Source organism: Pteronotus mesoamericanus, unplaced genomic scaffold (genome assembly GCF_021234165.1).
Source record: "Pteronotus mesoamericanus isolate MK-2021 breed Mesoamerican mustached bat unplaced genomic scaffold, CSHL_Meso_final contig_301, whole genome shotgun sequence".
Taxonomy (NCBI): domain Eukaryota; kingdom Metazoa; phylum Chordata; class Mammalia; order Chiroptera; family Mormoopidae; genus Pteronotus; species Pteronotus mesoamericanus.
The window spans coordinates 97,331-674,046 of record NW_026555129.1 but is presented as its reverse complement, the minus strand read 5'-3'; the positions used below and the strand labels follow the sequence as shown (position 1 = coordinate 674,046).

At 40.2% G+C, this 576,716-nt stretch overlaps 4 protein-coding genes and 2 pseudogenes across 6 annotated transcripts; 4 read left to right on the top strand and 2 right to left on the bottom strand.

The window, feature by feature from the left end:
• The first annotated feature begins 90,048 nt into the window (after positions 1-90,048).
• LOC129072075 (60S ribosomal protein L30-like) lies at positions 90,049-90,394 on the top strand (annotated as a pseudogene).
• A 52,564-nt stretch (positions 90,395-142,958) lies between these two features.
• Positions 142,959-169,444, top strand: GPRC5B (G protein-coupled receptor class C group 5 member B). Of its 2 annotated transcripts, none has more exons than XM_054575480.1 (4): positions 142,959-143,099; positions 152,231-153,244; positions 159,681-159,793; positions 169,147-169,444. In XM_054575480.1, the coding sequence occupies exons 1-4, from the start codon at positions 143,003-143,005 to the stop codon at positions 169,225-169,227; spliced, it is 1,305 nt and encodes a 434-aa protein (XP_054431455.1). In that variant the 5' UTR covers positions 142,959-143,002; the 3' UTR covers positions 169,228-169,444. The 2 variants fall into 2 exon arrangements, with proteins under 2 accessions (XP_054431455.1, XP_054431456.1); XM_054575481.1 differs by lacking the exon at positions 169,147-169,444 and adding an exon at positions 161,052-164,240.
• A 28,966-nt stretch (positions 169,445-198,410) lies between these two features.
• IQCK (IQ motif containing K) lies at positions 198,411-356,943 on the bottom strand. The gene is made up of 9 exons (XM_054575482.1): positions 356,664-356,943; positions 351,281-351,345; positions 349,546-349,675; positions 347,880-347,977; positions 312,530-312,582; positions 312,322-312,399; positions 288,162-288,246; positions 229,628-229,739; positions 198,411-198,507 (listed from the first exon to the last, which is right to left on the bottom strand). The coding sequence occupies exons 1-9, from the start codon at positions 356,941-356,943 to the stop codon at positions 198,497-198,499; spliced, it is 912 nt and encodes a 303-aa protein (XP_054431457.1). The 3' UTR covers positions 198,411-198,496.
• KNOP1 (lysine rich nucleolar protein 1) lies at positions 356,902-381,116 on the top strand. Its single transcript, XM_054575479.1, has 5 exons — positions 356,902-356,988; positions 359,781-360,702; positions 362,381-362,449; positions 379,005-379,082; positions 380,559-381,116. The coding sequence occupies exons 2-5, from the start codon at positions 359,782-359,784 to the stop codon at positions 380,868-380,870; spliced, it is 1,380 nt and encodes a 459-aa protein (XP_054431454.1). The 5' UTR covers positions 356,902-356,988; position 359,781; the 3' UTR covers positions 380,871-381,116.
• A 3,969-nt stretch (positions 381,117-385,085) lies between these two features.
• On the bottom strand, positions 385,086-535,714 carry VPS35L (VPS35 endosomal protein sorting factor like). 2 transcript variants are annotated; one of them, XM_054575477.1, is made up of 31 exons: positions 535,678-535,714; positions 513,407-513,506; positions 510,658-510,825; positions 507,373-507,495; positions 506,238-506,262; positions 503,739-503,815; positions 494,564-494,692; positions 488,527-488,611; positions 481,928-481,984; positions 472,896-472,992; positions 472,155-472,202; positions 470,623-470,716; positions 467,042-467,119; positions 466,216-466,338; positions 449,639-449,685; positions 448,783-448,894; positions 448,177-448,293; positions 444,961-445,014; positions 442,000-442,080; positions 437,671-437,733; positions 432,988-433,073; positions 431,792-431,872; positions 429,337-429,400; positions 425,600-425,698; positions 424,032-424,109; positions 423,167-423,281; positions 402,947-403,086; positions 395,431-395,596; positions 392,117-392,235; positions 386,721-386,867; positions 385,086-386,243 (listed from the first exon to the last, which is right to left on the bottom strand). In XM_054575477.1, exons 1-31 carry the CDS (start codon positions 535,692-535,694, stop codon positions 386,145-386,147), a joined length of 2,889 nt encoding a protein of 962 aa, XP_054431452.1. In that variant the 5' UTR covers positions 535,695-535,714; the 3' UTR covers positions 385,086-386,144. The 2 variants fall into 2 exon arrangements, with proteins under 2 accessions (XP_054431452.1, XP_054431453.1); XM_054575478.1 differs by lacking the exon at positions 425,600-425,698.
• Positions 535,715-548,476: 12,762 nt separating this feature from the next.
• On the top strand, positions 548,477-548,595 carry LOC129072086 (uncharacterized; annotated as a pseudogene).
• Positions 548,596-576,716: the final 28,121 nt, after the last annotated feature.

Below are 576,716 nucleotides of genomic sequence, written 5' to 3'. Positions count from 1 at the left end.
AGCAGAGTGACCAGATTAAAGCTGAAGGAAAGAGCCACAGACAGTATATTCCTGCACGTCTCGAAGAGACTACTTAAGATCAGATGGGGTCAACAGCTGACATCATCAAAAGCAGATCCAGAAAGAAAAAAACAGTGGACTCCTACAATAGAAGTTCATATCATCATAAAGTCAGGAAATCAAGACAGATACATTTAAGAAGCAGAAGCAAAAGAGAAGAGTCTCACAAAATATTGGGAAGACAAAAAAACACAACTCAGTCAAAGGGAAAGGAAGAATCCCCACAAAGAGAACTAAATGAAATAGAGGCAAGGAAACGATCATATATTGAGTTCAAAACAAGAGTTCTAGGAAAGCTCAATGAGCTCAGAGAGAATTAGAAAAAAAAAAAAACAGGGACCTGTGATGAACTTACTGCAAACTATATCAGCATAAAAAATACATAGAATCTATCAACAAGAGGCCAGAGGAAATTAAGAATATGACTTCCGAGTTGAAAAACATAGTAGAAGGAAGCCAAACCAGGCTAGATGAAGCAGAGGAGTGAATCAGCAAGCTGGAGGATAAGGTGGAAAAAACTTCAAGAAACATCAAGAAAATGAAAAAAGACACAAAAAGAATGAAGAAGCATTCACGGAAATGTAGGACAACCTGAAACATAATAATATCCATATAATAGGGATACCAGAAGGAGAAGAGACGCCAGAGACAGAGAAAATGTTTGAAAAAGTAATGATGGAAAACTTCCCTAATTTGGAGAGAGAAAATGTCACACAAGTCCAGGAAGCAGAGAGGGTCCCATTCAAGAGGAATCCAATGAAGCCCACTCCAAGACACATCATCATTAAAATGGCAAATATCAAAGACAAGCAGAGAATCCTAAAGACAGCACGCGAGAAAGAAGTAGTAACATACAAGAGATCCCCAATAGAGCTAGCAGCTGACTTCTCGATAGAAACACTACAAGCCAGAAGGAAGTGGTAGGAAATATTCCAAGTAATGAAAAGTAAAGGCCTGCAATCAAGACTACTCTACCCAGAAAGGCTCTCAGTTAAAATGGAAGGCGAAATAAGGAGTTTCCCAGACAAGAGAAGGCTAAAAGCATACACTTCCACCAAACCAACATGGCCAAATATGCTGAAGCAATTGCTTGAAGATGAAAAAAATTGCCTATGAATACCCAGTTCCTTTCAGAGTTGCCAATATTTGATATTACCAATATTTTTAATACGTATTATTTGGGTTGTGTCAATGATGTGTTATTTTAATTCTTTATCAATTGTTGAAGCTAAACCTGTTTTTGTATATTTCTTTCCTATTTCTATTATTTTTAAAAGCTTTAAATAACTTTTTTGGTATTCTTTATCCATTTTTTTTTATTAAATGTTTGTAAAATTCCTCCCCACACACAAAACACACACACACACACACACACACACACACACACACACACACACAGAAAACTATTCATCCTTTTTTAGATGGGCTGCAAATACTTTCCATTTCTATTGCTTGTAGTTTAAGTTTTTTTATATGTATATTACTATATAGTCTTAAATGTTTAATATAGTCATATTGTCGATATTTCACTTTATAACTTCTGAGTTTCATATTTTTCTCAGAGTAAGAAAAATATTACTTCATATTTTATCCTAAAATGCCTTAGATTTTACATATTCATTTTTAACTCATCTGAATTTTTTTTGTATAATGTGTGAAATAGGTCTGTTTTATTTCAAGTAATAGTGGTCCATGCACCTTATTTGTCGAATAAGTCTTAGTTTTCCCCATTGATTTGAAATATCAATTGAATTATATATTACATTGTTAGACAGATATATAGGTTTGTTACTAGAATTCTCACTGTATTTCATTGATCTACCAGATTATTTCTGAGCTGGTGTCTTGTTTTTTTAATTGCTGAGACTTTATAATGGATTCATTTTTTATTTACTTCTCTTTTTAATCTTTACTGTATGTTTTACTTTATCTTTTTTATTGTTCCAATACATTTGACTCCATTTACCCATCACTACTCTCCCCTGCTTCACTCACCCCCACCTCCCACCTCAATCCTTCCCCAACTTGGCTTCATCCACGTGTCCTTCACAACTATTCCTTGATCTGAGCCTTCCCCTTCTCTGCCCTGCTTTCCCCCTTCCCTCCCTCCTGTCCCTGTTGGATTCCTCTTTGTTTTATTTTTCCTAGTCATAATTTATAATTTCTTTGCCTGATTGCTTTGCTGGTTAGTTTACACTTATAGGTGATATTATATGGTACTTGTCTTTCACCTCCTGGCTTATTTTACTTAGCATAATGTTCTCCAGTTCCATCCATGCTGTCGTGAAGGGTAGTAGCTCATTCTTTCTTTCTGCTGCATAGTAGTCCATTGTCTAAAAGTACCATAGTTTTTTAATCCACTCATTTACTGATGAGCACTAAGGTTGCTTCCAGCATTTGACTATTGTAAATTGTGCTGCTCTGAACATTGGGTTACATAGGTTCTTTGGAATTGGTGTTTTGGAATTTGTAGGATGTAATCCCAGCAGTGGAATGGCTGGGTCAAAAGGCAGTTACATTTTTATGTTTTTGAGGAAATTCAACACTTTTGAATTTGTTTTTGTTTTTGTTTTTGAATTTGAATTATGTTTTTGGCAGTGACTGCACCAGTCTGCATTCCCACCAACAGTTTACTAAGGTTCCCTCTTCTCCACAACCTCACCAAACCCGTTGTTTGTTGATTTATTTATGATGGCCATTCTGACCAGTGTGAAGTGGTATTCCATTGTGGTTTTAATTTGCATTTCCCTGATGGCTAGTGATGGTCCTTTCATATGTCTCTGGCCCCTGTGTATGTCCTCCTTGGAGAAGTATCTGTTCATGTCCTTTTCCCATTTTTTAATTGGATTTTTTGTCTTCCTGGAGCAGAGTCATGTAAGTTCTTTATATATTTTGGAGGTCAAACCCCTATCTGTCGTATCACTGGCAAATATATTTTCCCTTACAGTTGGCTACCTCTTCACTTTGTTGATGTTTCCTTTAACTGTGCAAAAGCTTCTTATTTTGATGAAGTCACAATAGTTTATTCTTTCCTTTATATCCCTTGTTCTAGGGGACATATCACTGAAAATATTGTTGCGTGTGATATCTGAGTTTCCTGACTATGTTCCCCTCTAGGACTTTTATGGTGTCATGACATATATTTAAGTTTTTTATCCATCTTGAGTGTATTTTTCTGTATGGTGTAAGTTGGTAGTTGAATTTCAATTTATTGCATGTAGCTCTCCAGGTCTTCCAACACCATGCATTAAAGAGGCTATTTTTACTCCATTTTATGATTCTGCACCCTTTGTCAAATATTAATTGACCATAGAGACATGGGTTTATTTCTAAGCTCTCTATTCTTTTCCATTGATATATATGTCTGTTCTTATGCCAGTACCAGACTGTTTTAATAACAGTTGCCTTGTAGTATAGTGATCCTTCCTACTTTCTTTTTCTCCCCCCACAAAATTGCAGTGGCTATTCAAGGTTTTTTATGCTTCCATATAAATTTTTTAAATCATTGTTCTCTGTCTGTGAAATACACCGTTGGTATTTTCATAGGGAATGCATTGAATCTATAAATCGCTTTGGGTAGTATGGACATGTTGATGATGTTAATTCTTCCAATCCATGAACACAGTATATGCATCCATTTATTTATGTCTTCCTTAATTTCTTCCTTCAGGGTTTTGTAGTTTTCTGCATATAAGTGCTTTATCTCCATGATTAAATTTATACCTAGGTACTTTATTTTCCTTCTTGCTATAACAAAGGGGATTTTTTTCCTGATTTCTGACTCTGATATTTCATTTCTGGTACACAAAAATGCCTTCAATTTCTGAATATTGACTTTGTATCCTGCTGTTTTGCCAAATTCACTTTTTAGGTTGAGTAGTTTTTAATGGAGTCTATAGGGTTTTCCATGTACATTATCATGTCATCTGCAAACAATGATAGTTTTCAATCCTCCTTTCCAATTTGGATGTCTTTTCTTTCTTTTACTTGTCTGATCACTCTAGCTAGGACTTCCAATACTATGTTAAATCAAGTGGTGAAAGCAGACATCCATGTCTTGTTCCTGATCATAGTGGAAAGATTTTAGTTTCTGCCTATTGATAATGAAGTTGGCTGTAGGGTTTTCATATATGGCCTTTATTATGTTGAGTTATATCCCCTTTATTCTCACTTTGCTAAGAGTTTTTATCATAAATGGGTGCTGTACCTTGTCAAATGCTTTTTCCACATCTATTGATATGACCATATGGTTTTTCTTACTTTTTTATGTAACATATTACATTTATTGACTTGTGAATATTAAAACATCCTTGTTTCCCTGAGATGAATCCAAGTCGATCATGGTCGATGATCTTTTTAATGTATTACTGGATGCAGTTTGCCAATATTTTGTTGAGGATTCTAGCATCTATGTTCATCGGTGATATTGGCCTCTAGTTTTCTTTCTTGGTTGTGTCTTTATCTGGTTTTTGGTTTTGGATGATGCTAGACTCATAAAAAGACTTTGGGAGTCTTCCTTATTTTTGGATTTTTTGAAATGGTCTGGGAAGGATAGGGATTAGCTCTTCCTTAAATGTTTTGTAATATTCTGTGAAACCATCCAGTCCAGGGCTTTTGTGTGTTGGAAGTCTTGATTACTGCTTCAATTTCACCAGCTGTTATCAGTCTGTTCAGGCTTTCTGCTTCTTCTTTATTCAGCGCTGGAGGGTTATATTTTTCTAGAAGTTTGTCCATTTTATTGAGGTTTTTAAATTTCTAGGTATAATATTTTTCATAGTAATTTCTTACAATCCTTGACTTTCTAGGGTATCAGTTGTTGTTTCTTCTCTTTCATTTCTGATATTATTAATTTGGGTCCTCTCCCTTTTTTTTCTTGATGAGTCTGCTTAAAGCTTGTCAATTTTATGTTTTTAAATAATTAGATTCTGCATTTGTTGATCTTTTGAATTGTTTTTTTAGTCTCTATGTCATTTAATTCTGCTCTGATCTTGATTATTGTCTTTCTTCTACTTGCTCTGGGTTTTGTTTATTGTTCTTTCTCCAGTTCATGATCAGGTGGGTTAGGTCAGCTCTTTGAAATGTTTCTATGTTTTTGAGGTAGGCCTGTATTTCTCTGAACTTCTCTCTCAAGGCTGCATTCACTCTGTTTCATAGGTTTTGGACTGTTATGTGTTCCTTTTTCATTTGTTTCCAGAAACTTTCTTATTTCATTGATTTCATTATTAACCCATACAGTGTTTAATAGTGTACTATTCAGTCTCCATGAGTTTGAATGTTTTTTGAGCTTTTTCCATGACTTTGGTTTCCAGTTTCAAGCCCTTGAGGTCTGAGAAAATGATTGTTATGATTTCGATTTTCCTGAGTTTTCTGAGGCTTGTTCTGAGTCCTACCATGTGGTCTCCCTTTGAAAATGTTCCATGTGCACTTGAATGCGTATTTTGCTTCTTTGGATTGAAAGGTTCTATATATGTAGTTAGGTCCATTGATCTAATACGCCATTCAGTTCCACAATATCCTTGTTGATGTTTCATTTGGAATATATATTCATTTTTGGCAGTGGGATGTTACAATCCCCTACTATCAGTGTGCAGCTGTCTATATCTTTTGTGTAATTCTCCAAGATTTTCCATGTATATTGGAGTGCTCCCATGTTTGATGCATATAATTTACAATGTTTATGTTTTCCTAATGAATTCTTCCTATGAGTATTATAAAGTGTCCTTCTGGGTCTTTTTTATGGCCTTTGTTTTGAAATCTAGTTTGTCTGATATAAGTATTGCTACCCCTGCTTTTTTTCTTTGTCCATTTGTTTGGAATATGTTTTTCATCCCTTCACTTTCAGTCTGTGTGGTTCCTTTGTTCTGAGGCGGATCTCTTGTAGGCAGCATATGCGTGGGTCATGTTTTCTTATCCATTCAGCTATCCTATGTCTTTTTATTGGGGCATTTAATCTATTTACATTTAAAGTTATTATTGATATGTACTTATTCATTCTTTCCATTTGTACCTGTGATCCTCTCTTTCTCACTCTTTTTCTTCATCTTCTTAAAGCAGTCTCTTAGCATATATTGTACAGCTGGGTTGGTGAAGGTGTATTCCTTTAGCCTTCTGTTGTCTGGGAGACTCCTTACTTCATGTTCAACTTTAATTAAGAGCTTTACTGGGTAGAGTAGTCTTGGCTTCAAGCCTTAACTTTTCATTACTAGGAATATTTCTTACCATTCTCCTCTGACTTGCACTGTTTCTGTTCAGGCATCAGATCCTAGCCATATCGGGGCTCCTTTATGTTACTACCTGTTTCTACCTTACTGCCTTTAGGATTCTCTGTCTCTGATATTTGCCATTTTAATGATGATGTGTCTTGGAGTGGGCTTCATTGGGTACCTCTTGAATGGGACTCTTCGTGCTTCCTGGATTTGTGTGACTTTTTCTCTTCTCCAATTAGGAAAGTTTCCCATCATTTCTTTTCCCAACAAGTTCTCATTCTCTTGCTCCTCCTCTTCTCCTTCTGGCATCCCTATTATACAGATATTATTACGTTTCAGGTTGTCCTGCACTTCCCTCAATGCCTCTTCATTCTTTTTGAGTCTTTTTTCATTTTCTTGCTCTTTCTGGGAGTATTTTTCTACTCTTTTTACAGCTCACTGACTTTGCTCCTCAGCTTCATCAAGCCTGTTTTTTATTCCTTCTACTGTGTTCTTCAATTCAGAAATTGTATTCATCATTTCCTCTTTCTTCCTTTTGATAGTTTTTATGCCTTTTTTCAAGCTGATATATTTTGCAATAAGTTCTTCATAGTTTTTCTGTAGTTTGGTAATTCTCTTTGGGCTCACTGAACTTCCTTAGACCTGTTGTTTAGAACTCAATATCTGATAATTTACTTGCCTCTATTTCATTTAACTCTCTTTGTGGGCATTCCTTTTTTCCCTTCAATTGGAGAGTGGTTTTTTTTCCCTCATTATTTGTGAGACTTTTCCCTTTCGCCTCTGCTTCTTAATTTGATCTGTCCTGACTTCCTGACTTTGTGGTGTGGACTTCTATGGTAGGAGACTGCTTTCTTTCTTTCTTTCTTTCTTTCTTTCTTTCTTTCTTTCTTTCTTTCCTTCTTCTTTCTTTTTTTATTTCTGGATCTGCCTCTGATGATGTCAGCTGTTGACCCCACCTAACCTTAGGCAGTCGTCTTTAAGAGACTTCCAGGAATCTCTTATTTGTGTCTCTTCTCCTCTAGTTGTTAATATTCACTCTGCCCTCAGCAGTCAGGATGGGGCAGAGTCTCTCCTGTTGGTGTGGCTATTGTGTCCTTTCATGCTGCTGCCACTCAGAGGATTAGTCTGCCTGAGCTAAATGGTTGCTGCCATATGGATGAGGAGTCAGCACCAGAATCCTCCTGGCTACTTCCCCAGTTCTCTCCCCAATGCTTCAGTTGCCAGACTTTCCTCAATCGTCTCTATACCACTCTGCATTCCCTTTAGCCAAGGATCTACTATCTGTGACTGCTGATCTATACTCAACACATGGGCCTGCACAACACCAGTCAGGGCCAAGCCTGCTGGGAATGTGGCTATTGTGTCATTTCATGCTGCTGCTGCTCAGGGCAGTGGTCTGCCTGAGAAAGATGGCAATTGTGGAATGGGGTATGAGTCAGCACTTGAACCCCACCATCCACTTTCTGAGTGAGTTCTTTCTCCAAAGCCTCTCTCTCTAGTCTCTACTCAGGCAGCTCTAGCCTACTCTGCCCCCACCCCCACTGGAGCCCAGGGTTAGTGGCTACAAGTAGAAATTTTTGCGTTGGCCCTTAAAACAGCTCTTTGCCTCTCCAGCCACCTTGTTCTGGCAGAGAGCACCCTGCTGCTTTTCACAACAAAAGCTGTTAGTTTTTATCTGTGTACTTTTTGGGCTATGGTGCTGTAGGATAGATATCCCTGCTTATGTTTTAGACCCTTCTCTTCTCAGGGACATCCAACTGGCTGTTTCAGTATCCTTCCAGCACTGCTGCCCATGGGTGCCTAACCCACCTCCTTGAGCATCTACTGCACTCCTTACCAGTTATGTTGTGCTAAAGTGAATTCCTCTGTCTGTCCTAGGTTTTAGGGTTCCTCTCTCACTATTGTTCAGTGGTTTTCCAGGTGATTTCTCCACAATTTAGTTGTAATTCCAGATTGTTCCTGGGAGGTCAGTGTGATTTCCACTCACTGCTTTACCATCTTGAATTTTCCTCGAGTAAACACTTACTGAGCACCTATTGTGTGTTAGGCTTTTGCTAATTATTAAGAAGACCCAAGCATGAATAGTGTCAGTCTCTGGCCTCTCTCAACCTAAAGAGTGGTAAATGAAGTGGTATGTGTGTACTTTATTCCAGTCATTATTTATTTATTGAGCACCTACTGTGTCCTGTGGGTTAGACAACAGCAGTGAAAAAAATGAGGTTTAGTCTCCTGCTCCTAGGCAACTTACAGCCCTCCTGCAGAAAAGGATATGAAATAATAATCACAAATAAATATTCAACTACATGTTGGGATAAATGCCACGAAAGAAAAGAACATGATGTTATGAGAGATAATAACAAAAGCAAATGCATTTAGGCTAGGGAACAAGAAAGAACTTCCTGGAGGAAAGGTAAAGCCCCCAAAACTGAGACAGCAAAGGGTAGAGGCAATTTGGAGGATGGATTGGTAGAAGCTTCTGGAAACCATGACATTTGAACTCTACTGGAAGGATGAATGACACTTGGAAGTGCAGGAACCATTTTTCCATGTGCAAATGGTGCACTGCACAAGGTCAGTGTGTAACTTCATATTAGACATAGTGGAAGTGGCACCCCTGCGGTTGTGCAGTTGTACAACTGTATGCAGCAAACCTGCATTGGGATGGAATAAAAAGCATCCCTGAGAGAAGAACAGGGAAGAAGGTGATGACCAGGAACCCCTTAATTTCACCAGGACCTCTGGAAAATTGTCCTGGCTTAAATGCTTCATGCTCATATTTAGCCTCCTCCTTCCCTTGGGCTTCATTGGTACAGGGTGGGACTTTCTTGGATCTGCTCAGCAGCTCTGATGAATGCATTCTTGCTGTCCATATTAATTTCCCCTGGTGAGGCCCTTGCCTGATACCTCATCAAACTTCTTCTGGCTGCAGTGTGTTAAGTGGATCCTCATGCTCATACTGCTCCAGTTTATTGAGTTGTCAGCAAAAAGCTTTCTGATGTAAAATTCATATTTATTGAATTAGTTGTCTCTGTACTTGCTCCTGAATGTCTAACCTGCTTGTCCTAGTGGCTGGGACCACTCTGGATCACTGTGTTATAGTTTTATTGATAGGCAGCCTCTCTTCTCATTTCTTTGGGCAAGAAGTCACCACCGATCTTTGCCAGTTAAGTACAGCAAAGTTTTCTGCCTGACAACTCTCTAAGCAAAATAAGGGAAGGTGTCCAAATTCACATGGCTAACAGAGCTATGGGTATGGCAAATAAGGAAATTTAAGAACAAGAGGGAATGATGGATTAGAGACTGCAGTCACTGTCTAAAGGGGATGGCCCTACTCAGCCCCCATCTGTTGTTGTCATGTGCAAATGGGAGCCCAATGTGTGTATGTGAAGTCTCTCAATTTTAATACCTGCAATTAATCTTTAAGAATGTTTTTAACACCATACAAGCTAAACAAATAATGTCTAGATGTCAAATCCAACTCTTGAGCTAACAGTTTGCTATTTATGAGCTAAGGAAAGCAAATTAAGACAGCTTCTCCTTGTGGAAACCACAGGTCCTCTGACCAGAAAGGAACCAGCATTTATTGTACTAGGCAGTAGGACTTAGTTAAGAGACTAGGTCTTGAAGTCAGACAGGCTTGAGTTCAATGCAAGGTCCACACCCTGTGTTACCTTGAGCATGTCCTTCACTTCTATGAGCCTCAGATCCATTATCTGTAAATGAGAGAGAAGACTGCTTACTTTGCAGAGTTGCCTCATTGAATTAAGATAACCATCACAATGAAGTTAGGCACCACTGTGTGACTTGATCCAATGAATGAAATGTGAACACAATAATGTGTCCCACTTTGAGGCATAAACTTAAGAGCCAATGCACAATTATCTATGTGCCTTTTCCTACATTGTGACCACATTCCCAAACTGGAGCCTGCTTTATTCTGGGTCCTTCAGTAACAAGGAGGGGAAGACTCTCCTGCTGATCCTCTGCAGACACATAGCATGAATAAATATGAGTTTCTGTGGAAGTTTTTGTTATTGCAGGAAAACCTACCTTACTGACTGGTATACATCTCATTAAATTGTTATACATTAAATTAATTAATAAATGCACATAAAACAGTTTCTAGAACATGGTAAGTCCTTGCATTAATCAGTTTTGTTACATATCAAACAACCTCAAACTTTCAATGGCTTACAATCACAGTAAATTACTTCCTAGATTCATGATAAAGCATAGACTTCATCTGGGATAAGCCATGACATGTGCCATTCTCATGTCAAAGGAAAAGACTATGACAGCTGGCAGAAACAGTCAAGAGCTTTAAACTTTTGCTCAGCTTCCATCACATCCAATAACATCCCATTGGCCAAAGCAAGTCACATGGTCACCCAATGTCAATGGTGCAGAAATCATATGGCAATGGGTAGAAGTGTATAATCCTCTCACTGGGAAGCAAGTGATTGAGAAGCATTATAAAGTCTCACACAGCCCTCAGTAAAAGTTACCTATACACTCCCCATGCATGGCAAAAGGAGGCAGCAAGAAGAGGGTAGGCTCTTAAGGGACAGATATGTGGAAGGATGGAGAGGATGTCTTGGGGTTTATCTCCTACCTGGCCCCTCAGAGATAAGAGCTGGAAGGAGCAACCAAAGAAACCAGTTTCAAATGAGGTCTCAGGTGCAGAGACTTAAGTACAGTTTTAGGTCCACAGGATTAAATAAAACCCAGAGTAACCAAGAAAGATCCCCCTGTATTATGACCAAGATACAGAAGAATGTATTCAGAGGCAGTACAATTTCAGCAACTTGAGGATTTGACTTTTTTTAGGGGGAAGCAACAACTTCATGACCAGGGGCTGGCAATTTTAGAAGTACAAGCCCAGCAACCACAGTAAATGTTCCCTCCTCTCTGACCTTGTCAGACATCCAAGATCATTCAGAAGACACAGAGCAGAAGTCCAGAGGACTGGTAAGGATATAATGACACATCTAGGACTGCAGGAATCATGGCAGGAGACTCTGGGAAAGGCCCACTGGGGTTCTGTGCTCTGCAGGTAAAACCATGAGTCAGCAAAGCCTGACTGTCCCAATAAATAAGCCCAAGTTAGTTCCCAAGGCTGTTGAGTCTTATAAAATCAGGTCATTAGTAAAACTGTACATTGGTTAGAGAAATATGTACACAAATGAAAAAATTATCCCTAAGTAGAAAAACACAGTGAACATCACTTAACAAAGGCTTTTTCTTACCCTACAGGTTTGAGGTAGGGAAATGCTATAAAAGGTAAGGCCAGCTGGCAGCTTTGACTGCTGGTTGGGGTCTGGTGGGGCTGGGAGAGCAGTAAAGAGATGGTGATTTTCCCTGCTGGAACACCCTGGACACAGCCCATATTAAAAAGATGAGGGATTCAAGATGGAGTAGGAGTAAGTAGAAGCTCTATTAACCTCCTCCCAGAACCAATCTGGAATTACAACTAAATGTAGAAAAATCATCTGGTAATAACCAATTGAATAATAGCTGGAGAGAAGCCCGGTAACCACAAACAAACACAAGAAACCACTCCACCACAGCATGATCAGATGGAGTGCAGAAGAGACACAAGAGCTGGATGGACTCCCAAAGGTGGCAGCTAAAGTGATGGATGAAAATTAGTGACTGGGGGATTCCCCCTGAAAAGTGTAGGGTATAAACCCCAAGCTGGGTTCCCAGCCTACAGTACAAGAGCTGGGAAATGGACCAAGATAACGTCCAGCTCTGAAAAGTGACAGGGTTTCTGTCTGCCAGAGAGAGACAACTTGAGTCACAGAGAGCCCTTTAAAGGGAAAACACACATAATTTCATTTACAGCCACTTACCATGGGCCCTGGCAAAAGAAGTGGGAACATTGGACAAGATATGCTGGAGGAAAGTTTGGTGTTGGAAGCTTTGGGGAGAAAACTGAGGTAACAGCAGCCAGGAGCCCTGTGCTGACACATCACCAATACAGCAGGAGCCATTTGCTCAGGCAGAGCAGTCCCCTCCTAGTGGCATCGGCCTAAGGCAAATGAATAGCCCTGCCCACAGGAATTACTCTGTCCCACCCTGTGGTGCTTAAGTCTGAGAGCTGATTACAGATTGATAGGATTAACAACAGGAGATAGCCACAGACTGCAGGCCACTGATAGACACAAACAGGCTGTCTAAGGTCAGGCTGGGACACCATCTCCTATTACCAGGAGTGGATACAGAAAGAAAAAACAGTGAAAAAAATTCCACCATAGTCTTCCTCATGATCTGTATTATTTTTTTTCCTGCATATCTTTGCCACATTCATTTCTTGTTCATCAATATTATGCATATTAAGTCACTAGTTTTTATATTATAGTTTATTTCAAACGTGATACTATGCTTCTCCCTTCTCTTACTCCTTTTATCCCTCCTCTTTTTTTATTTTCATTTTTAATTTTATTTTTTTTCTTCCTAGCAATTGGACAGCAAAAAAAAATAAGGGGTAGCAATGCTTATTTCAGACAAAACAGATTTCAAAACAGAGGTCATAAAAAGAGACTAGAAAGACACATCATAATACTCAAAGGAAGAATCCATCAAGCAGATACGAACATTGTAAACCTATATACTCCCAACATAGGAGGACTCAAATTTATAAGGAAAATTTTGGAGGCCTTCAAGAAAGATATAGACGCCTACACACTGATAGTAATGGATTTTAACACCCCACTGTCAAAAATGGATAGATTTTCCAAAAGAAATATTAACAAGGATATTTGCAGAACTGAACAATGCATTAAATCAAATGGACTTAACTGATATACAGTGATTATATATACATACATATGTATATACATTCTTTGTGTGTATATATATATACAAAGAAGCAAAATGCACATTCTTTTCAAAAACACATGGAACATTTTCAAACATAGAGCACATGAAAGAACACAAAACATGCCTCAAGAAATTCAAGAAAATTAAAATCATAAAAAGCATAGTCTTGGATCACAAGGGCTTGAAACTAGAAACCAACCTCAACACTCATGGAGACTGAATGGTATGTTTAAAAATGAATGGATCAATACTGTGATCAAGGAGGAAATCAAAAAGTTTCTGGAAACAAATGATAATGAATGCACAAAATACTTAATCATATAGGATACAGTGAAGGCAGTCCTAAGAGGGAAGTTCAGAGCAATACAAGCTTATCTCAAAAAGAAAGAAACATTTCAAATAAACAACTTAAACCTATAGATTCAACAACTGGAGATGCAACAATAGACAAAACCCAGGACAAGTAGAAGGAAGGAAATAACTAAGATCAGGGAAGAATTGAATGCCATAGAGACTAAAAGAAAAATTCAAAGGGTCAACCAATCCAGGAGATAGTTCTTTGAAAAGATAAACAAAATCAACAAGCCTTTAAACAGAATAATGAAGAAAAAAGGGAGAGGATCCAAATAAATAATATTAGAAATGAAAGAGCAGGACTAACAACTGCTACTACACAAATACAAAGGATTGTAACAAATTATGAAGAACAATTACATGCTAAGAAATTTGAAAACCTATAATTTTCAAATGGCAAAAGAAAACATCAGCAAAATGAAAAGGGAGCCAAACATAGAGGAAAATATAGTTGCCAATGGTACCTCAGACAGGGGTTTGATATTCAAAATATAGAGAGAACTCACATGACTCCACTCCAGGAAGACAAATAATCCAGTTAATAAATGGGAAAAGGACCTGAAGAGACACCTCCAAGGAGGACATACACAGGGCTCAGAGACATATGAAAGGATGCTCAGTATCACTAGCCATCAGAGAAATGCAAATTAAAATCACAATGAGATACCACTTCACACCTGTCAGAATGGCCAGCATAAACAAATCAACAAACAACAAGTGCTGGCATGGTTGTGGAGAAGAGGGAACCATAGTACACTGTTGGTGAGAATGCATATTGGTGCAGCCACTGTGGAAAACAGTTTGGAATTTCCTCAAAAAGCTAAAAATGGAATTGACTTTTTACCCAGCCTTTCCACTGCTGGGATTATACCCTAGGAATCTCAGAACAACAATTCAAAGAACCTATGCACCCCAATGTGCACAGCAGCATACTTTACAGTAGCCACATGCTGGAAGCAACCTAAGTTCCCATCAATAAATGACTGAATAAAAAATGAGGGTACATTTATACAATGGAATATTACACAGCAGAAAGAAAGAAAGAGCTACTACCCTTGGTGACAGCATGGATAGAAGTGGAGAGCTTTATGCTAAGTAAAATAAACCAGGAGGTGAGAGACAAATACCATATGATCTCACCTATAACTGGAACCTAATCAACAAAACAAACAAGCAAGAAAAACATAACCAACAACATTGGAAGGAAAAGAAACCAACAGAGATGAGTGGGAAGGAAGATGGGGGTAGCAGGGAAAGGAAGGAGGAGGGTCAAATCAAGGAACATGTATAAAGGACCCATGGGCAAAACCAAATTGGGAAAGGATTGAGTGTGGGAGCTGGTGGTGAGTGGGGCAGGGAAATTGGCAGCAGGAAAAGGGAGACATATGTATGTGAACAATAAAAGAAAAACTTTAAATAAAATAAATGAATAAATAAATATTATTTTCTCTCTTGTTAAGATTTGTTTCCATTCTGTGCTCTTTTTAAAAAGATTTCATTTATTTATTTTTAAAGAGAGGTAAAGGGAAGTAGAAAGAGAGGGAGAGAAACATCAATGTGTGATTGCCTCTACATACGTCCCTTACTCGAGACCTGGCCTGCAACCCAGGCATATGCCCTGACTGGTAATCCAACCAGCTACCCTTTGGTTCACAGGAAGGCATTCAACCCACTGAGCCACACCAGTCATGGCCCATGCTTCACTCTTAATATTTCTCCCTCTTCAGCCTCTCAAAACCATTTTTCTTGTCATCAGTCATCTCACGTTCTTTCTCCCCTTCTTAAAATCCCCTTACACTCCTCCATCTTTATCAGTCTTTGTGGATATGGTAATTGTTGCATTTCTCCAATTTTATTTCTAGATCCCCACTATTTTTGTATTTCAAATCTCAAATTTTACCATTCTCCTCTCCTAATCCATTTTCCTTTTCTGTTGCCCTTTCTTTTTCATTTAAAATTTTAATTTTTCTCTTCTTAGCCTGGTTTTCATTCCTCACTCAGTATTCTCTCTCCCTATATCATCCAAAAGTCACTTCTCTTTCCTCTAGAAATCTCCTAAGCTTCTCTTTTTTCCATTTTATCTCCCCCTTGCACCTATATTAATACTTGCTCATTGTTGTTGACAGTGCTATGGTAGATCTTTTTCTCAATTTGTTTACTATTTTTTTCTTCTCTCCCACTACTTTTTATTAAATTTTCATTTAACTTAATACTATATGCTTCCTTTCTCCTACTGCATTCTGCCTTCTTCTCTCCCTTTTTTTATTTGTGATATAAATTTTTATTTCTCATTTTGTCTTCTTCATATTCTCTACTCTTACTATTGTTTTCCCCTCCACCCTCAGAGAATCATTTTTTTCAGTTACTCACTTCATATTTATTTTTCCTTTGTTATACCAGTCAATCTCGTTACACCTTTATTAATACTAGTTCATTTGCTGTAGTGTGGTTGTGGGTATGGGTTAATTTTGTGGGTGTGGATTAGTTTTCTGGGATTTTTGGTTTTGTTCTGGTGCACCTATACAAGAGCACGCAAGATGTGGTAGGTGGAGTGACACTCAGTTAGTCAGCTGGAGGTAAGGACGCACCACAGAATTACCCAACAACAACCAAAAACCCATTACAACCATAAAGCCAACATAAATGGCAAAAAGGGCATCCCAAGAGTATTAAATTTAGGAGATAAAGGAGTCTGAAGCACTAAAACCCACAAGTTTCCTACCACAGAAGTTTAAACCACAAAGACAGGGAGTCAAACATATCAATCTAATACGCAAACACAAACAAGGAGAGTCAACTGTAATAGAGAGACAAATAAACTATGCCCAATTGAAAGGAAAGGAGAAATCGCCAAGAGCTCTAAATGAAAGGAAGGCAAGCAATATATCAGACATTGAGTTCAAAATAATGGTTATATGAATTCTCAATGAGCTCAGTGAGAACTACAAAGAACTCCAGACAAGTGACAAGAAACTTACTGAGAACTACACTGGCATGAAAAAGGACACAGATAATATCAATAAGAGAAAGAAAGAAATGAATAATACAATTTCTAAAATGAAGAACACAATAGAAACACTTAAAATCAGGCTAGATGAAGCAGAGGATTGAACCACTGAGTTGCGGAACAAGTTAGAAAATATTTTCAGACAGAGCACTGAATGTAAAAAGACTCAAAAATAATGAAGAGGGTTTAATGGAGAGACAGGAAACATGAAATGTAATAATAGTTGTATCATACAGATACCAGAAGGAGAAGAAGATGAACATGAGATAGAAAATTGATTTGAAAAAGTAATGACATAAAATTTCCCTAACTTGATGACAGAAAAAACCATGCCAGTCCAGGAGCACAGGGGGTTCCAATCAAGATGAATCCAAAAAGGCCTACTACAAGACACATCATAATTAAAATGGCTAAATGTAAAGACAGAATCTTAAAGGCAGCAAAAAGGAAACAGCTAGGAATATATGAGGGAGATCCAATTAAGCTACAGCTGATTACTCAACAGAAACACTACAAGCCAGAAGGGAATGGCAAGAAATATTCCAAGGAATAAAAAGCAAAAGACTGCAACCAAGAATACTCTGCACAACAAGGTTCTTATTTAAAATGGAAGGTGAAATAAAGACTTTCCCAATGCTACTCCCCTCGCAAAAAAAAAAAGGCTAAAAGAATACATCTCCACCAAACCACCATTGCAAGAGATGCTAAAAGAACTGCTTTAAGAAGGTGAAGAAAAAGAGAGAGAGGGCAAGGAACATCAATGCAAAGTGAGGGAATGGCAATGAATAAATACCTATCAATGATAACCTTAAATGTAAGTGGGTTAAATGCTCCTATCAAAAGGCACAGAGTATCTGAATAGATAAGAAAATATGATCCATATATGCTGTCTACAAGAGATCCATCTCAGAACAAAAGATCTATACAGACTGAAAATGAAGGGGTGGAAAAAAATATTCCAAGAAAAAAGTACAGGGCAAAAAAAGGTGGGGTAGCCATAGTTATATCAGATAAAATAGATTCCAAATCAAAGGCCATAAAAGAGACAAAGAAAAAGATACAAAGAAGGGAATAATCCATCAAGAAGATATAACCCATCTTGAGGAAGATAGTGGCAATGTAGGTGAGAGCTGAGCCCACTTGCTCATGCACCCAACTGGGACACCTAGCCATTCTTCCAAAGAGAGTGAACAGCCAACAGAATCCCTGCTAATATGAAGTCTGGAAGCCAAAGTGTGCAGATGTTAAAAAACAGGCAGTAAGGAGATTTTGTATGGGAAGGTCCCCATGTTCTGGAGACCACAGTTGCCACGGGAGCATTGGAGGAGAGCTGGGTCAGTGATAGCAACCTAGCAGCTCCCTCACCTGTCAGACCAGGGAAGTGTGAGACCCATGCCAGAACAGAACTAGATGCATAAAGTCGCTGGGGGGATAAAAAGGCAGTAAGTGACACACAGCCGGTGGCATGCCCTCAACTGTATGCACCCAACATAGGAGCACCAAAATAGATAAGGAAAATCTAGGAGGACCTCAAGAAAGATATTGACAGCAACATACTCATAGTAGAGGATTTTAACACCCCACTGTCAACAATGGATAGATCTTCCAAGGAAAGATTCACAAAGAATATTGTGGCAGTGAACACTCTAGATCAAATGACTTAATTGACACAGGACATTTTACCCTCAAAAAGAATATACACATTTTTCTCAAAGGCACATGGAATATTTTCAAAGGTAGACCACATGATATGACGCAGAAAAAGGCTCCTTAAATTCAAGAAAATTGAAACAATATCGAGCATCCTCTCAGATCAAAATGGCTTGAAACCATAAACAAACCTCAAGGAAACAACTAAAAAGATTCAGATTCATGGAGACTGAATAACATGTTATTAAATAATGAATGGATTAACAATGAAATCAAGGAAGACTTCAAGAAGTTTCTAGAAACAAATGAAAATGAACATACAACAGCCCAAAACCCATGGGACAAAACAAAGGCGGTCCTTAGAAGAAAGTTCATAACAATACAATCCTACCTAAAAAAAAAAAAAAAAAAAAAAAAAAAAATAGAAATATTTCAAATAAACAACCCAACTCTACAGCTACAAGAATAAGAGGAATGACAGCAAACAAAGCCCTGAGTGAGTAGAAGGAAGGAAATAATCAAGCTCAGAGCAGAATTAAAGATATAGAGATGAAAAGAACAATTCAAAGAATCAATAAATCCAGAAACTGCTTCTTTGAAAAGATAAACAAAAGCAACATGTCTTTTCCTTGATCCATCAAGGAAAAAAGAGATAGGACCAAAATAAGTAAACACAGAAATGAAAAAGGAGAATTTGCAACTAATAACACAGAAATACAAAGGATTGTAAGAAATTACTACAAACAACTATATGTGAAGAAATTTTACAACCTAAGCTAAATGTACAAATTTCCAGAAACAGATAATCTTCCAAAACTGAATCAGGAAGAAGTAGAAAGCCTGAGAAGAATGATAGCAGCTAGTGAAATTAAAAGAGTAATAAAAAAAAAACCCAGCACACAAAAGCCCTGGAGGCTTCACAGGTGACACTTACCAAACATTTAGGGAGGAGCTAACTCCTATCCATTTCAAAATTCCAAAATTTCAAGAAAAGGGAAAACGCCCAAACTTGTTTCATGAGGTCAGTATTACCCTAATTCCAAAACCAGGTAAAGACACAACAAAGAAAGAAAACTACAGGCCAATATTGCTGATGGACACAGATCCTAAATCCTAAAGGAAATATTGGCAATCTAGATTAATTCATTAAAGACATCATACACATGATCAAGTGGGATTCATTCCAGGGATTCAAGGATGGCATAATATTCACATACCAATAAATGTAATACACCATATAAACAAAATAAAAGACAAAAACCACATAATTTTATCAACAGATGCTGAAAAAGCATTTGAAAAAGTCCAGGACCCATTTATGATAAAACTCTAAGGAAAGTAGGAATAGAGGGAGCATAACTCAACAGAGTAAAGGTCATATACCAGTAACTTAAGGCCAACATCACACTCAATGGGCAAAAACCGAAAGCTTTCTCCCTAAGATCAGCAATAAGACAAGGGTATCTGCTTTCACAAATTGTATTCAAGAAAACATTGAAAGATTTAGATACAGCAATGAGACAAGAGAAAGAAATAAAAGGCATCCAAATTGGAAAGAAGAAAGTAAAAGAATAATTGTTTGCAGATGGTGTGATAGTATGCATAGAAACCACTACAGATTCCACCACAAAAGTATTCAACCTAATAAATGACTTTGGCAAAACAGCGGGATAAAAAGTCAATATTCCGAAATTGAAGACATTTTTTTGTACACCAACAATGAAATATCAGAAAGACAAACTAGAAAAAAAAATCCCATTTACTATAGCACCAAGAAAAATAAAGTACCTAGGAATAAACTTAACCAAGGAAGTAAAATAACTGTACTTGGAAAATTATAGAACACTGAAGAAAGAAATAAGAAGAGACAAACAAATGGAAGAATATGCTGTGTTCATGGCCTTAAAGAATTAACATCAATAAAATATCCATTCTATCCAAAGCAATCTATAGATAATACAATTCATATTAAAATACCAATACATAGTTCACAGACTTGGAACAAATATTTCAAAAATTTATATGGAACTTAAAATGATCCCAAATTTCCTCAGCAACCTTGAGAAAGAACAAAGTAGGAGGGATCACAATAACTGATAGTAAACTATATTAGAAAATCACTGTAATCAAAATAATGACATAAGAACAGATACATAGATCAACAGAAGAGAATAGAGAACCCAGAACTGACCAGAAGTAAACCAATATCTGTATGGTCAGTTAATATTTGACAAAGAGGGCAGGGGCATATAATGGAGTAAACTATCCTCTTCAATAAATGCTGCTGAGAGAACTGGGAAGGTACATGCAAAAAGAAAAAGAAAGGAAGAAACTAGACCACCAACTTGTGCCACACACAAGAATAAACTCAAAATGGATTAAAGACATAAGCCGTGACACCATAAACATCGTAGAGGAGAACATAGGCAGGAAAATTTTAGATACCCCACACAGCAATATTTTGACAAACATATCCCCTAGGGAAAGGAAAATAAAGGAGAGAATAAACACATGAAACTACATCAAATTATAGAGCTTCTATACAGCTGAAAAAAAATCAGCAGAATTAAAAGGGCCCAACCATATGGGAAAACATTTGCCAATGATACGTCACAGAAGAGTTTTACCTCCAAGATACAAAAATATCTCACGTGACTCCACTCCAGGAAGACCAAAAATCCAATTAAAAAATAGGCAAACAACCTGAGTAAACACTTCATGAAGGACATACACAGGGCCCATAGGCATATGAAATGATCCTCAGCATGACTAGCCATCAGAAATATGCAAATTAAAACCACAATGGGATACCATTTCACACCAGTTAGAATGGCCATCATCAAGAAGCAACAAACAACAAGTGATGGTGATGATGTAGAAAAAAGGGAACATTAGTACACTGTTGGTGGGGATGCAGACTGGTACAGCCATTGCAGGAAAAAGTATGGAACTTCTTCAGAAAACTAAAAATGGAACTGCCTTTGACCTGGCAATTTGACTACTGGGATTATACCCTAAGAACCTTGAAACATCAATTTGAAAGAACCTATGCACCCCAATGATGATAACAGTATTATTTACAATAACTAAGTGTTGGAAACAGCCTATGTGTCCATGAGTAAATGAGTGGATCAAACAATCTATGGTAGATTCACACAATGGAATACTGCACTGCACATAAAAGAAGGAACTCCTACCTTCGCAACAGCAAACATGGAACTGGAGAGTATTATGCTAAGTGAAATAAACCTGGCAGTAAAAGACAAATACCATATTATCTCAACTATAAGAGGAACCTAATGAACAAAACAATAAAATTAGCAAAATAGAATCAGAGGCATGAAAATCAAGGAACAGACTGATAACAAAGAGGCGGGTTGGGGGTGAAGAGGATAAAGATGGAAAGATGGGATCAATAAACAGGTATAAGTGGACAGAGACAAAAGTGTGGGGATTGACAATCGGAGTGGAGGTTATGGGGCACAGAGAGCAACAGGGGGAAATGGGGACAACTGTAATAGAAAAACATTAAAAAAATAAAAATAGGAGAATCAAGATGGCATAGAAGTGAGTAGAGGTCACACTGACCTCCCAGGACCAATCTGGAATTACAACTAAATTGTGGAGAAATCACCTGAAACGAGTACTGAACAATAGCAAAAGAGGAACTTATAACCTCGGAAAGACAGAAGAATCAGCTTTAGCACAACCTAACTGGTAAGGAGTGCAGTAGAGACTTGAGAAGGCTGGCAAGGTGCCCTTGAGCAGCAGTACCAGAAGGATAGTGAAATGGCCAGTTGGTTCCCCCTGAGATGAGTAGGGTCTAAACCATGAGCAGAGATCTCCAACCTATAGCATAACAGCCCCAAAAGTACACAGATAACAGCCACTTGTGAAAAGTGGCAGGGTTGCTCTCTTCCAGAGACAGGCAGCTGGAGATGCAAACAGCCATTTGGAAGACCAATGCATAGATTTTTATTTGTAGCCACGTACCATGGGTTCCAGTAAAGGTGGGGGCAGAGTGGGCTAGTGCCACCTGAGGAGAGACTGGTAAAGGAGGCTTTGGGGAGAGAACTGAGAGAGTAACCAGTGGGATCCCGGTCCTGATTGATCCTGTCTATGGCAGCAGCCGTGTTGCTCAGGCAGACCTCTTCCCTGAGCAGCAGCAGCATGAGAGCACAAAATAGCCCAGTCCCCATGAGGGACTCAGCCTTGACCCAGTAGTGTTAAAGCCTGACTGCTGAGTACAGAGCGGCAGCAACAGATAGTACATCTCTGGCTAAATGGGGCACAGAGTGGTCTAGGCACACTTGGGGAGAGACTAGAGACAGTGGCTTTGGGGAGAGATTGGAGAGAGTAGCTGGTGGAATACCGGTGCTGATTATTCCCCACTATAGCAGCAAACATCTGATTCAGGTAGACCATTCCCCTGAACATCAGAGCATGAGAGCACCAAATAACGCTGTCCCCAGGAGGGACTCTGCTTCCCCCTGTAGTGTCTAAGCCAACTTGCTGAGTGCAGAGTGAATAGATTAACAGCTGAAGGAAACAGCCACAGACAGTAGATTTCTGGAATTCTTGTACAGACCCCTAAGGACAGACTGAGTCAATAGCTGACATCATCAGAGGCAGATCCAGAAAGAAAAAAACAGTGGTCTCCTACAATAGAAGTTCACTCCACAAAGTCAGGAAATCAAGACAGATCAATTTAAGAAGTAGAAGCAAAAAACAAGTGTCATGAATAATGAGAAGAAAAAAAAATACCCTTGACTTGAAGGGAAAGGAGGAATCCCCCGAAAGAGAACTAAATGCAAAAGAGGCAAGTAAACTATCAGATATTGAGTTCAAATAACAAAGACAAACAGAATCCTAAAGGAAGAAAAAGAGAAAGAAGTAGTAACATATAAGGGAGCCCCGGTACAGATAGCAGCTGACTTCTCAGCAGAAACACTGCAAGCCAGAAGAGACTGGCAAGAAATGAGCCAAATCATGAAAAACAAAGGCCTGCAACCAAGACTGCTCTACCAAGCAGGGCTCTCAATCAAAACACTCAGCAAAATGGGAATAAATGGGGCATCCCTCAACGTAATAAAGGCCATATATGAAAAACCTACAGCTAATATCATACTCAACGGGCAAAAACTGAAAGCTTTCCCACTAAAATCCCCCCCACAACTTTCCCTTACCCCTCCCACCTTCCCTCTCTCAGCAAAACCCTTTGGTTTTGGCCATGAGTCCTTGCTATATGTTCCTTGACTTTCCCCTTTCCTTCTTTTTCCCCGCCGCCCCCCCTCCTTCCCTCTTGTCTCTGTTGATTGCTTTTCTTTCAGTGTTGCTGGTCTTATTTTCCGTGATCTTTGTATTGTTGGTTAGGTTCCACTTATAGGTGAGATCATATGGTATTTGTCTTTTGCCCCCTGGCTTATTTTGCTTAGCATAATGCTCTCCAGTTCCATCCACGCTGTCGTGAAGTTTAGTAGTTCTTTTTTCTTTCTGCTGTGTAGCATTCCATTGTGTATATGTACCATTATTTTTTGATCTAATCATCTACTGATGGGCATTTAGGTTGCTTCCAACACTTGGCTATTGTAAACTGTGCTACTATGAACAGTGGGGTGCATAGGTTCTTTTGTATTGGCATTTTGGCCTTCTTAGGGTATAGTCCCTAAGACAGGGGAATCAGTGGATCAAAAGGCAGTTCCATTTTGAGCTTTTTGAGGAAATTCCACACTGCTTTCCACAGTGGCTGCACCAGTCTGCATTCCCACCAACAGTGTACGAGGGTTCCCTTTTCTCCGCAGCCTTGCCAGCAACTGTTGTGTGTTGATCTGTTTATGATGGCCATTCTGACCAGTGTGAGGTGGTACCTCATGGTGGTTTTGATCTGCATTTCTCTGATGGCTAGTGATGCTCAGCATCCTATCAAATGCCTCTGGGCTCTCTGTATCCCTTCTTTGGAAAAGCGTCTGCCCAGGTCCTTTGCCTATTTTTTGATTGGATCGTTTGTCTTCTTGGAGTGGAGTCGAGTGAGTTCTTTATATATCTTGGAGATCAAACCTCTATCTGATGTATCATTAGCAAATATATTTTCCCATAGGGCTGGCTCCCTTTTCATTTTGCTGGTGTTTTCTTTCGCTGTACAGAAGCTTCTTCTTTTTATGAGGTCCCACTTGTTTATTCTTTCCTTTATGTCCCTTGCTTTAGGAGACATAGCAGTGAAAAAATTGCTGCGTGGGATATCTGAGAGTTTCCTGCCAATGTTCTCCTCTAGGACTTTGATGGTGTTGCAACTTATATTTAAGTCTTTTGTCCATCTTGAGTTTATTTTTGTGTATGGTGTCAGCTGATGATCCAATTTCAATTTTTGGCATGTAGCCGTCCAGCTCTCCCAGTACCATTTGTTGAAGAGGCTGTTATTGCTCCATTTTATGCTTCTGCCCCCTTTGTCAAATATTAGATGCCCATAGAGACCTGGGCTTGTTTCTGGGCTTTCTATTCTGTTCCACTGGTCTATGGGTCTGTTCTTGTGCGAGTACCAAATTGTTTTGAGTACAGTGGCTTTGTAGTAGAGTTTGATGTCCGATATTGTGATCCTTACTACTTTGTTTTTCTTTCTCAAAATGGCTGTGGCTATCCGGGGTCGTTTATGGTTCCATATAAATTTTTGAAATGTCTGTTCTATTTCTGTGAAATACATCATTGGTATCTTAATAGGGATTGCATTGAATCTATACATTGCTTTGGGTACTATGGACATTTTGATGATATTAATTCTTCCAATCCATGAGCACGATATATGCTTCCATTTATTTGTGTCTTCCTTAATTTCTTTCTTCAATGTTGTATAGTTTTCTGCGTACAGGTCTTTTACCTCTTTGGTTAAATTTATGCCTAGGTACTTTTTTTTTCTTCCGGCTATATCAAATGGTACTTTTTTTTATTTCTTCTTCTATTGCATTACTGCTGTTCAAAAATGCCTTTGATTTCTGAATATGGTCTTTGTATCCTGCTGTTTTGCCAAATTCACTTATTAGGTTGCGGAGTTTTTTGGTAGAGTCTACAGGGTTCTCTATGTACACTATCATGTCATCTGCAAACAATGATAGTTTTACTTCCTCCTTTCCTATTTGGATGCCTTTTATCTCTTTCTCTTGTTTGAACACTGTGGCTAGCACTTCCAATATGATGTTGAAAAGAAGCGGTGAAGGCAGACATCCTTGTCGTGTTCCCTATCTTAGTGGGAAAGCTTTTAGTTCTTGCACGTTGAGTATGATGTTGGCTGTAGGTTTTTAATATATGGCCTTTATTAAGTTGAAGAATGCTCCATTTATTCAAATTTTGCTGAGTGTTTTGATCATAAACGGGTGCTTTATCTTATCAAATGCTTTTTCTGCGTCTATCAAGATGATCATGTGTTTTTGGTCTTTACTTTTATTTATGTGATGTATCACGTTTACTGATTTGTGTATATTGAACCATCCCTGCATCCCTGGGATGAATCCCACTTGATCACAGTGGATAATCTTTTGAATGTATTGCTGGATGCAGTTTGCCAATATTTTGTTGAGGATTTTAGCATCTGTGTTTATCAGTGAAATTGGCCTGTAGTTTTCTTTCTTTGTAGGGTCTTTATCTGGTTTTGGAATCAGGGTGATGCTGGCCTCATAGAAAGAGCTGGGAGTTTTCCCTCCGCTTGGATTTTTTGGAGTAGTCTGAGAAGGACAGAGGTTAGCTCTTCCTTAAATGTTGTGTAAAATTCTCCTGTGAAACCTTCGGGCCCTGGGCTTTGTGTGCCAGGTGTTTCTTGATTGCTGCTTCAATTTCCCCAGCTGTTATCAGTCTGTTCAAGCTTTCTGTTTCTTCCTCCTTCAGTGCTGGAACATTATACTTTTCTAAAAATTTGTCCATTTCATCAAGGTTTTCAAATTTCTTGGCATATCATTGTTCATAGTAGTTTCTGACAGTCCTTTGTATTTCTGGGGTCTCAGTTGTTATTTCTCCTCTTTCATTTCTGATATTATTAATTTAGGTCCTCTCCCTTTTTTTCTTGATGAGTCTGCTTAAAGGCTTGTCAATTTTATTTATCTTTTCAAAGAACCAGCTTCTGGATTGGTTGATCCTCTGAATTGTTCTTTTTGACTCTATGTCATTCAGTTCTGCTCTAATCTTGACTATTTCCTTCCGTCTCCTTGCTCTGGGATTTATTTGTTGTTGTTTCTTGAATTCTTGAAGTTGTAGTGTTAGGTCTTTTATTTGAAATGTTTCTATCTTTTTTAGGTAAGTCTGTATTGCTATGAACTTCCCTCTCAGGACTGCCTTTGCTGTGTCCCATAGGTTTTGGACTGTTGTGTGTTAATTTTCATTTTTTTCCAGAAATTTTTTGATTTCTTCTCTTATCTCATTATTGACCCATCCATTGTTTCATAGTCTACTATTCAGTCTCCATGAGTTTGCAGGTTTGTGAAGTTTCTCATTGAGGTTGATTTCCAGTTTCTAGACCTTGTGGTCCAAGAAAAATTTGGTATTATTTCAATTTTCCTGAACTTGCTGAGACTTGCTTTGTGTCCTATCATGTTGTCTATCTTTGAAAAACTGCCATGAGCATTTGAAAAGAATGTGTATTTTTCTTCTTTGGGATGTAAGGTTCTCTATATGTCAGTTAACTCTATTTGATCCAGTGTGTCATTCAAGTGCATGATATCTTTATTAATGTTTGTTTGGAAGATCTCTCCATTTTTGATAGTGGGATGTTGAAATCCCCTACTATCAGTGTGTTGCTGTCTATATCTTCTTTGAAATCTTCCAACATTTTCCTTATAAGCTTGGGGGCTCCTATATTGGGAGCATATAAGTTTACAATTTTATGTCTTCTTGATAGATTCTTCCATTAAGTATTATAAAGTGTCCCTCTGGGTCTCTTTTTATGGCCTTTGTTTTGAAATCTACTTTGTCTGATACAAGTATGGCAACCCTGGGCTTTTTCTCATGCCCATTTGCTTGGAATATTTTTTTCCATCCCTTTCCTTTCAATCTGTGTAGGTCTCTTGCTCTGAGGTGGGTCTCTTGTAGGCAGCATATGTGTGGGTCATGTTTTCTTATCCATTCAGCTACCCTGTGTCTTTTGATTGTTCCATTTAGTCAATTCACATTGAGAGATATTACTGATGGAAACTTACTCATCTTTTTTCTTTGTACCTGTGTTCCTCTCTCTCTCTTTCTTTTACTTCATCTTCTTAAACCAGTCCCCTTAGCATACCTGGAGGGCTGGTTTGGTAGAGATGTATTCTTTTAGCCTTCTCTTGTCTGGGAAACTCCGTATTTCCCCTTTTATTTTAATGGAGATCCTAGCTGGGTGGAGCAGCCTTGGCTGTAGGCCCTTGCTTTTCATGGCTTGGAATATTAGTTGCCATTCCCTTCTAGCTTGTAGTGTTTCTTTTGAGAAGTCAGCTCCTAGGCGTATCGGGGCCCCCTTGTGTTTGACTTTCTTCTTCTCCCTTGCTGCCTTGAGGATTCCCTCTTTGTCTTTGACATTTGCCATTTTAATGATGATGTGTCTTGGAGTGGACCTCTTTCATTCCCTTTTGAGTGGGGTCCTCTGTGCCTCCTGGATCCATGAGACCCTTTCTCTCCTCAAATTAGGGAAATTTTTCATCATTACTCTTTCAAGGAGGTTCTCTATCTGTTGCTCCTCTTCTTCTCCTTCTGGGATCCCTATTATACAGATATGATTGTGTTTCAGGTTGTTCTGCATTTCCCTAAATGCCTCTTCATTCTTTTTGAGCCGTTTTTCCATTTCTTATTCTTTCTGGGAGCTTCTTTCTACCTCGTCCTCCATCTCACTGATTCGATCCTTGGCTTCATCCAGCCTGCTTTGGATTCCTTCTACTGTGTTCTTCAATTCAGAAATGGTATTCTTTATATCCTCTTGTGTCTTCTTAATAGTGTCTATGTCCTTTTCCAGGTTGATGTAGTTTGTTGTAAGATCCTGATAATTTCTCAGCAGTTTCTCATAGTTCTCTTTGAGCTGGCTGAGCTCATTGAGCTTCCTCAGGACCATTGTTTTGAATTCAGTGTCTGATAGTTCCCTTGCCTCTATTTCATTTAGCTCTCGCTTTGGGGAGTCCCCTTTTCCACTCATTTGGGGGGAACTTCTTTTTCTTCTCATTTTTGTGAGAGTCTGTTAAGTAATTTACTTATTTTTTTTATTTATTTTTGCTTCTGCTTCAACTGGGATGTCTAAATTTCCTGACTTTGTGGATTAAACTTCTATGGTAGTAGGTAGGTCTTTTTATTTATTTATTTATTTATTTATTTATTTATTTATTTATTTATTTATTTTTGTCCTTTTCTTTCTGGGCCTGCCTCTGATGATGTCAGTTGTTGACCCTATAGGACCCTGGGTTGTTTGTTTGAGCCTTCCAGGTGTCTACTGTCTGTGTCTGATTCCTGCTTGTGGCAGCTCTGTGACCCCTTCCGTCAGGCCTGGGCTATTTTGGGGGGATCACTCTGCACTATCTATCTGGCTCCTTGAGCATTTTCCCAGCGGGGCAGGATCCGCCGCCTGCCTGGGCTCACATGTGCTTGCCCCAGACCGGGGGGCTTATTCGGGACCTCGCATACTCATCTGGCCCCCCTGGCTGGCAAGCTCCCTTGAACTGGTCAGTTTTGGGTCTTCTCTTGTGTGTTTTCCCCACTTTTGGCTCTTTGGGTGAGTTGCTTGCCCTTGCCAAATGGGGACTACGGAAATGGGAAGAAGTCAGCTCCAGGACTCTCCGGTTAATCCTGTCTCTGGTCTCTCTTCCAGGGACTCTGGGCAGCTCTGTGTCCCCTTCAGCCAGGGATCTGCTAATTTTGGGGGCCGCTCCACATTGCTGGCCAGGTGGGTCAATTTACGCCTGCCCTTGCCGCTCTCTGTACTCCCTCACAGGCCATATCAGTGCCAATCTGTGGGAGACCTTGGTCGCCGTTCCAAGCGTTTGCCAGCCCGCACCAGTCACACACATACTCGCCAACCCTCGCCAGTCACTCGGCGCAAGTGTGCTCGCCTGCACTGGGTGGTTTTGGGGTGTCTATGTGTGCTTTTCAGCTTTTGGCTCTGTGGGGGTTTGGCCTCTTCCCGTGCAATGGAGACTACGGCAAGGAGAAGGAGTTGGGACTCCCCGGTTCCAACTCCCGTTCTTTCCCCAATGCCTCCATTTCGAGACTCTCCTCAGGGTCCTCTGGGCAGTTCCCTGACCACTTAGGCCAAGGATCCACCCGCTGTGCAGACTGCATTTCAATTGCGGGCAGTCTGGTTCATGCACGCCCCGCTTCTGCCTCTTTGGGGTCACGCCTTTCCAGACCACAATGGAGACTACAGAATGGGGAGGGAGTCGGGACTCCCCAGTTCTTCCTCCCATTCTTTCCCCAATGCCTCCATCTCCAGCCTCTCCTCAAGGCTCTCCCAGCCAGTCTGCACTCAGTCCCGCAGCTCACATGCACAAGCTGTGTGCGGAGCGCACAAAAGGGAGGTTAATTGATTCCCTTATGCCTGAGTGAGATGGTAGCTGCAGAGTGGGAGGTGTGTTATCACCCAGGCTCCACCGGCCGCCGTGTCAGTTCTCTTCACAAAGTTTTCCTCACTAGTCTTTTCCCAGGCCCCAGCCCACCCTGCTGCTGCTTCTATCCAGATATCAAGGAGGGTGGCTGCCACTGCAATTTTTGCGTTGGCCCTTTAAATGTCTCTTTGGATCCCCAGCCACCTGTCTCTGGCAGAGAGGGCCCCTAAGCTTTTTGGGGTTGCATTTTGTCTGTATTTTCCTGGTTTTAGCTGCTGTAGTTTAGGGGTCCTTGTTTATGATTCAGACCCCGTTCTTCGGGGGGGGGAAGCTAACTGGCCGTTTCAATGTCCATCTGGTGCCAGTGCCCGTGGGCACCCAGCCCACCCTCTCAAGCCTCCACCGAACTTCTCACCCCTTGGGATGTGTGAGAGTCAAATCCACTGTTCGCGGCTCCAAGACTCCTCTCCCACTATCGTTCCATTGTTTTCCAGGTGATTATTCCACTATTTAGTAGCAATTCCAGTTTGGTCTTGGGAGGAGGTCAGCGTGACTCCCATTCACTCCTCCACCATCTTAATCTCTCTCCCTATTTCTAGAATGTTTATTTCATTTCATTGATCTATTTGATTATTTCTGTGCTGGTGTCATGTTGTTTTAATTGCTGAGACTTTATAATGGATTTAAACTTTTTAATATTTTAGAATGGATTTTGACATTTGAAAAATCAAAAATAAAATCAATCTGCATTAAGAAAGAAAGAAAGAAAGAAAAAAGAAAGAAGAAAGGAAGAAAGAAAGAAAGAAAGAAAGAAAGAAAGAAAGAAAGAAAGAAAGAAAGAAAGAAAGAAAGAAAAGGAAAGGAAAGAAAGAATGGAAGGAAGGAAGGAAGGAAGGAAGGAAGGAAGGAAGGAAGGAAGGAAGGAAGGAAGGAAGGAAGTCCTACTTCTTGTAACAACATGGATGGAACTGGAGAATATTATCCTAAGTGAAATAAGCCAGTTGGTGAAAGACAAATAAATACCAGATGATTTCACCTATAATTGGAATCTATTCAACAAAATAAACTAACAAACACTATAAACCACAGGCATGGAAACTTGGAGCTGACTGAAAGTGACCAGAAAGGATGAAGAAGGCGGACAATGGCAGAAAGAAGAAGGGACTAAAAGAGAACATATATGAATTATCTATGGACATGGACATCAGAGTGGGAATTGACAGTGGGATAGGGGGGCAGGATGGGTTGGGTGGAGGATGGCAAAGAGAGAAAAATTGAGACAACTGGTAATAGAATAATCATGATTTATAAGCAGCAAAATGGACAAGCAAAGAAAATATAACCAGTAACATTGAAAGAAAAAAGAAACCAACAGAGTCAAGAGGGAAGGAGGGAGGGGTGGGTGGGGAAAGGGAAGGGAAGGGTCAAGCCAAGGAACATATATCAAGGACTCATGAACAAAGCCAAAGTGGGAAAGGACTGAGGGAGGGAGATGGGGGAGGAGGGCAGGGGAAAGTGGTGGTGGAAAGGTGGAGACAAATGTATTTCAACAAAAACAAATAAATTTAAAAAAACAAAGAAACTAACAGTGACGTGAGGGAAGGAAGGAGGAGAGTAGCAGAGAAAGGAAGGGGAATGGTCAAATCAAGAAACATGCATAAAGGACCCATGGACAAAGCCAAAGTGGGGAAAGATTGAGGGATGGAGGTGAGGATGGGTGGGGCAATGAAAAGTGGTGGCAGGAAAATGGACACAAATATATTTGAACAGTAAAAAAATCATTAGAAATTAAATTAAATTAAATTTTATAAAAAGACATAGAGTGTCTGAATGGATAAATAAACCAGATCTATACTTATACTGCCTACAGGAGACTCACCTCAGATCAAAAAACAGACATAGTCTTAAAAGGAAAAGGATGAAAAAGATATATCATGCAAATAGAATCAAATAAAGGCTGGGGTAGCAATATTTCTAAGAGACAAAATAGCCTTTAAACCAAGGACTGTAACAAGAGACAAAGAAGGACATTTCATAGTGATAAACTGATCAATTCAACAAGAGGATATCACTTTTGCAAACATTTAGGCACCCAACAGAGGAGAACCTAAATACATATATAAAGCAAATAGTGATAAACATGACATTAGAGATCAACAGTAATACAGTCATAGTAGGGGACTTTAACACCCCCTTGATATCAATCCAGATAGAAAATCAACTAGAAAACAATAAGTCTTAAATTATTGATTAGACTAGATGGATTTAATTGACATTTTTAGAACATTTCACCCCAAGGCAACAGAGTATATCTTCTTTTCAAACACACATGTAACATTTCAAGGGTAGATCACATGTTAGGCCAGAAAACAAGTCTCAATAAATTTAAGAATTCTGAAATCAAAAGGAGCCCTTATGAACTTATATAATACACTATGTTGGCTCCTCTTTCGGCTCTATTCCACTGAAAACAGTAGAGCAGAGAGATTAAAAATTGGAGCAAGAAGCTTTCAGGTCCCCACCCAGCCTTGGCTCTACAAAGAGCTGCCATCAGCACCAAGCAGGAACGAGCTGACCCTTTTACACAGTATGGCTTCTTACATGAAACAGACAGCTAACTCATCAGAAACTAAACATTATTGAAAATAATTTGAGACAGATGAAGACAGTTGGTGCATGGGCAAGGGAACACACCCATCTTCCCTAAAGGCTGAACAGTGCCTCCTGTTGGGGGTGAAAGGGGAGTGCGAGAATGATTCATGGATCTCACACTTTTGATTGCACCAGAAGTCCCTAGCATGTGGTGCTGGCAGACATTAGATGAACCACCACTGGGCCTTGTGCTGATAAAAACCAGCAGGGCAGAACAGTGAGGACCAGACAAGCTTGAAGAAGACCACCACAGCCTGTGAATTGCTTGTAGCCTTAAACAGCCTGCATAAAGCAAGACTGGGACACTAGCTGACATCAGGGATGGATCTTGAGGGGGACGACAGCAGGCCAACAAACAGAGAATATGCTGAGATAAATTCTACCTTGCGCTTTTTCACTATTTGTGCTATTTTCTCCATCATAGCTTTTTTCCCAAAAGCATACACTTTATGTTAATTTTTGCTGATTTATTTGTTTTTTTATTTTTGTTCACTTACAGTTGTCTCCATTTTTCCACACATTGCTCTCCCCTGCCCTGTACAACACCTGCTTCAAAAGACAATTCCACACTCATTGTCATTATTCAAGTGGCCTTTGTACATGTTCCCCTTCTTTCCTCCATTATCCCCCATTGCCCTACCCTCTGATCACTGTCAGTTTGTTATTTATTTCCATGTCTCTGGTTCTTTTTTCTCATTTACTTGTTTGGTTGATTAGGTGTGTGTTCCACTTATAAGTGAGATCATATGGTGTTTGTCTTTCACCACCTGGCATATGTCACTTAGCATAATGCTCTCTTATTTCACCCATGCAATCAAAAGGGGTAGGGTTTCCTCCTTTCATTCTGCACTGTAGTATTCCATTGTGTAAATGTACCATAGTTTTTTGATTCACTCATTTAGTGATGGACACTTACTGTTTCCAGCACTTGGCTACTGTAAATAATGCTGCTATGACTTTGGAATACATAGGTTCTTTTGAATAGGTATTTCAGGATTCTTAGGATAAAACCCCAGCAGTGGAATTTCAGGGTCAAAGGGCAGTTCCATTTTCAGTTTTTTTGAGGAAATTTGATGCTGTTTTCTACAGTGGCTTCACCAATCTGCATTCCCACCAACAGTGTACTAGGGCCCCCTTTCCTCCACAACCTCTCCAGCACTAGTTGTTTGTTGATTTGTTTATTATGGCCTTCTGACTGGTGTGAAGTGGTATCTCACAGTGGTTTTAATGTGCATTTTTCTGATGATTAGTGATGTTGAGCATCCCTTCATATGCCTATGGGCCCTCTGTACATCCTCCTTAGAGAAGTGACTGTTCAGGTTCTTTGCCTATTTTTTAAATGGATTGTTGGTCTTCCTGGTGTAGAGTCATGTGAGTTCTTTAAATATTTTGAACAAACTCTTTTCTGAGGTATCAGTAGCAAATATGTTTTCCCATATGGTTGGTTGCATTTTTATTTTGCAGATGTTTTCTTGAGCTATGCAGAAGATTTTTAATTTGATGTAGTCCCATTTGTTTATTCTTTCCTTTTTATCTCTTACCTTAGGGGATATATCAGTGAAAATACTGCTGTGTGGGATATCTTATATTTTACTGCCTGTGTTTTCCTTTAGGTCTTTTATGGTGTCACAATTTATGTTTATGTCTTATGTTGATCTTGAGTTTATGTTTGTGTATGGCGTAAGTTAGTGTTCAAGTTTCATTTTTGTGCATATACCTGTCCTAATCTCCTGACACCATTTATTTAGATGGTTATTTTTACTCCATTTTATTCTACTGCTTGTTTTGTCAAATATGAATTGACCATAGAGACTTGGGTTTGTTTCTAGGCCCTCTATTCTGTTCTATGATCTATGCGTTGGTTCTTATGCCAGTATCACACTGTTTACATTACAGTGGCCTTGTACTATAGTTTGATATCGGGTATTGTGATCCTTCCTACTTTCTTCTTCTTTCTCAAAATTGCCAATCCATGGCAATTTTTTTTTATTTGGGGTCATTTATAATTCCATATAAAATGTCAAGATATTTCTTCTATACCAGTGAAATATGTCATTGTTATTTTAATAAGGATTGCATTGAATCTAGACATTGATTTGGGTAGCGTAAACATTTTAATGCTGTTAAGTCTTCCAATCCATGAATTCAGTACATGGTTCCATTTTTTTTGTGTGTCTTCCTTAATTTTTTTCTTTAGTGTTCTGTTGTTTTCTGAGTACAGGTCTTTTACTTCCTTTGTTAAGTTTATTCCTAGGTACATTATTTTTCTTGTTGCTATAGCAAATGGGATTTTTTCCAGATTTCTCATTCTGATATTTCATTTTTGGTGTACAAAAGTGTCTTCAATTTCTGAATATTGACTTTGTATCCTGCTGTTTTGCCAAATTCACTTATTAGGTCGAATAGTTCTTTGGTGGAGTCTATAGGATTTTTATGTACACAGTCATATCATCTGCAAATAATGGCAATTACTCCTTCCTTTCCAATTTGAATATCTTTTATTTCTCCATCTTCTCTAATTAATGTGGAAAGAACTTCCAACAATATGTTGATGGAAGTAGTGAAAGCAGACACCCTTGTTTTGTTCCTGATCTTAGTGGGCAAGCTTTTAGTTTTTGTTGGTTCAGTGTGATGTTGGCTATAGGTTTCTTGTATTTGACCTTTATGATGTTGAGGTACACTCCCTGAAGTCCCACTTTCCTGAGCGTTTTTATCATGAATGGGTGCTGTATTTTATCAAATTCTTTTCCAGCATCTATTGATATGATCATTTTTTGTTATTCATTTTATTTATGTGATTTATTACATTTATTGATTTGCGAACATTGTACCATTTTTTTAGAATAATTTTTTAAATTATTTTATTTCTTTTTCAAATACATTTGACTCTGCCTTCCCCCCACCACTTTCCCCAGTCCCTGCCCCTCTCCCTCCCTGAATCCTTCCCCACTTCAGTTTTGTCCATGAGTCCTTGCTATATGTTCATTGACATGCCGCATCCCTTCCTTTTCCCCTGACCACCCCTCTCTACTTCCCTCTTGTATTTGTTGGTTTCTTTTCCTTTCAGTGTTGCTGGTCTTATTTTCCTTGCATTGTTGTTTTGTTGGTTAGGTTCCGCTTATAGGTGAGATCATATGGTATTTGTCTTTCGCCCCCTGGCTTATTTTGCTTAGCATAATACTCTTTAGTTCTATCCATGCTGTAGCAAAGTGTAGTAGTTCTTTTATTCTTTCTGCTGCGTAGTATTCCATTGTGTAAATGTACCATAGGTTTTTGATGCAATCATCTACTGATGGGCATGGAGGTTGCTTTCAACACTTGGCTATTGTAAATTGTGCTGCTATGAACATTGGGATGCATAGGTTCCTTTGAATTGGTGTTTTGGGATTCTTAGGGTACAGTCCCAGCTGGGGAATCACTGGATCAAAAGACAGTTCCAGTTTGAGCTTTTTGAGGAAATTCCACACTGTTTTCCACAATGGCTGCACCAGCCTGCATTCCCACCAACAGTGTACTAGTGTTCCCTTTTCTCCACAGCCACTCCAGCACCTGTTGCTTGTTGATCTGTTTATGATGGCCATTCTGACCGGTATAAGGTGGTATTTCATTGTGGTTTAGATCTGCATTTCTCTGATGGCTAGTGATGCTGAGCATCCTTTCAAATGCCTCTGGGCCCTCTGTTTCTCTTCCTTGGAAAAGCGTCTGCCCAAGCCCTTTGCCCATTTTTTGACTGGATCATTTGTCTTCTTGGAGTGGAGTCGAGTGAGTTCTTTATATATCTTGGAGATGAAACCTCTATCTGATGTATCATTAGCGAATATATTTTTCCATATGATTGGCTCCCTTTTCATTTTGCTGATGTTTTCTTTAGCCATGCAGAAGCTTCTTATTTTGATGAGGTCCCACTTGTTTATTCTTTCTTTATGTCCCTTGCTTTAGGAGACATATCAGTGAAACAATTGCTGCATGGGATATCTGAGAGTTTCCTGCCAATCTTCTCCTCTAGGACTTTGATGGTGTTGAGACTTATATTTAATTCTATTACCCACCTTGAGTTTATGTTTGTGTATGGTGTCAGGTGATGATCCATTTTCAATTTTTTGCATGTAGCTTTCCAGCTGTCCCAACATCATTTGGTGAAGAAGCTATTAGTACTCTATTTTATGCTTCTGACCTCTTTGTCAAATATTAGTTGCCCATAGAGACCTGGGCTTATTTCTGGGCTTCCTATTCTGTTTGGTTGGTCTATGGGTCCTTTCTTGTGACAGTTCTAGGTTGTTTTGAGTATATGGCTTTGTAGTATAGTTTGATGTCCGATATTGTGATCCCTCCTACTTTGTTTTTCTTTCTCAAAATTGCTGCGGCTATTCGGGGTCATTTATGGTTCCATATACATTTTTGAAATGTCTATTCTATTTCTGTAAAATATGTCATTTGTATCTTTATAGGGATTTCATTGAATCTATAAATTGCTTTGGGTAGTATGGACATTTTGAGGATATTAATTCTTCCAATCCATGAGCACCGTATATGCTTCTCTTTATTTGTGTCTTCCTTAATTTCTTTCTTCAATGTTGTATAGTTTTCTGCATACAGGTCTTTTACCTTCTTGGTTAAATTTATTCCTAGGTACTTTATTTTTCTTGTTGTTGTATTGAATGGTATTTCTTTTCCTGATTTCTTCTTCTTCTATTTCATTGTTGGTGTACAAAAAAGCCTTTGATTTCTGAATATTGACTTTGTATCTTACTGTTTTGCCAAATTCACTTATTAGGTTCAGTAGTTTTTTGGTGGAGTCTACAGGGATTTCTATGTACACTATGATGTCATCTGCAAACAATTATAGCTTTACTTTCTCGTTTCCTATTTAGATGCCTTTTATTTCTTTTTCTTGTATGACCTCTGTGGCTGAGCCTAGGAGAATGATACTTTAAACACATATACTATTTGAATAAAAGTGGTGAAAGTGGACGTCCTTGTCATGTTCCTGATCTTAGTGGGAAAGCTTTTAGTTTTTGTCCATTGAGTATGATGTCGGCTGTAGGTTTTTCATATATGGCCTTAATTATGTTGAAGAATGCCCCATTTATTCCATTTTGCTGAGTGTTTTCATCATAAATGGGTGCTGTACCTTATCGAATGCTTTTTCTGCATCTATCAAGATGATCATGTGGCTTTTGTCTTTCCTTTCATTTATGTGATGTATTACATTTGTTGATTTGTGTATATTGAACCATCCCTGAATCCCTGGGATGAATCCCATTTGATCATGGAGGATGACTCTTTTAATATATTGCTGGATGCAGTTTGCCAATATTTTGTTGAGGATTTTAGTGTCTATATTCTTCAGCGAAATTGGCCTGCAGTTTTCTTTCTACATGTAGGATCTTTATCTGGTTTTGGGATCAGGGTGATGCTGGACTCATAAAAAGAGTCTGGGAGTCTTCCCTCCTCTTGTATTTTTTTGAGTAGTCTGAGAAGGACAGGGGTTAGCTCTTCCTTAAATGTTTTGTAAAATTCTCTTGTGAAACCGTCCGGCCCTGGGCTTTTCTGTGCTGGGAGTTTCTTGATTACTGCTTCCTTTTCCCCAGCTGTTATCGGTCTGTTCAAGCTTTCTTTTTCTTCCTCCTTCAGTGCTGGAACATTATACTCTTCTAGAAATTTGTCCATTTCATCAAGGTTTTCAAATTTCTTGGCATATAATTGTTCATAGTAGGTTCTGACAATCCTTTGCATTTCTGTGGTATCAGTTGTTATTTCTCCTCTTTCATTTCTGATATTATTAATTTGAGTCATCTCCCTTTTTTTCTTGATGAATCTGCTTAAAGGCTTGTCGATTTTATTTATCTTTTCAAAGAACCAGCTCCTTGATTGGGTGATCCTTTGAATTGTTCTTGTCTTCTCTATGTCATTCAATTCTGCTCTGATCTTGAGTATTTCCATCCTTCTACTTGCTCTGATATTTATTTGTTGTTGATTTTCCAGTTCTTGAACTTGTACTGTTAGTTCTTTTATTTGAAATGTTTTTATCTTTTTTAGGTAGGCCTGTATTGCTATGAAGTTCCTTCTCAGGACTACCTTTGCTGTGTCCCATAGTTTTTGGACTGTGGTCTGTTCATTCTAATTTGTTTCCAGAAACTTTTTGATTTCTTCTCTTATTGCATTATCAACTCATTCATTGTTTAATAGTGTACTGTTCAGTCTCCATTACTTTGCAAGTTTTTGAAGTTTCTCTTTAAAGTTGATTCCCAGTTTCAAGCCCTTGGGATCTGAGAAAAAGGTTGTTATTAATTCAATTTTTCTGAATTTGCTGAATCTTGCTTTGTGTCCTATCATGTGGTATATCTTTGGAAAAGTTTCATAGCATTTGAAAAGTATGTGTATTTTGCTTCTTTGGGATGTAAGGTTCTATATATGTCAGTTAAGTCCATTTGATGCAGTGCATCTTTCAGCTCCACAATATCCTTGTTGATGTTGTGTTTGGAAGATCTGTCCATTTTTGACAGTGGGGTGTTAAAAATCCCCTACTATCAGTGTGTTATTGCCTATATCTTTTTTGAAGTTCTCCAAGATTTTCCTTATATATTTGGGTGCTCCTATGTTGGGTGCATATAAATTTACAATGTTTAGGTCTTGACTGATGTTTCCTTTAAGCATTATAAAGTGTCCCTCTGGGTCTCTTTCTATGGCCTTTTTTTGAAATCTATTTTGGCTGTTTTAAGTATTGCTACCTCTGCTTTCTTCTCTTGCCCATTTGCCTGGAACATTTTTTTCCATCCCTTTACTTTCAATCTGTGTAGGTGTTTTGCTCTGAGGTGGGTCTCTTGTAGGCAGCATATGTATGAGTCATGTTTCTTATCCATTCAGCTATCTTGTGTCTTTTGATTGGGGCATTTAGTCTATTTACTTTGAGAGTTATTACTGATGGAAACCTATTCATTTCTTCTCATTGTACTTGTGTTTCTCTTCTTCTCACTCTTTTTCTTCATCTTCTTAAACCAATCCCTTTAGCATATGTTGTAGTGCTGGTTTGGTGGAGACATATTCTTTTAGCCTTCTTTTGCCTGGGAAACTCTGTATTTCCCCTTCTATTTTAATTGAGAGACTTGCTGGGTAGAGCAGCCTTGGCTGTAGGCCCTTGCTTTTCATGACTTGGAATATGTGTTGCCATTCCCTTCTGGCTTGTAGTGTTTCTGTTGAGAAGTCAGCTCCTAGCTGTATTGGGGCTCCCTTGTATGTTACTACCTGTTTTTCCCTTGCTGCCTTTAGGATCTCTGTTTGTCTTTGATATTTGTTATTCTAATGATGATGTGTCTTGTACTGGGCCTCGTTGGGTCCCTCTTGAATGAGGCTCTCTGTGCTTCCTGTATCCATGAGAGCCTTTCTCTCTCAAATCGGGGAAATTCTCCTTCATTACTTTTTCAAAGAGGTTCTCTATCCCTTGCTCCTCTTCTCCTCCTTCTGGTATCCCTATTTTGCAGATATTATTGCATTTCAGGTTGTTCTGCATTTCTCTAAATGCCTCTTCATTCTTTTGAGTCTTTTTTCCATTTCTTGTTCTTTCTGGGAGCTTTTATCTACCTTATCCTCCATCTCACTGATTTGACCCTTGGCTTCATTTAGCCTGCTTTGGATTCCTTCTACTGTGTTCTTCAATTCAGAAATGGTATTCTTCATATCCTCCTGTGTCTTCTTGATAGTTTCTATGTCCTTTTCCAGGTTGATATAGTTTGCTGTATGTTCCTGATAGTTTCTCTGCAGTTTCTCATAGTTCTGTTTCTGCTGACTGAGCTCATTGAGCTTCCTTAGAGTCATTGTTTTGAATTCAATCTCTGATAGTTCCCTTGTCTCTATTTCATTTAGCTCTCTCTGTGGGGGTTCCTCCTTTCCCCTCATTTGGGGGGAAATTTTTTTCTTCCCATTTTTGTGGGAGTCTATTATTATTTATTTATTTTTTTGGTTCTCCTTCAATTGATCCATCTAGATTTCCTGACTTTGTGGATTGAACTTCTATGGTAGTAGGTGGGTCTTTTTATTTATATATTTTTTGTTTTTTCTTTTCTTTCTGGATCTGCCTCTGATGATGTCAGTTGTTCACCTTATCTGACCTTAGGTCATTTGTTTAAGACTTCCAGGAATATACTGCCTGTGTCTGACTTCTGTAATTGTAAATCTGGTCACTCTGTCCTCATCTCTCCAGCTTAGGCACCACAGGGCAGAGCAGTGCCTCCTGATGGTGGGACTATCATGACCTTATAGGCTGCTGTTGCTCAAGGGAGTAGTCCGCCTAAGCCAGATAGAGATCGTGGACTGGGGAAGAGTCAGCACTGGGACTCCCCAATGCTTCTGCCTCCAGTCTCTCCTCAAGTGTCTTTGGGCAGCTCTGTGACCCCTTCAGCTAGGGATCCACTACTTCTGCAGACTATGTTGTAATTGCACACCTCTGGCTTCTGTGTCAGCTTCTGCCTCTTTAGCATTTGGCAGAATTTAGCAAATGGGGATTACAGAATGGGGAGGGAGTCTGCTCCAGGATTCTCAGATAATCCTCCCATTCTTTCCCCAACCCCTCTGTCTCCAGTCTCTCCTCAAGGGTCTCTGTGCAGCTCTTTGTCCCCTTTGGCCAGGGATCCTCTATTTCTCCCAACCAGTCTACACTCAACCCCTAGCCCACATGAAGACAAGCTGTATGTAGAGTACACAAAAGGCAGGTTAATTGATTCTCTTATGTCTGGGCGAAGTGGTAGTTGCATAGTGGGAGGTGAGTTATGACTGGGGCTCTCCTTGTCACAGTCTCAGTTCTCTTCACAAAGTTTTCCTCACCAATCTTTCCTCGGGCACCAGACCACTCTCCTGCCACCTCTACTCAGAGATCAAGGAAGGTGGCTGCCACTGCAAATTTTTACATTGGCCCTTTAAATGTCTCTTTGCATCTCCAGCCACCTGTCTCTGACAGAGAGCATGCCTAAGCTTCTTGGGGTTGCATTTTCTCTGCACATTTTCCTGGTTTCAGCCACTGTAGTCTAGGGGTCCCTGTTTATGATTCAGACCCTGTTCTCAGGGGCATCCAACTGGCCATTTTAATGTCCCTCCTGTGCTGGTACCCATGGGTGCCCAGCCCACCCTCTTGAGCCTCCACTGCACTTCTCACCCATTAGGATGTGTGAAAGTTGATTCCACTGTCTGTCCACAGCTCCAAGGCTCCTCTCCCTCTATTGTTCCATTCCAATAATTAACTATTTTAAAAGAAAAAATTTCTATTTTAAAAATATTTAAATTTGACTTGGCCTAGTGGCTGAGTTGGATGGAGAATTGTCCCTTACACAAAAAGTTTATGTATCTGATCCCCAGTTGGAGTACCTACAGGAAGCAACCAATCAATGTTTCTTTTTTTATTTTATTTTTTTATTTTCTTTATTTTTTCAAATGCATTTGTCTCTGCCTTCCCCCTACCACCTTCCCCTTCCCCCTCCCCCCTCCCTCCCTCAATCCTTCCCCTTTGGTTTTGTCCATGAGACCTTGCTACACATTCCCTAACCCTCCCATTCCCTTCCTTTTCTCCCATCCCCCTTCCCTCCTTCCCTCTTGTCTCTGTTCATTTCTTTTCCTTTCAGTGTTTCTGGTCTTATTTTCCTTGCATCTTTGTATTGTTGGTTAGGTTCCGCTTATAGGTGAGATCGTATGGTATTTGTCTTTTGCCCCCTGGCTTATTTCACTTAGCATAATGCTCTCTAGTTCCATCCATGCTGTTGCGAAGTGTAGTAGTTCTTTTTTTCTTTCTTCTGCGTAGTATTCAATTGTGTAAATGTACCATAATTTTTTGATCCAATCATCTACTGATGGGCATTGAGGTTGCTTCCAACACTTGGCTATTGTAAATTATGCTGCTATGAACATTGGGGTGCAACGTTTCTTACATTGATGCTTCTCTCTCCCCCTCTCTCTGTCTCTAAAAACCAAGAATCATATCCTCAGGTGAAGATTTAAAAATGTATATTTAAATTCATACATATATAATGTATGTATACTCTCATTTTCTAGATAAGTCTGGAAAGTTATATACACACACACACAAACTAGTTGGACATACAGATAGTCAATAGGTACATGAAAAGGTACTCTCAATATATAATCACCAGGAAAATGCAAATCAAAATCACAATGAGACATCAACTCACATCTGTTAGAATGCCTATTATTAAAAATATGAAATAAGTGTTGCCCATGATGTGGGGAGAAGGGAACCTGTGTGCACTTTAGACAAGATTGTAAATTGGTGCAGCCTGTATGGAAAATAGTATTAAGTTCTTTAGAAAAATTAAGAATAGAACTAACATAGGATCCAGCAATTGCACTTCTGGAAATACATACAAAGACAATGAAAACACTAACTAGAAAAGATGTAGGCATCCCTGCATTTGTTGCAGTATTATTTACAATAGTCAAGATATGGGAACAACCTAAGAGTCTACTGATGGATGAATGAATACAGAAGATGTAGTACATCTGTATTTTATTGAAGAATAAAAGAATATTTTTCAATAATAAAAACAAGGGAAACTTTTTTCTTTGTTTAATTTTTAAATCATGTTTATTCTATTACATTTGTCTCAATTTTTCCCCTTTTACCCCCCTTCAACCATCCCACCCCCAAACCCCACTCTCACAGTCAATTTGCACTCTGTTGTCCATGTCCATGGCTCATTCATAGCCATGACTTTGATTAGTCCCCTCCCCTTCTTAACACCATTGTCCTCCTTTTCCACCCCCTCTTGTCACTTTCAGTCTGCTCCTTATTTCCATGCTTGCAGTTGATTCTGTTCATGAGCTTGTTTTGTTAAAAAGATATCACTTACAGGTGAGATTATATGGTATTTGTCTTTCACCAACTGGTTATTTCCTTTAGCATAATATTCTCCAGTTTCATCATGTCACAAAAGGTAGGAGTTCCTTCTTCCTTTCTTTTCTTTTCTTTCCTTTCTTTCTTTCTTTTTTCCTTCTTTTGTAACTGCAGATTGATTTATTTTTTAAATATCACTCAATTATAAAATATTAAAAACATTTTAAAAATTATAAAGTCTCAGCTAAAACAACATGACACCAGCACAGAAATAATCAAGTAGATCAATGAAACATAATCAGCATTCTGAAACAAACATATACATCCATCTAACAATGTAATATATGATTAAATTGACATTTCAAATCAATGGGGAAAATAAAGCTTATTCAACAAATAAGATGCATGAACTAGTATTAATTGAAATAAAACAAATATAGATAGAGCCTTATTGCACATATTCTATAAGAAATATTTAGGTGAGTTAAAAATCAGTATGTAGAATCTAAGGTGTTTTAGGAGAAAATACAAAATAATCTTTTCCTTACCCTGAAGAAACATATTCAAACCCAAAAGGATAAAGTAAAATACTGACAATATGACTATATTAAACATTTTCTACAAAACTTTAATTGATAAATGGATAAAGAATACCAAAAAAATCATTAAAGCTTTTTTTAAAAATAATAGAAATAGGCAAGAAATATACAAAAACAGGTTCAGGTTCAAGAAATTATAAATGAACATTTAAAATAACAACTCATTGCAAAGATTTGATTAATACATATTAAAAAATTTTGGTAATCTTAAGTATTACCAACTGTGAAAGGAACAGGGAATTCATAGATTCTTTTTCTTCCATCTTAAAGCTGTCCCGTGAGCATATTTTGCATGCTGGTTTGGTGGAGGTGTATTCCTTTTGCTTTGTTTTGTCTGGGAAACTCCTTATTTTGCATTCCATTTTAATTGAGAGCCTTGCTGGGCAGAGCAGTCTTGGTTGAAGGCCTTTGCTTTTCATTCCTTGGACTATTTCTTGCCACTCCCTTCTGGCTTGCAGTGTTTCTGTTGAGAAGTCAGCTGCAAGCTGTATCGCGACTCCCTTATATGTTACTACCTCTTTCTCCCTTGCTGCCTTTAGGATTCTTTCTTTGTCTTTGATATTTGCCATTTTAATGATGATGTGTCTTGGAGTAGACCTCATTGGGTTCCTCTTGAATGGGACCCTCTGTGCTTCCTGTACTTGTTTGATCTTTTCTCTCCTCCAATTAGAGAAGTGTCCCATCATTATTTTTTCAAAGAGGTTCTCTATTCCTTCCTCATCCTCTTCTCCTTCTGGTATCCCTATTATACATATATAATTACTCTTCACGTTGTCCTGCATTTCCCTAAATGCCTCATCATTCTTTATGAGTCTTTTCTAATTTTCTTACTCTTTCTGGGAGCTTTTTTCTACCTTGTCTTCCACTCACTGATTTGGTCCTCTGTTTCATATAGCCCGCTTTTGATTTCTTCTACTGTGTTCTTCAATTCAGAAATGGCATTCTTCATTTCCACTTGTTTCTTATTGATAGTTTCTAAGCCTTTTTTCATGCTGATATAGTTTGCAGTAAGCTCCTCATAGTTTCCCTGTTTTTTTTTTTTTTTTTTTTTTTTTTTTTTTTTTGTAATTCCCTCTGAGCTGACTGAGCTCAATGAGTTTCCTTAGATCATTGTTTGGAACTCATATCTGATAATTTAGTTGCCTCTCTTTCATTTAGTTCTCTTTCTGGGGATTCTTCCTTTCCCTTCACCTGGGGGGTATTTCTTTGTCTTCCCATTATTTGTGAGGCTCTTCTTTTTTGCATCATCTTCCCAAATTGATCTGTCTTGATTTCCTGACTTTGTGTCATGAACTTCTATGGTAGGAGACCACTGTTTTCACTTTCTGGATCTGCCTCTGATGATGTCAGCTCTTGGCCCTGTCTGACCTTAGGCAGTCTGATTGAGACTTCCTGTAATCTATGGTTTGTGGCTGACTCCTTCAGCTGTTAATCTAGTCACTCTGCCCCCAGAAGGTGCCTTAGATAATTCAGGGTGTGGCGGAGTCCCACCTGGAGGCAGGGTTATTGGGTCCTCACACTGCTGCCCTACGGAGGAGAAGTAAGCACTTGGTACCTGCTGAGTACTCTCTCTGTTTTCTCCCCAAAGCCTCTCCCCCCAGTCTCTCCTGAAGTGTCTCCAGGTTTCTCTGTGTCCCCTTTATCCAGGGGTCTACTATCTGTGGTTGCCACTCTGCACTCAGCAGGTGGCTTAGACAGCACAGGGTGATGTGGTCTCCCACCTGAGGGTGGTGCTATTGGGTCCTCTGATGCTGCTGCCACTCAGGAGGAGTGGCCTTTACCTGAGTAAGATGGCTGCTGCTGCATGGGTGACAGGTGATGAGGCAGCACCAAGATCCCTCTGGCTACTCTCTCAGTTCTCTCCCCTATGCCTCCTTCCCCAGTCTCTCCTCAGGATTCTCTAGCCCACTCTGGCCCCATCTTTGCTGGTGACAAGGGTAAGTGGCTGCAAATAAAAATTTATATGTTGACCCTTTAAACAGTTCTTTGCATCTCTAGCCTTCTGTCTCTGGCAGAGAGCAACCCTGCCACTTTAGCAGCTAGCTGTTTTCTATGTACTTTTGGGACTTTTGTGCCATAGGCTAGAGATCCCTACTTTTGGTTTAGACCTTGCTCTTCTCAGGGTGATCCAACTGGCCACTTCAATATCCTTCTGGTGCACCCTTGGCACCATAAAACCCCTGGGCACCCTACCTGCCTTCTCTAGTCTCTACCACGTTCTTTAACAGTTAGATTAAGCTAAAGCTGATTATTCTGTCTCTGAAGTTACAAGGCTTGTCTCTCACTATGTTCAGTTGTTGAACAAACAGGTGATTTCTCCACAATTTAGTTGTAATTACAGGTTGGTCCTGGGAGGAGGTCAGTGTGACTTCCACTCACTCCTATGCCATCTTGATTTCCAAGAACAAGGAAATCTTGACCTTTGCAACAACATGGATGAAATTTGAAGACACTATAATAAATGAAGTAAGTCAGACAAAGATAGAAGGACATACCATACGATTGTACTTAAAGGTGGAATATAAAAAAAATGAGCTCACAGATATGGAGATCAAATTGGTAGTTGCAAAGATGGGGATGAGGGGAGGAAGAAACAGGTGAAAGGGTTCAAAAATTAATAAGTGGGGAGGATGTAGTGTACAGCATAGTAACTTTAGTTAATAATACTGTATTGTAGAGTTGAAAGTTTCTAAGAGAATAACTCTTAAAAGCTCTCATCACAAGAGAAAAAATTATAACTATGGATGGTGACTACTGTTAACTACACTTCTTGTGGTGATTATTTTGCAAGATGTAGTACAAATAACAAATTATTATGTTGCATACCTGAAACTACTACAATGTTATATGTCAATTATACTTCAAGAAAAAATAAAAAATATGAGTTAGAAATAAGCATAGCTGAAGTAACATATAAGTATTGGAAACAAGAAAATATAAGTATCAGAAGCAAGATTATTAATTTTCAGATTGTACAAGATGAGATGTGACAACTTTCAGATTGCTCAATAATGGGGTGTGGCCATCCCATAAAAGAAAATGCTTCCTCAGCAAGCCAAAATGAAATGGAGATGCTGGCAATTGAACCTAGAACCTCATACATGTGAAGCATGGGCCTTACCACTGAACTACATCCTCACTTTGTATAATGCTAGTTTTTTAAACTACTTTCATGAAATAAATAAGAATTTTACTCTCTTTAAAAAACTGGTTAAATGGCAGCCATTTGTTTAAATTGTTGTTGGTGGGTATTGTAGTGGGTGTGTAGAGAGAGGTTTTGAGAGTTAGAAGTGAAAGGAAATTTACTTCTCTCCCTATTCTTTTCATATTGTTTGAGTCTTTTTCCATGCAAGTATTGCTTATTTAAAGATGTAAAATAAAATAAACTTGAAAATAAAGGTTAAAGGAAAAAAAGGTTAAAGTTAAATAATGGAAAATAAAGGACATTCCTTCAATACTGTCTCCACTTTACAAATGGAAAACTGAGACCAAAAAAACGAGGGCTTCCTCTGTCAGTGGAGCCTCCTGCCCCACCAAGCAATGAGACCACCTCCTTCTGAGTTCCAGAATTCTTTGTTCTTCCCTGGGTTAAAGAAATGACCCCACCTTGTTGTCAACATCTCCATGTCTTGTCCATCCTTGTGCCCTTAGTACCCAGCTCAGGGCATCCATCATTTTCATAAATTCATCCTGCAATCAATATTTGTTGAAGACTGATCATGATCCAAACTTTATTCTAAGTGCTAAGAGTACACTGATATAACTCATGGTCAAGGTCCTGCTGAATTTGTTAATAGGACTGCCATGTACACACTGGTTGTGCACCATACAATTTCAGGAATTGCCACTCACATACACTATTATATGTGAAGCCCTCTGGATTTGTGCAGTGCACAACCTATTCTAACCATACCCAGTGGCCCTGCTGGGATGTCCAATAATCAAGTGGGAAAGCTAAACAAATCAGTATATAGTTCTGTTCATCATAATCAAGGCAATGAAGGACAAGAACCAGATGTTATGGGATAAAACAAAAGGAAGGACCTAGTTGGAGTTTCACATAAGCCATTATGAGAAAGTGACATTTAAATTAAGAAATTATGTTAGTTAAGAACTTTATTTAGTTGCTAGTAATAGAGACCAACTTAGTAGCTTTAACAGAACCATTTCCTTCTTTCTTTTCTTTCTTTTCTTTTTTTTTTTTTTTTTTTTTTTTTTCCATTCTACACAGCCAGAGGTGAGCAGCCCAGGACTGATTTGGCAGGACTACTAGTTATCAGGAGCCTTGCCTCATTTTTCTACTCCGTATTCCTTAGCAAGTTGCTTCTATTTTCAAGGTCACCTTATGGTACAAAATGATTGCTAGAGTTCTGACAACCACACTGTCATACCTTGTTGTCATAGACAACAGGAGAGAGCAAGGATAGAGAAAGAAGGATATACACACCCATCTATTTAAGGAGTTGGCTGTGTCTTACAGGGTATTCAACTTCTGTCTTATTGGCCCAAAATTGGTCACAGGAACAAATCATGCTGCATGAGAGGCTGGGAAAAGTAGTGTCTAAGGTGTCACCCAGAGTTGTTACAAAAGAGGAGAAATTGTTGTTGAGAGGCAAAGAGCAGCCTATACTATGGACAGGGGATATGACAGGAGTTAATTTTAAGTGAAAGAGATGGCCAGGGAAACAGTTTCCAAGTACAAAGTTTCCAAGAAGAGAAGGAGGTTGGTGAATTCTCAGAACTGAAGGAGGGCAGGGTGGCTGAAACACAGTGAACATGAGAGGATTAGGAATCAGGAATAGGACCCATTCCCCCTATGCACACCAGCAGACCCAATTGCTTACTTCCCACTCCAATCAAAGCCTTGGAGTCAAACAGACCCATGTTCATATTCCTTCTTCACTTCTTACCCACCGAGAGCCTTTGGGTAAATCTTTTTAACTTGTATGAGCCTCCATTTCCTTACCTATAAAATGGGAATTAAATAGGAACAAACTGTAGATTGACTATGTGGATTAAATGAGATAGTGCATGTAAGAAAGTCAGTAGACCTAACACATATGAGGACTCATTATTATTTATTAATTACACCCTTGACCAAAAAAGACTCACACAATTATGACATAGACAATAGTCAGGGTTTTATCCCCAGCTTTGAACAAATTACCTGGCACATAGCAGAGCTCAAAAAATAATAGCTGTTTCTATTCTCAAGGTCAGTAGATGGCTTGCCAGAATTTCTTCCAGCCCCTTTCTTGGCTGGTTTCCCCCATGCCACCAACCACAGACCTATCCAGTCTTTGAATTACTGCCTCAATTGCAAACTAGAAATGATGGTACTAGGGTGGGAAATGATACCCCAGGGAGCTAAAAGTATTCCAAGTGCCTGCTTAGGGCCCCAAACAGTCCATTTTGCTAAGGTTCTAAGAATGACTCTACTCAGCTCCAATGCAGAAATGCTTGCATCATTGAACTTGAATAAAAACCACACTTCAACTCCTGGAATTACCACCATTTATATCCCCATTGATTATTCTGAGCCCATTTTTATTGTTCCTCTTTTTGGTGAGGGTTATATATATTTTTGGGCTGCATTCCTTTCATAAAGAAGTAAATACGTAGGTAAATAATAGTAAGAGCTAACATTTACTAAGTGCTTGGCATGATGGCAGAGATGTTGCTATGGGACTTTTCCCCCATTATTTTATTCTACCAGCACTACAACCCCAGGAGGCTGGCAGGCTAATGGTCCCTATTTGACAGAGGAGGAGATCAATGCTCAGAGAGGTGAGATCACTTCTCCCAAAATGTAGCATAGCAGGTGGGGGAGTGGGGCAGGGGAAAGTGGTGGCAGGAAGGTAGAGACAAATATATTTGAACAATAAATAAATAAATAAGAAAATGAAAAAAAGACACTGCTAAGTATTAAATTACATAAATCTACAATTAAATAAACTATTTTATAAATAAAGGTAACTAATACTTAAAAATGAAAAAAAAAATGGAGCAGAGTAGATGCTATGGACAACAGTCTGACAGTTCCTCAAAAAGTTCAACAAGTCCCCTTCTAGGTAGAGACCCAACAGAAATGAATACATTTATTTACACAAAACATGTATATGAGTGTTCACAGCAGCACTAGTCAAATAGTGGGAAAAAACCCAAATGTCCATCAACAGATGAATGAATATGCAAAATATGGTATATCCACACAAAGATGGTGTCCTGATACAGGCTGTGATATGGACACACCTTGAAGACATGTGCTCAGTGGAAGAAGCCTCATTATATGGTTCCATTGATGTGAAATTTCAGTAGGCATATCCTTTGAGACAGAAAGCAGACTGGTGGTTGCCAAGGGCAGGGGAATAGAGAGGAATGGTGAGTAATTGTAAATGGGAGACAGGGTATTTTTGAGGGGTGGATAAAAATATTCTGGAATTAGATAGGGATGATGGTTGCCCAACTCTATGAATATACACTGACTTGTTTAAAATCATGAATTTTATGTTAAATGAATTATATCTCATTTTTAAAAAAGAGATAGAGTGGGGTTTTGGCATCAAGCCTGCCTGGATGACATCCTGAGCAGCTCATGTGGACACAAACCCAAACCCCACTTCACTTCCCACATGCCTTCCTTCCTTCAGTACCCATGAATTAAGCTTCTGAAGGTGAAAGCCAGACATAAAAATGCTAAGTGCCTGAACCAAGCTGATGGTTTGAAAATGCCAATAGTCCTTTATTTCTGCTGACTACCCCAAGCCTGGAGTCAGCTGCACTGAAGGCCTGAGACCCAGAACAGCATTATGTAGGCACTTACTTAAGCAATGCTTTATGGCATTCATGAGCAACTGGGGCTGAGAAAATCTTAGGAGTCAGGGAGATAATTACAACAGCCAAAACAAGCCCCACGTCAGCCATTAATACTAATGAGATAATTCCAAAAGGAAGAGGCCAAGATGGCTGGTGTTCATGGATCTTACTTAATTAAGCATTCAACAAATACTTGGCATTATCACCTAGGCCATATGTTTGCTAATATAAAATAATTTGTATTTCTTCTGAAAATCTCCTCGACTGCCATCCTACCCCTGCCCAAAGAAGGCCTCAAGCAAAGGCAGCATGGTCAGGCACAAAAGACAAGGCTTTAAAGCTTAAGACTCTGAAGTTCAGATCCTCACTCTGCCACTTGCCAATGAAGTGACTTCAAGCAGGTTGTTTCATTGCTCTGAGACTCAGTTTCCCCACCTTTAAATGGTGCTAATAACTTTCACCTCTTTCATGGTTCTACTGAGAACTAGAAGTTGCAACACCTCAATGTTCCAGATTGCAGTAATGGCTCAGTGCATGGTAGTTGCTACTATTAATTGTATTACTAGATGACCTGGGTCCTTTCTTTATTGTTTCGCATTATTTCCCCAGGTCACTCAAGTTTGGCGATGGCAGCAACCATGTAGCCAGAGAATTAGTCTCAATCTTGTTCAGGGATCACGAGGCCCATCTCCAGGAGATCCTTTTAAGCTAGTTTTCATACCCAATAGCTCCTTTTCTAGAATAAAAAATGTTTGTAATTCCCCATTACTCTCCTGAAGAGAAACTCAAGGATATTACAGACAATTTTTTTGTTAAAGCGATATAATGACCTGATTGTCATATAAAGAAAAAAAAATGAAGGAACATTTGTAATAAAAATAACAGGGATTTCAATATATAAATTCCCAGGCACCATTCAGTACACCTGGATGCAGGGATCCCCAGCCCCCATGTTTCTTCTTTTTTAAAAAATATTTTATTGTTTATGCTGTTAGTTGTTTTTTTCCTCCTTTGCCCCCTCCACTCAGCCCCCCCTCCACTCCCTCAGGCAATCCCCATACCATTGTCCATGTCCATGGGTCATTCCTGTATGTTCTTTGACTAATCCCTTTAGCTTCTTTTAACCAATCCCCAATCCCCCTCCTCTCTTATTGAGGAAAGGAGCTGAAGAATGCATTTTTAATACTGAGAGTTAAGACTTTCAGACAACAGTTCGCAGCCCTGTCTATACATTGAAATCACATGGAAAACATTGGGTTTATATTTCATTTGATTTTTTGTTTGTTTGTCTTTAATGCCTGGATCCTACCCACAGAGATTCTGATGTATTGGGACCATTGTGCCTTCAGAACAGTTGGGTTTTCTAACCTTCTAGATGATTCTATTTGCAGCCAAGGCTGAGGACCCCAGCTGCAAGCCAGTGCTTCTCAGATTGCAGTCCAAGGATCCACAACATCAACATCACTGTGAACTTGTTAGAAATGAAAAAATTCTCTGTCCTTTCCAAACTAATGAATCAGAAACTCTGGTGATGGGACCCAGTACTATATTTTTTAATAAGGCCTCTGGGAGGTCCTGAGACTCACTCAAATTTGAGAACCCCCACTATAAGGCATGGTGTTCACCAACTGTATGACAAAAGGAATCACTTGAATGGGTGCTTATCATTCCTAGGCATCCTTTCCTCAGATTCTGACCCTGCAAGGCCTGAATGGGGCCTGAGAAGGGAATTTTAAACATATGCACCTTACTTGCTTACTGAAAATACTGGTGGTTCTACAGGTCTTAAAATTAACCAAAATCCTCTCCTCAGTCCCCTTCTGAGCCTCAGGCAAGTCAAGACAACACTGACTTCAAGAAACCCTAAACAGGGAGCTAAAAACCCCACGTGCCCTCCTTAAACCTCATGGTCATTATTCATCTGTCCCAGAAGCTGTTTGAGGGACTTCAGACTGCTGCACTATTTTCTGGAAAACATTTTCTAACTAAATAATAATTTTTGTACCTAAACCAGAACTATTTTTGTCTCCTGTTTATTTAGACAATAATCTAAATCTAAATACTACATATTCAGGTACAGTTGACACTGGAACAACATGAGGGTTAGGAATGCTAACCATTTTTTTCATCTGTGGTTGGGAATCTGCAGTTGGCTGAATGTCCATATATTAAATTCATGGAAAGAGAGGGCCAACAGTATTTATTGGAAAAAAAATCCATATATAAGTGGACTCAGTTCAAACCTGCGTTAAGGTTCAACTGTACATATACATACACACATGCATATAGACATCACACCTATATATATGCACATCTACATACCACATATATACACCACACATACATATATACTACATGTACATATACTTATACCCACTCAAAACACTTTGTGAAAACCCTTCCATCCCTACCTCACTTTCATTCATGTCTCTCCCTAGCTAAACTCATACTCAATTGTCAGAGGCTTTGCTCTTTCCCAGCAACACTGGGGCCTTGGTATCTTTGCTGAGACTCTAGAACCCATGATCAGTGGGGGATGTACACCAATGGTCTCTTACCCCACAGCCACCCCCTTTTTCCCTGCCAAGAGCTCCCAACTCTTATGGAGAAATCAGGTGGCCAAGCACCCAGAGAAGGTGGGCCATCTCCAGGAGATCCTTCCAAGCTAAGGGATCACAACCTATCAGACCCAATAGCTCCTTTTTTTATATAACAAAAAATGTTTGCAATCCCCCATTACTTCCCTGAGGGGAAACTCAAGGATACTACACACATAATTTTTTGTTAAATCAATATATGAACAGCTATACTAAAAATATATCCAGGCACTGCTATCTAGAAAACATCAAGATGATATAGTGATATGCTTATAGCCAGACTTAAAAGCACCGTAAATGCAACAGCCTCAAACACTGACTGGCTAATGATCCCTCAAATGTCACTGAGCAGCTTGCCACCTGGGATGTGAGTTCCTAAAATAGAGAGGGAGCAATTCTTGCTTTCTCAACAAAACAAATACAGTCTTCCTTTACTATAGCTAACAATGCTGTATTGTGCATTTTAATGTTACTAAGAGAGATTTTTATATAAACATTTTAAATTACATTTTATTGATTAAGCTATTACAGCTGTCCTGATCTTTCTCCCTACATCACCATCTTGACTGAAAGCCTCACTAAGACTTTTAAAGTTCTCACCACAATCACACACACAAATCATAACTATGTGAGCTGATGAATATGTTAACTAATCTTATTGTAACCATTTATATATGTATGTGTATATATCAATAAAATCATTACATTGTACATCTTAAACTTATACAATGTTATATGTTGCTTATATTTTAATAAAGCCATGGAGGAAATTGTGTAGAGAGAGAATTCGAATGGGTTTGACAAGATTTTTTAAACTTAAAGAAATTTCTGTTGAAAAATAGATGAAACAAAATAGCAAATGTGGATAACTGTTAAAAATTGGGCAATGGAGATAATACACATACACATACTGTATATGGTTGTGAAAATTTTCATATTAAAAAGATAAAAATAGATACAATTATAAACAGTTTTTTAAATTTGGTTCACTTTTCACCTGGAGAAAAGTTATGTTATTTTTTTAAAAGAAATATAAACTATCTGTGTGGGATAGTGGTCAGAATCTGCATCACACAAAAGAAGTCCCTGTGGATTTTATCATGCTGAGAGTACAGATTAAGGTAATGAAATATTAGGGAACCTTGAAGACATCCAAAAGTGCAGGCTCTGATATTTATTGGATGTGCAACTTCAGACAGGTTATTAACCTCTCTGAGCCTCAGTTACCACTACTGTAAAGTAGGTTTAACATTAGTATCCACCTCTTGGATGGCTGTGAGAAATAAATGAAATAGCATATGTACTCAAGAAATAGCAGCTGCTGAGGTTATTTTATCTTTACTTCCAGTCTAAACCCTGGATTCTCAAGCTTCCCTTACTCACCCAAGGAAATGACTAGATGTTCTCAAGCTTTTAACCTGACTACATTTGAGCCTCCCCATATCCATTCTGACCTTAGCTACCCTCTCTTCCTCACCACATCCCAGTTTTAATATGTAGTGAAATTTTATAATATTCTAAAGACTGGGCTGGACTCTCTACCTAGATTATCTCATTTAATCCATGATAGTACTGGATCCATTTTACACAAGAGGGAACTGAGAGATTCAGAGAGGTTAAAGTTATACTCCTAGGAAGTGGGCTCTGATATCAGGTATACCTGATTCCCCAAAGTTGAAGTCATCTTTAAAGTTCTCCCAACATAGGTATTGAGGGCTCAAAATAAAGATCTCACCCCACACTTCGTCTCTAGACACAGGAACCACCTTATTCCAATTTCATAGATAAGAAAGCTGAGTTCCAAGGTCTACTTCAGCAACAGAGACAGGCCTCCTTTCTGATTCCACTTCTCAGGAACTGGGTGTGAAGTTCACATCTCTGGACTATCCACTATTCATCTAGTACTTTTTCTGCTCCTCTCCCCATGCCACCTTCCCAACTCACCACAATTACTCTAGCTGCATCCCAGGCCTGGGTAAGCAGGTGGAGTGACATTCTGGCTGAACAATGAATCAGAAAGTGTAGTTCTGGCACCCTTCAGCCTTGTGACCTTGGCCCATTCACTCACCATCCCTGAGCCCCAAGTTCCTCATCCCACCCTAAACCTTACATCTGTGGTCATTTCAACAGCACCCAGGAAGAGTCCCATTTCTTTTTCACATCCTGACTCCGCCCCACACCTCCATTTCTCATCCTCAAGAGGCAGGAGTAGAGAAGCAAAGAACCATAAAATAGAGGGGGGAAAAAAAGCCTGCTGTTTAAAGCCAAAATTGCTGTACTTTCAAGGGCAAAAAGAAGCAGACCTACACTAAGTTACAGCCAGAGCTCCCCAAAGCTAAGAAGTCCACTGTGTGGGAAGCACTGCCATCCTGTGGCTACTCAGCTCCCCTGCAGGCGACCTCCAGGAGCTCACATGCTACCGGATGCAAAAGGCAGAGAGGGAGGACAGCTGGCCCTTGGGGAATAGAAAATACAACAAACCCTTGACAACAACATGATGTACTGGGAGGTGCAGTGTCTGTTTTCCTGCTTGGAACACTTTTCTCCCATTAACTGCTTGGCTTTTTCTCACACTCCTCCAAGTCTGGACTTACCTCTGTCCTATCACAGCACCCTATTTAAACTGCAGCACAAGCACACTTTGCCCCAGTGCTCTATGTTACTCCCCAGAGTGCCCGTCCCTTCTACGGGTACCTTAGATAGCAGATCTTTGCTCATCCTCTCTACCCTGACTAGAATGTCAGTTCTAACAGGACTGGATTTTTTTTTAATTATTTTTATTTTTCACTAACAGTTAACATACAATATTATATTAGTTTTAGGTGTACAACATAATAAGTAGACATTTATAAAATTTACAAAGTGATCAGCCTGATAATTCTAGTATCCACCTGGCACTGTACATAGTTATCACAATATTGTTGACTATATTCCCTAGGCTGTACTTTACATCTTTGTGACTATTCTGTAACTACTAATTTGTACCTCTTAATACCTTCTACTTTTTCATTCATCCTCCAGCCCCCTCCAATCTTGCAACTATTATTTTGTTCTCTGTATCTATGAGTTTTTTTCTGATTTGATTTTTTGTTTATTTTGTTTTATAGATTTCACATATAAGTGAGGTCACATGGTATTTGTCTTTCTCTGCCTGACTTATTTCACTTAACATAATACCATCTAGGTCCACCCATGTGCTGCAGATGGCAAGGTTTCATTCTTCTTTTAATGGCTGAATTGTATTTCATTGCATATATGCATCACTTCTTTATCAATTAACCTATTGATGAGCACTTAAGTGGCTTTCACATCTTGGCTATTGTAAATAATGCTAGAATGCATATCTGACAAAATAGATTTCAAAACAACAGCCATAACAAGAGACAAAGAAACTCACTACATAATACTATACGGAGTTTCTAAACTGTAAAGAATCTTGGTGTAATTTAAGGAAGAGAACGGCAGCAATACAGTCATAGTAGGGGATTTGGACACCCTACTGTCATCAATGGAAAGATTTTCTGGACAACAACATCAACAAGGAAACATGAACTTAAATGACACACTAGATCCAATTGATTTAATTGATATCTATAGAACATTTCATCCAAATGATGATGTAGTAGGGCACAAAAGCCCTAGACTGGACAGTTTCACAGAAGAACCTTACAAAACATTCAAGGAAGACCTAACCCTTGTCCTTCTTCAACTATTCCAAAATATCCAAGAACAGGGAAGACTCCCAAACTCTTTATATGAGGCCAGCATCATTGCAAACCCAAAACCCAATAAAGACACAACCAAGAAAGAAAACTACAGGCAAATATCGTTGAAGAACATTGACACTGAAATCCTCAACAAAATATTGGCAAACCTCATTCAGCAATACATTAAATGGATCATCCATCATGACAAAATAGGATTCATCCCATGGATACAAAGATGGTCCAATATATGCAAATCAATAAACATAATACATCACATAAACAAAAGGAAAGACAAAAACCACATGATCATATCAATAGATGTGGGAAAAGCATTTGATAAGACACAGCACCCACTTATGATAAAAACACTCAGCAAAATGGAAATAAAGGGGGCACACCTCAATATAATCAAGGCTGTATATGAAAAACCTACAGCAAACATCATACTCAATGGGCAAAAACTAAAAGCTTTCCCAGTGAGATCGGAAACAAGACAAGTATGTCCACGTCACCACTTCTATTCAAAATAGAATGGAAGTCCTAGACACAGTGGTCAGAAAAGAAAAAGAAATAAAAGGCATCCAAATTGGAGAGGAGTAAGTAAAACTATCATTGTTCGCAGATGACATGATAGTGTACATAGAAAACCCTATAGGCTCCACCAAAAAACTACTCGACCTATTAAGTGAAATAGACAAAATGGCAGGATACAAAGTCAATATTCAGAAATATTAAGGCATTTTTGTACACCAACAATGAAATATCAGAAGCAGAAATCAGAAAAAAAAATCCCCTTTGCTGTAGCAACAAGATAAAGTATCTAGGAATAAATTTAACCAAGGAGGTAAAAGACCTGTATGCAGAAAACTATACCATACTGAAGAAAGAAACTTAAGGAAGACACCAAAAACTGGAAGCATACGTTGTGTTCATGGATTGGAAGAATTAACATCATCAAAATGTCCATACTACCTAAAGCAATTTATAGATTCAACGCAATCCCTATTAAAATACCAAATGGCGCATTTCACAGACATAGAACAAATATTTTAAAAATTTATATGGAACCATAAGTATCCCTGAATATCTGCAGCAATTTGGAGAAAGAAAAACAAAGTAGGAAGGATCACAACACCGGACATCAAACTATATTACAAGGCCACTGTAATCAAGAATATCTGGTACTGGCATAAGAACAAACACATAGATCAATGAAACAGAATAGAGAGGCCAGAAATAAACACATGTCTGTATGGTCAATTACTTTTCAACAAAGGGAACAGAAGCATAAAATGGAGTTATAGTAGCTTCTTCAACAAACGGTGTTGGGAGAGCTGGACAGCTATATGCAAAAAACTGAAATTCGACCACCAACTTACAGCATACACAAAAATAAACTCAAAATGGACAAAAGACTTAAATATAAGTCACGACACCATCAAAGACCTTCAGGAGAACATAGGCCAGAAACTCTCAGTTATCCCATGCGGCAATATTTTCACAAATATGTCCCCTAGGGGAAGGGACATAAAGGAAAAAATAAACAAATGGGACTTTTCAAAATAAGAAGCTTGTGCATGGGTGAAGAAAACATCAGCAAAATGAAAAGGAAACCAACCATATGGGAAAATATATTTGCCAATGAAACCTCAGACAAGCATCTGATCTCCAAAATATATAAAGAACTCACACAACTCCACTCCAGGAAGACAAATAATCAAATTAAAAAATAGGTTAAGCACCTGCACAGTTACTTCTCCAAGGAGGACATACACAGGGCCCAGAGACATGTGAAAGGTTACTCATCATCACTAGCCATCAGAGAAATGCAAATCAAAATCACAATGAGATACCACTTCACACGGGTCCAAATGGCCATCATACATAAATCAACAAACAATGGGTGCTGGCGACATAATGGAGAAAAGGGAACTCTGATAGACTCTCAGTGGGAATGCAGACTGATGCAGCCACTGTGGAAAACAGTTTGGAATTTCCTCAAAAAGCTAAAAATGGAACTCCCTTTTGACCCAGTGATTCCAGTGCTGGAATTATACCCTAAGAATCCCAAAACACTAACTCAAAAGAACCTTTGCAGCCCAATGTTCATAGTAGCACAATTTACAATAGCCAAGTGCTGGAAGCAACCAAAGTGCCTATCAGTAAATGAGTGGATCAAAGAACTATGGTACATTTACACAGTGGAATACTACACAGCAAAAAGAAAGAGCTACTATTAGCTACAACATGGATGGAACTGGAGAGCATTATGCTAAGCAAAATACGGCAGGTGGTGAAATGCAAGTACCATATGATCTCACCTATAAGTGGAACCCAATCAGCAAAGCAAGCAGGCTATGAAAATATGACGAGCAACATTGAAAGAGGAAACCAGCAGGGACAGGAGGGAGGGAGGGGGTAACAGGGAGGGGAAGGGGAAGGGTCAGATCAAAGAACAGGTGTCAAGGACACATGGATGAAGCCAAGGTGGGGAAGTATTGGTTGGGGGGAGGTGGGGGTGGATGGGGAAAGGGAAAGTGATGGTGGGTAAATGGAGACAAATGTATGTGAAAAATTAAAAAATAAATTAATTAAAAAATTATAGGACATTGAACAAAGAAATTGGGAAATTTAAAAGCAAGTGGAAACATATATTGTGATCATCGATTGAAAGAATTAACATCATTAAAATGTCTGTAGTATCCAAAGGAATCTATTGACATTCAATGCAATTCTTTTTTTCTTATTTATTTATTTATTTATTTATTTTATTGTTCAAATATATTTGTCTCTATTTACCTGCCACCACATCCCCTGCCTCTCCAACCCTACCTCCCTCCAATACTTCCCCACCATGGCTTAGTCCATGTGTCCTTCACACCTGTTTCAATGCAATTCTTATTGAAACACCAATGGTATATTTCATATATCTAGAACAAATATTCCAAAACTTTATCTGGAACCATACAAGACCCTCAGCAATTTTGAAAAAGAAGAACAAAGTTGGAGATATCATAATAACTGATATCAAACTATACTATAAGGCCATTGTAATCAAAACAGCCTGGTACTGGCATAAGAATAGGCATACAGGTCAATGAAATAAAACAGAAATCCCAGAAATAAACTCACACCTTATGGTAAATAAATATTTGACAAAAGAGGCAAGAACATATGATGCACTAAAGACAGCTCCTTCAATAAATGGTGTTGGGAAAACTGGACTGGTACATGCATTAAAAAATAAAACTAGATTACCAATTTAGACCACACACAAGAATAAACTCAAAATGTATAAAATATTTAAATGTAAGTCATGAAACCATAAAAATCCTAGAAGAAAGAATAGGCAGTAAAATCTTCGATATCCCATGTAGCAATATTTTTCATAATATATCTCCTAAGGCTATGGAAACAAAGGAGAAAATTAACAAATGAGACAACATCAAATTTAAAAGCATCTGACCAGCTAAAGAAGCTATCATTTAAATGTAAAGGGAATCAAGTCACAACACCATAAAAGTCCTAGAGGAGAACATAGACAGGAAAATTTCAGATATTGCACAGGGCAATATTTTCACTAATATGTTGCTTAGGGCAAAAGACATAAAAGAAAGAATAAACAAATGGGAGTACATTATATTAAAAAGTTTCTGCACAGCTAAAGACAACATCAGGGAAACAAAAAGGGAACCAACCATATGGGAAAATATATTTGTCAGTGATACCTCAGACAAGGGTTTGATCTCTGTAACACATAAAGAAATCACATGACTCCATTCTAGGAAGACAAACAACCCAATTAAAAAATGGCCAATTGACCTGAACAGACACTGCTCTGAGGAGAGCATACAGAGAGCCCAGAGACATATGAAAGGATGCTCAGCATCACTAGACATCAGAGAGATGCAAATTAAAACCACAATGAGATACCACTTCACACTGGTCAGAATGACCACCAAAAGCAAATCAACAAACAAATGCTTGCAAGGTTGTGGAAAAAAAAGAACCCTAGAACACTTGGTGGGAATGCAGAATAGTGCAGCCCCTATGGAAAACACTATGGAATTTCCTCAAGAAACTAAAAATGCCACTGCCTTTTGATCTGGCAATTTCACTGCTGGGAATACCCACTAAGAATCCTGAAACATCAATTCAAAAGAACCTATGTACCCCAATGTTCATAGCAGCACAAATTACAATAGCCAAGTCCAGGAAGTAACCTCCTGTAAACATCAGTAAATGAGTGGATCCAAAAACCGTTATACATATACACAGAGAAATAGTGTGCAGCAAAAAAAAAAAAGGAGGAAGACCTACCCTTCCCAACAGCATGGATGTAACTAAGTGAAATAAGCCAGGCAGTGAAAAACAAACACCATGACCTCACCGATAAGTGGAACCTAATAAAAAAAAATCAATTGAACAAAATAGAATGAGATACATGGAAATAAAAAAGAAACTAACACTAACCAGAGGGTATGGGAGAGGGGGATAACAGGTAAAAGGAGGAAGGTTGTCAAGGAACATGTATAAAGTATCCATGGATAAAGACAGTGGTGGGGGCAGAGGATTAAAGGTTGGAGGTGCGGTGGGCAGGGCAGGGGAGAATAATAGGGGAAAAATGGGGACAACTGTAATTGAACAACAATAAAAGAAAAGAAATACATAATTGCAATAAGGTAATTTTTACTTGATGTCTTGAAAAGATTCAAATTAAAAATACATTAATGAAGGGAATCAAGATGGTGGAGGAGTGAATGGAAGTCATACTGATCTCCTCTCAGTACCACCCTGGAATTACAACTAAATTATGGAGAAATTGCCTGGAACAAACAACTGAAAAAAAGAGAGAGAGAAACTCTATAATCTCCTACAGACAGAAGAACAAGCTTTAGCACAAACTAACTGGTAAAGAGTGCGGTAGAGACTCAAGAAGGTGAGCGGGACACCTACAGGTGGCAGCACCAGAAGGATATTGAAGAGCCAGCTGGATTCCACTGAGAAAAGCTGAGTCCAAACCATGAACAAGGATATCCAGACTCATCACCAGAACTCAAAAAGGACACAGGTAACAGCCAGCTGCGAAAAGTGACAGCATTGGTCTCTGCCAGAGACAGGAGGCTGAAGATGCAAAGAGCCATTTAAAAGGCCAATGCAGAGAGAGGAAAATTGGCAGAGGAGTGAATGGGAGTCACGCTGACCTCCTCCTCCCAAGACCAAACTGGAATTGCGACTAAATAGTGGACTAATCACCTGGAAAACAATGGAACTATAGTAGGAGAGCAGCTGTAGACAGGGACCCCTAAACTACAGCAGCTAAAACCAGGAAAATACAGACAAAATGCAACCCCAAAAAGCTTAGGGGCACTCTCTGCCAGAGACAGGTGGCTGGGGATGCAAAGAGACATATAAAGGGCCAATGCAAAAATTGCAGTGGCAGCCACCTTCTTTGATCTCTGGGTAGAGATGGCAGCAGGGTAGGCTGGTGCTTGGGAAGAGATTGGTGAGGAAAACTTTGTGAAGAGAATTGAGCCGGTGGCCGGTGGAGCCCCATTGATAACTCACCTCCCACTCTACAGCTACCATCTCACTCAGGCATAAGGGACTCAATTAACCTGCCTTTTATGCACTGTGCACACAGCTTGTGCACGAGTGAGCTGGGGGGCTGAGTGCAGAGTGGGAGAGCCTTGAGGAGAGACTGGAGACAGAGGGGTTGGGGAAAGAACGGGAGGAGGAACCAGGGAGTCCTGACTCCTTCTCCTTTCCCTAGTCTCTGTTGGACACACCCCCAAAGAGCCAAAAGCCAAAAATCACACAATAGAGAGCCCAAAACCACCCAGAACAGGCTCACACACTTGCATTGAGTGGCCAGCGAGGGTTGGCGAGTGTGTGTGTTTGGACACACGTGGGCTGGCAAGGGCTCGCACGGGCTGACAAGGCCTCCCACAAGTTGGCATCGATGGGACCTGCGAGGGAGTGCGCAGATCGGCGAGGGCCAGTGTAATCAACCTCGGTGGGCCCGGGAGTGCAGAGCAGTCTGCAGAAATAGTGGATCCTGGACCAAAGGGGTCACAGAAATGCCCAGAGTCCCTGGAAGAGAGACTGGAGACAGGATTAACCAGAGAGTCCTGGAGCTGACTTCCTCCTATTTCCATAGTGTCCATTTGGTGAGGGCATGCAATGCATCCAAAGAGCCAAAAGCAGGGAAAGCACACAATAGAAGACCCTAAACTGACCGGTGTCAGAGTGCCCGCTGGCCTGGGTGGCCAGACAAGTACGCGAGGTCTCAAAGAAACTCCCTGGGCTGGGGCAAGCACTTGTAAGCCCAGTCGGGCGGGGAATCCTGCCCGGCCGGGGAGCGCAATAAAGAAGCCGGCTTGAGAGTGCAGAGCGATCCACAGAAATAGTGGATCCCTGGCCAAAAGGGTCACAGAGCTGCCCAAAGCAAGAGTAAGACACAGACAATAGACTCCTGGAAGGCTCAAACAAATGACCCAAGGACATATAAGGTCAACAACTGACATCATCAGAGGCAGGCCCAGAAAGAAAAGTAAAGGAACAAACAAACAAACAAACAAACAAATAAATAAATAAATAAATAAATAAAAATACCCGCCTACTACCATATAAGTTTAATCCACAAAGTCACAAAAACTAGAACGCCCAATTGAAGAAGCATAAATAAATAAATAAATAAATAACAGGCTTTCACAAAAATGGGAAGAAAAAGAAGTGCCCCCCCCAGCGAGTGGCAAAGAAGAATCCCCACAGAGAGAGCAAAATGAAACAGAGGCAAGGGAACTATCAGATATTGAATTCAAAACAAAGGTTCTAAGGAAGTTAAATGAGCTCAGCCAGCTCAAAGGTAACTGAGAAACTGCAGAGAAACTATCAGGATCTTACAACAAACTATATCAATCTGGAAAAGGACATTGAAACTTTCAAGAAGATACAAGAGGATATGAAGAATACCATTTCTGAATTGAAGAACACAGTAGAAGGAATTCAAAGCAGGCTGGATGAAGCCGAGGATAGAATCAGTGAGATGGAGGATAAGGTAGAAAAACATTCCCAGAATGAACAATAAACGGAAAAAAGACTCAAAAAGAATGAAGAGGCATTTAGGGAAATGCAGAACAACCTGAAACACAATCATATCTGCATAATAGGGATACCAGGAGGAGAAGAAGAGGAGCAAGGGATAGAGAACCTCCTCAAAAGAGTAATGATGGAAAATTTCCCTAATTTGAGGAGAGAAAGGCTCTCATGGATCCAGGAGTCACGGAGGACCCCACTCAAGAGGGACTCAAAGAGGTCCAGTCCAAGACACGTCATCATTAAAATGGCAAATGTCAAAGACAAAGAGAGAATCCTCAAGGCAGCAAGGGAGAAGAAGAAAGTAACATACAAGGGGGCCCCAATACAGCTAGGAGCTGACTTACCAACAGACACTACAAACAAGAAGGGGATGGCAACAAATATTCCAAGTCATGAAAAGCAAGGGCCTACAGCCAAGGCTGCTCTACCCAGCGAGGCTCTCAATTAAAATAGAAGGGGAAATAGAAAGTTTCCCAAGCATAAGAAGGCTAAAAGAATACATCTCTACCAAACCAGCACTCCAAGATATGCTAAAGGGACTGGTTTAAGAAGATGAAGAAAAAGAGTGAGAAAGAGAAAAACACAGGTACAAGGAGAAAAAACGATTACGTTTCTATCGATAATAACTTTCAAAGTAAATGGACTAAATGCCCCAAACAAAAGACACAAGGTAGCTGAACGGATAAGAAAACATGACACACACATATGCTGCCTACAAGATACCCACCTCAGAGCAAAAGACCTTCACAGATTGAAAGTAAAGGGATGGAAAAAAATATTCCAAGCAAATGGGCAAGAGAAAAAGGTCGGACTTGCCATACTTGTATAAGACAAAGTAGATTTCAAAACAAAGCCCATAAAAAGAGACCCAGAGGTGCAATTTATAATACTTAAAGGAAGAATCTATCAAGAAGGCATAAACATTGTAAACTTATATGCTCCCAATATAGGAGCCCCCAAGTTTATAAGGAAATTGTGGGAAGATTTCAAAGAAGATATAGACAGCAACACACTGATAGTAGGGGATTTCAACACCCTACTGTCAAAAATGGACAGATCTTCCAAAAAAAATGTTAATAAACATATTGTACAGCTGAATGTTACACTGAATCAAATAGACTTAACTGACATATATAGAACCTTACAACCCAAAGAAGAATAATACACATTCTTTTCAAAAGCTAACGGCAGTTTTTCAAAAATAGACCACATGATAGGACACAAAGCAAGCCTCAGCAAATTCAGGAAAATTGAAATAATACCAGGTTTTTTCTCAGACCACAAGGGCTTTAAACTGGAAATCAACCTCAAAGAGAAACTTCACAATCTTGCAAACTCATGGAGACTGAACAGTAGACTATGAAACAATGGATGGGTCAATAATGAGATAAGAGAAGAAATCAAAAAATTTCTGGAAACAAATGAAAATGAATAGGAAACAGTCCAAAACCTATGGGACACAGCAAAGACAGTTCTGAGAGGGACATTCATAACAATACAAGCATACCTAAAAAAGATAGAAAATTTCAAATAGAAGACCTAACACTACAACTTCAAGAATTGGAGAAACAACAACAACAAAAAAATCCCAGAGCAGATAGAAGGAAGGAAATAGGCAAGACTAGAGCAGAACTGAATGACATAGAGACAAAAAGATAATTCAGAGGATCAACCAATCCAGGAGCTGGTTCTTTGAAAAGATAAATAAAATTGACAAGCCTTTAAGCAGACTCATCAAGAAAAAAAGGGAGAAGACTCAAATTAATAATATCAGAAATGAAAGAGGAGAAATAACAACTGATACCACAGAAATACAAAGGATCATCAGAAACTACTATGAACAATTATATGCCTAGAAATTTGAAAACCTTGATGAAATGGACAAATTTTTAGAAAAGTATGATCTTCCAGCACTGAAGGAGGAAGAAACAGAAAGCTTGAACAGACCAATAACAGCTGGGGAAATTGATGCAGTAATCAAGAAACTCCCAGCACACAAAAGCCCAGGGCCCGATGGTTTCACAGGAGAATTTTACAAAGCATTTAAGGAAGAGCTAACCCCTGTCCTTCTCAAACTACTCCAAAATATACAAGAGGAAGAAAGACTCCCAGACTCTTTCTATGAGGCCAGCATCACCCTGATCCCAAAACCAGATAAAGACCCAACAAAGAAAGAAAACTACAGGCCAATTTCGCTGATGAACATAGATGCTAAAATCCTCAACAAAATATTGGCAAACTGCATCCAGCAATACATTCAAAAGATTATCCAACATGATCAAGTGGCTTTCATCCCAGGGATGCAGGGATGGTTCAATATATGCAAACCAATAAACGTGATACACCACATAAACAAGAGGAAAGACAAAAACCACATGATCATCTCGATAGATGCATAAAAAGCATTCGATAAGATTGACCACCCATTTATGATCAAAACACTCAGCAAAATGGGAATAAATGGGGCATTCCTCAATGTAATAAAGGCCATCTATGAAAAACCTACAGCTAGCATCATACTCAATGGGCAAAAACTAAAAGCTTTCCCACTAAGATCTCGACCTCAACAAGGATGTCCGCTTTCACTGCTTCTTTTCAACATCATATTGGAAGTCCTAGCCACAACTGCCAGACAAGAAAAAGAAATAAAAGGCATCCAGATAGGAAAGGAGAAATTAAAACTATCATTGTTTGCAGATGACATGATAGTGTACATAGAAAACCCTGTAGACTCTACCAAAAAACTCCGCAACCTAATAAGTGAACTTGGCAAAACAGCAGGATACAAAGTCAATATTCAGAAATCAAAGGCATTTTTGTACACCAGCAATGCAATAGAAGAAGAAATCAGAGAAAGAAATACCATTCGATATAGCAAGAAGAAAAATAAAGTACCTAGGCATAAATTTAACCAAAGAGGTAAAAGACCTCTACGCAGAAAACTATACAACATTGAAGAAAGAAATTAAGGAAGGCATAAATAAATGGAAGCATATACTGTGCTCATGGAATGGAAGAATTAATATCATCAAAATGTCCATACTACCCAAAGCAATTTATAGATACAACGCAATCCCTATTAAGATAGCAATGACATATTTCACGGAAATAGGACATTTCAAAAATGAATATGGAACCATAAACGACCCCGAATAGCTGCAGCAATTTTGAGAAAGAATAGCAAAATAGGGGGGATCATAATATTGGACATCAAATAATACTACAAATCAACTATACTCAAAACAACCTGGTACTAGCACAAGAACAGACCCATAGACCAGTGGAACAGAATAGAAAGCCCAGAAATAAGCCCAGGTCTCTATGGGCATCTAATATTTGACAAAGGGGGCAGAAGCATAAAATGGAGCCATAATAGCCTCTTCAACAAATGGTGCTGGGAGAGCTGGACGGCTACATGCAAAAAATTGAAATTGGATCATCAGCTGACACCATACACAAAAATAAACTCAAGGTGGATAAAAGACTTAAATATAAGTCACAACACCATCAAAGTCCCAGAGGAGAATATTGTTAGGAAACTCTCAGATATCCCACGCAGCAATTTTTTCACTGATATGTCTCCTTAAGCAAGGGACATAAAGGGAAGAATAAACAAGTGGAGAGCTGAGGGAAGGAGGGAGGCAGGGAGGAAGGGAGGGGGCAAGGGAAAGTGGTATGGGATAGGCAGAGACATATGTATTTGAAAAAAAAAATAGAGACCAAAAAAATAAAAATAAAGAATCTTCTTCACGGCTAAAGAAAACATCAGCAAAATGAAAAGGGAGCCAACCATATGGGAAAATATATTCGCTAATGATACATCAGATAGAAGTTCGATCTCCAAGATACATAAAGAACTCACTTGACTCCACTCCAAGAAGACAAATGATCCAATCAAAAAATGGGCAAAGGACCTAGGCAGGTGCTTTTTCAAGGAAGAGATACAGAAGGCCCAGAGACATTTGAAAGGATGCTCAGCATCACTAGCCATCAGAGAAATGCAGATCAAAACCACCATGAGGTACCACCTCACACCAGTCAGAATGGCCATCATAAACAGATCAACAAACAACAGGTGCTGGTGAGGCTGTGGAGAAAAGGGAACCCTCGTACACTGTTGGTGGGAATGCAGACTGGTGCAGCCACTGTGGAAAACAGGCTTTTGGCTCTTTGGGGGTGTGGCCTCTTCCTGAGCAATGGAGACTATGGCAAGGAGAAGGAGTTGGGACTCCTCGGTTCCTCCTCCTGTTCTTTCCCCAATGCCTCAGTTTCTAGTCTCTCCTCAGGGGTCTCTGGGCAGTTCTGTGACCTGTTCGGCCAAGGATCCACCACCTGCGCGGACTGCGTTTCAATCGCAGGCAGTCTGGTTCCTGCGCGCCTCTCTTCTGCCTCTTTGGGGGCGCGCCTTTCCAGCCCACAATGGAATAATGGTTTTAAATTTTGTAACATTTTATAATTAACTCTGGAATTTAAAAAAATAAATAAAATCAATCTGCATTTGATAAATAAATTAAAAAAAGAAAGTGATGTATCGCCTACATTTTGCAACAATGTGGATGGAACTGGAGAATATTAAGCTAAATGAAATAAACCAGTTGATGAAAAAAATACCATATGACCTCACCTATAAGTGGACTTTATTCAACAAAATAAACTAACAAACAAAGTAAAGCACAGGCATGGAAACCTGGGGCAGACTGAAAGTGACCAGAAGGGGATGGGGAAAGAAGACAATGGTGGAAAGAAGGGGAAGGGACTAGACAAAGAACATGTATGAATGAGCCATTGACATGGACAACAGAGTTGGAATTGACTGTGGGAGTGGGAGGTGGGGGTGGGATGGGTCTAGGGAGATAAAAAGAGAAAAATTGAGACAACTGTAATGGAATAAACATGATTTATAATTTTTTATAAAACTAAAAATATCAGTTAAGAAAACACACAGAAAAAAAGATGATGAAAATATTTTTAAACTGACTATTGAGATGGATGCACATATCTGTAATAGGCTAAAAACCAATGAATTGTACACCTTAATGTATGAATTGTGTGATATATAAATTATACCTAAATAAAGTTGTTTTGAAAAGATTTTTTTTTAAAGAAAGAAACAGTATAGAGTTTCTTCCAAAAAACACAGAACTGCTTTTTTACCCAACAATTCCATTTCTGGGTATATATCCTAAGAATCCCAAAACTCAATTCAAAATAATATATGCACTTCTATGTTCGTTGTAGCATTATTTACAATAGCCAAGATCTGGAAACAGCTCATGACCATCAGTGGGTGAGTGGACGTAAAAGCTGTGGTATGCCTACACAATAGAGTACTATGCATCAGTAAAAAGAAGGAATTCTTACATTTTGCGATAGCATGGATTGACCTGGACACTATTATGCCAAGTGAAATAAGCCAAATACCATGCATTTACATGTGGAATCTAATGAACAAAATAAACTAATAAACAAAATAGATCAGAGGCACAAATTATATGGAACAGACTGACAGCTCTTGGAGAGGAGGTGAGTTGGGGGGACCAGATGAAAGTATGTGAAGAGCTTAACCAAGACACATATATGCCTAAGGTCACACATGGATATGGACAACTGTATGTCATTGCCTGAAAAAGGGGTCTGAGCAGAGGTGTACAAGGGGTAAAATATGGAGACAACTATTATAGCATAAACAAAAAATATAATTTTAAAGAGAGAGAAATAGACCATAGCATGTCAGTCTAGAGACAGAGAGATTACTTTGGGGACTATAATCCATAAAGAGATGGAAGTTCAGACACCATTGGTAAGTTCTTATAGAGATGGTAAGTAGTTAGATTCTAGAGATATTAACTCATTTAATAGCCACAAAAATGCTATGAAGTAGCTAATAACATCATTGTCATTTTACAGATGAGAAACAAAGGCCTTAAAACTCTTAGCTTCCACAGTCACAGAAGGAACAGGTAGCAAAGCTGGGAGTTAACCCCAAGCAGTCTGGATCATGCTATGCCAACCCTCTGAAAGCTCATCTGTCACCTGAGCCTGTCATTCTGATATATAAATAAGCTGGGATTTTTAAAAGTATGCAGGCCACAGATGCATGCTAGAATTCTCTTCCTGATAACAATATTCTTGAAACTTGGACTAACAACCTTGTACTCATATTTAAATATTTTGTTTTCATGATAAATGAGCCAGCATTAACACTAAAGTAGAGAGACAAAAGTAGAGTCCTCAAATGAGAATAAAAAAAACATGGCTGAAAAGTAGGGCATTGCTCTCACAAGGAAGAAGAAAATAAATGTCATGGGAAGAGAAACTGACAGATATCACAGAGTGGAATGAAACTGGGTGTCTTTGTGAATTGAAATTTTTATTTCTACTAAAAGCCAAGATAATAAATGTTAAGTCCAGTTTACATTTTAGAGTGTTTGAATTCAGCCATTGTGTAGCCTTTACTCATTGCTCTGATGACATGCTTTAACTGCAACCTTGTTTGCTCATTCTGGCCCCAGGCTGGCTTTTGGCCAAGTTTTTTATAAATAAAAATTTTTGAATTGGAAAAAATATATATACTGGTAATGAAATAATTTTGTTTTGCTTTTTCAGTCATTTCTTTTTATTTACGGTTTCTGTTTAATGCAAATCAATTCTATAACATGAGAAATTACTATGAATCAAGGCATAAATCCACAAACACAATAAACAATCCAAAATAGATAGACAGCATTCAGGTTTGAAACAAAAGGGAATGTTCATTCACACACACAGTAGCTTGAGATCTGCTGGGTATGATGTTCCTGGGTAAGTTTCTAAAGATTGAAAAAAAAGGACTTTGGTTATCAAGACTACCATGGTCATATTAGATACTGGAACATCTAAACATTAATGTGTGACCATGCAAACAAAAGACTTTAGGGAATGTCTATTTTTAAAAAGGTTCTGTGCATCAAGGCAGTTGTGAAAAAGATTAGCTTTCCAGAATCAAGCCCAACTTGAGATTTGGATCAGGTTCTAACTATCTAAAAATACTGAGCAATAGCAGAAAGTGTTCCAAATGTGGCTATTTTGATTCATAGTTTAAAAAAAATCTGTACAGAAAGAGTATAAAAGGTTTTCTGAATTTAATGTAACCTTCCAGTCTTCATTTCCCAAATACCTAATTTACAGTTGTTTTTTTTTAATAGTAAAACGTAATGATTTTTATTGTAACCATATATCAGGTATAGAAAAGTATTTAGTAAATCCTTTTTGATTGTTAATTTTTTTTAAATTAATTTATTTACTTTTTAAATACATTTGTCTCTGCCTTCCCCCCACCTCTTTCCCTTGCCCCCTCCCACCTTCCCTCCCTCAGCTCTTCCCCTTTGGTTTTGTCCATGAGTCCTTGCTATATGTTCCTTGACTTTCCCCTTCCCTTCCCTTTCCCTGTCCCCCCCCTTCCCTCTTGTCTCTGTTGATTTCTTTTCCTTTCAGTGTTGCTGGTCGTATTTTCCTTGCTTCTTTGCATTGTTGGTTAGGTTCCGCTTATAGGTGAGATCATATGGTATTTGTCTTTCGCCCCCTGGCTTATTTCGCTTAGCATGATGCTCTCCAGTTCCATCCATGCTGTCGCAAAGTTTAGTACTTCTTTTTTCTTTCTGCTGCGTAGTATTCCATTGTGTATATGTACCATAATTTTTTGATCCAGTCATCTACTGATGGGCATTTAGGTTGCTTCCAACACTTGGCTATTGTAAATTGTGCTGCTATGAACATTGGGGTGCATAGGTTCTTTTGTATTGGCGTTTTGGTGTTCTCAGGGTATAGTCCCAGCAGGGGAATCACTGGATCAAAAGGCAGTTCCATTTTCAGCTTTTTGAGGAAATTCCACACTGCTTTCCATAGTGGCTGCACCAGTCTGCATTCCCACCAACAGTGGACTAGGGTTCCCTTTTCTCCACAGCCTCGCAAGGGACATAAAGGAAAGAATAAACAAGTGGGACCTCATCAAAATAAGAAGCTTCTGCACGGCTAAAGAAAACATCAGCAAAATGAAAAGGGAGCCAACCATTTGGGAAAATATATTTGCTAATGATACATCAGATAGAGGTTTGATCTCCAAGATATACAAAGAACTCACTCGACTTGACTCCAAGAAGACAAACGATCCAATCAAAAAATGGGCAAAGGACCTGGGCAGATGCTTTTCTAAGGAGGAGATACAGAGGGCCCAGAGGCATTTGAAAGGATGCTCTGCATCACTAGCCATCAGAGAAATGCAGATCAAAACCACCATGAGGTACCACCTCACACCGGTCAGAATGGCCATCATAATTTACAGTTTTGACTTCGGCTTATCTGCCTTTTCAATTTTAGGATTTGTCAAAACTGATCATTTTTTTAAATTGTAAAAAGTATTCAAGATATGCACAAATAAAAAAGCATTTTGAAATTAGCTGAGGTCAGCGTACCTTTTTTTATTTTAATTTTTATTAATTTATTTATTCTTCCAAATACATTTGTCTCCGTCTTCCCACCACCACTTTCCCTTGCCCCACTCCTCCCTCTCCCCTCCTCAATCTTTCCCCACTTTGGCTTTGTCCATGAGTCCTTGCTATATGTTTCTTGACTTGCCCTTTCCCTTCCTTTTCCCCCATCCACCCATCCCTCCTTCCCTCTTGTCTCTGTTGGTTTCTTTTTCGTTCAGTGTTGCTGGTCTTATTTTCTTTTTTTTTTTTTAAATTAATTTATTTACTTTTTAAATACATTTGTCTCTGCCTTCCCCCCACCTCTTTCCCTTGCCCCCTCCCACCTTCCCTCCCTCAGCTCTTCCCCTTTGGTTTTGTCCATGAGTCCTTGCTATATGTTCCTTGACTTTCCCCTTCCCTTCCCTTTCCCTGCCCCCCCCCCTTCCCTCTTGTCTCTGTTGATTTCTTTTCCTTTCAGTGTTGCTGGTCTTATTTTCCTTGCACCTTTGTCTTGTTGGTTAGGTTCTGCTTATAGATGAGATCGTATGGCATTTGTCTTTCGCCCCCTGGCTTATTTCACTTAGCATAATACTCTCTAGTTTCATCCATGCTGTTGCACAGTGTAGTAGTTCTTTTTTTCTTTCTGCTGCGTAGTACTTCTACTCTTTGGAATTAGTTTAGCTAAATGAATCTGGCGCTCTTGTTGAATATAAGCAAAATTTACTCATTATGCTTGGATTTGGGGTAGAGTCCAATCCATCATTGTCCTGGCACATATCAATTACTACACAAAAAATCAAATGCTATGTCAAATCCAAAGCCTCAAAGGAAAGAGTTCAGTTCCCAAGAGACCAGTGATAGCTGAACAATGTAAAACTTTATACCTGAGTTATATCTGCATTAAATTAGTACTGTGAAACAGTAAATTGAGGACTTATAGGGACACCTGGAAGTCCCTTCTAATGTATATATAAATAAGACAGCTTTTTGCATCACCTAATTATTTTATGGCCTTATAACTGTAATGAACCAAAGGAAAACTGACTGTTCCAACTTCCATCTTTTATCTCTAGATGACAAAATTTATTCATTTTCAAGGTAGAATTTAATGTGTCCATACTTCTAAGCCACATTTAAGGAAATCTTCTCTGAACTAATTTTGGATGTGTTTTTCTTCATCTTGTTTGTGGAAGTCCAGAAGATTTAACGTTGGCATTCATCATCTAGTCAAGCCCTGAACATGCTCTTCAAACCAATCAAATTGGAAATCCTCAATATTTCCTGTGTCAAAAAAATTAGGTGTGGAATTTGATGCAAGGACCTGCTTTTTCCTTGTCACACTAGACACCATTTGGATTGGGTTTAGAAGATGGAGTAGAGACGTTTCTTGGCCCAAGTCTTTTTAACAGTAGAAATGCAGAAGAGAGAAGGAGATCACAAAGAGACTGGCTGTTGACTGCAGAGCACCATCTCTTGCTTTGGTGGTATTTGCCAGATTTGGGGTAGTTGTGGTATTGCAGGAGGGGTTATTTGCAGGTGGGACAGTAGTTGTATCTGAATAAATCTGCATGGGTATGAGCAGAGCAAGAAGCAGCAGCCCCAGCCTGAGCCTAGCAACTATGGCTCTGCCAATGTCCATACCATCGGTGAGCCACGAGTCTCACTGATAGCCAGATGCATATAGAACCACTGGTTCCAGGCGGGGCACAGGCAAAGGGGGTTGAAATAAAATTTAATGAGTTCCCAGGTCTCGGAGGAAAATAAATATGAAAAATACATAAAAGGGAAGACACATTGAAGTTTAAGAACAAATGGAATTGGATGACTCAAAGATTGATATATTAAAACAGAGACATAGCTTTTGCTGAGTAGCTCAATTGGTTAGTAGAGTGCCAAGGTTATAAGCTCAAACCCCGGTCAGACATATACAAGAATCAACCAAAGAATGCATGAATAGGTGCATGAATAGATAAGGCAACAGATTAATGCCTCTCTCTCTCTCTCTCTCTCTCTCTCTCTCTCTCTCTCTCTCTCCATCCCAAGCCCATGCCCTTACTTTCCTACTTTCTTGAAAATCAGTAAATAAAATTTAGGGACAAAAATAGACACAACAAGGTGCTGAAGAAAGTAGGGACAGGAAAAAACAAAATACATGGAAATCTTTTCAAGATTTTTTTTAATGTTTTTTTTTAATTTTTCAAATATACTTGCTGCCATTTACCCACCGCCACTTTCCCCCACCCCACCCACCCCCACCACCACCCTTCAATCATTCCCCACCTTGGCTTCATTCATGTGTCCTTCACACCTGTTTGGATACAGAGTATTGAACAATATGATTCTTTGTATCTCCTGTTCCACTTGTAGGTAATCAGGGCCAGAACTAGTAAAGATTATCGTAAAAATAAAGCTTAGTCTAATGTTTAAAACCAAGGACTCAGGAGCCTGGATTCAAACCCAAGATCTACTCACTGCTTACCAGCTGTTTGTCCTTGGGCAACTTACTTAAACTCTCTGTGCCTTAGTTTCATCATGTATAAAAGTGAGTAGTACCTATCTTGTAAAGTTATAATAAGAACTCATTGGCTTCACATTAATAAAATACCTTGAACAGTACCTGGTTGAGAATAAAAGCTAAGTGTTTGATATTGAAATAAAGTTTATCTTTAAAAAAATGCTGCAATGCATATATCTGTTCAAATTAGCATTTTGTGTTTCTTCAAATAAGTACTCAGAAGTAAAATTGTTGTGTGCTTCTTTGTCTCTTGTTTTAAAGTCTATTTTGTCCAGTAGAAGTATTTTATAAGCTTTTTTGTTTGTTTGTTTCCAATTTCATGAAATATATTTTCCATTCCTTTACTTTCACTCTGTGCATCTCTTAATCTGAAGTGAGTTTCTTGTACATAGTATATGTAAGGGTCTTGTTTTATTATGCATTCAGTGACACTATGTCTTTTGATTGGAGCATTTCATCCACTAGTATTTAAAATATTTGTTGATAGATATTCATTTATTGCCATTTCATTATTCCTATTTTTATCGTTATTTTCTTCTTCTTTTTGAATAAGACACTTTAACATTTTATATAATACTGGTTTTGTGATGAAAAACTCTTTTAGTTTATTCTTGTCTGAGAAGCTCTTTATCTGTCCTTCAATTCTAAATGAGAGCTTTACTGTGTAAAATGTAACATAGTCTTGGTTGTAGGTCTTTTCTTTCCAGCACTTTGAACATCTCATATTTCTAGTCTAAAATGTTTCTGTTGAGGAATCAGATTTCAGTCTTATGGGACCTCTCTTATAGGTAACTAACTGCTTTTCTCTTGCTGCTTTTAAGATTCTCTCTTTGTCTTTAACTTTTGACATTTTAATTATGATGTGTCTTAGTGTGAGCTTCTTTGGGTTAAACTTGTTTTGAACACTGCACTTCCTGGACTTGGCATATTTATTTCCTTCACCAGATTAGGGAAGTTTTCAGTTATTACTCCTTTAAATTGGTTTTCAATTTTTGCTCTCTCTCTTCTTCCTGCAACCTGATGATGTAACTGTGGGTATGTTTGATGTCTTTGGGGCCCCTGAAACTATCCTCTTTTTTAAAAATACATTTTGTTCTATTATTGTCCTAATTAAGTGTTTTCTGCTTACTTATCTTCCAAATCACTGATTTTCTAAAGCTTTTATTTATTTATTTTTAGAGAGAGGGAAAGGGAGGAAGAAAGAGGGAGAGAAATATGAATGTACAAGAGAAACATCGATCAATTGCCACTCACACTCTCCCAACTGGGGATCGGGCTTTCAGCCTAGACATGTGCCCTGACCAGGAATTGAACCAGTTACCTTTTCCTTTGGGGGATGTTGCCCAACCCACTATGCCACACCAACCAGGGCCCAAATCTCTGATTTGATCCTCTGCCTCATCTATCTACTCTACTGTTGATTCCCTGTAATGTATTCTCCAGTTCAGTTAATGTGTTCTTTATTTCTGACTATTTTTTATGTTTTCTATCTCCATTTTTATGTTTTCTATCTCTTTCTTAGAGTTTTCACTGAGCCCAATGAAGATCCTTACAACCAGTGTTTTGAACTTTACATTTGGTAGATTGCTTTTCATTTTATTTAGTTCTTTTTCTGGAGCTTTGTCCTGTTCTTTAATTTGGGACATGGTTCTTTGTCTCCTCGTTTTGACTGCATCCCTGTGTTTGCTTCTATGCATTAGGTAGAGCTGCTACATCTCCCAGTCTTGGTAGAATGGCCTGATGTCATAGGTGTCATTTTGGTCTCAGTGGCACAGTCTCCCTGATCACCCAAGTTGGGCACTTCAGGTGCAACTCCTGTGTGGGCTGTGTGCACCCTCTTGTTATAATTGATCCTTGATTGCTGTTGGCACATCAATAGGAGACATTGACCCACAAGCTAATTGGTTAAAAATATCAATCATGACTATAGTGGAAGAGTTGTGCAGAGACCGAGCCCATGGGGCAGGACTTGCTTCAGTGGGGCTCCTGTGTCTGATGAGTCTGCTCCTTGAATGTGTTGCTCATGGAGGTGATTATGTGGTATTCCAGTGTGGACTGAAGCTTCCCACCAAGTATGTTGGCTCTGGGGCCTCCCAGGAGGTATAGGCCAAGGTCAGTCACTGTCTGTGCTCTGCCCAGAGCAATCTTACATGAGCTACAGAGTAATCTACAGGTGGCTGTTATGTGCTAGCTTAGAGGTGCCTGGAAGAGGTCAAACTGAACCAATGCTGGCTGCTACTATTGCTGGACTTGGGGCTACTTAGCAAGAGGTACTGGGCACAATGAGGCTAGATGTTGCTTATTTAGGGTTTGAGAACTTTTGTGAGATATTTTTAAAAATCCAGAGCATGAGCCAAACCAAGTCAGGACATTTTTTTTTAAATGAAAAATCCACTGGAAATGGCTTCAGTGTGTCCACAAAATGGGTTGGACAGTGTCTCAGGGAATAAGCAGGGTGTGGTGAATAGTTGGTGGAGACTAAGACATGGTGCCTGCCTGCTGTCCCTGTTGGGGGAGTGCTCAGCAAAGAAACAGTGGTCTTTGCCAGCACTTCTGTCTGGAAGAAAACTGTCTTTCCTACTCTCACCCCAAAGCCAGTCCAATTCAGTTCCTCCCTGTATGTCCCCTGCACCTTTTGAGGTGCTTCCCTTGTGCTTGAGCTCAGAGAAAGTGACTTGGAGTTAGTCCCTGTGGTTCCATAAAAAGGAATTGCTTGGGACTCCAGTTATGGGGACTTCTCTTTCTGGCACTGGAACCCTGGTCTGCGGGGTCTGGCATGAACCTGGGGCCCCCTAACTCCTCAGAGTATCCTCTGCAGCTGAGATATCCTTCTCAATTTTTAACAGCCACACGTGTGTGGGGCCGGCCCAGTCTGACTCCACCCCTCTTACCAGTTTTGACGTGGCTTCTGTATATCCTTAGTTACAGAACTTCTGTTCAGCTAGTCTTAAAGCAGTTTTCAATGATGGTCGTTTTCTAATTTCATTGCAATTTTGAAGTGATTGTGGGAGGAGGCAAGTATAACATTTATCCAGGCTGCCACCTTGACCAGAAGGCTAACAAAACAAAACTTTTTGTCTGTTTTGGTCACTGCTATGTTCCCAGTACTTAACACAGTGCCTGGCCCATATCACATTTATTGAATTAATTAATTAACTAACTAACTAACTAATGAACTGGTTCAGTGGGTTAGGCAAGTTGCTAGGGCTGAGACTCAGTTTTTCAGTGCCCCTTCTTAAGCTGCCTCATAGGATTTTGGTGAAGATCAGATGAGGGCTTCTTAATCAGAGGGTTCTGTAATGGGTTGAATATGGGTTCTCCCAAATGTGCCTCCTGTTGGAACCTCAGAATGTGATCTTATTTGTAGGTCTAATTTGATTAAATGATCTCCTATGGGATTAGGGTGATCCCTAAGTCCAATGACAGGTATCCTTCTAATCTAAGACAAGGAGAGGACAGAGAGACCTGCAGACACACAGGGAGAAGGTTGTGTGAAGAAGAAGGCAGAGACTGGAGGTATACTGCCACAAATCATGGAACACTTATGGCCATCAGTAGATGCAAAAGGCAAGAAAGTACTCTTCCCTTAAGAGGGAGTAAGGCCCTGATGATACCTTGATTTTGAAGTTCTAACCTCAGAATCATGAGAAAATACATTTCTGCTCTTTTAAGCTGCCTTGATTGTGGTACTGTTGCAGCAGTCACAGAAATTCATAAATTCCTATTTAACACACAGGAAAGTGTGAAGCAGGTGTTTGTGGTTAAATTATTTCAGCTGAAGTTTCCCCTACTAGTGAAAGTCCACATGGAGGGTGGCCCTATAGCTTGAGAGGCCACCTTGGACTTGCAGGCTTAGCTTATTCCACAAGGAGCAAAAGCAAGCCCTATCCAGATCACACAGCCATGAGAAAATCAGTGGCTGTATTTTAAGCCAGTGCTTTGGAATATTTTATTACATTACATGGACAACTCAGACCCTAAACTAATTTAGCCACAAGCATGCTCTGAATTGTTTGTTTATGATGTTGTTCACACAAGAGTATTTAATAATGAATAGGCTTTGTGGATTAGGACCAAGAATGAATGAATAACTGAATGACTAAAGAACAAATATATGTGAATAGACATTATAAATAATATTATTCATCCACAGACAATATATGTTTTTGCATACCTTTAGCAATGTGTCCCATCCTGTTTCTCAGATGCCAGAGATCCTGGGCCCTCAGGGGTAACTTGGACAGTGTTGAGACTGTTGGTTCAAAAAATTGTTGGAGAAGATCCAAGATGGCAATGGAGTAGGTAGAAGGTACACTCATCTCCTTCCAGAACCAAACTGGAATTGCAATGAAATTATACAACAATCAACCTGAATAACCAACTGAAGACTAGCTGAAGAAAAATTTTATTAACAAGGATTTACAGAAGAAGCCATATCAAGACTGATAGGAAGGCCAGAGATGTGAGAAGGGCTGAATCTAATCCTATGAAGGTAGCTGAGAATCCAGAAAGATACCTCAGATGCAGGGGTTTCATCTGAGAAGTGTGGGATCTCAACCCCAAGCCAAGATACTCAGCCCAGAGCACCAGAGCCAGGAAGATGCACCCACATGATGTCTTACTATGAAAACCAACTCAGATTATGTCTACTGGGAAGAAGCAGGAGTCTGCTAGAGACACAAGTGTCCTTTTAAAGGGCCAAAGCACAAAATACCATTCTAAGCCACCGACGCTGGGCTCCAGTAGAGGGAAGACAGAGAGACTAGAGTGCATAAAGAGAAACATGTTTGTGGCTCTGAGGAGAGAGCTGAAGAAACAGTCACCAGGATCCCTGAACTGAGTTCTTCTCCCACACTGCAGATGCCATCTTTCTTGGGTGAAGCACTCCCCGCTGTATGGCATCAGCCTGGGAAAATGCAATAACCTCACTGTCTGAACTCCCTGCTGCCCCACCCTGTGAAGTCTGTGTCCTGCTGGTAAGCCAGCTGCCTTGACCAAGGTTTAAAGTTCTGGGAAGACTCAAGCAGTGTCAGTAACTGAGTTGTGTAGCTTTGGGGTAAGAACTACCTCCCCAACTTTCCCATGAATCTGACGTGCCATCCACCATGGGAGGTATGCTAACCCCACTCTCCAAACTCCAAGCTGCCTTGCCCTCTGAATTTCTGGAGGCCCCACCTTGCCAAGGGCCAGGCAGGATCTGGGACAGACTGACTGTGGGGCTTTGAAGCAAGGGCCACTCCATCCACCTTCTCCCAAGCCTAACCAACACCTCTCCCTCATGGGAAACACATCAGCCCCACCCTTTTGACTTACGGTGGCCCCAACCTTCTAATATTAAGCTCTGGGCAGAATCTGTGACAGACCAAGTACTGTGTTTCTAAGATGGGGGGCAATTTTTTTTTCCTCGCATACTTGACAACTGCAGAGCTCTTCCTTCACATGGCCAAATCTTGGGCTCTTTGAATCTGGTAAACTTTGATAGCTTCACCTTGGTGACTCCCTGAAACCCCAACCCACCACAAATGTGCACGAGCACCCAGCAGGTGGAAGCTAGACTTTGTATACCCTGGGACATTTGTTGAGTGGCCTCAGACCCAGCACTAGCATTGAGATTGAACCTGTATTGATCTGGTGAACACTACTCATTCCTACCTGGCGACTTACTGAGAACCTTCCTAATACAACTTCAGTACCACCAGAGGCTCTTTGAGTAACTGAGCATGACAGGCAGTCAACAGGTAGGTAGGGGAAATACAGAGGTGGATTTTGGGATGATTTAAGACTTTTGCTGACCTGTCCACAAGCCTAATTTTGGTAAAAAGCCAGCCTTGGTGCACAGCTTGGTCCTTCCTACATAAATAGGCCCAGAAGAGGCAGCCATAAACTGGGTATCATTTTGAAGCTCTAAACAGGTTGCCCAGGGCCAGTCATACATAATGTTTTACATTGGCCTGCACCATAGTCCTTCCCAAGAGGCCCAGAACCAACACACAAAAGGCCAGGTTTAGACATTGTTAGAACAGGATATATTTAGCTTCACAGGCAGCACATGCAAGGGCAGATTTCATCAAGCACAAGACCCTGTTGAGTCAAATTTTGCTTTGTGTCATAAACACCCACACAGAAGTTCATACACTGTGGCTGAGGTTGATCCTCACTGTCAGCCAGTTGACCCCATGCACAAACATGCCAATAATGATCAAAATTCAGTTACAAAAGGAGGGCCCAAATTATTCACACAAGGGGCACTCCTAGAGCACCCAGCTCATGATAATTAAAATGTCAAAGATTAAACACAAAGAGAGAAACTTAAACCAGCAAAAGAAAGACAGCTAGTTACCTACAAGGGAGTCCTCTTTAGGCTGACAGTTCATTTCTTAACAGAAACATTTCAAGCAAAAAAGAATTGGCATTAAATATTCAAAGCAATGAAAAGCAAGGGCCTACAACCAAGAATACTTTACCCAGCAAGGTTATCATTTAAAATTGAAGGAGAAATAAAGAAATGTCCAGACAAGAAAAAGCTAAGGAGTTTGTTACTACAAACCAGTATTACAAGAAATGTTAAAGGACCCCTTTTAGGAAGAAAAAATTCAAAGAAACTGAGTTAAAAGAATAAAATGGGAATAAATACATAACTACTAATAACCACTTTAAATGTAAACATTTTAAATCCTCCAATCAAAAAGCATAAGGTACCCAAATAGCTTTTAAGAAATATCCATATACATGCTGTCTACAAGAGACCCACCTCAAAACAAAAAATACGCACACACTAAAAGTAAAAAGATGAAAAATATTCCATACAAATGGAAAGGAAAAAAGTTGGGGTAACAATACTTATATCTGAAAAATAGTTTTTTTTAAGGTTTTTGTTCAAATACATTTGTCTCTACCGTCTCGCCACCATTTTCCCCTCCCCTCCCTCCCTCTCTCAATCCTTCCCCACTTTGGCTTTGTCCATGGATCCTTTATACATGTTCCTTGACTTGACCCTTTCTTTTGCTTTCCCCACCCACCCCTCCCTCCTTCCCTCTTGACTCTGTTGGTTTCTTTTTTTCTTTCAATGTTGCTGGTCATATTTTCCATGTTTATTTGTTTTGTTGGTTAAGTTCGACTTGTAGGTTAGATCATATGGTATTTGTCTTTTGCCCTCTTGGCTTATTTCACTAGCATAATGCTTTCTAGTTCCATCCATGCTATTGCGAAGGGTAAGTAGCTCTTTCTTTCTTTCTGCTGCGTAGTATGCCATTGTGTAAATATACCATAGGTTTTTGTTCCACTCATCTACTGATGGGCATTGAGGTTGCTTCCAATACTTGGCTATTGTAAATTGTGCTGCTGGGGTGCATAGGTCCTTTTAAATTAGTGTTTTGGGATTCTTAGGGTATAATCCCAGCAGCGGAATCTCTGGGTCAAAAGGCAGTTCCATTTTTAACTTTTTGAGGAAATTCCACACTGTTTTTCATGGTGGCTGAACCAGTCTGCATTCCCACCAAGAGTGTACTAGGGTTCCCTTTTCTCCACAGCCTCACCAGCACCTGTTGCTTGTTGATCTGTTTATGATGGTCATTTTGACCACTGTGAAGTGGTATCTCATTGTAGTTTTAATTTACATTTCTCTGATGGCTAGTGATGCTGAGCATCCTTTCAAATGTCTCTGGGCCCTCTGTATCTCTTCCTTGGAGAAGTGTCTGCTCAGATCCTTTGCCCATTTTTTAATAGGATCATTTGTCTTCTTGGAGTGGAGTCGAGTGAGTTCTTTATATATTTTGGAGATCAAACCTTTATCTGACGTATCATTGGCAAATATATTTTCCCATATGGTTGGCTCCTTTTTCATTTTGCTGATGTTTCTTTAGCCATGCAGAAGCTTCTTATTTTGATGAGGTCCCACTTGTTTATTCTTTCCTTTATGTCCTTTGCTTTAGGGGACATATCGGTGAAAATATTGCTGCATGGGATATCTGAGAGTTTCCTGCCTATGTTCTCCTCTGGGACTTTTATTGTATCTTGACTTATATTTAAGTCTCTTATCCATCTTGAGTTTATTTTTGGGTATGGTGTATGTTGGTGATCAAATTTCAATATTTTGCAAGTAGCTGTCCAGCTCTCCCAACACCATTTGTCGAAGAGGATATTTTTACTCCAATTTATGTTTCTGCCCCCTTTGTCAAATATTAATTGACCATAGAGACATGGGTTTATTTCTGGGCTTTCTATTCTGATCCACTGATTTATGTGTCTGTTCTTGTGCTAGTACCAGATTATTTTGATTACAGTGGCCTTGTAATATAGTTTGATATCTGGTATTGTGATCCCTCCTACTTTGTTTTTCTTTCTCAAAATTGCTGTGGTTATTCAGGGTCATTTATGGTTCCATATAAATTTTTGAAATCTCTCTTCTCTGTGAAATACATCATTGGTATTTTAATAGGGATTGCATTGAATCTATAAATTGCTTTGGGTAGTATGAACATTTTGATATTAATTCTTCCAATCCATGAACACAGTATATGCTTCCATTTACTTGTGAAAATAGACTTTAAAACAAAAGTTATCATAGTAAGAGATGAAAAAAGAGCAATCTAACAAGAGGATATGTCTGGTAAATATTTATGCACCCAACACAGGAGTAAGTCTTGATTAACATTAAAGTGGAGATTGACAGAAATGCAGTCATAATGTGGGATTATAACACACCATTAACATCAATGGACAGATCTTTCAGGAAGAAAATCAAAAAGGAAATGTTGGCTTTAAATGACAGATCAGATCAGATGGAGTTAATTGATATCTCCAGAGTATTTCACCCTAAGGCCGAAGAATATTCTTTTCAAGTTCATATAGAACATATTCAAGGATAAACCACATGTTAGGACACAAAGCAAATATTGATAAATTTAAGAAAATTAACATCTTCTCTGGCCATAATGGTATAAAACTATAAATCAACCACACACACACACAAAAAAAAAAAACCCTGAAGAAACACAAAGTCATGGAGGCTGAATAACATATTACTAAACAATGAATGGTTAACAATAAGATAAAGGAAGAAATCAAAGTTATCTTAAATGAAAATGAGAATGCAACAACCCAAAGTCAATTGTACACTACAAAAGCAATCTTAAGAGAAAAATTCATACTATTACAGGCCTATCCCAGGAAACAGGAAGACAATCTCAACCTATTTAACTTTACACTTAATGAAATTGAATAAACAACCTAAAATAAAGCCCAAAGTGAGTAGAATACAGAAAATAATAAAGATAAAAGCAAAAATAAAAAAATATAGCCTAAAAAATTCAAAAGATCGATGAAACAAAAGCTTGTTCTTTGAAAAGATAAACAAGATTGACAAACCTTAGCCAGACTCATCAAGAAAAAAATGAAAACCTAAATAAATAAAAACAGAAATAAAAAAGGAGAATTTACAACTAACACCAAAGAACTACAAAGGATTTTAAGAAAATAGTACAAACAACTATATGCCAACAAATTGGACAATCTAGAAGAAATGAACAAATTCTTAGAAACATACAATCTTCCCATACCAAATCAGGAATAATCAGCACATCTGAATAAACAAGTAGCAACTAGTAAAATTGAAGTAGTAATCAAAGAACTCTCAACAAATTAAAGTATGGACTGGATGGCTCCACAGGGAAATTTTACCAAACATTAAAAAAAGAAATAACACTTATCTTTCTCAAGCTATTCCAAAGAATTCAAGAGGATAGAAAACATCCAAGCTCATTTTACAAGGCCAGCATTACCTTAATTAAAAAACAGATAAAGACCCTGCAAAGAAAGAAAATTATGTCAGTATTTCTGACAAACATAGATACTAAAATCTTCAACAAAATATTAGCAAACCAGATTCAGCAATACCTTAAAAACATAATACACTATGATGAAGTGGAACTTATTCTGGGGGTGCAACATTGGTACAATATCCACAAATCAATAAATGTGATACACCATATAAAGAAAATGAAGGATAAAAATGACATAATCATATCAATAAATGCAGAAAAAGCATTTGATAAAACCCAGAATGCATTTATAGTAAATAGCTCTCAGCAAAGTGTTAATAGAGGAAACCTACCTCAGTGTAGTAAAGGCCATAGATGACAAACTTCCAGCCAACATCATACTAAATGGGCAAAAATTAAAAGTGTCTCCCTTAAGATCAGGAAGATGTCTGTTTTTAATTCTCTTATTTAACACAGTTCTGGAAGTCCTAGCCATAGCAATCAGACAAAAAGAAATAAAAGTCATTTAAATTGAAAATGAGGAAGTAAAACTGTCATTATTCTCAGATGACATAATACTGTATATAGAAAACCCTAAAGACTCCATTAAAAAGCTACTAGATATAATAAACAAATATGGAACAGTAGAAAAATACAAAATTAATATTCAGAAATTGGTGGCATTTTATACACCAATAATGAACTATCAAAAGAAAAAACTAAATAAACAATTTCATTTACAATTGCATCAAGAAAATGACATCAGAAGAATGGTGGCATGACAGGTCCCCTTGGTCTCTCTCTTTGAAGTTTCAACAATTTGAAAAGCTAAAATTCAATGAAGGATTTTCTGCTCAATGTACAGTCATGCTTAAGAAATCTGCTTATTGAAGTATCTAATATTGGGCATACAGGGAGGTGAGTAGAGAGAAATATTGAGATGAGACATGCAGCCCTGCAGCTGGAGCTCATGACAGGGCTCATCCTAGAAAAGAGGGAAATCCATTTGTGGCTTGTGTTCCCTTCAGCTGGGAAGAGCAGAGAGATGTAGTGGACATTCCCACAGAATTGAGCAGCATGAGCTGTGAGATGAGCCCAGAGACCCATGCAAGGACACAGCATGGGAGTGTGGCCACCTCTGTTGGGTGGTCAACATTCTAGACTGAGAAATAGAGTCACAGAGAGCTTCTGCCCATAGCCTCTCACCTCCCAGAGCTTGTCTCCCTTCACCCTTGATGTCGGGTTGCAGAGCACATTACCTGCAAACTCGAAAATTGATATTGCCAAATCACTGTTTTCCAAGTGCAAAGTATGTACTCTGTGACTGGTTCCATTTCAGAGCAAAGGGCACCTTGTGGCAGTCCAAGGTTACCATTGCTAGATGGACAAAACAGAGAAGGCAGCAGAGTTCCCCCAGCCTACCCAACCCACATGCAGCATGACTACACTGATGACAGCCAGAGATGCTGAAAGGGTCAGCATTGAGATTTCACAGAGTTTTAAAAAAACTTGTGATTCAGAACCACCTACTGAAAAATAATAAAAATATCCCTTCATATTATCTGCTAGAAAATTATCAGTCATGCATACATGTCTAGACAGAGAAGGAATCTGTCAAATACTATGAATAACCAAGAGAAAAAGGCAGCTCAGAAAGAAAATTTAAAAATACCCAGAAAGCAAACTTAAACACATGTAAACATGTGATGTAAATGACAGAAAATTCAAGATTGTGGTTCTGAAAGTACTCAATAAAATGTGAGAAAATACAGATAAGCAATCTATTGCTCTCAGAAAACAAATTAATGAACAAAACAAGTACTATACCAAAAAGATTCAAACTTTTCAAAAGAACCAAACAAAAATTCTAGTGAAGAATTCAATAAAAGAGATAAAAATAAACTAGCAAGCATAGGAAACAGAGCAGAGATATTGATGTTAAAGACAGAAATCTAGACATGATGTAGAGGGAAAAGAGAAAAGGGCATTTTTAAAAAATGAAGTAATTCTACAAGATCTGACTCCATCAGAAAAAGAAAATATCAGCAAAATGAAAGGGGAGCCAACCCTATGGGAAAATATATTTGCTAATGATACATCAGATAGAGGTTTGATCTCCAAAATATATAAAGAACTTACTTGACTCCACTCCAAGAAGACAAACGATCCAATCAAAAAATGGGCAAAGGACCTGAGCAGACGCTTTTCCAAGGAGGAAATACAGAGGGCCCAGAGGCATTTGAAAGGATGCTCAGCATCACTAGCCATCAGAGAAATGCAGACCAAACCCCCACGAGGTACCACCTCACACCGGTCAGAATGGCCATCATAAACAGATCCACAAACAACAGGTTCTGGCGAGGCTGTGGAGAAAAGGGAACCCTAGTCCACTGTTGGTGGGAATGCAGACTGGTGCAGCCACTGTGGAAAGCAGTGTGGAATTTCCTCAAGAAGCTCAAAATGGAACTGCCTTTTGATCCAGTGATTCCCCTACTGGGACTATACCCTAAGAATACCAAAATGCCAATACAAAAGAACCTATGCACCCCAATGTTCATAGCAGCACAATTTACAATAGCCACGTGTTGGAAGCAACCTAAATGCCCATCAGTAGATGATTGGATCAAAAAATTATGGTACATATACACAATGGAATACTACGCAGCAGAAAGAAAAAAAGAACTACTAAATTTCATGACAGCATGGATGGAACTGGAGAGCATTATGCTAAGCGAAATAAGCCAGGGAGCGAAAGACAAATACCATATGATCTCACCTATAAGTGGAACCTAACCAACAATACAAAGATGCGAGGAAAATAAGACCAAGAACAGTGAAAGGAAAAGAAATGAACAGAGACAAGAGGGAAGGAGGGAGGGACAGGCAGGGAAAGGGAAGGGAAGGGAAAAGTCAAGGAACATATAACAAGGACTCATGGACAAAACCAAAGGGGAAAAGCTGAGGGAGGGCAGGAGGGAGGGGGCAAGGGAAAGTGGTGGGGGGGAGGCAGAGACAAATGTATTTAAAAAATAATAATAAATAAGTTTTCAAAAAAAAAAAGAGAAATGTTACAATTCCAGTGAGGGGGAATCTAATAAAATACATATGCATGTAAAAAAAATAATAACCAGAATTGCCAAAAAACTGAACTGTATGGAAGTCCAACAACCAAGGAGCTAAAGAATAAACATACATCCACGCTGGTAGGAGGGGTGGAGATGGGCAGCTGGGGCAGGGAGGATGCCTGGCAAGGAAGCAGCTGGAGGACTGAGCAGTCCCACATTTGCATTCAGATAAGCCAGGAGAAACGCTGGGTAGGCAGAGAGACCAAGCAAGCCAGGGTTCCAGTGTGAGAAAAGAAAACCTCAAAGCCTCTGGAGGTATAAACCTGTAGGTGTTGTGGCAGCAGGAGAAACTCCCAGCCTCATAGGAGGTTCTGTTGGAGAGACCCACAGAGCCTTAGAACATATACAAACCAACCTACCTGGGAATCAGCACCATAAGGGCACAATTTGCTTGTAGATAGCAGGGAATATGCCTGAAAGCCAGCTGAGAGCCAAGAAAGTGGCATTATTCCCTTGCAGACCCTGCCCCCACATACAGCATCACAACACAGCAACACAGGTTGCCCCACCCTGGCACATACCTAAGACCCCATCCTTTCCAACATCACAAGTGTTCAGAGACAAAGAAAAATGACCCAAATGAAAGAACAGATAAAAATTCCAAAAATAGAACTAAGAGATGACTACACAGCCAACCTACCAGATACACAGCTCAAAACACTGGTAATTTGTATGCTCACTGAATTGATTATATATGGTCGCAAAATGGAGGAAAAAGTAAAGACTATGCAAAGTGAAACAAAGAAATGTATATAGAGAACCAATAGTAGAGGGAAGAAAACCAGAACTCAAATCAATGATTGGGAGTAGAAGGAAGAGATAAACATTCAACCAGAACAGAATAAAGAAACAAGAATTCAGAAAAATGAGGAGAGGCCGAGGAACCACAGGGACAACTTTAAATGATCCAACATCCAAATCATAGGGGTGCCAGACAGAGAGGAGTAAGAGCAAGAAACTGAAAACTTATTTGAACAAATAATGAAGAAGAACCTCCCTAATCTGGCCAAGGAAATAGACTTCCAGGAGATTTAGGAAGCTCAGAGAGTCCCAAAGAAGTTGGACCCAAGAAGCACACACCAAGGCACATCATAATTACATTATGCAAGACTAAAGATAAGGAGAGAATCTTACAAGCAGCAAGAGCAAAGGAGACAGTTACCTACAAGGAGTTCCCATAAGACTGTCAGCTGATTTCTCAAAAGAAACCTTGCAGGCAAGAAGGGGCTGGCAAGAAGTTTTCAAAGTCATTAAAAGCAAGGATCTACATCCAACATTACTCTATCCAGCAAAACAATCATTTAGAATGGAAGGACAGATAAAGTGCTTCCCAGAAAAGGTCAAGTTAAAGGAGTTCATCATCACCAAGCCCTTATTATATGAAATGTTAAAGAGACTTACCTAAGAAAATGAAGATCAAAAACTATAAACAGTAAAACAGGGGAGAGGGAGGGGGAAGAATGGGGAGAAAGGTACAGGGAAAAAGCAGCATAAATAAAAGGTACAAAATAGGCAGGGGGAGGTTAAGAATAGTATAGGAAATGGAGAAGCCAAAGAACTTAATATGTACGACCCATGGACGTGAACTAATGGGGGGAGGATGCTGGATGGCAGGGCATTGGAGGAAATAAAAGGAGAAAAAAAATGGGACAACTGTAATAGCATAATCAATAAAGTATACATTTTTAAAAAAAGAAAATCCTTAAGGTACCTAGGAAAAAAGAAAGGAACCTATAAAGGAAAGCCCTTTAGATATCATCAGACTTCTCAGCAGACACTCCACAGGTCAGAAGAAAAGGAAAAGATATTCAAATGAATGAAAGACAGAAATTACTAGCCAAGAATAATACATCCAGAAAAGTTACCCTTTAAATATATAGGAGAAATATAGACTTTTCCAGACATACAGAAGCTAAGGGAATTTATCCCCAGAAGACATCCATTGCAGGAAATACTGTAAAGATCACAAAAGTATGAATAAGTCACCAACAGACTTACAGCATAAACAGGGACAATTTGTGATAATTCAAACATGAAAGAGAAGGTGGTAGAGGTCCAAATTTGCAAGTAGGATGGAGGTCAGATGCATTAAAAAGAAAAAGGACAACTGTATATATGAAACTTTATTTTTCATAAACCACATACAAAACAATCACCTAAAACTGAGACACATAACTGAAAAAGAGAAAGCATATAGAAGCAGCATGATCTTGGCAGCTGCACTTGGTAGGGACCCATCCTGCACCTAAGGCAGGAAGATGGCTGTCACAAAGAAGATTGAAAAGTCACTGGAGCCGATCAACTCTAGGCTCCAACTTGTTATGAAAAGTGGCAAATATGTGGTAGGGTACAAGCAGATGAAGAAGATGATCAAACAAGACAAAGCAAAACTGGTCATAGTGGCCAGCAACTGTCCAGCCCTGAGGAAATCTGAAATAGAGTACTATGCCATGTTGGCCAAGACTGGTGTCCATCACTACTGTGGCAATATTACTGAATTAAGTACAGCATGTGGAAAATACTAGAGTATGCACACTGGCAATCACTGATCCAGGTGATTTTGATATCATCAGAAGCATGAAGGAACAGACTGGTGAAAAGTAAATCATGCATAATTTTTCTTTAATAAAACTGGCCAAAACTGGATTTAAACACTTGGGGGGGAAAAAAACAAGTGGGACCTCATTAAATAAGAAGCTTCTGCATGGCTAAAGAAAACATCAGCAAAATGAAAAGGGAGCCAACCATATGGGAAAATATATTTGCCAATGATACATCAGATAAAGGTTTATCTCCAAAATATATAAAGAACTCACACGACTCCACTCCAAGAAGACAAATGATCCTATTAAAAAATGGGCAAAGATATTTGTATCAGACAAAGTAGATTTCAAAACAAAGACCATAAAGAGAGACCCAGAGGGGCACTTTATAATACTTAAAGGAAGAATCTATCAAGAAGACATCAACATTGTAAACTTACATGCTCCTAATATAGGAGCCCCCAAGTTTATAAGGAAATTGTGGGATGACTTCAAAAAAGATATAGACAGCAACACACTGATAGTAGGGGATTTCAACACCCCACTGTCAAAAATGGACAGATCTTCCAAACAAAACATTAATAAACATATCGTGGGGCTGAATGACACACTGAATCAAAGAGAATTAACTGAAATATATAGAACCTTACATCCCAAAGAAAAAAATACACATTATTTTCAAATGCTCATGGCAGTTTTTCAAAGATAGACCACATGATAGGACACAAAGCAAGCCTCAGCAAATTCAGGAAAATTGAAATAATACCAAACCTTTCCTCAGACCACAAGGCCTTGAAACTTGAAATCAATCTCAAAGAGAAACTTCAAAAACTTGCAAACTCATGGAGACTGAACAGTTCACTATTAAACAATGGATGGGGCAATAATGAGATAAGAGAAGAAATCAAAAAATTTCTGGAAACAAATGAAAATGAACACACAACAGTCCAAAACCTATGGGACACAGCAAAGGCGGTCCTGAGAGGGAAGTTCATAGCAATACAGGCTTATCAAAAAAAGATAGAAACATTTCAAATAAAAGACCTACCACTACAACTTCAAGAACTGGAGAAACAACAACAAATAAACCCCAGAGCAAGGAGAAGGAAGGAAATAGTCAAGATTAGAGCAGAACTGAATGACATAGAGACAAAAAGAACAATTCAGAGAATCAACCAATCCAGAAGCTGGTTCTTTTAAAAGATCAATAAAATTGACAAGCCTTTAAGCAGACTCATCAAGTAAAAAAGGGAGAGGACCCAAATTAATAATATCAGAAATGAAAGAGGAGAAATAACAACTGAGACCACAGAAATACAAATGATCATCAGAAACTATTATGAACAATTATATGCCAAGAAATTTGAAAATCTTGATGAAATGGACAAATTTTTAGAAAAGTATGATCTTCCAGCACTGAAGGAAGAAGAAACAGAAAGCTTGAACAGACTGATAACAGCTGGGGAAGTTGATGCAGTAATCAAGAAACTCCCAGCACACAAAAACCCAGGGCCGGATGGTTTCACAGGAGAATTTTACAAAGCATTTAAGGAAGAGCTAACCCTTGTCCTTCTCAGACTATTACAAAAAAATCCAAGAGCAGGGAAGACTCCCAGACTCTTTCTATGAGGCCAGCATCACCCTGATCCCAAAACCAGATAAAGACCCTACAAAGAAAGAAAACTACAGGCCAATTTCGCTGATGAACATAGATGCTAAAATCCTCAACAAAATATTGGCAAACCGCATCCAGCAATACATTCAAAAGATTATCCAACATGATCAAGTGGGATTCATCCCAGGGATGCAGGGATGGTTCAATATATGCAAAACAGTAAACGTGATACATCACATAAATAAAAGAAAAGACAAAAACCACATGGTCATCTTGATAGACGCAGAAAAAGCATTTGACAAGGTACAGCACCCATTTATGATCAAAACACTCAGCAAAATGGGAATCAATGGGGCATTCCTCAACATAATAAAGGCCATATATGAAAAACCTACAGCCAATATCATACTCAACGGGCAAAAAGTGAAAGGTTTCCCACTAAGATGGGGAACATGCCAAGGATGTCCGCTCTCACTGCTTCTTTTGGACATCGCATTGGAAGTGCTAGCCACAGCGGTCAGACAAGAGAAAGAGATAAAAGGCATCTAAATAGGAAAGGAGGAAGTAAAGCTATCATTGTTTGCAGCTGACATGATAGTGTACATAGAGAACCCTGTAGACTCTACCAAAAAACTCCTCAACCTTATAAGTGAATTTGGCAAAACAGCAGGATACAAAGTCAACATTCAGAAATCAAAGGCATTTTTGTACACCAGCAATGCATTAGAAGAAGAAGAAATCAGAGAAAAAATGCCATTCGATATAGCAAGAAGAAAAATAAAGTACCTAGGCATCAATTTAACCAAAGACGTAAAAGACCTGTATGCAGAAAACTATATAACAGTGAAAAAAGAAATTAAGGAAGACACAAATAAATGGAAGCATATACCGTGCTCATGGATTGGAAGAATTAATATCATCAAAATGTCCACACTACCCAAAGCAATTTATAGATGCAACGCAATCCCTATTAAGATACCAATGACGTATTTCACAGAAATAGAACAGACATTTCAAAAAGTTATATGGAATGATAAACGACCCCGAATAGCCACAGCCATTTTGAGAAAGAAACACAAAGTAGGAGGGATCACAATACCAGACATCAAACTCTACTACAAAGCCACTATACTCAAAACAATTTGGTACTTGCACAAGAACATACCCATAGACCAGTGGAACAGAATAGAAAGCCCAGAAATAAGCCCAGGTCTCAATGGGCATCTACTATTTGACAAAGGAGGCAGAAGCATAAAATGGAGCCATAATAGCCTCTTCAACAAATGGTGCTGGGAGAGCTGGACGGCTACATGCAAAAAATTGAAATTGGATCATCAGCTGACACCATACACAAAAATAAACTCAAGATGGACAAAAGACTTAAATATAAGTTGCAACACCATCAAAGTCCTCGAGGAGAACATTGGCAGGAAACTCTCAGATATCCCACGTAGCAATTTTTTCACTGATATGTCTCCTAAAGCAAGGGACATAACGGAAAGAATAAACAAGTGGGACCTCATCAAAATAAGAAGCTTCTTCACGGCAAAAGAAAACCTCAGCAAAATGAAAAGGGAGCCAACCCTATGGGAAAATATATTTGCTAATGATACATCAGATAGAGGCTTGATCTCCAAGATATATAAAGAACTCACTCGACTCCACTCCAAGAAGACAAACGATCCAATCAAAAAATGGGCAAAGGACCTGGGCAGAAGCTTTTCCAAGGAGGAAATACAGAGGGCCCAGAGGCATTTGAAAGGATGCTCAGCATCACTAGCCATCAGAGAAATGCAGATCAAAACCACCACGAGGTACCACCTCACACCAGTCATAATGGCCATCATAACAGATCCACAAACAACAGGTGCTGGCGAGTCTGTGGAGAAAAGGGAACCTTAGTACACTGTTGGCGGGAATGTAGACTAGTACAGCCACTGTGGAAGGCGGTGTGGAGTTTCCTCAAAAAGCTGAAAATGGAACTCCCTTTTGATCCAGTGATTCCCCTGCTGGGACTATAACACCAAAACGCCAATACAAAAGAACCTATGCACCCCAATGTTCATAGCAGCACAATTTACAATAACCAAGTTTTGGAAGCAACCTAAGTGTCCATCAGTAGATGATTGGATCAAAAAATTATGGTACATATACACAGTGGAATACTATGCAGCAAAAAGGAAAAAAGAACTACTAAACTTCGCGACAGCATGGATGGAACTGGAGAGCATTATGCTAAGCGAAATAAGCCAGGTGGCGAAAAACAAATACCATATGATCTCACCTATAAGCGAAACCTAACCAACAATACAAAGATGCAAGGAAAATATGACCAGCAACACTGAAAGGAAAAGAAGTCAACAGAGACAAGAGGGAAGGAGGGAGGGACAGGCAGGGAAAGGGAAGGGAAGGGGAAAGTTAAGGAACATATAGCAAGAACTCATGGACAAAACCAAAGGGGCAGAGCTGAGGGAGGGAAGGAGGGACGGGGCAAGGGAAAGTGGTTGGGGGAAGGCAGAGACAAATGTATTTAAAAAGAAAGAAAGAAAGAAAGAAAGAAGAAAGAAAGAAAGAAAGAAAGAAAGAAAGAAAGAAAGAAAGAAAGAAAGAAAGAAAGAAAGAAAGAAGGAAAAGCCAATGTGGGAAAGGATTGAGAGAGGCAGGTTGGGGATGGGGGCAGGGGAAAATGGTGGCAGGAAGGTGGTGACAAATGAATTTAAACAGTAAAAAATAACAGTAAAAAAAGAAAACCCAAAAAGTTATTTACTATTTAATGGCAAAACAGTATAAATAGTAAAACAGAAAATTACCAAGAACCCCATCCCTCTATACACTATGTTTATTCTTTTACTATGATTTTTAAACATTGTTTTAGCCAGTTTGGAAAAAAAATAAAATATATAAAATAAAATATAAATAAATAAATAAATAAATAAATAATGGGCAAAGATCTGAGCAGACACTTCTCCAAGGAAGAGATACAGAAGGTCCAAAGACATTTGAAAGGATGCTCAGCATCACTAGCCATCAGAGAAATGTAAACTAAAACCACAATTAGATACCACCTCACAGTAGTCAAAATGACCATCATAAACAGATCAACAAGCAACAGGTGCTGGTGAGGCTGTGGAGAAAAGGGAACCCTAGTACACTCTTGGTGGGAATGCAGACTGGTTCAGCCACCATGAAAAGCAGTGTGGAATTTCCTCAAAAAGTTAAAAATGGAACTGCCTTTTGACCCAGAGATTCCGCTGCTGGGATTATACCCTAAGAATCCCAAAACACTAATTTAAAAGGACCTAGCACCCCAGTGTTCATAGCAGCACAATTTACAATAGCCAAGTATTGGAAGCAACCTCAATGCCCATCAGTAGATGAGTGGAACAAAAACCTATGGTATATTTACACAATGGCATACTACGCAGCAGAAAGAAAGAAAGAGCTACTTACCCTTCGCAATAGCATGGATGGAACTAGAAAGCATTATGCTAAGTGAAATAAGCCAAGGGGGTGAAAGACAAATACCATATGATCTTACATATAAGTGGAACTTAACCAGCAAAACTAATAAGCAAGGAAGATATCCAGCAACACTGAAAGAAAAAAGAAACCAACAGAGTCAAGAGATAAGGATGGGGGAGGGTGGGGGAAGGGAAGGGAAGGGTCAAGTCAAGGAATCTGTATAAAGGATCCATGGACAAAGCCAAAGTGGGGAAGGATTGAGGAAGGGAAGTGGGGGATGGGGGCAGGGGAAAGTGGTGGCGGGAAGATGGAGACAAATGTATTTGAACAAAAAATAAAAAGTAATTTAAAAAAAGAAGAAGAAGAAGAAAACATATGCAGTAAAATCTCAGACATTGCTTGTAGCAATATTTTTTCTGATATCTCCTAAGGCAAGAGAAACAAGAGAAAAAAAATAAACAAATGGGACTACCCCAAACTAAAAAGGTTTTGCACAGATAATTATTAACAAAATAAAAAGACAGTTCATTGAATCAGATAACAAATTTACAGATACATCTGATGAAAGGTTAATATCCAAAATTTATAAAGAACTTATAAAACTCAAAAAAACAAACAAAAAAAACCCACAAAAAATCCAATTAAAAATGGGCATAGGATCTAAATAGACACTTTTCCAAATAGGACACACAGACAGCCAGTAGATATATAAAAAGATTCTCAACATCACTAATCATTAGAGAAATGCAAATTAAAAACACATTGAGAAATTACCTCACACTGGTCAGAATGTCTATCATCAATAAATCAACAAACAAACGTTGGTGAGGATGTGGAGAAAGGGGAACCCTTTTTGCACTACTGATGAGAATGCATATTAGTGCATTCTCATCCACAGCCACTGTGGAAAGGACTATGGAGATACCTCAAAAGATTAGAAATGGATCTTCTTTTTGACCCAGAAATCCTACTTCTGGGAATATATCTAAAGGACAATCATCATGCTAAGCGAAATAAGCCAGGGGGCGAAAGACAAATACCATATGATCTCACCTATAAGCGGAACCTAACCAACAATGCAAAGATGCAAGGAAAATATGACCAGCAACACTGAAAGGAAAAGAAATCAACAGAGACAAGAGGGAAGGGGGGGGGCAGGGAAAGGGAAGGGAAGGGGAAAGTCAAGGAACATATAGCAAGGACTCATGGACAAAACCAAAGGGGAAGAGCTGAGGGAGGGAAGGAGGGAGGGGGCAAGGGAAAGAGGTTGGGGGGGAGGCAGAGACAAATGTATTTAAAAAGTAAATAAATTAAAAAAAATAAAAAAATAAAGGAGCCCAAAACACTATTTCTAAAGAATATAAGCACCCCTATGTTCATTGCAGCATTATTTACAATAGCCAAGATTCAGAAGCATCCCAAGTGTCCACCAGGAGATGAGTGGACAAAACATCTATGGTACATTTATACAACGGAATACTAGTGGGCCTTAAGACTCTCTCCTAAAAAAGAAGAGAATTTTACCTTTTCTGACAGTATGGATGGACCTGGAGAATGTTATGCTAAGTGAAATAAACCAGTGGGAGAAAATCAAATACCATATGATACCATTCATATGTGGAATCTAATGAACAAACTGAACTAACAAGCAAAATAGAGACTGACTCATAGATAGAGAGCAGGCTGACACCTCCAGGGGGCTTTTAGGGGATGGATGGATCAAGTGAAAAAGAGAAAGGACTCATGGACAGCACAAGAAGTTGGTGATCGATGTGGACGAGGGATAGGGGAGATGGAAGAGAGTATAAGGGGGATAAATAGGAATGGAAAAGTATAATAAAATAAAACTATTTTTAAAAAGCAGCATGAAATAACACCAAACAAAACAACAATACTTTATTTTTCTTGTTGCTATAGAAAATGAGATTGTTTTCCTGATTTCTGCTTCTAATATTTCATTGTTGGTGTACAAAAATACCTTTGATTTCTGAATATTGACTTTGTACCCTGCTGTTTTGCCAAATTGACTTATTAGGTCAAGTAGTTTTTTGGTGGAGTCTATAGGGATTTTTATGTACACTATCATGTCATCTGCAAATAATGATAGTTTTACTTCCTCCTTTCCTATTTGGATGCCTTTTATTTCTTTTTCTTGTATGATCACTGTGCCCTATCTCTGTGGGCAATTAATATTCAACAAAAGGGGCAGAAGCATAAAATGGAGTAAAAATAGCTTCTTCAACAAGTGATGTTGGGAAAGCTGAACAGCTGCATACAAAAAAAAAATGATATACAACTACCAACTTACAACATAAAAAAAATAAACTCAAGATGGATAAAAGACTTAAATGTAAGTCACAACACCATAAAAGTCCTAGAGGAGAACATTGGCAGGAAACTCAGATATTCCATGAAGCAATATTTTTACCAAATGTCACTGAGAGCAAGGAACATATAGAAAGGAATAAACAAATGTGATTTCATCAAAATAAGAAGTTTTTGCACAGCTAAAGAAAACATCAGCAAAATGAAAATGGAACCAACTATATGGGAAAATATATTTGCCAATGATACCTTGAACAAGGGCTTGATCTCCAAAATATATAAAGAACTCACATGACACCACTCCAGGACAACAAATAATCCAAGTAAAAAATGGGCAAAGGACCTAGACAGACACTTCTCCAAGGAGAGCATACAGAGGACTCAGAGACATATGAGAGTATGCCCATCATCACTAGCCACCAGAGAAATTCAAATTAAGACCTGTTGGGAAACACCGGGCCTGGTTTCAGAAGCTGTAACCCTGCCAACACGCTGGAGGGCCCCAACGTTGGAGATAATCAGGAGGCCTTGGAGAAAGAGGCTCCTGAGGAGACTTGGCCTGTTCCCCCCTAGCAGGGGCCTAGCCCCTGCCTCTCTGCTTTGCCATGGCTGGTCAATTAGCCCATGATGGGTAAGGGACCTCGCACTGAGGTTTTCAACCTAAGACAGGTGTTGGCCCAATTTTGACAGCAGATGAGAAATTGGGGGACATGGGGAAGAAGCAAAAAGGCCCCCACATCCCTCGGCTTGGCTTGGACATGGCCAGAGTCCTCATTGCAGACGAGAAGCTTATCTTTTGTGGTTCCTTCCCCCTTCTGGCTCAGGTTTGAAACAATGTGAGAGAAAAAACAGCCCTAAATCAGATCTAGCAGATCCCAGGTAATCAGGCCTGAAAATAAATTCTATAGAGTGTGCTCTGTTCCTCCCTCAAATCTCTGGTCAGTTCATGCTGCAAAGGACATTCACATTATTTATATCCCTTTCCTTGTCAAGACATTTGCTTTATTTACACCTTTTACCTTATATCTTTAAGACACCTTTAAGTCTACTTCTCCCTTAACGATAGTCTCTATTGTTGATTCTTGTTCCCTCTCAGACCCATGTAAATCACTGGTTTCCTGTCACCTGTTTTCCTAAAGGTATCTATTCTCTGTGAAACTTATCTTGCGAATGTAATGAGTTTATGTATGCTTTCCTGTTATATCACACTGATAAGATTTTCAATAAAAGCCTTGGAAGAAGGGACAATGGGGTCTTTCTCATTAGGGGGATGTGCCACAGCCTTCTCTGGTAGGAGAGAAATGCTCCCATCTGCTCCCCTGGGCAGAGAAGTATTTGTACATTTGTGTTTGTCCCTCTCATCCGTGACGACCCCTGGACCCCTGGACGGGCTCTGCAGGTTTCAGAGCCCTGCTCCCACCTCAGCTGGCCACAGGCAGTTTCCCTCAGGTTTCAGGGAGTACTGCATTCTCTGCTGCACTCTGCTGTAGCAGTGTGTCTTCTATAGCCTGCCATGCAGGTGCAACAAAGACCACAATGAGATATCACTTCACACTAGTCAGAATGGCCATCAAAAACAAATCAACAAACAAGTGCTGGCGAGACTGTGGAGAAAAGGTAACTCTAGTGCATTGTTGGTGGGAATGCAGACTGTTGCAGCCACTATGGAAAACAGTTTAGAATTTCCTCAAAAAGCTAAAAATGGAACTGCATTTTGACTCAGTGATTCCACTGCTGGGATTATACCCTAAGAACCCCAAAACCCTAATTCAAAAGAACATAGGTTCTTTTTGGCACCCCAATGTTAATAACAGCACAATTTACAATAACTAAATGCTGGAAGCAAGCTAAGTGCCCATCAGTAAATGAGTGGATCAAAAAACCATGGTACATTTACACAATGGAATACTACACAGCAGAAAAAAAGAACTACCCTCCACGACAGCATGGATGGAACCGGAGAGCATTATGCTAAATGAAATAAGCCAGGGGTTGAAAGACAAATACCATATGATCTAACCTAAAAGTGGAACCTAATCAACAAAACAAACAAGAAAAATATAACCAGCAACATTGAAAGAAAAAAGCAAACCAACAGTAACGAGAGGGGAGGTGGGAGCAGGTTAACAAGGAAAAGAAGGAGAAGGGTCAAGTCAAGGAACATGCATAAAGGACCCACAGACAAAGTCAAATTGGATAAGGAATAATGGTTGGAGGTAGAGGTGGGTGGGGCAGGGGAAAGTGGTGGCAGGAAAATGGAGACAAATGTATTTGAATAATAAGAAAATTCAAATGAATGGTGATCAATTACTAAAACAAGAAACACAAAACTTTTAAAAACTTTAAAAAAACAGAAACACAAAGGAAAAGAATCAATTAAGGCAGAGAGCTATCAGAAAACAAAAGATAAATTGGCTATAGAAAATTCTCATACATCAGTATTTACCATAAATGTAAATAGACTGAATTCACCAATAAAGAGTCACAGAGTAGCAGACTGAAAAATATGTACACACAAGTTTACATATATATAAACTTAACCACTCTGGCCAACTATAGACCAAGAGGTGACAGGTTTTGACTCCCATTCAGGGCACATGCTTGGGTTGTGCATTGCACATTCAGTCCTCCATCAGGGAGTGTGCAAGAGGCAACCAACTGTTGTTTCTCTGTCACACTGATATTTCTCTCCTCTCTCTATCTCTCTCTCTCCCCGACACACACCCTCTTTCTCCTCCCTCCCTCAATCCTACCCTCTCTTCTCCTCTTCTCCTTGGGTCAGTATTTTTTTTAAAAAACCTTAACCGTATGCTGCCTATAAGAGACACATCTAAGCTGCAAAACCAAAGGTAGATTTAAATTAGCAGGATGAAAATAATGCTCCAAGAAAATGGCATCCACAGAAAAAAGGTGTAGCTGTTCTTACATCTGACAAAAATGATTTCAAAATAACAAAGGCAATAACATAGGCCTTATATAATAAGGAAAGGGACATTATATCAAGACATACACTTCTTTTTTTTCTGATAACTATCCTTTTTTATTGTAAAGATTTTTTTAAGGGATTCTTTTTTTAATTAATACTTTTTTTCAAATACATTTTTCTCCGCCTACACCCCACAACTTTCCACTGCCTCGCTCCCCCCTCTCCCTCCCTCAATCCTTCCCCACTTGGGCTATGTCCATGAGTCCCTGCCCCTGCCATATATGTTCCTTGACTTGATCATTCCCTTCCTTTTCCCCACCCACCACTCCCTCCTTTCCTCTTGTCTCTGTTGGTTTCTTTTCTTTCTTTTTTTTTTTTCAGTGTTGCTGGTCTTATTTTCCTTGAATGATTGTTTTGTTGGTTAGGTTTTGCTTATACATGACATCATATGGTATTTGTCTTTCGCCCTCTGGATTATTTTGCTTAGTGTCATGCTCTCTTAGTTCAATCCATGTGTCACGAAGTATAGAAGTTTTTTTTCTTTCTGCTGCATAGTATTACATTGTGTAAATGTACCATAGGCTTTTGATCTACTGATCTACTGAATCATCTACTGATGGGCATTTAGGTTTCTTCCAACACTTGGCTATTGTAAGTTGTGCTGCTATGAACATTGGGGTGCAGAGGTTCCTTTGAATTGGCATTTTGGGATTCTTAGGGTATAGTGCCAGCAGGGGAATCACTGGATCAAAAGGCAGTTCCATTTTCAGCTTTTTGAGGAAATTCCACACTGCTTTCCACAATGGCTGCACCATTCTGCATTCCCACCAACAGTGCAGTAGTGTTCCCTTTTCTCTGCAGCCTCACCAGCACCTGTTCTTTGTTAATCTGTTTATGATGGCCATTATGACCAGTGTGAGGTGGTATCTCATTGTGGTTTTGATCTGCATTCCTCTGATGGCTAGTGATGCTGAGCATCCTTTCAAATGTCTCTGGACCTTCTGTATCTCTTCCTGGGAAAAGTGTCTGCTCAGGTCTTTGCCCATTTTTTGACTGGATCATTTGTCTTCTTGGAGTGGAGTCCAGCGAGTTCTTTATATATTTTGGAGATCAAACCTCTATCTGATGTATCATTAGCAAATATATTTTCCCATATGGTTGGCTCCCTTTTCATTTTGCTGATGTTTTCTTTAGCTGTGCAGAAGCTTCTTATTTTGATGAGGTCCCACTTGTATATTCTTTCCTTTATGTCCCTTGCTTTAGGGGACATATTGGTAAAAAAAAAAATTGCTGCATGGGATATCTGAGAGTTTCCTGCCCATATTTGCCTCTAGGACTTTTATGGTGTTGCAACTTATATTTAAGTCTTTCATCCATCTTGAGTTTATGTTTGTGTATGGTGTCAGCTGCTTATCCAATTTCAATTTTTTTCAAGTAGCTGTCCAGCTCTCCCAACACCATTTGGTGAAGACACTATTTTTACTCCAGTTTCTGCCCACTTTGCCAAATATTAGTTGCCCATATAGACCTGGGCTTATTTCTGGGCTTTCTATTCCATTCCACTGGTCTATGGGTCTGTTCTTGTGCCAGTACCAGATTGTTTTGAGTATAGTGGCTTTGTAATATAGTTTGATGTCCAGTATTGTGATCCTTCCTACTTTGTTTTTCTTTCTCAAAATTGCTATGGCTATTCAGGGTCATTTATGGTTCCATATAAATTTTTGAAATGTCTGTTCTTTTTCTGTGAAATACATCATTGGTATTTTAATAAGGATTGTGTTGAATCTATAAATTGCTTTGGGTAGTATGGACATTTTGATGATATTAATTCTTCCAATACATGAACACAGTATATGCTTCCATTTAACTGTGTCTTCCTTAATTTCTTTTTTCAATGTGGTATAGTTTTCTGCATACAGATCTTTTACCTCTTTGGTTAAATTTATTCCTAGGTACTTTATTTTTCTTCTTGCTATATCGAATGGTATTCTTTTCCTCATTTCTTCTTCTTCTATTACAAGGCTGGTGCAAAAAAATGCCTTTGATTTCTGAATATTGACTTTGTATCCTGCTATTTTGCCAAATTCACTTATTAGGTTGAGTAGTTCTTTTGTGGAGACTACAAGGTTTTCTATGTACACTATCATGTCATCTGCAAACAATGATAGTTTTACTTCCTCCTTTCCTATTTGAATTATTTTGTTTAATTTTCTTGTCTGATCCCTGTGGCTAGGACTTCCAATACTGAGTTGAATAAAAGTATTGAAAGCGGACATCCTTGTCATGTTCCCAATCTTAGTGGGAAAGCTTTTAGTTTTTGCCCGTTGAGTATGATGTTGGCTGTAGGTTTTTCATATATGGCCTTTATTACATTGAGTAATGTCCCATTTATTCACATTTTGCTGAGTGTTTTGATCATAAGTGGGTGTTGAACCTTATCGAATGCTTTTTCTGCTTCTATCGAGATGATCATGTAGTTTTTGTCTTTTCTTTTATTTATGTGATGTATTACGTTTATTGGTTTGCATATGTTGAACCATCCCTCCATCCCTGGGATGAATCACACTTGGTCATGGTGGATAATCTTTTGAATGTATTGCTGGATGCGGTTTGCCAATATTTTGTTGAGGATTTTAGTGTCTGTATTCTTCAGCGAAATTGGCCTGTAGTTTTCTTTCTTTGTCGAATCTTTATCTGGTTTTGGGATTAGGGTGATGCTGGCCTCATAAAAATTGTCTGGGAGTCTTCCCTCTTCTTAAATTTTTTGGAATAGTCTGAGAAGGACAGGGTTGAGCTCTTATTTAAATGTTTTGTACAGTTCTTCTGTGAAACCATCTGGCCCATGGCTTTTGTGTGCTGGGCGTTTCTTGATTGTTGCTTCAATTACCCCAGCTGTTATTGGTCTGTTCAAGCTTTCTGCTTCTTCCCCTTTCAGTGTTAGAAGATTATACTTTTCTAGAAATTTGTCCATTTCATTGAGGTTTTCAAATTTCTTGGCATATAATTGTTCATAGTAGCTTCTGACAATCCTTTGTATTTCTGTGGTATCAGTTGCTATTTCTCCTCTTTCATTTCTGATATTATTAATTTGGGTCCTCTTCCTTTTTTCCTTGATAAGTCTGCTTAAAGGCTTGTCGATTTTATTTATCTTTTCAAAGAACCAGCTCCTGGATTGGTTGATCCTTTGAATTGTTCTTTTTGTCTCTATGTCATTCATTTCTGCTCTGATTTTGACTATTTCCTTCCTTCTCCTTGCTCTGGGGTTTATTCATTGTTGATTTTCCAGTTCTTGAAGTTGTAGTGTTAGGTCTTTTATTTGAAATGTTTCTATCTTTTTAAGGTAAGCCTGTATTGCTATAAACTTCCCTCTCGAGACCGCCTTTCCGGTGTCCCATAGGTTTTGGACAGTTGTGTGTTCATTTTCATTTGTTTCCAGAAATTTTTTGATTTCTTCTCTTATCTCATTATTGACCCATTCATTGTTTAATAGTGTACTCTTCAGTCTCCATGAGTTTGCAAGTTTTTGAAGTTTCTCTTTGAGGTTGATTTCTGGTTTCAAGCTCTTGTGGTCCAAGAAAAAGTTTGGTATTATTTCAATTTTCCTGAATTTGCTGAGGCTTGCTTTGTGTCCTATCATGTGGTCTATCTTTGAAAAAGTTGCACGTGCATTTGAAAAAGTATGTGTATTTTTCTTCTTTGAGATGTAAAGTTATATATATGTCACTTAAGTCCATTTGATCTAATGCGTCATTCAGTTCCACAATACCCTTGTTGATGTTTTGTTTGGAAGATCTGTCCATTTTTGACAGGAGGGTGTTAAAATCCCCTACTATCAGTGTGTTGCTGTCTATATCTTTTTTGAAGTCATCCGAGATTTTCCTTATATATTTGGGCACTCCTAGGTTGAGTGCATATAAGTTTACAATGTTTATGTCTTCTTGATAGATTCTTCCTTTAAGTATTATAAAGTGTCTCTCTGGGTCTCTTTTTATGGCCTTTGTTTTGAAATCTATTTTGTCTGATACAAGTGTTGCTACCCCTGCTTTCTTCTCTTGCACATATGTGTGTGTGACAGCATATGTGTGTGAATGTTCTCTTATCCATTCAGCTATCCTGTGTCTTTTGATTGAGGCATTTAGTCATTACATTGAGAGTTATTATTGATAGAACCTTATTCATTTTTTCTCTTTGTACCTGTTTTTTCCTCTTTCTCACTCTTTTCCTTCATCTTCTTAAACCAGTCCCTTTAGCATATATTGTGGTGCTGGTTTGGTGGAGATGTATTTTTTTAGCCTTTTTTTGCCTGGGAAACTCCTTACTTCCCATTCTATTTTGCCTGAGAGCCTCGCTGGTTAGAGCAGCCTTGGCTGTAGGCCCTTGCTTTTCATTACTTGGAATACTTGTTGCCATTCCCTTCTGGCTTGTAGTGTTTCTGTTGAGAAGTCAGCTGCTAGTCCTATCGGGGCTCCCTTGTAAGTTACTCCATTTCTCCCTTGCTGCCTTTAGGATTCTTTCTTTGTCTTCGATATTTCCCATTTTAATGATGATGTGTCTTGGAGTGGGCCTCTTTTGGGTTTTTCTTCAATGTAGCCCTCTGTGCTTCCTGGACCCTTGAGACCTTTTCTCTCGTCAAATTGAGGAGGTTTTCTATCATTACTTTTATTATCCCTTGCTCCTCTTCTTCTCCTTCTGGTATCCTTATTATGTGGATATTATTGCAGTTCAGGTTGTCCTGCATTTCCCTAAATGCCTCTTCAATTTTTTTTAGTCTTTTTTCCATTTCTTGTTCTTTCTGGGAGCTTTTTTCTACCTTATCCTCCAGCTCACCAATTCGATCCTCTGCTTCATCTGGCCTGCTTTTGATTCCTTCTACTGTGTTCTTCAATTCAGAAATGGTATTCTTCATTTCCTCTTGTTTCCTCTTGATAATTTCTATGTCCTTTTCCAGGTTGATATAGTTTGCTGTACATTCCTGATAGTTTCTCTGCAGTTTCTCATAGTTATTTTGAGCCGGCTGAGCTCATTGATCTTCCTTATTGCCATTGTTTTGAATTCAATATGTGATAGTTTCCTTGCCTCTATTTCATTTAGCTCTCTCTGTGGGGATTCCTCCTTTCCCCTCATGTGGCGGGAACTTCCTTTTCTTCCCATTTTTGTGAGAGTCTACTACTACTACTACTACTATTATTATTATTATTATTATTTTGCTTCTGCTTCAATTGATCCATCTAGATTTACTGTCTTTGTTGATTAAACTTCTCTGGTAGTAGACGGGTATTTTTATGTATTTGTTTTTTCTTTACTCTTCTTCCTGGGTTTGCCTTTGTTGTTGTCAGTTGTTGACCCTATCTGACCTTGGGCCATTTGTTTGAACCTTCCAGGAATCCACTGTCTGTCTCTGTCTCCTGTGATTGTCAATCTGGTCACTCTGTCCTCATCTGCCAGGCATAGGCACCACAGGTCGGAGCAGTGCCTCCTGATGGTAGGACTATCACTCCCTTATAGGCTGCTGTCACTCAGGGGAGTAGTCTGCCTGAGCAAGATGGAGATCGTGGACTAGGGAAGAGTCAGCACCAGGACTCCCCAATGCCTCTATCTCCAGTCTCTCCTTGAGTGTCTCTGGGCAGCTCTGTGCCCCCTTTGGCAAGGGATCCACTATTTCTGTGGACCACTCTGCTCTTGCCAGCCTGCACGGGCACTGATCTGCACCCGCCCTCGCCGGCCCGTGTGGTGCCGGCCATCCCGAGCCCTTGCCCACCACTCGGGCGCTGGTCCACATTCGCCCTTGCCAGTTCTCGCGTGCCCTCATCAACCCGTGCAGTCTCAGGCCCAGACGTGTCCTCACCATCCCCGTGGATGCCAGCCTGCCCCAGCCCTTCCTGGCCCCTGAGCATTGGTCTGCACATGCCCTTGCCAGCCTCCACACTGCCCTCACCAGCCCACACATGCCCTCATTGGCCACTTGCCCAACTGCACTGGGTGGTTTGGGGCTTTCTATTGTGTGCTTCCCCGCTTTTGGCTCTTTAGGGGCATGGCCTACCCATGCACAATAGAGACTATGGAAAGGGGAAGGAGTCGGACCCCTGGTTCCTCATCCCATTCTTTCCCCAAGGCCACCTGTGTACAGTCTCTTCTCAAGGGTCTCTGTGCAGCTGTGTGTGCCCTTTGGCAAGGGATCCTCTATTTCTTCCAGCCAGTCTGCACTCAGCCCCCAGCTCACATGTGCACAAGCCATGTGCAGAGCACACAAAAGGCAGGTTAATTGAATCTCTTATGCCTGAGTGAGATGGTAGCTGCAGACCGGGAGGTGAGTTATCACTGGGGCTCTGCTGGCCACCTTCTCAGTTCTCTTCACAAAGTTTTCCTCACCAATCTTTCCTCAGGCACTAGCCCACTCTGCTGCCTCCTCTACCCAGATCAAGGAAGGCAGCTGTCACTGCAATTTTTTATGTTGGCCCTTTAAATGTCCCTTTGCATCTCTAGCCACCTGTCTCTGGCAGAGAGCACACCTAAGCTTTTCAGGGTTGTGTTTTGTCTGTGTGTTTTCCTGGTTTCAGCTGCTATAGTCTAGAGGTCCCTGTTTATTATTCAGACCCTGTTCTTAGGGGGATCCAACTGGCCATTTCAATGTCCCTCTTGTGATGGTACCCCGTGGGCACCCATCCCACCTTCTCAAGCCTCCACCACACTTCTCACCCATTCACATGTGTGAAAGTTGATTCCACTGTCTATCCACAGCTCCAAGGCTCCTCTCCCTCTATCATTCTGTTGTTTTCCAGTTGATTTCTCCACTATTTAGTCACAATTCCAGCTTGGTCTTGGGAAAAGGTCAGCATGACTCCCAATCACTCCTCCACCATCTTTTTTCCCCAAGACATACACTTCTTAATATGTTTATACCCTATCAGGGAGTATGAAAATGTATGAAGCAACTATTAACAGAACTAAAGAAAAAAACTGACAAAAACACACTCATAGTATGGGCTCTAAATACTCCATTGACAGGTTTATATAGATTATCCAAACAGAAAACCAATTAAAAAATATTAGCCATAAATGACACATTATACCAAATAGACAAAATTTATAGAGCCTTTCATTCCAAAACATCAGATAATATACATTCTTCTCCAGTGTATATGAAACATTCTCAATGATAAACCTTAAGTTGTTTCACAAAACTAGCCTCAACAAATTCAAGATTAAAATACCAAGCATATTCTCTAACCACAATACTTTGAAATTAAAAGTTAACTGCAAATAGGAAATAAAGAAACACACAAACATGTGGAGATTAAACAGCTCTCTGTTACCAAACCCAACCAGTAAGGGGGTGGGGTGGGGTAGTACTACTGTCCACCTACCAGGCAAATCTCCAAAATCAGATGGCATGGAAAGGAAAGTAATCTTTTATTTGACAATCATAACAAAAGTAAAGGGAAGAAAAATAACAAATAGCTATTTAAATATTTGTGGCAATCATATAATATGAAATAATGGCAAATTTCTGCCTCATAGCCCATTTCCTCTAAGACACCCAAAGAAAAATCACTCTGCCACTCTCTCCAGCTCTGTTCAAGGTTGCACTAAGAACATCTTCTCCCACCCAAAAATATCTCAAACATAAGTGGCTTAGCTGGTCTCTAGTCACCATCTAGCTTCAGGGATCTTTCAGAGTTTGTATGTGTAGGTCTCCTACACACAGTGTGCTGTCCTCTTCCTACCATCCACTCATAGGCCCATGCTAGTGACTATTGGCAGGCTTGTTGCTGACCATTGACATGCTTCCCCATCAGAGAAAGGTCACGGGACATCTGGCCATTGACAAGTCTGCAAGGGAGAGGGTTTTGGAGCCTGCAGCCATTGACAGGTCTGTGTAGGTAAGGGGAGAAATCCAGGGCCTGTCCGTGACAGGCTCTCACTGGCAACTGTTGACAGGCCTGCACCAGGAGAGGGGCTCAGGGCCTGCCACTGACAGGCTTAAGTTGCATTGTAATGGGTTTACATTTTGAGGCATGGGGCTTGCCATTAACAGGCTCTGAGCCTCCTCCCTTCCTCTCCTACCATCCCTAATGTCGGGGGCCTAGGACTTCCAGCCCCAGCTGGGAAGGAGGGAAGATCAAAAGGAGCTGCATCTGCATGCTCCTTCTTCTGTTTTAATTCAATCTTCCCCACCCCCAGAATATCTTTCGCGCCCCAGCATCACTAAACGCCTACCCCATTTTCAGGGACAGGGTTCCCTAGTATGATCCCTCCCTCTTTTAATACTCAGGACACTCGTAACCTTAGAAGGACAAATGAACAAAGATCTTGTTCTTCTGTAACTACTTCCTGCTTGCCAAGAATGTAGTTCTACCTATCCTCTGGTCCAGAGGTCCCTAACAGAAGGGGTTCTGTGGTACAGGGGAGTCTTCACACCAGGGAGAAGAATCTTGCAAGGTCCAGGTATGTTGGTTGTCATTGGAAAGCAGTGTGCACAATGTCCAAAGGATTGCAATTCTGGACAGGCTGACAACCTTGTTTTATTCTGGAGGTGACAAATTTAGCAAGAGGGTTAGAAGGAACAATAAAAGCCAGAACAACTAAAGAACCAATGTAGGGGCTGTTATAATTGCCCCCTTTTAACACTTCTAGACTTTTTCTGTCCAAACCATTAACACAGAAAAGAAAATCAGCTTTAAAATGAAGCCAATAATCTGCCTCATACTTTACCAACTCAACCATCTAGCCCAGCCAAACCATTGAGTCTTAAGAGGTGGCAATGCAGGTGGGTTTCTCAAGTGGGGCCTACACCATCTCTAAGTCTGCAAGACTGTCTTTTGGGAAAACATTCAGGTGCAAGTCCTTTGCTGGAATAGTATCAGCAGTGACAATTTGACAAAATCCGTCATGTCAACTTCTAAGTGAAAACACACTTTGAGGACAGTTAGCTGCACTAAAGTCCAATATTCACAATTATCTTTATGCCTTATATCTTTTGCTACTTTACTTTCCAACTTAATATGAAGTTTTAACCTTTAAAAATCTTAATTTCTATATGAAACAGGAGTAAAGCAAAGACAAAGTTCCAAAAGGGGGGGGGCAGGGGAGGTGAGACTAGAACCTGTCTTAGAATCTTGACTCATACCCACTGGTCACACTAACGGGTTAGATTGTCTTTCTCCTATGTCCAAATGGCACGAAGCCCAAATGGCAAATACTCTTTTGCCCCAAATGGTACCACAAATGACCTTTGTGAGGTCCAGATGGCATGAAACCCAGACAGCAGAAACATTCTCTCACCCCATCTAGTATCACAAATGACCTTTACAAGGTCCAGATGGCATGAAGCCCAGATGGGAGATACTAAACGGCTAAGTTCCCTTTAGTCCCCACAAGTTCATTAAGAACCAATAACTAAGGGGTTTGTTTTTTTTTTTTTCATGTCAAGTTAAAGCTCCACAACTTTCTATATTCATTCAGATCAAGTAACCAAAAGTCCTTAGATGTGCAAACACATAAATAAAATGAAGGAACACTGTCACTTTTCATAGGGGCCTGCTGTCTTCTTCCAAAAGAAAATTCCAAATCTCTTTCTAGAGTGCAGGTCCAGCTGTCCTTCTCCCCATCAACCACAGCAGCAGAGTCCAAATCCTCCTCTGGTGGCGCCTATCTTATCTGTGTGTGGTGGATACAAGGCTTAATTCCTGAGAGATTTAGAGAAGAGTGCATTGTCAGTAGGATATGATAGGGACCAATCCATTGCTCGGCTAGCTGCTACTCAGGTCCTTGAATATTCCAGGTCTTTAGTAAGACTCAGTCTCCATGTTGGAATGGGTGCAGGGGCTCATCAGATAGATACACATACCTGCAATGAGCAAACTTGTGCAAAATGGTTAGTGCTTGCCTTAAATGTTGCACATATTACTTAATTTTTGACTCATGCCCCAAATCTAGGCATGGTGCTCCCATAACTAAGATTGGGAAGGATATCCCATAAACTATTTCAAAAGGGCTTAACGTAGGCCCTCTTCTGGGTGCAGCCTTAATCCAAAACAAAACAATGGGGAATGCCTGATCCCATTTCAAATGTGTTTCTTGATACAGTTTTGTCCAGTTCTTCTTTACTGTGTTATTAATTTTCTTAGTCTTTTCTATAGATTGAAGTTCTCCAAGATGCATTTAATTTCCATCATATTTTCAGTGCCTGCCCAACCTTCTGGGAGATCTCTGAAGTGAACAACAGTCCATTGTTGCTCTGAATGCTGTGAAGAAGTCCAAACCCAGAAATCATTTCTTTAAGTAAAAGTTTTGCTACTTCAGTCACCTTCTCAGTCCTAGTGGAGTATGCCCCCACCCATCCAGAAAGTGGCCACAAAAACCAATAGAAACTGAAGTTCCCTTTGGTTTTAGTCATTTGTGTAAATTCCACTTGCTAGTCTTCAAATGGACATAACCAATTATACTGTACTATCTTCTCTGCTTGGGCATGCTCTTAGAATTGTTTTTGGAACATATCTGACAGACTTGAGTGATCCTCTGAATGTTTCTCTGCAAAGGAGGGCCCTTCAAATGTGGCCTAATAAAGTCCATTAAAACATCTCTTCCATAATGGGACCCTTCGTGTAGGTGTTTGAGGATAAGATACAATGGAGCCTCAGGGAGTAAGATCATAAAATGGGTGTTGTTCTTCCATATAGAATTAGGGTTAGTGTTAGTAAATCCCCATTCATGGGCCCATTCCTCATCTCATTCTGTATAACAGGACTTAAATTTGACAAGTCCAAACAGAGGATTAAAGCCCCCAGGTGTGGTGGTCCTCCAGCTGCCTTTCTTGCTGCTTTATCAGCAATTTGGTTTCCTGGGATCATTTTGAAACCATCCCTTTGGCATCCTGGGAGGTGCATTATGACAACTTGCTCTGGTAGATTCTAGCCTCTAGCAACTGTAAAATCTCATTGGCATATTTGACATCCTTGTTTCCCAAGATTAAAAGTCCTCTTTTTCCATGTTGCTCCATGGGCATGAACTACCCTGAAGGTATACTTGGAGTCTGTGTAGATGTTAATCTTCTTTCCCTGGAACAGTACTATGGCTCTCATGAGGACTGCCAGTTCAGCCTTCTGCACTGAGGTTCCTAGTGCAAGGGCTTGGGTTTCTATTACCTTATCTATGGTTGATACCATGTACCTGGCTTGTTGGCCATTGTCCATGATGCTGCTCCTGTCTGTTTACAGCTCCCAGTCTGGTGCCACCATTGGTTGGTCCTGTAGCTCTGGTCCATAAGAATAAACTTGGCCTATAATTTCTAAGCAGTCATGCTGGAGATCTGAGTCTCCCTCTCTTTTCTGGAAATAGGGTGGCCAGACTGAAAGTTGTGGTAGTATGCAAAGTAACACTTGGGTTGTCCAACAAAATGGCTTGGTATTTTCACATGCTCCGTGCTGTCAGCCAAAACCCTTTCTGTTTCAACAGAGTCAGGGCCTGGTGTGATACCAATGCCATGGTAGTCTGTCCAAAAGTAAACTTCTCAACTTCCTGTAAGATGTCACAGGTAGCTGCTACTCCCAGGAGGCATAGCTTCCATCCCTTTGTCATGTGATCCAACTTGTTTGAGAGATAGGCTATGGGTGTAGGGATGTTTCCCAAGTCTGAGTTAGTAATCCCAGTCCAATGTCCTGCCTTTCTTGAATTTACAATTTAAAAGGCTTCTGTATATTGGATGATCCTAGTGAGGGAACCACAAATAACTTTTTCTTCAAGGTATAAAATGGTACCTGACAATCCCTTGTCCACTAAAAAGATTCAGAGACCAGTCCTTTCAAGGAATCATAAAGTTTGGAATCAAAATTCAGCAGAACCCTATAATCCATAAGAACTCATGAAGCTTCCTTCAGTTCTCTGGGATTTTTAGTGTAGAAATGGCTTGTTTTTTTATCCATCATCATGCTCCCACTACCCTGTTTCAGTTGAAATCCCAGGTATGCCACCTCCAGTTTGCAAATCTGGGCCTTGTGAGGCAATACCTTATATCCCCTTTCTGCCAAATGATTTAAAGCTGTGATGGTGTTGAGTGAACAATCCTCATAGGTATTTATAGTTATCATACAAAATCTGTCTGGAAAAATTCCAGCTATTGTTAATATAACAAGAATGGTTTGTACAATATTGATGTACAATATTGTACCTGGCAGCCAAAGAGAGTTGACTGGAATGCACATATGTGAACAATGACAACTGCATGGTACTAGGCAGTGGAAGCAGTAAACACTGTTGAATTAACATGTGTACTGTGTAGCCATCACATTCAAAATGACTGATTGAGTAAAGCAATAAACCTGCATCAAATTCTGCATTAAGCTTGAATATTCCTCTGAAGATATTATTCATGTAAATCAGAAGGCCACAGCTAGGGACAACTGGTAATTGGAAGCTTCATTATGACAATGCACCTGCTCATGCATCAGAACTTATGAAGAGTTTTTTGGTGAAACATCAAATCACCCAGGTGACTCAGCTTCCCTACAGCCCAACTTCTGGTTTTTCCCAAAATTAAAATCACCTTGGAAAGGGAAGAGGTTTCAGACCATTGATAAGATTCAGGAAAATACAACAGGGCAGCTTATGGTGATTAGGAGAACTCTGTGAGGTCTTCAGGTGCCTACTTTGAAGGGGACTGAGGCATCTTTGTCCTATGTACAATGTTTTTTGTATCTTGTATATTCTTCAATAAATGTTTCTATTTTTCATATTACATGGCTGGATATCTTCTGGAAAGAACTTGTATGTCACCTACATATTACAAAAGAACTCTTGATCTCAACTGAATACTCATTAAGTCCTTGGTTAACACTTCACTGAATGTAGTTGAGGAGTCCTTATACCCTTGCACAGCATAGTCCAGCAGTATTGGAGTGTGGCTTTTGTTTCTGTGTTGTGACATTCAAAGGTGAACAGTAGTTGAGCCTGTTCATCTATTGGGATGCAGAAAATGGCATTTTTCAAGTCTAGGACCAACAACCATGCTCTATCTCCAGACGCCATGGTCAACAGAGTGTGGGGTTGGGCACCATGAGATGAATGTCCTACACAATGTCACTTTTGGCTCTAAGATTCTGTACAAATCAATATTCATTAAAGTGAGGGTTTTTTGACAGGCAAAATGGAAGTGTTATAGGGAGACTAACATGACTGAAGTATTCCCTATTTTAAGAACTTTGCAATATTGGCTGAATCCCCTCTAAAGCCTCCTTTCTGAGGACATACTGTTTCTTCTGTGGGATCTGTGCCCCTTCCTTTAAGTTGACTTTTATGTGTTGGTAGTTACCAACTTTACCTGGAGTTCCATCAGCCCAAACAGTTTGATAAGCCTGCTCATAGGTCAGGTGGGAAGAGTTCAACTCCAGGACCTTCTGGGCAAATCAGAGTGCCTAGAGCTGATGAGCATGTTTGAATGACATGTCTATAAATAGTTGCTACTTTTCAGGAGAAAAAGTTACTTGTATGAGCAATTTTAAAGTAAATCTCAGCCCAGCAAAGGAATGGGACAATCTTGAATATAGAGAAAACTGTACAATCCTCTGATCCACAGGCTGGCATTCTAAGAGTTGAAGGAATACCTGTTTTTGTAATTGTCCAGTCACTCCAGTAACCTTTACTGCATCTGAACTTTTCTTAATTTCATATTCAACACCAAATACATACATATAGATGATATAGATAAATATAGAGATGATATAGCTATAGATTAGATATAGATATAGATATAGATATAGATATAGATATAGATATCTCGTATCTACAGGGAAATCAGTTGGCTTATTCCCCATGATTAAGTGTACCTGGGGCTCATGTGGAAAATAGTACTAGGTTAGGAAAAGTCCAAGGGAGCCCCTGGGCCTCCTCATTTATCATCAGACTCCCTCATCTTTTTAGCTTTTCTCAGCAAGTTTTTTCATCTATACTTTCCCTTTTGAGTTTCTGGCATTCTTTTTCCCAATGGCTTTCCTCCTTGAAGTAGGCACATTTATTTGTGCCTAGTAGACCTCTCTTTTCCTCTTTATGTTCCCACTTCTTCTGATTTCACCACCCTGTTTCTAAGAACACCATGACCTACTATATCTTCCTTGCTTCCTGGGCATTGTAGACTTTAAGGCTACATCTACCCACTGAGAGGGATTCATTCCCAATGTCCCACCTAAACCCTGAAGCTTCTTTCTAATATCTGGGCACTTTGCCCAGTAAAGGTCATGTCCACCATTCACACATTCTCTGGTGCTTGGCAATCAGTATCAGTGTGCTTTCTATAGGCCTGACAGATCCTCTCTAAAAGTTCAAAATGGTCATCTGGCTTTTGTTGAAAGGTCTGTATCATATTCAGGCCCTTCTCCTTGGGCACCCCTTTCTTAAGCCTTTCCAGTATGTACTTTCTGTAATGTTCCTGGAAAGCTAGGCCCCCACTATTAGGGTCAGGCTCTTTCAGCGAAATTGCCCCAGCTGAGTTATATGGTCTAATTGGGGTTCTCTTGGTGGAGACATTGGGTCTCTTCATTTTTCTCATTTATAACCAGCCATCTCTCACCTGTGGTTAACAAGATGTTAAGGAGAGCCTACACATCTGCTGAGTTTGCATGATGAGTGGTAAAAATAGAGGCAATAATATCTGTCATTATCTGAGGATCCTTCCTATATGAGGAGTTGGAATTCTTTCAATTAATTAAATCTGAAGTGGAGAATGAAGAGTTTGGACCCAATAGTAGCCAGTAGGTTTGCCTTTCTGAGTTACTCCACCTATAGCTACTTCTTCAAAGGAAATGGCCTTGCTCTGGATAGGGAGGGTCCCTGGCCATATTAGGTGCCCTGATGGATCTTTGAGGGGGAGACCTGTCCCTTCTCATACAGGGCTTGAGCCATTTGCTCTGTGGGCCCCATTCCAGGAGTAGCTAGCAGATGGGCTGGTGATGAGGAAGGTCCTCCTGTCACCAACCCTGAGTCCCCTGGATGCAGGGCATTGATAAGGTTTATTTCATCATTCACATTTTCTTCCTGTGTCTTACTATCAGGAAAGAGGTTTCAAGGCCCCTTCCTTTCTCTGCACCATCAAGCAGACCTCTGACTCTGGTGAAATTCTATTATGCAACAACATAAATGCCTTCACATAATGGATTTCATTCCATTTGTATAACTGTTGGCAATACTGTTATACAAATACAATTACATATCAATTATGTATCAATTACATAATGATATAGTAACCTAGGGAATCATCCATGGGTCACCTTTCTCCACAATCCAAAACATGCAAAGGCCACACCGTATTACAATAATAAACCAATACTTTCTTGGACATTGGATAATAGCAGTACATGCTACAGTCCACCAAAATCCTACTCAGTGGGCTCCCTCCATGAACCAGCACAGAATTACCTTTATTGGCCCAGGTGTACAGGCCTAAAGCAATGACAAAAGAATGCAAGCAAACTGAACATATAAGCAAAACTTGAACCTACAACTCCATCTCACAAGCAGGTCTTGGAGCCCTATCTTCTGATGCTGCAAATTGTTCCCTCCAAACTTCAGGGGTTCCTCACCCACCCCTAGCCACATGGCCTTCCTCAGCCAACCCTCACCCAGACCACAGTTCACAGCTCTAAACCTCAGGTGATCCTTCATCCTTCTTAGAGTCTATTCCCTCCACAGACCCATTTTCTTTCCACCTTCCAGGAACATTTAGGCACTGGACACCCCTAGTGAAAGTGCAGAGAATTTACGAGCATCTTGGAAACCCCACAGTCTCACTTTCAAGGGGTGGACCTGCCACTTGTGGCTACGGTGCTGGCAGAATGGTCATTTTATATTATAGAACCCAGCCCATAAGGTGGGGGGGGGGCAGTCTTATAGCTTGCCACCTACCAGGCAAATCTCGAAAGACAGAGTTCAGTGGAAAGGAAAGAATCTTTTATTTAATAATCATAATAAAGCTAAAGGGAAGAAAAACAACAAATATCTAGTTAAATATTTGTAACAATTATATAATTTTAAATAATAGCAAGTTTCAGCCTCAAAGCCCATTTCCTCTAAGACACACAAAGAAAAATCACCATCATTCTCTGCCAGCTCTGTTCAAGGTTGCACCAGGAACCTCTTCTCCTACCTAAAGTATCTCAAATATAGGTGGCTTAGCTGGTCTCCAGGTACCATTTGCTTCAGGCATCTTTCAGGGTCTGTCTCCAGTCACTGTTTGCTTCAGTAGTCTTTCAGGGTCTGTGTGTCCAGATCTCCTATGCATAGTGTGCTGTCTTCTTCCTACATCCATCCACGGGTCCATGCTAATGACCATTGGCAGGTCCACTGATGATTATTGACACACCCCCAACCAAGGGAGTGGTCCCAGGTTTGTGGCCTTTGACAGGCCAGCGCAGGGAGCACATGGCCTGCTGCTGATAGACCCACACTGCATTGTAATGAGGTTTAAATTTTGAGGCAGGGCACCTGAAGCTGACATTCCAAGCCTTCCCCCTCCCCTCTCACTCTTCCTAATGTCTGAGGCTTAGGACTTCCAGCCCATGCTGGAAAGGAGAAGAAATTAAAAGAGGCTGTGTTTTTGTGCACTCTGTTTTTAAAAAAATCACTCTCCTCCCCTAGAATCTCTGGCATGCCTCAGCCCCACTCAATCCCTTCCCTATTTCTGGACTGGGGTCCCCTGTCACAATGCTACTAAAAAAATGACTGGATCAGAGAAGAAATAAAAGATAAGATTTAAAAAAAATAGAGAGCAAGACAAATGAGAATGACAATGTGACATATCAAAACTTCTTGGATGCAGCAGAAGCAGTAATAAGAGAAAGATTGATATAATTACAGGCCTATCTCAAGAAACAAGAGAAATCCAAATAAACATCTTAACATTACATCTTAACTAGAAAAAGAACAAAAGCACATCAAAGTCAGTGAAGAAGAGAAAATAAAAATTTTTTTAGAGCAGAATTTAATGAAATATAGAACAAAAAGGACAAAAGAATCGAGATGGTGGAAGAGTGAGTGGAAGTCACACTGACCTCCCCCCAGGACCAACCTGGAATTACAACTAAATTGTGGAGAAATCACCTGAAAAGAACAACTGAACAGCAGCAAAAGAGGAGCCTTATAACTTCGGACAGACAGAAGAATCAGCTTTAGCACAAACTAACTGGTAAGGAGTGAGATAAAGGAATTACTTCTTGGTCTTTTGGCTAAGATCAACTGAGTGCAATAGAGGCTCAAGAGGTGGGCAGGGCACCCACAGGCAGCAGCAAAAGAAGGATATTGAAATGGCCAGTTAGATCCCCCTGAGAAGAGTGGGGTCTAAACCATAAGCAGAGATCTCCAGCCTACAACACCAGAGCCCAAAAAGTAAACAGGTAACAGCTAGCTATGAAAAGCAGCAGGGTTTCTCTCTTCCAGAGATGGGCAGATGGAAACACAAAGAGCTGTTTAAAGGATCAACACATAAATTTTTATTTGCAGCCACTCACCCTTGGGCTTTGACAAAGGCGGGGACAGAGTGGGCTAGAGACCCCAGAGGGAAGACTGGGGAAGGAGGCTTTGGGGAGAGAACTGAGAGAATAGCCGGTGGCATCCCAGTGCTGCCTCCTCCCCCATAGGGCAGCAGCCATCTTGCTCAGGCAGACTACTCCCCTGAGTGGTAACAGTGTGAGAGGACACAATAGCCCTGCCCTCAGGAACGACTCTGCCCTGCACTATGGTGTCTCTAAGACAGCCTGCTGAGTGCAGAGTGACTAGATTAACAGCTGAAGAAGATAGCCACAGACAGTAGATTCCTGGAAGTCTCAAACAGACTGCCTAAGGTCACATAGGGTCAACATCTGATATCATCAGAGATGGATCCAGAAAGATAAAAACACCAGTCTCCTACCATAGAAGTTCACACCACAAAGTCAGGAAATCAAGACAGATCAATTTAAGAAGCAGAAACAAAAGACAAGAGTCTCACAAATAATGAGAAGACAAAGGAACACTCCCAAGTCAAAGAGAAAGGAAGGACCCTACAAAGAGAACTAAATGAAACAATGGCAAGTAAACTATCAGATATTGACTTCAAAACAATGGCAATAAGGAAACTCAATGAGCTCAGTGAGCTCAGAAAGAACCATAAAACACTACAGGGAAAGAAAAAGGAACTTACTGCAAACTATATCAACATGAAAAAGGACATAGGAACTATCAATAAGAGACAAGAGGAAATGAAGAATACAATTTCTGAATTGAAGAACACAGTAGAAGGAATCCAAAGCAGGCTGGATGAAGCCGAGGATCAAATCAGTGAGATGGAGGATATGGTAGAAAGAAGCTCCCAGAAAGAGCAAGAAATGGAAAAATGACTCAAAAAGAATGAAGAGCCATTTAGGGAAATGCAGGACAACCTGAAACGTAATAATATCCATATAGTAGGGATACCAGCAGGAGAAGAAGAGGAGCAAGTGATAGAGAACCTGTTAGAAAAAGTAATGATGGAAAACTTCCCATCAATTGGAGGAGAGAAAAAGTCACCAAGTCCAGCAAGCACAGAGGGTCCCATTCAAGAGGAACCCAATGAGGCCTATTCCAAATCACATCATCATTAAAATGGCAAATATCAAAGACAAACAGATAATCCTAAAGGCAGCAAGGGAGAAAGAGGTAGTAACATATAAGGGAGCCATGATACAGCTAGCAACTGACTTCTCAACAAAAACACTGAAAGCCAGAAAGAAGTGGCAAGAAATATTCCAAGCCATGAACAGCAAAGGCCTGCAACCAAGACTGCTCTACGCAGCAAGGCTCTCAATTAAAATGGAAGGTGAAATAAGGAGTTTCCCAGACAAAAGAAGGCTAAAAGAATACACCTCCACTAAACCAGCAATGCAAAATATGCTAAAGGGACTGCTTTATGAAGGTGAAGAAAAAGAGTCTATGAATACCCAGTTCCTTTCACAGTCACCAACACTTGATATTACCAATATTTTTAATATTTAATCTGGTTGTGACAATAATTTGTTATTTTAGCTGTTACTTTATTATTTGTTGAAACTAAACCTGTTTTTGTACATATCTTGCATATTTCTATTATTTTTAAAAAGCTTTAAATGAACTTTTTGGTATTTATTATCGATTTTTGATTAAATATTTATATAGCTTTTTCCCTAAAAAAAACAAAAAACTATTAAGCTTTTCTAGATGTGTTGCAAATACTTTCCTATTCTATTACTTGTCACTTAACATTTTTAATACATATATTACTATGTAGTCTTAAATGTTTAATATGGTCATATTGTCAATATCTTACTTTATAGTTTTTGGGTTTGAATATGTTACTTCAGAGTAAGAAAAATGTTATTTTGTATTTTCTCCTAAAACTCCTTAGATATTACATATTGATTTTTAACTCACCTGAATATTTCTTGTATAATGTGTGAAATAGGGCTATATATTTGTTATATTTCAAGTAATAGTGGCCCATACACGTTATTTGTTGAATATGTCTTATTTTCCCCATTGATATGAAATATCAATTTAATCATATAGTACATTGTTAGACAGATATATACATTTGTTTCTACATTGCTCATTCTATTTCATTGATCTACTTGGTTATTTCTGTGCTGGTGTCATGTTATTTTAATTGCTGAGACTTTATAATGGATTTGAATAGTTTAATATTTTATAATGGATCTTGACACTTAATAAATAAATAAATAACATCAATCTGCATTTTAAAAAAAGAAAGAAAGAAAGAAAGAAGGAACTCCTATTTTTTGTAATAACATGGATGGGACTGGAGAATACTATGCTAAGCGAAATAAGCTAGTCGATGAAAGACTAACACCATATGATCTCACCTATAAGTGGAGTCTATTCAACAAAATAAACTAATGAATAAAATAAACCTCAGGCAAGGAAACGTGGAGCAGAATGAAAGTGACCAAAGGAGAAGGGGGAAGAAGGACAATGGTGGAAAGAAGGTGAAGAGACTAAACAAAGAGCATGTATGAATGACCCATGGACATGAAAAACAGAGTGGAAATTGACTGTGGAAGAGGGCTGTGGGGTGGGACTGGTGGGGAGGGCAAAGGGGGAAAAATTGAGACAACTGTAATAGAATAAACATGATTTAAAAATAAAAATAATTAAAAAATAGAGAAGGAAAAAGCTATACAGCAAAGAGATGGTTCTTCAAAACTATTAATAAAATTGAAAAACCCCAATTACACTCACTAAAGAAAAAAGAGAAAAAACTCATAAGCAAAATTAGAAATGAAGGAGAAATTATCACAGATATCACAGATATATGAAAGATCATACTAGAATAATATGAAAGATTATATGCCACCCAATTCAGTAATCTAGAAGAAATAGATAAATGCCTACAAATACATAATCTTCTTAGAGTGAATAATGAAGAATTGGACAACCTAAATAGATATCAACAGTGAGGAAACTGAAACAACCATAAAAAAAAAAAGAAAGCCCCGATCAGATGGCTTCACTAATGAATGCCATCAAACATTTAAAAAAGATTTGATACCTATCTTTCTTGAACTCTTTTAAAAATCAAAGTGGCACTATTTCCTAATGTATTTTATGAGGTCAACATAACCCTGATACCAAAACTGAAAGAAAAACACACACACACACACACACACACACACAAGAAAACTGTCGACCAATATCTCTGATGAATGCAGATGCAAAAATTCTAAACAAAATAGTAACAAATTGAATACAACAATACGTTAAAAAATAATACATCACAATCAAGTGAAGTTTATTCCAGGAACACTAAGATGACTCAACATATGCAAATTGATCAATGTAGCACACCACATTAACAAAGTAAAAGGCAAAAATTATACAACCTTATTAATAGATGCAGAAAAAGCATTTAATAAGATCCAATGTCCATTTATGATTAAAACAATCAATAAAATAGGTATAGAAGGAAAGTACTTCGACATAAGAAAGGCCGTATATGACAAACCCTCAGCCAATGTCATACTCAATGGTGAAAAAGTGAAAGCTTTTGATGTAAAATAAGGAACAAGACAAGGATGTTACTCTCATCATTCTTATTCAACATGGTTCTGGAAGTCCTATCCAGAATAGTCAGGCCAGAGTGATCAGGCGATTGGAGCATCATCCCATAAACAGAATGTCGTGGGTTCAATTATCAATCAGGGCACCTACCTAGGTTGTGGGTTTTATCCCTATTTGGGGCTAGTGTGGGAAGCAACCGATCAATGTTACTGTTCATCTCTCTCTCTCTCTCTCTCTCTCTCTCTCTCTCTCTCTCTCTCAAAGCAATTTTAAATGTCCCCCAATGAGGAATGTTTTTAAAGGTATCCAAATTGAAATGAAAAAGTAAAATTGTCACTGTTATCAGATAGCATGATTGTATATATAGAAAACCAGAAAGAATCCGCATATTAAAAAAAATAAACAAATACAGTTATTTTTCAGGATACAAACTCAATGAACAAAAATCCACTGACTTTTTAATACAACAAAACTTCAGAAAAAGAAATTTAAAAATTTCTTTTGAAATAGCAACCAAAAGAATAAAATATTTAGTATTAACCTTAACAAAGGACCTATATACTGAAAACTGCAAAGCACTATTAAGAGACTGAAAAGACACATAAAAAATGGAAAGATATTCTGTGTTTATGGATTGGAAAAACCAGCATTGTTAAAATGGTCACATTACTCAAAGCAATATACATATTTAATACAATCCCTATCAAAATTCTAATGGCATTTTTTAAAGAAATAGAACCAAAATATCATCAGATGTGTATAGACACAAAAGACCCTGAACAACCAAAGCAATCCTGAGAAAAACAAACAAATCCAGAGGTATCACACCACTTGACTTCAAATTATATGACAGATCTACAATAATTAAAATAGCATGTTACTGGCAGAAAAATAGACATGCAGACCAATGGAACAGAATTGAGAGCCCAGAAATAAAGCCACATGTATAAGGGCAAATAATTTTTGGTAAAGGAAGCAAAACCATACAATAGGGGGAAGGGTAAAGTCTTTTCAGGAAATAGTGCTGGGAAAATTGGAAAGCCACATACAAAAGAATGAAACTAAATTGCAGCTTGTCCACATGTACAAAAATTAATTCAAATGGATCAAAGACCTAAATATAAGATCTAAAAAAATAAGTTACATAGAAGAAAGCATAAGTACTAAACTTATGAACATTGGTTGTAGAGAACATTTTATAAATTTGATCCCCAAGGCAAAGGAAGTAAAGGCAAAAACAAATTATTGGGACTGTATCAAACTAAAAACTTCTGCACAGCAAAAGCAACTGACAACACAAAAAGGCAGCCAACCAAGTGGGGATGATATTTGCAAACAACAGCTCCAACAGGGAGTTAATATCCAAAATATATTTTTAAAAAAACTCATACAAAACCAACACCAGACAAATAAACAGTCCAATTAAAAATAGGCAGAGGACCTGAACAGAAACCTCTCCCAAGAAGACATACCAACAGCCAACAGATATATTAAAAGATTTTCAAGTTCACTAGCTATTAGGGAAATTCAAATAAAAACTACAATGAGATAACACCTCACACCTGTTAGAATGGCTATTATCAACAAGGCAGGTAATAACAAGTATTGAAGAGGTTGCAGAAAAAAAGTTCTGCAACCTCATTCACTGCTGATGAAAATGTAAACTGTTACAACCACTATGGAGAACAGTATGAGAAGTCTGCAAAAAAATTAAGAATAGAGTTACCATGTGACCCAGCAATCCCTCTTCTTGACATCTACCAAAAAAAAAGTCCAAAACGTTTATTTTCAAAGATATATGCATGTCTATATTCACTGCAGCATTATTCGTGGTGGCCAAGACATAGAGACAGCCAAAGTGTCCTTTGGTAAGGGACTGGATAAAGAAGATGTGGTATAATATATAATGGAATACTACTGAGCCATAAGAAAAGATGAAATACTGCTCTTTGATACAACATGGATGAACCTTGAGAATATTAAGCTAAGCAAAATAAGTCAGTCAGGAAAAGCCAAGAACCATATGATTTCACTCATACATAAAATATAAAACTGAAATTCATAGACATAACAATATGGTGGTTACCAGAGGAATGGGGATAGACAATAAGAGTAAAGTGGGCCAAATATATGGTGATGGAAGACTATTTCACTTTGGGTGGTGAGCACACACTTCAATCAACAGATTATATATCGTAGAAATGTATACTTGAAACCTACATTATCCTATTAACCAATGTCATTGTATTAAATTTAACCTTAAAAAATTATTGCATCAAAAAACAAAATACCTAGAAAAAATGTTTTTATTTATTTTTATCCTCACCCAAGGACATGCTTATTCATTTTAGGTAGAGGGGGAGGGAGGGAGAGAGACAGGGAGAGAAATATCAATGTGAGAAAGAAATATCAATCTTGCACCCACTCCATCCAGGGATGGAATCCATAACCCAGACATGTGCTCTGACTGGGAATCAAACCCACAACCTTTTGTTTATGGGACAATGATCTAACCAGCTGAACCACATCAGCGAGGGTCGTATGAATAAATTTACCCAAAGATGTAAAAGACCATACTCAGAAAATTATGACACTGAAAAAGAAATTGAAGGAGACATAAATAAGTCAAAACATATATCACGTTCATTGCTAGGAAAGTTAACATCATTAAAATGCCCATACTACCCAGAGCAATTTTTAGATTCAATGCAACTTCTTTCAAAATACCAATGGTGTATTTCACAGAACTGGAACAAATATTCCAAAAAAAAATTGTATGGAACAACAAAAGGCCCCAAGAGCCAAAAAAAAATTTGAGAAAGAAGAACAAAGTTGGAGGAATCATATTACCTCCTATCAAACTTTACTATAAGGCCATAGTAATCAAAACAACAAGATACTGGCATAAAAACCGACATACAGATCAATGGAATAAAACAGAGAGCTCAGAAACAAAGCCAAGACTTTACAGTCCATTAATATTTGACAAAGACAAGAACATACAATAGGATAAAGACAGTCTAGTCAATAAATGGTATTGAAGAAATGGGACAGATACATAAAAAAAAAAAAAAACTAGACCACCTTCTTACACCATACACAAGAATAAACTCAAAATGGATTAAAGACTTAAATGTTAAACTTAAAACCATAAATATCCTAGAACAAAACTGAGTAAAATCTTGGGCATGTCTCATAGCAATATTTTTTTATGATACATTTCCACAAACAAGAGAAACAAAAAAATAAACAACTGAGACAACTAAAAATAAATTTCAAACTAAAAATAAATTTCACAGGAAAGAAACCCATCAACAAAACAAAGAGACAACCTACTGAATTGGAGGGCAAATTTTCCAATGATACACCTGTAAGTTAATATACAAAATGTATAAATAACTTGTACAACTCAACACACACACACACACACACACACACAGAGGAAAAATCCAATTTACAAATGGGCAAAGGACCAGAATAGACACTTTTTCAAAGAGGACATATAGATGCCAATAGACATATGAAGAGGTGTTCAATGTGACTAGTAATCAGAGAAATGCTAATTAAAACCATAATGAGATAGCACCTCATGCCTGTCAGAATGGCTATCATCAATAAATCAACAAACAAGTGCTGTGTTGAGGATGTGGAGAAAAAGGAAGCTTCATGCCCTGTTGGTGGAAATTCAGGTTGGTTCAGCCACTGTGAAAACAGTATGGAGTTACGTCAGAAAATTAAAAATACAAATGCCTTACGACTTAGAAAATTCACTTCTGGGAATATATCCAAAGAAACCTGAAACACTAATTCAAAAGAATATATGCACCCCTGTGTTCATTGCAGCATTATTTATGATAGCCAAGATTTGGAGGCAGCCCAAGTGTCTGTCAGTAGATGAACGGATAAAAAAGTTGTGTTACAATGGAATACTACACAGCAGAGAGAAAGAACTACTACCCTTCACTACAGTATGGATGGAACTGGAGAGCATTGTGCTAAGTGAAATAAGCCAGGCAGTGGAAGACAAATACCATATGATCTCACCTTTAAGTGGAACCTAACCAGCAAAGCAAACAGGCAAGGAAAATATGACCATCAACATTGAAAGAAAAGAAACCGATGGGGTCAGGAGGAAGGGTGGTAGCAGAGAAGGGAAGGGGAAGAGTTAGATCAAGGAACAGGTGTGAAGGACACATGGACAAAGCCAAGGTGGGGAAGGACTAAGGGAGGAGTAGGGGCAAGTAGGACTGGTGAAGGGGCAGGTGGGGCAGGTGAAGGTGGTGGCTGGTAAATGGAGACAAATGTATGTGAAAAATTTAAAAGAAGAATTAATTAATTAATTTTTTTTTAAAATTGTGTTACAGAGAGCTCCCAGCCACCAGAGCCATCACCATTGCCCCTAGTCCAGCATTCTAGTATTAGTGACACTGCTATCTAGTACTAGAGGGCACAGACAGCAAGTGCAGGGCAGGGAGAGCCAGGGTTTGGTTGGGGGGAGGAGAGGCAATGACAGAAACAGAGTGGGTCAGGAGGAGGTGAGAGTCAGGGAGCTGAGAAGCAAAAGAAGGCACCGCACTGCCCGGCTCCTCGCAGGCTTGCTCACTCAGGAGATGTGCAGGCTGACACCTGGACACCTTCACTGGGTCACCTTGTCCCGGACCTTCTGACATGGTGAAATATAACAGTTTTTCCTGATGACTTCAAGATGGCAGAGGAGTGAGTAGAAGTCACACTGACCTCCTCCTAGGACCAAACTAGAATTACAACTAAATCATGGAGAAATCACTTAGAAAACAATAAAAAAATAACTAAAGAGGAGCCTTAAAACCTCAGACAAACAGAGGAATTGACTTTAGGACAACCTAACTGTTAAGGAGTGCAGTAGAGGCTCGAGAAGGTGGGCAGGGCACTCATGGGTGGCAGTGCCACAGGGATACTTAAACAGCCAGTTGGCTACCCCCAGTTTAGCAGGCTCTATCATAGGTGGGGATCTCCAGCCTACAGCACCAAAGCCCCCCCTTGCCAGAAAAAAGCACAGACAACAGCCAGCTGTGAAAAGCATAGGAGTGCTCTCTGCCAGAGACAGGTGGCTGGAGACACAAAGAGCCATTTAAGTGCAAAAATTTGTAGTGGCAGCCACTTACCCTGGGCTCCAGCTAAGGCAGGAGCAGAGTTGGCTGGAACAGCCTGAGGAGAGACTGGGGAAGGAGGCATTGGGGAGAGAACTAAGGAAGTAGCCACGGAGATCCTTGTGCTGACTCCTCCCCTATATGGCAGCACCCACCTTGCTCAGGCAGACTATTCCCCTTAGTGGCAGCAGCATGAAAGGACACAGTAACCCCTCCTGCAGGAAGGACTCTATCCCACCCTGTGGTGCCTAAGCCTGACTGCTGAGGGGAGAGTGACTATATTAACAACTGGAGGAGACAGACACAAACAGTAGACTCCTGGAAGTCTCTTAAACACTGTATAAGTTCAGATTGGGTCAATGGCTGACACCATCAGAGGAATATCCAGAAAGAAGAAAAAAACAAACAAACAGTGGCCTCCTACCATACAAGTTCAAACCGCAAAGTCAGGAGGTCAACACAGGTGAATTTAAGAATCAGAAGCAAAAACCCAGAGTCTCAAAAATAAAGGGAAGAAAAGGAAACACACACACCCCACCCCCACAATCAAAGGGTTAGAAGGAATCCCCAGAAAGAGAACTAAATGAAATAGAGGCAAGTAAACTATCAGATATTGAGTTCAAAACCATGATCGTAAGGAAGCTCGGTGAGCTCATAAATAATCTGAGACTTAATAAATATTACAAGGAAATTATCAGGAACTTACTGCAAACTATATCAGCATGAAAAAGGACATAGAAACTATGAATGAGAGGCAATAAGAAATGAAGAATAGAAATTCTGAATTGAAGAACACAGTAGAAGGAATCAAAAGCAGGCTCGATGAAGCAGAGGATCAAATCAGTGAGCTGGATGACAAGGTAAAAAAAAGCTCCCAGAAAGAGCAAGAAATGGAAAAAATGATTCAAAAAGAATGAAGAGGCGATTAGGAAAATGCAGGACAACATGAAACGTAATATTATCCATATAGTAGGGATACCAGAAGTAGAAGAGAAGCAAATGATAAGGAACCTGTTAGAAAAAGTAGTGATGGAAAACTTTCCTAACTGGAGAAGAGAAAAAGTCACCAAGTCCAGCAAGCACAGAGGGTCCCATTCAAGAGGAGCCCAATGAGGCCTATTCCAAATCACATCATCATTAAAATGGCAAATATCAAAGACAAACAGATAATCCTAAAGGCAGCAAGGGAGAAAGAGGTAGTAACATATAAGGGAGCCATGATACCGCTAGCAGCTGACTTCTCACAGAAACACTACAAGCCAGTAGAGAATGGCAAGAAATATCCCAAGTCAGGAAAAGCAAAGGTGTGCAACCAAGACTACTCTACCCAGCAAGGTTCTCAATTAAAATGGAAGGCAAAATGAGGAGTTTCTCAGATAAAAGAAGGCTAAAAGTATCCACCTCCACCAAACCAGCACTACAAGATATGGTAAAGGGACTGCTTTAAGAAGATGAAGAAAAAGAATGAGAGGAACACAATTACAAAGAAAAAAAAATGAATAAGTAGCTATCAACAATAACATTAAATGTAAGTGGATTAAATGCCCCTGTGAGAAGACAAGAGAGCTGAATGGATAAGAAAGCGTGACCCACACATATGCTGCCTACAAGAGACCCACCTCAGAACAAAGGACCTGACTGAAAGTACACAGACCGAAAGTAAAGGGATGGAAAAAAATATTCCAAACAAATGGACAGGAAAAAAAGGAGCGGTAGCAATACTTATATCAGACGAAATAGATTTAAAAACAAAGACCATAAAAAGAGACTCAGAAGGACACTTTATAATACTCAAAGAATCCACCAAAGAGACATAAACACTGTAAACCTGTATGTACCCAAATATATAAGGAAAATCTTAGAAGCACCCAAATATATAAGGAAAATCTTGGAGGACTTCAAGAAACATATAGACAGCAACACACTGATAGTAGGGTATTGTAACACCCCACTGTCAAAAATGGATACATCTTCCAAACAAAACATCAACAAGGATATTGTGGAACTGAACGATGCAGTCAACCTAATGGACTTAAGTGACATACATAGAACCTTTCATGCCAAAGAAGCAAAAATACACATTCTTTTCAAATACACATAAAACATTCTTAAAGAGAGACCATATGATAGGACACAAAACAAGCCTCAAAAAATTCAGGAAAACTGAAATCATTATAAGCATTTTCTTGGACCACAAAGGCTTGAAACTACAAACCAACCTCAATGAAAAAACTCAAAAACATTTAAACTCATGAAGACTGAATAGCATGCTATTAAACAATGTATGGGTCAATAATAAGATTAAAGAGGCATTCAAAAATTTCTGGAAACAAAAGAAAAGGAACACTCAACAGTCCAAAACCTACGGGACACAACGAAGGCAGTCCTGACAGGGAAGTTCAGAGCAATACAGGTCTACCTAAGAAGGAGAGAAGCATTTCAAATAAACGACCTAACCCTCCAGCTTCAAGAACTGGAGAAACAGCAACAAAGTTCAGAGCCAGTAGAAGGAAGGAAATAATCAAGATCAGAGCAGAACAGAATGACATAGAGACTAAAAGAACAATTTAAATTATCAACCATTCCAGGAGCTGATTCTTTGAAAAGATAAACAAGTTCGACAAGCCTTTAAGCAGACTCACCAAGAAAAAAAGGGAGAGGGCCCAAAAAAGTAATAAATGAAATGGAAGAGTATAAATAACAATTGATACCACAGAAATACAAAGGACTGTAAGACATTACTATGAGCAATTATATGCCAAGAAATTTGAAAACCTGGGTGAAATGGACAAATTTCAAGAAAATTGCAACCTTCCAACACTGAATAAAGAAGTAGCAGAAAGGCTGAACAGACTGATAACAGCTGGTGACATTGAAGCAGTAATCAAAAAACTCTCAGCACACAAAAGCCCTGGACTGGATGGTTTTACAGGAGAATTATACAAAACATTTAAAGAAGAGTTAACCCCAATCCTTCTCAGACTATTCCAAAAAACCGAAGAAGAGGGATTCCCAAACTCTTTTTATGAGGCTAACATCATCCTAATCCCAAAACCAGATAAAGACCCTACAAAGAAAGAAAACTACAGGCCAGTATCGCTGATGAACATAGACACTGAAATTCTCAACAAAATACTGGCAAACCGCATCCAGAAAAACATTGAAAAGATCATGCAGCATGATAACAGGGGATTCATCCCAGTGATGGAAGGATGGTTCAATATTTGCATATCAGTAAATGTAATATATCACATAAACAAAAGGAAATACAAAAACCACTCGATCATATCAATAGATGCGGAAAAAGCATTTGATAAGTTACAGCACCCACTTATGATAAAAACACTCAGCAAAGTGGGAATAAAAGAAACATACTTCAACATAATAAAGACCATATATGAAAAACCTACAGCCAACATCAAACTCTATGGGCAAGAAATAAAAGTTTTCCCTCCAAGATTGGGAAAAAGACAAGGATGTCTGCTTTCACCACTTCTATTCAACATAGTGTTGGAAGTCCTAGTCACAGCAGTCATACAAGAAAGAGAAATAAAAGTCATCAAAATTGGAAAGGAGGAAGGAAAACTATCTTTGTTTGCAGATGACATGATAGTGTACATAGAAAATCCCATAGACTCTACCAAAAAACTACACAACCTAATAAGTGAATTTAGGAAAACAGTGGGATACAAAGTCAATATTCAGAAATCAAAGGCATTTTTGTATACCAACAATGAAATATCATAAGCAGAAATCAGGAAAAAATCCCATTTGATATAACAACATGAAAAATAAAGTACCTAGGAATAAACTTAACCAAGGAGGTAAAACACCTGTACTCAGAAAACTACCGAACACTGAAGAAAGAAATTAAGGAAGACACAAAAAAACAGAAGCGTATACCATATTCATTGATTGGGAGAATGAACATCATCAAAATACCCACAGAACCCAAAGCAATTTATAGATTCAAGGTAATCCCTGTTAAAATACCAATGACATATTTCACAGACATAGAACAACATTTAAAAAATTTATATGGAACCATAAATGACCCCAAATAGCCAGAGCAACTTTGAGAAAGAAGAACAAAGTAGGAGGGATCACAATACCAGACTTCAAACTAAATTACAAGGCCACTGTAATGAAAAGAGCCTGGTACTGGCATAAGAACAGATACATTGATCAATGGAACAGAAGAGAGAGACCAGAAATAAACTCATGTCTCTATGGTCAATTACTATTCGACAAGGGTGCAGAAGCATAAATGGAGTAAAAATAACCTCTTCAAGAAATAGTGTTTGGAGAGCTGGACAGCTAGATGCAAAAATTGAAATTTGATCACCAACTTAAACCATACACAAAAACAAACTCAAGATGGATAAAAGACTTAAATGTAAGCACATCAGATAGAGGTTTGATCTCCAAGATATATAAAGAACTCACTCGACTCCACTCCAAGAAGACAAACGATCCAATCAAAAAATGGGTAAAGGACCTGGGCAGATGCTTTTCTAAGGAGCAGATACAGAGGGCCCAGAGGCATTTGAAAGGATGCTCAGCATCACTAGCCATCAGAGAAATGCAGATCAAAACCACCATGAGGTACCACCTCACACCGGTCAGAATGGCCATCATAAACAGACCCACAAACAACAGGTGCTGGCGAGGCTGTGGAGAAAAGGGAACCCTAGTACACTGTTGGTGGGAATGCAGACTGGTGCAGCCACTAAGGAAAGCAGTGTGGAATTTCTTCAGAAAGCTGAAAATGGAACTGCCTTTTGATCCAGGGATTCCCCTGCTGGGACTATACCATAAGAATACCAAAACGCCAATACAAAAGAACCCCAATGTTCATAGCAGCACAATTTACAATAGCCAAGTGTTGGAAGCAACCTAAATGCCCATCAGTAGATGATTGGATCAAAAAATTATGGTACATATACAGAATGGAATACTACGCAGCAAAAAGGAAAAAAGAACTACTAAACTTCGCGACAGCATGGATGGAACTGGAGAGCATCATGCTAAGCGAAATAAGCCAGGGGGCGAAAGACAAATACCATATGATCTCACCTATAAGCGGAACCTAACCAACAATGCAAAGATGCAAGGAAAATATGACCAGCAACACTGAAAGGAAAAGAAATCAACAGAGACAAGAGGGAAGGGGGGGGGCGGGGAAAGGGAAGGGAAGGGGAAAGTCAAGGAACATATAGCAAGGACTCATGGACAAAACCAAAGGGGAAGAGCTGAGGGAGGGAAGGAGGGAGGGGGCAAGGGAAAGAGGTTGGGGGGGAGGCAGAGACAAATGTATTTAAAAAGTAAATAAATTAAAAAAAAAGACTTAAATGTAAATCACAACAACCATAAAAGTTCTAGAGGAGAACATAGGTGTCGCACTGCTTGGTGGCTATAGAGGTTTGGTGCTGTGGGGGAGTGCCACAGAGAACACAGCACTCTCTGACACCTGAGGGAAACTGGCTGGGGCAAGCTGAGGTGGGAGCAGGACTCTGAAACCCAGAGCCCATCCCGGGGTTGTCACGGATGAGGGGGACAAACACAAAAAGTCGCAAACACTTCTCTGTTTGCACGGCGCACTTCCCTCTTACTGGAGAAGGCCGTGGCACATCCCTCTAGTAGGGAAGGCCCCATTTCCCTTTGTTCCAAGGCCTTTATTGAAAATCTTATCACTGGGGTATGTAACAGGAATGCATACGTTATCTCATTACATCAGTATGGTAAGTTTCACAGTGAATATATGATGTTTTTAACAAGACATGACAGGAGTACACTGATTTGCATGGGTCTGAGAGGAGACTGGAATCAACAATAGAGACTATAGATAAGGGGAAAGTAGACTTAAAGGCACCTTAAAGATATAGGGTAAAAGGTGCAAATAAAATAAATGTCTTAACGATACCAGATAACGGGTGTAAAGAAAGCAAGTGTCTTAACAAGGTAAGGGGTGTAAATAAAGGTCCTTCGCAGCATGAGCTGACCAGAGATCTGAGGGAGGAACAGAGCACACTCTAAAGAATTTACTTTTAGGCTCGATTACCCTGGGATCTGCCAGATCTGATTTAGAGCTGTTTATCCTGCAGTGTTTCAAGCTTGAGCCAGGTCATGGGAGGGAGCCATCAAGGGTTAAGGAGACTGCTTCTTGGCTGCCATGAGGACTCAGCCATGTCCAAGCCAAGCCAAGAGGTGCAGGGGCCATTTTGCCCCTTCTCCGTGTCCCCCAATTTCTGGTCTGCTGCCAAAATTGGCCAATACCTGTCTTAGGTCAATTACCTCAGGGCAAGGTAACTTACCCGTCATTGGCTATTGATCATCCCTGACAAAGCAGAGAGGTAGGGGATACGCCCCTGCCATGGGAGGACAGGCCAAGTCTCCTCAGGAGCCTGCTTTCCCCAAGGCCTCCTGATTATTTACAGCCTTGGGGCACTCCAGCCTGTTGGCAGGGTTACAGCTTCTGAAACCAGGCCAGGCGTTTCCCAACACTTAGGCAGGAAACTCTCAGATATCCCACACAGCAATATTTTCACCAATATGTCCCCTAGAGCAAGGGACATAAAGGAAAGAATAAAGAAATGGAACTTCATCAAAATAAGAAGCTTCTGCATGTCTAAAGAAAACATCAGCAAAATGAAAAGGGAACCAACCATATGGGAAAATATATTTGCCAATGATACCTTAGACAGAGGTTTGATCTCCAAAATATATAAAGAACTCACACAACTCCACTCCTGGAAGACAAACAATCCAATTAAAAAATGGTCAAAGGACCTGAACAGACACTTCTCCAATGAGAACATACACAGGGCCCAGAGACAAATGAAAGGATGCTTATCATCACCAGCCATCAGAGAAATGCAAATTAAAACCACAATGAGATACCACTTCACACCAATCAGAATGGGCATCATAAACAGACCAACAAACAACCAACAGGTGTTGGCGTGGTTGTGGAGAAAAGAGAAGCCTAGTACACTGTTGTTGGGAATACAGATTGGTACAGCCACTGTGGAATCAGTTTTGCATTACCTCAAAAAGCTTAAAATGGAACTGCTTTTTCCCCAGTGATTATACTGCTGGAATTACACCCTGAGAAACCCAAAACACCAATTCAAAAGAACTTATGCACCCAAATGTTCGTAACAGCACAATTTATAATATCCAAGTGCTGCAGACAACTTAAGTGCCCATCAGTGACTGAGTATATCAAAAAACTATGATACATTTACATAATGGAATACTACGCAGCAGAAAGAAAGAAAGAGCTACTACCTTTCATGACAGCATGGGTGGAACTGGAGAACATTATGCTAAGGGAAATAAGCCATGGGGTGAAAGAGAAATACCGTATGATCTCACCTATAAGATGAACCTAATCAACAAAACAAACAAGCAAGGAAAATATAACCAGCTACATTGAAAGAAAAAAGAAACCAACAGACACAAGAGGGAAGGAGGGAGGGTCGTAGCGAGGAGAGGAAAGGGTCACATCAAGGAACATGGACAGAACCAAAGTGGGGAGAGATTGAGGGAGGGAGATGGAGGTGGGAGGGGTGGGGGAAATTGGTGGTGGGTAAAAAGAAAAAGAGAGATCTTGTTACATTTACATAATGGAATTCTATTCTACCATAAAGAAGAAAGAGATCTTAACATTTTTGACTGTATGGATGGACCTGGAGAGTATTATGCTAATTGAAATAAATCAGTCAGAGAAAGACAAGTACCATATGATTTCACTTATATGTGGAATCTAATGAACAAAATAAACTAACAAACAGAATAAAAACAGACTCATAGATACAGAGAACAGACTGGCAGCTGTCAGAAGGGTGGAGTGTTTGGGGACTGAGTGAAAAAGGTGAAGGGATTGAGCAAAAACCTCTTAGACACAGAAAACAATGTGGTGATTACCAGAAAGAAAGGGGTCAGGGGGAGATAGAAGAGGGTAAAGGGAAGTTAAATGGTGATAAGAGGAAACTTAACAAGGTGGTAAACGCACAATACAACATACAGATGATATATTATAGAATTTTACACCTGAAACCTACATAATTTTATTAACCACTATTATCCTCAATAAATTCAATAACAAATAAAGTAATAAATATTTTTTAAAAAAGAAAATTTGTACAAAACCTAAAGAAAAACCCAAAGCAAAAAATGAACAAAAATCTGTCAAAGATATCATGACTTCTTCCACTCAATCCAATCTCATCTACCAATTTATGACAAAGTCCAAGGCATGGAACATGCCAAAAGCACTGTCAGAATGAAAAAAAAAAAAAAAAGAGAGAGAGAGAGAGATCTGACAGAGAAAAATGGAACAAGACAGAGATGTCTACCACAAGTGGGAAATGCAGGAAATGGTGTCGTAGAGAAAGGAGCTTAGTTCAAGCTCATTCATCTGTGAATGAGAACTTGACAGTGGAGCTGAACAAAGGTCCAAAATAGACTGGGTGGGAGATGGGATTCAAATTCAAGTGCCTGCAAGGCCAGCAGGGGATGGTCATGGGGAGGCAGGCTGCTTGGAGATTAGAGTGAGCACCAGCCCTACATGACAGGGTAGCTGTTACTACTCAGCTGCAATTCTGGCCTCTACAGGATGTTGGGGCCTTGAATCCCAGACTGGAAACATCATCAGGGGACACAGCAAATATCCCATTTCAAGCTACAGCTGCCATCTGGGCCTTTTGGGCTCCTCGTGGTGAGAGATGAGCAAGAAGAGAAAAAAGCTCCAGTCCTAGCAAAAAGAATTGCTTCTGGTCAGCCAGGAGAGACAGGGCCGCTTTCCCACAGAGCAGCAGGGATAAAGATGTTTAGCACAAATGATTACACCAGGGAACCTCTTACCTACTTCTAATGGAGTCTTAGTTTAGTTGCTGTAACAAAGTACCATAGACCAGATGGCTGACAAACAACAAAAATTTATTTCTCACAGTTCTGGAGCCTAGAAGTTTAAGATCAAGGTACAGAGTTGGGGTTTGGTGAGAGCCCTCTTCCAGGTTGTAGACTGAGGACTTCTCTTTGTGTTCTCACATGATGGAAAGAAGGAGCTCTGTGGGGTCCCTTTTATCAGGGCTATAATCCCATTTACAAAGCCTTCACCCTCCTGAACTCATCACTTTCCAAAGGCCCCACTTCCAAATACCATCACATTGGGAGTTAGAACTTTAACTTTGGGAGGAACACAAACATTCAGCCCTTTGCAAGTACAGCAGCCAAAATCTTACTAGAAAATAGTGACCAGCAGCTCAGATCCTTAAGGATGAAGGTCTTGGTTAGCCCTCAAGTAAACCACTGAACATATGAAGGTAAAAACTATTACAAAAAAATGCATAAATGTCCATTATCTTCTTATTCACTCAACATGTACATATGGAGCACTGACCAGGTGCCTGGAAGTGTCCAGAACCCATGTGTTCTAGTCCTGATGCAGGAGAGAGCTCTGCATTACTCACAGTTCTTGTTTGCAAGACACAGAAATGGTTCTAGTTAACTAATCAATAAAGGTGTTTAGTAAAAAGATATCAGGCAACTTCTGAAATCATCTGTACCCAATGGGGACAGAAGAGAAGAAGTTGGAATCTCCCAGGCCAGGCACTGGGAAAGTGACAGACCAGAGAAAGTCCCACTCTTGGCTTGTTCTAGTCTTCTTTTGCCTGGCAGCCATCCTGGTTGACAATTGACGTTTTCTTCTGTTCTGTGCTTCTCTTTTTGCTCCCTAAATTCCTGGTTTCTTCCTTTGCCCTGATTCACTTCACCATCCGTGTCTGCTTCCTCATTACATAACTGTCCCCTGTCCCAAGGGCTCTTATTGATGTGAACTCAAGTCACATCAGACTCCCACCCACACCTCAAAGATCCTACCTCAGCTTTGGTGCCTGTCTGATATAATCATTCACAGTTTGGCTAGGTCAAGCCCTCAGCAAGGAATGTGAAAAGAGGGAGGGAGGAAGGAGAAAGAAGAGAAGAAAGGAGAGAAGGCTCCACCCACAGGAAGGAGCTCTGGAGAAGCCTCTTCTGCACATGAAGCCCTGACCCATGGCCTGTTGTCAGGGAACTCAAGCTGGTTGTCATATCAGAATTATCATTACCCTCTCTCTTCTTCAACTTCCACCTCTGTAAAATGGAGATGAATACACTTGCACTCCCATGTTCACTGCAGCATTATTCACAATAGCCAAGACATGGAAATAACCTAAGTGTCTACTGACAGGTGAATGGATAAAGAGAATGGAATGTGTTTTTACACTAGAATATTATTCAGCCTTAAAAAAAAAAAAAGAAGTAAATCCTGTCATTTTCAACAACATGGATCGACATTATGCCAAGTAAAATAAGTTAGACACAGAAAATCAAATACTGTACAATTTCATATGCAGAATCTAAAAAAGTTGAACTCATAGAAACAGAGAGTAGAACAGTGGTTGCCAGGGGCAGGGGGCATGGGGGAGTGGGAAGATGTTGATCAGAGGGTGCAAACTTCCAGTTATAAGATGAATAAGTTCTGGGTATAGCCAAATGATGGCTATCACTATCAATATTGTATTGTATGCTTTAAATTTACTAAAAATAATTTTTAAGTGGTTTGGCCACAAAAAATAGCAATATTGATTAATATGTGAGATGATAGATGTCTTAATTAGCTTGACTATGGTAATCATTTCACAATGTATTCCTATATCAAATCATCACTTTGTACATCTTAAAGTATACAATTTTAATTTGCTATTCATACCTCAAAAATGGTAGAAATTAAAAAATAGAACAAAATGGGACATAGTACAGCTTATAGGATTGTTACGGGGATTAAAAAATGAATATATACATATATATATTCACTTATATGTATAAAGTGTTTAGAGCAGTGTGTGGCATCAGAAATACTATCTAGAATTGTTTGCTCTTCTATTTTGGAGAGATGGTTCCAGATAAATGTGCCTTGATCAGCGATTCTCACACCTTATAACCTTGGAATTCCTTTAAAAATTGCTAGAAGACCTCAAAGAGCTTTTGTTTAGGTGGGTTACATCTATGAAAATTGACCATATTTTAAATTAAAGCCAAGGAATTTGTTAAAAATATTTATTCATCCATCTAAATATAACAATAATAAACTCATTACCAGTTAACATAAAATCTTTTTATAAAAACTAACTGTATCTTCCAAAGCAGAAAGCAGTTAGTGAGAAGCACAGTGGCAGTTTGCAGTTTTAGAAATCTCTGCACTGTCTAACTCACAGATGGCAAATGCGTTCAGCCTATGGTGATGTCACACTGGTATCTGCTGGGAGAGTCCACTATATACTCCGTGAGAGAATGACAGTGGAAAGGGCAAATAAGATCTTAGTACTATTATGAAAGGAGGTTTGATCTTCCAAGCCCCCACATCCCAAGTTATTGTTAGGAGGTGACACAGAAATATAATTTTTCTTCCACCTTCTAAGTTCTTCTGGTGGGGCTAGTAATAAAATTAACATGAGACAGATTAACAGAAGAAAACACCTAAAATTTTTTATGGTGCACATAAGGGGGTGCCATAATGAGACCATAATGAGACCAGAGAAGGCACTCCACAGTTGAAGTTTGTTGGTCTTTTTGAAGCTAAGCAGAAGGTGGGTGATTGTGGTGTAGAACTTCAAGAGGTAGAAAGGTGCCCTGGCTATTGTTCAGTTGGTCAGAGCATCAGTCCTGTAAACCAAAAGGTGGGGTCATGAGTCCCTTTCCCTGCAGGACACATGCCTAGGTTGCAAGTTTGTCCCCTGTCCCCAGTCTGGGCACATATAAGAGGCAATCAATTGCTGTTTCTCACATCTATGTTTCTCTCCCACTTTTTCCTATCTTTTCCTTCTCTCTAAAATCAATAAGCTTGTCCTTGGGAGAGGATTAAAAGGTAGAGGGGGAGGGCAGGAAGTCAATTCGCATGGAGTTGGAAGATCAGGTATTTGGTAAATAAACATTTGCTGGGCCCTCTTTAACTATGCACACCGAGGGGACTGAGCAAATGGGCCTTGCTAGGTTCCCCACTATCACACTTGTTCATATTGAAGTCTTGTTGGTACAATCAGTGATGATAACTCCCTTTCTGGAGCTGATCTTCTATCTAAATTTATTTAGGCAGGTTAAAGGCCAAAGGTTCTTCCTGAATCTTTTTTTCCTTAATAATCGGCTTAAAATCAATATCCCAAAAAGGCATATTTTGGGGTGGCAAAACTTTGGTCCCCCTCACATACTAACAAAATTCCCTATTGTTTAAAGTGCCAGGGGAGTCTGATCTTTTGGTGTCTCTGCATCACACTGATAAAAGAGTTGTCTCAGGCCACACATTAAATACATTGCAACACGTAATCACAAAGAAAAAAAATCTCATAATGTTTTAAGTAAACTTATGATTTTGTGTTGGGCCACATTCACAGCCATCCTGGGCTGCACGCACCCCATGGGCCGCAGGTTGAACACCCCGGTTTACGCCATATTTTTGTCCTATTATTTGAATGTTTCCTAACTGACAGTTTTAGGGGCACTGGGAGAGTTTCCCCATGGTAGCCTCACAGGAGACCACAGGGGCCATAATGAGGCTACTCCAAGCAGTTTGGTGGACCACAGACAAGGACCTGTGGGAGCCAGTACAGGAAAGGAAGAGCAGGTAGCTGCCAAACTGTGATTGCAGCTGACATAATAGTTTGTGGATACCTATGAGGCACCCTGTTGGGGGTTCTGGAAATAATTGAGGAGCACTTTACAGGAGTGACTGTATCTTTTAACACATAATGGGTAGCATAAGTTACAGACAAAGGACATTAAACATGGGAAAGGGTGTGGCGATCAATTAGTGATGTCTGTCACAGGCACAAAATAATAGAGTGGTAGCAATAGTGTATCCTGCACTTGCTTACTCCTGGCTGCTCACTCCAAGGATGTATCCAGAGATGTCACTGTCATGAAGTGTCCTCATTCCCTCTGAAAGGGAAAGCCAAGTGCTGGAGTCTGAGAAACTCACGCCCCACCCCCCAGCCTTGCCAAGCAAGGGCTGCCAGGACTCCATTAAGAAAGAGGCCCTCCCACTTGCCCTTTGCTATCCACATCTCATTTTCTAACAAGACAGTCTGCCTCTGACATAGAGCATCCTGCTTCTGTTGTTTACCAGCTGTGAGACCTTAGAAAACTCATTCATCCTTTCCAAAGCTTCAGTTTGTCACATGGACACCTACCTGGGAAGTTTCCATAGTTAAAGCAAGATGACCCCTGCACAAAGACTTCGGCAACTCTGAAACTTGAGTAACACATTCATTTGGGAGATGATCTACATAGCAGAGAAAATAGGATCCTCCTTTTGGGTTTGGATACTAATAAACATACTTTAAAAGGGAAAGCAACTAACCATGTGCCATATGAGGCTACTTAAATTAATTAAAAGTAAATAAAACTGAAAGTTCAATTCCACAGTCATACTAGTCACATATAAAGTGCTCACTAGTGACATGTAGCCAGTGGCTACCACATGGGACAGCACAGATATGGAACTTTTAAATCATTGTACAAAGTTCTTATGGAGACAGTGCTGAGATACAGTCCAGCAGGGGTGACAGAGAAAAACAAAGAGCCAGACAAATACCTAATTGCACACCGTGACATTTGTCAGTGAGAAGTCACAGGCAGTGCCCTTTCCATTTTCAGGTGAGGAATAGAACCAGGGAAACCTCTATTTTTCATTCCCCCCAAAGTGAATAGAGCATTTAAGAGCCTGACATACCTCCTGGCACCTCCTAGGACTGTTCTTTCTAAGGCTGGAGACTGACAGAGACCTCTAGGTACATGAAGCTCATCTGTGATGATATCTAATCTTGCAGCAAGTGCTAGTTTAGCTAGTAGTTGAGAGAAACGGCCTTGGTTGTATCCTAGCTTTGCCAACTGTATGGTTGTAGGCCAGTAATTAATCACTCTTGACCTCAGTGTCTCCATCTGTAACATGGGGTAAATAATAGTACAATATGTGGCCTAGAACATTTCTCGGAGTATTAAATAATTTAAAGAAGAGTAAACAGAGCTGTGCCTGACACACAGTAAACACTATATAAGCTATTATGTTGAAGATGATGATGATGATACTCCATGAGTCCTTGAACTGTTTGCAGGGAGATGCACTTGCTACTCAATACATTTCTCTATTTTCACTCTTTGCTACCAAAAGTAACATCCTCCAAAGCTAAACTGGTCACCATTGTCAGGATCCCTCTATAAAATAAGCCAGGAAAGGGAATATAACCATAACCATAATATTAATTAACTCAGGCCCTGGCTGGTGTGTCTCAGTGCATTGAGCACCAGCCTGAGAAGCAAGGGGTCGCTGGTTCCATTCCCAGTCAGGGCGCAATGCCTGGGTTGAAGGCCAAATCTCCAGGCGGAGGCCTACAAGAGGCAACTGCACATTGATGTTTCTCTCCCTGTCTTCCTCCCCCGCTCTCTAAAAATAAATAAAATTTTTAAAAAATATTAATTAACGCACACTAAGGGCGTACATGCAGCACTTTATTTGTATTGTGTGTTTTATCTTTACAACAGCCCTAACAGGCATGTACTGCTAAAATTATCTCCTCCTTGCATATAAGGAAACTAAAGCTTAGAAGGTGAGCTTGCCGTGAAGGGAAAGAAAAGGATCTCGGCGTCAGTTCCACTAGATACCACCAGGTGGAACTGTCTATCCACTTTCCAATTCCTCAGTCTGGTGGGAACACTGAGGAGGGTCTGCCAAGTACTTAATGATGGCGCTTTGATTGCTGTGGGTCACTTGGTTGGAGGTCGGCCAGCAAAATAACAGGTTTCCGGGTTCAACTCCGGGTCAGGGCACATGCCTGGGTTGTGGATTCAGTCCCCAGTCAGGGGGAGTGCAAGAAGCAACCAATAGCTGTTTCTCTCCCCGCCCCCCCCTCTCTCCCCCTTTCTCTAAAAGTAAATTATCAAAATCTTTTTAAAAAATTAAATGATCACCAACTGTTTGTAAGGCACTGTTTTAGGCGCAGAGCATACATCAGTAAATAAAACAGGATACTTTTTCTGCCCTTTCTTGCATTTTTCCTTATAAATAACGATATTCCCGTGGATGCTTACTTGAGCTGCCAAGCAGAAAACCGGCTTGGCTGGGGGCAGACTTGTGGTAAGGAATGAGGAAAGGTCCGTGGTCCCCAAATATCAGAGCAGGCAACAACCCGGAAAGCAGTGTTATTCTGTCACCTTCCTGCCTCCCCATCCCCCATGCCAACCACAAGGAGGTGGGGAGCAGGGATTATCTCCCTGTGGTGTCCAGTAAGGCCGGAATGGGATGGTGTGAGGGGGATCTCTCCCTGAGAAACTAGAGTTGAGAGGGTCCTCAAGTTCTGGGGGTTTTTTAGGGGAGACTTGAGGAATCTGCTCTGTAAGTCACCTAGGGAATCAACCCTGTGGGAACAGCCTGTGGAACGAAACCTCCCAAGTCCAGTCGGAACAATGCCCACCGCGGATTGAACGGTGGGCTAGGAGCCAAGGTGAACTCGGCTGAGGTGCGAGACTGCCCCGGACACTTCCTTGCAGCCTGTCCCACCGCCGCTAGGTGCGCACGCGGACGTCCTGGCTGTGCCCAGAGTGTCTGCAAAGCGCAAACGCGGTGGCCCGGGGCCGCGAAGTATGTGCGCTCCTTGGGAGAGCGGTGGACGTGCGTGTACGTGGGTAATGTGTGCGGCGTTGGTGGTGGGGATCCTGCGTATGGACCCAAGAGAGGGGTGCACACATGTGGAAGTGTGACTATGACGCGGGTATCGACCCAGTGTAGCAAAGCGACAAAGGCACTGGAGGTTGGGGTCGGGGGGCGGGGGGTGTTAGGGGATGGAGTGAGTGCACCCAGGCGGACAAGGGCTGCGTTCCAACATGCGTAGAAGAGGCTAAGCAGCGCGGATGCAGTGGGCGATATACAGGGACAGTGGGGACTCTGGAACGTGCACAGCGGAACCCTCTCTGCGTTCTGGATCTGGTCCTGGGGGGAAGTTGCTGTTTAGGAAACCACGTTGAAGAGTGCCATGGGCGGGGTAAATGTTCGTGGGACTATCCTTCCGTTGTATTCCTGTAACTGGATCAACCCGGGGACGATTGGCGCGATTGTCTGGACTGTTTATGGAGCACTGTGAACGCGGAGGGGGGTGTCCTCAAATCTGTGACAATCAAGGGGGTCACTTCAGTATTCCGGGCAAGGACCGAGGAGCTAGCGCTGGTGAGTGAGGGCTGTTGCCGGTGGGTTCCGTGCGCGACAGTTAGCAAGGCAGGGGCGGGGACCGGGTCTCTGAGGCTCAGGGGTGGGACCTGCCGGAGGGGCGGGGCCGCAGCTGCTGCAACCAAGCGATCCTGCCAGGGGGCGCCTCGCTCTGTAGAGGTTCGTGAGGGCGATGCCTTGAGGCCAGACTTGGGTGCGCGCGGGGCGGGGGCTACAGCAGTGCAGCAGAGATGTGACACGACCGAGGGCCAGCGGGAGCGACGGCGCTACAGGGCCGCGGGTTGTCGGTAAGTGCGAGCCATGCTGATGGTGTGGAAGGCGCTGCGGGTACTCCAGAAACTTTTCCCGGGTGGACTTGGAAGGATTAGGGGGTCTGCTTCTTGAGCTTTTCTAATCCCCGAAGGGGTTAGTCTCTCGGGGAAGATGGGGAATCCGGACGCGAAGAGCCACATTCCGGCAGGAGAGAAGCCGCAGAGAGCACGGCTGGGAGGAGGGGGGAAGAATGGGGACCTTTGTCGGGGGTGAGGGGGTGGGGGCTGTGTCCCCGGACCAAGTAGAGGTCCAAGTCTCTGAGGAGAGTCTGCAGGCAACCACAGGTAAAGGGCAGCTGAGGGTAGTGTAAGGGAGTCCAGCCTTGCCCGAGTGACTCGTGGTGTGAGGGGAGTTTCGGGCAGGTACGGAGGCCGCGTAGCAAGCCCGCGGGGGCTGACCACAAACCTGGCAGACAGAGTGGGGGGCACAAGGACCGGGTTTTGGGGATGAGCTACCACACCTGATTCAGGGGCTGGGGGCCAAGCTCGCAGCTGACCGTGAGGACACAATACGGGACAAGAAGGGGACACTGCGGAAGAAAAGAGACTTGGCTGAGAACTGCGGCTGGAGGACCAAGGAGGGGCGGCCGCATACAATGGCAGGGGTGTTGGCGTTTCTGTACGGGCCAGGCTGGGGTGAAGACTCCTACGTTCCCTGTCCTTGGGGGACACGGACTCCCACCCCGGAATCCTTTCCTCCTGCACCGCCTCGGCCCAGGACAGGGAGCTGGTTAATCAGCTGTTTGGGGAGGGGGGGCCGACCTTGCCGCAGAGGACCTTCCCAGAGCAGCTCACGGTACTTTCCCGGCTCTCGTTCTGTCAATCGCAGGCCTAGCCAACCCCCGGGCCTTCCCTCACTCCCGCCCCCACTCCACCACACAAACACAAAGATACTGCCCTCCTTTCGCTAAGGGGGCAGCTCCTTTTAGCTCGGACAAAGGCCCTTGAAGTGTGGCGGACAGCGGCATCCCAGTCTGGGGCCCGGCCCACGCACCACATTGGCTGACCAGCTGTGCCAGGTTGAGAGAGGAGGGCGCACTTGAGCACAGCCGGAGAGGAACTGGGGGTCTTTGCAAAGACTAGAGAAGTTGGGGTCCGACGGAACCTAGCACAATAAGCCTCAGAACTTCAGCCAAGGAGACCTGATTTAGAAGTTTCCTTGGTTTGGGTGAGGGCTTTTGGAGGATTCAGGCTTCGAGTTGAACAGCACGCATATGAATGTAAATAGGGTGCGATCTGGCGTCTCTCTGCTGGGAGCCCTCCACGGGGCAGCTTTGTTTCTAGATTGAAGTGGACCTTTCCTATCCGTTCCCTGCTTTAAGTCTGAAAACGGGTCATCTTAGTTGGGAAGGGAAGAAGATGGAAAGCAGGAGTTGCCATTTGGTGCACAGCCAGCAAGACAAGAGGTCTTGTTAGAAATAGAAGCTCATAATCTTCATTGATTAATTTGTTATTTCAATAAGTGTGCCAGCTACAGAACTGGGTCTGGGACAGTACAGCGTATAACAAACAAGTGGGTGAACAAACACTGAACAAGTAAAAATGCAGTAGACATAACTTCCGTTAAGGGTGAGAGCCACCAGGAAAATCAAACAGGGTGCTGTAAAAGAAAGTGACAAGGGAAGAGTGCTCTGGGGAGTGGCATTTTAGTGGATCCCTGCAAGATGGGGGACCCTGTCACTGGGAGATCTTGGGAAGAGAGCACTGCAAATTCAAAGGCTTGGAGTGGGAATGAAGTTAGAGGAACTGAACAAAGGCCATTGTGACTGGAGCTCATAGGCAGATGCTTGTGTGTGGTGGGGGAGGCAGGACCGAATTGCAGGGACCAGCCAGACCTCCATCTTTTGAGCCATGGAAAGGAGTTTAGTTTTATTCTCTTTGGGCCAGTGAACCCTTAGAGGGTTTTAGGTGGGAAGCTATGGTATATGATTTTTAAAACTCCTCTAACCTCCGCAAGGACACAGAAAGCAACTTCTCTTTCATTCTGCCTCTTGGGATAGCAAGGTGCCAGGAGCCTCCTAAGGTCCTTGTCCAGCTTGCCAGCCAGTGGGGAGACTGCTTTGAGCCTGGTCAACCCTGCGAGTGCACTCAAGGATTGGCTCAGGTTTTAAAATCCACTCCCCACTTTTAAGCAGTTCTTGTCCAACCTAAGAGGCCACCTCCAAGAGCCCAGGGCCCCATAAACAATTCCACACAAAGCTTCCAAAGGGTTCTGAGTTAGTCATATTTTCTTGTCAGAATTGCAGCCCACAAGGAACCATAAAGCCCTACTGAGCAGCCAAGGATGCAATTTGCATTTAAATGATTGCTTTTATATACTGGATCAGAGCTGCTTTGCATATTCATGTGTAAAGAGCTGGTGTTCTGGCAACCCTATTTATTGACCCTTGACAATTATTAAACCCAAAGACCCCCAAACTGAGTGGTGGTATGGGCAGCGTTGGGAAATGAAGATTATAAAATAGTGTTATTTGGAAAACAAGGTGAGATTAGGCCCTTTAATGTCAGGAAAACTTGTAACAGTTTAATCCTACCCAAGCAGAAAAAGCACCAGTGGCACTTAGGGGAATGGGCTGGGACAGAATGTAATGTTGGGGTGTGTGAGGAGGCTGGCTCCACAGCCTCCTCCTGGGCCCCTGCCAGACATGGGGTGGGCAAAACAGGTGCAGTAGAAAGACCTTGAGGTCAGGATTTGGGAGAAATGGGTTTTAGTCCCAACTTGATCTGTAAATTACAGCAAGCCTCTGGCCAAACTGCCTCACCTCTACCTTCATTTTCCCAGCATGACTATGGGAACCATGACTGTCTTTTCAGTAAGCAGGAACCCTCTACTCCGTGTGCCAAGCACCTTGCTGGGTACTTTTTATGTACTTGTCACAGCAGCCTTTTGAAGGCGGCACTGTGGTTATCTTCATTTACAGACAAAGAGATGAGGGTCAGAGAGGTTAAGTGATGTCCAGTGTCACAGAGTTGTCTGGCTTCTCTCCCACTCCCAAGGAGACTCCTGGGAGTGTTAATTCTGTACCAGCTATTTTCTGGGTACTGAACTAGAGCTCCTTTTCACCTGCTAATTTTTTTCTTTCCTTCCCATGTTCCAGTGCCTCCCCACATCTTTAGAGAAGGTGGGTTTGCGATGCCTCTGATCTGCTGGGCACTGGGAGGGTACACTGTGACAGAGGATGAGTAACCTCCTTGGATCCCTAAAGGCAGCAGCCAAAGTGAGGCTGGTCAGAATGATGTGTTCCGGAGCAGTTTTGTAGAACTTGTATCTCCTTTCACATAGGTGGATAGGAAGGCCGGGTGGTGGGTTCCTGAAATGGTTCATGTCTTGTCTCTGAGTGGCCTGGCTCTAATTCTTTATCAGAGATACCCAGTTTCAGGGGCATCCAAGATGGTCCTTGGGTCCTCCGGCCCAGGTTTCTCTCAGGAAAATAACCCTTACAGTGAGGTTCCCACTCAGGAGAGTTTGTGGATTCCCTGGGCAAACCACCCCCAAATGTATCTCCCTTCCCGCCACTTCAGGGACTTCTTTGCTTGGTATCTGATGGGGGAAGCTAGAAACCAGTGGTGGACAAACACCTGGGTGAACCCTGCTTCCAACCATGCCTCCTGAATAAGCAGTCAGAAAAGTTTACAACCTCAGACCAGGGAGCATTTGCCAATATTTTCTATTTATTTAACTGACACTTTATATAAGTGCTTACCCTACTTAACTGCTGTCCTAAACTCTAATTATATTTTAATTCTCATGAAAGCCTTATTCCATGGGTACTGTTATCATCCCCATTTTGCAGATGAGGAAATGGAGACATGAAAGGTTAAGTCAGTTGCCCAGGGTCACAGGGTACTGCTACCAAGGGGCAGGGGTGAGACTTGAAACCAGAAGGTCTCATTCAGAGGTCACAATGCAGGGTGTTTGGTGAAGAGAGGGGCTGGGGGAACAAGTCTTTGCATGGTTTTCAAGCAGGGAGTATTGTCATTCCTGAACAAAGAATCTTTCCTGCACTCTTTCCAGCTTCTGCTGGCCCAGTTCTCAGATACCAAGGAGCTGCTCTACCACCTGCTGGCAGAGAGAGAGACAGAGACAGACAGAAAGAATTTAAGAACATCTGAATGAGTCACATCTCTGGGAGCCTGGCTAGAGCTAAGGTGATTAATATGTGAACCGAGTTTTACACATTCGTTCACACTTATTCATTCCTTCTTTTGAGAAGCTGCAGGCTACTATCCCACAAGTTTGTTACTATCTACTTATCCTGACCCAATCAACTTTCCCTGGTGGCTGATTAGAAACCTTTAATCTGTATTGTTCAGTTCAGGGTACTTGGAGAGCTGCTTAGATGGCTAGTGCAACAGAAGGGCTTTCTGGACAGTGGGTGCCACCTGCCGAATATCAGGTGGGCATCCCGGCATCCCTGCTACATGTGTCTGAGCTTCTCCAATCTCAGTGTGCCCTAGAGTTCTAACAAGTTCTTGGGTGATACTGCTGCTGTTGCCCATCCAAGGGTGAAACTTTGACTTAAACCTCTCAGACTCTTAGTCCCCTCCTCTATAAGATGGGAATGAAAACATCTGCCCTGTTGGTGATGTGAGGGTTGGAGACAGTATTTAGCAATTCATTCATTCAGCAACTGAATTGTGAGCTTTGCTCATGTGCCTTGCCCTGGGGAATCCATGCAGAACAAGACAGACAAGGGCCTCGGGGTAGTAGTGGGAAAATAGACCAAAAGAGTAATAATATAAAATAATTGAAAATTGTGGCACATGTGACAAAGATCAAAAGTACTTGCACAGAGCCTAATGGGAGTGGAGAGAAACTAATTCAGATAGACAGGCCAGGAAAGGGCTCACCAGGGGACATTTGTAGAGCCCTGGTCTGGGATAAGAGCCCATCAACAATAGTGCAATTGTTTGTCTCTTGGCTCCACTTCTTTCTGGCTGTGTGAACTTGGACAAGCCAGCTGATCTCCCTGTTTTATTTCCTGTAACATGGAGATAGTAACAGTACTTGTTTCATAGTGTCCTTGCGCAGATTATAAAGGCATTAATATGTGACGTGCATAAAGAGTTCCTGAGCATAGTAAGGGTGATGAGTTAATGGTTATTGTCACTGTCACTATAACAGTAATAGAAAAATCTGCAGGGCAATTCCCAGAAACCCTAAATAAGCTGAACTCAGCTTCATTCTGTGAAATAGTATGTAGCCCTCCTCCTGATTATCTTGGACATTGTTCTATAGAATAAGTGAGGTGGCTGTCACCTCATGGGCCTCCTTGTCAGTAATAAAGACTCACCTGAAACAGCTGGACCTTACTAAAGCCCCTGACTGCATAGATATTGGGTATGAAGAAATTACTGGAAAAAGAGGGCCCCATGATGTTGAAGAAATAATAGAACTTCTCTGTTAGCAAGTAACACAAACCCAGCTCATACTGGCTTAATCCATAAAAGGCAAGTTGATTGGCTGCTAGAACTGCAAATAGCAGGATACTTGGCTTCAGACATAGTTGAATCCAGCTATTCGATGTATTAGGACTCTATCATTTGTCCATTCCTTTTGGGTCTGCTTTATTCTGGGACAGGTTCTTTTCCTATGATAGTAAATAGGTCCTCTCCAGCTCTAAGCCTATGTCCTTTTAGCTTAGAAGACCTCTTTCTAGTTAATTCTAGCAAATATCTTAAGGCCTGTCCATGAATCAATCAGCATGGCCAAAAGGTGGCATAAATGTTCTGAATGACCAGGTCTGGGTCAGGTACTCGGAGCTAGGGCTTATGGTGGCTTTCCAAAGGAAAATCCATAGCTCTTTTCAGGAATGGGAGAAATGGATGCTGGGCAACTGCTCTCCTGGAAAGAGAGGGTTCCAACCTCAAGAAGAAAGCAGAAATCAAGGGTATGTCAATTTACCATGTTAGAAAGGAGTGGGAGCCAAGAGACCTGGACCACCACCAGTGCGCTGCTCAAGTTCAAAAGCTTGGTCGCCATCTTGCTCTCTTCATCATACCATTGGTTTCTTGTTGTGGTTGGAAGGCCAATTAGAAAGGTGGAGGACCAACTACCAGTTTCTGGCCAGGCCTGAAGAAAGGAGATGTCCTCAAGAGTGGAGGCAGCTAAGGAAGGGACATGAGATGCAGCCCTGGGGCTGAGAGGCCTGGCTGGTTACCTGCCATTTTCCCTATCAACTCTGACCTCGAGTGGCCTCAAACTTTCTCAGCCTTGGAACTATTGACATTTGGGGCCAGATAATTATTTGTTGTGGCTGGTGGGGGTGAGATACAGCTTGTGCATTGTAGAATGTTTAACAGCATCCCTGGCTTCTACCTACTAGATATTGGTTGCACACCACCTCCCCAGTTGTGAAAATCAAAAATGTCCCTAGACATGGCCAAATGTTCCCTGGGGTCAAAATTACCCCTGATTGATTATGACTGACCTAAGAGGTATGTGGAGAGAAGGTTGGGGTTCAACACTCCAGAAGCACATTCCTACTTCTCATCGTCCCAGCCACATTGGTGGTGAGTCTGGCTGCCCTATAACCTATAGAAGCTGAATGGTATGTGTCCTGTTGTTACTTACTGAAATGTATCTTAATTGTGTTTGTTGTTAATGATGTCTGGGGGAACTCCACCATAGGGCCCCACCACTGTGTCAGAGGATATAATGGCATTTGGTTCTGACATACCCAGTTCTTAACTTTTCATTTCCAGCATGCTATAGGACCTTGTGATAAACAGCTCTGGCCAAGACAATATTTTTCCAAAGAGTGGGAAATGGGGATATGCCACTGGATATGCAACAGGCAATATAATATTTCAAGATATGTATATTTCAATGTGCTGTTTTCTTTTAAATAAGTTGATTTCAAGGACTCAGTGAGTCAGTTAATTAAATAATTATATAGGTGGTATGTAGACAAAGCCTAAGTGGCTGAGGTGACACTCCAGTGACTTATGTGGCAGAGCCACAAATAGTGGCTGGATGGTGGGAAAGTTTGCCTGCATCTGGGGTGCATCCTCACCACAAATTTGCTTAAGCAGGATGTTGTATTAGAGCATCTCTTGCCAGATGCCATCTCTTGCTAGCCTGCTTTCTGTCATCTACAGGCAAAGGTGACAGTCCCTACAGCACCAAGCTTCTTCTCTGTCAGTGTTGTCAATAATTTAGCCCAGTCACTGCTCTCACAGCCAAGGCAAGATAGAAGCTATTCACAGGATCTTATAAAGGATCGGAGAGAGATAGTCAATACCACATTTACTTAGGGAAGCCCCAGAGGCCCACTGGAGCTGCCTGAGGTGGCTGGTTATAGGTTCATATATAGTTGGAGCTAAGGCAGAGAATTTGCTGGTGATGCCTAGAAAAGGGGAATGGGGCAAAGCTGTACAAGCCAGGGCTTTCTGGAGGTGAGGCTTCCTTCACAGGCAAGGAGCAGTGATGGTGGGTAGAGGAAAGAGTCCTGGTGACTTTGGTTTTTACTAAGCATCTACTTTGTGCCAGCACTGTGCTAGTGTTTGAATCTATACCAGTAATGCTTATCTAGTGATTTTACCTCCCAGGGGACATTTGGCAATGTCTGTAGATCCTTTGGGTTGTCACAATTGGGGGAGGTGGGTTGCTTTAGACATCTAGTAGATGGAGGCCAATGATGCTGCTAAACATCCTACAGTGCCTGGGACAGCTCTGCAACAACAAATGATGCTAAATGTCAATAGTTTCAAGGTTGAGAAACCCTGTCTATGCTGATGAACAAGAAAGACTGCTAGCCATGAAGAAAGACAGAAAGGGAGGACAGAAGGGAGGGAGAGTAGAAACAAAGTAAACAAGCACAAAGGTGACAGATGATTAGACAAAGAAATAGAGAAGAGGCTTTGATAAAGAGGAGTAGGAATGTGACCTTGTCCCAGGTCTGAGTGCATGGATGTTAGAGCTGAGACCAGCAGGGGGAGGAACAGTATTCCATGCTAGGGGTCAGAGGAATATCAAACAGAGGAAGCCAGAAGGGTGAGTAGATGTGGGGTAAGGCTGTCACTATGACTGCTGTGCGGACTCCAGCTTGCATGTGGACCAGAGAGTGTGCCGAGGAGCATCCTGGGGGCATCCCTGGGACAGATAACCTAGCTTACAGAAAAAGGGTGGATTCTTGAGATACCTTTGGAGGAGGGATGAGATGTGTCAAAACTCAGGATAGAACCCAGGAAGATGGTTCATTTTGGGTACACAGTACTACATTTGAAATGTTGGGAGGCTTCTAGGAACTGGGTTTTGTGACCTTGGGCAAGTGTCCTCACCTCCTGAAGCCTTTTTCGTCAACAGTGTAAGGGTTGAATGTGTTGAGTTCCTGTCCTAGAATGAGTTATCACTAAGTGTTAGCTGTTACCACTGAGAGATTGAAATGGTGATGTATGCCATTCTCCCAGCACAGCCTTGGTGTGTGACTATCTCTTTAAAGTTTCATTTTACTCTCTTATTTCTGAAGAGGTCAGATATGGCCTAAAAAATCAAAGAATAAGAAAGGGTATTCAGAGAAAATGAGCATCCCTCTCAGCCTCTCTTCCATCTACTAGTGATAATGATTCATAGTTGTTTACTGGGCCTGGCCAAGGGTGTTATATGGGAGTCAAAATCCATCTACCACCCTACCCCCAATGCCATAACTCACAGTGTTGCCTGGATAAATGGTGACTTATCCTAATGTCCAAAGGCACCATATGGGCTAGCAAGTTTGAAATTGGGCAGAGAAGAAGTCAGTAGAGTGTGAGTCTTATGATGAACTGATCTTTTTCCCCCACCACCTTCCAACTTTTCTGAAATTTTCATGCTGTCAGAGAGAAAGATGAGAGCCCACCAAGTGCTTGCCTTCCTCCTGCTCTTTGTGATCACCTCTGGGGCCTCTGAAAACTCCAGCACATCCCGGGGCTGCGGGCTGGACCTCCTACCTCAGTACGTGTCCCTGTGCGACCTGGACACCATCTGGGGCATCGTGGTAGAGGCAGTGGCGGGGGCAGGTGCCCTGATCACGTTGCTCTTGATGCTCATCCTTCTGGTGCGGCTGCCATTCATCAAGGACAAGGAGAAGAAAGACCCTGTGGGCCTCCACTTCCTATTCCTCCTGGGGACCCTGGGCCTCTTCGGGCTCACATTTGCCTTCATCATCCGGGAGGATGAGACTATCTGTTCAGTCCGTCGTTTCCTCTGGGGAGTTCTCTTCGCACTCTGCTTCTCCTGCCTCCTGAGCCAGGCTTGGCGCGTGCGCAGCCTAGTGCGGCAGGGCAAGAGCCCATCAGGCTGGCAACTTGTGGGCACGGCGCTGTGCCTGACGCTGGTGCAGGTCATCATTGCTGTAGAGTGGCTGGTGCTGACGGTCCTGCGTGACTCGAAGCCTGCCTGCGCCTACGAGCCAATGGACTTCACTATGGCCCTCATTTATGACATGGTACTGCTTGTGGGCGCCCTGGCCCTGGCGCTTTTTACGCTGTGCGGGAAGTTCAAGAAGTGGAAGCAGAATGGGGCCTGCATCCTCCTCACAGTCTTCTTCTCTGTGCTCATCTGGGTGGCCTGGATGACCATGTACCTCTTTGGCAACGCAGAGCTGCAGCACGCAGATGCCTGGGGTGACCCCACCTTGGCCATCACACTGGTGACCAGTGGCTGGGTCTTCGTCATCTTCCACTCCATCCCTGAGATCCACTGCACCATCCTGCCCTCCCCACAGGAAAACACGCCCAACTATTTCGACACATCCCAGCCAAGGATGCGAGAGACAGCCTTTGAGGAGGACATGCCATTGCCGCGAACCTACATGGAGAACAAAGCCTTCTCCATGGATGAACACAATGCAGGTATAGTGGTTGCTGCCTGCTGGGTTAGGCTCTGGGGCTTTTTGTCCTGAAAGGACTCTCTTCTTTTTCTCCGGTGGGGATAGGTGGTCCAGGGGAAAGTCCTGGAAAATCTGAGCCCACAAACATTGACCCCTGTGTGGAAAATTCATTTCTGGGCCAGAAATGAATTTTTATTTAGAATTTTCCCTATACATTGCCAGCTAACTTAATAAAAATCCAGGTTTCTGGCTTCTTTTGAAAAGTTGGATCTGACAGTGCCTGACCACCTTATAGCAACTGTCTGGAGCTGGCTGGAAGGCTCTGCCTCTTAACCCACACTACATTATAGCTTCCCCTTTAGATGGGAATCCACTTTCTGTTTACCACATTTCCCACCATTCCCTACTTTCCCTGACCCAGCCACTCTAACATGTTAACATTAATTGCCTGGCTCCCTGGAAGTGTTTGTACTTGCAGCTCATGTGCTAGATGACGTGAGGGACAATGCTTGTGTCCCCTCCCCTACTTCTGGCATCAAGAATATATGAATTTGGGCCCTCAAGTCAGATGTCTGGGCCCAGATACTGTGTCTGCCACTTCCTAGATATATGGCTTTGAGTAAATTACCTTGCTAAGCCATAGTTTTTCTCATCTGTTAAAAGAAAAAAAAAAGACAGAATGTACCTCATGGAGCTGTAGTGAAAAGTAACATGCTGTGTGTAACATACTGAGGGGTTCCCATGGTACCTGGCATGTTGGGTGTGCATCTTGGTTGGTTTCTCCTGAAAGTAGGGTCTGAGACCAGGTGCAGTTGGTCGACTTGGGAGTTCAGGGTAAGGGATCATCTCTAAGAGCCCAGAAGGCTGTTCAGGGGTTATGATGAGCAGAGGCTAGAAACCTGGCCAGTTCATGGTGTCCCAGGGGAGTCACCTCTTACTTGGCTCCTTCTGAAACAGGTTCCTCCTTGTCTGAGCCCTATGGATTCCCCTGGGACCTCAATGGTAATGGGATTGCCTGAAACAGATGTAAATTTTTGTCCATTCATTATTAAATTGGTCTGTCACTTTTTCAGGTCTCTGTCAACCCCAGAAAGTTAAGAACTTGATGGTCTAGTTTTCTTTCAGTGAAATAAGGATGCAAGAACTCTTCAAGTATTAAGTTCTTCAAAAGTAAGGATGGCTAGCCTTTACTACATGCTTATCATTGACCAGGTACCCTTCTGAGTATTTTAGTCATTAATCTCATTTGATGCCTTCAACAACCCAATGAGGTCCGTGTTGCATGTAGGAAACTGAGGAAGAGCTGAGGTGTAAACCCAGGTGGGTTGGCTTCAGAGCCCACGTGCTTGACCATTCTGCCACAGAATTACTCTTCTCAAAGCACACTGATCAGTGAGATTCTTAATCTCACTGATATGTCAGGAGAACTCTGTGCATTGAGAAGACAGTGGTTATCAGTTCCATTTTACAGAGCAGGAAACAGGCAAATTGTTCAACTCAGTGCTATAAGTGCAGAGCAGGGAAGAGAAAAGCTGATTTTGTGGTTCCTGTTACATGCATCTTTTCCTGTGAAAATGTATCCAGTACCTCATACCCACATAAGATCCAGAGATCAAGGGAAACTGGGATCCAGGTTGATAACAGCAGTGCCAGAGATGGCTCAGGGTGGTGGATTTCCAAAAGGGCCTCCCCCCGCATCTGTTTCACACCCTGACATGTACCAATGCCAAGTATCTGTCTCTTAGTCGCCCTCTCTTTTCCAAAACAAAAATAGCTTTAATATTCCTTTCTGATGAGAAAAGATCAATAATAATCTTGGAGAAATTTCATTAGGAAGAAATAATAAAAAGTGCTCAAAATACCCTTGCCCAAAAGCAGCTCCTGCTGTTTGCTCCCATCTTGGCCAAACATCTCTACATATACAGTCTCCCTTTCTCTCTCTCTCTCTCTCTCTCTTTCTCTAACTTTCTCTCTCTCTCTCTTTCTCTCTCTCTCTCTCTCTCACACACACACAGGACATATGACAACCCCATAGAGTCATTCTTAACCTAGCTGCAAAGAAGAATTACTTGAGCAGCTTAAAAAAAATTATCAGTGCCTATCCCCTCATTCTGAGTAAGTCTCCTTTGGGTTTAGGTATTTTTTAAGCTCTCCAAGTGATTCCAAGATGTAAGCAGGTTGAAACCTCTGGGTGGTGTACAGTGTACTTGTTTAGATCAGTATCATGGCTGAAGCCTTTCTAGATCAGTGACTGCAGAGCTTCAGCATCCTTTTCAAGATACAGAGCTTTCCATTAGGCACCATAATTAATTTTCTAATCTTCAGCTGGCAAGTATTCCGCTTGTTGTCTGGCTTTTTATTTATTTTTTTTTTTTGCATTTTTAAAATTTTTCCTTTCCAGTTGAAATTCAATATTATATTAGTTTCAGGTATACAACCCAGTGGTTTGACATTTATATAACTTATGAATTGATCACCACTGGTGATAAGTCTAGTACGTACACATAGTTATCACAATATTATTGACTATATTTGCTATGTTGTACTTTACATTCCCATGACTATTCTGTAACTACCAATCTCTACTTCTTAAATCCTTTCCCTTTTTTTACCCAATCCCCCAACACCCTCCCATATGACAACCATTAGTTTGTTGGAGTCAACATTCTTATCCATTCATCTCTGTGCCTTTGATCAATTAACTCCTTGCCATAAATAAATAAATAAACAAATAAATAATCCTAGACTGCACCTAAAGAGGCACCAAAGATTCTGCACCTTTAAATCTTGATAGATACTGTGAGACAGCCCTCCAGAATGGTGGACTAATTTTCTCTCCCCCTTTAATCATTGTATGAGAGGCCTATTGTCCCTACTTCTTTACCAGTCTTGGATGTTCTTAGACTTTTAAAAATAGCACTGTTTTTGCATCATCCCAAATATGTATCCACCAAAATTTACATGGGACTGGACAGGTCAGGCTCCAGGCAAAGTTAGTTCCCTCAGAAAGCTCACAGAGAGGCTAAATTGGCATCCTGGCTAGGGACTGCCTTTGTTCTAGAAACCCTTGCTTTGCTAGCTGGGGAATGTCTAAGCACACTCCCTTGCCACAGTGAGAATAGCTGTTGTCATCTGTGGTGCTGACCTCAGCCAGCTTATATTTTAAGAAACTGGGCCCCATAAAGGGCCTTACCCAGGGGCTGCAGTGGCCTGTATTTCTTGAATTTTAACCAACTAGACTTGCAGACTCTCTTCCCTTGAAAGTTTTCCCTGACTCTCTAAGAGGTGTAAAGAGTATTCCCCAGGCTGGTCTATGGCTCGGACAAGCCCCAGCAGTCTTTCCTTCCTTATTTTCTTCTCCGGATTGAGACCCCCTGATATACACAACTTCACCACCCTGCTGCTTACTAATAGAATCAACAAGGTATGTGAGTAAAAAGGTATGAGGTATGTGAGTAAAAAGATGAAAATACATTGAAGGATGTAGCACATCAGATCACATCTTGTAAGGCGTTACCAAGGTGCATTAAATGTTCATCTTTCAAAGAAGCAAGAAAGAAAAGAGTTCTGTCTTCTCTTAGGGGATTTGGGCTCTTAGATCTCATTAGGGCCAAGGACTATTTAAACTCTAATCCTTAGCTTCCAGTGGAAGCTTTGGAGCCAAGGCTAATTTAGCCTCACTTGCAGAGTCAAGACAGGGACAGGCTGGCATTCAACCTATGATCTTTGATTCCTGTGGGGACCCTCTTATGGGTGAGCCCTGCTTGCCTTTCAGAGCGGACCCTGGTCAAAGTGGGCTGTTAGCTGGTGTTCTTCAAGTTGCAAGTAATAGAAATCTGATTTGAACCAGCTTAAGTAAAACAAAACAACAACAACAACAACAAAACTAGGTATCAAGCTTCAAGATTGGTTAGATCCAAGAAGCTCAAGATGACAGATATGGTCTCTCTCCATCTTCTTAACTCTGTTAGCATCATGGCAACCCACAGCTCTAGGCTACACAGAACATTTCCTAGGAAATGTGAGCAAAACTCCCAGAGTTATCTCTGATTGACTTGATGGCCATGCCCGGAACAAATCAGCATGGCCAGAGAGGTTTGATACCCTGATTGGCTAGGTCTAAATCACATGCCTACCTCAAAGCCAGGGGAGAAGGCAGCTGTAGCCAACTCTCAGGGACCTAGAATGTGAGAGAGATGTTTACCAGAGAAGCACAAATAGCCATTACAGAGACAGGCTCTCTGGCCAAGCCACCCCACAGCTGGGGAGTAGAGTTGAGCATCTGTTGGAGCCAGATTCTCCCATCACAACTGGCTGGGTCTCTGTACTTATAAGGAAAGCTGTCCTGTTTGGTCTTCCCTCTCTTCAAGCAGGTCTAGGCTAGGAATTGAGACTGGTGAGAGTCCATGGATGGTCTCCTCTGCCCCCTACTGTGCCCTGGCACCCCCTTATCTACTTTCTAGGAAGGGTATCCTTACTGAGCACATGCTTAAGGGGCTGTTGAAGGCTTGGAGATGCTAAAGCAAAAGGCTTTTTGTAAGTATGTCTTAGATAGGGATATCCAACCCATGGCCTGTGGGTCACATGCAGCCTAGGATTGCTATACACAAAATCATAAATTTACTTAAAACATTATGAGATTTTTTTTGTGTGAGTACATGTCACAATGTATTTTATGTATAGCCCAAGACAACTCTTCTTTTTCCCATGTGACCCAGAGACACCAAAAGGTTGGACCTCCCCTGTTAAGAACATGTGTTCCCTACACTGCCATAGTTTCTTTGGTCCAGTCTGGGCTGAGCTGTCCCTAATGCCACTTAAATTCAAGTTGCTTCTAATTAACTAAGTGTGGTAGTTAAAAACATACTATTTGGAGTCAGTATGGTGTGATAGTTATGAACACAGATTCTCTGATTGAGTTCAAATGCTGGTTCTGCCATTAAGCTCTGTGACCTTAGTCAAATTACTTAATCTCTGTGCCCCAGGTAAAGTAGAAATAATAAAAGTACCTATTGTGCTATGAAAATTAAATGAGTTAATATATGCATTGCTTCAATTTTTCTCAGTGCCTGGGTCCTGTTTGTCACTCTATGAAAGTTAGCAAGGTTGTTTTGGTCCCTGCCCCAAGGAATTTGTAAAAATGCCAAGCTTTCTTGCTACTTTTTAGTCAGAAAGATGACTCCCTTCAGGGAAGACTTTTAAGACAGGCTTTTCTTAGCAAAGGGAGATTTGTAACTTCAGTGAAAATGAAGATGCCATTGCATAATTAAGATGGACTTTTTTCTTGATTTTTAAATAGCACTACTTTTTTCACTATTTTTAATAGACTTTTTTTAAGAACAATTTTAAGTTTATAAAAAAATTGAGTAGGAAATACAGGGAGTTCCCACAAACCCCTCCCATGGTTTTCCTATCATTTACAACTTGCATTTGTTACATTAGTGCTGCAGCTAGTGAATCAATATTGATAAATTATTCTGAATTAAAGTCCCTAATTTACATTTTAGACAGCACTCTTTGTTTGCACAGTTCTATTGGTTTGGACAAATGCATCATGTCATGTATCCACTATTATAGTTATCATACAGAATAGTTTCACTGCTTAAAATTGCCCTGTATTCCACCAATTCACCACCACCCCTCAAGCCCTAGCAATCACTAATTCATTTACTGTCTCTAGTTTTGCCTTTTCCAGAATATTATTGTTGGAATCATATAGTATATATGCTTCTTTCACTTAGCAACATGATTTAAGTTTTCTTCATGTCTTTTAGTGTGATTAAGTTTATCTTTATTTAAAAAGGGGGGGTGTATAAAAAGGGGATCTCTAAAAGTACACAACAAATGAAACATCATTTACCCACCTTTCAGAGGTAAAAAGTGCCTGCATACTTTTATATTTTTGTTTCAGATCTCCCTTTCTTTTCTGTTTAAAAATAATCCTACCTGTCTTGTTGGAGTACCTCTGAGCTCTTCACAGTGACTTTCCCATGCAGTGTACCTTGATGTCCATGTTCTTTCCTATCTCTATGTGTATCCAGAAATAGTGAACATTATTGAATGTTGTGATGTTGAACTTGACATGAATGGTATTCTGTAGCCAGGAGGTCTTTTGTCAGAGGAGACCTTCTGGGGGATGCAGAGGTGCTTCCTTCCTTGTCACCTGTGGCCTGCAGGAGCTGGGGAGGGAGGGATAGATGGCAGGCCCTCTCTACCTCCAGCAGGCTGCAGCCTGGACTCTACAGACTTCCCAACCCCACTGAGATGGGGTAAGCTCCAAGAGAGCCAGAGAACAAAGCCCCTTTGTGACTTTTGTTTGGAATCAGGCTTGTGACATAGGGGAGGAGGGAGGAGAGAATGTGTGCCCGGAGTATGATGTTGATTCAGGGGAAGAAAACAAAGTTGTCTTTTTTTTTTTTTTTTGGTGTTTTTGTGTTGCTTTTCCCTCCCTCCCTCAGCTCTCCGGACAGCAGGATTTCGCAATGGCAGTTTAGGAAACAGACCCAGTGCTCCATTTAGAAGCAATGTGTATCAGCCAACTGAGATGGCCGTTGTGCTTAATGGCGGGACAGTAAGTATTAAGTGGTGATGTTTTGGTAGCAAGCCTAAGAAAAGTCAGTGTGTGGGGGGCGGGGGCAGCTTCAACAGGGACACACTGCTCTGCAGAGGCTGCTGATGGGCCTGCAGAGACAGGGCTCAAGTAGACATCTTGTAGCTAGAATGCATGCAAGGCTTCCATTTTTCTTCTGCCCCCTTTCTCCATGCATGGAAGATCCACCTGTACTTAGTGTACCACCTGTAGATTCATTTGTAAGGGTCACCATTTCTTGGGCTCTTGTACCCAGTAAATTCTCTGGTTTCATTTTACAGAAGGTACCCTCCATTCTGCCTGTGAGGTAACTTTTAGGAAAAGCCCAAACTTATGAAGCCCTGGCAAATTTTGCTGGCATCCAACCTACTTTAGGCCCCCTTTTATTCCTCCCTCTATCTCTGTGCCCTAGCTGGATACCAGGTTGCCCTGCTATCTCTCCCTAAGAATTGTCTTGAGAAATGGAAGTAATTGTCATTTCTCTCCCATGAACACAAAAGCAGGTTTACTAGCTGACGCCAAACAGACATCAGCAGAATTGTCACTGTTTGTGTTTTGCCTGTGAGAATGACATCATTTTGCTTCTCCAGTGATCCAAAGACGCATTCTCATTCCCACATTTAATTTCTAGCCATAGCTCTGCGCTTATTTCTGAACAACGCGTGGACCAGTTTACACGTGTAAATTGGATTTTCATTCTTTCTGTTATGTGCCAAGCCCATAACTCAGCCTGAGCTTCTTTTGTTTTTGATGTAAGCCAGGGATGGTCTTTGATTTCTAGAGGGAACTTGTGTTTTCCTGGATTTGTGAATGCTATTAGGCACTGGTTTGCATGGGTATGGAATAAGTTCAAAGGCAAAAAAGACTCACAAATTTGCATTCTGAAGCCCCCCTGCAATCCACTGGACTGTTCAAATGGATTTTGGGTGCCAAAACAAATCTAACTCAAGGCATCCATCCACCAGTGTGTTATAATTAATATGGTTATAAAGTGGCCTCATTTGTCACTCTTAAGCCCTCTTAATACCGTCAAGACATGAAAACACCCTGAACTTGGAAAGTGAAGAGAATTTATAGCTAAGAATGTAATGGCATAACACATAGTGGCTGCTGCCTCTTTTGGGAACTTCAGTCCATTATGAAAAAGCCAGGTACTAATCTTTGGCACATTGTTAATGTGTTGGTTCTGATGTTGACTTTGTACAGCACAGAGTTCTTAGTGTGTTATCCTTATTTCCAGATCCCAACTGCTCCACCAAGTTACACTGGAAGACACCTCTGGTGAAAGACTTAAAGTTACAGAGAACTCTTACAGATTTTATTCCCTGGCTGTGTCTTTCTTGAGGGAGATATCAGTAACAGTAGCTGAACAAGGCTGACTCACAGCCAGATTTGGAAATCCTAGACAAGGGGATTTTGTGTAAATGTGAACACTGCTGAACTTAAAAGCTAACACCAACTGCCCCCCCTACATACACACACTACCAAACCAACCTCAGTCCTGCAAGCTAAAGCAAAGCTAATTGCAAATAATATTAGGCTCACTCAAATACATGGCCAAGAAGACTGTTTCATCCTCAGAGGGTAGACTAGAACCAAGTTCACAGCCAGCATGCCAGCATCAGCCTTCCTCAACCCCTGGTGGCCTCTTGGAGGTTTCACTGAGGAGGACCAAGGGAGCTGTTCCGTCAGCCTGCACATTTCAGGGGAGTCAGGAGCAGTTCAGGAGGTTGTGGGTATGATTCCAAGGAGAGGCCCAATCAAATCATGTGGTGAGCCTTACAACCCAGAGTGGTGGAGGGATGCTATCATGTGCCCAAGAGGAGATACTGTCTGTGAGTTGAAGTGTTCATCACATCTAGAAACTGATGACTCCTCTGAACTCATGTCTATGACAGGAAAACAAGCCACTTCCCTCCCTCAAGTTACTACAGCAACACTCTGGCCTGAGGCAGCAGTGTCCTCTTCACTTGATCATCTCTCCCTCTTCCAGCCTTTACCAGTGCTCGTCCAAGCCCTCTCCCAATTTCATCTCCATTCATTTCAAAGGCTTAGATGGGGCCACGAGTGTAAAGCTTCTGGGTTGCCAGGCCAGAAGGCCGGCACCACAGCACATTTTCCCTGATAGTATCACATGGCAGGGTATCCCACAGGTAGCCTCTAGGATGATGACTCTGCTGCTAATGTACAGTGAGTTCTTGGATTTTTACATTGGTGTAGTAAAAGTTCCAGGGTTGGGTGGAGCATTCAAGGCTTTCTTGCTGCTTTTAGAGGGAGTGGGGTACATTTTAACTTGGTGTTCTGCAAGTTCCATAAAAATGGTTTGACTCTTCAAGCCCATTGTTTCTGTCATGGTTTCCATTTGTTCTCAGCAAGTCATTCCTTGGTTCTTTGGCATTTCAAACAACTTGGCCATTCAAAGCGCCATGTTTTCTGCACTGTTTGGCCAGCATAATCACTAATAATTCAAAGCAAAGTCTTAACCTGACAACACAGAATGTCTACATGAGGTTGGATCCTTTTGCATATACTCTAAGCACTATATTGCTTTTTTTTCTATAGAACAATCCATAAGCCTTTCACCTTTTAAAGAAAATGAAAAAGGTTAGTGTTTGGTAAGGGCAAGCTGACCTCTTCATAAGCCAATGTGTCTGAGCTGAGTATGTTTAAATAAACCTTCTAATTCTTCTTGAGGACCTAGTCTCTGCTGTGTCCTGTCCTCACCCATCTGCCTCCCACCCTTGCTGAGCACTGGGGTAAACAAGACCAATCTGGCCATTCCCTATGAGTGGCAGAAGGGAGTAATTCGCATAGCTATTTTCTAAGTTCTTGGTGGTTCAGGCATGTAGGATGAACTCAGCATAAATAGCTATGAGTAGAATGTAATGTTTTACCACCATAAAAATCTAACTAGTTTTGAGCTATGGGGAACCTCACTTAATGACACCTTTTTTCTTTCTTTTTAAACTTCTGATATGTTATTGTGCTCTGGGTTTTGTTTTATTTTGGCTCTAAGATTGAAAGTAGGCTGAATCCCCTCTCAACAGGGGCAGAGATGGGGAATGAGGAGAAAGCGCAGAGAACTGTTATTTTTCTAATGATTACATCTGAAAGATACAAAGAGACATCTTGGCCAAGAGACTGTGGCAGCCAATTGCCCCCATGGAGCAAAGCATAAGTGCAAAATTAAATGACAACTTTGTTTAAGATCTGTTTATGTCAATGATATTTGTTGGTGAAAACGACCTGGAAGGGGAACATCTGTATTAAAAACACCTAATTAAAAGCACAAATCTTTCCATATCCAGTTATTAAAGTTAGCTTGGGACTGTAACAGCCACTCTTGTCCCCCCTTTTATTGGAATGTGGTTATTATGGGCTGGAGTTCTCCACTAGAGATGGAGGGGGTGATGAGGGAATTGGCTTGGAGAACTGACTGACAAACTGGGGACTTATGTGTGTCTCCAGGGTTTTGGGTTCTATGTTGAAGGCTGGGATCCAGTGCTTGAAGCACAGATTCTGTCAGGGCCCAATGAACACACATTGGGTGGTGGTCTAGGTTGGCCAATGCTGAGTTGAACTCCAAACTGAATGGGAGCATTGTGGCTTTTGTAATCCAATCATGCAATGATTATACCAGCTTACAGGAGTTCTCAGCAGGTGCTTTTATGAAATGATAAAGAGCTATGGCTTCTTTTTGGTAGGTAATATGTATTTATTAAATGTATTAATGTGTTTTATAATGTACATTCACCCTCTTCTGGCTGACCATCACATACTTATAAGAAAAGATCATTAAAGAAATTTCAAGACAATCAATGTGTACTTTACATGATTGTATATAAATATTACAAATTAAAAATGTTTTAAAGCATGGGCAGATGGATTTTATTTTCAAAATGCTGTTCTTAACCCCAAAATAAAGGCTTTACTATTTACTTAAGATGTGTGGTAGCTTGTCAAAACAACCCAGTACAACCACTAGGCTTTCAGATCTGCCTGGAATCTAAGGCTGTGGCTCTTTGAATGAGAGAATCCTGGTTAACAGCAAATCACAGAACAAATGAGGGTAATGGGTCAACTTGCTCATAAAATGAGGAACTTTCTATATTTTTGAGCTTTGACAACAAAATCCTTTGATATTGTTGTTGGGTTTAAGTGTCACATCTTGTTGGGTGAACTGTAAAAGCCAGTGTGCTTTTGAAATGATCACAGGCAATAATGTCTTTTTTATGAAGAGTATGCAACAGATAAACACAAAAGCTACTGCAGAGGTTTGTGACTCAAATTTAAATATGGCTCTTTGCATAGGGGACCAAAAGTGGGAAACTGGTAACTAGGACATTTTATCACTGGAACTAGAGTTCATTGTACTTTTTCATGGAAGTTGGTGCAGAAGGAAACTCCTAAAGCACTGAATAAATATATGGAAGAAAGAATAAAATTTAGGAATAATGCAGAATGTTAAAACTAGTACATTCTTACCAGTAAAGTAAGAACTATTTGCATTAAAGATGTATGCAACAAATCTTATCTTATGTGGGAAAGATTCTGTATTCACGTGTACTGAATCTAGACATTAAAAATCTAACAATAGAGGAAGCATAATTTGGACTTTTTGCTTGAATCGGGTCATTGGTGCTTAGATGAGATGATAGCGACAGTGGTTAAGGTGCTGGAGTTGTAGCTACAGCCTCCTCCTCCATTTTGTATTTCACTGCAAAGAAACAAAAAAGAAAGTCAGGATTGATTTACTTACCTAGACAGACTTGTCATTTGGAAATCAAGAACTTTGATATGTGAAGAAGGCCAGTTGTACCAAAACCCACCAAGCTACTGTGGTTCTGGCCCTGTGGATCCCTAGGGAAGAACATAGTGTCTCTGTGCTACAAACGCAGCATCTGGAGTTTCCAAACCTTTCTCATAATGTTCATGGCCATTCTTAGTTTGGTTCAGAAGAAAGAGTGTGTTTTGCAGGTAGGGAGAACTGAAGAAAGTTCTTGTCTGTCACCTCTCACCCTGTTCTTCCCACCCACCCAAAATTAAAACCTCAGGATAGCACTGGGGTCAATAAAAAATCAGAAGAGAATTTTTTCTAGCCTTTGTTGGTCTGTACAAGAAGTTGATTTGGGTGATTTTCTGAGTCAGCCAAACAGTAAAGTTAGCTAAACATAGCATTGGCACAATTAATAAGGAAAAATGTCCCAAAAGATAACAGTCCCTCCTCCAAAAATATGGAAACCCAGCCTCCGGGATGGGAGGAGGGGTTCTTTAGAAAGACCCTCTTTCTTTCATGATTTTGCTTCTAGTGTCCAGATGCCTGCCTAGATGTTAGTGCCTGAAGGGTGATTCTAAGCAAGGCCATGGCACTGGTATTTTGTGGAGAGCAATGTTTGAGCAGAAAGGATGTGGTTTCTACCATGTAGGGCAAAGGTTTCGTTTGAGCCTGCTCTCTTGATCTTGATCCTGACCTTCCAGTGACTAAGGGCACATTGGCAGACCTAAGCCCAGGGTGTGGTGTGGACACCGTCAAATGCAGTGCAGCTACTTCCTGATGGAATTGGGCTGAAGGCTTTTAGCAGCACAGTCTAGCCCAGCAATTTCAAAACTGGGCTACACAGACTGCCCAGCGTTTCTTGGACATGGTTTATTCAAATAAAGTCAATTTCCAAATCTTTAGCGTCTATGCAGAGATCTGCAATTGCAGGGTTTATATCTGTCCCTTTCCCTACCTCCCCATCCTGGCACCGCCCAGAGTGTAAAAAATCCCCAGGTGCCAAATAAGAAATTTGAAACAGCATCCCCTAGGGTCTCCTCCTTTTAATAATTCTCAAAATTTATAATACACTTATTTAGCTACCAATAATTGTATTAATAACACAAACCAGAAAAAAATGTTTTTAATGCTTGGAGCCTGTGGTCTTTGGAACATTAAAAAATATTTTTCAATGTATATACTTTTTTGTGCTACATTTATGGATAATCACAATGAAGACTCTATTGATTATTACAGTTAATGATTCTTCATAGACCAGATGCACCACACCACAATTGGTGCTCTCCCAAAAGTCTGCTGATTATGATGTTATTCAGGTTGTGAATATTTAGCAAGTGACTGAGGGCAGCAGAGTCCTGATTTGTAGCATTTGCCAATTTCCAGCTACTAGCCTGACAACGTAATACAGAACTTGGAAGAGGCACAAAACTGGATGCAGCAGCTGAGCACAACTGCTATGGTCCCATCAGGCAGTGTGCAGGGTCACCACAGGTACAAGGTGGCTTTATAGCCATGGTTGGGGGAAGCAGTAATGCCTGCATCACTGGGAACCTGTTAGAAATGCAAATCCAGGAGCCCCATCCCAGACTTACAGAATCAGAAGCTGCCAGTGGAGCCCAGCTATGTGTTTAACAAGCCCTACAGGTGATTCTGATATGGGTACTAAACTTTGAGACCCTGACTACTGGTTCTTTACCCTGTGGCTGCATTTAACAATTAACTGGGCAGCTTCTGAAGCCTAATGGTGCCTGGGTCTTACCCCAGATGTTCTAATGTAATGGGTCTTGGGCCCTGGGCATCAGTATTTATTCAAAGCTCTCAAGTGTTGCTAACTTCTGCCAGGGTTGAGAAATCCAAACCATGGTTGGAGTCCCTTTAAAGAAATATGACTCTAAGGACCCTTAGAGCAGTTGAGAGGAGTATCAGTGCCTCAAAATTGAAGCCATTTGAATGACATTCTCTCTGGCCTACAGTTGGCATATAGACATTAAAGACTACTAATGTGGAGGGAAGGAAGGATTGGTTTCTGGGAGAAATTACCAGCTCTTGGGTTTTATAGTTCCTCAACCCTGTCTGAAGGAAGAATTCACCTGAATGTGTTTCTTCCAGTATTTTAACCAATCCCTCTCCATACCTTGATAACCTCCCTTACCTATCCCCTATACTTTGACCCTGCCTGGGAAAAGCCCTTATCTCTTTCAGATCACTATAAAAAAATCTTGAGGGAAGAGAATGGAGAGGGATGCGATGGACTCTCCTTCAAACTGTAGAGTCAAGATACTATCTAGAGTTGGTGAATTGGAAATAAGGATGGGTGTGGAACCTCATGATGAACTCACCTGGGAGGCTCTGAATGCTCCCAATGCCCAGCCCCACCCTTGCTAATCACGTCAGAATCTCTGAGATTAGGGACTGTCCATTAGTGCAACCACACTGGAAAACTGCCACTATGAAGTGAAACTGAGTATGCATGCTCCCTGCAATGAAGAATCCACTCTTATATTTCTCCTCTGGAGAAACCCTTGCACAAATGTACTGGGAGACGTGAATTAGGATGTTCATGAAGGCAGGAAATGAAAAACAACTGAAAGGTTCGTTAACAGCTATCTGGGTAAACAAATCTTGGTCTATTTGAACAGTGTGCACACAGCAGTGGACATTAATGGACCACAGTGAGCATGTCAGCTTAAATTAGTTTACCAAGGTAGAAGGAATGGTGGAATGGTACCTATTGTGTGGTTCTATTTATAGCAGATCTAATCTGTGAGGGATGCATCTAAAGAGGAAAAGAACTCTACAGAAAAGCAAAGAACCATTATCACAAAAGTTAGGAGAATTATGACTTCAGTGTGGAGAGGGCACTTTAAAAGTGATGGCAGCGCTCTAATCCTTAGCTGGAATGGTGGTCACATGAGTGCTTTATAGCTATATGTTTCAGAGTCACTATTGTGTGTATACTTAAAAGCTTCCTAAAAAAGATTTTAAAAATAAATATGGTAGTATACTAGAAATTATGAAGTAAACCAATAAAGGAGTGGAAAAGAGCAATTTAACTGCTTTGGAGGAGGGTGGGGATGAATGTAAGTGAGCTAGTCACTATCTGTCACAGCAAGAAATCAGTAGATAATGCCTAAAATTGTATCTATCTGTTAGAGATATGGAAGTGACCACACAGAGACGCAGCTAAGTTCAAAGTGATTGTTGTAGAAGAGGACAACACAAATATCATGCTCATTCTGCCCTGTTATGTATCTTTTTAACCCTGACAACCATGTGCAGAGATTGCTTTGCTAATTTTTTTTTTAAAAAAACAATGAATTCAGTGGTTTTCCTCCAGGTCCTTTCAGAACAGAGCCCTGCACAGATAAGTATTCAATAAAAGGAGGGAGCAAGGAAAGAGGTAGCAGGCAGGATGACTTAATGAGAGAACCCAGTCTCCACCTTAGCTTAGAAACATCACTGTGGTTGGCTTCCAACACCACCAAGCAGCAGCCTCCTGCTCCTGCATGTCCTGGTCCCCCTTGGCAGGCTTGGCACAGTCGATTCCCGAAGGGCTAGACAGTGGAAAATCCTGGAAAGATGTACCATCCCTTCAGCTTCAATGAAAGGCAATCTTGACTAGAAAGACCCTGCATACTAATGAGGCTCCTTCTTCTTTGTCACCCTCACCCTCTCCTTCCAGTCAGTGATGGAGCAGAGAGCTCCAGGCAGTACAGCAGCTGCCTAAGTTGCAAGATGTGGGGAGAGGATTCTGAGGCCACCATTAATTTGGTATTGCCCAGGTGTGGCCTTAGCATAAAGGATCACCTGGGGCAAAAATGCCAATTCCTGGTCCTTACCCAGACCTTTAGAATCAGAATCTCCAGGCATGAGGACTGAGGATCAGCATCCTTTGCTCCTTTCACCTCCATGCTTTGAGTGATTGTTCTGATGTGACAAGTTTGGGACAGAACTCTGTATCACTCAGCCATCACTCAGTGCCTGTTTCTTGATGGCTCAGGTCTGAGCATGGCCCTCCTCCTTAAGGGCACAGGAGGCATAAACAAAACAAAGCACAACAAGTGCTCAGCACTGAGCCTGATCCAGAGCTAAGCACTCAAAAAACAGTACCTGTTAATATTTTTAGGGCATTGTCTTTAACCTCGGGGAACTCACATTCTAGGGGGAGGTGGAAAAATAAACGGAGTTATAAGAACCATGAGATGCTCACACAACAGAGAAAAGTTGCTTCAATAAATGTTTATCCATCACACACCTACAGACCCCAAACAGTGCTAGGTTCTGAGTTACAAAGAGGGGACTGGTTCACAATATCAAGGCCTTAAAGTAATTTTTTAATCCAATAAGAACTCAGTTTCTAGGATCCTGGGTAAGAAGAGCAAATACTTCAATGGTACTTATTGAGCCCTTTACACTTATGAAGTGACAGTGAGGTAGGTGCTGTCATTTTCCCCAGTCTTACAGATGAGGAGTCTGAGGCAGAGAAAGGCTATGTAATTTGTCCAAGGTCACACTGTGGGCTCTCTGGTTACTGCATTCATGTTCGTAATCCCTACAGGGTCATGGTCTCACCGCTGTCTCTCACTTGGGAGATGAAGACCTCTGCAATCAAAGATTCCACAGTGATGCCTGGAGATGAAGCTGCATCATTTACCATATGAACAGTTTGGGAACGATCTAAATTCTCAATAAATGGGGAATGATTAGATATCTAATAATCTGATGTAGCCATTAAAAATGTGATGCTTTTGTAAAGAAAGAGGGAAAAATGTCAAGGGGGAAATACAGTGGGGCACATTTCCTGTAAATTTTAATGATGCATATTTGAAAATTGAAATTTGCATCTAAAAGTTAATCTCTCCAGAGGGTACGCAGACAGTGCAGGAGGACCAAGGCTTCTGTTTGTTGATGCTGCAAGCCAACCATGATGATGACTCTGAAGATAAGGTAGAAGCCAGGTTCTTTCACTTAGTCATATCTGGCCCACTTTTCCCTCTTGCCTTTAAGAAAAAAAATTTTTTTTTGAGAACAAGTGACTCCTATATTACATTCATTCCTGAGTGATACCTTCATAGTATGTCCTTTAAATGTGACTGCTGAGTACTAAACTACATTCATTCCCCTGAAAATTACATTAATTACCTAAAGTAACTTATGGCCCAGCATCTCAAATGTATTTATAAAAACATACAAAAATATTAAACATAGATAAAATGATTAAAAGGAAATAGGTGAATTGTCTTTTCTTAAATGTCTACAATATACACATCAGATTGGGAAAACTTCCTTTCTGAAAGAATTATCAGACAATATATCAGATGGAAGAAAAAAAAAAGACCATAAGGGAATCAACACCTATACAGTATTACTGCAATCAGAGTGTAAAGATGGGGAAAGGTGGGAAGTATAAGAAGTGGGGTCAAGTGGTCAGTTGGAAGCTGTGGGATTCCTGGAGGAGCTCACCTCTCAATACCTTCAGACCTGCCATTGGGAGACTCTAGAGATCTAGCTAAAGGTGAAGTTGCCTTGGTAGAAGTGACCATTCCAAAAACATGAATGAAACATTTTCTGGGAAAAGTTCCTAGAGAATTGCTAGAAAAATGCTTCCCCTTCAATTTGCTTGCTAATAGAAGGTTAGACTTTGGAATCAAGCAAGCCCAGTATTCAAATCCTGGCTCTGCCATTTAGTAGCTGTGTGACCCCCACCTCCAACCTCAATTTCCCCATTTGAACTACAAGTATAATAACTAGGCTTCACAGAGTCCTTATGGAGATTAAAGGAGATAATGTATTTAAAGTGCCTGGTGCAGGGTTTGACTTGTAGTAGGTGCTAAACAAATGTGACTTCTTCTCCCTTAAATGGACTGTAGAAAAATAAGCTGAATGCTTCTAAAAAGTTCACTTAACATCTTCTAAAATTCATAACATGTGACTTATCTGAAAGTCATTTATCTCACATACTTAGCTATATCAAACACAGCCAAGAACTTGAAAGTAAGCAGAAGAAGCCAATGCACATTTTCAGGAATGTGTACCCAAAACTCTGGTGTTTTAGTCTCAAGAGAGCCTGTGAGACCTCTCTCAGAGTATGTGTGCTCATTCTTTAAATATCATTCTAGCAAGTTGAGCTACCAGCTCTCTCAAAAGCATAACTGAGTTTAGGAATGAAGCAGTGTCCTTATGGCTGATAAGCACATAAAAAGGTGTGCAAAATCATTGGCCACCCAGGAAATTAAAGTCAATACAATGAAAAATACTCATCATACTAAGTGATGGTGAGGATGCAGAGAACCTGGAAAGCTAATGAAAGCACTTCAGAAAATGATTTGCCAGTATCTTCTAAAATTAATTATATGTATACTCTCAGACCCATCAATTCAACTCCTAGGTGATCTTCAACTGAAGCATTTACATCCACCAAAAAGAATGTACAAGAATGTTCATAATAGCACCATTTTTCATAACAGTCAAAACCTGGGTAACAACCCATGTGTCCACTAATAAGTGAATGGATATAGGAACTGTGATAACATTCAGCAGAACACTGTGAGAGGCTATCCAAGATGGCGGAGGAGTGACTGGAAGTTACATTGACCTCCTCCCAGGACCAATCTGGAATTACAACTAAATTGTGGAGAAATCACCTGGGACAAACAACTGAACAACAGTGAGAGAGAAGCCTTAAAACCACGGACAGACAGAAGAATCAGCTTCAGCACAACATGACTGATAGGGAGTGCGATGGGAACATGAGAGGGCTGGCTGGGCACCCACAGGTGGCAGCTAAAGCCCCAGAGGGAGACTTAAGTGGCTGCTTTGGTGCCCCTCAGAGGTGTGAGGTGTAAACCCTAAGCTAGTATCCCCAGCCTACAGCACCAGAGCCTGAAAAGTACACAGATAACATCCAGCTGCAAAACATGGCAGGGTTGCGCTCTGTCAGAGACTGATGGCTGGAGAGACAAAGAGCCATTTGAAGGGCCAACAAATAAATTTTTATTTTCAGACACATACCCTGGGCTCTGGCAAAGTAGGGGCAGAATGGTCTAGAGGCACTTGAGAGACTGGGGAAGGAGGCTTTGGGGAGAGAACTGAGAAAGTAGCCACTGGGATCCTGGTGCTAAGTTATCCCCCATACTACAACAGCCTTCTTGCTCAGGCAAACCACTGCCCTCTGGTGGCAGCAGACTGAGGGGAAGCAATAGCCCCACCCCCAGGAGGGATTCTGCCCCACCACCCTGGTACTTAAGCCTGACTGCTGAGTACAGAGTGACTAGATTAACAACTGAAGGAGTCAGCTACAGACAGTAGATCCCTGGTAGTCTCAAATAGGCTGCATAAGTTCCAACAGGACACCATCTGACATCACCACAGGTGGTCCAGAAAGAAAAAACAGTGGTAAATACTAGATGTTACCGAGATGAAATCCACCATGGCCTTCTCCATGATTTGCAATATTTTCTTCTGTGTATAGCTTTTTAACATTCATTTCTTGTCTTTCAAATTTATGCAAATTAAGTCAATAGATTTTATACTATAGTTTATTTCCATTAACACATTTTGCCCCTCCCTTCTCTTACAGCATTTTACCTTCTCCTTTCCTCTTATTATTTTTGCTTTAAATTTTGTTTTCTCTCCAGGTACAACTTGTTTCCATGCTGCACTCTTACTATTTCTCCCCCATCCAGCTTCTCAAAACCAAATTTCTTGTCAATGGTCATCTCACATTCTTTCTCCTGCTTGTAAAGAAACCACATTCTCTCTCAACCTTTAGCAATCTTTGCTCATTGGTGGTGGATAGAGTAGTTGTTTTTCAGTTTTATTTCTACATCTTTACTAATTTTGTATTTCAAGTCTCAAATTTTACCATTCCCCTCTCTTACTCTTCTTTCATCTCAAATTTTAATTTTTCCATTTTTTAGCCTGGTTTCTGTATGTCATGCTTAGTATTCCATTACCTTCTATCATGTCAAAATCACTTCCTTTTCCTCTAGACATCTCTTAAGATTTTCTTTCTTTTTTCTCTTAATCACTCCCATCTATATTAATTTTAGCTCATTTGTTGTTAATAGTGCTATGGTGGATATTTTTCTCCAATTTGTTTCTTTTTTTTTTATTATTTACTTTCCCCCCCTTTTTCTTTATCTCATTTTTTAATTTAATTTAATTTTTATTTTTATTTAATCTTTGTTTAAACCTAGTACTATATGCTTCCCTTCTCTTGCTCCATTCTGCCTTCTCCATTTCCATATTTTATTTATGATGTAAATTTTACTTTCTCTCTTTGCATTTCTCCAATTCCCTATTCTTACTAGCACTTACTAGCTCCCTCTCCCCTTTCAAAATCATTTTTCTTTCAGTAGGTCATCTCATATTCACTCTCCTTTCTTATAATAGTCTTAATCTCTTTACACCCTTATTATTACTGTTCATTTGCTGTTGCTAGTGGGATTGCAGGTGGGAGTTATTTTTGTAGATGTGAGTATGTTTCCTGGGCTTTGTGGTTTTATTCTGCCAGCACCTATACAACAGGATACAAGATATGGTATGTGTAGTGACCCTCAGTCAACCAGATGCAGGGAAGGACCCAATAAAGAATGACTCAGCAACAATCAAAACCCGATCAAAAAATTGTGGTACATTTACACAATGGAACACTACACAGCAGAAAGAAAGAACTACTAACCTTCGTGACAGCATGGATGGAACTCAAGAGCATTATGCTAAGCAAAATAAGCCAGGGGGCGAAAGACAAATACCATATGATCTCACCTATAAGTGGAACCTAACCAACAATACAAAGATGCGAAGAAAATAAGACTAGCAACACTGAAAGGAAAAGAAACCAACAGAGACAAGAGGGAAGGAGGCGGGGGCGTGAGGGAAAAGAAAGGGAAGGGGAAAGTCAAGGAACATATAGCAAGGACTCATGGACAAAACCAAAAGAGAAGAGTTGAGGGAGGGAGGGAGGGGGCAAGGGAAAGTGGTGGGGGCGTAGGCAGAGACAAATGTATTTGAAAAAATTAATTAATTAATTAAAAAATTAATAATAAAAATAATTTCATTATCCAATCATTTGCTGCTACATATAAAAATACAATTGATTTTTATAATATTGATTTTGTGTTCTGTGAACTTGTTAAATTTACCTATTAGTTTTAGTAGTTGTTCTGCAGATTCTTGAGATTTTCTATGTAAACAAACATCTTGTCTGTGAATTAAAGCAGTAAAACTTAAAAAAGAAACAAAAACAAAACAAACCCCACTCACATCCATGGAGTCAACAAAAAGGTGAAAGGGTGTCCCAAGAGCATCAGGATCAGGAGAGCAAGGGTACTATACCACTGATTCACACAGTTCTCCAAACATAGAAGTTCACACCACAAAGACAGGGAGTCAAAAGAGATCAACTTAAGAACAGAAGACAAAAAGAAGAGTCTCCCCAAAAGGGAGAAGACAAAGAAATAATCCCCAATTGAAAGGAAAAGAGGAATCCCCAGAAACACTGTCAAATGAAATAGAGGCAACTAAACTATCAGATATTGAGTTCAAAATAATGATATTAAGGAAGCTCAATGATCTCACTGAGAATTACAAAAATCAACTGAGAAGCTACAGGAACTTACTAGGAACTACATCAGCATGAAAAAGTATATAGAAACTATCAACAAGAGCCAGGAGAAAATAAAGAATACAATTTCTCAATTGAAGAACACAGTAGAAAGAATAACAAGCAGGCTAGATAAAGCAGAGGACAGAATCAGCAAACTGGATAACAAGGTAGAAAAAACTCCCAGAAAGAGCAAGAAAAGGAAAAAGACTCAAAAAGAATGAAGAGGCATTTAGTGAAATGCAAGACAACATGAAATGTAATAATATCTTTATAATAAGGATACCAGAAGGAGAAGACATGAACGGGTAGAAAACCTGTTTGAAAAAATAATGATGAAAAACTTCCTTAATTTGATGAAAGAAAAAGTCACACAAGTCTAGGAAGCATAGAGGGTCTCATTTAAGAGGAACCGAAAGAGGCCCAGTCCAAGACAGATCATAATTAAAATGGCAAATTTCAAAGACAAGAGAGAATCTTAAAAGGAGCAAGGGAGAAACAGGAAGTAATTTACATGAGGACCCCGATAAGGCTAGCGGCTGACTTCTCAACAGAAACACTACAAGCCAGAAGAAATGGCAAGAAATAATCTAATGAAAAGAAAAGGCCTGCAACCAAAACTACTCTTCCCAGAAAGGCTCTCAATTAAAATGGAAGGTGAAATAAGGAGTTTCCCAGAAAAATAAGGCTGAAATAATATACCTCCACCAAAACAGTATTGCAAGATATGATATGGGACTGCTTTAAGAAGATGAATAAAAACAGTGAGAAAGAGAAGAACACAAGTACAAAAGGGAAAAATGGCAATGAATAAGTAGCTATAGATAATAACCTTAAATGTTAAGAGTTAATCTCCAATCAAAAGACTTTGGATAGCTGAATGGATAAGAAAACATAACCCACATATAAGTTACCTACAAGAGACCCACTTCAGAATAAGACGCCTACACAGACTGAAAGTGAGGGGAAGGAAAAGATATATATTCCAAGAAAATGGACAGGGAAAAAAAGCCAGAGTAGCAATGCTTATATCAGACAAAATACAGTTCAGAACAAAGGCCATAAAAGAGACACAGAAGGTCACTTCATAATAGTTAAGTGAAGAACCCATCCAGAAGACATAAACATTGTAAACATATATGCACCCAACTAGGAGCACCCAAATATATAAGAAAAATCTTGGAGTACTTCAAGAAAGACATAGACAGCAACACAATTAAATTAGGGGATTTTAACTACTCACTGTCAAGAATGGCTAGATCTTCTAATCAAAATATCAGCAATGATATTGCGGCATTGAACAATGTCCTAGATTAAATGGATTTAACTGATATATATACAAATTTTCATCTGAAAGAAACAAAATACACATCCTTTCCAATGCACATGAAACATTTACAAAGAGAGACCACATGATAGGACACAAAACAAGCCTCAAAAAGTTGCAGAAAATACGAAACATTTTCTCACACTACAACAGATTGAAACTACAAACCCACCTCAAGATAAAAATTCAAAAGCATTCAAACTCATGGAGACTAAAGAGCATGCTATTAGACAATGAATGGATCAATGATGAGAACAAGGAAGATATCAAAAAGTTTCTGGAAAAAAGCAAAAATGAACACATAACAGTCTAAAACTTAGAGACATAGTGAAGCAGTCCTGAAAGGGAAGTTGATAGCAATACAGACCTACCTAAAAAAGACAGAAACATTTCAAATAAAAGACCTAATGCTCCAGCTTCAAGAACTGGAGAAACAACAACAAAGTCCAGAGCCAGTAGAGGGAAGGAAATAATCAAGATCAGAGCAGAACAAAATGCGTAGAGACTAAAAGAACAATTCAAAGGATTAACCAATCCAGGAGCTGGTTCCTTGAAAAGATAGACAAAATCAATGGCCTTTAAGCAGACTCATCAAGGAAAAAAAGGGAGAGGACTCAAATAAATAATATCAGAAATGAAAGGGGTATAAATAACAACTGATACCACAGAAATACAAAGGATTATAAAAAATTATGATGAACAATTACATGCTAAGAAATTTGAAAACCTTGCTGAAATGGACAAATCTCTAGAAAAATATAACTTTCCAAAACTGAATGAAGAAGAAGCAGAAAGGCTGAACAGACTGATAAGAGCTGGTGAAATTGAAGCACTAATCAAAAAACTCCCAGCACACAGAAGCCCTGGACTAGACAGTTTCACAAGAGAATTTTACAAAACATTTAAGGAAGAGCTAACCCCTGTCCTTCTCAGGCTATTCCAAAAAATCCAAAAAGAGGGAAGACTCCCAAACTTTTTATGAGGCCAGCATCATCCTAATCCCAAAACCAGATAAAAACAGAACAAGGAAAGAAAACTAGAGGCCAATATCGCTGATGAACATAGACTCTAAAAACCTCAGCAAAACATTGGCAAACTGCATCGAGCAATACATTAAAAAGATCATCCACCATGATCAATTGGGATTCATCCCAGGGATGCAAGGATGGTGCAATATTCACAAATCAGTAAACGTAATATATCACATAAACAAAAGGGAAGACAAAACCACATGATCATAACAACAGATACAGAAAAAGCATTTGTTAAGGTACAACACGCATTTATGATAAAAACACTCAGCAGAGTGGGAATTAAGGGGGCACACCTCAACATAATAAAGGCCATATATGAAAAACTGACAACCAACCTCATACTCCATGGGCAAAAAGTAAAAGCTTTCCCATTAAAATCAGGAACACGACAAGGATGTCTTCTTTCAGCACTTCTATTCAACATAATATTGGAAGTTGTAGCTGCAACGATCAGACAAGAAAAAGAAATGAAATGTATCCAAAGTGGAAAGGAGGAAGTAAAACTATCATTGTTTGCAGATGACATTATAATGTACATGGAAAACCCCGTAGACTCCTCCAAAAAAGCTACTCGGCCTAAAAGTGAATTTGGCACAACAGGGGAATACAAAATCAATACTCAGAAATCAAAGGCATTTTTGTACACCAACAATGAAATAAAAGAATCAGAAATTAGGAAAAAATTCCTTTTGCTATAGCAACAAGAAAAATTAAGTACCTAGGAATAATCTTAACCAAGGAGGTAAAAGACCTGTAAGCAGAAAACTGCACAACACTGAAGAAATTAAGGAAGACACACAAAAAAGGAAGCATATACCATGTTCAAGGATTGTAAGAAGTTACATTATCAAATGTTCATACTACCCAAAGCAATGTATAGATTCAATGCATTCACTATTAAAATACCAATGACATATTTCATAGACATAGAACAAACATTTAAAAAATTTTTATGGAACCATAAATGACCCCGAATAGCTGCAGCAATTTTGACAAAGAAAATAAAAGAAGGAGGGATCACATACCTGACATCAAACTATATTACAAGACCACTGTACTCAATACAGCCTGGTACTGGCATAAGAACAGACACATAAATCAATGGAACAGAATACAGAGCCCAGAAATAAACCCATGACTCTATGGTCATTTAATACTTGACAAAGGGGGCAGAAACAGAAAATGGAGTAAAAATAGCCTCTTCAACAAATGGTGTTGAGAGAACTAGACAGCTACATGCAAAAAAATTGAAATTCAACCACCAACTTACAACCATACACAAAAATAAACTCAATATAGATAAAGACTTAAAGGTAAGTCAAGACATCATAAAAGTCCTCAAGGAGAACATAGGCCGGAAACTCTCAGATATTCCACACAGCAATATTATCATTGATATGTCCCCTGCAGCAAGGGACATAAAGGAAAGAATAAATAAATGAGAGTTCATCAAAATGAGCAGCTTCTGCACGGCTAAAGAAAACATCAGCAAAATGAAAAGGGAGCCAACCATATGGGAAAATATATTTGCCAATTATACTTCAGATAGGGGTGTGATCTCCAAAATATAAAGAAGTTGCATGATCCACTCCAGGAAGACAAACAATCCATTTTAAAAAATGGGCAAAGGACCTGAACAGACACTTCTTCAAGAAGGACATACACAGGGCCCAGAGACATATGATAGGATTCTCAACATCACTAGCCATCAGAAAAATGCAAATTAAAACCACAATCATATACCACTTCACACCAGTCAGAATGGCCATCATAAATAAATTAACAAACAACAGGTGCAGGTGAGGTTGTGGAGAAAAGGGAACCCTAGTACACTGTTGGTGGGAATGCAGACTTGTGCATCCACTGTGGAAAACAGTTTGGGATATCCTCAAAAAGCAAAAAAATGGAACTGCCTTTTGACCCAGCAATTTCACTGCTGGTATTATTCCCTAAGAATCCCAAAACACTAATTCAAAAGAACCTATGGACCCCAATGTTCATAGCAGCACAATTTACAATAGCCAAGTGCTGAAAGCAACCCAAGTGCCCATCAGTAAATGAGTGGTTCAAAAAACTATGATACATTTACACAATGGAATACTACGCAGCAGAAAGAAAGAAAGAGCTACTACCCTTTGCAACAGCATGGATGGAACTGGAGAGCATTATGCTAAGTGAAATAAGCCAGGCAATGAAAGACGAATACCATATGATTGTACCTACAAGTGGAACCTAATCAGCACAGCAAGCAGGCAAGGAAAATATAACCAGCAACATTGAAATAAAGAAGAAACCGACAGGGATGGGAGGGAGGAAGGGAGGGGGATAGCGGGGATTGGAAGGGGAAAGGTCAGTTGAAGGAACAGTTATGAAGGACAGATGGATGAAGACAAGTTGGAGAAGGATTGAGCTGTGTAGGTGGGGGTGGGTGGAGCACGGGGAAGTTGTTGGGGATAAGTGTAGACAAATGTATTTGAAAAATTAAAAAATAAGAAAAGAAATAAGAAATAATTTAAAAAAGAAAAAATAAAAAGCACTTTCAAATAAAAAAAAAAAAAGAAGGAATGGCTATCTAAGTAGAAAAATAGACCAGTCACTGCAAGATAAATAAATAAACAAAGTGCAAAAAAGAAAAAAGAAAAAAGGGAAAGTTTAGTACTGGAAGTCACATTGGTTACACTAAGAATCACAGCGATTATCAAGTTTTGAACCTGGAAAGGATCTTGTTTCCTAGAAAGAAGACATTTAATAAAAGCAAAATAAGCCAGGGGATGAAAGACAAATACAATATGGTCTCACTTTTAAGTGGAATCTAATCAACAAAACAAACAAGCAAGAAAAATATAACCAGCAACACTGAAAGAAAAAAACAAACTGACAGGAACAAGAGGGAAGGAGGGAGGGGAATAATGCGAAAAAAAAGGGGAAGGATCAAATCAAAGAATATGTATAAAGGACCCATGGACAAAGCCAAATTAGGGAAAAATTGAGGGTGGGAGGTGGGGGTGGGTGGGGCAGGGGAAAGTGGTGGCAGGAAAATGGAGACAAATGTATTTGAACAATAAAAAATTTTTTTAAGAGACTTGTTTTTTTATAGATAAGGAAAACTGAGGGGGAAGGGAGTCACCAAAGCAAATCCAGGAACAAGGCCATCAAAGAAGTATTTAGTTGCCAAGAGCAATCTGGTTTCGAATTCCATGATCATTTACCAATTGGGCAACTTGAGCAAGTCTCTCAACCTTCTGAAGCCTCAGCTCTCTCATCCATAAAATTAGGATAGTAAGAACTTCCTATCAGAAGAGTGTAAGGATGAAATGGAATGGCACCCATTGCCTGGCACATGGTAGATGCTCAATAAAATAATTTCTTAATTATACAAGTAACACAGATTAGAAAAATTGGTAAAGAGGTTATTTTTAAGCAAATATTTAAACACATTATCTTCAAATCATGTAGGTAAGCTTTAAGTGCTATTCATATGTGTTTTATAGCTACTAGTTTGTTCTTTGTACATCTCAGTTAATAAGGATATCTCCACATCACAGTTAGCTGAATTGTATCAAGACTGGAGTTTTAGCACAGCAGTTTAAACAGATACCATCTACTAGCATGTCCTTCAAAATTCTGTGCCTTCAAAAGCTTGGTGAGCCAGGGCTGTGAATGAGCACAAACAACTTATATCAGCCATGTCTTGTGACTTTTTCATTTATCTCTGCATTCCCAGCTGCTGCTGTCAAGATGGAACTTTTAGAAATATCCCAGGCATTTCGAGTGAGCTAGGGGTAGAAACAGTTCTCATCCAGTTCAGACTGGTAGAAGCTCTCTACATCAAATGTTGCCTGTAAGTGAAATGGAAACAAATCCTCCAGATTATTTTTAAACAGCTCCTGTGATAAGTTAATAACTAAGTGAGAAATTATTTCAATCTGTGCTGAGGAATGGGGCAGTATTCACTCATTATCTTGGTGGTTGGTCCAGAATCCAGATGGAGCTCAAGTCAAGAAACTCCAAGGACTAAGAAACCAAACTTACCAAGTTTAAACCACAGACTTATTTCTAATAGGAAGCTCTCTGGAATACTAAAAGTATACCATACGTATTTTTTAATGACTGAGTTTGGTGAGAAACATACCTCCAAACAAAACCACTTTTTTAGAAAGGATCACTCATCTCACCTATATCATTCTTACCCCATACATGCCTCCTAAATCCATCCACTTCTGTCCATTCCCACTGCCACAAAGGTCATCCAATGTATCCCCACCTGCAAACACCCTCATATTTCTATAAAGCCCATCTGATGCTGCCAGTGCCCAGCTACAAGGGGTGTTTAATCTTCGTGGCATCTCTGGGTCACACTGGAAGAAGGGAGTTATCTTGGGCCACATATTAAATACACTAACACTAACAAAAACTGATTAGCAAAAAAAAAAAAGAAAGGATTTTAAGTAAATTTATGATTTTGTGTTGGGCCACATTCATAGCCATCCTGGGCTGCATGTGACTGGTGGGCCATGGGTTGGACACCTGGCAAGAATCCCTGCTGTCCTCATGATCAAGTCCAAACTCCTTAACAAGTCCCCAAGGTCACTGTTTTGTTCTGGTTCCTCTCTCACCTTGCATCCAGATGTCATCACTCTAGCCTTCTTTCAGGCTTCATTTCAGGCTCAGGGTCTTTGCTGTCTCTGTCCCTCAAATCTAGTTAGTCCCTAGCTCACTTCTGGTCTCAGACTAGGGGAACCTATTTCAGTAGTCTCTCATAACACCCAGAACCTCTTTGAAGCACTCATCACAGTTTGTAATCATGTATTCTTGTGATTATTGGAATAACATCTGGATTTCCCACTAGACTTAGCATTTCCAGCAGAGCAAGGTGTTGGCTTATGGTCTCCATTGTATCCCCAGCACCTGGTAGGTCTGGTCCTACACCCAGAGCAAGTGCTCAGTCAATCTTTGTTGAACCAATGAATGAAAACTTACTCTAGCTTCCTTTGTAAGCCCCAAACCATCTCTCTCAGCCTCCAGGCTGTTAAAAGTACATACATCTTTCCTAACAACATAAAGCCTGCTTTAGTTCAGTGGGAATGCCCAGATACTAATATTAGAGAGGCAAGTGTTTATATCAGGGCGCCATCACTTACTACCAGAACACTCTTGGCCCAGTTGCTAATCTTGAAATTTGCTTCCTTGCATATAAAATTGGGTTCCTCATGGATCTCATTGCACAGGGTAATATTGATATTTAAACACATTAATTGAGATATACAAAAATCCACCAGAAGAGTGCCTGGCACACAACAGGTGCAGAATAATGGAAGTTCTTATCAAGATTGGAACCTCTGTTTGCCTGGTTTCCTAGGTTAAGCCCCTTTAGCCCCTGCTGCTGCTACAAGGTAACCAAAGCAACAAAATCTAATTCTGGGGCCTGCTGCCTTCCCTCTTGCCTTCCTTTGTCAGCACCTACTGTGTGTGTTGACATAGCCAGGCAGAGCCATTGCTGGCTAGATGCTAATCTGTGTTTGAATTAAAAGATAAGTGTTCTCAATATGTAAACAATATCTTCAAAGACTACACAAATGGAGTTAAATCCTCTTACAGCCATTGCTAGGTAATGATCCAAGGAAACTAATCTTAAATACCTAAAAAGATTTAGAATCAAAGATGTCTGTTTGGTGCATGACATCAAAACACCTCTTTTTGGTTAACGTGGGAAATAATTTAATGTCAACCCATTATAACTGCAGTTCCCGGGCTTACAGTGAGACAGATAGTAAGAAGCTAGGAGAATTCTTCGGCAAGTGGAATAGGGAAACTGAGACAGATAGCTGAACACAATGGCAGAGCAACCTACAGCCACGTGCAGACCTCAACCAGTGTGGAAGGCTCCAAAGTTCCTGGCTGGGGGCAAAATTGGGAAAACATGGACCTCACCCCTAAGGTAACCTTTTCTTCCCTGGCCTTTCCTCCTTGGAGATAACATCTCAGTTGTATTTCAGCTCCAGGCCCAGAAAAACAGCAAAACCAAGTGGACGACACCAGAACCTACTGTAATGACTAAAAGGGCCCCTGCCCTATCACTGACTAATCAGTGGAGATCATGACCCTGGAAGGGCAAACCTGGAGAACTGATGAATATTCTACTGAAACCCTCCCCTGAGACCTCCCTTACATTCCTGCCTGCCTGCCTGCAAAAAAAAAAAAAAAAAAAAAAAAGCGGAGGGGGGGGGAGAGAGAGAGAGAGAGAGAGAAGCTGTAAGACAAAAGGCCCAGCCTAAGTGCTCTCCCTCTGGGGAGCAGTTCACACCATTCCTTTTCCTTTCTTGCTACCCACTACTTCTTTCCCCACAGGCAGGCATCTCCTAAACTCTAAGGCAATGGACACTGGGCAGCTTGTCCCAAGCTAATACCCTGAACCTGTCCCCAAAGCTCCCTTTTCTCTCACTTCCCAGTGAGCTAAGACAGCCCAGTCTAGGTTCTTCTATTCTTCTATGCTAAGCCCTATCCTTCTATGCCAAGCCTAAGGGCTTCCTTAGCCCTTCTATGCTAAGCCCTTTCACTGTTCCAGCTTTAATAAACACATCCTCATAGTCACTTATCTCATGTTGTGAAATCTTTCCTACATGTAGTAAGAACCTACACACAACAGCTGGCCCAAGGCAGACCCACATAGGGCCTGGCCCCCTGTCTGGCAACAATAGGAAAGACCTTAATGTCACCCCATCTCCTCACAGGGATATTGCTACATTTCTGCTGCTTTTGCAACTTTTAATATAGCTAGCAACAATAACAGCCATGAAAATAATAATTATTATAAGTACTGTTTATTGAGTTTCTGCAATATGTCAGGTGTATGCTAGACCATATATCCCTACATTGTCTTTAACCTTCAAAACAACTCTGCAAAGGTATTATTATCTCCATTTTTTTAGATGTGAACACTGAGCCTCAGAAAGGTTAAGGACTTTTCTAAAGTGTAAATATGGGATTTGACTCATTTGTCCATGCCTGTTCCAGTACTTTCAGAGAAATCATCTCAAAGCTTGAATTAAAAGTTAGTGTTTTCAATATGTAAAAATATCTTCAGTAACTTCATAAATGAAATTTAACCCTCTTAGGAATAAAGGCATCCACAACAGCAATACCTACAATGGCAAAATTTAGAAAGAACTGTCCAATAGGAAAATAACAAAATTATGTAGCTAATTTTATGTAAAATAAGTTTATAACATATGGAGATATGTTTCTTTACCTAACAATATAGTTAGGTAAAGAAAACAGGGACACATGAAAATAATTGTTATGGAATATGATCTCAGTGATATAAAATTAAAAATAAAGATGCATTTTCAAAAACATTGACAAGAAAGGTGACAACTAAAAATTTTTAAAAACCAAGAAAAGTCAGAAACAACCTTTATTTAAAAAATACAGTTGGAGGACTCATACTTTCTGATTCAAAGACTTATAAACCTACAAAAATCAATACAGTTTGGTACTGGCATAAGGAGAGGCATATAGCTTAATGGAATATATTTAAAAGTCCAGAAATAAACCCTTACATTTACTGCCAATTGATTTTCAACAAGCATGCCAAGACCATTTAATCGGGGAAAGAACAGTCTCTTGAACAAACAATGCTCAGACAACTGGATATTCACATGCAAAAGACTGGATCTGGACCTCTATATCATATCATATATAAAAATTAACTCAAAATTGATCAAAGACCTACATGAAATCACTAAAATCATAAAATTCTTAGAAAAAAACAAATCTTTGTGACCTTGGATTAAGCAATGTTTTCTTAGATAATGACACCAAAAGCACAAAGCAACAAATGAAAAAATAGACTGGATATCATCAAAATTAAAAATTCTTGTTCTTCAAAAGACATCTCAAAAGTGAAAAGATAACCCACAAAACTCAAATCATGTATCTGATAAGAGACTTGTATTTAGAATATATAAAGAACTCTTAAAACTCAACAATAAAAAGACAATCCAATTAAAAAGGGCAAAAGATCTGAATGTATGTTTCTCTAAAGAAGATATACAAATGGTCAAAAGCACATAAAGCTGTTTAACATCATTAGGTATCATGGGAATATGAATCAAACCCCAGTGAGATACCATTTCATCCCCACTAGGATGACAATAATCCTTTAGACAGATAATAGCAAATGTTAGCAAGGATGTGCAGACATTGAAACCCTCATACTCTGCTGGTTAGAATGTAAAATGGTTCTGAATATAGTCTGAAAATAGTCTGTCAGTTACTCAAACAGTTGAACCTAAAGGTACTTACCCTATGACCCAGCAATTCCACTCCTAGGTATCCACCCAAGACAAATGAAAACATGTCCACACAAGAGCTTGCACATGAATGTTCATAGCAGCATTACTGATAATAGCCAAGAAGCATAAACAACTCAATGTCCACAAATATGAATGGTTGGAGTGAGATATGATACATCCACACTGAAGAATATTATTCAGCCATGCTATGGAAGGAATTATGCCTCCCCTCAATAATATGCTGAAGCCCTAAATCCCCTGTATGTCTCCGTATGGGACAAAGGGCCTTTCAGAAGGTGAGTAAAGTTAATGAGGTCATAGGGTGAAACCCTAATCCCACATAACTGGTACCCAAATAAGAAGAAACACCAGAACTCTCCTCTCCACTATGTGAGGACACACCTAGAAGGCAGCTTCTGCAAACCGGGAGGAGAGTTCTCACCTAAATCCAATCCATGATGACATACTGATCATGGATATCCAACCTCTAGAACTGTAGGAAAATAAATGTTTGTTGTTTAAGGCTCCCCATCAATGGTATTTTGTTATGGCAGCAGAGAAAACTAATACAAGCCATAAATATAAATTAAGTATTAGTATATGCTACAACATGGATGAACCTTGAAAACATTGTGAAAGAAGCTAAGTGAAAAAAGCCGGTCACAAAGGCAATTCTACAGAGACAGAAAGTATATTAGTGGTTATCCAGCACTAGGAAGAAAGGAGTATTGAGGAATTATGGCTAAGGGGAATAAGGTTTCTTTTGGAGGTGATGAAAATGTGCTAAAATTGATCGCAGTGATGGTTGTAAATTCTGTAAATATACTCAAAGCCACTGAATTGTACAGTTTGAATTTTATGATCTATAAATTATATCTCAAAATGCTGTTTTTTTAAAAAAGAAGGATGACATTTCAATAGTGGTAATCTCTGGCTGGTGAGACTTACAATTACTTTTTTGTTCAATTTTCCACAAAGAGCAAATACTACTTTTATAATCAGTTAAGAAGAAAGTTATTTTTTTTAAAAATTCTGTTAAAACAAATGCCAGCAGTATTCTCCTTTTCTACAAAGCTGATAAAATTCACATCCCTGCTGAGTCGACACACCTTAATGAAAGCTCCCTCTCTAGGTCAGGCTTTTCAGTGTTTAATGTTCATTCACATTATTATCTTATGTGAGATTCACACCCTCTGTGCTGTAAACAAGACAAATACCTCTTTTATTCCTGAATTTATTTATAGCCTGCTTCCTCCCTAAAAGGTTTTGAAGTCAGTATTCAAAAAAATATAGTTAATAAAAAAGAAAACCAAATCTAAAGAGAAGTGGAGAATTTAGATATGCTAACCAGAAGAATCAATAAGTTGCTATACATGAGCTTTAAGTTGAATTCTGACATTCTTGGAAGACAAGGCAAAAAGAGAAAGTTGGGAAGAAGCACACCATTTCCTCAAAGGAAGCAAAATTATTCCTGGCACCATCTGCTAAATAACATTTATCATACGGGAATTTGTAAAGATTTTAATGGAGTCTGATCCAAACAATATTTTTACAGAAAATACTGATGTGCATTTAATATGGCTACTCCCTACAACTACCTTTGGTAAGCCAAAGATATACCATTTCAGCAAATTCAGATATAATATAAAATCATAGGGTCCAAGTTTATAATATCATATAACCCAGTGGTTTTCATATTTTTAAACTGTCACCTACAGTAAGACAATTTACATTGCTCTTACAGTACACAAACACACATACCTGAAACAAAAATTTCACTCTTAACATTGTCCTTACTACAAGAAATACATCCTGATATTTTCTATCTCTATTCTATTTCATTTTAAAAATGCTTGTGGCTATTCAACTTCATCCACAGAAAGGAAAATATGATGTAAAAATTGTATGGTTTATAGCAGTCACTGATCATTACTGAGCAGCTAATATGTGTGAGGCACTGCACCAAGCATGTTACATATGGGTCATCAAATTTCTCATATGGGTCTCTCTGGGATTAATGAGGGGAGTACTTTTATTGGTTCTGTTATACAGATGACAGAACTGAAGCATAGAGAGGTCACAGAGCCAGTAAGGGTCTGTAGGTGGGTATTTTTAGCTCAAGGCTTTTTAACTCAAATAACCTGGTCTCTCAGTTGGGCTTTTTGAACAGTGTTAATTTCATTTTACAGTTAAATAATGGAAGATCAGGAAGGTTAAGTACCTTGTTCAAAGACACACAGCTAGGAAGCTTCCAAGCAGGGTTTGAATGTGATAAATAATGGAATATCAGGAAGGTTAAGTACTTTGTTCAAAGACACACAGCTAGGAAGCTTCCAGGCAGGGTTTGAATGTGATCTTGAGAATCCAAGCCCAGGACTCCTTCTGTCTTTATTACCTGCCACTCTGGGCAGCTTCAACTGTCACTTTAAAGCCTCTTAAATGACAAGTCCTTAGATGCCATGAAAAGCAAGTAAGGACAACTTCAATGCACATGGCAACAGTAGAACATACACAACTGACTCAATCTTCTCTACTTCCCTACTTCTCTACTTAGATAAGACAAAATAAGGCACTTTTAAACGTTTTCCTATACACCAAAGTATTATCAGTACAATGTTGTGGGTAATTTTGTGATCTCCTGCTATTTTTCTGTATTTTCATAATGAGAATGTATTACTTTGACAAGGGGACAATTTTTAAATTATTTTAAAAGAAATCAGTCTGTCCTTAATATCAAGCTCCATCTCCCTACACCTTTAAAATTTTCCATATCCTGGATGAACAAGAGTTGAATCTGAAAGTTGGTAAGACACTTTAGCTGCTTAGAGCCTGTATTTAGATCCTAAGGTTAAACGCCATGTGTCAAAGTTTAGTGCTCACAGAGAGAAGATGGGACAATTAGACAGGTGGGACAATTGCCCTTTAAACCAAGCCAACAGATTTAAAGGAACGAGTGCTTCATGCCCCCAGCAACTTAATCAGAGGTTGAATCCTGATGGATTTCTTATGAAACCCAGCACCAACATTATTCTCCCTAGCATTTTAACTCCATAGACAATATCTGTACATTGCAGCAGAATGAGGTGAGGAAGATGTAGGATTTTGGAGTTATGCTGCCCGGTTCTGCTACTTCCTTGCTGTGTGGCCCTAGGTATATTCTTCAACCTCTCTGTACCTCGGTTTCTTCACTTATAATATGGAGACCTACTTCAAAGGGCTGCTGCCAAGAATGAGTTACTGCTAGGGAAAGTGTTGGAACTCTTCTTAGTGCCTACCTCATAGTAAACATACAGTGAATGTGAACAATCTTTGTTATTATTTTAGAAATTCTACTCAGGAGGGGTCGCAAGATGGAGGTGGGTAGGAGGATATATCACACACCTCCTCCCAGAAACAAATTGTGAATGAAACTAAAGAGAGGACTAAATACCCAAAATAAAGCAAAGACTACCTGAGGAAGAGAATTTTAACCAAGAACAGGAAAAAAAACAAAAACCCACAACCAGTAGGAAGGGTAAGGTTGTTAAAGGGTAAGTTCACAAGGGAGGCGGGCCAAGGCAGCAGGTGCAGTTGTAGGAGCTTCCCCTTGAAAGAAGAGAAACCAGTGCCACAAACAGGGCTCCCAAACAGAAAGCACCAGTGCTGGGATCAACTGACCATGCAGCATCTGGCAATGAAAGACTGTGGGGTTTGTCTCTGCTGGGGAGAGAGGAGACCCACTGGAGACAAAGCTACTATGCTTTTCTTTTTCTTTCTTAACTCTTAAAGGGGATAAAGCACAGGTTTTATGTTCACAACCACTCACCTTGGGCTCAAATAAAGGGAGCATAGTTAGGAACTGGAGTTGTGCGAGGAGAGTCTGGAGAGGGAGACACTGAGATAAGATGTGGGGGAGCAGCCATGGGGTTTCTAAAGCTGGATTCCACAGCAGCCATCTTTTTTTGAGAAGAGCAAGCCCCTCCCAAGGAAAAGCAATTGCTTACCCTGTGGGACACTGCTTCCCCAAACCTCTGGAATCCTGCTTGCCCTACCCTACATCCTTTTTTTTCTTTTGTTTAGTTCTGTGTTTTTTCTGGGCTTTCTTTTCTCTCTCCTCTCCCCTTCTGTCCCTTCCCTCCCCTCCCCTCCTCTCCTCTCTTTTCTCTGTCCTTTTCTTTTCACTTTCTTTTATTCCATCCTGCATCATAACCCCTGCTGAGGAGACAGCAACATATACAGCCTCAGAGGGTGTCAGAGACGGGCTATAGGGTGAAGCCATACCACACACTTTCCCCATAAACAGACTGAAGCTTCTCCCTCATGGGAGAGCCATAGAAACACCCTCCCAGTTTCTGGCAAACCCCAAATCCAGGTTCTGGAAACTCCACCTATTAGCCTACTAGGGGCCCTGCCCCACTGAATACAGGGAAAAACTTCCAGACAGACTCAGGTTAGTGGCTCCAGGCCAGAAGAACACACCCACTATCTTCCCTGAAGTCTAAAAAGCACCTGACACTGGAGATCAAGAATCCTAGCACCCCCACCCTGATTCTATCTGAAGCCCTCTCAGAAATAGCGGGGTCCACAACTAGTATAAAACTGACAGCAGGCTGGCAGACAGAAAGACAGGCAGAGGTGGATCCTGCAGTGACTTGGGTCATTTGCTGACACACCCCTGGACCCAGTGCTGATAAAACAAAGCTTAGCAGAGCGGCTTGGCCTACCCTGGGTACAGCCAAGCCTGGAGGAATAAACCACAAACTGTGGATCACTAGTAGCTTTGAATTGGCATACCCCAGCCTCAGGCAACGTAAGAGTCATATCCAAAGACAAGCACTAAACTCTGCTGAGATGAATTTCACTTTACTCTTTTTCACTATTTTTGTTATTTTTCTTTTTCATAGTCTTTTAATTATTTTTCTATTTTTCTTTTTCTTTTATTTTTATGGGTCTATTTTTCTTTCATATCTCTTACTCTTACAATTGATTACCCCATTATTCCCTTATTTCCTTTTTTATTTTTGTTATTCTTTCTCTTTCTTTGTCCCTTTCTCAAGTTTTCCTCTTTCAATTCATTATTCATATTAGTTCTCTCCCCTTTTCTCCTCCCATTATCAGTTGGTTGTCCTTTGTTCTTCCCTTGTTCTTTTTCTTTTACTTTCCACTTTCCCTAATTTCCACTTTTATTATTGTCTCATCTTTTGTCGTCAAAAATGCTATTGTTCTTCGGGGCTGGGGTTTTGCTTGTTTTGGTTTCATTTGTGTGTGTGTGTGTGTTGTTTTGCTTTGTTCTGTCAGCACCTGTACAACAGTGTACAAGGCATGATGGGGACTGAGCCTCTCAGTCAGACACCTGGAGGGGAGACACCACCAAGGAACAAGGCAGCAACTGCCAGGACCCAAATACAACAGGAAAGCCCACATAATCCACACAAAGGGCATTCCTAGAGCACCCAGGTCAGAAGATCAAGGAGTTTGCACTACTGGGTCCCACAGGACTCTTACCAATAAGACCACTAATACAGGGAGTCAAAGCAGATCTACCTAATACATAGAAAGCAAACCAAAAAAGACAACTAAAATGAGGAGACAAAGAAACTACCTCCACATGAAAGAAAAGAAGGCATACTGAGAAAAACAGCTAAGTCAAATTGAGGCAAGCAAATTATCAGACATAGAATTCAAAGTAATGATTTTGATTGCAAAGACTTTCAAGTCTTCAGTATTATGCTTTTTTAACTGTCCTATAGAACTGATTGAAGGTACTAAATAAATATTTAACTGATATCTGAAAATTAAAAATTCTTCAAAAGAGATTTTTAAAAGATTTTATTTTTAGAAAGATGAAGAGGGAAGGAGAAAGAGGGAGAGAAACAGCAATGTGTAGTTGCCTCTCATGTGCCCCATACTGGAGAACTGGTCCACAACCCAGGCATGTGCCCTGACTGAGAATCGAACTAGTGACCCTTGGTTGATAGGCCAGCACTCAATCCACTGAGCCATAACAGCCAGGGTCTAAAGAGATTTTTTTAAAATTTTGGTAATATAGGGCATACACTGGCTTGATTTACCCAAAAATGTCTAGATATAAAGGGAAGGGGTTTAACTCATGTGTGCATGTGTAAGAAAAAGGAAGAGTTATTTTAAAACCTGAGAAAATAAAGTAATTACATTAGCTTGAGTGTTCCACTATTCTGTTATATAATCCCCTGACTATCATAGGAAGTTAGGGTATATTTAATTAAGTTTTTTTTTTATTTTTAATTAATTTATTTACTTTTTAAATACATTTGTCTCTGCCTTCCCCCCCCCTCTTTCCCTTGCCCCCTCCCACCTTCCCTCCCTCAATGGATAAAGTAATAGATGAGTAATACTATAAATCATAAGTTTAAGCAGAGGAGTGTCAAAAAATCAAAAGAACAGAAAAAATAGACATGAGTTTAAATCATGAACTGGGGTGCGGGGGGGATGCTGGAAGGAGAGAGTGCAGGATGAAGAGGGATAAACATGAGGAAAAAATATATACTTTAAAAAAATATACTTTTTTTAAAGTATAAACTTCATTGAAAATATACTTTAAAAAATAAATTAAATTAAATAAACCAAAAAATAAAAAATAAATAAATCCTGACCAGGACAATAGTTGGCTAATTTACAAAACTTTGAACCTTTGTTTTCCTTTTTTTTAATTTATTTTTTCAAATACATTTGTCTCTGCCTGAAACTTTGTTTTCAATATGTGAAATGAGGATACTAATAATTCCATAACATGATCATTGTGGAGATTAGAAGTGGGTCATGTTGAAGCATGACATTGGACCAAGTACATACAGTAGAATCCATAAATAATTATTTATTGTTATTAATGGTACTTTATGGCATTAGTAGTTGTCAGTGTATTTGGTTGTGATTTTTTCTCCCTTTAACATCTCCCTACCTGGAACCTTAGTGTATACTCCTCTCATGACCCTTAATTTCATTCTGCCTTGTAGATTAAATCTCTAATATTGGTAAAAAAACAAAAAAAAAAAAAAAAAACAAAGTAATGATTTTAAGAATGCTAAAAAAAAATTAATGAAAACTACAGGAGCATGAAAGAAGACATAGAAGCTATGAAAAAGAACCAGTTGGAAATGAAGAATGCCCTATCTGAAATGGGGAATACACTAGAAGGAATTAAAAGTAGGCTAGACAAAGCAGAGGATTGAATCAGCAATTTGGTAGACAAGACAGAAAAAAAACCCCACCCAGTCAAAGCACCAAAATGAAAAAAAGACTTAAAAAGAATGAGGATAGTTGAAGAGAGCTTTGTAACAACATAAAATGCAACAATATTCACATCATAGGGAAACCAGAAGGAGAGGAAATGAAACAAGGGTTAGAAAGCCTGTCTGAAGAATAATGACAGACAACTTCCCTATATGGTGAAGGAGCAAGTCTCAATCAAGATGAACCCAAAGAGGCCAACACCAAGACACATCATAATTAAAATTGCAAAGTTTAAAGACAAAGGGAGGATCTTCAGAGAAACAATTAGTTACCTGCAAGGGAGTTCTGATAAGGCTGCCAGCTGATCCCTCAATAGAAACACTATAGGTCAGAAGGAACTGGCATGAAATATTGTAATGTAAAGACCTGCAACCAAGACTACTCTATCCAGCAAGGCTCTTATTTAAATGGAAGGTGAAATAAAGAGCTTCCCAGGCCAAAAAAAAAGGCTAAAGCAGTACATTTCTACCAAGAGATGCTAAAGGGACACTTTAAGGAGAAGAAATAGAGAGAAGGGAACACAGGTACAAAAGGGGAAAAAAGTCAATGAATAAGTACCTATCAATAATAATCTTAAATGTAAATGGATTAAATGCTCCAACCAAACGACATAGGATAGCAGAATGGATATGAACACATGACCCACATATATGTTCTCTACAAGAGACCCACCTCTGAACAAAAAATTTACACAAGCTGAAAATGAAAGGATAGGAAAAAAATATCGCATGCGAAGGGAGGCAAAAGAAAAGTTGAGGTAGCAATAGTTTTATCTGGAAAAATAGACTTCAAAATGAAGACTATAACAAGAGACAGAAAATGTCACCACATAATACTTAAGATATAAGCCCAACAAGAGGATATAACCCTAGAAAACCTATATGTACCCAGTATAGAAGTGCCTAATATATAAAGGAAACCTTGAAGGACTTTAAGAAAAATATCAACAGCAGTACAGTTATCACAGGGGATTTTAACACCCCACTGTCAACAATGGACAGATCTTCCAAACAAAAAATTCACAGGAATATGGTGTCATTAAATGACACACTAGATCAAATGGATTCAGTTGATATTTACAGAACATTTCACCCCAAAGAAGCAGAATATACATTCTCAAAAGTACACAGGACATTCTCAAAGACAGACCACAAGGTAGGATGCAAAATAAACCTTAACAAATTCAAGTAAATTTAAGTTATATCAAGCATTTTCTTGGATCATGGTGGGTTAAAACTAGAAATCAAACTGAAAAAAAAAAGAACCCCAAAACATTCAAATACATGGAGGATAAATAACATGTTAATAAATAATGAAAGGGTTAACAATGAAATCAAGGGAGAAATCAAGAAGTATCTGGAAACAAATGAAAATGAACACACAACAACCCAAAATCTATGGGACACAGCAAAATTAGTCCTGAGAAAGAGGTTCACAGCATTACAGGCTTACCTAAAGAAGAAAGAAAAATCTTAAATAAGCAATGCCACCTTACACCTAAAAGAACTGGGAAAACAACAACAATCAGCCCAGAGAGAGTAGAGGGCAGGAAATAATCAAGATCAGAGCAGAAATAAATTACAATAGAGACTAAAAAAAAAAAAAAAAAAAGACAATTCAAAAAAATCAGTGAATCCAGGAGCTGGTTCTTTGAAAAGATAAACAAAACTGACAAACAATTAACCAATCTCATCAAGAAAAGAAATACAGAATACCCAAATAAATAAAATCAAACAGGAAAGAGGAGAAGTAACAACTGATACCACAGAAATACAAAGGGTTGTAAAAAATTACTATGAACAACTATATGCCAATAAATTGGACAACCTGGGCAAAACAGATACATTTCTAGAAACACAAAATATTCCAAAACTGAGTCAGGAAGAAGCAGAAAATATGAACAGAAAGATAACAACCAGTGAAATTGAAGCAGTAATCAAAAAACTCCGGGGACTCAAAAGCCCAGAACCAGATTGTTTCACAGGTGAATTTTACCAATCATTCAAAGAATAACTAATATCTAATCTTCTCAAACTATTCCAAATAATGCAAGAAGAGGGAGGACTTCTAAACCCTTTTTATGAGGCCGGTACTATCCTATTTTCAAAACCAGGTAAAGACACAAAAAAGAAAGAAAACTACAGGCCAATAGCACTGATGAACATAGATGCTAAAATCCTTAACAAAATATTAGCAAACAAGATCCAATAATACATGAAAAATATTATACACCATGATCAAGTGGGATTTATTCCAGGGATGCAAATATGTTACAATATCCACAAATCAATAAATGTGATACATCACATAAACAAAATAAGACAAATCACATGATCATAGCAATAGATGCAGAAAAAGCATTTGATAAAATCCAACATGCATTTATGATAAAAAAACACCCAGCAAGATAGGAATAGAGGGAGTACACCTCAACATAATAAAGGCCATATATATGAAAATCCTATTGCGAACACCATACTCAATGGGCAAAACCCAAAAGTGCTTCCTATAGGATGAGGAACAAGACAGGGGTGTCTACTTTTACCACTCTTACTCAACATAATACTGGAAGTCCTAGCCACAGTAATTAGAGAAGAAAAAGAAACACAAGGCATTCAAATTGGAAAAGAGGAAGTAAAGCTGTCATTATTCGCAGATGACATGATATTTTACATAGAAAACTCTATAGGCCCCACCAAAAAACTATTTGACATAATAAGTGAATTTGGAAAAGTAACAATATACAAAGTCAATACTCAGAAATCAGTGGCATTTTTATACACTAATAATGAACTATTAGAAACTAAGAAAACAATCCCATTTACTACTGCAACAAAAAAAAAGTAACTAGGAATAAATTTAACCAAGAATGTAAAAGATCTGTACTTGGAAAACTATATGACACTGAAGAAAGAAATTAAGGAAAATAGAAATAAGTGGAAGCATATACCATGTTCATGGATTGGAAGAATTAACATCATTAAAACGTCCATACTACCCAAAGCAACCTACAGATTCAATGCAATTCCTATTAAGATACCAATGGCCTATTTTACAGATCTAGAGCAAATATTCCAAAAATTTATATGGAACCAAAAAGACCCTGAATAACTTTGGCAATCTTGAGAAAGAAGAACAAAGTTGGAGGGATCACAATACGTGATATCAAACTACACTACAAGGCCACTATAATCAAAACAGTCTGGTACTGGCAGAAGAACAGATGCATAGATCAATGGACCAGAATAGAGAGCCCAGAAAGAAACCATGTCTCTATGGTCAATTAATATTTGACAAAGGGGGCAGCAGCTTAAAATGGAGTAAAAATAGCCTCTTCAACAAATGATGTTGGGAGAGCTGGACAGCTACATGCAAAAAGTGGAATTCAACCACCAACTTTCACCATACACAAAAATAAACTCGAGATAGATAAAAGACTTAAATATAAATTGTAATACCATAAAAATTCTAGAGGGAAATTTAGGCAGGAAAATTTCAGATACCTCATGTAAAATATTTTTGCTAATATTCTCCGAGGGCAAAGGAAATAAAGGACAAAGTAAACAAATGGGACTATGTCAAATTGAAATGCTTCTGCACAGCTAAAGAAACCATCATCAAAATCAATAGGGAACTGACTGCATGAGAGAACATATTTGACAGTGGTACATTTAATTTCTAAAATATAGAACTTGTATGACTCACCACCAGGAAGACAAAAATCCAATTAAATAAATGAGCAAAGGACATGAACAGACATTTCTCTAAGGAGGACAAACAGATGGTGAATAGACACATGAAAAGATGCTCAACATCACTAGCCATCAGAGAGAGATGCAAATTAAACCCACAACGAGATATCACCTCACACCTGCCAAAATGGCTATCATTAATAAATCAACAAAATCAATTGCTGATAAGGATGTGGATAAAAGGGAACCCTAGCCCATTGCTGGTGGAATGCAGACTGGTGTAGTCACTGTGGAAAATAGAATGGAATTTTCTCACAAACCTAAAAATGGAACTAACTGCCTTTTAACCCAGTGATTCCACCGCTGGGAATATACCCGAAGAATCTAGAAACACCAATTCAAACTACTTTATGCACTCCCATGTTCACAGCAGCACTACTTACAACAGCTAAATTTGGAAACAGCCTAAGTGCCCATCAGTAGATAAATGGATTAAAAAAATCTGTGGTACATCTATGTCATGGAATACTACACAGCAGCAAAAAGAAAGAATTCCTGCGTAGTATTCCATTGTGTATATGTACCATAATTTTCGCAGCAGAAAGAAAAAAAGAAGTACTAAACTTTGCGACAGCATGGATGGAACTGGAGAGCATTATGCTAAGCGAAATAAGCCAGGGGGCGAAAGACAAATACCATATGATCTCACCTATAAGCGGAACCTAACCAGCAATGCAAAGAAGCAAGGAAAATATGACCAGCAACACTGAAAGGAAAAGAAATCAACAGAGACAAGAGGGAAGGGCGGGGGCAGGGAAAGGGAAGGGAAGGGGAAAGTCAAGGAACATATAGCAAGGACTCATGGACAAAACCAAAGGGGAAGGGCTGAGGGAGGGAAGGTGGGAGGGGGCAAGGGAAAGAGGTGGGGGGAAGGCAGAAACAAATGTATTTAAAAAGTAAGTAAATTAAAAAAAAAAAGAACAGTATAGGAAATGGAAAAAAAAAAAACAAATGCTGAAAATCATTAAAAAAAAAAAAAGAAAAAAGAAAGAATTCCTACCTTTTCCAACAGTATGGATGGAACTGTAGACTACCGTGCTAAGTGAAATAAGTCAGTTGCCCAAAGACAAATACCATATGTGCTCATTTATAAAAGGAATCTAATGAACAAAATAAAAAAAAATGAGCAAAACAGAACCAGAGGTACAGAATCATGGAAAAGACTGACAGCTGTAAGTGGGGAGTGGGAAGGTGGGAACTGATTGAAAGAAGGTGAAGGGATTAGTCAAAGAACATATATGAAGGACCCATAGACATGGACAATGGTGAGATGACTTTATGGAAGTGGGGGGTAAGCTGGAGGAGGGCAAAGGGGAGAAAGTGGGACAATTTTAATAGCGTAAGCAAGACAATAAAAAAGATATTATAAATAACTGAAAAAGAGAAATAATCACATGGACTTCTCTTTAAAACAAAACAAGAAGAAATAAATCAACCCAGCAATTGCCTGTATTACTACCACTTAGAGAAAATCATTATTAGCATTTGGGTAATGTTTTAGTAGATTTTTGTCTTTGTCCATTTATGTTATGTGCAAGCATATATTTTCCCTGTTTGTTAGCTTGCAAAGAGTTCTGTTTACTTTAGATTGACCTTGGCCAGAGTGTTTGTCATGCTGGATGATTTGGGAAAGAGACTATGTAACATAGATTCATTCACTCAGTGAGCAATTATGTCCTAAACCAGCGGTCCCCAACCTTTTTGGCACCAGGGACCAGCTTTGTGGAAGACAGTTCTTTTCGCGGAGAGAAGTGGAGGGATGATTTCGGGATGATTCAAGTGTATTACATTTATTGTGCATTTCATTTCTAATACTATTACATTGTAATATATAATGAAATAATTATGCAACTCACCATAATGCAGAATCAGTGAGAGCCCTGAGGTTGTCTTTATGCGACTACCATATTTTGACATGTATAATGCACACCCATGTTTTTTACTCAGACTTTCAGGAAAAACATCTTTCATTTTAATTCAATTTTTAATTTATTTACATTTAGAAACAAAGCCAATTATCATATTTCAGGGTATTATTTTGCATATGAGTATCATTATTGCTTTCTAGAGTTATACTTTTAACACATAAGCATAAACAAAATAAATAAAAACATTTATATATATATATATATATATATATATATATATATATATATATGATTAGTACTATTCATGTATAATGTGCAAACCTATTTTTCCCTCAAAAATTAGAGGAAAAATTGCACATAATACATGGCAAAATGTGGTAGATGGTCTCCCCTGGGGGTGATGGGAGACAGTGACACCTGAAATGTGCTGCTTATGTTCAGTCTACTCTGTAATCTCATTTTGGTTGCTGTCACTGCAGAAAATCCTGCTTCACAAAGATAGGAAGTTGGGAGTGGAAGGTTTTTCAGTGCTTTTGTTTCAATCTCAGGATATTCTGTCCTCACTTTAATCCAGAACATATGGAGATATGAAGTTGTCTCAAACATACTAAGGCTCCCATTATTTGTGATCTCAAGCAGTTAATCCTCTTCTAGCATGCACAAAGTCAATTCCCTTAGATTACTCACAAATGGGTTGCAAATCCATTCCTTCCCAGTTTGGAAGTCTTTTGTGGTTGAAAAGTAATGCTCGAACTCCTTTGAAAGCTGAGATAGGTGATCATGCACCGGCTGAGAGAAAGAAGGCCCTGGATCAGCCTCTTTCAAAATCTCTGCTAATGTTTGAAACATCAAAAATCCCAATGTTTACTCATCACACCCATAATCCAGTTTGGCTTTTTACGCAGCCACTTTATCTGCTGACTCGAACACAGTTGTCATTCTCCCCTGAAGTGACAGATTTAGCTCACTGAGGAAGCTGAATATGTCGCACAAGTAAGCAAGTTTTGTGATCCATTCTGTGTCACTGATGTATACTGCCAGTGGTGACTGTTTTTCTAAAAGAAATCTATGAAGTGACTCTTGTAACTCAAAAATTCTGACCAGTGATCCACCTTTAGAAAGCCATCTCACTTCTGTGTATAAGAGAAGACATATGTGCTCTGTGTCCATCTCCTCACAGAGTTGCATGAACAGACATGAGTTAAGGGCACGTACTTTAATGTGGTTGATAATTTTAATCACATCTTGCAAAACATTGTTAAGTTCAGGGGACTTTTTGGCTAGCCAGCATTTCTCTACGGATGACAGTGCATAAATTCACATTCAGAAGCGACCTCTTCGACCTGAGTAGTGAAACCAGCCATCCAGTCACGGCAGATGCTCAGTCCATGCATATACTGACAGAAAATGACCAATTAAGTTTTCCTAATATATAATCATTCAAAGATTTGAATAGTCCTGCAGCTGTTGTGTTGATTGGCAACAGAAGTGCACATAACATTTCCTCATGCACATCCTCCTGAAAAATATACCACATAAAATAAGCATTGTTGCCTTGTTGTAAACACTGGTAGACTTGTCAACCTGGATTACATACCATGGTGACTCATTAATCCTCTCTCACAATTGTGCCTCAGTATCCTCTGCTAGTCATCAATTTGCCTAGTTACGGTGCTAGCCAACACAGGAACATGTGCCACCTTTTGAACTGCAGCGTCTCCTAAAAGTTCATGACAAATGTCCCTAGCAGCAGGCAGGATCAACTCTTCATCAGTAGTAAAGGGCTTTTGAGTTTTAGCAATGCACTTAGCCATTAAGTGATGCTCTCAGTGCAGACCCATTTGACAAAGTAATGGCCTTCACCAATTGCTTCTGTTCTTTGTGTTCACAATTTTTTCTTTTGAAAAACTCCAAAGGTTTTTCTTTTAATGCAAGGTGCTGTCTCCATGTGGTGAAGCAGTAAAGGTTTCATGGCTTTGTTGGATAGCTGGTCACCACATATCATACAACATGGGAATGAAGGATGTAAACCAATGAATCCATTATTTAAGTAGGACTCTTGGTATTTTATTTATTTAGTTATTTATTTTTACTAAGTATATTTTATTTTATCTTTATTCATATTTTTTATTGTTCAAATACATTTGTCTCCATTTTCCCACTACTACTTTCTCCTGCCCCACCCACCCCCACCTCCCAACCTCAATCTTTCCCCATGTTGGCTTTGCTTATGGGTCCTTTATACATGTTTCTTGACTTCACCCTTCTCCTTCTTTTACCCGTTACACCACTCCCTTCTCCCCTCACTACTGTCAGTTGTTTTTTTTCTTTCAGTGTTGCTAGTCATATTTTTCTGGCTTGTTTTGTTGATTAGATGCCAAATATAGGTGAGATCATGTGGTATTTTTCTTTCATCTCCTGGTTGACTTCGTTTATCATAATGATCTCCAGTTCCATCCATGATGTCACAAAGGGTAGTAGCTTTTTCTTTCTGCTGTGTAGTATTCCATTGTGTAAATGTACCATAGTATTTTGATCCAGTCATTTACTGATGGGCACTTAGGTTGCTTCCAGCACTTGGCTACTGTAAATTGTGCTGCTATGAGCATTGGGGTGCATAGGTTCTTTGAATTGGTGTTTTGGGATTCTTAGGGTTTAATCCCAGCAGTGGAATTTCTGGGGCAAAAGGAAGTTACATTTTTACCTTTCTGAGAAAATTCCAAACTGTTTTCCACAGTGGCTGCACCAGCTGGCACTCCCACCAACAATGCACTAGGGTTCCCTGTTCCCCACAACCTCACCAGCACTTAATGTTTGTTGGTCTGTTTATGATGGCCATTCTAACCAATGTGAAGTGGTATCTCATTGCAGATTTAATTTATATTTCTCTGATGGCTAGCGATATGGAGCATCATTTGGTATGTCTCTGGGCCCTGAGTATGTCCTCCTTGGAGAAGAATCTGTTCAGGTCCTTTGCCCATTTTATAATTGAAGTCGTTGTCTTCCTGGAGTGGGGTCATGTGAGTTCTTCATATCCTAGTGTGAGGGATCATTGGCAAATATATTTTTCCATACAGTTCGTTGTACATTTTCATTTTGCTGATGTTTTCTTTAGCCATGCAGAAGCTTCTTATTTTGATGAAGTCAAAATTTGATAAACAAAAATATTTGTTTATTTTTTCCTTTATGTCCCTTGATCTAGGGGACATATCAGTGAAAATATTACAGCATGGAATATCTGAGAGATTCCTTCCTATGTTCTCCACTAGGACTTTAATGGTGTTGGAACTTATATTTAAGTCTTTTACCCATCTTGAGTTTATTTTTGTGTATGGTGTAAGTTGGTGGTTGAGGTTCATTTTTTCACATGTAGCTGTCCAGAACTCCCAACACCATTTGTTTAAGAGGCTATTTTTATTCCATATTATGCTTCCTGCACCCTTTGTCGAATATTAACTGACCATAGAGACATGGGTTTATTTCTGGCCTCTCTATTCTCTTTGATTGATCGATGTCTGTTTGATTTATCTTTCAAGGAACCAGCTCTTGGATTGGTTGCTCCTTTGAATTGTTCTTTTAGTCTCTATGTCATTCGATTCTGCTCTGATCTTGATTATTTCCTTCCTTCTACTGGCTCTGGACTTTATTTGTTGTATTTGTCTGGTTCTTGAAGCTGGAAGGTTAGGTTGTTTATTTGAAATGTTACAATCTCTTTTAGGTAGGCCTGAAATGCTTTTTATTATTTCAATTTTCCTGATTTCTTAAGGCTTGTTTTGTGACTTATCCTATGGTTTATCTTTGAAAGTGTTCCATGTGCATTTGAAAAGAATGTGTATTTTGCTTCTTTGGGATGAAAGGTATATATGTCATTTAAGTCCTTTTGATATAATGCATCATTCAGTTTCACAATATCCTTGTTGATGTTTTGTTTGGAAGATCTGTCCATTTTTTACAGAGGGGTGTTAAAATCCCATACTATCTCAATAGATGCAGAGAAATAGATCAGTGTGTTGCTGTCTATATCTTTCTTGAAGTCCTTCAAGATTTTCCTTATATATTTGGGTGCCCCTTTGTTGGCTGCATATATGTTTACAATGTTTGTATCTTCTCTTTTTTTAATCTATTTTTTCTTTTTTTTTTATACATTGGCTCCGCCTCCCCCCCCCCACTGCTTTCCCTTGCCCCCCTCCCACCTCTGTCCCTCAATCCTTCCCCACTTTGGCTTTGTCCATGAGTCCTTCCTATATGTTCCTTGACTTGCCCCTTTCCTTCCTTTTCCCCCAACCTCCTCCTTCCCTCTTGTCTCTGTTGGTTTCTTTTCCCTTCAGTGTTGCTGGTCTTATTTTCCTTGCATCTTTGTCTTGTTGGTTAGGTTCTGCTTATAGATGAGCTCCCTGGCTTATTTCACTTAGCATAATGCTCTCTAGTTTCATACATGCTGTAGCAAAGTATGGTAGTTCTTTTTTTCTTTCTGCTGCAGAGTATTCCATTGTGTAAATGTACCATAATTTTTTTATGGCTATCTAGGATGCTTCCAACACGTGACTAACAATGTTTATATCTTCTTGATGGGTTCTTCCTTCAGTATTATAAAGTGTCCTTCTAGCTCTCTTTTTATGGTCTTTGTTTTGAAATCTATTTTGTCTAAGTATTGCTACCTCTGCTTTTTTTCCCCTGTCCATTTGCTTCAAATATTTTTTTCTATCCCTTTACTTTCAGTATGTCCTTTGTGTACGTCCTTTGTTCTGAGGTGGGTCTCTTATAGGCATTACATGTGTGGGTCATTTTTTCTTATCCATTCAGCTATCTGTGTCTTTTGATCAGGGCTTTTTTTTTTTTCATTTACATTTAAAGTTTTTATTGATAAATACTTACTCATTTTTTCCCTTTGTACCTGTGTTCATCTCTTTCTCAGTCTTTTTCTTCAGCATCCTAATCCAGTCCCTCTAGCATATCTTGCAGTGCTGGTTTGGTGGAGATGCATTCTTTTAGCCTTCTCTTGTCTGGGAAACTCCTTATTTTGCCTTCCATTTTAATTGAGAGCCTTGCTGGGTACAGCAGTCTTGGTTGCAGGCCTTTGCTTTTAATACTTGGAGTAGTTCTTGCCATTTTTTTCTGGCCTGTAGTGTTTCTGTTGAGAAGTCAGCTGCTAGCATTATCAGGGCACCATTGTATGTTACTACCTGTTTCTCTCTTGCTGCCTTTAGGATTCTTTCTTTGTCTTTGATATTTGCCATTTTAATGAAGAAGTGCCTTGGAGTGAGCCTCATTGGGTTCCTCTTGAATGGGGCCCTCTGTGCTTCCTGTGCTTTTGAGACTTTTTCTCTCCTCAAATTAGGAAGTTTTCCATCATTACTTTTTCAAACAGGTTCTCTATCCCTTGCTCCTCTTCTTGTCATTCTGGTATCCCTATTCTACGGGTATTATTATGTTTCAGGTTGTCCTGCATTTCCCTCAACACCTCTTCACTATTTTTTGGTCTTTTTTCCATTTCTTGCTCTTTCTGGTAGGTTTTTTCTACCTTATCCTCCAGCTCACTGATTCTATCTTCTGTTTCATTTAGCCTGCTGTTGATTCCTTCTTCTGTGTTTTTCAATTCAGAAATGGTATTCTTCATTTCCACTTGTCTCTTATTGATAGATTGATAGTCTATGTCCTTTTTCATGTTGATATTATTTGCAGTAAGTTCCTCATATTTTCCCTGAAGTTTTTGATAATTTTCTTTGTGCTCATCGAGCTTGTTGAGCTTCCTTAGAACCATTGTTTTGAATTCAATATCTGAGAGTTACTTGCCTCTATTTCATTTAGTTCTATCTGTGGGGATTCTTCCTTTCCCCACGTTTGGGGTGTGTTTCTTTTCCTTCCCATTATTAATGAATCTCTTCTTTTTTTACTACTTCTTGTTACATTGATATGCCTTTATTTCCTGACTTTGTAGTGTGAACTTCTATGGTAGTAGGCAGGTCTTTTTATTTCTTTTCTTTCTGGGTCTACCTCTGATGATCTCAGATGTTGACCTTGTCTGACCTTTGGCAGTCTGTTTGAGACTTCCAGGAATCTACTGTCTTTATCTGTCTCCTGCAATTTTTAATCTGGTCAGTCTGCCTTCAGCCATCAGGCTTAGGCACTACAGGGCAGGGCAGTGCCTCTTGAGGGTGAGGTGATTGTGTTCCTACAGGTTGCTGCCCTCAGGGGAGTGGTCTGCCTGAGCAAGATGGAAGCTAATTGGGGGAGGAGTCAGTATCGATATCCCTCAGCTAGTCCCTCAATTCTTTCCCCAAGGCTTCTGTCTCCAGTATCTCCTCATGTCTCTAGAGAACTCTGTGTCCCCTTTATCCAGGGACCCACTTTCTGTGCCAACTGCTCTGCACTCAGCACCTAGGCCTACACACAACTCCTGGCTGCTACAGAGTGTCCTGAGCGCAGGGCTATTGTTTTCTTTCAGGCTGCTGCCTCTCTGGGGCGTGGCCTGCCTGAGCAAGATGGAGACTGCAGAATGGGGAAGGAGCCAGCCCCAGAAGCCCCCCAGATACTCCCTTAGTTCTCTCCCCAAAGCCTCCATCTCCAGTCTCTCCTCAAGTGTCTCTAGGCAGCTCTGTGTCCCCTTTAGCCAAGGTTCCACTATCTGTGCCAGCCACTCTGCATTCAGCACCGAGGCCTGCATGCAACTCCTGGCTGGGGCAGAGCATCCTGAGGGTGAGGCTATTGTGTCCTTTATGTCTGAGCAAGACGGAAGCTGCAGAGTGGGAGGTGAGTATTCACCAGGGCCCCACTTGTCTCTGTCTCAGTTCTCTCCCCAAAGCTTTCCTCACCAACCTCTCCTCAGGCATCTCCAACTCACTCTGCCCCTGCCTCTGCCAAGAAACAAAGGTAGGTGGCTGCCACTGCAAATTTTTGCATTGGCCCTTTAAATGTTTCTTTGTATCTCTAGCCACCTGTCTCTGGCAGAGGGCACCACTATGCTTTTTGCCGCTGTCTTTTGTCTGTGTGCTTTTTGGGGTTCTGGTGCTGTAGACTAGAGGTCCACACTTATGATTCAGACCCTGTTCTTAGGGGGATCCAACTGGCTGTTACAATATCCCTCTTGTGCTGGTGCCGGTTGGCACCCAGCCCTCCCTCTCAAGCCTCCACCGCACTTCTCACCAGTTAGGTTGCGCGAAAGCCAATTCCACTGTCTGTCCGAGGCTCCAAGACTCCTCTTTCACTACCGTTCCATTGTTTTCCAGGTGAGTTCTCCACAATTTAGTTGTAATTCCAGTTTGGTCCTGGGAGGAGGTCAGCGTGACTTCTACTTACCCTTCCGCCATATTGAATCCTTTCCCTTATGTCTTTTGATTGGAGTATTTAATCCACTTACATTTAACATTATTATTGATAGGCACTTATTCATTTTTTCCCTTTATACCTGTGTTCCTCTCTTTCTCACTCTTTTTCTTCATCTTCTTAAAGCAATCTCTTTAACATATCTTGCAGTGCTGTTTTGGTGGAGGTGTATTCTTTTAGCCTCCTTTTGTCTGGGAAACTCCTTATTTCGTCTTCCATGTTTAGCGTGTGCCTTGGTTGTCAGAGCAGTCTTCGTTGCAGGCTTTTGTTTTCATTACTTGGAATATTTCTTGCCACTCCCTTCTGGCTTGGAGTGTTTCTGTTGAGAAGTCGGCACTCATCATATTGCAGTTCCCCTGTATGTTTTACCTGTTCCTCCCTTGACGCCTTTAGGATTCTCTTTAGGATATTTGTCATTTTAATTATGATGTGTCTTGGAGTGGGCCTCTTTGGGTTCCTCTTGATGGGACCCTCTGTGCTTCCTGGACTTGTATAACTTTTTCTCTCCGCATATTAGGGAATTTTTCCATCATTACTTTTTCTATCAGATTCTCTATACATTGCTCCCCTTCTTCTCCTGCTGGTTTCTCTACTATATGGATATTATTACATTTCAGGTTGTCCTGCATTTCCCTAAATGCCTCTTCCTTCTTTTTCTTGAGTCTTTTTTCTTTTTCTTGCTCTTTCTGAGAGGTTTTTTTCTACCTGGTTCTCCAGCTCACTGATTCGATCCTCTGCTTCATTGAGCCTGCTTTTGATTCCTTCTACTGTGTTCTTCGATTCAGAAATTGTATTCTTCATTTCCTCCAGGCTCTTATTGATAGTTTCTATGTCCTTTTTCATGCCAATATAGTTTGTAGTAAGTTTCTGGTAGTTTCCCTGTAGTTTTTTATAATTGTCTCTGAGTTCACTGAGCTCATTGAGCTTCTTTAGAACCATTGTTTTGAACTCAATATCTGACAGTTTACTTGCCTCTATTTCATTTAGTTCTCTTCCTGGGGATTCCTCCTTTCCCTTAGATTGTGTGGGGTTTGGTTTGTTTTTTTTTTAATTCTTCTAGTTATTTGTGAGAGTGTTCTTTTTGCTTCTGCTTCTTAAATTTATTTGTCTTGACTTCTTGACTTTGTGGTGTGAACTTCTATGATAGGAGACCTGTGAGATTCAGTGTGCAGTCTCCTTGATATCCTGAACTTGCTGCCTTTTGTATGCCTTTTATGCCATTTATGTTGGCTCTCTGGAACTAAGTATATGTTATTGATTATGATATCACAGTTTTCCCATTTTCCCCCTTGACCCCGCTCTGCCCAGTACCCACACTCCCTCCAGGAACACCCAGTTTAGTTCATGTCCATGGGTCATACATATGAGTTCTTTTTGTCTTTTGTACATTCCATACTATTCCAATAGCCCCCTATCTTTTCTTTACCCATCAACTAGGCTTCTTATTCCCTATACCTTTTTTCCTGTAATCCCCCTTCACCTACCCCCTGACAACCCTCTATGTGAACTTCATCTCCTTGACTCTGCTCATGTTCTAGTTGCTTACCCATTTTTTTTTATTTCATTGTTGGTAGTTGTGAGTTTGTTATCATTTTACTGTTCATAGTTTTGATCTTCTTTTTCTTCATTAAGTCTCTTCAACATTTCCTACAGCAAGGGCTTGATCATGTTTAACTCCTTGAGGTTTACCTTGTCTGGGAAGCACTTTATCTGCCCTTCAATTCTAAATGATAGCTTTGCTGAATAGAGTAATCATGTATGTAGTGCCTTACTTTTCCTTTCTTTGAGTAATTCTTGCTAGCCTCTTCTTGACTATAAGGTTTCTTTTGAGAAATCAGCTGATAGTCTTAGGGAAACTCCTTTGTAGGCAACTCTTTTTTCTCGCTGCTTTTGATTCTCTCTTTCTTTAACCTTTCGCATTTTAATTATGATGTCTCTTGCTGTGACCCTCTTTGGGTCCATCTCTTTTGAGACTCTGAGCTTCCTGAACTGTTATGTCTATTTCCTTCACCAATATTGGGAAGTTTTCTTTCAATATTATTTCTTTAAAAAAAAAGATTTTATTTATTTATTTTTAGAGAGAGAGGGGGGAAGGGAAGGAGAAGAGAGGGGAGAGAAACATCAATTGTGTTTGCCTCTTGCACACCCCCGACTGGGGGCCTGGCCCACAACCCAGGCATGTGCCCTGACTGGGAGTATAACCAATGACCCTTTGGTTTGCAGGTTGACACTCAATCCACTGAGCCACACCAGCCAGGGCCCTTTCATTATTATTTCAAATACATTTTTCAATTGCTTGCTCTTCCTATTCTCCTCTTGACACCCCTACGATCCAGATGTTGGAATGTTTAAAGTTGTTCCAGAGGTTCCTAAGCCTCTCCTTAGTTTTTTTAATTCTTGTTTCTTCTTTCTGTTCTGGTTGACTCTTTATTTCTTCCTTTTGTTCCAAATCATTGATTTGAATCACAGCTTCCTTCTCTTCACTGCTGATTCCCTGTATATTTTGCTTTATTTCATTTTATATAGTCTTCACATCTTCCTTTATTTTGTGGTTGCACTTGGTCATTTCTTTGAGCAACCTTATCACCAGTGTCTTGAGCTCTGTATCTGATAAGTTGGCTATCTCCGTGTTCCTTAGTTCTTTTTCTGGAGTTTTGATCCATTCCTTCATTTGGGCCTTATCTCCCTGTCTCTTTATTTTGTCAGCCTCCCAATGTTTCTTTGTATTAGGTAGAGCTGCTTTGATTCCCATGCTTGGCACACCTGTTCTATTGTTAAGGGTGGAGCCTTAGATATTTGCCAGGGTGGGGCAGCCCACTTCACTGCTTTGTGGTGCCACATGTGGGGAAGGGGTCAGAGAGGGAACAATGCTGCTTGCTCAGCTTTCACGCCTTTTGCAGTCACTTCCCCCCACTTCCCATCCGCATCTGGCACCCTTCTAGTTGCTGCCCTGGTGCTACTTCCCAGAGTGGATGGGTTTGCAGACATTCTAGGACTCTGTGGGCCCTTTTAAATGGATTCTCCTGAAAGACTGGCAGTTCTTCCACCACACTCAGCCCCGCTGTTTATAGCCAGAGGTTATGCAGCTTTATTCTACCATCACTGGAACCCTGGTCTTCTTGGTCTGACCTGGAGCTGGGATGGCTCACTCCCCAGTTGTCCCTCCTGGTTTTTATCTGCCACACATTAATGTAGGGCCACCCATTCCATGGGCTGCTGCCGCACCTGCCTCACCACCACTGCCTGTCACTACCTCACCACATCACACTGTGTCCTCTCTGCCCCTCATACCCGCCTGGATGAATGTTCCTTCTTTAAGTCCTTGGTTGTCAGACTTCCATGCAGTTTGATTTTCTGAGAGTTCTCATTGTTTTCTGTTTTTAGATTGGTTGTTATCCTTCTTATGGTGTGTGAGGAGGCAAAGTAAGTTTGCCTATGCCTTCATCTTGGCTGGAAGTTGCTATTTCCTTTTAAACACAACTTTTTTGTTGTTGTTGTTGACTGTCTTAGGGTCTTCTGCTGTCTTATCATTGGGTCTTCCCCTTTTTCAAAGACGCTCTCCAGCGATGTTTGATTTTTTACTCATTTTGGCTAGGGTTAGCATGTGGGTTTAATAAAACTGTGACTGAGACAAGTGCTCAGTGTGGGAAAGAGGTGCAGATGGAAGCGGTAAATAAAAAAATGTGTGGGCCACTGCACAGACTAAAATAAGTGTCAGATTTTGACTTAAAGCCTGCCACCAGATGCAGCTGTACAATTGAAGTACATCCACTCACTTGTCACTGTAAAGCCTGCTGCCAGATACAACTTAATTGTCACTTGCCACTCACTGATAGGGTTTTGATATAAGTCTGCAAGCAATTGATTTATTATGGTCTCTGTGCAGTCAAACCTCTGCTAATGATAATATGTATTTGCAGCCTCTCCTCTGTGCTAGCACCACTGCCTCAGCTCCACTTCAGATCAACAGGCATTAGAGTCTCATAAAGAGTGTGCAACATAGACCCCTTGCATGTACAGTTCACAGTAGGGTTTTTGCACATATGAGCATCTAATGCTGCTGCTGATCTGTTGGGAAATGGAGCTCAGGAGGTAATGTGAGCAATGGGGAGTGACTGTAAATACAGATGAAGCTTTTCTTGCTCATCTACTGCTCATCTTCTGTTGTAGCCTGATTCCTAACAGGGGTTTGGGGACCTCTGTCCTGAACAACTACCATATACATGCTGGGCATTGTTCTAGGTGCTGAGAATGCAGCAGTGAGCAAAAACAGGAAGGAAAAAAGTCTCTGATGTCATAGGACTTGCCATATTTTGCTGTGTATAATGGGCACTTTTCTGCCCAAATTTTTGAGAGAAAAATATGGATGCACATTATACATGGGTAGTACTAATTCTGTATCTGTATAAATGATTTTGATTATTTTAATTATGCTTATGCATTAGAAGTATAACTGTAGAAAGCAATAACAATATCTGTATGCAAAATAATACACTTTATAATACAAAAAAACAAATATCTAAATATAAATAAATTAAAATTGAGTTAAAAAATGAAAATAAAAATGAAAGATATTTTTCCTGAAAGCCTGGGCCAAAAACATGGGTGCACGTTGTACATGGGAGCACATTATACATGGCAAAATATGGTACTAAACAAAATAAATCATTAAAATCATGGATGATTCAAAAGAATTAAACACTTAAAATTATTAATTGGTGACTAAATATAATTACATATATCACACAATCAAAGACAATTTGTAAGGAACTAACACAGTAATTACAATGTAACAGATACTCTACATGCAGACCAAGGTAACATACACAGGAAACATGGCACCCAGTCATCCTGAGGTTGGCTTCATCCCAGATCCTTCAAGGCTGCAAAGAACAGGTGTCACTGACACAAATTCTTGATCTATGTCCACTAGATGTGGCATGTTATAATAAAGTTTGGAAACATTCAGCTTTGAATTATCCTATCGATAACATATTAGGTGGGGATAAGTAGGGCATAGGGATTGGAGAGCTAGGTGGTCAGGAAGGACTCATTGAGAAGGTGATAGTCAACAGAGACGGATGAAGGTGATGAAGCAAGCCATAAAGGTCATCTGGGACTTGTGCCTTCATTTTTTTCCTCCCATTTTTTAAAATTGTACTTAAATACATACAACATAAAATTTAAGATCTTAACTATTTTAAAGTGTATGGTTCAGTGATAGTAAGTACATTCACACTGTTGTGCAACCATCACCACTATCCATCTCAGAACTCTTTTCATCTTACAAAACTGAAACAACATCCCTAATAAACAATAATTCCCCATTCTCCCCTCCTCCCAGCCCCTGGTAACTATTATTCTACTCTTTCTCTATGAATTTGACTATTCTAAGTTCCTCATATCAGTGGAATCATATAGTATTTGTCTTTTTGTGACTGGCTTATTTCATTTAGCATATAGCATCCTCAACATTCATCCACATTGTAGTGCGTGTCAGGATTTCCTTCTTAAGGATGAATAATAGTCCATTGTATGGACAGACCACATTTTGCTTATCTTTTCATCTGTTATAAACATTGGGGTTAATTCCACCTTTTGGATATCATAAATACTACTACTAATAATACTACTAATAAACATATGTATACAAATATCTCATTGAAACTTGCTTTCTTTTGTGTATGTACCCCAGTGATAATTCTATTTTTAACTTTTTAAGGAAACACTTTATCTGCACCGTATTACATTCCCACCAACAACAATGCACAAGGGTTCCAATTTCTTCACATCCTTGCCAATCCTTTTTTTTTTTTTTTTTGGTAGTATACATCCTAATGGGTATCAGCTAATCTGTGCCTTCATTTTTATTATTTTTGTAACAACTCTGTCAAGAAATAACTCACATAGCATAATAATGGACCTATTTAAAGTACATATTTTAATGGTTTTTGGTATATTCACAAATAGGTGCAAACTTCACTACAATAAATTTTACAATATTTTTATCACCTCCAAAGAGATGCCATATCCTTTAGCTACTAACCCCACCCCATCCCCTGAATTCCCCTAGCCCTAGCCAACCACTAATCCACTTTCTATCTCTAAAGATTTGCCTATTCTGGACATTTCATAGAAATAGAATCATACACTATGTTGTCTTTGCATCTGGCTTTTGCACTGAGCATCACACTTTCAAGATTCACCCTGGTTCAAGCAGTGTTAGTCCTTCATTCCTTTTCATGGTGTAGCCTTTATTTCTGTATTGAACTTCTGTTGTTTTTAGAGAACATTAATTCCTGGCCCTTCCCTTATCATACTGTTCACAGACTGACTGAAAGATTGTGAGAACAGCAAGGCAGTAAGATGTTGCAGAAAGTGTGAAATTTCCTCAGCTCTGCAACTTGGCAGCTGTGAGACCAAGGAAAAGTAACTAAATCTCAGGACAGTTTTCCCCCTGGAAGATGGGAGGAATAACAGTTTATACTCATTAAATTTGTTGTGAAGGTTAGAAATACTATATGTAAGGTTCCCAGGACATAGTAGGCACTCAATAAATTAGAGCTTTTATGGGAATCATAAATCTCTGCAGACATGCAAGATTTAGTATCTAAGGATAAGTAGAGGCAACAGTGTTCTGATGGCTGGGACCACACACAGCAGGAGCAATTTCCCAGTACTCTCTCTCTCTCAGCATCAACTTTCATTAGGAGAGTTGATCCCGGTTGTGACAGACCCAAAAGTGGTAGTAATAGGAAAGGCCCTCAGTCTATAAATATACTTCCTCCTCCTCAAATATACGATGAAACAAAAATCTACTTGCAACATTGCTACTCTCCACAGAAGTCTCCTTCAAACATCCCTACTATTTCTTCAGTATGCTCCTATTGCCAAATACCCAGTCCACCCTTCTTTCTTCTCCCCTCAGTATCTAATCCTTTCCTGCTATTCTCTGGTCCTCAACTATTCCCCACCCAATCTCCCCAACAAAAGCCCAGAACATTCTCCCATCTATTATTCTTACCTTCAATCTTGAGATCAAACTCCAAAACCCAAAAGCCAGGACTCAGACCCAAGCAAGTGTTTTCTAAGGTTTGAATCTGCCTGACAATAGGCCTCTTGTCCAGGAGAAAGCAAGGCCCATCTACCTGGTAAACTGCAGATTTGGGCAAGAAACTCAGGTTCTCTGATTCTAATTCAAATTAAATTACATTAGTGAGAAGAGCCTTGCAAAAGAAGGTTTTGAATCCAAAACTATTACTGGGTTCTTGAAGCTAATCCATAGCATTAGGATTTTGCTGATGTGGTTACAACATATTCTCTACTAGGAATAAACCCACATAATCAATTTCTCTGGCTTCTCACTTCTAACACATCCTTCCAAGTCCCCCATTTACATCCACTGCTCTAGGAAATTACCTGAAATAAACATTTTGTTTTTCTTTACAGTTTAAAATGTATTACTAAAACCAGCCACCATTTATAGATCATTCACTTTGTGTCAGGGATCTTTTTAATGGCATACATGATATTTAATCTTATTTAATCCTCATAGGAGCCCTCTGCAACACAGCCATATGACAGAGGAGAAAACTGGGCCTAGAGACATTGAGAAACTTGCCCATCAACACACAGATAAAAGGCAGGACCTCACTTCTGTCAGACCCCAAAGCCAATATTCTTAGTAACAACATATATTAAATATATGTTAAACCTCTATATTACTAATAATATTTCTCATTCATTTATTATTATGAATCAGACACTATTCTAGGTCATTTAATCCTCACAAAAACTCAATGGGGTGGTTGCTAATATTATTGTTTCTATTTTATTGCTACATAAACTGAGGTACAAAGAGATTAAGCAGCCTGCATAGATTACACAGTTGGTAAGTGAAAAATTTAATCCAATCTGGCTCCATGACCCTTCCAGAAGTTTGATGATTTATCTAGATCCTACAAAAGCATTCTGCATCTATCCACCTGCCAAGAAAAATGATGAACAATCAGATAAAAGAATGAAGCTAACAAGGTTGGAAGCAACCATTTACATAAACTTAAATTCGAACTTTTGGGGCAGACCATTTAAAGAAGCAAATTATCTTTTATGTTTTAATTTCAGCAGAATAATAGAAGACCTTTAAGCATTTCAATAGAAGGCATATCTTAGCTGTACAAACTTTTGCACATTTTAAATGAAAATATATGTATTAAAGTTGATGTCATAATATATCCCCACCCCTGGTAAGACTTAAAAATTGAATTGTTGTAAGTAATAGAATGGTATGAAGTCACTAGGTTTATTTTAATCAAATTTTAATTTCTTTTTCTGGTTATAATGGAGAAGACATGAGAAAAAAATTTAAATACAAGTGACACCTTAGCTTCACAGACATATTTCTGCTTAAAGAGCCATGGTATTATCAAATAATGACCACAGTTAGAATTATTCCTGAGATACAATGATTCATATTGTATAAAGGAAAAATGAAGCACACAGATTACATCACCCATTAAAAGTCCCAAAGATGGTTGGTGGCATTGAGTATAAATTGACACAATGTTTTTGAATGATAACATGGTAGTTACTGTCTAAATTTAATATGATTATGCTCTTTTTTCCAGCACTTCTATTTTTAGGAAGTTATCCTATAGATACACTTCCATAAGTAACCAAGAACATATCTACAAAAAATAATGAGATAGATCTATATCTATTGACATGAAAAGATATCATTGACGGGGATGGAAGATGGCAGAGGAGTGAATGGAAGACACAATGACCTCCTCCCAGGACAAATCTGGAATTAAAACGAAATTGTGGGGAAATCACCTGGAACAAACAACTGAACAATAGCAAGAGAAGAGTCTTGTACCTCGGAGAGATAGAGGAATCAGCTTTGGCACAACCTGACCGGTAACAAGTGCAGTAGAGACTTGAGAAGGTGGGCTGGGCACCCACTGGTGGCAGCACCAGAGGGATATTTAAATGGCAAGTGAGATCCCCCTGAGAAGAATAGGTACTAAACCATGAGCAGGGATCTATACCCTACAAGCAACAGAGACCAAAAAGTACACAGGTATGAGCCAGCTGTAAAGAGCGGCAGGGTTGCTCTCTGCCAGAGATGGGCATCTGGAGACCCAAAGAGACAACACATAAATTTTCATTTGAAGCCACTTACCCTGGGCTGCAGCAAAGGTGGGGGAAGAGTGCACTGGAGCCACCTAAGGAGAGACTGGGAAAGAAGGCTTTGGGGAGAGAGCTCAGGGAATATCAGGTAAGATCTCTGGTGCTGAGTCATCCCCCATATGGCAGCACCCATCTTGCTCAGGCAGACCACTCCCCTGAGAAGCAGCAGTGAGAGACACAATAATCACAGACTGACTGCAGAGTGACTATACTAAACTAAAGGAGAAAGCCACAGACAGTATATTCCTGGAAATCTTGAAAAGTCTGCCTAAGATCAGATGGGGTCAAGAGATGACAGCTCTAGAGGCAGATCCAGAATGAAAAAACAGTGGTCTCCCACCATACAGGTTCACACCAAAAAGTCATGAAGTCAAGACAGATCAATTTAAGAGGCAGAAGCAAAAAATAAGAAGAAAGAAAGAAAGAAAGAAAGAAAGAAAGAAAGAAAGAAAGAAAGAAAGAAAGAAAGAAAGAAAGAAAGAAGACTCTCACAAATAATGGGAAGACAAAGAAACAACTCCCATTGAAGAGAAAGGAATAGAAGGCTGTCCTAGGGGGATAGTAACCACCTCATCCTCACAAAGACAACTAAGTGAAATAGAGGCATGCAAATTGTCAGATATTGAGTTCAAAACAATGGTTCTAAAGAAGCTCAATGAGCTTAGTGAGCTCAGAGACAATTACGAAAAACTACAGGGAAAATATGAGGAACTTACTACAAACTGTATCAGCATGAAAAAGGAAATAAAAACTATCAATAAGAGGCAAGAGGAAATGAAGAATACAATTTCTGAATTGAAGAACACAGTAGAACGAATCAAAAGCAGGCTCAATGAAGCGGAGGATCGAATCAGCAAACTGGATGACAAGATAGAAAAAAACACTAAGAAAGACTGAGAAAATGAAAAAAACACTCAAAAAGAAGGAAGAGGTGTTTAGAGAAAGGCAGGACACCCTGAAAAGTAATAATATCTGTATAATAGGGATAGAAGGAGGAGAGGAAGAAGAACAATGGATAGAGAACCTGATAGAAAAAATAATGATTGAAAACTTCCCTAATTGGAGGAAAGAAAAAGTTATACAAATCCAGGAAGCACAGAGGGTCCCATTCAAAAGGAACCCAAAGAGGCCCACTCCAAGACACATCATCATTAAAATGACAAATATCAAAGACAAACAGAATCCTAAAGGCAGCAAGGGAGAAACAGGTAGTAATATATAAGGGAACCCTGATACAGCAAGTAGCTGACTTCTCAACAGAAACACTGCAATTCAGAAGGGAATGGGAACAAATATTCCAAGTAATGAAAGCAAAGACCTGCTAGCAAGACTGGTCTACCCAGCAAGGCACTCACTAAAAATGGAAGAAGAAATAAGGAGTTTCCCAGACAACAGAAGGCTAAGAGAATACACCTCCACCAAACCAACACTGCAATATATGTTAAAGGGACTGCTTTAGATGATGAAGAAAAAGAGTGAGAAAGAGATGAAAACAGATACAAAGGGAAAAAATTAAGTACCTATCAATACTAACGTTAAATGTAAGTGGATTAAGTGCTCCAATCAAAAGACAAAGGGTACCTGAATGGATAAGAAAACATGACTCACATATATGCTGTCTACAAGAGACCCACCTCAGAACATAGACCTACACAGATTGAAAGTAAAGGGATTAAAAATATATTCCAAACAAATGGAAAAGAAAAAAAGTGGGGGTAGCAATTCTTATGCAAACCACATAGATTTCAAAACAAAGGCCATAAAAAGAGAGCCAGAGAGACACTTCATAATACTAAAGGAAGAATCCATCAAGAAGACATAAACATTGTTAAATTATATGCACCCAACACAGGAGCACCCAAATATATAAGGAAAATCTTGGAAGACTTCAAGACACATATAGACAGCAACACATGAATAGTAGGGGACTTTAACATTCCACTGCCAACCATAGATAGATCTTCCAAACAAAACATCAACAAGGATATTGTGAAACTGAATCATGCATTAGATCACAAGGACCTAACTGACCTATATAGAACATTTCACCCAACGAAGCAAAATAAAAATTCTTTTCAAATGCACATGGAACAGTTTCAAAGAGAGACCACATGATAGGACACAAAACAAGCCTCAACAAATCCAAGAAAATTGAAATCATCACAGGCATTTTCTTGGACCACAAGGGCTTGAAACTAGAAACCAACCTCAATGAAAAAACACAAAAACAGATAAAAAAAAAAGATGGCGGAGGAGTGAAAGGGAGTCACGCTGACCTCCTCCCAAAACCAAACTGGAATTGCAACTAAATAATGGAGTAATCACCTGGAAAGCAGTGGAGCGATAGTGGGAGAAGAGCCTTGGTGACGCGGACAGTGGATTCTACTCTCACACATCCCAACGGGTGAGAATTGCGGTGGAGGCTCGAAAGGGTGGGCTGGGTGCCCACGGGCACTGGCACCAGAGGGACATTGAAACGGCCATTGAAACGGCCAGTTAGCTCCCCCCGAGAAGAACGGGGTCTGAATCATAAACAGGAACCCCTAAACTACAGCAGCTAAAGCCGAGAAAATACAGACAAAAGGCAACCCCAAAAAACTTAGGGGTGCTCTCTGCCAGAGACAGGTGGCTGGGGATGCAAAAAGACATTTTAAAGGGCAAACACAAAAGTTACAGCAGCAGCCACCCTCCTTGATCGCTGGGTAGAGGCGGCAGCAGGGTGGGCTGGTGCCTGGGAAAAGACTGGTGAGGAAAACTTTGTGAAGAGAACTGACTCCGCGGCCTGTGGAGCCCGGGTGATAACGCACTTCCCACTCTGCAGCTACCATCTCGCTCAGGCATAAGGAAATCAATTAACCTGCCTTTTGTGCGCTCCGCACACAGCTTGTATGCATGCGAGCTGTGGGGCTGAGTGCAGACTGGCTGGGAGAGCCTTGAGGAGAGACTGGAGATGGAGGCTTTGGGGAAAGAACTGGAGGAGGAAACGGGAAGTCCCGACTCCCTCCTCGTTCGGTAGTCTCCATTGTGGGCTGGAAAGGCGCGACCCCCATAGAGGCAGAATCGGGGCGCGCATGAACCAGACTGCCTGCGATTGAAACGCAGTCCGCACAGGGGTTGGATCATTGGCCGAAGGGGTCACAGAACACCCCAGAGGCCCCTGAGGGGAGACTAGAAACGGAGGCATTGGGGAAAGAACGGGAGGAGGAACCGGGGAGTCCCAAATCCTTCTCCTAGCCGTAGTCTCCATTGCGCGGGAAGAGGCCACACCCCCAAAGAGCCAAAAGCTGAAAAGCTAACATAGACACCCCCAAAACACCCAGAGCAGGCGCGCACACTTGCGCTGAGTGACCGGCGAGGGATGGTGAGCGTGTGTGTGACCCACGCGGGCTGGCGAACGCTTGCACCTGCTGGCAAGGCCTCACACAGACTGGCACCCATACGGCCTGCAAGAGAGCGCACAGAGGGGCAAGGGCAGACAAAAACTGACCTGCCCGCCGCGATTGCGGAACGGCCCACAAAATAAGTAGAGCTGCCCAGAGTCCCTGGAGGAGAGACCAGAAACAGGATTAACCGGAGAGTCCTAGAGCTGATTTCTTCCCATTTCTGTAGTCCCCATTTGGAGAGGGCAAGCAATGCACCCAAAGAACCAAAAGCTGGGAAAATACACAATGGAAGACCCTAAACTGACTAGTGCCGCGAAGCTCGCGTGCCGGGGGGGGCAGATGAGTACGCAAGGTCGCGAAAAAGCCCCCTGGTCTGGGGCAGGCACATGCGAGCCCAGGCAGGTGGGGGACCCTGCCGCGCTGGGAACGCGCTCAAGGAACCCGCGTGAGAGCTCAGAGAGATCCCAAAAAATAGCTCAGCCCTGACTGAAGGGGTCACAGAGCTGCTCCAAACAGGAGTCAGACACAGGCATTAGACTCCTGAAAGGCTCAAACAAACAACCCAAGGCCCTATAGGGTCAACAACTGACATCATCAGAGGCAAGCCCAGAAAGAAAAGAAAAGGACAAAAATACTTAACAGACTCTCACAAAAATGGGAAGAAAAAGAAGTTCCCCTCAAATGAGTAGAAAAGGGGACTCCCCACAGAGAGAGCTAAATGAAATAGAGGCAAGGGAACTATCAGATATGGAATTCAAAACAATGGTTCTAAGGAAGCTCAATGAGCTCAGCCAGCTCAAAGAGAACTATGAGAAACTGCAGAGAAACTATCAGGGATCTTATAGCAAACTATATCAGCCTGGAAAAGGACATAGAAACTATCAAGAAGACACAAGAGGATATGAAGAATACCATTTCTGAATTGAAGAACACAGTAGAAGGAATCCAAAGCAGGCTGGATGAAGCTGAGGATCGAATCAGTGAGATGGAGGACGAGGTAGAAAGAAGCTCCCAGAAAGAACAAGAAATGGAAAAACGACTCAAAAAGAATGAAGAGGCATTTAGGGAAATGCAGGACAACCTGAAACGCAATAATATCCATATACTAGAGATACCAGAAGTAGAAGAAGAGGAGCAAGGAATAGAGAACCTCCTCGAAAAAGTAATGATGGAAAATTTCCCTAATTTGAGGAGAGAAAGGCTCTCATGGATCCAGGAGGCACAGAGGACCCCACTCAAGAGGGACTCAAAGAGGTCCACTCCAAGACACATCATCATTAAAATGGCAAATGTCAAAGACAAAGAGAGAATCCTCCAGGCAGCAAGGGAGAAGGAGAAAGTCACATACAAGGGGGCCCCGATACGCCTAGGAGATGACTTCTCAACAGAAACACTGCAAGCCAGAAGCGAATGGCAACAAATATTCCAAGCCATGAAAAGCAAGGGCCTATAGCCAAGGCTGCTCTACCCAGCTAGGCTCTCCATTAAAATAAAAGGGGAAATACGGAGTTTCCCAGACAAGAGAAGACTAAAAGAATACATCTCTACCAAACCAGCACTCCAAGATATGCTAAGGGGACTGGTTTAAGCAGATGAAGGAAAAGAATGAGACAGAGAGGAATACAAGTACAAAGAGAAAAGATGAGTAAGTTTCTATCAGTAAACGCCCCAATCAAAAGACACAGGGTAGCTGAATGGATAAGAAAACATGACCCACACATATGCTGCCTACAAGAGACCCACCTCAGAGCAAGAGACCTACACAGATTGAAAGGAAAGGGATGGAAAATAATATTCCAAGCAAATGGACATGAGAAAAAGACCGGGGTTGCCATACTTGTATCAGACAAAGTAGATTTCAAAACAAAGGCCATGAAGAGGGACCCAGAGGGGAACTTTATCATACTTAAAGGAAGAATCTATCAAGAAGACATCAACATTGTAAACTCATATGCTCCCAATATAGGAGCCCCCAAGTTTATAAGGAAATTGTGGGATGACTTCAAAAAAGATATAGACAGCAACACACTGATAGTAGGGGATTTCAACACCCCACTGTCAAAAATGGACCGATCTTCCAAACAAAACATTAATAAACATATCGTGGGGCTGAATGACACACTGAATCAAAGAGACTTAACTGACATATATAGAACCTTACATCCCAAAGAAGAAAAATACACATTCTTTTCAAATGCTCATGGCAGTTTTTCAAAGATAGACCACATGATAGGACACAAAGCAAACCTCAGCAAATTCAGGAAAATTGAAATAATACCAAACTTTTTCTCAGACCACAAGGCCTTGAAACTCGAAATCAACCTCAAAGAGAAACTTCACAAACTTGCAAACTCATGGAGACTGAACAGTACACTATTAAACAATGAATGGGTCAATAATGAGATAAGAGAAGAAATCAAAAAATTTCTGGAAACAAATGAAAATGAACAGACAACTGTCCAAAACCTATGGGACACAGCAAAGGCGGTCCTGAGAGGGAAGTTCATAGCAATACAGGCTTACCTAAAAAAGATAGAAACATTTCAAATAAAAGACCTACCACTACAACTTCAAGAACTGGAGAAACAACAACAAATAAACCCCAGAGCAAGGAGAAGGAAGGAAATAGTCAAGATTAGAGCAGAACTGAATGACATAGAGACAAAAAGAACAATTCAGAGGATCAACCAATCCAGAAGCCGGTTCTTTGAAAAGATAAATAAAATTGACAAGCCTTTAAGCAGACTCATCAAGAAAAAAAGGGAGAGGACCCAAATTAATAATATCAGAAATGAAAGAGGAGAAATAACAACTGATACCACAGAAATACAAACGATCATCAGAAACTACTGTGAACAATTATATGCCAAGAAATTTGAAAATCTTGATGAAATGGACAAATTTTTAGAAAAGTATAATCTTCCAACACTGAAGGAGGAAGACACAGAAAGCTTGAACAGACCGATAACAGCTGGGGAAATTGAAGCAGTAATCAAGAAACTCCCAGCACACAAAAGCCCAGGGCCAGACGGTTTCCCAGGAGAATTTTACAAAACATTTAAGGAAGAGCTAACCCCTGTCCTTCTCAGACTACTCCAAAAAATCCAAGAGGAGGGAAGACTCCCAGACTCCTTCTATGAGGCCAGCATCACCCTGATCCCAAAACCAGATAAAGACCCTACACAGAAAGAAAACTACAGGCCAATTTCGCTGATGAACATAGATGCTAAAATCCTCAACAAAATATTGGCAAACTGCATCCAGCAATACATTCAAAAGATTATCCAGCACGATCAAGTGGGATTCATCCCAGGGATGCAGGGATGGTTCAATATACGCAAATCAGTAAACGTGATACATCACATAAATAAAAGACAAGACAAAAACCACATGATCATCTCGATAGATGCAGAAAAAGCATTTGATAAGGTACAGCACCCATTTATGATCAAAACACTCAGCAAAATGGGAATCAATGGGGCATTCCTCAACGGAATAAAGGCCATATATGAAAAACCTACAGCCAATATCATACTCAACGGGCAAAAACTGAAAGCTTTCCCACTAAGATCGGGAACACGCCAAGGATGTCCGCTCTCACCGCTTCTTTTCGACATCGTATTGGAAGTCCTAGCCACAGCCGTCAGACAAGAGAAAGAGATAAAAGGCATCCAAATAGGAAAGGAGGAAGTAAAACTATCATTGTTTGCAGATGACATGATAGTGTACATATAGAACCCTGTAGACTCTATCAAAAAACTCCTCAACCTAATAAGTGAATTTGGCAAAACAGCAGGATACAAAGTCAACGTTCAGAAATCAAAGGCATTTTGCTGGTTTTGTACACCAGCAATGCAATAGAAGAAGAAGAAATCAGGAAAAAATATTCCATTCGATATAGCAAGAAGAAAAATAAAGTACCTAGGCATAAATTTAACCAAAGACGTAAAAGACCTGTATGCAGAAAACTAAAGAAATTAAGGAAGACACAAATAATTGGAAGCATATACCGTGCTCATGGATTGGAAGAATTAATATCTTCAAAATGTCCATACTACCCAAAGCAATTTATAGATTCAACGCAACCCCTATTAAGATACCAATGACGTATTTCACAGAAATAGAACAGACATTTCAAAAATTTATATGGAACCATAAACGACCCCGAATAGCCGCAGCAATTTTGAGAAAGAAACACAAAGTAGGAGGGATCACAATACCGGACATCAAACTCTACTACAAAGCCACTATACTCAAAACAATCTGGTACTGGCACAAGAACAGACCCATAGACCAGTGGAACAGAATAGAAAGCCCAGAAATAAGCCCAGGTCCCTACGGGCATCTAATATTTGACAAAGGGGGCAGAAGCATAAAATGGAGCAATAATAGCCTCTTCAACAAATGGTTTTGGGAGAGCTGGATGGCTACATGCAAAAAATTGAAATTGGATCATCAGCTGACACCATACACAAAAATAAACTCAAGATGGATAAAAGACTTAAATATAAGTCGCAACACCATCAAAGTCCTAGAGGAGAACATTGTCAGGAAACTCTCAGATATCCCACGCAGCAATTTTTTCACTGATATGTGTCCTAAAGCAAGGGACCTAAAGGAAAGAATAAACAAGTGGGACCTCATCAAAATAAGAAGCTTCTGCACGGCAAAAGAAAACATCAGCAAAATGAAAAGGGAGCCAACCCTATGGGAAATTATATTCGCTAATGATACATCAGATAGAGGTTTGATCTCCAAGATATATAAAGAACTCACTCGACTCCACTCCAAGACCACAAACGATCCAATCGAAAAATGGGCAAAGGACCTGGGCAGACGCTTTTCCAAGGAGGAGATACAGAGGGCCCAGAGGCATTTGAAAGGATGCTCAGCATCGCTAGCCATCAGAGAAATGCAGACCAAAACCACCATGAGGTACCACCTCACACCGGTCAGAATGGCCATCATAAACAGATCCACAAACAACAGGTGCTGGCGAGGCTGTGGAGAAAAGGGAACCCTAGTCCACTGTTGGTGGGAATGCAGACTGGTGCAGCCACTGTGCAAAGCAGTGTGGAATTTCCTCAAAAAGCTGAAAATGGAACTGCCTTTTGATCCAGTGATTCCCCTGCTGGGACTACCCTAAGAACAGCAAAACGCCAATACAAAAGAACCTATGCACCCCAATGTTCATAGCAGCCCAATTTACAATAGCCAAGTGTTGGACGCGACCTAGATGCCCATCAGTAGATGATTGGATCAAAAGGTAATGGTACATATACACAACAGAATACTACACAGCAGAAAGAAAGAAAGAACTACTAAACTTCGCAACAGCATGGCTGGAACTGGAGAGCATCATGCTAAGCGAAATAAGCCAGGGTGCGAAAGACAAATACCATATGATCTCACCTATAAGCGGAACCTAACCAACAATGCAAAGATGCAAGGAAAATATGACCAGCAACACTGAAAGGAAAAGATACAAGAGGGAGGGGGGGGGCAGGGACAGGGAAGGGAAGGGGAAAGTCAAGGAACATATAGCAAGGACTCATGGACAAAACCAAAGGGAAGAGCTGAGGGAGGGAAGGAGGGAGGCGGCAAGGGAAAGGGGTGGGAGGCAGAGACAAATGTATTTAAAAAGTAAGTAAATTTTAAAAAAAAGAAAAAAAAACAAACTGACAGTAAGGAGAGGGGAAGAAGAACGAGGGTAATGGAGGAAAGAATGGGAAAGGCCAAGTCAAGGAAGATGTATGAAGGACCCATGGACAAAGCCAGAGTGGGAAAGGATTGAGGATGGGAGGTGGGTGGGGCGGGGGAAAGTGGTGGCGGGAAAATGGAGACAGCTGTACTAAGCAACAATTAAAAAATAAATTAGAAAAAGACAAAAAAAATCATAGACTTCCTCATTTTTAGTTTATTCCAGTAACAACATAAACGTATATAATTTTTAAAGAAGAGTTTCATCAGAATATTCTTTGTATAATTTGAAATACTCTAAGGCATATTTATAACATATAAAAATAAAATGTTATACACCAAAAAAAAAAACCACAAAAACATTCAAACTCATGGAGACTGAATAGCACATTATTAAACAATGAATGGGTCAATAATGACATCAAAGAGGAAATCAAAAAGTTTCTGGAAACAAATGAAAAGGAACACACAACAGTCCAGAACCTACGGGACACAGTCAAGGCAGTCCTGAGAGGGAAGGTCAGAGTAATACAGGCCTACCTAAGAAAGAAACGTTTCCAATGAACAATCTAACCCTCCAGCTTCAACAACTGGAGAAACAACAACAAACAAAGTCCAGAGCCAATAGAAGGAAGGAAACAATTAAGATCAGAGCAGAACCGAATGACATAGAGACTAAAAGAATAATTCAAAGGATCAGCCAATCCAGCAGCTAGTTCTTTGAAAAGATAAACAAAATCAACAAGTCTTTAAGCAGACTCATCAATTAAAAAACAGGCGAGGATCTTAAGTAATATCAGAAATGAAAGAGGAGAAATAACAACTGATACCACAGAACTACAAAGGATAATAAGAAATTACTATGAGCAATTATATGCCAAGAAACTTGAAAACCTCAATGAAATGGACAAATTTCTAGAAAACTATAACCTTCCAACACTAAAGGAAGAAGAAACATAAAGCGTGAACAGACTGATAACAACTGGTGAAATGGAAGCAGTAAACAAAAAACTCCCGACACACAAAAGCCCTGGACCGGATAGTTTCACAGGAGAATTTTTAAAAACATTTAAGGAAGAGCTAAACTCTATCCTTCTCAGACTATTCCTAAAAGTCCAAGATGTGTAAAGATTCCCAATTTATTTTTATGAAGCAAGGATCATCCTAATCCCAAAACCAGATAACAGCACAACCAAGAACAAAAACTACAGGCCAATATCGCTCATGAACATAGATGCTAAAATTCTCAACAAAATATTGGCAAACCACATCCAGCAATACATTAAGAAGACCATCCACCATGATCAAGTGGGATTCTTCCCAGGGCTACAAAGATGGTTCAATATTCGCAAATCATAAACATAGTACATCATATTAAAAAAATAAAAGATAGGGATAGAGGGAAGATGGCAGAGGAGTGAGTGGAATCACGCCGACCACCTCCCAAGACCAAACTGGAATTGTGACTAAAATGTGGAGAAATCACCTGGAAAACAATGGAACAAGAAAGTGAGAGAATCCTTGGAGCCTCAGACAGACTCCAGTGGAATCGACTTTCGCACATCCTAACAGGTCAGAAGTGTGGTGGAGGCTCAAGAGGGTGGGCTGGTGCCCGTGGTGACATAAAAAAGGCCAGTTGCATCCCCCTGAGAAGAACAGGGTCTGAATCATAGGCAGGGACCCCTAGACAACAGCATCTGAAACCAGGAAAGCACACAGACAAAAATGCAACTGCAAAAAGCTTAGCAACGCTGTCTGCCAGAGACAGGTGGCTGGAGATGCAGAGATATTTAAAGGGCCAAAGCAAAACTTTGCAGTGGCAGCCGCCTTCCCTGATTGCTGGGTAGAGGTGGGAGCAGAGTGGGTGGATGCCTGAGGAGAGATTGGTGAGGAAAGCTTTGTTAAGACATCTGAGACAGTGGCAAACAGAGCCCCAGTGACAACTCACCTCCCACTCTGCAGCTACCATCTCACTCAGGCATAAGGAAATCAATAATCCTGCCTCTCTGCATTCTGCCCAGAACTTGTGCATGCATGGCATGGGGTGGGGTGTTGAATGCAGCGCAGCCAGGAGAAACAGAGGATCCCTGGCCAAGGGCACACACAGCTGCCTAGAGACCCTTGAGGAAAGACTGTAAACGAAGGCGTTGGGGAAAGAACTGGAAGAGTAGCCGGGAATGCCTGGAGCTGACCCTTCCCCATTCCATAATCTCCAATTTGCACAGGCAGGCCATGCCCCCAAGAGGCAGCAGCGGGAAAGCACACAATAGCTGGCCTTAATCCACCCAGGACTTTGCGCCCCTGCCAGGGCAGGGCTGCTGAGTGCAGCGCGCTGGCAGAATTAGTGGATCCCTGGCCAAAGGGGACACAGCTGCCTAGAGACCCTTGAGGAGAAACTGGAGATGGAGACATTGGGAAAACAACTGGAGGAGTAGCCGGAGATCCCCAGAGCCGACTCCTTCCCCATTCCTTTGTACCCCGTTTGTGCAGGCAGTCCATGCCCCAAAGGCAGCAGTGGGAAAGGAAATAATAACCCTGCCCTCGGAGCAGTCCAGCCTGGACAGGAGTGCATATGGGCCTTGATGCTGAGTGCAGAGCTGCCTGCAGAGATAGTAGAGCCTGGGCTAAAGGGGACACAGAGCTGCCTAGAGACTCTTGAGGAGAGACTGGAGGCAGAGGCATTGGGGAGAGAACTAAGGGAGTAGCTGGGGGTGGGGGTGGATCCCAGTGCTGACTCCTTCCCCACTCCATGGTCTCCATCTTGCTCAGGTAGACCACACCCCTGAGTGACAGCAGACTGTAAGGACATGATAGCCCCGCCCTCAGGAGGCACTGCCCCGCCCAGTGGTGCCTAAGCCTGACGTTGGAGGGCAGAGTAACTAGATTAACAATTGCAGGAGACAGACACAGACAGTAGATTCCTGGAAGGCTCAAACAAACAGCCTACGGTGAGACAGGGTCAACAACTGACATCATCAGAGGCAGAAACAGGAAAAAAATGAATGAATGAATGAATGAATGAATAAATAAATAAATAAATAAAAAGACAGGCCTACTATCCTAGAAGTTTAATTCACAAACTCAGGAAATCAAGTCTGATCAATTGAAGGTGAGGCAAAAACAAACAAACAAATAAATAAAAAGACTCTCACAAATAATGGGAAGGAAAAGAAATACCCCCCCAATGAGGGGAAAGGAGGAATCCCCACAGAGAGAGCTAAATAAAATAGAGGCAAGTGAACTATCAGATATGAATTCAAAACAATGGTTCTAAGGAAGCTCAATGAGCTCAGAGAGCTCAAAGAGAACTATGAGAATCTACAGGGAAACTATCAGGAACTTACTGCAAATTATATCAACCTGGAAAAGGATATAGAAACTATCAAGAAGAAAAAATGAAGAATACCTTCATAGCCTTCTTTTGTCCGGGAAACTCCTTATTTCACCTTCCATTTTAATTGAGAGCCTTGCTGGGTAGAGCAGTTTCTGTTGCAGACCTTTGCTTTTCATGACTTGGAATATTTCTTGCCATTCCCGTCTGGCTTGCAGTGTTTCTGTTGAGAAGTCAGCTGCCAGTCGTATTGGGGCTCCTTTAATATGTTACTATCTCTTTCTCCCTTGCTGCCTTTAGGATTCTCTGTTTGTCTTTTATATTTGCCATTTTAATGATGATGTGTCTTGGAGTGACCCTCTTTGGGTTCCTTTTGAATGGGAACCTGTGTGCTTCCTGGACTTGTGTGACTTTTTCTCTCCTCCAATTAGGGAAGTTTTCCACCATTACTTTTTCAAACAGGTTCTCTATCCCTTCCTCATCCTCTTCTTCTCTTATCCCTATTATATGGATATAATTACATTTCAGGTTATCCTTCACTTCCCTAAATGCCTCTTCATTCTTTTTTAGTGTTTTTTCATTTTATTGGTCTTTCTGGGAGCTTTTTTCTACCTTGTCTTCCAGCTTACTCATTCAGTCCTCAGCTTCATCTAGCCTGTTTTTGATTCCTTCTACTGTGTTCTTCAATTCAGAAATTGTATTCTTCATTTCCTCTTGTCTCTTATTGATAGTTTCTATGTCCTTTTTCATTTTGATACAGTTTGCAGGAAGTTCCTCATAGTTTTCCTGTAGTTTTTTGTAATTCTTTCTGAACTCACTGAGCTCGTTGAGCTTCCTTAGAACCATTGTTTGGAACTCAATATCTGATAGTTTACTTGCCTCTATTTCATTTAGTTTTCTGGGAATTCCTCCTTTCCCTTTGATTGGGGGGTGTTTCTTTGTCCTCCCATTTTTTGTGAGACCCTTCTTTTTTGCTTTTCCCTCTTAAGTTGATCTGTCTTGATATCCTGACTTTGTGGTGTAAACTTCTATGGTAGGAGATCGCTGTTTTTATTTTCTGGATCTGCCTCTGATGATGTCAGATGTCATCCCTGTCTGACCTTAGGCAGTCTGTTTGAGATTTCCACGAGTCTACTGTCTGTGACTGTCTCCTTCAGCTTTTAATCTAGTTACTCTGAACTCAGCAGGCTGGTTTAGGGATACCACAGGGTGGGGCAGAGTCCCTCCTGGGGTTAGGATTTTTTTATTCTCTCATGCTGCTGCCACTCAAAGGGAGTTGTCTGCCTGAGCCAGATGGTTGCTGTGGAATAGGGAGGAGTCAGCACCAGGATCCCGCTGGCTATTCTCTCAGTTCTCTCCCCAAAGCCTCCTTCCCCAGGCTCTCCTTAGGCAGCTCTAACCCACTCTGCCCCTGCCTTTGCCGAAGCTCAGGGTACATGGCTGCAAATAAAAATTTATGCGTTGGCTCTTTAAATGGCTCTTTGCGTCTCCAGCTGCCTGTCTCTGGGAGCGAGCAACCCTGCTGCTTTTCGCAGTTGGCTCTTATCTGTGTACTTTTTGGGCTCTGGTGCTATAGGCTGGAGATCCCCATTTATGGTTTAGTTCTCGTTATTCTCAGGGGGATCCAACTGAATGTTTCAATGTCCTTCTGGTGCTGCTGCCCATAGGCGCCCTGCCCACTTTCTTGAGTCTCTACTGCACTCCTTACCAGTTAGCTTGTGCTAAAGCTGATTCTTCTGTCTGTCCAAGGTTCTAAGGCCCCTCTCACTACTTTTCAGTTGTTTATCCCAGGTGATTTCTCCACAGTTTAGTTGTAATTCCTGGTTGATCCTGGGAGGAGGTCAGTGTGACTTCCACTCACTCCTCTGCCATATTGATTGTCCCCTGGGTTCTTTATATATTTTGGACATCAAGCCCTTGTCTGAGGTATCATTGGCAAATATATTTTCCCGCACAGTCAGTTCCCTTTTTTTATGCTGATATTTTGTTTAGCTGAGCAGAAGATTTTTAATTTGATGTAGTCACTGCTTTTTTTTTTTCAAATCTAAAGGACTGTCATATGTTTACCATTCATTTTCAAATTATTTCAGAGGTCTGTGGGGTCTAATTAAGGTGTTATCTTGTTTGGGGGTATTTGTGTTCTAAATCTCCTGATTTGTAAGTTTTAAAGCAGGAAATATCACCCCAATTAATTTAGTAAATGAATAAAACAATAAATAAAAACAAAATGAAAAGGAATTAATTCTGTAGTGCATGAGCTTAACAAATGATTCAGCTAGGTGACACTTGAAGGGACACTGGTGGCAACAGGTTGTCCCCTAATCCTACCTAGGGATTTTGGTCAATACAAATAAAAATAACAAGAACCTGAAGTCTAGGCTATAAGAAATTTGACAAGCAACATGCAACATTCAGGTGATGCCTGGGGTTTGGGTCTGAGGGAAGAACCCAGGAGAGTGTCTTGTCTCTGTGTTTCTCCATGAGTATGTGTTAGAACACCGAACAGAGAAAGAGAGAACCTAGGCCCCGGTCCTGGGCCATCCACTGGCTGTGTGATCTCAGGCAAGCCCCTTGACCTTCCTGGGCCTTTATTTCTTTATCTGTAAAGTGAAGACTAGGGACCCATCCACCAAATATGTATAGACTGCCTGCTCTGTGCCAGGCTCTGTGTCAGGCACTGAACTAGAAACAGGCCTTTGTCCTCATAGAGCTTACACTCTAATGGGGAAGACAAGTAACAGTCAAATAAATAACAAATGTATGAGCTTCCCAGAGCTCAGGACATGCAGGTCTTGAGGATCCCACAATTTTAAAAACACAAAACAACTGGGGACCTAGAATCTCATCAGGGTCTCCACTCTGGCAGACCATTAGACCTGGGGAACCTTAACATTATTAACATGGATCCCTGTGGCCCATCCCCAAAATATCCAGTCAGAATTTCTAGAGATGAAGCCCTGAATCAAATCAAACAACCAACCTTTCTGTTCTTGTTTGGCCCAGAAAATTTTGACTCGTTCACGAATGTGCTTGTCCTCGCGCAGTTTATTCTGCCACTGACGCAATTCTTGAATCTCAGGATCACAGCGAACCTGGAAAACCCCCACAAAGCTTTAGTTCCCTTTCTACTTTTCTATGCTTTAGCTTGTTAACCATGCTTGGGAAATCTCTTACAAACCAATTTGATAGACTTTTGATTCTAAATGAATTCTCTCTACTAAAAAGCTCATGTAAAGTTTGAGCATAAATGAGGTTATGTGAAGATCTGCAATTCTCATGGTGGGTGAAAAACATTCTAAATCAATGCTTTCTAATAGAAATATAATGTAGCCATATATATAATTTTAAATTTCCTTGCAGTCTCATTTTAAAAAGTGAAAACAAGCTAGTGACATTATTTTTAAGAATATATTTTAATTAACCTTAGAGATCCAAAATATCATTTCAACATATAACCAATATAAAAACATTACTTAAGAGATCATTTCACTTTGTTTTCCATACTAAGTCTTAAACATCTGGTATGTATTTATACTTACAGCACATCTCAGCTTGGACTAGACTCATTTTAAGTGCTCAATAGCCACTTGTATTAAAATAAAATTAAGAAAAAATTTTAAAAAAATAGCCACTTGTAGCTAGCTGGTGGTTATGTACTGGACAGCAGAGTTCCAAATTAATCACAGTTAATATATCAGTCACAGTTCTGTCTAATACCAATTTACTGAGTGCCTGCTGCATACTGGAATTTATGTTAGATATTGGGAATACAGATATAATTAATGGTAATTATAATTATTATTTATATTTTATTATTACTATAGCTCATTGAGCATGTATGTCCCAGGCATTGTGTAAGTATTTTAGAAATTTTAATCAACAAAACAACCCAATAAAACAGAAATATTTATCCCCATTCTACTGAATTTAAACAGCTTGCTGTGTCACAGAGCTAGGAAATGGTGGAGTTGGGATTCAATTCCACCATTTGGGATCCAAAATAGTAGACAGACTATTTTAGCTGTCCTTGAGGAAGTCTAGTGTAGGGAGCTGTTTTGAGTGGTATTGGGGACTGTAGTCTGCAAGCTGGGGCCTGGGAGAAGCTCCATAAGTCTTGGCCAGAAAGCTGGTAAAGCAGTCCATAGGCAGGACGCGATAATAACTCTGAGGGCCCCCAGGGGAAATCAGGCCTAAAAGTAAATTACACTCCTTGGAGCATGCTTTGTTTCTCCCTCAAACTCTGTTTATCTTACACCAGATAACCAGCTCACGCTGGAAAGGAAATTTACATAATTCCCTGACCCTGACCCAAAAGCCATTTGGCACCATTACGTTTATTCATCTCAGACCAGAGCAATTCGGTGTGTTCCTGCCATTTGTCTTTTTCAAACATCACCTATTCTCTGTAAACTTAAGATACTGATGTATCTTGGGTCTGTGTGGCTCTAATTAGGCTTTTGTTATTTGTTTCCCCAACTTTTTCCATTCCTGGGTTGGCCTAACATAAAAGACATTTAATTGAGTCTCTATCTCCCCAACTATGGTGATTTAAGCTATCTATTCTCTAGTTAAGGAGGAGCAGTATAAACCATTTTTCTCAAGTGTCCTTGGTTAAAAAAGATAGTGTCTTGTGATTGGGCATGAACTTTTTATTTTTTTTCCCTAAACTTTAAGGTTCCCCATGAGACTTGCAAACAGGGGAGCAGCAGGCAGTGGTAGCTCATCTCAGTCTTACCCCCTGAAACCGTCTCTGAAGCCCCTTTATTCTCTGATTTTATTGTGACCTAAAAGCAGCCCCACCTTGGCTCGCTTCTTTCTTATACTGTTTCTAGGGAGCCAAAGAAAATTGCTTAGACTCTGTCCTGTTGCTTTTTCTACCTTAAGCCATTTTTTAGTTTCACTGTCTCCAGTTTTAATAAACATACTTTCAAAATAAAAAAAAAGATACTGAAGTAATTAGATTACCTATATATTCCTGCTACCTATTTCCCGCTGGTAACACTCTCAATAAAAGCCATTGAGCACAGGGGCTTGGGGCATTCCCCACTAGGGGGAATCACCTTCCTCTTTCCTTGACAGGCAAAATGTCTGGAATGATTCTTCCATCCATGGCGAATCTGCGGACTTTGCAGGCTGGAGTTCCCCATAGTCTAGTAAGAGGCACATCGTATACATAAGACCAATAAGGTGTGGTAAGAGTAAGTATACCGTGGATACAAGGGAACACAAAGCGGGCACCAAAATCAGCTTGGAGTGGTCAGGAAACATTCATGAAGGAGGTGACCTCTGGGCTGAGTTTTGACAGATGAACTTCAGTCAGCCATGGGGTGAAGGGGGTGGAGTGTAATGGTTTTACAGGGAGAGACACCAGCCTGTAAATGTTAGAAAACAGTAGAGGACACAAAAAACACAGCCACTCACATCCAACCCAGTCTTGCTCCATCCTTCTACTTCTCTGCAGGCTGGAGGATGCTCCTCATGAAGTGAATTCTAGGACTGAAATGGAGTAATTTTATGTATGTAGTTATGTATTAACTTTTTTTAAATTTTTTCCTTATTTATTTATTTATTTATTATTTATTTTTTTAAATTTTTTAAATTTCATTTTAATTTATTTTTTCAAATACATTTGTCTCTGCCAACCCCCGATCACTTTCCCTTGCCCCCTCCCTCCTTCCCTCCCTCAGCTCTTCCCCTTTGATTTTGTCCATGAGTCCTTGCTATATGTTCCTTGACTTTCCCCTTCCCTTCCTTTTCCCATCCCCCCCTCCTTCCCTCTTGTCTCTGTTCGTTTCTTTTCCTTTCAGTGTTGCTGGTCTTATTTTCCTTGCATCTTTGTATTGTTGGTTAGGTTCCGCTTATAGGTGAGATCATATGGTATTTGTCTTTCGCCACCTGGCTTCTTTCGCTTAGCATAATGCTCTCCAGTTCCAGCCATGCTGTTGCGAAGTTTAGTAGTTCTTTCTTTCTTTCTGCTGTGTAGTATTCTGTTGTGTATATGTACCATTACCTTTTGATCCAATCATCTACTGATGGGCATCTAGGTCGCGTCCAACACTTGGCTATTGTAAATTGGGCTGCTATGAACATTGGGGTGCATAGGTTCTTTTGTATTGGCGTTTTGCTGTTCTTAGGGTAGTCCCAGCAGGGGAATCACTGGATCAAAAGGCAGTTCCATTTTCAGCTTTTTGAGGAAATTCCACACTGCTTTGCACAGTGGCTGCACCAGTCTGCATTCCCACCAACAGCGGACTAGGGTTCCCTTTTCTCCACAGCCTCGCCAGCACCTGTTGTTTGTGGATCTGTTTATGATGGCCATTCTGACCGGTGTGAGGTGGTACCTCATGGTGGTTTTGGTCTGCATTTCTCTGATGGCTAGCGATGCTGAGCATCCTTTCAAATGCCTCTGGGCCCTCTGTATCTCCTCCTTGGAAAAGCGTCTGCCCAGGTCCTTTGCCCATTTTTCGATTGGATCGTTTGTGGTCTTGGAGTGGAGTCGAGTGAGTTCTTTATATATCTTGGAGATCAAACCTCTATCTGATGTATCATTAGCGAATATAATTTCCCATAGGGTTGGCTCCCTTTTCATTTTGCTGATGTTTTCTTTTGCCGTGCAGAAGCTTCTTATTTTGATGAGGTCCCACTTGTTTATTCTTTCCTTTAGGTCCCTTGCTTTAGGACACATATCAGTGAAAAAATTGCTGCGTGGGATATCTGAGAGTTTCCTGACAATGTTCTCCTCTAGGACTTTGATGGTGTTGCGACTTATATTTAAGTCTTTTATCCATCTTGAGTTTATTTTTGTGTATGGTGTCAGCTGATGATCCAATTTCAATTTTTTGCATGTAGCCATCCAGCTCTCCCAAAACCATTTGTTGAAGAGGCTATTATTGCTCCATTTTATGCTTCTGCCCCCTTTGTCAAATATTAGATGCCCGTAGGGACCTGGGCTTATTTCTGGGCTTTCTATTCTGTTCCACTGGTCTATGGGTCTGTTCTTGTGCCAGTACCAGATTGTTTTGAGTATAGTGGCTTTGTAGTAGAGTTTGATGTCCGGTATTGTGATCCCTCCTACTTTGTGTTTCTTTCTCAAAATTGCTGCGGCTATTCGGGGTCGTTTATGGTTCCATATAAATTTTTGAAATGTCTGTTCTATTTCTGTGAAATACGTCATTGGTATCTTAATAGGGGTTGCGTTGAATCTATAAATTGCTTTGGGTAGTATGGACATTTTGAAGATATTAATTCTTCCAATCCATGAGCACGGTATATGCTTCCAATTATTTGTGTCTTCCTTAATTTCTTTAGTTTTCTGCATACAGGTCTTTTACGTCTTTGGTTAAATTTATGCCTAGGTACTTTATTTTTCTTCTTGCTATATCGAATGGAATATTTTTTCCTGATTTCTTCTTCTTCTATTGCATTGCTGGTGTACAAAACCAGCAAAATGCCTTTGATTTCTGAACGTTGACTTTGTATCCTGCTGTTTTGCCAAATTCACTTATTAGGTTGAGGAGTTTTTTGATAGAGTCTACAGGGTTCTATATGTACACTATCATGTCATCTGCAAACAATGATAGTTTTACTTCCTCCTTTCCTATTTGGATGCCTTTTATCTCTTTCTCTTGTCTGACGGCTGTGGCTAGGACTTCCAATACGATGTCGAAAAGAAGCGGTGAGAGCGGACATCCTTGGCGTGTTCCCGATCTTAGTGGGAAAGCTTTCAGTTTTTGCCCGTTGAGTATGATATTGGCTGTAGGTTTTTCATATATGGCCTTTATTCCGTTGAGGAATGCCCCATTGATTCCCATTTTGCTGAGTGTTTTGATCATAAATGGGTGCTGTACCTTATCAAATGCTTTTTCTGCATCTATCGAGATGATCATGTGGTTTTTGTCTTGTCTTTTATTTATGTGATGTATCACGTTTACTGATTTGCGTATATTGAACCATCCCTGCATCCCTGGGATGAATCCCACTTGATCGTGCTGGATAATCTTTTGAATGTATTGCTGGATGCAGTTTGCCAATATTTTGTTGAGGATTTTAGCATCTATGTTCATCAGCGAAATTGGCCTGTAGTTTTCTTTCTGTGTAGGGTCTTTATCTGGTTTTGGGATCAGGGTGATGCTGGCCTCATAGAAGGAGTCTGGGAGTCTTCCCTCCTCTTGGATTTTTTGGAGTAGTCTGAGAAGGACAGGGGTTAGCTCTTCCTTAAATGTTTTGTAAAATTCTCCTGGGAAACCGTCTGGCCCTGGGCTTTTGTGTGCTGGGAGTTTCTTGATTACTGCTTCAATTTCCCCAGCTGTTATCGGTCTGTTCAAGCTTTCTGTTTCTTCCTCCTTCAGTGTTGGAAGATTATACTTTTCTAAAAATTTGTCCATTTCATCAAGATTTTCAAATTTCTTGGCATATAATTGTTCACAGTAGTTTCTGATGATCATTTGTATTTCTGTGGTATCAGTTGTTATTTCTCCTCTTTCATTTCTGATATTATTAATTTGGGTCCTCTCCCTTTTTTTCTTGATGAGTCTGCTTAAAGGCTTGTCAATTTTATTTATCTTTTCAAAGAACCGGCTTCTGGATTGGTTGATCCTCTGAATTGTTCTTTTTGTCTCTATGTCATTCAGTTCTGCTCTAATCTTGACTATTTCCTTCCTTCTCCTTGCTCTGGGGTTTATTTGTTGTTGTTTCTCCAGTTCTTGAAGTTGTAGTGGTAGGTCTTTTATTTGAAATGTTTCTATCTTTTTTAGGTAAGCCTGTATTGCTATGAACTTCCCTCTCAGGACCGCCTTTGCTGTGTCCCATAGGTTTTGGACAGTTGTCTGTTCATTTTCATTTGTTTCCAGAAATTTTTTGATTTCTTCTCTTATCTCATTATTGACCCATTCATTGTTTAATAGTGTACTGTTCAGTCTCCATGAGTTTGCAAGTTTGTGAAGTTTCTCTTTGAGGTTGATTTCGAGTTTCAAGGCCTTGTGGTCTGAGAAAAAGTTTGGTATTATTTCAATTTTCCTGAATTTGCTGAGGTTTGCTTTGTGTCCTATCATGTGGTCTATCTTTGAAAAACTGCCATGAGCATTTGAAAAGAATGTGTATTTTTCTTCTTTGGGATGTAAGGTTCTATATATGTCAGTTAAGTCTCTTTGATTCAGTGTGTCATTCAGCCCCACGATATGTTTATTAATGTTTTGTTTGGAAGATCGGTCCATTTTTGACAGTGGGGTGTTGAAATCCCCTACTATCAGTGTGTTGCTGTCTATATCTTTTTTGAAGTCATCCCACAATTTCCTTATAAACTTGGGGGCTCCTATATTGGGAGCATATGAGTTTACAATGTTGATGTCTTCTTGATAGATTCTTCCTTTAAGTATGATAAAGTTCCCCTCTGGGTCCCTCTTCATGGCCTTTGTTTTGAAATCTACTTTGTCTGATACAAGTATGGCAACCCCGGTCTTTTTCTCATGTCCATTTGCTTGGAATATTATTTTCCATCCCTTTCCTTTCAATCTGTGTAGGTCTCTTGCTCTGAGGTGGGTCTCTTGTAGGCAGCATATGTGTGGGTCATGTTTTCTTATCCATTCAGCTACCCTGTGTCTTTTGATTGGGGCATTTAGTCCATTCACATTGAGAGATATTACTGTTAGAAACTTACTCATCTTTTCTCTTTGTACCTGTCTTCCTCTCTCTTTCATTCTTTCATTCTTTTCCTTCATCTGCTTAAACCAGTCCCCTTAGCATATCCTGGTGTGCTGGTTTGGTAGAGATGTATTCTTTTAGTCTTCTCTTGTCTGGGAAACTCCGCATTTCCCCTTTTATTTTAATGGAGAGCCTAGCTGGGTAGAGCAGCCTTGGCTATAGGCCCTTGCTTTTCATGGCTTGGAATATTTGTTGCCATTCGCTTCTGGCTGTAGTGTTTCTGTTGAGAAGTCAGCTCCTAGGTGTATCAGGGCTCCCTTGTATGTGACTTTCTCCTTCTCCCTTGCTGCCTGGAGGATTCTCTCTTTGTCTTTGACATTTGCCATTTTAATGATGATGTGTCTTGGAGTGGACCTCTTTGAGTCCCTCTTGAGTGGGGTCCTCTGTGCCTCCTGGATCCATGAGAGCCTTTCTCTCCTCAAATTAGGGAAATTTTCCATCATTACTTTTTCGAGGAGGTTCTCTATTCCTTGCTCCTCTTCTTCTACTTCTGCTATCTCTATTATATGGATATTATTGCGTTTCAGGTTGTCCTGCATTTCCCTAAATGCCTCTTCATTCTTTTTGAGTCGTTTTTCCATTTCTTGTTCTTTCTGGGAGCTTCTTTCTACCTTGTCCTCCATCTCACTGATTCGATCCTCAGCTTCATCCAGCCTGCTTTGGATTCCTTCTACTGTGTTCTTCAATTCAGGAATGGTATTCTTCATATCCTCTTATGTCTTCTTGATAGTTTCTATGTCCTTTCCAGGCTGATATAGTTTGCTATAAGTCCCTGATAGTTTCTCTGCAGTTTCTCATAGTTCTCTTTGAGCTGGCTGAGTTCATTGAGCTTCCTTAGAACCATTGTTTTGAATTCCATATCTGATAGTTCCCTTGCCTCTATTTCATTTAGCTCTCTCTGTGGGGAGTCTCCTTTTCCACTCATTTGGGGGGAACTTCTTTTTCTTCCCATTTTTGTGAGAGTCTGTTAAGTATTTTTGTCCTTTTCTTTTCTTTCTGGGCCTGCCTCTGATGATGTCAGTTGTTGACCCTATACAACCTTGGGTTGTTTGTTTGAGCCTTCCAGGAGTCTTCTGTCTGACTCCTGCTTGGGGCAGCTCTGTTCCCTTTGGTCAGGGCTGGGCTATTTTTTGGGATCTCTCTGCAGTCTCACACGGGCTCCTTGAGCGCGCTCCCGGCGGGGCAGGATCCCCCGCCTGCCTGGGCTCGCATGTGCTTGCCCCAGACCAGGGGGCTTAATCGCGACCTCGCGTACTCATCTGGCTCCCCTGGCTGGCAAGCTCCCCGGCACTGGTCAGTTTAGGGACTTCTATTGTGTGTTTTCCCCGCTTTTGGCTCTTTGGGTGCAATGCTTGCCCTCGCCAAATGGGGACTACGGAAATGGGAGGATGTCAGTTCCAGGACTCTCTGGTTTATCCTGTCTCTGGTCTCTCCTCCAGGGATTCTGGGCAGCTCTACTAATTTTGTGGGCTGCTCCGCAATCCCGGGCGGGTGGGTCAGTTTACGCCTGCCCTTGCCTCTCTGTGCACTCCCTCACAGGCCGTATAGGTGCCAATCTGTCAGAGGCCTTGCTGGGCGGTGCACGCGTTCGACAGCCCACGCGGGTCACACACGTTCGCCAACCCTCGCCGGTGTCTCGGCACAAGTGCGCGCGCCTGCACTCTGTGTTTTTGGGGTGTCTATGTGTGCTTTTTGGCTTTTGGCTCTTTGCAGGTGTGGCTTCTTCCTGCGCAATGGAGACTACGGCAAGGAGAAGGAGCCGGGACTCCCCGGTTCCTCCTCCCGTTCTTTCCACAACGCCTCTGTCTCCAGTCTCTCCTCAAGGCTCTCCCAGCCAGTCTGCACTCAGCCCCACAGCTCACTCGTGTACAAGCTGTGTGCGGAGCACACAAAAGGCAGATTAATTGATTCCCTTATGCCTGAATGAGATGGTAGCTGCAGAGTGGGAGGTGCGTTATCACCCGGGCTGCACCGGCCGGGCCGCCGTGTCAGTTCTCTTCACAAAGTTTTCCTCACCAGTCTTTTCCCAGGCACCAGCCCACCCTGCTGCCACCTCTGCCGAGAGATCAAGGACGGTGGCTGCCACTGCAATTTTTGTGTTGGCCCTTTAAATGTCTCTTTGCATCCCCAGCCACCTGTCTCTGGCAGAGAACACCCTAAGTTTTTCGGGGTTGCGTTTTGTCTGTATTTTCTTGGTTTTAGCTGCTGTAGTTTAGGGGTCCCTGTTTATGATTCAGACCCTGTTCTTCTCAGGGGAAGCTAACTGGCCATTTCAATGTCCCTCTGGTGCCAGTGTCCGTGGGCACCCAGCCCACCCTCTCAAGCCTCCACCGCACTTCTCACCCATTGGGATGTGTGAGAGTCGAATCCACTGTCCGCAGCGCCAAGGCTCCTCTCCCACTATCGTTCCATTGTTTTCCAGGTGATTACTCCACTATTTAGTCACAATTCCAGTTTGATCTTGGGAGGAGGTCAGCGTGACTCCCATTCACTCCTCCGCCATCTTCTCTCTCTCTACTGTTCTGAGAATAAAGTCCTTAATATAATGTAAGTTGCTCAGAAGTGTGCCTGGAGTAGGGTAAGAATTGATCAATCAGTTCATACAATTCTTTGGGGCCCATTCATGTTGAATATGTTCTGATAAGTGCCTGAACTTTAGCACTTCTAGGAGTTTCTTCCACTATAAGGCTGGCTTTTAACTGTTGGTGCTTGTTATCTTCTTTGTTCTCTAATGTATCCCTTGTTCCTAGAACCAATCTGTATCAACTTTTAAAAAAAATTTTTTAAAGATTTTATTTCTTTAATTTTAGAGAGGGGAAGGGAGGGAGAGAGGGAGAGAAATATCAATGAGTGGTTGCCTCTTGAGCATCCCCTACTGGGGATCCAGCCCACAAACCCAGGGGTGTGCCCTGATCAGGAATTGAACAAGCGACCCTTTGGTTCACAGACTGGCACTCAATCCACTGAGCCACACCAGCCAGGGCTCAACTTTATTTTGAAAGATGCATTAAGGTTTCAAAGAATCCTGAGAGACAGCTTGAGAAATATATTCCCAATAATGGGATAATGGTTTTCTGATTCAGCTCTTTAGATTAACTATAAACATAGCCACTTTGGGGTATTCCCTGTTTAATGGGCTCTGTTCATTTATATATAAATAAAATTGATTATGCTATTACAGTTGTCCCATTTTTTTCTCCCCTTTATTCCCTTCCACCCTGCACCCTCCTCCCACCAGCATTCCCCCCACCCCTTAGTTCATGTCCATGGGCCATACATGAGTTCTTTGGCTTCTTCATTTCCTATATTATTCTTAACCTCCCCCTGTCTACATTATACCTACTATTTATGCTTCTTATTCCCTGTACCTTTTCCCCCATTCTCTCCCCTTCTCCTCCCCTCTGATCTCCATTTCTGTGATTCTGTTTGTGTTCTAGTTGTTTGCTTAGTTAGTTTTTGTTTTTGTTTTTAGGTACAGTTGTTGATAGTTGTGAGTCTGTTGTCATTTTGTTGTTCATAGTTTTTGATCATCTTCTTTTTCTTAGATAAGTCCCTTTGACATTTCATATAATAAGGGCTTCGTGATGATGAACTCCTTTAACTTGACCTTACCTGGGAAGCAGTTTATCTACCCTTCTATTGTAAATGAGAGCTTTGCTGGGTAATCTTGGATGTAGGTCCTTGCCTTTCATGACTGAATTTCGTGCTAGCCCCTTCTTGCCTGCAAGGTTTCTCTTGAGAAATCCACTGATAGTCTTATGGGAACTCCTTTGTAGGTAACTGTGTCTTTTGTTCTTGCTGTTTTTAAGATTCTCTCCTTATCTTTAATCTTGGGTAATGTAATTATGACATGCCTTGGTGTGCTTCCTTGGGTCCAACTTCTTTGGGACTCTCTGAGCTTCCTGGATCTCCTGGAAGTCTATTTCCTTAGCCAGATTGGGGAAGTTCTCCTTCATTCTTTTTTCAAATAAATTTTCAATTTCTTGCTTTTCCTCTTCCCCTTCTGGCACCCCTATGATTTGGATGTTGGAATGTTTAAAATTGTTCCAGAGGTTCCGAAGCCTCATTGTTTTGAATTCTTGTTTCTTCATTGTGTTCTGGTTGAATGTTTATCTCTTCCTTCTGCTCCAAATCATTTATTTGAGTCCTGGTTTCCCTTCCTTTACTGTTGGTTCCTTGTCTATTTTTCTTTGTTTTACTTTGCATAGCCTTCACTTTTTCTTCCATTTGCAACCATACTCAACCAATTCAGTGAGCATCCAGATTACCAATGTTTTGAACTGTGCATCTGATAAGTTAACTATCTGTTCATCATTTAGTTCTGTTTTTGGAGCTTTGATCTGTTCTTTCATTTGGGCCCTATTTCTTTGTCTCGGCACACCTGGTACATTGGAATGGGCGGACCTTAGGTATTTGCCAGAGCAGGACAACTCATGTCTCTGCATTGTGACGTTGTGTGTTGGGGAGGAGTCAGAGAGGGAACAGTGCTGCTTGCTTGGCTCTCAGCTGGCTTTCAGTCATTTCCCACCATTTCCCACAAGCAAATTGGGCCCATCTAGTGCTGATTCCCAGGTGGGTGGGTTTGTGTACATTCTAACACCTTGTGGGTCTCTCCAACGAACCCGTCTGTGAGGCTGGGACTTCATTCTGCTCCCACAACCTTCCACAGATTTTTACAGCCAGAGGTTTCGAGGCTTTCTTTTCCCTCACTGGAACACTGGGTTGCATGGTCTGTCCTTCTCCCCAAGTGTTCTTCCTGGTTTATCAGCACACAAATGTGGGACCACCTAGTCCTCTAGCTGCTGCCTTGCTGTGCCTCCTCTCCTCCTCAACTAGCCATCTCCGCCCTTCCTACTGGTCTGGATGAATGTTTCTTTTTTAACTCCTTTATTGTTGGACTTCATACAGATTGATTTTTCTGGCAGTTCTGGTAATTTTTTAAATTTTTTTATTTATAAATCATGTTCATTCTATTATAGTTGTCCCAATTTTTACCCCTTTACCCCCTCCACCCACCCCACCCCTACCCCCCACTCCCACAGTCAATTCCCACTCTGTTGCCCACGTCCATGGGTCATTCATACATGTTCTTTGTCTAGTCCCTTCCCATTCTTTCCACCATTGTCCTCTTTCCCCATCCCCTCTGGTCACTTATAGTCTGCTCCATGTTTCTGTGTGTGGTTTATTTTGTTCATTAGTTTATTTTGTTGAATAGATTCCATTTATAGGTGAGATCTTATAGTATTTGACTTTCATCAACTGGCTTATTTCACTTAGCTTAATATTCTCCAGCTCCATCAATGTTGTCGCAAAAGGTAGGAGTTCCATCTCTCTCTCTCTCTCTCTTAAATGCAGATTAATTTTATTATTTTTTAGATATCAAATGACAAAATAAAAAAACTTAAAACCATTATGAAGTCTCAGCAATTAAACCATGACATCAGCACAGACAAAATCAAGTAGATCAATGAAATATAATGAGCATTCTAGAGACAAATGTATATATCTAACAATGTAATATATGATTAAGTTGATATTTCAAATCCATGGGTAAAATAAGGCTTATTCAACAAATAAGGTGCATGGACCACTATTACTTGAATTAAAACAAATATAGAGCCCTATTTCACACATTTTACAAGAAATATGCAAGTGAGTTAAAAATAAATATGTAAAATCTAAGGAGTTTTAGAAGAAAAAAGAACTAATATTTTTCATAACCTGAAGTAAAATATTCAAACTCAGGAGTTATAAAGTAAATATTGACATTATGACTACATTAATGTTTAACTATATAGTAATATACATATTAAAAAGTTAAAGGACAAGGAATAGAATAGAAAAGTATTTGCAACACATCTAAAACATGGTTAATAAGTTTATTTTATTTTTTTTAGGGAAAAAAGTTCTACAAACCTTTAATCAATAAATGGATAAAGAATACCAAAAAGTCATTTAAAGCTTTTTTTAAAAATAATAGAAACAGGCAAGAAATATAATAAAAAGGTTTAATTTCAACAAATAGTAAAGGAACAATTAAAATAACATCATTGTCACAATCAGATTAATGAGTATTAAAAATATTGGTAATTTCAAGTATTGGCAACTGTGAAAGGAACTGGGTATTAACAGACTCTTTAATCATTTTCGTAAAGCAGTACCTTTAGCATATTTTGCTGTGCTGATTTGGTGGAGGTGTACTCTTTTAGCCTTCTTTTATCTGGGAAACTCCTTAATTCATCTTCCATTTTAATTGAGAGCCTTACTGGGTAGAGCAGTCTTGGAGCAAGCCTTTGCTTTTCATAACTTGGAATATTTCTTGCCATTCCCATCTGGCTTGCAGTGTTTCTGTTGAGAAGTTAGCTGCTAGCCATATTGGTGCTCCCTTATATGTTACTACCTCTTTCTGCCTTGCTTGCTTTAGGATTCTCTGTTTGTCTTTGATATTTGCCATTTTAATGATGATGTGTCTTGGAGTGGGCCTCATTGGGTTCCTCTTGAATGGGACCCTCTGTGCTTCCTGGACCTGAGTGACTTTTTCTCTCCCATAGGGGAAGTTTTCCATCATTACTTTTTCAAACAGGTTCTCTAGCCTTTCCTCCTCCTCTTCTCCTTCTGGTATCTTTATTATACAGATATTATTACATTTAAGGTTGTCCTTCATTGCCCTAAATGCCTCTTCATTCTTTTTTAGTGTTTTTTCATTTTATTGCTCTTTCTGGGAGCTTTTTCTACCTTGTCCTCCAGCTCACTGATTCAGTCCTCAGCTTCATCAAGCCAGCTTTTGATTCTTTCTACCGTGTTCTTCAATTCAGAAATTGTGTTCTTCATTTCCTCCTGTCCCTTTTTGATAGTTTCTATGCCTTTTTCATTTTGATACAGTTTGCAGGAAGTTCCTCATAGTTTTCCTGTAGTTTTTTGTAATTCTCTCTGAACTCACTGAGCTTGTTGAGCTTCCTTAGAACCGTTGTTTGGAACTCAATATCCGATAGTTTACTTGCCTCTATTTCATTTAGTTCTCTTTCTGGGGATTGCTCCTCTCCCTTTGAGTGGGGCATATATCTTTGTCTTCTCATTATTTGTGAGACTCTTTTCTTTTGCTTCTGATTCTTAAGTTGATCTGTTTTGATCTTCTGACCTTGTGGTGTGAACTTCTATGGTTGGAGATCACTGTTTTTACTTTCTGGATCGTCCTCTGATGATGTCAGAGTGTTGACCCTGTCTGACCTTAGATAATTTGTTCGAGACTTCCAGGAATCTATGGTCTGTGGCTGTCTTCTTCACCTGTTAATCTATTCACTCTGCACTCAGCAGGCCGCCTTAGACAGCTCAGGGCAGGGTCGAGTCCTTCCTGGGGACAGGGTTATTGGGTCCAGTCTTGCTGCTGTGGTATGGGGAAGGAGTCTGCACTGGGATCCCACCAGCTACTCTCTCCATTCTCTCCCCAAAGCCTCCATCCCTCTTTCCTCCAGTGTTGCTAGACCTCTCTGTGCCCCTTTTAGTCAGGGATCTACTGTCTGTGGCTGCCACTCTGCACTCAGCAGGCAGCTTAGACAGCACAAGGCAGGGTGGAATCCCACCTGGGGGCGGGGCCACTGGGTCCTTTGATGCTGGTGTTGCTCAGGGGGAGTGGTCTCTACCTGAGCAAGATAGCGACTGCTGCATGGGGGATGAGTCAGTACCGTGATATCACTGGCTACTCTCTCAGTCCCTCCCCAAAGCTCAGTCTCTCCTCAGGCATCTCTAGCCCTCTCTGCCCCATCTTTGCCAGAGATCAGGGTAAGTGGCTGCAAATAAAAATCTATGCGTTGGCCCTTTAAACTGTTCTTTGCGTCTCCAGCCACCTGTCTCTGGCAGAGAACAACCCTACCGCTTTTCGCAGCTGGCTGTTTTCTGTGTACCTTTTGGGCTCTGGTGCTGTGGGCTAGCGATCCCCACTTTTGATTTAGACTCTGCTCTTCTTGGGGAGATCCAACTGGCAGTTTCAATATCCTTCTTGTGCTGCCACCCGTGGGCGCCCCATCCGCCTTCTCAGGTCTGTATCGCATCCCTTACCAGTTAGATTGCGCTAAAGTCAATTCTTCTGTCTCCGAGGTTACAAGTCTCCTCTCTCGTCAGTGTTCAGTTGTTTGTTCCAGGTCATTTCTCCACAATTTAGTTGTAATTCCAGGTTGTTCCTGGGAGGAGGTCAGTGTGACTTCCACTCACTCTTCCACCATCTCGATTCTTCCTCCAAGGTACTTTTTTGCTTTTAAGTGTGTTGTTTTCTTTATTTTGGTTGTGCGAGGAGGCAAAGCATATCTACCTAAGCCTCCATCTTGGTCAGAAGTTGGCTCTGTTCACTTAAAATGAGGTAGTTGCTTTTTATATTCTGTAGTAAGAGTTACCTATACTGGAATTAGTATGTGGAACTGAGGAGGTCACATACTGCAAGTCCAGATCAGTGTGTCCCTCCCTAGGCAGTGGCCCTCTCCCATCTATCTGGGGATCCTAGGTGCCCAAAGAGGTTGGCTCCTCTGCTCTTGAAGCCACAACTCAGACCTGCTAGTCTGACATCCAGAAACTGGTGTCTCACCTGCTAAGAGGGATGCAGGATGTGCTGAAGCAGAAATGGAAATCTCTCATACCCACAGGACCCAGCATTTTACAGGAAATGAGTGAAGAAGCCCTAGAGAAGACAAACAGGAGCTTGTCTAAAGAGGCAGTTCCTCCCCAGCTGTGCTGAATGTGATAATGTCACAAAGTCAGGACCCAACCTCCTGCTTTTCTGGAATGCCACTGGATCTTGTAACTTCCTACTCTGGTCATTGGGATCCAGGATTCCTACCATGATTACTGCAAATATTTGAGTTTTAACTTTTTGGAGACACCCACACATCTAACCACTAGGACACAAACACAATTCCTGAAAGGGCTAGATTGAGTCTGGTTTCACTATCAACCATTTCACAGCCCCAGAATCACCATTCCCTTTTGCTTTGTTCAATAGAGAGTCTCTATCTTTCTTCTTATTTAGTAATTTGACTTTGGGGAGCCAGTTGCCCCTCTCTCCCACTAGATGTTCATTAGAGTCATCAGTAACCCAGATTTAAAAAAAATTGTAATAAAATGCACATAACAAAATTTACTATTTTAACTATTTTAAAGTGTACAGTTCAGTGGCATTAATACATTCATAATGTTATGCAATCATCATCACTATCTAGTTCCAGAAAACATTCATTACCCCCGAAGGAAAGCCCATGTGCATTAAGCAGTCACTCCTCATTGTCCTCTCTCCCCAGTCTCTGTCATCCACTAATCTCCTTTAGTCTCCATAGGTTATTCTTAGTCTACAGATCCAAAGTCTCTATGGATTTGCCTATCCTGGACATTTCATTTAAATGGAATCATTTAATATGTTGCCTTTTGTGTCTGCATTCTTTCACTGAGCATCTAATACTTTCAACTTTCATCTACATTGTAGCACTTCTTTCCTGAATAAAATTCCATTATATAGTCATACCACATTTTGTTTATCCATTCACCCATTGATGGACCCTTGGGTTGTTTCTACCTTTTGCTATTGTGAATAGAGCTACTATGAATATTTGTATACAAGTTTTTCTTTGAACACATTTTCGATTTTTTGAGTATATACCTAGGAGTAAATTGGTAGGTCATAATTTCAGGATTAATTTATTAAGAGACTACCAATTGCTTTTCACAGTGGCTGCATCATTTTATTTTTACCAGCAGTGTCTAAGAGTTCTAATTTCTTCACATCCTTGCCAACATATTTTCCAATTTTAAAATTATTATTATAGCCATCATAATAACTGTAAAGTGGTATCTCATTGTGGTTTTTATTTCCATTTCCCTAATGATTATGACATTGGGCATTTTCACATGTGCTTTTTGGCCATTTTTTTTTTCCTGTTGTCTTCTAGAATGGGCCTCCCATGTCTGTTTTGTTTTGTTTTGTTTTAATCTTCATCCTAGGATATGTTCATTGATTTGAGAGAGAGAGGTGTGAAAGAGGAAATCTATTGGTTACCTCCTATGTATACCCTTAACAGGGTTGAAACCACAACATACACATGTGTCCTGACCTGAAATCAAACCCACAACCTATTTTTAGGGGGCATACAGGACAATACTTCCAACCAACTCAGCCACCTGACCAGGGCTCCCATGGGTTTTTATAACTAGGAATCTTAGGGAGAAATATCAGGCTTGGGGTTTCTTTCCTCAGTCCCTTCCCTTACAGAAAGTTTTTATGTTCTTTGTGCATCCTAGATCTCAACTCGCCAAGATTAATTTGGAGAAATGGCTTTATCAAACTCAAGAAAAATAAAGTCTTTCCTATTACATCCTCACCCAGGGCATGAGGTACCTTATTTAAGAAAACTACTTGTGATTATCTTTTCCAAAATAAGGGAGGCCATTTCCAGATGAATTTATAAATGGGAGCTACTTTTGTTTAAAAAAATATATATATATACAATTTATCTATAGATATATATATTTAAAAGTTACATATACATATAAAATATATAGTTATGCAAATTTCAGAGATTTAAAAAATAGCCTTATATTAATGCCACAGAACTTAAGGTAACCCTCAAAATCTTCTAAGTTACAAATCAATGTTTTTATCATATTTCCTGAAGTCTCATGTTGATAAGATTAGGTACCTTCAACATCTCTGTTGGGAGGAGGGTTATCAGTTGTTCTCTGAGCAAGTCCAAATCCTCCTGGGAGCTAAAAGAGATTATATACAATTTTCCCACAAACTTCTGTTTATTAGGGACCCAAGTGCACAAAAATCCCCACATTTCTGCACTGATCTTCTGAGTCACTAAAGAAAGGTTAATACTAATTACAATCAGCAAAATGTTTTATTATTGTCAAATTCTTTTTTTTCTAAAATAAAAAAAGATTGTGTTTATTCTTAGAGATGGGGAAGGGAGGGAGAAAGGGGAAACAGACATTGGTGCATCTGAGAGAAACATCAGTCGGCTCGCACATGCCCCAACCCCCAGGCAGTGACTGGGCCCGCATGTACCCTGAACTGGAATCTAACTGATGACCTTTCGCTTTGCTTGACACTGCCCAACCAACTGAGCTACCCTGGTTAGGGACAAACTCTTTCTTTATAGTTTGTTTATTCTGAAAGTTTGGAAGGGTACACAAAGAGTTTGGGTTCCTCTATGAAGGAAGCGGAATTGGTGTGGGGGTCTTTCACTCTTTAACCCATATTTTCTGAGTTGGATTGTTTGGGAGCGAGACACTTTATCTTTTTCTTGCTTTTCTTCATTTCAAACTGAGGTCTGCTATTTAGCCCTGTGGAATACAGCAACCTTGTTAGCTAACTTCTTATAACCAGGAAAGCCTGGATCACTGGAGAAGGCTTTTGTGAGCCATGAGGAAAGCATGCACTCATTGTACTGCGTTAATCCTGGTCATTATTGTTGTGATTAGAAAAGCATGGTTGGTCATTCTGCCAATCAGCAAAAACCACAGAGTGCTCTGTAATGTTAATGCATAAACAATTTCATTGTAAAACAAAGGGTCCCTTATGAGGTATTTTGTATTTTTACTTCTTTAAATTACTAAGCAAGGTCCTTCTGTTCCTTCAAGATAGGCACACTGAGTGCATGTAATTGCATACTTGACCTTGGAGTAAGATCAGGAGGAAAACACTATTACATGGATGTGAATTTTATGAAAAACCCCCATAGGCCAATTACATTCTTCTAATTATATAATACTCTTAAGAAGGCCAATACAAGGTACCATGCTGGGTTGGTGTGAAAACAAGGGGAAATACTGTCTGACAAGTAGTATGTTCTCACTTATAAATAAAGTAAAGCGAATAGTCTGGATTCAGCTCTGAGGTTGTATCCTACAATTACTGTTAGGTCATGGAGCCAAGTGGCTGAGGGGTCAATGATACATAAAATTGAAAGGGAGGCCTCCTTCCAAGGGTTTACAATTTATTGAATGCATAAATTATTTTATAATTGTATAACTTCAGGCAACAGTCAGCTGATAGAGAGGTATTGGGGCTGTGAGGTAGTGCTCACAGGCAGGGAAGAAGAGAGGGGCAATTGCTTGGACCTCTGAAATTAACCTTTCATAGACGTATTTGTACTTCCGAATTTCTCTTAGCTCAGTTGTTTCCCCTGCTTCTTGATAAAACAGACAAAAGCATAGCAACGACTACCCTTTCTGGATTAGGTTTCCTAATTGCTTTGGAGGAAAGCACTATACTGCATTTGCTGGAACAGTGGCACAATGCATAGCCCTGAAGCAATGCTCACAGGAATGTGGCTCCAGCCTGGTGTGGGATGTTATAGGAGAGATACTGGAGCGGTGGCTAGTGCACAGCCCTGCAGCAATGCTCATGAGAGTGAGCCTCCAGCCTGCTGCGAGGTGCCCCATACAATTTGAGAATCAAGGCTGTTAGTGTGTGTTCAGGAGGCAGAGTCTGTGTGACTCATGCAGCAGCTGCCTTTTAAAGAGGCAGTCTTTTCAGTGCAGCTCTAAAAAGGCCTTCTCCCATGAAGCTATACATTTTTCCCTTTTACTTAAGTCTTTTTAATAAGCCCTATCGCAGTACATACTTGAAAAAATGGAATTTCCCCCACTGCTCAATTGGTGACAATCAACATAAAGTTCATCCAGCTTTTCTTGGTACTTGCTTACCCAAATAATCAGGGAATAATTAATTTGTAAAAAAACTTAAGGTAGTCAGTGAACTTTTCAATAATTTACAGGATTAAATTACAGCAAAATTTGCTATGCCAAAGACCATATTACTGTACAATGCTTGATATCTTCCTTACCATTAATACCCGGAGTGGACATTTATGTGGTTTCAGCAGCCCAGATGTTTCTAATGTACAGTCGATGTTGAGAGCCACTGTTCTGGACTGCTCTGGACACAAACCCTCCACTAGTGGCTCAAAACACAGTCCTTAAATTAGTAGCATGTGTCACCTAAGAACTGATTTGAAATGCAAGTTCTCAGGCTCCACACCCATTCTACTGACTCAAATACTCTGGGAGTGAAGTCCAGCAATTTGTGTATTAACAGGCTGTCCAGATAATTCTGACACCAGCTAAAGTTTGACAACTCTTATGCTGTGCCTCCACTAAATCACAGCTTCCTGGATCCCTGCCCCTTTGACAACTTTGCTACTCACTAAGTGGTGAGTCTACATCCACTCTCTTGAACCTAGCTGAGCCTCTGAGCAAGTCCCAGGGTCTAGGCCTCAAGAAGGCTTGAAACTTCCATTTTTGCCCCTCTGTAATGTTTCTTCCACGATGTAAGAAAGTGGGTCTGGTCTAATGCAGGATGAGAGCCATGTGGGGAAGAACTGAAATGCCTCACCAATAGCCAGCCCCAAGGCCCCAGACATGTGAATGAGGCCAGGCTGGACCTAGCAATCCTGCCCATTCACCAGGTGAATGCAGACATGTGAGTCAAGGAGAAACCAGCAGAGGAACCACAGAATTGTGAGAATTGTGAGGCCAGCAGAAGCCTTACAGAATTGTGAAAAATAGTCCATTTCTATGGTTTTAAGTCAATAAGATTTAGCAATTCACACATAAACGTTGCCTTTAAAGAAAAAGACTATATAAAAGTTGGGTGCCTCATATGCAGGGCCAGCTACAAAAGGCCTCACATTCCTTCCAATGCTCTGTTGTCACCATTGAGAAATTCTTTATAACTTTGAACAGGGGGCTCTGTATTTTATTTCACACTAAACCATGCAGCTTATGTAGCCAGTCCTGCTAATAGGCAGTTTTCTCATTTATTCCTAGGAATTAGGTTTATCAGCTTTTGTCACATACTTGGGATATGTTGTGACTGAGCAAATAAAAAGGGGTTTTTTGCAGACAGTCTGTCAAGTTGCCAAAGCATTTTTGGGGCATATTAAGGAGAGTCCACTTACAAATATAACTTGGAGTATGTTTCAATAATTGTGGGGCCAGGCAGGAGGAAGGGAAGGGCCTGGGCTGGGAAGCTAGGGTCCTGAGCAACTCAAACTCACTATTTATGATGCTGTGGCCTATTTTGGCCTGTGAGATGGCCCTGAAAATTTCCCTGAAAACAGAGCATAGAAACTGATGGTAGAAACTAGCCGTCTTCATTTTGGAGTATGGCTGGAATCACACTGGGCACAAACAAAGGACTTTCTGATTAGCTCAAGGATATTTTGAAAAAAGTTTTCTTTGACAAGGAATAAAAATATAAAGGAAAACTATCAGGAAATGATCAAGAATATATTCTTAGAGAAGAAAATGTTCAGGTCAGGTCAAGTCAATTAAAAAGAACAATTATGAGGCCATAACCATGTGCCAACCACTGTGCTAAGCACCTGTCATGCACAATTTTATTTATACCATCACATATAACCCTATGATGGCAGCACCATTATTATCCCCATTTTACAGGAAAAGAAACTGAGGCTTGAGAAAATGAAGTAGTTTATAGAAGGTCCCAACATTGGTAAGCCAGGACTGAAGAGCGCATCATGGCATTTGATTTACCCAGCTGTCACCTACAGCACCGCTCCACAAACTTCAGCAAAGACTCCCCTGGGAATCTTGTTAAGATACAGATTCTGATTCAGGAGGTCTGACATGGGGGCCTAGATGATGCATTTTCAAGCAGTTGCCACATGAAGATAATACCACTGGTTGATGACCACAATTTGAGAAGCAAGGATGTAGACATTATAATAGTTTTTTCCTGTTTCTAATTTCGTCGTCTTACAATCTACTCTCTCTACAGCAGCCTGAGTTATTGTGTAGTTTCCACTGTTGCATAATAAATGACCTTCCAATTAGGCAGCTTAAATTAACAATAAACATATTATCTTGTTTCTGAGAGTCAGGAGTCCAGGTGCCAGTGAGATGGGTTGTTCTGAGGGTCAGGAATCCAGGTACCACTGAGCTCAGTTGTTCTGGCTCAGGGTCTCTCATCTGGGCCCGTGGTTATGTAAAGGTTTGGCTCTACTAGAGAGGCTCTCCCTCTCTCCCTCCCTCCCTCCCTCCCTCCTTTCTTTCTTTTCTTTCTTTCTCTTTCTCTTTCTTTCTTTCTTTCTTTCTTTCTTTCTTTCTTTCTTTCTTTCTTTCTTTCTTCCTTCCTTCCTTCCTTCCTTCCTTCCTTCCTTCCTTCCTTCCTTCCTTCCTTCTTTCCTTCTTTCTTCCTTTCTTCCCTTTCTTTTCTTCCTTCCTTCCTTTCTTTTTTCTTTCTTTCCTTCTTTCTTTCTTCTCTCTCTCCTCTCTCTCTCTCTTTCTTTCCCTCACCCAAGGACATTTTTTCATTGCTTTTTAGAAAGAGAGGAAGGGAGAGAGAAAAACATTGATGCGACAGAGAAGTATCAATTGGTTGCCTCCTGTATGCACCTGGACTGGGGTGGATCTTCCTGCAACATAGGTATGTGCCCTAATTGCGAATGAACATGCAACCTTTTGGTTATGAGATGATGCTCCAACCAACTAAACCACACCAGCCAGGGCTGGAGAGGCTGATTCTAAGATGGCTCACTCACATGTCTTTGTCAGGAGGCTTCAGTTTTTTGTCATGTAGGTGTCTCTGTAGGGACACTCATGACATGACAGCCAGCTTCCGCCAGAGTAAATGATCCAAGGCAGAAGGAGAGACAGAGATAGAGAGAGAGAGAGAGAGAGGGAGAGAGAGAGAGAGAGAGAGAGAGAAAGGGAAACTGTAGAGCATTTTATAACCTAATCTTGGAAGTGGCACGCCTCTACTTCTCCTATAATCTATTGGTCACACATATCAACCTTGGTATAGTTATGGGAAGGGACTCCCCAGGAAAATGAATACCAGGAGGTTGGGATAATTGGGAATTCATTGTGGATGCTGACTACCACAGTTTTCTGACAAAACATAAGTCAGATCATGTCAATCCTCCGCTTAAAGCCCTATCATCATTTCTTGTCAGAGCAGAAATAAAATCCAAAGTATCAACATCCTGATGAGAGCTCACATTTGACTCCACAGGATCTGGTCTGGACCACTTTCTTTTACCTCCAGCTCACTTTATTTAACCACACTGATGCTCTTAGTGGTTCTCAAATACATCAAGCTTCTACCTGACCCTGAGATCCTCTGTAAATGCTTTTCCCTCTGGCTAGAATGAACCTCATTTAAATCTCTGCTCAAATGACACTTTCTCAGAGAGGTCATCCTTAACCAAACTCACCATCTACCACGTAAAACAGTAACCTCTGTTACTCTCTAGCCTTTTATTTTGCTTTATTTTGTTTTGCGCTATTTATTTGTAGCAAATAATGGTCAGCAAGGAGTATGAGGTCTGTCCAGAAAAAGTCCAGCCATTGTTACTATAATGAAATTGGTTTGCAAGGCATCCATATAACCTGGTAGCCAAAGAGAGTGGACAGGAATTCACATGTGTGAACAATGACAATTTCACTGTACTAGTCAGTGTGGGCAGTAGATGCTGTTGAGTGAGTATGTGTAATATGTGGCTGTTGCATTCAAAATGACTGATTAAGTAGAGCAACAAATCTGCATCAAATGTTGTGTTAAGCTTGAACATTCCCCTGGGGAAACAATTCAGATGATTTGGAAGGTCACAGCTATGAGAAACTGGTGACTGGCAGCTTCATCAAGACAAAGTATCCACTCATGTATCATGTCTCATGTAGATTTTTTTTTGGTGAAACATCAAATCATCCCAGCGACTCAACTCCCCTACACCCCAGATTTGGCATCCTGAAACTTCTGGCTTTTCCCAAAATAATCTTTGAAAAGCAAGAGATTTCAAGCCATTGAAGAGATTCAGAAAAATATGATAGGGCAGCTGATGGTGGTGACTGGGAGAACTGTGTCAGGTCCCGAGGTGCCTACTTTGAAGGGGACGGAGGAATCATTGCCCTATGTACAATGTTTCTTGTATCTTCTGTCTTCTTCAGTAAGTGTCTGTATTTTCAACATTACATGGCTGGATACCTTCTGGAAAGACCTTGTATACTTCTCAGCTCCACAATGTTGGGCTTGGCCATGGGATATGCTTTGGCCAATGGAATATGTGGGAAGTGGCATGTGCTAGTTTCCAGCTTATGACTTTTAAGACTTGTTGTATGTGTTTTTGCTCACCCCCTTTAACAACTTTTGATACCTGTGATAAAAAGAAAAAGTCCCTGGTAGCCTAACTGATCTCAGAAGAATGACAGAGCCTATAATAAAACTAAATAGAACTCAGCATCTGGGAAGCAAGTATAGCCAAACCTCGCCTAGAGCAGCTGAACTTGGTTGATTTGCAGACATGTAAGTTGTAAGCCACTGAGTTTTGGGGTGGTTTGTTAGGTAGTATTATGGCCACAATAGTTAATTGATACATTTTTTGACGTTACTTATTTATTTATATCTGTTAACAGTAGTTGACTGCAAGAATGCAAGTTCCATGAGGGCAGGGACTTGGTCTTATTCCCTGCAGTATGCCCAGCATCTAGAACAATGTTGTCTGCCACATATGAGATATTCAAGAAATACTACTGAGTTCATATTAGTGAATGAATTAACCTAATTGTAGAGCCTGATTGCTTAACCTTTACACTATACTGCCTTCAAGTTAGCCCCCCAAATTGCAAAGTATTAAAAAATAATTGCCTTGGTGGTAGGAGTTCTAGGTAGCATATGCTTCACAAGGAAAATGTGTCACACCAAGTTGTCTACCACTCTCTCTGTGCCAGATGCCCTCCCTCTTCACCTGGACCCAGATCAGAAGATATTCAGAAACTACAACAATGCACTGCCTGAAAACAGAAGCACAGCTTTAAATGATACTGGCTCACCTGGTTGGGCTGCTGTCCCCAAAGGAGAGCCAGAGAGATGGCTAATGAGATACACAAAAGGAGAAAATGGACCCCCACTTCCCCTGCTTGGAACAGCTGCCTCAGGAGACACACCTCTCTGGAAAGGAAGAAAGGAAGTCAGGAAAGCTGTGAGGCTGACCCACAATCTGGGCAGGCTATTACTCACGAGAAAGCAAAATGACAAAAGAAGCTGGCCCTTAAATCATTCATTGTTGCAACTTGCTGAATTAATAAAGAGTGACACTAACTCCTAAAGTTTTTATCAGTCTTGCTCTCTCAGGGCTAACTTTGGATTGAAAGTATTTTGGATGAGAAAATCTATGGCCAAACACCTACCTGCCACTACATTAGCAGTATGCTTTCCTTAAATTCAAATAAATACTCAGAATAGATCAATGTGTGCTGATGTGGAAAGTGACCCTCTCAATGCTAAATGAAAAGACACAATGCAGTGTGAAGCCCATGTTTAAAAGACTACAGGGTCTGACACAAATAACCCCTTTTTTATTACAAAATTTTTTATTACAAAATCATAAGCATGTCATTCTGTAATATAACAATATCATACTCAGCACATTATATGACATTTTAGGTGAAATATTCAATTCAAATTAAATACTATAAATTACTACACCCATATTATTACCCTACCAATCATACTCAAGCAGGCATTACTTCCACAGGACCCTGTATATCCCACATTTATAAAAAATACAATATAAAAAATATACATAGATGTTCATATATACAAAGACAAACCACTGGAAAGACACACACCAAACTGTATTGGTATTTTAACCTGGAAAACAGGTTTAGAGTAAAAACAGAAATGTAGACTTTAAACTACTTGTTATGTATCCCCCCACATTCATATGTAGAAACCAGTGTGATTGTATTAGGGGTAGGGCCTTTCTGAGGTGATTAGGATTAGGTGAGGTCTCACGATGGAATTAGTGCCTTTTTAAGAAGAAATCAAAGGGCTTGTTCTTTTTCTCTCTCTGCCATGAGTGCATACAGTGAGAAGGCAGCCACCTGTAAGCCAGAAAGAGAACTCTCACCAGACATTAAATTTGCCAGCACCCTTGTCTTGGATCTGCCAGCTTCCTCAACTGTGAGAAATAAGTGTTTGTTGTTTAAGCCACCCAGTCTGTGGTATTCTGTAATAGCAGCTCAAACTAAGACATTATTTCTATATGGTTTGATTTTTGTTTACAATGAGTATTTGATCTTTTACAATAAAAATATTAATAAAAGACTTTTTCATAGGAAGATGGACATTTTCTTTCAATATCCAAACTGATATATTGCTCTGTGGAGTATTTTCAGAGGTGGTCAGATGTGGTTGTAAAATAACATCTTGTTTCCTATGACATTTGCCAGTTACTTCTCTGACAAGGGGCCCTCCTCTCCCTGTATTGTAATGACTGGATCATGAGCTGTGCTCTGCAATTGAATCCTTGGCACCATACCTCTGCTTACTTTGTCCTTGTAGTTTTATCACTGTTTACTTTCTGCAAACACACTAACTTAACCATTCTGCCAAAGGTCATGGTCTATAGTGGTGCCCAGTTCTTCTAATATACCAGGGTCTTGGGAAAGGAGTGTATTTATCCTACTTCTCATCTCCACCTGCTTAATGGCATACCAGTTACTCTCACATAGCAAGTGATCTTCTAGTAAAATACATAAAACTGACAGAAAAAGATTGCTTTTTCCATTTTGTTTTTAAAACCTCTCATTTGTTTAAGAAATAGAACTTCTTGTGCTTTTCAAACAGAAAAAACACTGACATATAGTCACATCCATTGTGATACCATTAATTTCTGCATCTACAGTTTACAGAGCACTTTCTAATGTGTTGCCACTGAAAAACATTTTCATCCTTAAGATAGCTTGGTGAACTAGACTGGGCAGCTATTGTTATTCTCAGTATAAAAATAAAGAGACTAAGATTCTGAGTTTAGTGATTTGTTCTAGATCATCCAACTGGTAAGTAGGTAGCAAAGTTGATTCCAATTCATCAGTGGGTCTAAACCCTGTCCGCATGCTAGAATCACTTGGGAGCTTTAAATAAAGGTCCATCTCCTGTTCTCACATGGCCAGTTGAACAAGAATCTCAGGGGATGAGGCCCTGGATATTAGAATTTAAAATTTTTCCACAGATGACTCTGACACATAGTGAGGCATGAGATCATTGCCATCCATAGGTATAAATAAGCCAGTCTTATGTTAAACTCAAGTGTTTATTCATCACAGGGTTAAGAATTCCCTGTTACTGGGGTTCTCCAGGGAAATACTGCTCAGCGTTAAAGAGGAAGGGGCTGATGATGCATGTGAGCATGAGGGAGAGCTTCATACTCATCAGGCCATGTGAAAACAGACAGACTCAAAAGCTATATATTTTATCATTCCATTTATATGACATTCTGGAAATGGCAAAACTATAGGGACAGGAAACAGATCAGTGAGTGCCCGGGGCTGATATCGGGCAGGGGCTGATATCGGGCAGGGGCTGATATTGGGCAGAGGTTGACTACAGAAAGTTGGCATGAGGGAACTTTTGGGGGTGATGTATTCTTGTATCTTGGTTATAGGGGTGGTTTGACTGTACGCATTTGTCAAAACTGAGTGATGTACACTAGCAAGGGTAAATTTTAGTGTATGTAATGTATATCATAATAAAGCTGATTACAACACACATACACATATGCAACATGCATAAAATGAGATAAAATGAGATATCATTACACATCCACTAGAATGGCTAAAATTAAAAAGATTGACCATACCAAGTACTGATAAGGACATGGAGCAAAGGGAACTGTCATATATTGCTGGTAGTGAGACAGGATAGTAAGCTAAGAAATTTTCTTGGCAAGTGGAATAGGGAAACTGAGACAGCTGAACAAAATGGCTGAGTAATTTACAGCCAGATACAAAAGGTCACATCCCTAGAGATAACATATATGTCTCGGTTGTATTTCAGATCTGGTCCAGAAAGAAGGCAGCAAAATTAGGTGGAATATGCCAGAACCAACTTTAATGACTTAAGACCCCCTGTCCGACCACTGACTAATCGGCGGAGACTATGACCCTGAAAGGGCACCCCTCAACCCTCCCCTAAGATTCCCAGCTTCAAGAGACAGATAAAAGCCTCAAGACAAAGGACCCAGCCTGTGTGCTCTTCCTCAGGGGAGCAGTCCATGCAATTCCCTTTCCCCTTTATCCCCCACTTCTTTCTTCACAGGCAGATGTCTCCTAAACTCTAAGGCAGTGGGCAGCTGGAGGCTTGTCCCAGGGTAATCAATCCCCTGAACCTGTCTCCAAAACTCCCTTTTCTCTGACTTCCCAGGGAGCTAAGGCAACCGAGCCTAGGCCTTCTTGATGCTTTTTCTGTGCTAAGTAAGCCCTTCTTTGTTTCACTAACTCCAGCTTTAATAGATGCATCCTCATAGTCAGCTGGGCTTGTGTTGTGAAATCTTTCCGATGTGAGTCAAGAACCCACACACTGCAGCCAGTCCCAGGTAGACCCACTCAGGTCCAGCCCCTGTCTAGGAACAGTAGAAATGCAGGATGTTTTTTACAAAAGGAGAGAGAAAGGGTTCTGAAGTCAGACCTGGCTTGAACTTTAGCTCTACCACTTATCAGTGTGTGATTTTGGGCAAGTCACAGCAAGATCAGCCTTGTTTGATTCATTCACATATGAGATAACAGTATTACATACTGGCTTACTCTATAGGATCAGCATAAGGCAGAAAGGAAATAATGCTTGCAAAGTGCTTAATGTAATGCCTGCCACATAGCAAGTGACCAAATAGATTGTGCTATTCTTAATATTCTTCTTTTTCTTGTCACAGCTGCCTCTGGACTTCTCAGAGGATGGATGGCCACTGTTTCTACAGCACCCAGGACTGTTCTTGGCAAGCAGAAGGTCCTTAACACATGTTTGTTAAATGAAAGAATGAACATATGGAGTCACGTGTTAATGGAAGGCACAAGGCCTCTATTTGAGTGCAATGGCAGGACTAGCAGCAGCCATTCTTGATAGCATCCCATTTCAAATGATAGAGGCTGACTGTCTAAATCCTCAACCTAAAATCAGGACCTTTACATTGTTGACAAATTGAAGAATTGTATTTTAAGGGTTTAGTGGGCCTTGTATAGGTGGTTCAACCTCCCTAATAGCTTATACACATTTTCTGTGTGTTACAAAATGCTCACAACCAATTTCAAATATGTGAGTGTAAAAAATATCTGCAAGACAACCTAAAGAAAAGGGATGAAACCTTCTGCTTAGGAAGGCAATGAGACAGTGAAAATGGACAAACTATTCAGTAGCCAGCAAACAAGGGGACTCCATAAAGAAGCCAAATCTCTCTGAATGGAGTTCCCACTAGAAAAGCCCTGGGAAGATATTGCTCATCACAATAGGTACCACCAGCCCTGAGGATGGTGGGAGAAGGCTGTGCACCACAAAGAGGGGAAGTGGTGCTGGTCAGGTGCATTGTCAAATTTTTAGCATTCTTTTGCACAATCTAACATCTGGCTTTCACTGGAAAAGTCTGCCCACTTGCCAGCAGATATCAGCAATTGGAAGAGAAAATCCAAATGAAGAAAATCTGTCCTGTCCAATACTCAGATGAACTAAACATGCTCCATGTGCCTTCACCTGGTGCTCTCCTTCCAAGCCTGCTTGGGGGATCACAATTTCCCATGGCATACTTCATTTCTTCACATTATGAGGCCTGGTGAAGAGTAGTTGACAAAGGCCAGTGGTAAGTTGAATTTACTTTTCTCAGGTGTCATCTCTGGGAGATTAACAAGCACAGCTGTTGAGTTCAAGGATCCTGGTATACAAGCAACTCCACACAAAAGTCTATGTTTAAGTGTCTGTGTAAATCCCCAAGGAGTTATAAAATGGAACAATACAACCTGATCTTCTTTTTAAAATGCCCTCCCTAGAGAGGTCATTTAAGAGATTTGTCATTCACAAAAATATTTACAAAGTACCTAATGTGTGCCAGACAGTGTTCTTGAGGCTATGGATACAAGATAAACAAGTCAAGCAACCTCTACTCTCATGGAGCCCACATTCTAGTCAGGGTGATAGGTAGTGCACAAGTGAATATCCAATATAATGATAAGTGATAGGAAGAAAATGAAGCACCAAAATGCCAATACAAAAGAACCTATGCACCCCAATGTTCATAGCAGCACAATTTACAATAGCCAAGTGTTGGAAGCAACCTAAATGCCCATCAGTAGATGATTGGATCAAAAATTATGGTACATATACACAATGGAATACTACACAGCAGAAAGAAAAAAAGAAATACTAAACTTCGCGACAGCATGGATGGAACTGGAGAGCATCATGCTAAGCGAAATAAGCCAGGGGGCGAAAGACAAATACCATATGATCTCACCTATAAGTGGAACCTAACCAACAATGCAAAGATGCAAGGAAAATATGACCAGCAACACTGAAAGGAAAAGAAATCAACAGAGACAAGAGGGAAGGGGGGGCAGGGAAAGGGAAGGGAAGGGGAAAGTCAAGGAACATAGAGCAAGGACTCATGGACAAAACCAAAGGGGAAGAGCTGAGGGAGGGAAGGAGGGAGGGGGCAAGGGAAAGAGGTCGGGGGGAGGCAGAGACAAATGTATTTAAAAAGTAAATAAATTAAAAAAAAAGAAAATGAAGCATAGGAAGAGGCTATAGAGTGATGAGAAGGTGCTATTTTGGAAAGAGAGACTGGGAGGAACTTTCAAGAACTCTGAATAAAGCAAGGGAAGCACCATGATTGACAGTTGCAGATGCAAAGAACAAACAGCAAGTGCAAAGTCCCTGAGACAAGACCATGCTTGGAGGCCCTGAGGTACTACAAGGAGGCTTTTTAAAAAGTCTCTCTATTAAGAAAATAGAACTAATAACACAACGATGACAATAGCTAATATTCACTGTGGACTTATTATCCCCTTATGTGGACTGACTGTCTGATTCAATCTTCATAGGCAGGAACTATTACTTTTATTACACTTTATAGACAGGGAACTGTGGTTCAGAAGCTAAATAACCTACCCAAAGTTATCAATAAGCTGACACAACATATAGGATTCAAATAGGTCTACCTGTTATTAGAGCCATCATTTTTAACAGGCTGCCATAAGGCATATTGTATATTGAAAGAATAAAACATATCTTTCCACTCAGCCATAACATTTGAGAACAAGAAAGTTAAGGCTAATGATGAGAATGTCAAGTGATCTTTCACACACACAAAAAATTGTTATGCCCATGCTTGAAAACCTAGCCAGCTGCCTAGGGTGGAGAAAACTTTCTCTTCTCTAATTGCAAAGCCTCAAGTTGGAGTTTCTGCTTACTTCAGAAAAATATGGGAAGAAAAACAAACCTTTCCTTTGAATTCTTCGAAGAGCCTTTTCACAGTTGCTTGATTTTCATCCTGGCTTGTTTTCATCATCTATTTTCTATCTAACTATATAGCTTATCTTCAAACAGGAAAAATAAAAAAGGAGGCTTTTCAGGGGAAAAAAATCAAGTTAAATCAAAACACACCTGAACACCATCTCTTCCCCCCACCTTTTTTCCTTGTGGTAAAGTATACATAACATAAAATGTACCATTTTAATCATTTTAAGTGTACAGTTCAGTGGTATTAATATATTCACAAAGTTGTGCAACCATCACCACCATACATCACTATGACCTTTTTAATCTTGTAAAACTGAAACTCTGTCCCCATTAAACAATAACTACCCATTCTTCCTTCTTCCCAGCCACTATTAACCACCAATTCCATTTTCTGTCTTTATGATTTTGACTACTCTAAGTACCTCATATAAATGGAGTCACACAGTATTTGTCCTTTTGTGGCTAGCCTATTTCACTGAGCATAATTTCACTGTCCTTATGGTTCATTCATCTTGTAGCATATGTCAGAATTGCCTTCCTTTTTAAGGCTGAATATATACAAGGTCTGTCCAGAAAAAGCCCAGCTATTGTTAATGTAACGATTAGTTTGCGTGGCATCCATGTAACCTGGCAGCCAAGGACAGTGGACTGGAATGCACATGCATGAACACTGATGACTTCACTGTACTAGTCAGTGGGGGCAGTAAATGCTGTTGAGTGAGCATGTGTACTGTGTGGCCATTGCATTCAAAATGACTGAGGACTTCTGGCCAAGATGGAGTAGGCTTTGCCTCATTGCACAGCCAAAAGAAGGACAAAAACAAATTTAAAAACAAAAAACAACCAGAACTTCCAGAAAATAGAACTGTATGGAAGTCCAACAACCAAGGAGTTAAAGAAGAAATATTCATCCAGACCAGTAGGAGGGGCAGAGATGGGCAGCTGAGTTGGAGAGAACACATGGCAAGGCAGCATCTGGAGGACTGGGTGAGGTGGCAGCCAGTGGACTGGGTGGTGCCACATTTGCATGAGGATAAACCATGAGGAATAACTGGGGAGTGAGACAGACCACATAACCCAGGGTTCCAGCATGGGAAAAGAAAGCCTCAAATCTCTGGCTGTAAAAACTTGTAGGGGTTGTGGTGGAAGGAGAAACTGCCAGCCTCACCGGAGATTTCATTGGAGAGACCCATGGGTCCTAGAATGTACACAAACCAACCAACCTGGGAATCAGCACCAGAAGGGCCCAATTTGCTTGTGGGTAGTGGTGGAAGTGATTGAAAGCCAGCCAAGAGCCAAGCAAGTAGCATTGTTCCCTCTCTGACCCCTCCCCAACGTAGAACACCACAAAACAGTGATGTGGGTTGTCCTGTCATGATGAATACTTAAGGCTCTGCCCCTATAACAGAACAAGAGTACCGAGACAAAGAAATATGGCCCAAATGAAAGAACAGATCAAAACTCCAGAAAAAAGTACAACTAAACAATGAAGAGATAGCCTACCTATCAGATGCAAAGTTCAAAACACTGGTAATCAATGCTCATAGAAATGGTTGAGTATGCTCACAAAATAGAGAAAAAAGTGAAGGCTATGAAAGGAAAGGGAACCAGGACTCAAATTAGTGATTTGGAGCAGAGGGAAGAAATAGACATTCAACCAGAACAGAATGAAGAAACAAGAATTCAGAAAAAAATGAGGAGAGGTTTTGAAACCTCTGGGACAACTTTAAACATTCCAACATCCAAATCATAGACGTGCCAGAAGAAGAGGAAGAGCAAGAAATTGAAAACTTATTTGAAAAAATAATGAAGAAGAACCTTCCCAATCTGGTGATGGAAATAGATTCCAGGAAGTCCAGGAAGCTCAGAGAGTCCCAAAGAAGTTGGATCCAAAAGCACACACCAAGGCACATCATAATTACACTACCCAAGATTAAAGATAAGGAGAGAATCTTAAAAGCAGCAAGAGAAAAGGAGACAGTTACCTACAAAGGAGTTCCCATAAGACTATCAGCCAAATTCTCAAAAGAAACCTTAAGGGCCAGAAGAGATTGGAAAGAAGTATTCAGTCAATGTAGGCAAGGACCTACCTCCAAGATTACTCTATCCAGCAAAGCTGTCATTTAGAATGGAAGGGTAGATAAAGTGTTTCCCAGATAAGGAAGAGTTAAAGGAGTTCATCATTACCAAGTCCTTGTTACATGAAATGTTAAAGGGACTTATCTAAGAAAAAGAAGATCAATACTATGAACAGTAAAATGACAACAGACTCACAACTATCAACAAATGAACCTAAAAACAAAGACAAAAACAAACTAAGCTAACTAGAACAGGAACAGAATCACAGAAATGGAGATCACATGGAGGGTTATCAGCAGGGAGTAGGAGGGGAGAGAATGGGGGAAAAGGTATAGAGAATAAGCATAAATGGTAGGTATAAAATAGGCAGGGGCAGGTTCAGAATAGTATAGGAAATGAAGAAGCCAAAGAACTTATATGTACGATGTATGAACATGAACTAAGGGGATGGGGGAATGCTGGTGGCAGGGGGTGCACGGTGGAGGGGAATAAAGGGGAGAAAAAAATGGGACAGCTGTAATGGAATAATCAATAAAATATATTTTAAAACATGACTGAGTGAGTAGAGCAAGAAATCTGCATCAAATTTTGTGTTCAGTTTGAACATTCCTCTGGGGAAACTATTCAGATGATTCAGAAGGCTGCAACTGTGGGCAACTGGTGATTGGCAGCTTCATCATGACAACGCACCTGCTCATGCATCACGTCTCATGCAGAGTTTTTTGGTGAAACATCAAATCATCCCAGTGACTCAGCTCTCCTACAGCCCAGATTTGGCACCCTGCAACTTCTGGCTTTTCCCAAAACTAAAATAACCTGAAAAGCAAGAGATTTCAGGCCATTGAAGAGATTCAGGAAAATATGATGGGGGAAGCTGATGGTGACTGGGAGAACTGTATGAGGTCCCACGGTGCCTACTTTGAAGGGGACGGAGGAATCATCGTCCTATGTACAATGTTTCTTGTATCTTCCATCTTCTTCAGTAAGTGTCTGTATTTTTCATATTACATGGCCGGATGCCTTCTGGAAAGACCTTGTATTCCATTTTATTTATATAGCACATTTTGTTTATCCATTCATCTATCAATGGAACCTTGGCTTGCTTCCACATTTTAGCTATTGTGAGTAATACTGCGATGAACGTGGGTGTACAAATAGCTAAGATCTGCTTTTAATTTTTTTGTGTATACTCAGAATTGGAGTTGCTGGGTCCTATGGTAGTTCTAGTTTAACTTTATACCACTACCACACTGATGTTTTTGTTTCGGTAGCTTTGTAATAAATTTTTAAATCAGGAAGTGTGAGTCCTCCAGCTGTGTTCCCCTTTTAAGATTGTTTTGGACATTTGAGGTCCCTTGAGATTCCAAATGAATTTTAGGATGGGCTTTCCTATTTCCACAAAAAGCCCAATATTTATTTTATAATTACTATAATATTGAAGATTGTTTATACATTTCATTTCATCTAAAATAGGCTGCACAATTTCAGGAAGAAAACTCTCAGATTCTAAATCAAAACCATAGTGCTTCTAGACTGTATCATAGATACAATCTTCACTGTCTCATCCAGCCTCCAACTATAAAGGTAATATACCCATAGGCTACCAGCTATCTAGGCCATAGGATTAAAGAAAAGAAATGTGCTACTTCCAAACCTTCGCTATTGTAAGTAATGCTGCAGTGAACATAGGGATGCATATATTCTCTCAGATTAGCATTTAGAGTTTCTTTGGTTATAGTCCCAAAACTAAGATCTCTAGGTCAAAAGGAAGTTCCATTTTTAATTTTTTGAGGTAACTCCATCCTGCTTTCCACAGTGACTGCACAAGTCTGCATTCCTGCCAACAGTGCATGAGGGTTCTCTTTTCTCCATATCCTTGCTAACAATTGTTTGTTGATCTATTGATGATAGCTCTTCTGACAGATATGAGGTGATATCTCATTGTGATTTTAATTTGCATATCTCTGATGATTAGTGACACTGAGCCTCTTTTCATGTGTCTATTGGCCATCTGTATGTCCTCTTTGGAAAATTGTCTATTCAGATCCTTTGCCCGTTTAAAAATTGGATTGTTTGTTTTCTTGGCATTATGTTCCTTATAAATTTTGGAAATTAACCCGTTATCAGATGTATCATTGGTAAATATGCTCTACCATTCAGTGGGTTGTCTTTTCATTTTGTTGACATTTTCCTTTGCTGTGCAAAAATGTTTTAGTTTGATGTAGACCCATTCATTGATTTTTTCTTTTGTTTCCCTTGCCTGAGGAGATATATAAGAAAAAATATTAACGTGAGAAATTTCCCAAGTGCCCATCAGTAGATGAGTGGATATAAATGCTATGGTGCTTTTACATGATGGAATACCACTTGGCCGTAAAAAGTAAGAAAATCTTACCCTTTGTGACAGCATGGATGGACTTATGCTACGTGAAATAAACATGTCAGATAAAGACAAGTACCATATGATTTTGCTTATATGTGGAATTTAGTGAACAAAATAAACTGCTGGACAAAATAGAAACAGAGGCATGGACACATGAAACAGACTAACAGCTGTCATAGAGGAGGAGGGGACTGCATGAAAGAAGGTGAAGGGATTATCCAAAGAGCATATAGACATAACCCACAGACACAGACAACAGTGTGGTGATGGCCAGAGGGAAGGGTTGGTAATGAAGGCAGGTAGAAGAGAATAAAGGGGAGATAAATAGTGACAGAAGGAGATTTGACTTTGGGTGGTGAATGCATGATGCATTATACAGATGATGCATTATAGAGTTGTACCCTTGAAACCTGTATAATTTTACTAACCAATGTTACCCCAATAAATTCAATAAAAGAATGTGTACCAAATGACCATTCAATCTATTTCTCAGTGTCTCCTCAGAGACTCCACGTCCTGCTGAATATGATAATCAATTGTGCCTCCTACTACAAGAGTTGTACAGTGCACAACCCACACAATTGGGCACAACAGTATTACTTGCCCATATTCTCAAGCACAGTGTTCACCCAACTCCACCCTCCCCAGGCATGCTTCCTGCTCACAATCTCTTCTTCCATTATACACTCTGTTGTCAACATCTATACTTAGGGCACTCTTGCATACACTGTTGATGTAATAGGTCTAGAGGCTACAGTCTAGCCTCTCTAGAGGATAATTTAGCAATAGTCATTAAACTCTGCAAAAAGCAATTAATCTTTTAGAAAATGAGATAATTGTGTAGACACGTGAACAAGGATATTTTTCATATTATACATTATGTAGGAGAGAAAACTAGACTGTCCAACCAACTATGGTTAAATAAATTATGGTTCAGGGCATTCACAGAAAGGATTATCATAGAGCCATTAAAATCTGTGAGATAAACTGTACTTGCCTCCTTGCACAACCACACTATGTAAGAACCATCATTCAGAACCATCAGAAATCGTGCTGAATGGAAGAGTTCAACTACAGAAGTAAAGAAAAACCACACTGAGACTGGTAGGAGGGGTGGGGATGCAGAACGGGCTTGTTTCACACTTGTTTGGCAGATAAAAATCAGGAGGGATATCTCAGGGGCAAAGGCTCCCAGCCCCACACCAGAACCCCCAGCCCAATGACCCAGTGCCAGGAAGATAAGTCTCCATGACTTCTGGCTATAAAAACCAGCCCGGACTTAGGCAGTAGAAGACAAACTTCTGCAGTTCCAAGCAGCTCCTCTTAAAGGGTCCACACAGACTTATTTGGACTCATTCCCTCTGAGCTCCGGTGTGGAGACAGGAGATTGAAAGCATCAGAGACATATGAGGAGAAACTGAATTGCCTGGCATCAGAGTGAGATCAGGGGGCCAGCTTTCTCCCATGCAGAAGAGGCCTCCTCAAACAGATTCAAGAAGCTGGCAGGCAGGTGCCATATCTGAGACTCCATCAACCTGGGTCACACTATTTGCCCCAGACTGGTAATCCCCTGAGGTTCTGCCCCACCCAACTTTTGAGCCCACCCAAGCTGTTTCCAGTGGCTCTTCCATGAGTGGGTTGTCTTAGCCCATGCTTCAGATTTTCCTAAATGCTCTCAAAGCAGCAGCATCTGGTTTCAGGAAGCCCCATACCTCCCGCTAAGTTGCCCCAGGCCTGGCACTACCAGCAGAGAGCCTTGGTTCACAGCTTGCCTTTACTTGTGCACCTCCAAGCCGAGCACAAGTAGCAGGCATCTGCAGATCTCTTTGTAACTTATGCTGTGTGACCCCAGACAGAACACATGCAGTGCTTGACCTTGGGAATAACAACAGCAATCAAGGATCAACTATATCAGGAGGGGTACATGGCCCACATCATGTGTGCACCTTAAGTACCTAGGTTGGGTAATAGAGGAGGCTATGCCACTGCACCCTACAGGGCACCTACTATATTAGGCCATGTTACCAAGATATGGAGTTGAAGCAGCTCTACCTAATACATAGAAACAAACACAGGGAGGCTGCCAAAATGAGGAGACAAAAAAATGGCCCAAATGAAAGAACAGAGCAAAACTCCAGAAGAAGAACTAAAAAAAATGGAGACAAGCAATCTACTAGATGCAGAGTTCAAAACACTGGTTATAAGAATGCTCCCTGAAGTTAGTGAGAACCTCAACAGCATAAAAAAGGCCCAGTTAGAAATGAAGGATACACTAGTGAAATAAAAAACAGTTTACAGGGAATCAACAGTAGAGTGGATGAAGCTGAAAATTACATCAGTTATTTGGAATATAAGGAAGCAAAAAAAACAAAAACAAACCCAAAACAAACAAACAAAAAACCAGGACTGCAAAAATTGAAAAGAATTAAAAAAATGAGGTTAGTGTAAGGAGCCTCTGGGACAACATCAAATGTATCAACATTCACATCATGATGGTGCTGTAAGGCGGAGAGTGCAAGAAATTGAAAACCTATTTGAAAAAATAATGATAGAAAAGTTCCCTAAATTGGTGAAAGAAATAGACTTACAAGTCCAGGAAGTGCAGAGATTCCCAAACAAGATAAACTCAAGGACATAATCATAATTAAAATGCCATAGGTTAAATACAAAGAGAGAATCTTAAAAGGAGCCAAAGAAAAGCAGTTACTTATCTACAAGGGAGTTCCCATAAGACTTTCAGCTGATTTCTTAAAAGAAACTTTGCAGGCCAGAAGGTACTGGCAAGAAATATCCAAAATGATTAAAACAAGGACCTACAACCAATATTACTCTACCCAGCAAGCTGTATTTTAGACTTGAAGGACAAATGGCTTCCCAGAAGAGAAAAAACTAAAGGAGTTCATCACTACCAAACCAGGATTATATGAAATGCTATAGGGTTGAAGAAGAAAAAGGAAAAGGAAAAGAATAAAACAGCAATAAATATATCTATCAACAAATGAATCTATAAAACAAAATGAACAATCAGGCAGAAAACAAAAACAGAATCATAGATATCGAGAATGTTTTGGTGGCTGCCAGAAGGGAGGGGGGCCAGAAGGATGGGCAAAAAAGGTGAAGGGATTAAGAAGCACCAATTGGTAGATACAGAATAATCATGGGGATGTAAAGTACAGCATAGGGAATAGAGTAGCCAAAGAACATATATGCATGACCTATGAACATGGACAATGGTGTGGGGATTGCCTGAGGGAGTAGGAGTGGGCTGGGTGGAGGGGGACAAAGGGGGAAAAATTGGGACAACTGTAATAGCATAAACAATATAATATATTAAAAAAAACAAAAAAATAGAATCTGTGAGATAAATCTTTATGTACTGACAAAGAAAGATATTCCTAATATATCATTAAGGGCAGAGAGCAGGCACAAAACAATGTTTATCATCAATCATTATTCTTTAATAAAATTCCTATATGAACAGGAAAAATTCTAGAAGGATGAATAATACATGTGATTTAAAAACTTTTATGTATTATTTGTTTTTTTTCCCACAATGGTAATATATTACTTAAATAATAAAAGAAAAGATGTCAGCCCTGGTTGGGTCTCAGTTTGTTAGAGCATCATCCCAGTACACCAAGATTGTGGGTACAACCCCAGTCAGGGCACATACAGGAACCCATCAATGAATTCATAAATAGCAATAAATTGATCTCTCTCTCTCTCTCTCTCTCTCTCTCTGTCTCTCTCTCTCTCTTACTTTTGTCCCCTCTAGGAAATTAATAAATACAAATAGTTTAAAAATAGATTTTAGAAAAAGTTGCTTCTTGAGGTAAGCTCCTCTTCTTTTGTCAAGCCTCCAACTGATATACACCATAGTCTTTCCTTGGGAGAAACTGCAATGGCTGCTGTGAAAGAGTGAACCCAGATTTTTATTTGGTGCTAATAATCTATTTCATGTGCAAGTAATCAAGAGGCCAGAACTTTTTTTAGGCTATTTTATTTATTTAGTTTTAGAGAGAGGAGAGGGAGGGAGAGAGGGAGAGAAACATCGATGCGTGAGAGAAACATTGACTGGCCGCCTCTCATACAATCCCAACTGGGGATCTGGCCCACAGCCCAGGCATGAGCCCCAACCAGGAATCAAACTGGTGATCCTTTGGTTCAAAGGCAGACACTCAATTCACTGAGCCACATGAGCCAGGGTGAGGCCAGGACTTTTTATATTGAAAATTGTAATCATCAGGGTTCTAGACTGTGACAAAAATCCATCTTAAGAGGACTCACTGATACAGCTGAATCCAGGTGCCTCAACAATGTCCTCAAGCTCAAACATTCCCTCCTGTCTCTCAGCTCTGCTGCCTCTGCAGTAATTTCTCTGCAGGTTCTTCACACAGAGGAAAGATGGTTGCTGACAGCCTTGCTTCTCAGAAATCCCAGTTCAAAGTGAGCCACTCTGTCCTAACAACTCCTGTGAGACCCCAGAATGGAATTTCACTGTGTATGACCAATCTTACTCAGGTCCCCCACCCATCACAAATCCCTGTAGCCAGAGGGATGCCATATTTGAGTGTCCAAGCTGGCACAGGTCCTCCTCTTCAGAAGTGGAGGAGTGGGGGCTGTCCTACTTTAAACATGTACTCTTCCTTTATCCTCAGCTGTATCTCCTTGGGATGCCTCATTCACCCCAGGTCAGTTCACTACAGGCAAAGGTATAAAGGCACAGATCACATTCTTCTCTGCACATGGAGATGAGGATATCTGAATTTTTTTTTTTTAATTTTGGAAAGCCACAAAGAGGCTACTGGAGCAACCGTATACTGTATTTTTCATCAAATAATGGTAATGATTGATGTTGGGAGGAGGGAAAGACTGCATACCAGGCTGGTGTCTAGGCTGAACTGATCAAAATTAAATAAAACAAATAGGCATAAGGCATTAAACACCAGAAACTTATTTAGACAGGATAAATATTCAGTGGATTTATCTGGTCTCTGCCTCCTAAATCACAAGAGAAATTTCAATCATTGTGGGCCATGAGAACCTCATTTGAACTTCATTAGAGAACAGGTTTTTTTTTTCCTCTCAATTGTTGTCTATTGTATCCAGTATGTTACAAACAGAAAACCGCCACTGATGGTAATGTGGCTTATCCCTGGTCACACTTCAAAATGGAAAGTATTCAGAGACCAGATTGCATTCATGATATCCAAATGGATTTTTTTAAAAGCACAATTTTTCATGTTGAAACAATCTGGTTTTCTAACCATTAATTGAGCATTTTGAAAAAAAAAGAAAGAAAAGCATGCCTACTACTGAAGTGCTTAATATATAGTAATTATTGGGACCATTTAAACATTTTTTAAAATTGTTGTTCAATTACACTTGTCCCCATTTTCCCCCTATTGCTCTCCCCTGCCCTGCCCACCTTCTTCCACATTCAGTCCTTCCCGCCCCATTGTCCTTGTCCATGGGTCCTTTATACATGTTCCTTGACTTGACCCTTCCCCTTCTTTCTCTTGTTATCTCCCTCTCCCCTCCCCATGGTCACTGTCAAGTTTGTTCTTTGTTTCCATGTCTCTGGCTCTATTTAGCTTGTGTGTTTTTGATCAGGTTCCATTTATAAGTGAGTTTATATAGTATTTATCTTTCACTGCCTGGCTTATTTCACTTAGCATAATACTCTCCAGTTCATCCATGCTGTCCCAAAGAGTAGGAGTTCCTTCCTTCTTTCTGCTGCATAGTATTCCATGGTATAAATGTGCCGCTGTTTTTTGATCCACTCATTTGCTGATGGGCACTTAGGCTTTTTCCAGTAGTTGGCTATTGTAAATAACGTTGCTATGAACATTGGGGTGCACAGGTTCTTTTGAATTGGTGTTTTGGGTTTCTTAGGGTATAATCCCAGCAGTGGAATTGCTGGGTTAAAAGGCAGTTCCACTTTTAGTTTTTTGAGGAAATTCCATAATGTTTTACACAGTGGCTGCACCAGTCTGCATTCCCACCAATAGTTTACTAGGATCCCTTTTCTTCACAATCTCATCAGCACATGTTTGTTGATTTGGTTGTGATGGCCATTCTGACCAGTGTGAAATGGTGTCTCATTGTGGTTTTAATTGGCATCTTTCTGATGGCTAGTGATGTTGATGTTGAGCATCCTTTCATACATCTGTGTACCCTCTATATGTCTTCCTTGGAGAAGTGTCTGTCCAGGGAAGGACCTTTTTTACAATGCCAATATTTAAAAAGTCACAGTCCCAAGAATGGTTTATGACAAATAGCTTTTCACATTATGTGACATTTCTATTAATGCAGTTGGTTAAAAAATATTTTTATGAAGACTTCTGGCCAAGATGGAAGCATAGGTAGACATGCTTCTCCTCCTCACACAACTGTAAGAAGGATTACAATTAACTTCAAAACAAAAAACAACCAGAACTGCCAGAAAATTGAACTGTATGGAAGTCCGACAGCCAAAGATTCAAAGAAGAAATATTCATCCAGATGTGTAGGAGGGACAGAGATGGGGAGCTGGAGCAGAGAGGTTGTGGTGTGGTGCCAGCAAGGCAGTAGTGGCCAGCGGAATGGGCAGTCCCACATTCACATGTAGCAGATAAAAATCAGGAGCGACACCTGTGGAGAGAGTGATCCCAGTCCCAAGCAAGAATGCACAACGAAGGTTCCAGCATATGGAAAATAAAGCCTTATAACTTCTGGCTGTAAAAGCCAGTGGGGGTTGGGGCAGTCGAAGAAAGAGCTAGTGTCTCATGAATCTATTTAAAGGACCTGCAAGGGAATGTATGCAAATCCACTAACTCTGGGATTCAGCACCAACGCAGCAGCTAGAAGGGCGCCTGCCACATATGGAAGTGGGTGGGGTGAGAGCTGAGCAAGTGAATTGTTCCCTTTCTAATCCCTCCTCCACATATAGTGCTACAAAGCAGTGAAGCAGGTTTCCCCACCTGGCGAATACCTAAGGCTCTGCCCCTTACAACTGTTCCAACTGTGCCAAGACAGGGAGTCACAGCAGCTCTACCTAATATACAGAAACAAACATAGGGAGGGTGCCAACTAAGAAGACAAAGAAATATGGCCCAAACGAAAGAACAGATCAAAAATCCAGAAAAAGAAATAAGCAAAAATGGAGATAGCCAACCTATCAGATGCAGAGTTCAAAACACTGGTGATAAGGATGCTCAGAGAAGTCATTGAGTGTGGCAAACACATAACAGAATAAATGACAGCTACACTAACTGAAATAAAGAAAAATCCACAGAGAACCAACAGTAAAAGGAAGGAAGCAGGGATTCAAATCAATGATTTGGAACATAAGGAATAAATAAACAGTCAACTTATACAGAATGAAGAAAACAGAATTCAATAAACACTGGAGAGAATAAAAAGACCCTGGGAAATCTCCAAATGTGCCAGCATCTGAATCATACAGATGTTGGAAGAGGTAGAGCAAGAATTTGAAAAATTATTTGAAAAAATAATGAAAGAAAAATTCCCTAATTTGGTGAAAGAAATAGACACGAAAGTGCAAGAAGCAAAGAGAGTTCCAGAAAATTGGACCAAAAGAGGTCCGAACCAAGAAACATCATAATAAAAATGCCAAAGGTTAAATATAAAGAAGATCTTAAAAGCAGCAAGAAAAAAGAAGAGAGTTATGGAGATCCAAGAGGGCAGAGGGGTGAGAAGAAACTACACTAATCTCTTCCCAAGGGCCAATCTGGAATTACAACTAAATTGTAGAGAAATCTACATGAAAAACAACTGAACAATAGTGGGAGCAGCCTTATAACCATGGACTCACAGAAGAAACAGCTTCACCATATGTGACTGGTATGGAGTGCAGAGGAGACTCCAGAGGGCTGACTGGGCTCCCAAAGGTGGCAGCTGAAGTACCGGAGGAATATTTCAGTGGCCAGTGGCTCCCTCTGAGAAATGTGGGATATAAACCCCAAACTCGGCTCCCTAGACTATGCATTAGAGCCTCTAAGAACCCAGATAACATCCAGTGGTGAAAAGCAGCAGGATTTCTCTCTGCCAGGGACAGATGGCTGGAGTCACAGAAAGTCTTTTAAAGAGCCAACGCATGAAGTTTCATTTGCAGCCACTAACCGTGGGCTCCAGTGAAGGAGTAGCAGAGTGGATTAGGGAAGCCTGAGAGACTGCAGGCTGTGGCTACAGGGAGAGAACTGAGGAAGCAGAGGCCAGGATCTTGGTGCAGTTTTCCTTCATACTGCAAGAGACATCTTGCTCACGCAGACCCCCCCCCTCAAGTGGCATCCACAAGAGGGGAAGCAATAGACCTCCTTGCAGGAATTACTATGCCCCATCCTATGGTGCTTAAACCTGACTGCTGGTTAAAGAGTGACTAGATTAACAACTGAAGGAGTCAGCCATAAACAGTAGATCACTGGTAGTCTCAGATTGGCTGCCTAAGGCCAGGCTGGGACACCCTCTGGCAACACCAGAAGTGGATCTAGAAAGAAAAAACAGTGGTAAATACTAGATGCTACCCAGAAAAATTCCACCATGGTCTTGTTCCTGATCTGTGATATTTTCTTTCCTGCATAGCTTTCTAACACTCATTTCTTGTCCTTCAAGTTTGTACATGTTAAGTCACTAGATTTTATATTATAGTTTATTACAAATCTCATACTTTGTTCTTCCCTCCTCTTACCCAATTTTACCTTATTTTCTCTTCTTACTTTCATTTTAAATTTTGTTTTCTCTTTTGCTATGACTAATTTCCATTCCATACTCTTACTATTTCTGCCCCCTTCATCCTCTCAAAACCACTTCTCTTGTCATTGGATCATCTCACATTATTTTTCCCACTCTTAAAACACCCTTGTTCTCTCTCCAACTTTATCAATCTTTGTTCAATTTTTTGTTGTATTCAATTTTTATCTCTAGATCTTCACTATTTTGGTATTTCAAATCTCAAATTTTACCATTCCTTTGTCCTACTCCATTCTGCCTTTCTCCTGACTTTTCTTTTTTTCATCTTAAATTTTAATTTTCACCCATCTTAGCATGGTTTTCATTCCTCACTCTTATATTCTTTCTCCTGCTATCATCTCAAAGTCACTTCCCTTTCCTCTAGACATCTCTTAAGCCTTTCTTTTCTTTATTTTTCCCCCTCTTACTCTCATCCAACCATTAATATTAGTTCATTTGTTGTTGATAGAGCTGTGGTGGATCTTCTTCTCCAATTTGGATCCTATTTTTTTATTTACATTTTTTTCTCCCTTTTACTATATATTTTTCATTTCTGTTTAAACCTAATACTATATGCATCTCTTCTCTTGCCTCAATCCACCTTCTTCATTCTTTTTTTAATTTACGATGCAAATTTTACTTTCTTTCTCTCATTGCCTTGCCCTCATTCCTTGCTCTTGTTATTGCTCCTCCCTCTATCCTTTCAAAATCATTCATTTTGAAATCATTCCTTTCAAAATGATTTCAAAATCATTTTTCTTAGTTAGTCATCTCATATTCATTTCTCCTTTCTTATAATAGTCTTAATATCTTCACAACATTATAATACTGGCTCATTTCCTGTTGATAGTGGGATTGTATCTGCAGGTTATTTTTGCTGGTGTGGGTTTGTTTACTGGGCTGTGTAGTTTTGCTCTGACACCTGCACAACAGCATAAAAGATGTGGTGGGCAGTGTGACTATAAGTCAGCCATCTGGAAAGAAGGACCCACCAAAGAACGACCCAATGATAACAGAAACCCAATTACAACCAGGGACCAAAATAAACAGCACACAGGCATCACAAGAGCATCAAGTTCTGCAGATCAAGGAGACTGTACTACTGAATCAGACAGGTCTCCTTCCATAGACGGTCATACCAAGTAGACAGGAGGTCATGGCAGATCAATCTAAGATGCAGAAACAAAGGAGAAGAGAATTAAAAATGGGGAAACAAAGAAACAACTCCCAATCAAAAGGAAAGGAGCAATCCCAAGAAAGAATGCCAAATGAAATTCAGGTAAGTTAATTATCGGACATTTATCTCAAAATAATGGTTATAAGGAAGCTCAAGGAGCTCAGTGAGAAATGCAAAAAAAAACCTCCAGAAAAACTACAAGAAAATTACTGTAAACTACATCAGCATGAAAAAGGACATAGAAATGATCAATAAGAGCCTGGAGGAAATGAAGAATATAATTTCTGAATTCAGAAATACAGTAGAAGGAATTAAAATCATGTTAGATGAAGCAGAGGATCAAATCAGCAAGTTGGAGGACAAGGTAAAAAAAAAAAAATCCGAGAGAGAGCAACAAAATGAAAAAACACTAAAAAACAATGAAGAGGGTTTAAGGGAGCTGTAGAACAACATAAAACATAATACTATCTCTATCAGAGGAATATCAGAAGAAGATGAAGACCAGCAAGGGATGGAACACCTGTTTGAAAAGGTGATGGAAAACTTCCCTAATTGAGGAGAGAAAAAGTCACAGAAGCCAAGGAAGCACAGAGGGTCCCATTCAAGAGGAACCCAAAGACGCCCACTCCAAGACACATCATAATTAAAATGGCAAATATCAAAGACAAAGAGAGAATCTTAAAGGAAGCAAGGACGAAACAGGAAGTAACATACAAAGGAGCCCCGATAAGGGTAGCTGCTGAATTCTCAACAGAAACACTACAAGCCAGAAGGGGATGGCAAGAGATATTCCAAGGGATGAAAAGCAAAGGCCTACAGCCAAGAATACTCTACCCAACATGACTTTCATGTAAAATGGAAGGTGAAATAAGGAGAATCCCAGACCAAAAAAAAAAAAAAAAACAAAAAAACTCAACAAACAAAATGATAAAGGAACACACCTCCACCAAATCAGCATTGCAAGAGTGCTAAAGGGACTGCTTTTAGAAGATAAAGAAAAAGAATGAGAAAGAAAGGAACGCAGGTACAAAGGAGGAAAATGGCAATGAATAAGTACCTTTCAGTAGTAACATTAAATGAAAGTGGATTAAATGCTCCAATCAAAAGACAGGATAGCTGAATGGATAAGAAACATAACCCACCTATATTCTGCCTACAAGAAACTCCCCTCAGAACAAAAGATCTACACAAACAGAAGGTGAAGGGACAGAAAAATAAAATATTCCAAGCAAATGAACAGAAAAAAAAAAGCTGGGGTAGCAATATTTATATCAGACATAAATATTATTTCAAAACTAATGTCATAAAAAAAGACACAGAAGGACACCTCATAATAATATAGGGAACAATCCATCAAGAATATGTAACCCTTGTAAATATATGCACCCAGCATAGGAGCACAAAAATCTATAAGGAAAATCTTGGAGGACCTCAAGATAGATATTGATAGCCACACAATCACAGTAGGAGATTTTAACGCCCCACTGTCAACAATGGATAAATGTTCCAAGAAAAACATGAAAAAAGTGATGAAAATCAAGTACCTACAACCAAGATTACTCTATGCAGAAAAACTATCATTTAGAATGGAAGGGCAAATAAAGTAATTTCCAGACTAAAGCTAAAGGAGTTCATCATCACTAAGCCCTATTACATGACATTTTAAAGGGATTTGTTTAAGAAAAAGAAGATCAAAGCTATGAAGAGTAAAATAACAACACACTCACAACTATCAACAACTGAATCATAAAAACTAAGCAAACAACTACAACAGGAACAGAATCATAGAAACGGAGATCACATGGAGGGTCATCAGTGGGGAGGGGGAAGGAGGAGAATAGGGGAAAAGGTACAGGGATTAAGAAGTATTAATTGTTAGGTACAAAATAGGGGGGTGACAACAATAGTTTAGGAAATGGAGAAGCCAAAGAACTTACATGCATGACCCATGGACATGAAATAAAGGGGGTATTGCTGGAGGGAAGGGAAGTATTGGGAAGAAGGGAGCAAAGTGGCAAAGACTGGGACAACTATAATACCACAATAAATAAAATATGCTTAAAAATGTTTTTATGAGATGTCCAGCTTGTTTTATAACAAGTGAGGTTTGCCCAATTTCTGAATTTTAAGACTTCCTGGCAAGAATATTATTCAGTCTTAAGAAGGAAAAATTCTGACACGTTATAATATAGATGAACCTAAAGAAGATTATGCTAAGTAAGATACACCAGTCACAAAGGGATAGATAGTGTATGATTCCACTTATATAAGGTACTTACAGTAGTCAAAATCATGGAGACACAAAGTAGAGTGGTGTTTGCCAGTGGCTGGGGGAGGAAATAGGGAGTTATGGAGTTGCAATTTAGAAAGATGAAAAAGTTCTGGAGGTGGATGGTGGTGATGGTTGCATAACAATGCAAATGTACTTAATGTTACTGAACTGTACACTTAAAAATGGTTAAGATAGTAAATGTTATGTATATTTCACCACCCACCCCTGGACACACACACATTTTGTCAGACTTAATGCTCACAAATGAAATACACTGATGACAAAGATGGAACTCAGGAAGCACATGGAAGCCAGAAATCTTTGTCTGGGTTGGATGTCACTGAACTTAAAGCTATCCCACTAGAGTTCAATTATAAAGGAAAAAGATCACATTTATAAAATATAGATGAAATGCTGAAAAGAATATCAATATCATCAAAGACTATCTAAATCGTAGAAAACAACAAAGGATTTCAAATGATTTTAATTTGGGAACAGATTGCTCCTTATAATATGCAAGCTTATTATGCAACTTTCACACTTGATGTTGACCCATGATTTCAGAATGTGCCACATTCAAAAGGAACAGAATGACTGGACAATATTACTTCAGACAGTAAGCTCCTTGTAATGAAGAACAGTTCCATTTAATGGTCATGTATCAGATATATTGTTAATTGATCAATTGATTGTAGCTCATTAGAGTTCATCTAACTTCTGCATGGATAATGGTTTGCTGGTACATTCACTTCTATTTCTCCAACACCAACTCTGAGGAGTGCATCAGTATGAAGATCTTTGGCCTCAATGTAAATCCATTGGGACCTTCTCCTGTGGCAATGTTTGCCACTCCTGATATCAAATATAAATTCATTCAATTGATGACTAACAATCAGAGGTGGTGGCCGAAGACATGATACTACTTAGAATGGGAGATTCACACTTACCTAGAGGCTTCTTAATATTAATACTTTAATACACAACTAATCAGAGAGGTTCTATACTTTTTATTTTTTACTTTATTTTTTATTTTTCTATTGCTGTTAGGGACAGTTGTCTCCATTTTCCCCCCATTACTCTGCCCTGACCTACCCACATCACACCTTCCACATTCAATCCTACCTGCCCATTGTGTTTGGCCATGAGTTGCTTGACTAGAACCTTTCCCTTCTTCCCCTGATTATTGCTCTCCTCCCAACCCCTAGTGTCTGTGAGTTTGTTCCTTATTTCTATTTCTCAAGTTCCCGGGTGGTTTTTTTTGGTTTTTTTTTTTGTTGTTTTTGTTTTTTTTTTACTGTTCAATTACATTTGTCTCCATTTTCCAGACACCACTTTCCCTTGCCCCACCCACCACCACCTCCCGCTGACAATTCTTGCTCACTTTGGCTTTATACATCAGTCCTTTATACATGTTCCTTGAATTGATCCTTCCCCTTCTTTTCCCATTACCCCCCTCCCACCTCCTGTCTCGTTACTGTTGGTTTATTTTTTCTTTCAATCTTGCTGGTCACATTTACCTTGCCTGCTTGCTTTGCTGATTAGGTTCTACTTATAAGTGAGATCATATGGTGTTTGTCTTTCACCCCCTGGCTTATTTCACTTAGCATAATGCTCTCCAGTTCCACCCATGCTGTCGAGAAGGGTAGTAGCTCTTTCTTCCTTTCTGCTGAGTAGTATTCCATTGTGTGAATGTACCACAGTTTTTTGATCCACTCATTTACTGATGGGCACTAAGGCTGCTTCCAGCACTTGGCTATTGTAAATTGTGCTACTATGAACATGGGGGTGCACAGGTTCTTTTGAATTGGTGATTTGGGATTCTTAGGGTATAGACCTAGCACTGGAGTCACTGGGTCAAAAGGGAGTTCCATTTTTAGCTTTTGGAGGAAATTCCAAACTGTTTTCCACAGTGGCTGCACCAGTCTGCATTCCCACCAACAGTGTACTAGGGTTCCCTTTTCTTCACAATCTTACCAGCACTTGTTTGTTGATTTCTTTATGATGGTCGTTCTGATGGGTGTGAAATGGTATTTCATTGTGGTTTTCATTTGCATTTCTCTAATAGCTAGTGATGCTGAGCCTCCTATCATATGTCTCTGGGTTTTGTGTATGTCCTTCTTGAAGAAGTGTCTGTTCAGGTCCTTTGACCATTTTTTTAACTGGATTATTTGTCTTCCTGGAGTGGAGTCATGTGACTTCTTTATATATTTTGGAGATCAAACCCTTGTCCCAGGTATCATTGGCAAATATATTTTCCCAAACAGTTGGCTCCTTTTTCATTTTGCTGATGTTTTCTTTAGCCACGCAGAAGCTTCTTATTTTGATGAAGTCCCCTTTCATTATTCTTTCCTTTATGCCCCTTGCTCTAGGGGACATACTGGTGAAAATATTGCTGTGTGAAATATCTGAGAGTTTCCTGCCTATATTCTCCTCTAGGACTTTTATGGTGTCGCAACTCATATTTAAGTCTTCATCCATCTTGAGTTTATTTTTGTGTATGGTGTAAGTTGGTAGTCACATTTCATTTTTTTGCATGTAACTTTCCAGATCTCTCAACACCATTTGTTGAAGAGGCTATTTTTACTACATTTTACGCTTCTGCACCCTTTGTCAAATATTAATTGACCATAGAGACATGGGTTTATTTCTGGGCTCTCTATTCTGCTCCATTGATCTACGTGTCTGTTCTTATGCCATTACCAGACTGTTTTGATTACAGTGGCCTTGTAATATAGTTCGATGTTAGGTCTTGTGATCCCTCCTACTTTGCTCTTCTTGAACAAAATTGCTGTAGCTATTCAGGGTCATTTACAGTTCTATATACATTTTTGAAATGTTTGTTCTATGTCTGTGAAATACGTCAATGGTATTACAATAGGAATTGCGTTGAATCTGTAAATTTGCTTTGGGTATTATGGACATTTTGATGACATTTATTCTTTCAATCCATGAACATGCTATATGCTTCCATTAATTTGTATCTTCCTTAATTTCTTTCTTGCGTATTGTGTAGTTTTCTGAGCACAGGTCTTTTAACTTCTTAGTTAAGTTTATTCCTACGTACTGTATTTTTCTTGTTGCTATAGTGAATGGGATTTTTACCCGATTTCTGTCACATATTTCATTGCTGGTGTATAAAAATGCCTTTGATTTCTGAGTATTGACATTGTACCTCATTGTTTTGCCAAATTCACTTATTATGTCGAGTTGTTTTTGGTGGAGTCTATAGGGTTTTCTATGTACACTATCATGTCATCTGCAAACAATGACAGTTTTAGTTCCTCCTTTCCAATTTAGATGCTTCTTCTTTCTTTTTCTTGTCTGATGGCTGTGGCTAGAACTTCCAATACTATGTTGAATAGCAGTGGTGAAAGCAGACATCCTTGTTTCGTCCTGATCTTAGTAGGAAAGCTTTTAGGTTTTGCCTATTGAGTATGATGTTTGCTGTAGGTTTTTCATATATGGCCTTTATTATGTTGAGGTATGCACCCTTTACTCCCACTTTGCTGAGTGTTTTTATCATGAATGGATGCTGTATCTTATCAAATGCTTTTTCTTTTTTTAAAATTTTATTTATTTTTTGTAATTACGTTTATTCTATTACAGCTGTCTCAATTTTTACCCCTTTGCTTCCCTCCAGCCATCCCTCCCCATTCCCACAGTCAATTCCCACTCTGTTGTCCATGTCCATGAGTCATTCATACATGTTCTTTGTGTAGTCCCTTCTCCTTCTTTCCATCATCGTCCTCCTTTCCCATCCCCTATGGTAACTTTCAGGCTGCTCCATGTTTCCTTGCCTGTGGTTTATTTTGTTCATTAGTTTATTTTGTTGAATAGATTCCACTTATAGGTGAGATCATATAGGTGGTATTAGTCTTTCACCAACTGGCTTATTTCACTTAGCATAATATTCTTCAGTTCCACCCATGTTTTTGCAAAAGGTAGGAGTTCCTTTTTTCCTTTCTTTTATAAATGCAGGTTGATCTTATTTACTAATTTTTTTAAATGTCAAAATCCATTATAAAACATTAAAAAAGTTAAATCCATTGCAACGTCTCAGCAATTAAAACAGCATGACACCAGCACAGAAATAACCAAGTAGATCAATGAAATAAAATGAGCATTCTAGAAACAAATGTATATATCTGCCTAACAATGTAATATGTGTTTCAATTCATATTTCATTTCAATGGGGAAAGTAAGGCTTATTCAACAAATAAGGTGCATGGACCACTATTACTTGAAATAAAACAAATATAGAGCCCTATTTCACACGTTATACAAAAAATATTCAGGGGAGTTAAAAATCAATATGTAAAATCTAAGGAATTTTTGGAGAAAATACAAAATAATATTTTTCTTATCCTGAAGTCAATTATTCAATACCAGAAGCTATAAAGTAAAATATTGACAATATGACTATATTAAACATTTAAGACTATATAGTAATATATATATAAAAAAAGTTAAAGGACAAAGAATAGGATAGGAAAGTATTTGCAACACATCTAAAAAATGGTTAATAGTGTTTTATTAGGGCAAAAATTCTAGAAACATTTAATAAAAAATGGATAAAGAATAGCAAAAAGTCATTTCAAGTTTTTTAAAAATAATAGACAAGAAATCTGCAAAAACAGGTTTAGTTTCAACAAATAGTTTACTCCTCCACCATCTTGATTTCTCCTCAAATGCATTTTCTTCATCTATTGATATGATCATGTCATTTTGTCTTTCCTTTTGTTTATGTGGTGTATTATGCTCATTGATTTGCAAATATTGCATCACTCTTGCATCCCTGGGATGAATCCTACTTGATCATGGAAGATGATCTTTTTAATGTATTGCTGGATGCAGTTTGCTAATATTTTGTTGAGGATTTTAGCATCTATGTTCATCAGCAATATTGGCCTGTAGCTTTCTTTTTTTGTTGCATCTTTATCTGGTTTTGGGATCAGGGTAATGCTGGCCTCATAAAAGAGTTTGGGAGTATTCCCTCTTCTTGGATTTTCTGGAGGAGTTTGAGAAGGATAGGGGTTAGGTCTTCCTTAAATGTTTTGTAAAATTGTGCTGTGAAACCCTCTAAAGCAGAGCTCTAGTGTGCCATGACTTTTTTTTTTTTATTATTGCTGCAGTTTCACTAGCTGTTATGCATCTGTTCAGGCTTTCTGCTTCTTCTTGATATAGTTTGGGAAGGTTGCATGTTTCTAGAAATTTGTCCATTTCACCCAGGTTTCAAATATCTTGCATATAGTTGTTCTTAGTAATTTTTTTACAATCCCTTGTATTTCTGTGGTATCAGTTGTCATTTTTCCTCTTTCATTTCATTTCTGAAATTTATTTCATGTATGTATTTATTTGGGCCCCCTCTTTTTTTTTTCTTGATGAGTTGGTTACAGGCTTTTCAATTTGGTTTATCTTTTCAAAGAACCAGCTCCTTGGTTGATTGATCCTTTGAAGTCTTCTTTTAGCCTCTGTGTCTTCTAATTCTGCTCTGATCTTGACTATTTCCATACTTCTACTCACTCTGGGCTTTGTTTTTTGTTGTTTATCCAGTTCTTGTATATGTAGGGTTAGATTGTTCATTTTAAATGTTTCTGTCCTTTAGGTAGGCCTGCCTTGCTATGAACTTCCCTCTCAGGACTGCCTTTGCAGTGTCGCATCAGTTTTGGACTGTTGTGTGTTTATTTTCATTTTTTTTCCAGAAACTTTTTGATTTCTTCCTTGATATCATTATTAACCCATTCATTCTTTAATACCATGCTATTCAGTATCCATGAATATTTTCGAGTTTTTTCCTTGAGGCTGTTTTCTAGTTTTAAGCCCATGTGGTCCAAAAAAATTCTTGATATAATTTCAATTTTCTTGAATTTCTTGAGGCTTGTTTTGTGTCCTACCATGTGGTCTATCTTTGAAAATGTTTTTTGTGCACTTGAAAGGAATGTGTATTTTGCTTCTTTGGGATGTAAGGTCCTATATATTAGCTAAGTCCATTTGACTTAGTGCGTCGTTCAGTGCCACAATATCCTTGTTGATGTTATGTTTGGAAGATCTATCCATTGTTGACAGTAGGGTGTTAAAATCTCCTACTATCAGTGTGTTGTTCTCTATATCTTTCTTGAAGTCCTCCAAGATTTTTCTTATATAATTGGGTGCTCCTATGTTGGGTGCATATATGTTCATAATGGTTATGTCTTCTTGATGGGTTCTTCCTTTGAGTTTTATGAAGTGTCCTTCTGTGTCTCTTATTCTGGGCTTTGTTCTGAAGTTTATTTTGTCTGATATAAGTATTGCAACTCTGGCTTTTTTTTCCTGTCCATTTGCTTGTAATATTTTTTTCCAACCCTTCACTTTCAGTCTGTGTAGGTCTTTTGTTCTTAGGTGGGTCTATTGTAGGCAGCATATGTGTAGGTCATGTTTTCTTATCCATTTAGCTACCCATATCTTTGATTGGAGCATTTAATCCTTTTTCATTTAAGATTATTATTGATAGGTAAATATTCATTGCAATTTTTCTGCTTTGGACCTGTGTTTCTCTCTCTCTATTTCTTTATCTTCTTAAATCAGTCCCTTTTGCGTATTTTGCAATGCTCGTTTGGTGCCGGTATATTCTTTTAGCCTTCTTTTATTCTGGGGAAACTCCTTATTTAATCTTCCATTTTAAATGAGAGTCTTGTTGAGTAGAATAATCTTGGTTGCAGGCCTTTTCTTCTCATTACTTGGAATACTTCTTGCCATTCCTTCTGGCTTGTCATGTTCCTGTTGAGAAGTCAGCTGCTGCCCTATCAATGCTCCCTTGTATGTAACTTCCTGTTTCTCTCTTGCTGCCTTTAACATTCTTTGTCTTTGAATTTTGTCATTTTAATTATGTCGTGTCTTCAGGTGGGCCTCTTTAGGTTCCTCTTTACTGGGACCCTTTGTGCTTCCTGGACTTATGTGTCTTTTTCTCTTATCAAATTAGGGAAGTTTTCCATCATTACTTTTTCAAACAGATTTTCTATCCCTTGTTCCTCTTCTCCTTCTGGTATGCTTATTATGCAGATACTATTACACATTTTTTTTAAAAGATTTATTTATTTATTTTTTGAGAGCGGAAGAGAGAAAGAGAGGTAGAGAAACATCAATGTGTGGTTGTCTGTCATGCACCCCCTACTGTAGACCTGGTCAGCAACCCAGTTATGTGCACTAGACTGGAAATCGAATCAGCTACCATTTGGTTTGCAGGCCAGCCCTCAATACACTGAGCCATACCAGTCAGGATGGGATATTATTACATTTCATGTTTTCCTGCAGTTCCTTCAACCCCTCTTCGTTGTTTTTTAGTCTTTTTTCCTTCTCTTACTTTTCCTGGTAATTTTCTTTCTACCTATCCTCCAGCTCACTGATTCAATCCTTTGCTTCATCAAGCTTACTTTGATTCATCTACTGTATTCTTCAATTCAGAAGTTTTATCCTTCATTTCCTCTTGGCTCTTGCTGATAGTTTCTATGTTCTTTTTCATGCTAATGTATTTTGCAGTAATTCCTTATAGCTTTCCTGTAGTTTTTGGTAATTCTCACTGAGCTCATTGAGTTTCCTTATAGCCATTGTTTTGAACTGAATATTTGATAGCTTACTTGTCTCTATTTCATTTAGCATTCTTTCTGAGGACTTCTCCTTTCCTTTCAATTGGTGGTTGTTTCTTTGTCTTCCCATTTTTGGGGAGACTCTGTTTGCTTCTGCTTCTTAAGTTAATCTGTTTAACTCCCTGTCTTTGTGGTGTCAACTTCTATGGTAGGAGACCTATGTAAGTCAGTGGTGCAGTCTCCTTGATCTCCTGAACTTGATGCTCTTGGAATGCTCTTTATGCCATTTATGTTGGCTCTCTGGATATAACTGGGTTTTGATTGTTGTTGGGTCACTTTTTTGGTGGGCCTGCCCCTCTAGCTGTTTGACAGAGGGTCACTCCACCCACCATGTCGTAAATGCTGTTGTGCAGGTGCTCCCAGAACAAAAGCACAAAGCCCAGGAAATAAACCCATACCCACAAAAATAACTCCCACCTGCAATCCCCCATCAACAGTAAATGAACCAATATTAATAGTGGTATAAAGAAATTAGGACTATTATAAGGTGTGTGAATATGAGATGACCTAATGAAAGAAAAATTATTTTGAAAGAGTAGAGGGAGGAATACTAATAAGAGTTGGGAATCAGAACAATGAGAAAAGCCAAAGTAAAATGTGCATGATGAATATAAAAGGGAATAATGAAGGTGGAATGGAGTAAGAGAAGTGAAGCATAGAGTATTAGGTATAAACAGAAATTAAAATAAAATAAAGCAAGATAGAGAAAGAAAAAATGAAAAGAAGTAAATGAATTAAAAAAAACAATAGGAACTGAAGTGGAGAAAGATCCACCACAGTACTATCAATGACAAATGAGCTAAAATTAATATAGGTGGGATGTAAATAAGAGGGGAAAAGGAAAAAAAAGAAATGTTTAAGAGATGTGTAGAAGAAAGGGAAGGGATTTTTGAGGCAATAGAGAGAGAGGGAATACTAAGCATGATGTACAAAAAAAAACAGGCTAAGACAGGGAAAAATTAAATCTGAAAAATTAAAATTAAAATGGGATGAAAAAGAAAAAAAAATAAAGGCAAAAAGATACAAAAAAGGAAAAAAGGCTGGATGAAAGGAAAAAAACATACTAAGGGAAAAATTAAAATCTGAGATGAAAAGAAAAAGGAAAAAGAAAATAAAGGAAAAAAAGGCTGGGTGAAAGAAAAAAATGGGCTAAGACAGGAAAAAATTAAAATCTGAGGTGGAAAAAAAGAGTAGGAGATGGGAACAGTGAACTTTGATTTTTGAAATACAAAATTAATGAAGATCTAGAGATAAAATTGAAAAAGTGGAAAAACAACTACCCTATCCACAACCAACGAGCAAAGATTGCTAAACATGGAGAAGAACCTGGTTATTTTAAGAGTGGGAAAAGGAACTTGAGATGACCATTGACAAGAAATTTGGTTTTGAGAGCTTGGATGGGGCAGACATAGTAAGAGTGCTCAATGTAAAAAACTTGTAGTCAGAGAAAACAAAATTTAAAACAAAAATAAGAGGAAAGAAGGTAAAATGGGGTAGGAGAAGGGTGGGACAAAATATGTGAAATGAAATAAACTATAGTATAAAATCTAAACTATATAATAGACATATATATATGACTATCTATATATAAAACTTAATATGCTCAAATTGAATGACAAGAAATGGATGTTAAAAAGCTATGCAAGGAAAGAAAGTATCACAAATCATGAAGAAGACCATGGTGAGTTTCATCTTGGTAGCATCTAGCATTTACCACTGTTTTTCTTTCTGGATTGGTGATTCAGATGGTGACCCCATCTGACCTTTGGCAGTCTGTTCGAGACTATCTAGGATTTTCTGTCTGTGGCTGACTCCTACAGTTGTTAATCTAGTCACTCTGCACTCTGCACTCAGCAGTCAGACTTAAGCACCACAGGGCAGGGCAGAATCCTTCCTGGGGGTGGGGCTATTTCTACCCCTCAGGCTGCTGCCACCAGAGGTCAGTGGTCTTCCTGAGCAAGATGGCTGTTGCTGTATGGGGGATGATTCAGCACCAGGATCTCTGTGGCTACTCTCTCAGTTCTCTCCCCAAAGCCTCCTTCCCCAGTCTCTCCTCAAGTGCCTCTAGACCATTCTGCCCCAACTTTGCCAGAGCCCAGAGTGTGTCTGCAAATGAAAATTTATGTGTTGGCTGTTTAAATGGCTCTTTGCCTCACCAGCCATCAGTCTCTGGCAGAGAGTAACCCTGCCATGTTTTGCACCTGGATGTTATCTGTGTACTTTTCAGGCTCTGGTGCTATATGCTAGAGATTCCAGCTTAGGGTTTAGACCCCACACCTCTCAGAGGGATCCAACCAGCCATTTAAATATCTCTCTGGGGCTTCAGCTGCCACCTGTGGGTGCCCAGCCAGCCCTCTCATGTCTCCACTGCACTTCCTATCAGTCACGTTGTGCCGAAGGTGATTCTTCTGTGGTTTTAAGGATTCTCTCTCGCTATTGTTCAGTTGTTTGTTCTGGGTGATTTCTCCACAATATAGTTGTAATTCCAGATTGGCCCTGGGAGGAGGTTAGTGTAACTTCCACTCACTCCTCTCCCATCTTGGTTCCCCAATAGGCTGTACACCTTTTAGCATGAGGTATACTCTCATATGTATTTGATCAAAATTTTTTAAAGTACCTCCTTCCTGAAGGGCCACATGATATATGAATCAGGAGCCTTCGAAATAAACTCACCTTTTGACCTAGAAATTCCACTTCTATAATGCCTTCTACATAAACAACCAGACAAATGTACAAAGATGTGGCTGCACAAAGTTGTGTTATTACAGCAATTATTATAATGATAAACTGGAAATAACCAATAGAAAAGTGGTTATAAAAGACGGTTGTAAAATAAAAGGTCACTTCTATACCTTAGGTATTTATGTGTTATTATGTATTAAGATTTTTAAGATTTGGAATGTTTATACCAAAATGTCAAAATGATAAACTTTGGATGTCAGTTATCCATGACTCAATATTTTTATTTTTTATTAGCCTTATGTGAATTACCTGGGTTTTCTAATTTTTTTTTCTAAAACTGTTATATATTGTTATTTATAATATTATTTTTTAGATAACACAGGCCAGTCAACCCAACTTTAAAAGGTTGGAGGGTACTTTTAATGATAATTGCAAAATCAGTTTTGGTAAAAATTCTAAATCCCTCTTGAGAACTATATTTCAGAGACTCCTATTTCTATCCTCTGTTTCAAATTCATGGGCCCTCCATATCAGAAAAATTCCCCATCAGGCCCAGTGCCATAACCACACATGGTTCTTACCATGTAAGCTCTCCAGAATGACTGGATCCTCAGTGCTGCTTCTTCTTCTGTCAGCAAGAGAGAGAGTGGGATAGGTGGCCGGGGGCTGAAAAGCAATAAAATGGTTGTATGCCAATAAGAATCCACCCTTCAGCCCAGCAAGACCTTTGACAACATAAGTGCCTCATTCATTGGCAGAAAAGTTTAGACCTGAGTTAGCATTTTTTATTTTAAAATCTGGGATAACTTTTTTTTGTTTGTTTTTAACCAGCATAATCTTAAATCACTATTAGCCTGCTCTTCTTTGAAGGACCGAGGTTGGTATAGGTGTATGTCAGTCCTGAAAGTAAAACATACATGTTATTGACCTAAGTCTATGGACACAGAACAAGAGACAGAGCAGAAGGGAACTCCCAACACTGCATTATGACTGACACATAATAAAGGGCTCTTTTCCCAATTTTCTACTGAAGGGAAATTAAATAATCTGTCTCTTTCCTGAAAGCAAAATATTGGAGTTTATCTCTGATTGGTATGCATTCCAGTTTAATGAGGTATAAATTCAAGAGTATTGTTTAAGCTCTACTGTATCTTAATAAGCAATAAAATGTCTCAAGTGCTGTATCAGCTGACAAGTGTCTGCTCTAGTGGGATTTTGCAAAATGTAATTCTTGATCATAGACACCATATTTAAATGCCATGGTTGAATTATCTTTTCTTTTTCTCTTGAAACTTTTATAGAGATACTAACTGCTAACAAGAACTTACAAGTCTGACATAGTGTTGGTTCCTTATGCTTCCTCAAAGCACAGAGTCCTCTGAAAAGCAGGGTTCAAGATATTTCAGATGTAATACAAAAAAAAATAAACCTCTGAAAGGACATGGGTCACATGAAGGCTGTTCCCAGAGCAGGATCCTCAAAATAACTTTGCAAATGAGGGGCTCCAAAGTGCCCTGGCCTTTGAGCTCTCCATAGTAACTGCCATCACTTGAGTTTACAGTAAGTCCTGTGTACAGAGAGGTTGACTAATCTGTCCAAGGTCACGCAGCTTGTAAGTGGGCTAGTCAAGGCCTACGCCCATCCAATCCCAAAGGCCAGGCTTCCCTCACAATGCTGTGCTCACACCAGACCTCTACTGGGCAAACACTTAGAGAAGCCTAGGCTGGCACAGACTTCAGGATCTGAGCTTTTATTTCACTTTAAACTTTGACTTAAAAACAACCACCACCAAAGAAACCTCACCAATGTGTGAATGAATGAATGCTCTTTTGAATTATTCCAGAATTAAAGAAATCAAAGCTAGGAAGAACCTTGGAGGTTAGCAAGACCATTTCTAGTGGTCAGTGATATTGCCAAGTGCTGGTTCCCTGCCACAAGGTCCTTCCTTTCTAACATATCAATAAAGGAGATTCTTCTACTTCAAAGAGACAATTATACCCTTGAAATGACGGCAATCTTAGAAACCTTTCCCTAATGTCCTATTTCCATTTTGATTTGAATGATGTGGTGTTTTGTTGTGTTTTTTTTTTACTGGTTCTATTTTTGTTTCATTTCTTCTTGTCTATTATCTGTTTCTTTGGGCTGTAGTGGAGCAGTCATATTTTGCTGGAGGTGCATCAGCTCCCTGCTTTCCACAGTAAGTGTCTCTCTTCGTCAACCATTATTCTCTAAATCTCAGTGTGTGACATCAACAAATCTCATCCCTTTAGTAATTTTCCTTCACTAGTTAAAAGACAACAGCTTCTAGGAAGACCTCAGTGTTTCTCAGGAAATCTTGGTGTGCCAGGAGTGAATTTAGGAGAACAATGCTATCATGCGTTAATACTAGCTGATATTTACAGAGAGCCTTCCAGACTCCCCTTCTGCTAGACTTGCTCCTTGTGCTGCAGCTGTGCTGGCCCTTTTAATCTCCTCCAATGTGTCCTCCCACCTCAGGGCTTTGCTGAGGGTTTTCCTCTGCCTTCAGGGTCCTCCTGCTCCAGGCAGGACACTGCATACACTTGTTTCTCTTTCGAGGGCACCCAGCTGGGCAGAGAGAATTCAAACCCTGCCCAGCTCTGCTTGGGACGCCATGGTCAAGGGTGAGGGCTGCATCTGCCCTAGGCTAGGAGTGTCTTTCCCTAATTTGCTCAAAAGCACCTAAGGGTTGGGGGAGCTGACACCTTTTTTTCCCAATTCACCCTTATTCTTTCTTCCCATCTCTACTTGAATGCTATTGAAGGATTTCTTTTGATTAGGTCAGGGCCCAGTGGAGTTCTGTGCAATTTTCTTTTCTAGTCCTTGGCCCAATTTGGAGATAGAAATCTGTGTGATTATCTAATTAATGCCCAAATCCTCAACTGAACTGAAAGCACCACAAGGGCAGAGACAGGATCTGTGTTTGCTCCTCTTGGTAGTTCCAGCACTCAGGACAATGCTTGCCACATTGTAGATGCTCAATAGATATTTGTGACATGAGCCTCTGTGTCTGGTATAGTGTGCTAAGAACTTTCCACACATAATTTCATTAAATCCTCACAACATTAATAATGAGTTATTGTTATTCTTCTTTCAGAGCGAAGAAACTCAGGCACAGAAGAATGAAGAGACTTGTTCAAGGTCACTGACTATTTTCTGCTGAGAATGCAAACTGACCAAGAAACACAGAGAACGGCCCAAAGAGAAGAGCAGGACAGCTCACAAGGTCACTAGCAGGAAATAAATGATCTCACAGCTACAAGTGTAAAAAAAGGTACCCAGTCACTTGCCTAGAAGAAGAAAATGAGGGTGAAAAAGCCATAATCATAGAAAATACCCTCTTCATCAATCCTTACAGTAACAACTTGGCATGCATTCCCTTGTTTGAAGCTCCACAGGGACTGTCAGGACAGCAGAACAAAGTGGAGTTTGTCACTTGTATCTGGGGGAGATTTGATTGCACCTTTTCTTTCAACTGCAATTTTTCTGCTTTAAATATGTTTTCTCTCCTAATGTCATGAAATAATCAAAGTAACAGTATTCCTATTTTGGAACAGCAGTAAGAAAGGAGAACTGAAAATCTGGGAGCATCAGGCTGGTTGGGCTTTCACCAGTAATGAAACCCTCAATTGCTCTGCATCACAATGATATTTCCAAAGGTGAAATTAGATTTCTAATAGGCCTTTCAGCAGTAATATGGGGCCATGATTAGTGACATCTCTGCTGTCATGGCTAAATAAGAGGTGCTGTTTAGTTCTCAAACCAAGAATAAGTATGAGAAGCAGTGTAAGTCAGACCAAATGGAACAGACTTAATATTCAGAGAGTCATCCCTGGGAATTATCAATTATTTCAGCAGGCAAGCTTGCAGGCAAAGAAGCCATGCCAGGCCCTTTTCTTTCTTTTGGAATCAGTGCGACTGGCTTCAGGTCAAATAAAAATAAGAGATTGTATAGAGGCAACCACTAATCATAGGGAACCAAAAAGGGAGAGAAGACGGGCATGTCAATCATAGGAGAAGGCAGCTGAGGCTCCTCAAGTATGTAAATCAGATATCCCCAGAGCAGACTGGTTTGTGTGTCTCAAAGGGCAAAAGTGTACTGCTGAGTATTTTTCCAATAAGACTTGTTTTATTGGTAATGCTCATTCGTCACACTCTTCTTTTTTTTCAAATTAATTCATGTAAATTAAATATATATGGATCTCAATAATCAATGCTTTAATTCTGAGAAGGAACAAGAATTAACTTTCCTTATTGTATGTGTATGTACACACACACACACACACACACACACACACACACACACACACCCCTTTTCCCCCTTTTTTGGATCCTAAGTAAAAGATCTAAGGATCTAAGGAAGATATAGCATGCTTATAATACACACACGAGAATCTGAGAAGTTAGTTTTTTTTTCTTTTTCTTTTATTGATTCTAAAGAGGGGTGAAGGGAGGGAAAGAGAGGGAGAATCATTGATTGGTTGCTTCTTGCATGAGCCCTGACTAGGGACTGAACCTGCAAACCAAGCATGTGCCCTGACTGGATATCAAACCTGAGACCCTTCAGTTTATAGGATGATGCTCAACCAACTGAGCCACACCAGCCAGGGCTGAGAAGTTACTTTTTATTAATTTCTCCACCCAGTTCTAAGACAAGAGGTACCATCTAAAATGGCATTTAAGCAAAATAAGGCAGAAAGGAGAAAAGCTTGCTTTTTCCTTGAATATTGAAAATTGAATTCAGGGTCCAAATTCTATCCACTTCTCATTAGGTATTCACTAAATTGTTTTCTTGGAACATGAGGGCACAAAGCTATTTACAAAATGACATAGAGCCTAAGTCAACCATTCCATGAGGCCTTCCATGAGCCTAGTATTTGATAATGTCTACCCTCATACTCAGTAAAAGAGTTTACCCATCCCTGCTATCAGCCTTCACTGGTTTCCCAAACATTCCTGTTGAAGACATCACAGTCTTGAGTAATGAATTTCAAATATTTGGAAGAAAGACAACAGAGGTCAACTGGAATGGTCCATCCAGACATGGAGTGAATATCCATTAGGATGGACTCTCATAGGATTTTTTCACTCCCAGTCTTTTGTGATGTGAGGAGTGACTCCAAAAAACAGTAGAGAGAGCTGGCCGCCTGACTCTAGGGGCCTTAAAGCACATTCCGAAATCACCATTACTATAACATGATTTTCTACCTGCTCAGCGAATCCACCCTGGAAGGCCAACAATCAGTTATTACCCAGCATCAGGCTGAATTATTCTCCTAGGTAGACACAGAGTTGAGTCCTAGTTTACCACCCTCTCACTGGAAGATGCATATGGGCTGAGTTACCAGTGCTCACTATACAACCTGCTGCAAGACCACATGCTCACCTTGGGCTGCACGTATAACTGTTAAAAATAAGGGCAGTGAGACTTAGGCTTTTTAATAAATATATCCTGATGGCTGTCTCCCTCCTCCTGATCCAGATGGTGAGCCCAGACAAGGCACAGGTGGGTGGAGAGGTGAGGGTTTACAGGAAGAGCAGGCCATCTTCCTCCCACCAGTAGGAAAGCAGCCTTCCTACCCATTCCAAAACAGTTGGTTTGACAGTTTGGAGTCCTTCTCAGAATGGGTCTCTTTAAAGATAGATAGATAGATAGATAGATAGATAGATAGATAGATAGATGAGAGAGAGAGAGATAGATAGATAGATAGATAGATAGATTGATTGATTGACTGATTATTTTTAGACAGAGGGGAAGGGAGGGAGAAAGAGGGGGAGAGGAACACCATTGTGTGGTTGTCTCTCACGTGCCCCCTATGGGGGACCTGACCCACAACCCAGGCATGTGCCCTAACTGGGAATCCAACCAGATACCCTTTGGTTCACAGGCTGGTGCTCAATCCACTGAGCTATAGCAGCCAGGGCTTAGAATGCCTTTTAAAACATAAAACCATAAGATTACAAAGCAAACAAATTATATTGAAATACAGTTATCAAAATGTTTAAAAAGTTAATGATATATCAATAGTAATATATGTGTTTCTAAGTTATGCAGTTATTAGAAAGAACTAAGGCAGCTCAGTAAAGTAGTGAAATGTGAAAGTAGTAACAAGCACAAATGATATTTTGCAATCACTGCACCAGCTATAATGTGACATGAAAACGTCTGATTGCTATTAGTGACAAAGTCGCAGGTACTATGAAGTTTGCTGCCCACAGTTAGAGACTAGTGAAAATAAAGAGCTCATTGCCCCCTTCTTTGGGGATCCTTGAATCATAGACAGTTGTGGCTGAAATTGGGCAAAGGGGGAAGATGAGTTTTACTCTCAGCATGGGACTAAAGATTAAGGATTTAAAAATAAACGAGATGAATTGAAACAGTGAAATAAGACTATCTAAAAACAGAGTGACCAGAAAGTTATGGAATTTGGCCCCCAAAAGTTATTAAAGGATAGCTTCCTAGATGGAAGAGAGATTCAATGCACTATAGAGGGTCAGTTATTGAAGACAAAAAGAAATAAAAGGTTCATATTTCCAATAAGTTGTGATTCTTCACTAAAACCATTAAATTTTCCAAACAGAACTTTTCTCACATTTCATTTCAGTAAATGGCTGCCCATTCAGACAGCTGCTCATACCAGAAGTTTCCAAGTCATCCTTAAATTCTTTCTCTTTCACCCATATCCAATCCAGCAATAGGTCATGGCTCCAATATCAACTTTTTTTACCTCCTCCACTCCAAGCTGCCATCATCTCCTCACTGGCCTCCCTGTTTGCACTATCAGAGCTGACTCTAGTCAACTCCCATCCAGAAGAACAGAGTGATCTTTTTAAAAAATAAATTGGATTATTTCACTCTTCTGCTTAAAACCTTTCAATAGTTTCCTAGCACACTCAAAAGAAGAAGAAAAATTCAAACGCTATTATGATGTCCAAGGCCCTACCCCAGCTGGACACAGCACAACCAGCCATTCTGGCCTATTTCCTACCACTCTCTCAGCCTCCCTTACCTTTTCGTGCATCACTGGCCAAGTCTGTTCCTGCCTCAGGTTTTTCATGTGGCCGTTCCCTCTGTTTGGAACACTCTTTGGTTGATCTTTGTAAAGCTGGCTCCCTCTGTTTGTCATTCATGCCCTGTGTATATGTAACCAGGTTAGAGAGGTGAGCCTTTCCTAGCAACCATATCTAAAACACTACCACCTCTCACCCAGCCCTGTCACTCTTTGTCCACTTACCCTGCTTTATTTTTCTTCAAAGCACCTGCATCTTTTTTATATCATATAATAAGTTTATTTGTTAGCTCAGTTATTGTCTGTCTTCTCCCTACCAGGTAAACTCCACAAGGACTAAGACTTTCTCTTGTTCTCCACTCTCTCCAGGTACCTAGAAAACTGCCTAGAACAAAGGAGGCATTTAATAAATGCTTTCAAATGAATGACTATTATTATAGATAAAGAAAGAGAGAACTTCCTTTAATGTCAGAATTTACCAGTGAGAGGGCTGAGTTAAATGCAGATATTCTGACCTTCACTTGCTTTGTAATTCTACTATCCATGTTTCATCTGCTAAAACAGCAACTATTATCCTATTAAGATCAAGAATAAGTTACCATTCTTTGACTATCTACTCTTAGCGCTCTGCAGTGAATATCTTTCATTTTCATCTGCCCATGATTTCCTCCCCTTTTCTTTTGGTATCAAGTCCTCAGATTTTCTTTGATAGGTCATCATCCCTGAGTAAGGCAGAATATGGGTCACAGTGCCTTGCCCTTCTGGGACCAAGGAGTGCACATGAGACTCAAACTTAGCCAAGCAGATGCTGTTTCCCTGGATCAAGAATCTTGAGTGGACTGTCAGAGAGACTATTCTTCCTGGCAATGGTACCTTGAAGACAGGTCATTAGCCTGTTCTCCCTAGCTCCCTCTACCTGCTTTCTAAGGCCAGGTCCTTCACGTTTGTGAGTTATCTTTTTACTTACAACATAAACCCTTTTTTCTTAAGTAGCCCTCAAATTTCTGTGGCTTGCAACAAAGAACTCTGATACCATATTTAACCTTCATAGCACCCCGCAATGTAGGTATTATTTCCATCCCATGGTACAGAAGAGAGGACTATAGCTCAGAGATGTAAATGGATCAGTTCCAGGGGACCAGGCTATGGCAGGATGCATAACAGCTTCCCAGGATGTCCACATCCAATCTCTAGACTGTGAACACATATGCTCCCTTATATGGCAAAAGGGACTTTGTAAATGTGATTAAGAATCTTGAGGTTATCCAAGGAGGCCTAATAATATAATCACAAGGGTCCGTTCACAGAAGTAGGAAGTGTGACAACAGAAACCAGAGAGCGGTGTGATCTGGAAGAGTCACAAGCCCTCTGGAATCCAGGTGGCCTCTAGAAACTGGGAAAAGCAAGAAAACAAAATTTCCCCCAGAGCTTCCAGAAGGAACTTATTTTGGACTGCTAGCCTCCAGAACAATTTTGGGGTGATTTCTTAAAGAAGCTAATACAACAGCTAATAAAGCAGAGCTAAAATTGAGACCCAGATGTATCTGCCATGCTGCCTTGCACAGGTTCCCTGAGCTTGTTCCCAGAAAGTCACCTACAAACAACAGGAGGAAGGAAAGAAAGCAACTACTGTCTGCCTCAGAGAGGGGCCACCAACATGCCAAACCTCCAGTGAGAGGGAGGCACTTAGAGGATTTATACATCCCAGCATGTCCCAAATTCAGGAAACAGCTCATCTTCCTTCCTGTTCAAAGATAAATGGTAATAGAAAGAGCAAACACAATATATTATCCTCACGAGACTCTCTGGCTTCTGAAATTACTGAGAGAAATTTACCTTGCCATAAAACAAAATAAAGTGTTCTTTCAGGAAAAGAAATCAACAGAGACAAGAGGGCAGGAGGGAGGGGGGGCGGGGACAAGGAAGGGAAGGGGAAAGTCAAGGAACATATAGCAAGGACTCATGGACAAAACCAAAGGGGAAGAGCTGAGGGAGGGAAGGAGGGAGGGGGCAAGGGACAGTGGTGGGGGGTTGGCGGAGACAAATGTATTTGAAAAAAATAAATTAAAATAGATGCGCCACACACACACACACACACACACACAAAATAACTTGCTGCATTCAGGAAATTCTTCATATAGAAAGTAATATTTTTTATGATTATAAGTGTGATTATTTTATAAAATTTGATAAGAAGGCATTAATTTATTCAACAAATATTTATTGAGCACCTCCTGTGAGCTGTACTACTAGTTTTAGACACTGGTAATTCAGCAGTGAACAAATAAAGTCCCTCTACTTTTGGAAAAAAAAAAGGAAGAATGACATCGAGGGTTTTGGTTAGGTAATTTCATTAATGGTGCAACCTGCAAAATACTGAGTTGAAAGGGGAAAGTAAACTTCAAAAGAAAAAAACTGTATGTTATGGACGTTTTGAGTTTGAAATTTATGTGGGACCTATGGTAAAAATACATCATGGAACAATTGTAAATTTGGGTGTAGATATGAGGAGACTAGGAGAGAATTTTGGATTGGGGCTATAGACTTGGAGTTGACTGCATGTAAGTGATAGCAGAGCAGATGAGGCTTCGAGGAGGTGTGAGGTGTGTGAGAAAGTGTGAGGGCTAAGAATGCTCAGAAACATCAACAATTGAAGGACTCAACGGAGAAAGGAGGGCATGTGAAGTAGTGTTAAGGAATAGTCAGAGGTAAGATGAGGAGAAGAGACTGAAAAAATTAGTTACAAGGAGGTTTCAAGGAAGAGACTGATAGTGTCATTTCTTACAGATAATCAAGAAGGATTAGGACTGAAAAGTATCCACTGGATGAAGGAAAGAGGAGATTGCTATTGCAAAGGTCACTACTGACTTCACAGAAAGGAAAATCTATATTTTAGTGATTTGAGAGTGATTGTACAGCTAGGGCAGTAAAGGCTATATTTTCAATATACTTAAAGTCAATGGTATACAGGAGGTGGCTTATTCTGGCTCGTAAGAGCCTCTTGTTAAATTTTCAGGAACTTTATAGGTAGTTTTAAAACACAGAAATTATTAAATATTAAATTATATAAACTTACAATGAAATCATATTCAAACTAATCAAATAAATAGTCAAAAATAATTTCCTGATTATTTAAATACCTTTTATTATTATCTATGCTCTTGAGGCTATTTACATCCATTGTATCTAGCTGGTGGAGATACCATATAATGGCATGCTACCACACACCTGTTTCTTACTCCGCATTCAGTGACAGCCTGTTGGTAGCTTGAAATTCACTGTGGTGGGAAAATTTATACCTCCAAAATTGGTAGGTACCACATATAACAATTTGATCTATTGTTTTGTTGATTGTCTACTTTAGATTTAAGAATGTGCTGGGGAAAATGTTTACAATGCAGTTACTGCATATGTTTGTATTGTTTCACTCATATCTTGTTAATGCAAATAAAAATATCAATTAAAAAACAAAACAAAATAAAGTGTTCTTTCAGGAGGGAATGATAGCAAATTTTCTGCCATGCCTCCATTTAATTATGGTCTTTTGTGTAAAATGCATGCTGTTTACTGTGCCATTTTGAAACCATGAGAATTTTTGGTTCCACTGTTAACCTCAGCACCAACAGACTATCATACATCTGGTGCTTGTCCTCAAATGGCATGGTTACACTTTTGTTTTCACCTCAGGTTTTGGTTATAAGATACCTTTCAGCGCCATGAAACTGTTGTGGATTTTTTTTCCTTCTGTTTATCTAAGGGTAGAACTTAGCTGAAAAGACATTTCGTCCAAAGCAACCTTTTCTCTTTTAAAACACAATCTTTGTTTCATTGAAGGTCTCAGCTTTAAAGAAGTCTTTCATGAACCTTCTCCCCTGGGACATGGGACCAGATAGGCAGCAGTGCATTTTTGTTCAATTTAATGATTTATTCTTACAAATGAATCTGACCAATTCTTTTTGGTCAAAATAAAGAGTAATAGTATTCCTGCTGTCACTATTGATAGCAAATAATTTCACTGCTTCTGACTGACTGAATCAGGACTGTATACCACAAAAGAACATGGTGCTGGATTCATAAATAGAAGGAAAGCCAACAGGAGAGATGATGCAATCCACCAAAGTTGAAAGGTAGGGAAGAAATTAGCCTCATCAAGCTCTGATGAGAGTATGTGTGGTACCCTGTATTATTGTTCCCATTATTAGTCCTTTCCCAGTAAGAGAATTCTGAGTTCCTACTCTTTGCCATATGCCCTTCAGTTTCTCGCTTTTGGTGGTGTCAATATCCCTAGAACACTGCCATGGAGTTTGGCCATGAGACTTGTGCTGACCAATGAAATGTGAGCAGAAAGAATGTTTGCCAGTGCTCTTCTCCCTCTGCTCTTTCATCCTGAGTACCACAATGAAAACAGATATGGAGCAAAGCCAAAGGTGCCACAAAGCCAACATATAACTGAGTGAAGAATAAACCTTTGTAGTAATAACGCACTGAGATTTGAGGGTTGTTTGTTACTAGAGCAGAACCTAGAAAAAGCTAATACAGAATACTGGAGAGTAGTTGGGAAAATACCATGGAGGAACACATCAGTTAGACCTTTGTTTGCAAGTATTAGAAGCATAACTCAAACTGGTCTAAGAAAGAAGAAAGAGAAAAAAGGTATTTATTAGCTCACTTAACTAATAGGGGTAGAGCTGGCTGTAGGCATGGACAGATAGAGAGGTTCAAAATGATGCCATAGGAACTCAGGCCCTGGCCACTTATCAGTTCTGCTGTATGTAATGCACAATCTCTTTAGCTGGTCGCCCTCTGCAGCTCAAGGCTTATCACCTCAAAGCCTAGGTCTACAGAAAAAGAGACAAAGTCTTTCCTGGTTGCATCTTGAAAAATCTCTGGATTGTCTCTGATTGACCCAATTTGGAGTAACCATGGTGGTCAGGTGGATTCACTATTGAGATTGGCCAGGCCTTGTTCACATGTCCAGCTCAGAGCCAAAGTGGGATCAGCCAGCTCACTGTCTACATGAACTGAGAATGGGGAAGGGTGATCCTACGAGGAACACAGGAAGTTCTGTAACCAAAAGAGGGGGGAAATCAGGCAGGGCTGGAAAAAAAAAACCCATAAATTTCTACCACATATAGCAAGAAAATGGAATAAAAAGAAACATAATAAATATATTTTAGTTTTATAATTGTTTTTAATTCTTCAATTAACCCTGTGGACAATAGGAAACCTACAAAATTATAAAGAGAAAATGAAAGCCATGTTCCAGTTGTTTGCCAAACATCCTTCTGAAAGACTTTTTTTGGTCTAGAGTTATTTTATGATGAGGCTTGATTTTAAACATTTCCTTTTCACTGTAGTTTATTTAACAAATATGTGTACTTTATATATGATAAATCTTGTTATTTTTATTTTTTTATTTTATTTATTTTTAATTAATTTATTTTTCAAATACATTTGTCTCTGCCTACCCCCCACCACTTTCCCTTGCCCCCTCCTTCCTTCCCTCCCTCAGCTCTTCCCCTTTGGTTTTGTCCATGAGTCCTTGCTATATGTTCCTTGACTTTCCCCTTCCCTTCCTTCTCCCCTGCCCCGCCCTCCCTCCTTCCCTCTTGTTTCTGTTGGTTTCTTTTCCTTTCAGTGTTGCTGGTCTTATTTTCCTTGCATCTTTGTATTGTTGGTTAGGTTCCACTAATAGGTGAGAAATCTTGTTATTTTTATAACCTTAAGAGAATTTTTAAAGGATTGTCAACGTCTCTGGCTAGATAATGCAGTGTCTTTTTTTTTTTTAAATCATGGAAAAGAAATGGGTAACTGAGTATGTTAAATTATGGGGAAACTTTGTGAGAAGGGCCCATCATTTCTGCGATAAGTATTGGCAGCAACCCCATGATAAATAATGCCAGCTTCCCAGCTGTGATATGATGATACAATGATATCAAGCATTGAAGACAGCTGGGTAGAAATTGTCTTACCAAGGACATTAAGACCCAAACTCACAGTTTAGATGGCTTCCCAGGCTGGTAGATAGTATTATTTAAGGAAGCTCCAGCAAAGATCATATGTGGCCTGAAAGCCTAAAAGATTTACTATCTTCTACAGAAAAAGTTTGCTGACCTGATGTCAAAAGCCATTTCCTTTTCCCCAGGAACCCTGAGATTACTGGAGCCATGTGTTTAGGGCAAGCCTAAGGCTCTGACGACATTAATCCTCCCTCCATTTTTGCTGGGAGAACTAGGTTTGGCATTGAAAGAGAGTGTGGAGGGAGAATGAGACTAATACAAGGGAACTGCATGGTGGGTTGTGTACATTCAGAGCCAGGACTCAGGAGAAGTGACCAAGGCTCCCAATACCAAGAGGTATCTCACTTGGGCCCACACCTGCCACTCTCCCATTGCGCCAGGGGCCATTTTCTTCCATGACATTTGAGCTTCTCAGCATGATTACAGGAAAACTGAGTCTACATCACTGTCTGTCACTACAGCTACCTGCAGTGGAGAAGCCCAGCCTTCAGCTGTGCTTCTGTCAATAGTGCCATTGTTAGAAAAACCTGGACTAGCTATTGTTTCCTGGTTGCTGCCCTCATTCTCCTTAAGAACATTGGTTCCTATTTTCCTCTCTGACTCTTCCTATCAAGAGCACCTTTGAGAAGGATGTAACACCTGAATTCTTGCCTCTCAAAACCAAATCAGGGCACCCACTGGTTTGGCCACTGCCCCAACTTAGTTGGCTCCAGGCCTGCCAGGAGGGCCTGGTGACAGTCCTGTGCTTCCCATTTCCCTCTAATGCTTTGCTACCATCTGAATTACAATATCCACTGTAGAAACTACCACTAGTTCTAAACACATCTCTCTCACCCCAAGGGCTGGAGCCATATTTTATTCATTGCCAGTCAAGAGATACTTTCTTGCCTAAGACAAAGCAACATTCAGTCAAGAGCTCATGAGAAGGTTTGAAAAATTTCATTGTTTCTTGTCCATTTAATTTTTATGAAAAGTTTTTAGGAAAAGTTTTGAAGAAATAAAACAGTAGGCAGAAAAAAACTGAAGCCATGTCACCATCGGCCAGCTTCAATTATACTGTTTTCTATGTCAGTTACTCACTGTAACTCACCCCACACCCCTGTCCATAGACATAACATTTCATATTTAATTCATAAATATTTCAGCATTTTTCTCTAAAAAGTAATACTTTTTTTTAGCATGACTATGAAATCATTATCATACTTTAAGTAAAATAATAATTCTTTATGTCATCAACTGTTCAGTAAGTATTTAAATTTCCAATTGCCTGTTAATTTTTCTTTTTACATTGTTTCTTTCAATCAAGACTCAAATAGGACCCACACACTGAAATTTCAAAAACCATATGGACCCTACTACCATCCCCATTTTAGTATTTCTGAGTTTGGTATGTTTCTTCTAATCTGAACATATTATGTGTTATTTTTTTTTTTATCTTCCCTGGAAACTCGTTGTTAAATTATCAACATAATTCAGGAAATATGGTAATTTATGAGAACATTGTTAAGGTATTATTGTTAGAAACGTTAACAATGTTTTCACTTGTACTTAAGTCCCCTGGGACAAGTCTTGACTTTTACTATACTACTTTTGCCAATTTTCAACCCTGATTTTACCCAACCATCTAGTGTCTCCATCTTCTTCCCAGGGTTGCTGGAGATAACCACATAAGCAAGCTATTTCTGGGCACCACAAATTCAGCCATCTGCTGGGCCATCCCTGTTTATGCCTGTAGGTTTCACCATAGCAGCTGCTGCAGCCTCTTCTGGTTCCCCATAAGTCTCCAAAACCTGCCTGGACTTCCCTCTTAGCAGATGCCTTTACACATACATGAGAGACCAGAATGACAGTACCCACTGCAAACTTTCTTAACTTTTCCCCCTTCCCATTCAAATTTTCCCTAACTTTTAGTTCTGGTCACTGAGAAGTAAATATATACCTTTTAAAAACTAATAAACAGAAAAGTTCTCAAGATGGCAGAGGAGTGAATGGAAGTCACACTGACCTTCTCCCAGACCAATCTGGAATTACAACTAAATTGTGGAGAAGTCACCCAACTGAACAAACAACTGATCAATAATGAGAGACAAGCTTTATAAGCCTCAAACAGACAGAAGAATCAGCTTCAGCACAACCTGACTGCTAAGGAGTGCGGTAGAGACTCAGGAAGGCTGGTTGGTTGCCCATGGGGAGCAGCAGCACCAAAGGGATATTTACATTGCCAGTTAGATCCCCCTAAAAGAGTGAGGTCTAAACCATAAGTGGGGATCCCCAGCCTACAGCGCCAGAGCCCCAAAATTACACAGATAACAGCCTGCTGCAAAAAATGATAGGGTTGTTCTCTGCCAGAGACAGGTGGCTGGAGACACAAGAGCCATTTAAAGGGAAAACTCATAGATTTTTAATTTTAGCCACTTACACTGGGTTCTGGAAAAGGTGGGGGCAGAGTGTGCTGGAGACAGCTGAGGAGAGACTGGGAAGGGAGGCTTTGGAGAGAGAACTGAGAGAGTAGCCAGGGGCATCCCAGTACTGACTCATCTTCCAAATGGCAACAGCCACCTTATTCAGGCAGACTGCTCCCATAAACAGCAGCAGTGTGAGAGGAAACAATAGCCCTGCCATAGGAGGCTCTGCCCTGGCCCAGGGTGCTTAAACCTGACTGCTGAGTGCAGAGTGGCAGCCACAGATACTAGATCCCTGGCAAAAGGGGGCGCGGAGTGGACTAGAGACACTTGAGAGATTGGAGACAGAGGTTTTGGCAAAAGAGCTGAGAGAGTAGCCTGCAGGATCCCTGTGCGCAGTCACCCCCCCATATGGAAGCAGCCATCCTGCTCAGGAAGACCATTCCCCTAAGTGACAGCAGCTTGAGACGAAATAATAGCCCAATCCCCCCCACCCCAGGAGGGACTCTGCCCTAGCCCTGTGGTGCCTAAGCCTGACTGCTGAGTGCAGACTGACTACATTAACAATGAATGGAGACAGCCATAGATAATAGATTCCTGGAAGTCTGGAACAGACTGCCTAAGGTCAGGCAGAGTCAACATCTCACATCGTCAGAGGTAGATCCAGAAATAAAAAACAGTACTAAACACTAGAGTTGACTGACACAAAATCCACTGTGGTCTTCTCCATGATTTGTGATATTTTCTTTAAAACACAGCTTTTTAACGTTCATTTCATGTCCATCAATTTTGTGCATATTAACTCATTAGATTTATACTACTAGTTTATTTATCTCCCTTCTTATTCTAGTCTTAATATATTTACAGCCTTATTAATCCTGATTCAGATTACTTCAAGATGGTGGATGAGTGAATGGAAGTCACACTCACTTTCTCCCAGGACCAATCTAGAATTACAACTAAATTGTGGACAATTGACAACAATTGAACAAAAGTGAGAGAAGAGCCTCAAGTCCTTGAATAGACAGATGGATCAGCTTTAGCACAATCTAACTGGTAAGGAGTGTGGTAGACTCAAGAAGGTGGGCTGGGTGCGCATGGGTGGGAGCACTACAGGGATATTTAAACAGCCAAGTGGATCCTGCTGAAAAGACTGGGGACTGAACCATAGATGGGGATTTCCGTCCCACAGACCCAGAGCCCAAAAGATACACAGATAACAGCCAGCTGGGAAAAGCGGCAGGGTTGATCTCTGCCAGAGAGAGGTGCCTGGAGATGCAAAAAGCCTTTGAAAGGGCTAGTGCATACATTTTTAATTACAACCACTTACCATGGGATCCTGCAAAGTTGGGGGCAAAGTGGGTTGCGGCTGCCTGAGGAGACTGGAGAAGGAGGCTTTAGGGAGAGATCTGAGAGAGTAGCCAATGGGGTCCTGATGCTGAGTCATCCCCCATATCAAAGCAGCCATCTTGCTCAGGCAAACCACTCCCCTGAGCAGCAGCAGGGTGAACGGACGCAATACCTCCACCCAAAGGAGAGACTCTGCCCTGCTCACCTGTGGTGCCTAAGCCTGACTGCTCAGTGCAGAGTTACTAGATAATAACTGAAGGAGACTGCTACAGGGAGTAGATTCCTGGAAGTCTCAAAAACACTGCCTAAGGTTAGAAAGAGTCAACATTTGACATCATCAGAGGCAGATCCAGAAAGAAAAAACAATGGTCTCCTACCAGAGAAGTTCATACCACAAAGTTAGGAAATTAAGACAGATCAATTTAAGAAGCAGAAGCAAAAAAGAAGAGTCTCACAAATAATGGGAAGACAAAGAAACACCTCCCAATTGAAGGGAAAGGAGGAATCCCCAGAAAGAGTACTAAATGAAATAGAGGCAAGTAAACTATCAGATATTGAGTTAAAAACAATGATTTTAAGGAAGCTCAATGAGTTCAGTGAGCTCGATGAGAGTTACGAAAAAGTACAGGGACACTAAGAGGAACGTACTGCAAACTATATCAGCATGAAAAGGACAAAGAAACTAGCAACAGGAAGCAAGAAAAAAAAATGGAGAATACAATTTCTGAACTGAAAAGCACAGTAGAAGCAGGCTAGATGAAGCAGGGGATTGAATCAGTGAGCTGTAGGACAAGGTAAAAAAAAAAAAAAACTCCCAGAAAGAGCAAGAAAAGGAAAAAAGACTTAATAAGAATGAAAAGGTGTTGAGGGAAATGCAGGACAACCTGAAAAATAATGATATCTGTATAATACGGATACCAGAAGGAGAAGAGGAACAAGGGATAGAGAACATGTTTGAAAAAGTAATGATGGAAAACTTCTCTAATTGGAAGAGAGAAAAAGCCACACAAGTCCAGGAAGCACAGAGGGTCACACTCAAGAAGAACCCAATGAGGCCCACTCCAAGACACATCATCATTAAAATGGTAAATATCAAAGACAAAGAGAGAAACCTAAAGGCAGCAAGGGAGGAACAGGTAACAATATACAAGGGAGCCCATATAGAGCTGGCAGTTGACTTCTCAACAGAAACACTACAAGCCAGAGGGGAATGACAAGAAATATTCCAGTAATGAAAAGTAAGGGCCTGCAGCTAAGACTACTCTACCCAGCAAGGCCCTCAATTAAAATAGAAGGCAAAGTAAAGAGTGTCTCAGACAAAAGACAGCTAAAGGAATATACCACCACCAAAACAGCACTACAAGATATGCTAAAGGGGCTACATTAAGAAGATGAAGAAAAAGAGTGAGAAAGAGAGGATCATAGGTACAAAGGGAAAAAATGAATAAGTACCTATCAATACTAACTTTAAATGTAAATGAATTAAATCCCCAATCAAAAGACATAGGATAGCAGAATGGATAAGAAAACATTACCTGCGCATATGCTGCCTACAAGAGACCCACATCAGAACAAAGGACCTACAGAGAATCAAAGTGAGGGGATGGAAAAAAAATATTCCAAGCAAATGGACAGGAAAAAAAAAGCAGAGGTAGAAATACTTACAACAGACAAAATAGATTTCAAAACAAAGTCCATAAAAATAGACCCTGAAGGGCACTTTATAATACTCAAAGGAAGACTACATCAGGAAGACAGAACATTGTAAACTTATATGCACCCAACATAGGAGCACCGAAATATATAAGGAAAATCTTGGAGGACTTCAAGAAAGATATAGACAGTAACACACTGATGGTAGTGGATTTTAACACCTCGCTGTCAAAAATGGATAGATCTTCCAAACATAACATCAACAAGGATATTGTGGAACTGAACGACACATTAGATCAAATGGACCTAACAAAAATAAATAGAACCTTTCATCACAAAGAAGTAAAACGGACATTCTTTTGAAATGCGCATGGAACATTTTCAAAGACAGACCACATGATAGAACATAAAAGAAGCCTCAACAAATTCAGGAAAACCGAAATCATAACAAGCATTTTCTCGGACCACAAGGGCTTGAAACTAGAAACCAACCTCAACGAAAAAACTCAAAAACATTCAAAATCATGGAGACTGAATAGCACAGTATTAAACAATGAATGGGTCAAATGAGATCAAAGAGGAAATCAGAAAGTTTCTGGAAACAAATGAAAAAGAACACAAAACAATCCAAAACCTATGGGACACAGCAAAGGCAGTCCTGAGAGGGAACTGCAGAGCAATACAGGCCTACCTAAGAAAGAGAGAAACATCTCAAATAAACGATCGAACCTTCCAGCTTCAAGAACTGGAAAAACAACAACAAACAAAGTCAAGAGCCAGTAGAAGGAAGGAAATAATCAAGATCAGAGTAGAATTGAAAGACATAAAGACTAAAAGAACAATTTAAAGGATCAACCAATACAGGAGCTGGCTCTTCAAAAAGATAAACAAAATTGACAAGCATTTCAGCAGACTCATCAAGAAAAAAAGGGAGAGGACCCAAATAAATAATATCAGAAATTAAAGAAGAGAAATAACAAATGATACCACAGAAATACAAAGGATTGTAAAAAATTATGATGAACAATTATATCCCAAGAAGTTTGAAAACCTGGGTGAAATGAACAAACTTCTAGAAAAACACAACCTTCCAACACGGAATGAAGAAGGAGCAGAAAGGCTGAACAGGCCGAGAACAGCTGGTGAAACTGAAGCAGTAACCAAAAAACTCCCAGCACACAAAAGCCCTGGACCAGAAAGTTTCACAGGAGAATTTTATAAAACACTTAAGGAAGAGCTAACCCTTGTCCTTCTCAGACTATTCCAAAAAATCCAAGAAGAGGGAAGACTCCCAAACTTGTTTTATGAAGCCCGTACCATCCTAATTCCAAAACCAGATAAAGACTGAAAAGGGAAAGAAAATTACAGGCCATTATCACTGATGAGCATAGATGGTAAAATCCTGAACAAAATATTGGCAAACTGCATCCAGAAATACATTAAAAAGATCATCCACCATGATCAACTGGGATTCATCCCAGGGATGCAAGGATGGTGCAATTTTCACAAATCAATAATACATCACATAAACAAAAGGAAAGATAAAACCACATGATCATCTCAAAAGATGTGGAAAAAGCATTTGATAAGGTACAGCATCCATGCATGATAAAAACACTCAGCAGAGTGGGAATAAAGGGGGCATACCTCAACATCATAAAGGCCATATATGAAAATCCTACACATGACCTCATTCTCAATGGACAAAACTAAAAGAGTTCCCAGTAAGACTGGGAACAAGACAAGGATGTCCGTTTTCACCACTTCTATTCGACATAGTATTGGAAGTCCTAGCCACAGCAGTCAGACAAGAAAAAGAAATAAAAGGCATATAAATTGGAAATGAGGAAGTACAACTATCATTGTTTGCAGATGACATAATAGTGTACATGGAAAATCCCTTAGACTCCAGCAAAAAATTACTCAACCTAATAAGTGAATTTGGCAAAACAGCAGGATAAAAAAGTCAATATTCAGAAATCGAAGGCATTTTTGTATACCAAAAATGAAATATCAGAAGTAGAAATCAGGGGGAAAAAATCCCCTTTTCTATAGGAACAAGAAAAATAAAGTACCTAGGAATAAACTTAACCAAGGAAGTAAAAGACTAAAACCTATATGCGGAAAACCATACAACACTGAAGAAAGAAATTAATGAAGACACAAGTAAATGAAGGCATATGCCATGTTCATGGACTGGAAGAATTAACATCATCAAAATGTCCATACTACCCAAAACAATTTATAGATTCAATGCAATCCCTATTAAATACCAATGGCATATTTCACAGACGTAGAACAAACATTTGAAAAATTTATATGGAGGTATAAACGACCCTGAATAGCTGTTGTGATTTTGAGAAAGCTAAACAATGTAGGGTGGATCACAAGACCTGACATCAAACTATATTACAAGGCAACTCTAATCAAAACAGTCTGGTACTGGCATAAGAAGAGACACATAGATCCATGGAACAGAATAGCAAGGTCAGAAATAAACCCATTTCTCTGTGGTCAAGTAACACTTGACAAAGGGTGTAGAAGCATAAAATGGAATAAAAATAGTCTCTTCAACAAATGGTGTTGGGAGAGCTGGATGGCTACATGCAAAAAATTGAAATTTGACCACCCACATATACCATACACAAATATAAACTCAAGATGGATAAAAGACTTAAATATAAGTCACAAAATGATAGAAGTCCTAGAGGAGAACATAGGCAAGAAACTCTCAGATATTCCACACAGCAATATTTTCACGGATATGTCCCCTAGAGCAAGGGACATAAAGGAAAGAATAAACAAAGGGGACTTCATCAAAATAAGAAGCTTCTGCATGGCTAAAGAAAACATCAGCAAAATGAAAAGGGAACCAACCGTTTGAGAAAATATATTTGCCAGTGATACCTCAGATAGGGGATTTGATCTCCAAAATATAAAAAGAACTCACATGACTCCACTCCAAGAAGCCAAACAATCCAATTAAAAAATGGGCAAAGGACCTGAGCAGACATTTCTCCAAGGAGGACATACACAGTGCCCAGAGACACATGAAAGGATGCTCAGCATCACTAGCCATCAGAGAAATGCAAATTAAAACCACAATCATATACCACTTCACACCAGTCAGAATGGCCATCATAAACAGGTCAACAAACAATGGGTGCTGGTGAGGTTGTGGAGAAAAGGGGACCCTGGTACACTGTTGCTGGGAATGCAGAATGGTGCAGCCACTGTGAAAAACAGTGTGGAATTTCCTCAAAAAACTAAAAATGGAACTGCCTTTTGACCCAGCGATTCCACTGCAGGTATTAAACCCTAAGAATCCAAAAACACCAATTCAAAAGGACCTATGCCCTTCAGGGTTCATAGCAGCACAATTTACAATAGCTAAGTGCTGGAAGCAACCTAAGTGCCCATCAGTAAATGAGCGGATCACAAACTATTGTACATTTATACAACAGAATACTATGCAGCAGTAAGAAAGAAAGAGCTACTACCATTCACAACCGCATGGATGTGACTGGAGAGCATTATGCTAAGTGAAATAAGCCAGGTGGTGAAAGACAAATACCATATGATCTCACCTATAAGTGGAACCAAACCAACAAAGCAATCAGGGAAGGAAATTATGACTAGCAACATTGAAAGAAAGAAGAAACCGACAGGAATGGGAGGGCAGGAGGTAGGGTGGTAATGGAGGGGGGAGGGTCAGATCAAGGAACAGGTGTGAAGGACACATGGATGAAGCCAAGGTGGTGAAGGACTGCGGGGGAGGCTCAGTGGTGGGGGCAGGTAAATCGAGACAGATCTATTGGAAAAATTAAAAATTAAAAAAAAAAACCCAAATATCTGTGTTATGCCATATTTATGCTAGCCTTAAGGATATAATAAATACTATATAGGCCAAAATAATTAAAAAAGAAATTATTACTGCATTGTATAAATGAGGATGGAGAGGCTTAGAGGGTGACTTACTGTGATGCTTTTAAAATATGTTCACACATGCTCCCCCCTCTTAAAGGTGGAGCCTAATTCCTCTCCAGTGGAATGTGGTACTTGAGCTGTACTTGGTGACTTGCTTCTAACAGAATATGGTGGAAGTAGTGTCTGGTTTCCAAGGCTGGGTTATAAAAGGTACAGTAGCTTACTTCTTGTTTCTCATACTGAAAGAGGCCTGTTACCACATTGTTAGGATTCTCAAGTAGCCCATGGAAAAGCCCATGTGGAGAAAGCCTGAGGCCTTTAGCCAATGACCACCACCATGTATGTGAGCCATGTTGAAAGCAGCTCCTCTAGGCTCAAGCAAGCCTTCTAATGCTTGCAGCCCCTGTGACATCTTTACTGTAACCTATGATGGACCCTTAACCAGAACCACCCAGCTATTTAAGCCACTAAGTTTTGGGGTAATTTGTTATACAGTCATAGATAGTTAAAACACTTACCCAGAGTCATAGACTAGTGAGAGATAGAGACTTTAATACTGAGGTTCCTGCTCTTAACCCCAGTATTGGGGTTAATACTGCCAGAAGTACTAGTTTATATTCTGATTCCTTGAAAAAACCTTGACAGAATTTCTCCATCAAAATTCAGCCTCCTCCCATCTTTACCTTTAAGCCCTCCTCAAAATGCCCAAAATGGTCAAAATGCTCTTGCCCCAACAATTTCCATATTTGCCAAAGTTCTCCCTCACTTCATTTTCAACTTCCCAGTTCTAGGCTCTCAGCTTTAGTACCTACACCCTAGAGTTGTTACGAAGATTAAATGAAATAACATGCATAAAAGGGCTTAGCAAAGTAATAGTTCAATTATACTATTTACACAGCACTTCCTCTGCCCTGTGGATGAGGTCTCAACTCTGACTGTATTCCATATTAGAATCACCTAGGGAACTGTTTAAAGAAAAACAACAACAAAAAAACTGCCTGGGCTGTATCCTGAATTCATAGGTCTGATTTGATAAGTCTTGGGTGAAACCAGGCAACAAAAGCTCCCCAGATGATTTTAGACTGTTGGATTAGGTCAGAGGTGATTTTGCTATCTCCACACCCCCTCCCCCAACATCCCCCAACATCCCACAACACTTGCCAGTGTCTGGAGACATTCTTGATGATGAAGACAGCTGGAGTACTACTGGCACGGAGTGAATGGAGGCTAGAGATGCTGTGAAACACCCTACAGTGCATAGTCCAATCCCCATAATAGAGAGTTGCCTGGAGCTAAATGTTAATAATGCTGAGGTTTGAAAAAACCTGGATTAGCTATTGTTCTCGGGCTGCTGCCCTCATTCTCCTTAAGGGCATTGATGTCAATTTGCCTCTCTGACTCTTGAGAAGGGCACCCTTGAGAAGGATACAACACCTGACTTCTTGCCTCTTGAGGCCAAATCTGGGCACCAACCAACTTGGCTACTGCCCCAAATAGGATGGCTCCAGGTCTGTTAGGAGGGCCTGGGGATGGTCATTATGCTTCACATTTCCCTGTAGTGCTTTGCTACCATATGAATTACAATACTCACTGCTGAAACTACAGCTAGTTGTAAACACCTGTCTCTCATCCCAAGGTCTGGAGCCATATTTTGTTCATCTTTGTTTTCTCCACAGCACCAAGCTCTATGTCTTGAACTTTGTAGGTGTTCAATAAATATTTATAGCATTGACTTAAATTAGTATTATTTTAATTTTTATGATGCCAAGAATGGTGATACTGGTGCTCAATAAATGTCAGTTGCCATCATCATCATTGCTATGTCACTGATGAAAAATAGCTCATATAAAGTAATATGACTAATTTCACATGATATAACTTAACTTAATATGCTTAAATAACAAATTTTAAGACTCTGGAAGGATGTACTGTAGGCCAAACAGATTACTTCTGTAAGAAGACTCAGATTAGATTGGGTCAATTTATCGGTCATGTTTGAAGATTTTAAATGTAGAACTGATGCATATAACTAAAAATTAATAGTTAGAAAACTTTAATCACATTTCCTGAGGCATAATGACCTTCAGGGGTGGGGGAAGGAGGGAATGAAAAGAGAGGGAGGGAGAGTATAAGACATGTTTAAAGTTTTCTATTTTTCTTCTGACGTGCTTCTTGAATAATCACTGCATGGATAGATGCCTTTAGCCTAGAATAAAAATAATGAGACAAGAGCCACAAACGTAACTGACTTGGGGGCGTGGATGGATTACATGAGTTAGTTCTCTTAGACTGGAGAAAACTATCATTAACACAATTTTAAAATTAGAAATAAATTATTCAAAGCCTTATGTAGGCACTTACTGTTGCTTCAGCCATTGCTCCACAAATGGAATGGAGAAAAATTCTGTGAACCGCTTCCCTGTTCTCTTTGGATTTTGACTGGTCATGATGCCATATGTTTGATTGACAAGAAAACAATAAGCAAGAATTCAAGTCAATTGTTGTTATTCTGCTTGCAAATTAACACTATTGAATCTTTAGGGTCATTGAATATTCATGAAAAACTTACTTGTATAACCACTCAGTCAGAAAATCACTGGCAATGAATTTGGTTCTTTTCCTCTAAAGAGAGAAGAAAGAATTAAATTATATTCTTTGTCCACATGTTTAAGCAAGACAAAGGAAGAGCAGCTGATGGCTTGTTAGATGAAATATGCATGAATCCTCTATGAGGACTATAAGCACATCAACAAACAGGTGACATACAGAGTTCTGAGGACATTTCTCCATTTTTGGATAAGCATATTTTCTGACAGCAGGGACTAATAAAGACAGTGCTTTAGAGCTCATAATAGTGCTCTAAAAGCATTATTATATGCTTTTAGAATTTTCTCATAAGGATTTTATTTAAATCTAATTGTATTTATTGCTTTTCCCCAGTCCATTAAAATCCTCAGAACAGTATTACTTTGGGTCTGGGTGCCACTTTCAAATGTAGGAGCCAAGCATACAGGTGTCATTAGGCAGTGCAGTTGACCCTGACAATTGTCCACCCAACAGCTACTCTCTACTTCATTTTTTAAATTGCTTTTAAAGAGAGAGGAAGGGAGAGAGGAAGAGAGAAAGAGACAAATATCGATGTGAGAGAAAAGCTTCAGTGGATTGCCTCCCATATGTGCCTGGGAAGGGGATCATAGATGTCCAGATGGGGGATCAAACATACAACCTAGGGATGTGCCCTGGCCAGGAATCGAACCTGAAACTTTTTGGTTATGGGATGACACTCCAACTGAGCCACACTAGCCAGGGTTCTGCTTCATCTTTATTAATAGCAACCTGATTGACAATCAGCCAAGATGCAGAACTACATTTCCCTGCTTCTTCTGTAGGAAAGGACAGCCATATGACATGGTTCTACTGTATGACATAGAAATGGGTATGTCCTCTGGATTCCTGAGAAAGTGCTGCTCCTTCACTTCAGTCTGGAACACAGATGTAAGGCAGGAAGTGGAGCAGCACCTTTCATCCATGAGGCCAAAAGCCACCTGCTAAAGATGGTAGAGCAGTTTGTTAGAAGGAGCCTGGGCCTTTGATGACTTCCTTAAGTCATAGCATTAGCTTGGGCCTAACATACTCTGGACATCTTGATATATAAGGAAAAATAAACTTCACTCAGATTATTACCATTATTCTTGAGTTCTCATAACATGCAACTGAATGCAGTCCCTAGGTGACAGATAGCTATTAAACTATAGGGGGAAACCATCCTGGAGTAATGGGGGAGAGGGCATGCTAAGAAGGGCATTGGGGTGGAGAACTAGGTATCCTGCCTCCCAGGACCTTTAAAGTCTCTTTAACCCAAACAGAATCAGTTAACTCCTTTTAGAGAATTGTTATTTAAACTGGGAGACAGAGGGATCCCACCTCTCCTTTCAGGATGGCAGGAGCTAAGAACAAGCAAATCTAGAAGTTGCTATGTATACAGATCCTTCCCAAGACTGAAGGCAGTACAGAGTGTGCTGGAAAATCTCTCTTTGCCCTTCCAGGTCTACCCTTCTCCACCCTCTTGCATGCCTCAGGAGGCTCATTTTAGGGTTCACATAACCAGGCTCCTTTACTCTCTAGTTGGGTCCTGCCAATGGGAGATATCACCAGGAGATCTGAGAAAGGTGAGAGAAAAAGGGAGGGTGTTAGGGGTTGAATGTGCCCCCGCTTATCCAATTCATATATAAAGCCCTAACCTGTGGTAATTCAGAATGTGATGTATTGGGAAAAAGGATAATTACAAATATAATTAGCACAGCCCAGTCACTCCTGAAGGATGTAGCAATTCCAAGAATGAACTAATTTGGGGTTATATTAGCAAGAAAGAAGGGAGGTGTTATTGGGTACACCACACCAATAGCTGATTCTTTTTTTTTTCTCAGATATGTTTTTTTCATTTTATTTTAATTTATTTTTTCAAATACATCTGCCTACCCCCCACCACTTTCCTGGACCCTCCTCCCTCCTTCCCTTTTGTCTCTATTGATTTCTTTTCCTTTCAGTGTTGCTGGTCTTATTTTCCTTGCATCTTTGTATTGTTGGTTAGGTTCCACTTATAGGTGAGATCATATGGTATTTGTCTTTCACCCCCTGGCTTATTTCGCCTAGCATAATGCTCTCCAGTTCCATCCATGCTGTTGAGAAGTTTAGTAGTTCTTTTTTTCTTTCTGCTGTGTAGTATTCCATTGTGTATATGTACCATAATTTTTTATCCAATCATCTCCTGATGGGCATTTAGGTTGCTTCCAACACGTGGCTATTGTCAATTGTGCTGCTATGAACATTGGGGTGCATAGGTTCTTTTGTATTGGCGTTTTGGTATTCTTAGGGTATAGTCCCAGCAGGGGATTTTTGTACACCAGCAATGAAATAGAAGAAGAAGAAATCAGAAAAAAAATACCATTCGATATAGCAAAAAGAAAAATAAAGTACCTAGGCATAAATTTAACCAAAGACGTAAAAGACCTGTACGCAGAAAACTATACAACATTGAAAAAAGAAATTAAGGAAGACACAAATAAATGGAAGCATATACCGTGCTCATGGATTGGAAGAATTAATATCATCAAAATGTCCATACTACCCAAAGCAATTTATAGATTCAACGCAATCCCTATTAAGATACCAATGACATGTTTCACAGAAATAGAACAGACATTTCAAAAATTTATATGGAACCATAAACGACCCCGAATAGCCTCAGCAATTTTGAGAAAGAAAAACAAAGGAGGAGGGATCATAATACCAGACATCAAACTCTACTACAAAGCCACTGTACTCAAAACAATCTGGTACTGGCACAAGAACAGACCCATAGACCAGTGGAACAGAATAGAAAGCCCAGAAATAAGCCCAGGTCTCTATGGGCATCTAATATTTGACAAAGGGGGCAGAAGCATAAAATGGAGCAATAATAGCCTCTTCAACAAATGGTGTTGGGAGAGCTGGACGGCTACATGCAATAGCTGATTCTTAGTGACATTGTACTAGACCCTGAATCCCATTATATCTGAAGCCAAAATCCTCTGGACTTTTCAGGTACATGAGCCAATAATTAATTCATTTTTTTTTGTTAAGCCAGTTTGCATTGAGCTATTTACTGCTTGGAACAAAAAATATTAATTACTATTGCTTTCCTTCTCCAATTGCCTAACTCCCATTTGTTCTTCAGCATGTTCTCAGGAAGGCTTTCTGAGCATTCTCACCCTCTTCAATTTAGGGTAGGTTCCCCTCACCCCCAGTTCTCTGTGTGCCCCTGTCATAGCACCTCAGATATAACTGCCTGACCATGTGCCTATCTCCCCTACTGAACTATAAACTCTCTGAGGAGGGTATATGTCTTCTTTTTCTTCATATTTCCAGTGCTTAATTGAGTGCCTTGCAAAAGTAGGTGATCAATGAGTGGTGAGTGAGTGAATGAATGAATTTACCATTCAAAGCTCAAGCTTCAAAGTTAAAAAAAAAACAATTCATGTACAAGAATTCTGACATTAATAATTAGGAATTGCCATATAATTCTGGACAATTTCTCTTCACTTTCTTCCCATGATATTTTATTATGAACACTTTTCTTTCTTTTTCTTTTTTAAAGAGAGGGAGGGAAACATCAATGCGTGGTTGCCTCTTGCGTGCCCCCAACCGAGGGCCTGCACCACAACCCAGGCATGTGCCCTGACCGGGAATCCAATCAGTGACCCTTTGGTTTGCAGGCCAGCACTCAGTCCACTGAGCCACACCAGCCAGGGCCCTATCTTTTTTTTTTCTTTTTATCCCTTCATTTTGAAATAGCCAACTCAGCCTTAAAATCTTAAATAAAGTTGAGTGGGACAGCTGACAAAGCAAATGGACATCTTCAGCTGTGGAATAGTGTTAGCTGAGGTCCTCACTGGCATCCCTGCGATGGATAACAACTGAAGCCCAATTTTCCTGAAGGATTTACTCCTCCGTGAAATTCCTTGCTCCAGGAAGATGGGCACAGAGAAAGTGATGGCCAAGGAGATCTGCCAAAAATACCTGGAGAAGACAGCAGGGTGGCTGCCTGAGGACTGTGCTGAGGCCTTGGCCACAGGCACCTGCCTCTTCCTGCGGAGGCGGAACTCCAATCTAGCGGAGGTATGTGGCTCTGTGGCTGCTGTGGAAGAGAAGCTCAGAGGTCAGGAGATGTCGCTCTCTTGGGATGGGCTTTCTGAGGGCACAGGCTCTTCCTCCAATGTCCCAGAAGAAACAGATGATGTAGACAATTCTAGCCTTGATGATTCCTCCTCCACCAGGGCAACACCCCAGTCTGGGACTGATGTTTTGCCTGACCCCACGGAGGATGGAGAAGGCATAATGCAGGCCAGTGGGGGAATGCAGGCTGCCTCCTCCTCTGAGGCTTGTGCCAGTCCAGAGCCTCCCCAGAGTGACCAGCAAGGCCCTGTATGGTTTGTCCCTCCCTGCCTGCTTCTCCAGCCTCACTTCTTAACATGAACCCATCCTTGCCAGCTGGTAGCTTGTAAAGCTACCTTCTCACCAAATATATGAAGCTTCCTTCTGAAATAAAAAATTTGGAAGACTTCTTCAATGCTTTGTCCCCTAGTCAATTTGACTCAATGAATGTCCAAGGCTCTGGCCATTCCTGCTGCTTCTCCTCCCTTGTGGAACAGAGAGGGAGAAGGGTGTAAGTGTTCACTCCACCCCATCATCCTACCTTGTGGAGGAACATGGGAGCCCCACCTCTTCTCTGAAAGGTGGGGGCAGGTGGCAGGGCTTTCCTGCAAAGGCAGAAATGATAAAAATGCTCATTACACTCAGGGCCTGATTCAGAAACCTGATTTAAGTGAGAAACTGTGACCAAGTCTGATTTTCTAAGACTTATAATAATAGTATCTATTACCAAATGCTTTTTGTTCAAGTGGCTTTTAAAAAAACTTTCCATTGAATATCAACTACAGAGACTTCGTGGAAAATCGAGATCAATGAGGCCAAAAGGAAACTGATGGAGAATATCTTGCTCTACAAAGAGGAGAAACTGGACAGCATTGAGCTGTTTGGCCCCTGATGACCAGAACTTAGCTGAGGACCCTTGTCCTCAATTGGAAAGATGACTGTCAAATCAAGAAAAAAGTCTGGGGCAGAATCCAAGATCTCTCATGTGAAACAAACCAAACATCAACTCCCGGGGGGGAAATTTCCAATTTCCAGAGTAAGTGAAGGGAGAAGCTTTTAGAGACAGCAAAATCTACAATGCTCTCTTCCTTCCTGGGATTTGTTCATCAGAGCTGGGTATCAGGAGGCTGAAGCAGAAATCCAGGTACATGGTCCCAGGATGTGGGCAATTTCGTGGTTCTGGGGAAGGTGTGACGTTAACCACCCCAGCAGATGCCGTTACCTTGTTCTCACCCCTCGACAACTGACAGAGCTGTCTGAACGCTGATAGCACATTGCAAAGTTAAGATCTCTGGGTCACATTTGCCAACAACTACCTGCAAACTTCCATGACCTGACAGATATTCAACTTCTGTTCCAATGCAGTTCTTGACTCATTTCTCAAGGTCTCAAGTTTTACAAATGCTGCACACCTGGCAAAGGGTCTGTAGGTTTTCTGCTTTGTCTGTTGGAAAACTGATTTTATATCTGATTCTGCTGCTAATTACACCTGTAATTTGTGGAGCCTCAGTTTCCTTGTAAGTAACATCTGTTCATTTTCCCTCTGTGAGCTGTTGGGAAGAACAGGTGAGACATGCCTATAGAAGTACTGTACCTTAAAAATGTACTTGTCCTGTTTTATAAAATAAATAAATATATAAAAAGACATTAAACATCTATTTCTGCCATGTACCTAATGTTTATGCAATGGGTATATTTCTTAAAAGTCATGTTGCAGATCTTTTTGTGAAATAAATGCTCTTTTATATTTAATGTGCCCTATTTTAAATAACCCTACTACAGTGATTTTTCCTTTCCTTTTTATTTTTGTAAAATAAAAATACAAAAGAAAATCTTAAATAAGGTTAAAAAGATTGTTATGGAATTGATTCACACCAAAAGAAAAAATGCTATTTAAGGTTTTTTACTGAAAACTTTATTCTACTTGTTGGTATATAAAACATGGTGGCTGAGTTATGGGAGATTGTTTGCAGTCTTTTCCCACATTACTGATAGTCTTTTATTTAAAAAAAAAATAAAAGACTGCAGGTGAGGGGAATAAAATTAAATGTGCTAGACCATGTTTAAGGGTTCACATAACCAGGCTTCTTTACTAAGTAAATGGGGCTTCTAAGTTTGCATTGCAAGAGTAGGATTTCCTTTAAAAAAAAAAAAAAAACTTTAACCAAAATAATACTTGTAAAACAATGCAATATGGATCTAGCCTGAATTGCCATATAATAATTTCAACAATTTAGCACCTGTAGGGTGGCAATGTCTCTCTCTTGCCATACAACAGATGGATTATTGTCTTGGCATTTACCACACTGTTAAGTGGTGAAGATCCCTTCTACGAAGGGAATGCAGCTTGACTTTATTAGATAGACTTAAAATAGCCAAGTGGTCTGATGTATGAAGGTCTTGCAGACAGATTTAATCACTTTGTTGCAAAGAAATAAAATGGAAGCAATTGTGTTTTCCTTCTGTTTTGGGCAAATGTGAACGTGCTGTGAATACTCAGGCATGCAGAACAATGGGAATATTGTTCAGCTGTTGTTTAAAAATTATCTGCTGGGAGCTGAAAGAAGAGAAAGCAAATGAAAACTTGTGGTGAGTGAAGAGATAAGAGACGAAGCAATATAGAGAAAAATTAAAACTGTGAGATTAAGAGAGTGGGTACCCCGGGTTTTCCTAATGCAGACGAATACACTGGGTTCATGATCGTTAAAGTGTGAAAATGTGCAAGTTTGGGTGAGCAAAAGAAACAGGTAAGACAACCTCAAAGTTTAAAAGGAATTTTAAAAAATCCAGAATTAAAAGGAAAAGACTAAATGTCAAGGGAGAAGACATCACTATGTCATCATGAGCCTGCAACTTACTGTGCAATGCATCCAAGAAAACAAGAGAGAAGCAAATAAGACAAAACAGTAACTGAAGAATCCAAGTGGTAAATATGTGGATATTCAGTCTGAAATTCTGTCATATCTTCTACTTGTTGGGGGAAAAATGTTATAATAAAATTAGGAGAAGGAACAGGGGAGGAGAGCATCATCATAAAAGACCTAAACCTCAAACAGAGAAAAGGCAGACATTGGGGTTCAATCCATGCAGTATTTTGTACTGATTTTTATGTTGGATTCACATATAATAGGAGATGGATATATATAATTTTATGAGTATATACTACACTATATACACATATAATAGGGGGACAGAAGACTGGAAAGAGAAACAATTCATACTGGGAAGTCACTGACTCAGTATCCGATAACTAATGTAATTACACCCAGAAATGTCAAAAGCACATGTTGTAAGATTAGTGAAGTGGTGCTGGCTACAGCTTCTGTGTGGGTTGAGACTCTTTGGGTTTGTGAGGGATAGAAACATGCTTGGGTTCCCTTGGTTACTGGATTTTTAAAGAAGTCATTTTAGGCTATATTTAGTTGCAACAAACAACCCACAATTCTAAGAAGCTTATACTATCAATAGCTTATCCTCACCAATGTTACATGAACATTCAGTCGCTGGGATCTCTGCTTCACACTGTCTTCACTCTGGGCCTCAAGCTGACAGTATACAGCTCTTTCTGAAATATGGCCAGTTATCACCCAAACCAAAAAGAATATGGTGAACCATGCCTGACTCTTAAAGTGTGTTTAGAAATGACATATTGCTACCAAACCCAACCAGTAGAGGGGAGGGTCCTACTGCTCACTGCCTACCAGGCAAATCTTCAAAGATGGAGTTTGGTGGAAAAGAAAGGTATTTTTATTTAATGGCAAGTTTATGCCTAAAATATCTGGGTAACAAAAGTAAGGGAAAGGAAAAGTCAGAGTATGACATCAAAAATATCTTATTTATATATTTGTCATTACAACTACTATATAGGTTCAAGAACTGAAAATAACATAAGGATAATAATCTGTTAACAGTGCTGACTATTACCACGAAAGTATTTGGAATTAATGGCAAGTTTCTGCCTAAAAGCCCATTCCTTCTAAGACACCCAAAGAAGAATCACCTTGTCATCCTCTGCCAGCTCAATTCAAGGTTGTACCAGGGACCTCTTTTACCATCCAAAAGTATCATAAATGTAGGTGGCTTAGCTGGTCTCCAGTCACTGTCGAGCTTCAGGCATCTTTTGGAGTCTGCGCCCAGGCCTCTACTCACAGGCCCACACTGGCCACCACTGGCAGGCCTGCTGGAGACCATTGACACACTCCCCGACAAGGAGAGGGTGAAGAACCAACTGCCTTTTTGCTTTCCATTGCGTTCTGCTTCAAAAGTCCTTTCCCAGAATCCCATGCATACTGAAGGCTAGTGGGAGAGTCCAGTTTTCCAACCAATGAGGGCCAGTGTTTTTCATGTTTGGCATTGCCCCTCTTCCTGCCACCATATTTAACAAGGGGGCAAAGTCTCCAGTCACACATGTGCAGCTCAAACCCCTTCCCCATTTCTGGGGACCTGTGTCCCAGCGTTACAATTCATTATGTTCATTCATTCCACTGACTAAAGCTGTCATTAGGTCAAGCCCCTCTAGTAAGAAGCCACAAATATTTTTGAACAATAACATATTCTAGCACATGGTTTACTGTAAGGAATATGAGAATTTCTCTGACTGGGGACAGGGCCAAGGCTCAGGAAGAAGACCAGTGTCAACAGCTGTTCAGGGCACAGGACAGGCTGGTGATAGTTGTCTACCAGTAATTCTGTGACTCCAAAACAGTTCTAGTTCTAGGTGGGGCTCAGCTCTTAGGCTGTGTGGCTTCTTTCTCAATATGCTGATGCTTTTTCAGCTGCTCTTTCTTAACTGATTCTTTCTCCTCCTCTCTCTGCTCCAAGGTCTGCTAACTCATGGCTTTCTCCTGATCTCTGGTCTCTCCCCTTCTACTCACACACTACAGCCTATTCTCTCATCTGACATACCTGCTCCCCAGGTGAGAGAATCTGATGGGGCTGGTTAGACACAACCCAGGACTGATCATTCCTGCTGGGCAGAGGCAGGGTACCAGACTATTTTGCTAGCTACTTGCCATCCTGCAGTAGTTACCCATAGGGTCTGACACTTAATCTTGGTTCAATCACTAGTGGCCAGGGCGATGGGGACATGGACAACAGGGAAAGAGCGCTGCAGATAAGGTTGCAGGCATGGCATGAATGTCATAGCCTCCTTTTCCATGCAGATCTCCACAATAAACTTGTAGACACCCAATACCCCCAGACATGATGAAACTGATCAATACCCATGATCCCAGAAATGAGCACACACTTGGTCTCTAATCAGATGCCAAAATACGTATCATAGCAAACTTCAAACAGGGGTTCAGTTTTTCCTCACTGCCTAAGAATTTCCTGATAGGAAAATGATACTTCTCAAGGAAGTTAGAAATATGAATTCATAACAAAATGTTGTCCAAGACTTCCAGCATGGACACATGGTCCTTTCTAAAAGTATTCTTTATTTTATTTTATTTTTTTTAAAGATTTTATTTAATTTTAGAGAGAGGGGAAGGGAGGGAGGAAGAGAGGGAAACATCAATGTGTGGTTGCCTCTCATGCGCCCCCTTCTGGGGACCTGGCCCACAACCCAGGCATGTTCCCTGACTGGGAATTGAACCAGTAACCCTTTGGTTCACAGGCCGGTGCTCAATCCCCTGAGCCACACCAGCCAGGGCTAAAAGTATTCTTTTTAAATAATTTCTCTTTTTTCCATTACCATTTAACCCCCTTATACCTTCATACTAAAAAGAATCATGCTAAAATAATTCTACCAACCTTTCCTGTGAGAATCCATTTTTTCCACTCCTTACAATTTTTTTATAAACAAAGCTGATGGTATTTCTGATTTTCCTTATTGCTCAGGGCTAGGAAATTGAGTTATTTCCCTTACTGACCAGAACTCTAGCATCTTTTAAAAGATACTTGGGTATTTGACTTTTAAAGAACCATAATAAATGACTATTAGATGGGCAAGGAATGTAAAAAATAGTTTTGTTTTACTGAATTATTCACAGTTGCAAATTATAGTGTCATGTGATCATCAAAATACTTATCAGGAGTTAGAAATAGTTTCCTGAAACCAACTATTGTTTACAATATTCTTCATTGTACTGGAATTTAATGAGTCAAAAACCAAAAAGGAAAATTTTCTGTTGCATGTGATAAGACAGGAAAACCAGCAGAAAGTCTTATCACCTCTTTCCATACTCTGCATTAAATCCATATTTAAAGCTGCAATAAGATTTATTTTCAGCCATCATTTTCATCATTCTTAAAACTCCTGAATTAAGAAAGGTGCACTATTCCAGTCTGGCCCTGTTCAGTAAACATTTACTGAGGACCTATTATGTGCCAAGCCCTGTGTTAAGGCTAGAGATAAAGAAATGAGTAAGACATGACCCCACTGGGGTTAATTCAACATTCAGCAACCACCCTCCAGCTCGGTAGTAGCTGTGATGCATATAGAGGATTAACCCCATGTCCTGCTCCAGAGTGGACCCTGATAAGGTGGTCCAGATAAATCCCAACTCGCCTTCCACCTACACCTAAACTAATCTGGTCCACATTCAAACTGGATCAGTAATGGACAGGTAATCAATTTCAATGTGTGTTTTCCCATGTGCTCTCCCTCTGGGGGGAAAAGCCTGTGCCTTTCCCTTCCCCTCTTCTTCCCCAATAGGCATGTATCTCCTAAAATCTAAGGGTGTCCATGAGACTTGCAACCAGAGGAGCAATGGGAAATGGAAGCTCGTCCTGGGCTAATCCCCTGAACTTATTCCCAAGGCTCCCTTTTCTCTGACTTCTCAGTGAGCTAAGACAGCCCAGCCTAGGCTTTTTTTCCTGTTGCTTCTTCTATGCTGAGCTCTTCCTTGTTTCACTGTCCTCCACTTTAATAAATGTACTCTCATAGTCATCTGGACTCATGTTGTGAATTCTTCCCTACATGAAGTCAAGAACTCACACACTATAGGCTGGCTGTAGGCAGACACACTCAGGGACAGGCCCCCCATCCAGTGACAGTAAGACATGTGAGAAGATGTGCTGAAGCTTCTGTAGAATCATTTCCTCTGCTTTTCTGAAAGAGTTTGACCATTCTCTTCTTCTGGTTGATGTAGCAGGTGGAGACAAAGCCTAGGCCAGTGGCTGAAACTGTTTTGTCATTTTCAGGGAAGCCAGCCCAAGGACAAAGCTGATGCAAGAGGCCAAACAGAAAGGCAGAAGCAAACCAAGTCCTCAATTATTTCACTGAGCCCCTTAATCAAACCAGTCCTGAACTCTTCCTTCTTTATCTCATAAACTGCTAGTTCTAGAGTCAATAATTCCACTTTGTTATTTAAGCCAGTTTTCTGCCAGTTGAAACATAATGAATCCTAGCCAAGATACTGCCCAGCATCTCTTCTGCCATCTTTTGGTAACAACACCCTGAGTTCCTTTTGGGATCCACCCTGCCCCAACTCTAAAGCTATGTACCTTGGGTAGAGCTCCCTTGCCTAACAGCATACTAAATCCCCTTAGTATCAAGGATTAATTCCAAAATAGGTAGCTAATCTGAGTCAGTTCAATTAGAGATACACACTGGTACAGACTTGCTCTTTCTGTGCTACACTTGAGCCTTGTGGGACATAGGCTGGTGACACAAGGGGATAGGCCATTTAAGGGTACAGTGTAGTTACAGAAAACAGAAACAAGAAATGGAGTGGGAGAGAGGGGCAGGATGGTGAGGGTGTGAATGGAAGTCACACTGACCTCCTCCCAGAACCAGTCTGGAATTACAACTAAATTGTGGAGAAATCACCCAGAACAAACAACCGAAGCCTTATAACCTTAGACAGGCAGAAGAATCAACTTCAGCACAACCTGACTGGTAATGAGGGCAGTAGAGACTCAAGAAGGCTGGCTGGGTGTCCACGGGCGGCAGTGCCAGAAAGATATTTAAGCAGCCAGCTGGACCCCCCCTGAGAAGGGCGGGGCCTAAAACGTAAGCAGGGGTACCCAGCCTACAGCACCAGAGCCCCAAAAGCACACAAATAACACCCAGCCACGAAATGTGGCAGGGTTGCTCTATGCCAGAGATGGGCGGCTGTACACAATGAGCCATTTAAAGGGCCTACACATAAATTTTTATTTGTAGCCACTTACCCTGAGTTCTGGCAAAGGCAGGAGCAGAGTAGGCTGGAGACACCTGAGGAGAGACAGCAGACAGAGGCTTTGGGGAGAGAACTGAGAGACCAGCAGGATCCCAGTGCTGAGTCATCCCCCATAGAGCAGCAGCCATCTTGTTCAGGCAGACCACTCTCCTCTAAGCAGCCAGATGGGAAACAATAGCCCCAATCCCAGGAGGGATTCTGCCCTGCCCTGTGGTGCCTAAGCCTGTTTGCTGAGTGCAGAGGGACTATATTAACAACTGAAGGAGACAGCCACAGACAGTAGATTCATGGAAGTCTCAGACTGCCTAAGGTCACACAGGTTAAACATCTGAAATCATCAGAGGTGGTTCCAAAAATAAATAAGTAAATAATAAATACTAGAGGCTACCAAGATGAAATTCGCTGTGGTCTTCTCCAAGATTTGTGATATTCTCTTTAATACATAGCTTTTTAACATTCATATCTGGTCCATCAAGTTTGTGCATACTAAGTCATTAGGTTTTATGTCAATAGTTTATTCTTTGTAATAGCTTTAATCTCTTTACAGCCTTATGAATACTGCTTCACTTGCTGTTGATAGTGGGATTGCAGGGAGCAGTTATTTTTGTGGCTGTAGGTTAGTTGCCTGGGCTTTGTGGTTTTGCTCTGGCATAACTTGCACAAAAACACACAAGACATGGTAGGCAGAGTGACCCTCAGTCAACCAGGTGGAGGGAAGGACCCACCAAAGAATGACCAAACAACAATCAATACCCAATAACGTCCAGAGAGCCAACATAAACAGCATATAAGCATCCAAAAAGCATCAAGTTGAAGAAATGAAGGAGACTGCACCACTGAACCTCACAGGTCTCCTACAATACAAGATCATACCAAAAAGTCAGGATCTCAAAACAGATCAATTTAAGAAGAAGCAGCAAGAAAAGAAGAATCTCATAAATAACAGGAAGAAAAAGACACAACACCCAATCAAAAGCAAAGAAGGAATCCTCAGAAAGAGTACTAAATGGAATAGAGGCAAGTAAACTATCAGATATTGAGTTCAAAACAATGGTTCTAAGGAAGCTCAGTGAGCTCAGTGAGCTCAGTGACATTACCAAAAGCCACAGGGAAACTATGAGGAACTTACTGCAAACTATGTCAATATAAAAAAGGACATAGAAACTATCAACAAGAGGCAAGAGGAAATGAAGAATACAATTTCTGAATTGAAGAACAGAGTAGAAGGAATCAAAACCAGGCCAGATGAAGCAAATGATCAAACCAGTGAGCTGGAGGACAAGGTACAAAAAAGCTCCCAGAAAGAGCAAGAAAACGAAAAAGACTCAAAAAGAATGAAGAGGTGTTTCGAGAAATGCAGGGCAACATAAAATGTAATAATATCCATATAATAGAGATACCAGAAGGAGGAGAAGAGGAGCAAGGGATAGAGAACCTGTTTGAAAAAGTAATGATGGAAAACTTCCCTAATTGGAGGAGGGAAAAAGTTACATGAGTCCAGGGAGCACGGGGGATCCCACTCAAGAGGAGCCCAAGGAGGCCCACCCCAAGATACATCATAATTAAAACAGCAAATATCAATGACAAACAGAGAATCTTAAAGGAAGCAAGGGAGAAACAAGTAGTAATATACAAGGGAGCTCCAATAAGGCTGGCACCTGACTTCTCAACAGAAATACAATAAGGCAGAAAGGAATGGCAAGAAATATTCCAAGTCATGAAAAGCAAAGGCCTGCAACCGAGACTGCTCTCTCCAGTAAGGCTCTCATTTAAAATGGAAGGCAAAATAAGGAGTGTCCCAGACCATAGAAGGCTAAAAAAAAGACACCTCAACCAAACCCACATTGCAAGATATGCTAAAGGGACTGCATTAAGAAGATGAAGATAAAGAGTGAGAGAGAGAGGAGCAGAGGTACAAAGGGAAAAAAAAATGAGTAAGTACATATCAGTAAGGACTTTAAATGTTAAAGGATTAAATGGTCCAATCAAAAGACACAGCGTAGCTCAATGGATAAGAAAACAGGACTTGCACACATGCTGTCTACAAGAGACACACCTCAGAACAAAGGACCTATACAGACTGAAAGTGAAGGGGTGGAAAAAAACATTTCAAGCAAATGGACAGGAAAAAAGAGAGGGGATAGCAATACTTGTAACAGACAAAATTGTTGCAGGGAGCAACGCATTGTGGGGAGCTATGCAGGGAGTGCAGGGCTTCTGGATCTGAGGGTTACTGTCCAAAGCCAGTTGAGGAGGGAGCGGAGCTCTGAATCTCGCAGAGTCCGTCCCGGGGTTGTCACGAATGGGGGGGAATAAACACGAGTTGATGCAAACACTTCTCTGTTTGCCAGGAGAGGGGATATGGCTCTTCCCTCTAAAGGAGAGAAGGCCCCAAACCCCCATGTCCAAAGGCTTTTACTGAGAACCATATGCACAGGGGTATGGATGCAAAGCTCATCAATCAATGTCAAAAGGCTATGTTTACAGAAAACAAAGAGAGACCATGGATAACAATTAGAGGAACATAAGAGATCTGCTTCAGGTCCGAGTCTATGAATAATGTAAATCTCTTTCCCAGTATGAGCTGGTTATCATTCCTTTTGAGAGAAGAACAAAGCATGCTTAGAGGAACCTGCTTCCAGGCCTGACTGTCCCCAGCAACCATCTGATCCAGTTCAGGGCTCTACCTGCCTTTAGTATTGTTACAAGCCAAGGCCAGGTGAGTGGGGCAGAGCCACCAAGAGATAAGGAGACTTCTTTCAGATAGAATGAGGACTCCAGCCATGTCCAACCTGAGCAGAGGGGTAAAGGCCTTTTTGCCCTTTCTCCATGTCCATCAAGTCCTTGTCTGATGCCCATACCGGCCGATGTCTGGCTTAGGTTGTCCCTCCTCTCGAGAGACCTTACACATCATCAACAACCAACCATCATAGGGACAAGCAGGGTGATGAGATGGGGGAGACAAGTTTTGTCCCCTTAGGAGCTTGTTTTCCCAAGTCTGCCTTGATTAGCTCCAGCCTTGGGGCCCTCTCATCTGCCAGCAAGGATGCAGTCCCTGAAACCAGGTGGGGCGTTTCCCAACAAAATATAGATTACAAAACAAAGGCCATAAAAAGAAACCCAGAAGAACATTTCATAATACTCAAAGGAAGAATCCACCAAGAAGATATTAACATTATAAACATATAAGCACCCAACATAGGAGCACACAAATATGTAAGGAAAATCTTGGAGGACTTCAAGAAATATATAGACAGCAACACACTGATAATAGGGGATTTTAACACCCTACTGTCAACAATGGATAGATCTTTAAAAGAAAATATCAACAGGATATTGTGGATCTGAACTACACATTAGATATACATAGAATCTTTCATCTCAAAAAAGCAAAATATACATTCTTTTTAAATGCACATGGAACATTTTCAAAGATAGACCACATGATAGAACACAAAACAAGCCTCAACAAATTCAGGAAATTGAAATCATAACAAGCTTTTTCTTGGATCAGAAGGGCTTGACACTAGAAACCAACCTCAAGGGAAAAACTCAAAAACATTCAATCTCCTGCAGATGGAATAGCATGCTATTAAACAATGAATGGGTCAGTAATGAGATCAAAGGAGAAATCAAAAAGTTTCTGGAAACAAATGAAAATTAACACACAACCGTCCAAAACTTATGGTATACTGCAAAGGCAGTCCTGAGAGGGAAGTTCATAGCAATACAGGCCTACCTAAGAAAGAGAGAAACATTTCAAATAAATGACCTGATCCTATAGCTTCAAGAACTGGAGAAACAACAACAAAGTCCGGGGCAAGTAGAAGGAAGGAAATAATAAAAATCAGAACAGAATTGAAAGACATAAAAACTAAAAAAACTATTTAAAGGATCAACCAATCCAGGAGCTGGTACTTTGAAAAGATAAAAAAAACTGACAAGCTGTTGAGTAGACTCATCAAGACAAAAAGGGAGAGGACCTAAATAAATAAAATGAGAATTGAAAGAGGAGAAATTACAACTGATACCGCAGAAATTGAAAGGAAAGTAAGAAATTACTACGAACAACTATATGCCAAGAAATTTGAAAACCTTGGTGAAATGGGCAAACTTCTAGAAAAATATAACCTTCCAACACTGAATGAAGAAGCAGCAGAAAGCCTGAACAGACCAATAACAGATGGTGAAATGGAAGCAGTAATAAAAAACTCCCAGAACACAAAAGCCTTGGACCAGATGATTTCACAGGAGAATTTTACAAAACATTTAAGGAAAAGCTAACCCCTGTACTTCTCAGACTATTCCAAAAAATCCAAGAAGAGGGAAGACTCCCAAACTCTTTTATGAGGCCAGCACCATCCTAATCCGAAAACCAAACAAAGACACAACAAAGAAAAAAACAAACTACAGACCAATATCGCTGATGAACACAGATGTTAAATCCTCAACAAAATATTGGCCGACCACATCCAGCAATACATAAAAAGACCATCCACCATAATCAAGTGGGATTCATCCCAGAGATGGAAGGATGGCGCAATGTTTGCAAATCAATAAACATAATACATTACGTAAGCAAAAGAAAAGACAAAAACCACATGATCATATCAATAGATGCATAAAATGCATTTGATAAAGTACCGCACCCATTTATGATAAAAACAGCAAATTGGGAGTAAAGAGGGCATACCTCAACATATTCAAGGCCATATATGAAAAACCTACAGCTAACATCATACTCAATGGGCAACAAGTATAAGCTTTCCCACTAAAATCGGGAATAAGATAAGGTTGTCCGCTTTCACCACTTCTATTCAACATAATATTGAAAGTCCTAGCCACAGTGATCAGACAAGAAAAAGAAATAAAAGTCATCCAAATAGTAAAGGAGGAAGTAAAACTGTCATTGTTTGCACATGACATGATAATGTACGTAGAAAACTCTATAGATTCCACCAAAAAAACTACTCAACCTAATCAGTGAATTTTGGCAAAACAGTGGGATACAAAGTCAATATTCAGAAATCAAAGGTATTTTTGTACACCAAAAATGAAATATGAGATACTGAAATCAGAAAAAACAATCCCATTTTTCTATAACAACAAGAAAAATAAAGTACCCAGGAATAAACTTAACCAAGGATGTAAAAGACCTGTTCTCAGAAAACTGCACAACATTGAAGGAATAAATTAAGGAAGACACAAAGAAATGGAAGCATACACTGTACTGTGTTCATGGATTGGAAGAACTAACATCATCAAAATGTCTGTACTTCCCAAGCAATTCATGGATTCAACGCAATCCCTATTAAAATACCAGTGACATATTTCACAGGTAAAAAACAAACATTTCAAAAATGTATATGAAGCCATAAATGACCCTGAATAACTGCAGCAATTTAGAGAAAGAAGAATAAATAGGAGGGATCATGAGACCAGACATCAATCTATATTACAAGGCCAATGTAATCAAAACAGTCTGGTACTGGCATAAGAACAGACACATAGATCAATGGAACAGGATAGAGAGCCCAAAAATAAACCCATGTCTCTGTTAATTAACATTTAATTAACATTTGATAAAGGAGGCAATAACATAACATGAAATAAAATAGCCTCTTCAACAAATGGTGTTGGGAGAGCTGGACAGCTACATACAAGAAATTGAAATTCGACCACCAACTTACACCATACACAAAAATAAACTCAAGATGCATAAAAGACTTAAATATAAGTCATGATACCATAGAAGTCCTAGAGGAAAACATAGGCAGGAAACTCTCCAATATTCCACACAGCAATATTTCCACCGATCAATGCCCTAGAGCAAGGGTCATAAAGAAGAAAATAAACAAATGGGACTTCATCAAAATAAGAAGCTTCTGCATGGCTGAAGAAAACATCAGGAAAATGAAATGGAATCCAACTGTATGGGAAAATATATTTGCCGATGATAACTCAGACAAGGGTTTGATCTCCCGTATATATAAAGAACTGTCATGACTACACACAAGGAAGACAGAAAATCCAAGTAAAAAATGGGCAAAGGAACTGAACAGACACCTCTTCAAGGACATACACAGGTCCCAGAGACATATGAAAGGATGCTCATCATCACTGGCCATCAGAGAGGTGCAAATTAAAACCACAATGAGATACTTCAATCCAGTCAGAATGGCCATCATAAACAAATCAACAAACAACAAGTTCTTGCAAGTTTGTGGAGAAAAAGGAACCCTAGTACAGTTGGTGGGGATACAGATTTGTGCAGCCACTGTGGAAAACAGTTTGGAATTTCCTCAAAAAGCTAAAAATGGAACTCCCTTTTGACCCAGCGATTCCACTACTGGAACTATATCCTGAGAACCCCAAAACGCCAATTCAAAAGACCTATACACCCCAATGTTCACAGCAGCACAATTTACAATAGCCAAGTATTGGACACAATCTACGTGCCCAACAGTAAATGAGTGGATCAGGAAACTATGGTTACATTTACACCATGGAATCCTACATCGCAAAGAAAGCAAGAACTACTTACCCTTCTCGACAGCTGGATTGATCTGGAGACCATTATGCTAAGTGAAATAATCCATGGGGTGAAAGACACATACCACATGATCTCACCTATAAGTGGAACCTAATCAACAAAACAAACAAGCAAGAAAAACATAACCAGCAACATTGAAATAAAAACAAACCGACAGTAACCAGAGGGGTGGGACACTGTAACGGTGGTGGGGGGGCGGGCAGAGGGGGAATGGTCAAATCCAAGACCACGTAGAAAGAACCCATCGAGAAAGCCAGAGTGGGGAAGGATTGAGGGTGGGAAGGGGTAAAGTAGTCCTCGAAAATGGAGACAATTATAATCGGACAAGAATAAAAAAATAAATCTAAGAAAAATGGAATGGAAGACATTATCTGGGCTCCCTGATCAAGCAGGGAAAGAAGATTTCCCCATGGGCCTCTTGTTTATGTAAACAAAGACACAAGGACTCCTTTTCTATTTAAGTCAGTTTGAATGGGGTTTTCTGTCACTTGCAGGACCTGTTCTCAAAGAGTTAATTAACACCAACCACTATGGGAATGTTAGCTATGCACTCTTAACACATCCAGCTGAAATTAACTCTTTTGACTTCACACTACTTTTTATTGCTAACAGTATACACCTTTTATCAAACACTGCTTACACTAAAAATCATTAACTTTACACAACAATTTCCAAATGAAGTTTATAATGCAGCCACTAAGCCAGCTCTGTTTAATATAGAAGTTCAACTCATTTCTAATTAAGTTCTCTTTTCTCGTGTTCCAATCAAACTAAACTAAAGGTATGGCAGGATGTCAGAATATCACTTAAAAGGAGTGACTCGACTGTAATGTTTAATCTTTATAATGATATTTACATGTCTCAAACTTAATTGGCTCCAGTGGAATACAACCCAGTTCATGAGAACAGGAATGGTACTGCGGCCTTTTAATCAAACTTCAGTCTAAGGAGAATGCTGAAGATCTATCTTAACAATTGCATAGTTGATTTCCTGCCTTTAAATCTTTTCCCCCTCCAACTCACACAGACCCTGGCCAGCCCAAGGGCACCATGGACGGCAGCTATAATTATAAATGGAGAATCAGGAAGGCCAATGTCAACAAAGACTCAGTAAGGGACAGACAGGTTTTCATGGAGACTTGACTCTCACAAATATTCCTGTTTCAGTATCAAAATTATTTGTAGGGTTAGCTTCATGGTCATGCTCCCAAGAGACAAAGGAGTCAGGAGTATTCCTTTCAAGGCTTGCCATCTGCTTAGAGAAGACAGAGAAGATGCATCACGGCTCATGCCTAACGATATGCCTATCCTGATCCATTTCACTATTCCTGTCGGAAAATTGACTTATTCTTTATTTCACTGTCATCTCCCCTCTCTCTGGTTTTTCACTTGCTCATATTTGCCTCCCCTAATGAGTCCCTCCTTCAAGTACAGCTCTTAATAACAATGGCTGCCTTTGCTGCATGTTCACCCTGTTTTACATGCTGTGCAGACATCATCTCATTCGATCTTTACAACAGCTCTGATGAATAGGTACTACAACTATCACCCTCCCCATTTAATAGGTAAGAAAACTGAGGCTCACAGCATTTAAGAAATCTTCCCAGGGGCTGAGAGGTAGCAAAAGTTAAAGAGAGGATTCAAGCCCACCTGTCTGATTCTAGGACCCCACCCTTTATCATGGTATTCTGCCAGAGCCCTCCACATTTCTGAGTCTGATCTCTCACTATTCTACCCCCACACATCGCTAGTTTCTGCCCACCTTTTCCTAATATACTAGCTTCATTTTGTCTTCCACCCCAGGTCTAAGGAACTTTTTTCCAATTTAATTTTGTTCTTATTTTAGTGCAACTTTTTGCTGTAGTTGTGCCAGTCACTGGGCTAAACGCTTTAAGTGTATGATCTTATTTAATTCTCATAAACTCCCTTATATGAAGGAATTATTATTATTATTATTATTTCCATTTTAAAGAGGCATAGGAAGATTAAGGTTACAAGATCACAATGTTATCAGGGTCCAAGGTCACATATCTATAAGGAGGTAGAACTGTGCCCTAGATGGAGGTGAGCATGGCTCCAAAATCTATGCTTAGTCATTAAACTTCCCTTCTACTGCCTCCCACATAATAACAACTGCTACAACAATCTGGGCAGTTCCGGGACTTCAGAACAAAGGTCAGAAAGCTTTTTCTTAATGAGCTAAGAGTAAATATTTTAGGTTTGTGTCACAACTACTCAGCTTTGCCACTGTAGTGCAAAAGTGGCCATAAACGACATGCGAAGGAATGGGTATGACTGTGTTCCAAGAAAATTTTACTTACGAAGAGGCAGGTGGCTGCATGGGCCGTAGTTTGCAGACCCCTGCTTCAGAATGTTATCAATAGCAGGTAATTTTTCATGTGGAAGCATGCAAAAATCCACAGTACCTGATTTTTGACACAAAAGTTTGACTTCAAAAAAGCTCTGTTTCATTTCTCTTCTCTATTCCCTAGATAAACCTGATTACTCCAATGGATTAACCGTTTAAACATCTTTTCAGTCTGGGACTAATTTATGACTTGGGTTTTCCATAAAAAGTAGCAGAAGAAATTCCACTCTCTGAACTAAAAGAGTCGATGACTTATTTTAAAATACAATCTTTTAAATAAGAATTATTATATTCATTCATTAAAAAAAATGGCTTCCATCCATCAGACATCAATTCTCAAGAGACACCTGTAATACTTGAAGTCTCTCTCTCTCTCTCTCTCTCTTTTTTTTTTTTTTTTTTTTTTTTTTTTTGGCCACTAGCTGCGATTCTAGAAGATCCTTATCTCTTGCAAGTCACTTCATATTGCATTCTTGGGTTCTAAACTCACCATTCTTTCTTTTTTTTTTAATTTTTAAAGATCTTTTTTATTTAATCTTTATTTTATTTTTTCCATTACATCAGGCCCCTTACACCCCCACCCCACAGCAATCGCCACACTGTTGTCCATGTCATGAGGCCTTTTTCCTTTTTGCTCAACCCCTCCACCATCTTACCTTCCTCAACTACCTATCATCTGCTCTCCATCTATAAGTCTGTCTCTGTTTTGCTGGTTAGTTCAGTCTGTTCATTAGATTCCACATATGAGTGAAATCACATGGTATTTGCCTCTCTCTCTGACTGGCTTATTTCACTTAGCGTAATGTTCTCCAGGTCCATCCATATTGTTGCAAAGGGTAAAATTTTCTTCTTTTCTTTTAAAAATTTTATTTATTTACTTTTAGAGAGGGGATAGGAGGGAGAGAGAGAGAGGAACATCAATGTGCAGTTGTCTCTCATGCATCTCCTACTGGGGATCTGGCCAACAACCCAGGCATGTGCTCTAGACTGGGAATCGAACTGGCAACCCTTTGATTTGCAGGCTGGCACTCAATCCACTGAGCCACACCAGCCGGGGCAAATTGTCTTCTTTTTAATAACTGAGTAGTATTCTGTTGTGTCAATGTCCCATAGTTGTTTTATCCACTCATCTATCGGACACTTGGGCTGCTTCCACATCTTAGCAATTATAAATAATGCTGCAATGAATATAGGGATGTTTATGTTCTTTTGAAGTAGTGGTTTGGATTCCTTCAGATATATTCCCAGAAGTGGGATATCTGGGTCAAATGGCAGATCTATTTTTAACATTTTGAGGTATCTCCATACTGCTTTCCACAGTGGCTGACCCAATTTACATTCCCACCAACAGTGCAGAAGGGTTCCCATTTCTCCATATCCCAGCAGCACTTGTTGTTTGTTGATTTATTGATGATAGCCATTCCCACAGGTGTGAAATGGTATCTCATTGTGGTTTTTATTTGCATTTCTCTGGTGATTAGTGACAGTGAGCATCTTTTCATATGTCTATTGGCCATCTGTATGTCCTCTTTGGAGAAGTGTCTTTTCAGGACCTTTGCCCATATTCTGATTGGATTGTTTGTTTTTTGGTGTTGAGTTTTGTAAATTCTTATAAATTTTGGATACTAACCCCATGTCAGATATATTGGCCAATGTTCTTTCATTCCATGGCTTGTCTTTTTATTTGTTGATGGTCTCCTTTGCTGTGCTGTGCTCTTTAGTTTGACGTAGTCCCATTTGTTTATTTTTTTATTGTTGCTCTTGCTTGAGGAGATATATCCGATAAAAAATTGCTATAAGCAATATCTGAAATTTTGCTGCCTATGTTTTCTTCTTGGATTTTTATGGTTTTGACTAATATTTAAGTCTGATCCATTTTGAATTTTGTCTTCTGTTTAGTGGTCTAGTTTAATTTCTCTGCACATTATCTGTCCAATTTTCCCAACACCATTTGTTGAATATACTATCTTTACCCCATGCATGTGCTTGCTTCCTCTGTCGAATATTAATTCATTATAAAGTTGTGGGTTTATTTCTGGGCTCTCTATTCTGTTCCATTGATCTATGTGTCTGTTTTTTATGCCAGTAACATGCTGTTCTGATTACTATGAACTTAAAGTATAGTTTGATATTAGGTAGCGCGATTCCTCCAACTTTGTTCTTCTTTGTCAGGGTCACTGTTGCTATGCGGGGTCTTATGTGGTTCCATATAAATTTTTGAAATATTGTTTTAGTTCTGTGAAATACATTGTTGGAATCTTGATAGGAAGTGTGTTGAATCTGTAGATTGTTTTGGGTAGTTATGGACATTTTAATGATGTTAATTCTTCCCACCTATGAATATAGTATGTGCTTCCACTTATTTGTATCATCTTTAATTTCTTTCTTCGGTGTCTTATAATTTTTCATGTACAGATCTTACATTCTTAGTTAGGTTTATTCCTAGGTATTTTATTCTTTTTGAAGCAATTGTGAATGGGATTGTCTTCTTAATTTTCCTGTTAGCTCGTTATTAAACTCACCATTATTTCTAAGAGATATATTTAGATTTTTACAAATATATATATATTTTTTTAAGGCACTAGAATTTTGGAATGATGTGGAAAGTCTATCCTTGGCCATGTGTAATTTCATGAAAGAGTTCCGTGTTAAGATGCACCACCTTCTATTCATCCAAGCAACAACTGGTCACTCAGAAGTGGCTGTGGGGAATAACACTCCTTTTATAGGCTTGCTATTTTCCAAGCAAAATGTTAACAGTGTTAACAATGGTTAATACATAATGAGTGCTTTCATGTGCCAGTCTTTCAAATCTTTTAACAAGTTTTTATTTATTTATTTATTTTTAGAGGGGAAGGGAGGGAGAAAGAGAGGGAAGAAACATCAATGTGTGGTTGCCTTTGGAACGGCCCCTCACCGGGGAACCTGGCTGACAACCCAGGCATGTGTCCTGACTGGGAACTGAATCAGTGACCCTTTGGTTTGCAGGCTGGTGCTCAATCCACTGAGCCACACCAGCCTGGCAGTCTTTCAAATTTTTACTTCACTCGTTTATCCTTGTAACAGCTACATATTATATAGATTATTATTGTTATTTTTCCTATTTTATAGATTAGAAAACAGGGCACAGAAAGACTAACTACCTTGCCCAAAGTCACTTACTAGTAAATGGAAGAACAAAAAATTTAACCAGATTGGACTCCAGAGCTAGTTTCCTATCCCCATTATCTCATTTGTTCCTCTCAATAATCCTGCCTGTTGTTTACAAATTTGGAAAGAGTCGCAGACAAGTAACTTCCCTGAAGTCACTGACTGAAGCCAGAAGTCAAACCTGCCACCTACTGCCAAATCCATATTGTTTCTAATACAGTGTATGAGATAAATTGCAAAAGGACCACTATTCTCCACCTTTCACTCCACACCCTTTGCAATGTGACTTTATAGCTCTTCCCATTAAGAGATATAGTCTATTTCCTAACTCCCTGAATCTGAGCTGGCCTCTTGACTTGCTTTAGTGGACACAGTGTAGTGAAAGTAACAATGTACCAGGCTCAAGAGGCCTTCAGGATGTCCACTGGAATTCCCGCAAGCCTACCATGTAAACAATCCAGGGTTAATCTGGCAGAGGTTAAGAAACCAAGTAGCATAGAGCTGAGGGCCATTTCAGCTCAGGCCATCCTCACCCAGCCAGCACCCAGCCTCCCTGGTACCTGATCACAGACAACATGAATGAACCTAAAAAGAACCTCCCAGGTGAGCCCTGTCCAAACTGGTGTCATATAGAACAACAAGCTAAACTAATTGTTGTTTTAAGTCACTAACTTTTGAGGTAGCTTGTTTTATATTAAAAAGTTACTAATGCCATGTATAATAACTAAAATGTAATCCATGACCAAATGGTAATGTTCTCCCTATTTAGCTGGGTCAGTCAAGACAGCTACTACAGACACCTGGCACAAAGCCATGCACCCGAAAGCAAGAGGACAAAGCCTCAGAGCAGAGAAGGAAATTCCTGTCATGAAGCTACTGCCCATTATTTTGTAAGACAGTCCATGAGGTCACACTCAGATCAGAGCTTGCTGACTTTCTTTTCAAAGCCTTGTCTTTTGAGAATGACTTTGATTTTCAGAAACAAAAGCAACTCCTAGCCAAGTTTGGAAATGAAATAATCAATGCTGCTTTTGTTAGAAAGAAAAAGAAACATGACTACAAAGTTATAATAAGGTTTTTTTTTTGTTGTTTGTTTTTTTTTTTGCATGGTTTACAAACTGGATCTGACAGCAATTCCAAGAGTCTCAAAAGGAAAATACTTTCAACACTAACAGCCTTGTTGACACAGCACGACTGAGTGCCAGGCTCTGTAGACAGATATCTTGTTTCAAACCGTGGCCCTTCCTCTTAGTGGCCATGTGACTTTGGGTGTTTTTGGGCCTCATTTTCCTCATCCACAAAATGGGGACAATAAAGTCACCCATTCAAAGGGTTACTGTGATAATTAAATGAGATCACAATATTATGCCTGGAATATTATTCTACAAATGATCAGCATTAATCACCATTAATTAATCATTCAGATGGTAACTGATAATGGTAGTTTCCTACAAACAGCCCTTTACTCTGAGCCCTATTTCATAACCTGGCAGGACAGCTACTTAAAATGGCACACAATTTAAAACCTATGAAATGCTTATTTCTGAAATTTTCTATTTAATATTTTTGGACAGCTGTTGACCATAGGTAACTAAAATCACATGGGGGAACTACTGTAGTTGTTTTCCCAAGGATGTGCTATAGGGAGACTTCAGGTTGTCCTGATGGGCTCAAGGCAGGTGGACAGATGGCAAATGGCTAAGACAGAGAGACCAGGGATTCACAGAATAATACAAATCAGAGATCACTAGTTGATGGGATCTAGCTCACAAATGTGTTAACATGCTGTGTTTACTCTTTTTTTTAAATTAACTGTCAACAGTCTTTTATTATTTTTACATTTTATTCATTTTCATTCAGTTTATTGGGGTAACTAATAAAATTACGTAGGTTTCAATGTACAGTTCTATAATACATCATCTATATATTGTATTGAGTGTTCACCACCCAAGTCAAGTCTCCTTCCATCACCATTTATCCCCCCTTTACCCTCTCCTTCCTCTCCCGACCTCTCTCTTTCCTTCTGGTAATCACTATACTGTCTTCTGTGCCTATGAGTATTTTTTTCTTAATTCATTCACCTTTTCCACCCAGCCCCCCAACCTTTTAAAAAATGAATTGGACCTGGCTGGATAGCTACATTGGTTAGAGTATCACCCTGATATGCTAATGTTGTAGGTATGATTCCTGGTCAAGGCACATACAAGAAGCAACTAATGAATGCATAAATAAGTGGAATAACAAATGGATTTCTCTCTCTCTCTCAAATCAATAAATAAAAGTTAAAAATATAGAAAATGGATTGGGACAGTGCATGGTAAAATCTGGATTGGGAGCTTCTACTGAAAACTCAGATGACATGGCCACACTGAGCCCACTTTGCTGCATGGTGACAATCAGTAGGAAATGAGAAACATAGCAGCTCCCACCTGAACCGCACAAGCTTTAGTGGCATGGTTGCCAGCACTTCGTGGTGTCCCTTTATTGTTATTCCAGGCTTATTTCATTACTTACCTGGCCTCACAGCCCCTTGAATGCTTTTCCCTTAAGATAGTTTTCATATTCTGTATAGTAGGTTTAGTAATTGACCTTAAAGATGTCCATGTCTTTAATTCCCAGGGCCTGTGAATATGTCACCTTATATGGCAAAGGAACATTGCAGGTGTGGTAATTAAGGGTACTGAGATGGGGAAAATATCCAGGTAGATCCAAGGGTCCTTAAAAGGGAGGCAGGAGGGCCAGAGTCAGAGAAGGGATGTGACAATGGAAGCAGAGGTGGAAATGATACTACTGCTGACTGTGAAGATAAAAGAGGCCATAAGCCAAGGAAAACTGGTGGCAAAGGCAAAGAAACAGATTCTGCCTTACAAAATCCAGAAGGAACACAGTTCTGTGGATGCATTTTGGACCTTTTTCTTTTTACGCTTTTACTTCTTTTCAGAGAGAGGAGAAGGGAGAAAGAGAGGGAGAGATACATCAATGTGTGGTTGCCTCTCACACGCCCCCTACAGGAGATCTGGCCCTCAACCCAGGCAAGTGCTTTAACTGGGAATCTAACCGGCGACCCTTTGGTTTGCAGCCAGGTGTTCAATCCACTGAGCCACACCAGCCAGGGCTGCATTTTAGACTTCTGAACCGGCTATTCTATACCCTGAATGGGCAGGATAGTAATGCACAATAAAATACTGTCCTGCAGTGTAAATATTTTCAAATATCCCACTGGATATTTACTAGGTAAAAAACTTCTTTCTAATGACCAGAGCCAATAACCTAGCTCCATTTAACACATAAACACAAGGTCTTTTTGCATGGTTTTAATATATATTGATTTTTCCAGAAAAGCAACTACCACGTAGATAAAGAGACAAACTGTACTTTGTTTTATTCAGAGCCTGAGTTTCCCGCCATTTCATAAAATCAGATCACCATTGACAGTATCAGTTACAGTATCTGAGTGACTGAAACAACACACATGATTCAATCTGCATTTGTAGCTGTTGTGCTCATGGTGATTCTGTGCATAGGTGCAAGCAAATGACTGCTTCATGTCTTACAGTGTAGTTTTACTTGAGCTTTAGAAAAGGAAATACATATCACTAACAATATAAATGATTTTTGTGCTATTTCTCTTTTATGTTGTTTTCCAATAAAATATAAATGACCATTATATATATTTTTGAAGTGATTGTATGGAAAGATTATTACAATAGTGGCCCCTCTCTGCAATTTGACTTTGCTACTTTCTCTAGATGGGGGTCTATAACTCACCTGCTTATGAGTTGCTTTGTGAGTTGGTGACCTTTTGAGTTGTTTTGACCAAATAAATGTTTGTATAAGTGATGCTTTTGGGGTTCTGGAGCCCAAGCCTTGCACTGCTGCCTTTGCCTTCTTGAAAAGCTGCCCTGAAACCACCAGGATGTGAAGGAGCAGGTCTGGCCTAATGCAGGATTAGAGACATGTGGAGGAGAACTGAAGTGCCTCAGTCAAGAGCCAGCACCAAGGTCCCAGACTTGTGAATGAGGCCAGCCTGGACCTACCAATCCTGCCCGGTCACCAGCTGAACGAAGCCACGTGAGTGAGTCAAGGTGAGACCAACAGATGAGCAGCCCAGTCAGCCCACAGAAATAATAAATACTGTTGTTTTAAGTCACAAGGCGTTCACATAGTTTATTACACAGTCACAAAGCTTTCACATAGTTTATTATATAACACAGCAAATTATGTAACTGGTAAATACGAAATGTCATCTCAACTTTTCATTTTATGATAGTAAGAAGAGCATTATAAAGTGTGAAGAGAAGAGGGCACTGGGTCCAATGGGGTGGAGAACAACTGCTCTGATGATTTCCCACAGTTCTTAAAATAAAACCCACACTCTTCACTGGCCTATGTGATATTGCTGCTGCACAGCAACTTTGCCAACTCACTTCCCATCTCATTTACTCACTCTGCTCCTGGCCTCCTTTCCTTTTTGTCCCTGGAGTAGGTCACTAAATTTGGCTGTCCTGAGTCATTAAGGAAATTTTAAAAGAGCTGTATGTATGTTTCATAAATCAGTATAAACATAAAAAAAGCCTGTACAAAAATCTATAGTTGGCCCACTTATACATGTCCATCAGCTATTTGTACAACATAATCATTTTCAATTTTTTATCTGTCACAAAGTGTATTTGTTTAACAAAATACAAAACACTGCTAGCACCCAGCTAATTTCACAGCAAAAGTGAAAGATCCACTGACTTTATTTACAGATGGTCACTTAAATGCCATACACATGCCACTTAAATCTTCTTTATGAATTTTTACACACAAGTTGAAAACATCCACCTGAGAAAGAGTTAAATAAATTTATTTCACTTGCTAATTTCATATGATGAAATGTTCAAGATCTCCTTTTAATGATAAGGCTGAGATTACTCATGGAAATCACATGTAGAAGGTACAGTCTCCCAGTTGGGACCTCCCTAAAAATTAAGGAATACAGAATTTTATTCTGAGCATTTATGATATTTAAATATCTAATGATAAGCAAACTATTTGTTAGGATCTTTATGAAACTAAATGGAGTAAAATTCATAATATTAAAATGAACATAAAAAAGAATCAGGTTATTAACGAAACAAAATAAAAATCGTCCAGCTTGCACAGCTTGTCCAAGGCAGAGTTGGGTTGGAAGTAAAATCTGTCTGATTCTGGAAGCCAGTGTCTGAACCACTGGACCATGCACCATAGACTGCTTCATTTATGTGTGCAGACACAGGTGCGCGCGCACCCCCCCACCCCCTCCACACCCCCCCCCCCGGCCCCGCCCGAGGCATGCGCGTAATTGGCCAAGTGCTCTATGGCACAGTAATTAGGTGTTGCCTCTTGCCATCTCTCTCTGCTTCATACCATTAGCTTTTGGGGATGTCATGGTGCTTACAGGACAATCTTAATGGACTCTCTCCCATGCAACCTGCATGAAGGCATGGCCTGGGTGGCTGCCCCAGAACTGCCTAGCTTCTCACTCCTTTCCTCCACAGCCTCCAGACCCATCTTTCTGATAAGAATGTGGCCTCTGCTTTTGGCAAGCCCTTAGACAAACTGGCAACATGGTCTAATGATCAAACTTCTAGACTCAGGAACCAGACTGCTTGGTTTGAATCTTGTTTCCTGCCACTTTGTTGCACATTTGAGTTCATTGTTTAACCTTGGTGCTCCACAGCCCTCATCTGTAAGATGGCAATAACGGCACCCACATCAGAGGATTGCTGGGATGATTAAATGAGTTCCTGGAGGTAATGTGCTTAGAACAGTGTGTGATACAGTGTAAAGGCTCTAAAAGTGCTAGAAACTACTATTCTTGAATTCTAGCCTCTTGCTAGAAGGCTAGGAGGCTCCTTCAATCCTAGAAGATTTGCTCCTTTCTCTACTCTAGCTCCAACATACCTGGGCAGCCTCTATGTGTAATCACCATGGCAAACTGCCAAGTATTCCTGTAACTTAACTGCTACCTTGAAAGCAGACCCTGACCTTTAAGGAGAACCATATTCACTCATTCATCCAACAAATATTTGTTGGATGTAATCCTATGTACTACTATGTACTACCAGGGCTACGTCATACAACAAAAAATAAGGAAAGCAAGATAAAATGACTAAAAGGGCAAATACAAATCAGCACTTATTCTTTAGCAACCTAATATAAGCACTTTCAAGAAATAATTTAAACAGTCACATTAAACAATGAATGATGCTGCTGTTTAAGAGCCATTTGTTATGCCAGTCAGTTATGGTGACAGATGAGAGTGCTCCAGTTATATATTTCTGGCTGGAGGCCAGTTATCATTCAGTTTAAGCATCTAGTCCCAATAACAGGATATGAGGAACAGTTGAATTGAGAAATGCAAATCTGTTGTGCAGATATGGATAACAGGAGTGCCACTTGGGTCTGACAAATATTGAGATGGCAGTAATATAATTTTAAGCCTTCAAAAACCACCCATAAGACTATGTGACAGGGTGGGGTGAGGGTGGGATGGGGGTGGGAGAGTATAGAATGGGGGGAATCAGATTTAATTAAGAAATCATAAGCCAGGAAATGTAAAAACTTAATGGTAATTCATCCACTTTGCCTATTTGTAGCATCCAAAATACTGAGCTTCCTGGTCAAGCCTGAAGGGACGAGTTTTAAGACACTTACATCCCATGACACCATGAGCAACATTATAAATACATCCCCTCATCCCTCCCAGTAATATAAGCACCTCTGTCATCCCTTTAATAGGTGAAGAAACTGAGGCTCACAGACCATTTAGGGCACTGTGCAAGTGGTCAATTTTGAACTCCAGTGTGCGTGGCTGCCTTTAAACTTTATCAATTCTTACAAGTTTGACAGTTTGAATGAGCCACATTTTCTGCTTTCCTTGATCATTCATTATAACATTTAAACTTCAATGCTCTATTTGAGTACTCTGCAGCATCTGATGCTCAGAACATTTTCATTTATTCCCACAGGCAGCTCATGTCAAAGATGAAGTAAGAGTTGATACAAGGATGCCTCATTAATCTCCAATACAAATAGAAATTTTTCTTTTTTTTCATAAACAATTTATATTTATTAGTTCATCCTCACAGTAACTCCATCAGATAGGTACAAATTTTGTCTTCACTTTGCAGATAAGGAAACTGCAGTTAAGTAACTTACACAAGGTTACATTGTTAGTATTAGAATTCAGATTCAAATCTAAGTCCATGCCTTAGGCTCCATGCTACTAGCCACTATGGTATACTGCTTCCACAGTGTCATAATGGCACTGGTGGGGATGGTGGCGGTAGTGAAACATATTCATTTGATATGTATTTGTTAGCACCTACTGTGTGCTAGGCACTGTTCTGGGAGTTATCGTTAATAACATTTGTCTTTATTTCTTTTTATAAACTTTTTTTTTAAATTTATTTTTTCAGATACATTTGTCTCTGCCTACCCCCCACCACTTTCCCTTGGCCCCTCCCTCCTTCCCTCCCTCAGCTCTTCCCCTTTGGTTTCGTCCATGAGTCCTTGCTATATGTTCCTTGACTTTCCCCTTCTCTTCCTTTTCCCCGCCCTCCCCGCCTCCCCCCACCCGCCTCCTTCCCTCTTGTCTCTGTTGATTTCTTTTCCTTTTAGTGTTGCTGGTCTTATTTTCCTTGCATCTTTGTACTGTTGGTTAGGTTCCACTTATAGGTGAGATCATATGGTATTTGTCTTTCGCTCCCTGGCTTATTTCGCTTAGCATAATGTTCTCCAGTTCCACCCATGCTGTCGCGAAGTTTAGTAGTTCTTTTCTTCTTTCTGCTGTGTAGTATTCCATTGTGTATATGTACCATAATTTTTTAATCTAATCATCTACTGATGGGCATTTAGGTTGCTTCCAACACTTGGCTATTGTCAATTGTGCTGCTATGAACATTGGGGTGCATAGGTTCTTTTGTATTGGCGTTTTGCTGTTCTTAGGGTACAGTCCCAGCAGGGGAATCACTGGATCGAAAGGAAGTTCCATTTTCAGCTTTTTGAGGAAATTCCACACTGCTTTCCACAGTGGCTACACCAGTCTGCATTCCCACCAACAGTGGACTAGGGTTCCCTTTTCTCCACAGCCTTTCCAGCACCTGTTGTGTGTTGATCTGTTTATGACGGCCATTCTGACCGGTGTGAGGTGGTACCTCATGGTGGTTTTGATCTGCATTTCTCTGATGGCTAGTGATGCTGAGCATCCTTTCTAATGCCTCTGGGCCCTCTGTATCTCCTCCTTGGAAAAGCGTCTGCCCAGGTCCTTTGCCCGTTTTTTGATTGGATCGTTTGTCTGCTTGGAGTGGAGTCGAGTGAGTTCTTTACATATCTTGGAGATCAAACCTCTATCTGATGTATCATTAGCGAATATATTTTCCCATAGGGTTGGCTCCCTTTTCATTTTGCTGATTTTTTTCTTTAGCCATGCAGAAGCTTCTTATTTTGATGAGGTCCCACTTGTTTATTCTTTCCTTTATGTCCCTTGCTTTAGGAGACATATCAGTGAAAAAATTGCTGCGTGGGAACAAATAGAAATTTTTCTGATTCTCTGAAAGCATTTCATAATTGCCTGGGGGCTGAACCTTTTTCTAACCCCCTTGTTACAAAATTATTTATGGGCAGAAATTAGATACACAGCCCTCAATGTGAAATCTTAATTATTGCCCTTTTAGCTGATTTTTGTGCCCTTTGAAGAGACATAAATTAGAATCATAGCTGAATAAATTCAAATAAAGGCTGCACCATTGAAATAGCTGCCCTATGGTTTAGAAGTGAATTCTCAGCACCAAATCCACCTGTCATTTCTCCACGTCTACTCTTCAGAGGAACAAAAAAGAACAGATATAAAGAGGAGAAAAATAAAAACAACCTTCACTTCTATCTTTCAGCTACTGTAGGCTTCACTACAAGTATATTTTCTTGAGGATAGGGCCATGTCTTGTTCTTTCTGTGCCCCAGGGCCTACTCTGTGATCAGCACATGGTAGTATTTATAAATGTTTGCTTGGGCGACTTAATCTCTTTTCAAATATTTTTTACACATATTAAAACAAAGGCTCATTTCATTTTTTACCCATTACATTCCATCCTTTGTGCAGTCCAATAAAAGGAAGAGCACACTGAATATACTTTGGCCAACAGCAAGATTAAAACAAAAGATCTATCACTGAAATGTGAATTGTGAGGTCTCCCTTATTTAACAGCAGGTCCTAAATCCAGAGACAAGGCCACCTGACAATTACAGGCCAGGCTGAGGGCTCTGCTCTCTGGCCTCCAGCCCCACTACCATTCCACCTGGTCACACCTGCACCTCTTTAGCACTACATGGGGGAGGAAGGTTAATTATGAGTAGGGGACAGGAATTAATTTGTCAGAGGAAGCCAAATGGGTAAGTGAAAAATACATAAGCTTTAAAAACAGTTAGACTTTACAACCTAAGGCAAGTTGTGATTTGTTCTCCAGAAAATAGCTATGAATGAAAAAAAAAAAAATCAGTATTTTCTGGACCTATTTAGAGGACAGCCTCCAACGCCCATTTTTTGGGGGAGGGATGAAAGCCCAGGCTCTAGGTCCTTAGTTGAAGATGTGTTTCATGGCTTACTAGATGGGTAACCATATGTAATGTTGAACTTTTCTGAGTTTCAGGGCCTCCTATATAAAAGGGAGTTGATGTAAAAGGGGATTTGGCTTAGAGGGTTGTTGTAAGGGGAAAATGAGATGATTTAACCAGTCCCAACTCAGTGGGCAACTAATCAATGAGACAGCTTCTCTGACCACTCATACTATTACTATTATTACAGCAGTAGTCAAATCACAGGTGAAAGAGGAGCAGTCAGTACCTGAATCACTGATATTTGTTGTACTAGCTTTTTCTGTTTATAGTCCCCTTTAGCAGAGCATACTCTGCTGTTAATAAAAACGAGGATCTGATCATTGTGGTCTTTCCTGGTTCAATCAGGACAACTGGTCTGTATCAGTAAGTCAGGAGGATGAGGTGGGATTGTGGGTCCCTTTGAATTCAGCTGTGTCTCAAAACTAAGTACTTCTTTTAGAGCACTACAGGAGCATTGGCTCCTCAGTTTGTAAAAGTACCATCAGGGCAGTATCCAGTTCTCAGAAATTCTGAGTTGAAGGGCAACTAAGTGGGTGACACCATTAACTGCAAATGCTTTAAAGACCCTGAGCCATGTCAAACTGATTTGGATTTGTACTGTAGTTACTGCCATTTTCTTAGTATCAGTTTGAATCATCTAATCTGGATTTGAATCCTAGGTCTGCCAGTTCCCCTTGATTACCTTCTGAACCTCTCTTTTCTCATCTGCAAAATGTAGATGAAAACAACAGAAGGAACCTTATAAGGCTGTTGTGAGGAATAAATGAAATGGCTGTTAAGACACTTATCAAAGTGCTTTGATCAGTATTAAATATTGTTATTTTATTCTTTTCATGTGGGCCACCCAAAATTCTAGTATTCAAAACTGTGCAGGGAACATATCCAAAGTATCCTGTAAACTGTAGAAAAAAGGGAGTCTGAAAGAATTTTTATCTGGGGCAGTGCCATGATCAAAACTCAACTCACACTGACTGCAGTGTAATAATGACTAGTATGTACTAAGCACTTACTGTGTGCAGGTCTCCATGAAGCAAGTTACATGCATGGCATTTGTCATGAGGAGGAGTAGGGAGAGGGCAGAGGTGGGCAGGTCAATTCAGAGTGGGAAAAAAGGTAAGGAGCACTTTAATCCATGTATGTAACAAACAGTAGGTACATGTCCAAGAGACTTGGCAGATTACCCTGTGGAACCTGCGTGGCCAGAGAGATGGCAGTGCATGTGTACATCCAACTATGTGCCCTGGCTGGAGCTGAGTAAGTGACCCCAAACAGACTTCCCTTCTCCAAGGGATCATTTTGAGAACAACCACTTGATTGTACTGAGATAATGATCTACCATCTGATAAAAATGAATCATTGAGCATTTAGAAGAAATAAAACCACCAACCTCAAAACATTTTTCTTTCTTTGCCTGGTGAAGCAGGCTAGCTATTCCAGGAAGCAAAATTGGAAAGATGAATGTTTCTAAATATTCCTTGGGGGAACCTAAAACAAACAAAAAGATTCCCACTAAAAATCCCAAATGGCTGTCAGTTGGAGGTCAAAGTCTTGGCATCAATTCAACACCAACAGAATTCCCAATTTGGGGTGCTGTGAAGAAGGAAACTTTATTCAGTGCAAAAGAGCTCGATTGTGATACAGTACAGCTGTGAAAACAGCATGGCTGTCAGGTAGCCGTGGAGGCAGGCCCCTCTATAGCTAGACAGCTCTGTTCTGCTGTGCCCTGCTCTGTGTCAGTCTCATTTGTGCTGCACTGATCTGCTCCACTCTGCTCTGGTGAGACATCTTTGGTGTTTCATTTCAGCTGGGGAAACTCAGTCTTCAGTCTTTTGTGGAAAGGCAAAGTGTGCTCTTAGAACCAGAGGGGCTTATATAAACAGAAGTCCCAAATCCTGGTCCCTGATTGGTCTGTCCTCACGCAATTGAAGACTCCGAATTCTTGCCTTTTGATTGGTCCTAAAGGCACTGTCCTGACTGCTCAGAATGAAGCCACTTTGTTTGATGAAGATGTTGATGGGGTGGGATATAGCTGCATAGCTCCTACTGAACGGGGAGAGCCTTAGTCCTATTGGCTGAAATAGGGTTCCAAGAACTCCTTTATAGGGCCTGGCTCAGATGACAGAAACACAGTGCAGGCAGGCAGTTCAGTGCAGACTTCTCCCTGAAGAGCAGTTTGCATGAGAGGCTCCTGTGCAGAAATGGCTGCTAGACTGTTTTTGTTTGTTTGTTTGTTTGTTTGTTTGTTTGTTTAATCTGATTCCAGTAGGCTACCGGAAGCCCTTCTTAGTAGTGTCTCTTTCTCAGGGCTCACATGGCCAGACAAGTTAATCTGAGAGAAACATTTGCTTCTGAACAACAACAAAAAACAAACAAAAAAACTGTGCATAAAATAACATGATCTTAAATGTTACTCGAGATTGCTGAGTTGGGCTGTGCTATATTACTAAAGAAACTTAAGGTACATTTGCACCTCTGTAGTCCAATGAGGATATGGACCGGGTGCTACAGGGCCAGATGCACAGCAAGGCCAGTGTGGCTGAAGGAAAATGAGCCGAGGGACTGGGGTAGGAACTGAAGTTAGAGAAGAACGGAGTGGGGGTACAATGGAGAGTGCCTCAGGGCCACAGTAACGATATCACTGGATGCCAAGGCCCAAAGCACAGTAGCAGACGGGAACAAACCAATAGGAGAAGCCTGGCTTCAGAGAGGACTGGAGGAACTGAGGTTTAGGCAGGAAGGCCTAGAAAGCCTACATTTCTGGCTTGAACTCACAAAGCAGGGCAGCAGTGTATTTTCTTTTACTTTCTACATTTTTGCCCCTTTGTATTTAATGCAGAATCAGAATATGCATGTTATTTATCATTATTATTCTATTTCAACCTTAAAGATAAATCAGTGGAATAAAGGCTACTTCTTTTAAAAATTAAATTTAAAACACGAACATATTCTTTATGCAGCCTCCCTGAGGTCTCTCTGTCCACCCCAACCCCTACTCTGTGGTTTTGAAATGTTACAAACCCCAAAGTATGAAAGATGAAATGTTCCTTACTTACATGTTTTTGGATCAACTGCTTCCAATTTAACTTGAGTGTAAGGTATATGTGAATCCACGGTCAAATGAGGAACTGAATAAAGATGTTCTGTATTGAAGCCATGAAAAACTATTTCTTCCATTGGTGAAACCTGGTAGGGGGGGAGGGCGTGGAGTAAAGAATACATTCCTATAAATAGTTTAAATAATTGCATTTTCTTTTATAACTTAAAACAGGAATAAAATTCTGCATCAGACTTTAGATTCAAGGAGGCATATTGCGCACAAGTCTTTGTCTCTCTTCCCTCCTGTGACAAACAAAGAATAACTCCCCAATATAGAATATGGGGACTATCAGTGAAGGAGAGATTTGCAAACATTTCCAAATGAACCAGGGATGAGCTTCTCATCAGGTAAGAGAGGGGGGAAATGGCAGCCCAGAATCTATAGTAGGAAACTACACCAGAAGATGGGAGTCCATCTTCCCACCAGAATTCCAAAGGGCTTCAATGCTCAAGGGTTCAATTCCTCAGAGGGTGAGAATGAAAAGGGAATGATAATAAACAAGAAGGGTTAAGTGAAAATCTGGCTGGGGCTTCACTGGCCTGCCGACCACATTTTCCTTCCTCCTGCTTCTGCCCTCTTCTATACACATAAAGCTATGCTCACGGCAGCCCTTTCTATCCAGCTCTTCTTGCAGTGACTCTTCTGTAAACAAATTAAACAAATAGCCTTGGAAGGAGTATAAGTAACTACACAGGGTGCCATGTTGGTGGTCAAAAGAAAAAAAAAAAAAATCCACCATTGATTTGGAGGTTCCCTGCCTGTGGACCCTGAAGAAAAGTTTTCCAGTGATCAGTCACTCCCTAGAGCTCCCAGTTGGTGTTTCTATTCATAGGATAGATCCATCCAGAAAACAAATCTATAGGTACAATAGTAGAAGAAAACCACACCAGCTATGTAGAAAAAGCCACTCAGGCACCCATTTTAAATACTGAATACACAGTCAAAGCTTTCCACACAGATAAGGAGCATCAACAGTATAAATGACAAAGATCAAGATCTACAGAGAACAACTGACCCTGGAAGAAGCACAAATAATTCAGGGAAGGGAATTATGATTAGTACCCGCAGAGAAATTTGAGAAAACATTGCATCCATAAAGCAAGAACAGGATGCTATGAAAAAAAAGAATAATATAGGCCAAGACCGTTCTTAGACCCAAGATTCTCTAACAGTAGTAGCTGCAGTAACATACCGGAAAGCTAGCCTTAGATTTTGATCCCATCCCTGTGACCCTGCTAAAGTCCCTTCATCCCTCAGTCTGCCTTATTTTAAATTCCATTAGGTTCTTATTTTACTCCAAGAAGACTGTTGGAGGGCCTCTCTTCTCTTAATAGTTTTCTTCTCACCCATTTGGGCAAGCATGGGGAAATCTGCTCTATCTGCAACTGTCCCCAAGGATCAAATGAGATCATCCAGTATCTCATCTGAGCCCCAGAGAGGCACTGTGAATTGGTCAAGGATTATCTGATCCATTTAACAGATGTGGAAACTGAGGCTTAAAGAGGTTATGAGATACCCTTTAAATCACACTGTTAGTTATAAAGATAGGACTGGTCCTACATTTCTGATTCTGGAAACATTTCTGGTTTCAGTGCCTTTCCTAATTTATGACCCTGTGTGACATTCACCAGCTATCAGTGCTGTTCTTATTTAAAAGCTTTTAACTTAGGTTTAGGTGGGGCAATACTCACAGTAATCACAGCTTCTGGTTTGATTTTGTATTCCTCTGGAAAGGGAGGCAGCTCAGCTTCATGCTCTAAAAGGGACGGGGGAAAAATCTTCACTTCCATAGTTCACTGCAGATTATGATGTAATCTTCTTTCCTCTAAATAAACACTCTTAAATTTTATTTTGGTTGGTGGTTTATAGAAATGAAAAATAACTGGCCATTACAGGTTAATAATTAATGTGAACTACCTTATTTACAATGAATAAGACGTAAATTGCTCACTCGTGTGAAGAGTCCAGGCTTTATGTATGAGTTCGACTTTCCCCAAGAGGGTACAAACTTTAGATTTTGCTCCCTACAAGAGAATGAGAGTGCCTAAGGGAAGAACATGGCACACAGGGAAGAAAGGAGACAGAAAAGGAGGAAAGCATGAGGGCAGGGCAAAATCAGAGACAGAGGGAAGAGAGCCATCTCAAGCAGTCACTGGTAAAACTACTAGTTTGGGGTACATGACTGAAAAGCATGCCCATAAACCCTTGCTTCTCAAAGTATGGCCCCCGAACCAGCCCCAGCATCATCCTTGGGGAGCCAGAAATCTGACATCTCAGGCCCTGGCCCATACCTGCAGAACCTAAATCAGCACGTGACTTGTATTTGTAAACACATTAAAATTGGAGAAGTCCTGCTGGAAGCTCCTGTAGTTTCCTATCCTGGCGGCACGTTAGAACAACCTGGGAGTTTTTTGAAACTATCCATGTCTAGGCCCAATCCAAGAAATTTTGATTTGATAAGTCTGGGGCAAGAGCCCGGGACTCAGTATTTTTAAAGTTCTCCAGGTGATTATAAAATGCAGTGAGGTGGAGTACAATTACCAGGTTTCAAGACTAATTACAGTCAATTTGTTGGAGGGCTTAATGCAAAGAACATTCCATACAAGTTCTGCAGGATAACAAGCATTGCTGAGAGAGGGACAGAAAATGCTCACGGCCATATTAGTTACACCCTTAAAGGAAAAACTGATAAAAATATTTCTGGAAAGGTCCGTGTTTTAAAGGCAAATGCATGGTGACTTTGAATTGATGAGGGAAAACAAAACTTTTGGGCAAGAGGGTATCGATGGACTACAGTTGTACTGGACACAAGTTGTATTTTGTTAGCTAGTTCCTTATCAGAAAGAATATTTCTAAACAAAAATGTTTTTTTAATTCCTAGGTATCAGGTTGGGGACAAGTATGCCAGGCTGCAGGTGATAAGCAATTTTGATTTCCAATACTAGTCATATTCATTTTCTATTGCCGTGCAACAAATTACCACAAACTTACTTAAAACAACACAAATTTATTATCTCAGTTCCTGTAGGTCAGGTCTCATCAGGCTAACCAAGGTTAGCCATGGCTGTGTTCTTATCTGAGGGCTGGGGTCATCTGCAAGCTCAGTGGTTGTGGCAGTATCCAGTTTCTTGTGGTTGGGGGTCTGAAGTCCCCATTTCCTTTTTGGTTGTTGGTGAGGACTGCCCTAAACTCCTAGAGGCTGCTCTCAGGCCCTTGTCACAAGGTAGTTCACACATGGTTATTTGCTCATTGAAAGCAAGCAGGAATGTCTTTTGGTTCAATCTTTCCAATTTAAATGCTCACCTGGTTTGGTCAGGTCCACCTAAAATGATCTCTAATTTAACGTCAGCTGATTACAGACTTAATTTTTCTCTTGACAACAATGCCTAGATTAGTGATTTATTGACTAAACTGGGAGGTGAGTGTACTAGGGAGTGGGAACTTTGAGGGCCAAGCCATCTGAGAATTCTGTCCATCACAATAGTTCTAGCTCTACCATCTTCCCCACCTCTCAATCATGTAATTTCAGGTTTCTTCCCCCATCCTGTTGAGAATCACCAATACAGTGTGAAAACTACAGGGTCTGGCACAAATAATGTCCCTTTTTTTATCACAAAATCTTTTATTGCAAAATCATAAGCATGTAATTCTGTAGAATAACAATGTTTCACTCAAGTATACCATATGACATTTTAGGTGAAATATTCAAATTAAAACTATAAATTATTACACCCATATTATTACCCTACCAACCACACTCAGGCACGTGTTACTTCTGCAGGACCCTGTATTTATCTGAATTTGATATATGCAATTATAGCTTTGTCCAATTACAAAAGCTTATAGTGAGAAAATTCCAAATAATACAAAGATGTCTTATGTAGAGAGTGTAAGTCATGCATAATGCCCTTACAACCAATAGCAATTGTTGAATTTGGCAAAGATCCAACCTAATCTTTTCAAAACATTTACTAACATAATATATGTAATACATAAATACATTTATTTACTTTAGATCTCCTAGACTAGGTCAAGTAATCCAAGTATAGGACCTTACCATGTTGTCTTTTTTCTTCGTATTAGTTTTACCCTTATTTGAAATTTGTAAAAATTAATCTCCTCTAATAGACTGTGAATTTTTGATGGAATTACCTAGGTTTGTTTGTGCTCACTATCATATTCCCACAGAATACTTGTTAAATGAATGAATAAATGAACAAAACAGTACAGCAAGTTACTTTTGACCCTTGATCTACTTAACTATTCATTCATATTTACTGAGAGCCCGCTATGTGCAAGGAACCACTAGGTGTTGAATCTTGGACATCTTTTGAGGCTGCTACATATATTATGTGCCACATTTAGTTAGTCAATGTACTCTTTGTAGGTATTTACTGATACTAATAAAAGTGGTTTTGAGAATACAAAGCCTGAGTTGTCACTGGAAAGCTGAAAAAAACAATGCACATTTACAAATAAGTTATCATAAGGTTTTCCTGCCCTGTGCCCCTGACAAGAGCACTAGTCAGGTAGCTTATATGTCTTGTTTAAGTTAGATATTTACCTATTCTGTATCTCATCTCCCTGTGACTGAGTTTCTTACCCATCTGTTTGCTGTGAGAATTTGCTTTTTAAGTGTGTAATACTTAACCTTGAAGATAGGATTATCTCAAAGCCTATTTTTTACGTTTGTTGTGAGAAACTGAATTTATTCATTATGTTTGTTATAGAACATTGCATTTCTTAGAATGTTTGTTTTAAGAAATTGGGCTTATTCACCCTGGCCAGGTGGCTCAGTTGGTTAGAGCATCATCCTGTACACCAAACCGCTGTAGGTTTGATTCTGGGTTGCAGCACATACCTAAGCTGTGGGTTTGATCCATGATGGGGCATGTAAGGAAGGTAAACGATAGATGTTTCTATGTCACATTAATGTCTCTCTCTCTTTCTCTCTCTCTCTCTCTCTAAAAACCATAAAAACATATCCTCAGGTGAGGATAAAAAAGAAAGAAATTGGACTTACTCATCTAGGTTAGTAATAATCATTAATGAGCCAGTGTGTATAACTCACCATCTTTTTTTTTTTTTTTTTAAGATTTCACTTACTTATTTGTAGAGGGGAAGGGACGGAGAAAGAGAGGGAGAACACATCAACATGAGATAGAAACACTGACTGGTTGCCTTTCATATGTGCCCCGACCAGGGATTGAACCTGCAACCCAGACATGTGCCCTGACAGGGAATAGAACCAGCCACCCCTCGCTTTGCAGAACAACACCCAACCAACTGAGCCACACTGGTCAAGACTAACTCAACATCTTGACTTCATTAACTTCGTGTTGTAATTCTACCACTCCCAAAGTGACATCAATTCACTCGCTTCTCAGAGGGCACCAAAACCCTATGTCTTTGCTTTCTCCCTACAGGTCTGTTTGACCAAAATAAATGCCATACTTCTAAAACACAATGCAGGGCATGTTTCTTTTTCAACAATAACACACATTTATTGAGCACTTCTAAATGCCGAGCACATTGCTGAGCACCTCTGCATATACGATCTTATTCGATGTCTTCACAACAACCATGTGAGGTAGGTACAAAGATTATTCCTCTCTTACAGATGAGGTTGAGTAGCTTCCCTACCAAAACACCACTAGCTATGAAGAGCTATTTGCCTAGAGAATTGAAAGCTCTGAGTGAAAGGACTGTCCTTTATTGTGAAAGGACAGTCACAGTAACAACTTTCAAATATCTGACTGTATTTTTTAATGGTAGAGTGATTAGCATATTGGGTCATAGCATCAAGGAGGTAAGGACCAATGGATACAAGTTACAAAAAGATGAAACGGATTTTTCTGGATATACTGCAATGTAATACTCGGAAAATAAATTTGAGCATTGGATGGAAGTTGAAATGGATGGCCTATGAGGGCATCTGTCAACTCTGAGTCCACTATTCTCTTCCCCCTCGGTATTTCCAATTCTCTCAACTCATCACCCTCTCTCTCCTTCTGCCTGGACCCATATACTGGTGCATTTATCCTTTTCCTCCATTCAACAAATATTTGCTGACCTGTATTATCCATTATAGTAGCCACTGGAAGCTGTATAAATTAAGTAAAATAACAAACTCAGTTCCCAAGTTGTACTAACCATATTTCAATTGCTTAATAACCACATGTGGCTAGTGGCTACCGCATTGGAAAGTTCTACTGGACAGTGCTGTTTCAGACAGCTGAAGTAATGATGGCAGCTACAAGAATAAAATATCTTAAGTTCTTGACCTTAAAGAGCTTACAGCCTAGGAGAGGAAAAATAAACACTGAGTCTCATTACTTCTTAAAAGCTAACATTTACTGAGTTTTTGCTGTAAATCGGGAAGCATGCTAAGTACTTTCTGCAACCATTCGGGTGCACTCTCCCAACACCATAAAACAGGTGCCATCATTATACTCCCTTTACAGAGTGAGTAACAAGATAAAATAACTTGCCCAACGTACATGGAGTATTTTTTATAGGGCCTCATGACCGAGGGTATGTATGTGTGGGACCACAAAAGATGGTGAGAATCCGTTTGGGGCCTTAAGGAATGGTTAGGAGAGGGATTAAGACCCAACTCTGTCTCTAGAACATGCTTGCTCATCATGTGGGCCATAGATTACCAACATCAGAATTGCCAGAGTAATCATAAAAAGTGCAGATTTCTAGCACCCCTTTAGGATCTCTATGGGCGGGCCCAGGGAAATCTACATTTTAAACCAACTCCCAACTCTGCCCCTGCTATTCTTTCCCGTTCACTAGATGAGGTTTAAGCACTATTGGTCCACACTCCCTGGTCCCCTTTTACTGCGCTTTCCCCAATCTGCCCCATAGTTGTCACCTGCCTATGGATAAACGTTGGAGGCCGCGCTAGGTGACTCACTCAGGCCTCTCTGGACCTCTCTCCCTGGCGTAAAATGGGGAGCTCTGCGGATCCGAGGAGCGACAGTCAACTGGCGCACAGAAGGCGCCCAATTACGCGGTCCCTTTGGGGCCGCCCAAGCCCCGCCCCTCTCGGCTTCCCGGGCTGCCTACCTTCGCAGATCTGCTCCCACAGGTTCTTGCCTGGAGGTTCTGTAACCTTCCCCGGCGAGAGGGGCCGCTCGGGGGACGCGGGGTACACGGTGGGCACTGGCATCCGAGCGGTGACAGACAACTCTAAGGAGTTAACCTCGCGTTGCGAAGCGCGGCTGGTCACCAGCGCCTGCAGGGTCACGGTTTCCACGGCAACCACGCTCTCCGCCCGGCCACGACCCGGAAGAAGCAGTAGCTCTGGGGCTGCGGACCAGCCTCTGGAAGTAGATATCCGGGTCATTCCGGAGTGACTGCTCTAGTGGAGTCGGAGAATTTTGACCTACAGGTGAGAACGGGTGATGCGACGCCAGAGGGGCAGAGAGGGACCTGGAGATGGGACGTGGAGACTTGGGCAGCGAACAGAGGGAAAAGCGGACGACCTGCACCCTCAAGTTCATGCCGCACCCTTTCCCCAGTCTCCGGTGTGCGCTCGCCCTGGCCTGAGGCCGCCGCCTTCAGGACGTTCTCCCTCCTTGTAGCCGGGAGTGCAGCTGGATTCTTCCCAGGGTGTTTGTGTGGAAACTTTGGCGCGGCGGAGCCTTTGAGGGACCAGCCTCGCCTCCTGGGTCCCTTCCTTCCTGCTAGTAATCTTGTGATGATGGGAGTGGAGGCTTGGTTGTGTTGTGCAGAACCCAGGCTCCAAATCTTGCGTCCTGCGTTCCAATGGCTTTTTTGCCACTTACCGGCTTTGGGACCCAGGGCAAGTGATTTAAAGTTTCCAAGCCTCAGTTTGCAAGTCTCTGAGATGGGGTAGTCACACCAGTCCTCATGAGGCTGCCGCGAGAATTTTGGTTCACTTCCTCTTCTTGAAGGAGCGAATGCACTTGGAGTCGCAGGGTTGAAGAAGATCTTCATTGCTAAAGAGGATAGATGCTGCAGTGTTCTGAATGGCAGAGGTGGGGAGAGAAGGGGATTAAGTTGACAACAGTCTCTTCTTGGTTTATTTTATTTTATTTTTTTGGCTTCTTTTGTTTATCAGGTCTGTTTTTTTGACCACTCCTCCATCTGAGGCACTTTGCTCCCTTAACTCCACACATTCCAGGTTTGCGCCTTCTCCATCTCCTTTGCCATCCCCTCTTTCTCTGCCCACCCATTTAAATGTCTGCTCTCTAAGGCTCTGTGTCAGACTCTTTCTGTTCAGTGCTTAGTTACTATACATATATTCCAAAGTTTGTTTTGCCCTTATCAGCCTAGTCACCCCTGAGCCTCAGACCCATATATCCGCCTGACCACGGAACATCTCCACGTGAATATCTCAAGGCATCTGTTCAAACCAGCATGTCTCCAGCCCACCACCACCCACCTTCAGTTCCTTTGTCTCAGGGTTTAGTGCCAACATCCTGCAGTTGCACAAGGTGGACAACTGTTCTTTAGAAAGTTTCCTGACAACTGGTAGTCTAGGTTAGAAGACCTCCATTACCCTGACAGCACTGCTGTGGTTGCTTTTATCACCTGTATCATCTATGTTGTTATACTTGTTTCCCTCCCACATCTACTTGCTTTTTGATTGCAGGTGTTTTATGTTGTTAATCTTTGTGTCTTTATTGTTCATCCCTCATTCAATGAACACATAGTTTTGAACACCTGCTATGTGCCAGGTACAGAGGCTCTGGGAGTACAGGCAGACCTCATTTTACTATGCTTCACTTTACTGCACTTCACAGGTGTTGAGTTTTTCCAAATGGAAGATGACCCTCCACCAGCCAAAAGATTGCTATTCACATTATTGTGATACTCGCATTATTAATGTGATCTGGAACCAAACCATAGAGGTCTGCCTGTACAGCAGAAAATAAGACAGGAGTGAATGAGTGGGTGTTCCCTTGACTTTCCAAGACCAATTGTGAATTGGGATTGAGCTCTGTCTCAGGCCTAGCCTTGGCTCTTTGAAGCTGCCAAGAGTGAGGCAGTTCTGATGCTAAAGAGAACTGCAAGATGGAGAAGCTCCTGACCTTTTCCTCCCACTGTGCAAACCTCCTGTTTGGGGACGTTTGTTTCTGGTTTCCCTTGGTGTCTTCAGGTCATACAGGAAACAGCAGGAACTGGAATGGTGACTAGAGTGAGAGAAATAGCCCAGCTGGAATTGTATTGAGGGCTCCAGCCCCTTCTCAAAGGTTCCTCCCTGACATTTAAAAAAAAGGCTGGGCACTCTAGGTTGCTCTGTGTGATCTCCAATCATTAAATGTTAGCAATTTATTTGAAAATTTAAAAAGGCTTGCTGTCTGATGTCCTTGTCCTTGCTCCCCCACACCTGCCCCAGATTTAGTTCAACTCCTCTTTTATGGATGGGGAAAGTGAGGCCTGGAGAAGCCAACATCTATGAGGCAAGAGTGTCTGAGTTGCCACTTGAACCCAGGTGTTTTGTGCCCTAGCTTGGGCTCCTCTCACCATACTCTTTGCTGTTCTTATTACTAGCCACATGGGGAAATAATTAGGAGAGGGAAGTAATTAAGAGAGTAAGTCACAGTGAGTGTAGATTGGGGGAATTGATTTCCAGATACAAAGCAGAAGAGCTGTTTAGATGAACCAAAGTAACAGGTTGATTGTTCCATAGTCACTGCCTCTCGTGGGAATCAGCAAGAAGGGCTGACCTCAGGATTTCTGTACTCTCTATCCAGTGTAAGGAGAGCCTCTAGAGGCAGTGCCTGGTCTGTCTGGTTTGATTGCAGTTGTACTCACAGGGCAGGCAGTTGGTAAATTTCTGTTGAGTAAGTAACCAGGCTTAGAGATTTGAGGAAGAGGGTTAGGAAAAGAAGTCAACAATGTAGCAAGCACTTTCCATGGATTATCTCGGTTTATTCTTTCCAACAGCTCTTTGAAAAGTGGTATTTCCAGATGGGGAAATTAAGGCTCTGGAAGAATAGGAAAGGGAGCAGTTTGGATTTCAACCTAGGGCTGTCTGAATGTTAGCTCCATTCTATTTCTCTGATCATATTTCCCTTTGCTTCTGTGGAATCATTCTCGTTTTCCCCGACCATCCACTTAAAGAAACGTGACTCTTGCCAATACCTAGTTGAATTGTACACAGGGTGGTTTGGTGTAGGAATAACTTGGTACTTTTTTTGTTTTTTTTAAAAGAATGATCAGCAAGACCCACAAAGGAGACCTGGGCCTTGGGATTCCAGAGAAGAACAAGAAGAAGAAGAAGGTGGTGACAGAAGAACCAGAGACTCAGTACTCAGTTGTAAACAGTAACAATTACTTCAATGATGTCTGTCCCACAAGAGCCATATCACCCATGAAGAGTGTGATCAAAGGGCTGGTACCTGAGATCCCTCTAGTGAAGAAAAAGAAGAAGAAAAAGAAGGGCCATAGCACCCTCTGTGAGGAGCACCTAGAACCTGAGACCATGTTATGTGCCAGGTGGACAGAGAAGTCTCCCAGCCCCAGGACAGAGGTTCTTGGTCCATCTGAGTTCCTCAGTGGGGAGAAGAAAAAGAAGAGGAAGTTGTGGCCTCTGGCCATGTCCCCTGATTTGAGGATGAAGACCTCCCTGGACCCCAGACAGGGGGAGAAAGTGACCAGAGTTGACAAGGAGCTCAAAATACACAAGAAGGAGAAAAAACCCCACAAAACCTCAGCCTTCTCAGCCAGGGACACTTGGTTCTGCAAGGCTGAGAATCCTCTGCATACTTGCTCAGTGGGAAAGGATGACCAGGAACAGGCAGCCTTGGGGCAGAAAAGAAAGCAGGGGAACCCCAGGGAACACAATGTGAAGGTGAAGAAGAAGAAGATCCACCAGGAGGGAGACACCTACTTTGGCTACCCCAAGCCCTCCAGGTCCATGGACAGCAGCCCTAGGAAAGGAAGTAAAAAGAAGCCAGTCAAAGTTGAGGCTGCAGAATACATCCCAGTAGGAGGTGGCCTCAAGTCTCCTGTGAAGAAGAAAATGAAGTCCAATAAAAAGGCAGAGCAGCCAGGCATTGAGGAGCCAGCTCTGAAGAGAAAGAAAACAAAGAAGAGGAAAGAGAGCGAAGTAGCAGGAGAAACTTGGAAGGAGGTAAGTTGTCTTTCAGAGGTTGACTCCACTTTGGGAGAGTAAGAGTGGAAGTTGGGAGTGTGTGTGTACATGTGCACACATGGGCAACTCAACTTTTCAGCTGGCAGAACTCTGTTTAAACTGACTTAAGCCAGAAAAGGGATTTACTGACACATGTAACTTACTGAGGGGTGGGTCTGGCATAAGAGGAGGGGGCTCAGTTAATACTGACTGAAGGATGAATCTCCTGGAGTTGAATCAGCAAGAAGGTATCTGTGTGGCCTGTGCTCAGCTCTATCCGACAGATGTAGTTGGGGGTTGTAGGGAGACCCACAGGATGTGGTTCTTGGTCCAGGATTTCTCCCAGCTCTGCCCTGGTCCACCGAGCAGACTTGATTTCACCAATTTCCTCTTTTATTCAGAAACTCTTGGCGTCTAGGAGGAACACCAGAGGTTTTGGAGCCCAACCCCCATCAGAATCTAGAATCCCTTCTGCTAAGAACCCAGTGAAAGGTGGTCAGTTCCCCTCTCTTTAACACCTGTGACAGGGACTCAGCCTACCATAGTAGCCCCTGCAATGCATGCATGTCTTCAGGGTCTGCTCAGGTTATGTGAGAGAACAGAGCCACCCAGGGATAAGTGAAATGTGGCAGTTGTCATTACTAAAGGGAAAGTGCCTGGCCTGAGGCCTCACCATTAGAGAGTCCCTCAGAGTCTGAGGCCAATGAGAGTGTGGCCCGTGTAAGCATTCCTGGACAGAGCAGGCCGAGTGAGGATGTGTCCCATGACAACAGATACGTGAGAGACCTTGGCCATTTGTACAAATGGAAAAGCAGGTGCAGAGGCCCTGGGAGAGGAGCAAAGAGGCTGGGGTGGGGAAAACTGGGTGACAGTGACAGAGAACCATAGAGGCCACAGAAAACTGGGTTTTATGTAAGCAAGATGGGAGCCTTGCAAGTATTTTGGGGAGTGAGGTGACATCTGATTGAGGGTTTTTTTTTTTTTAGATATAATTGACATAAAATTGTGTACATTTAAAGGGTACAGCATATTCTCATTGAATTTTTAAAGCTCACATGAGCTGCTTGTGGAATGGACCAGGGTTGAGGGGTGAAGAATTAGGAGTTAGAGACCTGTGGTTTTCCAGCAGGAGAGAAGGCAGTGACCAGGGAGTGGAGCTGAGCAGTGTGGAGGAGAGAACTGGGTAGGTTTGGGTTTGCTGGCAAGCCCGCTCCCTGTACCCATCAGGGGCCTGAGCCCACCTCTGCATTTCCTGGCCCTTGCTGTCCCCTGCCCCCAACCCTGACTTCCACTATCATTGGAGCCATTGGTTTCTTTTTGCTGGTTTGGTGTCACCCTGCGAGGTCCAGTGACTAATGGGAGGAAAGGTCATGCACCTAGCCTGAGTCAGGAGACCTGAGTTAGTGTAAGCCCTACCCCTGAGCTGTGGGGGTGACCTCATGATATTCACTTCACCTCTCTGAACCTTAGTTTCTTCATCTGTCAAATAGGTGAGTGCCATGGTTTTGAGGAGAATCCTGGAAGAGAAAGGATGTCAAATGTTCTATAGGTGATGGAGTTTGGGGTGCTGCTAGGATCTTGGGTCTTCTCTGGACTTTGTCATGATCTTACCTTGAAGGGCTGCTTGGGCAAAGTCCAGCCTATGCTTGACTTTTGTTCCCTTTGTTCTCCTGTGTAGGAGCCTGACACAGACTTAGAGGTGGTGTTGGAAAAGAAAGGCAACATGGATGAGGCGCACATAGACCAGGTATGGCCCAGGTCTTCATCCCCCATCCCTGAATGTGTCTTGCCACTCTCCTATCAGGCCACAAGATCCTGGTCTCAGAAGGGCCCAAGACTCCAAAAGCCACCAGGCCAGATTCTGTGGCACATCTCTCATAGCAGAGAATTCTGTGGCCTTCTCTACTTCATTGTGGGAGACCCCTTCACTGCCACAGTAATGGCTAGAGGCCATCAGGTTATTCAAGAACCTCAGGCTGAGACTCTCCTCCCTGTAACCACTGCAGGGGGAGAAGGGTACATGCACTCAAGACTTAAAGCCCAGGCAGGGAACACACGCTCAGCCAGGCCCACACATTGCTACCTCCTGGCTTCAATGTAGGATATTTAGAGAAGTAGTTCTGATGTGGACTAGGTTCTGTTTCTGTGGAGTCCAGATCCCTTGGTAAGTGCTTCCTGTATGGGAGCTGGACTTTCTGGAACTGGGGTATTTTCACAACTCTGGACCTCAAGGCCTGGTAGATAGTGTAGTAACTACATGGGCTTGGCCATGGGCCATTACTAATGAGGTGACCTAGGGCAGTCACTAGCCTCACTTAACCTCATGTAGGTGAGCACAAAACTTCATGTAGGTGAACAACAAACCAGGTTGTGTTTGTGAGACACTCGGCAGGGGTCTGCTTTATACATATACTTTAAAAAAATAATGTTTTATTGTATATTGTATTACAGTTGTCCCAATTCTTTTTCCCTTTTGCCCTGCTCCACCCAGCCCACCCCTCTTGCCCAGAGTCAATCCTTCCACCGTTGTCCATGTCTACAGGTCATTCATACATGTTCTTTGACTAGTCCCTACCCCCTTCCTTCCACCATTCCCCTCCGCCTCCACACTCTTTCCCCTCCTACAGGCATCAGTGTGTTCCATGTTTCAATGTCTCTGGTTCTCTTTTTCTCATTAGTTTATTTTGTTTATTCCAGTTATAAGTGAGATCATATGGTATTTGTCTTTGGCCGACTGGGTTATTTCACTTAGCATAATAGTCTCCAGTCCATCTATGCTGTCCCAACAGGTACGACTTCCTTCTTTCTTTCTGCTGCATAGTATTCCTTTGTGTAAATGAACCACAGTTTTTTAATCTACTCATCTACTGATGGGCACATGGGCTGTATCAAACACTTCGCTATTGTAAATAGTGCTGCTATGAACAGAGGGATGCGTAAGTTCTTTTAAATTGGCGTTTCAGGATTCTTAGGGTATATTCCCAGCAGTGGAACCACTGGTCATAAGGCAGTTGCATTTTTAATTTTTTGAGGAAATTCCATACTGTTTTCCACAGTTGGTTGCACCAGTCTGCATTCCCACCAACAGTGCACTAGGGTTCCCTTTCCTGCGCATCCTCACCAGCACTTGTTGTTTATTTATTAATGACAGCCATTCTGACAGGTGTGAGGTGATAGCTTATTATGGTTTTTAATTTGCATCTGTCTGTGATGTTGAGCGTCTTTTTATATGTCTATGGGCCATCTCTATGTGCTCCTTGGAGAAGTGTCTATTCAAGTCCTTTGCTCATTTTCTAACTGGATTGCTTGTTTTTCTGGCATTGAGTCATATGAGTTCTTTATATATTTTGGAAATTAAACCATTTTCCAATGTATTATTGGCAGGTATGTTCTCTCATATAGGTGGTTCCCTTTTCATATTAATGATGGTTTCTTTAGCCATGCAGAAAGTTTTTAATTTGATGTTGTCCCATTTGGTTTTTTTCCCTTTATTTCCTTTTCCTAGGAGATACATTGGTGAAAATATTGCTACGTGGGATTTCTGAAATTTTACTGCCTATATTTTCTGCTAGGACTTTTATGGTGTCACAACTTACAGTGAAGTTCTTTATCCATTTTGAGTTTATTCTAGTGTATGGTGTAAGTTTGGTGATCTAGTTTCATTTTTTTTGCATATACCAGTCCGGTTCTCCCAACACCATTTATTGAAGAGACTGTTTTTACTCCATTGTATGCTCATGCCCCCTTTGTCAAATATTAATTGACCATAAAGACATGGGTTTATTTCTGGGCTCTCTACTTTCTATGTGTTTGATCTTATGCCAGTACCGGACTGTCTTGATTACATTAGCTTGTAGTGTGGTTTAATATCAGGTAATGTGATATTTTATGCTTCTTTCTCTGGGTTGCCGAAGCCATTTGGGGTCTTTTCTGGTTTCATATAAACTTTTGGAATATTTGTTCTGGATCTATGAAATACGACACTGATGTTTCAATAGGAATTGTATTCAACTTGTAGATTGCTTTGGGTAGTATGGACATTTTAATGATGTTGATTCTTCCAATCCATGAACACGGTATATGCTTACATTTATTTGTGTTTTCCTCAGTTTCTTTTTTCAGTATTCTGTAGTTTTCTGAGTACAGGTCTTTTAATCCTTGGTTAAGTTTATGCCTTGGTACTTTATTTTTTTATTACTATAGTAAATGGGATTTTTTTTCTTAGTTTCTCTTTCTGATAATTCATTGTTGGTGTACAAGATGCTATCAATTTCTGACTATTGAATTTGTATCCCGCTATTTTGCTGAATTCACTTATTAGGTTGAGTAGTTTTTTGATGGAGAGTATGGGGTTTCCTGTGTATGCTATCATGCTGTCTGTGAATAATTACAATTTTACTTCCTCCTTTCCTATTTGGATGCCTTTTATTTCTTTTTCTTGTATAATCGCTGTGGTTATAACTTCCTACTATGCTGAATAAGAGTGGTGAAAGCAGGCACCCTTGTCTTGTTCCTGATCTTAAGGGAAACACTCTTAGCTTTGCCCATAGAATATGATGTGGGCCATGGATTTCTCATACATGGCCTTTATTATGTTGAGGCATGCTCCCTCTAGTCCCTCTTTGTTAAGTGTTTTTATCATAAGTTCGTGCTGGATTTTTTTCAAATGGTTTTTCAGCATCTATTGATATGATCATGTGATTTTTGTCTTTCATTTTGTTTATGTGATGTATTACGTTTATTGATTTGCGAATGTACTACCATCCTTGCATCCTTGAACTAAATCCCACTTGATCATGGTGTATGACCTGTTTACTGTATTGCTGGATCCAGATTGCCAATATTTTGTTGAGAATTTTAGCATCTGTGTTCATCAGAGATATTGGCCTGTAATGTTCTTTGTTGTGTGTTTACCTGGTTTGGAATCAGGATGATACTGATCTTATAAAAAGAGTTCGGAGTCTTCCCTCTTCTTGAATTTTTGGGAATAGTTTGAGAAAGATAGGAGTTATTCTTCTTTAAATGTTTGGTAAAATTCACCTGCGAAGCCATCTGGTCCAGGGCTTTTGTGTACCGGGAGTTTTTTGATTACTGCTTCAATTTCACTAGTTGTTATCAGTCTGTTCAGACTTTCTGCTTCTTCTTGATTCAGTTTCGGGAAATTTTATGTTTCCAAAAATATGTCCATTTTGCCTAGATTGTCCAGTTTCTTGGCATATAGTAGTTCATAGTAATTTCTTACAATCCTTTGTATTTCTGTGGTATTGATTTTTATTTATCCTCTTTAATTTCTGATTGTATTTATTCGAGTCTTCCCTTTTTTTTCTTTTCCCTTAATGAGTCTGGTTAAAAGTTTGTCGATTTTATTTATCTTGTCAAAGAATGAGCTCCTGGATTCATTGATTTTTTGGGATTTTTTTTAGTCTCTATGTCACTTAATTCTGCTTTGATCTTGGTTATTTCCTTCCTTCTCCTTGCCCTGGACTTTGTTTGCTGTTGTTCCTGTATTCTTTTAGATGCAGGGTTAGGTTATTTGAGATTTGTCTGTCTTTAAGTAGACCTGTGCTGCCATGAACTTACCTCTCAGGACTGCCTTTGCTGTGTCCCATAGGTTTTGAATTTTTGTGTGTTCATTTTCATTTGTTTCCAGATACTTTTTGATTTCTTTCTTGATCTCATTGTTAACACATTCATTATTTAATAGCATGTTATTCAGTCTTCAGGTATTTGAATGTTTTTGAAGTTTTTCCTTGAGGTTGGTTTCTAGTTTCAAGCCATTGTGATCCAAGAAAATGCTTGATATGATTTCAGTTTTCTTGAATTTGTTAAGGCTTGTTTGGTGTCCTCCTTTGCGGTCTCTCTTTGAAAATGATCCATGTGTGTTTGAAAAGAATGTATACTTTGCTTCTTTGGGGTAAAATGTTCAGTAAATATAAAGCCCATTTGATCTAAAGTGTTTTTCAATACCACACTATCCTTGTTGATTCTTTGTTTGGAAGATCTGTCCATTGTTGACAGTGGTGTGTTAAAATCCCCTGTGATGACTGTATTGCTGCCAGTCTCCTTCTTAAAGTCCTCCAAGATTTTCTTTATGTTTTTAGGTGCTCCTATGACAGTTCACGTATGTTTACAAGGGTTATATCCTCATGTTGGACCCCTATCTTAAGTATTATGTAGTAATCCTTTGTCTCTTGTTAGGGTTTTTGTTTTGAAGCCTATTATGTGTGATATAGGTATGGCTCCCCCAGCTTATTTTTCATGTCCATTTGCTTGGAGTATTTATTTCTATCCCTTCACTTCGAGCCTGTGTAGATCTTTTGTTCTGAGGTGGGATTCCTATAGACAACATATGTGTGGGTCATGTTTTCTTATCCACTCAGCTACCTGATGCCCTTTGATTGGAGAATTTAATCCATTTACATTTAAGGCTATTATTGATAGGAACTTGTTCAATGCCATATTTTCCTTTTGTTTCTGTGTTCCTCTATTTCTTCTTAAAGCAGTCCTTTTAGTACGTCTTGCCGTGCTGGCTTGATGGATATATACTCTTTTAGCCTTTTTTTGTCTGGGAAGCTCTTTATTTCGCTTTCCTTTTCAAAGGAGAGCCTTGCTGGATAGAGCAGTCTTGGTTGCAGGTACTTGCTTATCATACATGGAATATTTTGTGGCAATCTCTTCTGGCTTATAGTGTTTCTGTTGAGAAATCAGCTGACAGCCTTATGAGAGCTCCCTTGTATGTTACTCGCTGTTTTTCCCTTGCTGCTTTTAAGATTCTCTCTTTGTCTTTAAATTTTGCTGGGTTTGTTATGATGTGTCTTGGAGTAGGCCTCTTTGGGTTCATTTTGATTGGGACCCTCTGTACTTCCTGAACTTGTGTGATTTTTCCCTCACCAAGTTAGGGAATTTTTCTGTCCTTATTTTTTCAGACAGGTTTTCTATTCCTTGCTCATTTTCTTCTCCTTCTGGTATTCCTATGGTGCAAATGTTATTACATTTCATGTTGATCTGAAGCTCCCCTAAACCATCTTCATTTTTTTTTTAGTCTTTTTATTGTTTTGTTTCTCTGACTGGGTGTTTTTTTCTACCTTGTCTTTCAGCTCACTGAGTCAGTCCTCTGCTTCGTCTAGCATGCTTTTAATTCTCTCTAGTGTATTCTTCATTTTAGATATTTTATTTCTCACTTCCTTCTGGTTCTTATTCATAGTTTGTATGTCCTTTTTTAAGCTTCCATAGTTCCCACTATTATTAGCTCCCATTAAGTTCCTTGTAGTTCTCACTGAGTTCTTGAGCATCCTTATAACCGTTTTTTTTTAACTTTATACCTGATAGATTGCTTACCTTAATTTCATTTAGCTCTTTTTCTGGATATTCCTCCTTTCCTTTTGATTGGGGGTTGTTTCTTTGTCTCCCCATTTTAGGTGACTCTTCATTTCTTAGTCAGATTGCTCAGCTTTGACTGCCTGTCTTTGTGTGGTGGCCTTCTGTGGTAGGAGTTCTGTTGAGTTAGTGCTACAGTCTCTTTGACCTCATGATCTAGATGCTTTATTCAGTTTATGTTGGCTTTCTTGTTGTAGATAGGCTTTGATTACTGAATGCTCATTCATTGGTGTGTTCTCCCGTACGGCTGGCTGACTGAGAGTCACAACTCCCAATGTGTCTTGTATGCTGTTGTACAGGTCCTGGCAGAACAAAGCAAAATTACTCAGGAAACCAAACCCACACTAGCAAAAATACCCCTCTGTGACATCAACATTATCAACAGCGAATGAACAACGATTAATAAAGGTGTGAAGGAATTACAAATATTATATGATAGGAAAAGAGACTATGAGATGACTAAAGGAGAGAATTTTATTTTGAGGGGGAAGAGGAAGGAGAAATAATAAGCGTAAGGAATAGAAACAAGGCAAAGAAAGGGAGAAAGTAAAATTTAAAATGTAAGTAAAAAAGGGAACAGCAGTGGCAAAATGGATTAAGAAAATGGAAGGGAATAAGGTTTGAAATAGAATTAAGAAAAAATAACCACTAGGAACAAAATTGAAAAACAACACAACAGGGTTAATAACATGAACAAAGATTAATATAGGTGGAAAGAGAATAAGAATATTATAAGAAAGAGAAAAGAATATTAGATGTCTTCAATAAGGTGTTTTTGAGAGGATAGAGGGAGGAGGAATAATAAAAGTAGGGAATAGAAGAGCTGCACCAGTGCCAGGAGCAAGACCAGCAGGTAGGCTTTTGCCAGGCCTCATCCCAGCATGGGAGTGCAGCCTCTTTTCCCCAGGGGCCACTGAACAATCCCAGACTAAGGGCTTTGGCCTGTAGGGCAAAATGCTGGAAACAAAAAGCCACCCCCCAGGAAGTCCTCATCAGCCATTGGCTGGGGGAGAGGGAAGCTGAGGTCCACCCAATCCCAGGCCAACAGGGAAAATGGGCCCTGTGCCCCTGCTGTGTGTCCCAGTTTCACTGCAGTACCCTCCACACCCACCCTCCTCCCCACCCTCTTCCTACCTGTACTTAAAAAGTAGGAGCGTCCTGATTGTATTGCTGGAGAGAAGCAATAGGATGTGACGTGGAGATGGCTTCTATCTCATGGGCCCTCTCCAGGAGAGGAATAGAAAACTAGTGGGTATACTTATAAGTGAATCCAGTGTGAGGAGAGAGGCCTACAAGTGCCTCCAAAGTTTCTAACTTAATGAATGCCTTTGGGGCACTAGGGGACTCTCCCTAGAGGAAGGGTTATCTTAGTGGGGCTGAGAGGATCAATGGGATGACACTGACAGAGCTCTGTCCAGGGCCTGGCAAAGCACAAGCCCCAAGAAGCACGAGCTCCCTATCCTCCTGTAGGTCATGGTCGTGGCGCTTCCCAGGGCAACAGTAAATAGCCAGGCAGCTCTGACCCATCCAGACCTCATGCCCCTTCCATCTGCTTGGTTCCCAAGTATGCTCAGCCACTCAGGACTCAGCAAGATACTGTGATCCTGAGAGTCATCACACTCCTGCACTGTGTATGGGCAGAGCCCACAAATAACCTCCTGGCTCTCATCTATTTGCACCTATTGAATATTTTACAATTTTGAGAAAATTTCTAACCATTTCGCATGATAGAGAGTATCTCAGTATAAGCCTCCTGTCTCACCTCTCCCTCTGTCTTTCCCATTGATACGAAAAGTTCATTGTTAAAAAATTAAAAGAAAATAAAAGGAACCTGAAATCCTATCTCCTAATAATTGCTGTTAACCAGTATATTCTAGATTTATCCTTGCTAGCTTTATGTGTAATTTTATGTTTTAAAATGTATTTTATAAATCAATTTTCAGTTAGTTGACATACAATATTATGTTAGTTTCAGGTGTACAACATAATGATTAAACATTTATATAACTTATGAAGTGATTTCCCCAATAAATCTAGTACCTATCTGACACTATACCATAGTTATAACAATATTATTGATTACATTTCCTATGCTGTGTTTATACTATTCTGTAACTGGCAATTTGTACTTCTTAATCCTGTCACCTTTTTCACCCAGTGTCCAAACCCTGCTCCCCTCTGGGGATAATTTGTTTTCTATATCTATGAGTTTGTGTTTTATTTGTTCATTTAAGTTTTTAGATTCCACAGGTAATGGAAATCATGTGGCATTTCTTTGTCGGATTTATTTTACTCAGCATAGTACCCTCTAGGTCCATCCCTATTGTTGCAAATGGTAAGATTTAGTTCTTTTTGTGGACAAGTATCATTCCATTTTATATATGTACCCAGCATTTTTATCCACTCGTCTATTGATGGGCACTTGCATGGCTTCCATGTCTTGGTAACTCTTAAGTACCATGGCAATGAACATAGAGGTACATATAACTATTCTAATGAGTGTTTTGGATTTCTTTCAGTTCCCAGAGGTGGAACTGTTGGGTCATAAGGTAGTTTTATTTTTAATTTCTTTTTTAAATTTTATTTTAATTTATTTTTTCAAATACATTTGTCTCTGCCTACCCCCCACCACTTTCCCTTGCCCCCTTCCTTCTTCCCTCCCTCAGCTCTTCCCCTTTGGTTTTGTCCATGAGTCCTTGCTATATGTTCCTTGACTTTCCCCTTCCCTTCCTTTTCCCCGCCCCCCTCCCTCCTTCCCTCTTGTCTCTGTTGATTTCTTTTCCTTTCAGTGTTGCTGGTCTTACTTTCCTTGCATCTTTGTATTGTTGGTTAGGTTCCGCTTATAGGTGAGATCATATGCATGGATGGAACTGGAGAGCATTATGCTAAGCGAAATAAGCCAGGGGGTGAAAGACAAATACCATATTTTTAATTTTTTGAGGAACTTCCATACTGTTTTCAATATTGGCTGCACCAACCTGTATTCCCACCAACAGGGCATGAGTGTTCCCTTTTCTTCACATTCTCACCAACACTTGTCTATTTTTTTAATTGATATTCCACTCTGACAGGTGTGAGGTGATATCTCTCTATGGTTTTAATTTAAATTTCCTTCCTGATTAGTGATATTGGGCATCTTTTCATGTGTCTGTTGGCCATCTGTATGTTCTCAGTGGAGAAGTGTCTATTCATGTCCTGCGCTCATTTTTAAAAATTTATTGAGGTGACATTGGTTAATATAATTATATAGGTTTCAGGTGTACAGTTCTGTAATATATCATCTGTATATTGTGTGTTCACCGCTCCAAGTCAAGTCTCCTTCCATCACCATTTACCCCACCTTTAACCGTCATCTACCTCCCCTTCCCCTCTGGTAGTCATCATACTGTTGTCTGTGTCTATGACTTGTTTTTTTTAATAGCTTAATCCCTTCACTTTTTCACCCAGCCCCACAACCCCCCTCTCCTTTGACAGTTGTCAGCCTGTTGTCTGAGTCTGTTTCTATTTTGTTTGTTAGTTTATCGTGTTCATTAAATTCTGTATATGAGTGAAATCATATGGTACTTGTCTTTCTCTAACTGATTTATTGTATTTAGCATAATACTCTCCAGGTCCATCTTTGCTGTTGCAAAGGATAAGAGTAGTAATATTCCATTGTATAAATAGACCACAGCTTTTTTGTCCACTCATCAGTGGACACTTGGGCTGTTTCCATTTTGGCTATTGTAAATAATGCTGCTGTGATCATCGAGGTGCATATATTCTGATTGGTGTTTAGGGATTCTTAGGATATAGTCCCAGAAGTGGGATTACTGGGTCAAACAGAAGTTCCATTTTAAGTTTTTTTAAGGAAACTCCATACTGCTTTCCAGAGTGGCTGCACCAATCTGCATTCCCACAAGTGCCCTAGGGTTCCCTTTTCTCCACATCCTCTCCAGCACTTGTTGTTTGTTGATTTATTGATGATAGCCTTTCTGACAGCTGATATCTCATTGCCTCTCTCTGATGATTGGTGACGTTGAGTGTCTTTTCATATGTCAATTGGCCATCTGTATGTCCTCTTTGGAGAAGTGTCTATTCTGGTCCTTTGCCCATTTTTTAATTTCATTGTTTTCTTGGTATTGAGTTGTATAAGTTCTTTATAAATTTTGGGTATTAACTTCTTATCAGATGTATTATTGGCTAATTGTTCTCCCATTCAGTGGGTATCTTTTCATTTTATTGATGGTTTCCTTGGCTGTACAAAAACATTTTAGTTTGATGTAGTCCCATTTATTTTTTTGTTTTTTTGTTTCCTTTGCCTGAGGCAATATATCAGAAAAAACACTGTTAGGAGGAATGTCCAAGATTTTACTGCCTATGTTTTCTAGGATTTTTATGGTTGCAAGTCTAACATTTAGGTCTTTAATCCATTTTGATTTTACTTCTGTGTATAGTGTAAGAAGGCATTCTAGTTTCTTTTTTTTTATATCCAATTTTCCCAACACCATCGATTGAAGGGACTGTCTTTACCTCATTGTATATTCTTTTTAAAAAAAATCCATTTATTGATTTTAGAAAGAGAGAGGGAGGGGGCGAGAAAACATCGATTTGTTGTCCCACTTATTTATGCATTCATTGGTTGATTCCTGTATGTGCCCTGACTGGGAATCGAACCTGCAACCTTGGCACATTGGGATGATGTTCTAACCAGCTAACCTACTCAGCATGTCCCATTGTGTAGTCTGGCATCCTTTTTCATAGATTAATTAGTCATAAATGTGTGGATTTATTTTTGGCCTCTTTATTCTGTTCCATTGATCAGTGTGTCTGTCTGCTTTTGTGCCAGTGGCATTCTGTTTTGATTACTATAGCCTTACAGTGTAGTTTGAAATCAGGTAATGTTATACCTCCCACATTGTTCTTTCTCAAGATTGCCTTGGCTGTTTGTAGTCTTTTGTGGTTACATATACATTTTAGGGTTATTCGTTCTAGTTCTATGAAAAGTGCCATTAGTATTTTGATAAGAATTGTACTGAGTTTATAGATTGCTTTGGATGATGTGAACATTTAAATAATATTAGTTCTTCCTGTCTGTGAGCAAAGTAAAACCTTCCCTTTGTGTCTTCAATTTCTTTATTCTTTCTTTTTTTATTTTATCCTTACCCAAGGACATGCTCATTGACTCCAGAGGAAAGATCAAAGTGATAGAGAAACATCAATCAGTTACCTCTCATATGCGTCCCAGCCAGGGATTGAACCCACAACTTAGACATGTGCCCTGACCAGGAATCTAACCCATGACCTTTTGGTTCCCAGGACAGTGCTCCAACCAACTGAGCCACACCAGTCAGGGCTCTTCAATTTCTTTTATCAATATCTTAATGTTTTCAGAGTATATACCTTTTACTGCTTTGTTCATATTTATTCTTAGGTAATTTCTTGTGCAATTGTAGATAGGATTCTTAATTTTCTGATAGTCCATTATTACAGTGTAAAAACACACAGCTTTCTGAATATTGATTTTGCATTCTGCAACTGTACTGGATTCATTTATTAGTTTTAAAAGTTTACTGATGGAATCTTAAAGATTTTATTTATTTATTTATTTTTAGAGACGGGAAGGAAGGGGGAAAGAGAGGGAGAGAAACATCAGTGTGTGGTTGCCTTTCACACACCCTCCACTGGGGACCTGGTCCGCAACCTAGGCATGTGCCCTGACTGGGAATTGAACCAGCGACCTTTTGGTTCACAGGCTGGCGATCAGTTCTCTGAGCCACACTGGCCAGGGCTACTGATGGAATCTTCAGGGATCTCTCTATATCAGATCAGGTCATCTGAAAATAATGATAGTTTTACTCTTCCTTTTCAACTTAGAAGCCTTTTCTTTCTTTTTCCCGATTGCCATCCTAGGACTTCCAATACTATGTTGACTAAAAATGATGAACCTGTCATCTTCCTTATCTTACAGAAAAAGCTTCAGCTTTTCCTCACTGAATATGATATCTGTGGGTTTCTTATATATGGCCTATATTATGCTGAGGTATATTCTCTCTCTACCCACTTTGCTGAGATTGTCTATCATAAGTGAAAGTTGAATTTTGCCAAATGCTTTATATTTATCTATTGATATGATCATATGATATTTATTTTTCATTTTATTTGTTGCGTCACATTAACTGATTTGCAAGAATTGTACCATCCTTGCATCCTTGGAATAAATTCCACTTGACCATGGTGTATGATCTTGTTAACGTTTTGCTGATACTTTGTTGAGGATTTGTTTTTAAAGAATAAGATGTTATTAAAAATAGTGACTTTTTTTCTGAATTCTGGGATTATTCATCTTTTTAAATTAAATATATTGGCATGACATTAGTTAATAACATGTTGAGGATTTTTGCATCTATGTTCATCACAGGTATTGGCCTTGTAATCCACTACCCTTTTTCTTTTTGTAGTGTCTTTGTCTGGTTTTGGTATTGGGGTAATGCTAGCCTGATAAAATGAGTTTGGGCTTTACTTCCTCTTCAGTTTTTTGGGACAGTTCGAGAAGGATAGGTATTAATTCTTTTTTGAACCGTTGGTAGGATTCATCTGTGAAGCCTTTTAAACCAGGAGATGTTTTTGTTAGAAGTGAGCTAATTGGATTTTGATTCTACTAATCTGTGTGTTCAAATGTTCTGTTTCTTCCTGATTTAGTTTTGGAAGACTGTTTGTTTATAGGAGTTTACCCGTTTCTTCTAGATTCTCCAATCTGTTGGCATATAATTGCTTGTAGTATTCCTTTATAATCTATTTTATCTTTGTGGTGTGGTTTGTAATCTCTCCTCTGTCATTTCTGATTTTGATTCGGCCCTCTTTTTCTTGTTGAGTCTTGTAAGGGGTTATTCAGTTTTATCCTTCCAAAGAACTAGCTCTTACTTTCATTGATATTTTCCATTTAAAAAAAATTTTTAGTCTGTTTATTTTCACTCTGATCTTTATTATTTCCCTTCTACGTACTTTAGGTTTTGTTTTTCTTTTTCTAGTTCCTTAGATGTAAAGTTAGATAACTTGGGATCCTTCATGTTTCTTTTGGTAGGCCTATATGGTGATTAACTTCCCTCTTAGACCTACTTTTGTTGTATCCCATATGTTTTCGAGAGTTCTGTTTTCCGTTTCATTTGTCTCAAGGTAGTTTTTGACTTCCTCTTTGATCCATTGGTTGTTTGGTAGCATGTTGTTTAACCCTCATGTATGTGTGGTTTTTAGTTTTCTTCATGCATTTGATTTCTGGTTTCATGCTATTGTGGTGAGAAAATATGCTTAATTTCAGTCTTCTTGAATTTATTGAGACTTGTTTTTTGGCCTAATATATGCTGTATTCTGGAAAATGTTCCATGTGCACTTGAGAAAAAGTGTAATCTGCTGTTTTAGGGCTAAATGTTCTATAAATGCCTATTAAGTTGATCTAGCCTGATGGGGCATTTAAGGCCATTATTCCCTTATGAAATTTTTGTCTGGATGATCCGTCCATTGAGGTAAGTAAGGCTATTAAGGTCCCCGACAGCTACTATAGTATTACTGTTCATTTCTTTATTAATATTTGTTTTATATACTTAGGTGCTCCTATATTGGGTGCCTAGGTATTTACAATTGTTATATCTTCTTCTTGGATTGACCCCTTTATCATTATGTAATGTCCTCCTTTGTCTTTTTTTACATTCTCTGTCTTTTTGTGTGATAGGTCAATTTTGTGTGATAGGAGTATTGCTATCCCAGTTTTCTTTTCATCTCTACTTGCATGGAATATCTTTTGTCATACTTCCACATTCAGTCTGTGTGTCTTTCAATCTAAAGTGAATCTCTATTAGTTGGCATATAGATGAGTCTTTTTAAAGTTTTAATCCATTCTGCCACCTAATGTCTTTTGATTGGAGCATTTAGTCCATTTACACTTAATTACTTATAGATGTGTGCTTATTGCCATTTTGTTAATTGTTGTTTTGCAGGGTTTATTTTGGTTGTTTTTGTTGTTCTCTGATTTTTTTCTTCTCTTGATCTCCTCTAATTTTCTGGTTTATGTCAGTGTTTTGTTTGGGGTCCTTTCTCTTTATTTTTTTCAGTATTTTTATAGGTTTTTGTTTTGTAGCTACCATGAGTTAGATACATCTATGCCCATCTCTCTATAGCTATAATTTAAAGCTGACAGGCTTTTAAGTGCAGACACATTCTAAAAGCACTGCACTTTTACTCCTCCCTCCAGTCTTTGTTTTGGATGTTTTATGTCTTTTTGTGTACCCAATGACTATTGTAGTTAATTTTACTTTTTAAGTGGTTGATTCACTGTATTTGCTTTTTAAGTGGTTGATTCACTGTATTTATTGTATATTTGTCTTCCTTCTTTCCCGTATTATTTCTGGTTATGGCCTTTTCTTATCTGCATAAACAAGACCCCTTAGCCTTGACCAATGTGGCTTAGTTGATTGGGTGTCATCCCACAAGGGAAAGGTCACTGGTTCTAACCCTTGTCAGGGCACATGCCTGGGTTGCAGGTTTGGTCCCTGGTTGGTGCACATATGAAAAGCAGCTGATAGATCTCTCTCTCTCACATTGATGTTTCTCTCCCTTTCTTCGTCCCTCTCTTCCCCTCTCTCTAAAAGTAAATAAAGACAATCTTTAGAGAAGACGACCCTTTAGTGTTTCTTATAAAGCTGGTTTAGTGGTGGTTAATGCCTTTGGCTTTTGCTTGTCTGGGAAACTCTTTGTCTTTCAGCTCTGAATGATGATCTGCCAGCGTAATATTCTATGTTGTAAATTCCTTTCTTTCTGCACTTTAAATATTTCCTGCTAGTTCCTTCTAGCAACTTAGTAAAGTTGCTGCTGGGCAATCTGATTACCTTTTTTTGTTTCCCTTTTACGTGACTACTGTTTCCTTCTTGCTGCCTTCAAGATTGTCTTTCTATCCTTAACTTTTGTCATTAATTACAGTATATCTTGGTGTGGGCCTCTTTGGATTCATCTTGTTTGGAACTCTCTGCTTTGTGGTTCTGGATGTCCCTTTCCTTCCCTAGATTAGGAAAGTTTTCAGCCATTGTTTTTTCAGATTATGTTTTCTGACCCTTTCTTTTTGTCTTCTCCTTCTGTAATCCCCAAGATGTGAATGTTAAAGTGCCTGATGTCCCAGAGGTCCCTTATACTATTCTCATTTTTAAAATTTTTTTTTGTTGTTTAAATTTTTTAAAATTGATTTTAAAGAGAAGGAAGGAGGAGGGAGTGGGAAGAAGAGAGAGAAACAGAAACATCAATTTGTTATTCCACTTATTTATGCATTCATCAGTTGCTTCTCCTATGTGCACTTAGTGGAGATTGAACCCTCAACCTTTGTGTATCAGGATGGCTCTCTAACCAACTGAGCTACTTGGCTAGAGCATATTAAAATTCTTTTTTTCATTTTGCTGTTCCCATTGAGTTATCTCCACTATTTGGTTTGCTAGTTTGCTGATCCATTCTCCAATATTAACTATTTTGCTGTCAATTCCTTCTCATCTATTAGTCATTTCAATTATTGTATTTTCATCTCTTAATTTTTTTAAGTGTTTCTTGAGGTGCCGAGTTCCTCTATTCTACTCTCAAATTTGTTGAACATCCTTATTATGACTGTTTTTTTGAATTCCTTATCAGGTATGTTACTTATCTCCATTTCATTAGTTTTTCTCATTCCTTCATTTGGAGCATGTTTTCTGCCTCCCCATTTTGTTTGACTTTGTGTTTACTCTTATGAGTTAGATGAAATAGCTGTGCCTCCTAATCTTGGAAGAGTGGCCTCTGTGCGTGTAGACTGTGTGCTGGATTGTTTTGGCAGGCTGGTTTTAGTTGGGTTGGGTGTGCAGTGCCTGATGTACTGCCTGGCCAGAAGGTATGGGTTCCTGGTGAGGCACCTCAGTGTATGCCTGCTTCTTTGCCCTTCTGAACTGGGTAGCACTCCCTCATGATTAAGTTGTCTGTTGCACAAGCTGGGTCTGAGCAGTGCTGTTCTGGTGTGCCATGGCAGCACCCTACTAGTGCTGCACTTTCTCTGGACAGGACAGCCTGTGTGCACACACTGTTAGCACTCAGCTAGTTCCGTACTGTCTCCGGGCAGGGAAGCCCTGTGTTCTCAGACAGGAGCACCCTACTAGTTCTGTACTTTTTCCAGGCAGGGCAGCTCTGTGATCAAATACTGCAGAGTTTTGCTAGCTCTGCACGCTGCAGGCAGAGAAGCTCTGCATGCACAGAACACCCAGCTGGTGCATGCGGCAGCACCCTGCTCTACCTGCTGGACCAATCCCAAGGTGGTGGGGCTCCTTGTGGCGTCCTCCTTTTCATGCTGAAGCTTGTTCTGGGGGCGGCAGTGGCTGGGTTTGTACTACAGATGCCCTGCAAGTAGACCAGAGCTCCTGGGTAGAGTTCCTGCCCACTGTTCAAGTGCAGGGGAAACATAAACAGTGGCATTCACTGTTTCTTCCTGTCCTGGAGAGTTCCCTCAGCTCCCAGAAAGGTCTCACGATTCCCCAGCAGTTTTGTCTCTCTCTCTCTTGATTGTCGTGCAAAAGCTCTTCAGTTGGCCCTCAGTTGTTTCTCAGGAAGAATTGCTCTAAGTATAAATATACATTCTCTGTGTCCTTTGGAGGGGTTGGGCTCAGCATCCTCTTACGCCACTGTCTTAGACCTACCTCTTTAAAATACATCCTTAACGAATGGCTAAAGAAAGATAAATGAGGCTTGCCCACATTTTAGGCCAAGGGATTGCAGCCCTTGAGACGCTTAGAGGTTACTTTAGACAAACGCCTGCCGCAGGTTGCGGCACAGTAAAGCTGCTCTTTCCTGTCACCTTCCAGTCCCTCTGCACCATCTTTGTTATAGTTTTAAGCTCAAAGGAAAACTTCCGTGTCTCATTTTTTTCTTTCCTCCCTATTGCTCAGGTGAGGCGAAAGGCTTTGCAAGAAGAGATAGATCGAGAATCAGGCAAAACAGAAGCCTCTGAAACCCAGAAGTGGACAGTAAGTTTGGAGACAGAACTCTTTGAGGTCATGTACTCAGTATCCGGAGCCCTCCCCCATTCCTGAAGCATGAGGAACAAGGGACAGGATAGACTGGCCCAGCCAGGCAGCTGGTTCTCTACACCGAAGAACTTTCCCTGAGTTCCTTTCCTTCCTTGATCCTGGTCTGCATGACTTCAGTCATAGTCTTGGAAAGCTGGGTTTCTTGCCTGTCCCACACACACTGGAAGGAATGGGGCTTTTTCTTTGGTCACTGCTCTGAGGGGCTCTCTTGCATTTTCTTGAATATTAGTGACTCATGCATGGGTGGTAGAATGCTCTGGACAGGAATCAGAACCCTAAGTTCCTGGTCTGGCTTAGCCTCCAACTTGGCTGTGAGATCCTTTACTTCTCTGGGCTTCCACTCCCTTCCTGCTATGAAATGTGGTGCTTCTTGGAAGGGAAATGCATTTCAAATTGCCACTTACCCTCCTCCACTGCAACTGACAGAAGCCTTAGGCTGATGAATACGGTGGCCAGCTGGTGAGCTGAGGTGTGTTGGAGATAAGGCGAGGTGTTCTATGCTATTTGCCATGACTTAGGGGAAATGGAGTAAAGCAGACAGACAGCTCGGCATGTAAAAGGTGCAGTCTGGTGTTGGACAGACTTGACGTGGAATTGTGGGATCACTAATTAGGCTTGTGTCCTATTAAGCTGCAAAACTCCATTTCCTTATCAGTAAAATGAGAGTAACAATATAAGGGGTGAACCCCCAAAACACAGCATTTATAAAAAATCGTGTATTTATTCTTACATGTTTAAACTTCAGTCACTTATCAAGATGGTCTCCCCCCTCCCATCCCCCCCCAACCCCCCCCCCCCCCGCTGTTAAAAACAGTTTTTGAACTCATCAATTTCTATGACTCTTAGTGTTTTTTGTTTCACCTCTTCCACATTGACAAAATGTTTCCCTTTGAAGACTTTTTTCCATGCGGGGAAACAAAAACAGTTGCCCAGGGCAAGAATGGGGGAATAGGGAGGGGTGGGGAATGGAGGATTATGCCATTTCTGGTCAAAAACTGCTCAACGCTCAATGTGATGTAGGCAGGTGCACTCGTAAATCACTCATGAAATGGGCAAGCATGTTGAAGGTTTTCAAAAAAAAAAAAAATTCTCTGATGCCAAACACAGCCTCTCACAACACCAGCTGGTACACTGATACATGTGGGTTCCTAGAACACTCACAGCAGTACAACAGGGGAAGCCTGTTATACAAGAGGCCCATCCTCCACCATTATTTGGGGGGCATCCCCCCTCGTAATTCCTCATAGGGCTCTTGTTAGAATACAGAAAACTGACGTGTTCATGAGCACAGTACCTGGTACATAAGCAAGCACTTAATCAGCTGGATCCTCCCTGTGCTACTAGGGCTGGGGAAAGGGAAGGGCTTGCTCATTTGGAAATGAAAATAACACCTTTTTTTTCTCTTTAACACAGGGAACTCAGTTTGGTCAGTGGGATACAGCTGGTTTTGAAAAGGAGGAACAGAAACTGAAATTCCTCAGACTTATGGGTGGCTTTAAAAATCTGCCCCCTTCATTCAGCCACACGCCTGTCACAACTGGAAGGCCCAACATGGCACTCAACAGGAAGGCAGCCAATACCCTGCAGCAAAGCCTGCAGCAGGACTACGACCGGGCCATGAGCTGGAAGTACAGGTCGGGCACTGGCCTTGGCTTCTCCACTGCCCCAAACAAGATCTTTTATATTGACAGGAATGCTTCCAAGTCAATCAAGTTTGAAGATTAAACTCTATTGTCCTGTCTCCCCAGTCAATATTGCTTATTATTCAAGTACACAGGTGAAAGCCTTCTGACAGTTGTCTGAAATTGAACTCCTACAAAAATAAAGGGGTGGGGTCAGCTCATGTTTCAAGAGCCAAGAGAATATGTGAGTGGCTAAATGCTACTGTTTTCTGTGTTAAGCCTTCCATCCCCATTTGAAGACATCATGTACGGGGACCCCCATAAAACTGGAATTTATATATTAAAAATTTTGTATTTATTCTTACGTGTTTAAACTTAAATCAGCTTTAGAGTACTCTCTATTTGATGCAATACACCCATCGAGATGTTTTTTCCGCTGCTCAAGACAGTTTCTGAACTCACTGATTTTGATGCCTTTTAGTGCTCTTGCCATTTTTAGTTTCACCTCTTCCACATCTGCAAAACATTTCCCTTTGAGGGCCTTTTTCATCTGAGGAAACAAAAAGTCACTCAGGGCAAGAGAGGGTGAATAGGGAGGGCAGAGCACTGGAGGTCATGCCGTTTTGCTCAAAAACTGCTGAACTCTCAGTGCAGTGTGGGCAGGTACACTCATAAATCACCCATCATGAAAAAAAAATTCACTGAGGCCAAACGCAGCCTCTCACAACAATGCTGGCTGGTACACTGATACAGATGGGTTCTGAGAATGGTGGGGGAAACCTGTACTACAAGGGGCCCATCCTCCAAAAGATAATTCGTTTTTCTTTTGGGGTACCCCTCATATAAATAAAAACATTTGTTGAGTACGTAGTACACGCCAGAAGCATATTAACATGTTTTGCTTGCATTAATATATTTAATTTTCTTAACTATGAAATAGGTGCTGTTATCATCCCCATCTTACAGATGAGAAAACTGAGGTTCAGGGATGAATAACATTGCCCAGAATCATCCAGCCAGTAAGTGCAAAGTGTTACACTTTTACATCCCAAGCCCTACATCAGTGTTCACTATTGTAAATATTCCCTTCTTCGAATTCCTGCTAGAATACTCACTGGAGATTAAAAAGTCTTCTGATGAAGGAACAGAAGTCTCAAACAGGAGGTGGAATTAGTAGTAAATAGAAATAACAAGCTCGTTTTCCTTTCTTATCTTCCTTCCTTTCCTATCTTCCAGTAGTTGCAGGCAAGTTAAAGCATCTTGAATTGCCACCAAGCAGGTGTGGCTGGCTGAGGGATCTGTTGCTGGGAAATGGGTTTCAAAACCAATTTTGTCTTTTCCAGCTGCCTACCTTCCAACCCCAGTGCTGAACCTGGATTTACTGTTTTTGCTTTAACTGAATTCTGAACAAGGCATTTTGAGAAGTTAGTCCAGGAATCAACAGTAAATCCCCAGGGATGTGTTTAAGATTCTTTTCTTTCATGAAAAAGGAATCCCAGGTGACCTGGTAGGAGTCCAATGCCAGGAGACACTGACTTGTGGGAATGACCCCAGAAGTTGCCTCATCAACTATGGATAATGTTCCCAAGCCTGAGCTGTAGAGTCAGCCTCACAGAGCTCCAAGTACAGTAATCCCAGTGACATGTCACCACCTTCTCTCCATTCACCTAGCATTTTGCTTCCCAAAATACACAATTGGGGCATTTTCACATCACTTGGCCTGAATGCCTCCTACAGATAGGCTGGCCCAAACAGCCAGGAGATTCAGTCTCACATGGTAGGAAATCCTGATGTAGAGGGTTGATCCAGTGGCTCATCTAGGAAACATTCTACTTTCTGCTCCATCATTAGTGGTGCCTTCATCAGGCTGGTGGAGATGGCTGTGGCAATTGCAGGCAGCTTATCACGACACCAAAACATTCCAGAGGAAGAAAAACCCTGTGGCTCACAGTAACTTCCAAAAGCCCCTCAAGACATTTCAGGAACCCAGTCCCTGACATATGGAAAAGTCTCCTCAGGCCAGTCATCAGTGAGGAGTGAGGAGCAGATGCTTGTGAGATGAACATGGGCAGAGGTTAGGCAGGCCTACCAGGACCCCAATCAGCAAGCATCAGCCAGGCCAGGAGTCCTACTAATCTGCAGTAGCAATGAGTCTGGTGGGTCCAGTTCCTTCAATACATGAATTTGGCCTTTCATGGATTCAGCCTTGAGATAAATAATGGAAGAGGCCATCCAAATGCCTAGAATGTGAGTTTCTGCATTGCAGTTAGCTACTTTGGGGTACCTCTTTTGACAGGGGACTGAATCTCCTTGCCTTGATCAACAGGAGTCCTCAACCTCCGGGCCACAGACTGGTACCAGTCCAGGCCTGTTAGGAATTGGGCGACACAGCAGGAGGTAAGCTTGAATGTCACATGCTAGAATCGTCCTACACCATTCCCACCTCCTCCACACCCCTATCTGTGGAAAAACTGTCTTCCATGAAAGTGGTCCATGGTGCCAAAAAGGCTGGAGACCACTGGTGTAAAAGGAAACCAACTGACTGCTCTAATCATTTTTTATCCCATCAAGAGATCACAACTGCTTTGGGCCTGCTTTGGCTCACAAGGAAGGATTATGGTCAGCCATCTCTTGGGTGATTCTGGAGAGAGGATGATGGATTGTCCACTGTCTTGTCCTCAATAGTGATACCTTTCATTAAGGTATGATGGTCAGGCCTTTCACCGCCCACTGTTTAGTGTAAATCAATAGGATCTGACTTTTGAATTCACTGTGTCACCACTGACTGAAGGGGTTTACTTGCTCAGAGGAAAGTTTATTGACTTCTGTGCCTTAAAAAGGGTGCCTAGCCAGAAAGGTTGGGTAGCTAAGGTAGCAAGATGTCACTATGTCCCCAAATTTAACTTAACCTTGTCTGTGCAGACTGATGTTTCTTACATGAGTAGGTCTGTGTCTTGCAACAGTTTACAGTCTTGGGTGGACTTCTTGTCTGACCTGGAGTTAGATGGGCTACTCTCCTTTGTAAATTAAACCACATTGGCTTCAGTCACTCCTGCCCAACCCCCCGCCCCCGGGTCAAGCTTCAAGTTTTTTGGTGATTTCCATGTTGTTCTTCATGTCTTGACTCTGAGTAGACACAGCTTATCTCCATTAGATAAAGGTTTTGGATTTTTGCTCACAATCTGGGGGAAAGGGACAGGGAAGGTCTAGCCTGGCCAAGGTCTTGGTTGAATATTTAAAAACCCTTCTCTCAAACTTCTTGGCTGTTTTTCCCCACAGGGATATCTCAGCGACTAACCTTCCTATGCCAAGGTCCTTCCCTCCTTATGGTTGCCCTTATCCAGTTGTCCCCAAAACCTCGCGTTTTAGCCACTTAATAATCTTAGAACTATTCAGGGCTGTAGTTGGCAGAATGTGTCCCCCCTCCCCCTGCAAATATGTCCATGGCCTAATCACCAGAACCTGTGAACGTTAGGATATAAAACAGAAGGGAGTTTAAAGTAACAGAATTAAGGTTGCTAATCAGCTGACCTTAAAATAAGATTATCCTGGATTCCAGATAGGTCCAGTCTCATCCCAAGGGTCCTCTAATATAGAAGAGGAAGACAAAGTATAGAAGAGACTTGTCTAAGAGATTCCACAAGCTGCTGGCTTTGAAGATGGAGGAAAGGAACACAAGACAAGGCAGGCAGGCAGCCTCTGGAAGCTGGAAAAGGCAGGAAATGGATTCTCCCCTGGTGCTGCCAGAAGGAACCAACACTGACAGTACCTTCATTCTGAAGGTAAGCCCACTGAGATTAATTCAACTTCTGGCCAGCAGAACTCTAAGATGATAATACTGTTCTTTAAGCCACTAAGCTTGTGGTAATTTATTGATATTAAAGCAGTGAAAGAAAATGAATACAGGTCTCGTGCAAAAGTTTTCCTCATTTTTACCTTAATTACTAAAATTCTTGGGGTTTTTTTTAGTGTTCCATTATCCTTTGTAATGAGTAGACTTCACCCCTGTGGCTTTCAGGGACCGGCTAACTGATACAGTAATGGGCTGAAGAAAACCTCACAAAAGCATAGAAAAGCTAAGCTTCTGCCTGGTCAAGTGACATGACTCAGAAGCTCTTGGTGTATGTGTACCTGACCTATGGTGGAAGTCCAACTTTAGCTGAATATAAGAACAACAAGAATTTGCTGACTCTGGCTTGGGAACTAATACTGTCTGATGTATACAGTCTCAAAGTAGAATAACTGACTTTTTAAGGCACATTTGCCAATTGTCTTATTTAAATAGTACCATATAGTAAAAGTAGTATTGGAAATAATTTTGTGAAATGAAGCCCACTTAGGAATATTTGGGCAATGCCATCATGCTCTCTGAATTTATGTATGTTTTGTTGCGTGAAGGGACATTCTTTAGTACCCGCTGTCCTTTAGTGGAGGCCATTTTTTTTTCAACAGAATTCCTTGCAGGGTGGGGGTATATCACTATTAAGTTGGCCAGGAAAAAATCTACAGTATATTCTTAGTAGTCAACTATTCAGTTAAAACATTAGTTTATCTAAATTTATTTTAAAAATTATCTTAGCCACTTTACTGAGATTAGCTGCGAGACCTGGATTTCACAGGTAGAGACAAATGTAATCTGTGTCCAGTGGGTTTTTTAACCTTCCAAAAAGCCCAACAGTTTAGGGTACTTTTAATCTACAATTTGGATGCGTTTTTCTTGAACAAGGGGTTCTAGGCTGGGAGTCCCCACCAATCTATTAACTCTTATTGATTTAAAATAAAATATCAGTGGCAGCTCCTCAGTAGTAACACAAGACTCAGATTCCATCTAACTGGTGGTAAAAAGCAGACAGAATCACATGCTATTTAGAATTATGGCTACAAAGCAAGCCAGACAATATGTTTAGACACACTCTCTCTTCTGCATGAAGAGAATCAGAAATAATTAAATGAACAGCTATGACCATAAATATTCCTTCAGGAGGTTTATTCCATTAGAGAGTATGTTCTAAATTTAATCAGGAGCTGTTTTTTGATAGAAAAAGAAATTGAGCCATCTGCCTTTTATGAATCCTCCAAGGTGGTTTAGGCAACACTTAATTCCAGACTCAAATTAGAGAGAGCAAAACAGTGGCTCTTTTCCAAATTAAAAATAAAGACACCTATCAGAAAGAAAGATGTTACCTGTATTCTGTTGCTTAGTGAACAAGATTGGATTTTAATGCTCTTACAGTTCCATTTCTTCACTGTCTGAAGAATCTGGGTAGAGACCAAAGCTTAAACCAATCGTATATATGAAAAAATAAAATAAAAAGCAGGTCTTTCTGGATTTGGCACCACGGCCCCTGGGTGCCTGTCTTAGGGACAGGCCCCAGGGTCAGGTCCTCGTTTGCAAAGGGAGCCTGAGGGCCAGCTCGGTCAGATGACCCATATCTGGTTGTTTGCTTTGCTTCTTGATGTATTCCAGAGTTTTCACCTAGGAGGAAAAAGAATGATCATCTCCTTTCTGGTTCATAATTCTCTGTCCTTGGAACCCAAGGCTGCAACAAGTCAGCCAATAGAAGTGAACTACTTTTTCCTTAGAGAACAGGTAAAGTCTTTTGAAGGTAAGAGGAGGGGAAGAAATGAGCATAACCTTGAAATAAAACATCTTAGATTATAAATTGCCCTTAAACTCAAATTTAGATGTGATCAGGAATGACTGATCTTTTAATATGTGTAGTTTGTATTCAGAGAGAATAAACTTTTAATAGTGTTATATTTTATAGAGCAAAGAGGGGACCCTATAGACATCTTGGGCCTGGTGCTTTTCAGAAGGGGGAAATTGGGGCTGTTTGATTGCCAGGCCCTGATGCTGTGTTAACAACAGTTGTGCTCTGGCCAGTGAGCTTGTGTAGCTCCATATAACCCCTGTGCTTCAGGGGATTGGGGAGGAGCCCTCTGAGTGTCTCACCATGGTCCTGGTGTCCGCATAGCCATGCCTCTGTGCCAGGTGCCACAGGTTGACAGAGAGTTGGTTGAGCCTGTTATTGCGCAGGTCCCCATGGGCCAAGATGCTATTAAAGAAGGAAAGACCCAACAAGCTCTGGCGCTTCAGGGCCTGAAACAGAAAAGAGAGGTTACTGTCTAGCACTGGGACTTGGGCTGGGCCAGTGGTTAAAATGCTGGCCTGAGTTCAAATTCCAACACTGCCATGGATCTTCTGGAGGGTGAACTGCTTAACTTCCCTGAGTCCCAGGTTCTGCATCTGTAGGAGAGCAATGTAATACCAGCCAAGAGGGTAAGCGAGAATCAAATGAAATGATGCATGTAAAGCCCTTTGGCTTTGGAAAAGAAGTAAAACTATTATTTGTGGATGACATGATCCTATATACAGAGAACCCTAAAGATTCCACTAAAAAACTATTAGAACTGATAAATGAATTCTGTAAAGAAGCAGGATACAAAATTTGCATCAAAAAGAATAAGATACCTATGAGTAAGTTTAACCATGAGGTGAAAGACATGTACTCAGAAAACTGTAAGACATAGAAGAAAGAAATTGATCACACAAATAAATGGAAAGATACACTGTGCTCATGGATAGGAAGAATCAACATCATTAAAATGTCCATACTATTACCCAAAGCAATCTATAGATTCAAAACAATCCCTATCAAAATGCCAATTGCATTTTTCACAGTACTAGAATAAATAATCCCAAAATTTATATTGGACTCCAAGACATCAAATAGCCACAACAATCTTGAGGAAGAACAAAGTTGGAGGTATCACACTACCTTATATCAAACTATACTACAAGGCCATAGTAATCAAAACAGCATGGTACTAGCATAAAGACAGGTACATAGATTAATGGAACAGAATAGGACCAGAAATAAACTCATAGCCTATACGGTGAACTGACATACGACAAAGGAGGTAAGAATATACAATGGGGTAAAGACTGTCTCTTCATTAAATGGTGTTCGGAAAATTGGACATTAAAAAAAGAGACTACTTTCTTACACCATATACAAAAATAAACTCAAAGTGGATTAAAGAAATATAAGACCCGAGACCATAAAACTCTTAGAAGAAGACATGGGCGTTAAACTCTGATGTTGCTCTTAGTGATATTTCTTTTTATGGATATGCCTCCTTTGGCAATAGAAACAAAAGAACAAACAAACAGGATTACATTAAACTAAAATGTTTTTGCAAAGTAAGGGAAACCATCAACAAAAGAAAACCTACTGAATGGGAGAAGATATTCTCCAATGATACATTCAATAAGAGGTTAATATCCAAAATTTACAAAGAACTCATACAACTTAACAATAAAGTAGACATTTCTCTAGAGCAGGGGTCCCCAACCCCCAGGCCATAGATCGATAGGCCATATAGGTCCTCAGCCTGTCAGGAACCAGGCCACAAGCCAAGCGCGCCTGAGCTCCACCTCTTGTCCCCCCACCCCTCATCTTCTACCAAACCAGTCCATGGTGCCAAAAAGGTTGGGGACCACAGCTTTAGAGGACATCCAGATGGCCAATAGACATATGAAAAGATGCTCAACATCACTAATCAGAAAAATACAAATTAAAACCACACTGAAGTTTTAATCACACATCACACACCCGTCACAATGACTGTCATCAATAAATCAACAATCAAATGGTTGTGAGGATGTGAAGAAAAGGGGGATTGCAAATTGGTGCAGCTACTATGGAAAAAGATCAGAGGTTCCCCAGAAAATGAACAGAACGACCACATGATCCAGCAATCCCGCTTCTGGGTATTTATCCAAATACACTAATGTGAAAAGATACATTCACCCCTATGTTCGCTGTAGCATTATTCACAATAGCCAAATAGGGAAGCAACTCAAGTGCCCATCAATACACAAGTGGATAAAGAAGAGGTGGTACATGTACAAAATGGAATATTACTCAGCCATAAAAAAAAGAATGAACTCTTAGCATTTGTGACAACATGGATTGACCTAGAGGATATTATGCTAAGTGAAATAAGTCAGAGAAAGAAATACCATATGATTTCTTACATGTGAAGTCTAAAAAATAAATGAACAAACAAAACAGAAAAAGACTCGTAAAAGAGAACAAGCAGATGGAAGGGCTGGGTGAAGAAGGCGAAGAGATTAAGAAGTACAAATCTGCAGTTACAAAATAGTCATGGGATGTAAAGTATAACATAGGGAATAAAGTCAATAATATTGTAGTAACTATATATGGTGCCAGGTAGATATTAGACACACCACCCGAGGAGATCACTTAATGGCTAATCATTATGTTGTATGTCTGAACCTAATATAGTATTATATGTCAACTCCAATCAAACATTAAAATATATATATATATATATATATATATATATATATATATATATATATAAAAATAAAGCCATTTAGTGGAGAAAACAATAAGCAGCTTTGACCACAGTTGAGTAAGGGTGGCTGAGTGCCCATGAAGAGACTCAGCCCTTCTATATCTGACACAAGACTTGTGAACTGACTGGCAACTGCCTGCTCTGTGCTCTTTGTTTAATCAGACAGTATAGTTCTGCCCCAATTCGGAACCTGGGAAGAAAAATGAAATCATCAGAGATGGATCTGAGGCAAGCGAAGGCATGCCAGCCAATATGCAAAGTCCCAGAACTACAATCACTAAAGGAACCAAATATAGATAGACCCTGAGCCCCATCCTCTCCCCACTGAGGTGTCACATAGAAAAAAGCTGCTTTTCATTCTTCATGCTTTTCAAAGGATCTGGCATGGTTCCCAGCTTCACCACACCCAAGGGAACAACTTTATAAAGCTTGTGATTAAAACAGAGCTGGCTCCTTTACATGGATCTAGCGGGCAATTTTGGAAGCAGGGCTGTGACCAGCGCTAAGAGATGAGACACTTGGAATCAGCATCAGCCCTGGGGTGTTCCAATATCATGAAGCTTTGTTCCCCACCGAGTGGAAAGAAACCTGACCAGCTCTACCAGGGAATCAGACTCTAGAGTATTCCACCTTTGAAGCCCCCGTCATGCTGTGTCACCTGTGAATTTCACATACTGGTCAATGAAGGATGACTTGTTCTATTTAGCTTAGTTCACTCATATTTTTCTACTACATGTGCATATATGAACAGACATTTTCACTGAACATCCCTGGCATTTGGGCAAGTTCAAATGGTCTTCTGAAACAGTCCAGCTTTACTCTTCTTAGAATTCTGTTTCAGAGTCTTTACCACCATCAATGCCTCCTCCCCCCAAGAGAAAGAGGTCAATATTACATAAAAATAGTTCCGAGTTATGGGGTTCTGGGCTTTCTCTTGTGAGCTTGAGGGTCCTAGGCTATGGTCATTTATGCTGTCACTGCTTCCTCTGATTAGATCCAGCCAGTTGCATGAGTGAAAAATGTGTTTTCAAACCATGTGACAATATTTGACTGCGATACACAGAGCCCTGTTCTTTCTATAAGGTTGTTGGCTAGAAGCTGGAGCCAGAGCCAATTTTTTTTTTTTTTTAAATCAGAGAATGGCACTAAGAATTTTTCATGGCAGTGGGGAGCAGAGGGGAGTCTAATTAATGTAACAAGGGCAGACTGAGGCAAAGGACACTCCATTTCTGCTGTAGGAAGAAAGGGCTCTCCTGAAAACAACCTGTGGAAAAAGAAAAGCTGGGTCTTTAAACCTCACGGAGAGTTTGCATGTGTTTGAAAAAGGCCTTCCAGTTGCGGGAGAGGATGCCACTTACACTGACAGCCAAGTGCCCTCCATGCATTCATTGAGTGTCCCAGGGTCTGTGGGACACACCCACAAATCCTTCCTTCCCTTCCTTTCCATCCTTCCCTCCTTGAGAGAGAGCTGTGTGCCACTCAGGCCCTGGGAAGCGGTGGAACTGTGGTTTTCCTCTGCCCTTCAGATTGCTAACCCAAAGGCTGGCCCTTTGGGCAGTGTCCCTGACCTTGGCAGAGGCCCCCAGGGAATGAAGTTCAGGAAAAAAGAGAAAAAAAAATTCCCACTCTCCAGCACTTGCTTGAATACTGCTAGGAAAATGGGAACCCAGGACATGTGCATATATGTAGGCATACCTGTGTACATCCACAGCTGTATGATCTTAAGGTTTCTTGGTGGGGTGGGAATGGGGTTGAGGGCAATGGTGGTATTTTATAGAGTCCTGAAAACAAGAAAGCATTAAAATCCAGTTTGATCTTATTTTGTCTTCAAAGGGTTTGATGGGGTGGGAGGTGTGGGAGCAAAACCTAGGAATGCAAAAGACTCCAGGAAAAGGACAGGAAAGGGTGGAAGGCCCAGCAAGGACGGGGAGAGACCGAAGGCCAATGGGAGCCAAGCAGTCTGAAATCCATTTTGGCTTTGGAAAGGGGAAGTGAGGGGGAGGAGAGTGAGGGGGGAAAAATGGCCTGCCAGGAAGAGATCAGGAATGGGCCATCAGGTTGGGCAGACAGCTCAGGGCAGTGAAGAGCATGCTACACCATTATGAACGGCACCAGCAGACCCACGGGAAGGATGTAGAGAAAAGTCAGGCATTGGTTTTGACCACTAAGGCATTACAACCTCCCCAACCTTGACTATCTACAGGAATCAGCCTTAATACAGTGTCTGGACAACCACGCATCTCTGCCAACCTGAGCCGGGGTGTCTGGGATCCACATGTCACCCACATATTTGCATTGAAGCTGAAAAAAATGGAAGCCATGGTCAGCAAAACTAGGTAAGAGAACTGGGACAATCACATGTTTTAATGATGAGGATATGTTCTAAGAAACATATCATTAGGCAATTTTGTTGGTGAGCATCAGAGTGTACTCACACACATCTGGATGTCACAGCCTGCTACACACCTATATGGCAGAGCCTAGTGGTCCCGGGCTGCAAGTGTGTACAGTATGTAATGTACTGAATACTGCAGGCAATTATAACAAAATGGTAATTATGAATGTAAACATATGTGAACTAGAGAAGGTACACTAAAAATATGGTATACAACACTTTTATATGACTAGCAGCACAGCAGGTTTGTTTATACCAGAATCACCACAAACACGAGTGATGCAATGTGCTATGATGTTATGATGGCTATGAGGTCATTGGGCAGTAGGAATTTTTTTAATTCCTTTGTAATCTTAGGGGACAAGGATACAGAAGACGGCCAGGGGAACCTGGCAGGCAGGCAAAGAGCAGAAGCTAAGGTTCCATAGCCCTCTACCCACAGTGTGCATGTGAACAAATTAGTCATGTGAAAGTTTCCTTTCCAGAATGAACTAACATCCGCCTACTCTGGACACACATGCATTCAGAGCGAGCAAGCAGCAGGGTAGGGGATGATAGAGGGCACCTACGTCATCCTTGGCCAGGGTCTTCAGATGCTCCAGGACTTGCGCCATTGCTGTCTCACACAGCTTGTTGTTTTCAGTTAGAAACTTGGAATCTCCCCCGTAGAGGCTGTCATTGGAGTCGACTGATGGAACAAACAAGAGCAGAGAGACATTACTAAGGCTATCATGGCCAAGGAGAGGCAGTCCTGTGGCTCACGGTGTCAGCAGATGGCAGGAAATCATGGCAGAGCAAGTGGAAACAACCAAAATTTCCCACTGGGCTTGGAGCCTTCTGAATCACAGAGAAAATACCTGGCCTTCTGGACAGATGGAGCCAGAGACCAGGGTGTGGAAGGGGACGTCAAGAATCATGATGAGCATCAGAGCAGTGGCCAATACTGAGTGTTTCCATTGTCCCAAGCACTGGGCTAAATGCTTTCAACATGTTACTGCATGGCCTCATAACCAGCATGGTTATGGGAAAGAGATGACATTAACATCTCCCTTTGACAGATGAGGAAACAGGCTCAGAGGTATTCCCAGCTAGTATCCAGAACCAAGAAGTCCCATTCTGAAGCCTAAGCTGTTAGGCACTGCACCCAACTGTCTACCTTGTCATCCCTCAAAATCCCTCAGATCAACCCTGAAGTTCTGGATGCCTACTGGCAAACTGGAATGTCTTTGAAAACGTCTCTGCTTGGGCACCTCCTGTGACAGCCGCCACCTGGGGCACAATCAGCTGGCAAGAATGGCCTGAGTTGGACCTCCCTCCTTATTGTACACACAGCTTGACCTCTGGGTTAAGAAAGGAGAACACACAGCATGCTGTTTTTCACTTTGCGTTTTTGACTTGAAGTACTTGGAACTATTTCCATATCAGTATATACAGAGCTGCTGCTTGATTTGTAACAGCTGAGCAGTATGCTGTTGTATGTATTTAACTGGTCCCTGCTGTGACGCTTCAGTTGTTTTCTTTCCCTTCTTTGTTTGGGACTGGGGACTGGGCAGGGCTGCTGTTAAGTTTAGGGTCCATAATGACACGACAACCCTGCCTTGCAGAGTCTACTTGTTCCCTACACGTCTATGTGAGCTTACTCCCCCTTTCATGCAACTTGGATGTGGCCAAGCACCATTATTTCAACCTGGAATGAATAAACAGTGCTCTCAGGAACACCATTCAGTGGAGAACCCAGACTGCAGAGAGAAACCTTTGTAGCACCAGCAGCAGGTACCATGTGGTCAAGAAGAGGGAAAGGGTAGTGGCAGCTCTTTGCTGCTTCTGACATGGTAGAAGCCTAAAATTTGGGCCATTGTCCCAGGTGTGGTGACATTTGATAAACCAGAGGCTATGCTGGTGCCTTGGGAGGGGGTGGTGGTGTATGCGTGGCCACACACAAGGCACTAATCCGCTTTGTGGTTTAGGAACTTTTTTTTAATAAAATGTGTTCTGTGGGAATATAATTTGCTGTGTTCTTCTTGGCCTACCTTTTAATTTTTAAAAAATAAATGTCAAGACTATAGGAAAGTTGGAGAAATAGTACACTGGAGGCAATCTCACCCCTAGAATCAGCATTTGATGCCATTATGATACTTCTGGGCCTGCCCTCACACTTGCTCTCTCTACAACTCTCTCTCTCTCTCTCCCCCCCCCCCCCCACTATTTATAAGCAGGGTGTACAGGTACTGCCTGAAAGTGAAGAGCAGAGTAAGTCTCTGTGATCCTCAGCATCTGTCTGTAGGTACTCTTTAATCCAGTGCTCAAGTGTTTGTCTGTGGGGACCCTTCAAGGAAATACTTTCTTGGCTGGCTATGTGCTTTGCAATTACTCCTCCAACACCAGGTTGGTAGGGAAAGGCCCTAGGCCACAAGGATCTGTCCCAGAATTTCTAAGACTGCTCTAGAATCTGTCACGACTTTCCACCATGAGGAGGGTGGCACTTACTCTTGTAAAGGGCAAAAAAATTGGATTCAGCCACTCACCACCTGACTTTACAGCAAAACTGCACCTGGTGAAGCAATATCCCATGTGTCTGCTGAAGATCAGAATTCTTCCTGGCATAAATTTCCAGTCTGACTCTAGGCTGAACTCTATTCTCTTTCTGATTAGCCCAACACTGGAGAAGAGAGAAGGTCTAAAAGCTCCCTATGGCCAATCAGCCAAAGCTGGTTAGGGACCCAGTGGGGAACAAAGCCAACCTGGTCCCTGCCCTATCAGAGCTCTCAGTCTATTGAGCAGATGCAGATGAGAAAACAGGCAGTCACAACGGTGTGTGCTAAATGTCAGGTGGGGATGAAACAGGGGGTACAGGATCCTAAAATCTAGACTTGGGATGGAATTCGGGCATTAGCAAGATCCACAGTGACTTTACTAGAGAAAGTGAACAAAGGAGTCAGGAGTAGGGAGTGTCTACATTAACACTTAGTGGTTATAAGAGGGAGGGAGGAAGGGTGACTTTTAGAATTAGGAGGAAACTGCTAAGGCCAGAGAGTACAATGAGCCTGAGGGTCCAGACCTGGGGAAAAACGATATCTCTGGCAAATGGCCACTGAAAATAGCCCACAATCTCTGCATCTGTCTGTCCTAGGGGTCACAACCCTGAATGCTTCAAGGGCCTGGCAGGTGGCATTTTAGGAGTGAAGGGGCTATGCTGGCTTCACAGCAGCATCATAGACTGTACTCTTCCCACTAGATACACTCTTATCTGCATAGTCAGTAAGCAAACAGTCAGTGTATGGAACACTTCTTCCCTTCCACATCAAACACACTCAGTCTCTTGCAAGTACTGGAGTTGCAGTAAGTTCAAAATGGCTGGTAGTACATGGGGGCCACCCAAGGCCATCTCCTTCCTCCTGAGCGCCTGATCTAGGGACTTGCTGAACTTCATTTAAAGTAATGGGTAAAAGTAGCATACCAGGGCCTGCCTGAAATTGTGGTTAAGAATAGGCCTGGGATGTCATGGCAGATAGATGCTTCAGCTCATGCATGTGTATGCTTAACCACCATCCTAGGTTATTCTCTAGAACACCAAAGACAGCACCAACCCAAAAGAGGGATTCTCTGAATTCATCTGATTTTCAAATCTTGGATGTCTGTTATAGATACAGATCCTCAGGTCTCTTCTGGGGGATTAATTTAGAAGGAACAGATGGGGCTCTGAATTCTGTATTAAGATTTGTTCCAGGTAATTCTTACACTGGGCAAATCTAGAGAGACTCTGGACTAGAAGTTCACGGTAGGTAAGACACAAGGTGGATTATATAAAAGAAAATGAAAACATTTAACTTTGACTTTCATGAAATTCAACACAGTGCACTTTGGTGGGAAGTGACCTGACTACCTTTGTCTACATGGTAGAGGTAGGTCTCCTGACTCATGGCGGATAGGAGGTGCAGGACATAGGTATAGATGCGGATTTTATCATCACTACTGTCCTCCCAGGTATAGTCTTGGATCACGTTGAGAAGCTCTCGAACCAGAAACAGGACTCCATGTTCAGGATGATCCTAGTGGAGGATCAAAAAAAAAGTATAAATATTCCTAGATATGAAGTGGGAGAAAAAAACAAAACAAGACAGAAACCCAAGTTCTTCCCTTTAGCAGCTGTAGAGAAATTGAAGAATGAGATGGTTAAACAATAGAGAGAAACGTGACAAAATGTCATTAATCCCACTCATCAATACATTGCGGTCTTGGAGACAAACTTCGAGAGCCCCCTTTTTTGGGTTCCAGAATGAGAGAGCAAAGTTACCTATTAGCTTCATGGCCTGTTTCCAAAATTACAATCCTGTTCTCATGTACCGAGTCATAAAATGTCCTGTTCTTCCAAATACAAAAACAAGATTACAGGTCTCAAAGCAGAAGCCACCTACTTCATGTAAGCCCCCCAAATGATCGCTGTCACCCCGAGGCACTGATTTTAAAAAAGCCTCACTAGGTAGGGCATTCAGCAACATTAACAGCTAAATTGAGGACTCTCTTTTGGGAGAAGAAAAACCCAAAAGACAGTCACAAAGCTTATAAAGGCATTCCTCAGAAACTAAACTGAATTGAAAAAGAGTGCTGGGATAAAAAAAAAAAAATTTCCACTTCAATACAATTCCAAAAAAATATATATGATTATGTGGCTCCCCTGCTTAACACTCTCCAGAGACTTCTCCCACTGAGAACACATGTCTAGCTCCTGCTGCCACCACCTTGCTGACCTAGCCGATGCCCCTTGCCCCTTGCCCCTCACTTACTCTAGCCATCCCTTTAAGACTCCTGGGACCAGCTGGACCAATCAGGGGCCCAGGGGTCTACCAGGACACAAGGCACACTCAAAGGTTAAATGAGGACTGTTTAGTAAAGAATTATTTATAAAGATGTGGGCAAGATGAAGGGAACTTGGGCGGCACCCAGGGCCTGGCAATAGCAGGTAACCATCACTATCCTTGGGCTGAAAGCACACAGTGGGAAGCAACATTACTAGATTATGCAAGAACTGCAGCTGGAGGAGGCAGCCTGCAAGAGCTGTGGCCGTGGCTGCAGGAACCAAGCCATTACCAAACCGTGGCCCAGACTGTAAATACCCCAGCCTCAATGTCCTCCTGCTTTCCAATCTGCCGCAGGTACCACCGGATGGCTGAAGGAGTTGGAAGCCAGAAAAAGACCAGGTGATGAAGTCCCCACTGACCAGTCTCCCAGACAGGTCAGATGGAAAAATGCTATAGGGGACAGCTCACACGCACACGTGATGTTCTAGCCTCAGGCCCTACTGTGCCCTCTGTTGGAATCTTTATCTGCAAGACTATCAAGGCCAGGTTGACTCCATGGAAGCCTCTAAATCTTATCTTACATGTTAACTCCTCAACAAGACCTTCCCTGATGATCCAGAGCTCCCGGACCCCCTCCTTTTCTCTTTATCTCAAATCATCCTGTTTTCTTTTCCAGAGCAGTTTCACCATCTGAAGGGATCTTGTTTATTCCTTCAGTGAACTACCCAATAATATCTCTTGGTTTATCTATTTATCTCTCTCTCTCTCATTCTAGCCTATAACTTTCAGGAGGACAGAGATTTTATCTGTCATGTTTGCCAATAACACACTTCCAGGACTGCCCAGGGAACACAATGTGAATGGTGCCCCATCCTGGTTCCTGGGATAGTGTTGGGCACACAGCAGGCACTGGTACATAATGTTGAATGGATTACATTTTTTGAGTACCTTCTATGTGCCAGAAACTGAGGTAAATATAAAAACAAATAACAGTAGCCAACTTTTATGGTAGCTATCTTAGCTACCATAGCCTCTCTATGTCCCAGAAAGACAGTATTATGATATTGTGACCGCGCCCCGGCCCCCCTTGCCCCCCCCGCCCCGCCATTTCACAGATGGGAACTTGGCCACAGAGAGGTTTAAGTAGCCCAAGGTCACACTGATGATACTTGGGGAAACCAAGATTTGGGCTGCGGCAAGTCTGGCTCCAGAGCAGGCATTCCTAATAACTAATACTGTATGTATACTGCCTCTCTGCTAGATGTGCTGGCATGTCTCTGACTTAATGGAGCTGGCTAATTGAGGGAGAGTCAGCTATTTTGAACACAGACCTGGAGTACAAGAAACGCTATAACCAAGCATTAACGACCAGCAAATCCAATGTATATACAGCAGCAATACTTCTAGTGGGTGAGAATGAGAGTGGAGGTGTACTGAGATGGTTTGTACAGCTGTTAACATCTACAGTAATTGCTGTTATAATATTGGCAAGAAAGAGGACACATGACTTCAAAAGTCTGCAGTTCTAAACTATATGCATCAGAAATGCCCACACCATGGTCTGCCTTCTGTTTATAGCATCCATCTCAGCTGGCAATTTACTGCTGCCTTTCTTTGCTGACAGCTGTTTCTAACTAGGCTATTTTGTTCTGCTATGTGTATGTTCAAAAATACATTTTATTTAATGACCTGCCTTGGAAAGAGACAAAATCTGAATGTTCCAGTAGCTTAATTTCAACACAAATTACCATAAATATCAAGAGAGATCATTCAACACACATTCAAAAAAGTGGAAGAAGGAGAAGAGGTAAAGGTTTGCAGTTAAGAAGGTTTGCACTTCCTTGAGCTTTTGTTCATAACCTAAGACAAAAAAGATTATTTCCAACCCTCTGTATGAGGAAAAAAATTTCCACATGATATCCATGCTCCAGTGGCTGTAACATTTTTTTTAAAAGAATATGTACTTTTAATGGCTTAGTGCCAGCAACTGAAGCAAGGGAAACACAGACTTTTTTTTCAAAAGACAAGAAAAAACAATCCCTGGATTCAGCTGGCAATCTGAGTGGGAAAGGTTCCCCCAGGTGTCCCTGCCAAGGCTGCCTCTCTGACACAGCGAACAATGCTTAAGAGGAGGCTCGCAAGGAGCCCCTGGAAGGGACTCAAATCTCCCCTCCAGCTGCACAGATGGGGCCTGGCTCCCACCATTTGTAACATCCCTTTGGGTCCCTAGTATGAGGGAATATTTCTATTAAATGTCACTCCATGAGAGAAGGGATGATACCCTAGAATTGATAAATTTCCCAGGAAAACCTAGATGAGAAATAGCAGAGGAAACAGCGATGAGCACGGACATCCTGGCTTTGAACTGTCTTGGCCACTTAATGACTGGTGACTCTGGTGGAAGCAGAGTCTGCCAGTGTCTGCTTCTGTGAAATACAAGCAATAATAGGCTTGTTTGGAGTGAATATTTGTGAACTGCTGACTGGCCCATTGTAAGAAGCATGTAAGTGTTGGTTAATTAAGTAATAAAGTCCTTTAGAAAAGGAGCCAGAACAAGGGTGTGGGGGAGGAAGGAAGAGCTCTTAGGGAAAGAGGGGCACTGGGGGAAAATGGAGGGGCAGGAGGGCAGGATTTGAGGCTGTCCAGAACCAGCTTACCATCTGTGGAGCTATCTGGCCCTGCAGAAGCAGCCCATTAGTTCTGCCAGCTCGAGCCCCTCATGGGTCTCTAGCTTCCCCATTTGAACTAGTTGTAGCAGCTCTCTCCTGGCCCCTCCATTGCACAGTGCCCCTTCCCATCTCAAAGCCTTCTCCTTTCCCTCTATACTTACTTACTAGTCTTCCTTTGGATTTCAGCTCAAGTGGCACTTTCTCAGGGAACACTTCTACCCAGTCCCCTTCAAATTGGAAGTTCTGACAGCTCCCTGTAGTTCTCTACAGCACTTTATACAACTGTAGTAAAGTGTGTATCTTTTGCTTGGTTTCTGTCTTTTGAGTGCAAGGACATATCTCTCTTGTCACTCCTCAATTCCCAGATCAAGATATGTTTGCAGGACAGATGGAATGAATGAAGCTTATTGCCTGGACATCATGTTATGCTATGCTCGTGGTTGGACCTTTTCACAAGGATAAGAAGTAGAAAATACATTTCCCTGCTGTGCCCTACGTGATCAGTGCCAGGAAATGGATGGTAATAACATTTCCATTGCCTACAAATTTTTACTGAATCAAAACCAGGCTTCTGAAGTGGTAACACTGAACTTGTTCAATCAATCCTACTTTCCTTGTCTTATCCAATGCCGTTAAAAGAAACGCATTGGTTTAATTACATAGAGGTTGTTCTACACTCCACTCAAAGGCTAACGGCAACTAACACCAAGGCAGAATGCTTCGAAATGTTTCTAAAGTACTTCTGCAGGCTGAGGAGAGAGTGCTGTCCTGGGGGAATGTTTATTTCTGCATTTATAAATATGAATAAAGGGGTCAGGTATCCCATTTGGGCCAAAATAACTTGAATTTTATTGTCAGCAAATAAAATGTGTCAAAGCTTTACAAACTCATCCTTTAAAATGCCTTTTACACTACTGATAGGCATGCGAAATGGTACAGCAACTCAGGAAAACAGTATGAAAGTTCCTCACAAAACTAAAATTAGAACTACATTATGACCCAGCAATCCCATCTGTAAGTATTTACCCAAAATAACTGAAATCAGGATCTCAAAGAGGCATTAACTACTCACATGTTCATTACTACACTATTCACAATTTGCCAAGGTGTGGAAATAACCTAAATGCCTACTGATACATAAATGGAATAAAGGACATGAAAAACACAATGAAATCCTTAAAAAGAAGGAAACTGCTGTCACATATGACCACATAAATAAACCTTGAGGACATAATGCTAAGTAAAATAAGCCAATCACAGAAAGACAAAAACTTCAATTCCACTTATATAAAACATGTAAACTAGTCAGTTCATAGAAGCAAAGAATAGAAAAGTGGTTGCCAAGAGCAGGGTGAGGAAGAAGAAATGGGGAGTTACTAATCAATGAGCTTAAAGCTTCAGTTAAGCAATAGGAGTAAGTTCTAGATCTGCAGTACAACATTGTGTCTAGAGTCAACAACATGTACTGTGCACTTAAAAATGAGTTAAGAGGGTAAATCTCATGTTAACTGTCCTTACAACACTAAAATGTTTTTTAATCCTCACCTGAGGATATGTTTTACTAATTTTAGAGAGAGAGGAAGGGAGAGAGGACAGAGAGAGAAACATCATTGATCAGATGCCTCCCCACATACCCTGGCCAGAGATCAAATCTGCAACTTGTTGGTGTACAGCATGACACTCCAACCAACTGAGCTACCCAGTTAAAGCAACAATAATTTTTTTTTTAATTAAAAATAAAAGCTGTGACATGAAAGGTAACAATTTGAATCAGATAAAAGGGAGATATAGGATACGTTTTCAGGCTAAACCAACTCATAGCAGCCGTGTCTCACATGTTATTCATCTGGGGCTTCTGAGCTCACTCAGAACTCAGCCCTGTCTATTCAGGCTGAATATCTCCAGCATCTGCACAGACTACCAGCAGTTATGAATGCTGCATCCCACAGGAGGGATAAGGTACTAAGGCTCAATGACCCCAAGAAATACAGCACACTGCAAACATTTCTCAGATCCTGCAGGACAGGCTCTGGAGTAGCACAAATCTGGGTTCACATCCCAGCTCTGATGCTTATTAGCTGTATGATCTCGGGCAAGCTGCATGGTCTCTCCAGCTGTAGGTTTCCTTAAGTGGAAAAGGTTCAAGGACTCTCACCTTGTACAGCTTTGGGGAGGATTGTAGAACTGAAAATTGACAAAGGGTTTTTTTTGCGAAGGACAGTAGAAAATCAGCATATAACTCTTGACTCCCCCAAAAAAGCCCCTCGGTATCTACCAGGTTCTGGTTCCAGGACCCCCAAGGATACAAAAATCCATGGATGCTCCAGTCCCTTATATAACAATGCATAAGGTCAGCCTTCTGAACTACCCCCAAAAAGAGAGAAATTGATTATAAAGTGCTAAGAAGGAGATTTGAAAACATGAAGTCAAGAGTCAAGCCCAACCTGCCATCCTTTGTCTGGAAATCTTGAGATCTTAAGTTGGGAAAGTTGTGGGAGCTGAGTCACTTTTGTCTCCTCAGCTTCACTGAGAAATGTTTCACATATCCAATAATTTGCCCATTTAAAATGCACAATTCAATGGTTGCTAGTATATTCACAGAGTTGTGCAATCATCACCACAGTTTTAGGACATTTTCATCACCGGAAAAGGAACTCTGTCCCCATGGGAGATGTTACTTTCAGGGCTCAAAGGGGTTTTTCTCAAAGTGTGATTCTAGGACCACCTACACTTGAACTGATGAGGGAGCTTTCAGAGATGATGGTTCACAGTAACAGTCTCTGGAGAGGGCCCCAAGAGTCTGCATTTTAACAAGTATCCTTCCCACACATTTGGCTCCATGAAGAGACAACTTGTTCTGTGCCTGGACCCTGTCACAGCCTGATGAGGCTGATGGGCTTCCCATAATACCCTACAGAAAAAAAATACATTAAGACTACAAAGGAAACCAATTATACTAATATACATTTATTAAAATATTTTTTCAGTTTATTTGTTATATTATAATCTATGACTCCTTGGTGAATACATTTAAATAACAAACCTAATGATAGGGCCACTAAATTCTGTGTTTTTTAGGGAAGAAGCACATAAACAATCTTTTGCAATATCTTTCACTCCTGGATTGTGATATGAACATATTGGTGATTTTTACTGGTGACAAAGTCCCAGCTACTGTGATAAATACTGGCTCATTCCCTATAATTCATAACGGAGCAAAAGGTTACATTTCACTGAGGTTTGTAAAAACAAATGTGTGATTTTTTTTTCTCTTCTCTAATTTCTTGGCCATCCTGTTAGTTACCCAGGCAGTTGCTGGAGTCTCGGTTAAGAGCCCCTGCTAGGGTGAGAGTCCTTGTGCTTGTTGAGGGCATGGCCCCGATTCCTTCCAGCCCAAGCTTGGCTGCTCATCTCTTATATCCCAAAGAAAATCCCAGAATCCTTCCAAAAATATCCCCCTTAATAACTCCACTATCATGGTTTGGTTTCTAGCACCTTCCATCAAAGGAATGTCACCACCACCCTTTTTAGTGCTTACTATGTGCCAAGTCACTGTTCTAACCATATATGCATACTCACTTGCTTAGATGCAAATATTACTACTATTTGTAAATGAAGAAACTGCAGTCCAGTAATGTTACATAATTACCCAAGACTGCAGAGTAGGGAGGAGGGAGACCTGGGAGTCGATCCTGGGCATCTTGATCCTAATGCCTGAGCCCGTAACTCACTAAATGACAATACCTTGATCATATTGAAGAGTCTCAACTAATACATTCAGGACAGAATGAATGGAAAATACACTGAGAAATTCAAATATCTGACTACAAAACCCACACACAAACAGAACATCCCTGCATGTTTGGGACTAAGAACACCTATAAGGCAGGTCAAAGAAAGACAACACCTAATGCTCTTCTGAGAGACATACCGGAACTACTAATAAAGTAGAAAAGAAATTGCAGAGGAACTCCAGAAGGAATGATTCCGACGGTCGCATCTTTCCATCAATATTAATCATCTTTGGGACTTCTGGAATGAGGCTTATAGCGGCTTTGAAAAAGGCATCAGCTGTAAGATAGAAGAAAAGTCCATGCATGAAAACTCTGAAAAAATGCAGGGTCTTCTTTCTTCTTCACATGGCCTTGAGGCTAGTCCTGAGCATTACATGGAAGTTAGGCCATGCTGAGAACCCAATAGAGCAGGCAGGTCCTAGGAAAAGATTTCTGCAAATCATAACTAGCTTGGTGGAACATTCTAAGGTGAGAGGGCACTGCTGTAGCTTCCTATCTCTCCCTTCTCTTCTTCCTTCTTTAAGCAATTTAGTCAAAGAACATCAGTCAAATTGGCTTTAGATCATTAAGTGAAAAAAGTGATAAATTTTTACAAAAAGCCTCGAAATCACAGTCATCTGGGCTGAGGGTGCCCAACCTGAACTGTTTCACTGAACCCTCCCATTTATCATATGGGAATAGTGTGGTCATAGGGCCAGCCCACTTCACAGGTAGGAAATAAGGTGCAGAAGGGGAAGTGATTGGTTCCAAAACTGTGTGTGTGTGTATGCGTACGCGCAGGGGGTTCCAGCATTGGTTAGAGCTGGTCTCAAACTCTGGTCTGTCGGCATCTACTCTAGTGCACACCATATTTATTAAAGAAATACCAAAAGAAATGTGAAGGAATGCACGAATGTGTGTGTGCGCGCACGCGCGCGCACACACACACACACACATCTTCGAGATTTCTAAATAGGTGATAACAATTACAGAGAATCACCCAAGAAATGAAGATATTTTTGAAAGTATGAAGTAGTCTGTAAAACAAGACTTGAAAGGGTCAAAGAAAAGGAGGGAAAAGAAGGAGAGATGAAAAGAAGAGATGATAGGAATGAGTAAGCAATAGGAGGACAGAGACAGGGAAAAAGGATTAGAGTGGGGGGTAAGATGCAGATGGAGAGTTCTTTCTAGAAATTCCGAAGTATTAGCTGTGAAAAAATGTCTCAAGGTCAAAACAGACAAAATGAAGACCTGACAAATGAAATTATAAACTGCCTGACAAGACTGAATGTTTGTATGATCCAAATATACTTTCAGTCAGAAACAGCTACAAGCAACATCAAGAGAACACAGTAGTGGCGGAGAGTTTCCTGAATGAAAGCCAGAATCCCCCAGCCCAGCAAAGGGGCAAGGGCCACAACAATGCCTACCCTACATGATAAAGGTCTACACTTAATGAGAAGAGCAAGTGCCTGCAGCTGGAGAACTGGTTTGTCTTTTCTTCCTTCTTCAAAGGAAACAAAACACATTATGGAAAGGCACTATTCTCAGAGCTTTCCGCACGAAGTTACCTCTTCTCTGGAAGCTTCCTTCCCAGCCTGTCTCTCTGGAACCCCGCAGTCACACCTTTACCACATATCTTTAAGTAAATTTATTAAGTGCCAACTGAGAAGAGGTGCTCTCCTGGATATTGTGGGCAGAGAAGAGAAAGTGGGGACAAGAGATGACAACATAAGTATGATGATAAGAATGAGTACTCACACTAATCTACTCCTAAATACTGGGCACCTGTATGTGCCTTGGTCTAGGGGCACATGAAGCAGCTGATCTCAATCTTGTTGGGAACACAAAGATTAAATATAGGGGCTCTGGTAGATACACCTCTCAGAAAAGAGTCAGAGGTTACAGGGTCTTCTAGCTTGGCCGCGACAGTAGTAAATGGCACCATTCTGGGGACCAATAGGCAATCCTAGGGGAAGGTACAGCTGTTTCCCTTTCCAGTGAGGAAATGACCTCAAAAGGTGATGGCCCAGTTAAAGTCACCCAGAGAAGATAAAAGATTGTGTTGAGCAAAATTTAAAGGCCATCACTAGCACCAAGCAACATAATCATACTTGTGTTTTTAAAAAGAAACACGTCTGGGAATCATAGATCTGATAAGGGGTTTATATCCAGAATATATCAAGAATTTCAACAATAAACAAGTAACCTGATTTTTTAAAATGTGCAAAGGACTTGAGTAGACATTTCTTCCATGAAAATAACATATGGTCAAGAAGCATGTGAAAAGATGCTCAACACCATTAAATGCAAATCAAAACCACAAGGAGACATCATCTCATACCCATTAGGATGGCCACTATGAAAAAAACAGTGAACAAATGGTGTTGACAGAGATGAAGAGAAATTGGAACTCCTGTGCACCGATGGTGGTAATCTAAAATGGTGTAGTTGCCTTGGAAAATAAGTTTGGTGGTTCCTGAAAAAGTTACACATAGAATTACCATTTGACCCAGCAATTCCACTTCTGGGTATATACCCAAATGAACTGAAAGTGGGGTCTCAAACAGGTATTTGGACATGAAGGTTCATAGCAGCATTATTCACAATAGCCAAAAGATGAAAAGAACTCAAATGTCCGTCAACAGATGAATGGATAAACAAAATGTGGCATAATCGTACAATGGAATATTATTAAGTGCTAAAAAAGAATGAAATTAATACATGCTCCAACACAGATAAACCTTGAAAACATTATGCTAAGTGACATAGGTCAGACAAAAGGACAAATACTATATGATTCCACTTATATGAGATTCTTAGAGTAGTCAAACTCACAGGGAAGAAAAATAAAGAGAGGGTAATGGAGAGTTAGTGCTTGACAGATAAAATATTTTGGGGGGATGATGAAAGGTTCTGGAAATGGAAAGTGGTGATGGTTGCACCGTGCTGTAAATGTACTTAGAGCCACCAAATTATACACTTAAAAATGGTTCAATGGTAAAGTTTATGTTATGTATACTTAATCACAATACAAACGAACAAACAAAACAAAAGAGCAGAGCTGAAACTACACATTACCCTCTTAGCAAACAGGCAGGCCTGGACTCCAACAGGCCTGGCTGTCTTCCTTTTGCTTGAAAAGCCCGCTGCCCCATGGCTCTATAGGCATTGCTTTCTGGTGAAAACATTAAGTCCCTAACAAAACAAGATAAAGAACTTTTCTCAGAAGAAACTAAAATTTTGCTTGAAACAACTTAAAAGATCATTTATTTATTCTGCTTTTGTGTTTCTTACTAAGTGGTCCTGAGAGAGTGCCTACTATTATGCCACAGTGAAGAGGGAGTAGCTTTGTGTTGGCTGCCCTGATCCTCAACTGCCCCACTCAGGTCCCAATCCAAAGGACAGAGTGAAAATAAACAGCTATCTGGCTTTAAGGCCAGGCAATGTTCCAAAGCATATTTTTATTTCTATCATTAGAAGACTTGCCCCATGTATAAAATCTTTCTCAATTTCATTTTTGTAATTATAACTCAAATCTTACTATATATGAAAACAGTTTTTCCTCCTAGAATTCAAAATAATCATGTCAATATCATATAACACTTTCTTTTGTGGCTGCCACAGAAGGCAATTAAATGCCACAGAAGAGAATTTAGGATAAAATAGGTTAGATGTGTTTAAAAAAAAAAAAAAACCAAAAAACCCTACAGATTCCAGACAAGAAAAATCTAAAGGTGTTCATCACCACTGAACCAGTATTACAAGAAATGTTAAAAGGTCTTCTTTAAGAAGAAAAAAGATAAAAATATGAATAATTAAATGGCAATAACTACCTACCTATCAATAATTACTTTAAATGTAAATGGATTAAATACTCCAATCAAAAGACATAAGAGGGGGCTGAATGGATAACAAAACAAGACCCTTACATTTGCTGTTTACAAGAAAGAGACTCACTTTAGATCGAAAGACACACAGACTGAAAGTAAAGGGATGGAAAAACATATTTCAGGCAAATGGAAAGAACAAGAGCTGGGGTAGCAATACTTAAAACAGACAAAATAGACTTTAAAATAAAGGCAGTAATAAGAGACAAAGAAAGACACTTCATTTACAATGGCCAAGATAAGGAAGCAACCTAAATGTCCATTGATGGACAAGTGGATAAAAAAGTTGTGGTACACCTATACAATGGAATATTACTTGGCTGTAAGAAGAATGAAATCTTACCAGCTGCAACAACATGGATGAGCGTTATGCTAAGTGAAATAAGCCAGACAGAAAAAGACTAATACCATGTAATTTCACTTATATGTGGAATCAAAAAAACAAAATAAACAAAACAGAAACAAACTCATGGATACAGAGATCAAACTGATGGCTGCCAGAGGGGACAGAGGATTAGGAGTCTGGGTGAAGAAAATAAAGGGATTTACAAGTACAAATTGGCAGTTACAGAACAGTCATGGGGATGTAAAGTACAGCACAGAAAAAAGTCAATATAGGTGCCAGACGGGTACTAGACTCACGGTGGGGAATCACTTCATAAGTATCATAATATCTAATCATTATGCTGTACACCTGAAACTAACATAATACTGAATGTCAACTATAACTTAAAAATTAAAAAAAGAAAAAAAATTAGAAAATAAAAAAAGACTTAAAGAAAGAGGAGAAATCAGATTCCAAACCATGAAGACTCATAACATAGTTCCACTGGGAGGAAGAAAAGCACTCACATGCACAATTGCCCTATGCTATTCTTTCCTCCATCTAAATCTTCTGAGGTTTCACGGGATAACCGGGTTTCTTTTTCACATCCTATTTTTAAAAATTTAAAGGTAAAATGAAGAAACCACTCAGGCTTGTCTGGCCCCACCCCAGAGTTTGTTCTGTTTGAGATTCTTCTTCTTGGGGAGGTGACTGGTTTGCTGAGCAGCATTTTGGTGCTATGTTCCCTATAGTAATCAGGGTATCCTGCAGCACTGCTGGGTACTGGGTGAGAGCCAACAGCCACCATAGCAAGAGGTACCATGCTCCCCCAGAGGTGGTGTTTTCCAAAACTGCATAAGAATCACCAGGTTCTTTACTAAAAGTACAAGTCTCCAGGCCCCCGAACATTGCTGTCAGAACTGTAACATGGTATAGCCACTTTGCAAAACAGCCTGGCACTTCCCCCAATTCCACATGATCTATACATGCTATAGTATGAATAAACTTGTAAGTCATTATGCTAAACAGAAGGAGCCAGGCGTAAAGACCTATTCTGTAAGATTCCACTTATATGAATTATCCAGAATAAGCAAATCCTTAGAAACAAAAGGAGACTAGAGGTTACCAGGGGCTTGGAAAAAAGAGGAATGGGAAGTGAATGCTCAATAGGTACCACGTTTCCTTTTGGGGTGCTGAATATGTTCTGGAGTTAGTGATGATGCCCATAAAACTCTGAATATAATAAAAGCCTACTACATTTACACTGGCTGTAAACTTCAAAAGATATTAATCATATCTTAATCAAGCTATTTTATACTTTTTATAAACATACACACATGGTCTGTTCACAGGCTATCCAGCCACATACTGAAAAACAGAGATATCTTCTCAAGAAAATACAAGATTTAAGAAACACTGTAAACAGGACAATGACACCTCAGTCCCCTTCAAATAGGCACCTTGGGACCTCACACAATTCTCCCAATTGCCATCAGGTGCCCCATTGTACTTTCCTGAATCTCATCGATGGTCTGAAATCTCTTTCCTTTCAAAGGTGATTTTAGTTTTGGGAAAAGCCAGAAGTCAAAGGGCACCAAATTATGGGCTTTAAGGGGGCTCAGTCACCTGAGTGATTTGATGTTTCACCAAAAAATGTAGCATGAGACAAGATGCACGAGCAAGTGCGTTGTTGTGATGAAGCTGCCAATCACCCGTTGCCCACAGCTGTGGCCTTCTGAATTATCCAAATAGTTTCTGCAGAGGAATGTTCAATCTTAACAAAAAATCTGATGTAGATTCGTTGCTCTACTGGCTCAGTCATTTTGATTGCAACAGTCACACTCTCAGTACATGTGCTCATTCAACAGCATCTACTGCCGCCTCTGACTAGTATAGTAAAGTTGTCATTGTTCACACATGTGCATTCCAGTCCACTGTCCTTGGCTGCCAGGTTATATCTATGTTGCGCAAACTGTTCTTGTACTAACAATGGCTGGACATTTTACTGACAGACCGCGCGCTTGTGTATGTGGCTCCAGATAGATGTAGACCGTGTGCATGCGCGCGTGCATCTAGATCGATGTATATTCCCAGCCCCCACCTTAAATGTATTGAATCAGACTATCCAAGATAGGCTTGGAAATGTCATTAAAAAAAAAACAGTAACACTGCTTCTCCCACCATCCATTTCTCCTTCCCAGAGACAAAGAATATTACCTGTAGCTTGGGTGTGCTCCTAAGACTAAAGAAACAAACACATTTTCCCTTTCCCTTTTTTCTTTGTTTTACAGAGTTAATAGACACAATTTTGCCATTTACCCTTACCCCCACTTAACATATCTAGTTATTATTCCCTCAGTGTACTGAAGTACATCTTTCTTTTTTATAGCTACAGAGTGGAATCTGGTCCATTTGCTTTTCCTTCCAATTACTTATTGTGGTAAAAATAATGAAACAATATTTAACATCTTAACCATTTGGTCTATTTCTTTTTTATTTTTAAAAATATTTATTTATTTATTTATTTATTTATTTATTTGTAGAGAGGAGAAGGGAGGGAGGAAGAGGGGGAGAGAAGCATCAATGTACGGTTGCATCTCACATGCCCCCACCAGGGACTGCTGGCCTACATGGGAATTGAACCGGCGACCCCTTGTTTCATAGGTTGGCACTCAATCCACTGAGCCACACCAGCCAGGGCTGGTCTATTTCTTTTTTAAAACAAGCTTCTCTAGTGAATTTTATAATTCCACAGTTTTAAAAATAATTGTTCTAAATCCTTTAAATGTTAAATGTGACTTTCCAATAGCAAATGGTGCACTCTGAAGTATTTAACCTGGGGACATTCAGCCAGAAGCAAACAGAAATGGTCAGCAAGAGGGCAGGCTGACTCATCATTTCACATACACAGTGAGGAGAGGCCAGTGATGCTGGCTGGATAGTTACCACAGAACTTTTCATTATTGCCCGTCTTAGATTTCAGGCTCTTCTGTTTCCCAGACTGCACAGGTTCAAACGGTTTGCAGAACACCAAAGGGGCATGATATTCCTAAAACCTCTGCAAGGACATGAAGCAATCAAATATATCCCAAACACAAAGCTACTAAAATTACTGAAGGGTCACCAAAATATATGTCACTAGAAAATCGTGGGAGAAGGTTGGATGTGCCTAAAACTTGTAAAAAAGGGCTCAGTTGAAGATACAGGGTAAACATTACCTGAATGACCCATGCTGCTTGGTTACCAGAAATAACTGAGTCAATGGTTCCCTTTGGATGAAGGCATCTTTACATTAACTCTAAGCTCAGCTGGAGAAAAACTGAAAATAACCCAACAATAAGGAACTAACAATAAGAAATGGTTGCACTAACCAAGTGGAAATGATGTAACTAATAAAGAGACAAAGTACAGCCATACACCCATAATGATGTTTCAGTCAATCATGTGATGGTGGTCCTACAAAATAGGGGAGCTGAAAAATTCCTATCTCCTAGTGACATTCCAGCTATCATAACATGGTAGTGCAACACGTTACAACTATACATAACATGCTGCACAGATTTGCAGCCCAGGAGCTTCAGGGTACAACATAGTCTAGTGTAGGGGTACTCACTCTATGATGTTTGTACAATGACAAACCACCTAACACCACCTTTCTCAGAATGCATTCACATTGTTAAGTGACACATGACCGTATATCTATATGTTTTGTTGTACAAAGATGTCAGTGATATATATAACATACAAATATTTGTACAGCTGTATAGAGCATGATTATATCTTTGCAAGAAAGAATAGTGCATATACTTATGTAGAGGCATGAAGCATGAGGCAAGAAAATGCCAAAATATTGGTCCAATATAGGAATTAGTAGTAGTTGAAGGTGAGGGGAGTGGGGATCTTCCACTCACTGCTAGGTTACTGTTTTAGAATTTTAATTTAAACTTACAAAAGTTTATTTTCTTTAGCATACAAACAGCAATAGAAGTCTGTTGTAAATTTTTCAATCATAGAAATGCAGAAAGTGAGACAAGAGGGTAGATAGGTAGATGGTCTAAGGGAATTTGAGAAGACTCCCCTTCCTTCTTTACCAGATCAGGGCAACTGGGCATGGGTGTGGGTAAGGGCTGTGGATGCACACATTCCTGCTGCTCTAAGGAATGGCCACCCTCGTTTGTATAAGGTGAGGTGTTGGGAACCCTCCTGCCTGGTTTCAGGGACTGTAGCCTTGCCAACAGGCAAGAGGGCCCTAAGGCTGGAGCTAAACAAGGAAGCCTTGGGAAAATAGGCCACTGAGGAGACAAAGTCTGTCCCCCTGTGCCCCTGCCTCCCTCACATCACCCTGCTTGGCCCCAGAGGATGGCTGGTTAGTCAATGACGGGTTAAGACTTCTTGATGGCAGGGGCAACCAGACAGTAACAGTCACATAGGGACCATCTGGGAAGGGCTGGGGGGACACAGAGGAGGGGCAAAAGACCCTCACCCCTCAACTTTGTCTTGGCCGGAGTCCTCATTCTATCTGGAAGAAGTCTCCTTATCTCTTGGCTCCTCTGTTCCACCCACCTGACCAGCTCAGTGAAACAATACCAGAGGCAGGTACAGCTCTAAACTAGATCAGGCGGTTCCCAGGGGCAATTAGGCCTGGAAAGGGAATGCATTAAATCCTATGACACCTACTTTGCTAAGAATGCCCTTGAGTTACTGAGAACTGATGTTTGGGGTCTAAACATAAGGATGAGATTAGTTGCCCACCTTTCAGGGCCAAATGGGGCCAACCCTATCTACCAGACCCCAAACTGAGGCAAATCTCTGTGTTCCTTCAATTGTTATCTATGATCTCTGTTTTCTGTAAACGTAGCCTTTAGGCATTGATTGATAAGCTTTGCATGCACACTCTATACCCCTGTGCATCTCCTCAATAAAAGCCACTTTACTAAAAGGGCTCTGGGCATTCTCCACTAGAGGGAATCACCACCCACCTCTCCTGACAGGCAAATCATGTCTGGTACAGTATTCCTTCATCCGCAGGGACCAGGGAGACTCTGTGGGACAGAGCCTCCCTTCAGTGAGGCACTAAGCTGTGCCGCTTTGCATCCCACAACCAATGGAACAGGAAGACTCCTCTCTGATCAATGTCTCCATGAAATGAGCCATACTTAGGGCTGAAGATCTCTAGGCACCTCCAATTGCATGGATTCTTTCCAAAAGAACTCTTCTTTAAAGGTTTCATGTCCTGGCTGATATGGTCCAGTGGACTGACTGCTGGCCTGCAAACCAAAAGGTTGCCAGTTTTATTTCCATTCAGGGCACATGGATTGGTTGCAGGCCAGGACCCTGGTTGGGGGTGCACCAGAGGCAGCCACACACTGATGTTTCTCTCCCTCTCTTTTTTCCCTACCTTCCCCTCTCTTTAGAAATAAATTTTTTTTTTTTTTTTTTTTTTTTTTTTTTTAAAGATTTCACCCTGTGCTCACAGGCCTTTTCCAACCCCTGTCAATAACTCTGGAGCCACACCCTCCCATGGCTTACCCACCTGAAGTGCTCCACTGCTATCCAGTTTGTATGTGGGGACTCTGCACATGACAACCTGAACAAAAAGCGTTCCATGTTTTAAGGGACTAAAAAAAGGGTAAGTTGGACAACTGTCGGAAAGCTTCAAAATTCTCCAAATTAATATGAAGGCTGCTGATTGTCTGCAAAAGCAAAAAAACTGGAGAGAGTCCAGATAGTTTTCAATAGGAATTTGGGAGAAAACATAGAGGTGGGGTGTTGGGGAAATAATTTACAACACTTGCCAACAAGATAAAAGAAAGAAACAGAACACTGACTAGCTGTTACAAAGAATGTGGGGTATCTGTAGGTATGGACATGAATGAATGGGAAGGGAAACGGGGAGGAAGTCCAAGATTTGCTGATCAGTGAAAAAAGCAAACTGGAAAACATTGGGCAAGACACAATCTCATTTCGGCAGGGGTTGGGGAGAGGAAACTGTGTGTACATACAAGGATATACATGGGGAGGGAAGGAGGGCAGAAAAGAGATGCAGAGGGCATTATACAATGAATGAATATTTTTTAATGGATAGAAAAAAATAAAGAAAAACATGTAACTGAACAGTGAGGGTGTTTGGTGGGGAGAGGACAGAGCAGATTACTTTTATTTGGAGGCTTTTTTTTTAAAGTTCTATATTATTGTATTATTGGAATTTTTCAAATGAGTCTGCACTAGTTTTATAATAAAAAATCATTAAAATGTAAAATAACTGCCTATTTTTCAACAGGATACAGGACAATTACCCCAAACACCCTCCATACATAATAAACTCAGATTTAACTGCGACCTATGAGAATAAGTTCATCTTCTCGGCATTCCTTGGCATTGTCGATACAGAATATGACTCAGTACTTGAATCATGAGAGAGTCAAGAAGCAATAACCCAGACTGCCTTCATAGATAGTGTTTGGTTTTGGCATTAGGTCAGTGCTAATGGAAATCTTTATCACTTGTCAGAGTCATAAACTCCCAGGGTTAAACAAGACCCCCAAAGTAATTCACTCCACTCCCAGACAGACCTTCAGCTATCAAATGCCCCTCTGGGCAACTCAGATAGACAGCTCCCCAGCCAGGAACTCTATGAAGGGAAACATTTCTTAAAACTAAGTAACACGAAAGGCTAAAGGACTCTCTTTATCCCTTAAAGATACTTTATAAAAGTGAGGTTCTGGCTTCAAGAATTATTCACTTCTCTCAAATTCTATCAACCCCATTGCTAACCACCTTCACCAGTCTTCAAAATTTTTATGTCTGGGTAAGTTCAGGTTTGGAAGGACCACATCAATATAATGGAAACTATAGTCATACCTCGGTACTCATTGACTTCAGAACCAGTGAAACCCTGTACTTGTTGAATTTTGATGAGGAAAAAATGTTTTGGCACTCGGCACTCCCTCAGGACTTGTTGCATCTGCTATAACTTGTATGAGTCACATCACTGCCCCACTAGAGAAAATGCTGCATTGTTTGGTACTCCTCAGTTTCGGCACTTGTCATAAGTTCCACAACTAATTAATGACAAGTACCAAAGTACTATATAAAATGCAAAACTGGGGCATAGCCCACTGCACTAGACTTTGTCTGTGTTATGGACTACCACAGATGTCTATCCTCTTGGCGTCTCTGGGCCACACTGGAAGAAGAGTTGCCTTGGGTCACATATTAAATACACAAACACTAGTGAAAACTGATGAGCAACAAAAAGGTTTTAAGTAAATTTATGATTTTGTGGTTGGCCACATTCATAGCCATTCTGGGCCGCATGCAGCCTATGGGCCACTGGTTGGACACTCCTGAGCCCCACTCCAGAACTCATGTTAAAATAGTAATCCTCAGGGTGGTATTAGGAGTTGGGGCCTTTGGGGGTGATTAGGTCATTAGGGTGGAGCCCTCATGATCAGGAGTACTGTCTTCATAAAAGTGACCCTTTCTCCTATGTGAGGACACAGTTGTATATGAACTGGGAAGCCCTCAGCAGACACAAAATCTGCCGATAGCTTTATCTTGGACTTCCAACCCCTAGAACTGTGAGCAGCAAATGTCTGTTGGTTAAGCCACTCAGTCTGTGATGTTTTTGTTACAGCAGCCTGAACTGACTGAAGCAGTCTTCAATGAAGATATGCTGTCATCAAGTGATAGCGGTGCCTTTGGGTAAAGCCTCACAGTCCAAATGCCCAAGTTATTATCCACAGGCAAGTTATCCACAGTGATCCAATACTATTTATTGCTAAACTGTGTTTTTGTAATAGAACTTTTTATTGTAGCAGTTAAACTTGAGCATTTTAGAGCCACTGTTTTGATGATATATATATATAGGGAAAGAGACCAAGACTGATGTATATACAGAGAGACCAAAATATGAATGACTAGGGATAATACCTTATTCATTAATGCCTGTTATCACTAACAGCTTAATCTAATGTTGACTTTGTCACCTGGGTTATGCAGAATGCCCTTTAAATTCCAATCAACCTTTAACGTTAAAAGTCCACAGAGCATATAAATAAGCTATCTGTTTCAGTGGTGCACCCTCAGGAAGCACCTGGATGCCTTTCCTCTTTTATCTCTGAATTGTCCAGGGCACTCACTGAGCCAGGTGTGCTCAGCCCAAGTGTTACCTGCCTCCTGTCTCTAAGATGCAGCAAAAATGTCACTCCAGTAGTAGGATACTGTGGTCCTCTTTCTGTGGATATTAGGCTTAGATTTTCCTGGGCAGAAAAGATTAGGTATCCTTATCTTTAGTCTGATTCTCTGTTTTCTAAGTAATTTAATCTAATGTTCAATCTATAATAATTGGTTTCCAGCAACTACACATACACACACCCAGTATTAGAAATAAAACTCTGTTGTGGTTTAGAGGAACTAACCTAACTATCCTAACTACGAGAAGCAGAGTGGTGGGCAGGGCACGTGAAGTCAGATCAGGCTACTTACTAGCTCATGCTCCTGACAAGTAATGTCACACTTCCACGGCTTAGTTTCCTCCTCCATAAGATGAACATGAAATACCCAGCAAATGATAGGTATTGAATAAAGCTGAACTCTTTGCCAGGAATTGAGTTCTCTCATCAGTGAGGCTCCAAACTATCTTCCTAACTTGTCTCCCCCTCATTCCTTCCAGATGTACTGTTTTTCCAGCCTCCAGGCCTTTGCTGTTACTGTTGCCTCAGTCTTGAATGTCCTCTCCCTCCCTTCAGCATTACAGATCTCCCCATACCTTCCAGGCTCTTCGATGTCACCTTTTCTGTGAGTTTTATGCTATTGTCCTTCCAAACCAAGGGCCATGTCTTTCTCTAGAATTTCCAGGCACATTTTATGCACATGACATTTATCATGTGCTGCCTTGTATAACTGTAAACAGACTTACTCCCCCTACAGGTATGTAGTCTCTTTAAATGCATTCCTGTTCTAGCACAATGCTTAGCACAATGGCTTACATGTAAAAATTGGCCAAGAAATGCTGGCAGGAGGAAGAAAATCATAGGTGTTTACTCTTATAAAGACTTGAGTAAATTTAAGAGGGAGACTCACTCCTGTTCCTTTCCTGTGGATTCCATCTGTGGTTGCCATCCGCTGTAGGCCCTTACACTCTGTAAGGCGGATGGATCACACACGTTTGGATGTGAAGATGGGAGACAAGCTTCATGCCATCTGCCCACCTGTGATTTGTTGTAGCAAAAATAACCTGCTTTGTTCATAATCACCAGAGAGACCTCAAGGTTTGAGAAAATAGTCACATCAAACATACCCTTCAGAGGATAGTCTTATCAATGGAACTAATAAATATGACCTTAAGCATAAACCCCAAAGGCTTGGTAAGTGGATGCAGACCATTTTTCTTCTTCAAAAGCCACCCCTCACTCTTCAGGAGGAAATACAAATTATTTTTCTCTCCTGTTCTATTGGCCTGGTTACCTCCGTTAGCAGTTGACAGTTTGCAACAGCAGGCTTCATAATAGCAGGTACAGCCCTTCCTCTCTGTTTCCCTGTGTTCCTCACAGATCAAACCAGCACAACTTTATGAGCCTTGGCACATGTTTGAACCAATTTGTTTTCTTTTATTTATAAACCTGAAAACAATTTTTTTAAAACCAATTAAAAGGGACTTGATGTGACTATCTCGTGGACAGCAGAGTTGTTTAGTTTTGTAGTTGTGTCTATACCATAAAAACAGTAGTACCATTTTACATTTATTAATGCAATTAATAATTATCAACCATAACTATCATATGGTACCATTCATTCATTCAACATTTACTGAGTACCCATGTGGTGGGAGCGAGGAACACAATAAATGTGCTGGGAGCGAGAAATACAACAGCAAACACTGCAGAGGAGAAAAAGCAGACAATTCTTTACATGTTTACTTGTTAGATAACAACGGTGGTAAGTACAATGAAGCAACATGCAAAGTGTGGACAAAAAAGGGGCTACATGCTAAATTGACAGGCACAGGGAATTCCTGCGCTGGCAGCCTTACAAACTCAGAGATGGAAATAACCACACATAGGATGGTCAAAAAAAATTCCCTAATTAAAGGCAAGTCATGTCAGGTAGTCATCTCCTAGGCCAGTATCTTCTCTGACAGAGGTCAATCTTTACCTTAACTGAGCATGTCTATTGTCTTTTTGCATCTAAGACAACATGCCTTTGGAAATTCAGAGTAATCTCCCTTTTCCAGACCCCTTGGGGCACTATCTCTCACCAGAGCAGAGACAACAGAACCCCTCATCATTATCTCCTTCTCCCACATACCATTTCTATGTGCTGTAAATATTAATTGTTAACTATCCTGTACCCACCAATGTAAAAGATTTGTGTCTTTTTATTTTACTCTTTATATAATCTTAGAGATTTCCCCACTTTGCTTTCTCCTACCTCCCTAAATTACCACCATTGAATTTCATGTGACTTCCTTAGATCATCTCCTTTGATTCTGATGTATAAAATAAGGTGCAAAATTGCCATTCCCTAGAGCGTTTTCTCAATCTGTTGAGATTTTTACTTTCTGGCAATTGTCATTAGTGTGGCTTAAATAAACTCATAAAATTTTTCTATGGGTTTGGATGTTTCTTACTTAAAAGCAAGGGTACAAGGATAGCTCAGCTTATAGGAAATCCTGATCTAACTGTTTGGAAAGTGGGAATGCCAAGAATGGTTTTCCTTAAGACATGGCTTATGAGTTAAGCTCTGAAAGAAGATGAAGAAAACAAATAAAAAGTAAAATGTAAAAGGAGGGGAAGAGAATTCTATAGAAGGGAAAGCATTATTATTGGTGATAAAAACAAAAACCAGTCTCTTAACCACTATTTAGCTTTAACTGTCCTATTGTTTCCACTTTTTAGAAACTGCAGATTTTTTATTTTCAAAATAATTCAGCAGGTAAATCTTGAAAACAAGATCAGCTTTCCTGTGGATTTCTCAAGGTTTTGCATATGAGAACTAAGCTGGCTTTCAGAACTATGAAACCAATGAGCTGTCACTATATATAGTTAATGCCTAAAACTCCACAGCATCTTTTTGGCATTAGTGAGACAGTCATAACAAGTTAACATTTACTGAGCCAGTTACTGTGTACCAGTGGACCAAGTGCTCTCATTATCATCAGTAGTTAGCTAATTATTTATAAAGGAAAGGGGAGTGAAGGGAATTAGACACAGAGCTTAATAAACTGGGGAGTATGAGCCTGTTTGCTTCACCAGGAAGCTACAACTTCACTCCCCAGGGGATCATGACATTGCTCTGCCAAGGGGATTAACACTCTTCCCTTCCCTGCTCTGATACTGAAATATTGCAGGCCAGAGGGAAAGGTGCTTGACCATGCAAGCCTGTCAGTCTGACTAGGGGATGGACCCATCAAAAAGCCCATGAAAGCTTGGAAATTTGATTGGTTCTTTTGAAAAAGCATCTAGTTCATCCAAAACCCAAGCTTATATAATCCCAGGGGGAAAAGGAAGCGCACGCACGCGCGCTCGCTCTCTCCCCCCTCATCCCCCGAAACTGCATTTGCCCCCACACGTTAGTTCACACATCCTCTTGCATGGGGCCCTTGGTAAGAACACGGGTGGACTTTTTCCATGGTGGAATGGACAGAGATGAAAAATTGGAAACCCCGGGGGGAAGCTTGTATTTCCACCCAAATAAACCAAAGCACACCACAATCTCCCATGTATGGGTCTTTGTAATCCTTTCCTCGTGATCCCGTGGAGGAGCCTCATTTCCACTGACAACATTATCAGTACGTTCTCTCATTTAATCTGCGACAGGTACCACTGCCATCATCTCTACATTATAGAGGGGGAAACTGAAGCACAAAAAGGCCACCTGGTCCCAGGGCATCCAGTTCCCAGAGACCTCTGCATCTAGCAGAGCTGAAAGTTGCTGTAATTAGGGCCTCATCCCAACATACATCCAAATGCATCATGTAATCTCACACCTCAAAACCTTTGCTCAGGCCTTTGATTCTACCTGGAGTGCCCACTCTCCCCTCCCCCACATCCTTCCAATAAACATATGTTCTTTTAAGACCCACCTAAAACATTTCTTTACATGGTAAAACATTCTCCTTTCTGAGATTAGAAACTGTAAAGATAAAGGAAAACACATCAAAATATATTTTAAAAAATAACAGCAAGAGAACTTGTTCTTATAGTGGTTTGATAATAATTTCCCAGAAAGAATAACGGACAAACAAGGGCAAAAAGTTATCCAGTAAAGTGACTGAAGGAAAAGATAAACAGGTATATCCAGGCCACCTCTAGATGAGAAGCACATGACCAAATTATTGACTTGAAAGTCCTTTGTTTTCCCTAAATACTCAGGGGCAATGGTCAGTGACTCTGGACAAAATCCCCACAGGCTCCACTTTACCTGCCACACCAATGTGTACAAGTGACCAGAACTGGGCCTGCCCTGTAATAAGCCTTCATCAGCATTCTATGCTGGGAGTTCAACGGTTTACTTGCTGGGGTAAACCCAGCTTTGGCAAAGCCACAGCCTGATACAACCTGGACTGACGCTAAGGAAGCCAGAAAATGAAATCAGGGAGGGGATGTTTTATAACCACCTGAAAGGGAGGATGTTTAGCAAGACAAACAAAAACAGTTCATTTCCACAAGCTTCACTTTATATTTAGCCTTGCCATTCTCAATAATTGAATGTATTATTTATTTTAGCCAGCAATTTCTGTGTGTGGCCTTCTGAAGAACAGTAATAGGTTCCTAAGGTGTGGATAAAAAGGGGCCACACACTAAACCAGACACGTTCAGGGTAGGGCTGTATACTGGACCTAAAGTAATCACACAGGATGGCCTGCTAAAAGCAGGTCATGGTGTGTAGTCATGACCTAGGCTGCTATTTTCCTGACAAGATTGATCTTTACCTTAACTGAGTCTGTCTATTGTCTTTTTGCATCTACAGTAATACACCTTTGTAATGTCAGAGTAATTCCACCTCCCCCCCCCAATCTCCTAGGAGAGCAAATACCAAAAATCCCCTCATTGTTATCATGTTAATTGCTGACGGTTAACTATCCTTTATCAACCTGTGTAAAAAGAAGTAAGTGTCTATTCCTTTTGCTTTTTACCCAATCCCAGAGATTTCTCCACTTTGCTTTCTCCCACCCACTTAACTACTACCAAGGAATTTCATGTAACTCCCTGTGCCTCCTCCTTTGGTTCTAATGTATACGATAAGGTGCAAAACTGTCATTCTCTGGAGCATTTTCTCAATCCATTGAGATTTTGTTTCCAAGGAACTGTTCTCAATTTGGCTCAAATAAACTCATAAAAATTCTTAGAGGTTTGGGGGTTTCTTACGTTAACAAAGGTTTAGCATTATAGCGTTTAGAGACTCAAAAAAAATCATCAGATAAGTTATTATGGCGTGAACGCCATATTCTTGCTTCCCTGCAGTAGCTTAAAGTGAGGGGTCAAACAGAAGAGGAGTCCAGAGCTCTTGACACCGAGGGTGAGGGTGCTACCTTACCTGTTATCATACCCAGACTGTTCCTAGACTGCTTATCTCTGATGTCGACCAAGGACAACACAGGGCAGCACAACAGGAAACAGCTATTCACAGTTGTCCTTGAGTAATTCTTAGGATAAGCAAACTGGGGGAAGGCAGGGAGAACAGGACAGGGGGGCAGAGTTTGTTTCACTGGGGAGGAGCCTTTGCCTTGCTTCCCCTTGCCCCCCCCCAAAAAAAAACCCACACACAAAAAACATTGAGCCCCATAGGCTATCTCATCATAGCAAACTTGCCTGGGATCTATCACATTCACCACCAGGGCTCTGAGCTCATCAGGCTGGCATCTGCAGCTTGCACTCCATTTCTAATTTGCAGGTGACACCAAACTCAGGCACTCCCACAGGGGTCAGCTATTACTGAACTTTCAAGAGAGAACCAATTTATAAGACTTAAAACTTCTAATATCCAAAGTAATTAATTAATCTAATCTTTATTTTGCACATCAGGTTTTTGGTGGCAGCTGTTAATTTTTGTTTTACTTTGTTTCATGCTAACCCATCATCCTTACCAAAGTAGGCATTAAAATAAAGCTCCACATTTACCAACAAATAATAAGGACAGATGCCTACTCTTGTGGGATTTGCGGTCCCAGTGGGGACAGGGTGTCCAGACAGTAAGTAAACAAACATACACAGTAAGAAAACATCAGGTCATGATAATCATGAGGAGGCCAGCACAGACGATGATTCCCATTTCCTGCTCGGTGACTAAAAAAATGCAATTATCTGGAGGAAGATCATTTTAGAAAGAGGGAACAGCAGGTGCAAAGGCTCTGAATCGGAAGGCAGTTAAGTATGTTCAAAGAACAGAAAATAGCTCATGTGGCTGAAGAGTGGTGATGAGATGAGGACAGAAGGCAGGCAAGCACCAGGTCACGTGAGGACTTGCAGGCAAGCTGTTGGGTTTAATTCCAAAAACACATTAAGAGTCCCCAGGAATCAAAACCAAAACCAAGCAGAGTGTGCAAAGCTTCTTGAATAGCAATCATGGTTTTTCTGTTTTGTTTTTTAATTTATTGATTGATTTTAGAGAGAGAGGAAAGGAGATGGAGGAAGGGAGATGGAAAGAGGGAGGGAGAGAAACACTGTTGTTCCACTTACTTATGCATTCATTGGTTGATTCTTGTATGTACCCTGACAAGGGATTGAATCTATAACCTTGGCGCATTGGAAAGGTGCTCTAATCAACTGAGCTACCCAGGCAGGGCCAGTAATCATGTTTGAAGACTCTCGTGCCCAGAGCTGCCCCAGATGTATCAAGATACAAATGCAGGTACCCGCACTTCTATGCCAAGGGCTAAAGAATGGGGAAGGACCACGCTCCAACCAACCCAGAGCGCCCATCAAAACTAATGGCAGCAAGTAGTGAGTTGCTAACCCAGGCATAACCTGTGACATCAGGTGGGATATGGGGGTGGTGGGGGGAGACAACCACTGAAAGCAGCAGTCCATCTCATACAGTGCTAGAGAAATTCCTAAAGCATTCACTGAAGCTTTCTGATTGTTTGCACTGCACATACTATCAGAGTGGTGAAAGGATATGGCCTTGGGTCAGATAAGGGGCTGAGTGCTGGCTCCTAAGCTATTCCCTCCTGTTTTCATACCTGAGAAATGGGGTACCAACAACAGGACTGGCTCACCGTGGCTATCAGGAGGATTAAATGAGACAAAATGTGCAAAGGGCTCACTATGTAACAAATGCTCCATAAACGATGCCAGAATTTCTTTTAGTCTTTGTGTTACAGCCTGCTGGATAGGTATCTGCTGCTAGCCTATACTATCGCAGGTAACAAGAGCATCCTGCAGCAAACATTGCTATCCTCCACCTCAGGGCATTCTCGCTGCTCAAGTGATGAGAGGTCTCCAATGCCAAATAGTTGATGACCCAGAAGCAGCCCTTGGTAGACAGAATAAAGGGAAAGTAATCTGTCTTCCCTGCCTCTCAGGAGGTGGCCCAAGACATTAGACACTCCCTCCCAGAGGCCCCCAGTGAAAAGAGACCTCAGCTCTTCCCGGCAGGAAGTTGCCTACTAGCGTCCCTTTGCTAGCTTCCTTTCCTTCCCTCTCTCACCTCCTCATCACTCTAATAACACTGGCGAGGATCACCTCCCAAATAAACCACTTACACCTAGCACAGAAATGGGTCTTGAACAGAATTTTCATCCCTAATGGCAACTATAGACAGTATTCATTCTATACTTACTAGGTTCTATCTGTTGTCTTTCTGGGGTTTCAAATATGGACACGTCATCAAAAACAAACATGAATCTGCTGTTACAAAGCAGTCCTAACATCTAAAATTCTCTAGGTAAGCTTAGCCCTGGATGTCTGAGCTGCCTAGGTTAGCCTCTCTGAGAGATTTAAGATGGTCCTTAGAGGAAAATAGCCACACTTTGTAATCTGACTCTAAATGTGTACGTGACCAATGTGCTTCCTACTAAAGAAACAGATTTAAAAACTGTCATTTATTGATAATGTTTTTTTCCCTCCTACATACACACCACATACTCCCCACATACCCCCTGCTGAGTCTGCTTTCCTAAGCAGCCACAGCTGCCTGAGAAGAGGGGCTGATGGGCTTACCTTGGGAGAGGCACTGATTGGCCAAGGCCACCTGACCAGAATGCAGGTAGAGGTTGAGGCGTGTGAAAATGCCCACCAGGGATGGAATGGTGATGAAACAGTAGGCAACACAGGCCTGGAGAGAGGGGAGAAACACAGGAGGTCACCTGGCAAGCCATCACTGCAGATTAGAACTCCTGTTTTCCCCTAACATATATTTTCAAGCAAAAACACTAAAAATAATTTCCCTGTTCCAAGCCCCAATTTCTCCCTCTTGCCTCTGCTGTATTAGTCTCTTTGGGAGGAGAGAGGCAAGCAAGGAGAGTAATGGTGTATGAAAAATAAATCCTTACTTATCATTTAAGGAAGTAAATAGGCAACAACTGATAGCAATTAGGTTAAAAAGCAGCTGTTAAAACCAATTACTTTTAAAAATGGAGGTCATGAGAAGAAGTTACTGCAAAGAGTTTGAGGTAATAGACTGAGTAGAGAGGACAAGGCAAAAAAGGGCAGGGCTGGGACACTATGTTTCATTTATTTTTTGCATAGGATTTCATTTTTGAAAACATGGATTGTGTTGCTTTGATAAAATTTTGAGCAGTACACTAAAGAAGCTTCAATTTTATTTCAAAGTTGGGAACTGATCAATAGGAAAAAAAGGTATTAGACCTTCCAGATACAGGTACAACTACAGGGATAATTGAGCTGGCACACAAAGCCTAAATCCATCCCTCAACTACTTTACCATAATTTGTATCAAAATTCAGGCTCCTCTAATCATCCCAGAAATATTAGGAAAGTTGGTTAGTCCGCAGATATAGAAGAGAAAATTAATCTTGAAAATCAAACAACCCACTATAGTTCAAATTCTGTGTCTCGAACATACCCGGACAAAGGCAGCCGTTTTTCTGGAGTGATTCCCCTTCATTACTTTTCTTGTTTCCATTGCTAACCGGTTCACACTCTAGATTTGTTAATAAGTGAAACAGAAATGGTAATGATTTATGTCTTCCATAGAGATTTGAACGTGAACTGCATACAATTCAATGAGAACCAGCTAAGTGGGACCAAGACTGGCTAGCATCAAACCCTGGAATGCCACCAAAGGGGTCATCAGGCTTGATTCAATCTGGGCTACAGCAAACATCTCTAAGACAGTAGAATGAAAGGCACTTACCGAGTTAGTCATGCCTACCCACTGGCATTATAAAAGACCATTTTCTGGATTAATGGTTCACTTACTCCATTTTTAGAAACCCCATACAGTAAGCTTAAGACCTTAGAGATTTTAAGAAGAACCTCCAAATCTGAGAGTAAACCTGGCAATTCAGCTATGAAATACTAACAACCAAAAGAAAGGTAATAATAACAGCCACATCATCACTTACAGCACACCAGGGACCATTCAAGGAACTGTACATTCATTACCTCATTTAATTCTATGAGGTGAATACTGTTACGTCTCCTGTCTTAGGTCTTAAGTATAGTAATGCTAAATAATCTGATAAACAGCAAACAAATATATAAAAAAGCTACTCTCCTTGAATTTACATGAGGTAATTTAAGAGCCTTAGGGAATCTTCCAACAGACAGAAAAAGTTTAGACTTATGGTTTCCAAATGTATACTGTGAGACCTCAGGGTACTAGGCAATCTCACAGAGGAACATTTTTTTTTTAATAGGAAACCACAGCTTTATGTTCAATTGTTCAGCATGAGGAAAACCACTGGTGTGAGCAGCTCAGATTCAACACTGGACTACATTACATTCCTTGTAGTGATGTTGTATCTTTGCACAGCTGAGGTTTGGAAACTGCTTTGATAAAAAGCAAGCGCTGTGCAAAAATCAATGTGGACCATAAAATAAGGGTAGCGGTGTGCAACCTGACTCCAAGGTTTGAGAAATTTTTCTGTGCCCAATAGGTGCCCAGAAATTATGGTCATTTAAGAATGAAATAAAACTATATTATTTTTCTTTCAATTTATGTATATTGTTGTTTTAAAGGGCTATCAAGTTGTTAGGGCATAAGTACTTATGTTGCTTGAGCCTAACTTCTTAATAAACAGAGATGTTATTTATTTCTTTTGACCTGAGGGTACCATAAAAAGTTGCTGAAAGGGGCCATGATTCAAGGACACTGGGACTCTGATTAGGCAACAAGGCACTCTAGGGTAGTGTTCCTATAAACTAAATAATCATTGCTCCTCATGTAACTCTGTGCTGTTAGCACACAGGAATGAGAATAAACAAACTTCAGGGAAAAAGAGGTCAATGAAAACCATTCAAAAACTTCAGCAAAGCTGCAGATTTTTACTGACCTTTGAGAAAAAAAGCTTTCACACCTCAGGAAAAGGAACGACATGGGGCTAGAAAAATCACAGGTTAAAACTGGTGCCTGGCATATACATGACCAGTACTTATTGAAAGAAGAAATGAATGAATGAAAAGCCTTACGTGAATCAACTGTACAAGAACAGGTTCCAGATTGCAAAACATTGACCTGGCCTCAACATAAAAACTTAGCTGTTGCTCAAAATCACGACCAAAGGAAACCTAGAATCAAAAAGAGAGATGCTGACAATGTTATTTCTAGCCAACTGTGAATACACAATTGAAAAAATTTTTCCTGAGCTCTGTGGTGCAGGGAAGGTACTGTGATGACAAGTCACCAAAGATTCCCCAGATATGAATGAGTGGAAAGGGTATGCAAGCGCACACACACACATGCTCACTGGAATATACTTTAAGTAGATGTTACAATACCTCATCCAGCATATTGCTGAAATATTACTATTACCACCTCATTGTTATGACATGGGCACTGGAATAGAACATGAAATGGCCAAACGGTATACGAGAGGGGACCCAACACCCCCCCTCCAAATTTTCTTCTGGAGGGTGGGCCCCTTGTAGTACAGGTTTCCCTCACTAGGTGAGTGTTCTAGGAGCCCATCTGTATCAGTGTACCGGCTGCTGCTGTTGTGAGAGGCTGTGTTTATTATCAGTGAATTTTTTTGGAAGACTCTTTCAACACGTTAATCCATTTTATGACGGGTGATTTATGAGAGCACTGCCCACACCATGCTGAGTATTCAGCAGTTTTTGACAGAAAAACAGCATGACCACCCATGCCCCACCCTCCCTATTCCACCTGATCTTGCCCCAAAAGACTTTTTTCTGTTTCCTTGGATGAAAAAAGTCCTCAAAGGGAAACGTTTTGCTGAAGTGGAAGAGGTGAAACAAAAAACTGCAGAAGCACTAAAAGGCATCAAAATCGATGAGTTCAAAAACTGTTTTGAGCAGTTAAAAAAGTCTCGATAGGTGGATTGCATCAAGAGAGTACTCTGAAGCTGACTGAAGTTTAAACATGTAATACACAATTTTTTAATGAATAAATTCCGTTTTTGGTGGTCCCCTCTAAAAAACAGAATCTCAGAACATAGATTTTCCCAGGCTAGAAGGAAATCGCTAGGAAGGAAATAATGGAATTTTGTCAGCTCTGGCCCTTTCATAGAACATAAATTTGGTTACTCGGAGCCATTTGTCAGAAGGTTTTCCATAATAAGGGCCACAGCTTTCAGCTTCCTGATGGGGTTTCCAACCTCAGCAGCTCAGTGGTGGCTGCCAGAACTGCGGATGGAAGTTTCTCCATCATTGAAGATCCCCTCTTCTCCCATTTCTTCAAATTTATCAATATCTGGTTAATAAGATAAACTTACTGCTACAGCAATCATTTTTGTCTATAGGAGGTTTAACATTGCTATTTTCATTATGGCTATCATGTTTCACATCTTATTCCCTCATATTCTTTTCCTTTATAACTTAGTGGCTTTTCAGACAAAGCCATAAAAGGATAAATACCACAAGGTCAGCATATCAATCAAGGGCATGGGAGATGCACCTCGTAAAAGCCAAATGTACATTTCCTAATGTAGACTGAATTTTCACTAAAATTGGTATTTCACCCATGGTGCTTGGTGGATAGTTCAACTGGCCCCTGCTGTTGAATAAGTTACATTTCCTACGTTATTTTCAAGGTGATCTAGCTATTTTCATCTCAGTCAGCCTTTGTTTTGACATGCATGTTAAAACAGAGGATACTGGCAACAGTTGGTATTTAGCTTTGCACACCAAGAATAAAAATAAAGGCTGTTCTGGCTAAGATGGTATGGTGGGTTGTTCCCAAAGAAGGCTGCAATAATCCCTCTCATTCTGCTGGTCAAGTCACAGAGTCCCTGGTTTCTTCCTACTGGGATGGACAGAGGCAGAGTTGGCTTTACCTCCCCTACAAGGGGCTGTTCCTGTAACTCACTACAATTTCTGAACCTGAGCCTTTAAAGGCCCTGTGGCTTGAGTTTTTGTTCTCACCACAAAAGAGCGCTGTCAACTGAATAATGAAGAAACAGTGAAAAGAAAGAAGTCACAAAAATGTGAAATGAGACACCTCAACCAGCACCGAGGCCCCGGGCACATACTCCATCCCGCCACATGGAGTAGCCTAGACACCCAGTCAACTGACAGAATTCTAACAATTGCTAAAAGCACTGTTATTTAAAGCCACCAATGTTGAGAACTGTCCCACCTGGTTTCAGGAACTATAGCCTTGTTGACAGGGGAAAGGGCCCCAAGGCTGGATTTAAGCAAGGAGGCCCTGGGGAAATAGGCCACTGAGGAGACATAATCTGTTCCCCTGCGCCCCTGCCTTCCTCACATCACCCTGCTTGGTCCCAGAGGATGGCTGGTTAGTCAATGATAGGTAAGACCCCCTCAATGGCAGGGGCAACCTAAGACAGGCACAGTCGTGTAGGGGCCATCCAGGAAGGACTTGGGGGACAAGGAGAAGAGGCAAAAGACCCTCACTCCTTGGCTCTGTCGTGGCCTGAGTCCTCATTCTATCTGAAAGAAGTCTCCTTATCTCTTGGCTGCTCTGCTCCACCCGCCTGGCTCAGGCTTGAAACAATACTAGAGGCAGGTACAGCCCTAAACTGGATCAGGCAGTTCCCAGGGACAATTAGGCCTGGAAAAAGAATGCATTAAGTCCTATGGAACTTACTTTGCTAAGAAAGCCCTCGAGTTAATGAGTACTGATGTTAGGGGTCAAGCACAGAATGTGACCAGTTTCTCAGATTTCAGGGCCGAATGGGCACCACCCTGTCTACCAGACCCTGACATGAAGCAAATCTCTGTGTTCCTCCAACTGTTATCTATGACCTCTATTTTCTGTAAATATAGCCTTTTGACATTGATTGATGAGCTTTGCATGCAGGCTGTATACCCTTGCGCATATCATTCTCAATAAAAGCCATTGAACACAGGGGCTCAGGGCATTCTCCACTAGAGGGATTGCCAGCCCCTTTTCCTGGCAGACCAAGAAGTGTCTGGAACGATTTATTTTCCTCCAGACACTCTGCACAGGACACGGTACCCCCTTCACCTGGCACCCAACATGGGGCCCCCCATGCACCAAGACTTAGGGTAAGTTGTTATACAGTAATGGGTAACTCAGACAAATGGAGAGGGGACACTTGGCATTTTGCATCCAGCCTTGTTTTCACCACTGATAAGTAGAACATCGGGTGTTTCAGGTAGCATCCCCTACACGGTCCCTGTGGTTTGGGTTGTGCATATATCTCCCTGACTAGCCATGTGTTTGCCCTCCATCAGAATAACAATCTGTTTAGGGATAAGGCCAGTGACCTAAATTAATCCAAAGGGGCTCAATCTTAGGACTTCTGCTGGAGTTCCTCCTGCTGGGCTACAGAGCTGGAAGGGATAGAAACATGGAGCCTTCGTGGGGAATGAGCCTTCCTGGAAGGACACCAAGAGAGCAGAGCCATGAGCCAAAGACACACAGACAGCAGGCCCTGAGGACACTACAGAGACCTCGAGTCCAGCTGCTCCTTTGAAGGGTTCCATCCCTGGACATTTTGCCACATGAGCCATTAATTCTCCCTTCCTGCCCCACCTTTAGAATTTTTCTCTTAAGCCAGTCCCCCCCCCACCCCCGCCGCCTCCTTTGGCTCCCTTTGCCCACAGGGGAGTGTGATGGCTAATGTAAGATGTTTTCTAATTTCATCTTATTTCAATACAAATGAAAAGTACCAGGGAACATAATGTTAACTGCTTTCACCTGAGTGAAGATAAACACATCACATTTCCAATCGCACTGACACTTCTTCCTCAATACTTACCATTTTTATAAAACCATTAATCAAATATGCCAGCATTCTTTTCTCATCCTCAAGAGTGAGTGCACTAAAATCAATAATTGTACATAATTAACATTGGGGTAATAAATGAGTTTCTAAAGAAAAAATGTATGAGAACTAAGCAATTTAACAGGTAAGAACAGTTTGCATTTTTTAGATTTAAAAGTGTTTTACATATCTCTCAAAAATGTTGTTCTCAAAATAAATTTATTAATGGCAAAAAAGAAGGTAACTTTTTTCCCTTTGGAATTTGGGCAGAAAGGTCCCCACTTCAAATCTTGTAATTCAGAGAACTTTTGTTCAACATGATAAAAATTGTAAACAGGCAGCAAAGTTGAAAAAATTTTTATAGTGAGCACCTATATATCCAACCACCAAGACCCTACAATTATCATTTTGTAATATTTGCTTTATCACATAACTATCCAGTCCCTCTCCATCCATCAACCCATCGTACTTTGTGGATGTCTCTTAAAAGTAAATCACAGTCTCAGTTGCTCCTATTTAATAGCAAATTTAATATATATATTGGTTTGGCCAAAGAGTTTGTTTAGATTTTTCTGTATGACAGCTCTAGTAGTGCTTAGTTGTCTTTGACTTCATTTGAAACAATTTTGTTAGATTGTACTGTGACAGCTGTCATATCAGCATGCATTGAAAAATAAACATAAAAACTGGTGAATTTTTCTGCACCCATTTTAATATTGAAGACAGAAGACGATAACACATTTTTGGCATATTATACCTTATTATTTCAAGAAAGGTAAAAATGCAACTGAAAGACGAAAAGACTGTGCAATATATGGAGAAGGTGCTATAGTTGACTGCGTCAAAAATGGTCTGTGAAGTTTCTTGGTACCATTGACATTGTGGCCAAGTAATTCTTTGCTGTGGGGCTGTCTTATACATTGGATGATGTTTATTTAGCAGCACCCCTGGCCTCTACAACTAGAAGCCAATAGCAGGAGATAGTTGACATACTCAAAATATCCAAATCAACAAGGTTATTGATGAAAATGAAAAATGTGTCTTTTACTTTAAGGAAAAAACTAAACAGACTTTTTGGCCAATCCAATATATACAATGAAATGTTATGGTCTTATACCTTTGATTATACTTGTTAAGGCCTATAAATAGCATCCCCAAATTTATTTTGAAAAAGTTTAAGAGCCCAAAGAAAACAGGAACCAAGGTTTTTGTTTACTGGTTTGTTCCAGGGAAGATAAGTATGGCAGAGACTGCCTAACATCCTCCAATACACTAGGTCTCTCCTTGGTTCTCTGAGTCTACATTTCCTAGTCTCCTTGGCAGCTAGGATGTGAATGCAAGTCATTTATAAGCCTTCCCAGTTTTATCTCTAAAAGACAGCTGCTGCCCTCTAATGCCTGCAGGCTGCAACATGGACATAGTCAAGACAAGCCAGCTTCTACAAGGAAGACAAGGATAACACCCCAGAGGGAGGGCAGAACAAGAAAGAACCTGAGTTCCTGGGTGATGTTCTAAAGCAGAGCTACCCTACTTCCACCTTCTGGTCTCAAACTTTTATCAAGAGAGAGAAATCAACCTACTTAGGCCAAAACCCAATATCCTACTAATAAAAGTGCCTTTCCGGATGTTTACTGTGCCTTTATTTTTATTTTTGGCAAACTAAAATCTATTGGTTTCATTTATTATAGAAAGTCTTAATATTTTGATTTTTGTAACTACCCATGAGTTTGAAAGCACAAAGTCATGAAACTAGATTCTAAAATTCAGAGGAAACAAAAAGAAATACAATTCATCTTGTTGACGGTTAAGTTCTAAAACAATTTTCTCAAGGCTTGTAACATTTTCCAGTGAATCAAGCTGCTTGTTTAGAAATTTTTTAGACAGTAAGATTTCAGTGACAAATAAGCAGGAATTGCCCTAAGTGTAGTCAAATGGAAACATGTGGAAAAAAGGCTAGAAAACAAAGGAGTGATAATTTGGCCTTTGGCCCAAAGGTAAGGCCAGTGGATAGGTCTGAACTTCAAATATACTGAACAAATAAAGTCCCTCACATAAAGTGTATGAGCAATTGCAGTTGAATTTTTAAATAACTGGTTAATAATGAGAAAAAAAAAATGTAAAGGCTATGTCACCAAATGAATGAACTCATTGGTGTACCATGTTGCTCTCAGAACTCTCTCGGAGAAACAGGTTTTAAGTTCACTTAGATGGAACCAGCCTTTTTCTCCCAATTGAAATTCCTTTGTAAAAACATCTGCCATCTCATTTTCTCAGGTTACCCTCAACCCCCCTCCTCTCCTGGACTGCAAAGTCCTCGTAAGAAAGGCTCTTAATAGTCCCTCATAAAATATTACTATTCACAGTGGCAGCCTAAAGCAGTAATTCCCTTATGTACTATGTGGTATAAAGATCCTATCTCTTTCACATTTCAGCCTTGAGTGTGGCTTACTTCACAGAGTCATGCATGGTCTTGCAAACATGCAAAAGGGCGTTCAGAATGACAGGATCCTTGGTGGGCTCTTGCTGATGCCTAGGAGACATTTAAAGATAATAGTAAAATTTTATCTGCTGAGAACAATGAAAGCATGGACTTAGTTCTTCTCTACTATACATATTTAAGAAGCAACAAATGATCCGGGTGCACTGAACGTGGCCCCATTCATACCTAATGGGCAACTTTTTGGTTTTCTCTTAATTCTGCTTGCAACAAGTTTGCTCTTCTCCACATACTGCAACTTCTTGTAACTGCAAAATCCTGGTAAAACTGCTACATCTCCTAATCCAGGCAAAGAGTAAACCTGTTTTTGGTTGCGTTTTTTTTTTTTTTTTTTTTTTAATCATACTTCTTGAACTCCCTGAAGTAGTCCACAGTTTTTCTCGATTGTGTTAGGTGCAAGAACACTTACTAATTGGGTTTTTCAATTAATATAAAAGGGCGGCTCATCGAATACACCTTTTTGCAAGTAAAGGAAGAATATTTGTTCCAATCATATGGAATCTTTTAGGAAGACAACATAAGGAATGCTTAACACATATACTCAAGCAATATCTATCTAATTTTTCCAAATTCTACATACTTAATATTTAAATTGACTTTCACTTAACCTTGTCCTAAGATATACATGAAATCACTGACTATACTAGTTACACATTACCTAACATACTTTAAAATAAGTATGTAACTTTTAAAATAAAAATGAAAATCGCTCCTTCAAGAACCACCTACAATCATTTCATATACCACCAGCAGTACACAATTTTGGGAAACAGATTTAATAACATGAAAGGAACTAAACTTGAAAATGGATCACAAATCTACACATTGAAGATGGAAACCTTTCTATCTCTTGTATCTTAATAACTATGACTTTATCTTTTAAAATGTTACTCCCTAACTAGTTTACCAATATATTGCTACTTCCAGAAACACATAGGAGGGAAATGTAGGTAATGGTCAAGCCCCTGCTAATACTTAGCGCTAATTAAAAACTTTTATCATAACTGCTCCTTTTATGTGGTTTTCCTCTCAATGTCATTTTAGGTATGAAATGACTAAGCCCCAGAGTGCATACACTGATTTCTTATCAACAGATTTCACAAAGGCACTGGGAACTGAAGCTTCCAATTACAATGTGTTACACTTACTTGATAAAAACTTCCATGATGCATTTGCAAACCTCCACCCGCACACTCTCTTTTTGGAACATGTCCAGAAATGGCAGAAATTTTTCCTAAAAATAAAAAGAGCACTCTACATTCAATTTATACAAATTACTGGAAGGAATTCATGGGTCATTTTGTCCTCTAAAGGTGAAAAGAGTTGTTCATATTTCTGGGGCAGGTTAAATAAGGACTCAGCTGAAAGCAGGGAGATGACCCTGAGGTTTTAAAAATTATTGCTATTAAAACAACTTTCATGTGCCCAAGGGATCAGAGCTTGGACCAGTTAACATTTTGGTGAACCATCTCAGCAACATTTAGATGGCCGTAAGTTTTCCTGTGTAACAAAATGAAAAACAGGCTTCAGTCTTTTTATGATGGTACTGACAAGCAAAGAAAGAAGAGTCAAGAGTTGTTCAGAGAGTAGCCTCTGCATCTTGCTTCTACATAATGACTGTGAGACCTCTTAAGCAAGTTACTCCATTTCTTCCAGCATCAGTTTTCTCATCTGTAAAGGGGGAATAATAATTACTCCTATTTCCCAGTGGTGCTGTGAAAATATGAGGCAATGCATGGAAAATTCTAGCACAGTGCTTGGACTGTGGTGAATGTCTAGTAAATAACAGATTCTATTTTTAAGAAAACAAAAAACCAAAAACTTACAGTCTGATGAGTGTACATAAATAGAAACCAGAGAGGGCAGGGTACCAGGGAAGAGGGAAACTAAGGGAAGGGAATGTCACTATACACAGAATCACCTAGATTTGTACAGGCCCAGTGCCCTGAAGCAAACTTGAAAGGGTGGCCCAGAGTTTTTTAAGTTTTTGAGAGAAACATAATAAATCTTAACTGCCAGGCATTGAGAAGTGTACTTTCTTTAAAATTTTATTTATTTATTTTTAGAGAGAGGAGAAGGGAGGAAGAGAGAGAGACAAACAACTCTTGGTTCCTTCTCACAAGCTCCCAATCGGGAACTTGGCCCGCAATCCAGGTATATATCCCTGAGTGGGAATCAAACTGGCGACCTTTTGGTCTGCAGACTCACTAAGCCATACCACCCAGCATGAGACACTATTATTTTACATTTTCAACATTAGATTGTGTGATAAAAAGCAGGTTATCATGTTAAAATCAATGAGAAAGAGTATGTCCAGTTTGACTCCAAGGTTTGAGAAGCTGTGCGGTGCCTTATTGGTGCACACATCCTATTAGATAAGTAATTAATGAATTAAAGATAATATTTTTCTTCTTTTTGTTACATATACATATTTATTTATAAAACATGAATACATATGAGGTGTACTGTCTTGTAAGCCTGTTTTTATTTTTTATTTCAATAATCTATCATGTTCATTTTTATGAATGTATATAATTATATATAAACACTTTTGTTTCTATAAGAATTTGTTGAAATGATTTTTACAAATTATTCTATCATACACTTTATTGTTGAATATTTGATTTTTTAAAATTTTAAGTAATCGTGAATACTCACCAGTAAATATTTGTGTAGCTAATGAGAAATGTACTTTCTTAAAGCTATTGATACATATTGACAATATGGTGTAATTCTCTCTCTCACATACACACACACACACACACAGGCACTACTCATAGTTGTTTCATACTAAATTTGAGGTCAGTATTGCCTTTTTCACACATATAAATTGCTGCTAAACTAGGTATTCCCATTTAGTAAAAAAAGCAATCAATATGCTTTAATCTTTTAAGGCTTCTTTCAAATTCTATTTCTGTACCATGTCATTTTAGTTACGCAATCCCAGTGTGTGTTATCTGTGATTTCCATAAACAGACCTTCTATATTTTTATCCAAGTCTCAGATAAAAATCCCAAACAGTGCATACCTAAGACAAGGTCTTATTGTAGACTACTAAAGTCTCCTTACAGGTTGATATCAAACTCCTTGAACTTCAGAATGTTTGAATTTTAGAGTAGGAAATCAGCTTAGAATTAAATAGCCCACATGCTTTTTTTTCAAACAAAAACAGACCCAGAAAAATTTAGTAATGTTTACAAGGTCACACAGAATGATAAAGATACATACTGATACTATGGTCCATATTGAATTCCACTCTCGCTTTCCTCACTAATTTCCAATTGTTTTTCTTTTTTTAAGTCATATTTGTAAATTTATTTTTTTTAATTTTTAAATCATGTTTATTCTATTACAGTTGTCTCAATTTTTCCCCCTTTGCCCCCCTCCACCCATCCCACCTCCAGCTCCCGCTCCCACAGTCAATTTCCATGCTGTTGTCCATGTCTATGAGTCATTCATACATGTTCTTTGTCTAGTCCCTTCCGCTTCTTCGAATCACTGTCTTCCCTCCCCATAGCCTCTGTTCACTTTCAGTCTGCTCCATGTTTCCATGCCTGTGGTTTATCTTGTTTATCAGTGTATTTTGTTGAATAGATTCCACTTATAGGTGAGATCATATGGTATTTGTCTTTCACCGACTGGCTTATTTCACTTAGCATAATACTCTCCAGTTCCATCCATGTTGTCACAAAAGGTAGGCGTTTCTTCCTTCCTTCTTTTTTTTTTTTAAATGAAGATTGATTTTATTTATTTTTGTAATGTCAAAATCCATTATAAGATATTAAAAAAATTAAAATCCATTATAAAGTCTCAGCAATTAAAACAACATGACACCAGCACACAAATAATCAAGTAGATCAATGAAATGAGATTCTAGAAGTAAATGTATATATCTAACATTGTAATATGTGATTAAATTGATATTTCAAATCAATGGGGGAAATAGGCTTATTCAACAAATAAGGTGCATGGACCACTATTACTTGAAATAAAACAAATACAGAGCTCTATTTCACCCATTATACAAACAATATTCAGATGAGTTAAAAATCAATATGTAAAATCTAAAGAGTTTTAGGAAAAAATGCAAAATAATATTTTTCTTACCCTGAAGTCAAATATTCAAACCCAGAAGCTATAAAGTAAAATACTGACAATATGACTATATTAAACATTTAAGACTATACAGTAATATACATATAAAAAAAGTTAAAGGACAAAAAATAGAATAGGAAAGTAATTGCAACACATCTAAAACAGTGTTAATAGCTTTTTTTGTTTTCTTTTAGGGAAAACAATTCTACAAACATTTAATCAATAAATGGATAAAGAATACCAAATAGTCATTTAAAGCTTTTTTAAAATAATAGAAATAGGCAAGAAATATATAAAAACACGTTTACTTTCAACAAATAATAAAGGAACAATGAAAATAACACATCATTGTCACAATCAGATTAATAGGTATTAGTGACTGTGAAAGGAACTGGGTATTCATAGACTCTTTTTCTTCATCTTCTTCAAGCAGTCCCTTCATCATATCTTGCAGTGCTGGTTTGGTGGAGGTATATTCTTTTAGCCTTCTTTTGTCTGGGAAACTCCTTATTTCGCCTTCCATTTTAATTGAGAGCCTTGCTGGGTAGAGCAGTCTCGGTTGTAGGCCTTTGCTTTCATTACTTGGAATATTTCTCGCCATTCCGTCTGGCTTGCTGTGTTTCTGTTGAGAAGTCAGCTGCTAGCCGTACAGGGCTCTCTTATGTGTTACTACCTCTCTCCCCCTTGCTGCCTTTAGGATTTTCTGTTTGTCTTTGATATTTGCCATTTTAATGATGATGTGTCTTGGAGTGGGCCTCATTGGGTTCCTTTTGAATGGGACCCTCTGTGCTTCCTGGACTTGAGTGACTTTTTCTCTCCTCAAATTAGGTAAGTTTTCCATCATTACTTTGTCACACAGGTTCTCTATCCCTTGTCCTCTTCTTCGCCTTCCGGTATCCCTATTATACAGATAGTATTACGTTTCAGGTTGTCCTGCATTTCCCTAAACGCCTCTTCATTCTTCTGTGTCTTTTTTCATTTTCTTGCTCCTTCTGGGAGCTCTTTTCTACCTTATCCTCCAGCTCGCTGATTCAATCCTCTGCTTCATCTAGCCTACTTTGGATTCCTTCTACTGTGTTCTTCAATTCAGAAATTGTATTCTTCATTTCTTCTTGTCTCTTATTGATAGTTTCTATGTCCTTTTTCATGCTTATATAATTTGCAGTAAGTTCCTCATAGTTTCCCTGTAGTGTTTTGTAATTCTCTCTTAGCTCACTGAGCTCACTGAGCTTCCTTAGACCCATTGTTTTGAATTCAGTATCTGACAGTTTACTTGCCTCTATTTCATTTAGTTCTTTCCTCCTTTCCCTTCACCTGAGGGGTGTTTCTTTGTCTTCCCATTATTTGTGAGACTCTTCTTTTTTGCTTCTGCTTCTTAAAATGATATGTCTTGATTTCTTGACTTTGTGGTATGATCTTCTATGATAGGAGACTGCTGCTTTTTCTTTCTGGATCTGCCTCTGATGATGTCAGATGTTCACCCTGTGTGACCTTAGGCAATCTGTTCGAGACTTCCCTAAGGATAATATTTTTCTTTCAGTCTATGTGTATTATATTTTCAAGTGCTGATTATGTTGTGATGACATAAATACTTAAATTTTTTAGACATAACTACGTTATAAAGGAATCATTAAGTATTTCTTTTGGCCTAGGGCACCATGGAAATATACTAAGACACTAAGAGAACTTCTAACTCAGTAATAACCATCCAAAGATAATTAACGAATGTTACTTACCACTGAGAAAAGAACTGAGAAATCATGGAAGTGGGCAATCACTTTCTTAATTATTGACTGAAGCTGCAAAACAAAACAAAAACCACATCTTTTTAAATAAAACTTGGGTATTTTTTCAAAAAGGCAACCCCTTCATAATTTGCAATCACATTACAAGAAAGGACTGCCCAAGCTTAGGGAGTTATTGGGTAGGTTATGTCATATCTCAGTCCAAGTTTGCCCATTTGACTCTGTACCTTGGAGAAAATGTGTCTCAGACTTGATTCCTTCTCTTCTGTAAAATGCAGAGCAAAGTAGTGTTTTGCTCATTGTGAGGATTAAATGAGATGTTTCAGGTAGAGGTGCCTGCCCTTCAAAGCCCTCCATTAAAGTTGGCTATGAATATTCAAGCAGTGAACAAATATTTTCTATAGGTCATACAGTCATCACAAAATGTAAACAAATGGGTGTGGCTGGGTTCCAATAAAACTTTATACACAAACATAGCTGATGGGCTACATGAGGCCAATGGGCCCTAATCTGCAGTCCCCTATTCTAGCCCATCATGACTGTGTTCCTTGACTGCTTCAGGGGGACCAGTTTACCTGTAGAGTCAAAGGCCATATCATTACTCAAGAATGGTGGTGCATTCTGTAAAGTCAGCCCCAGATACTCAGGTACTGGTGCCCACCACCTCTTGCCCAGAAATGCACAGAGTCTTGTTTACAGGGCCTTGGCACAAGAAAACCAAGGAGCCCCTTTTTCTAAAAATATAACCCTGCACCACTGGTTACTGTTAAGAGAAAGTTTCCTGACAAATACTTTGTTCATACTAAAAATACTGCTGTTAAACAGTTTGCAAAGGAAATTGCTGACGTTCTAAAACCAGAATTTTAAGAGGTACCGTTCCATTTCATAATTAAGTAGCATTTTAGGTCAGTCAAGCAAAACGTTCAGATACTGAAATACTGTCTGGTCAAAATAGTTTCTGAAACCTTATCCATCGCAACTAATCCCTTTAGAAGAGGAATTTTGTTTAATACTTAAATACAATTACATATAATGCATTTCCTGATTTTAAAAAAGTTGTTTTAATCAATATTTTACTATAAAATGCTGAAATAGAAAGACATTCAAAAGACTATATAACAAACTCCCATTTACTTACTACTTAGATTCTACATTGACTAATGTTTTGCTATATTCACTTTCTCTCACCTACCCATTCAATGGTTGAATTTGTAAACACACAATACACATATATTTTTAAACTTTTTATTTTGAAATATTTAAAACTTGCCGAGAGGTAGAAATAGTATAGAAGACTCTCATATTGTCTTTTCCCAAATTCACTCATTTTTAATATTTTACCAAATTTATTTCATCATTCTATGTAAGATAATTTTTTTTTTCCTGAACCATTATGAGAGTAGATTGCACGTATTGTGTCCCTCACTCCTTAATACTTCATTTGTATTGGGTTGGCCAAAAAGTCCATATGGTTTTTCACATAAAATAAAAGAGACATTTCCCATTTTCCCCAATAACGTTATTGATTTGGATATTTTGAGTGTGTCAGCTACCTCCTGCATGGCATAACGCTGATTGTTCTCAATTAATATCTTGATTTGATCACTCTCAACTTCAACTGGTCTACCTGACCTGGAAGCATCGTCCAGCCAGAAATCTCTAGCATGAAACTTCTCAAACCCCTTTTGACACACTGGATCACTCACAGCACCTTCTCTATACACTGCATGAATCTTTTTTTTTTCTTTTTTTGCGTTTCAGTTGTGTTTTTACCTTTCTTGAAATGATAAAGCATAATATGCTGAAAATGTCACTTATTTTCTTCCTTCTTCAATATTAAAATGGCTGCACAAAAATTCACCCATTTTGATAAGCTTTTTTAAAAAATGCACAGATATGACAGCTGTCACAATACAATCTAACAAAATTGTGCTGAATGAAGTTAAAGACAACTAAGCACTATTAGGACCATGTTAAGGAAAAAATAAACTTTTTGGCCAACCCAATATTTTCTAATAATTATATTCTCTGACATTTCTAGTTTGCTGTTATCAAATTCAGGAAAGTTAACAGTGATATAATACTTTAATCTACCACCCACATCCCTATCTTGTAAGCTGTCTGAAGATGTTCTCTATAGCATTATTTTTTCTTCTCTTCAGTATAGGATCATGCATTGTATTTTGTTTTCACATCTCCAGAGTCTGTGTTAATTTGGAACATTTTCTTAGCCTTTTTTTGTTATTACTGACAATGATTTTTTTTTATTAATACAAGACAGTTACTTTACAGAATGCTCCTCAATTTGGGCACAACTGCTGTTGCTCCATGGTGAGACTCAGGTTATATATTCTCAACTAGAATGAAACAAGATGATGTTGTGTCCTTCTTAGGGTACCTGCAGGCACATCATGTCTATCTGTTCCTCACTGATGCTGTGAATTTTGATTAGCAGGTCAACAACTGTTCATCTGATTTCTTCAGTTTATAGTCACTATTTTTTCTCTTGCAATTAGTACTCTCTAGGAAGACCCTTTGAGATATGGAGATATCCTGCTCCTCATCTGATTCCTCCTATATTTAGCATCCATTGATGGTTCTTGCCTAAAGATTGATAGTTCTTGTCTTTACTGTGTTGGCTGCAAATGGTGATTTTTTTTTTTTAACTCTACCATTCCTTCTACATTTCTCAATCAGTACCCCCACCCACCTTTCCCTTCATCTATTTATTCACCTACTCATCACAGGAACAGTATTCTGGATTCCTATCTTTTTGAATGGGTTATAATCCACTATGGTCCTTATATTTTTCATGTTCAAATTGGGAGCCCAGGGGAGCCCCTTCCAAGCTACTCCAGTGCCCTTTTCAACTCCCTTTAACCCCATCAGTTTTTCGAGTACTTCCTTAACTTTTGGCAGAAGAGAATGTTCCAGGCTTACCATATACTTTCCCTATCACTTACCTGGAATAAGCTAACTCTCCATAGTGATGTGATCCCACTTAAGACCAAGCAGCTCACAGCCAATATGGACGGATATCCTGAATGCAGGCTGAACCCAGGGAATCTGTTTTAAGTTGCCTTTAGCTATGACAGGATTACAATAGAATATAATTCCCTTCTCTCTCTCAGGATTGGACTCCATTAAAATCATTGTTACTTCAAGTTTTCAATTAATTGGGTCCCTAGCACTTAAGGTCTTACTGAAATTTCTTCACAAAAATTCTAATGCACACTACTTTTCAGATGTGCTTGTGACCTTGATGGCCCAGAAGGTATAACCCAGCTTCTTTGGACTACACACTTTATTCACTCAACAATATTTATCAAGAGCCTGCTGTGTATGACCATGTATTGTTTATATCAGATATAGAAAATGCTACTAGTGGCTATTCTATAAATTGCAATGATGAACCATTTTAATCAGAAAATGGTGAAAAATTCTTAAATTAGCAAAATGTGAGAATTCTAAAATTCTTACAAGAATATGTAACTCATTTTTTTAAGCTGGAAATCGATTATAGGAAGTTAAGTGCCAGAACATTATGTTTTCAAATAAAAAATAAAATTTTAATTAGGTTGAAAGTTACTTTACAGTAAGTGATCCTGAGCTTGATTCTGTACTGGATGGGGAGAAAAAAAAATCTGCTCTCATGGCCATTACAGAGTCTAGTGACAAAATGGGAACAGGGACTATGGCATAGGTAATAGTGATATAGTAATGTTAAATTCTCTGTAGTTGATAACTAAATTGCAGTTATAGAGGAAAAATGTCCTTGTTCTTAGGAAATACTCATTCAACTCTTTAAAGGCAAAGTGGCGTGGTATGTGTAACAAATTCAACTGATTCAGAAAAAAATTTACATACACATGTACTTGCACATGTGTGCACATAAAGAATAATGGTAAAGCAAAAAAGGAATATGTTCATAACTGGTGAATCTGGGTAAAGAATAATGGGTCTTCTCCAAGCTATTCTTTCAATTCTTCAATACAATTGAATTTATTCTCAAATGAAGAAGTTAGTCTAACTGAAAAACACAGGTCCCTTAGTTAAGCCCAGCAACTGTGCCAGGGCTTCCCATACTACATCTCAGTTCTTACAACCACTCTGAGAGTAATTGTATTCCCATTTTATAGGGGAGAAAACTGAGCCATGAAGTTAAGTAACTGAGTAAAGGGTACATGGTAAGGATTTGACAGCTCTAGTATTCAAACCCAGAGTTATCTGAATTTATGATCTGACTCATACAACATGGCAATTTAATTCAACAGAATAAAATTCCCAACAGTGTGGAAATGGAAAAAGCAAATCCGTTACCTGAGGGTAGGAGTCTTCAAATGCACGATCTGGAGTCATGTGCTTGATTACATCAGCCAAAACGGTATTCACCTCTCGTTTCTAATGCAGAAAATGAATGAAACCTCTATTAGACACTGAATGGTAGTCATCGACCATTTTTCTGGAGGAAAAGAACTAATGTTTTCAGAATATAGCACACATTTTCAAGAAAATGGTATTAATATTCTATTCTGCTGAAAATATTATAAGGGGAAAAATCCCACCCATATTACAACCCTAAAAGCGGCTATGTCCACACCAAGTCAGGACTGAAACACTATTCTCAAAGATTCTGGGGTGTTACAATGTCTCTGCCTTCCCTAAGTGCTGGTAAAATTGGCCATGCCACTTTCTGCCCACCTGTCCCAGATCCCTCTCCAGGTACTGCAGAGACCAGTGACTTTGGGATAAAGAGCACAGAGTAGCCCCCTACAAGCCAGGTAATACAATGCTCATTTCACTTTTGTCATCTGTATCAGTGGTCAGCCAACCACAGTGCAAATCCAGCCCAATGCCTATTTTTATACAGCCTGCAATCTAAGAGTAGTTTTTACACTCAAACCAAAAACCGAGTATCATTTCATGACATTAAAAATTAGGGATTCAAATGTCAGTGGGCATAAATAAAGTTTACTGGCACACAATTGTGCTTATTCACATATTGTCTCTGGCTTCTTTCATGCTGCAGTGGCAGAGTTGGAGATCATATGGTCCATAAAAGCCTCAAATATTTACTATCTGGCCCTCTAGGGAAAAAGTCTATATAATGGAAGCACTGATGGCTCTTGGCAAGGTGACTCTGAGGCTGCATGGCTTACAGGTAAATTTCCTGGCACACAGCATATGTATCTTAATAGTTGCCATTATGTTTACTCTCTTGTTTAATGCTCATTAAATTCACCAGCATAAACATCATTATTCCCATTCTACAGATCAGGAAATAGAGGCTCAGAGAAGTTAAGTGACCTAGCCAGAGTCATAGAGCCAAAAAAAAAAAAAAAAAAATCTAATGACACTAAAAAGGACCCAAAGTTCCTTGGAGAATGTGCTGATTCTGAATCTGGGATAAGAAATATTCAAAGGAGGTGAAAAACCTTAGAAAGCAAGGAAGGCATCAAAAATAACAGAGCAAGTCTGAGGACTCTGGAACTAACCTGAAAAGGTAACAACTGGACAAAAGTGGGATAACTGAGCATCAGTAGAATAATATAATTCAAATATGTTTAAATCCATGAGTTGCTAAAGACACCAAGAGCAGCCACAACTCATGGGTCACCTCTGGGGATTTTGGGGGGGGGGGGAATGAATTGAATCCTTATTCTAAAAACTAGTAAATAATGGACAAAACTGAGTATTGGTAGCAATACTACCTTTTCTGTACAAACTGTATCTCAGGGTAACTAAACACCCAGTTGAGAGTCTCTCTTCATACAAGTATCCCAGACAATAGGTAAATGATAATAGCCTGAGTACCACCATTTTGTAACCTCTGATAAACTGACGTGTGTGAGCATCAACAGCTGCTCACTTCATAAAGAGACAAGAGGATAACATGAACATCCCAGGAAAAGCACCACGCTGCTACCCACGCTGCCAAAAAAGACAATTTATATGAACTAACTGCCAATTTACAGGAAATACTAAAGGGCAGAGGAACATGCTGAATGCCACCAAAGGATACAACTAGCCAGTCCAGACTGGGAAGCTGCTAGACAAATGATCCAGTTTCTTCAACACACAAATTACAGAGGAAAAAAAAAAGGTGGGGGAAAAAGGAGGGAGGAGGAAGAAAAGAGAGATGGAGAGAGAAACTATAGATTAAAAGAATCCTAAGGAGTCTGTTGAAATGTATGAACTTTATTTTAATATTGACTAAAGAAATAAAGTGTAAAAAATTTTTAAGACAACTGAGGCATTCTGACCACTGACTAATTTTTAATGACATTAAAGCATAGTTTTTTTTAGTATAATGTATTGGGGTTTTGCTTTAGATAAAGGAATTCTTGTATTTTACAGGTAAGACATGTGTTGAAATACTGACAGATGAAATACGATGTCTAAGATTTACTTAATACAAGAGAAGGAATAAGAACATGAAACAAGACGCCTTAAGTTGATCATTTCTGGGTGATGAATATAAAGGAGATAAAGTTTGAAATTTCCATAATAATACATAAAACAAAAATTGGAAAAAGGAAACAAAATCAATGGAACAACATTTATACAATGCTCAAAATGAGGCACAATCAGCTTCTCGAGTTAGAGGCCAGAATGGCGGTTTCCTTTAATTTCCAAAGGCTGGAGGCTGAGACTACAAGGGGAACACATAGGACTTTGAGGAGGGAGGAAAGGTTATTTCCTGTTACTTAATCTGGACCATGATTACATGGGTGAATTTGTGAAGATTCACTAGGCAACGAACTTACCATTTTTCTGCATGCTTGCTATACTTCAATTTTTAGAAGTTGATTAAAAACAAGTAACTCTGGCAATTGGATTTGAACCCTGATATACCTGTTTCTAAAATCTCTGCTCTTTGACAAGCCCAGCAGTTCCCAAACTTGGGTTGTAGTCTGGGCCTTGCTAAAGAAACCTCTTTGTGTACTTAGAAAATAATTATATGCAAGTCAAATATATTTGGGAAATGCTGCTTACTAGATCCCATGGAAAGTCACAGTGCACTTTAGCACATAAGCATCTAACATATCTTATAATGGAAAAACTGCTTAACTTGGCACGATGCAGCATTTCCCAAATTTACTTGAAAATACCTTTGTTACAGCACAAACATGAATGCTCTGTCACACTATACAACAGAGGTTGAATTTTTTCTAAATTAAGAATAATTATCATTGTAAAATGCCTAAGCTAGACTTATTCACTATTAAAACCATGAAACAAATGTAGTTCTTTCAAAAACAATACCACAGCCACACATACCGTGAAATGCTTGCAGGTGTACTCTGCCCACACTTCAGCACAATTAATGTAGTCCTACAAAGAAGAAATAAAAATGTCCACAATAAGAACACCACAGATGACCTTATGGCAGAAGCTCATCATGTACAAATCCCTTCAAGGGCTGTGACAATTAAAAGAACTGACAATTGATAGGTTTCAAGAGTGGTTCATCTACAAAATACTCTGGCCCACTGATATACAGGGTCTGGCAGAAGAAAGGCCTGCTTGAGTGTGGTTGGTAGGGTAATAATATGGGTATAATATTTTATAGTTTTAATTCGAACATTTCACCTAAAATTTCATATGGTGTGCTTGAGTGTGATATTGTTGCTTTACAGAATTACATGCTTATGATTTTGTAATATAAAAGGGGGGTTATTTGTGTCAGACCCTGTACATTTTGAGAAGTGAGTTATAGGAAAAAAAAATGTTGCTTGGGAACCTATGAACCCTGAGAAAGAAGATACCTACTTAAGAAGGGCTCTTGGTGCCTAACTGGGCTCAAATTTAAAAAGCGAAGCCTAGCAGCCATTTCTACACAGGAGCCTCTCACACAAACTGCACTTGAGGGAGAAGAAGCCTGCATTGAACTGCCTGCCTGCACTGTGTTCCTGCCATCTGAGCCAGCCCTTTATAAAGGAGTTCCTGAAGTCCTATTTCAACCAACAGGGCTGAAGCTTTCCTTACCCACTCAAAGCTGTGCAGCTCCAGTCAACCAGAGTGTCTCCATTCTGATCAATCAGGACAGTGCTGTTTGAACCAATCAAACAGCAGGAAGCTGAAGTCCTTATTTTCATGAGGACAGACCAGTCAGGGACCAGGGTTGGGGACTTCTGTCCAATATGACAGCTACCCCTGGCTCCAGAGGCACACTTTCCCTTTCCACCAAAGACTGCAGGCAACATTTCCCAAGTTGAACCACCGAAGACGAAACACTGAAGATGCCTCACTGGAACAGCGCGGAGCAGACCAGTGCAGGGGAGGCACTGCAGACTGGCAGGGAGCACAGCAAAGCTGTCTAGCCAGAGAAGGGGCCTGGCCCCAGGACCTTCAAACAGGCAAGGTGCTGTTTACACAGCGGTGCTATATCACAATTGAGTTGTTTGCACTGAATAAAGTTTTCTTCTTTACCACACCCCAAACTGGGGATTCCTGTTGGTGCTGAATTGACACCAACAAACTTTGGTTGACAAAACTAATTAGATTTCATTCCAGAATTGCTACCTGGGCCAAGATAAAAAACAAACAAAAAACTGGGAATCTCAAAAGCAGTGGAGATAACAGTGGGGAGGTCCTCACCACACCTCAGTGAAGAAACTGATGGAAGCTGGTTGAAGCTTTGCCTAAAATGTGATTTTTGCATGTTCTGAGTAAAAAGAGGCTTCCTGCCTTTAAAAAATAAACCAGTTGCCCTACAGAAGTGTGGCATGTACATGCTGTAAAAAAGTTAAGAAAGCATAAAGGTTTCGAGTAAGAAATAATGAGTTAGATTCACGTAGGAGGGGTACCCATGAAGGAACAAGATGGGTACAGAAACGACAGTGACCAACTTGTTAACACTGCCTGCTCTACTCCGGGACGTACTCAAATGGAGAAAAAAAATGGGCAAGGAAAAATACGGTCTGCAAGTATACCTTTTTCCCTTCTGACACTTTAAGGAAAAGAAAGATGAAGTGGAGAAAACAGTTATCTCATTCACACAAGAAAACGAGGAAAATTCTACGGTCTAATTGGAAATGCTACGAAGGTAAACTTAATAAAGTGAGTGTTAAGTTAAAGACTGGAGAATACTGCTAATATGTGCTTCTGACCCTAGACTGCTTTGAAACGCTAAGTACAGGCACCATAAATCTAGAGGTTTTTTATTTAAATATCCTAAATAAGCTGTTTGGTCAAACAGAGTTAGGTTAAATAAAAATTCCAACAGCTGGCATTTAGTGAGGCTTTTGCTAAACCTAACCTAGATAAATGATTCTGTAATTGTTTCTAATTTTTCTAAATTACACCACTATTCTCAATATACTGTTGTAAATATGGTGACTAGCAACAGGTTTAAATTGAGCTCATTTTAATATGTCCCTCTTGATAAATGATTGTATCAAATGCTACATATCTACATTCAGTTATGTTCTGTGTTATAGACCAAATGTTTGCAGACCTCCAAAATGTATATGCTGAAATCCTAGCCCCCTATGTGATCATATTAGGAGGTAGAGTCAAGGAGGCGATTAGGCCACAAGGGCAGCATCCTCAAGAACAGGGTTAGTGCTCTGAAGACCCCAGAGAGTTCCCTCACTCCCTTCTGCCATGTGAGGGGAAGAAGCTAGCGGTCTACAATCCAGAAGAGGGTCCTCACCAGAATCCAACCATGCTGGCACCATGATCTCAGACTTCCACCCTCCAATACTATGAGAAATAAATTTCTGTTGTTTTTAAGTTACCCAGGTATATCACATTCTGCTATAGCAGCTTGAACAGACTAAGATATGCTATTAGCAGCACAGTAACAGTACAGGGTATGGCGAAGTTTTATCCAGCTGGTCCTGCAGCCACAAAGACAGCTAATACCATCTTTCCCTACTGGAAACCACGTAAGTTGCTGGCATTTACCTACAGCAACAGTGAAGCACAAAACCCAAACCCACAACATAATGACTATTACTGCACACATTATAGCACTGACATCAGTTGGTCTGTCTTCTTAAGACGTCCTGTGCCTGAAGTATGGGGAAAAAGAGGCTTCAGCTGTCTCCAATGAAAGGACAGAAATGAGAATTCCTTTTTGCTAATTACTAGCTTGACCCCTGACCTTCATTTAACAATATCCTACTAGGTTAGTATATTCAAATTCAAGCACTATAGACTGCTGTGTTTTTGATGCAGTTTGAAAAGGTACAGGTATTTAAAAATTTCAAATATTTATAAATTTGCTCTCTTAGTGCATCCTGAGGCCTTAAGAATAAGACATAATTGGGATACAAAAATCAGAGAAACACATCTTTAAAGCTATCAGTTCTCCATTACAGGTTAACAAATAATACAATTAAAGAAGTTGATTTCTTAAAAAGCAAACCAACAAACATACAAAAAATACACACAGAGGTCCCATTATCTAAAGATAATTTTTTAAAAATAAGAGTATACTGCATAACTTGGACACAAAGAAGTCAATCTAAGGTCAGAATGGTCACCCACCTGTGGATTCTTCAATTTAGTAATAACTTTCCAAGCTTCATTGAGAATCTGAAGTCGATCACCCTCAGGAGGATCAGCCAAGGCCAAGTTTAACCCCAGTGAGCAAAAAAGAAGATGCTAAGAAAAATACAAAACCATAATGATATTGGAGATTTTAAATCAGAACTTCAGGCTTAAGGCTGTCACATTGAGCTCACCTCAGGGCTAATCTTCCAAGAACCTCTTTCTGAAGCTCTACCACAGACCTTCAAAAGGTAGATGGATAAGGGCAAAATAAAGAGTTGGCTCCTTGTATTGGTCTAATTCGTGGGCCATAACATCCTGCTAGGTGAAGTTTTTCATAAATAATGAGTGAAGACGTATTTTTAGAGATATACGACCAAATTCTTTTCTAAATACTTCACAGCAAGCTAATTGTACAGATTTAGGATTCATGCAGGAGACCTGATGGCAGCGATTATATATGTCTAACAATCTCAATCTCAGACTCATCGTCCTTCCTGTTCTTCCCTTGTATTCCTGTTGGCCCAAAGTGCCCTACCTCAAGACATATCAGGTAAATACTGCCTATTTGTCCTCCCGCTGAGCATTAAGTCAAGGTCCTACCTTAGGGAAGCCGGCCTCACTGCACTCTTTAATCATGCCAATGAAATCTATGGACCTAGTGGCAATGAACTCGGCCCGGAATGCAGACATCACAGAATTCAACAGCAAGGCACTGCAAGACACACACACCCACATCAGCAGAGCTCCCTGTTAAGAAAATGGCTTTAATTTTAGAACCTATGTTGCCAACAAGGATAACTGACAGCCCTTTTTTAAAGGTTGGAAAAAAACCCAACAACGCTAGAGTAAAAAGGCAACCTCTAGAGATTAACATGGTATCTTGTGCATATTAGGAACTTGATAAATGTTAAACTGACTTGATGAAACTATCAGTTGGTGAGGGGGTGGCTATGTGGATGGACAGGTAAATCAGCAAGCAATCAAATCCATCTAAAACAGAAGTAAACAGCCTTTGATAGGCTGGTGCACTAATAAAACTAAATAAACATTAAGTAATAATAATGATCCAAGCTGTAAACATGTATCCATCCACATTTTTATGAAAGCACTATTCTGGGACCTAGGGACATAGTGACTTACAGACATGCATTACCAAAAGGAGAGACAGGAAGATATGAGTTCATTCTCGTCTTACCGATTTTCATAAGCCCATGAGGAAAACAAATAAGGAGACTGTGATGATAGGCACAGAGATGTCAAGTAACATACCCAAATTCACAAAGCTAAGAGAGAGTAGACTCGGGCATATGAAGGCAGACAACTGGATGCCAGCTTTTTGTCCTCCATGCTGTCCTGCCCCTCTATTGGTCCTCTTTCCCACATACTCATGCCAAGCTCACAAAAAAGGAACCAACTCCATTTCCAAGTCCTGACTTACGAATTTTAAAATACTTACTTGTTTCCTAGTTTCTTGCATCTCTCCATCATCTCAGTTAGCAGACTCTAATAAATTTTTAAAAATAATAAAAAATCATCAGGTTGGAGAATCTAAAGCAAACTTTTTACCAAGAGATTTCCAAGATAATACTCTAAAATAAATGTTGCCTCATGCCCATTTCCATAATTCTCACTGCCTGGCAGGGATGGGAAGGATGGGAAAGTGTATTCTTTGTGGTACTTCAGAGTGGCTAAGAGCTGGGGACCTGGCATCAGGCACACATAGGTTTAAATACTGTCTTATCAACAACCAACAGCATGACCTTGAGTCAGTCACCTGACTTCATTAAGCCTGGGCTTCCTTAGGCAGATGATATAGGTGGCACCACCCTACCTTCAGGGTGACTATAGGATGATGAGATGTACTGAGGAGAATGCAGATTACTCCCCATATCTCCCATGACTCCCCACTTTCTTCCCCACTAGTACTGGTGGAATTCTCAGTAAAACAAGTAACACTGGGCCAGTGCTTGGTGCCCACTTTTCACATGGGGAGCACTTTGTTCTGGTGTTCTTGCCACTCATGACCACCCATGAGGCAAGCTCTCTATTCTCCCATTTCACAGATGAGAAACCAAGAGATAGAGTAATGACATGCTTTGAACACAGTGACACAGCCAGCTATGCTGGCTGGATGTGACCTTGGCCATCTATCCTCAAAGGCCATGCTTTTCACTACATTTCCTCTCTATGAATTTTGAAGCATATTTTTGCCCTAAAAGAAAGCTAATGTTTTACTTGTTGGAATACTGTTAATGGCTTTAGAGCTATCTTAAGACAATTACGTATCTTTTAAAGAGCTTCTGTTTAAAAAAAAAAAAAAAAAATCAATGGAAGAAGTGTTCTTTGGGGTAGTGGTTTTGGGAAGATTTTGAATGGCACAGTCAAGGTTACCCCCTACAATAAAAGAGCAGTTATTCACAAGGGGCACTAACCATGTACCAGATGCTGGGCTAAGCACTTCACATACCTTTCTCATTTACTCATCATAATAGCCCCGGAAGTCTGTGTAAATTATCTCTACCTTCACAGTAGAGAAAGCCAAAGCTCAGATATGTTAAGGCACTTCCTAGTTAAGTGGTAGAAATGAAATTTGTATCTAAGTCTGGTCCCAAAATTAAAAATTAAAACAAGTTTTTTTTTAGTGCAATACCACCCTTTCTAGCTGTGTCCCTCTATGTTGTCTGAATAATTAAGGTAATAGCTAACTTTGGAAATAGTGTTAGTACCACCATCCCCAAAGTCCTGATTTTATTCATATTTTTGTCGCTGCCCAACAAAAATGAGATTGGGTCCTGGTATGGAACAAATTATGTCCCATTGCCTCCATTCATATATTGAAGCCCTAAACCCAAGTGTGACCATGTTTGGAGATAGGGCTTTTGAAGAGGAAATTAATATTAAAAGGTCACAAGAATGGGGGTCTAATCCAATAGGACTGGTATCCTTATAAGAAAAGAAGAGACCAGGAAGCGACATGTACACAGAGAACACCATATGGGAACATAGTGAGAAGATGGAGGAGGTCTGCAAGCCAAGGAGAAAAGCCTCATCAGAAACCAACCCTGCTAGCACCTTCATCTTGGACTCCAGTCTCCAGAACTATGAGAAAATACATTTCTGTTGTTCAAGCCACCTAGCTTGTTATGACAGTATGCTATGGTCCGAATGGTCACCTAACATGACTAGATGATGACGATGGAGACCTCTTAAAAAAGATTAAGTGCCCTTCTAAAGGTGACCCAAGAAAGTTCCTTTGTCTCTGCTGCCACATGGGGACACAGCAAAAAGATGGCTATCTATGAACCAGGATGTGGCCCCTTGCCAAACATTGACAGCATCTTGATCTTAGATTTCCTGGCTTCCAGAACTGTGAAAAATAAATGTGTGTTGTTTAGAAGCCACTCAGTTTGTGGTATTTTGTTACTGCATCCCAAACAGACTAGGCAAACTAATACAGGCACAAAGCAGTCACGGTGGTCTCATTCCCCCAACATTGGTAGATTTAGACATTGATACCTAACCCATTTCTAGCTCCTGAGAAAGGGGCTTCAAGGAAAGATTTCCTTGTTCTAAAACAGAAAACCAAGGAACTGGAGACTCCTACCTTTCTGCCTCTGGATGCAGCCATGTCTGGACATGATGCCTGAAATGGCTGCAGCTGCTTTGCTACTGCTATCTGGGGACAGCAGAGCAGAAAGAGAGACAGAACCTGGCTGGCCCAGGGCCTGCACTTCTTATTTAAGAGAACACATTGAATTATTTTTGTAGGGCCAGTCAGGTGGTTGTTCCTTGCAGACACAAGCACCTCAGCTGATGATAAAATTGTTGATATCACAAATGGTTTCCCTAGCCCACTCATGGAGTATTTATATTTGAAAAGTCATACTTGAAGATTATTATCAAGGTGCTTCCTGTAAAAGACTGAGAAAGAGATACTATATATAATTATCATATCGATACTCCCCAACACACACAAATAATCACTCATGGAACAATTTTAATGTACTAGCCACTATTGTAGGCACTGGGGAAAGGGCAGTAAGGAAATCAGACAGAAACCCATGCCCTCTTATGGCTTGTTCTCTCATACACATGTGCACGTGTGAGTGTGCGAACATGCACACACACACACATAAAACATGCATAAATGAACAAGATGTTTTGGCTCACCACCTCTGAAAAGATGAACTGGGGCAAATGCCAACATATGGACAAAATATTCTGGCCATTAAGACAAACAAATGCCTAAAATGTTCTCTTTTTAGAAGAGATAAACACATTAAAAATACTGTACATCCAAGAATTTAACTTAAAAAAAAAAAGGTTCTGTTGTCATATAGGAATACTCATAAGAGTCCAGAGAGCCAAATGTTATGAATCTCAGGCAGGTCTGTTAGAGATTATTAATTTTTTATCTGGCAAGTAACAGGATTGATTATCTTTGGCAAGAACAAGGTGACCAACAGTTCAAACCAGACTGAGATCAGAACAAGCGTATTAGTGGAGAGAAACCACTGAAAAACTTGCAACTCAGCATACCAGCCTGCAGGTACACAGCAGAACTAGGAGATTCATTAGGCCCCTATATTTCCTTTATTTGTATAAAAAATGCTTATGGACAAAAGTTCATACAATATTGTTGTGCATCAAGTACAATGTGAATACCCTCCCTCCCATCTCCCACTTTCTAGGGGTCACCAATATCAACATTGTGGTGTTCATCTTTCTAAACCTGTGTCGGTGCCCGATGAATATATAGCTTTTGTTGTAAAAACATGGTATTTTATGTTGTTATTTTCCAAAAATGGACAGTGATATGTACTGGGCTGCAACTTTCCTTTTTTACTCAAGAATCTAGCATGGGCCTTGCTCCTCCCATGTTTAGTACACACGAATCTACCTCATTATAATTAGTGACTCAAAAATCCATATCAATAATATAACTCTGCCCTTCAAGTTGCCCCTAAAGGATAGATTTTTTTAAGTTTTTTTTTTTATTTTGAATCATTTATAGACTCATAAGAAATTGCAAAAATAGCAGAGAAGTCATGAGTACCCATTACCCAGCTTCCTTCAAAGGTTATGGCTTTAATGAATATAGTGCATTATTAAAGCCAGGAAATTGACAATGCTATAATACAATTAACTAGACTATTTCAGCAGGGTTTACATTCACTCATTATAGTGAAAGAAAAGGCTTTGTCTTTGTGACACTTCACTCACAAGGATTTGTAGAATCACCATCATATTTACTGAATTTTAAAGATTATCTTGAGATAAGGGTTATATATCCATTTCAAAAGCAGAAGTAAAGAAAAGACAAGTTGGGGCAACACTGCATTTCTATTTGCTAAACCAAGATTAACTTACACGCAGCCCAGACTGCTCACACCTTTGTAGTTCCACTTTTACTAAATAACCTTCTATCCAGTGTTTATAAATCCTGCTTAATGAAAATGAGTATTAAATAACATGCACATCACCTTTTTCTCCTTATTTTTCTAAATGACACAGAAATGTAAAGGGGGGAAATCATGAGCTAATCTTAAGAGTTAATATAGCTCAGGTCTCAAAAGAATAAAGATACTTCAATGTGAATAAAAAGAAATTATATACTCCAGGCATTAAAAGGAGAAATTTTTAATTTTTCTTATTATTTCTCTTTCTCTGAGGAATTTTTCCTAATTTAAAAAAATGAAAAAAAGCACACTTGTGGGACATCTGGTCAGGATGGGTAAGTAGGAAACTCTGTGCTCATCTCCTCCCATGATCACATCAAAATTGCAACTAAATTATACAACAGCCATTGCTGAGAGCACCCAAAGACCAGCTGAACAGAATTCTTATAACTCACGATATAAAAAGAACCCACATTAAGACTGGTAGGAGGGGAAGAGCCACGGAACAGGTAAGACCCACACCCACGGTGAGGTGGTAAGAGTAGAGAAGGATATCTCAGCTGCAGAAGTCTCCCCTGAAAAGCAAGGGGTCCCTGACCCACACCAATGTCCCCGGCCATAAGCACCAGTGCTGGGAAGAGGGGTCCCCACAACACCTGGCTGTGAAGACCAGTCAGGTTGTACACAAGAAAAGCAAAGAGCTATGGAGGACTAAGACATGCACTCTTAATGGGCCATCACAGAAACTCACTCACTCTAAGCTCCGAGGCATGGACACTAACTCAAAAGGCACACAGAACATACAGAGAACAACTAAGTTGGCTAAGTTCAGGGGAAGGGCAGTAGGGGCAAGAGCTGGGGCAACTCTCTCTGGGGACACAAGTGCTGGGACACACCATTATTCCTCCGTTCCACTGTCCTTTCACCTAGCCAGTCTGACAGAGGCAGGAGCTAAATCTGTGCTAACACCCTTCACACTACTCTGGTGACTCCCTGAGGCCCAACACCCCCCACTAGCTCATCTGGCCAGCTTTGTGGAGTCAGCTCCCACATAACAGCTCGCCTGCTATAGTCTCGACCATCCCTCACAGACAGTCAACCTTAGGGTCAACCCCTCCCACAGACATGCCTAGAGCAACTGAAGCCCAAGTACAACAGGAAGGTGCAAACAACTCATAAAAGAGACATCCCTAAAGCACCCAGAGCAGGCGACCAGGGAGACTGTGACACTGGGCCCCATAGGACCCTTCTAATGTACGTAAGGCCACTGTACCAAGCCAGCAAGACATAAAAGCCCTACCTACTATGTACAAACAGGACACAGCCAAAATAAGGTAACAAAAAAAAGTCCCAAATGAAAGAAAAGGACAAAACTCTGGAAAAGGAATTAAACTAAATCGAGATAAGCAATCTACCACGCACAGAGTTCAAAACATTGGTGACTAGGATGCTAATGAACTTAGGGGAAGAATAGATGGACATAGTGAGAATTTTACAAAGAGACAGAAACCATAAAAAGAAGGAAACAGAAACCTGTATAAAAAATAACCAGTCAAAAATAAAGAATACAATAACTGAAATGAATACACTAGAGGAAATCAATAACAAATCACACGACAAAGACCATCAAATTAGTGAACTGAAAGATAGTAGAAAATTCCTAATCAGAATAGTAAGAAGAAAAAAGAATAACATACTGAGGACGGTTTTCAGGGACTTCTTAGACAACATCAAGAATATCAACATTCGTATCATAGGGGTACCAGAAGTGGAAGAGACAGCAAGCAAGGGATTGAAAACATATTTGAAGAAATAATGACTAAACAGTTCCATAAACCTGGCAAAGAAAACAAATAAATAAGCCCAGACAGCACAGAGAGTCCTACACAAGATGAACCAAAAGAGGCCCATGTCAACACACATCATAATCAAAATGCCAAAGGTTAAAGGCAAAGAGAGAATCTTAAAAGCATCAAGAGAAAAGAGTTAGTTACTTACAAGGGAGGTCACATAAAATTGTCTGCTGATTTCTCAACAGATACTTTCTAGACCAGAAGGGATTGGCACAAAAATATTCAAAGTAATGAAAAGGAAAGACCTACAACTAAGATATTCTACTCAGCGAAGCTATTATTTAGAATCAAGGAGAGATAAGGAGTTTCCCAGACAAGATAAAGCTAAAGGAATTCATCACCACTAATCCAGTATGACGAGATGTTAAAGGTACTTCTTTAAGTATAAAAAAAAGATCAAAGACATGAATAAAAATTTTTTTTTAAGAATTCTCACTCACAAAGGCAACAGTAAGGCAATCAACTATAAAACTAGTATGAGATTAAATCAAGATCACAGCAGAACTGAATGACATGGGGACTAAAAGAACAAATCAAAGGGTCAATAAACCAAAGAGCTGGTTCTTTGAAAAGATAAACAAAATCTACAAGCCTTTAACCAGCCTCATCAAGAGAAAAAGGGAGAGGATGAGAGTAAATAATATCAGAAATGAAAGAGGAGAAATAACAACCAATACCACAGAAATACAAAGGACTGTAGGAAATTACTATGAACAATTATATGCCAAGAAATTTGAAAACCTTGATGAAATGGACAAATTTCTAGAAAAATATAACATTCCAACACTGAATGAAGAAGCAGCAGAAAGCCTGAACAGACTGATAACAGCTGGGGAAATGGAAGCAGTAATCAGAAAACTCCTGGCACACAAAAGCACTGGATCAGAGAGTTTCACAGGAGAATTTTACAAAATATTTAAGGACGAGCTAACCCTGTCCTTTTCAGACTATTCCAAAAAAATCCAAGAATAGGGAAGACTCCCAAACTCTTTTTATGAGGATAGTATCATCCTGTTCACAAAACCAGATGAAGACACAACAAAGAAAGAAACCTACAGGCCAATATCACTGATGAACATAGACGCTAAAATCCTGAACAAAATATTGGCAAACCACATCTAGCAATACATTAAAAAGACCATCCACCATGATCAAGCGGGATTCTTCCCAGGGGTGCACGGATGGTTCAATATTCACAAATCACAAACGTAATACATCACTTTAAAAAAAATAAAAGATAAAAATCACATGATCATAACAATACATTCAGAAAAAGCATTTGATAAGGTACAGCATCCATTTATGATAAAAACACTAAGCAAAGTGGGAATAAAGGAGGCATACCTCAACATAAGAAAAGCCACATATGAGAAACCTACAGCCAACATCATACTCAATGCGCAAACACTAAAAGCTTTCCCATTAACATCAGGAAGAAGACAAGGATTTCTGCTTTCATCACTTCTATTCAACATAGCATTGGAAGTCCTAACCACAGCGATCAGATAAGAAAAAGAAATAAAAGGCATCCAAAATGCAAAGAAGGATGTAAAACTGCTATTGTTTGCAGATGACATGATAGTGTACATAGAAAATCGTGTAGGCTCCCCCTAAAAACTACTCAACCTAGTAAGTGAATTTGGCAAAACAGTGGGATACAAAGTCAATATTCAGAAATAAAAGGCATTTTTTTACACCAAAAATGAAATATAAGAATCAGAAATGAGGTAAAAATCCCATTTACTACAGCAACAAGAAAAATAAAGTACCTAGGAATAAACTTAACCAAGGTGGTAAAATCCTGTACGCAGAAAACCATACAACACTGAAGAAATTAAGGAAGACACAAATAAATGGAATCATGTACCATGTTCATGGATTGGAAGAATGAACATCGTCAAAATGTCCATACTTCCCAAAGCAATTTACAAATTGAATGCAATCCCTATTAAAATGCCAATGATGCATTTCACAGATACAGAATAAACATTTCAAAAATTTATATGGAACCATAAACGACCCCGAATAGCAGCAGCAATTTTGAGAAAGAAGAACAAAGTAGGAGGGATCACAATACCTGACATCAAACTGTATTACAAGGCCACTGTAATCAAAACAGTCTGGTGCTGGCATAAGAAGGGACATATAGATCAATGGAACAGAATAGAGAAGCCAGAAATAAACTCATGTCTCTATGGTCAATTAATATTCAACAAAGGGGGGCAGAAACATAAAATGGAGTAAAAATAGCCTCTTCAACAAATGGTATTGGGAGAGCTGGACAGCTACATGCAAGAAACTGAAATTCAACCACCAACATACACCATACACAAAAATAAACTCAAGATGGATAAAACTTAAATATAAGTAACAGAACCATTAAAGTCCTACAGGAGAACTTAGGCAGGAAATCCTAAGATATTCCATGCAGCAGTATTTTCACCAATATGCCCCTAGAGCAAGGGACATGAAGGAAAGAGTAAACAAATGGGACTGCATCAAAATAAGAAGCTTCTGCACGGCTAAAGAAAACATCAGCAAAATGAGAACGGAACCAACCATCTGGGAAACTATATATGCCAATGATATCTCGGACAAGGGTTTGATCTCTAAAGTCTATAAAGAACACATGCAACTCAACTCCAGGAAGACAAACGATCCAATTAAAAAATGGCCAAAGAACGTGAACAGACACATCTCCAAGGAGGACATCCACAGGGCCCAGAGACATATGAAAAGATGCTCAGCATCACTGGCCATCAGAGAGATGCAAATTAAAATCACAATGAAATACCACTTCACACCGGTCAGGATGGTCGTCATAAACAAATCAACAAACAACAAGTGCTGGTGAGGCTGTGGAGAAGAGGGAACCCTAGTACTGTTGGTGGGAATGCAGACTGGTGTAGCCACTGTAGAAAACAGTTTGGAATTTCCTCAGAAAGCTAAAAATGGAACTGCCTTTTGACCCAGTAATTCCACTGCTGAGATTATGCACTGAGAATCCTGAAACACGAATTAAAAGATCAGCCCTAGGTGGTGTGGCTCAGTGGATTGAGCAGAGGCCTGACAACCAAAGGGTCACTGGTTCAGTTCTCAGTGTAAGGCACATTCCTGGGTTGCAGTCCAGATCCCCAGCAGGGTACATGTGAAATGCAACAACTCATTGATGTTTCTCTCCCTCTCTTTTCCCCTCCAGTCCCCTCTCTAAAACAAAATAAATAAAATCTTTAAAAAAAGAGAAAAGAACCTAAGCACCCCAATGTTCACAGCAGCACAATTTACAATAGCCAAGTGCTTAAAGCAACGCTAGTGCCAGTCAATAAATGAGTGGATCAAAAAACTATTGTACATTTATACAATGGAATACTACATAGCAGAAAGAGCTACTACTCTTTGTGACAGCATGGAGGGATCTGGAGAGCATTATGCTAAGTGAAATAAGCCAGGGGGTAAAAGACAAATACTGTATCATCTCACCTGTAAGTGGAAACTAATCAACAAAGCAAATAAGCAAGAAAAATACAACCAGCAACACTGAAAGAAAAAACAAACCAACAGTAACCAGAGGGTGGGGGGAGGGTCAAATCAAGAAACATGTATAAAGGACCTATGAACAAAGCCAAAGTGGAGAAGGATTGAGGGTGGGAAGTGGGCGTGGGTGGGGAAGGGGAAAGTGGTGGTGGAAAATGGAGACAAATGTAGTTGAATAAAAAATAAATTAATTTTTAAAAAAGCGTAAAAAAGAAGCTAGTACAAGTTTAAAAGACAAAAGTAGAAAGACTATATGTAATTAAAACAATAAAAAGGGGGATACACATAAACACACAGTAAAGAAGTAAAGAAATAATGACAAAATCAAACATGAAGGAGTGAGTAAAACTGAAGTGATTTTAACATGTGTTTGAACAGAAGCAACCATTAACTTAAAACAGACTGGCATAAAAAAGCTTGGTGTATTTCGGGTACATGGTAATCACAAATCAAAAATGTACAAAAGGTATACAAGAAGTAAAATGAAAGAAATCCAAACACAACAGAAAGTCATCAACATAACAAGAGAATAAGAAGGAAGAGAGAACAACTATAAAAACAATCAGAAAACAATAAAATACCTATCAATAATTACTTTTAAAGTAAATGGGTTAATGCTCCAATGAAGACATAGGGTGGCTGAATAGGTTAAAAAACTAAAACCCACACATACGCTGCAGACAACAGACCCACTTCATATCAAAAGACACACACTGAAACTAAAAGGGATGGACAAAATATTCCACTGAAATTAAGCAAAACCAAACTATAGTAGCAATACTTTTATCTGACAGACTAAACTAAAACAAAGGCTGTACCAAGAGACAAAGAAGGAGATTTAATAATCATAAAGGGATCAATTCCGTAAGAGGATATAACTCTTAGAAACATCTACATACCCAATGAAGGAGCACCTAAATATATAAAGCAAATATTGATAGACATCAAGGGAGAAACCTACAATAATATTATCAGAGAAGGGGACTTGCACATTCCATTGATATCAATGGATAGATCAACCAGATAGAAAATCAACAAGGAATAGTGGCCTTAAATGACATATTAGAGCAGATGAACTTAAATGATACTGACAGAACATTTCATCCCAAAATAGCAGAACATACATTCTTTTCAAGTGTACAAGGAACATTTTCCAGCACAGTCCATGTGTCAGGCCAGAAAACAAGTATCAGTTAATTTAATAAGACAAATCATTTCAAGCATCTTCTTTGATCAGAATAGTATGACTCCAGTAATCAACTACAGAAAGAAAATTGATATATAATGATAAAGGGAACAATCCAATAAGGCGATATAGTCTAGTAACATTAATGCACACAACACAGGAGCACTTACATATATAAAGGAAATCTTCACAGACATAAAAGGAGAGATAGACAGAAACACAGTCATAGTAGGGTATATTAACACCCCATTGACTTCAATGAATAGATCTTCCAGACAAAATCAACAAGGGGACAGTGGCCTTAATGACACACTAAATCAAAAAGATTTAATTGATATCTTCAGAGCATTTCTTCTCAAAACAGCAGAATACACATGCTGATTCCTAGGATAGACCAACACACAAAAGAAGTCTCAGTAAATTTAAGAAGACTGAAATATCAAGCATTTTCTCTGACCACAATGCTATGAAACTAGAAACCAATCACAAGAAGAAAACTGAAAAATACACAAAGACATGGAAGCTAAATAACATGTTATTAAAGAATGAATGCATGAACAACAAGGGCAAGGAAGAAATCAAGAGAAATCTTGAAAGAAATGAAAATGAGAACACAACAATACAAAATGTGGGACACAGGGAAAGCAACCCTAAGACGGAGATTCATAGCATTACCAGCCTATATCAAGAAACAAAAACACAACTCAAATAAATAATCTAACTTTACACTTAAAGAAACTTGAAAAAGAACAAAAACAAAACCCAAAGTAAGTACAATGAAGTAAATAATAAATATCAGAGCAGAGATAAGTAAAATAGAATCTAAAAACCAATACAAAAAAAAAAAAAATCAATGATTCCAAGAGCAGGTAGTTTGAAAAGATAAACAAAACTGATAAACCTTTAATCAGCTTCATCAAGAAAAAAAGAAAGAGGACCCAAATAAATAAAATCACAAAAGATGGGAGAGAAATAAATGATACCAAAAAATAAAAAGGTTTGTAAAAAAGTATTATGAACAACTATATAACAACAAACTACACAACCTGGATGAAATAAATTCCTAGAAACATACAATCGTCCAAAACTAAATCAAGAAGAATCAGAGAATCTGAATAGATGGATTACACCTAGTAAAAGTGGAGCAGTAATGAGAAAACTCCCACAAACAAGCACTGGACCAGATGGCTTCACAGGTGAATTTTACAAAACATTCCAGAAAGAACTAATACCTCTCCTTCTCAGACTACTTCAAAAAATTTCAAGAGGAGGGAAAGCTGCCAACCTCATATTACCAGGCCAGCATTATCCTAATTACAAAACCAGATAAAGAGGTAAAAAAATGTAAAATTTACTCCAAAAAATATTAATTACAGGCCAATTTCTATGATGAAAAGAGAAGCTAAAATCCTCAATGAAATATTAGTAAACTGAATATGGCAACACATGAAAAAGACTATACACCATGATCAAGTGAGATTTAATCTGAGAATACAACGTAGGTACAATATTCACAAATCAACAAATGTGGTATACCACAGACACAAAATGAAGGATAAAGCCCACATGATTGTATCAATAGATGGAGAAAAAGCATTTGATAAAATCTAGCACCTATTTATGATAAAAACTCTCAGCAAAGTGGGAATAGAGGGAACATACCTAAACACAAAAAGGCCATTATGACAAACACACTGCCAGCATCATACTCAATGGGCAAAAACTACAAGCATCCCCCTTAAGGTTGGAAACAAGATAGGATGTCCATTTTCACCTCTCTTATCCACGCAGTACTGGAAGTCCCTGCTGTAGCAATCAGACAAGAAGAAGAAATAAAAGGCATCCAAATTGGAATGGAAAAAGTAAAAGTATCTTTATTTGCAGATGACGTGATACTGTAGAGAACCCAAGCTTCCACCAGGAACCTACTAGAACTGATAAAAGAATTCAGCAAAGTAGCAGGATAGAAAATTAATATCCAGAAATCAGTTGCATTTTTGTATGCCAATAATGAACTAATAGAAAGGAAAATCATGAAAACAATCCCATTCACAATTGCTTCAAAAAGAATAAAATACCTAGGAATAAATCCAACCAAGGATGGAAAAGACCTGTACTCAGACAATTATAAGACACTGAAGAAAGAAACTGAAGAAGATACAAGTGGAAGCACAAACCATTTTCATGGATAGAAAAATTAACATCATTAAAATGTCCATACCATCCAAAGAAATCTACAGATCAACACATTTCCTATCAAGATTCCAATGTTGTATTTCACAGAGCTAGAACAAATATTTAAAAAATTTACATGGAACCACAAGGGTCCCACATAGCAACAGCCATTCTGAGAAAAAGAACCAGGTTGGTAGAATCACGCTACCTAATAGCAAAGTATACTTTCACTAATGGTAATCAAAACAGCATGGTACTGGCATAAAGACAGACACATAGATCAGTGGAACAGAATAAAGAGCCCAGAGATAAACCCACACTTCTATAGTCAAATAACATTCAAAAGAGGAAGCAACTACATACAATGCACTAAAGATAAGTTTATTCAATAAATGGTGTTGGGAAAATTAAACAGATACGTAGAGAAAAATGAAACTAGACCACTTTCTTATACCACACATAAGAATAAATTAAAAATGGATGAAAGACTTAAATATTAGACCTGAAACCATAAAAATCCTAGAAGAACACACCAGGAGTAAAATCTTGGGACATTTGCTCAGAGCGATATTTTATGTGATATATCTCCACAGGCACAGGGGAAAAAAAGAAAAAATAAACAAATGGGACTACATCAAACTAAGAAGTTTTTGCACAGCAAAGGAGACCATCAACAAAATAAAAACATAACCCACGGAATGAAAGAACATATTGGCCAATACATCTAATATGGGGTTAGTATCCAAACTTTATCAAGATTTTACAAAACTCAACACCAAAAAACAAACAATCCAATTAAAATATGGGCAAAGGACCTGAATAGACACTTTTCCAAAGAGGACATACAGAGGGCCAATAGACATGAAAAGATGCTCAGTGTCCCTAATCATCAGAGAAATGCAAATTAAAACTACAATGAGATATCACCTCACACTTGTCAGAATGGCTATTATCATAAATCAACAAGCAAGAAGTACAGATGGGATGTGGAGAAACAGGAACCCTTTTGCACTGTTGGTGGGAATGTAGACTGGGTCAGCTGTATGGTGATATCTCAAAAAATTATAAGGGATCTGCCTTTTGTCCCAGATATCCCACTTCTGGAAATATCTCCACAATAACCCAAAACTCTAATTTGAAAGAATATAAGCACCCTATGTTCACTGCAGCATTATTTACAATAACCAAGATATAGAAGCAGCCCAAGTGTCCATCAGTAGATGAGTGGATAAAACAACTGTGGGACATTTACACAATGGAATATTACTAAGCCGTGAAAAAGAAAATTTTGCCATTTGTGACAGCACGGATGGACCTGAAGAACATTATGCTAGTTGGAATAAGCCATCAAAGACACATACTGTGTAACTTGACTTATATGTGGAATCTAATGATGAAATTGAACTAAATGGCAAAATAGAGACAGGATCATAGAGAAGAGGATGACGGCTATTGGGGGGAGTGGGGTTAGGGGTTTAAGAGATCGAGCAGAAAGGAGACAGAACTCATGGACATGGACAACAGTGTGGTGAGTGCAGAGGGGAGGGCACATAAGGGGTTAAATGGTAATAGAAGAGATATAATAAAAAAAATTTTTTTAAATAATAAATTTTTTAAAAAAAGATAGGGAGTTTAAATAAGATGTTACTAAACAATGAATGCATTAACAACAAGATCAAGAAGGATATCAAAAGATACCCAGAGACAGAAATGAAAACACCATAGCCCATAATCTATGGGACACAGACAAAGCAATTCTAGGAGGGAAATTCATAATGTTACAGGCCTACCTCAAGAAACAAGAAAGATCTCAAACAAACAATCTAAATTTACACCTAAAGTAACCAGAAAAAGAAGAACAAGCAAACCCTAAAGTGAATAGAAGGAAGAAAATAAAGATCAGAGTGTAAATCAATGAACTGGAGCCTAAAAAAATAATAGAAAAGATCAATGAAACTAAGAGCTGGTTCTTTGAAAAGTTAAAAAAAATGGACAAACCTTTAGCCTGACTCATCAGAAAAAATGAGGAGGGCCCAAATAAATAAAATCAGAAATGAAAGGGGTGAAAATGACACCAAATATACAAAGGAATAGCAGGAAATACTACAAAGAATTATATGGCAACAAACTGGACAATCTGGAAAAAATATATGTATTACTAGAAACATACAATCTTTCAAGACTGAATCAGGAAAAAACAGTATCTGAACAGACTGATAACTACTAACAAAATTGAGTAAGTAAAGTCCTGGACCTGATGCCTTCACAAGTGAATCTAACTAAAGACTCAAAGAAGATAATACCTATTATTCTCAAACTATTCCCAAAATTGAAGAGAAAGGAAGGCTCCTCAACTCAGTTTACAAGGCCAGCATTACCCTGATACCCAACCTGCTAAAGACATTACAGAGAAAGAAAATTTTAGGCCACTACTCTGATGAACATGGATGCTAAAATCCTCAACAAAATATTAATAAACCAAATCCTGCAATACATTAAAAAGATCATATACCATGATCAAGTGGGATTTATTGCTCGGATACAAGGTTGGTTCAATATCCACAAATCAATGATGTGATACACCAGATAAACAAAATGAAGAACAGGCAGAAAAAGCACTTGGGAACTTCTAGCATCCATTTGTGATAAAAACTCTCAGCAAAGTGGGGACAGAGGGAACATACCTCAACATAATGAAGGCCATATATGGCAAACCCACAGCTAACATCATACTAAAATGTGAAAAACTAAAAACCTTTTTCTTAAGTCAGGAACAAGATAAGGATGTCCACTTTTGCCAATTTTATTCAACATGTGTAAGATGTGCCTGAAATAGAGAGCATAATCTGTTTGTTACTTACTATAATATTACATTAATTGTATAAGAGAAAGGAAGCCTGTCATCAAACAACACAAAAGCCCATTTCTTTTGGGGGGAGGAGTATCTTGGATTTCAACTTTGATTTGAAATTTTACATGTCAGGTATTTGTAGTTGAAAGCCTTTCTCCCTCCTCTTTATCTTAACGGTTCTCCTTTCCCCTATATTTCTCTTGTCTGTCCTGTGTATTACCAAATACTGCAGCCAAACTTGACAATCCCATATTTTGGAGGAGTGACCTGTTAAAAGACACACACAGCTCTAACTCCCCAGCTGACACAACCCAGTCACTATCAAAGAGCTTTTAGGCATCATACTGTCACACACATTTTGAACACCACCCTCCATATTGACATCCATTCTTCTGCATTGTGAAAATGATTTTTGTTTTTACAAGATACCTCATGCTCCTATTGAAGAGTCCCAAGAATCAGAGTTTATTATTATCCAGGTGACCTAATTTGAAAAATCACTTCTTATAGTGCAGTAATGATTTCCTAGAGTTTTATTCCCCAGGAAAGCTCTTTCCAGCTTCTGTCATCCTTTGAGATTACTGGTGTTTAAAAGTAAAAGGAAGAACGCCTTATGACATGAACGTTTTATTTTAAATCTGGTTTTGCCTTCCATTAAAATAAGGAGGGAAAAAAATAAGTGTTCTCACTTTCAAACATGTCAGTCTGTTCATTATGTTTCAATCATTTAGCAGAAAGGTAGGATGGCTCTGTCTACAATCAAGTATGTGGTACCTCTCTGAGCTTCCACACCTTCTCCCAGAGTTGTCAAACAAGACAACTAGGTAAAGTGCTCAGTACTGAACCAGCCACAGTAGTGAGCCCTCTATAACCGGCTGGCTAGCACTATGTTGCTATAGCTGTTAAGGAAGGGTCCTGTTTACCCTACAGGGCACACTCGTATAGAGGTCATTACAAACACAATACAGAGGAGAGAAGAGCTCCAGCATTCTTCCTCCAAGGTGAACTTCACACTGAAGCCGTGTTATCAGTTACCTCAGAGGCATGGTAGGAAAGGCACTGGAAGATCCAGTCCATGGCAGGTGAGTACAAGGGAAGGTAGGATGAGAGCTCCACTCCTTGGACCACCAGATAGTTCTGGACTGTGTCCCCATGGATCTAAGGGAGACAAAATACACACTTAGACAAGGAAGGAAAGTCACATTATAAACAAAGAGCAAGTAACTCACAGACTGCATACTTATAAACATTTGGATGATCCTGATGGAAACTGCCTCGTTTCCCAGGGTCTGTTTTTTGGTGTGTGCGTTTGTTTGAACTAGTAAAAAAGCAATAAAGTTTCCCATGCCACCGAGCAGAGCTGTTCTGGGAATGTGCATTGTGTAAAAAGGTAACCTGATGAAAAATGGAGCCACAGATGTTTAAAGGGAAGTCTGATCAACTGTAGACATTTCCTGTCAACAAATGCATATTGATTCGCTCTGCTTGTTCAGTACAATCAACACATTTCAACTGTCTGTAACAGATGCTAGTATAATTTTCTAGGGTTTACAATGTTTTTAAAAAGACTTATTTATTTTTAAAAAGAGGAAGGGAGGGAGAAAAAGAGGTGTGTGGTTGACTATTGCATGCCTCCTACTGGGGACCTGGCCCACAACCCAGGCATGTGCCCTGACTGGTAATAGAACCAGCAACCCTTTGGTTCACAGGCCGGCACACAATCCACTAGGTCACACCAGCCAGGGCTTTAGGGTTTACTTTTAAAGAGCTTTAAGGCAATCTCAGCTTGGAAAAGCAACTGAGTTTTGTGAATTCCTGATCATATGACTGTTATATCAACTGCTCTGCATTGTTCTCCTACCTGTTTGAATGTAAGAAGAAAGTCAAAAAAATTCTTATTTAGGCTTTCTTTGAGATGTGGAGCCACTTCCATTCCCACCTGCAGCCAAAAAAGAAAAAGAATAAAGAAATTACCTTGACTATGGAACAACAGACTGCAAATAATATATACAGTATGATGTCATTTTGTAAATTGAAAATGTACACACTGATAGATACAGGCATAGAGAAGACCAGAAAGTTTTCTTATTCAATAAGAATGTATAATTTTCATTTAAAAAAAAAAAAAAAGCTACTTTTAATTAAAAAGGGGGAATTTGCAGTAATCATCTTCATAATTTCCAAAAAGTAATGAATGTATTTTTTAACAGATGACCACAAGAACAAATCAATACAGCACCAGGAGGAATGTACTCTCAAGGTTGTGTATACAATTTTCTCTTCCTCTCTGAAAAATGATGAACACACATGGATTATGGTATATAAAAGAATCAGCTGGGACTTTACTGTTGAATTGTTAAAATACATGGATTCATTCTTTGCTGGGCAGTCATGGAAGCAGACAAATTTTAAAATATTTTAAGAAATTTTACATAATTATGAAGCATAACAATGCTACAATCCATTGGTCCTGCATTCATTGTTAAAAAAAAACAGACTTAACACTTCCTGCTGAAAGAATATGCTAATCAGAGAGAAGGTGGCCAGAGGCCTGGGACAGGATAGAAAAGTGAGGGTTTAAGCTACAAAGCATCTCAATGTTCCTTAAATTAAGCTCCTCAGATATATCTCAGATACTTGCTGCCTTTAGAGCAAAAATAACTTTGTAAGGAAAGTTGCTTTTCTGGCAAATGGTTTTTTCCAGCAATGACAGATTTCTGCCACTCACCTCCTCCCTACCCAGAAGCATGAAGATTATGAATAGTGATGTTTTAAGATGGCTGTGAAGAATTCCTTTAAGAGGAATTATGCAAGATTCATGGGGTTAAATTCTAAGGGCAGCTCTATGGCTTTTGGGGATGTTTGCAACACAAGACATAGATTTAAAAAAAAAAAAAAAAAAGCACTAACAACAAATGTCAGATCCAGTTCTACTATGTTTTGATTCTATTTTCTTTCCTTCCACTCAATCATATCTTAGAAGGAAATAATTATCTGTTAGGAGAAAACAAAGAAAGGACCAGTGCACAAGCAGTCGAGGTGAGCTGAAAGGGCCATGACTCAGAAGAGCAGTTAAACTTTCCTTGAATAAAGTGTTCAGCTTCCCTTATACCCTGCCCATTTACTGCTTTTTTTTTTTGTTTGTCCTTACCCATTTAGCCAAATGAACATCTTGGAAACCTGCTGGGTCTGAAAGTTTTCTACCCAGAGGAGCAAGGATAACTGTTCATGATTTTCATCTGCAGTTTCCTGTCGGCTTGGCCTTCTTTCTCACTATTTTTGTCTGTGGGGAATCAAACTTTTTTCTTGGATCAGGTTTATGGCATAGCTGGACCCAGCCCACCCTGAGTTCCAAGGATGGGTACATGACCTAGACTGGGTCTGTAAGCATATTTCATCCCATGGCCACAGTGATTGCAAACAAGTCACAGTAAACAAGTGACCTAAGAGAGTGCACTGCAAATCAGCCAGGAGACTCTGACTGGAACTACTAGGGGAAAGGGACTCACATACTACTGGGGTTTCTACATTGAAAAAATGAAAGCGTGGGGCTGCTGTGGGCCACTGTATAGAGAGAGCATGCCTCAGGAAGAAGTCACTCCAGAGGAAAGTAAGGCTGAGTGATGATGAAGAGGATGATTCTTGACAATGCTCTGAGGCCATGCCTACACTATTTAGAGACTCTTCAAGGCCAACCTCCCTTTTTGCTTAAAGTAGTACAAACTGGGTTTTTGCCACATGCCAACTATTAGAATTCTTACTAATACACAGACTGTCTTATTCTTTTTGTCAAAAATTTTTAGTAACTACCCAATCGGGAGAATTAATGCACTGCCTGGACTGCCAAATTATTTCAACAGATATGATATATTTCATCACCAGTCTTCCTGGGATGGGCCTGCAACCTCACCTTATTGTCACTAAGTTTTCAAGATGCAGCTGCCATTCAAAAGCACTTTATATGCAACAAGCATTACTTTTCCTAACTCGCATACCTTTCTTCAAACTTTAAAACTGAACAGGTTTGCAAGGAATGTCTATTTCTCCTCTTTCTGACTTCTCTTTAAAAAACAGAAACATACTCATAAGACCTGAAGTAATTCTAAATCTTTATTGCTCTATTATTCAACTGATGTCAAGATAAGTTCAAAGCTTTTGCTACATTTTACAAGGGGAAGGGCAGTAGTGTGAGAATATCCAAACAATAAAGATACCCTGGCATCTTCCCAGAGGCTCCAGCACTGATCTGTGCACAGTAGGCCCAGCAAACACTGCTTCCAAAGGAGTATTTAAGCTTCGATACATATCAAAGTTGTGCTTTCGGAAAACATACCCAATATTCCTCTATGAAAAATTCACCTCAAGTTTCAAGCAGATGGCAATGCATACATCCTCTGGCCTGTTACAAAGGTGGAGCAGGTTGCCCTGAAATGGAAGGCTTTTTCTTTCATTCTAAATATCAAGAAGCAGAGCTATGAAAGTGTCCTTCATAAGGATGTCTGCTACTGACTCTGAGGGCAATGACTGATTTCTTTATGACACTTGAGACCATAGAACTTATCTCACATGGGAGATGTTATGTCAAAGAAGTAAATCAAAGGCTACCGTTTAAATATAGTAAATATAAATAATTACTAGCAGTGGGTACAGGGATCTATGTAGCTTTGTTCTCAAGGAAGGGTAGGGTTCATCAGGACCCTAAAAAAGGGGCAATAAGTCCTCTTTAAAAGTGAATGATGCTAATGGAAAAGGCAAGGAGTACTCCCACTGAAAGCTGGTACAAGGCAAAAGCCCCCATATGAGTTGTAGAAAAATAACTGTAAACTCTCCATGGGTTGTATTTTTCATAAATGAAAAAAAATAGTTTTAAGCAAAAACTCCATGGTGCATTAAAGGAGAAAAAGGCTAAGTGATTTACCATCTGGACCACCTCATCTATTAGAGCAGTGCCAAAGATGGACCTGCAGCCTCTTCAGCTAGGCTCTACGGACCCTGACACCTGTCATCACAGGGAGTACCTCTCCCTGCCAAACAGCCCTCACCAACTCACACTCTGAGTCAGCTCTTGAATATGAGGACAGAAAGGCTACTATAACAATCAAATTCAGGACAAAGGAAAAGCATGTTTGAAGTCAATGAAAAGCAACCCATAAGCTCAGAGGCCTTGGGAGCCTCCTTCCAAACAAGAATGAAGAAACAATTAATTCTGAAAACCAGTTCATTTGTAAGAGGATGACCTTAAACACCCCCTAATTAGAGTTATACTAAGTGGGTCTAGTTTAAAATTAATTTTTAAGACGAAATCCTACAGCTCTGCCCTCTGTGGAAGAACCATCTTCTAAAATTAGCAGCTAATAAAGTCCTTCTTTCAGAGACTTATCTTAACATTTAAGGAGACAGCATACTGCCACATTTGTGAGCACAAGACTTGATTTGACCTACCCGGCACAGATAGGCCCTGGCGTACACTGACACCAGTGGGTCTCCGATCCCTCGAATCATACAAGTCAGGCGGGGCAGACATTCTGAGATCCCCCTGTTAGAAACAAAAGAGAACAGCATTATACCCTACATGAGAGCTCCCTGTGCTCTCGTTTTTAAAACAAAAACTAAGCCAAACTTCCTAAATTTAGGTTGCAAAAAAGTCAAGTTTCAGAAACAATCCAAGGTAAAGTTTCAGAGTTTTCTAAGCCTCTGTAACAACAGTCTTTCTCTCACTCACAATTCATTCACTGAGGGTTTCTTTCATTTTACAATTTGTCAGTACTGGAGTTTAACCTTCACTTTTTCTGCTGGGGTCACATTTACTTGACTAATTTAGCAGTTTTTGTCCCCCAGATATTTTCTGTTGATGGGTACCCCCGATTTTCTCGATATTCTCGTCATTATCTACAGAGGTGGTCAAAAGGAGGTTTACAGTTGTAATCCAAATAAATACAATAATTACTAAATAATAGTACAAGAATAAACTGTTTTACATTCTCACAACTACAAACCTCCTTTTGCTCACCCCCTTTGTATAGTCCTTTGGCACTGGCTTACTGTCCAGTACCCTGTCCCTTCCTAAGCGCCCGACACCTACACCCCAGGTTGGCCCGAGAATCCCTCATCAATGGGAACTGTGCTGTATTTATTTCTCCTGCAACATGGGACTGACTCTTTCTGCCTGGGGCATTATGCTGCCCCAACTGGTAAGGCAAAATAATCGTTTCTTCTGTACCAGCGCTGTCCCCACAAACAACTCCAGGCACCCCCAGATCCCAATCAAATGCACTTGATACACTAGATTCTAAACCCAAAAAAGCTACTCTATGGAGGACCCTGAGTCAGCCATGGCATTGAGGAGTTTATTATCTACATGCTACCCAAGAGGACTCAGGGTTTCCCAGCTCTGCAGAAAGATCTGGTTTCCCCAGGCTCTGTAGACTACTCTCAAAACAACATGTGTGGTGACCCAGGGTAGTCTGGGGTTCAAGGCCAAAGGCTTTAGCTTCTGGCATTGTTATCTTCATCACCATCTTAGACAACAGCCCCAAACAGAGTCCAGGCCATTGCCTGCCAGGTGCAGCTCTTAATGTGGTAGGTACAGTTCAATGGACCCTCCCAGGTCTCTTCTTATGATCTTATTCACAGGAGAAGGCTGAGGGTCAGAGACACTTAGCAACTTTCTCAAAAACGCATGGATAATAATGGCAGATGCATGATTCAAATCCAGATGAGCTAGTCTCCTATGAGCTATTCAATCAACCTCTCCTAGCCTGAGTTTATTTAACAGTAAGGTGACGATCAAAATGGTATCTCTATTTCATTAGTTTTCATGTGGATTAAATAAGAGAATGACTAGAAGATCTGCTACTAAGTCCCCAAGTAATAACAGCTACTATTACATTGCCATTAGTGTGTGTGGAGTGGTGGGAGAAACTGGATTTTTGGAAATGCTATGGTTGTGGACATTTAAGAAGAGTGAGCCTTACGTTTTAGAGAGGAACTTGTTACACTTCAGAATGGACGCTTCCACGTAACTACACAAAGATTCTGTTAAGAAAGATATTTTCCAGATGGCCTGTTCCCTATGGAATAAAACTAAATTCTTCATGAACAGAAATAGGTGTGTCTTCAGAAGAGACCACATACCACAATGGCTCTCGACAACCCAGAGAATAAAGTTAGTTATTGGCTTGTGGCTTCTATATTTGGTTTTCAAGGTCTTATATCTTTTTAAGATAAAATTTGGAAAATGTTACATGCTGGGTCATGGTTGCATGCTGAAATCCAAAGTAAGTTTTGAGACTTTCCAGTCAAGACTTATGGGGAAAAAATGAACTTCAGATAACTAACATTCAATTAGCGTATAAGTTGAATTCTCTGTTCTTCAGTATTGGAATTGTGCAGAGAAGCTTGACCCTGTTTCTTTCAAATTCTGGGAAAGAGAGAAAACACATGAAAATGAGGTATTTAAATTGAAAGAAATAATGTGGGAATTCCTCACTGGAAACAAAGCATCCTATTTAAAATAAAAAACTAAAAAACTGATAGAAGAGTCCAAGGGCTTTTCTTGAATGTGGTGGGCCCTGTTATTTCCAGGCTGACAACTGTAACAGGATCAAATTTTCAACAGGAGTTCAGGGCATCCCATCACATGCTTTCTATTAGCAGGTAACTTTTTTTGCCTCTTTAAAATCCTCAGACCAAAAGAAAAAAGAAAGGAAGGATACAATCTTGGAATGAGTTCCCTGATGGAAGCAATCTTGAAAAACCAATTTAAGCATGTTTCTTTGGCCGTGTCATTTACATTCTCTGGAGAGAAGTCATCTGTAATACAAAAATAATACCCATTAGCCTTCCTAATTCTTAGGATCTGTTACAGCTGCTTGAGTCCCGGGCTAGTTAAATCTTACAGTAAAACAGAAGGAGGGGCGGGGATGCCTAGTTCTTCTATCCCTTTCCTTCCAAATTTTATTATTCAGAAATAACTGATGACAATGAGAGCTTACAGAAAGAGGCTTTTTAAGTGCCAGGTGCTAGCTATTTAGAGTGCTAAATTTAGCCAGCTCACTTAATCCCCACAATAGCCCTCTGAGGTATGTACTTTTATTATCTTTCCCAAGGCATAGAGAAAATTTAGCAACTTGTACAAGGCACAGAGCAAGGAAATTTAAGAGCTAGAATTCAACTCAGGCAGTCTGACTGTACAATTTAGAGTCTTAGCCATTGCTAATATAATTCTTGGTGTACCCATCAGTAACTACAATATTGTTGAGAATTCCAGATTCTTTACAAACCTACAACAGTAACATGAAATGTGACTGAAGTCTGTGTTCTAAATAGCACATGAGCCAGACCTGAAGGTAAATCAAGGCATTCAGGTGAGAAAACAGCCAATACTGGCTCTCAGACTTAAGTCACTTTTGGAAAAACTGCCACTTTCTCCACTTATCTGTTCTCTTCCCCTTCAATGATAGAACTCTAACTTTTCTTCTAGACAAATAGCCATCCTTGTAGCTAGGTATGGCTGTGTGTCCAAGTTCTGGTCCCAGGATGTCAAAAGAAGTATAATTTCTAGGAAAGAGTTTTAAAAGAAGGAACTTGACCTTCTTCATTCTTTCTTCCTGCGGGCTGGAATTAAGGTATGAAGGCTGGAACCTCCATAACTATCTTAAACCATGAGAGCAACAGAGAAGTCAGGATCCCTGGCACCATGGACTAGCTGTCCCACCAGCACTAACCTTCTCCATTGTTACTTTGAGCTTTCTGGCACTGACACCAAGCTTAATGTTGACATATATCTTAATAAGGAATGAAAGTACAGAAAAATGGAAAACAAAACAAAAACACTCATCAACACCAAAGCCATTTTATTTACCTCTAGCATAGAAATAACTTCTTCTCTATGATTTCTGCACCACTGGCTATGCTTAATACTATTAGGATTCAATCAAAAAGGGAAAAGTTAGTTATTTTAGAATAATAGCAAATGAATGTTGGCTTCTTGGTTCTCATCTTGTTCAGTGAATCAGTTTTGATCAAGTCTGCTTTCTCCTACAACAAGGTGATCAAAACTCCTATGGAATCAGCTAAAGATAAACCTCCACGAACTACACTGGCATAGAACAGTCACTAATACAAGTGCTGATATTTTGGAATTGCAATCTCAAGTATTAACCTATCTGTGGATATCCTTGCATGCTTCATTCATTCCCAAATGATTTTTCCATTTTCCAAGGGAAGGGGAATTACCATTTTCCCTTTCCTAGTTTGAGCCTGTGCAGTTAACATTTTTTTCAAGTTCCAAGAGACCCAGACAAGAAAATATAAAAAATTATTCTGTAATTCATTTGCCAATGTTGCCTTGCAAAAAATGAAGAGGTGGGGTTCATTTCTCTTCATATGAGTGAATCATGTGACTTGAAATCCCAAAACAAAAATAAGTCTCTGAGGTCTTCTAATAAAATCCTTTCCAGTTGTGCAAATGGAGAGTCAGTGAAGGCTGTACATACTAACTACAAGTTATATAATAATCTGCATTATCAGCTCAAGAAAAAATTTAGGTAAAGTTTTATGTTATGTAAGACTTTAAAATACTGAAGTGAATTAAATATAATACTCCTTTACTTTATTGCTCAAGGCAAATGTTTTAAGAACTAACTGACAGTAGTGCTCTAGGCTCTGGAGAGACAACAGTACATAAAACAGACCCTGTCCTCATGAAGCTTATATTCCAGTGGGGGAAGAAACATAACAGAGAAAAGAATAAGCAAGCAAATAAGGAAATATCCAATAGCATTCAACATGACAAAAGATGTAAAACTAGGTACTGGAGTAGAGAATGACTTCAGTTGCGGGGTGGAAGTGGTAGTGGCTGGAGTCAGAGAGGGCTCCTGCAGAGATTTGAGCTGAGCCCCAAATGACAAAGGAGCCATTCATGCTTATATCTGGAGGATATGTATTTGCAGGAAGACGAAACAGCAAGTGCAAAGGTCCTGAATTAGCTATGACCACTGACATGGACAAAGAACAGGAAATCAGGCAAATGTGGCAAGCAAGAGGAGAAGCAGGCACCACAAGACAGATCATATAAGGCTGCAGCCCTTGTGAGGAGTTTGAGAATTTCTCTAAGTGCAATGAAAGCTCCCTGAAGAATTCTGAGGAGAGGGATGACATGACATGATTTATACTTTAGCACCTGGGCTGCTACATGGAGAACAAAAGCAGATTTTGGAATTTAATTCAGAAGGGACATTGATGTAATAAATGACAGTGGTCTTTTCCTCCAACTTCCCACTTATTTTCCTTACGGTATTTCTTTTACTAACCCTGACTTTCTGTGGCTATTTTAGGAGGAGGGAGGAAATCAATGAGTTGAGTTCTCTATCACCTGGCAAGTCTCTACAGTAGCAATGAGAGTTTTCTTTACATCACAGTGCTTATAGGAATGCAGTGTCATCCTACCAGGTGCTGAAAGAACACCATGTCAATTAAGGGTCCTCCTTATCCAAATGCAGCCCACATCAGCCATTGAGGAAACTGAAAATGGGAATGTGACTGATGACAACAACAACACAATAAACCTAAATTTTATCTGCCAAGATGAAAATAAAATTTTACTGCAGAGTAGATGGTCTCTTCACACATATGCTGGATTAAGAGCTATTGGGGAAAAAAATTACGACATCTAGGAGTACATCCTTCCTATGAACCCAAAGGATGCTGGTATCTTTCTAAATTCCTAAGAGTTCTGCCTTAGTTAAATCTCCTGAAGGTAAAGGCTCAAAAGTTAAACTCACCAGTCAGAACTTGATTCAAATGGAAAAAATGAGTAATGCCACCAGATTACTCTCTAAACTTCATTTCTTTAGGCAGAATTCTGCACAGTGGATTCCAAAAGTTTTATTCATAATTATTGTGAAGACTCATATCCCAGAGATTACTAACATTTTTTAGAAAGGCCAGCCCCTATCCCTTTCAACTTCTTGAGACCAGAAAACACACGCAGGTGAAGATTATAACAAAGGGCAGGCTTGGATGGGGGTTCGTAAATGAAGAAATTATTTTCAAGAAAATAAAAGCCTGAATGCATTGCTCAAAGCATTAAAATAAGATATTTCAGGGAGGAAGAATTTTAGTGATAAAAGTGCTAATTAATAACTTTAGTTATTAATTAACTGGAGTTATTAATTCACTCTCAAGAACTGGAAATGAATATGAAAAACCTCCTTTTTTTAGAAATCAAGACAGTGGAGGAGTGAATGGAAGTCATACTGACATCCTCCCAGGACCAACCTGGAATTACAACTAAATTGTGGAGAAACCACCTGGAATAAACAACTGTGCGGTAGACACTCAAGAAGGAGGGCGACAACACAAGAAGGATATTGAAACGGCCAATGGGATCCCTCTGAGAAGAGTCGGGTCTAAACCAAAAGGAGGGATCTCCAGGCTACCACACCAGAGCCCAAAAAGTACGCAGATAACAACCTACTGCGAAAAGCCACAGGGTTGCTTCCTGCCAGAGACAGGAGGCTGGCGGCGCAAAGAGCCGTTTAAAGGGCCAACACATAAACTTTTAATTACAGCCACTTACCCTGGTCTCCAGCAAGGGGACGGGGAGTCAGAGTGGGCTGGAGACGACTGAGGAGAGACTGGGGAGGGAGTCTTTGGTGAGAGAACTGAGAGAGTAGGCGGCGGGATCCCAGTGCTGCTTCATCCCCCGTGAGGCAGCAGTCATGCTGTTCAGGGAGACCACTCCCCTGAGCAGCAGCAGCGTGAGAGGACATTATAGCCCCGCCCCTAGGAGGGACTCTGCCCTGGACCGGTGGTGTTAAAGTGTGACTGCTGAGTATTGAGTGGCAGCCAGATAGTAGATCCCTAGCTAAAGAGGGTGCAGAGTGGTCTGGAGACATTTGAGGAGAGACTGGACATGGAGGCTTTGGGGAGAGAACCGGGAGAGTAGCCAGTGGGAACCCATTGCTGACTCCTCCCCTAAACAGCAGCAGCCATCTGGCTCAGGCAGACCACTCCACTGAGCGGCAGCAGCATGAGAGGACCCAATAGCCCTGCCCCCAAGAGGGACTCTGCCCCACCCTGCGGCGCCTAAGCCTGACTGCTGAGGGCAGAGTGACTACATTAACAACTGAATGACAGAGCTACAGACAATAGATTCCTAAAAGTCTCAAACAGACTGCCTAAGGTCAGACAGGGTCAACATCTGACATCATCAGAAGCAGATCCAGAAAATAAAAACAGCAGTCTCCTACCACAGAAGTTCATACCACAAAATCAGGAAATCAAGACAGATCAACTTAAGAATCAGAAGTAAAAAGGAAGAGTCTCACGAATAATGGGAAGACAAAGAAACACCCCCCATTTGAAGGAAAAGGAGGAATCTCCACAAAGAGAACTAAATGAAATAGAGGCAAGTAAACTATCAGATGTTGAGTTCAAAACAATGGTTACAAGGAAGCTCAGTGAGCTCAGTGAGCTCAGAGAGAATTACCAAAAATTACAGAGGAACTTACTGTAAACTATATAAGCCTGAAAAAGGACATAGAAACTATCAATAAGAGACAAGAAGAAATGAAGAATACAATTTCTGAATTGAAGAACACAGTAGAAGGAATCAAAATCGGACTCAGTGAAGCAGAGGATAGAATCAGAGAGCTGGAGGAAAAGGTAGAAAAGAGCTCCCAGAAGGAGCAAGAAAATGAAAAAAGACTCAAAAAGAATGGAGAGGCGTTTAGGGAAATGCAGGAAAACCTGAAACGTAATAATATCCATATAATAGGGATAAGAGAAGAAGAAAAGGATGAGGAAGGGATAGAGAACCTGTTTGAAAAAGTAATGATGGAAAACTTCCCTAATTGGAGGAGAGAAAAAGTCACACAAGTCCAGGAAGCACAGAGGGTCCCATTCAAGAGGAACCCAATGAGGCCCACTCCAAGATCATCATAATTAAAATAGCAAATATAAAAAAAAAAAAGAGAGAGAGAGAGAGAGAGAGAATCTCAAAGGAAGCAAGGGAGAAACAGGTAGAATATACAAGAGAGCCCTAATAAGGCTAGCAGCTGACTTTTCAACAGAAACACTACAAACCAGAAGAGAATGGCAAGAAATATTTCAAGTATTGAAACTCAAAGGCCTGCAACCAAGACTGCCCTACCCAGCAAGGCTCTCAATTAAAACGGAAGACAAAATAAGGAGTTTCCCAGACGAAAGAAGGCTAAAAGAACACATCTCCACCAAACTAGCACTGCAAGATATGCTAAAGGCACTGCTTTAAGAAGATGAAGAAAAAGAGTCTGTGAACGCCCAGTTCTTTTCACAGTCACCAATACTTGATATTACCCATATTTTTAATACTTATTAATCTGATTGTGACAATGATGTGTTATTTTCATTGTTCCTTTATTATTTGTTGAAACTAAACTTGGTATTCTTTATCCATTTTTTGACTAAATGTCTGCATAATTTTTCCCCCCTAAAAAAAAACTATTAACCCTTTTTTAGATGTGTTGTCATACTTTCCTATTGTATTACTTGTCCTTTCACTTTTTTATATGTATATTACTATATAGTCTTAAATGTTTAATATAGTCATATTGTCAATATTTTAGTTTATAGCTTCCGGGTTTGAGTATTTGACTTCAGGGTAAGAAAAATATTATTTTGCATTTTCTCCTAAAACTCCTTTGATTTTACATATTGATTTTTAACTCATCTGAATACTTTTTGTATCATGTGTGAAATAGGGCTCTGTATTTGTTTGATTTCAAGTAACAGTGGTCTATGCACTTTATTTGTTGAATAAGCCTTATTTTCCCCATTGATTTGAAATATCAATTTAATCATGTATTACATTGTTAGACATAGACATACGTTTGTTACTAGAATGCTCATTTTAATTCATTGATCTACTTGATTATTTGTGTGCTGTTGCCATGTTTTAATTGCTGAGACTTTATAATGGATTTAAATTTTTTAATATTTTATAATGGGTTTTGACATTTAAAAAAATAAAAGCAATCTACATTTTTTTAAAAAATGAAAGAAAGAAGGAACTCCTTCCTTTTGTGACAACATGCATGGAACCCAAGAATATTATGCTAAGTGAAATAAGCCAGTCGGTGAAAGACAAATACCGTATGATCTCACCTGTAAGTGGAATCTATTCAACAAAATAAACTAACTAATAGAATCAATCACAAGCATGGAAACATGGAGCAGACTGAAAGTGACAAGAGGGGATGGGGAAGGAGGACAATGGTGTTAAGAAGGGGAGGGGACTAAACAAAGAACATGTATGAATGACTCATAGACATGGACAACAGCATGGGAATTGACTGTGGGAGTGGGGGTGGGGGGGGGATAGGTGGAGGAGGGCAAAGGGGGAAAAATTGAGGCAACTGTAATAAAGTAAACATGATTTAAAAAAAAGAAAATCCTCTTTTATGTTAAAGTTTTAGGTAGGTAGTAAGTTATCAGCAATTTTTTCTTACTTGGCTCTAAAATGTTTGCGTAATTTGTAAAAATTGGGAGGAAAGAAAATTATTACAGTAGATGCAAACTCAAATGTGTCTGGGGTTCAGGCAGGTAATATATTTTTAAGCAGTTAGGGATACAACAACAGAAGTAGTAAACCTGTATCAAAAGAACATTTGAAAAATACTTTTGTAGCCGAGGAAAACACCTCTTTGGGTTTAATTCTGCCTGCAGACTGAAGGTAAACTACTGTTGGCATTGTACATGGAGGATAAGCTGGCAGGTATAAAATAAAAGCACTTGAATTGCCCATTCTTTAGGCTTACAGAGAAGGCCCTTCTGTTCAGGTGGTCCCTGCCTATGTTCCCAGGCTCACAGCCTCCCAATCTTGAGGCACCTGGAACATGGGAGGGACTGCTAAAAACATAACAGATGTGATGTGGTGGCAGGAACGATCTATAACACTGCTGTCAAATAGAAATACCATGTGAGCCCATTCAAAAAGGTAAACCAACGCAAGGTAAATTTATACTTGATTAATCAACTTAACCGAAATACCATTTCAGTGTATAATCTATATTAAAAAAATTCTTAGTGAGATACTTTATAGTCTTTTATTTGTATTAAGTCTCTGAAATCCACTGTATTTTTTAATATTTATTAATACTCTCAGTTTGGACTGGCCAGATATCAAGAGCTCAAGAACCCCATGTGACCAGTGGCTGTGGGTCCAGCACCTCAGCAAGGGGGTAGCAAGGCAGCAGCAAGGCAGTGAGCAAGTCCCTGACTATTTTGTACTGGGTCTCCCCAATTATAATGAGACAAGATGATTCCTAAGAGCTCTTTTAGTCCCAAAAGTCTGTAGGGTTGTGCCTCTTTCTGAGAAATAAGTATAGTGAATATACTCAATAAGTATACTAAGTAAGTAAATAGTTTTAAAAAATATATAGATACATAGATGGATAAAAGAAATAAGGAAAGAATGAGTAAATGAATGAAGAGGTCAAATTATGGGTTACTGTTGCTGATGCCATCATCTGGTTAGGAGCAGCAGGAGGCAAAGTGAAGAAGAAACAAACTTGTTCTAATGTGTATATGTAAGAATGTTTACTAACAGCAGTCTAGGAACTTGAAAAGAGGGATAAAAGGAAAAGGAAGCTACTTGTGTGAGTTCCATGTTACTAGACACATCATCACCATTTATATGACAAAAGAAATTCATGGAATGCAGATTGGTGCAGCCACTGTGAAAGTAGTATGGAGATACCTCAAAACACAAAAAATGGATCTGCCTTTTGATCCAGCAATCCTTCTTTTGGGAATGTATCTGAAGGACCCCAAAACACTAATTCAAAAGAATATAAGCTCTCCTATGCTCATTACAGAATTATTTACAATTGCCACATGATAGAAGCAGCTCAAGTGTCCATCAATAGATAAGCGGATAAAACAACTATGGGACACTTACACAATGAAATCCTACTCGGCTGTAAAAAAGAGAAGAGGATTTTACTCTTTGCAACAGTATGAATGGACCTGGAGAACATTATGCTTAAGCGAAATAAGTCAGTCAGAGAAAGACCAGTACCGTATGATTTCACTCATAAGAAGAATCAAATGAACAAACCAAATTAACAAGGAAAATGGGGACAGACTCATAGATGGAGAGCATGACAGCTGCGGCGGAGGGGTCGGGGTTGGGGGGGGACGGTTATAGGTAGAGGGATTGTGCAAAAAAGGAAAAGGATGCATGGACAAGTGTGGTGAATGCTGAGGGAGGGGAGTGTACAGGAACTAAATGTTAATAAAAAAGCATTAAAAATTTTAAAAAGAAATTCATAATCTACTCCCATGGTAACCTCATGAGAATTTAAAATTGATTGGCAATAAATTTAATGCATACATCACTTGGGCAAAGACTGTTGAGGCAAAGGATCTGTTACTGATTTGATGGGTTTTTTAAAGCAATTTGCTTCTTAGGAAAGACATTAAAATGTCAAGCAACAGAGGAATTTAAGTTGATGTGAATCTAAATGCAACACCTTTTCATTCCTGCACATTCAAATTACTTGCCCAAATTCCTAGCTGGGTTGTTTGAAAACCTTCTGATGTTATTGGAAGACAGACAATCAGAAATCTGTAAAGATGTTTCTTTTACTTTCAGCAAACCAAAAATAAAAAACTTTCAGCAGGTCTCAATAAATCCTGATTTCACAAAACTGAATCCTGACTCCAGGGCAGAATAATACCCTTGCAATAGCTATCACATTACCTGGTAAGACGCGGTCACCCACACACATGGAGAAGATGCGGTCATACACGAGATTTCCTAGGGAAGAAAAGATAGCATCATGCTCTTCAGAAGTAAACACTAAATAAAACTTTGTTTACTGCGGACACAGACATCTCCCAGGTAAACTTTAACTTGTGGTAATATGCTGCCACCTATGGGACAAGTTTAACCCACATTTCTTTGTTTCTTAATAAAGGGACTTTTACTTTCTGTGAGAGGCAGGTAAGTGTTCACTCTCCTCTTTGAGTCTTAACTGGAACACAGGGTCAAAGCAGCCTCAGATACCTCCATTCACTCCACAGAGAATGATATACATTATATTCTAGACAAGAGGTTGCAAATGGGCAGGCTGCAGGTTGAATCCAGTAGTGATCCATTTTGTTTGGCCCACCACACAATGGCCCACAAAGTGTTTTAATATTTTTTTTTAATTAGTTGCCAACATATAACAATTGGGAGAATTCACATGAAAACCGAGATTTCTGCTTCGTCATATACAATGTGCCAAAAACAGGCCTATATCCCTAAAGGATAAAAATCAGCTAGAACAGAGTAGCTTCCCTAAAATCGCATAAAGAACAACCAGTTTGCCAGTCTCCCATGCCCTACTGTCTCTCATCATCAGTCTGCTTCACTTATTTATGTGATATGACTGGTGTCCAGAAGCAGTTATGTATACTGACATATCCCCAGTACCCAGACTGGTGCCTGGTATACAGTTGCAAATACTCAATTCTGCTGTCATAGCTCAAAAGCAGCCATAGCCCTGCTAATCTCAGAAAACAAGCCTTGGCTGGTGTGGCTCAGTGGATTGAGTGCCAGCCTGTGAACCAAAGGGTCACAGATTCGATTCCCAGTCTGGGCACATGCCTGGGTTGCAGCCTGGATCCCTGGTGCAGGGCGCATGGGAGAAGCCACACATTGATGTTTTTGTCCCTTTTTTCCTCTCTCCCTTCCCTTCTCTCTAAAAATAAATAAATATTTCTTTAAAAGCTGCTATAGATAGTATGTAGACAAATGGATGTGCTTGTGTTCCAATAAAACTTTATTTACAAGGAGGCCATCTGGACTTGGTCTATAGACCAACCATTAACCTAGCACAAAAAACTGTTTATTCCATGTGCTGTATTTAGAAAATACTGTCAATATTCAAGGGATAAAATGTACAATACTATTCAGTTTCTGGACCCTCCCAAATCACCTTTAACATAAAAGGTGATTTTAACTGCGCTCATGTGTTTCTTTTTCCCCCATAACTCCATCATTCAAGGCAGTAAAGAACCACATACCTTGTCCATATACAGAAAAAGAAGAAAATTGTAAGGACCATTTTTGGTCAAAGAACATGAAATCAAATGACATCATCAAGCAATGACCAATACTAGGATTATGGGCCAGCCAAGCTAAGATGAGTCATCTAGGTTCTTCTTCCAGTATGAACTACTTCACTGCATTAACCTCATGACACTTGCTGAAAATGCACATTCCTGGGGCCCAACTCAGAGCACATGAAAAAGAATATTTTAGCAGGTGAGGACTAGGAATATGAATTTGGAATAACCTGGCTAGGAAATTTGTATATACACTCAAGTATGAGAACCAGTGATGCAGGCAGGAACCATTTTTGATTTTAAAACTTGCCTTCGATATGACAATCTCAGAAAACATCAACAAGCCTTCGCCTTCCCTCTAAAACAGTAGTTCTCAAACTTGGCTGAGCATTCAGAATACCTGGGGTACTTGAAAATATGCTGATCAGCCTGTGTCCATCCTAAGAGGATCTGATATAAATGGTCTGGGGTGCAGCCTGATGATTGGGAGTGTTATTAAGACTCCCCAGGTACGCAGCCAAGGATGAGAACCACTGCTCTATCCCATTGCTTCATTTTAGACTTTCCCAGGAAACCCCAGAGAACACACTCCAAATCTCAAAACCACCTTTGTCCCCCTGGCAGAAAGTGCTTGGTTGCCTGTGGTCATGCACTCCCCATGGCAGTCTCACCTGGTGCAGTAAGAAGCTGTCTCTGACAACCACAGAAGCAGGCACTGGGACTGCATACAATTTTACGTTGGAGTATCACAGTGAACACTGGGCAGCTGCCTAAATTCTCACCTCCTATGGCACACAGACCAGCCTTAAGAGCATGAAATGCCTTTACTTCCTTCACAGGAAAACTTGCTTCCTCTCTAAGACCACAAAAAATTTTTATATTTTACCTTCATATTCTAACGGGCTTTTAACAGCAAAATCATTTTGGCCAAACAAGTTGGGTAAATATTGTTTTCCTTTATTGAGCCAGTGGACAATTACTTTGAGAAATAATACCCGAGCCCCAGCTGGCGTGTCTCAGTGGATTGAGCGCTGGCCTGCGAACCAAAAAGTCGCTGGTTTGATTCCCAGTCAGGACACATGCCTGGGTTGAGGGCCAGGTCCCCAGTAAGAGGCACACAAGAGGCAACCACACATTGATGTTTCTCTCCCTGCCATGCTCTTCCCTTCCCCTCTGTCTAAAAATAAATAAATAAAATCTTTAAAAAAAAAAAAAAGAAATAATACCTAATCCTAGATTTATTTCCTTTCTTGATCCACTTTTCTATAAAACCAAAAACACTGAAATACCTAAATAATGACAATGATAATAGCTAACATTTGCTGAGCACTTACTTTGTGCTAGGCACTGTTCAAAGTTGTTTACCCTGATCCTGACAGCAAGCAATTAAAAGAAAAACATTATGCATTCTCTCATGTAATTCCCTCCAGAAAACCCATGACACAGGGGCCTATCATGCCCATTTTACAGGTGAAGAAACCAAAGCTCACCTGTGCAGGCGAGGCAAGGAATGCAGGCAGGACTCAGGCCCAACTCTGCCGTTCAGGGCCTCTGTGAAATCCCAGTGAGACCCTCCTCGTGCCTTCATGCTGCAGATGCCTGGGCTGTGTCCCACATCCTTGCCCAGCACAACATTCCAGCCCTGACCAGTACTGCCCACCACCACAGAACACCTGCCCCTGTACTGTCAAGCACCCCCCTGGGGAGCAGATAAACGAGATGGACCTTGGCACTCCGAGTTCCCATCCAAACAAGGCAGTGTTCACTTTTTACCTAAAAGGTAAAAACAGCACAGGAGCTCCAAAGCATAATAGTTTCTTTGAGCACCTGCAAGCTCAAGCTGCCCCACTGTCCTGAGAAGTATCATTCACCACGGATCCAGGCATCAGTACCACTGGGAATGTTGGAAGTGGAGCGGAAAGAGAAAGGTGCTGAAGACAGGTACTTGTTTAAATGTTTGATTTCGAATGGGGAAAATACTCCCATGGTTCAAAACTCCAAAGGCAGTGGAAGGTGTTGACCGAAGTTTCTCTTTTAGCCTTTCCCAATCACTTCACTGCTCTCACCACCCTCTAAGGGGTCCCACTTTTATTTATTTCTTGGATGTCCTTTGGATATTTCTTCAGGCAAATACAAGGGAATATGCACAAAACCAGAATATTCTCTATAGCTGTTCTACATCTTGATGTTTTTACATGATGATACAGCCTGGAGATCTTTCCATCTCACAATGCAGAGCATACCCTCATTCATAGAGGCCTCCTACTTCTCCAATGTATAGACATCGCCTACTGATGGCCACCTGGGTTATTTCCAGTCTTCTGCTGCTATATACTGGAATGAATTCCCAGAGGTGAAACTGGCATTTGTAATTTTCACAGAGAGCAAAATTTCCTCATGAACCAAGTACAACAAAAATAAAACAGGTGCTTTGACTGCAAAGAGAACTCATATCTTTGAGACCTTGGGCTACCCTACTTCTCTGTGCCTCAGGTGCCTCACCTGTGAGATGTGGATAATTCCAGACCTGACCTCATAGGGCTGTTATGAAGACAATGTGACTTAGAATTTCTAAAGCACCTAAAAAAAGAGTCAGGCCACAGGACATTATTGGTTGAGGGTTTATCACCACCAATACTGTCAACTTCCAGTCCACCCAGGACAGCAGACATCTGCATTGTATCCAGCTTGTTGAGGTCTGAAACTAGAATATTGCCAACAAAGGCTGGCAGGATGGCAGCCCAAAATTCTCACAAGGTTAATGTTTGGATCTGGCCAGGCTGACCGGTTAGAAACTGAATCTCACTGGCATCCCTGAGCTTATCTTACCAGGGTTCTGACTCATGCAATATAAACTTGCAGGAGGCCAGTGGGGGGAACCAGAAGGCCAAGGTGTTAATTCGCCATGAGAAGTAGAACTGTCAGGAAGACCAGACACAGCCACCGACCTGTCTCCCTGATGATGTCCTAACCCTGTGAAGAAAACCGTGTGAGAGAAGTGGAGGCCCAAGTACTGCATGACTTGATATTTATTGTGAGAGCCTAATGCACCCATCGATTCTGGATTATTACCCCCATCTCAACCACTGCCCTGGGTTCACATCACCCTCATTTTGCAGCTGAAGTGCTATAATGGCCTCCTAACTGGGCTCCCCACCCACCCTTGTTCTACAGTCTAGTCTGAGCACAGCAGCCAGAGGGAGCTCAGTAAAACTCAAGTCAGATGGCATCCCTGGGCTGTTGAACATTCCCGTGGCTCCTCATGTCCTCAAGTTCATAGCCCAAGTTCTTTCAACAGCCTCCAAGACTCACCAGGATCTCTGGTCATGTTAGCTCCTGCCCTTCTTTGTTGCTCACCTTATTCCAGCCACCCTTGTCTCTCAGCTCTTCAGGATTGCCAGCCATGCTCCCACTGCAGGGTCTTTGCACAAGCTGTTCCTTGGCATAACCTGGCCCTGCACTCCCACTCCCATAGAACATGTGGTTCCTCTCTCCTCTCCTTCAACTACTTACCCACGTTATCAATTTCTTAGTAAGGTCTTTTCCAACCACCCTTCTTAAAAGTATAGCCTCCTCACCCCCTGCCCATTCCCTCATCCCCCTAACCCTGTCCTCATTTTTTTACTCCACAGTACTGACTGTCAAATACCATACAGTTATGTTTACTTATTTTTTCTGTAAATCCTCCTTTACTGGCACATATGCTCACAAACGCAGGGATTTTGTCCCTTATTTACTGAGACATCCTCAGTGCCCAAAAGTGCCTAACACCACCTCTCTGGTCATCTGACCTTGACAGATCCTACTTTAGCTAGTTATCACTTCTTTTAGGCCAGTTAGCTTCCATTCCCCTTTCTTCAGGCAACAGCGTCTTCCAGCCCTGAATAAACTGCACATTTCATTCCCCAGATAACACAAATTGCTCAGGAACTGACATGTGATCCAAGCTAGGATGACGAGATGGAATTCTGGGACTTTTGTTGGAATGCTTAGAAAATTAAAGCCCTTTCCCTGTCCTGGGACTACTAGCAGTTAACAGAAGTGAGCGTGCCTTATAGAGTTTGAGAATGAAGCCAGCTCGAGGAAAGTACTAGAAAAAGACATGGTCTTGAAGATAATGTTTGAGTTCCTGAGTCTAGCTGTACCTGAAGCTACAAACTACCTCTGGATTTTTCAAACTAAGTCAATAAATAGCCCCTTTTGCCAAGATCAGTATGAATCAGGTTTTTTATCACTTGTAACAGCAAATACATTCAGGTCCCTAATTTCCTGTACAGAACTAAATGGGTCTCACTGAAATTTGTTTTCTGACCCATTAGATCTTTTGACGGGTTATAAACAAGATTTACAGGGCTGGGAGCCCACTGGTCCTTCCTTGGTAAGATAGTGAATGCCTCTGTTCTGATTGCCTATGTGTTCAGCTCTCAGAAGGTAACTGTTTGCTATAGTTCTTATGGGGCACTTCATTGCTCAACATCACGTCGCCTAAAGAGCTACATGGTTTCGGCAAAATGCTAAAGGTACGAGGCTCTGGATACTAACCACTGCCAAGCAGCATGGAGGTCTCCTATTTCTCCATAGGGGGTTCAGGTCATTTTCTTTAGTCTAGACCTCTCTGCTGGGCTCCCACAAATCATTCTGCCTGATGGGTGGCACATGGGACAAGGAACAGCCCCAATAGTATGGGAAAAACCCCATAAGAACTGCAGCCATCATCCAAGTGGGAGAGGACTGTGGCCTGGACTAAGGTTTTTCTCTGAAGACAGAAAAAAGAGAATACTGGGAAGATTTAGGAAGCTGAATAAGAACTTAGGGTTGGATGTGAGGCACAGGGGAGAAGATTCTCGGGTTTTCAGCTTAGGCAACAAGATACATGGTGCTGCCATTTCCACAGAGAGAGACCCACTGAAGGCCAAGAAAAAACTAGGAGGAGATTCTCTGAGTTCAGTTCCATCAAAGTAAGTTCAGGAAGCCATGAGAGAGCAATGGACTGCCACCGGTCTAGACAGGATGTGTGTTGGCCCCACTTCCCTCGCTTTCTTTAGTAGCGTATCAGAAGGTTAGAAAACACGTAACTTAAAATTCTTTCAGTAACAGCACCCTTGTTAAATAGCAGGAACAGAACCCAACAGAACCCAATTTAAAGCAATTCCACCACCCAATTTCTGGCCAAAAAAAAATACACACACACACCTATATATGTATTTCCTAGATCTAAAATGAATATGACTCATACTTAGTACTTACCAAATGTATCAAGTATGTCAGTGATGAGGACAAATTTGCTTGGGTAGAACTGAATAACACTTGTGTCTGAAAGAAGCTTTGAACACTAGAAAAAGATAAGAGAAAAGAATATTCATTCTGCTGTGTCTGACTTGGTTGGAATACTCCAGGCCTGGAAAATTAACAATTTCTACAAACAAGTGCAGGTACTTACCACATGCCAAGCCCTTGCTAGACACTGGAAATACAATGATAAGCGAAACCACTGTGCTTTTGACAATGAGAGTGAGATTCTGCTCACAACAGAGCCTCTTAAGGAAAGCCACTACCGCCTTCCTCCAGGAAAACCAAAGGACTGAGGAGTCTCATCCAAAACGGTCTCTGCTCATATACCAAACTAGGGTCAGCACTCAAAGTCACCAAATGAAGTCAATGACACCTCTCCCATAAATGTCCTTGCAGATGATTCCCATCTTTGTTCTAGCTGCTTTTCAGCATGGCTACCTCTGGTTTATTTCAGGATGGTCTTGATTCTTAAACATTTTTTTCTGTGAAGTGACCCCATAAGTAAATTTCCAGGATTTCTTAAAACTAGCATCTATCATTTACACTCACTCCCAAACATCACTCTAAAAGGAACATGACAAGCTTCAGAGAGCTCATGTTTCTCTGGACTATGGTCTTCAACACTGAAAGCATGTGGGTTCCACAGGGACTTGCTCAATCCCCCAAGCTATCACTCGAGTCAGGGGTCATCGACATGTTCAGGACTCTTAACAGAAAACTATAGTCACAGAACTTGCCCTTAAAATTCCCCAGATTAAGTCATCATTTATACCATGGCTGGTGTGGCTCAGTGAATTGAGCACCGGCCTGTGAACCAAAAGGTCACAGGTTTGATTCCCAGTCATGGCATAGGCCTGCACTGCGGGCCAGGTCCCCAGCTGGAGGCGTGCAAGAGGCAACTGTATCTCTCACACATCCACGTTTCTCTCCCTTTCTTCCTCTGTCTAAAAATAAAAAATAAAACAAAAGCCATCACTTATAATCAGAAACAAAACCAAAAAACAAACAAAAAACTGATTTCTACTTTAAAGAACTAAATGTAATGCCCCAAAGTCTTTACAAATTCAAAAGTCAGCATAAGGAACTAAACAACCTTGCCCTATTTTATTATTCCAATGGTTGACCCTCAGACAGAAAAATGTCACTTAAAAATATTTGGGCACAGAATATGCATTTCCAACCCACAGACAACGGCTGTAAGTTCATCCTATCAAGAAGTAGGTTTCTCATCAGTTCTCACTTTGTTACCCAATAACTAAATTGTTAGATTTGCCAAGTTTCTCCTTAGCACTACATGCCTAAAAGTAAATAACATGTCTAATTTATGGAACACCCTCTCACAGCCCAAATATTATTTGGGGGAGAGCCGGAGGGACATGTGAGCTGTTAAAACAATGGCACTTGGATGTACGCAGAACTCTATCTTCTGATGTCTTGCTTTGTGGTTTTCATATGTCCTTTATGAGCACTCCAGCTTAAAGAATTACCCCATGAAATTTCAGGGCTTAGAAAATGCAAACAACTCTGATTCTTAGAGACGGTTTATAATACACAGCTCTCACTCCTAGGGATGTCACGTCTCCCAAGATCCTACCCAGAGGCCCTAACAGATGAATTGCTGCCCACTCTGGAGGTGAGAAAAAGGGAATTCAAACAGAAGATTTCAAATTAAACACAGCTGGGGCTTCCCAACATCTGTGCACTGACTTTTCTCCTAACCTGGTGTCACAGAACATATTTTATAAAGGATAACAAGAAGTACAGGTTTTGTTTCTGGTTGTTTTCTTTTAAATAAAAGTCATAATAACCTTATGAATTGAAGTTACCTTTTAAATCACAATTTTGAAGATTCCACAAGATTTTAAAGCTTTGGTGCAGCTTCAGAATCAGTCATCCCAGGGTATATATTAAAAATACAGATTCTCTGCTCCATGCTAAACCTACTTTTCAAATCCTCCAGGGAGGCATCAGGAAATCAGTATTTTTAACAAGGGCTCTAGCACATCCACTTCACAGGACATCCACAATGTGCAGCAGACTCTGAATGGACTAAGCTTTCTACAAACCAGTGTTCGGAATCATCTGGGAGCTTTTAAAAATAATGATGCCTGGGTCCCACTCCCAGCGATCCCAATAAAGATGGTTTTGTTTTGGGTGTTAGTGTGAACTCAGGAGCTTTTAAAGCTTCCACAGGATTCTAGAGTCCTGCTGAGGCAGAGAACGACTGTTAACAAACATTTTCTTAAATACTGACTAAAATTACTCTGCCTGAAATACTTGCTATCAAATTTATCAACACTGCTAGAAAAATATTAAAAAGGTGTTTCTCATTTGTTTCCAATTAGCAATACTCTAAAGGAACACTAGCAGTTTCTAATTGTCAGGATCTTTTAAAAACTGAATAACCAACGCAAATGGAAGAGGCAGACTAAATGATCAGAGGACAATTAATTACTACCCAGAATAGGCGAAAAATATTCTAAAAATCAATATGAAAAATACAAACAACATAATGGAAAAATGAGCGAAAGGAATGGACAAAAAGCATTTTACAGAAAAGGAAACCCCAGTGGCCAGTAAACATGTGAAAAGATCAATCTTATTATAATCAGGGAACAGCAAATTAAAATCACCATAAAATAGGATTTTATCCCCTCCTAAATTGAAAAAAATGAAGACAGAAAGTCTTTCATACAAAAATGTGGAGAGGATGCTGAACAGCACAGACTCTCACACTGCTACTGCTACTGTAAGCATGTCGGCTGGCACAGCTATTTTGGAGAATAACTGGATAATGTACACACACTGCACCAAGCAACTCCACTCTGAGGTGTGGACCTTCATCAGAGAAAGGCCAGCAGACACGTCCAAGAGTGTTCACAGTAACACTGTTCATAATAATGAAAAAAGAAAAAGCAAGAGTCAGATGCCCATCAACAAAACGAATGACATAATTTATACACCAGTAGACTCATTATTGTTAAGATGGCAAATCTCTCCAACTGACGTATAGGGTCAACACAATCCCTTTCATAATCCCAGCAGGTTTGTTTGGGGTGGTGGGAAGAAACTGACAAGCAATTCCAAAAATCATATGGAAACACAAAGCACCAAGAAGAGTCAAAACAGCTTTGAAAAAAGAACAAAGTTAAAAGACTTAAACTACCCAGTTTCAAAACTTACCATAAAGTAAGTAATCAAGACAATGTGGTACTGGCATAAGGAAAGGCTCACAGATATGTGGAATACACTTGAGAGTCCACAAATAAACCCTTACATTTTATAGTCAGTTGACTTTTGACAAAGGTGCCAAGATAATTCAATAGGGAAAAGACAGTTTTTCTAACAAATGTTGCTGAAACAATTGAACATCCATATGCAAAAAATAAATTTATATTCTTATACCATACATAAAAATTAATTCAAAATGGACCACAGACCTAGACATAAGAGCTAAAACTATAGAACTTCTACAACCATGAGCCAAAAGAGACAATTAATTAACTGAACCTCATCAAAATTAAAAATGTCTACACTGCAAAGACACCATTATGAAAATCAAAAGACAAGTTACATACTAGACAAAAATACTTTTAGAGCATATATTTGATAAAGAACTTATATGAAGGATATATAAAGAATTATTACTGTTCAAAAAGAAGATAAACAACCTGATTTTAAAAATGGGCAAGACTTGAATAGACATTTCACTAAAGCAAGACATAAAAATGGCCAATAAGCACATGGTAAGATGTTCAACATCATTACTTAGCAGGGAAATGCAAATTAAAACCACAATAAGCCTTGGACAGTAGGCTCAGTTGGCTGGAGCATCACCCCATGCACTAGAGTCTTGCACCTGACTCTGAGAGTCAGTTTGATATCCTGGTCAGTGCAAATACCTAGGTTGTGAATTTGATCCCCAGTCAGGGTGCGTACAGGAGACAACTGACCAATGTTTCTCTTTCACATCAATGTGTGCCTGCCTGCCTGTCTCTCTCTCTCTCCTCTCTTCTCTCTCTAAAATCAGTGAAGACATGTCTTGGGTGAGAATTAAAAAAAAATAAAATAAAATAAGATGCCACTTCAAACTCACTAGGATAGCTATAATAAAAAAGACAGACAACAACGACTGTTTTAAGAACTAGAACATCCACAGACTGCTGTGGTGCAGCCATTTTAGAAAGCAAGTTTGCCATTTCTCAAAAAGTTAAACATAAACTTACCATATGACTCAGCAATTTCACTCCTTGGAATCTACCCAAGAGAAGTGAAAACACATGTCCACACAAAGACTTGTATGCAACTGTTCATAGTGGCAAGAGCCAGAGTAGAAACAGTCTAAATGTCCATCAAGTTATTAATAAGTAAGGAAAATGTGGTTATCCATACAATGGAATACCAGTCAATAGTAAAATGGTATGAAGTACTAGCACTACAACACGGGGGAATCTCAAAAACACTATGCTACGGAAAGAAAAGATGTGAATGATTTTATACTGAATGATCCCACATACGTGAAATGTCTAGAAAATTAAAGTTTAGAGCCAAAAGCAGATTAGTGGCTTTCTGGGGCCAAAAGTGATAGCAGTGTTTAATTGCAAACATGCTTGAGGGAATCTGAAGGGGAGGGTAATGAAAATGTTCTAACAATGGATTGTGTAATAGTTGCACAATTCTGTAAACTCACTAAAAAAATCACTGAATTGCACTTAACAATAGTGGATTTTAGAGTATGTAGAATACATCTCAAGCTACAAAAACAAAAACCTTATTGCAGAGCAAATAAGGTAAACTGGTCCCATTTCTCCGCACTCCACAACTTGACTATCTTTAGTAAATAACGAAGGCAGTCTTCTAAGTACTGAAAGTAAGACAGTTACAATTAACCAGGTGTCCACAGTTTTATTCTTTGAGAAGACACCAATCAAATCTTCTCCAGATGTAAAATTTAGAAGTCACAGTTCTATACTACAATATTCTATGTAGAGATGCTGCCAATAAAAATATTCTGAAAAAGCAATTATTAGTTTAGATTATTTTCTCACGTGAGCCCCTGAGGAAGCAACCAACATCACATGCATCCTGATGAGAGGATGCTTCTACATGGGTATTTACTTTAAAAACTAAGAGTGATTGATGGGCTTGGTCATGAAATACCCAAAAAACAGCACCTGCCATATAAAGTGCCATCTTAACAGATTTCAAGCACCCACTGCAGAGGCTCCCATGCTCTCTTAACCCTCTCTCCAAAGCAACAAGTGAGAAATCAAATGTCACAGTGCCATGACATTAATTAAACAAAAATGGGATTTGTCCTTTTGAACTAAAATGGCTATTCAGAAATTCTTTGTTAACCTGCTCTGAAAATCATAATGCATACATTATTTTTTACAGTGTATTTCTGAACACGGTTTTGCCAAGACAGGATGATCTTAAGGGTCAAGAAACAGAATAAGCTGTTTTCCTTACAAAACTGCTCTTGTGATCCAAGAGTTGTCACGGATCAACAAATTCATCAACAAAACAGATTCACCAAATGTAACCCTCCTAATACCATAAACATGTTTTCTTTGTCACACAGTTATGCAGAATATGACCCCAAAATGTATATATCAGGGGCACACAACCATTAGTCCCAAAGACACAAAGAAAATCTGGTCAAGGAAACCCAAAATAATATTTGGCCAACCTTTAGACTGTACAAATCATAAATGCGCCAGGAGATGTACAGGGCCAATGAACTAACTGCACAACCCAGAGAGCACCATTAATATTGTATCTAGGGTGAGTTTCCTGGAATTGTGCAGTGCACAACCTGTATAACTTGCACATGGTGGCAGTGGGATTAGACATCTCATAAAAACAGATTCATAGGAAGTATGTGAAAATGGAACACATGAAAAAAGAAGGCCACTAAAAACCCTAATTATCCACAAAGGAGTTTTACATGGGGAAACTGAAGGAAAAGAAAAAAATCACTAGATCTGACCTGTATGACTATTTTTAGAGCCTTTACTTTCTGGTCCGAGGCCCAGGCATCCTTCAGTGACTGGTTAAGCTCCTCTATGCGGTTCACATAATCCTGTTGAGTTAAATTTAACAATTCCTTTTGGGATCCCTGTGGGGAGAAAGCAGGAAAATGTAAGCATGAAAGGAAAACACTACTGAGCCTCACTGTTTTCCTCATATGCCCACCAGGACTGATAGTTTTGTCTTGTGAACAAACAGGTTCTTATAGAGTTTTCTGCAAAGATGGGCAGAAAGCAGACTGAGAGATTAGCCTTGCAGGCAAGTATGACCTAGGCCAACTCCCATCTCAGCCACTTATTACCATGTGATTCTGGGTGAGCTGCTTTCTGTCCAGGGCCTCATCTCTGAACAGAGATAACAACGATAACAAATAGTTACCTGGGCCCATTGTGTGCCAGGTATGGTATGCCAGATGCTCAAGATACAAAGGTAAGCAAAATAACTTCATTTCTGTACTGATGGAGTTTATTTCTACACTAAGGTACATAGAACGAGATGGATATGAATACAAACTGAGATAAATGCTTGGAAGGAAACAATAGTTTACTGAACCTGAGATGCCCACTGTAAGAAACACAACTGTTTCATGTACCACTATGGGGGAAAAAGTTGCTGATCATTGGCATGTACCACTGGAGAGACATGGAATATTCAATTTTGGGAATATTCAGATGTTGGAGAAAATGGAAGAAACAAGGTAACAGGAAAGACTCTAGACAGGTTTTCTGGAAGAAGTGATGCTTGAGACAAACTCTCAGTGGTGTACAGTTATTAGGTCAGGCACGGGAGGGCAGGAGGTGTTAACTAGACCACCCCATGCCTACTTAAGAGACAAAGCATTCAGGACACAAAGGAGACCACAGCAAACACCTGTGGCAGAAGAGAGCTAGATCACCACATGGATGAAGTAACAATGTATGAAGACAGCATAACCACCTGACACACAGTATGTGTTCATTCATTCACCCTTGCCTATTTTTGAGAGGCTCTAAGCTCATAAGAGTGAGGGTCATTCTAACCCACAAGAGATCAGGAACGTCGTATTTTTTTATATTGATATCCTCTGGAAACCAAAGTACTCTATTTATTTGGACTGATCCCAACTGGTCATTTGAACTATGAGATAGGGTTCTCCTGCCCCTCTGCAGTAGGAGATGACGCACGACTAGTTTTGGCAAAAAGGCTGTGAGCAGAGGGACATGTGTCCCTTCTGGGCTGAGGCAGTAGAAAAAGTGACTGTTTCTTTAACTTAGCTGTGACAACCCTAGAAGCTATCTGTTGAGAAGGCAGCACCACGGGACGGTTTGTCTGTCACCTTCACTGGATGAATAATGTGAGGAAGAAATAAACTTTATAATTAAGCCACTGAGGTATGGGGTTTCATTTGTTACTACAGTGTAACCTAGCCTTACCCTAATACACTGTTAGCATAGAAGCCATGGGGCAGCCATATCTCCTGTGAGCCAAGAAACCAGTCTTCAGGAAAATAAAGAACGAACGAACTAGACAAAGAATCAGTGATGAGGGGGCTACGCAGAACCAAGAAAGACAGGCCAGCTGCTGGATTCTTGGCTTGCTACTCAGTCCCTGGGTCCAGGACACTGTGCCCTTGGGCTCAGGATAGTGCCCTTGTCTCCTTCAATCTAGTCCCCATTTTCAACTTAAACCAGCTCAAGTGACTTTAACAGACTCACAGACTAAAGAGCTTTGATTAAAGCCCTCAGTAATTTCCTTTTTACCAGCTGAGGTTGACTGATGATATGCAGACAAATGATCACTCGCATACAAATTCAAAACATATCCTGTCTGAATTGGGAAATAAGATAGTAGACTATTAAATTCTGCTCAGGACCCAACTACTCTGGTTTCACAGCTGGAAGGACTCTGAAACAAAGGGCAAGACTTAGGGCACAACAATGCTACTGCCATGATATGGCCCTTTGTGAATTTCAAAGCATCCCCATTCAATCCATACAACTAGATTCTTTTCTTTTTTTGTTTTTCATTTTTTCTTTTTTGTTATTTTGCTAAAAGAATCTTTGTTTTCATGACATCAAATAAGTACATTTCAACTGATATTTGCCTGTGTATTTGTCTCCATTCAAAGTACAATATTTTTGTTGTTGTTCTATTACAGTTGTCCCAATTTTTCCCGTTGCTCTCCCCTGCCCTGCCAACACCCCACTCCCACTGTAAATCCCCACCATGTTGTCCATGTCCAGGAGTCATTTATACTTGTTCTTTAACAAAGTCCTTCCCCTTTTTTCCGCCCTTATCCCCCCGCCCCCGTTTCCCCTCCCCTCTGAATCCCTGTAAGTTTGTTCCTTGTTTACATGCCTCTGGTTCTTATTTGCTAGTTTGTGTGCTTTGTTCATTCTTTTCCTGTTATAGGTGAGATCATATGGTTTTTGTCTTTTGCAGACTGGTTAATTTCACTTAGCATAATACTCTCCAGTTCCACCCATGCTGTTGCAAAAGTTAGGAGTCCCATCTTTCTTTCTGTTACACAGTATTCCATTGTGTAAATGAACCAGTTTTTTGTCCACTCAGTTACTGATTGGCACATAGGTTTTCAGCACTGCTTTGGTAAATAGTAAATTGCTATGAACATAGGTACATAGGTCCTTTTGAACAGGCATTTCAGAATTTTTAGGTTATCACAGCAGCAGTGGAATAGCTGGGTCAGAAGGCAGTTTCATCTTTAGTTTTTTGAGGAAGTTCCATGTTTTCCACAGTGGCAGCACCAGCCTGCATTCCCACCAACAGTGAATACAAGGGTTCCCTTTTATCCACAACCTCCACAGTACTTGTTGTTCCTGATTTGTTTATGATGGCCATTCTGAACAGTGTGAAGTGGAATCTTACTGTGGTTTTAATTTGCATCTTTTCTGCTGCTAGTGATGTTAAGCATCTTTTCATATGCATATGGGTCCTCTGAATGTCCTCCTTGGAGAAGTGTCTGTTCAGGCCCTTTACCCATTTTTCAATTGGATTGTTTATCTTCCTGGTGTTGTTATATGAGTTCTTTATATATTTTGGAACTCAAACTCTTGTCCGAAGTTATCATTAGCAAATATATTTTCCCATACAGTTGGTTCCCTTTTCATTTTCCTGATGTTTTCTTTAGCCCTGTAGAAGACTTTCAATTTGATATAGTCCCATTTGCTTATTCTTTCCTTTATTCCCTTGATCTGGAGGATGTTTTATCGAAAATATTGTTCTGTAGCATATCTGAAATTTTGCTGCCTATGTTTTTCCTCTAAGACTGCTAATCGTGTGGAGGTTTAAGTCTTTTACCTACTTTTGAGTTTATTTTGGTGTATGGTGTAAGTTGGTGGTCTAGTTTCATTTTCTTTGCATATGTCATTCCAGATCTCCCAGCACCATTTGCTGAAGAGGCTATTTTTACCCCATTTTATGGTTCTGCCCCCTTGGTCAAATATCAACTGACCATACAGACGTGGGTTTTTATATGGACTCACTATTCTGTTCCACTGTTCTATGTGTCTGTTCTTACGGCAGTCCCAGACTGTTTTGATTACAGTGGCCTTACAATATAGTTTGATATCAGGTATTATGATCCTCCTGATTTGTTCTTCTTTCTCTATATTGCTGTGGCTATTTGGAGTTGTTTATACTTCCATTTAATTTTTGAAATGTTTGTTTTATATCTGTGAAATTCGTCATTGGTTTTAATATGGATTGCGTTGAATCTAGAAATTGCCTTGGGTAGTACGGATACTTTGATGATGTTAATTCTTCCTATCCACAAACATGGTAATGTTTCCATTTATCTGTGTTTTCCTTAACTCTTTCTTCACTTTTCTGAAGAAAATATTCTTCAGGTTCCTGTGTAGATTTCAGTTTGGGAAGAAAACTGAAGATTTCTTCACTTTTCTGTGTACTTTCCTGAGTACAGTTCTTTTAAGTACTTCATTAGGTGTATTCCCAGGTTACTTTATTTTTCTTGTGCTATAGCAAATGGGATTTTTCTTCTGATTTCTGATACTGATATTTCATTGTTGGTGGAGTCTATAGGGTTTTCTATGTACGTTATCATGTCATCTGCAAACAATGTTTTACTTCCTCCTTACCATTTTGGATGTCTTTTTTCTTTTCTTGTCTGAATGCCACAGCTAGAACTTCTAATAATAGGTTGAATAGAAGTGGTGAAAGCGGACATCCGTGTCTTCTTCCTGATGTTAGTGGGAAGGCTTTTAGTTTTTGCCCGTTGGGTATGATATTGGCTACAGGATTCTCGCATATGGCCTTTATTATGTTGAGGTATGCTCCCTCTACTCCCACTTTGCTGAGTGTTTTTTATCATAAATGAGTGCTGTATTTTAACAAATGCTTTATCTGCATCTATTGATACGATCATGTGATTTTTGTCTTTTCTTTTGTTTATGTGAAGTATTACATTTATTGATTTGCAAACATTGTACCACCCTTGCACCCTTTGGTTGAATCCCACTTGATCATGGTGTATAACCTTTTTAATGTATTGCTGGATGTTTTTTGCCAATATTTCGTTTAGGCTTTTAGCATTTATGTCATCAGAGACACTGGCCTGTAGATTTCTTTCTCTGTTGATTTTTAACTGGTTTTAGAATTAGAATAATACAGGCCTCATAAAAAAAGTTTGGGAGTCTTCCATATTCTTTGATTTTCTGGAGTAGTTTGAGAAGGACAGGGGTTAGCTCTTCCTTAAATGTTTTGTAAAATTCTCCTGTGAAACCATCCAGTCCAGGGCTTTTGTGTGCTAGGAGTTGTCTGACTACTGCTTCAATTTCACAAGCTGTTACAAGTCTATTCAGGCTTTCTGTTTCTTCTTGATTCAGTTTTGGAAGATTATGTTTTTCTGGAAATTTGTCCATTTCACCCATGTTTTCAAATTTCTTGGCATATAGTTGCTTGTGGTGCTTTCTTATAATCCTTTGTATTTCTGTGGTATCAGTTTTAATCTCTCTCCTCCTTTATTTCTGATTGTATCCTTTCTCTCATTTTCTTGATGAGTCTGCTTAAAGGCTTGTCGATTTTACCTTTTCAAAGAATGAGCTCCTGGATTTATTGGTCCTTTCCACTGTTCTTTTAGTCTCTGTGTCTTTAAATTCTGTTCTGATCTTGATTATTTCCTTCCTCCTTCTCACTCTGGGCTTTGTTTGTTATTTTTCCTCCAGTTTTTGTATATGTTGGGTTAGGTCGTTTACTTGAAATGTTTGTGTCTTTTTTAGGTAGGGCTATATTGCTATGAATTTCCCTGTCAGGACTGCCTTTGCCGTGTCCCATACGTTTTGGTTTGTTGGGGGTTCATCTCATTTGTTTCCAGAAACTTTTTGATTTCTTCTTTGATCTCATTGATCAATGCATCATTGATCCCTCTTCAATGCATCATTGTTTAAAACCATGTTATTCAGTCACCATGGATTTGATTGTTTTTTTTAGTTTTTTACTTGCTTGGTTTCTAGTTTCAAGTCCTTGTCGTCCAAGAAAATGCTTGATATGATTTCAATTTTCTTGAATTTGTTGAGGTTTGTTTTGTGTCCTGTCATGTGGTCTTCCTTTGAAAATGTTCCATGTGCATTTGAAAACAATGTATATTTTGTTTATTTGGGCTTAAAGATTCTGTATATTATCAGTTAAGTCCATTTGATCTTGCATGTTGTTCAGTGCCAAAATGTTCTTGTTGATTCTGTTTGGAAGATGTCCATTGTTGACGGTGGGGTGTTTAAATCCCCTACTCTCAGTGTGTTCCTGTCAGTATCTTTCTTGAGGACCTCCAAGATCTTCCTTATATATTTTGGTGCTCCTATATTGGGTGTATATATTTTTATAAGGGTTGTATCTTCTCGATGGATTGTTCCCTTAAGTATTATGTAGTGTCCTCTGTTGTCTCTTTTTATGACCTTTGTTTTGAAATCTACTTTGTCTGATACACATATTGTTACCTCAGCTTTTTATTTCCATGACCATTTGCTAGGAATAATTGTTTCCCTCCCCTTATTTTCAGTCTGTGCAGATCTTTTGTTCTGAGTTGAATCTCTTGTAGAAAGCATATATGTGGGTCATGTGTTCTTATCCATTCAGCTACCCTATGTCTTTTGATTGAAGCATTTAAGCCATTTACATTCAAGGTTATTACTGATAGGTACATATTCATTGCCATTTTCCCCTTTTGTACCTGTGTTCCCCTCTTTCTATTTTTCTTCATCTTCTTAAATGTTTCTTTAGCATCTCTTGCAATGCTGGTTTGCTAGAGATGTGCTATTTTAGCCTTTGTTTTTGGCGGGGGCGGGGGGAGCCTGGGAAGCTACTTATTTTGTCTTCTTTTTTAAATGAGAGCCTTGCTGGGTAGAGTAGTCTTCGTTGCAGGATTTTGCTTTTCCTTACTTGGAATATTTCTTCCCATTCTTGCCTTGTAATGTTTCTGTTTAGTGATCAGCTGATAGCCTTACTGGGGCTCCCTTGTATGTTACTAGCTGTTTCTCCCTTGCTACCTTTAAGATTCTCCCTTTGTCTTTAAGTTTTGCCATTTTTATTAAGGTGTGTCTTCGAGTCAGCCTCTTTAGATTCTTCTTGATCGGGACCCTCTGTGTTTCCTGGACTTGCCTGACTTTTGCTTCTGTCAAGTTGGGGAAGTTTTCTGTCATTGCTTTTTCATACAGGTTTCCTATGTTTTGCCCTCCTTCTCCTGGTATCCCTGTTATACAGATATTACTATGTTTCAGTTTGTCCTGCTGCTCCTTTATCCCCTCTTTGTTCTTTTTGAGTCTTTTTTCATTTTGTTGCTCTATCTGTGAGTTTTTTTTCTACCTTGTCCTCCAGCCTGCTGATTTGATCCTCTGCTTCATCTCACCTGCTTTTAATTCCTTCCACTGTGTTCAATTCAAAAAGTTTATTCTACATTTACTCATGGCTATTATTGATAGCTCCTATGTCCTTTTTCGTGCTGATGTAGTTCACAGTAATTTCCTTGTAGATTCCCTGTAGTTCTAACTGAGCTTGAGCTTCCTTACAAACATTATTTTTAACTCAATGCCTGATAGTTTACTTGCTTCTATTTCATATAGCACTCTCTCTGGGGAGTCCTCCTCTCCTTTTGATTGTGGGGTTGCTTCTTTGTCTCCCCATTTTGGGTATTGTTCTTGTTTGTTTCTGCTCTTGCACTGATTTGATATGAATCCCTGTCTTCATGGTTAGAACTTCCTTAGTACGAGACATGTGGGATTCAGTGGTGCAGTCTCATTGATCTCCTGAACCTGATGCTCTTGGGATGCCCGTTATGCCATTTATGTTGGCTCTCTGGTTTTAACTTGGTTTTGATTGTTGTTGCTGGGTCATTCTTTGGCAGGTCCTTCCCTCTGGCGGGCTGGCTGACAGTCACTCTGCCCACCACGTCTTGTACGTTATTGTACAGGTACACTGTTTTTTCTTTCTTATCCACTTCTGGTGATGTCAGATGGTGTCCCAGTCTAGCCTTAGGCAGGCTATTTGAGACTACCAACAATCCACTGTCTATGGCTCTCTCCTTCAATTGTTAATCCAGTCCTTTCCTGGCTGCGTGACCTTCTGCTAGTCACTTAACTTTTGTGTGCCTCAGTTTTGTCATCTTTGTTATTATCTTCACAGGTTTGGTGTATTCCATGAAATAAGATAGACAGGGCTGGGGTCACAGTAGGAAAGCCATTAAGATCTCATCTACTCAGACTCACTCCTTCTGAGCTCCAGCACCAGGGTAGCCACTTGAAAAGTGGTTTACTGGAGAGTGCTTTCAGGAGCAGTACCTCAGGACATGGTCAGCTCCACGGGGTAGTAAGTTGGCCACCTCACTTCCTGCCCTGAGGGTCGGAATACTCAGAGCTTTGGGAACTGAAGTGCTAAAGCTGCTCAGGAGCTGAGAAGCCACCACCTCCTTCCTTGGCTTTTATTCACATCCTCTCTAAGGCCCAAGTGTGGTCCAGGCTGCCATAACTAAATTCTTTACTCACATTTTATAAATGAGAAAACGGGTAGAGAAAAGGTGAATGACCAAGGGCACCCTGTTAGTAGTAGTCGAGCTAAGGCATCTAGACTCAGAATAATGATGGTAACAGTAGCTAACATGTGGTGGTCTAAGCACTTCTTACACATTGATTCATTTAGTCCCTGTGGCAGACCTAAGAAGCAGGTACTATGCAGCATACCCATTTTACAGGTAACTAAACTGGGGCACAGTTTAGTGTTAAATCCCTTCCCCAAAATCGCAGAATTACCAACCAGTAGAGCAAGGATTCAAACCCAGGCAGTCTGGTTCCAGATTTTGTCCTATTACCCACCATACTATGTTGCCTCCCTAAATGATATTGCAGAGTATACAAACTCACAACTTACCTGTTTCTAGGGGCCAAGCTAGCAATGCTCATAAGTGAATCAAGACAGAAAGGACTGTGCAACCTGGACAGTGCATGCTCTGGTTAAATTCAAGAATGTGGGCCTACAATAATCAGGTAGAACTCAAGAGAAGCAGAAATCTGGATTTATGTTATATTTACCAATTTAAATTTTTTTTCCTTTTATTGATTTGAGAGAGAGAGAGAGAGAGAAGACAGAGACAGAAAGAAAGAGAGAAGAGACCTGTTGTTCCATTTGTTAATGCATTCATTGGTTGATTCTTGTATGTATCCTGACTGGGGACCGAACCTGCAACCTTGGTTTATTGGGACAACACTCTAACCAAGTAAGTTACCAAGTCCGAGTTGGCAAACGAGTCATGCTTTTTGAAAGCACATGCGTGCCACTTGAGAGTCTTGTGGGCCACAGTCAACCAGCAGAGTGGCTGTGTGCAGCCTCTACAGCAAAGTAGGGCCTTTATCCTATGTTTCCCAGGGAGATGGCTATAGTTGGCATGTACAGTGAAACCCTGTCTCCATATGACCTGGGTTTGCTCAGGCATCACAATAAGAAAAGGCCCCTTCAGGAAATCAGCCTGATCCTGAGACAGGCTCCTGCAAGCTCAACCAACGTACTGCTGGCACCTTTCCCATATCAGTTAGTGATTCAGGAGAACTGGACACAATACGAAGCTCAAAATTTAATCAAAGAGTAGCCTGAGATGGACCTCACTGGGCTCTGTGCTCAGCCAATGACCTTCTCACCTCCTCAAAGTCATCCAGCTCCTCCAGCCTGGTCCGAACCTTCTCTGACATTGTGGATGTGGCAGGTCCAGCTTTACCTAAACAAAAATGGATTCATGTTACATGAGTGGCTCTCCTCTGTCACCAATACCTCTAGAGGAAGGCATCTTTACTTTATAGTTTATCATGAATAAAAAGGCCAGGGAATAACTTCAATCTGAGATTTGGAAAGTAATACCCTTCCATAGCCACAGTTCCATCAGAAACATTTCTGCTTAGAAGCTGCCCCTGGGAGTTGAGAGGGCCAGCCTCAAAAAGGTTCTACTATACTCATTTGATATTTACAAACTTTCACTGCATCATTAATTTATTCCTACAGAGAGGCAGCCCAGATAAGGATGCCAAAAATCTGTCATTTAATTGTTTTTCATGAACAAGAGGCCCTCTCAGGCTTGTACTAAATGTAGGCTTGTAGTATCCACACACTAACAAAACAGCAATCTCATTGTCTGCCCACAGGTGGAAACACCAGGGCTTCAATGCCCTCTCTTGGAGCAAACAGGACTGACTAGCGGTGCCTCCACCCATCATCTGTCAACATAGTTCTTTCCATCAGCAGGGACAGATGGACAGATATTAAGGAAAGAACTCCAGGCCATGAGACAGCCACCAGGCAAAGCTACCTGTCCAGCTAGCTGGCTGCTGCTCTCTAGTATCTCCTGTTTCAGAACTTTTTCCCATTCTTTAAGGGGTATCTGTGCTAGATATGCGGTCCCCTTGCTTCTGCTTACCAAACTCACTTCAGGAACTAAAGTTTATTTTTTTAAGGCACCAGTTTCTGAGCTCTGGTGTTAGCTCAGATTTGTCTGGGATCAGCTGAGAGCATAGTTACAATTAATTAATTACTAACAACTATTCAAGTTAAGAAGTTTCCAAATAACTTGCTTATTTTAACTTGCTTCTACTTGTCCTTCATTCTGAAATATATATAGAATGTGCATAAAAATACATTTTAACAGACATTACTAAACCTTTGTGACCACCAAGTTCACTTTTATTCACTGCTGTTTAGTCCATTGTGTGAGTACAACACAATTTTTTCTAACTCTACTGTCAATGGATGTTTGTTTCTTATATGGAGCCACTCTGAATAATGCCAATATGATCACTTCTGTGCACGTCTCCTGGTTCATACATGCATGCACTTCTTCAGAGCAGTGCCTCTCAAATTTTTACAAAATCACTGCAGGATGTGTTAACATGCAGATTCTAATTTTCAGTAGGTCTGGAAGGGCCTGAGACTCTGCATTTCTAATGAGCTCCCTACCTGCTCCTCCCTGGACCACACTTTAAGAAACACAGATGTGGGCAGAGTTAGAAAAACACTTTCCATAAGGAGCCAGATATAAAATTTTAGGTTTTGTGAGTGAAACTGTCTTTGTTACGACTACTGGACTCTGCTATTACAGCACAAAAGCGTCCACAGACAACGTGTAAACAAACTGGCATAGTTTGTGTTGCCATAAAACTTTATTTACAAAACCAAAGAGTGCACCAGACTTGGCCTGCAGAATACAGTCTGATTTCTGATGTAGGGTATATACTAGTAACAGAGTTTCTGGGTCAAGGGGTTGACCCAATTTCAATTTTAAAAGATAATGCAAAACTTAAAAAGTACTTTACAGTGGGTATCATTTTACACTCCCAAAGACAGTGCATGAGAGCCCCTGTTGCTCTACACTCTTACAAGAGATATCGTCAATCTTTTTTTTACTTTTCTAAACTGGTAGATATGCAATGCTGATTTACTTCTTTATGGTTTAAGGTCAAAGTTATGCCCATAACAAAGGTGCTCTTACTCTCTTGTCACTCAATGTTCTTGATCACTCAACCTGCAGAGAATGGGGGAGAGCTGTAGTTGCCACAGCAGCAATTTACACAGAAACGAAGACCAAGTTCATCTACACCCTAGTGGTACATGATCTGTCAGTTGTTTCTTGATCACCTGGGAACTTATAAAAGAAAATTCCTGGGCTCATTCCTCAGGATTAATTTAACAAGTACAGTGGGACCAGTGGTCTGTACTTGTATAGAAGGTCCTCAGATGACCCTGCTGCACAGTCAGTTTGAAAACCCCTGGTACAGAGCTTCTAACTGTATATCTCAGCAGAGGAAACTGAGAAGTGCTGCGTTCAGGGACCAGTGGCCAGTAAGTGTTAGTGTGGGACTGCCCTCACCAGCATATCTGTATTTTTATAAGAGAGAGACTACTGCTCTGTAATCCTGAATATGAAGCAGTGAGCTTATGTTTTACTCCATGTACTCTTTGGGGTTTTTTTTCCATTTATGATTTAAATATGTATTTTAATTCTATTAAATCTATATATAATCTAGGAGATAATAGCTTTTATTGAATTAATCATCAGAATTGGATACCCAAAACTTTTTTTTTCCTTTGTGAAATTATATTAAAGGTATTGAGAAAATTCCCCATCAAAACAGTAGCAACCAAAAACTCACCTTTTTCAGATCCCAAAAACAGATTCTGCAGAGGGCAAAAAATAATTTGTTAATAGTTTTTAAAACTTACTGGATTCTGTGACAAAAAAGAAAACTTGTAAGATACTTAAATTAGTATTCAAGTAGCACTAAGACAGTATGACCCATAATTTTCCAACAAAGCCACTTACTTTTCCAAATGAAAAATAGAAATATTTATTCAAAGGATGAAAATATAGCTAAGTAGATACTATTAATACTAAAGATTCAAATTTCTACTCAATTCAGGACTCCTGAAGTGAGCCAACAAATAACAAAATTTTGAGGGTAATGGATTCACATGAATGCATTTAGCTTACTCTAAATCAGGATTTCACAACCTCGGCACTACTGACATTATAGGCTGGAAAAATCTGTTGTAATGATTGTCCTGTGCACTGCAGAATGTTTAGCACATCTGTGGTCTTCACCTACTAGATGCCAGTAGCATCCTCATGGTTGTGACAACCAAAAATGTCTCCAGACATTGCAGCATATCCCCTAGGAGGTAAAATTACTCCCAGTTGTTAATCAATGTTCTAAATTAAATTAATGCAGTCAGAAAATAAGAAAAATAATTTAATAGTCCAACAATTCTATCTGCCACTCTGCTCAATAAAAATACACCCTGAGAGAGAGAGAAGAGAAGAGAAGAGAAGAGATGTGGGAGAACATTCCGAGTTGCCTACTGACTTCTCTCTTTCCTCCCTATTCAGAGCCAGAATTTTGATGGACATGCTGCCACATTTCCCAGCTTTCCTTGTATCTGCATACAACCTGTGGCTACCTTCCAGAAAAATGTAACTGGATGTGTTGAGGAGGACTCCAGGAAGTCTCTAAATGAGAGAGGGTGTATCCTACTTTCCCCTTTCCTCCTTTTAACAACTTGGACATGAGGTGACACCGAGCCCTTAACCTGTGGGATCTGATACTATCTCTGGGAAGACAGTGTCCAAACTGAACTGAATTGGAAGAACCCCGGCTGGTGTCAGAGAATTGCTTGGTGTGGGGGGAAAAACTCATATGTTAATATTAGTTGCAGAATCATAACAACAAAAAGAAATTACTATGTAATCTGAGGTAGACTCTGGGGAAAAAAAAGTCGACTGGCACTCACGATGGAGAGCTTTTCTGTGGTAGTATACCGGGCAAGGATTTCTCCTCGTTTGCTGGCCCAGGACTCAAAATCTGATCGTACAATGGAGTTATCATCTCCGTCACGTTTCCTTCTGGAACTGTCCTAAGGAGAAGCAAGACAATCCCTTCAGCAGCAATATCATTTTATCTTTAAAAAAAATAAAAGCATTGACAGAGGAGGCAAAAACAGTGGGCTAAAGATAATTTATTCAATAAATGGTTTTGGGAAAATTGGACAGATACATTCAGGAAAATGAAACTAGACCATCTTCTTATGTCACACATAAGAATAAACTCAAAATGGATTAAAAACTTAAATGTTAAGACTCAAAACCATAAAAATCCTAGAAGAAAACATATGCAGTAAAATCATGGACATTTCTTATAGCAGTATTTTCTCTGCTATATCTCCTCAGGCAAAAGAAACAAAAGAAAAAATAAACAAACTGGACTACATCAGACTAAAAAGTTTTTGCAGAGCAAAGGAAGCCATCAACAAAATGAAAAAACAACCTACTGAATGGGAGAACATATTTACTGATAAGAGATTAATATCCAAAATTTATAAGGAACTTACAAAACTCAATACCAAAAACAAGCAAATGATCCAGTTAAAAAACAGGCAAAGGACCTGAATAGACACTTCTCTAAAGAGGACATAGAGACAGCCAATAGAAATACGAAAAAATGCTCACTGTCACTAATCATCAAAAAAATACAAATTCAAACCACAATGAGACACCACCTCACACCTGTAAGAATGACTATCATCAATAAATCAACAAACAACAAGTGCTGGCCAGGATGTGGAGAAAGGGCAACCCTTTCACACTCTTGGTGGGAATGCAGATTTGTGCATCTACTGTGGAAAGCAATATGGAGTTACCTCAAAAAATTAAAAATTAAACTGCCTTATGACCAAACAACGGCCACTTCTGGGAATTTATCCAAAAAAAAAAAATTACTAATACAAAAGAATATATGCACCTCTATGGTTATTGCAGCATTATTTACAATAGCCAGATTTGGGAGCAGCTTAAGTGTCCATCAGTAGATGAATGGATTAAAAAAACAACTATGGGACATTTACACAATGGAACACTACTCATCCATAAAAAAGAAAATTTTACCCTTTGCAACAGAATGTTAGTAACCTGGACAACATTATGTTAAGTGAAATAAGCCAGTCAGAGAATGATAAGTACTACATGCTTTCACTCATATGTGGAATCTAATAAACAAACTAAACCAACAAGCAAAACAGAGACAGACTCACAGATAGAGAGCAGGCTGACAGCTCTGGTGGAAGGGGTGGAGGGACAGAAGAGAAAAGAAAAAGTACTCAACAGTGAGGTGATTATGGGGGGAAGTGGCATGGTTGGAGGTGGAAGAGGGTATGGGGGGATAAGTGGTAATGGAAAAAACATACAATAAAAACAAACAAAAAGGTATAAACAAACACAGTAACTATAGTCAATAACATGTTATTGTATTATTGAAATTTGCTGAGAGTAGAACCTAAATATTCTTACAAAAAAAGGTAAATATATGATGTGATGGATATGTTAAATAGCCTGATGGGGGGAAACCCTGTCACAGTGTATATGTACATCAAATCATTACTTTGTATACTTTGAGTAACTTATAATTTTATTTGTCAGTTTATAAGCAGGAGGCAGCTAGTACCTCACTGTGGAATAAAATAGCTCTATCTAAAGATTTGCTATGAAAAAAAAAACTTTAGGCTAATTTACCACAAATGGCCTATAAACATATCAAAGCACATTAGAACTCATTAGGAATCCAGGAAAGGCAAACTAGACAAGATTGATTTTTAACAATCAGAATGGCAAAGAGTAATTATGACTAAAAATATCCATGCTGGCAAGAGTGCAAAGAGAGAGACACTCAAATACTGCTGGTGGGAGTACAAACTGGTGAAGCCTTTTTGAGGAACAATTTGGCAATTGCCATCAAATCTCCACTACACATTGTCTTAACTCACTAATGAACTTTTTTTTTTAATAAAGTCTTTCTGGAGCATTTTTTTTTAAAGATTTTATTTATTTATTTTTAGACAGAAGGGAAGGGAGGGAAAGATCAATGTGTAGTTGCTTCTCACACGCCCACCACTGGGGACTTTGCCCACAACCCAGGCATAAGCCCTGACTGGGAATCTAACAGGCAACCCCCTTTGGTTCACAAGCTGGCACTCAGTCCACTGAGCCTCACCAGCCAGGGTAGTAATCAACTTCTAAGAAGCTATCCTGCAGAAACCCTTGCATGTATGCACTAACATGTATGTCTCTATGTTAAAGGACCCAGGCACTACTACCTATACTAGCAAATAACACAAACAGTCTGTGTATATCAAAGAGGAATGAGGAATTAAACTGGAATGCCCATCTTTATAATACAACAGTCATTCAATATAAGAAGTTTGTTTTAGAAGTACACGAAAAATTCTCCAAGACACACTATTATGTTAAAAAGGTTCTCCAAGACATAGCGTCATGTTAAAAACAAAATATAAATATAGTTCAAATTATGTTTAAAAAAAAAGAAATAAATATATGCAATGCCACCACTGAATGATAGTTGAGACTGTGGATTCTGAAGTCAAACTGGCTGGATTGGAATTATAGTTGAGATGTGACTTAACATCTCTATTCCTCTACGTGGGTCTCTTTAAATAAGGATTACAATACCCCTCTCACAAGGTGGTATGAGAACTAAACTTAAGAATACACTTAGAAAAGACCTGTTATACAGTAAGATGATACAATTATTGTTTATTTATATAGGAGTACGATGTATGTAAATGTTCAGAAATTACTATCATAAATATCTATGAAAGTACAAAGAAAAGTTTTAGAAGAATACATACTATGCAGATTAACATTGATGACCTCCAGGGAGGTGAACAGAATGAAGGGAATTGGTCAACAGGACTTCATCTGTCATGTTTGACTTTTTTTATGAAAAATTAATTAAATTGCCTATAAAATTAAATCTAAAATGAATTATTAAAAGAGTAAAATGAAAATAAAGGATACATTTTTAAATGTTATAAAAAAGGAAGGAAAGATCTTCCAGGATCTGTACCAGCCTCTCACTGGCAGTGTCACCTTACAGATGTCTGAATTATGTGAATTGTTACAACTAGAAGGCACCTGTGCTATTTAAAAACAAAAAGATGAAAACTCCCATCCCTGCACCCACAGGACCAACCACCGGATGCACAACTGCCAGTAGGATGTGTTACCGTGACAGCTGCCATGGCTGCGGGGTCAGCAGTGGCTGCGAACATAGAGAGGGGATCAGTCCCATCCAGTACACTGCTCAGTGGGTCCACCACAGAGCTGGAGGACGAGGAGGATGTGGAAGAAGTGCTTCCTTTCCGGCTCACTTTCTTCATCTTTGACTCCGTGACCTGTGGGTAACATTCACAGAGGTCAAATGGAAGTCTCCTCTAACTCTTCGCAGTGAAACACCTGAAGGGGTTTTCCCCCATTTCATAAGTTGACTATTCTTTTGGGAGAGGGGATCTTACTTTGTGACAAATAGACATGACTCAGAATCCCAGTGGTCAAGGAAGAAAAGGGGGAAGTTAGGGTCAGGAAGGAAGAGACAGGGACACTACGGTTAGAAGGTAGTAATGCAACACATTCTTGTAGGGACTTCTTGCAAGTCCCTATGAGAAGTCTTGACACTTCTTACAGAACTGTCATCTTTGGATAAGCAGCAGCCACATCACCTGAAAGCTTACAAAAGATGCAGACTCTCAAGCCCTACCAGACCTACTGCATGAGAATTTGCATCTTACAACAATGACCTAGGTCGGGTAATGAACCAGGACAAGTAAGCTTCCAGGGTCATCATACTGCGAAAAAAGTGTCAATGGCTCAGCACAGTCATCTCATCACTGCATAGCAGTGAAGGCCAACTCCTTACTTTTTGGAGAACTCCCAATGCCATGGCCTAGTTTAACTATTGAGGGCAGATGAAGGTGTTGGGGTATGAAGTCATGTTTTTGTTCTACTGACCCCCACCCCTTCCCAGCCTCAGGTAACTAGACCAGGAGTAAAACTCTGAGCCAAGAGGATCCAACCACAGTTTCTGCTGAAAATAGGGGCAACATCCAGAAGAGCTAGTTAGGCTGTACTCTTTTTTAATGAGGAAGCTATGAAAATCCAAGGGACAGGGACTGAGGAACAGTGATGAGCACACTGGACATGTATTCACAGGGAAGCAGAGGTAACCAATGTTCAAGAGAGCAAGAAGGAGGGTAGATAACAGAATAAAGGTAAAAGTGTTGGATAAAAGAGAATTTGACTGGCCTCATCTTCAGTGCCTGGAAAGGAGACTCTTAAGTCCTTAGAGGGTCTGTCATTCAAGAGCCCTACCCCTGAAAACAGCTGAGTTTATGTTAATGAGATGATACAGCAGGGGGGTTTGTCATGAAAAAAGCCAACCACTGTAATTAGAGGGTGTGACCTTGAGCCAGGTGACATCAGCCGGACCTCAAGGTGGAAGGAAGGAGGTGGAAATCAAGTTCAATCACATGGCCAAGTAATCAATTAATCATGCCTACGCAGTGAAATGCCAATAAAAAGTTTGGACACCAAAACTCAGTGGAGCTTCCTAGCTGGGGAGCACATGATGGGCTGAGAGATGATGGGCCAATTCCACAGGCAGTTGGCACAGCAGCTCTGTGTTTAGAAACCACTCCCCAACCTCACCCTGTATGTCTCTTAATTTGACTGGTCCTTATTTGTATCTTTATAATAAAACTGTAAGTGTAGGTGTAGTGCTTTTCTGAGTTCTGTGAGTTATTTTAACAAATTATCAGACCTGAAGGGTGGTCTCAGGAAACCCTTGGGTTTGTACCCAGTTAGACATAAGTTCAGGTGATCTGGGGGTCCCCAAGTTTGTAGCCAGTGTCTGAAACAAGAGCAGTCTTATTAAAGACCTTCCCATTAAGCTGTGGGGTCTGACACTAAACTGGGTGATTGGGCCAAGTGCTTGTCACTGCTGCACATTTGTCACTTTGTCTGCCTGATATCTAGCCCTCCATCTCCCAGGCTCAAAAGACCAAATTTTCTTTGGGAAAGCAGCCCTCTCTTTCCCCTGACTGTCACCTCCTATAGGCATAGTGAGGTAGACTCTGCTTCCAGTTCCCAGTGTATGTACTGGCCCCAATCCAATTGATAAGCATTTTCCGTACCCTGGTCATCAGGGCTGGTTCAGGAAAGGACAGGTAACCCAACTACGTAAACAAGAACTGCTGAAGAAGAGGTTGCCCTGCAGTTGGATGTGCGAGGAGCTTATACAGCTACTCTGCTTGTAGGAAGAGTTCCTGAGAATGGAACCAACTCACTGGTGGGTCAGCCACTTGAGTCCATCGGGATACGTGGGACCCTGGGAAGCCAAAGGTCAGTCTTGTAACTTCCTGATTAATGTAATCATGTCTGTGTGTTCTCAGGTCCTCCACTATAAGAAACCTTATGTCCTTTGTGTCCATTGGCATCTTTCTATCAACCTCATCTCCACTCACCATGACAACCACATAGCTTCGATCACTTGCCAATGTAAGAGTGCTAACCCATAAGCGTGGGGCCATTTATGTCTCTTGCTTCTCTGTTTTGTTTTGTTGTCTTTTAAATAAATTCACATATAGACTATGATGCTACTCAGGATAGAACCTTAAGCTGGGAATTAAGAGTGATTTTTAATATTTCAAATGGGTGAATTAAAAAGAAAGATATATTCTGTTTATACCTCCAAATCAGGAACAAAGCACCCATCATGATACCCTCACTGACATGAAAAAGAAGAGAATCAAAATGATGGTGAGTGAGGCCAACACCACAAAAAGATAGGGCAGGGAACAAACCAATTGATTTAAACATGCAAAAGAAGCTACTAATGGCAAAACTGAAAAGACCAAGGAACACTGCCTGTAATTTAATGGAATAGGGATATCATTTAGCGAGGTCTTTGACAAAACTTACAGTTATGGGCTTCAAAGGGTGATAGTCCCCATGCTCCAAGAGCACAGCCTCAAGTCGATATGTTGCAGATTCTGCCCTGTAGTTCCGATTCCTGGAGTGCCTGGTAAACAACAAAATCCAAAAAACAATTAGGTGATGGAGACACGTAATGTTCTAGAAACTTGCTGTTGAGACTTCCTCAATGATGAAGTAGTTAATAGAGGAATAGTATTCCTAATAAAACCAATCTGAAATGCTAAATTAAGAAAAAAATAAAATAAAAATCAGTTTGAAGGTATAAGGAGCTGCCAAGGCACATAAGACCTGCAAACCCAGACACCAGAACTAAGGGAAGTATACTGGGGTAAAGCCAGCTTCCCCTGAGAAGGCACTTCTTTATTCTTAACATGGACAAGAGGCTGGAACCAGGCAGAGGGTAGCTGTTAAGACGCAGAGCAGCCAAAAGAAAACTGCTTTAAGAAAACCTTACAGGACTGAAGAGGTAAACTAAGGTTTGGGGCTACCAAGACAGCCAGGGCTTGAAGAAAGAGCTTCTGAAGGGAAGGGGTTACAGAGAAGGGAAAAATCCAGAGCTGGTTTCCTCACAAAGTTATTTGTCAGCTGAGGAGTATAGAGTAAGAGAAAGAAGCCAAGCACAAAGTAGATGAAGAGCACAGTTTACATCAGTCTTATGAGGGCTTAACAAATAAGGGTAATAGTGGGATGAACAATAAAAGGGAAGAGAGTATTCACATTGAAGCAGGAAGAGAACAGAGACAAGAAACACAATAAAGTGTGGAAGACAGAGGGACATGATGGTCTGACACACACACACAGCTGGAATGCAAAGAGGAAGCAAGAACGGGCAGAAGCAATTTTTAAAAAGGTTATTATATCAGCATACAGATGGGGGCCAGATGACAAATGAAGTGATACCTTTAAAGTATTAAAAGTAATTGCCAACCAAGAATTCTATACCCAGTGAAATTTTCCTTCAAACAATGGCAAAAGAAAATTTTCCAGTCAAAGGAAAACCAAGAACAGTGTCAGCAGCATGACTACACTTTAAAACAATAAAATAAAAATAAAAGTAATACAAAAATATTTAAATGTGTATATAACACACAAAATGAATATTGACTACAAAAAATAACTTACAGAGTTAAAATATATGTGGAATTAAAATGCATATCAACTAAAAGGTAAGAGGCAGGAGAAGTGCTATGTAATCTAAATGGTTGTGTTGCCTCTCCACCAAGTTCACAGATTGAAATCCTAACCCCCAAAGGTGAAGGTATTAGGAGGTGGGGCCTTTGGGAGGTGATTAGGTCATGAAGAGCTCACATTGTGACAAAGTAGTAAGAAGCTAGGAAAATTCTTGGGCAGGTAAACTTAAACAAGAAAATTAAACAAGGCTAAACAATTTGGACAACTTACATCCAGCTGGTGCATCACAGGACCTTATCTTCCCTAACCAAGGGCACTTGAGAGCAAATGATTTACAGCTATCGTCTCTAACCAGAGAATAAATAGCTCAAATCACCCTGGTCTGGGAAAATAGAGAACAGAGACCCAATTAATGCCATTTGTGCTGACTAAACCCAAGGACAGATGAAATCAGAGGAACAAATAACAAAAACCCCATTAGAGTCAATACCCAAGATAAAAGAAACCCAAGATAAAAATAAAACACTACAGTAGATCAAAGAATGATCCCACCCAACCCATACGCTCATTCTGATGCATCAGCATATTAAAAATACACCTGGAAAGCTGATGAACATTCCATTGAAACCCTCCCCTAAGATTCTTGCCCACAGGGGGAAAAAGGAAAAAAGGATAAAAATCCCTTAGGACAAAGACTCAGTGTGGACTCGCCCTAGAGCACGCCTGTGCCCCTTCCCAGGCATGAACTTTTTACTTCTTCCTAAACTCTAAGTATCCCCACAAGACTTGCAACCAGAGAAGCAGCAGGCAGTGGTAGCTCACCCCAGGCTTACCCCATGATCCTGTCTCCAAGCCCCCCGCGCCTTTTCTCTGATTTCACAGTGAGTTAAAACAGCCCCACTTTGGCTCTCTTCTGTCACTCTGACTTTCTTCACTTCCCAGTGAGCTAAGAGCAGCCTCACCTTTGCTCACTCCTTCCTATAACTTTTTTAGTGAGCTAAAGCAGAGCACTGCCTAGGCTTTCTCCTGTTGCTGCTTCTACCCTAAGTCCTTCCTTTGTTTTACTGTCTCCAGCTTTAATATATGTACTCTCAAAATCACCTGGACTTGTGTTGTAAAATCTTTCCTACGCAAAGTCAAGAACCCAGACACTACCAGCCGGCCTAAGGCAGACCTGCTCAAGGCCAGTCTCTGTCTGGCAATACCATGGATGAGATTAGTGCCCTTATATAAAAAACCGCAGAGAGCTCCCTCACTTCTTCCACTCTAGGAGGACATAGTGAGAAGGCACCAGCTATGAACCAAGAAGAAGGCTCTTCACAGACACCAAATCTGTTAGTGCCAAGATCCTGGACTCCCAGCCTCCAAAATTGTGGGAAATAAATTACTGTTGTTTACAAGTTACCCAGTCTTTGGTATTTTGTTACAGCAGCTTGAATAGACTAAGGTAAAAGAAAACTGGTACCAAGAATGAGGTGCTGCTGCAACAAATACCTAAAAATGTGGACATGGCTCTGGAACTGAATCACAGGCAGAGATTGGAAGAGTTTTGAAGTACATTCTAGGAAAGCTATTGCTGTGAATGCACTGTTAAAGACAAGTCTCATGAGGGCTCAGAAAAGGGTAGCCGCAGAGAAAACCTCAACCTTCTATTCATGAACAGAATGTTGGCAGAAATATGGACACACAGGACAATTCCAACCCACCACCCACCCACATTTAGGGAAAGAAAAAACTAAAAGCACAGTGTTGGGAAACACCCTGCCTGGTTTCAGGAGCTGCAACCCTGCCGACAGGCTGGAGGGCCCCAAGGCTGGAAATAATCAGGAGGCCTTGGAGAAAACAGGCTCCTGAGGAAACTTGGCCTGTCCTGCCCAACAGGGGCGTAGCCCCTGCCTCTCTGGTTTGCCATGGAGGACTGGTCATCAATGATGGGTAAGTTTACCTCAAGCTGAGGTAAACAACCTAAGACAGATCCCAGTCGGGTACTGGCAGCAGACAACAAATTGGGGGACATGGAGAAGGGGAAAAAGGCCCCTGCACCTCTCGGCTTGGCTTGGACATGGCCAGAGTCCTGATTATAGCCAAGAAGCAGTCTTCTTATCTCTTAGTGGTTCCCTCCCCCTGCCTGGTTCAGGCTTGAAACAGTGCAGGAAAAACAACCCTAAATCAGATCTGGCGGGTCCCAGGGAAATGAGGCCTAAAAGTAAATTCTTTAGAGTGTGTTTTGTTCTTCCCTCAGATATCTGGCCAGCTCATGCTGCAAAGGACATTTACATTATTTACACCCCTTACCCTATATCGTTAGGACATTCACACTGTTTACACCCCTTACCCTGTATCTTTAAGGCGCCTTTATGTCTACTTTCCCCTTTTCTATAGTCTCTATTGTTGATTCTAGTTTCCTCTCGGACCCATGCAAATCAGTGTACTCCTGTCACTTGTCTTCTTAAAGAACTTATCATACTGATGTAATGAGATAACCTATGTATTCCTGTTACCTACCTCCACTGATAAGATTTTCAATAAAAGCCTTGGAACAAAGGGCTACGGGGCCTTCTCCACTAGAAAGATGTGCCACAGCCTTCTCCATTAAGAGGGAGGTGTCCACGTCTGCTCTCCCAGCAAAGAGAGAAGTGTTTGCAATGATTTATGTTTATCTCCCTCATCTGTAACAACCCCGGGACTGGCTCTGCGAGATTCAGAGCCCTGCTCCCATCTCAGCTGGCCCCAGCCAGTTTCCCACGGCAGCGTGCCCAGTCTAGCTGCCGCGGAGTGCGACAGCACAGAAAACTGGGCACCTTGTACCTTGGCCTCCAAATCCCTTGACTTCACCCCCAAAACACTCCCCCATACCACCCCAATCATAACTCCATGACATCATTAATATCTGTATAAAATATAAGCACCCCAAATCTCATTGTGCCATCATTCAGCTTTATTCGATGTCCCCACAAATCCAGACACCCAACCAGTCCAACAGATCTGAGGTACCATTTAATTTCCTTTCTCCCCCTTTCTAAATAAATTTGGCTTTGAGTGCAGGAGGAGAAACGCTGATAATAACATGAACTAGCCTCTCCTTTCTAGCTTTTCAAGGAAAAACCTCAAGCACAATATATTGTCCAATCCCTCTGGGTTACATTTAAAAAATATATACACTGTCTTTATCTTCTAAAAATATTACAGTTGGGAGTCATATATGAAATATTCTTCCGAACTCCCTTTAACATGCTATCAGCCAATCCTTGACCTTTAAAACAAGTAAAACCCTGAAAGAAATGGCAGCATACAAGGTTCCCCTCGTCTCTCCCCTGAAGTTACAATAACTTGAACAGCTATAATTCAACAAAGGATTCCCTGCTCAACACATAAACATGTCTTAGATATCTGTGCACTGAAACATCTGAAGGTGGGTCAGTGCGAGCAAACTGGGTAAAAGGAAAGGGAAAAGAGCTGAGATCGTGCCACGAATGCACCCCGAAGATTACTGAGGGTCTCAGGAGAGGGGAGGAATCATGTTGCCACCTGCACACTCGGCAGCCAGGAGGCGCAAAGAGATACAGTGAGCATTTCCTGACTAAGTTAGTCAGCACAAGCGGTGGCTGAACCCAGTGACCTGGGCAGAGGCTGAGTACAGAGATGTGGCCACAACTGCCTGGCAGCCATCACTGCCAGGCAGAAAAACAAAGTCATGAAGCCTAGCTGCTTCCTGTCACCCTCCTAGAGCTCACCTTGCCTGGTCCTTCCAGAGCTAGCAGAGGGCCCCAGAAGAAGCTGTAGCAGTGTGGGCTAAAGAGCACATTATCTGCAGCCCTGAAAACTGAAGAGGCAGAAGTACTTTCCCTGAGTGGCAAGCGCACACTGCAGCTAATCCCAGATAGAGGAGTGGAGATACAGAAGTGATACAGCTGAGGGCAGGCAGTAGCCATTACTGGGAGGAGAACAAAGCCATGAACACACCAGCCAGCCTCTTCCAGCTCGGACCACGCCAACCTATAGTGGTTGCACTACTGGCAGAGTCTGGTTGCAGGGGACAACACTGGCATTTTATAGGCACAAAACCCCATCTCCCACATTTCCCCATGGGGGTGGTAGTGCCTTGAGATTGAGGCAATCTGGTCAAAGAGGAAACAACCACCTCGCCAGGAAATATAGTGCATTTTCTACCACTCTGCAGAAATTGGAGTAGCCAGAGAAGAGCAAGAGAAACTAATAAACTCGAGCTTCAGTGCCACCTACTGGAAACCAAGAGATTCTCACCAGCCCACTGAATAAAGAAGTGCCAGTCTTTAAGAATAAAAATAAAAAAACGGATTTCAACTCCATAGATGCCTAGGAAGACAAAGAATTCATCAAATACAATAAATAATCAAGGTAGCCAGGCAGTTCAGAAAGAAAATTTAAAAACCTCTAGAAAATAAACTTAAAGACATGGAAATACGTGATTTAAATGACAGCAGTTCTGAAAAAACTCAATAAAATACAAGAGAACAGATATCCAGCTTAAGGAACTCAGAAATAAATCAAAAACCAAAAGCAGTACGTCACCAAAAACACTGAAACTTTAGAAAAGAATAGAAAAGAAATTCTGGAGCTCAATATAAAGAACTCAAAAAAATAAATTAAAAAAATGAATTAGCAAGCTTAGGAAGTACAGCTGACCGCAGGGAGGAAAAAAATTAGTGATGCTTAAGGCAGAAATCTAGATATGAAGCAGGTGGAAAAGATGGACTTGTATAAAAAAACAACAACAACAACAACAACAACAAAAAAACACCTCTACAAGAATATTGAGTCCATCAAAAAAGAGCAATATGAGAATAATGAGATTTGGCAAGATGGCAGAAGAGTGAATGGAAGTCTCACTGACCTCCTCCCAGGACCAATCAGGAATTATAACTAAATTGGGGAGAAATTAGTCCCAAAAAACAACTGAACAATAGCGAGAGAGAACCCTGATAACCTAGGACAGACAGGAGAATCTGCTTTAGCACTCGCTGACTGGTAAGGAGTGTGGTAGAGACTCAAGAAGGCAGGCTAGGCGCCCACAGGCAGCAGTGCCAGAGAGATACTGAAGTAGCCTTCTGAGTGGAGTGGGGTCTAAACCATAAGCAAGGATCCCCAGCCTATAGTACCAGAGCCCAAAAAGTACACAGATAACAGCCAGCTGCAAATACCGGCAGGGTTGCTCTCTGAGACAGGCAGCTGAAGGCGCAAAGAGCCATTTAAAGGACCAACTCACAAATTTTTTATTTGCACCCACTAACCCTGGGCACCAGCAAAGGAAAGGGCAGAGAGGGCTAGAGACACATGAGGAGAGACTGGGGATGGAGGCTTTGCGGGGAGAACTGAGAGGGTAGCTGGCAGGATCCGAGTGCTGACTCATCCCCTAAACAGCAGCAGTCATGTTGCTCAGGTAAACCACGGCCCTAAGCAGAAACAGCTTGAAAGGCCACAACAGCCCCACCCCCAGGATGGACTCTGCCCCACCCTGCGGTGTTTAAGCATGATTGCTGAGTGCGCACTGGCAGTCACAGAGTGTAGATCCCTGGCTGAAGGGAGCATGGAATGAACTAGAGACACTTGAGGAGAGACTAAAGATGGAGCCTTCAGAGAGAGAACTGAAAGTGGCCAGTGCGATTCTGGTACTGAGTCATCCCCCATATGGCAGCAGCCATCTTGTTCAGGCAGACCACTTCCCTGAGCAGCAGGACCTTGAAAGGAAACAACAGCCCCACCCCCAGGAGGGACTCTGCCTAGCCCTGTGGTGCCTAAGCCTGACTGCTGAGTGCAGAGTGACCAGATTAACAACTGAACAAGAAAGTCACAGAGGGTAAATTCCAACAGTCTGCCTAAGGTCAGATGGGGTCAAAATTAGACATCATCAGAGGCAGATCCAAAAAGAAAAAACAGTGGTAAATCCTAGCGGCTACCAAGACAAAATCCACTGTGGTCTTCTCCATGATTTGCGATATTTTCTTTACTATATAGCTTTATAACGTTCATTGCAGGTCCGTCAAATTTGTGCATATTAAGCCATTAAATCTTATACTAATATTTTATTTCTCCCCTTCTTTATAATAGTCTTAATCTCTTTTCAGCCTTATTAATACTGGTTCATTTGCTGTTGATAGTGGGTTTGCAGGAAGGAGTTATTTTTGAGGATGAGGGTTTGTTTCTGGGACTTTGTGATTTTGTTCTGACAGCACCTGCACAAAAACCCACAAGACATGGTGGGCAGAGTGACCCTCAGTCAAAAAGCTGGAGGGAAAGCCCCACCAAAGGATGACTAAACAACAATCAAAACCCAATTACATCCAGAGAGTCTTAATCAATGACACAAAAAATATCCCAAGAGGACCAAGTTCAGGAGATCAAGGAGACTGCACCACTGAATCTCACAGGTCTCCTACCATACGAGTTCACACCACAAAGTCAGGACGTCAAGACAGATCAATTCAAGAAACAGAAGGGAAAAAGAAGAGTCTCATAAATAATGGGAAGACAAAGAAACACCCCCGAATCAAAGGGAAAGGAGGAATCCCCACAAAGAAAATTAAATGAGATAGAGGCAAGTAAACTATCAGATATTGAGTTCAAAACAATGGTTCTAAAAAAACTCAATGAGCTCAGTGAGCTCGGGGAATTACCAAAAACTACAGGTAAACAAAACTACAGGTAAACCACACCACAATGAAAAAGGACACAGAAACTATCAACAGGAGGCAAGAGGAAATGAAGAATATAATTTCTGAATCGAAGAACACAGTAGAAGGAATCTAAAGCAGGCTAGATGAAGCCGAGGATCGAATCAGCAAGCTGGAGGCCAAGGTAGAAAAAAGCTCCCAGAAAGAGCAAGGCTCAAAAAGAATGAAGAGGAGTTTCGAGAAATGCAGGAACACCTGAAATGTATTAATATCTGTATAATACGGATACCAGAAAAAGGAGGAGAGAAGGAAGGGATAGAGTACATATCTGAAAAAGCAATGATGGAAAACTTCCCTAATTGGAGGAGAGAAAAAGACACACAAGTCCAGGAAGCACAGAGGATCCCATTCAAGAGGAACCCAAAGAGGCCCACTCTAAGACACATCATAATTAAAATGAAAAATATCAAAGACAAAGAGAGAATCTTAAAGGCAACAAGGGAGAAACAGGTAGTAACATACAATTGACCCCCTTGTATGGGCGAGCAGGTGATTTCTCAACAGAAACACTACAAGCAAGAATGAAATGGCAACATATGTTCCAACTATCAAAAAGCAAAGGCCTGCAACCAAGACCACTCTTAACTATTCAGGCTCTCAATTAAAATGAAGGCAAAATAAGGAGTTTCCCAGACAAAAGAAGGCTAAAAGAATACACCTCCACAAAACCAGCACTGCAACATATCCTGAAGGAACTGCTTTAAGAAGATGATGAAAAAAGAGTGAGAAAGAAAGGAACACAGGTACAAAGGGAAACAATGAATAAGTAACTATCAGTAATAATTTTAAATATAAATGGATCAAATGCCCCAATCAAAAGACATAAGGAGGATGACTGTATACGAAAACATGACATGCACATTTGCTGCCTACAAGAGACCAACATCACAACAAAGGACCTACACAGACTGAAGGTAAAGGGATGGGAAAAAATATTCCAAGCAAATGGACAGGAAAAGAAAGCCAGGGTAGCAATACTTATACCAGACAAAATAGATTTCAAAACATAGGCCATAAAAAGAGACCCAGAGGGACACTTCATAGTACTCAAAGGAAGAACCCATCAAGAAGATATAAACATTGTAAACCTACATGGACCCAACATAGGAGCACCCAAATACATGAGGAAAATCTTGGAGGACTTCAAGAAACATATAGAAAGCAATGCACTGATAGAAGGGGATTTTAACACCCCACTGTCAACAATGGCTAGATCTTCCAAACAAAGTATCAACAAGGATACAGTGCTACTGAATGACACACTAGATCAATTGGACTTAACTGATATCCATAGAACCTTTCATCCCAAGGACCTTTCATCCCAGAGAAGTAAAATACACATTCTTTTCAAAGGCACATGGAATATTTTCAAAAACAGATCACATGCTAGGACACAAAAGAAGCCTCAGTAAAGTTAAGAAAATTGAAATCATAACAAGCATTTTTCTCAGACCACACAGGCTTGAAACTAGACACCAACCTCAAAGAAAAACTTAAAAATATTAAACTCAAGAAGACTAAATAGCATGCTATTGAACAATGAATGGGTCAATAATGAGATCAAAGGAGAAATCAAAAAGTTTCTGGAAACAAATGAAAATGAACACACAACAGTCCAAAACCTATGGGACACAGCGAAGGCAAACTTGAGAGGGATGTTCAAAGCAATACAGGCCTACCTCAAAATGACAGAAACATTTCAAATAAACGACCTAACCCTCCAGCTTCAAGAACTGGAGAAACAACAACAAAGTCCACAGTCAGTAGAAGGAAGGAAATAATTAAGATCAGAGCAGAGCCAAATGACATAGAGACTAAAAGAACAATTCAAAGGATCAACCAATCCAGGAGCTGGTTCTTTGAAAAGATAAACAAAATTGACAAGCCTTTAAGCAGATTCATCAAGAAAATTAGAGAAAGGACCCAAATAAATAACATCGGAAATGAGAAAAAAGAAATAACAATTGATACCACAGAAATACATAGGATTGTAAGAAAGTACTATGAACAATTATATGCCAACATATTTGAAAACCTTGGTGAAATGGATACACTTCTAGAAAAATATAACATTTCAACACTGAATGAAGAAGTAGAAAGCCTGAACTGACCGATAACAGCTGGCGTAACTGAGGAGTAATCAAGAAACTTCCAGCACACCAAAGCCCTGTACGAGACAATTTCACAGGAGAATTTTACAAAACATTCATAAGGAGAAGCTAACCCCTGTCCTTCTCAGATTATTCCATAAATTCAAAGAAGAGGGAAGACTCCCAACCTTTTTTTATGAGGTCAGCATCATCCTATTCACAAAACCAGACAAAGACAAAACAATGAGAGAAAACTACAGGCCAATATCACTGATGAACACAAACACTAAAATCCTCAACAAAATATTGGTAAACCACATCCAGCAATATATTAAAAAGATCACCCACCATGATCAAGTGGGGTTCATTCCAGGGATGCAAGGATGGTTTGATATTCAGAAATCAATAAATGTAATACATCACATAAACAAAAAGAAAGATAAAAATCACATGATGATATCAATAGATGCGGAAAAGGCATTTGATAAGGTACAGCATCCATTTATGATAAAAACACTCAGCAAAGAGGGAATAAAAGAGGCATACCTCAACATAATAAAGGCCATATATGGAAAATGTACAGCCAACATCATAGCCAACGGGCAAGAACTAAAAGCTTTCCCACTAAGACTGGGAACAAGGCAAGGTTGTCTGGTTTCACCACTTCTATTCAACATAGTATTGGAAGTCCTAGCCCCAGTGATCAGACAAGAAAAAGAAGTAAAAGGCACCCCAATTGGAAAAGAGGAAGTAAAACTATCACTGTTTGCAGACATGATAGTGTATACAGAAAACCCTATAGAATCCACCAACAAACCTTTCAACCTAGTAAGTGAATTTGGCAAAACAGCAGGATATAAAGTCAACATTCAGAAATCGAAGGCATTTTTGTACACCACAATGAATTATCAGAATCAGAAATCAGAGAAAAAATCCCTATTGCTATCACAGCAAGAAAACTACAGTGCCTAGAAATAAACTTAACCAAGGAGGTAAAAGACCTGTACACAGAAAACTATACACAACACTGAAGAAAGAAATTAAGGAACACACAAAGAAATGGAAACATATACTGTGTTCACAAATAGAAAGAATGATCATCATCAAAATGTCCATACTTCCCAAAGCAATTCACAGATTGAACGCAATCCCAATTAAAATACCAATGACACATTCCAGAGATACAGAACAAACATTTCATTTATATGGAACCATAAATGACCCTAAATAGCTGCAATTTTGAGAAAGAAGAAAAACGTAGGAGGTCACAAGACCTGACATCAAACTATATTACAAGGCCACTGTAATCAAAACAGTCTGGTACAGGCATAAGAACACACACATAGGTCAATGGAACAGAATAGAGAGCCTAGAAATAAACCCATGTCTCTATGGTCAATTAATATTCAATAAAGGGGGCAGAAGCATAAAATGGAGTATACTAGCCTCTTCAACAAATGGTATTGGGAGAGCTGGACAGGTGCATGCAAAAAACTGAAATCAACCATCAACTTACACCATACACAAAAATAAACTCAAAATGGATTAAAAACTTAAACATAACTTGCGACACCACAAAAGTCCTACAGGAGAACTTAGGCAGGAAACTCAGATATTCCAGGAAACATTTTCACAGATATGTCCCCTAGAGCAAGGAATATAAAGGAAAGTATAAACAAATGGGATTTCATCAAAATAAGAAGCTTCTGCACAGCTAAAGAAAACATCATCAAAATGAAAAGGGAATCAACTGCATGGGAAAATATAGTTGCCAATGATACGTCAGATAGGCGTTTGATCTCCAAAATACATGAGGAACTCAACACAACTCCACTCCAGGAAGACAAAAATCCAATTAAAAAATGGGCAAAGGACCTGGGCAGACCCTTCTCCAAGGAGGACATACACAGAGCCCAGAGACATATGAAAAGATGCTCAGGATCACTGGCCATCAGAGAGATGCAAATTAAAACCACAAGGAGGTACCCCTTCACACCAGTCAGAATGGTCATCATAAACAAATCAACAAACAAGTGCTGGCGAGGTTGTGGAGAAGAGGGAACCCTAATACACTGTTGGTGGAAATGCAGACTGGTGCAGCCACTGTGGAAACGGCTCGGAATTTCCTCAGAAAACTAAAAATGGAACTGCTTTTTGACCCTGAGAATCCCAAAACACCAATTCAAAAGAAGCTATGCACCCCAATGTTCATAGCAGCACAATTTACAAGAGCCAAGTGCTGGAAACAACCTAAGTGCCCGTCAATAAATGAGTGAATCTGAAAACTATGGTACATTTACACAGTGGAATACTATACAGCAGAAAGAGCTCCTACCCTTTGCAACAGTGTGGATGGAACTGGAGAGCATTATTCTAAGTGAAATAAGCCAGGGGGTGAAAGACAAATACCATATGATCTCACCAATAAGTGGAATCTAATCAACAAAACAAACAAACATGAAAAAAATGACCAGCAACATTGAAATAAAAAACAGACAGTAACAAGAGTGAATGAGGGAGGGGGGTAATGGGAAATGGAAGGGAAAGGGTCAAATAAAGTAACATGGGTATGAAGGACCCATGGACAAAGCCAAAGCCAAAGTGGGGAAGGATTGAGGGAGAGAGGCCAGAGTGGGTGGGGGAGGGAAAGTGGTGGCAGGTAAATGGAGACAAATGTATTTGAACAATAAAAAGAAAAAATAATGACTATTCGAGGGGAAGAGAGGGAGAAGGCCACACAGAGCCTATTCAAACAAATAGTTGATGAGAACTTCCTAAACCTATGAAAACAGCTGGATTCTCCATCCAAGAAACAATCATTCTCAATCCAAAAAGACCTTCTCCAAGGCCCATTATATTAAATATGTCAAAAATTAATGACAAAGAAAGAAATCTCAAAACAGCCTGAGGAAAAAAAGATGGTAACCTATAAAGGAAACCCCGTTAGATTCGCATCATATTTTTCAGCAGAAACCCTAGAAGCTAGAAGAGCGTAGATTCAAATGTTCAAACTACTGAAAGACAGAAATTACCATCAAAGTTATCCTTTACATATAAGGAGAAATAAGACTTTTCCAGACATATTGAGGCTGTGGGAATTTATTACCAAAAAAAACTCCCATTACAGGAATACTACAACAGCTTATTCTACCGAAAATGAAAAGACAAAAGAATATATAACTGTGAGTAAGACGAGTAACAGACAGAGAGAAGCAGAAAATTTCAACTTTTTTTCAGAATAGGGTATTGTACATTTAAATATAACATAAAGGTCGAAGATGGTAAAAACAGTTTAAAAAGACGATAGGTACTACAATTTTGAAATGAACTCATAAACAGACATAATTTGTGACAACAAAAACATAAAAGGAGAGACAACAAAGGTCTGAATTTGCAAAGGGGTGGAGACAAGATATAAAAATATTAGAAATTAAATATTCATTTAATATGAATATAAAATAAGAAAAAGGACTACCGCATATATATGAAACTTTCTTTTGCATATACCTAATGGTAACTGCACATGCACAAAATATCCAGAACTGAGAAAGAACACACAAAAAAAAGAAAACAGAGGAAAAAAGTTATAGAATACCATCACATTTAAAAAAACAAAACAAAAAACAGAAACACAAGGAAAAAGAAACAATGGAGAGACAGAGCTACCAGAAAACAAAACATAAAATGGCTATAGGAAATCCTCATATAGCCAAAATGTAAATGGACTGAGCTCACCAATAAAAGTCACAGAGTGGCAGAATAAACAAAAAAATTTTTTTTAAAACCCCAACCATACACTGCCTTGAGGAGATACATTTCAGCTGCAAGGAAAATAAAGACTCAAAGTGAAGGTGTCAAAGGCATATTGGGACACAAAACCAGCCTCTACAAATTTAAAAGATTGAAATCATATTAAGCATATTCTCTGAACACAGTGCTCAAAAATTAGAAGTCAACTGCAGAGAAAAAGAAGAAATCACAGGTATGTGTGATTATTAAACAACATGCTACTAAAACATGACTGGGTCAAAGAAGAAATAATAGGAGAGATCAAAAGATACATAGAAACAAATGAGAATGACAATACAACATATCAAAACTTTTGGGATGAAGCAAAAGTGATAAGAGTAAAGTTTATATTATTACAGCCTATCTCAAAAAAAAAAAAAAAAAACCCCAAGAAAAATCTCAGACAACCTAACATCTTACAGAAATAAAGAACTAAATTACATCTTAAAGAACTGAAACAGGAGAACAAATGGAGCTGAAGAGCAGCAGAAGGAAAGAAATAATAAAAATTAGAGCAGGGTTAAATAAAATAAAGAACAAAAGTACAAAAAAATTAATACAAAAAAAGAGCTGGTTCTTTGAAAAGATTAATAAAATTGACAAATCTCTGGCTAGACTCATTAAGGAAAAAGAAAAAAGACACAAATAAAATCTGAAAGGAAAGAAGAGAAGTTACAATGGACACCACAGAAATACAGAGGAAAATACAGTAACACTATGAAAGAATATATATTACCACGTTTATAACCTTAAAAAAAATGGACAAGTTCTTAGGAATATATAGACTAGACTGAACCACAAAGAACTGTAAAATCTAAATAGACCTATCAACAGTGAGGAGATTGAAACAACAATCAAAAATCTCCCCAAAAGTATAAGTCCAAGACCAGATGACTTCACTAGTGAATTCTACCAAACGTTCAAAAAAAGAGCTACTGGTAATCCCTATCCTTCTCAAACTCTTCAAAAAATACTGAAAAATAGCAATACTTCCTAATATACTTATGGGGCCAACATTACACCGATACCAACCCTGGTAAGGATAACACAAAAAAAGAAAATTACAGACCAATATCGCTGATGAATATAGATACCGAAAACCTAAACAAAATAGTAAATCAAATACAATACATTAAAAAATAATAGATCACGATCAAGTGGAATTCATTAGAGGGGCACAAGGATGATCATATGATCGTATCAATAGATGTAGAAAAAGCATTTGACAAGATACAACATCTGTTATGATTAAAACACTCAAAATCGGCAAAGAAGGAAAATAGTTCAATATAATGAAGGCCACATATGACAAACCTTCCGTTCATATCATACTCAATGGTCAAAAACTGAAAGCTTTTCCTCTGAGATCAGAAACAAGGTAGGATGTCCACTCTTACCACTTTTACTCAACATAGTATTGGAAGTTCTAGCCAGAGGAATCAAGCAAGAGACAGAAATAAAAGGCATCCAAATGGGGAAGGAAGAAGTGTCACTTTTTGCAGATGACATGGTTCTTCATATTGAAACTCCTAAAGACTCCACCAAAAAAATATTAAAAACAATAAACAAGTAAAGTCAAGTCGCAGGACACCAAATTAATGTACAAAATCCACTGGGTTCCTATATACTAACAATGACATTTTCAGAAAAAGAAATTAAAAAACAATTTTTTTGCAATTGCAACAAAAGAATAGAAGCTAGGAATAAATTTAACAAAGGATGTGAGCGACCTATACATTGAAAACAAGAGATTTTTAAAAATGAAGAAATGGAAAGATATTCCATGTTCATGGAATGGAAGAATTAACATAATTAAAATGGCCATATTACCCAAAGCAATATACAGATTTAATGCAATTCCCATTAAAATCCCAATGGCAGTTTTTAAAAAAATTTTTAAAAAGTCAGATTTATATGGAACCACTAGAAACCCTGAATAGCCAAAGCAATCCTGAGAATAAAGAACAGAGCCAGAGGTATCACATTCTCTGACTTCAAATTATACTACAAAGTGACAATAATCAAAACAGCATGGTATTAGCTGAAAAAAGACACATAGGCTAATGGAATAGAATTGAGAGCCCAGAAATACACTCACATGTATACGTGCAAATGATTTCTGACAAATAAGCCAAAAACAATCAATGGAGAAGAGAAAGCCTCTTCAACAAATGCACTGGAAAATTGAAAAGCCACATGCAAAAGAAACTAGGCTGCTATTTGTTACCATACACAAAAATTAGCTCAAAATGGATTACAGACCTAACTATAAGACCCAAAACAATAAATTATATAGAAGGAAATATAGGTACTAAACTTATGAACATTGGTCTCAGAGAGGGTTTTATGAATTTCACCTCAAAAGCAAAGGAAGTAAAAGCAAATATAAATCAATGGAATGGTATTAAACTAAAAAGTTTCTGTACAGCAAACAACATGTCAACAAAACAAAATAGCAACCAACCGAATTGGGAAAGACATTTACAAACAACACCTCCAATAAGGAGTTATGGTCCAAAATATGTAAAGAACTTAAACAAGTCAACAACCACACACACACAAAAAGTCCAATTTAAAAATGGGCAGAGGACCTGAAAAGACAAGTCTCCCAAGAAGACATACAAATAACCAAGAGATACATAAAAAGATGCTCAACTTCACTAGCTATTAGGGAAATGCAAATCAAAACTGCTGGGGGGACGGAGCATGTTGCAGGGTGTCTGGCGCTCTGGGATCTGAGGGTTACTGTCCCGGGCCAGCTGAGATGGGAAAGTGAACACTGAATCCTGCAGAGCCTGTCCCAGAGTGGTCACAGATGGGGGGAGTAAACACAAATCATCACAAACACTTCTCTGTTTGCCAGAAGAGGGAAAAGGGCACTTCCCTCTAGTGGAGAAGCCCCTGAGCTCCTTTGTTCAAAGGCTTTTATTGAAAGGGTTATCAGTGGGGCCAGGTAATAGGAATGTACAGCTTATCTCATTATATCAGCATGTTAATGTTTACAGAGAATAGATGATGTTTTGAAGAAAAGAAATGGCAGGAACACATGGATTTACAGGGATCTGAGAGGAGACTAGTAAACAAGAGAGAGGAGTAACCATGAGAGTGTAGTAAACAAAAGAATGCTAAAGGGCATAGGGTTAGGGTGTGTGAATAATGTAAAGTTCCTTCCCAGCATGTGCTGGCTTTAGCTTTTGATGGAGAAACAAAGCATACTTTTAAAGAATGTACTTTTAGGCCTGATTTCCCCTGGGAACTGCTGGATCAAGTTTAGGACTGTCTCCAGTATTGTTTCGAGCCTTAGCCAGGCAGGAGGGAGGGAGCTGTCAAGAGACAAGGAGACGTCTTTCAGATAGAATGAGGACTCTGGCCATGTCCAAGCCAAGCCAAAGGGTGCAGGTCTTTTTGCCCTTTCTCTGTGTCCCCCAAGTCTTTGTCTGCTGCCCACACTGGCCGATGTCTGCCTTAGGTGGTTTCTCCTCGTGAGAAAACTTACCTGTCATCAACAACCAACCATCACAGGGCCAAGCAGGGTGATGTGAGGGAGGCAGGGGCTGTGCCCCTCCCAGGGGGACAGGTTTCATCTCCTCAGTGGGCAGTTTTTCCCAAGGCCTCCTTGATTATTTCCATCCTTGGGGCCCTCTCGCCTGTCGGCAGGGTTACAGTTCCTGAAACCAGACACGGCATTTCCCAACACAAAACTATAATAAGATACCATCTCACACCTCTGAGAACAGCTATTATCAACAAGACAAGTAATAATAAGTGTTGGATAAGTTGTGGAGAAAAAAGAACCCTCATTCACCGACTGTGGAAATGTAAGCTGGTACAGACATTATGGAAAACAGTATGAAGATTCCTCAACAAAATAACAACGAAGTTACCGTATGATCCAAAAATCCCTCTTCTGAATATTAGATAATGAAGATTCGATAAAGAAGATGTGGTACATATATAGAATGGAATACTATTCAGTCACAGAAAAGATGATATACTGCCATTCGTGACAACATGGATGGACCTTGAAACTATCATGCTAAGGAAAATAAGACAGATGGAAAAAGCCAAGAACCATATGATTTCACTCATATGTGGGGTGTAAAACTGAAACTCGCTGACACAGACAACAGTATGGTGGTTACCAGAGGGGAAAGGGGGGTGATGTAGGGGGTCAAATATGGGTGACAGAAGAGATTTTACTTTGGGTGGTAAATATATACATCAGTATTTTAGAATTGTACTTTTGAAGTCTATATAATTTTATTAAACATCCCACCAATAAATTGAAAAATATAAAACAAAAAAAACCCCAAGAATAAATAAGTTGGAATAAGAGCTATCAATCGCCATAAAAAAGTTTTAAAAACTGAACTACAGCTGTTCTTTCAGATCATCCTGAGCTTTATCAATAGAATTTTGAAAGGTTAATTTAATGCAATGAGCAGAAATGTCATCTGACTGAAATTCAGCTGCAAATGTGTTTTCATCCCTATGATAATTAACAAATCAATCAACAGCCAAGTTCTACCTCAAAAGTACTGTATGACTTAGTACACAACAATATAATAATAGTTCTCACTTATTAGGTGATTACTGTACACCAGAATCCAGGCCTCCATTTCCTCATTTAATCAACCCTAGGAGGTAAGTGCTGTGGACAAAAAAATGGGCCGCATTCTAAACCTGACAAGCTCAAGGGAGTCCTGAATGGTAGGCCTTACAAACTCAGATACAGAAGTAACCATATAGGAGGGCCTAAACAAAAAAAATTCCTAAGAGCAAGTCATTGCAGGTAGTCACATCTTAGGCCTGCAGGTTCCTTGACAAAAGTCAATCTTTACCAAAAGGACAGTAAGCCTATATATCGTCCTTGAAAACGTGCCTTTGGAACATCACAGTACTCCTGTTGTTTTCTGAAACCCTCAGGGCACAACCTCCACACCAGAGCAAGAGACCACAGAGCCTCCCATTGTTATTGTTCTCCCACACCATCTCTGTGTGCTGTGTTAATTGTTAACTACCCTGTGTAACCAAGTAAAAGAAGTTTGTCTATTTTATTCTTTATCCAATCTCAGATTTTTCCCTGGTTTGTTTTCCCCTGCCCCACTAATCCACCACCAATGAACTTCATGTAACCCTCCTTACTTCTCTTCCTTTGAGTCTAATGTACAAAATAAGCTGTGCTATTCTCTGGAACATTTTTTTTTTCAATCTGTTGAGATTTTGCTTCCTAACAATTATTATTAAGTTTGGTTCAAATAAATTCATAAAAATTCTCTACAGGTTTGAACGTTTCTTATGTCAACAATGCTATGACTACGCCAATTTTTCAGAGACACTGAGACTTCTAAGTGTTGATAACTTGTCAGGTGGCAGCAACAGTAAGAGAGAGGGATGCAAACCAAGGCAGCCTGACTACTGGACTCAAATATTCTACAGATCACCTATGAGTTGTCTTGAGAACCTGAAAAATTAAGCAATTGTCTACCTTTATTTTTTTTTTTTAATCCTCAGGATATGTTTGATTTTTTCCTTTAGAGCAAGAGAAAGATGGGGGGGCGGGAGGGAAAAAGAGAGGGAGAGGGGCAGAGGAGAGAGGGACAGAGATAGATCAGTTGCCTTCTGCATGTGCCCCACTGGGGATTGAACCCACAACTTAGGTATGTGCCCTGACCAGGAATCAAACCTGCAAGCTTCTTGATGTACAGGGCGATGCTGCAGCCAACTAAGCCACCTGGCCAGGACGTGTACCCTCTTTTTTTTTTTTTTTTAAAAGGATTGAGGATTAATATTGTTTTGTTTTGTTTTTAAAGTTTGAGAGGAGGGGATTCTTTGGAAAATAACAACGTCTGAAAAAACCTTTAAGAAAAGGAAACGTATACTCCTCCGGAAGTTATGTCAAACTGCTGTATTTTGATTTTTTTTTCCTATTACTTATTCTATCATTTCCTCAAATTTACTTTCTGATCCTTGGCGGTTCCTGCAGTCTGAGATATTATTACAGCATTTTTTTCAATGCCTGGGTCTTTGGTAAGGCTAACCACGACCTCTAGACGATTTTTCAGAAAAATCCTCTTCTTTTTTCCTGCTAACAGAACTGGTCAACAGACCCCAACCCATAATCCTGGTTCCCTGGCAGGTGCCACAGAGAAAAAGCCAACAAAATCTCACATCTACACTCCTGGCTGGGTCTATCCCCGGGCTATTCCAAGTGTGATCCCCAGATCCTTAGCAGGAGTACTGAAATACCCCAGACCTACAGAATCAGGAACTACATTTTAACAAAATCTTCAGGTGATTTATATGCATTAAAGGTTGACAACTCCCTACTTTTAAATTCTTTATAACTGAGAACATGGATGTGTAGAAATTCTGCTACCAGTTGCCAAATTTATCTCTTTATCCTGGAAATGCCAAAATCCACTAAATGCTTTGTTGTCGGCTATTTTAAATCTTGAGTGACCCTTTAAGTTACTGATGACAATCTCGCCACATTTGTTCTCCCATAATCCCAACCTCCCTGCACCACCAGTAAAATTTTAAAATGATGTAGAAATTCTGATTCCAAAGGGTGGCATTTTTTAGGGTGCTGTTACACAGGAGTAAACAGGAAATGTGATACCCAGTATACTGGACACTTCACACATCAGGCTAGGCCAAAATATATCAGGGATAAGTTTGTGAAAAGGGGGACTCTGGAGAGACCCATGACAACACAGCAAGACTTAGGGAACCCACAATCCAGAAACCCAGAAACCTCAGTCCAGGATTGGAGGTCCAAATGACAAAAATGAGTAAGGTCCCAGGCTCTGGGCTGAAAACCTCAGCACTCCTTGCATGCTCTACGACTAAGTGAACTTCCTCATCCTTCTGCTTTCATTTCCTCATCTGAAAGTCAGGGTTGGTATGAGAGTTAAAGGAGATGCTGCATGTTAGGCACTTAGCATAGTGCCTGGCACAAAATAAAGGCGTGGTATGTCAGGAAAAAAAAAAATGGCAGAAACACAGTTCTCCATGGGCCTCAGTTTCCTCATTTATTCCATAAATATTACTGAGTTCCATACCAGGTCCTGGGAATCCAGTTTTAACTGATGGTTAAAACTCAGTCAGTTTCACTTACTGAGAAACAAGTTCAGGAGGGGAAATCGAATGATGACTATGTGCCACCACACAGAAATATGCCTAGAGCATGGCCAGATTGGGAACTTCAGAGACCCCACATGCTAAAGGATAATGGCACCTCTCTGCTTGTACTTTAAAAGTGAAAACAGCAAAGGTAAAAACATACTGGGAGGCAGTTATGAAAACAGCAACTTCCTGAGTTTTCTGATGGCAACATTCCAGGTAACTGAGGGCAGGTATTTTTGTGCTTAAGCCTGGATGATTCCCTATAAGCTCCTTAACATGATCAGATCAAAGAAAACTCAGGGCTAGAAGACCTCAGTGACATCCAGTCCTGATTTAGGGTGTCTGAGCTTTGGAAGGAAGACACAGGAGTAGCCAGGTACAAGCAGGTCTTATTTTATTGCATTTGGCTTTACTGTGCTTCACAAACGTTGCATTTTTTTTTTTTTCCCCCCACAAACTGAAGGCAAGGCCCTCCACTAGCAAATTTTGATTACAAATCACTTTACTGCAGTGGTCTGGAACCCAACCCGCAAAATCTCCAAGGTCTGCCTGTGTCTGATTACCTCTAAGGTCTACGGCTATATATTCTTTCATTTGCTCACTGACTCATTCAATGTAAACCACTTCACATCATTTGGAAAGAAAAGTCAGAAAATTATCCCCAAATAATTCCACTATCACCATCACAACTCCCTCGCGTTCTCCAGCACTCACAGCACCCGCTGCGGCCTGAAGCGCCAATCACTCCAGACATAAAAGCCCTGCTTGGCCCGGCAGCCTTCGCAGGTGCCATATCCTCCTGCTTGATGAGCTCCTATATGTCCTGCAAAACCCAGTTTTAGACTACCTCTCTTAAGTCTTCCCTGTGCACCGAGGTGGAGCTGTACCTCATTTAAATGTTTTCTTTGGACTCCTCCTATTGTGTGAATCTTCCCCTTGAAACTGTCAGCTCCCTGAGGACAAAGAGTAGCCTGAGGGCTCTGCATCCCCAATAGCCAGCGCAGGGCCCCTCACAAGGTAGCACGAGCGGCGGCCTTTTTGCTGACTAGGAAAGCAAACCTCCTCTAGCTGAACTGAGTAGCTCCCGAATTATCCAGACTCAGAGCTGAGTCCATCCTTCTTTGCATTCAGCGCCCCTAAAACCCGCACTAACTTCACTGGCAAAGCGGAAGCCGGAAACGAGTTTTGTCAAGGGGTCAGGAGAGAACCAAGAACCGGCCGGACTTCACCGAGCTCCTCGGAGTCAAGACAACCCTGGGTTGGGTGAGAGACTCCATCAGCTGCCAACCGAGGAACAATTCACACATCCACAAAAACACACACATCCACAAAAAAATACACCGAGGCAGAGAAAAGTGACAACCAATGATAACACCTCCCCGAAACCCAACTGCATCATGCTTCCTACCAGGGAAAGGCCGCCATCTTTTCAGTCTCAAGATCGCTTCCGCAGCGGCCGGCCTTTTTCTCCCTTTTAGACCCCGCCCCGTCCTGGACTCCATGATTATAAAGGGCAGAAGCACATCCCACAAAGGGCAGGCGACTTCCGCAAGCGCCACAATTGTGAGGAGCTAGTTCCCTCGCCAGACAGCATCGCTTCTCGGTGGCATGATTGTGAGAGGCAGGCAAGCTCCCTACCTGTAGAGGGGCGCAATCCCCACAAAGGAGTTCCAGCCTCTCCCTAGACAGGAACTCCTGCTTCTCCAGAGAGGGCACCCTTTTTTGAAAGCGGGAAGGGAGCCTCCCGCCCGTCCCAGGAGGGGATAACTCCTTGGAGAGGAGCTCTCTCGCTAGAGGAGTGCCTCCCCCCTAAAAAGAAATTCCCTCTCTTAGGGAGGGTGGGGCTCCCTCCAAGCAAAGGGGAGAGGGCCTCCCTTCCTAGCAAGTGGACTCCCTCTCTCGCTATAGGGTACCCTCCCAAGCTAGAGGGGACCTTCCTCTGTAGACTGGATTTTCCTCCCTAGAGAAATGGCTCAGAGCCCCCCCCCCCGCCCCACTGAGGAGCTCTCTTACTAGATAGGGGCTTGATCCCCACTGAGGGGGAGAGAAAGCATCCATACCCCGGCCCTAAAAAGGGAGACCACTCCCTAGAGAAAAGATTGCTTTTTTTCCCCCACTGACCCGTGTGGCTTAGTTGGTCGGGCTTTATTCTGCAAAGCTAAAGGTTATGGGTTGGATGGGTAGATTCCCCATCAGGGCACACGCCTGGGTTGCGGGGTTGGGTCCCCAGTCAGGTCGCAAACGAGAGGCATCCATGTTTCACCTCAAAAAGTAAACAAAATCTTTTTTAAAAGACTCTGCCTTAGGGATAGAGCTCCATCCCCCTCTCTACGAGGAGTTTTAATCCCCTTCTCTAGAAAAGGAGCCCCCTCATTCACGCGGGAACACCTCTCTAGGGAGGCAGTTGCTTTTTAGGGTGAAGGCTTACTCACTTCTAGAAGGGGCACCATTCTCTAGGAAAGGAGCCCCTCTCTGAGGATGTTACTTCTCTCTAACGAGTGAGCCCTCTCTCCATGGAGAGGCTCCCCCAAACCTCTCTAGAGAGGGTGCCCCCCTCTAGGAAGAGAGCCCCCATCTATGGGGAAAGCCCTTTTTCTAAAGAGGGGCTCTGTTCTCCTTTGCAGGGAAAAAGGCTTCCTCTATGGAGACAGCCCCTCTGTAGGGTGGGGAATCAATCCCCTCTGGAGGAAGGGAGCCTGCTCTGTAGGGAAAGGGCTCTTTTCCCCTCTCTAAGGGAAGCCCTTCTCTAGGTATGGAACCCAGTCTGTATGGAGGTGCTCCCTCCATCTCTAGGGAGGGAGTCAGGAATAGGGAGGGAGCCTGGACTAGGGAGGGAGCCTATTCTTTAGGGAAGGGGCTTCCTTCTTTCTAGGGAAAGAGCTCCTTTCTAAAGGGAACTTTGCTCCCCCTGACAAGGGAGGGGGCTCTACACTCTAAGGAGGAAGCCCTCACTCTATGGATGGAACCCCACTATCTGAAGGTTGGTCCCTGCCATCCCTCCCTGGGAAAGGAGGCCCATTCATTATGGAGGTATCCCCTCTCTAGAGACGAAGGCCTCTCTAAGGAGAGGGCTCTTTTCCTCTAAGTAAGGAGCCCCACTCTAGGAGCCTTTTTCTAGGGAGGAGGCTTGCTCCCTCTCTCTAAAGAGGGATCCCCTCCAGAGGAATGGGTATCCCCTTCCCCCTTAGTGGGGAGGGATCTACATCACTACTGAGGGATACCCTCACTTGGAAGAGAGCCCTGTGCTCCAGAGGTCACCCAGCCCCTCACTGTAGGAGTCCCTGCCCTGTGCTATGAAAGGAAATCTGCACTCTGCAGTGGTAGCCCCCTGCACTAAGGAGGGAACCCCATGCTCAGGAGGGAATGTCTATCCCTTCCTGGAGAGGGAAGCTCCCCCTCCACCTCTCTAGGTAGGGGCCCCCACTCTAGGCAGGGAGCGCCTGTCTAGGGAGAGTGCCCTTTCCTTAGGGCAGAAAATCCCACCCCCTCTTTAGGAAGGGAAATCTCTAAGGAGGGAGTTCCTGTCTAGGGAGGAAGCTTACTCACTGAGGAATGGGCTTCCCTCCCCTAGCTAGGGAAAAAGTACTTTTTTATGGAGGAGGCCTCCCTCTCCCTCTCTAAGTAGGCAGCCCCTCTCTTGGGAGAGAGGTTCTTTTTCAGGAGAGAGCATCATTCTAAGAAGGAAGCCCCAATCTAGTGTAGAGGCTCACTCCCCCTCTCTAGGGATGTAGGGTGCCAACTTTAGGGAGAGAACTTATCTCTGAAAGGGAAATCCCTCCCTTTCTCGACAAAGGGAACCCGTCTTTAAGGAGTGTGGCTCTTTTTCCCCTCTCTAGGGAGAGAGCTTCTCTGCAGAGTGTAGGTACCTGCTCTGTGGGGAGGGGGGTTCCATTCCTTCTCTAAAGAGAGAACTTTTCTAGTGGGGAGCCTCACTCTAGAGCCCTATCCCTCATTCTGTACAGATGGAGCCTCTTTCTAGAAAGTAAGACTCTCTAGGGAAGGAGACCCTTGCTGTGGAGGGAGCCTCTCCCTATGGGAGGGAGTCCCCTGCTCCCTATTCACCAGGGAGTAAAACCCCAAGGCTATAAGTAGAACCCTGAGCTCTAGAGGATATGTTCCCCTACTCCAGGCTAAGGAGGGAGCCAGGCAAACCTGAGGGGTGATGCTTCTACACTCCCTCACAGAGAAGGGTGCACTCTTACCTGTTTTTGAGAACTACACATTCCAGCCTTCCAGTGCAAAGAGTGAGAACCCCTGCACCCTTGCGCTGAGGAGGTTGATCCCAATCTACTAGGGAATCCTGAACCTTGAGGGGGGCCACTCCCCCCACACCCTTAGAGGGAGCCCCTGATGCAACAGAGTTAGCCCTGTCCTCAGGAGGGCTGTACCCTGCCCTCCACTGGGGCAGGAGCCCCAGCTGGCAGAACTTTGAGAAGGCTGTGTCCTGGAGGGTGGCCCCATTCCCTACCCATGAGAGGGAAAAAGCTTCCTGATCTTCTTTGGAACTCCTGCTGTCCAGAAAGAGGCCCTGCCCCCCTCCACCCCTCACTAAAGTCAAAAGCCCCTGACTTACTCTGGGAACCCTGTACTCTAGAGATGGCGCACCAGACACTCTGCTATGCAGATGGAAAAGCCCCCACACTAGGATAGGAGCCCAGAACCCTGGACTTTGGAACACAGACTATGCCCCCCTCTACCCCAAGGAGTGCCCCCCCGAACAAGAGGTCCCATCTCCCTTGCTGTAGGGATGGTGCATGCCTTTACAGCAGCAGAAGCCCTGCTTCCTGGAAGTGGAGACCTCATGCTAAAATGTGGCAGAGGGGGTGGGCAGGGGACAAGGCACTTTGTGGAGGGGTCAGTTCCCATGAAATAGCTGAAATGCCGCTACTTGGACAAGGGGTTCACACCCCTCTGCAGAAGAGAAATGAGCCCCAATTATGGCTTGAGACCCACTCATCAAACATTGGTGGCCTTGCTTCACCCTCATGGCAGAAGAGATAGTCACTGTGCTTTAGTGGCATTCCCTCCCATGACATCCTGCTGATAACACACTCTTTCCTAAAGCTCACAGGAATCAATCCTTGGAGCCACCATACACCAGGTAAAGCAGGTGCCACACAAGGACTCAGATCTCACTGCTGCTGTTGATATTGCAAGGGAAAGCTGGACCTGCACTTCTGATTTAAAATTCTTCCAGAAAGGGGCAGTGCCTCCCAAAGCTAAATGACAATGCTACTTTTTATTCCCCACCCAAGGAAGGGGCACCCAAGGAAGGGGTCCCCTTCCAAGGAAGGGGATCTCCTTCCCACCTGTCACACCCAAGGAAGTGGATCTCCTCCCACCTGTCACAACTCCCCCTGGTAGCACAGGGAGCAGCAAATACTCAATAGTGTAACTGAACAAAATGGAGGTTCGGCTGCCTGCCACCACAAAACCCAGTCTTGTGAGGCAGGTGTTGGTGCAAAAGGAAAGAGGTTTTATTCGGGTGCCATACAACTTGGGAGAATGGTGAACTCCCATCTCAAAGACCATCTCAATCTCTTTGGTCAAGCCTGAGGTTCTTAGAGGGATGGGGAGGGGAGGGCTTTTTTTTTTCTATCCAATCACCTAGCTTTTGGCATGCTCAGTATAAGAATCACCCCCTGCACCATCTTGGCCAATCTGGGGGACTTCCCTGTGCTCTATGATATCAACTCCTAACTTCAAAACTCTGGACCCTTGTAATCTTACAAGGGTAAATGGATGAAGGTCTCATCTTTTGTAGTTACTTCCTGCTGTCCTACCTATCCCTGGGTCCAGAGATTCTTACTGTCTAATAAAGGAAGAGAGGATTCAGGAATGGAGGGAAGTCTTTACCTGAAGGAGAAGGATTGCTGGCTTCAGAAGGTGACATACTTGGTGTCTAGAGGATGGTACTGCTGAACAAGTGAAGCTGGTAGACTTCTTGCTTCAAGAGATAGTATTGCAGATGGACTTTCAAAATCAAACCTATTATGCAGACATACAAGTATTTTGTGAGGCATACATCTTACAGTGCAGGGAGAATTGTAGTGAAATCAGAAAGTGAAGAGATTAAAGGATCCCCATGATCTAACCCTGAGTGGGGCTCTGGGTGGCACACCTAAGAAGAGGATAAATTTGCTGAAGAAGACAACTGTCTGGGAAATGCAGAATAAAATAAGAAGTAGCATTGTCATTTAGCTTTGGGAGGCACTGTTCCTTTCTGGAAGAAGAATTTTAAATCAGAAGTGCAGGTCCAGCTTTCCCTTGCAATATCAACAGCAGCAGTGAGATCTGAGTCCTTGTGTGGCACCTGCTTTACCTGGTGTATGGTGGCTTCAAGGATTGACTCCTGTGAGCTTTAGGAAAGAGTGTGTTGTCATCAGGATGTCATGGCAACTGGCCCGTTGCTTGGCTAACTACTGTTCAGAACCCTGAGTCTTCCCGGTCTTTAGTGAGATTCAGCCTCTTGGCTGGAATGGGTGTAAGAGCTTGTCAAATGGGAACATGGACCTGGAATTAGTAAATTTATACAAAGTTGTTAGTGTTTGCCTTAGATGTTGGACATGTTGTTTGATTTTTAATTTACATTCTAAATCTAAAGGGGATGTTCCTGAAACAGACACTTGGAAAGAGTCGCCCCCATAAACTATTTCAAAAGAGCTTAATTTAAGCCCACTCTGGATTAAGTCCTAATCCAGAGTAAGCCAACAGGGAGTGCCTGGTTCCAATTCAAATGTGTTTCCTGGCACACTTTCATCAGGGTCTTCTTTATTGTGTGGTTAATTTTATTGTCTTTATTGTCTGTGTAAGTATTGCTACCTTGCTTTTTTTTTTTCCTATCTATTTGCTTGGAATATTTTTTCCCATCCCTTTACTTTCAGTTTGTGTAGGTCCTTTGTTCTGAGATGGTCTCTTGTAGGCAGCATATGTGTGGCTCATTTTTTCATATCCATTTAGGTATCCTATGTGTTTTGATTGGGGCATTTAATCCATTTACATTTAAAGTTATTATTGATAGGTACTTATTCATTTTTCTCCTTTGTACCTGGGATCCTCTCTCTCTCTCACTCTTTTTCTTCATCTTCTTAAAGCAGTCACTTTAGCATATCTTGTAGTGTTGGTTTGGTGGAGGTGTATTCTTTTAGCCTTCTTTTGTCTGGTAAACTCTTTATTTTGCCTTCCATTTTAACTGAGCGCCTTGCTGGGTAGAATAGTTGTGGCTGCAAGCCCTTGCTTTTCATTACTTGGAGTATTTCTTGCCATTCTCTTCTGGCTTGCAGTGTTTCTGTTGTACTGTTTCCTAGCCATGTCAGTGCTCCCTTGTATGTTACTACCTCTTTCTCCCTTGCTTGCTTTAGGATTCTCTCTTTGTCTTTGATATTTGCTGTTTTAGTTATGATGTGTCTTGGAGTAGGCCTCATTGGGTTCCTCTTGAATGGGACCCTCTGTTCTTCCTGGACTTGCATGACTTTTTCTCTCCTCCAATTAGGGAAGTTTTCCATCATTATCTTTTCAAACAGGTTCTCTCTCCATTGTTCCTTTTCTTCTGGTGTCTCTATTATATGGATATTATTACGTTTCAGGTTGTCTTGCATTTCCACCACAAATCTTCATTCTTTTTCAGTCTTTTTTCATTTTCTTTCTCTTTCTGGGAGCTTTTTTCTACTTTATCCTCCAGCTCCCAGTTTCGATCCTCAGCTTCATTGAGCTTGCTTTTGATTCCTTCTACTGTGTTCTTCAAGTCAGAAATTGCATTCTTCATTTCCTCTTGCCTCCTATTGATAGTTTATATGTCCTTTTTCATGCTGATATGGTTTGCAATAAATTCCTCATAGTTTCCCTGTAGTTTTTGGTAATTCTCTTTGAGCTCACTGAGCTCACTGAGCTTCCTTAGAACCCTTGTTTTGAACTCAATATCTGATAGTTTATCTGCCCCTATTTCATTTAGTTCTCTTTGTGGAGATTCCTCCTTTCCCTTTGATTGAGGCAGGGGGATTTGTTTCTTTTTCTTCCCATTATTTGTGAGACTCTTCTTTTTTGCTTTTGCTTCTTAAATGATGTGTCCTGACTCCCTGATATTTGGTGTGAACTTCTCTGGTAGGAGACTGCTTTTTCTGCTCATTTCTTTCTGGATCAGCCTTTGATTATGTCAGCTGTTGACCCCATCAGACCTGAGTCAGTCTTTAAGAAACTTCCAGGAATCTACTGTCTGTGTCTGTCTTCTCCAGTTGTTAATCTAGTCACTCTGCCTTCTGCAGTCAGGCTTAGGTACAACAGGGCAGGTACACAGGAGTCCCTCCTGTGGTTGGAGTTATTGTGTCCTTTCACGCTGCTGCCTCTCAGGGGAGTGGTCTGTCTGAACAAAATGGCTGCTGCCTAATGGGGGAGGAGTCTGCATCAGGATCCCCCTAGGCACTTCCTCAGTTCTCTCCTATACACCTCCCTCACCAGTCTTTCCTTAGACCACTCTGTGTGCCCTTTAGCCAGGGATCTACTATCTGTGACTGCCGTGCTGTACTCAGCAGTTTGACTTGCCCAACACTTGGTCAGGTCGAGCCTACTGGGGCCGGGGCTATTGTGTCCTTTCACGCTTCTGCTGCTCAGGGGAGTGGTCTGCCTGAGCACGATGGCTGCTGCCATGTTGGGAAGAGTCAACATCAGCATTCCTTTGGCTCCTCCCTCAGTTCTCTCCCCAACATCTCCATCTCCAGACTCTCCTCAAGCGACTCTAGACCATTCTGCATCCCCTTTAGCCAGGAATCTACTACTGTGACTGCTGCTCTATACTCAGCATGCGGCCTGCACAACACTGGGCTGGCCCCAAGACTCCTGGGAGTGCAGCTATTGTGTACTTTCACACTGCTGCCTCTTGGGGGAAATGGTCTGCTTGAGCAAGATGGCAGCTTCTGAATGGGGGTAGTCAGCACCAGGACCCCACCGGCCACTTTCTCTGTTCTTTACCCAAAGCCTCTTCCCTAGTCTCTCTTTTGGTGGCTCCAGCCCACTCTGCCCCTGCCTTTGCCAGAGCCCATGGTAAGTGGCTGCCAGTACAAATTTTTCCATTGGCCCTTTAAACAGCTCTTTGCATCTCCAGCCACCTGTCTCTGACAGAGAACACCCCTACGCTTTTCACAGCTGGCTGTTGTCTGTGCGCTTTTTGGGCTCTGGTGCTGTAGGCTGGAGATCCTCACTTATGGTTTATACCCTGCTCTCCTCAGGGGGATCCAACTGGCTGTTTCAGTATCCCCCTTGTGCTTCCGCTTGTTTGCGCCTAGCCCAGCTTCTGAAGCTTCAACCGCACTCCTTACCAGTTAGGTTATGCTAAAGCTGATTCCTCTGTCTGTCCAAGGCTTTAAGGCTCCTCTCTCACTATTGTTCATTCGTTTTTCAGATGATTTCTCCACAATTTAGTTTTAATTCCAGATTTGTTCTGGGAGGAAGTAAGTATGATTTCCACTCACTCCTCCGTCATTTTGACGTCCTTTGTTTTGTATATTTTTAAATTTTCTTCTTGTGACTGATTTCTTTTTTAAAAAATACATATTTTATTTCTTATACTGTTACAGTTGTCCCTTATTTCTCCCCTTTATTCCTCTCTGCACTGCCCTGCCCTCCCTTAGTTCATGTCCATGGATTGTACATAGAAGTTCTTTGGCTTCTCCATTTCCTATACTATTCTTAACCTCCCCCTGCCAATTTTCTACCTACTATTTATGCTGCTTATTCCTTGTATCTTTTCCCCTATTCTTTCCCCTCCAGTTTGTTGTCATTTTACTGTTCATAGTTTTTGGTCTTCTTCTTTTTCTTAGATAAGTCCCTTTAACATTTCATATAATAAGGGGTTGGTGATGATGAACTCCTTTAACCTGACCTTATCTGGGAAGCACTTCATCTGCCTTTGCATTCCAAATAACAGCTTTGCTGGATAGAGTAATCTGGATGTAGGTCCTTGCCTTTATTGACTTTGAATACTTCTTGCCAGCCCCTTCTTGCCTGCAAGGTTTATTCTGAGAAATCAGCTGACAGTATTATAGGAACTTCTTTGCAGGTAATTGTCTCTTTTTCTCTTGCAGCTTTTAAGATTCTCTCCTTATTTTTAATCTTGGGTAATATAATTATGATGTGCCTTGGTGTGTGCTTCTTTGGGACTCTCTGAGCTTCCTGGATCTCCTGGAAGTCTCTTTTCTTCACCATATTGGGGAAGTTCTCCTTCATTATTTCTTCAAATAAATTTTCAATTTCTTGTTCTTCCTCTTCTTCTTTTGGTACCCCTATGATATGGGTGTTGGAGCATTTAATGTTGTCCCAGAGGTTCCTTAGCTTCTTCTCGTTTATTTTTGAAATTTTCTTTCTTCATTCTGTTCTGGTCGAATGATTATTTCTTCTGCTCCCAATCATTGATTAGAGTCCTGGTTTCCTTCTTTTTACTGTTGTTTCCCTGTATATTTTTCTCATTTCACTTTGCATAACCTTCACTTTTTCTTCCATTTTGCAACCATAGTCAACCAATTCAGTGAGCATGCTGATTACCAGTGTTTTGAACTGTGCCTCTGGTAGGTTGGCTATCTGTTCATCGCTTAGTTTCATTTTTGGAGCTTTGATCTGTTCTTTCATTTGGACCATATTTCTTTGTCTCTACATGGCTGTTAGGTCCAAAGGGGCTGAGCCTTATGTATTCACCAGGGTAGGGCAACCTGGGTTGCTGCATTGTGATGCTGTGTGTAGGGGGGAGGGGTCCTGCCACTTGCTGGGCTCTCTGCCAGCTTTCAGTCACTTCCCCCCACTACCCACAAGCAAATTGGACCTTTTCTTCTAGTGGTGATTCCTGGGTGTGTGGCTCTATGTATGTTCGAGGACCCCGTGGGCCTCTCCAATGGACTCTCCTGTGATGCTGGGAGTTTCTCCTGCTGCCACAACCCACACTGATTTTTACCTCCAGAGGTTTTGAAGCTTTCTTTTCCTGCACTGGAAACCTGAATTGCATGGTCTGTATTGCTCCTCAGCTGTTCTTCATGTTTTATCCATACACAAATGTGTGACTGCCTGGTCCACCAGCCACCACCTTTCTACACGTCCTCTCCACCACAGCTGCTTTTCTCTGCTCCTCCTACCAGTCTGGATGAATGTTTCTTTAGCTCCTTGGTTGTCCGACTTCCATACAGTTCAATTTTCTGACAGTTCTGATTATTTTTTGTTTTTAAATTTGTTGTTGTCTTTCTTTTGGATGTGCAAGGAGGCAATGTGTGTGTACCCATGCCTCCATCTTGGCCAGAAGTTATCTTGTGACTGATTTCTATTTTCATAGTGTTATGGTCATAGAAGATGCTTGATATCATTTCAACCTTTTAAAATTTATTGAGACTTGTTTTGTGTCCTAACATGTGGTCTATCTTATAAAACATTCCATGTACACTTGAAAAGTATGTATATTCTGCTGCTTTGGGGTGCAATGCTCTGAAGATGTCAATTAAATCCATTTTATCTAGTGCATCATATAAGGCTGCTGTTTTCTTGTTGATTTTCTGTCTGGAAGATATAGTCTTTCAAGTAATGGGATGTTAAAATCCCCTACTGTCACTGTATTTCTGTCAGTATCTCCCTTTGTGTCCAACAAGATTTGCTTTATATATTTAGGTACTCCTATGTTGAGTGCATAAATGTTTACTAGAATTATAGCCCCTTGTTGGATCGATCCTTTATCATTATGTAGTGTCCTTGTCTCTTACTATAGTCATGGTTTTAAAGTCTATTTTGTTGGATGTAAGCATTACTATGCCAGCTTTTTCTCCTTTCCATTTACATTAAATATTTATTTCTATCCTTTTGCTTTTAGTCTGTGTGTATCTTTGGTCTGAAGTAGGTCTCTTGAGATAGCATATATATAGGTTTTGTTTTCTTATCCATTCAGGTACCCTATGTCATTTTATTGGAGCATTTAAACCATTTATATTTAAAGTGATTATTCATAGACATGTATTTATAGCCATTTTATTTTAATTATTTTCTTCTGTTTTCCCTTTCCCCTCCTCCCCCTCGCTCTCCTCCTCTCTTCCCTCCTCCTCCTCCTTCTCCTCCTTCTCTTCATTTTCTTCTTCAAGCAAGCCCTTTAGCATTTGTTGGAACACTGCTTTGGTGGTATCAAACTCCTTTATCTTTTTCTTGTTGGAGAAGCTCTTTGTTTCTCCTTCAATTTTAAATGATAGCGTTGCTGGGTAAGGTAGCCTTCGTTTTAGGTCTTTGCTTTCCATCACCTTGAATATTTCATGCCCATCCCTCTGCCTTGAAATATCTATTTTGAGAAATCAAATGACAGTTTCTTAGGAGCTCCCTTGTAGGTAGTTAACAGCTTTTCTCTTGCAGCTTTTAAGATTCTCTCCTTGTCTTTAAGCATTACCATTTTAATTTTGATGTGTCTTAGTGTGGGCCTCTTTGAGTCCATCTTGCTTGCTTGAAACTCTCTGCTTTTCATGGACTTGTGTGTCTTTTTCCTTCACCAGGTTAGGGAAGTTTTTGTCATTATTTCCTTAAATAGATTCTTAATTCTTGTTCTCTTGTCTCCTTCTGATACCCCCATGATACAAATATTGTAACACTTGTATATTGTCCCAAAGGTCCCTTAAACTCTCTTCATTTTTTAAAATTCTTTTTATATTTTTGCCACTCTGCTTGAGTGCTTTTTTCCACCTTGTCTTCCAAATTATTGATTCAATCCTCTGCTTTATCTAACCCACTCTTTATTCCTTCCAGGGTATCATTTATTTCATATATTGCATTCTCTATTTCTAAACAATCCTGTTTTATGGTTTCTATGTCTTTTTTTGTGCTGTTGAGTATCTTTATAATCAGTTCTTTAAACTCTATATTTAATCAATTTCTTGCCCCCATTTCATTTATCTTTTCTTCTGGAAAATTCTCTTGTTATTTTTTGGGGGGACATGTTTATTTGTCTTCCAAGTTTGGCTGTCTCTTTGTGTTTGCTTCTATGTATTAGGTAGATTTGCAAAGACTCTGGTGTCGACCTATGTCAGACACCACCTGTGACTGGCTCTAGGCAACCTTTTTGAAGGTATCAGATATCCACAGTCCTTGGCTCCCACTTCTGGGCCTGGATGTTTGCAGAAAGAACAAAGCTGTGCACCTTGGATGGCTTTTACCAGCACTAGACCTAGGACAGAGTCTCCTAAAAGTCTCAAAGCACTCAGAGATCTGCCTCTGCTTGAAGGCTTCCTTATATGTTTAATTACTGAAAGTGTCTCCAGCTGTACTCTTCAGCAGCCTAGCTTAAGCTCTACAGGTTGAGGTCAGAGGGATGCCTGCAAAAGGGGCTATTACCTTCCTCCTTGGCTGATGCTGCATGAGGAGAGAGCTCTTTCCAAAAAAGATGAGTTCAGCAGTATGGGGAATGACTGAGCACAGGGAACCAGGCAGTTGACCTTCAGCTCTCTCTCTAGAGCAACCAACCTCAGACTCTCCTCACATGGCTCTACACTGTCCTTCCCTTCCTCTGCCAGAATCTAGGGTATGTTCCTGCAAACAGAACTTTTGTTGGCCCTTTAAGAGGCTCTCTGCATCTGCAGCCATTTCTCTCCAGTGGAAAGAAACTCTGCTGCTTTTCATAGCTGGATGGTATCTGGGTTCCTTCCCCAGTTCTGGCACTCTAGGCTGTGGAGCTGAGCTTGGCGCTTAGACCTCATACCTCTCAGGGGCACCCCTACCATTGAACTATCTTTTTGATACTTCAGGTGCTGACTCCAGGAACCCAGCCACTACTCTTGAGCCTCCTCCACTCCCTACCAGTCTCCATGTGATGATGTGATTTCTTCAATACATCCTTGGTTACAAAGCTTCTCTTCAATAATGTTGAGTTTGTTATTCAGGATTTTTTAAATAATTTAGTTGTTATTCCAGTTTGGTCCTAGGAGGTGGTTACTGTAGTTTCCACCTACTCTTCCACCAGCTTTGATCTCCCATTCTCCGCATGTGTAAGGTGACCCATCTCTGTGTTACCAGGCAAATTCTATCCCCATAGGAGTTGTCCTGTCCTGCCCTCTTAAACTTGAGGAGGGGGTGGGCAGAAGACAAGCTGAAGGCTCTGGGAGAGCATCCTAGGAAAAAAAAGGAGTACCTGCACAGCATTGGTGGCCAAGTAGGGAGGAGCCTGAAAGTGATGCATAGGCTCTTGTGTTTCCTTGTGGTCACCAAACATCTGTGGCCATACCACTCGGAAAGCACCTGATCTCATCTGATTTCAGGAGCTAAGAAGGGTCTGGCTGGGTTTATACTTAAATGAAAGATCACCTGGGAATACTGAGTGCTGTAGACTTTTTCACTGCCTTAGCCAGGCCACAGACACCCCAGCATACACACATACCAATGCATACCATATAAGCAAGAAGACGCACCCCACAGATAAAGGGCTTCTATGTCTTTTATTCTCTTGGAATTTTTCACACCTGGGTTGGGCTGTCATGAACTACCACATTGGGTAAATTGCCTCCTTTGTGCTATTTTAGAAAACCCTTACCCAGGAAAATGGCCTTGCTTTTTGTACCCTTTCCTTGGCACTGTGAAAAGAACTGCTGGTTTACTTCGTGATCCACACCCTGAAGATGTGCCCCAGCCCTCAGGCAGAGAAAGGAGTCTCCTGCCTTACAGAAAGCACCCCTTGATTTGAGGGTGATGTCTCCCACTCAGTAGATGGAAGCCTTAGCTCTACTTTGGGAACCCAGTACCTTGATATAGAAAGAATGAAACCCCTGTGCTGCTTAGGGAGGTAACCTCCAACATACTAAGGAAAACTTGCACCTTGAAGAAAATGCTGGTGTCACCCCCTTGCCTTCTGTGATTATTAGGGGCCTCCATCCTTCGTATTTGGGGAGGATACTCCCTTTGCTCCACCAAGGGAATTCCACTCCTATAGAGGTGTCCCCCATCGACTTTTTCTAATGAGAAGAGGTGGGAAAGGGAGCAGGTGGAAGGCTCTGTGAGAACCTCCAAGGGGAAGGGGGAATGTGAGCATATTTGTGAAGATAAGAGATGAGGAGCCTGGAGGTGAGGCATGTGCTGCAGGGTTTCCTGGAGGTCATCACCAGAATCTATGGCCACCCTGAATGAGCTTGATCTCCTTTGATCTCAAAAGCTTAAACGGTCTAGACTGGTTAGCACTTGGATAGGAGACCACCTGGGAATACCCGGTACTGTAGACTTTTTGCTGCCCTGCTACAAGGCCACAGACACACAAGTATACACACTTAACAATGTATGCACACACACACACACAAAGACACAACCAACAGGTAAAGGGTGTCTGTATTTGGAATTTTCCACACTTGGGTGGGGCCATTGTGAACTGTGGAGCTGGACAGAATTCTACCCCTCCATACATGCTATTTTGGAGAGCCCCTTCCAAGTAGTGTGGCCCTGCCTATCCCATTTTATCCTTGATTTTGTGGAGGGAAGCCCCTGGATACTTTGAAAACCCAGCCCTTAATGGGAGCCCCTACAACAAAGCAAAGAAAGAAGTCTGCTGTCTTACAGAGGACACCTCTTGATTAGAAGGGTATGTTTCCCACTCCTACACACTAGAGTGGAAGTCCTTAGCCCTGCTTTGATACCCTAGGGTCCAAAGAAATGGAACAAACATCCATGCTGTTGAGAGAGATACATTACACGCTCTTAAAGTAACACTGGATTTCAGAGAGAAGGCCGGTGCCACCCCTCACAATATTAAGGGTTCTCCATTCTCCTTGTTGGGGGACAGCCACCACTTCCATGATACCTAAGGAATCCCAACTTTATAGTAGTTGCACTCCCCACTCCCCCACCTTTTAGAACCTGAGAAGGTGGAAGATGGGGCAAGGTGGAAGACATGGTGAGAGCATCCCAGGGAGGAGGAAGTACATTCTCAAGGAGGCAGCTAGGTGGGGAGGGGCTTGGAGGCAAGAAATGGACTCCTGGAGTTCCTGGAGGCTGACACTAGCATCTACAACCATACCACACTAAATGTGCCCAATCTTTATCTCATTTTATCTCTGAAGCAAAGCAGTGCCAAGCCTGGTTAGTACTTGGATGAAAGGTCACCTGAAAATATCAAATGCTTTAGGCTTTTTGCCACTGTCAAGACACACAAACATACACACATGCCAATGCAAACACACGTGCAAGGATACATTTCAAAGATTAAGGGTGCCTGTGTCTCTTATTTCCTCATTATTTTCAATGCCCATTTAGAGTCTTCATAAACTACCATGCTGGGCAGAATGCCACAACTTTCCTGCAGTTTTGGGAACTCTTGTCCAAAAAAGTGCCCTTGCCTTTCCCCAACTCCCCATGACAATGTGGATGGCACCATTTGGCTTCTTTGGAAACCCAGCCATGGAGAGGTGCTAATACCCCCAACCAGAGAAAGGAGTATCCTGCCTTACATAAGACATCCCTTGATTTTAGAGGTGTGTCTCCCACCACCACACACTAGAATGGAAACATCTAGTGCTACTTTGGAAACCTGGTGTCTTGAAGCAGGAGGAAAGAACTTCCATGCTGTGAAGAAAGATATCACCCTGACCTGCTAAAAGAACTTTATGCCCCAATCACTCCCCATCTCCCTATGATTCTCAGCAGGTTCTGTTTTCCACAATTAAAGAAGCAACCCTTTCCATGCAACCCCCAAAATTTCACTCCCATAAAAATTGCCCTCCCCCTACTCTTTCTAACCTGAGGAGGCCTGAGGGGTGGCAATTGGATGGCTCTGTGAGAGCATCTCAATAAGAATGGAGTCATGAACAGTGGGGTGGCCAAATGGTGAGGGACCTAAATAAAAGTCATGGACTCTAGGCATTCCTGGAGGCTGCTGCCAGCATCTACAACCATACAAGCCTGAATGTGCCAGATCTCACCTGATCTCTGAAGCTAAGCAAGGTCATGGCTTGTTAGTACTTGGACAGAAGACTTCCTGGCAATACTGGATGCTGTAGACTTTCTGCCACTGCCCCAACCAGGCCATAGACATACAAGCATATACACATACCAACACACACTCACACACAAGGACACACCCCACAGATCAAGGGTACCTGTGTTTCTTATTCCCTCATAATTATCCAGCCCAGGTGTGGCCATCATGATCTACTACACTGGTGATAATGTCCTCATTTCATGTTATTTTGGGAACCACCTGCCCAGGAAAGTGGCCCTGCCTCTTCCTTGGCGCTGTGGAAGGAATGTCCAGGCTACTTTGGTAATTTTCTTTTGGAGAAGCATCATCACCCTATTCCACTCCTGGGATTATACCCTAAGAATGCTGAAACACCAATTTCAAAGGGCCTATGTACCCCTATGCTTTCAAAGCAGCATTATTTACAATAGCCAAGTGCTGGAAATAGCTTAAGTGCCCGTTCGTAAATGAGCGGATCAAAAAACTGTGGAACATTTATACCATGGAATACCACACAGCAGAAAGAAGGTAATCCTATACTTTGCAACAGAGTGGATAGCACTGGAGAGTATTATGCCAAGTGAAATAAACCAGGAGGTGAAAGGCAAATACCATATGCTCTCACCTATAAGTGGAACCAAATCAACAAAACAAGCAAGAAAAATAGAACCAGAGACTTGGAAATAAAGAACAAACTGACAGTGACCAGAGGGGAGCAGGGAGGGTGATAATGGAGGAAAGAAGAGGAAGGGTCAACTGAAGGAACATGTATAAAGGACCCATGAACAAAGACAATGGGGTGGGGGGAGGATTGAATGTGGGAAGTGGGGGGTGGGTAGGGTAGGGGAGAGAAGTGGGGAAAAATGGGGACAACAATAATTGTAATTGAAAAACAACTTTTTAAAAATGTTTAAAGAAAGAAATCTCCTGTATTACAGAGGGTGTCCTTGTTTTTAGGGGGTGTCTTTTACCCATACATGCTAAGGTAGAAAGGTAGAAGCCCTCACTGCTACGTTGGAAACCTGGTACACAGAAACAGGGGGAAACCAACACCAATGCTTGGGAGAGATATAGCCACCCCCAACCAGCTAAGGGAACCCAACACCTTGAAGGAAAGCCCAGTGCTGCCTCCTTGCACCCTACAATCCTTAGGGTACTTTTTGTCCTCATTTGTTTACTTATTTATTTTAGACAGTGGGGAAGGGAGGGAGAAAGAGAGGGAGAGAAACGGGTTTTTGTCCTCATTTGAATAGGGCACACCCTCCCATGCTACTGAGGGAATCACACCAACCAGTAATAAGAGGTACCTTCCCCATTATTTTGTTTTTTTAATCTTTATTATTTTTTGCATTACAATCGAATCCCCTTATACCCTTTCCTCCCAGCAGTCACCACACCATTGTCCATTTCCACAAGGCTTTCTTCCTTTTTGTTCAATCCCTCCACCCCCTAACCTCCTCACCACTAGCTGTAATATGTTCTCCATCTATGAGTCTGTCTCTGTTTTGCTTGTTAATTCAGTTTGTTCATTAGATTTCACACATGAGTGAAATCATATGGTATTTGTCTTTCATTGACTGGCATACTTCACTTAGCATAATGTTCTCCAGGTCCATCCATACTGTTGCAAAGGATAAAATTTTCTTCTTTTTTATTGCCAAGTAGAATTCCATTGTGTGAATGTCCCATAGATGTTTTATCCACTCATCTATTGATGGACACTTAGGCTGCTTTCATAGGTTGGTGATTGTAAATAATGCTGCGATGAACATAGGGATGCTTATGTTCTTTCAAATTAGTATTTTGAGTTCCTTTGGATATATTCCCAGAAGTGAGATTGATGGTCAAAAAGTGGATCCATTTTTAATGGAGATAGCAGTATCTCCATACTACTATCTATAGTGGCTGCACCAGTTTGCATTCCCACCAATAGTGTAAAAGGATTCCTCTTTCTCCACATCCTCACCAGCAATTGTCTTTTGATTTATTATGATAGCAATTCTGACAAGTGTGAAATAGTATATCATTGTGGCTTTTATTTACATTTTTCTGATGATTAATGACTTTGAGCATCTTTCCTTATGTCTATTCACTGTCTGCATGCCCTCTTTGAAGAAGTCTATTCAGGCCCTTTGCCCATTTTTTAATTGGGTTGTTTGGTTTATTGTATTGAGTTTTTGTAAGTACTTTATACATTTTGGATATCAACCCCTTATTATATGTATTGACAAATATGTTCTCCCATTCTGTGGACTGTCTTTTTATTTTGTTGACAGTTTCCTTTGCTGTGCAAAATCTTTTTAGTTTGACAAAGTCCCATTTGTTTATTTTTTCTTTTTTTCCACTTTCCTGGGGAGATACATCCTATAAAAAATTTCTATGAGCAATGTCCAAGATTTTGCTGCCTATGTTTTCTTCTAGGATTTTTATGGTGTCATGACATATATTTAAGTCGTTTATCCATCTTGAGTTTATTTTGGTGTATGGTGTAAGTTGGTGGTCTAGTTTTATTTTTTTTGCATGTACTTGTCCAGATCACCCAGCCATTAATTTAAAGAGATTATTTTTATTTATTGAAAAAGCTATTTTTACTACATTTTAAGTTCCTGCCCGTTTTGTCAAACATTAGTTGATCATATTGACATGGGTTTATCTCTGGGCTCCTATTCTGTTGCACTGGTCTATGGGTCTGTTCTTATAATATTAACAGACAGTTTGGATTAGAAGAGTCTTGTAATATAGTATGATATCAGGTATTGTGACCCCTCCTACTTTGTTCTTCTTTCTCAAAATTGCTGAGTCTATTCAGGGTCATTTATGGTTCCATATAAATTTTTGAAATATTTGTTCTATATCTGTGAAATATGTCATTGGTATCTTGATAGGGATTGCATTGAATATATAGATTTGTTTTGGGTAGTGTGGACATTTTAATGATGTTAATTCTTCCAATCCATGAACATGGTACATGCTTCCATTTATTTGTGTACTTCCTTAATTTCTTTCTTCAGTGTTGTGTAGTTTTCTGGGTATAGATCTTTTACCTCCTTGGTTAAATTTATTCCTAAGTATTTTATTTTTATCTCCCACATTCAATCTATTTTTTCTTGTTGCTATAGTAAATGGAATTTTTTCCTAAATTCTGTTTCTTATATTTCATTGTTACTGTACCAAAATGCCTTTGATTTCTGAATATTGACTTTGTATATCCCCATGTTTCCAAATTCATTTATTAGGTTGAGGAGTTTTTTGGTGGAGACTATAACATCTCCTATGTACATTATCATATCATCTGCAAGCAGTGACAACTTTACTTCCTCCTTTCCAGTTTGGATGCCATTTATTTCTTTGTCTTGTCTGATCATTGTGGCTAGAACTCCCAATACTATGTTGAATAGAAGTGGTGAAAGTGGACAGCCTTGTTTTGGGCATGATCTTAGAGAAAAAGTTTTTAGTTTTTACTCATTGAGTACCATGTTGGCTGTATGTTTTTCGTATATGACTTTTATTATTTTGAGGTTTGCTCTCTCTACTCCTACTTTGCTGAGTGATTTAATCATAAATGGTGCTTCACTTTATCAAATGCTTTCTCAGCATCCATTGATATGAACATGTGGTTTTTTCCATTCATTTTGTTTAGGTGATATATTACATTGATTTGTGTATATTGTGCCATCCTTGCATCTTGTACAAATCCCACTTGTCATGGTGTTTGATCTTTTTAATGTATTGTCTTATCTGGTTTGTCAATATTTTGTTAAGCATTTTAGCATCTATGTTCATCAGCAATATTGACCTGCAGTTTTCTTTCTCTGTTTTGTTGTTATTTGGTTTTGGAATTAGGATAATACTGGCCTCATAAAAAGAGTTTGGGAGTGTACCCTTTTCTAGGATTTTTGGGAATAGTTTGAGAAAAATCAGAGTTAGATTTTCCTTATATATTTGGTAAATTCTCCTGTGAAGCCATCCAACCCAGGGCTTTTGTGTACTGGGAGTTTTTGATTACTGCTTCAATTCACCAGCTGTTATCAGTCTATTCAGGTTTTCTGCTTCTTCTTGACTCAACTTGGGAGGATTGTGTCTCTAGAAATTTGTCCATTTCCCCAGGTTTTAAAATTTCTTGACATATAGTTGTTCATAGTCATTTCTTATGATCCTTTGTATTTCTGTGGTATCAGTTGTAATTTCCCTTCTTTCATTTCTGATTTTATTTAGTTGGGTTATCTCTCTATTTTTTTCTTGACGAGTCTGGTTAAAGTCTTGTCAATTTTGTTTATCTTTTCAAAGAAACATTTCCTGGATTTACTGATCCTTTCAATTGCTCTTTTAATCTCTATGTCATTTAATTCTGCTCTGATCTTGATTATTTCCTTCCTTCTTCTCACTCTGGGCTTTGTTTGCTGTTTCTCTAGTTTTTGTAGATGTAGGGTTATGTCATTTATTTGAAAAATGTCTCTTTTTAAAGTAGGCCTGTGCTTCCATCAACTTCCCTCTGAAAGCTGCCTTTTGCTGTATCCCATAGATTTGGAGTCATTGTGTGTTCATTTTCATTTGTTTCAAGAAAATTTTTTATTTCTGCCTTTATCTCATTGTTTATGTATTTGTTGTTTAATAACATGTTATTCAGTCTCCATGGGTTTGATTATTTTTTAGTTTTTCCCTTGAGGTTAGTTTCTAGTTTCAAGCCCTTGTGATCCAAGAAAATGCTTGATATGATTCCTATTTTCTTGAAATTGTTGAGGCTTGTTTTGTGTTCTATCATGTGGTCAATCTTGAAAATGTTCCATGTGCATTTTAATAGAATGTACATTTTGCTTCTTTGGGGGTGAACAATTCTGTATATATCAGTTAACTCCATGTGATCTAGCATGTTGTTCAGTGCCACAATGTCCTTGTTGATTCTTCATTTCAAAGTTCTGTCCATTGTTGACAGTGGATGGTAAAATCCTCTACTCTAAGGGTGTTGCTGTCTATCTTTCTTAACGTCCTCCAGAATTTTCCTTATATACTTGGATGCTCTTACCTTGATGCATATATGTTTATAGTGTTTATAGCTTCCTGATGTATTCTTCTCTTTAGAATTATGAAGTGACGTTCTTTGTCTGTTTTTATGGCCTTTGGTTTGAAATATGTTTTGTCTTTTATAAGTATTGCAATCCTGGATTTTTGTTTCTGTCCATTAACTTGGAATATTTTTTTTCCAACCCTTCTCTTTCAGTCTGTATAGGTCTTTTGTTCTGAGGTGAGTCTCTTGTAGACAACATGTATGCAGGTCATGTTTTCTTATCCATTCAGCTACCTTATGTTTGTTGATTGGAGCATTTAATCTACTTACCTTTAAGGTTATTATTGATATGTGCTTATTCATTGCCATTTCTTCCCTGTGTACCTGTGTTCTCTCTCTCACTCTTTCTCTTCATTTTCTTAAAATAGTCCTTTTTGCATGTCTTGTGATACTGGTTTGGTGGAAGTATATTCTTTTAACCTCCTCTTGCCTGGGAAACTCCTTATTTTGACTTCATTTTAAATGACAGCCTTACTGTGTAGAGTAGTCTTCATTGCAGGCCCTTGCTTTTCATTACATGGAATATATTTTACCATTTCCTTCAGGCTCATAGTATTTTTCTTGAGAAATCAGCTGATAGCATTATATTAGCTCCCTTTTATGTTACTATCTGTTTCTTCCTTGCTGTCTTTATGATTCTGTCTTTAAAATTGGGCATTTTAATTATAATGTGTCATGCACTAGGCCCCTGTGGATTCATCTTGATTGGGACCCTCTCTGCTTCCTTACCTTGCATGGATTTTACCCTCTCCAAGTTAAGGAAGGTTTCTGTCATTATTGTTTTCAAAAAGATTGTCTATCCCTTGCTTCTTTTCTTCTCCTTTTGACAATCTTATGGTGTGAATGTTTCGTGTTGTCTTGAAGTTCCCTTAAACTATCCTCATACTTTTTGAGTTTTCATTTTATTGCTGTACTTGGATATTTCTTTCTACCTTGTCTTCCAGACTACTGATTCAGTACTCTGCTTCATCCTGGCTGCCTTTGAATCCTTCTACTATATTTTTTATTTCAGATAGTGTATTTTTCATTTCTTCCTGGTTCTTGTTTATAGTTTTTCCCCTTTTTCATGAAGTTGTATTTCCCACTCAGCTCCTTGTAGTTGTCAGTGAGTTCCTTGAGTATCCTTATAATCATTTTCTAAAATTTTATTTCTGATAGATTGCTTGCCTCAATTTCACTTAGCTCTTTTGCTGGGGATTCTTCCATTCCTTTGTATTGCATGTTCTTTCCTTGCCTCTCCATTTTAGGTGACTCCTTTGGTTTTTCTCTGGGTCTCAGGATGTTCTGCTTTGCCTGCCTATCTTTGTGAGTTAGACTTCTGTGGTAGGACTTCTGTGGGACTCAGTGGTGTGTTCTCTTTGCTCTCCTTGTCTAGATTCTCTAGAGTTGCCCTTTCTTCTCTTTCTGTGGGCTCTCTTTTACTTGAGCTGTGCCTGTTGATAGTTTCTCTGTTGATGGGTTCTCCCATCCAGCAGGCTTACTGGTAATCACAACTCCTGCCTTATCTTCTATGCTGTTGTATGGGTGTTGGTTAACAAAGAAGGATTACCAGACATTCAAACCTATGCCAGCCAAAGGAACTCCCCTACCACATCAGCAATCTCAACCACAATTGAGCAAAAATTAATACAAGTGTAGAGAGATTAAGGACATTATAATATGGGACAAAAAGAATATGAAATGTTTAAAAGAGGGGGAAATGTTTTTGATTGAGAAGAGAGGAGAATCGATGAGTATGTATAGAACTGAGGCAATGAAAGCAGAGAACAAAATTTAAAATGTAAGTAAAACATTGAAGGGTGATGGAAAAAATGGGGTAGGCCAAGGGAAAAGTATACTATGAGGTTTGAAGTAAAATTAAAAATATATTGGACCAATGGAAGCAACATTTAAGAAAAACCACAGCAGATTCTATACCAACAAGAGCTGAATGAAGTTTAATAAACGTGGAGTGGGAATAAGAATATTGTACAAAGGAGAACAGTGAGTATGAGATGTCAACTGTAAAGAAAAAGGATTTTGAGAGGATGGAGAAAACAAACTAATAAGTGTAAGGAAGAAAGCCCATACTGAGAAGGGGAAAAATTAAAATAAAATGCCTCATTCATCTGATCAGTGGCAGAGACAAGGCAAAATGGAGTAAGATCAGGGAAGGGTATCTTATGAGATTTAAAGTACAGAGAAATAATGAACAAATAAGAGTTCCTTTGGAGAAGTACAGTAAAAACCAATATATTTTGCCCAACTAGCCGCAGTTTATAATGGTGAAAAGGAAGTAAGAGTATTACAAGAGAGGGAAAAGAATGCTGACTTAAGGAAGTGAGAATGCTTTTGTGAGGATAGATGGAGGAGAAATAGAGAGAGTAAGGGATAGGAATATGGTGTAGTGTGGAAGAAAATAAAGTTTACAACAACAATAATAAAGCTCAGGAAGATGGCAAAATGGATTAAAACCAGGGAAGGGTGCTGTGTGGTATTTGAAATACCAGTAATAGAAAAATATATATAATCTGAATACAAAGAATAAAAAATAAAATACAAAGAGTAATGAGATATTTGGAATATGAGTGAAGTGAAAGAGGAAAAAATGTTATATGAAAAGAAGCAGAAAAAAATGCTAAAAAACAAAAATAAAGAAAGAAAAAGAAAAGAATGAGAAATAAAAAACATGCAAGCTCTGATTAAAAGAAAGGTGAAATTTGTCTTAGCTATTGGGGTTTGCCTTCTGACTTCTTTCTGGATCTGTCGCTGGTTTTCTTAGTTCAAGGTCCTACGTAGGGCAGACAACTCCTGGTAACTCCTTTCCCTGCCTCTAGAGGGAGCTTGTGTTGCAATTGAGAGGGTGAGGTCTCTTGTCTCACCTGGGAGGCATTGTTATGTCATATGGGAAAATTTTGGGTGAGTTTTCCTTGCCCCTACACCTCCCATCTTAGTCTGTCCCAGTATATTTTCAATAATGTATAGTTTCTGCTTAAATAGCTGTCCATTTTATGGGGGCAGGAGGCAATCTGTGTAATAGTGTCAAGTCTCTCCTGCTTGGTGTAATCTGTAGCTCTTTGTGTGAGTCAAGTCTGAGCAGTGCCCTGAATCCCCCTTGATGTACCCTTTCTTAACTTCTTGTTTTAATGGTGTCAGTGAAATAGGGTGCTAGTACCCAGTGTACTTTGTCTCTCTGTGGGTAATCAAAATGGACCCTTTGTGGCATTAGTCTTGCTGTCTTACTTTTGCAGAAAAATCCCCGCATGTTGTTAAGCTGGGCCTGCTAGTTTTGTAGATCTTCCCCCATTCTTGCAGGAGGTGGATCTGGGCTCAATATTCCCTTCATGGTGGTTCTGCCCAGGTAGGAGGCTTTGCCTGGCCTGCAATAGTCACAGGTGCAGTTTCTGGTCCACTACCCTCACAGCACCCTGTGGCCTGCACTCTCCACTCTGCACTGTTGCACTGGGCTGGAGCTGAGAGAAACCACATTGCTATTCACCCCTTTGATCAATTTTGCAGGTGCACTGAAAGAGCAAATCATGCCCACAATTCTCACTCCCATTGGCTGGGTGGCTGGGCAGCTGTGCACATGCAGACCCTGCAGAGGGGCCTCAGTTTCCCTTTAGAAAAAAGTCTGTTGGTGCTTCAGTCACTCAGAGCCACCACCCAGCTTTCCACACACTCCAATTCTGGCAAGTCAAGAGCCTATCTCAGTTATGGCCAGTGCAGCCTTCTTCTCCCAGCTCCAGGTGCCACCAGAATCATCCTCGCTCTCTGGCGCTGTCCCAGCTGGTGACCGCCGCCACAGCTTGGGTGGGTGACCAGCTGCGTGCCTGTGTGCTGCTGTATTTCCTCTGTCAAATGTATGCATTCAAGTAGCTCTCTGATTTTCTAGTCCTGGGAGGGGAGGGAGCTGCCAGGCTGCTATCACTGTCCTGGCTCTCCTCTGATATTGTCCTAGCAACAGCAGTGGTTTCTGGTGCAAGGCCCAGGGATTCCTGTGTAACTATAAAATGTCCTTACCCTCATTTTTTAGTGTCTTCTACACACTTTGGATCCCAAACTTCATATCAGCTAAGATTCTGTTTACTGTTCACTTTGTTTTTTTGACGATCAACTAAGTGTCCCAGTTGTGTGCACAAGCAAGTGGGCTAAGATCCCACCTACTTCACTGCCATCCTCAGCCTTCCAAGTGTAAGTCTTTTTGTTGTCTTCAAGTACAGCTGTTTCCATTTTTCCTTCAATGCTCCCCTCCCCACTCATCCCCACCTCCCATCATCGATCCCACCCACATTTGGCTTTGCCCATGTGTCCTTCATATTTGTTCTTTGATGACCCTTCTCCTTTTTTCTCCCATTATTTCCTTTCCCCCTCCCTTCTGGTTATGGTCAGTTTGTTCTTTATTTCAGTGTCTCTGGTTATATTTTTATTGCTTGTTTTTTTTGTTAATTAGGTTCCACTTATGGGTGAGAGCATATGGTATTTGTCTTTTAGTGCATGGTTTATTTCACCTAGCATTATGCTCTCCAATTCCATTCAAATTGCCATGAAGGGTAGGAGTTCCTTCTTTCTTTCTGTTGCATAACATTACATTGTGTAAATATAGGACAGATTTTCACCCCCTCATATACTGATGGGCAATGGGTTGTTTCCAAGTTAGCCAGTTAGTTTTAGGGAGACCTTTGAACAACAAAGAAGAAAGAACAGTCTTATAATAAATAATAAATTGCCTGAAGTTATTTCTGTACAGAATATAGAATCACAACCTTCCTTTGTTCTACTATTCAGTTTGAGAGGACATGCATTTCTATGAATACTGTAGAAAGGAAAAGAAGAGAGCTTATAAAATAGTACAAATTGCTCTAATTCTCACATGATCTCTCTCATTAAACTACAGTTTTTAGTAGAGAATTGGGATATGTGAAATTACCTTTGGGTGGAAGTTAAAGAAAGGCTATCATTAATATTCTCAAATATTTACTCACCATCCGAAAGAGAACAGCTGTCTTAGTGCTTTTAAAAGTAATAATACATTATTAAAGAGCCACTAATAAACTAGTATGTTAGGCATTTACACATATAATTGGAGGTTCACTAAAGGAAGATCTTAGAAACAGAACAAACGATTTGCACATGTTATTCAGAAATGTATTCTTTCAAGGACAGAGACACACACTAACTTAAAAACACATGTACTGGGATTACAGGAATGGAAAATGAAAAGTGTCTCAAATATAAAGTGAGCATATGTCGAAGAAGTTTACTTGTAACTTCAATATGCTTTTCCTTCTGTAAAAATGGAAGAGAGTTGTTTGTACTCTCATCCTTCCTTATTGAGGAACAATTGTGGTTTTCTCCAATTTTCCAACAGAGGGTTATATCCCTAATGGGAACCAATTCTCATTGCGTCCTGAAGGAACTGGGCTTCAGATGTATTAAAACCAGTCCTGTTTAAAGATATTGCCTTGAATATCTGTGAAATAGCAGATATTTTGAGGCATACTGTGTTGAATCTGAAATTCTGACTGAGCTGCAACTCTTGACCCAGAATGTAATTGGATTTCATGTTCATGTCGGTTCTAGAGCAGAGAAAGGTACAGACAGTCTGGGTTATAGTGCATTAGTTTTAAGGAGACCTTTGAACAACTGAGAAGAAACAGGTGTCTTATTCTTTGTCTGAAGTGATTTCTTGACAGAACAGAGAATCACCGCCTTCCTTTGCGCTCTGGTTCAGTTTGAACAGAAGATGCATTTCTACGAACACTGTGGTGAGGATGAGAGGAGCACTTTTGAAATACAGTACAAATATCTCTAGTGTTCACTTGGTATTCTTAATTAATCTACAGTTTTTAGGAGAGTTGTTGGGTTATGTGAATTTACTTTTTGGCAGAAGGTAAAGAAAGACCAACATTCATGTTCTCACCTATGTACTCATGTTCTTAAGGAGAACTGTGGACCTACTGAAGTAACCATATAATACATACAATGTTAAGGAGCTACTGGGAAACCAGCATTTTGAGACAACTACAGGCTCAATTGGAGACCTGCTACACTTAATTCTTAGAAACGGAAGAAGACATTGGCACACATTATTTGGAAATGTATTCTTTCAAGGAGAGAAACATGTGCTGATGTAAAAATTCATGTACTGGGTATTTCAGGAATGCAAAAGGGAGTTTCTGAAATGGAATCTGAAAATATGTCCAGAGAAGATTTCTTGTGACTTTGGTCTGCACTTCTTCTGGTAAAAATGTGAGAGACTTGTTTAGCTCTCTTCAGTTCTTATTGTGAAACCAGTGTTGTGTTCGCTAACTGTTGACCACAGAATAAAAGGCATAACTAGAGGTCCTCTCACTGTGTCCTGAGGAAACCTGACTTCAGATGTGATAAGACCAGCATGTATGAAGGTTTTAGCCTTGAACCTTTGTGGAGCAGCACCTATTTTGAGGCTTATTGAGTTGAATTTTAAAACCTGACTGAGCTCCAAGTATGGACAGAGAATGTATTGGCCATCACATTGAAGTCCATTCCAGAGAGGGAAAAGGTACAGGCAGGCAGAGTTATATAGTACATTAGTTTTAAGGAGACCTTTGAACAACTATTGAGAAACAACTGTCTTATTACTTGCCTTGTGTTAGTACCAGTCAGATGAGGGGAATCACTGCATTCCTTGTTCTCTGGTTCAGTCTAAACAGAAAATGCATTTCCATGAACACTGTGGTAAGGATGACAAGAGTGCTTGTAACAGAGGGTACAGTTTGCTCTAACATTAATTTGGTTTTCCTCATTAAACTGCAGTTTTACTAGAGTATTGAGGGTTTGTGAAATTACTTTTGAGTGGAAGTTAAGGAAAACCGTCATTCATATTCTCAACTACTTACTTACACTCCAATGGAGAAAAACTGTCTTACAGGTGTTAGAAAGGAATACACATGCTATTGAAGGGATACTCATCAACCAGTATGATAGGCATGCACATGTTCAGCTGGAGGTTCCCTACAGAGACATATTAGAAATAGAACAAGCCATTTGCACACTTTATTCAGAAGTGTATTCTCTCAAGAAGAGAAAGATGGGATGACTTAAACATGCCTGTACTGGGAATTACAGGCACTGTAAATGAGAAGTTTCTCAGCCCTAAAATGAAAATATGTCCAGAGAACTTTATTGGAACTTCAATCTGCTTTTCTATCCAGAGAAACAGAAAAGGGTTGTTTGCATTCACCTCAGTACCTACTGATTGCAGAACCAGTTTTCACCTACTTTTCAGCTGGGGACAATATCCCTAATGGGAAACCCTTCTCATTGTATCCTTAAGGAACCAGGCTTTGGATGTGTTAAAACCAGTCCTCTTTAAAGGTAAAGCCTTGAACCTCTATGAAATGCAGGTATTTTGAGGCATACTGTGTGGAATCTGAAATTTTGACTGAGCTGCAACTCACAACCCAGAATGTAATTGGACTTCATATTCAAGTCTGTTCTACCAAGGAGAAAGCTACAGAAAGGCTGGATTATAGCACGTTAGTTTTAACTCAGTCTTTGAACAACTGAGACGAAACAGCTGTCTTATCCTTTGTCTCAAGTGATTTCTTGACAGAACAGAACATCACTGCTTTTCTTTGTTCTATAATTCGGTTTGAATAGGAGATGTATATCTATGAATACCATAGTAAGGACAAGAGTATCACTCATTAAATATAGTACAATTTGCCTGAGTGTTCATTTGGTCTTCCTAATTCAACTTTTAGTTTCAGTAGAGTATTTGGGATAGGTGAATGTTCTTTTGGGCAGAAGTTACAGAAAGAGTAGCATCCATATTCTCAACTATTCACTTAAACTCCAAAGCAGACCTACTGTCTTACTGGTGTTAAACAGTAACACATAGTTCTTTGCACATGCTATTCAGAAATGTATTCTTTCAAGGAGGGAAGCATGTACTGACATAAAATTGCCTATAGTAGTAGTGTCTCACTGCGCAGCGGTTATAGGGGGCCTGCTGCAGTGGGGGAGCACCACAGTGAGCGCAGCACTCCCTGAAACCTGGGGGAAACTGGCTAGGGCCAGCTGAGGTGGGAGCAGGGCTCTGAAACCCACAGAGCCCATCCCGGGGTTGTCACAGATGAGGGGGACTAAACACAAAACATCTCAAACACTTCTCTGTTTGCCAGGAGAGCATACAGGGGCACTTCCCTCTTACCAAAGAAGGCCGTGGCACATCCCTTTAGTGGGGAAGGCCCCGTTGTCCTTTGTTCCAAGGCTTTTATTGAAAAACTTATCAGTAGGGTATATAACAGGAATGCAGGCATTATCTCATTACATCAGTATGGTAAGTTTCACAGTGAATATATGATGCTTTTAAGAAGACAAGTGACAGGAGTACACTGATTTGCATGGGTCCAAGAGGAGACTAGAATCAACAATAGAGACTATAGATAAGGGGAAAGTAGACTTAAAGGTGCCTTAAAGATATAGGGTAAAAGGTGTAAATAAAGCAAATGTTTAACAAGGTAAGGGGTGTAACTAAAGGTCCTTTGCATCATCAGCTGACCAGAGATCTGAGGGAGGAACAGAACACCCTCTAAAGAATTTACTTTTAGGCCTGATTACCCCGGAACCCGCCAGATCTGATTTAGGGCTCTTTTTCCTGCACTGTTTCAAGCCTGAGCCAGGTCAGGGGAGGGAGCCATAAAGGGTTAAGGAGACTGCTTCTCGGCTGCAATGAGGACTCTGGCCATGTCCAAACCAAGCTGAGAGGTGCAGGGGCTTTTATGCCCCCTTCTCCATGTCCCCCAATTTCTTATCTGTTGCCAAAATCAGCCAACACCTGTCTTAGGTTGCCCCTCCCCCAAGGGGTCTTACCCATCATTGGCTAATTGACCATCCATGGCAAAGCAGAGAAGCAGGGGCTATGCCCCTGCCAGCGGGGGACAGGCCAAGTCTCCTCAGGAGCCTGTTTTTCCAAGGCCTCCTGATTATTTCCAGCCTTGGGGTTCTCCAGCAAGTTGGCAGAGTTACAACTTCTGAAACCAGACCAGGCATTTCCCAACATAGTAGGAATTACAGGAATAGTAAACAAAAAGTGGCTCAACTCTAAAATGAAAATATATCCAGAGAAGTTTACTTATTACTTCAGCTGGCTCTTCCTTCTGGAAAACTGGAAGAAAGTTGTTTGTATTCTCCTTGATCCTTATTGTGAAACTGCTGCTGTTTTCCTCAACTTTCCAGCTGAGGATTCATATGCCTAATTGGCAACTCTTCTCACTGTGTCATAAAGAAACTTGGTTTCAGACATGTGAAAACCAGTCCTTTTTTTAAAACTATAGCCTAGAACTGCAGAGAAATTGCATGTAATTTGAGGCATATTGTGTTGCATGTTAAAATTGGACTGACTGGCGACTAATGACTCAGAATGTAATTGGACTTCACATTAAAGTCTACGTGAGATAGGAAAAAGTTACAAACAGGTAAAGTTATAACCAGCTATTTTTAAGGAGACCTCTGAAAACCTAGAAGAGACAACAGTCTTATTATTTGTCTTAAGTTATTTCTTTTTTTTCCTTTTTACTTTCTTTCTTGATCATTTTATTTTGGGATTGATAACAGACATTGAAATTTTGATTTACTTTAAGATAGTTAATGACTCATCAACTTGATATCTTTTATAAAAATCATATTTATTCTATTACAGTTGTCTCAATTTTTCCCCTTTTGCCTTCCTCCACCCATCACACCCCACACCCTCTCCAACAGTCAATTCCCACTCTGTTGTTCATGTCCATATCCATGGGTCATTCATACATGTTCTTTGTTTAGACCCTTCCCCTTCATTTCACCGTTGTCCTCCTTCCCCATCCCCTCTGGTCACTTTCAGTCTGCTCCATGTTTCCATGCATGTGGTTGATTCTGTTCATTTATTTTGTTGACTATATTCCACTTATAAGTGAGACCATATGGTATTTGTCTTTCATCAACTGGCTTATTTCACTTAGCTTAATATTCTCCAAGTCTATCTATGCTGTTACAAAAGATAGGAGTTCCTTCTTTCTTTCTTTTTTTTTATGCAGGTTGATGTTATTTATTTTTAAAATGTCAAAATCCATTATAAAATATTAAAAAATTTAAATCCAAGAGACTTCAAGATGGCAGAGGAGTGAGTGGAAGTCACATTGACCTTCTCCCAGGACCAATCTGGAATTAAAACTAAATTGTGGAGAAAACACATGAAAACCACTGAACAATAGTGAAAGAGGAGCCTTAAAACCTTGGCCAGACAAAGGAATTGGCTTTGGCACAACCTAACTGGTAAGGAGTGTGGTAGAGGCTCAAGAATGTGGGTTAGGTGCCCATGGGAGGCAGCACTGGAGGGATTTTGAAATGACCAGTTGTATCATCCTAAGAAAGCAGGGTCTAAACCATAAGCAGGGATCTCCACCCTACAGCACAAGAGCTGAAAAAGCACATGGACAACAGCCAGCTGTGAAAAGTGTAGGGGTGCTCTCTGCCAGAGATAGGCAGCTGGAGGTGCAAAGAGCTGTTTAAAGGGCCAACACAAAAATTTGAAGTGGCAGCCACTTACCCTGGGCTCTGGCAAAGGTGGGGGCAGAGTGGACTAGGTACACCAGGGGACCGACTAGGGAAGGAGGCTTTGGGGAAAGAACTGAGAAGGTGGCCGGTGGGGGCCTGGTGCTGATGCACTCGCCGTTCCTCAGCTGCCATCTTGCTCAGGCAGACCACTCCCCTCAGTGGCAACAGTGTGAGAGGACCCACATGCCCCACCCCCATGAGGCTCTGCCCTGGCCAGGTGTTGCACAAGCCCAGGTGCTGAGTATAGAGCAGCAGTCACACATAGTGGATCCTTGGGTGAAAGGTATGAAGAGTGGTCTAGAGATGCTTGAGGAAAGTCTGGATGGAGGCGTTGGGGAGAGCACTGAAGGAGTAGCCGGGAAGATCCTGGTGCTCACTCATCTCCCATAGGACAGCATCCATTTTGCTCAGACCACTCCCCCAAGCAGCAGCAGCAAGAAAGGACCCAATAGCCACACTCCCAGGAGGCTCAGCCCTGGCCTGATTTTGGGTAAGCCCAATTGCTGAGTACAGAGCAGCAATCACAGATAGTAGATCCCTGGCTAAAAGGGATGCAGAATGGTCTAGAGATGCTTGAGGAAAGTCTGGACATGAAGGCGTAAGGGAGAGAACTGAGGGAGTAGCCAGGGGTATCCTGGTGCTGGCTCCTCCAACACATGACAGCAGCCATCTTGCACAGGGAGACCACTTTCCTGAGAGGCAGCAGCATGAAAAGACAAAATAACCCTGCCCACAGGAGAGACTCTGACCCACCCTATGGTGCCTAAGAATGATTGCAGAGGGCAGAGTGACAAGATTAACAAGTGGAGGAGACAGACACAGACAGTAGATTCCTGGACGTCTCTTAAAGACTGCATAAGGTCAGATGGGGTCAACAGCTGGCATAATCAGAGGCTGATCCAGAAAAAAGGGGGGAAAAGAAGCAGTCTCCTACCAGAGAAGTTCACCCACAAAGTCAGGGAGTCAAGACAGATCAATTTAAGAAGTAGTAGCAAAAAAGAAAAGTCTCACAAGTAATGGGAAGAAAAAGAAACACATCCCAGTCAAAGGGAAAGGAGGAATCCCCAGAAAGAGAACTAAATGAAATAGAGGCAAGTAAACTATCAGATATTAAGTTCAAAACAACGATTCTAAGGAAACTCAGTGAGCTCAAGGAGAATTACAAAAAACTAAAGGAAAACTATGAGGAAATGAAGAATGCAATTTCTGACTTCAAGAACACAGTAGAAGGTATCAAAAGCAGGCTCGATGAAGTAGAGAATCGAATCAGTGAGCTGGAGAACAAGATAGAAAGAAGTTGCCAGGGGGAGCAAGAAAATGAGAAAAGATTTTTTAAAAATGAAGATTTGTTGAGGGAAATGTAGGACAACCTGAAACATAATAATATCTATATAATACGGATACCAGAAGGAGAAGAGAAACAAGGGATAAAGAACCTGTTTAAAAAACTAATGATGGAAAACTTCCCTAATTGTAGGAGAGAAAAAGTCATGCAAGTCCAGGAAACACAGAGGGTCCCATTCAAGAGGAACCCAATGAGGCCCACTCCAAGACAAATCATAATTTGTCTTTAATAGTGGCACTTTAATAGTGGCAAATGTCAAAGACAAAGAGAGAATCATAAATGCAGTGAGGGAGAAACAGGTGTTAACATACAAGGGAGCTCCGATACAGCTAGCAGCTGACTTCACTTCAGAAACACTACATTCCAGTGGGAATGGCAAGAAATATACCAAGTAATGAAAAGCAAGTGCCTACAGCCATGACTAATCTACCCAGCAAGGCTCTCAATTAAAATGGAAGGTGAATTAAGGAGTTTCCCAGACAAAAGAAGGCTAAAAGAATACACCTCCACCAAACCAGCATGACAAGATATGCTTAAGGGACTGCGTGGAACCTAATCAGCAAAGCAAGCAGTCAAGGAACATATGACCAGCAACACTGAAGGAAAGAAGAAACTGAAAGGGACTGGAGGAATGGAGGTAGGGGGTAGTGGGGAGAGGATGGGGGAAGGGTCAGATCAAGGGACAGGTGTGAAGGACATATGGAAGAAGACAAGGTGGGGAAGGACTGAGGGAGGGAGAGGGGTGGGATGAGCAGGGGAAAGTGGTGACAGGCCAATGGACACAAATGTATTTGAAAAATTAAAAAATAAATAAATAAAATAAAATAAAATAAAAATATGTATAATAAAAAATTATTCAAAAAAGTGAAGATGAAGAAAAAGAGTGATTAAGTGAGAATCACAGGTACAAAGGAAAAAAATGAATACCTATCAATAATAGCTTTAAATGTATATGGATTAAATGTCCCAATCAAAAGACATAGGGTACTTGAATGGATAACAAAAGATAAGCCACACATATGCTGACTAAAACAGACCCACCTCAGAACAAAGGACCTACACAGACTGAAAGTAAAGGGATGAAAAAATATTCCAAGCAAAATGACAGGAAAAGACAGCCAGGGTAGCAATACTTATATCAGACAAAATAGATTTCAAAACAAAAGCCATAAAAAGAGACCCAGATGGATCTCTTCATAATACTCAAAGAAAGAATCCATCAAGAAAACATAAATATTGTATACATATATGCACCCAATGTAGGAGCACCCAAATATATAAGGGCAATATTGGAGGACTTCAAGACAGATATAGACAGCAACACACTGACAGTAGGGGATTATAACACCTCTCCATCAAAAATGCATAGATCTCCCAAACAAAATATCAACAAGGATATTGTGGAACTGAACGATGCTTTAGATCCAAAGGACTTGACAAACATATATAGAAGTTTTCATCCCAAAGAAGCAAAATACACATTCTTTTCAAATGCACAAGGAACATTTTCAAAGATAGACCACATGACAGGACACAAAACAAGCCTCAACAAATTCAGGAAAATCCGCATCATAACAAGCATTTTCTTGGACCACAAGGGCTTGAAACTAGACACCAACGTCAAGGAAAAAGCTCAAAAACATTCAGAATCATGGAGACTGAATAGCACAGTATTAAACAATGAATGGGTCAATAATGAGATCAAAGAAGAAATCAAAAAGTTTCTGGAAACAAATGAAAATGAACACACAACAGTCCAAAACCTATGGGACTCATTGAAGACTGTCCTGAGAGGGAAATACATAGCAATACAGGCCTACCTCAACAAGATAGAACAATTTCAAATAAACAACCTAACCCTCCGGTTTCAAGAACTGGAGAAACAACAAGAAACAAAGTCCAGACCAAGTAGAAGAAAGGAAATAATCAAGATCAGAACAGAACTGAATGACACAGAGACCAAAAAAAAACAAACAAACAAACAAACAAAAAAAAAAACCCAAAAAACAATTCAAAGGATCAACCATTCAAAGGATCAACCAATCCAGGAGCTGGTTCTTTGAAAAGATAAATAAAATTGAGAAGCCTTTAAGCAGACTCATCAAGAAAAACAGGGAGAGGACCCAAATTAATAATATCAGAAACAAAAGAGGAGAAATAACAACTGATACCACAGAAACACAAAGGATTGGAAGGAATTACTATGAATGATTACATGCCAAGAAATTTGAAAACTTCAATGAGTGATTACATGCCAAGAAATTTGAAAACTTCAATGAAATGGACAAATTTCTAGAAAAATATAACCTTCCATCACTGAGTTAAGAAGCAGAAAGCCTGAACAGACCAATAACAGCTGGGGAAATTGAAGCAGTAATCAAGAAACTCCCGGCACAAAAAGGCCCTGGACTGGACTGTTTCACAGGAGAATTTCACCAAACATTTAAGGAAGAGCTAACCACTGTCCTTTCCAGACTATTCCAAAAAATCCAATAAGAAGGAAGACTCCCAAACTCTTTTTATGGGCCAGCATCATCCTAATCCAAAACCAGATAAAGACACAACCAAGAAAGAAAACTAGAGGCCAATATCACTGATGTACATAGATGATAAAATCCTCAACAAAATATTGGCAAACCTCATCCAGCAATACATTAAAAAGATCATCAACCATGATCAAGTGGGATTCATCCCAGGGATGCAAAGATGGTTCAATATTTGCAAATCAATAAACGTAATACATCACATAAACCAAAGGAAAGACAAACACCATATGACCATCTCAATAGATGCTGAAGGAGTATTTGATAAGGTACAGCACCCATATATGATAAAAAACACTCAGCAGAGTGGGAATAAAGGAGGCATACCTCAACATGATAAAGCCCATATGGAAATCCTACAGCCAACCTCATACTCAATGAGCAAAAACTAAAAGCTTTAGTATTAAGATCAGGAATAAGACAACAATATCCACTTTCACCACTTCTATTCAACATAGTATTGGACGTCCTAGACACAGTGATCTGACAATAAGAAGAAATAAAAGGCAGCCAAATTGGCAAGGAAGAAGTAAAACTATCATTGTTTGCAGATGACATGATAGTGTACATATAAAACCCCATAGACTCCTCCAAAAATCTACTAGACCTAATAAGTGAGTTTGGCAAAACAGCGGGATACAAAGTCAATATTTGGAAATCAAAAGCATTTTTTTACACCAAAAATGAAACATCAGAAGCAGAAATCCAGAAAAAAATCCCCTTCGCTGTAGCAACAAGAAAAATTAAGTACCTAAGAATAAACTTAATCAAGGAGTTAAAAGATATGTACTCAGAAAAGTACACAACACTTAAGAAAGAAATTAGGGAAGAAACAAAGAAATGGAAGCATATACCATGTTCATGGATAGGAAGAATAAACTTCATCTAAATATCCCTACTACACAAAGCAATTTGTATATTTGACACAATGCCAATTCAAGTACCAATGATGTATTTCACAGACATAGAACAAACATTTCAAAAATTTATGTGGAACTATAAATGACCCTGAATAGCCCCAGCATTTGAGAAAGAAAAACAAAGTAGAAGAGATCACAATGCTCAACATCAAACTATATAAAAAGGCCACTGTAATCAAAATGGTCTGGTACTGACATAAGAACAGATACAGAGATCAATGGAACAAATTAGAGAGCCCATAAATTAACCCATGTCTCTATGGTCAATTAATATTTGATGAAGGGTGCAGAAGCATAAAATGGAGTAAAAACAGCCTCTACAACAAATGGTGTTGGGAGAGCTGGACAGGTACATGCAAAAAATTGAAATTACACCACCAACATACACCATACACAATAAACTCAAGATGGATAAAATATTAAAATATAAGCTGTGACACCATAAAAGTCCTAGCAGAGAACATAGGCAGGAAAATCTCAGATATCCCATGCAGCATTATTTTCACTGATATGTCCTCTAGATCAAGGGACATAAAGGAAAAGATTAAACAAATGGGGCTTCATCAAAATAAGAAGTTTCTGCATGGGTAAAGAAAACATCAGCTAGATGAAAAGGGAACCAACCGTATGGGATATTATATTTTCTAATGACACCTCAGACAGGGATTTGATCTCCAAAGTATATAAAGAACTCACATGACTCCACTCCTGGAAGACAAACAATCCAATTAAAAAATGGGCAAAGGACCTGAACAGACACTTCTCCAAGGAGGACATGCCCAGGGCCCAGAGACATATGAAAGGGTGCTCCACATCACTAGCCATTAGAGAGATGCAAATTAAAATCACAATGAGATACCACTTCACACCAGTCAGAATGGCCATCCTAAATAAATCAACAAACAAAGGGTGCTGGTGAGGTTGTGGAGCAAAGGGAACCCTAGTACACTGTTGGTGGGAATGCAGACTGGTGCAGCCACTGTGGAAAACAGTTTGGAATTTCCTCACAAAGCTGAAAATGGAACTGCCTTTTGACCCAGCGTTTCCACTGCTGGGATTATACTCTAGGGATCCCAACACACCAATTCCAAAGAACCTATGCACCTCAATGTTCATGGCAGCACAATTTACAATAGCCAAGTGCTGGAAGCAACCTAAGTGTCCATCAGTAAATGAGTGGATCAAAAAACTATGGTACATTTACACAATGGAATACTATGCAGCAAAAAGAAAGAAAGAGCGAGCTACTACCCTTTGCGACAGCATTGATGGAAATGCAGAGTGTTAGGCTAAGTGAAATAAGCCAGGCTGTGAAAGACAGATAGCATATAATCTCACCTTTAAGTGGAACCTAATCAGCATAGCAAGTAGGCAAGGAAAATATGACCAGCACCATTGAAAGAAAGAAGAAACTGACAGGGACGGGAGGGAGGGATGAAAGGGGCGGGGAAGGGTGAGGGGAAGAGTCAGATCACAGAACAGATGTTAAGGACGCAAGGACAAAGCCAAAGTAGGGAAGGATTGAGAAGAGGAGGTGGGGGTGGGAGGGGCAGGGGAAAAGCGGTGGTGAGTAAATGGAGACAAATGTATTTGAACAATAAAAAAATAAATTAATAAAAAAATAAAGAGAAAACTGCACGTAAACATGTGAGCACTGCAGGACCAGTTAGTACTAAGGTTATTTTGTAAAAATCGGATATTTTTTACCACTTGTAAGCACTTGTAAGAAGCTTCTAGGCCAAATATATATACTGAATACAGTATATGAGCCTATTTTTAAATAGAATAAGTATCTTGTACATACTTTGCTCTAAAGTATTTCTTTAGGGTAAAAAACTTATTTCACATAAACATGCATGGACAATGTAGGGCTTGTGTGCTACAGATTTTGGAGTATCAACTTGCATATTAAAAAAGAGTCCACCCTCAGTCCAAAACATGCATATCCCTCAAGAAAATCTCAATGGAATATGCAAGCACCGCAAGACCAATTTCTACTAAGATTATATCGTACGAAGCAGGGTTTGTTTTTTTTTTAATCAAACACATGTATGGATTTTCTAGGCCAAATACACATACTCAGTACAGTTTGTGAGTCTGTTTTTAAGTTGAATAAGCAACTTCCAGAGACTTTTCTGTAAAGTATTCATTTAAGGGTAAAAACTGATTCCATGTAGAACATGCATGGACAGCTGATTACAGGACTTGTATGCTACAGGTTTCTGAGTATCAAAGTACATATAAACAAAAGAGTCCACCATCAATCCTCAAAGTCCATTTCCCTGAAGAAAATCTGAATGAAACAAGTGAGCAAAGCAAGACCTGTTTGCATTAAGATTATTTCATAGCAAGCGGGGATTTTTTTTAATCAAACACTTCTACTGAGTTTTAGGCCAAATACACATGCTCACTACAGTATGTGAACCTGTTTTGAAGTTGAATAACCATCTGCACACACTCTTTGTAAAGTTTTCAACCAAGGAGAAAAACGTATTCCATATAGAACATAGCCAACCACATGACTTGTGCGCTACAAGTTTGCTGAGTATCAAAGTGCATATAAACAAAAGAGTCCACCCTCAGTCATCAATGTGCATTTCTCCCAAGAAAACCTCATTTTAACATGTGAGCACTGCAAAACCAGTTTGTACTAAGATTATTTTGTGCCAAGCAGTTTTCTTAAGGAAAGGTTTTTAAAGAGTTTCTAGGCCAAATACACATAGTACACTACAAGTGGCTATTTTGAAATCGCATAAGCAACTTCCACACCCTATTCTGTAAAGTATCCGTATAACAATAAAAACTTACACCACATAGAACATGAATGGACAGCCTACTACATGACTTGTACACTATGGGTTTCTGAGTATCAAAGTGCATATAAGCAAAAGAGTCCAACCTCAGTTCTCAAAGTCCATTTTCTTTTAGAAAACACCAGTGAAACATCAGAGCACTGTAAGACCAGTTTGTACTAAGATTATTTCATTCCAAGTGGGTTTTCTTAACAAACACTTCTAAGGAGTTTCTGGGACAAATACACATACTCAGTGTCATATGGGAGCCTGCATTTAAATAGAATAAGCAACTTCCATACACTTTTCTGTAAAGTTTTCATTTAAGGGTAAAAACTTATGCCACATATAACATGCTTGGACAGACTACTACCTGATTTGAACATAAGGGTTCATAGAAATAAAGTGCATATAAAAAAAGAGTCTGCCCTCAGACCTCGAAATACATTTCCTTCAAGAAAACACCACTTAATAATGCAAGCACTGCAAGACCATTTGAACTATGATTATTTAGTACCAAGTGGGTTTGAAAAAAGTCAAACACTTGTAAGGAGTTTCTAGGCCAAATACACATACTCAGTACAGTATGTCAGCCTTTTTTAAAAATAGAATAAGCAATTTTCTTACACTTTTCTGTAAAGTTTTCATTCAAGCAGAAAGCCTTATATCCTGTGGATCACACGTGAACAGCCTACTACATAACTGGTACACTACAGGTTTCTGGGTATCAAAGTACATATAAACAAAAAAAAGTCCACCCTCCATCCTCAAAATACATTACCTTCAAGAAAACAACTGAAGCCTGCCAGCCCTGCAAGACCAGTTTGTATTAATATTATTAAGTGGGTTTTCATAGCAAACACTTTGAAGGAGTTTCTAGGCCAAGTACACATACTAATTACAGTATGGGAGCCTGTTTGAAATTGAAAAACTACCTTATACACACTTCTCTATAAAGAATTTGTTTAATGATAAAAACATACCACACAGAACATGCATGGACGGCCTACTACATGACTTGTACACTACAGGTTTCTGAGTATCAAAGTGCACGTAAACAAAAGAGTGCACCCTCAGTCCCCAGAGTCCATTTACTTCAAGAAAACACCACTAAAACATGCAAACACTGCAAGACCAGTTTGAACTAAAACTATTTTGTACAAAGCGCGTTTTTTTAGCAAACATCCCTAAGGATTTTCTAAGCTAAATACACATACTCACTACAGTATTGGAATCTATTTTGAAAATAATAAGCAATTTCCTCACACTTTTCTGTAAATAATTTTTTGAAGAATAAAACTTATACCACATAGAACATTCATGGACAGCCCACTACATGACTTATCCACTACAGGTTACTGATTATCAAAGTACATATAAAAAAAAGGAGACCACCCTTAGACCTCAAAGTTCATTTCCTTCAAGAAAACACCAGTGAAACATACGAGTGATGCAAGACCAATTTGTAATAAGATTATTTCATACACAGCGGGGGGGTTTTGTTTTAGCAAAAACATGTAAGCAGTTCCTAGGCCAAATAGTCATACTCAGTACATTGTGGGAACCTCTGTTTAAATAGAATAAGCAACTTCCACACATTTTCTGTAATGTTTCCATTCCTAAAGAAAAACATTTAATCATGTACAACCTGTATGGACAGGCTACTACATGACTTGTACACTGCAGGTCTCTTGCAAAGAGCAAATTTAAAAAAGTCCACTCCCAGTCCTCAAAGTCCATTTCCTTCAAGAAAACACCAGTGAAATAGTGAGCACTGCAACACCACTGTGTAATTAGATTATTTCATACCAAGCATTTTGTTTTTTAGCAAAAACTTTTAAGGAGTTTCTAGGCCAAAGAGATATTCTCAGTACATTGTGGGAGCCTGTGTTTAAACAGAATAAACAACTTCCACACATTTTCTGTAAAGTTTCCATTCCTGGAGAAAAACATATCGTGTAGAAGATGCATGGAAAAGCTACTACATGATTTCTACACTACAGGTTTCTGAGGCTCAAAGTGCATATCAAAAAGGAGTCCATTCTCAGTCTTCAAAGTCCAATTCATACAAGAAAACTCCAGTGGAACATGTGAGCACTGCAAGAGCAGTTTTCACTAAGATTATCTATTACCAAATGGGGCTTTTTTTTTTTTAGCAAACATTTTAAAAGAGATCCTAGGCCAAATACACATACTCAGTATATTGTAGGAGCCTGTGTTTAAACAGAGTAAGAACTTTCACACATTTTCTATACAGTTGTCTGGAGAAACACATCATGTAGA

Excerpts from the sequence above, each read along its gene's own strand:
- GPRC5B (XM_054575480.1), top strand. The coding sequence starts at position 143,003 with ATGGAGCACTGTGAACGCGGAGGGGGGTGTCCTCAAATCTGTGACAAT. Across the intron at positions 143,100-152,230 it reads GGACCGAGGAGCTAGCGCTG|AGAGAAAGATGAGAGCCCAC; the intron begins GTGAGTGAGGGC and ends TCATGCTGTCAG. Across the intron at positions 153,245-159,680 it reads CATGGATGAACACAATGCAG|CTCTCCGGACAGCAGGATTT; the intron begins GTATAGTGGTTG and ends TCCCTCCCTCAG.
- IQCK (XM_054575482.1), bottom strand. The coding sequence starts at position 356,943 with ATGACCCGGATATCTACTTCCAGAGGCTGGTCCGCAGCCCCAGAGCTA. Across the intron at positions 351,346-356,663 it reads GTGGGAGCAGATCTGCGAAG|AGCATGAAGCTGAGCTGCCT; the intron begins GTAGGCAGCCCG and ends CGTCCCTTTTAG. Across the intron at positions 288,247-312,321 it reads GAGCAATGGCTGAAGCAACA|CCCCCGGCCACCTATCCCAC; the intron begins GTAAGTGCCTAC and ends ATTGCTTTTCAG.
- KNOP1 (XM_054575479.1), top strand. The coding sequence starts at position 359,782 with ATGATCAGCAAGACCCACAAAGGAGACCTGGGCCTTGGGATTCCAGAG. Across the intron at positions 360,703-362,380 it reads CAGGAGAAACTTGGAAGGAG|GAGCCTGACACAGACTTAGA; the intron begins GTAAGTTGTCTT and ends TCTCCTGTGTAG. Across the intron at positions 379,083-380,558 it reads CTGAAACCCAGAAGTGGACA|GGAACTCAGTTTGGTCAGTG; the intron begins GTAAGTTTGGAG and ends TCTTTAACACAG.
- VPS35L (XM_054575477.1), bottom strand. Across the intron at positions 445,015-448,176 it reads CTAAATTGAAGAATCCACAG|GACTACATTAATTGTGCTGA; the intron begins GTGGGTGACCAT and ends TCTTCTTTGTAG. Across the intron at positions 392,236-395,430 it reads CCTCTACCATGTAGACAAAG|TCGACTCCAATGACAGCCTC; the intron begins GTAGTCAGGTCA and ends TTGTTCCATCAG.